The sequence below is a fragment of the Prinia subflava genome, chromosome Z (genome assembly GCF_021018805.1).
Source record: "Prinia subflava isolate CZ2003 ecotype Zambia chromosome Z, Cam_Psub_1.2, whole genome shotgun sequence".
NCBI classification, from domain to species: Eukaryota; Metazoa; Chordata; class Aves; order Passeriformes; family Cisticolidae; genus Prinia; species Prinia subflava.
Window position 1 is genome coordinate 37480033 of NC_086283.1, and position 576716 is coordinate 38056748.

Here is a 576716-nt window from a genome sequence, read left to right on the forward strand (position 1 = left end):
AAAGAAACTTTTCTTAGACATTGATTCTCATGACTGGTGGTTTCAGAGGAGAGAGAGAAACAGCCTGAGACCGAGATGATAAAGCACGATTGGAAAGAACTCGATGGGCAGGGAATTGAAGAAGAGTGGCTTCTGAGCTGGACTTTTCTTGCATAATGTTAGCCATAGACTGAACTTAAGTCTCTTTTGAACATAAACTGCATTTTGGGTGGATACAGCTGCCCCTGCTTTTGCTACAGTGACTGGCACTTGAAGAGTGGAGCGAGCAGAGAAGAGAGGGGGAGGGTGAGGTGGTGCCCTCTTCCCTCAGGGCAGACCTGCTCCTGGAACCCCGGCCCCTGGGTAAAAAGGGGGAGAGCTCGGCATGCAAGTATCCTTAAAAGAGCCCTGTATGCAGCTTTCAGCCTATGGACAGCAGTGAGAGCACTGGACATAGGAAAAAGGAAATGTCCCCTGGCAGACTTCTCTGGGTAGTGCCACGGGTGACATGGAAACACATGAGGGGTGGACCCCTGTTTTCTGAAGAACAGTTTGTGGTGCGAGAGAGACTCCTCTCTCCCTTGCTGAACTGAAGATTGGTTTTTTTGAGTGGTGATTGTTTGATTTAAAACCCAAAGGTTTGGTCTGTGGAGAGTAATATGTGGGGGGTGGAAACTGGGGGAAGAGAAGAAATGTTCTGAGAAGTTTTTATTTCTGTCTCTGCGTGTGTTTAAGAGTTTTCTGTCTCTGTTCTTATGTAATGGAATAAAGTTTTGGTGTTTTTTTTTTTTGTTTTCAGGATTTAAGCCTGCTCTGCTCTGTTCCTGATCACATCCCACAGTAGTTGTTAGGGAAAAAACATATATTCATGAGTGCATTAACATCTGGCCAGTGTTAACCCATGACAGAAGGCTACAGCAGCATGGAAGTCCTGCTCTTCACTGTGATGAAAGAGGGTACTGGTTTAGCCCCCAGTGTGCTGGTAAAAGGCACTACCACAGACCTAGAGTACCAAAGTGTGAGATACACAACTACGCACTTATTAAGCTCCAACACATTAATTAATACTTTGACATTTAATGAATTACATATGCTGCCAATATCCAGTGATGGACTAATTAACTAAATGTGTCACTTTCAGCATCAGTTCAAACATTTATATCATGTGTCCCATAAATTGTGCTTTGGTCTATCCACTCTGACAATTTTTTATCTCATACTTTTATTCCTCCCCCACTAGTAATTACAGTGACTCATTCCTGTCATGGGCAGCACCTGGACACAGAAACACAGAGCCTGATATAGCAAGTACTCAGTCCCGCTCCTGGTTTTGGTTAGGGCACATTCCAGGTAAGACCTTAAATGAAAGGGCAAAATTTTGCACATTTCTTTGTTTTTAACAGAAAGAGGCATCATCCCTAGTATAAACATGAAAGGACCATAATTACTAACAACCCTGCTGCTTTCCCTAAAAGTAAGAACAATAGGAGCCCAGAAATGCTTCATCAGACAATAAAAGGAGGATATTTTATAAGGATGAATAAGATCTACAATGACCTAAACAGGTAAGTCCTGGGGTGCAAACCTCACTTCCATGGTGAAGGAGGCAGAGTTGAGTGGAATCAAGGTGCGAGAGGCAATCCTAGCAATGGTCCTACATCTAGTTGCCACCAAGTTCCCCTCCCAGCTGAGATGGTGCTGAAGGTGCTGCTCTTGGAGGTTACAAGATACTGACCCTTATACAAAATATGCAGGAGTGAAAGTCAGGGCTTTAAAACAATTTTTTCCCTACATTTAGATAAGTGCAGACACTGTCTTTACCTCCATCTTTATGACTAGAATGAGAGGTATAAAGGGACACTCATAGTAGACAATGGGATGGCATGTTTGCTGGCAATGCTGTGGAAGAGGAAGGTGTATGCTTTAAAAAAATAGCAGAAAAAGATCTGTTTCAAAACATTTCAAATCTTTCACTGTTCTGGTAATAAATGATTAGAAAACACCAAGACACCAGTTTTTAAAGGTTTTGATTTAATAACAGCACCAGATCTGCAGCATCTTGGGAAAAAAAACAGAGACCATTGCTCCTTCAGGTTCCATCTGTATCACACACACTCCAGTATTTATAAGTTTCTGCTATGGGGAAATTTAGGGAAAGTTTTGGGAAGGTGCAGAAGGAAAGACCAAACAGCAACATCACAAAGCACCCGTAGAGCAGATGTTTCTGCCCTTATCAGTCATCCACTCAGACATGTCACCTGCCAGTGACATGTCTGTGGGTAAAGGAAAACATTCACACCTGGTGTTTATGGCTGGAGTCAATCCCTTGGTATGCACCTTTCCCAAGAGATAAGAGAACTTTATCAAAGTCAGGATAAACATGACAGGCTGCTGCTTCTACACAGAGTTCTCATCAAGGTTGGATGGCTGCAGCAGACCCCTGCTTCTACAGGATAGATTGCTTTTATTCTAGTATAGACTGAAGAAACATGGATGACAGTCAAGAAGACGGGAACAAAATACTGTAGATAATGAGGCTTAAAGTACCAAACAATTCAGACAGCAGCAGAAATGAAGATGGAAGTTTGTATGAAGGAAAACCTGGCAAACAATAACCTCAGTGCCAGAGCTGGGAGATAAAACCCAATAAAAATGTATCACAAGCCAAGGCAAGAGCACAGTAAGGATGGTAGATATGGCACCAGCATTATAACTGAAGAGGAAATTACCTTCCTTTTTTTTCCTAGTGTCCGAAAACAGACACACGTTATGAGGCAGACATAGGGAACTAAAATAACATATAAATTTGTAAACTTAGTTTTAGATTTGTCACCTTTAGAAGGGTCTTCCTCTTTTGTTATCTTCCTACTGTTAGGATATTTACACTTTCTGTTGAATCAAGGATCATGCTAAATTTTCATCCAAAACTTTCTGTCAATAGAAATAGGTGCAATTTTTTTCTGGGTTTGCACTGAAATGGGCTTATTGTCATCCCCATTTAAAGCACACCTGCATAAAACCTTATCATGATGTTGATCTAAATATTTTCCTGAAGGATTTTCTGTTTTTAACAAGCCATGAAAAAATTACAAACCTTACATATGAGTTACTTATTTCTGCCCATGAAGAATGAAACTGAAATCTCAAAGTGGCACCTTTAGTTACACTGAAATTTACCCTTTGATGGAAGTACCATCGTGTATAAAACTAACTGGCAAAGTATAACACACAAATGTATCAATGGGATTAAAAAATAGGATCTGTTAGTAGCACTTCAGTGCTGGAGACAGGATAACAAACAAACACAATGAAGTAGAAATGCCAGTTGAGTTTTAGGAATAATGTACCATATATAATCATAGATGTGTCAAGGTTGCAAAAGCCCTCTAAGATCATCAAGTACAACCATTAATCAGATCAGTAACATCATATAAAAAAACTAATTCAAAGAACATCTCAAGATCTCAATTACTTTATTTCATTTTACAATCACTGAAAATTACTTTTGGCTTTTATGCTACAATTCTAAAGGACTGTAAACCAAAGCTGCACTTTGTATTTTGATGACTGTGGAGGTCAACAAGACTTTTAGTCTGCCTTTGTTTATGTATGCCATTATCTCACAGCACCTAAATTCTATGTATTAATAGAGGATATTTTTATATACCATGTTATATAGATAATATCAGCATATTTTTAAATGCACTCAATACTTTTTATACGGCTACTGATTTTATGTTTTCTTTTTGAAATCGTGCATACTAGTACACAAAACGAGAATATATCTGCACTGTCTGAAATACACACAATAACCACCAGATGGCAATAAACCCTCGCTAATAAGCAAAACTGTGGCTTCACTCAATATTCAAAATCACTTAATTGTTGCCTTCCTTTCTTATAGCCAATGGACAAGTAAAAGGAAAAGAATCACTAACATAACTCAAGAGCTATTCAAAATTTCAAAATAAGTATCTGAAATGAAAAGTGACAGTTTCAGCAGTATTACCAGATTGCCTCAATATGAATGAGCTCAGTGAAACAGTAGTTTAACATAGTGCACCATAGATGAATATGGCCTGGAAATTATAAGTATTAGCATAGTTCCCATGAGTTGCCATAAAAGCTTTTCACATTGTCCCATTTTCACCATATCTTCGTTCATTTTCTTCTTCTGTCATTCTTCTCTAAGTATTTGCTGAAATGTTAATTAAATGAATTAATAATTAAATTAATAACATGAATCACTGTGAGGCTGAGACCAATGTACATGATTCCTTTTTCACTGTTTTGTAATTTCAGATGCCACCGGTATAAGTGCTTGCACTGGGACCAACAGAAATACTATCATCTGCTTTAACTGCTCTCCTTTAATAATAAAAATGTCATTATTTTAATATAGAGTCAAAGAACATGTGAAAATTTTTCACTTTAAAGACAATTACTTATTCTCCCTATTATTTGTAATAACATCAAAGATGTTTCATTTTTGTTATTTAATGGTTTTACATATGCTAGAATTGATTCTTGGTGAATGTATTGTCATGTATGTAAGAAATCTCCTTCAGATTAAAAAGAAGAAAAAATTCATCTACAGCAACCCCCCATGCTGTTAGATAAAAAAACTCTAGCATTTTCTCAGACTCACTCAATTATGCCACAATTGCTAACTATGCTTTATTTTCATATAGAACTACACAGTAATGCATAAAACCAAAAGCGGTTGTGGTGGATGACAATAAAAAATATCTTTGTAGCTGAGAGATGATGTACATGATTTTTGCCAAAGATCTTGCCTTGGGACTTCTTGTTGTTCAGCAACTTTTGAAAAAAAACCACATTTCTTAAGCATTTTGTCACTCAGGGTTAGTTTCATAACAATTTATTGATGTCTGGCAAGGGCATTATGCTTAATAACCAAATTGTGTGTTACATTAATCAAGTTTGTCCCCTTTGCTAATGCTTCATTATTTTGGACATCTCAGCTAATGCTTCCTGTACACATGCAACTGTAGAATGCTAAGGGAGTTTACTCTTTTTCCAATTAAAAAAAAAAAAAAAAAAAAAATTTAGATACAGAAAACATGGTAAAGGCATCCTGTCAGCTCTAACATTAGGAGACATTAAACTGTTGGGTGATTTGGGATTTGTTTGTTTGTTTGTTTGTTCCTCTGTTACCTCAGTGGGAAACAGGGCTTTCTCCCTTTGCAACCCTTCCTGAGGGTCATTTCTGAGGTAGCAACATCAATTAATTTTAAAAACTACTTTACCAAAACCACCTGAGGCTCACTGACAAACCCTGGCAAGGAGCTTGGGCTTGAAGATCTGAGAGTTGTTTGGCCCTAATGAATGAAAACATATATCAGCAACATTTGTCATGTTTTCCATAATTTAGCTGCTTATTACAACCCTTTGTAAGGCCCGTACTATTGCCTTAATCTAGCCTTCCCTAATGTTAGTCACTGCTCTGCTGCCTTCTTTGTGTGCCTCCTTCCCAAGAGATATTAATAGTTTCAGGTTTCTTATTAAGCAGTTTCAAAGATAAAAACTACTGACAACTGCATATGTTATAGAGAAGCAAGATCCTTTCTTGACTGGTAGAGAAGTTGCAACAATTTCTAAATTGTTGTTGAAGGATAAATAAGCACTCTCTACTAGTGAAGCACTACATCTTTGGGGACTCCTTCTGTGCACCAGCCACAATCAATCCAAAAAATATATTTGTGTGTCTCTTTGCCAGAGTGCAAGGAATTTCTCTTGGCTAGCAAGTAACATGAGTCATTCTTTTTTCCTCTTTTTTCTTTTTCATCTCTTTTCCTCTTTTAAATTGCCGGTTTTAACTCTTACCCATATTGAGTGGAAAGGCAGTAGGTAGCACACTGTTATTCAGACTTAGCCATGCAGGTGACAGAAATCTAGCATAACGGTAAGGCACACATGGTGGTCTTCTTAAGTAGTTTCAAATGAGAGGTTAGTTTATGACTTCAGTGTGTTTGTGATTTTAAATATCAGCAGTCGAATGAAACAGCAACTAACACTCCTGGCAGAGCACCATGTTCAAACCTGCTAAGCTACATTATATTTCTCAATAAATGTTGCCATGCTACTGAAAAAGACTTGTCTTTTGCAATCTTCACAAGGTGCAAGATTAACTCATGAGACATACTTAAATCCATGTATGCTAACAATTTGGCTGTCAAATGAGGTTATCCATTTATATAGAAATTTCAGAGAAAAAAATCAGACCTAATCTGCATCATATACATTGATCTGAACATAATGAATATCATAACAAGTTTTGTCATAAAGTATTTCACTTCTTCGTAATATCCGTGTTCTGTATTCTACTCCATTGGTGATTTCAGAGAATCATTTGTGACTATATCTGGAAAGTTTAATCTCTTTGAATAAGAGAAAAGCCTGAAGCATTTATTTTATTCCTTAGTTAACACGTCAGTATCACAGTCAGAAATGGAAGTGAAGGAGAATGCTACTAATTTCAGTGTATGAGTTCATCCCCATAAGTGTTGCACAGATGATCTTGTGTCTTCCCCTGTATTTGGCACTTTCCCCTCCACTTGGCACTGGTGTGGCCACATCTTGAATGCTGTGTCCAGTTCTGATCACTCAGTTTAGGAGGGACACTGAGATGCTTGAGAGCATCCAGAAGGCAACAGGGCTGATGGGGGGCTGGGAACACAAGCCCTGTGAGGAATGACTGAGGGAGCTGGGGGTGTTTAGCCTGGAGAAAAGGAGACTCAGAGGTAACCTCATCACTCTCTACAACTGCCTGAAAGGTGGCTGTAGCCAGGTGGGGATCAGTCTCTTCTCCCAGGCAACAACTGACAGAAGGAGAGGACACAGTCTCAAACTGCGCCAAGAGAAATATGTATTGGATGTCAGAAAAAGGTACTCTACTGATAGAGTGATAAGTACTGGGATGATCTGCCCAGGGAGGTGGTGGAGTCACGATCCCTGGATGTGTTTAAAAAAAGACTGGATGTGGCACTCAGTGCCATGGTCTAGCTGAGGTGTTAGGGATAGGTTGGACTCGATGATCTTAAACGTCTCTTCCAACCTAGTCCTTCTGTGATTCTATGATTCATAACAATACCTCTGTCATTATCCTCACCTCATCCCCTTTAACCATGCATAACATGCCTTGTTATAAATCTGGTTAGCCAAGGATGATGTTCACAAAGATTCTCTGATGAAGAGATGGGTCAGAGGAGGAGGACAAATGTTTATTCCACCTTCTTTATGAAACCTCACCTAAAATATGTGATTATTCCATGTTTCTGACTTTGGGGCAGATAAGAGTCAGGGGAAAACACTTCTGTCTGCTCAGGATTGGGTCAGTTGTCTGTGTATCCCCACTCCTGAAAGGATGCCTTTAGATGAGCTTTGAGATTCCAACTGCATTAGAACAGACCAAGTGTAAGAGTCAGGGCCCTTGGGTTCCTCACGACCCTTCATCAAGGACCTGACGGTTTTGCCTCACAACCTGCGTCAAGGACACCCATCAAGGAAGGGACTGTGAGCAAGGGGCTCAGGCCTAAGCCATGGTGCAAGTTTGCCAAGCACTGAACTGCAGGTGTGTCCACTGGACCAGAGCTAGCTTCCATGGGAACTTGTGCAAAGACAACATACAGCTGGTAATAGCCTGTGCTTGCCTGCGACTGGGCCCAGACCTACTTGTCCCAAACCTACCTGGTCTGAACATTGCACCTGGTTCCCAGGTGAGCTATGGATCTCATCACAATGACTTTCAGGTGCTCCCCATTTCTGAAATGACTATAAGAGCTACCCTTCTGTGACTCACACTTTGAGATCTCCCCACGGACAGAAGACGGATCCATTGGCCATATGCGACACCACGAGGCCATCGCTGCCGTTGGTAGCTATATCCCCCTGCCCCCCCTTTCCTCGCTCTGTATCCTATTTTTTCCTTTTTCATTCCCTCCATCGCAAGTGTTGTTGGCACTCAATAAAGGTGCATTAGTTGTATGATTAAACTATTGTCCCCTCAAGTACTTTTTGCACTCTGAGATCACACGAACCTATCACAATTCCTGCTTGGATCATGGCACCAAAAATATTCATTTATATACAGATATACTGTGCTTAGATCTCTGTTACTCTACTTTCTGTATAGAAAAATGACCATTTGACCAATTTGGCAGTCTCCTTCCTGGAAAAGCAGAGAGAAGCTCTAACTACATGTTCCTTTTAAATGTCTAGCTCCATAATTGAATCCAGGCACCTCTGCTACACAGCACGTATGGCGAAGTAAACATCTGTGAATGAGACCCCCATAGCAATGTTACTCTGCATCCCCAGCTATCTGTGGTAGACCACAAACCATCCTGAGGACAGAGAATTCTTTTCTTGCTAATGCACAGCTACTGAGTTGATGTGGCAGGGAAATGAATTTGCTTGCTTTAGATCCAAAGCCTGGAAAGGTGGAAATTTTAAATGGGTTGGGAAGAAGGAAAAAAAGAAAAAAAAAAAAAAGAAAAGAAAAAAAAAAAGGCATTTTCTGGCATGTAAGGTTTCTAGAAAAGATGAATTGCACACATATTCTACCACACAAATGAAATATTAGTGCACAAATGAAATTTGTTACAATTTTATTTGTCTGCCTAGACCCTCAACTGTTGTTATATGATTCTGATATGAAAAGAATCCCATACATACCCCAAAAGCAAAAAAGCAACCCTATTAAACCCCTCAAAGCACCATAAAGGCTGGTCTCTTGTTTTTCAAAAGCAGAACACCTGAGACAAACCTAGAAGTAATTCTGTCAACAATAGCCTACAGACGTATGATCTTTCAGAGACAGCAGGCAAAAGTCCCTTCTGTGGGGGCACCATACTGGGCATGACTGCACAGTGATGCCTGAATCCCATGAGCACCCAGCACACTGCCAGGGGTTGCCTCCTGTGTGGAAAGCACTGATGAAATGCTGTCATCTGCCAGACATTTACCATGAATGCAGCAGAGGAGTAGCCTTGCCTTGCAAACTATCCCCAGCAAATCTGACATGTGCCCATGGACGTTTATGTCATAGGAACAGAATTCCATCATGGCATAACTGCGATGTGTTTTCAGGCTGTGTCCCATAGGGCTGGTTGGTAGCCAACAAATACCCAGTATCTGAATTCTAATTAGCCGGAATAAGGAAAAGGGTTTTTTTGACAAGGGCATGTGGTGATAGGCTTCAACTTGACATAGGCTAGGTTTAGATTGGATATTAAGAAGAAATTCTCCCCTGTGAATGTGAAGAGGATCTAACACTAAAAATTCTTAAAACAGTCAGTAGACTACCTTGCACTGTCCTTTTGTGTTTGAGCACCTTCACACCTGCGGTCACTCCTCCTGACATTTTGGGTTTGGTCTGGGCATGAAGGCTGACTTGAAGTAGTGAGTATCCTGCTTATCTCTGCATGCCATGTAAACCATCCCCACACAGCTGCTGAGCAAAGAAAGCACCCATGTCCTCACCTTTTAACAGCACACACTAGCAAAAAGGAGATAGGCATTGCTCCATTCTGTTCAAGGGGACAGGAATAAAGCAAGAAGCATGGCTGTCATCCATATAACAATCACTCTTGTTGCTGAAATGCTTATCTCACTAATAAAGGCAGGTTAGATGTGCTTATTAATTTATCTCAGAAAGGTGAAGTAAAAGAACTGATCTTACTTCACAGTCACTTTATTTCTAAAAATACTTATACAGGTTGGAAATCAAGCTAAGGAAGAGCTAATGTACTGAATGCTGGTCTGTTCTTTTTCCAGACTACAAATTAGTCTAATAAAAGATCTCAGCTCTCCAACAACGCTTGCTTAGCAAAAAGAATAACAGCTTATTTCTGGATATAAAATCACTGTATATACCTTACCATTTTGAAATATAGAGCTAAGGAGTGTCCTTTGATAAACCAAAAGAAAGTAGAATGAAAAAATGCTTAGTTTTCTTAGAAAACTTCATTTTAAATACTTTCAATTCTTTCTTGTGTTTTTGCTGGATCACAGAATCACAGAATAGTATGAGTTGGAGAGGACACAGAGGGATAATTGACTCCAGCTCTTAAGTTAATGGCCCATACAAGGATTGAACCCACTAGCGTGGCATTATTAGCACCATGCTCTGACCAACGGAGCTAATGTCATGACATGTTGGAAAGATCCTGTGACAAATATACACATTTTGCATTAAAAAGCGACTTTATATAGCCACAAATATTACAGGATTGATCTGCAAGGAGAAGGAGAGATAAAAAGGAGAGATAAACATAAAAAGGGAATGCATAAGCAAAATTAATGACAGCATGGTCTTCAGTACCACTGTCACCCAAGCACAAAACCAAGTCCTTCTTCCTCTGGCAAGATATTGTCAAACCTTGCTCCTAGGCTCCCAGTTCAGTTCGTGACCTACTTTATTTTGTAGCTTAATGACTCCTAGGTCATTTGGATTTTATAATCCTGCATGTTTTCATAACCTTTACAAAGGCAGTCACCATCCCACATTTTAATAAGTGACCATGTGCGTGAGCCAGGTATGGAGCTCTGCAGCTATGGCATGGACCTAAATGCTACCTGGCTCCAAGATGGGTTTGCCACTGGCCAAGGCCAAGCCTATCAGTGATGATGGTGCTGCCTCTGAGATAATGTATTCAAGAAGGTGCAAAAAACTGCAATAGCAACTGCAGCCATGAAGAGGAACAATAATCTGGGAGACAAACAGCACTGTAGAAGCCAAGGTCAGTGAAGAAGTAGGAGGAGGTGCTTCAGACAGTGCTGCAGAGGTTTGCCTCTATCTTGTGATGAAGAACATGGTGAGGCAGACTGTCACCCCACAGTCCATGGAGATACACAGCAGAGCAGGGAGGTGACCAGGGGAGGCTGACCCTGTGAGAAACCTGCACTGGAGCAGGCTCTTAGCAGGACCAGTGGCCCTGTGGAGAAAGGAGCTAATGCTGGAGCAGGTTTGCTGGTAGGACTTGGGACCCCACAGGGGACCTGCAGTGGAGCAGCAATCCTGAAGGACGGATCCAGTAGAAAGGATGCACAGTGGAGCAGTTTACGAAGAACTGTAGCTCATAAGAAGGACTTACACTGGATAAGTTTATGGAGGACTGTCTCCCATGAGGAAGACCCTTCCAGTGAAGGGAAGAGTGTTAGGAGTCTTCATTCTGAGGAAGAAGGAGCAACAGAGATGTTTCCTCAAGTCAAGTCTATTTTGCCTGTGACAGTGATTGGTGTGTGATCTCTCCTTGTCTTTATGTTCACATGTGAACCTTTTGTTATATTTTGTCTCCCCTGTCCAGCTAAAGAGCAATAGAGCATCTTTGGTGGGCATCTGCTATCCACTCGGGATCAACACTACTGAATACTGAATGACTTTGAATCAACTCAGACTGGCTTAGCCACACTCCTCAGCTCAGTCACAGTGCCAGCCCTTTTGGGATGAGTTGGAAGGAGCCTACAGATGAAGTAGCTGCAAGGCAAGAAGGCAGAAAAGCATTAGGGGGAGCAGGGAATAACAACAGGGACAACCAAACCCAGTGCAGATCACAGCCACGTACCTTCTAAACTGTTTTTATCTCTGTTCATTGCTTGACTGTCCATCATCATCTATGGAACACATGCTTAGATATCACTGACTGCAACCTTAAACTTGTCTCTTACACTTGTCCTTTGGTCATGTTGTCCAGGAGAGATTGCTTCAAGCATGTGTTTAACTGTGTTTTCAATTTAAGAGCACTAGCAGTTAAATTTATTTAACTGCCTATTTTTCAAACCAAACATTCAGTTCAACATGATTAATAGTTATGCGATGTTCTGATTTTAATAGCAAATACATCTCAGAACTCAACTTAGTCTGAAATATTTTAAAGTAAAAAAAAACCCAAACTGCTAAACATTTCAAACAAAAAGTTTGAGTGTTGAGACTGAATACTTTCTTTACAGTTTGCATCTTCTGAAAACAGAATCATCAGAAATACAGCACGTTATTTCTAAATACTAAATGCTATCATTCATGGATACAGATAATACCAGAAAAAGCTGCTCCCAAATCCCGGATCTTTCAAATTCATGAACCAGTTTCACAAACCCCAAGTTTCTTTCCATCACTGATGATTTCTCCATTATAAAATCAAGCCCAAAGGAGGCCTATTTAGAAAAATTTTCTCTTCTGTCTACAGCTCTGACAGCTGAATGGCATTTCCAGTGGAGATAGTACCAAAAGGAAGGTCTATAGACATCCTTCTGAATCTAGGAGTTTTGGAAACGGCTCCTCAGTACATAGATCCACAGTATCATAAAATATCATTTTTATCTCACCACTCTACATTTTAATGTGAAAAAATATTTTACAAATGTAGCCTCACAACAAGTATGATGAGGGAAAATCTTATTTATTTTATTTTTATGGATGGATTTGAGATCAGACACAAGAAGGATGGATAGAAATGAGTCCATTAGAAGACCATTTCACATTTGCCATTCATTCATTGCATGAAATATAGAAACTACCCTGGAGCATGTGTTTACTTTTCAATATTCTCCCTTTGCAAAAGACACATTAACCTCCAGAAAACACATAGCTTCTGCTCTGACACTCTCTAGTCCATTCTCTGCTGTACAAGGAAACAGCTTCACAGGGAGGGCAAACACTGTCTTCACACCAAACCAGGCCTAGTCTCAAACCAGGATAGTCCATAAGAAGAAGGGATCAAAGTCTAGATCTTCCTACTAACGTCAGTTTATTAATGAGTCAGGAGAACATTCCAAGCTTTTCTGGCTTTGTGTTTACAAAAGATAATGACTGTTGTCAAGATCATTGTGCATCACGCCCAAAATGTTTCTTTTTTTTTTTTTTTTTAATAAAATAATTTTAAAAGGAGAAATAAATTTAAAACTACCAAGAACAAAAAAAAGAAAAAGACAAACAAGGGAGAGTTTGCCAGTTTCAAGAAAGGGTTTGTAAAATGAGGGTTTGTAAAATACCTTTATGGAGGCTGGAATTACCACCTTCCTTGGATCTACTGACTCCAATACAGACAGTATCATCTTCATGGGTTTTAAAAAAAGTTTAAAAGCCAGTTAAAAAAAAGGGATTAATTCATCAAATTAACAATCAATTAATTTTTAAAATTTTATGTGGATTTTTATGTGGACTGCATCATGCATGAGACCTGTTAAAGGTTAGTGAAGGCTCCTGATACTTTATGGGTGCACAAAGTTTTCACTGTCTATTGTTGATCTAAGACCTGATCATCTTTGTAACCAATTTTTAAAATTCTGTGTCAAGATCTACAAAAGAAGCTAGTTCATTTGACAAATGCAAAAACTTAACTCCTGAAAAATAACTAATATTTGGTTAACTAAACATCTGAAAATAACTGCTAGTTTTGGCTAAACCCCATAGTATATTCTTTCATTTAAATAAAAGCAAAATTTTTATTTTTATTTTTTAATTTTAATTTTAATTGTATTTATTCTGAAAAAGAAGGCTTCACAGAAAAACGTCAGTTTTGCAGAAATGCAGAGGCCAGAAACTGGTGAAACCCAGTGTTGCTGGCACTTCACCACGTGTGCCACAAGGTGGCATAAAGCGTACAATTTAAGAAGAAAAGTGAAATGAATACACTGTGAGAAGTATTAAAAAGACCAGCAGAGGCCGAATGTGTATGAGTGACTTTTGGCAGGATGTGGGAAATGCATACATATACACACACATAGACTCTTCTGCAGAACTGTCAATCTAAAGTTTATCGTGCATACCACAGGCTTAACTAAATCTTGTCAGCCTGTTCAGTGGTCCAGATTTAAATCACATATAGGCATCCAGAAAGTGGGGTGATCTAGGAGATGGCTGGTGTCTACTGAGCGGTGGGGGCTAAGACAGGGCTGTGAGATCTGCAGGGTTCATACAGGGGATGATTTGCAGCAGCTTAGCAAAGTATTTTGCTTTTCTTCAACAAGTCTGGAATGGGCAAATGAAAGCAGTACACAAGGTATATTGCATATACCCCAACTATGTAGGATGATCCTCTTCCTCACCCATCCAGGTACAAAAAAATATTTAAAAATCCAGATGAATAAATACTGATGAATAACAGGTTTGGATCTTCAGCTTCCTGGAAAATGGAATTGTTATTTATCATGACTGCAGATTTGTCCTTGGGCAGCTGGACATTAAGAACCCTCCCAGAATTGGCAGCACAGGAGATATGACCCAAGCTCTGTGGATGAAAGCTGCATCCCACCTGGCTTCCACCTTTCACAAGTCCTATAGGAACTTGTGAAACCACCAAAATTGTGGTTTCTATGACTCATGGAGGACACAATTATCTTTGAAATTATAGAATAGAGGAAAAATGTACAAATAAACACATGCAAGAGACCAGCTGAGTCTGAAGGCATGAGAGGAACAGGAAAACGTACTGCCAGGAGAGGAATTAAATCACCTCTGCTTCTCTTGCAAGGATTCTTTTTATGGTCGGACTTTGGGATCTGGAAGTCCGACCATAAAAATCCTTTTCAAGCCTCAAGGATTCTATGATTCTGTGAGCTAATGAAAGCATGAATGCTTACCAAGAGATGGTGTGAAAGCATAGAAAGTCCTAATTTACTCACAAGAGACTTGAACACCTTTGGCCACAAAAAAGAAAAAAAGTGAGAATATCCACCAGGTGTCAGTCCAAGGAAAATGTGACTTTTTTTAACTGAGAAAACGCAGCAAGAATAGGCAAACAAAACTTAACTGTTGGCATGAAACGTTAGCAGTGCATCTCGGTTTAGTCCCCTCAAAGCATGGTGTCTTGGGGGATGTCATCCACCACCATCATTCTTCTCACTGGAAAGGTGGTGAACTTCAGTGGGGAAGTGTGTACAAATTAGCTAATGTAGCATTAAATAACCAAATCCAGAGGATTTATCAAAGAAACAGCACTACCAAAGCAATAACAATGGAAAAAAAAACCCCCAACAACTGGAAAGGTTTCCAGGGAGCATTAGCAGCAATGTAATTTGTATTACTGGGGCGGTCACTGATACTGGAATAGTTAGATGAATCAGTACTAACGCTCAAAAGTTTCCAGAGAGGATTCTCAGGTATTGCAATACGTACTACCCTGAAATCCCAGACTGCTTTTCATTGATTGCCATGTTTTTCTCTCATTTCCTAACAAGCTGTGCTCGCTTCTTTCCCATCTTTAGACACACACACAAGCGAAAAAATAAAACAAAACCAAAACAAACAAACAACCCACAAACCCAAACCTAACCTAACCAAACAAACGCAAAAAAACCCCAAAGCAGTAAAATCCTACCAAACCAAAACCAAACGAAACAAACCCAAAACCCAATGACCAACGCAAGGCAGAATTTGCCAGTTTCAGAGCAAGGTCTGCTAAGTGAGGTACAACTTCCATCTCTTCGTAGAGGCTGGCACGCTACCATCTCCCTTGCAGCCGCCCACCGCAGCGGCGGAGCATCGCCTGCGCGGGGTCCGCCCGGCCCGGGGCAGCGCGCCCCCGGTCCCGCCCCGCGCGCACCCCGAGCGCTGCACGCCCCCGAGCGCGGCGGCTGCGCGCGGGGCCGGGGCTGCCCCGGCGGGGTGGGGCGGCGCATGCGCGCCCGCGCTTGTTTGTCACACGGCTTATAAGGCGGAGCCGGCGGCGGCGCGGCAGCGCCTTTGTGGGGACACGCCGCGTCGGCAGCAGCGCCGCCCGCGCCGCGGCCGGGGCTCCCCGCCGCCCCCATGAGCCGCCTGTAGGGTCCGCGCCGCAGTACCCCTGCGCCCCAGGGGCTCGGGGTTGGTTGTTTTTGGGTTCCTCTTTTTTTTTTTTTTTTTTTTTTTTTTTTTTTTTTTTTTTTTTTTTTACACTTTGCTATAAAACCATGGTGCTGGGGAAGGTGAAGAGTCTGACGATAAGCTTTGACTGTCTGAATGACAGCAATGTCCCCGTGTACTCTAGCGGGGATACAGTCTCAGGAAGGGTCAGTCTAGAAGTAACGGGGGAAATTAGAGTGAAATCCCTTAAAATCCATGCGAGGGGGCACGCTAAAGTGCGTTGGACTGAATCGAGGAATGCTGGATCCAACACTGCCTATACACAGAATTACACCGAAGAAGTGGAATATTTCAACCATAAAGACATCCTGATCGGCCACGAGAGAGGTAAGCGCTGCCCTTAACTCTGCTGCTTTATTTTTTATGGAAAAAGAAGCACGCCTCTTCGTATTACCCCGGTTTAGCCCTTTCTTCTGCATTGGAGAGCAGGACATGCCCAGGGTCGTATCTTGGCGATGGAGTTACAGGAAACGCATTTACTAAGTACCTGCAGGCAGGACTCCACTAACTACTTGCCCCTCCGCCCGGCCATATATTAATAAGTTCGGGGGTTTTTTTCTAATGCTTTATTTTACTGTTTTTTCTTGATAATATTTAGTAGGATTTGCCGTTCCGTGGGGAAAAACAGCTGTAAAGTCACAGCTAGATGGGTAGTGGACTTCATTGGCAGAATCCTAATAACAAATTTTAAACACAGTGAAAGCATAAAATCCATACTTTCTGACACATGCGGAGTTCTGCAGATGCTGTTGGGGTGATAATACAATGAATTTTTCAGAATGGCTGATTATTGGCAAATGAAAGAGTCTCCCTGTCTTATTTTGACATATCACCACCCCACGTGTAATTTTTTTGCTCATTTCAGTATTACCCTAGTCCTAATAAAAAGCTTTAATTTCTTTGGGCCGCCCATACACCCCGCTCGGCAGTGGGGGTCACCCCGATGCAAAGATATGTCCGAAAAGCCCTTGATGGGGAGCAAAAGGAGGGGGAGGAGAGAGAGGGGGGAAGTGGTGTTGCGTAATTGGGAGCATCTCTCCCAAAACTGGGGAGATGAGGACCTCCTGCTCCCCACTTCCCACTCGAGCTGCTGTGGTGTCCCCACGAAGTACAGGCCCCTTCCCGGGAGCGGGGTGGAAGCGCCGTGGCCCGGGGGTTCTACGTGTTTTTCTATTTCTTTTTCTCCCGAACTTCGCAGCCTTTGTTCGAAGCGGTTCAATCCTGTTTGGGACCGGCTTGGAGGAGGGGGGTGCGCCGCCCGCTCCGCGCAGATTGGCCGCACGCGTCAGGTGGTGGCGATGACTTAATTCCCCAGCGCAAGAAAATAATGTTAAAAACCGGTTATGTAATTTTTTGTGCTGCTTGTCCCCCCCCAGCCTTTTTTTTTTTCTGAATATGCATCATATACACTGCAGCGGTGCGATATTTCTCGTTCTTTCTGGTAAAAGAAATTAATTTTTTAACAACTCCGCGCCCCATCCCACGGTATTCCCGAGCCCAACGCCGTAGCAGAGCTCGGGGCTTTTCTCTTTTTTTGCTTCATGCCTAGCGCACAGCGCGCTAACGAGATGACTTGCGGCTCCCACCCGTCTCCTGCCCCCCGCCTCAGAAATCTCTCGCCCTGTCAGCGGGCCGCGGGTTCCAGGAGCGTGACCACGGCAGCGTGCAGCCACGCCGGAGCCGCCCGCGGCGGGGGCAGCACGCGTGGGAGCGGGTGGGACGGGGCCCCGCGGAGCCGCTGCCGGCGCCCGCGGCCGCGTTTCAATGACCGCCCCGAGCGCAGCCCCGCGGCCTGGCCGCGCCCCCTGATTGGCCGGCCGCGGTTTGTTGCCCTGTTGCTAAGGCGATGCCCGCCACTGATTGGCGGGGCGCTGGCGGCGGGGGTGAGGGAGCAGGTTTCGCTGCCTGCCCCCGCCGGCCAGGGGCCGTTCCCCGAGGCGCTGGCGCGGCACGGAGCGGCTCGGAGAGGGAGGGCGGGGGGACGCGCTGCCCTCAGTCACGTCCCTGCCGCCTCCCGTCGCCGGTCCCATCCCCTGAGGTGTCTCGGCGCGGCGCGGGCGGCGGCAGGGCCCGCCCTCGGTGCGCGGCCGGCGGGCGCAGCGCACGCCGCGTGTGTGAGAGCGGCGGGGCTGGCGGCGCTCCGCGCGCGCCGGTTCAGGCCGGTCGGCTCCTGCTCCAGCCCGCGCTGATTGACAGCTCAGCACTTGTTTACCGCGGCGTGGCGGGACTGCTGAGCTGGCAGGAAGGGGGGGGAGCCGGGCCCGGAGAGCGCAGCCACGGCCGAAAGCAGCACTACCCCCACCCTCCGCCCGGAACAAAATTAAACAAAAATTAATAAATCGTACTTACCGAAAAAATCCCAAACGCAAGCCAGCCGTATAAGAACCCACCGCCACGCCGACGCACTGTCTTGCCTTTTCAGCAGATTTTCCTGACCTACGTTCAGTAATGTTGAGTGCTGATGGAGCATGTATTTCCACGTCTTGCTGCTGGGAGATTTTTTTGTTTCGTTTATTTATTTTTAAAATTTTCGGTTTAAAAAGTCGAGCATCGGTCCTTCTGTAGGACAATAGGAACTTAGAACCCTCCTGCGTGCCTCCATTAATGCTTCAGACTATCACAGATAAGCTGTTCCCTTTCACTTTGTCTCGCTATATCCCCGTTTGTAATTCCAGCCCTTTTTATGTGTGAGATGCTCGTTTTTCACTCAACTTCTATTTTCACCAAGTCAGCGTTTTTCTGGTTTTATGTCAGAATAAACTGCGGTTTTCTTGTGGCATCTGAAGCTGGACAAGTAATCATGACCGTAAACAAGGGTCAGCATTCCTGGCATAAAACCAGGGTGTATCTGGGTCTTTCTGTCTGAGCAAGATCAGTTAACCTACTAAAGAAAGACAAAGTTTAGCTCTATATAGCATTAATTGGGCAGCTTGTCGTTTCCTATGCCTCTGAATGTCTGGTACTTTTCTGGGTGGTGCTTATGCACCCTTACTGCTTTCTCACACGGTTTTGGGGGTTTTTGTGTGTGTGTGTGTGGTTATTTTGTGATTAATGTCTGGACACGGTTGCCAGGCAGGAGATACAAACTGAATTTCTAAATTTAATCTTTAGCAGCAGACTCGATACTGTTAATGCTGGTAAAAAGCCAGCTCTAGTTCATTCTCACTAGCAATTGCTGTGGAAAGCAGCATGATTTCATTTACAGACCTTGCATGGAGGCCTTGAAATGGCAGCAGTTGAAACTGTGTCACTGTTCGGACGCAGGTTTATATTAGAATAAATTTATCTCTGGTTCTCTGAGACAGAGCTAGCAATCTTGCCTACCTTTTTGCCAGTCAGAGTTGTCCTGCGTTCTGGCAGTTAATAACTAATGGACTGGGACCCTTGTTTCTGGGACATCCCATTTGTTGGGTGTTGTAATGTGTGAGCAGATTGCTTTTTTCTGGAAAATAAGTCCATGCAAGGTACAATGTGTGCAGCTGGATTAGTGTATTTTTTTTTCTCTTAGATGATGACAATTCAGAAGAAGGCCTTCACACCATCCATTCAGGAAGGCATGAATATGCATTCAGCTTCGAGCTTCCACAGACGTAAGTACAACTCACAATCCTGCACACAGGGCCCTGCTGCCCACCCACCTACCTGACCAAAACTCCTGCTGTGGGTGGAGGGGAAACCTTTTCAATGGTAGTAGGAATTGTGCTCCAACATGCAGTAGAGAACATAATCTCATTAAACTGAAGAGGTTGCTTTTACACTGGTATACCCATCCTTTTTTTTTTTTTAAATTTCCACAGAAAAGGAGCTCACTGCTGCCTAGTTGCTTACTTTCTTTTTACCAAATCTCATCGATTCACTAGATATTCTAGTCTGTTACCTCTTCCCAAGAGAAGGGAGAGGAATTTGAACTAGCACTGGAGTCCTGCAGAGTGGCTGAGATACTTTCTACCTCAGCCATTTTCTTGGGGCTATGCAGACCAGCAGAACTAGAAATGAGATGTCAGTGGAATTGTTTGGGCTGAAGTCTGGAACAGATGTGGCAAGATTATTTAGATTTCAGCAAAAGAGGAGGTTGTTCTTACTCAGATAGGATGTAGGTACTCAGGGTGGCTATTTATGCAGAAAGCCAAGATGGAAACAAATTTAAGAATGGGTGGATAAAGGAAGAATTCTCCTACCAAATCCCATTTGTTTTAGAAAATAAAGGCAAAGAAAGAGTAAGAGTAGGAGTTTGGTCTGGTAAGATAGAAATTGTTGCTCCACTCCTGTCTGAAACATGCAGTGTAGACACTGTGGGTGTAACATTGGATGTAGTAGAGTTACCAGTATGAAAATGAGCTAAAAATACAAGTTCCAGTAAAATCAGATACACAGGAAAAGGGAGAGTATGGGTATGGATGAAAAATGAGCCTTTTGCTGTAAAAGGCAAGTCATTAAAAATTTGAAAGTCACTGAAAACTTGGCAGTTTTATGTGAATAAGCTCAGTGCCTAATATTAAGGTTGTTTATTAGAGGTGCTAGTTTTAGCAGAATGTGCAGATGACAAACACTTAAAATTTCTAAGTGAACAGCACTTCGCTGTTTCAGTTTAGATTTTCTGTGAAGACCTGTGGACGTGGAGATTTTAAAGGCAATACAGCAATCTGTGAAAATTTCAGCTACAAGTAGTAGTAAGGCCAGTACTGATTTTTCCCTTGAGTTTAAAGGGGCATTTAAAAAACCAACAACAACAAAAAAAATAAACAAATGCAAAACATTAGAAAACATGAACATTAAATGCTTAGCTTGAAGTGAAACAGCCAGATGGGAAAATATCACAAGCATTGGTCATATCATAGGTTCTTTTTAAATGCCGTGAAGGAATAGCTGTTAACCCAGTTTTTAATAATACTGGAAAAACAAAGGGTGATATTAAAAGCCTGAAGTTTTGCGCTGCCTACTTATTTGCAATTTTGTGCCTATAGAATACTTCCAAAACTGATGTAAACTTCAGAGCAGCAGTGGAAAGATGTGCATCATCCTTAATGATTTTTCCTCTACAGAATATGGGCTAGAACGAAACACTGAAGTTGGATTAGAAAACCCTTTAAATTTCATCATTAAGGAAAAAACCTAAACATTTCAAATGTGCAAATTAAGAAGTCAAAACTGTAACTGAAAGAAAAATTCTAGTAAAGTACTAGCATGGCTAATACTACTTTCTATGGAAAATATGGAAATATTATAAATAGTTTATTTTAGTAAGAGTGCATTCAGAACATAGTAAAGTAGATAAAAAAGAAATAAAGAGAACAAGTTACAGAAACAACTGTTAACTGGAAATAATTGAACTACAAAGATACTTTATCTTTCATTTTGTGATACTGCAGTAAAAAAGGCAGTGCTCACAGGTCTGGAAAAACTACCTATATCACCTTTTCTCCAGCTTCTAAAATAGAATTCCTTGGTTTGACAAATTTCAGAATAGTCTTCATGATTTTACATGGGTGTGTATGTATAAGTATAAATATGCATATATATGTACGTTCTCAGGTATTATGAATGTTTTAAGCTGTCTCATCAGAGTAGAGAAAGATTAGAAGGTGCTCAAAATAGCCTCTCTTCAGAACTCCAAGTTGTAATATTTACTCTGCTTAAGGTGAAACCAGCACGGAAGTGCTGAGTTACAGCTAAAATTAACCTGATGGTGAGCTACTGACCAAGTAAATAATACACAGTGGTTTACAAAATGGGATGTCCAAAACTATAATTGGTTGATACTAATAGTAATTTTAAATTGGTAGTCAAAAGGGCATGCTTTACCCTAGATGTGGAAGTGGCCTCTTAAGCTTAAAGAAAATCTATGCTCTCCTGGCATTTTCTAGTACAATTCTTTAATTGATTCTTAAAATCTATGCAAAACTATAGTAGGATAAATTGGAGATGATTTTTTCTCCCATCTTTAATATTGAACTTTTCTGAGATATGCTTCATTAAGTACTACAGTGCATTAAAAATGCAGTTCTATATACTAATCACTGACTTGATCAATTGTCTCATTAGACAGAAGGACTTTACTCAGTTTTGACCTTTGTGTCCTGCACAGACCACTTGCTACCTCATTCGAAGGCAGACATGGCAGTGTGCGCTATTGGGTGAAAGCCGAATTGCATAGGCCTTGGTTTCTACCAGTAAAATTAAAGAAGGAATTTACAGTCTTTGAACATATAGATATCAACACTCCTTCATTACTGGTAAGAATGGACAGAATTATTCATTTTTTTGTTTCTGGCATTAAAAAATAATGAAGTTTATTAACTGAAACAGTACCCATATCTAATTTTACCTAATACGTTACCTAATATTTATTTGATACTTAATTACAGCCAATGTTCTAAGTATTACATTAGTTCTGCAACTCTTTAAGTACTCCTATTTTGAAAGCTACGTTTTCCTGTACTGGAGTTGCTTCACTTTTAAGATATGTAAAATGTTTTTCTCAATTTAAATTAATATTAAATAGTTAAATGTGAGTAAGAAGGAAAATTTTGAGAGCTGTTCCTCTTCGATTCTGAATAAAGAACAATGAAATTTAAAAGAATTAGTGTGACAGACTGCAAACTTAAAAATGCAAAGTAAATAATGTACTCGTGTGCATAATTGACAATTTTCATACGGATAGTTTTCTACCAATGGGGAGAAATTAGCACAATGCTCTATGATCTTCTTCTGAAATGACATTTCATTAAAATAATTTCAGAATCACAACTGCTTTCAATGAGGATTTTATTTCAATCAGGCCTAAAATTCCATTCCCCTCCACTCTTCAAATCCACCCCCCTTAAAGAGGAGAAAAAATCACAAAATCCATTGAAATAGGTTTCTTGTGTGTATGGGCAAAAAATCAGACTTGCAAGGGGACACTGGCCTTGCACAAATTCCATTAAAATCAAGACTCATTTGACTTTAATGGGCTTTGGATCAAGTCCTAAATCCTGGTGTCATGTAAAGTAACAAAAATCTGTTTAATACAGATGAAACAGGATCATTTTGAAGCAGGAAATAGCAGGAGTCAAGGTTAGAGTACTTCAGTTACTGTTTCTGAAATATTATAATGGATAGACGTTCTAGTTTACTAGTAAATTAAAAGCTCTTCAACGATATGGTGGGATAGGTAGGCTGTAAAGCCTTTCCTTAAGCTGTGCTAGATTTAATTATGTATAAAAACTTGTTTAAAATGGAACTGTAGTATGAAGTGTAGCAAAAAAGCAGTTAATAAGTGTGAAATTAGAATAAAGCTTGTAGTTTACATAGCGCAATTTGCTTGAGGTTTCTCCCTCTAAATAAAACTAGATAGGCTTATCAAAGTGCATAGAAAGTATATAATAAATTTGTGTTGTGTGTGTGTTGATTAGAACACATTAAAAGATTCATGGAGCACTATATTAAATTGAAAATACTCTTCTTTTCTTGCAGTCACCCCAAGCAGGCACAAAAGAAAAAACTCTCTGTTGTTGGTTTTGTACCTCAGGCCCAATATCCTTAAGTGCCAAAATTGAAAGGAAGGGCTACACCCCAGGTACGTAACAGAAGTAATTATAGGAAATGTTTTTCCTTCCCTTTTAAAATGACAGTTTGTACTTAGCTGCTGTTACATAAAAGAAACACTTAAACTATTCTTACTGTTTTAATCTGCATTCATCTGTCCTGACTGTTTTAAACCCCTAATTTTGTTAGCTTGCTGTGTCTCCATATTGCTAAAGATCATCTGCTTTTATTTGGCCTGTGCATTTTTCTGTTAGATTTACCTCATGGTGACCTTACTCTTGCTAGCATCAGCAGTTGTTGTTAAAAGTATGGCATGTTGCTAATGCTTTATAATAATACAGAGTATGTGGAAATTTGCTTCAGTTGCCTTTCAAATACATGGATAAAATGAAATTTTGCTTTGTTTCAGGTGAATCAATTCAGATCTTTGCTGAGATTGAGAACTGCTCTTCCCGTGTGGTGGTGCCAAAGGCAGCCATTTACCAAACACAGGCATTTTATGCCAAAGGGAAAATGAAGGAAGTCAAACAGCTTGTTGCCAACCTGCGTGGGGAATCCTTGTCATCTGGCAAAACAGAAACCTGGAATGGCAAACAGTTGAAAATTCCACCTGTTTCTCCTTCAATCCTTGACTGTAGTATAATCCGTGTGGAGTATTCACTGATGGTATGTTGGGTTGTTTCATTGGAGGATGAGTAATTTCCATGATTCTTTGCAAATAAAACATTGTGAATTGCTAACTAGTTATTAAAGAAATACATAAGTTAGCATTAGGTGTCCTGACAAGAATTCTTTAAGTAAATTTAGTTTAAATCTTCCATGTTTTAAGCAAATGTGCTACAAGTACATGGTATTTCCATGTGAGGACTTGTGTTCTTAAGAATATAGAGCTTCCTTTGACTTGGAGGGCTTTTTGTCTGCATGGGGACATTGGCTCTGAAACAAACAAAATGAAATTCCAGTTCCTTGTAAAAAATTCCATGGCTGGAGATTTTAGTCTAATAATTCCAAAGTGCTCATACAAACCTATTTTTAATCTATACCTCTTTGTTGTTGTTTAGGTGTATGTGGATATTCCTGGCGCCATGGATTTATTCCTTAATTTACCACTGGTCATTGGCACCATTCCTCTACACCCGTTTGGTAGCAGAACATCAAGTGTAAGCAGCCAGTGTAGCATGAACATGAATTGGCTTGGTCTGACACTGCCTGAAAGACCAGAAGGTAACCTGACAAAGGAGTCTCTTTTGATTTTTGTGTGTTTATTTGTATTCATTCCTGTCATGCAAACAGACACAAGTTAAATTCTTCATAATAAGGTCCATAGAAAATGCTTTGTGGATGTTTCCTTGCTATCTGCTTGCTCTTTGTAGAGGAGTGGAGTTCCCCTTTTGCCTTCCTCTCTCAGGTATAAAAGCAGTGGAATCCAGCTTCTCGGAAGCTGGTGCAAGTGAAACACAGAATGCCATTGTACCTGAGCAGAATTAATTCTGCTTCCAGTATCACGTCTGTATCCTTGGTTGTATGGCAGTGTAACCTGCCAGAGTAGCAGTTAAGATGACCTTTATTATTCTCAGTAACCTTATTATCTTTGTGAAAAGATAATGTAATCCAGTTCAGTGGGAATCTCTTTTGTCAAAGGAGAAACTCTGTAGCTTCTTCCCTATTTTTGCATATAAACATCTGCGGATTTTAATGTACAAATCCCAGGCTGATGATGGAGTCCAGAGGAATGAAGTGTTCTACCATTCCTGCCTGTAACAGAAATTCAGTATTATGAGTATGCTTCAAGTATGAAGGTAATAATTAACCCACAATGAGCAATGGTCAGTCTGCTCTTTGAGAATTTGAGCATAGTTTTAAAATAAACTATAGCAACTTACCTTCTTTTTCATGTTCAGTAACTGTGGAGAAAAATCATGGAAATAATTTATCTACATGCTGGTGCATTTTACAATATAAAAGTTTTAATATTTATCATGTTGTATGTTTTGACATGCATAAGAACTTGTTGTTCGAGCTGCGTGTGCCTTTTCCCTGCAGCACCTCCCAGCTATGCAGAAGTGGTTACAGAGGAGCAGCGACAGTCCAGCCTTGCACCCTTAGGTGCTTGTGATGACTTTGAGAGGGCGCTTCCAGGACCACTGTTTGCATACATCCAGGAGTTTCGTTTTCTGCCTCCACCCCTCTATTCAGAAGTAAGTACCTCAAAGTATAATTATGAATGCACTGTTTCTCTGAATTCTGTCATGTGGAATAAATGTAAGAAACTGTTCCTACTTTATGAAAATCAGGACAAATAAGCAAAAATATGAAAAGGGGAACAAGTAGCATAGTTTTAGCAAAGTGCAGGTAAATTGCATCAAAAATTTTCCAGGCTTCTTCACTATTCTAATGCTTTGTAGAGATTCTGAAACTGTTTTGCACCCTCTGGGCAACTTACTAAAGTTATATTTTATTAGATGTGTAATACATGACATTAGTGAATACTAACATTTTGAGTCTATACGTGCACGACAAACCATTTTTCACCTCTACTCTCCAGAAGTACTCTGTATTTTTAGTTCTTTATGTGTATTACTTTCAGAATTTCCATGCAGACAAGATAAAAAGGTGTTCCTTCTGGCTCAGATTTCTCTGAACACAGTTCAAACATTTCTGTCTGCAAGTTTAGTTCTATGAAAGTCACTCAATAACTGGGACACAAATTTAGGCTTCAAAAGCTTCAAAAACCATGTTCATATCTTTAAGGGAAAATCAGTGGTATAGGACAAAATATAATAGTGTCCTTTGGCTAAATATTACTGGATCCACCCACTCTTGATTTTTTCTTTTCTTCTTGGAACACTTAATCTGGCGGTGAGTGAGTGAGTGGCATGTTTTTTGTGTCTTGTTTGAGGACTCTTGTATAACAGAAACCCAGGAGTATAACTCAAGGCCTTTTCATTTTAGGCACTCTGAATATTTAGAAATAAGCTTTTCCTTTGTTCTAGAAAAATGTCTTTTTAAAATTACTTACCAAACTTAATAGTGTCCACTTAAACTATATTTCCTATCGAGTTTTGCAGACCTGCATTAGAGACCATGTTCTTCACCTCCTTCCTTTTGTTGAAAGGAAGAGGTGATGTGTGGTACACATGAAGTTCTGAAACATTTTATGGGTTTTTCAGGATTCATTATTTAAAAACTAGTAGAAAAACTTTTTACTAATAAACTTGTGCCTTTTTAAGTACAATGTCTTCTGAAACCAATTTAGTATTTTAAGTTACATGTTCAGTGATGAGTCAGATTGTCTTCTTACTATGCAATAAATAATTTAGAACATTTGTGCGACTACAGCGGATTCTTTTCAATATTCTATTACATCTTTGTGCTTTTCCTTAAGCTACCATCAACCTGTAGTTTAAAATGTTTTACTATACTTAGTAATTTTCAATTCAAAGTTTTATCTGATTTCTAGAGATACTTCAGTCACTTGAATAACCTTTGGATTGGGAATACCATTGATCTCTGACTGTCTTGGACTTAAGAATTTTGGTGTTTGTATTGGTTTCTTTTCTAGCAATCAGTTCTAAAAATACCTTGGGTTGTTGTGTTTTTTCCCCTTTTGTTTAGATTGATCCAAACCCAGATCAGCCCACAGACGACAGACCATCTTGCCCCTCTCGTTGAAGGAATCCATAAGAAGCTGACTTGACTTGGGTTTGGAATCATACCTGCCGTGTTGAAGGTCAAGGCATCATAGTGGAGACACACTTTCAAAGAAAGTGGGTTTGCTCTTGCCTGTGTGGTGAATAAGTGAAAACAACCTGTGATCATGCTTTGAAGCCTACAGTAACATTGTAGGACTGCTCCACATGCTTGAAGAACTGAGCTTTCCCCCCTCCCTCTTACATACTGGCACATACTAGGAGCAGCCTTACTAGCCTACAGTCATGTGTGTCCAAACACTCAAACCACATTAAGAGAGGTTTTGGCTTTCTCTTACGATTTGGAAATTTGCACATGCTTATTGCTTACATTGTGCGGTTCAGTATCACTACAGCTTTTTCTCATTTACGCCGGACAGTTGTTACCCCTTTCTTATTTCTTGTGGTCCGCACAATAAGGGGCAAAAGAAAACTTTTACAAAAAGGAAACAAAAACCCAACAGCAACAGACTTTGACAAATGCACTGACTTTTTTTTTTTTTAATTTAATGTAGCCTGGACTTTACCTGCATATGCACATGCTCAGAATTGTCCTAGTAGGCTGGTCATGTATCACCTCTTCAGCTTGGATCCTATTGTGGATTTATTTACGAACATCAAATGCCTTCAAGCCAATCCTTTTTGCTGTATGTTTTGCAGCCTACTGTAGTAGATAAGCAACAGATATGGGGATAGGGTGGGAGGGTGAAGAGTTAATGAAAGAAACTAATAGACTTCATCAAGATTGTATACTTTCTTGATTTCTTTTAAGAATTTGTTGCCTTTCTACTATTATCGCAAAGCAGCATTTTGTTACAGACTGCCTAAAAATCACTTAATCTCAGGTGAACTCATCACTTGCCAAACTGTTGGAATGCTATTTGTTTTTTTATGTTGCACTGTTGAATTAGTTCTTTTTTTGTTTTGTGTTTGTGTTTTGTTTTAGTTCCTTACTTGAGAGGGCGATCTGGAATAGGGACATACACAAAAGTTACAAAACCCACCTCATTCCCATTTCTCTTTCCACATCATAAAGAAAGATGTTCAAGTTGTGAAGCTCTAAAAAAAAAAGGCATAAATGAAAGCAGCACCAGCAGACACCAGCTCTTCCGCAAAAGACTTCTAAAAGGAAGTGGTCATACACTGTCTAGGACTCACAGGCAGATCAATATCTCAAGTAGTAGGGATAGGAAGGGAAAGTAAATTTATTTTTATATATAGCTACTTAATCACCAAAAATTCTATATGTGATGAGTCTAGTAGAAAGTATATTTCAAACTACAGGAAAAGCCTTCTTTTATGCTAAGAGCTCAGTTTGTGCACTTTGTATTGCCTTCAGGGTTTACAAGATTAGAAGTATATTTAAAGTGGGAAAGATCAGTGTTACCAACCGTACTTAAATACGAGTTAGCTGGAAGTGCTTTGATGACTGCATCTTCTGTGGCACCCTCAAGACCTTTAAAACAAACAGAACAGTGAATTATACCATGTATTCATACAGAGTGCAAGAAACCATATGGAAAGAGCACTTGCCCTTGAGTGTGCCCCAGGAAGAGGAGTGCAGTGGAGTCATCACCTGTGCTAACAAACACCAGCGCTTACGGGCTAGAGATGTACAGTGGAAGTCAGCTTTGCTCTTCAGAAACCAAGGAACACAGTTCATTGACAAAGGGACACCATTCTGGTCTTGAGTGTTTAAACAAATCAAGATCTAATCCGTTAAATACCTGTCTCCTTGTGCAATAAAAAAGCTCAGAAGAGAGTGGGAGAGGGGAGGCTGGTGTTTCTGCATGGTGCTCATTTTTAAAAACCTCTGCCTTGTTTTTAAGGCTTCATAAATGCGACAAAATAGGCTTTTCCATAAGTGGCCTTTACGAGAACATGAAAGATCATTCATGTTTTAAAAATGACAACAGGGTGATAAAAATACAAATGAGTCGCGTTTTAAGTGATTCAGTTAAAAGGCTTGGGCTTTGAGCGGGAATATTGGCAAGAAGGAAATTGGATGATGTTACTAGGCCAGTTTTGTGGATGTCCCTTCCCTTTACCCTCTCCAGCCAGACAAGTTTTAAAGCTGATGGGATTGTTGGTATAAAAGGGCATTGGGTGGTTTTACTTTTTTTTCCTTTTTTGTTATTTTTACAGACTAGGGAACAATTGCTGATATACATAGCATTAAAATACTTACCACAATACAATGGAAAATTGCATATGAGGCAGGATTGACCAATATCATAGTAATTGACTTGGCATTACAGCATTTGTGATTAGAATGAAAAATTGTATGAGCTTATCAATAATTTAAATTACATTGTTACTCAGAGGCATTACTCTTCCAAAAATATTGGTCAATTCTCAGCATTATAAAGTTTGAGGTTCACAGTTTTAGCCCAGTATTTGATAGAGAATTCTGATCTGAATTAGGAAAAAGTAAGTAAAATCCAAACATTAGCAAAACAAAGTGCAATATTAAATGTTTGCTTTATAGATTATATTCTATGGCTGTTTGTACTTTTTTTTTGTTTTTAGTTTTGGTGCTGAATATGTCCTTGTAGACTCTTTGTTTTAAGAAAACAATATGTGGAAAACAGTTTAATTTTTCCTATTGCTCTTCCTTGTGGAAAATAAACTTTTGTAAAAAAAAAAAAAGTTTTTAAATGTTATATCTATGCATAAAATAAAAACCCACAAATCTCACATAATAGAGAACTTACTGCAGGAAAATATGTATTGCTAGAACTATACCACTGAGTACCACAGGTGTCTAGTTTTGGGATCCTGTCTCTTTTGTATACGTCACTGAGGTCATGGTCGCAGATCTATGCCTTTTTAAGACTGCATTTGTATCACATTACAACTGCAATGACCCTATTTTGAGGTGTCTGCTCCTTTCCCTGAGGATGCGGCAAAAATTTTGGGAGGATAGGAGGAAATTGAGAAGTGACATTAACGGTCTAGTTTGCAGATGGAATTTTCACATGAAGTTTGTTGACGGGATGTAAAAGGTGTCCATTGCTGCTCCCTTGGAATTGAGATGTCAAAACGTCCTCCTGTGCCCTGTGCAGTGTTGCTGAGTCTCCCCAGTGCGCCAGCAGTGTGGCAGTGCCAGAGCATGTCCTGTATGCCACGCACAGGCAAAATAGATTGTCGTGCCTTCAGGATCAGCATGTCATTTGACCTGTGAGAAGATCTGGGGCTTGAGTGGCAGGCCTGTCCTATGTGCCTGTGTTGGTGTTTGGGGTACTGGGCCACTGTGTTCCCACAGTACTGTATCTTCAGTGATGCAGCTGCTGTGTGGGTGGCACAAACATTGATCCAACACCCTACATAATACAAACAATAAGACTTTCCTCTCTGAAATAGAGCATTTCAGCTTAATTTTGAGTTTGTTTTTAGTGAAGAATGCAGACATAGTTAATTCCCTCCTTACAAATAACACTGTTAAATCATTTTTGCCTAAGTTCAGGTTAAAGCCAATAAGAAACATGAAGGTTGTTGTTTTGCTAATCTGCTTGGGAATCTGTTAGTGTTTAATGTCTACTAGCTAAGAAGGACTGTGCAACTTCTCACTAACTGCCCCACCAGTGGATTGGGGAAAAGAGTTAGAAGAGTCAAGTGAGAAGACTCATGAGTTGAGATACAGACAGTTTAATAAAGCAAAAGCCACAGACACAAAGCAAACCAAGGAGTTCATTCCCCATTTCCAGTGGACAGTCTTCTGATCAGCCATCTCTAAGAAAGTAGGACTCCATCATGCCTTAATGGTGACTTGGGAGGACAAACTCTATCATTCTAAATGTCCTCCCACTTCCTCATTCCCACAGCTCTATATGCTGAGTATGACACCATATGTCCTAGAATATCCCTGTGATAAACTGACCCCAGCTGTGTCCCTTCCCAGCTCCTTTTCTGCCCTCAGCTTACTCACTGATGGGGTGATTCAAGAAGCAGAAAAGGCCTAGATGTCTTCTGAGCTCTGCCCAGCAGTAAATAAAACATCTCTGTCTTGTCAATGCTGCTTTCTGTGCAAATCTGAAACACATCCCCGTAATAGCTACTGTGACAGAAATTAACTACCCCAGTCAAAACCAGAACAAGCTCCTTCATAGATAAGTGTCTATGTATAAATATGTAATATATATTTAATATATGCACAACCCTTCTTAGACATTTCTAGTGCTATGTGACAGAATTTAAATTAACAGCATTTAAGGGACACTCTTCTAGCAGTTCTGTACAACATCTGGAAGTCGTACATTTTCAGACCAGCACCTCTGCCTAACAAACTTAGCTGTATTGTCAGTGTTACTATAAATTTGTAAGTTACCAACGTTTTATTATTTGAGAATTTTTAAATGCAGATGTTTATTTCTTTATATAAATAGTTTAAATGTAAATATACAAACATGTTACATCTGTTACACCAGGATGTAAAACTAATGGCTCTTCCACATCAGCCATCCATTGAAGTGTACAAAACAGCAGCAAGTTATAGTTACTTAAGCACTTGAGCTTTGAGAGGCAGTGCTGCAATATGGATGAAAATATCTTTTAGGAATTAGCTAGTTAAAACGGGTACCTGGTACTTTTTAACCCCTTGCTAGATTTAAGCCTTCCCTTGTTTTACAGAAATGGACCACTATGTTGCCATGAGCTTCATCTACCTTACTTTTCCACAGCACAGCTACGAAGCATAGTCCAGCTACCACAGCGACAGAAGGTCTCCAGAAGTAGCTTATGAAGCTGGGCAGCAACCCAGCAGTGCTTTTCTGCAGGAAAACGTTTTTGCTTGGGCAGGTGCTGCTGGTCTGGACCAATTGCTGTGACTCAGTACATGGCTGTGGGCAACTCTCGCAGAGAGAGAAATGCCCAGCGGAGATTTTCCAGAGGCTAGTACTGCAGGAGGATGGCAGTTCCTGGGACCACAGAGGCCAGATGGCCTACGTGTTGTGGGTTCAGAGTGGAGCCCCTGTTCAGAGATCCACAGACATATTAGGAGTTACACAGATTTGCACAATATGACCATTACTGTGGATTTTAGCTCCTGGACTTTGAGGTTATTAGTGAAAGTCACTTGCAAAGGCACGTTGTCAGGCACATTCCAACTTGACCTCCAGATTATATCCTGGAAATAGGAGAAAAGTAACCTCTATCTCCCTTCAGCAGTCATTCGCTCCTGGAACTCCACCTGGATACAGCATGCTATTTTTAGAGCTGGATCTCCCTGTCTCCTGACATAGTGGATGTTAGGACAGAAGAGTTGCTTCTGAGTAGAGTCCAAGTGCTGCCATGAAATTGAAGCTAAACAGTGCCCCTTTCACCTAGTACAGCTCCTAATGGGGGATTCAGAGTTCAGAAGGACACTGCCTGTTGAGTTTGCTTCAGGCACCTTGCCTGAAATGTTTGTCATATTTGGATGACAGACAATTACCTGGATAAGAGAAGGGAAGAGTTCTAAATGTGACATAAAAATTGAATTATTTAGATGTATTTCAAGGGAAAGAGGACTGTACAATTAAAAAATAAAAAATCACACCCAGAAAGTTAGCCTGGCACTATGTGATAATTCTCCTGTGTCTTACACAGGAAAAACTCAACTCTCGCTCTAAGACAGTGCATTCTATCACCATGAGCAGCTCCCTGCATGATCTTCCGCTAGTGTGCTTAGGGGGATAACCAAGCACACGATGTGTCCTCTTGCTCCCATACATCACTGCCTTCCATCCCAAGTCTCTCCAGGCTAAAGCATGCCTTTGACTCACCAACTCTCCAACAAATACTTTGTAATGAGGAGACTATGTCCTGTTACCTGTTTATTGGTGTAGTAGCTGTTGTTTCTAAAGTGAACTGATGCATGTGATGCCATTCAATCTTTTTTAAAGAAGATACAATACTTTTGTTTTCAGCTGAACACTAGGTTGGAGGATAAGAGGAGGTGAAAAATTATTGTTAAACCTGGTTATTATTCATCTGGAAATTGATGGAATTTCCCAGAGCTAAAAAAGGGCTTGCTATGATTGGACTGCCTTGGATTAAAATGAAACTCCCCACTGGAGATGGTCAATATTCAAGGCAAAGCTGTCATCATTGCCCATCGGCTGTAAAACAGAATTTAAGAACACCTGTAAAAGGTGTCAAGTATTCAGCAGGTAATGACCTCTGATTAAAAAATCACTGTTTTTATTATTTACACTCTTGCTTAGGGTGTCTACCCTGAGTTGAAGTCTGTTGAAACCAGTACATTTCTTCTGTGAGTAGCCCATTTTTTCTAGTTAAGAATTGCAAGAAAATAGATCATGATAACTGCAGGTCTAATTCAAAGAAATATTGCAGTATTAAATATGCAATATAAACAAAGAGAAGCCTGCAGCAGTGTTTTACAGCTGTATAATTATCTCCTATAAATTAAACTAAGTGGTCCCTTTCACTATCATTTAACAGGATAAGGCAGGAAAAAGACAGTTTTACTGCTGCCCAGTATTATTTTAGTCCATCATCACTGTTTATGGTGACAGAGTTGCAGATCTCTAAAGTAACAAAGCGATTCTTTGGTTGTACCAGTAAAACTGACCTCCCAAACAAAACAAAGGAAGAAAACAATACCTGGCCTTTGCAGAAGTAGAACAATGTAAATTAAGTAAACTTAAAAGCCATGACACCTCTACTCTTTTTTTCTGATTTTCCCCTCTTTTTTCCCCTCATAGTTCAAACTAATTCAAAGAAGTAATATTCTTCTTTAATCAATTCTCTTAATTGCTATCTTCATCTATATTTTATTCAAATTTTTAATCTTATCGTACTTCTTTTCTGTGCATATAACTTATGCTACCATAAAGCCCCATATAAGCCTGTATTTCCTCAAAGAAAACCCATTTCATCCAACTTTTTTTACCCAAAATACCTTCCCAGAATAAGCTTGAAAATACGCTATAGTCTTTCTCCCCCAATCATATTTTATGGAACAAACACCTAGGAGTACTGACTAGACTTTTGAATTCCTTGTATAAAACTCACTTTTTGTTCATGGTATGAACAAATAAAAGCAAAAACAAACAAACAAACAAACAAAGAACAAATAAATAAGCAGTTGCAATATGAGAACTATTTTAAGGTATTTCAGCATTATTATTGTGAATTATCTGAGAATGAATGCAAATTGACTTACCTTGAAGGTCACTTTGTCAGGTTTAAAGCATTCAGAGGAACCACTAATATTAGAGTACACTACAGTGAACTTGTGTCTTTTTACCTGGGAGATAACAGATCCTACTTCTGTCTCAGAATTACCCCTCCACCCCAAAAAAATCCCCAAAAAACTAAAATACCACAAACCACAAACAAACAAAGCTTTAAAAAGGTTTATAAGCAGCATTTTCATGCAGCTAACACAGGGAAACACTGTTCTAATGAAGACCATACTACCCTTGGGTTTATAGTTTTTTGCTTCCCATATGCAGTTAGAAAATAATTTTAAATTACATTAATTTATTTGGCATATATTTGGTACTCTTCTATGACTTTGCACCATGAATACTAACTAAGTTTCTGGCACAACCAGAAGAAACGAGAAATATTGCACTTGAAAGAATAGCTAGGGTTGAAACAAGTACAAGCAGTGTTTTGTTTGCCACTGCAAGAGGCAAGCTTCACTGTGCTAAACCTTATTCTCTTGGCAACTAGTTGATAAATACAAAATACTCTAACAAATCATTCTTTTACCCTTTGCCCAAAGTGAGCAGATCTGAAAGGGATGAAAAATTGCTGTTATTACAATTAAAGAGTGGTGCAGGGGGAACGAAGGGACCCAAATTTTGCAACTGGTGACTGGCCCCTCCACCCAGTGTGTCCAAGCAGCCACCAAGAGAGAAGCCAGACATCTCACCTCTGACGAACACACAGATATTTTTAGCTCAGTAGTGCAATCTGCGATTTTTAAGTGCATTGCAACAGGAAAGTCCCTTGCTGAAAGCAGTGAGAAGCCCTTCAGGAACCTCTGACAGAGCAAATTCCTCATCAACATGTACCTACCTCCATCACCTGCGTGAGTCCACAGGGATAACGTGCACAGCCCCAAACATAGGCAGACATGGACAAAAGGGACAGCGGGTAAGAACAGCTTTGATTTGTGTGATCCAGAGATCTGTTGACTGATTACACAAAACAGGGATCTGTCCGGTTCAGACAAGGACAGTTTAGACTTGGACGTGCTGTTTTGTTTTCCAGCTTTATAAGAAGATGTTCTTTTTCCGCAGCCCATAGATCTTTCTAAACATGGTGACAGTTTTAAAAAGGAGTTTCAAAATGCTGTTACTGGATTATTCCGTGGTGCTCTGAATTGTACCCAGGAACTGAACCAAACACTTTCCTCCAGCCCTCATGCAAGGCAAGTTGCTGACAGGAGGAGCAAGCACTCTTGTGACCTTTAGAAGGTTTCACATTCATAAATTGCAACCCAGACCCCCAAGAAGCCTTAAGGCTGGTGTCGTTACAAGAAGACAAAGAGTGGAAAAAAACCTAAGAGCAGTGGAGCATGTTGAAAATCAAAAGCTACTGGGATTTGTCAGTGGAAGCCGTATGTGCCATGGACATAGCCAGCATGACATAGCAAGAAAACTTGTACTGCCTCTACTTAATTTCCTCAGAGGCAACGGGTGCCATCTGTTTGCTTTAAGTTTAGTCCTACGTCACTCAGCAATGTTTGAATGTCGTGGGTGAGCAAAGAACACTCCACACTGAGCAATGTAAACATGGGCAACCACCTTAATAGGGGTGCTGTGGGAACACTGGGTCTTGTCAGCAGGATCCAGGCACCATTCCCTCCGAGCAGGGATAGCGAAAGTGCAGCCTCATCCTCAGCAAGGGCTGTCTGACTCTCAGGAGCAGCTGCAGGGAAAATCAGTCCCTTGGCTGCTGGTCTAAAAGTCCCTTGGCTCCTGTCTCTAAAAGGTGCTGCTGACAACAGGCTGTCCAGGACGGGGAAAAGAGGCCGTGTCACCATGTTCCCGGTGAGGGTCAGATCTGTCCACACATGCACGGGTTTTATATTCTTGGCTTCTCCTCCAGAATTCACAGCTGACACTAGTTATTTCTAGGAGTTGTTTCTCTCCAAAATGAAAAAGCTAGGGTGGGGGAAGAAGATGGTTGCAATTATTTAAATAAATAGCGTATAAGCAATTGGTCTTATTAAAGAAATAGAAATAATAGGCTCAGCCTTTTCACATCTTGTGTGCATATATGGATTATGACAATTAATTGTCATAGTGCTGTACAATTAATTTCATGAACGTACAATTTGCTTCTGCATGATGGTACATATAACTAACTTTTTTTTTCTTTTTTTTTTTCTTTTTTTTTTTGAGGGGATTATATTACATAAACACAGTATATAGAAAAGGCAAAAATGATCATCAAAAGTAGGATTTGTGGCTCACTGACCATGTTTACTGAGTTAAAAGGATGAAATTTCTTCCATTCTGTTGATTTCCTTGTAGTTCACAGATTTTAATTACTTTTGGCTTTTTAACTGAGTTAATCTAGCTCTGATTCATGACTGCTGCATCACTAAAGCTGCAGAAAAAGAAATCTTCAATCTTCCCAGTCACCTTCCTTTTATGGAAAAAAACAAATAGAGGAGTACTTGTCTCAATCCACACAAGGTCAACCCAAACACAGACAAGCAGAAAAAGGCACTTCTGGGGGAATGACTGGACACAGATCTGTGAAGAACATTGCATGTTCTCCCACCAACATCTAAACAATCACTGGCAATTCGCCTAGATATTTTGGATGTTGCATGTCTGTCAAATAAATCAAAGATCCAGATGTAGAATCTGGCAATGATGACATTCTGCTAGTGTCTTTCAACCCATGATTAGGATACAGAGATACATGAATATAATGTTTTTTAAACAGGTATTTTTGGGGGGGACCATTTTATTTATTGAAAAATTGACATACTTTTCTTTCAGTTGATCAAAACAGTATTTCAAAAACTTCTTTTCACTCTTTTTAGAGGTAAGGAATTATTTTAAGAGGAAAATTCTCTCCTAAATCACAGAGAACAGTCATTCAGTTGTGCCATCAACCTTCCCAATATTATTTCCATAGAATAATGAGGAGGATATTAATAAAAGTATTACATGAATGCCAGTTATGAAATTTAAACTCTTACTTCTGAAGTCAAAGGAATGAAGCTCCTATAGTGTAGGTACACTGTAAATATTAGAGGACATAGCTTATCTCATACAACTTACTAAAGATAAATTATCTGGGTGCATTCTTGTGTTTCACTTCCTGATTTCTTTAGCCCAAGTCTTAGAGTTCTGTAACCAAAACTGCAGAATGCTCCATTGGGTTTGCATCTTCACAGATCCAGCCTGATACAACCAGTGCACTCACAACTGCTCGGCATGTCTAATAGATGGCAGGCTGACAGCACACGGTTATGTCATTGAGCCCGCAGATTCCTTTTTCACACTCTGACAGGTTCAGAGGAACTTGTTTAATTCATTAGTAACATATTAGGTAACATCAAGAGAATCTGAGTTTTTACAGCAAAATATGCTTTGCAATTATTGAAAAATATACCATATGTAGTTTTGTCCTGTAAGTCCCTGTGTGTTCCAGAAAGCTGAGAGTCTTGTCAGACAGCCTGTGTTCAGTTTCCTGACAGCCACATCGTATCCTAATAGACCCTGCTCTAATTTCCATTGCTCTCTAAAGCAACTGATGCTCTCACCAGTGAGCTATTTGTCCTGTCACTCTGGAAGGGCACCAGTGGTGTCCACCACCCTCAGCTTAGCACTTGGCTGGAGAAAAGTAGGTCATTTAATGCAGCTGAGGCATAGGCAGCACCGAGGATTGCCGCTTGGAAGATGCTTTATATGAACCCCCATTTTCCTGCAAGCTTCAGACACTGCTGTGCACAGAAACACTCCTCCTGTGTTTACTTAAGAGGAGGCTACTGAAGCAAGGAAAGCAAGTCTTCAGTATGCCCTGTGTTCATGTAACCTGTTTTCTCAAAATGCTGCAATTTCCTATTGAGTTACCTAAAACAGTGGTCATAGAATGGATAATAGTTCAATCTTACAATTTGCTAGGATATTGTTATATTTCTAATACAAAGTTTTGCTGCCTTTCTCTGTGGAGCCATGAGTGGAGTGTATGCTGGCCACATATGAAAGAGAGAGACACACGTTCCAAAGCTCCATCCTGATACCTCTTATTGCCTGCATGAGGAATGTTCAGCTACGGTTAACTCTTACAACAAATATGACTTCATCTTTTTAACCTAACAAAACCTGTAGTTGTAGTCTTCCATTTAGTAGGGACACATTGGTGCCCATCTTCTCTTTGATTTATTATTGGTGTAAAGGAGAACTCTAAGGACTACACAATATTTATGCTATTCATTGGAAACCTACTTTTCAACAAAAACAACAACAACAACAACAAACAAGAAAACCCCCCCACACACAAGAAAACCCCGAACTTGCCTAAGAAAGTCTCTCTTACTGAGAGTATTCTGTGTGTTCTGGAGTAAATAAATACGTACAAACAGCAACAAATTGGAACTCAAAATCTGTAATTTTCTCTCTGAGTTTGCTCCAGGTAACCAGTGTCTTTGAAGAGTACATTTATAAGCAACACTTATAGCCAGACACAGTTAAAATGTCATCATCCAATCTGACTGCTACAGCTATAAGCTACATCAAACAACTACCAAAAGTTTCACATTGATCATTTCTACTAAGCATATATTTCTGTTTGTGGATTCAGAGTAATTATTCTGCCACGAGTCTCTTAGTCTCTTAGTCTCTTAGTCTCTTTCTGCCATGCAGGAGACTTAGTATTTGAAAGCCTTGATGATTTCGCTTTTCTCTTCATAACAATATAATAAGAATTTTGAAGAACACTTTCTCACCTTCACCTTCTCTACTTTTTTCACTGATCTCAATAGTCTTTGGGGTTCCAAAGCTGTGCAAACTTTAAATAGAAGAAAATTCTACATACTTTCCATCTTCCACATCTTATAGCATGACCGTAAAGTGTTAAGTAAAGCCTCAGATAATTCGGGATTTGAATGAGGTTTTATGTGAATGAAACACACATGAAGCACTTGAGAAGCAATTCTTTGCTAGGTAGGGCTAACCGAAATATTTCCTTCAATATATTTTTTAAGTTTTTGTGCCTTTTTTTTTTTTTTTTTTTTAAATAATGGAAGATCAGGCAATTGCTATATTCAGCAACACATTCCAGATATTCTAGCCTAAAATACTATGTCAAGTAACTTGACAGGAAAAACTTAAGACTTCATTTTAGGATTACAAAACAAAATGCTTTTCAAGCAAATAAAAAAAGGCATCAGCAATTTATTTTCAATTTTTAAAATGCTTTTCTTATTCTTCCATTTTAAAATATTATCAATAACTCTCTGAAGGCTTAAAACTAAAACTTATTTCTTTACAAAATAAATTTGTTCTACTCTTTATTTTATGTAGAGGTATATTTTTAAAATACCCATTGAAGCTAATCTGGTAGAACACAGGATTTAGAAGTCAGATTAAAAGACTGCATGTTAAATTTCCTAGTTTCCTGGGTTTATATACACACATGTCACTTGATAAACACTGAAAAGAGAACCAATGTATTCATCTATTAATGCAGAGGTTCTTATAGCTATTAACCATTTCAACTTCTGGGTATGTGTAAAGGAAATTTTGGAGGTAAACTTGACAGATTCACATTTTCCTTTATTTTATTATGGTCTCTCTAATGGTATGGCCAGTATTGTAATTTTTGCTTAATAAATTTCAAAGTAAACTTGCACATATATTTTCTCACTTCTTTTTCGTTTACATGTTTTCAATCCATATGTTTGGAAAGTTTCTAAAAGCTACATGATTAAATTAATAGTTTTGATGAGTTTAAGTTAGAAATAAGGAAACATGTTGGAAAACAAAATGTTGCATTAAAAAGAATAGGCCTTGTAAATGGCTCAAGCCTATTTTTGTTGTATGAAGTATTCTGTCTGGGAAAACACTTTGACTGTAGGGGCAGGAACACAGCTGGTGAGTGCATACCAGAACATAAACTGCTGCTGGAGTGAAATATTGTGTTTATTGTTAAAGACTGGGAAAATGCCAGGAGATCTCTGGATCTAAATCCTGCAAAACTTGCTCTGGCAGGAGCTCTACTGCAGGCTGGGTCCAACTCTCCAGCTATTCTGACAAGTTTTGTTCCTAGCCTACTGTAAACAGGAAATCAGAGTGGAGAAGCCAGGAAAGAAGTACAAAACCCCCTCTAAAGGTGTTGTGTAATGAGCTTGAACAGAGGGTTTACTGAACAGAAGCTGAGTCGTGTTTGTGTAACCAATGCCAGGTTTGCCTTCCCCAGCCCCCTCTCCCACCTTATTATTATTATTGTTGTTGATGATGACAATATTATAATAATTGTATTATTATTATTATTATTATTATTATTACTACTACTACTACTACTACTACTATTACTATTACTATTATTATTACAATAATAATGTTCTTGTTTTTCTGAGTCTCCTTATGTCAGCCCTGACATACCCTTTCACTGCCTTGGTGATTGAGAACAGCTGTTTATAGCAATTATCTTGATATCACACAAGACTGAACTTCCCACAACTTCTCAGAAACAGCAGCACAGAGCAACAACATTTTAAAAACTTGACAATGTCATTGTCACTAAGCAGGAGCTCCTCTTTCTTGGGCTGTACTATATTTTTAAGGAGAAGCAGCAGAACAAACTAAATGTGATTGCTACAGGGCACTGTACAAGCACAGGGCAAAGACCATTATCATACCCTCATAAGTTTTCAAAGATGATAAGACTGGTCTTATTTTTACCTTGCAGTAGGTGAGGAACTGATCTGGAGGAGAAATCAGAGATAGTTAGCTGCTGTAACTCTTAGCAGTCTGCCAGGCAAATAAGTCAGTGCTCCAGACATGACTGGGCTGTTGATGGGAGCAGGGTGGCACGAGCTCCAGGCTTCTTAAACAAACACAGCAGAAGAGACAACTTCTTGGCTGGAATACAGGTGTGGGGACTTTTTGTCTTAGGTATAATCATCTGTAAGACAGATACCCCTTACAGAATCCATACTTTCCTAAAAAAATGTTTAAAATTAATGGAAACCAAAATAAACCCACCTAAAATTGAAGAAAAAAATCCAGAACCGACCAACCAACCAGACGAACACAAACCTGAAAAACAAAATATATAAAGTTCTAATATAAATTACTATTTGTTATCAGAGCACAGAACACTATTCTGAGATTTGATTTTTGATTGCATTCATACCTGAACATTAGAGAACTCTATCCTCAAGTCAGTTGATAACAAGAGAATTTCCACGGACATAAAAACAAGTAAATGGCTAATATATTGCTTAAGAAGATTTGAAAACATAACTGGAATGAACTCTGATATCCCAAGCCTGATATTTACACTGATAGACACATGCATACACATCATCTTCTAACTTATGCCTTTTGATAAAATCCTCTTCAAGTAATTTTTTTTAATGTCTAGGGTTGAATGGCTAGGATTTTTTAAAATAAGGAAATAAAAGGAGCTGGGCTAGCCTTATCTTGTTTTCTTAGGTTACATTTTGTCACCCTTTACTGCTATCTTCATTTTCAAATAAAAAACCACAGTAATTATATTTCTCACCAGTGTTGATTTTCTCAGAAAATAGTGAGAATTGGCAAATAATTAATATTTGCTTGCTTTGCTTTTTCTATCTAAACCTAAGTCAGTTTTCTCTTTCAACTGTCCTAAACCTGGTCTTGCTCATTTTATGCAAAAAATAGTGGTGGTCTGTGCTAGCAGTTTCAGTCCTAAGCTTGAGTCCTTAGCAATATCAACTGAGTTTTAATTAGTATTAAAAAATTTGTCAATCTTCACTCCCAGCTGCTTTGATGGTTCATCAGCATCCTTCACTGAGGTGATTTACAAACACATGGGGACGATGCCACTATAGCTGCCCAGAGCTGGGTCAACCACCATCTATATCTTTCTGACAAGGCCCAGTTTATTCATAAGAGAAGTCTTCTTACCTTTTGAGTGAAAAACTCAAATATCTTATTTATCTTATGTATCAATATAAGATTTTTGTCCTACCAATTTTTATCTGAGTGTGTAAAAAGCTCCCTTTGCCTTCCAATGCTGCTCTTCCCTCGTGTTGTACCACTGCACAGTGAAAAAAACCACAGACCACATAACTCAATGTTTGATGAAGAAAGGTGTGAAAGAATCCAAAGGATAAAGAGGACCAATAGAATGCACCAGACAAGTTTTCAACTCTGTGATGGTGGAGGCAGCTCTGTGTTAACCCTGCGCCAGAGTCTCCCACTGGGAGGTTATTCTTCTTTCTCTATCAAGTGGTGCCCTAGGGTGTGATTTCATCATGTGCTTTCTAGGACTTCCAGAAAAGCTCCAGTCCCTGGAGTGAGGAAACGTGACTCTCACAGTAGTTTTGGAGTTTTGTCTGCAGTAACTTTTTAACCACCTTGTTCTGTGAGAAACCCATGAAACCTAGAAACTAAAAACCTCATGTTCCAAAGAAAGGACAAAAAAACATCATCAGCTACACCCTGAAATGTGCTTGGAATCTTACCAAAATTGTACTTAGCTCATTGCTTTCCAAGAAACTCATGTCCTATGCAGTGTCAGCAAGTACATTCTGATCTTTCTTTTTGACCTACATGTCAAAAAGAAAAAAAAAGCTCTGCCCTGTCCCACTCCAGAAAGACCATGTTCTTGTATAAGTTCAGGAGATGCAGCTGGGAGAAAAAAATTCAGTGATTTATCCCATCATGAGTTCATCATTAAGGCTGTGCAACTTGCCTAGAATATTGAATTAATACTGTTAGTTGTCATTAATTTTCTCAGATGATGGATAAGAATATCCATATGTAGCATATGCTGGTCTTACCTTCATACGTTCATGAACCTATAACTCCACTTCCAGAAATGAAAATGGGGAAAGTAATCCACTTGGCACTTCTAAACTCATAGTTTATGAACTTTTTTTCTTGGGTATTCACAGCAAATATTATCTTTCCTTTCATCTTCCTGTTTGTCTTTGCTAATGTCATAAATAACCTTGCAAACAATAAAATTCCTTATCTCTTAGATACATAAATCTTAGCCTATTTTATAGTCTTTTCAGAAGGATTTTTCTTTTAAAGATAACACAAATTAAAAACCTGACATTAATTTGTGTAAAAGTATCTGTAGATGCACAATTTCATGTCCCTTCTTTTTGTGAAGCAAACCAAAAAAAGTAAAGTTGCTCATTGTCAGCAAAGCCACCATGGCTTCTGATGTTGTACATTTTGTTCCTTTGTCCCCATCGTACTCTGAACCATATGGAGAAGGGGAAATACATTTGCAACATAAGATCAATTTGCAGCCAATGAACAAAGAAAAGGTGTGGGGAAAACATGACAGTTAACTTATTTTGGATCCATTGTCATGGTGAGGGAAGACATGATAAGGTATTCTGAGAGTTGGGCATGAAACATTGCAGGTGAGGAGATGCAGAGCAGAAGGCAGGAATGATGGGACAGGGACAGAAATTAGTCCTCCAAGCCTTTTCCTTTGTCTTCATGTGTATTGCCTTGAGAGCAGACAACCTGTTTTCAGTTTTCGTGTCCCTCTGTTCGTGAAAGCCCTCATGAAGATACTCAGTAATTATAAGGCAGAATGAAATCTGAGCTACTGCATCAGGATTTGGCCCTGGCTCTTAAGATGGCAATTTAAAAGAATGTGTCATTGCCACCCAAAGAATTTGTCAGTACCATCCTGGTATTGGGACTACAAACTGCACGATTAGTTATCCCAATACACAAACGAGGAAGTGAAATAACCATAAGCCAGTTCAGTTCTGTATTACTCAGCAAATGGGAAAGAATTGGAAATTGAAGAAACAATACAGAGAAAGTGGAGAAGAAAGTTTTCTTTGGAGGAAAGTAGGTAAGATAGCTATCTGCAGCTATTTACTGTGCAAAAAGTTTCAGATGATAAGTTTTAAAAACATGGGATGTGCAATCCATAAACAGAAAGAATCTCAGGGGAAAAAATCAAACAAAAAAAAGGTCTTCAGTTTATGTTTTAAAACAGCCACCCAATGGCTAACAAACAGCTCTTATGAGAGAAAATTCACACACGAGAGAAAAAGATTTCAAAATGTGTGATACGTAAAACCTGCACTCTAATAGCAGTTTTGCATTACATGGACTCATACCTGCTGTGGAACACAGTGTAGTTAGTTCCCAAAGATGCTGAGAGGGTGAAGAATACTTAAAGGACCTTAACAAAACAATGACTGTATTACTCATCCCCAAAAGACACATATGAACAGAAATGGAGAATTCCTAAAAAAACCTCAGTAAATCTGAATCTTATTATTTACTGATCTATATGCTACAACTAGTAAAAGGTCTGGAACAGCCTTTCATTTAACCTTAGCTAGCACATCCTTATGTTACAAAAAATCTAACTACCACCACCATCACAGATCTTCAATCAACAACTTTCTCACCTGAGAAATTATTTCTATATTAGCATAAAATAATTAATGCTTCATTATTTGTCTCTCACTTTCATTACTATCCCAGACCCTCACAGATTAAGAAATGTACAAAATATAAACAAGGGAAATTACCTGTAAGTCAAAAACTTCCCAAAACTTTAAAAAAACCCCTTTACATAGCCAATGTCTTAGGTAAGGCATTACAAAGGCCATAATATGGAACAGTTCTCTCTTGAAGAGTATATTAGGGATGGACAGGAAAATGAAAGATGTGGAGGAAAAGCTCCACAAGAAATCCCTGATTATTGCTGGGTCAGGGTCATGGTGTGCCCTATCCTCCCTCAGAAAATAGCTCTGGATTTTAGGAATTTGTATGTACGTCTGCAAACATTTCATTTCCCTTAAAATAAACTTTATCATGAAGCAATGATTTCCATTCTGTTGTAGCTGACATGAACGACAGAACAGACCAATTCTACCTGCAGACCTACTAAGAGTGTTTGAGGGCCTTAGAATGGGAGAATACAAAGTTAGGGTACAAGCACAGCAGTAAACATAGCCACACAGTTTTCTGATAAGCAGTCTTTTCCACACTTGGCATCTGCTGTGATTCAGTTGTTACTCAGAAGGGTGAGAGCATCTAGTGAATGAATCATCAGGCTGTATCCTGTAGCAATTTTGTTTTCTCTAGTGGTCTTCCAAAGGCAAATGACAAGTCTCAACCTCTGCGAGTCAGAGGGACCCAGAGAGACACACTGCCAGAAGCAAATGAGTAAAGTGATGAAAAGAACAAGACCATACATGATAACATTTACATCTCTCAGCCTTGACTATATGTAATCAGACATCTTCACGCAATCACAGCCACACAGCAGTCAATGAGATTATTAATGGAGGTAAACTGACTTTTGTTTAATAAAAACCAGAATCCTTTCTAAAAGGCATCTTTAGAAAAAATATTGGCTACACAGGTTGCTCATGTAGAAGGTTCCTGTTTTCTTTCAGTTATTCAGTTCATTTTTCTCTCAGTGCAGAGAATTAAAACATAGCTGAATGCATTTGTATGAAATATAAAAATAACACAACTTTAATTAAATCATAATAATTTCATTTGCACTGTCAATCTAAGCACAGCATTTTGAAAGAGCTATCATGATCAAATCCTTTCACCTCATTAATGGAAAATTATTTCTAAAAGCCAGAAAAAAAATGATGTGTCCAAGATTTTCAAATGACAACACATTTGCTGAAAGTCTGAGGTCTGAGGTGTGTGGGCATGCCTTATTTTCTGTTACACATTTAAGACTGGAAGTCCCAGAAAAGATTTTGCTTTCCTCATCGCAAATAAAAGTTCTCTTGCTGAAAGAAAAAATAGGAAAAAAACCCCACAAAACCAAAAGAAAACCCCAAACAAACAAACAAACAAAAAACCAAAAAAATCCAAAACAAACATAAAAACCCCACAACAACAACAACAACAACAAAAAACAAAAAAACAACAAAAAAAAACCCACCACCACATGAAAAGATGTGTGTCCACACAAAAGTGTGGTAGGTTCTAAGTCAGCATGTAACCTCAGTTAGTCAACCTTTTCAAAATATATTACAGTCTCAGGAGAAGTCCTGCCAGTTCCTAGGTTCAGTCAGATCTGCTTCAAAGGTAATTGGCAAACTGTGTTCATTTTCTAAAGACAACAAAAGACAAAACATTGACAAAAATATTCTGCTACTCCAGAAGTATACCTTTTCACAGTCAGATTAAACAGGCGTGAAATTATCTATCTTTATTTTTATATGGTATCAGCACAAGCAGATAATTTTCTAGATGTATAGACTTCATATTAAAATTATTACAACTCTTTCTTTTATAGCGCAGCATAGTATAAACCTGTTAATCAAGAAAATACAAATACTTTTCTTTAAATTAAAAAATTTTGGATGCACATATCTTTAGAGACACATATACACAAATAATATATACATAAAAATGTAATAAAAAATACACACTACACATACATATATAAATGTCTCTGCATTAAAAAAAAAAAAAGCCAGAAAAGTGTGTTTTGTGTAATATTCAGTTTTATATTAGAAACAGTGGCAAATATTATGTGAATCTGGGGAATAAAAAAGTTTTTCATTATCTGAAAGAGTTATCAGCAAGATCTCTGTTGTTCAACATACTCATAAACAATTTAGATAAAATAATTTATGGTGGTATAACAGCAACCTCTGATAACACAAAACTACTTAGAAGAGTCAGAATAAACCCAATTACAAAGTCCTACAGCAGGGTCTTATGGCTTTGTTATCTTCTTTTCTTCTGTTAGAGCCAGGATTAAATGCTCGAGAGACGCAGTTGGTGTTCAGACTCAGATGTTTATTAATTCTCATCTAAAGTACAGCCTCACAAGCTGTGAGTTCTAGCTAACAAAGTGACAAATGGCTCTGTCTCTATCTCTTTACAAGGTCTTTTAAGCACATATTGTCCAATTATGAAATGACACCTAGATTGTTTTTACTTTTTACCCAATAATCACATTGGGTCCACATTGTATAGGACTTCTCCTACACAATGACAAAAGATCACCCAAGCCCATGAAGAAGAAGGTGAAGAAGAAGAACTTAACCTACGCCCTAAATCCTCCATGTTTCTTTATGTACATTACTGTATTTTAAAGCCTTAAACTCTAAGTTTTCCATAATGTGATATTACACTCTTCTATTCAAACTACACCCTAATCCCATAATGCCAGTGCTATCACTCAATTTTGGAAGCCTGTTCCAAGGCCTCAGATCAAATGTAGTGTTTTCTTGAGGGTCAGTGCCTGTTAGCACAGAAAGCCTAAAATTCTTCCAGGGTTCCAACAGGGTCTCTTGGCACTACATACATCGAATAACAAAATGCCACATGGAATTCAATATGATAAATGCACCTCTGCTACTCACAAAATTATCCCTATTTCACACACTAATCCATCTATATATATCTTCCTCTTTATGCTTGTGGGTATCTTTCCAAAGTCACCAGGTAAGACCCCAGGCAGTGGAGTCTCCAGAAGTCCTGAAATGTGGGAGCATTTGGGGGCTCTCCAATACGGGAAGCATATGGGGAGCATAAAGAGGATGTCTTCTTACAAGACATAAGAGACATTACAAGAAAAGCATGTTTGAAGTCTTTAATGATCATTACTTTGTTAAGCATCCTGTGATCATTTATGATCACTTGTGCACTCCCTTCACATCCCTGATATTTAATGGTTAATATTTTTTTTCCGTTCTTAGACTCTTTCTGAAATGTCAGCTTTCTCACACTCATGATGATATCTTCAGATGTTATGAAACCTCCTGAGGCTGAGAGAAAAGCTAATGATGCAACCTCACTCTGCCAAATGAGGCTTCACAATTTGTTATTCAATGTTCGCTTTGACTTCAAAAAATATATACTACATATTTTTACATCCATATTAAGTGAAACTTAGAACGACTGAGAACTTAGTTACAAAGCCTAAGAAAATAGTCTCTGAAGGGTTGAGAATTTTGTTGAGCCTCTGCCAGCTGCTCTGCATTTTCTTTCATCTTGTGTTTATCCGTGGTAGAGATATTGACACGAACACCCAAACAACCAGTACTGCAATTTCTAGCCTACAGAAGAGTAACAGCCCACTGATTCTAAACTCATTCCTCTGCTGTCCTGCTGAGGGCAATAAACCCAAAAGACACCGGGGAAAGAGTGCAGAGGGTGGCACTTACAAACAAGGAAGCAACTATCATCTTTCTCCAGCTCTCAATCTGTGCACATACAGAAATAAAGTTATGGAATGTTAACCCACCTAAATCTAGGCGCTAAACACTACATAGTACTAATTTAATCATACTTTCATCCTATTTTCTCAGTAGGTTTCTTCTGTTTGTCAACCTTTTGTAGTTCATTTGGAAGCCAAAATACCTGTAGAGCACAGTGGATCAATGACTCAGTAGTAACTGATACAGAGCACCCGGAGTTGAAGCAAAATTCCCTCTTTGTCCCTGAAGGAGGGCGGCTGCATTCCAAGGACATGACATACTTTGTGGTTGCAACACTTATCCACAGCTCCATTGCTGGTTCCTAAGGGGAATTACCACAGTTATGAACACCCTAACAAGAAATCCTGAGCTCTCACAAAATAAAATGAGCTATAGCCACACAGGCCACTTCCTAGGCCAAAATTTTGTGATGATGTCATTAAACTGTGATGTAAAACACTAATAAAGCTGTACTTTTCAGAAGAGGGCGGTTCTTCAGAGATGAAGCATGTATGAATATTTATGTTGATTAATGAACACTTGAATGGTCATTGAATGTTCTGTTTTAATGATGCCCCTCCTAAAAGTTAGGTATTTTGACATCTATTTCATCTGAGACCTGTTGTCTTTATTATCTATGGACAGTTCAGACTCTCAAAAACATTACCTTTTTCCCACAGTAGTATAAAGGCAGTAGGAAAATTTTCAGCCTAAGATAACTTATCTATCTAGTAGGTACCAGTTCAACCAAGAAAATTCAAGGAGAATTCTTTTGAGGAGGTTTTTTTTTTTTTCTTCTGCATTCATTATTCCCTAGTCTTAAAGTTATGATCTTTTCAAAAAATTAAAAAGATACCAAGACTAAGTTTACTCAGTTTAAAAGGGCTCACTAATACACTAGGTACTTCAAAAGAGAAGTCTCTGGTAATAAAATATAAACAGTCATATAAACATGAATAATATAGCTTAGAAAGAGCCTCTGCAGGTACCAAGTCAAATTCTGTTCCCCCACAGACAATATTGTAGATCTACATGAGTACTTTTCCCCATTTTTACAGTCTTTGATAACGGCTTCTTTGGCCTGTAGCCACCCCTTAGCACTGCCAGTAACAAACATCCTATTAACCTCTCCTTCTTTTTGTTATGAGAACAAAAAATTGATATGTCTGTACCTGATTTACCTATTGATGTAACAGGCAAGCCAAAGGCCGTGACATTGAATTTTTACTCAAGGATTCATATTATGGTGTTCTATTTCCTCAATAGAAACCGTGAATATCGCAAGAAATGTTCCTGTTTCATACTATGGAGATTTCAGTGATACAGTGGCTATTGTGTAAAAACAAAGGACTTGTACATATCACAGCACACACTGGGAATCTGATTCGTTAGGCAGTCCAATTACTGAGTTTGTCTCCTACAGTGAATTCACATTTGACCTCCCTAGACTGAGGACGTTAACATTTGTTCCAGCTCTTTTATTTGTTTAGCAATTTCTTTCTTATAAATTTAGAAATGTTACGGTTGAAGTACATTTTGCATTAGATACAGATCAAAAGAAATGGATTTTACAAAGTAAAAGACTTGTGGGCACATGGGTTCTTATTCAAAGTTTCTATATAATAAGCAAATATCGCTGTATAGAAGGCCCTATATCTTAACCCATCATTCTCCAGACTAAAAGTAACATTTTTTCCTTACTTCTGTAAAACTTGGTTCCTTAATTTCCAGTTCTGTACAAGCCAAGGCTCTTCGGTTTCTCCACTCAGCTCACAGAAGGGACCAGAAGACTTTGAATGACATTTAATTAAAACTAATTTTTTTTACTAGTTTTTTCATGATAACTCATTTAATGGAGCCCACCCAAAACCTAGATGGTAACAGATTTCATTTATTGTTGACATAAGTTGGCTATGAAACAGATGTGGAAAGCCTGATGTAAATGTGAGGACTGGGTTGCCTATTTACTGTAGGATGTGTTCTTTAGTAGCAAAGTTTTCCTGTTAAACTCCCAACATGATTACAAATTCTTACTCATGGAATATATAGGAATCATCTCTATATTAGTTTTAAGATACTATATGTCATTCATTTCTGCCTGATCCTATTCACTTCAATTACACTGAATTTTGAGTATTTTCTTTATGTTTAATCAGGGTTTCTCCTGTTGTTTCTGGGATGACTTGCCCCTTCTTTGTCAGCAGGAGTTTGTAATGTTTCTCCCTTCCATAATCCTGTCCATTATTACTCCAGCCCTTGCATTTACTTCCTGATGTCAAGGAAATCCCATAAGGTTCCACTTTTATCTTGCTATGTGTCGATTTTCAGCAGTGGTGCACATTGTTTTAGCTCTCTGTTTCACAGAAGATCCTAAATGTTTTCCTTATTATTGTCATAGATGACAATACAAAGTTGCACATAGCAGGTACAATAACGCTATATCTACAACTTAATTAATTCATTTTGTATCAAAAAGTACATTAACTTTATTGTGTTTCCATTCCAAGTTTCTCTGCCAAACATATTTCCAAAATAATTGTAGCCATTATAATTTTCCAGGTGAAATAAATGAAATAACTGCACTACAGCAAAGTATTGCATGAAAATTCAGTTTGCCAGCAAATCTAGGTTTTAGTTATCTTTCACTTCCTCAGTTTGCATTCACTTAGATACAGTTATAACTGAAACAAACAAACAAACAGGCAAAAAAACCCAAAACAAAACAAAACAAAAAAACCCCAACAAACAAACAAACAAACAAACCAGGAAACCAAGAACAACTGGTCAGAAACCATCTGTTTTCCAGCATTTCAGAGTTTGAGGGTTTTGTATTTTTGGAGATTTTGCTTGTTCAAAGCTCTGTGTCTGTAGACAGCTTGTTCTCTCCACGGGCTCTTTGTCCTGTTCCATTCAGACCCCTGAGCCTTAAAGATGAAGATGCTTTCAGGTCTCCAGGGTCTTCTCCCAGCTGAGAAAATTTTCTTCTCCAGGTCAGCTTCTTGGTGTTGATGACTGAGCTTGCAAGGTCTTGTTCTCAGCCGTAAGATATTGCTCCTTTGGATGGTTACACAACATCTTATGAGTGTCACATGCACTCCATCAGTTCTGAAGTATCAAGGAAAATAGAAGGGCAAAATCCTACAGCTACCATTGGGGAAAACAGAAACACAGCAGGGTGGAGAGTTTACTGGAATGTGATCATCAAAACTTCAAACTTTAATAGCCTTTGACTTTTTTCCAATGAAATTATTCCCTTTTAGCTCTTTCAACTTTCTAATACACTTCTGAAAGCATTAGCATCCTGAGATGTTAATGTACATCTCTGTACTGTTGTGTACAGTACAAATGTACAGAAAGGAGAAAGAAATAAATGTGTGAGAGTGGTAAGGAATAGAGATATAAGAGTAAAAAGGAGAACAGCAAAAACAGAGAAGTATATTAAAATCCTGGAGTGGTAGAAAGGAAAGATATAGAGGAAAACTTGTCATTGAACAAGTGAAAAGCATGGATTAAAATTTTGGAAGAAATGTGAGATTTGCTATTGGAACTCAGGATAAGTAGCAAGTGGCACACAAGGAGGCTGGGAGGGGAACGGGAGAGGAATGCAAGATGCAGCCCTTGTTATTCAAGATGAGTTTATGCCATAGAAATAGTGGTAAGTAACCCTCCAGTGCATGAGTTATACTGCACAGGCTTCTGAAAAAAACAACAGGGTGCTCTTGAAGAAAAAAATTAGGATTTTTCCATTTGGTATACATCTAAGTAAATTTTAATACATACCTTGCAGAAGAATTCTTTCCACTCCCCACTGACAATGTTGGAGAGATTTTGTGTCTATTTTCACTGAAAAAACTTAGTGTCAACCAACCACTCTAATATCTAAAGGCTAGCACAGGCTCCAAAATCTTGACAACATTAACTCTGCCTGCAGAGTGGGACAGCAGAGCAGTGTGAAAGGCATTTATTATGGATGATGGACAGCTTTCACTGTACTGATTCAAGACCTGCTCCATCAGGTTCTGCCACCAGCTCACAGAAAAGGAGGAAGAGGAAGATCTCCATTGTTTTCAAGCAGTGGAGAGTGGGAGGAACCAGTGTCAGGGCATATCCCCACCTCCTCTCTCTGCCTACGTGGGCTAAGTGATGGCAAGGGCAGCATCACATCCTTGAGGAAAGTGCAATGCCAGCCTGAGTCTTCAAGAAACTGAGAAACAAGAAACAAAGAAACAAGAAACAAAGATCTTGCACTGGGATATTGGCATTCCAGCAAGATTAAATCTCTTTGAGCAATACCCAAGATAAGGTTAGGTAGATAAGAAGAAAAACACGTTCTCTCCTTCACAGTTTATGGCTCATTTACCAAACCCTTAGGATCAGTAGTATATTGTGATGTTTCAATACCTTTTCCGTGTCAACACCATGAATGATGTAACACAAAGAACAGGCCTGCAGAACAATGCAGAAATTTTGTTTGTAAACCATGCCTCACCTGGAGGTCTGAAGGAGGGTGTGTGTAAGCTAAATTAATCTTCCACTGTGGGCAGCTGCTGGTGGGACTCAGCATGTTCTTTATGTTTCCTGACTATCACCTAGGCCTCTTATGTGACTGCAGGCATGAAATGTCCATGGAAGTGAATTCCTGATGTGCAGCTAGTCTGCAGTTGCACTGAGGACCAAGGGCAGAATGTTTATGAATTAGGCTAAAAACAATAACAACTTATGGTGAATTAAAATATTTAAAATATAACCTTTGGAATACAGTTGTAACTGAATACAGAATACATTTATGGTCATTTGGTTAACAACATTTTGGAAAGGCTGATAAAATACAATGTATGCTTAAAACAGAGTTCTGAGTTTAAATGGTAAAATGTTTGCATTAGTCAGGTCTTCACCTACCTTACAAATCTGATCTACCTGAATTTCCACTGAAATAAAGAGGATTTGAAGGACTTTGCTGCCTCACTAGAAAGAAAGTTAATTTTATGAGACTGGGTGTTTTATAAGGTTGATTTTACACACTGACTTTTTTAAACATAAGTAAATACATTAAGAATGACATTAAGTCACCACGACATAACACACAGAATAAACATGAAAAAAATGTACTAGTTCTACAAAGAGTAGGTCAGAAATAAGGCAGTATTATCAGTTTAAATGAGTTCTAATAAAATGTCTTGCCTGTTATAATAGTCTATAATAGTCTAACCATTGTCATATTTTCTGGAAGAACCTCTTTTTAGCAGTGTTTCCAAAAGAGCTGCTGGAAACAGCTGCCTTCCCCTCAGTTTCTGTGCTACGTAAACTGGCAAACACAGTTCACAGTTGGTTTGGAGAGCAGTGACTGCTGTGTTTATGAAATCCTATTCCTGTTAGTCAAGGAAATGAGTTTGACTCACCAGCTTGTTTATGAGTTTTGCTCTGTGAAAACTGCTGCTGACCTCAGACTGCTGTTCCACTGTTCCAGCACTGCTCAAAACTTCTCCTCTGGGAGGGTTTGCACAAGAAAAGTTCCCATTTTTGCAAAGGCCTCCTATTTATTCAGAGGCTGTGTTTTTTTTACAGTATTCTTAAGGTATTATAATGGAAGTGGGTTATGTGTCTCATATAATGCAGACATGTAATCACAGACATGCAGAGCAGCACCTCTAATATTCTTAGCTCATTTACTCAGAGAGGATGACTTACTCTCTCTGATCACTGACTTCCCATGCCAGCAAATATACAACAGCACAATTCCTGCCTCTAATGAAGAGTCACACAGGCTTTACATTTCATCAATGTTTTAACAAGTATAAAAATTAGCCTTTTTTATCCAAGACAGAGAAACTAAAAGGTGAGCACTCAAGGATTTTCAAGTAACTAGGATTATTGTCTTGAAACAGACCGAGGTGTCAGCATTGCCACAGTAATAAAGTTAACTTACTAGAGAAAAGGGAAAAAATATAATTGAATCACTTGCAGAAATCTTAGTTTGAATGTTTCTTTTCTGGACTCTGCTTTCTACCCGATACACACTGAAAAACTTTAATAAGACTTATTTCCCTCTCCCTTCCAGGGGTTCATAGCACATGAATTCATTCACTTGAGGCTATTGTTCCTCCTTCCTTTGTTTTTGCCTAGCATATCTTGTAAACTGAGACTGGAAGTTAAAACCACCACAACCCATACAAAATGCATTTCAGCATAAGTCAGAGATTTTTTAATTTTTTTTTTCCCAGCTGAAGGGAAGTCAGAACAAAAGACAAACCACCATCTGTCTTCTGTACCTAAAGTTCACTAATGAAGATATAAGAAATTTGCACATATGAATGTACAACTCTATTGCTGGTTGATAGATGCAAGCTTACATGTTTGAATTTGATTTGAATTTGAACTAATTTTCCAATGCTTCCAGGATTTTACCTTCTTTGGTAAGCATAACAATAACCCTGACTGCTGGGATTATTGAAAGAAGGGAGTAAAGAAAATAAATCAGCAATTGTCTGCTCTTTTATTTCTTCCTCCTTTCAGAGATCTGAAATTGTAATTTCCTCTTTAAAGAATAAAAACTTTTAAAGAATAAAAACTTTCAACAATATTATATCCTTTCTTTCTTCACAGAAGGGATATTCTGTGCTGTGACAAAAGACATTTAAATATATATTTCTCTTACCTTCTATGTACCAGGTTTCTCTTATTTGCACTTTTTGTCTCCCTTGTTATTTCTAGGGGGAAATAGTTATATTTCCTAGTTATATCAAGTAAGACAGTGATGAGACTCACTCTCTTTTGCACTAAAGCATCTGTCTCGTTGTTTTCCCTCCTGCTGGTGCTCAGCTGGCCTTACAGTAAGGCAGCTCAGGGAGTTAAACTGGAGAGAAAAAAAAAAAAAAAACAAACAAAAAACACACACACAAAAAAAAAGAGCACAGAAAAATAGTTTTGAAGACCAAGAACCACAATATCGTTGCTAATATTCATGGGGCATCACCTGGCCATAGCCTAAGCCCATTTATATCAGATCCAATTTGTTGTGTAACATTCATTTTCTGGGGCTTATGAGCTGGCTTTGAGCATGCTAGAAATGCTTCAAGCACAGCACTGTTCCTGGTGGCTGCCAGTAGCAGTAAATATAGAAAGAAGCCAGCCTGTTCACAGTTCATATTGAGGTACTGTGTCAACAGCCTGTGATCTGAGGAATGCTTTTTGGACTGCTATCAAGTTCCTGAAGGACAGTGCAAAAACCAGGTCAGAAGTATGCCATGCTTTCCCATTTCCAGCTGCTGAATTAAAGGGAGAGAAAGGACTCAGTCTATCTACTCCTTCAGATGAACTGTGCCTACTAGTGTAGGTGCTGCACAAATATTCTGCAGCTGCAAGCCAGAGTTGGCAAATGCTCATGTGGTTCTACCTTGATATGACCTTTTCTCAACACCTCCCTTCTTCTGAGTTTGGACAGGCTTTCATATGCTAAGAAACTGAAAGGATAAAACAAAATATACCGAGTACATTGCTTGTGTAGGAAACTCATTCTTACCTGAGTTTATAGCAACTAATGTCAGCCATAAAGCCCTTTTCCCCTTTTAGGCCTGTGTGGCTGTCTACTGTCACTCTATTACACTTCTATGTCAGCCTTCTCTCCCAGCCATAATCAGATAAGACAGACTTCTATCATCCTCCCTGCTGGCCTTTCAAATAGTTTCTCTTTCCCTCCTTCTTCTCCCTTTAAAACCAACGTTGTGTCAAACCTATGTGGTAAGTTCACCAGCTTTTCTGCTGAGAAACTCTTGATTCATCTCTCTTGTGTTCAGATCCAGTGTGGTACCCAGAGTCTCAAAAGATGCATTTAGACAGTGAAGTCTGTGGAGACTGGTTATAGCTGGAAGGACAAAGATACGTGGGGTCATCTTGCCCCATAAAAAGAATCAGACCCTTAAGGGAGGTAGAAGGAGCTGGGAATCAATATCACTTCAATATCACAATCACTTTCAATATCAAACAATGTCTGATTCATTGCAGAGGCAGGTTAAGACACATCTGTGGAGAAAACTCACTGAAGAAATGTGGGTTTAATGAAATGCATCTGCCATATTTTTTTGACAAACACAGAAAGATTTCAATACAAAAAAGCCCCAAAATAGTCAAATGGTCATTTCCAACACATTTTTAAAAGTATTAAAACCATACTACTTTCTCAAATGTTGAAGAGAAATTGACTTTAAATTTTTCTTTTCCACCAAAAGTCTAAAGCAATTAAAATATTTACAGCTGAACAAATGTTGTTTCAGCTGAACAATGCAAATGCAAAGGGAAACTTTCCCTCTCATTGCCTTAACAGCCACAAAATCCCTTAAAAAAGAGAAGTTTGCATTTTTTTATTTTAAAGGAACCTCATTTCTGGTATTGACCTCTGCTTCTGTAACTCGCTTGTTTCAGCCCAAACACCTCAAAATTTAAGTGTAAAATTACATTTAATTTTATAAACTCTTTCTCTTAAAAAATAATCCCACCTCAGACTGTTTAGATAAAAATGATAAAGTAGGCAGGTGCCACTTCATTTCACAACTTGTCATATATATTAACAGGAAAGGCAATCATATAGGTTGAAATACATTGCTCTTGGTGATGCAAGCTACAAGGAGAATTAGAGATAAGCTAAAGATCTGGTCTCACCCATGAAAGATTGGAAATACACCCATTAGCAAGCTTTTATCCAATATTTCCTGCAGTTCATGGAGCTGAAGTTCACAGTGTTTCCAAACTCAGCAGTTGCACCCTGTAGGAATTGAATTTGGGTAAATGTTCTCACCTCCAGACACACAAGTGAGTTTTCCCCAACAAGATCAGTCAAGTCCAAAACTCTGATAGTGCTAATTCAGTGATAATGAGCTGCAGTGGGTTTTAAAATGAGAAAGGGAATAGTGAGACCTGAGAACCCAGCTGTACACAAAACTGATTGCAAAGCCAGGAACTTTGGCAAATTTGTCGAAGAGCTTTGAGTTATTTAGCTAATATTGCAAGTAAGGATGTTTTATCTGTCAGGGTATCAGGCTTCATCCATACTCAGAAGTCCTGCATATAATTTAGAGGTTTGTGTAAGGGGAGTCAAAGAACAGGAATTGCATTGATGGTTTCTGTAATTCATACAAATGAAAAGGTAAGACTTCAACAGGTCTTTCCTTTAAATCAAAAATCATCACCAGTGACATTATAGTTTAAATCTAAGTTGCTTATGAAGTACTTGCTTTTGGTTTCAATTAAATTATTCCAGAAAACTGTTTAAAACCAAAACAGATAAAAAGAGCTACACGATTTTATTTATTTATTTGTTTGTTTGTTTATTCATTTATTTATTTATTTATTTATTTTTAATCTGGGGAAAGAGAGTAGGATGTTTGTTTTGTTTCTGTTTAATTTTTTTTCTTGATTTTTTTTGTTTTGTTTGTTTGTTTTGGTTTGGTTTTTGGGTGTTTGTTTTTAGGTTTTTGGTGGTTTTTTTTCATTTTTTAACCCGTTTCTTTGCCTTTGATGCAGTTTTGGGAGCAGAGGAAAAATATTGCTTGCACATATCCTCCACCCCTCCAGCCTCCAGAAAAACAGTGCTCCAGCTGTAGGACACGGGAGTGTCTTCCCACCACTGGGACCCCAGGCAGACACAGACCCAGTTCCACATAAGTAACACAGTTTATGGTGTCATTACATTATAATTTCCTATTTTATTACTTTGCTACTGTACTATGTTATTATTTCAATATTTTACTATTTTGTTATTATATTTTAATATTTTATTTTTCTTCTTATTATTGTTGGTTTTTTATGCCATAACTTCCCCAAAACAAGAAATAGAGTCCAGAGGAGGCCCTGATGATGATTAGAGGGCTGAAGCAAATCCACTATGAAGAAAGTTGGAGCTGTCCAGCCAGGGAAGAGAAGGCTCTGGTGTGACCTCAGACCTTCTGTCAGTGCCTAAAGGGGCTGCAGGAGAGCTGGAGAGGGACTTCTGACAATAGCATAGAGGGACAGAACAAGAAGGAATTACTTTGAACTAAAAAGAGGATTAGATCAAATATTTAGAAGAACTACTTCCCTGTGAGGGTGATGAATCCCTGGCACACGTTGGTCAGAGAAGTTGTGAATGCCACACATCTGGAAGAATCAAGGCCAGGTTGGAGGGAGTAGTGAACATTGTCTGGTGAAAGATGTTCCTGTCCATGACAGAGGGAAAAGTTCCCTTCCAACCCAAACCGCTCTATGATCTGTGATTTTATGAGTATTATTTATTGTTGCTGGTATTGTATTATTGTTGTTGTTACTACCTTTGAAGATTTATTAAAAATATTGAAATGAATGCACATTTGTGCCAGTCAAAAGATAACAGGCATGCAGTCCCCCTGCAGCATTTCCATAAATCTGTATTAGAGGAAAGAAAAACCCTAAAAATCTCCAGTCTAGTTCACCCTTGCCTCCCTGGAAGCCCAGGAGTTACAAGGTTATCGTTGCCATACCTCTCAAAATTAGCATAGGGACGAAGTCACCGTAGTGGTGACGCAAATCAAGTCTGCACTTGGCACAGGCTGTTGGCACTAAGTGGAAGAATAAAGCAACAAAGGACATTTTCTGTCGATAACTGCGTTGCATTTATTCACTTCAGATTGCTATCTAAGTAGATAGGATTTCTGCTGTTCTCTTTTCTGAAATACCTCTTGTGTCTCCCTGAACACAATAAGGGAACATTGACCACGCAAGTTACTTTAACACTTCTGAATGACTTGTACAGAATTTAATAAGATGTTTGTTTGCAATTCAGTTTATTAATCTGGGAAAATACTGCCCTAAGAATGGCTAAAAGTCAAGAACTGTAAGTTCTGCTTTAGGAATGTTGATGTCTGAAGAATGCTGGCCTGAATTTCTGGCACAGATAAAGCCCCCCACAGTCCCTGGCTCTGCACATCTACTTTAACAGTTAAAAGGTACTTTTTTTTCATTTGGAGATTTTTCCGTCTCTGAAATGGAGCTAACACTGCAGTGTCTTCCAAAATGCTGTGAAAAGTGCTGTACAAAACATGGACTGACAGTATCTTCTTGGGATGACTGGAAGGACAACTCAGTCAAAGGTCATGTCTGTGGGTTAATAAAATATAAACACAACACTGGTTTGGATACATTCTTTTGGGGTCATTTTTGCAGTGCTGAAAGGAAAGTTGTCTACTGTTACTCCACCTCCTTTGCCAGGAAGAGGTATGATTTGAAGGACTCATGAAGGAGGAGGTGGGGACAGAAGAGTTGAGTAGGCAAAGAATTATCAGGGCCCCCAAGAGCTTCCAAGGATGTTCAAAGAGGACCATAGCCAACACTTAATTTTCCACAGCAATCCCTCCCCCAGCAGCAGATCATAAAATCACAGAATCATTCAGGTTGGAAAAGACCCTTAAGATCATCAAGTCCAACCATTAGCTTGGCACTGCCAAGTCCATCACTAAAGCATGCCCCCAAGTGTCACGTCTACAAAACATTTAAATACCACCTGGGGTGGTGACTCTACTGCTTCCCTGCACGGTCTGTTCCAGGACTTGGCAACCCTATTGGTGAACAGATATTTCCTAATATTCAATCTAAACCAACCCTGGAGCAACCTGAGGCTGTTTTCTCTCATCCTACTGCCTGTTACCAGAGAGAAGAGACTGACACTGAACATGAAGCAGCTGTTAGAAACTGGAATACATCTTTAGTTCTCTCAGCCTCACTGAAATCCAGATGGATGACATACCGAGAGAGTTTCACCTGCTGGGGAGACATACTTTTTGTGGTATGTTTGCAGGAGGAAGGCAAAGGAACAACTCAGCTACACAGCAAAGCAATGAGAGATGCATGCCACAGAACTGCACAAGTGAAGCATCCTGCTTCCTGGCACAGGGCTACACCTGAGGGAGAGGTGCTTGGGCAAACCTGAGCTTTGAGGTATTTCAGTTAGGAAGAGGCCAGGACACGACTGGCATTGGCAGCACCATTTTTCACATGGCAGGAGAACTGCTGGACAGCTGGAACATTTGTAGGCTCAGGATAAAGAGGACTGCTGTAAGTGTAAGGGGCATTACGGAGCAGGTGACAACCACTGACTCAGACATTGGGTAAACAGCACCCTAAATTTCCTTCTTGGTAAAAATATCATTTCTCTTCTTTCCCAAACCACCCAAAAAAAGCACCGATAAATGTGTTTAGGAGAAAACAAAGCACTGAAGTGTGGTCATTTCCCTGAAAGAAGCACATACATACCTATGTTGGCTTCTGTTAGGATAGAGTTGATTTTCTTCACAGTGGCTTGTATGGGCCATGTTTTGGATTTGTTGAACACAGAGCTGATAATGTAGAGATGTTTCTGGCATTGCTGAGCAGGGTTGGCACAGAGCCAAGGCTCTTTCTGCTGTTTATACTACCAATGGGTGAGGAAGCTGGAGGTGCTTGGGTAGATGGGAGGAGACATGGCTGGGACAGGGGACCCAAAGTGACCAAAGGGGTGTTCCAGACCATGTGGCTTCAGGCTCAGTGTATCTTTATATATTGAGTCAGGGAAGGAGGAGGAAGGAAGTGACATTTTGAGTGATGGTGTTTGTCTTCCCAAGTGTCTATTCATGTGATGGGATCCTACTCTCCTGGAGACGGCTGAACACCTGCCTGCCCATGGGAAGTGGTGAATTAATTCCTGGTTTTGCCTTGCTTCTGTGTGCAGCTTTTGATTTTCCTAATAAACTGCTTTTATCTCAGCCCATGAGTTTTTTGGCTTCATCCCTCCAATTCTCTCTGTGATTTCACTTGTGAAGAAGTGAGCTAGTGACTGCATGGGGCTGGGTGAAACAAAAATGCCTCTAAAATCTTTCACCTAAAGATCGTTTAGCAACCCATTTTATCAGTTTCACCAGGTTCTTCTGTTCTTCCTAATACATATCCCCATGTGAAAATAATCCAAGCCTAGCAAAACACCTCATTCAAGCTCATAAAGACCAGTTTAGATTGGTTAGATAGTGTTTACTTTCTGAGACACAGAGACTGAGTCACTTTCTCTTCCTGTGCTGCCTTTGTTTTAGATTAGGCCATACGTAGCTCACTGCCAGAAGTCATCATTACTGGGAAACAACATACTGGGAAACTACGTGTTTTATTGTTGGGGATTTTTTGTACTCGCATGACACTTGTTATATAATAGCTACACAGAGGGAAAGAAAAAAAGAAAAGCTACAGATGAGCCCGGTAACTGATGGAAAATGTTGATGGAAACAAGGCAGCAGTTGCACAAGGCTCCTGGTATTGCCTCAAGTTGCTCTGACAAGGAGTTGTCCTCCTGCTCTCTCCTCCTCACAGGATGATTGTGACAGCCTGCCTGCCATGCAGTAGCACGGGACAGGGCAGGAGGCAGGCCTGTGCAGCATGCACAAACCACCTTTTCTCTAAGGAAATGCAGTGGAGCAAGGGATACAGCCACTGCTCTGTTAGCTCACTCCACCCATCATGAGGCCCTGGCACTGCTCAGTAGCTGGGGCAGTACAAAGGAGATTTGCCATCCTAAAGCTGTGGCAGAGGGAAGAGTCTATCTCCTCTTGCTGGGCAAACTCCAAGTGTCTTCACTGTGTAATCTAGGACACTTTTGCAGAAGAGGGGTGTGTATCACTGTGAGCTGCACTGAAGTGTCTAAAAAGAAAATAAAAGGATAAAAAATCAAAATCAAGCTCTACTCTGCTGAGAGAGTCCATGCATCTCAGTACTGACTCAAAATTTCAAAATTTTGTGTACATGTTGGAACTTTGTTATTGTTTTCCAACAATTTTGAATTAAAATACTTTCATCTAAAGAGCTGCATATTTTCTTTTAAGATAGGAGACTGAGGATTAGCAATGTTTACAGAGTGGTTTTAAGTTTTCACACTTTCCACTGAAAAACACACCAGCTTACAATGTGTCATGAATCTACATAATTTGCAATTTAATTTGTGTTCTTTAAATTAGATATCTTAGACTTTCTTATTCAGAAGTTCTTTACACAGTAATATTATTTTGGCACTACTGATGTAACAAATGGTCTTGCAAGATAGTGGTCTCATGACACGGATTTCTTCAAGTCATATCCCTCTGTAGGATATAGTATTGCTCCTTTCCACTTTCTTCCCAAGATTTACAGAAGTTGAAAATACAGAACAAAACTGAATTACCAAACCCGTGATCTACATCCCACATCCAAAAGCAAAAAATCAGCTGTGACTTTTCTGCCCATCCAGAGCTTGCCAGGAAAGGAGCTTACTTTTTCTAAAGTTCATAGAATTTGAAAAAACATTCTGCACTTTTATCCAAGTAGCAGAATATGCTTCTTAGAAGGATACGAATAAAAGGAAACAAAAAATAGAGATCAAGGAAAAAGTCTTATTACACCTAGATTTATGTATTCTGTTCTGCATTCTCATTTTAAAAGTGATGAGCCTTTGAATCAAGAATTACCATGGCACTTCTATTTTCTGTCAAAAACTTATTTTATGCTAAGTTTGTACTTCAGGGGGATGGTTTCCTTGCCAACTTTTCATGCACTGGATTCATGTTTATTATTGACACTGATTATTGTTTGACATTGATTATTTGACACTGACACTGATTATTATTAACATTAATTCATGTTTATTATTGACATATAGACTGATTGGTGAATTGTATTTGCACACTTACTCAGCACTAACTAAACTTACGATTATTAACATGTCATTTCTAGATTCATGTTCAGCACTCCCTGATATACCACACCAATATTGTCATTAAAGGTTTACGGGAGTGAGGTGGTCTGCTTTGAAAACCCTCCACCTTTTCCAGTGACAAAGATACTTGTGATTAATTCTTTAGATAAGATTTGGGGTTGGAGTTTTGCCTCTTTTTAAGTGAAAACAGGCCCTACAGACCAACACCATGACAGTTTTGACTTTGTTTCACAAGAAACAACTTACTTACTTTAGTTTGTATTTTTGTCTTTTACATTGAAGCTGAAGATGTATACGGTCTAATGGGACTATTACAAGATCTTTTTGACTGGAACACAGTGAAAACTCCTTTAAGAATGCATCTTATTAAAACTGCCTCTCAGATTCTTGAAAAAAAATATGTTAACTCAAATTTTTAAATTTCTATCAATGTCAGTGTAGAATTTTAAGGCCTTTGAATGTTGATTTAGGAATTCTTATCTAAGTGATACTTTTGGAAAGAGGATAGGTAAATATACTATGCAATTTTTATTACTATTTTTATTAACAATCTCAAAAAATTCTAAGAGATATGAGCTTTGTCTTCACGCATTCCACAAAACCCAAATATCATACCAAAAAGTTACTGATTTGGATATAAACTGCTAAAGGAAGTATAATACCAAAGATAATACATCATGTAGCATTATATCAATGTACTTTCCCTTACATCAAGTGAATTATTTAAGTTTTCAAGAGGAAAGCTTACCATGCCCCTTAGATTACTGAACCATTTCAGGTTTCTGAAGGAACGTTTGTTGCCCTATGTTCTATTCTGCTCAAACACTTTTTGTTTGTGAAGAAGACACAACAGAATTTAGTGAGATTAGGAATTAAGATACGTGAAGGGCTACAATGGGAGTTAAAGGCTATGCAAATGAGAGAACTGAGGATGTGCATGGCGTGTCACAAAATCATAGAATAGTTTGGGTTGAAGGGGACCTTTAAAGACCATCTGGTCCAATCTCCTTGCAATAACCAGGGACATCTTCAAGCAGATCAGTCAGTTCAGAGTGTTTCCACTGATGGGGCATCTACCACCTGTCTGGGCCACCTGTTCAAGAGTTTCACCACCCTCTTTGTAAAACAACTTCTTTCATATATCTAATCTAAATTTACCCTTTGGATGTAAACTAATACTCCTTGTACTATTGCAACAGTCTGGTAGTTGATGCACTTTGCAAATGTCCTTAAAATTTTCATGTTTTTTAGCCTTATCTTGTTGGGTGCTTGTTGGGTCATGCTGCTTGACCCAGCTGTAGAGTGGAACAATAGATTCTGGTTTTAGGTGCTGAGTATTTGAGCCCTACCTGATGTCTTTTACACCTGCCTGCCATTTGAGACGGAAATTTGAAGGCATCAGTGTTATAGCTCTATGGAAATGTTGGACTTGTTGAAAATCCAGGTCTCTTTCTCAGAGGTTGTGGCTTGGCTAAATAATGACATTCACTGTTAAGAGACAGGAATGGTTCTCTCCAGATGCTCATGTAATCCTAAATTAGCAGTACTGAGAGTCTTTGTAACATGCTTTGCAGAGATTAATAGTAGCACTAATTTTTTTCAGCCTTGTAAGTAAACATAATGGAGTATTCCAACTTTCAGCGCTGCTTAACCAATCCTCCACCTACATAGATACTGTAATTCTTTGTTTGGATGCCCAATAAAGTCCTTAACCTGAAGCTGTGTTTTGATTCTCCCAGAGTGCTCAGTGGGGTCCTCTGCACTCCCTGTCCCTTGCACCAAGCTGATTGCCAGCTGAGTTATACAATTGAGTTCATTAGCTAAAAGAGGCAAAAACTCCAATTACCTAAATAGCTAAAGGTCTAAAAATAGTTTTTCAGCACCAGCTAACACAGCTACAGACAGGATTCTGGCTCTGGTTTACTAGGTGCTGAGATTCACTGTGCATATGGGAATCCAGAAAGAGTCCTCTTTAAGTCACCAAAGCACTCAAAATATCTATTAATTAATTTCTCTACATTGAATTAGGCAACTATAAGGCAATGCATTAAATTATTATAATCATCAGTGGACTGGGTGTTCAACAAAAAAGGTGTTTTAGAAGCACTAGCCCTGCAAGTGTGTTTAGTCTTTCCCACAAAGTCTGCTGTGTTTAACTTCTCAAATAAGGAAACCAACAGGTAGGTTAAAGTATAACTAGCAGAAAGACAAGAATTCTTATCTCCAGGGCACAATGGAAAAAAACCAGCCCAGAGTAAATCTCATCAATCCCTTGATGATGAAAATCTAACACAGCAGCTGTTTGTCTGGGAACAGTCTCTCAACACATTTTGATTTCTCAGCACTGAACTAATCTTTTCTGGAGAGCACAGGGCAGCAGCAGCTCTCCTTGCAGGTGGGGTGGACTGTTCTTCTCCTCTGATACAACCCAGTGGGGGCTGCAGCCCTGACACGTTTATTTGAAACTGTGCTGTAGGTAGTGGGAAGGGAAAGGAAAAGGATGTCCACATCTCTGGGAATCTTCAAAGGGTAGAAGCAAAAAATCATGCACATGCACGAAGGAAAAGCAAATTTTAAGCAGAACATTTGCTCATGAAATGTCTAATTAACCTATAAAACTCGAATGCCACTGGATTTAAAAGCTGAGCTGGGGGCAAGAAGGAGTATGTATTTATAATGCAGGCATTTATTTATGCATCTGTGTATTTATAATGCAGATACATTAGGGAGAGAAAGACAGCTGCCCTTACACTGCATATTTGTGTATATGAACTGGTTTGTAGCAACAAGATTAAGTCAGCAGAAAAACTGATGTCATTAAATCAGTGAAAATCCTAGGTCGCACCACTGTGAACATGTATTGTTTTGGTATAGTACTGCATTAGTATAGTACTGCAATCACCATTTCATTGTGCTTTAAGCTGAAACATCTTCCATTCCTGAAATAAAGTGGTATGACATAATAAAATCTTAAACTTTGTTATCATTGCTTCTGTAAGGATGACGACAAGCACAGATGTGAAACTTACATGTGAAGAAGCACCATATAAAGCAAACATAATATACTACACTTTCTCTAAACCACAATGATTTTATACATAGGATCAGAGTTCTTAAAGTAATATTTTTTTTAATACAATGATGGTACTAAATCAGACTGGTGTGTAGGACTGAGGAAAATAACTTCATCACAGTAATTCCCGATATCACACAAATCAGGGAACATGTGCCAGTGTACTTTCAGATTTTTAGTTGTTACACCGCAAACCTTTCTTCACAGATATTTTCAGCATTTTTCTGATGAGGGGAAGTGGAAAAAAAATAGCAATTCTGACAATTCCAAATAATACAATTTGGCAAACTTAGATGGGTTTCACTTTTCTTTCAAACAGAATAAAGCAATTTCAAGTGGTCATTGTAGGTGCTAGAGATTTGCAGAAGAATTTTAAAGTAAATTTAAGCTTTTTATTGTAATTACATTAAAAATATATTAATAATGCAGTATTAGAATGTAATAACAAAGTGCACATAAACCAAATGCAAATTTTCAGCTGTCTTGATACCATGGCATCAAAACCTGAAAGACACATGTGCAACTCTTAAACAAAAATGATACACAGCAAAATAAATATTTCAAGATTTCAGAATTCTGTGAAGATAAAAGTCAGTTTCTTATGGAAGGAAAGATTTTATGTAGATGCCTACTTAACTCTGGAATTCAGCCTCATAAGATGTACCTTTTTCAGGGATTTTCTTGAATTGTTTAGATCTTTGGTAGTTTAAGTCAACTCTCATAGATGTGTTTTAGTTCTTATTGTTCTAAACACATAGACACACAAAGGGCTGTGTGGTCTTTTTTTTAACCTGGATTTTCTACTAGTGATTTTTTATTTGCCAAGATTTTTGCATTAAGTGTATTTCAGAAAATAACAGTCATTCTCAGCCATGACCCTTAATTCTTTAGGAAAGTAAATGCAGATCATTTCTCCTGCCAATAAGAAGCATGAATGCAAAATTCCCATGGCTTTTTTTTGTGCAGTGAGGATAACACTGAGAGGAAGTAGCATCCTTTAAGTGTCAGCTTTTGCAATGATATTTCTTGCACTCTCTATGATGGATTTTTTAAAAATTTCTGTAAGATTTTTGCCTTCATACATGGATCTCTCTACATGAAGAAAAATTTGATCAGCTGCATATTAGTCTGCTGTGAAAGGATTACCTTGAGAAAGATATATGCTGACATAAAAAATAAAGTCTTGTTTCTTTCCAATGAAAGTAGTCCACATTTATCTATTCATCTCAGACACAGCAAACACTCAGAATTATTAGGGAGATGAATAAAGCAGAGAAAATAATGATGCTCATAATTACAGCTTGAGCAATTTTCCATTCCCATTGTTTGTGCTGTGAAAGACAAAGACATACAATGTGAAAACTGAAAAAAAGCCTTGTCACCAAGATACTGAAACAGCAGAATCAGGAGTTGAAGCATCTGCATATGGATGACTGATCTAAAGTAAACAATTCTGTGATAAATTAAGGACTATTTGTTTTTCACTTACTGCTAAATGAAGGCATGTTATTTTTAAAAGGGAAAACCATCACACAAAAGGCCTGCCCTTGCCAATCTATTGATGCTTAGCACAACAGTTGTATGTACTTTAGCATCCAAGACCACAATATTTCTCTCTGCTAAAGCACTTTAATTCAAAATGTCCAGCAGAGTTTGACTACCTGATACACAGTTCTGCTTGGGTTCCAGTGGTCAGTCTGAAAATCACAAAAAGAGGTAAAATGCCTATTTTACATTTGAGCAGAACAGGAAAGGTTTTAAATAGGATATTTCTACCTAAAATCAGCTCATTTTACAGGCATCTCACAGCTGGTCCACTCCTAGTCTACACTGAGCTGCACTGAGGCTTGCAAGTTAGTTTGGGCATCTGGTTGAAGTCTTCCTGATGACTAGTCAATGTCACAGAGCAGAATAGAGGAAACCTGGTGAGGGCCATTTTCCATCCTTCAGAATAAAGCAGCTTCAATCACACCTGTCACTCCTGAGGAACATTTGCCTAACCTGTTCTTCACAACTACAATATGACACCAGCGCTCCACACCTTTTCTGCACAGTACTTCCTTATCCCTATGGGAAAAAAAACCCTTAGCTAATGATTGAAGGTCCTTTTTTGCAAGATAAACGTAACGCTTTCTGATGTGTTTCTTGTCTGTATGAAAGAACAGACCGACTAGCTTTTGCAAGTCTTTTTGTACATTAAAAGGCTTATTTTCCCATGTTAGAAAAACCTCTAAACAATTTGTATCCTCCCCTTGGAGGTGTTTTATCCTATATCTTTGACCATTTCTTTCATTAATATCGACTAAAATACAGCACTGCCATGCTAGCCATGAAGCACTGAATGATGAAGAAAGATTATTTCACCTTATTCACACAGCTCATCTTCTATCTTCACTCCAATAGAAATGCTTGCTTTGTCACAGGAACATCTCTAGTGTCTCATGCAGCCCATGGACCTCAATCATTCCTAGATCCTTTTTTACTAAAATGTTGCTGACTTAGTTGTTTTTTATTCTGTCCTTTAGAATTATATTATTCAATAGCTGAGTACTTCTTGAAGTCTGCTCTCCATTCAAAAAGATGTTTCCCACTGAGGTGCAATGCTCTGCACTTGTCCTTGTTGACTTGTATTCACAAGCTTGTCAAGGCCAATTATAAACCTAAGCCTGTCTATATGTTCTTATTCTTTTTCAGCCTAATGTCACCTCTGAATTTAATGACTGTGCTCTTATTTCATCATCCCATCATTAACACAAACTGTTGCTGAGTACCACACAGAGGTCATATTCCCTGACTTTAAGCTGCTGAATTCTGGGAACAGTTTTCCAACTAGTGTTGCATTGAGCCTTCAGCATACAAAGCTGGGCATTTTTCCTCACCAGAAAGTGCTGGGTGAAAACAACACAGCAATTTTATGATGCAGCCAGAATGCATAATATCTGCTGTTGAGAAAGCCTTCCATATTTTCAAAGTTATATCTTTGTTAGGTGTTTCTCAGTTCTTTGTTTTCTTCAAGATACTTGTAAGCTCTGCTGCAGCTGCCAAGTATTTCTTCAGAACTTTCCAGTAAGCTGAGAAACAAGCTGCCATCTTACCCTTTTCTCCCTCTCTAAAGTATGATAGAGACCAGGCTTTTCTTTTTAATATTATTTTTACTTTTTTATTTTACTTTTCATTATTACTGTTATTTCAGCCTACCAGTATTTTTCTCATCCTCCATAGGTTTTCAAAAGTAGCTGCAAATAACAGACATATCAAGATCTCCCCTCTGGAGTTCACAAGGAATGCTGTCATGGTCCTTCAACTTCACTTGGACCACAGTGAATATGGCCAGTTTTCTCATTTCAGGTTGGACTCCTTCCTCCAGCACTTGGCTGCTGCTGAGTGCCTTGCACACCTGCTGGAGCTTGCTCATCAAGTGCAGTCACAATCAGCTGGCTCACAGGTGTTATGAAAAATCAGTACAAGGTTTGTGGCTGTACAGTACCTGTAAATGGATGAATGTAATAACATACCCCATTCTACAATCTGCTCTTTTCAGAATCTCGGGGAGAGGGAAAAAAAAAAAGATAATAAACCAACTCCTCAGACTTTCCCAATAAGTAAAGTTCATTAGGAAACTGTGCAAGTTTTCCTACTGTTCTGACTCTACATTTTGTTACTCATGGGGAAGAATAGGAACGAAATAAAAATAGGATGATCATTTCTCACAAGAGAGAAACCTCTGGTAGCCAGTAGGTCCTCATAGCATTTAAGCCCGGAGATAATAACTGCTCCCATCCTCTACCCAGTCTCATCACATTCAAAATTCCTCCTTAAGCAATGTCTGCAAAGATTTAATCAAGAATTCAGTGGAAAAGCACAGGACTTTCATGTCATATGGGAATATACCAACTTTCACCTTCACTCACAGACCTGGGAAATTCCTTTAATACAAAATTAATGTCACTGGAACCAGTTAGAGTGAACATATAATCTTTTGAATGAGGGAGGACTTGGTCCCTCCAGAACATTCTGAGACAAACAAAGGAAATAAATCTACAATTCTTCAAATAATTTTTTCTTCTGTTCACTACTTCTCCACTATAATAATTGTTTTTCAGCACTATTCTCACATCACATTTGAGTTTGCCAGCACTGCCTACTCAGACTTTCCACATCAATAAGGAACTGAATTTCTGCAAGACTGATAAAAATGTTTTGGCTCAGAAATAAAGCAGCTCTCCATATAATATCAGTGCACAGTAATCAGAAATTCAGTGTTCTCAAATGATGCTGAATGGCCAAACCTGTAGTAAAATTAAGCCAGGTGCTGGCAGGAGTGCCTCAGGAGGAAGAAGAGATAAAGGAGGAAGGAGGCACACACACCACAGAACAATAAATATTACAGGGGTCTTCTTGAAGGAGAGATCAGGACATCTCCAAACTGATGTAACAGATCTTGCAAACCTTGACAGAAGCTGAGGAAAAAGCTGGTGTGACGGAAGAAACCAGCTGCACTCAGAACTTACGTCACTCTTAAATGATCTGGTTATCACGTAATCTTTAAAAGAAGTGAAAGAATGAAAAATCACCACATTTGAGGCACAAAATGTAATTTCATCATATATCTTGATTTTATTTATGTTTGAAGGGCTGTTGCATAAACACCTATTTTCAGCGTGTCAGCAAAATTACTTGGAGTCATGGAACTATTCAAGCTGTTTGTCAGATAATTGGCACACCCTACTGCTGAAGATGGGTGATTAACTCTGTTCTGTATTTCAGATGTAATGTGAAGACATTGGCCAATATCTTTTTATTGTAGTTATGTTGAGTCATTGCCTAATGTGAAAAACAAGCAAACAACAAACCAAACTACCAAAACAGTAAAAAAAAATTCACCCAGTTGTTTTTTTTTGCCAAAGATGTCAACAGCATCAGAATATATTGTCTCATTTCAGTACATTAAATGAATTACGTTAAAATATCTATTCCCTGAATACGCTTGAGAAAATTTCAGAATTAAGAGGAAGTGAGTTTCATTTGGCCTTGGTCCTTGTAAAATGTTAGACAATCATCATCATTGGCTTTTGAATGGAGCAATTTAATGGTGGAAATTCGACACAATTAGCTATTCCTGTCCTCACACCTCCCAGAGAGAGTCAGAGTTCTGCTCAGAGCTGTGTATCAACCAGGACTCCTAGAGCTTACCCAACCAGGCATGTTGCTGGCTTGCTCTGGATCTGTCTTGTTTTGGAAAGACAGATATCTGTCAGGGAAAACTGGAGTTTCCCTTGGAATGGAGAATGTAAAACCCCCTCCCTCCAAATTATTACAATTTTGCAATTAGGAGCTTTCAGGCAAAAATATGGGAATAGGAGTAAGAGTTCTTTACTAGGAATATTAAAAACGCAAATAGAGTAATACAAAAAAACCAAAAAAAACCACAAGCAAGCAAACAAACACAAGTCCTAGAAAACCCTGATGGAGTCAGGAATACAACCTGACACCCTGTCAGTCAGGGTGTTGGAAGCAGTCCAAATAAGTCTTCCTGGTGTGACAGATGTGGTTCTGTTGAGGTAGAGATGATCCTGTAGGCAGGTTCAGTGGTGGTGAGATGAGTCTGGTCTTCCTTTGAGAATCCAGTGGAAAAGAGGATGTCTGGGGTCCCTGTGTCCCCATTTTTCTCTGCATAGGGAATGGTTGTCTCCTCCCCACTGGGAGTGTATCTGACAATGGGATGATGTAATGTGTCATGTCATTGGTGAACCTTGATGGCCCATTAACAGAAGATATTCCCTGGAGGGTGGACAAAGTTGATGAAAGAGATAAGAAACACTGCCCCACCTGGTTTTGACAGATGGTCTATTGTCAGAAGTCATCCACCCTCGTTCCCCCTGCAGTTAAAAGAGATAAAGAAAAAAGAAACCATCCCCCAACTACTTTCTACAGATGAAATAGAATACACATTATTTTTTTGGTTACATAACCCAAGACAGGATCTCACAACCTCATGAGATCCTTTCCAGGATTCCAGGTGTTCTTTTTCAAATCCAAATGAAGACAGAACAGGCTGGCTGAATATTGGACCCTTTGATTTTTTTTTTTAATTTTTTTGGTGATAGAATCTCATAATTTCTTCCTCAGTTACACTCAAAACTTTTGAAAAAGTCAAGTCACCCATGCACCAAAAATTGTTAGTTTTGTACTATTCCTTGAGGGTGGATGTCTGCCAAATTAACTACTCCATAACCAAACTCCTGATTGTGCATGGATTTATAGAGAACATAAGGAGAGACCTGTCAGCCCAGGAGGTGGTGTGAGCCACACTAAACAACGGGTCTGCTGTGCGAGTTTGGCTGATTAGAGGTCTCTTCTTCACCACCTCTGCGTACGGAGGGGGAGACCAGTTCTCTCAAAACATACCAGCGCATTTCCCTCAGAGGAGGTCCTCCTTGGAGCTGGAGGAGAGCAGCCACTTCTAAACTCCAGCTATTCAAAGGACTTTTCTTGCCTCTTGTGTGTAGCCAGTGTCCAGTAATACTTCTGTGCTTCCATTCTGGTGAAGGGTCAGCTCCTGTCCATTGCATGGGCTCAGGCACAGAAAACTCCAACAGCCAGAGTCGACCCTCTTGATAAAGTTCCACAAGATCACATTGTTCTTTAGCCTGAACTTCAAACCAAGCACGTTTGGCCTCTTAGTGAAACATAGCCCTCCTCTCTGAGCTATTATCTTCCAGCAGCAGAGACAAGAAAAGAGCACAAATCAGGACATGGTGCATCTGGCAAAGCAGTTATTTTAATATGTTCTACACGTCATTTTCTCAAGATTAGTACTAACCTGACCCTTCGTGGAATGTGAATAGGGCCTTTAGAGTAACAATAGAGGTAACAAGTAACAAAGCCCTAATCAAGAAAAGTGGTGGCACATTGTCGTAGGAGTAGAACTTAGAGTTCTGAGGAATCAGGGCTTAACAGCTCTTTGAAACTAGAGTTGTTTAACCTTGAATCACCATGGGTCACCATTACTGCAGAGCATAGAGACAGAAAAAGTCACAATCACATTTTCTGACCATCACTGTCTTCCTCCCAGGCACTCCTATACAATCCATTTCCAGGCATAAAGCAGTGACCATAACCTGACAAAATTCTGCAGAAACTCCTTAAAAAAAAAAAAAAAAAAAAAAAAAAAAAAAAAAAAAAAAAAAAACCAAGACAAAAACTTTGTTGCAATTCAAAATACACTGGCCTTTGAGCCCAGCTTGCATCTTGCATAAGGTACACCCTGACACAAGTTTCCTGAATGCTGGCAGGGTAACCACAGTGCAGAAAGGCAGAAGCAGCTTTCTTGACTCATTCTTCAGGAAGCATCAAATCAATAATCTGAGCACAAGAAAGAGGGAAAACAAGAAAGAAAGCTTGTGTTCTGCTGCAACAGGGAGATGCTCAGTGCCTTGTGTGTTTTTTTAAATAGACATCTTAAACAGGTATTAGGTCATCATTAACCTTCAATACTGTGTAAACTCACCAAAAGTTATGAAACTTGAAAAGGAAGGGTAGGACCTACTATTGGTAAAGTCTGCATGATTTCAGTTTTATGGCTTTTAGGTACCTGAATGATGACTGATCTTAAATAAACACAAGAAATGTCAAAGTACTTTTGTAATGAGATATTTGCTTTAACTAAGGAGCCTCGCGCTGCACTGTGGTTTCCTGGTTAAATAAACTGAATATCCTGTCCCACTAATTGATAATCACGTCAGATTTTCCACTCTAAGTGACTAATGGAAATTTGAATACCACACATGCTTCTTTGCCTGAAGTTTTCCTAATGCTGCATGATACCAAAGTGTTTGTAGGTCCTTATTGTATTGAGTTTTCTTGTTAGGCTTTGTGAACCAAAGTCAGAAAAGTCTTGTTAAAGACAGTGGTGCCTGATCACCTTAAAAGCTACAGAGACCTCACAACACTGATTAGCTTTGTGGTGAGCTAAGGATTTTTTAATCTTCCTAGATGAGGAACAACAGGACAAAAATCATGCCAAATCCCAGCTACCAAGGTCTTGGCAACAAAATATGTCAGAAATTTAAAAGAAAAAGTCATTTTTGTACTGGCAAAAAGTCTGCTATTTATCAGAAAATTAGTGTGTTAAACACTTATGAAGGTTAGCTTTCCTCTTCAGATAAAGATTCCAGGGATTTGGTTGTATCTTGATAAGTTCTTTACAATATCTGAGTTTTACAGCCTGAAAATAAAATATGCTTGTTGGATAGTTCAGTTGCTGGACAAATAATTTTCTGTATGTTCAGTGAGGACTGAAAGGAAAGACAATCTCTTCTTTGGAAAAACATTATTTTCTGTGGTATATCAAAAATATGGCAGTAAAATTGATTCTGTTTCCACTACGCTTAGTAGCAGTGGTCCTCATTCATTAGTGGAATTTGTGTGACTAAGTTTTCAGGCATCATAGCAGACTGATGCAACTTTATATCCCAGTGAATTAATCTCTGGATGGGGCTGACTGTCTCTGAGCAAGTAGTAAAACTTGCATCAGAAATTCCAGAATATCCTCTGATAACTAGCTTCTTAGAAAAATTAATGAAATCAAATGAGTTTAGAGTATGTTTTGAAAAAGTGTGAAAATAAATTTGTCATATGCTGGTGGTAAACACAGTCAGACTTCTGCTCTAAATGCCACCTAATATCTAAGAGCAACATAGCATTCAAATTTAAATTTCTTAGTTTTGGTCAAGGAAAAAAAATCTTCCTTACCTTTCTGGATCATCCTTGGCATTTCTAAAGTACAAAATCTGCATAATATGGAGGGTGAATCAGGGGCAGAAAATATTATGGTCAACAATATAAATTAACGAAATGGATTTCTTGCACAGCAATGCCACATGGTAAACTTGCTATTTCATTTCCATCAAAATAATTTGGGCAGTCAGATTAAGAAAAGGGCTAAAATTAACTGCTGTACCAAGTGGGTTATGTTTGCAGGAGCTTTATCCATTAGTCATTTGAGAACGCACAGTCTGACTCAGGACGCCCTTAGCAGTATACCACCCTGAGGGTTAAACTAAAGGGTTAATAAATTTCCAGACTCACTCAGGTTGGAGAGAGGTTATACAGCAACTGTTCCATGCTCAGCAAAAGCAGGAGGGGAGAAGGCTGTTATAACAGGCATTTGGAAAAATAGATTCTTAATTCAAGCTCCAAATGAAATGCACTGGCCAAGAGGAGAGGTTGGCAGACACCTAAAAGAATATATTATTGTTGATTAAGGGGACAGTTGTCTTCTATTGAAGCTGTTTAAATATGCCAAACAGGTTCGGTCAGTGCATATTTTCTATGGGACACTCTAGCTTAATCCATTATTTTCTTCTCCTATCTCCTTCCCTGGCCTCTAAAAAAAACCACAAAACAAACCCCAAAACAAACAACAAAAAAATACTGCCAAGAGCTTGACCCCACCTCACTCCCTCCCCACAGCGAAAAAAAGAAAAAAAAAAGAAAAAAGCCACACAAAAATACCAAACCCAAAACCACACTGGCAGTTTTAGCAATTTCAAAGAATTAGGCATGTTCTAAACTCCTGGGGACAGATTTTACTCTGCAAGCTGGGAAAAATGTGACACAACTTCAAATGTTATTTCAGCAGAACACCTTAAAAACTGAGAATAAAATTGAACTCCTACTGTTTCATGATGCTGGACAAAAATCTTTGTCCTTGTTTATTCTTCAAAAGTTAAAAGGGAGCTGAGACTTGTTTCAAAAATTGGTTATAGAGAAGAAAATTTCAAAGCTGGATTGTCATATGTCATTTCTGTTAAAGTGCGACATTTATAGCAAAATCTTTCCCTAAATCAAAGCATAGAGTTGTTTATCAGGACTCTAGCTTGATATAAAATCCAATATTAATTTATTAATCCCAAGATCTAATAGCAGCTTATGATTCTGTGGCACAATCTCATTTAGGGTGAAAAACAATAGAATGTATGTGTCCACAACTTCATCTGCTGACTTCAAACCCACACATAGGACTAAACCCTGTAAGCCTTGATGTGTCCTGATTTCCATCATGGCAGTATCTGCCCACATAACTGAAGGCTGTTTTGGGGAAATTTTGCAAAACTAACCCTTCCATATTGTTTGGGAAAAAAATGTAGCAGATATAAGAAGGTGCAGAAGAAAAGAAGGTCCTGTCCTTGCATGGAGAACAAGTCTTGTTTTGCCACTGAGACCCAATAAAAAGAATAAGGAGGAAGGACTGGCTGCTTCTTTAGTCAAGCACCAGGCTGAAATGCAGCACCAACACAGTGTATGACTCAGCATGGCTGTCTGTTGAAGGATGGGACTGAATGTTTCTCCAAATACAAATAAAAACCTCAAAAGATTTGTGAGCAAGACCTCTGTTTGCTCAACTTCCCCCTGCCTACAGCAGAGTAGAAGCCATCTTCTCAACATAGATACTTAGATACAGAAATCTAGATTTTGACATTGTGTGAAAGCTCTATACAGGTTATCCATATCACAGCAGAAACCAATCAGGTGTAAGCAACTGATGCAAAGAAGCAAGAGAGCAGTTGTGCCATCGGGAACTCACTGCGAAGTGACAGTGCATTAACTCTTTCAAAAAATTCACAGTCTGCAGCAAACCTCACAGAGCACTTAAAGCCAGTCATTTCCTTGCACCTTAAGAACAAATAAATAAAAATAAAAATAATAAAATAATAGAAAGATTTATATATAAATAAATGGCCATCCTTTCATATTTAAAAAAAAAAAAAAGAGTGAGCGATATCTTTTTTGTGGGCAGTTATTAATAGACCAAGCGGAAAAGGTTTTAAACTAAGAGAGGAGAGATTTAAATTATATGTATTAGAATTAAAATCTTAACTGTGAGAGCATTTGGCATTGGAACAGAGAAGTTGTGGATGCTCCATGTCTGGTGGAATTGTTCAAGGCTGTGTTGGATGGGCGACCTGGTCTAATGGGAAATATCCTTGCCCACGGCAAGGGATTGGAACTGGAAGATCTTTAAGGTCCCTTCCAACCCAAACCATTCTGGGATTCTATGACTCTGATGTTTTTGAATCTGGCCCAAAGACAGAGCATTTTTTTGGTAAGATTTTTTTGGTTTCCTCTTTGGCAGACAGAACAGCTGAGAGACCAAAACCACCAAAACACTGTGCTATCCCCAATCTACTGGTGGAGCCCAGGAAGAAGGACATGGTCAGCAGGAGGAGTTCATGTTCAGCCAAGATGAGATCTCACCAAGCAGAAGCCAAACTCTCTGCGATTCCTATTTCCTTGCTGAAAGCAGCAAAAAGCTACAATAAAACTGCACGGGCTCTGCTCTAGCTAAGGGCACTACCACCAGATCTTAAAAGATCTTGAAACACAGCCAGTGGTTTGGCAAGGAATATCACAATGCTTAAAGCACTCATATGACATTTTGAGTGTCTTAATTCATGCCAAAAGGTATCCATATAGCACTGAATGCTACTGAGAATCTGCAGATCACCGAGCACCCTGGAGAACCCTCTCAGATTATACTGAAATGTTGCACTTTGGCTGTGTCCATGTTAATACCTGAGATGTTCTCTCACAACAGTATCCCTCACAGATTTATTCCAAGGTCATAAGTGTTGCCACTGTAGAAGTATGTGGTGAATACATATCTATTTCACATGGACTGGTTCTGAAGGAAAAAATTACAGATGAATTGTTAACAGCTTCACCTGTAAAGACATATTATGTTTAAATCATAACACATGGTAACTGCTCCTAGCATGTGCCCTGTACAGTCACCCTGTGCAAGTTCATTTCTTTTTGGATACTGTATAATACATTCCTAAAACTCTTTTCCACCCTCTGCCATGAATTCTATCAGAATTTTTTCCCATGGGAAGGCCAAAGGTTTGCCTAAGGAAAGGTTTTCAGCTGCTTTTCTCTTCCATAATACACCAAAAATCTACAACAAATTCTCAGCTCCTGAACAGTACAAATACTGAATGTCCTGGGACACTGGATCTCAACATACTTCACACCTTATGTACCTGCTTGTGGTATAAACTGAAACTGCTTCTGAACGAGTTCAACTTGTCTCTGATAACTAATTGAAATTTACAAAACTGAGCAAAACACTGCCTTTATTCACACCATATTCAGTAATAAACTTTCAAATGAAGATGTTTAGTTTTACATAATACATTTTTGTTCTAGAATAGCTAGCTTCCCTGGTATATGACAAAAATTGTTGTGGTACTCTGAGGTCTAGCAGCCCATGTGAGCAGAGATCCCTTCATAGGAGGTTGTTCCTCCACTGACCCATCTGTCTCCGTAAATATGAGTTATTCATAAGTGCTCACCAGACCTCAACATTTTAATGTGGGGATTGTTTATCAGTATCTGGCTTTGGCTTGTTATTTGTGGGACTGCAACTATCAAATAAATAAATGACTAAATAAATAAATAAATATTTAATTAATATCAATTAATTAATATTAAAGTTATAAACACAAGAATACTGGTATAAAATTTGTGGGGTTTTTTTCAAATATAATAAATCTTTTTGTTTGAGGAAACAATAATGTTTAGCAGCCTGAACATCACAAATACATTTCATGCTTATATTAACAAAACGAAGGTCTCCTTTCAGCCATTTGAAGAATATCATGTTAGCAATCGTTTGACCAGATGTAATGTGAAATTTATGTGTAATTCCATAAAAAACACCTTCAAGTTAGACTTTGCTCCTATTTAAGTATTTAGCAAGACTCTTCTGTTGGCTGAGATCAGTCCCTGAAGTCTTGCACTGTTCTTTACTCAGCTACAGTAAGTGATGTCATGCTGCCTCAGGATCTACTATATACTACTGAACATGTACTACAGATACACTATTGAACATGCATGTGAACCTTAAAAATTAAGCTATTCAATGCAACTAAGAGAAATACATCTCATTGTCCAAAAAAAAGAAAAAAAAAAGGAAAAAAGGAAGGGAAAAAAAAAGAGGAGAGGGAGACACTGACTCATGAGCAACTTATTAATTTGACTTTTAGTGGTCTTGTGCTTGTCTGAGTAATTATTTCCAGTCTATGAGCTAATTTCCTGCAGTAATAAAAATAATTCTTGGAGATTCCTTAATGGTTATTGAACTTTTTTTTATGTTTAAAAAAAAAAGCTCAAAACACCTGTTCACTGTGATTTCAACTAGACTAAAAATTATATTCCTAGTGCTTGGGTAATTTTTAAAATGTAATACAATAATTTAAAAACACACACATTATGTGTCCAACAGACCTGTCAAAGCTGGGAAGCAATGTCAGTACATATCCATGTAAATACATGTATTTGCACACACATATGTATATGTGTGTGTATGTACATCCATATCCATATCCATATGTGTATGTGTACATAAGTACATTATAAAATATACAAATGTAAAAAAAAAAGAGAGGCACTATTAAAAATTTGGTTAATTTTTTCTGAAGCTGAATAGATGGGTAGAAGTGTAAACTTCAATTTACACTTAGAACATAAAAATGCCTACACAACTCTGAGAAAGTAAGAATAATTTTGTTGTAATAAGAGCTCACCATACGCACTGAACCACAGCCTACCATGCAAGGCTAAGAAGAACAATGTCATTGTGTTCTCGTTTAGTATCCATTTATGTAACAAAATGTATGGGACAGTGCAGGGGGGAAAGCCACATGAAGAATCCTCAAATGAACAATTTTAAGTACCTGAAATTTTCATTATTTTCTTTTTTTTTAAAGCAAGAATCAAACCTATCAAAACAAACAAAGACACAATCACAGAATCCTAGGCTAGTTTGGGTTGGAAGTGACCTAGTTTTGGTTAGAAGTAAAAGTCATCTTGCCCAACCCTCCCTGCAATGAGCAGGGACATCCTCAGAAGTTGAATTCCTCTGTTATCCTTTTGGATCAAACCCACTATGTGGCTAAACATAGAAGTTTTCTGCATCATACGTATGGCAGGAAGTTAAATTGTAAGAAGCAACATTTTACATTAGTTGAGTTCACAACTTTCTTAGGACTTGTTTTTAATTTATCCAGTAAGCCTAGCTGAGCTCTTCAGATATCTTCCTGCAGAAGAGAAATTGTCTGAACAGTCAAAAAATAGCAACATTCCAATTTTTAGCTCTAAGAAAATTAAATTTTATTCCTCTTTTGGCAGCTGGAGGCTTCCTCTCATGGCTCAACTTCAGCTGGAGGGAGACGTTGAAGTCATCAGAAATATATAGCAGTCGATAATTTTCTTCTAAAAGAAAGATAAATAAGCCATGTGCCTGAAGAAACAAACAATTTTTTCTGAAACAAACAATCTGAAGCTGGGCCTTTTTTTTTTTTTTTTTTTTTTTTTTTTTTTTTTTTTTTTTTTTTAATCCTGGATTTTTTTTAATTTCATCTGATGCTGGAAAAATACAGATTCCTTTAGAAGGAGGAAAAAAGCATGATTCACTGCAGGCTTTGCCCAACAAGATGGAAAGATAGTCCATATGTTTTTTTAAGTTTCTCTTTTTTTTCTGTGATGATTGTGCTCCAAACTCACATATTACTCCTTTCTAGCTTGCAAAAACATTTCTTCAGGCCATATATCTCCAGCAGCTGACTTCTTACATAAATTCCCTGACACGTCCTGTTTACTGCAAATTCACAAAGCAAAATACTGCTGAATTTCAAATGCAACCAGAAAAAAATGCACCAGGATAGGGCTGTGTACGGTATCTTCTGAGTGTCTCAGGGGCAGGGAAAGGCAGAGAATCTCCTTCTCACTCACTTTAAATTTTAATGAAAACATTTTAAACCATCCACTAATATTAATAAGCATGGATTAGCATTGAACATTTTTGAGAAGTACACACACACACACACACAGATGCACATTTTTATTTTTTGTTAAGCTGCCTTAATGTCCCAGACCCCCAAAACTTTATTCCCTGCATGTGTGAGGGCTCTGGATCAGATGGTCAAGAAGTTTTGAAGCATACTGTGGCCACACTGACGGATCATTTGACATCTGTGGGTTTCACTGACCAGCATGGATATCAGCTGAGGCTTCCAGCAGTCCAGGCATACACGGACAGGACTAACCTAGGAGACTCCCCAGGATGAACTCAGTTCTTTGGGTACACAGGTACTTGGGCTAACTGGTGTAGTGGATGCAGGTGAAGGGAGGATATGGGATTTATGCCAGACCGAGATGAAGAGCAGCACCCATTTTCCCCTTGAGCTGAGAGGTGTTTGCCTAACAGGCAGTTTGCACAAGCTCATCTGAACTCCCTAGGTAAACTGTACTTTTCCCTCTCCCCTGTGTGTGTTCTGAGAGTTTTATTGACCAGAGTGTACTTGTTGGGCCTCCTGATCAGTCTTCTGCAGCTTGAAATGCAACGATGAACCTGTCATTGCAATGGCACCTCTATTTTCATTGCATCATTGCTCTTCTAGCCTGACGCAGTGGGCCGGGGAACTCCAGCTAGCTCTCACCCCGCTGTTCTCTGACTGCTGGTAGTGTGAGAAATGGTGCAGAGCAGAGCTGCCTTCTGGTCTGGGGAGTGATGGACAAGAGGGCAGGGGAGGGGAAAAACCTGGGGTAAAACCAAACAACCCAGACATGGGAGGATTACAGGAACAAAGCATCGGAAAAATAACTTACCAATAACTCATCAAAACTTATCAAAAACCCACCATCACACTAGTCCACATGTGAAAAGTAGAGGGAAACAGTGCTCACAGGCACCCTCTCCAGCACTAAAGGCAGGTAAGGTCAGAGTTTATAGATTGTCTCTAGATGTTGTGGAATTTTGGTAAGATTAAAACAGTTGACTGAACACTTGCTGACATGAACTGGAAAGCTTCTCCTCAGCAGGACTCCATGACCCTCGTGGATCCCTTCCAACTCAGCATATTCTGTGATTCTGTGATACTTACTCATTCACAAGTGTAGACTCAGTCTTTGTTTTTTATATATAAATGCCTCCCATCATGCTGATAATTAGAACAGCAAGGAAGCAGTAAATAAACAATGCACTGAAACAACTTCTTCCAGAAATATTCTTGTTATTATTCGCTGTGTTTTGTATTTGCTTTGTTTTCTTTCCTTGAAATGTCTAAACAATATAAGCATTCATGGAAAGTCTTTATATTTTGTTTTATGCACTTCCTTCTTTTAAGTGTTTAACTCTCGACTGGGAGTTTGCCAGGGCTGGAACACCAGCCTCTGTGTGGCACCAGCCAAGGTGTTTACACAAGCAGAGCCCAGACACACCTCAGCCACTGCATCAGTCTTTTTGCTGCAGTTAATAAACTTTGATTCTAGTTCACATGTACCTAAGGCTAAGACTGCCCTGTTCTTTCCTCCAAAAGGTCACTCTTGGTGATGAGATCCTCCTTAAGAGTGACTTCTCAAGGGTGGGAGACACTTGATCTGTTTAGCAGCCATGGACAATCTGACAGTTCCATTCTAGGAATATATATCCACAAATAATTACATTCTAGGTTTAGTTCTTGTGCTAACTAAGGTATTTAGCACTGTAAAATGACAATTCTTTTGCACTCAGAAGTGATGAGGCCACACCTCGACTCCTGGGATCAGTTTTGGCCCCTCACTACAAGAGAGACCTTGAGGGGCTGGATCACAAGAAGGACAACAGAGATGGAGAAGAGGGTGGAGCACAAGTCTGGTGAGCAAAAGCTGAGGGAACTGGGGTTCTTTGGCAGGGAGAAAAGCTTAGGGGAGACCTTCTTTCTTTCTTTCTACAGTTACCTGAAAAGAGGGTGTAACAGGTCACAGTTGGTCTCTGCTCCCAAAAACAAGTGATAGGACTTGAGGAAGTCCTCGAGTTCTGCCAGGGGTCACTTAGATTCAATCTTAGGAAGAATGTTGCCATTGAAAGTGTCAAGCCCTGGAACAGGCTGCCCAGGGGCAGAGGACTCACTGCTCCTACAGGTATTTTAAACACGTGTGGCATTTGGGGACATGGGTTAGTAGAGGAGTTAGTAGTGTTGGATTAAGGGTTGGATTCAATGATTTTAGAGGTCTTTGACCATCTAAATTACTCTATGAACCCATGATTCTATGATTTGGAAGTTGTTCTTTTTTGGCATAACATACAAATGTCAAGCTCCTGAACTATCACAGGAACCACTTTAGGACACCTAAAAGAAAAGAAGTGCCCCCTAAGCCATTCCAGGAGAGATGGAAGAAACCCAAAGTATTCAGTAAATGTTTTGAGGATCACATAAAAATTCCTTAAAAATGCCTTAAAAATTTCAGCCCTTTCTAAATCCTTTCTAATCCAACCAGGGCCATTGTTTCCCCGAATGTGCCCTGTCCTCTTGTGAGCATCCATAGCTATAGGTGTTCAGAACTGGTGACTTTCCACCACTGACTATTACCAAAATGAGAATAAAGAGAATAAAGCGGGGAAGAAGCGTTGCAAGAAAACTGCTAGCCAAGAGCAAAGAAAAGAGAAGAAATCTCCAACCCACGTCTACAATGGCTTCAACATGGTGAGTTTGGGAATATTAATGAAAATATCAGTTATTAATGGATAAAAAATATAGGAATTCTTGTTAGTCCTAATTTATGGCACATGTAGCATTGGTGGAATGAAATTGATTATTACTTTCATCAATTTATGTTGAAACATTTACAGAAACACTTGAAAAGAACATTGTCCTTTACAATCTTGAAGACAGCAGTCACATTATCAGATTGTTCCACTTGGCATATTTTACTGAAATCAAGTGCATTTAAATATTTTCAAGATTATGAATGATTTACTAATTAATAGGCCTAGACAGCCTCTTGAGTTACAACCTACAAATTGTTTTAAAATACTTAACCCATCTCTGGCTTCTTGCTTTGTGTTTTACACAGTGTGGTAGAAGAGAAGTAAAGGTACACAGTACAATTATGATTTTTGATTTATATTGTGGAAGGATAATAGACTTCTTGGCAAGACTTTACTTTCTTAGTGCCTACAAAAGGTTATTAGACAATGACTAATATTATTATAGCTCTAATTCAACATGATTAAATAGTTGTATTTTAATTGGCAGTTGCTGGTACAGTTTGAGAAACAAGAAATATCTGAATTACTAGAGTGATGGATGTCTTGGAAAGCCTAATTGAGGCAGGTGAGAAGTTTCACTAGTTCTGTTTCAGTGTGGGTGTAGTGGATGTTGAATAATTTCCTTCAAAGTGAAAAATCATTGTGTGGCTTTATTAATATTGTGGCTGGAAAAAAAATAGTTTAAAATAATTTTGATCCACACATTTCAAAAGAACATGGATATAAACACTTAATCATAGATCTACTACCATACATGATATGCTTCACACAAATTTATCCCGAACATTACTGATACTGCTAAGAGTTGGTAACACAGTCCAAATTCCTGGAAAGACCAGTATGACCTAATTCAGCATCAATTTAGTTTCTTTTGTTGGCTTTCCTCAATCAAAACAAGTTGCTCATCTTCACATCCAGCAGGCATATGGTCTCCCTGAAATCTTTAAGGAGGAGCAGTGGATCAGAGCAGCACCCTGCTGAAACCATGGAGGAGTCCTGCTGTTCTGCAACAGGTTAGCATGAGGGGCTCTCATCCTGTCCTGCTGCCCACTGCCACCATCATACCCCTGCAGCACTGTGAGCTTCTCCAGCCCTGTGGCTCTTGTTCAAAGCAAAAAATCTGCAGCCAAGTGGAAACTGTACCCAAGAGTCATAAGGAGTGCCTTCATATGCTGCTGATTCTGGCTACCTTTCATTAGATGTATACAGAAGTCACAGACCAAGATACTTTGAGTTGTTTGCTTTCCAAATTAGTGACTGAATATTCAGTCTCCTTCACATGAGGAAAAGCACTTCCCTTCAGTCAAATGTGCATACACAGATAACGTTGTCCTTCTCATTCAATCACAAAGTCTAAACAAATATTCTATATTACCTCCAAGCATAAATGTAACCCTGCTCTTTAGGTGACGTTAAAGATACTTTGTTTGTGTAGGATTGTACTCAGCAGCATTCAGTGCTTACTTCAGTAATTAGTTAGATATGAAAGAATCAAAATGAGGTACAACCACACAAAACCCCCTCAAAATGAACTATAACGTTTTCTTTTCCTTTACCATTACAAAGTATATTTGTTTTTAATCAAGGTCAGGCATTACAGAATATACTGATCATATGTCAAGACAGCGCACTAGAGCAAGAGACAGTTAAGCAGACATTAATAGTGGCATATCTTTGCATCTTATTGTCACAGAGGAAAACCCTGACATTATTATTGCATTATAAGCAACAGCACAACCAATTTGGTATTATCAGTATTAAAATTGCAATTCGAATTATACATTTTAATTACATCTTCTAATATAAACCTATGTCTGTGTATTATTGATAATTTTCATTTCAGTTTTTACTGGCCACACCGATACTCTGGAAATCTTTCCTGAATAAGGCAAACGTTTAAGAAAAATAATGTCTCTGGACTGCTTTCTGTGCAGACTGTTGTCTGCACACTGGTTGCCAAGCATGCATCATAGAGCCCACATACCTTCTTCACAGTCAAAGTTCCCATCAGCTCAATGAAAAGATGGTGAACACTAAAAACTGCATGTCCTTTGGAAAACCAAAGAAAGAAAACCAAAATTAAGCAGGGAACCATGTGGTCACAAACTTCTGTCCCAAACTGGAAAGTCTGAAATACAGCTAGCAGCAAGGCTTTCTCCAGACCTCATGTGTTCTTGGAAGTCAGTTAAAGATCAATTCAGGAAAAAAAAAACCCATAAAACAAGCCTGAAACAACCTCAGAGCCCAACCGGGCTATTTTTACAGCCCCAGAGACAAATTTACTGAGCAGACATGCGTGTACCTTGTATCAGCAGACATTAAACCACCATAATCAAAGATCATGAAGGTAGCTTCACACCCACAAACTCTCCAGGTCATTCTTAAAAGGAATTCAAGACAGGTTTTGTTGGTCTTACCTGTGGGTTGTGCTACTGTGGGCACAGGCATTCTGTGTTGTGAGAGATCCAAACCAGATTCCAAAGCTCCTAACATGCTGTTTATATGCAGGCCCTGAGGGCCCAGACAGTCATCAGATTTTTTACAGAACACAGCTGGAGTTTGCATGATCCATAAGACTGCACACACTGAAGCTATAAAGCAGGATTTGATGAGATGTAACTAGTCCTTCAAGCTCTCCAGCCTCAAGACACAAGGCAAGCCTGGGGCAAGCGCAATGTTTTAACTCTGTGTCATCCAGTCCTGCAAACTGTATGGGAGCAATAGTCTTCTGGAAGACGATCATCCCTACAGCATGACCCTAGACCTCCGATAAGTACCCATGAGGGCTTTCAGAGAGAGAAGTTCCAAGTTGTCACCTCAGCATTGCCCAAAGCTGTCACTGTCGCCACATGAGAAGGGGAAAGCAAGAACCAGGGCAAAGGAAGCTGCAGAAAAAAACCCCTGTTTTGTGTCTGCTGTACACAGACACCTCCTGGGGGGGACTGGTGCTGTGTGCATTTCTGGTGTTTGTGGGGTGTGGGCGATGAATCTTGTGATAATAAAGACCTAGTCAGACACAAGAGCAATGTTATCAGATACTCTCCACTCTCTGTAGTGGAAAGCCAAGAGCAGGCAAGCACTATGTGCACTGATGATGGAACACTGCATAGCATGGCAGGTGGGCAAGTAAGAACCCAAGGCTCTTGTGGTACAACTCAAGGGCTGCAAGCGAGCAAGATCTGCTCTCCACTTCTGGTTTATCAGTGCAGGTGACACCTCTTCTCCTCAGCTCTTCCACTCTCCTCTGTGGGAGGGACAGCTGCCAGCTGTCATATCCCATGAGGGGCACGTTTTACAGGAGCATGTAGTAATAAGAAAAGGGGGAAAGTCTTGAAGACAAAGAAGTGTAGATTGAGATTACATACTAGGAAGAAATTCTTCCCTGCGGGAGTGGTGAGGCGTTGGCAGAGGTTGTTTAGAGAACCTGTGGCTGCTCCATCCCTGGAAGTGTCCAAGGCCAGCTTGGATGGGACTTTGAGAAATCTGGTCTAGTGGGAAGTTGAAATGAAATGATTTTAAGGTCCCTTCCAATCCAAACCATTCTGCTGTTCTGGGTTTTTGTGTTTGGAAGCAGGTGTGTGCCAATGCACAGGATGGTGGGCAGATGGATGAGCATGCTCTCATATCAATTTAAACAGACAGTCACAACGGACTATAGTCTTTCTAAAACTGACAATCATATCCTTTCACATTTTCTCAGACTGTACAGACCCCAGTTTCACTCTGAATTGAGGAAAGCTGTATTCCATGTCACCGAGGTAAACCTGGAGATACACTTTTTCCACCTGCAAGCCAAAAATAACTCATACTCACAATATAACTCAGTTAAGACCAGAGTTTCATGCTGTAAATACAAAGTATAAATTCCTATCAGTGAAACCTGATGTTCAGAGCTATTGTCTGAGAAGCTGCTAGATCAGGATCTGACCTTAAGAAGCAGTAGAGCAGTCACTGCTGACTGTACCCTGCTAGAACAAATGAAAACAGTCACCGCAGGCGTAATCTTACAGCTGTTAATAGTCAAGCTAAGACAATAACTCCCACGGTCATGAATTTGTTTTCCATGTATCCAGTTTTGGCCTAGAATGGATCTTAACAGGAAGGCATGCTTCTTCATCTCTTTCACACTTAAGGGGGCTGAATATCCCTCATCCTTTCCTGTTTTCTATATTCTTTTATAGAAAAGTAAACATGCAAACACCCTAATTTCAAATCTCTCCTCCCAAATCCATGAAGCATTTTTTTCTCTAAAGGCTTATTTATTTACTAAATTCATAAAATACTGAGCTTCTCACAATAGAGAAGCTACCTCTGTCTGGTGCAAGGAAATAATTATGCTGTTATTTCCACCTCCCCCAGGAAAACTAGAAATTATGAATTTAATTTTGATCAAAACATGTATCGCCACCATTAATATATGTCATTAGACAAATATAATGTTTGTATAAGACAAAAAGGGAAAAAAGGGCTTTAATTTATTTAAACACAGGAATTTTCCTTTTAGAGTAGAGATCAGATTAAAATAAAAAACTAAAAAGCTAAATAAGTGATAAGGAATTCTGACCACTTGTGGTATACAGGCACAATGAGTCTTATGATCTAGGTGCTAACTTACTTAATGTGATATGTAAAACACTACCTTTTTGTCAGCTCAGACTTCTGCAAAAAAGTATTAGTTCTAACAGTAATGCTGAGGGTATAAAGATATATTTAAAAAGGCACATTCTCTTTCTTTTCTAATTCACACAGTTTCAGAAAGCTATGACATTTTTAAATCACACTAGCCCCAATTATATGAGGAGAAAACTTTGTTTCCTTTGAATAATTGTTTTCATGACTATTCAAGGCTCTTTTTCTGGGTTAGAAGAGCAAGACTCCCATTTACTTTCTCCACAAAGGCATGCTGCTTTCAAAAACAAGGTCTGTATCCCCAGGGTCAGATGCCATAACTGTTCTACTGGCTCTGAGGATTTAGCTGTCCATCTCCTGGGGCTACATAGGATTCTTTTACATGCTCCGAGGATTATCTTTAATATTAATCACCCTGTGTTTGTAATGGGCCATTCCATTACAAGTCAAAAGGCTTGTTAGTAACTGCCTGGCATTTGCCTGGCTTGTTCCTGCCCTGCACTCTGCAGCTGAGCAAGATTTTTAAGGTAGGCAGGTTGTTTCCTTGCTGTTGACACAGCAGAGGCCCACACAACAGCCATAGGCCAGACTTTATCCTAATTCTTAGTACACTGAAAAAACAGGATGTGAGGTATTGTAATCCTAATCCTTATTCATTTTAGGATCAGGATTAGAGTTCTTCAAACTGTGGTCTTCTGCCAGCAATGAATTTAAGGAGTAATACACTCAACTCTAAAAAGCCCCTTAGCCCTGCAAAGTCAAGAAGTCTTCTAATAAGTCATTCTAATAAGTCATTCTTATTAAGTATGGCTCTCAAGATGCAGGAATAATCCTCAGAGAAGGATCAGAGCCCTTGCCTTGTGTACTCTGGGTCTTTACACACTGCTGCATCAGAAGGCAGAGCATCACATTGTGGGAACCATAAGAAGAAATTGGGTGATTAAAAACAAAAGAAAAGGAAGAAAAAGAAGCATCAGAAGTTTGTCCTATTCATTTATGTTCCTCAGCTGCAATCATTATCGCTCCACAACTGACCATGCATGTTCCAATACTTGAAGGAAGTCCCAGTTGAAATGGAATTTATTAAATGCACAACAGACAACAGCTGTACACAGGATCCACGTGGGTGGAGTCACATCAACCAATGAACTATGCCACATGAACAGCCAAAATAGGCACATGCTCAGCCATGAGGATACTCTCAAGTATATTTTGCTGAAGTAGGACATGGCTCCTTAGACCTTTACCAACAGAAATTAAAAAACATGGTAATTGCAGAACAATAAAAAATTGGATGGAAACCTGTTACTTCTTACAAGACAGAAAACCAGAATTTTCTTAATTGGCATTATGTCCTTACAATGGTCTGGAAGGAATAAGTGAATAACGAGTTTCTCTGAGGTGTTGGGCATGACGGAGCTCAGGGAGGAAAGTCACTTCTTCAGCAGAAGAAAGTTAGTTGATGGGGTATTTTTAGATTTCTGCTGAAAGGAGCCAACAGCGTCTGTGACATGGAGAACAGACTCAAACACCTCTCATTTAGGCTCTGAAACAGTAGAGACCAAGTCCTGTTTCAGCAGCCAGTGTATGTGCTGCTTATGTGCCACAGTGTTGAAGGGGAGCTCGTTGTGTCATCCTCCTGCACACATGCAAAGAGAAACAGCTCTTACTACCTCCCTTTGTTAGGATTCATCAAGGATTTGGAGTGAGGTCAGTGTTTGGCCATTCTTTTCCTCTTGTCCTGTCTCAATCTCCAGGACATGCTGTTCTCTCAAACCAAAAAGACTTATGGTCCTGTGTACACACCAAGCAGGAATTCATCCATCTACCTGCTCCTTGCCAGATGGTAAATCTTTGTTCCTCTGCTTCCCTGCCATGGGGAACAGATGGACCCAAGGCGCAGACAGGCTGTAGGCTGTGCAGCACATCCATCACATAGCTGTGTGAGGCTAAGTGCAAAGGGAGATTTTGGGCATCCCCTTACCTTCCTCCCCTTTTAACAGCTCTATACTCCATGCCTGACTCTTTCCAGTTAGGTAACTAGGAAATCACAAGCTTTACTGGTTCAGGAATTGCAAAGCAGAAGCCAGGAAGGTTTTAGAGAAACCCATTTCATAACCACAATGTTTTAGACCCCAGACTGAAACAGAATTTATTCTTATTATGCATCTATCCATCTATATCTACACCTATATATCTATACGTACATGTACCTCCATATCTATCTATATAATCTATATCTATATCTATAGCATCTATACCTATCCATAGCATCTATAGCATCTATATCTATATCATCTATATCATCTCTCTCATCATCTCATCTATATCTATATCTACATCTATATCGAGATCTAGGTATAGCTATCTACCTATATCAATACCTGTATCCACATCCATATCTATATATCCCTTTTATTGTGTCCTATAACTTTTTTTTGTCTGTCTGCATACGGTGACATGCACTTGTTCATGAAGAGTAGAAGAAGACAGCTTTTTAAGCCTGGATAAAGTCACTGTGCTCAGATCAGTGGTGCTATATAGCACAGGCAAGAACACACCGTCTTCAGAGCCTACCTGCTGAGTTGGGGAAAAACAGCTCCAGTCAAAATCCTTCTTTTTTTACCTCAGACACTGTTATGAGACATAGGAATATATATTTTCCTCCAAATCTTCTTGTCGTTTAAAAATGCTGTCAGTCTCATGAATACAACTTTGACTTGATTAAAACCAACCAAGTAAAACCATTCTTAGGGTTTTTCCCCTAACTTTTAGGCTAGTTTACATAAACTGTCTTCTCAGTTTCAGTATATTATTAGTCCCAGGTATTTAGCTTAATAATGCTTGAGTATTGCATTTTATTTTTTTTTCATCTATTTATTGTGTACCAGAGTGTTACACTGCAATTATTACAATGTATGTAATAATTTTGAATTATGAAATTAGAAGTGGAAATTCTTCTCAAATGTTTTTCTGTGAAAATTAACAGAATAACATATTGAACAGATAAGCCCAAAATTGCATATGCTACTTTCACACATTACTGTCAGTAGAAGTAACACAGGGGCAAATTCTGCTGCCAGCAAATTTGAAATACATTCTGATTTCTTAGTGGTTTACACTAGTGCTGGTGAAACAGAATCTACAATGGTAGCCCAAGGGTCAGAGTATAAACCAAGCTATAATGAAATGCATCTGGCAGGATATGCCTGAATTTAAGCAATTTTCTAGTCTAACCATGATCCTGACACGATCAGTCAATTCAACATAATTTTATGTTGAGCACATAGGCACTATATTGCTGTACAGCTCCCGGTATAATCTAATCCTTTGCAGATCAAAACTCTCACTGCAGAGTCCTCAGCAGGATGACTTTAGATGTAGAATATTGGAGAGCTAAGCATTTGCATGGTAGAGACAGAACATGAATATACTGGGGCCCTCAGCTGGGTTCTTAAAAAACTAGTAATCTGAATAGTTTTGTTCAAGTCACTGACATGGAGCTTTATTTTTGCTATCCAGCAAGAAAGAGGAAAACAGTGGCTTTCTATAAAACATCACTTAAAAGATATCTGTTGAACCTAGCATCTTTCACCAGTTATGCATTTGAATGTGAAATACATTCAGACATCTTTCAAAAGAGGTGAATCATATTAGAATGTGAGCAGTAACAAACTCCTGAAACACATCTTATTTCGTCTGGTCTACATATATATGTAAGTTGTAAGTGAAATTTGTCTGGAAAAGGGACCTCCTTCACACAGTGAACTGTAAAATATTATATATTAAGTATTATTATATAATATTAGATTGTAATAGTAGAATACTTAAGAAACATAATAAATTATAAACAATTACATATTATAGTATTGCATAGAGCATATTATCTTATTATAGTATTAAATAATTATCAAAATATGTTATAGATACATTCAATTAAATATTGTGGCAAATACTGTTATTTAATATTAATATTAATATTAAATATAGTAAATATTAACAACAGCTCCTCCTACCCTTTAAAACACTTAAAATGGCTTCTTGGGGAGAAATTGTTTTCCTTTAGAAGCAAACAGAGAAGGTAGCAAGTGTTTTCCCCTACAGAGGGGCAAAGCAAAGGCTTGTATGAGTCAGTCAGCATGGCAGGCTGTGTGGTAATGCTCAGTTTGAAAGACACCCAGCTGCAGATTATTTCACCTCATAGAAACAAAGAAATGTTTACACTCTCAATCAAATTTTAAATAATTCCTCAGATCAAGGAGCCGCAGGAGGCTTTCAGTCAGGTTGGTTTAAGTTACACCAAGTGTAAAGGTACTGGTCCTGCCCAGGTGTGGCTGCTGGCCACACCTGACTCAGAGCACACAGATGCCCTCCTCCTGTCTCTATCTTTGCCTGTCCAAGGAACAAAAAGGGTCTGAGAGAGACTTGTTCTCTCAAACCACTGAATCTACAGGCAGAACATTTTCTGTTAAAAAAGGATTGGTTTTAGAACAATAAGAAAAATTCATCTCATGACCTTAAACCATGTGAGCACCACCTAGAGATTTAAAATTCAGAAAATGCTGGCAGCAGATGCCATCCTACTGATCTGCTCTGAAAATGCTGATGCATTTACAGTAAATCCCTAACCAGGCCAGTTGTGCAACAAGTTGAAGTGACATAAAGTATTAACATTTATGGTGATGAGTCAAATCAAACAAACATCCTCTTTTATAAGCTTTCTCACGGCATGTAGAAGCATGTACTGTGAGCAATGAAACATCTGTTACAGCCCTGACTTGCTCACAACTAAGCAAGTGTTGCAATAGTTCTGTAGGGCCAGGCTTCACATTAAGCCTTTACTGGATAGATGAGAAGGATCAGCACTAACAAGGTTTACTTCATCTCAGTTTATTCAGGAAGAATGAGCCAGGTTTCCTGTGAGGAGAACAAGAAAGTGCCGTATTGCAAAATATCCAAAACTCATTTTAACTCCAGACTGACGTATTTCAATACTTGCAGTTCACTCAAGGGAGCAGAAAGTCCCTTTTCATCAGGTGTATTTTGGGCAAAAAAAAGAGTGAACCATGTTTGCTTCAATGGCTCACTTTTGCATAAAGTTGCCGACTTCATACATCTGTAAGCATCTATACGTGTGTTGTGATGCACTGCACTCAATTTTAAAAGCTGCCACTTGTGCTCAGCACATCCTGAGTGCTCTGTATATTACTCACAGTGAGGAAAGGCTCATGTACTGTCCCATGATCCCACCTTCAACCTCATATTAACTTTTGACATTTACCAAAAAGACTTGGCTCTTTTCCCTTTGTACTATGGCCAGTATAAAGAGCCAACAAAATTCTCACGAGTCAGAAATTTTAGTCTTAATACAGCAGAACATATACTAGTTATATACAGACATATTCTTATTTCTCATTTCAAATATACGCTTTAAAATCCCTTGTTTAAGGGCTTCCCTGACTAGAAATAGTTTCCTGTGTCTGTCAAGACTTTTGCAGCATTCGACCTTAAAGTTGTTGTCTCTCTTGGATACAGGTGATGACTATAAGCTGTGCAGTCCTATTAGCCTTTATAGAACTGTGATGCAGAAGTGGAATTTGTTTATTTTGTTGGTTTTGGCTTCTTTTAAGCTCAACAGTTAATTAGATGCAGCAAAATTCATTCTAGAAAAATTAATGGAAAGATTTCTATAAGAAAAGTTTTCTTTTAAAGGGAGAGGTTGTTGCTCAGACCTTACCCAGTGTAAAGCCTTTAGGCAAGTTCCTAAGGAAGGTATAAAAGACTTGCTTTTCCATTTACTGTACATCTGTACATCTATACTACACTGAGAAATGTTCAGGGGAAATTTTTCTTGGTCTCCTGATTTATTGTGTTTTTCTTACAGACTGTCTGTGCGCAAGCAGAATTGCCTCCCCTCTCAGTTCTGAAATACTTCCTCTGTTATTTTTTTCTTCCAAGGGAGGAACTTTTCTTGCTCATTTATGGCCCCAGATTACTGATCTAACTCTGTAATGCCATACTTGAACCCTTCAATCAGAACAGGTCTACATGGAGAGCAACAGAAAATGCAACTCTTTGGAATTCCCCTTATTTTTCACTGTGAAAAGAGTGAGCGAGCTTAATATATGACACCAGCAAGGCAAAGAAGTTAAAAGCACAGAGCTGCTAGTGGTTTTGCTCTTGTTCTTCATCTCCCCTTCCCTCTATGTGTTTCCGATCATCATATATTTATCATGTCACAATTTAAATTTCAAGCTCTTTGGCTCAAGGCTTGTGTCTTTTTTTGAATTTGTTCACAGATTTAGGTACTCAAAAAACAGTGAGAAGAGTACAGCTTAGGAAACTTAGAAAAATTGTGCTACTAGAATGCTTTCCTATCCAACAGGGTGTCTGCATCTCCTTTTATCTTCATAAACAGTAAGGAGAAATAACAGACTGGTTTGTATCAAACAGACTCTACTGCTTTATTAATCATTGTTAATGTACAGGTTAATTTAAAAAAGCTACAGTTTATGAAATGTATCATCTACTTACAAGATACAAATCTAGGCCAATTGCCACGGTATCTATTGATGCTCACCCACTGTAAAAAATTTACAGGTTTTTTTCTGATATACAAAACCTCAAGCAAACATTCCTTGTTAAACATTCAGTAAAGATAACAGCATTCTACTACATTTCATAGTGTTTTAGTGCAAAAGGAAGTACAAATATAAAAATACTGAGGCTTGGATAAAAAAAACCACCACAACAACAAAAACCCAAGCAAGCTGTGGAGTTAGAGGTGAGTGTCAGCTATGGGTATTCTTCTAAGCTCTACGATCTGGGAGTTAGCCATGCTGCCACCGTCCTGGCTGCCGTGGCAAGACTCGTTATCACTGACACTGAGACCTGCACCTGAAACAGAGAAAAAACAACAAAAATAAGAATCAATGAGAATGAAATTTTGACACAGAAATGGGGATACCCTCTCCCATTCTGCCTTATTCTGATTATTGAAATGTTTCCCTATCCTGCAACCACGTGACAAGTTTTCCTTTTACTAGTCTACCATTCTGAATTCATGGATTATAACATCAGCTGACATAGCTTTGTACCATCCAGACATGCTTTTTCATAATTTCACTGTCATTCACTCTTTTTGGCCTAGTAAGTGGTGCAATAGTTATTTAGAGGTTGCCTTGAAATCAGAAAACCATAAATGAAGGCCTGGCTACCACTGGGTTCATGCTCTGGCTGTTAAGAGTCAGGTATTTCCAAGGACTTCCTCATAAAGAATTTTTAATGATGCAGTTTTCAAGTTAAACCATAATTCCAGCTGTCTTAATAGGACAGTAATTTCAACATGACGAAAGATCCTGACCAAATATTCTTTAAAGCCACATTTGGCATAAACTGGTGCATTAAGTTTTACTTCTACTTGAACACAATACTAGAGTTTGGTCCAAGGGAACTTCCAAAACATGTCTAGAAGAGACCTCAGGAGGTTGCCTTCTCCATTCTTTTGTCACAGGTCTTTTGCTAGCTTTCTGTTTCCTATTTATTTGATGGGGACTTAATTTGGGCTTTTTTTGTGAGGTATGTTTGAGTTGGTAAGTGTGAAGATGCATAATCCTCCACTAGTTTTTACAAAATGCAAAATTTTTTCAAATAATTTTGTCTCAAAAGATCTGTTGGAATGATAAACTTCAGTGCTTTTACAGCTCCTCTCCTTGAGCTGTAGAAGAAATTCTACACAATACATGAATTTTGAGGGCTTAAGAGTATCTAGGCTTTAAATTTGTCAAGAACTGCATATCAGGATAATGAGGCATGAGGATTTCAATACAAATTACTTTCAAGCATGATCCTGCAGCGATGTCATTTACAAATGATGAGGAAAGTAATTTGTTTTGGGCAGAAGAAGATCTGTAACTACATGCAGTTCAAAGCAGTTACAAAGGAATGACATCTGGCTCAAAGCAGCCCTGAACAGGATATGCTGGGAGAGGCAGTGATTTGCATTTCATACTGAAAAATATTTTCTAGAGTTTTTATGAGGTGTGCAGTGCATCTCTTATTTCTATCTCAGCTGACATTCCAGTTTTTGGGTTGTTCTACAAAAGAAAAGTTTAATTTTTGTGAGTTTCTTCATCTTTCTCTATGCTTTCAGTTGTTCCACTTTTACAAAGTTTTTTCTTAGCTCCCTTCCATCCTCCACCCCCCAAGAAGAAAAGAAGTACTGTAAAGCAGGCAGCAGTGAGATGCGGGTTTGCTGTGGGAAGTCAGGCTGAAACGTTGAATATGGAGTTTGGTCCAGAGAACTTGCACAGAAGGCAGGACCAGTCAAGTTTTCTTGCAGAGGTGTGGACAAAGTCCTGGTAGGGGCCAAACTAGGATCCATGCCCTATGACCCAGGAGAGAAGTGGGTGAACTGCACCATGATCCTTTTTACACCTGGTTTTGGTGTTTGGGTCATGGAGGGGACATGCATTCACTGACATTGATGAGAACTTAGGTCTGCATGACCCAAGCTCTTGAGATATCAACAACTACTGCCAGAGAATGACAGGAGTAAAAATCCATCAACATACAGAGATACAATAATAAAGTCAAGATTAGGATCTGAATTAATAAAATATTTGTTTATAAATACATTGGAGTTGATTTAAATTTGTATTGCACATTTAACTTTTTCATTGAGCCAGATCCTAATATCCAAAAGGTGCTTGGATGTCCTGGGGAAGAAAAGCTATTGTTTAAACAAGTTATTTTGATTTTTTGATATTTAATTTTTTAGAAAGGAAACCTGACTGAAATAGAGAAGATGCATCAGACTGCTATATTTACTACATGGGGATGAAAGATCAGGTAAAAACCATGAAGTAAATAAAATACTTTGAATGAAGAAAGAACACAATACTTCTTATGTAGCATAGAAACAGTGACATTCATTCAAGACATTTAGTCAACCTAAAATGGGTACAAATTCCAAAAATTGAAACCCCTCATTATTTAAAGACATTTGAAATCATAAATATGATTACCCTGGGCTCAGATTTCAAGGTGAACAAGGTGAACACTGACATTAGTGTTAGAAAGATATTTGTCTTATCAGTGGCTAATCTGGTGAAGTGGAAATTATTTAGCATGAGGTTTCTTTAAGAATATTTTGCTGGGCACTACAAAAAGACTGGGTATTAGTATAATGGTATGACATTATCTTAAATGTCATTTACGTGCAAGTTTTGTCCATGCTCTGTGCAAAGTCAGAGAAGATCTTTTTTGTTACAGAGGTTCTTATCAGGAACTTGGTAAATCAGAGACTGAAACTGGGTACTTTAGGTTTACAAGGGCCTTGTTCTGCTGGTGCTGCACAGACAAACTGTGTTAGAGCTGGTCCTTTTTAGGAATAAGAACCGAAATGTAACCAGGATACCAGCTTACCAGTCAGCAGGCTGGAGAGAGTATGACTGTTTACACAATGGAGTTTCACAGAGTTCATTGGTCCATTGTGTTCTCAGATTAGACTGGAATTTAAACGCAGTCAGATCCCAAAAAGCATGCACTCATCTAGAGATACTAAAATTGGATGGTAGGTATGTAGCAGGGAGTATTACTTTTCCCAATTTGTGAAGAAACTGTTTTAAGAAAAATACGCAGGAAAATTAAGCCTTTCTTTCTCTTCTTTTTGTATGCAAGACTAGCTGTAAACTGAACAGTCTCAGCTCAGGCTTCAAATCCAGAGAGGTTCCTCCACTGACATCTGCTGGTGAAGGGCTGCACCAGTGCATCCCTACGTGCCCTGGAACACCAACTGTAATCATCTGCTTACTCAGAGATAGCTCAGACTTTCACTAAAACATTTTAAGGGAGACAGAGTTTGTTTTGTAAGTACTGTACTCATATCCCTGGGAAAACTTTTTCTCTCTCAAGCACTTATATCGTGCTTAATCAATCATGATTTTATTATATGTGTGGGATGTATATGAATAAGTTACACAAACCAAATTTAATTCTTCTTTCAGGGTTCTAACTTCACAGAAATGATACCAACAGACATCTGACTTCTATAAATAAAGTTCAGATTGAACTAAAAATGCTTATTGGCTATCGCGTAGTCACATTCGATGGCCATCAGGTAACATACGTGTGACAACCACAGATGCGAAACTGAGTGAATATGCAAACTAGCTATCTTTCCTTCCTTATTTTGGGGGTTGGTTTGTTTCTTTGGGGTTTTTGTTGTGGTTGGTTTGTGGTTTTTTTCTTTTTTTTTTCTATTTTTTTGAAGTGAGCCCTTCAAAACAAAAATTATGTAGCATGATAAGGCAGGGACTTTGCCACCTACAATCTATAAGCCCTCTAACAGAGAGTCTCCAGGATGCTGCACTGAACACCTTTCAGAACTGAAATTTCAAATGTTTCCTCTGGTTCAGGATGCCCACATGAGATGCTTTATTCTTAAATCAGGCACCTTCAGTGGTGTCACCAAGATTTATAAAATGCTGACTTTGGAACCCTAGCTGTATTGGATTGAAAATCATAAATCTTTTTACATAATATTGTTATTGTAACAGCTGTATTTGTGTGGAGCTTTGACTAAGTAGATTTTTCTAGGTGTTTTCCATATCAGAGAATCATTGTAATATTTACATCATATTAAAAAGTGCTGGAATATCTATATAATATTTATCACAACAGCCCCTATTAAGAGTGAAAACACACTAAGGTATGACTGTAGCAGTATTCTGCTTAATATGTATCTGGATACTACCATGGTGGGTAACCCATCACCCCTGGAGGAGCTGGACCTCTCTCAAAAGCTTTGCTGTATTTTGGTTTCACATCTTACTTAACAGAATAAATTGTTTTGGTTTGGTGCATCACAGAGAGGACAAGAATATTTGTAATATATAGATGGAAGCTCAGAACTCAGTAAAGCTATCCTGCATTTACAGTATTCATGCTTTAGAGCAATGACAATGGGCAGCTTGCTGCTTTGGGACAGATTGCATCTACTTTTATTCTTGGCTCCTTTTCTAACTGCTCAGCCCTAACCAAAGTAGAAGTCCTCAGGGAATTCTGGTATATTGGGCTTTATCCTCAATGACAATAACATATGACTCCGTCACAGTCTGGAAGGCAAAGGTCTTACTAAATTGCCTATCAATATAAACCTTGCATAAGTAATCAGAGGGAAGATGAGATCTAGCCAAAGCTGCAGACTTTTAAAGTAAATTAATGAAAACAACAAAAACTAATTCATAAATAACTTTCTCAATAGAAGCTGTGTGCATCATTATAAGAGCCATAAAAGAAATAAAATAAATAAATATAAATTCATAAACTAAAAAAAAAAAAGCCTTTAGCACATGTCAATGAACAGGACACATCCCTAAATTATTTTTCCTACCATAATTGTTTTATTATTTCCTTCACATAAGCCACTTTGGAGCTGGACTGCCTTCCCAAAGATCTCCAAAATAAAATAAACTATGTGATGTAGTGAGCAGAGTGAATCCTTAACTGGGTATTTCTGTATGGACATGAGCATATTTTATGAAAAGAAGGAATTGCTTGGTCAGGCATTCAAATACAATAGCTGTATGATATAAGAAGCCCACTGGATTTCTCTCATGAAACACAAAACCTTAATCACCATGTGATGCTTGTAAAAAGCTAGCATAACAGGTGGCTAAGAAAAAGTACAATCGGTGGATACCTGATTTGCTAGAACTGCAGTTGTATGCCTCCATCTGACCCAGCCTGTATTTCAGGTTAATCTGTAATTAGGCCCAGCATTAATGACTGTGGAACCAAGGGCTAAGTGCACAGTTCTACCACACATTCCTTTAGCAACAAGGCTAAGTGTGCCAGCACAACTATTTATGGGGCTGCACAGCACACTGCAAATTACTAAACACTGACAAGTTAAAAACAAAGTTTTCTGTGGAGGATTGGTTGATTTTTTTTTAACCTGTCTTCATTTCTACAGCTGAGAGTGGCAGGAGGGCAGGAATGAAATTTTAGCTTTGCTATTATTGTACTCATTCCCATTGATCTTGGCTGCCAGGTTAAACCTTGTGGCTACAAAATTATGTCCTGTGAGCATAAGTTAAAGTCACTCTCAGAAACTCAGAACTACATGAGAACTACAAAGATCAGATGAAGCACAAAAGGGCATAAAAACATTTTTACATATTCCTCTGCTAATCAGTGCTAATCCTCAATCAGCTCTCAGAGTGGGAGCGCTGCTATAGATAAATTTTAGTATAGATTGACAGTTTTAGGGTACACAGATAATGGGAGGTTCTGTTTCAGTTTATCAAAGGTAAAGTTCAATCAATAGTGTTTCTAATCTTCCTCCAAAGGCAACCCCAGTTTAGCGGCGATAAAACTAGCTGATGTGGGGGTAAGAGCATCTGCTCCCTGCTCTTCCAGAATGAGGAATTCTCAGCCTTCTGAAATAAAGTCTCTTCTAAAAGGGTTTGAGAAGGACCTCATGCAGCAAATTACAGGCAAGAGCAGTTCGGCAAAAAGGCAACTTAGCTGCCACTGCACATCAGCCTATTTAGAGAAGCCGTCCTTGTGTTCCAATTGCCAATGACCACTTCTTCCTGGGAGCCAGGACTAGAGTTTGAAGGGCATCAGACTGACTGATGTAGAGTGGAGAGAGAGAAGGGACAGGAAGAAAAAGAAAAGGAGAAATCTAACCTGACTTCTTGTGGTTTCATGTGAGCATAAGCAATGATGCAAGAGAGGAAGAAATGTGGTGCTGAGAGACTAGGAAATGAGCTCATTCCAGTGTCTGCTAGCTTAACTATTATAGCAAAACTCCTGTTAGGCAACAGCTCAGTAAATACTTTAGCAGCATAGGTCCATATTGCCAAACTGAGAAAAAAAATCAGTTTTCCACCACTTCACTTCTCTTTTATTACTTCTATGTGATTGCACTGAACTGAACTGGAGAGCATGTCAGGATGAAAATAATAAAACAGATTTTTAGTTACAGAAAAGCTCAGTTTGTATGTTTTGGTGGGGTTTTTTTTTTTCTTTGGGTTTTTTAAGGATTAAAGTATGTGTTGAGCTAGAGTTTGTGTCTGAGACAATAGCTAATAAACATTCACTTTACTGGTCAAAAATGTTCTAACCTTCCACACCACCTCTTCAGTTCATCTTGTTCAAATGTGAGGCTGCAACCAGATGGGACAACTGGTTTGGTTTAGAGATCAAATTATAACAAAATATTCATAAATAAGACAATAGTAGAACTTAGACAAGAAAATCAAAATTTTGTTTTAGACCTACTTTCTCAAAGAACTTAAAACAAGTTAACTAGGGATGGAGCTTGAAGACATAGGAAAAAGTAACTAAGTGCTGAATATGTGTTGAATTGTATTATATTTCAGCTATGGATGTTGCCTAGAGTATTCTTCATGACTTAAGACTCTTGCCTTCTACAGTGTACTGATGCCAACTGATTTACTTAAGCAGTGAACATTGTGTAATAAGTAGGAGTGTTAGATGTAGATGGTTTCATATCTTATTAACTATCTATGAATTATCTGATTTCCTTGAGTTCAAGAAGTTAAAAAGAAAAAGCTACCTTCTTACATACCTAAAAAAGATTTGCAACTATAACTTCTGCACCTAGCTTTGAAAGTCTTGGAAAAAAATGCTAACAACATAGAACTAGTCTGCAAAATATCCAGAAAAATTAATAAGTATAAAACAGATTTTCACAGAACATGAATGGTTTGGGTTGGAAGAGATCTTAAAGACCATCTATTTGCAACCCCTTTCCATGGGCAGGAACACCTTCCACTATATCAGGTTGCTTAGAGCCCCAATAAACCTGGCCTTGAACCCTTCCAGGGACTGGGCAGCCACAACTTCTCTGGGCAACTTGTGCCAGGGCCTCCCCATCCTCACAGGGAAGAATTTCTTCCTAATACCTAATATAAACATGCCATGTTTCAGTTCAAAGCCATTCCCCCTTGTTCTTCACACTATGCCCTTGTCAAAAGTCCCTCTCCAGCTCTTCTGTAGCCCCTTTAGGTATTGGAAGGGACTCAAAACTCTCCTCAGTGCCTTCCCTTCTTTTGGCTGACAACTCAAACTCTCTCAACCTTTCCTTACAGCAGAGGTGCTCCACCCCTCTGAAAACCTTTGTGGTCTCCTCTGGAATCAGTCCATGTTCTTCACATGTTGAGGGCTCCATAATTAGGGGCATTTCCTGCAATGGCTTAGGATATACAGCGAACTTACGAACTTACTGAATAAAAATACCTGTTTATTATCAGCATTCCCAGTCTTCCATCCAGTTTGATTTTTCGTGATATCACTAAAGGGAATAAGCTTCTGAAATTATGTCTGACAGATCACTTAATCTGCTACTCTCATGAATGCCTTGCTGTTGTCTCTTGCAAGGCTCAGTGCTCTAAGCTCATTAATCCCAGAAGATCATTTAGGTGACCTCCTGCTATCAAGCAAGTCCACTTGTTCTTTACCTGGGTGGGTTTTGGTTTGTGTTTGCCATCTTATTAGGCAGGATTCCTTTGCCTCTTTGTCCTATCAGACATTCCCATGTTGACTGATCTTAAAAATTTTCATTGGAAATCAGACTATATTAAGAGACCTCATAATCTGTATCTCGTGGAATGGTGGCACCATGAGGATGAATAACACCATAGCAATGCAGCAAACTTTGAGGGGCAAGGGGAAGAGTCACTCACCAGTCTTTAAAGCAAATATTAGGTCATCAAACTCTTGTGATTCCTCATCAGCAACCAATGAGCTGGTACTGAATCCTCCAGAGGGGTGGAAGACATTACCATTTTGTGGACTCTGCTTAAAAGCAGCACTAGCTTGACCAGCAGGCTGCAAGGATGCCCTCTCCCAGTCTGCAGGCACCTGCAGAGTTTAAAAAGACACAGAAATGCAGTAATCACCAAAACTATTGTAAAGAAACTGAAAATTATGACCAGAGCTGAACTGAAGACCAAGAAATTTTGGAACTAGCTATTTTGTCACATCTATAAGGAACCATGGAGCCTTTTTTTACTTTTTAATAAATTGTATCTACATATCTATATCATCTATATCATCTATCTCTACCTCTACCTCTATCTCTACCTCTACCTCTACCTCTACCTCTACCTCTACCTCTACCTCTACCTCTACCTCTACCTCTATCTCTATCTCTCTCTCTCTCTATCTCTATCTCTATCTCTATCTCTATCTCTATCTCTATCTCTATCTCTATCTCTATCTCTATCTCTATCTCTATCTCTATCTCTATCTCTACCTCTACCTCTACCTCTATCTCTACCTCTATCTCTATCTCTATCTCTATCTCTATCTCTATCTCTATCTCTATCTCTATCTCTATCTCTATCTCTATCTCTATCTCTATCTCTATCTCTATCTCTATCTCTATCTCTATCTCTATCTCTATCTCTATCTCTCTATCATCTATATCTATCTATCTACCTATATCTCTCCCTTTTCCTTGCCTTTCCCTCCATTCTGTATTGGGTTTTCATGGCCAAGTTTTGATAGTGGGAGAAATCAGGGAAGCGGGGCCTACTGCGGTGGCTTCTGTGGGAAGCTACTGTAAGCTTCCTCCATGCCTGGTAGAGTAATTCCTGACAGCTGCAAAGAGGTATCCACTGCCAAACCTTTGCCAGTTAGAAATGGTGGTAATGCCTCTGTGATAACATATTTAGGAAGAAGAAGAAAAAAACAGTAGATGTTACTATGGCCAGGGAAGAGCAGGATGAGAATTTGTGAGAGGGGTCTGCAGACACCAGAGTCAGTGGAGAAGGAGTGGCAGGAGTTGCTCCGGATACCAGAGCTGGTATTCCCCTGCAGCCCGTGGTGCAGCCCATGGATGTCCATGAGGATGTAGAGATCCACCTGCAGCCCATGGAGGAGCCCCACACTGGAGCAGGAGGATGCCTGAGAGAAGGCTGTGATGCTGTGGGAGGTGTTAGAGAGAAGAGACCATGCTGAGGCCTGTCTGTGAAGGACTACACCCCTTGGAAGAGAGACCCATGCTGCAGCAGCCTAGGGAGGACTCTTGCCTGTGGGAAGACTCCCACTGGGGAAGTTCATGGATAGCTGTTTTCTGTGCGAGGGACCCCATGTTCAAGTAGGGGAAGAACTCCTCTCCCTGAGGAGCTGGAGAAGCTATGGGTGATGAACTGTCCGTAACCCCCATTCCTTGACTCCCTGTGCTGCTGCAGGAGGAATTAAATCTGGATAAGAGGGAGGGTTAATGACAGGGGGAAGGTGTTTTTAAAGTCTTTTTTTTTTTTTCATTATGCTGCTCTGATTTTCTTAGCAATAAAATAAGTTAATATCTCTAATTTGAGCTTGTTTTGCCCATGATGGTGTTTGGTGAACAATCTTCCCTCGACCTTAACTCATGAATCTTTTGTTATATTTTCTCTCCCCTGTCCAGTTGCAGAGGGTAGTGAGAGAGACCCTTCAGTAGGTGCCTGGCACCCAGGCAGGGTGAACCCACTACACCTTCCCTTCCATTTTCCCTTTTCCCTTTTTTTCCCTTTTCCCTTTTTTTCCTTTTTCCCTTTTCCTCTGCCTTCCTTTCCCTTTTCTTTTCCATTCCATTCCATTCCATTTTATTCCATTCCATTCCATTCCATTCCATTCCATTCCATTCCATTCCATTCCATTCCATTCCATTCCATTCCATTCCAACTTTATTGCAATTTCCAGAAGTTTAGAACATCATAACTCTGAGAAATTAAGTTCTTAAAACTCATCTAAAACCTAAAGCAAGCTGAAAGAATTAACCTGATATTTTGATTTCTCATGACCTACTTTTGACACTTTAACCAACCTCTATAATACACTGAAGACTCAAGTGTGAAAGGGGTAATTCTAGGTGGGATGTTATCAGGGTACAGTAAGTTTCAAGAATAACATGGATAAAGAACAATTTTTGTCATTAAAATAAATGAAAAAAAAAAAAAGCTCCCCCCTGTCCCCCAAGACAACCTATAATAAATACTTAGCATCTCATCCCATGTATTACACTTAAGAACTAACACTGAAATCTCCAGGTACACCTCAATAAACAAGTTAATGAATATAGAGCACTACAGAGCACTCTTACCTCTTCCATAGCACTGATCAGGTTCTGTGTGGACTTGCTGATCTCTCCTCCTGCAGCTGGCAGGCCACTGCCATGTGTGAAGAATGCTGATCCTGGAGTTGTATGCCCATTCATGTCTACAGTGTAACTTGCTTTCACAGGACAACAAAGTTGGTTGTGCAGGATGAAATATACCACAAAGACATAAAGACCCTGAAACAGAGATTGAAAGAGAACATCAGCCTGTGAAATGCAGGGAGCTTGGTTCAGAACTTTCTGTGCAAAATAATTGATGACATCACTGTCCATCAGAGATCTAAAAGTTACAAGTTCATATCCTGAGTTCTTCAGCTAAAAAACACACACACACACATACACATATAAATATTCAAAAATTATTGTTTGGTCGAACCTACACAGTTGCAAAGGAAAGCCACAACCCCAAACCCAACAAAACTGACTTGAGATTCACAGTTGTCATTACAGTGAAAATGAGGTTAAAGGCCTCAATTATTAATAGTATTTGGCTGTGGCTCCTTAGCCACAGTTCATTTTCTTACTGACCTGCTGGCTTTTTTTAATCTTCACCTCATGCAAACTGCACTGCTGCTGTCACAGATACCATAACTACAAATTAGATTTTCTGTGATATGCGCTAATTCAGCACTAATTTTCATTTCTGATTACAACAAAGGCTCTGCTGTATGTTTCTGCAATTCTTCTTTAAATCTTGCTAATTTTGACCTTTACACTGAGCCAAGAAACATTCTACTTATGTTTGTAGAGAAATCCAGTAATTTAACTTCTCCATATGAAATTTGACTTACATTAATTTTTAAGTTGAACTAATACTGAGGGAAAATAATCTGCTCCAACTGATAAATCAACCTGTTCAATAATTACTAAAGGACCTACCAAAATAGTACAGAAAGAAGTCTTCTGCATTCTTACCAATTGCTGTAATATAATTATGTTTGCAATTTTTTTTTTTTATTCACATTGTTCTCTGAACCCTGAAGCCACTTGTACTAAACAGAACAATTCATTTTAAAGGTGGCCACTAGCATGGAAGTACTAATTGGGATTACAAATAGTAAGAAGCTTCATCTAATTATATTTGTGAATTCCTAATGAAATTAATTTTAAAAATACTTGAAAAAAGAAGAGACTGCAAATACTCAACAGCACTCCATGATACAAAGACTGATAATGTCTATTGCCAAAATGATATGACAAAATCATCTGGTCCCAAGTGACATATAATAGAAGCTAGTGGGTGTAGGAGATTTGGGGACCGTCACGAGATATCTCTGGAGTCTGGGCAGCTATTGAAACATGAAGTTTATTGCATAGGGTCCCAAGTACAAGAGCTCTGCTTAAAGCTGCCAGCCACAGCTAGAAGTGTGCCCAAGAGAGATGGAGCAAGAGAGAGAGAGAGAGACGGGGGGCCGGCAAAGAGGGCCAGCAAAGAGGCGAAGAGAGAGGAGGAAGAAGAAGATGTCTAAGTTCTTGTTCCATTACATTATATCTCTTTTTGTCTTGAATATGTTAATGTACACTCATCCAACCAGTAAAAGACACAAATCTTACAGAACTTACATCGAACCTATAAGACTTACTACATTACCATATTGTGTTACATTTTAAGCCCTCAAAGCTAGTTTCTAGACTTCTTTTTTCTTCCCTGCCACATCGGCAGGGTCTCTCCAACCTTTGGACCCTTGGCATCCCTTTATTTGCCATGGGTATTGTTCAATCAAGAGAGATTCTCCTTCACTCAGCTAAACCATTGTTTTCCAGTTGTTCAGTAACGAAGAGCTTGGCATCTTACATCTCAAAGTTTGCCTTCATTTCTACTTTGCTTATAGGCTTCATATTCTTAAAATCTTTTGCCAAGCAATCATATTTATAAGGCTTTTCTATTTCATCCTTCCCAAAAAGTGGGATTCAACTGGAATTCTATCTCAGCTGGTTAAACACTGGAAATACTCTCACACAGGTGCTATAAAACCATACAGTTCTGCATGTGAGTTTTTTAACAGAAAACTACCAAACAAAAGTGTTAAAACCACTAAAAAACTATTCTGAGAAAACACATTCCCACTCTTCCAGATTATTATTTATTTGTCATGACAACTCAGAGCAGTTCACCGAGAGGAAATTTCTTTGTGATATATACAAGTAAATACATTCCATAAAAGAGATGCAAACACGTTTGAGACACTAAAGAGGAACTAAAATATCTTTCCATTTTATAAAATAGTTCAAGGATTCTGATAAAAGTCAAACATAATGAGGCCAGCAAATGGATTTATTTTCAGTAGTTATGGTTATGAAAAGGATAAAAACCCCAAGAAGAACAGATTATAGTGGTAATACAAAATTCAGAGTAGCCTCTGCCAGTTCAGTCTCTGAGGGCCTAGCCAAAAAAGTTGCACACAAGTTTCAAGTGCTTTTGTACTTTTCAAGAAAACCAGTTAGGTGAAGATGCTGCCCAGTCCTTTCTTTTGAAACTGTAGGGACAGAAGGCATACAAGGTCCATGAGAAGTCACTATCCTGTGTAGCCTCAAGCATGGACACTCACTTTTCTAAAACAAATACACATGGAATAAAGTGTCACAATTATCTCCTTAACTTGGTCTGAGTCCTGATGTAACTCTCTGCAGATGGATGATGAGACAACTCCTCTGGGTCCTTCCATAACAATCACATGAACAAAGAGAGGTTATTTTAATACCTGAGGATAGGAGAAGTCAAAGGCTGAGACAGATGGCAGAACCAAAAATTATATTTTACTTCTCCCATCTTGTAAACTGTTATAGCAATGTCTTACAAACAGAAGCTTATGCCCAACACTCCTAAGTAGGCAATACATGTACACAGGAATTCTTGCTGGGCAGAGCATTCCTTGTTTGGCTGGACAAAAGATGGAACTTTCTTTCACCTGTATTCCTCTCCAAATCTAGAATCTCAAGAAGACAATGCTCTGTTGATGTGAGTTTCTTTGTACCATCACTGTGGTTTTGTCTGAAGCATCAAAAGGTTTTTGGGGTCATATTCTGACAATCCTTTGTTCCTATTAAAAACCCCCAGGAAGGTGGTCAGGAAGCCAAAACAAGTCAAATGGTCCTGCCCAAATAGCACCAAGTTCCAAAGACTACACATATGAAGATATCATGCAGTATATCATATGGATTTCTGGTTTTTTTCATGCCAGGCTGTTTACTCTGAAAGAGCAGGGGCAGCGTGCAGATACTTAGGTTGTGTCACACAGCTTTTACAGTTTCTATGGGTCTTTTCAAAAGCACCAATCTGAGAATTCAAATATCCTTCATCATGCTTTTGACTATACTGATGTTTCTTTTCACTTCAACCTTTAACATTGTAAAAACTGTCATAAACTGCTGTGAAAATAAGGTTATTGGCACTGTAATATGTGTTCTTCTGTTTATCACATAAACAACTCTAACCAAGTTGGAACTACTATACTTTTTCAGAGACTTGTCCTTTCTGGTTGGACTGAGAATGAAATGAATAGTTAACTTCTGCTGACAGGCCTGCCAGAAATCGACACCCACCAAAAGGATTGAAAAGAAGTTGGTCAGGGTGTGGATATTAGTTAACACAGTCAATGACACCTCTATTACATTTGTGGGAATTTTTTTTTTTTTTTAATTCTTAGAAGTTTCCATCAAAAAAAACCCAACCCTAAACTCAAGAACTCGAACCCCAAAATATCAGTCTAGTGCCAGTAATCTTTGCTGTTGCGCATAAATTGGGAGTCACACTCCTCAACTCACAAGCATGTGCTGGGGGTCACAAGAATCTCTTGGGTCCCAGATTGCAACGACTGACTGAAAAACTAAGAGCTTGACCTGGGCTCCAAGAAAGCAGACTGAACAACTAAAGAACGAGGACTCCAGAGGATTTAATAGTAATTCTACATAAATTCTGTGCATTGGGCCCACAGGACTACTTACAAAACATCTAATCCCATTTCATTTATGGTTGCATTATGACAGTAGTGTTAGTACAATGCCACAGTAAAAGATAAAAGAAAAAAGTGGTAGTAATGTATTTCCTATTGAGGAAGGTGGGAACTACTTCAAGCAGACAATTAGGTTGTCCCAAATGAGAGAGTACAAACGGGCAACTTACAGCTCTCAAATATGGTGCCTGCTTGAAAAAAAGCCTGCGAGAGACTGTCTGCAAAAGGCTGCTGATTATTGTACTGATATTTGCAGATGGAAGACAAGCTCTTACCATTTAATCTCAGAAAAGTGGTCTGGCTCATCATCTCTTTTGTACTGTTATGTCAGGGAAAAAAGTATCCAGATAAACACAGTTACAACCGTCTGAAAGAGGGCTCACATGGAAAAGTTAGATGGTATATTTTTGTTCAGTGGGGTGGGAGCAGCCTCAGTCCTGCTCTAGGTTATGCCAGGTAGTTCACCCTATAAAAGACAGTCATAGAGAAGGCAGTGGGACGTGATAGAAGGAGAGAGAGTGGTCCTAAGTTGAAATGGGGAAGGTTCCAACTGGATTTGAGGAAAACATATTTAATGTGGGGGTAAGTAAGCACTGGAACAACCTGACCAAAGAGACTGTGGAAATTTCTCCACAGAAGAAGAAGGGAGGTTTTTTCTGTTATATATTACAAAATATGATTGGTGAGGGGCTTTTGTTCATGCATGTGTACGAGGTGGTTCTCCTATGCAACAGATTGATTGATTTATTTGGAGGAACAGCTGCTTCTCAGGAAGCTGGTAAATTAAGGACAGAATACATTAATATGTTTTACACCTCATGATATCTCATGCAGAACTGGAGGACTGATCCATAGAAAACCTTCACTGCATACTGAACACTCAGAGTCTCTCTGCCTCTTTGTCCTCTAACTCTGTGAGTTCCAACTCACTGTGATGACACTACAGTATGTCTAAATTTGAAAACTGAGCTGTTACTACTAATGAGTAAGGATAAAACAGACTGTAGGCAATCAATAAATCTTTTCATCATCTCCTTTTTATGTACAGAGAGAAAACCAACATGCCTACTGTGTCACATGATTTTATTATTGTTCTGATAAACACAAACACACCAAGGCATTAGACTTAATTTTAAGCTAATATACATCATACTTCTCCCACAATTATTTTAACCATGTCTGAGATACCCTACCCTGAAATTGTAGAACCTCTTTTTTAAGGCTAAATGCATTCAGATACTATCATCTGTTTTAGAGGAATGGTATTTCTATACATAAAACTAAAGTATCTTAAGAAGACTTTTGTGAATGAAAAGTAATTTAATCACTCCATTTTAGCAGTTCCTGAACCTGCTTTGAGTATGTATCAACACTAACAAAAACTGCCAGCACTCTACAGAGACACTCTTTGAGTTCCTAATTTAATTTGGAAAATTTTGTTTGTTAACTATCATCACATGACTATATCATTAGAAGTTGCTTTTCTAAAGGACAATACTTAAAGCAAAGTAAGGCTTCTGAAGAAAGCAGACCTCTTGGTCAGACAACAAATTTCAGTTACCAGAAATGGTTCATTCTGATCCTTAGAACACAGTGGCTGAAAAAACAATTTCATTTTCATAGTTACATCTTTTTTCATGCAAAGTGGTAAAAACACCCCAATAAATCACACAAACATATCTTTGACAATAGAGTTGTCCATACTTGGATCGGTTTTTGATACTCCGTTCGTCATTACTGTAATTTCTGTATGTTGGTTTACACTTTGTTAGTCTTCAAATTTTAAATTTTATCAGAGATTTCATTTTATTTCATTCTCCGTCTGGACTGTACTAATTTACTCTTGGCAACCAATCTTAGGATGTCCTTTCCTTGTTAATTTAGTAGTCACACTGTTCTTGGACAGCTGTCAATGGTCAGGGATGCTGCTGCCACTTCTGGTGGTGTGCTACTCAGTGCCTGGGCTAAATTCTTGTGAACTTCCCTAGGGTTTTCATTAATTTATGAGAAGTTCTTATGTTCTTTTCCATCACTGGCTGGTCACAGACTGCTGTGGATTAACTCTGATTTACATAACATGTGCCAACTTCTTTTGGGAAAATTTCCAGTCTGATTAATATAAATAAACTCCATGTTTCACTAAGTTCAGAAGCTAGTCCCTGCCAAGCAAAAAATTACTCACAAAATTAAAGGAATAATATTCAAGAAATCATAATCAGTTCCATTGTACAATGCATGATATAAATTTGATAATATCTAATATAGTCTTTCCTAATAATTTTTGATTACTTACGGAAATGAATATTCATACATGCAGCAGTATTAATAATGTGAGCCAAGTGGCAAACACAAAACTTATAATTCTCTATTTCTTTCTGCAAGAAAAGCTTTCCTTCTTTTCCTGCTTCCCTTCCTTCCTTGTTTCAGGAGATAATTATGACAAATTGCAGGTATGGCATTTTTTTATGCAGTCTTAATGCACATTTTATTTTGCCATTATTTTCTTCAATCATATTTTATTTTAAGAGCGGATTAAAGATCTTCTATTGTTGCTATTACCCCAGAAGTATCATCTTAGTCATATGGCACATCTTAAGCCATCACTTAACCTCTCTACTCATGGCTCTTCGAAAATAATAGCCTTTGAAACATAAATCAAAGACCCTTTGTTTAAATGTGATTCTTCTTCTTAGCATTCAAAGCAATTGCTGTAAAACTGTCTGCAGCAGTGCAACTCCATCAGCTGATGACTGCACTTAACAAGTAGACTTTGGACCTGCTGTGCCTCAAGTGTTAGAATGTTTATTTGCCTTTAAGCGTCAGTTTTGATGAAATCATTGTAATCTTATCAATCGTGTGATTTATCTTATCACAATTCCAGCTGTGAACGTTTACTGCTTATCTGCACATTGCTTCCTTAGGCATTTATACCCCATTTTTCCCTGTAGGACAAGACCTGTGCCAGTTACAGCTGAAGATCTAAAAATTAACATCAAAACCAAAACAACAACAACAAAAAAACCCAAGAAAAAATGTAATCAAGGATAAATAAATGTAATTCAGGACTGCAAACCCCATACCATGTGGGGAGGCATCACCTGTTGAACTGCCATCACACATACATAAACAAGAACAGAAGCCACCTTATAAAATAGACTCAAGAAAAGTAATGATTCATGTAGCTATCATTAAATTGAAAATGTATCTACAAGTCTGCTCTGAGATATACTCATTTTGAATGCTTTCATTTTTAGTAAAGTTTTAATTACACAGATAAACAGGTTACAGGTATATTCTGTAATAATGGCAAAAATACAGTGCTTTCAGCATTTTGAACAATTTTTCCTAATACTAATGTTTCATCTGAAACTCTAGTATACACTGCCAAGTTTCTCTTTATGCAGAGCCAGCTATGCCAACACCATGCTGAATCTTGCAACTTCTACTCAAAGCCAAAGCCATAAATTCCATTCTGGCAAACTGCTCCCAGCTCAGATTTAGTCTAAACTTGGCTAAGTCTTACGTGACAAGTTCACACACTTTGGCATATCTTTAAAAAGCAGATTTGCTTGGATACTCAGGATTCACTATAAATATTTTGCATTGCTCTCAGCACACTTGTAACTACTCCCTCACAAATGACATTTTTACCTCTCTTTTCAGCACTGTAAGTGGTAGAAAAGGTCTTGGAGGTTTGTTTGTGGTTTTTTTGATTGAATTTTTGGGGCTTTTTTTTTTTTTTTGGCAATTGTTATTTGTTTCAAGGGCACAGATTCAACATTAAGAGAGAGGTGTTAAACTTGAAAATGCACTGAAAATATAGATGGTTAGCCAAACGTTGCCAAATGTGTAGATTAAGCAAGAATAAGAGTCTGTCACTTCCTTCCAATGCAGTCATCCTGGAAACACGAAGGAAGTCCTATTTTTGTATTTCAAGTTTAGCTGGGAAAGAAAGAAATTAATTGAAGAAAAACTGAGTTGAACATCAAAGGTAGGAACTTGGGAGAGGTGGAGGGCAAACATGGGAGACCCAGCACTTAGCAGCAGCTTGCAACTCCCCCCCTTGCTCTGGCTGCACCCACTCCTTACAGAGCTCTGTGGGAGTCAGCAAATCTCAGCAACCACAAATGGTGGCAGGAGGTTAAGAACAACCAAGAGCAGACAATGAGACTGGCACCACATTGCTCCCCATCTCTGTCACAGTTCTTAGCCTGTGAATTTTTTCCCCCTCTGCCTTTTCTTTTCATTTTTCTTTCCTGCACAGGCAACAGAAACTGGGGCCATCATCCTTTGAGGTCCTCTTTGCGTTAGGTTCTTTGTCGTGACTTAGATTTAAGGGGGATCCCAGGGAGGGTTCCCCGGGAGCCCCCCAGGTCCTGGGGTCGTGGAGTTCCCGTGCTGGCAGGCAAAGAGACTCCAGACGCCGGTGCGGTGCTGATGAGATGAGGGTTTATTCAGAGTCTTACCCCGGGAAGGCAACATGGTCACTGAGGGAGAGGGGGAAGGGAAGGGGAGAGGGGGAAGGGGAGTAGGAGAAGGGGAGAGAGGGAAGGGGAGCCTCCGGAGACCTCCCAGGCAAAGAGGGGCAAAGAGGGCAAGCCCTCTCTGTTTGCATTCTTAACACAGAATTTCAAAGTAGGTGCGGTAAGATTCTCCAGCCAATAGAGTTACAGATACAGGATACTGCAGGGAGGGTACAGACATGAGATAAACCATACACTTTCCAGGGGTGAGCCAGAGCAAACCATTTCCACAGTTCTTCTTGTGCTTTTTCTTGTGCACAGAACATGCAATTCCACAGTTCTTCTTGTGCTTTTTCCTACATGGAGGATTGCTCTGGTAGCAAAAAGTAGTCAGATCACATACCAATGAAACTAGACTATTTGTCCACCCATGACCCTTACACCAAAAAAGAACAAACAGGAAGACAAAACACAATAAGACTATGCTCATATATTTTTCAACTCCAACTAGAAACATCAGAGGTCATGTGTTTTCATATATGCTTAGTCAAATTTTAGGAACATTTACTCCCATGCTGGCTTTCCATGGTAAACATTTATAACCAAACCTACATTTTAGATCTCACCCTAGAATCTAAGCTTAGTAACACTTTATTTCTTCCCCAGAGAACAAAAGATTGATGAAAAAGACTTTGCAACCTCTGCTCCTAGTTCAAGAGATTACTTAACAGTCTCAGAACTGTTAATTCTCTAATTACATCTCAAAGCAAGTATATCTGAAAACTCAAACAAGTTAGCAGTTGAAAAAAATTACAATCGGACACCAGCATCACAGTGCACAGTCAAAAAAGGAATTATTCATGCAGCACATTATTATTTTTATTGCTGTTTATTGTTAAAGCAGTAATTTCTATTTATGTGTATACATATAAATGTACTGTGTACACATAAATGCACACATAAATATACACATAATGACTGATATGCAGAGATAAAAGAAACAGGGAATAGAAAGCGGGTTTTTAACGACCAGAAGAATCAAAAAGACAGAAGATAACTGTGTTTATGGCTGATCTGTTACATGGCATTACAAAAAATCTCAGAGAGTTAAGCTAGAAGTTATTGTTACAACTACTTTTTTCCCCTTTAAGGAATTCTTTCAGTGTCATAATCTCTCACATGCCTACAGTTGCCTCTGATTATTTTTACTCTGACTGACAAATTGGTTAAACTATCTATTTAGGAGCATTGCAGTGCAGTGCCATAAAAAGTTGCAACAAGAACTCTGCAACTTCAGATGCCATAAATGCAAGAAACCTTCAAAAAACTCTGTCTTGGTTGGAACTGAACTGTTACTAACTGTTGTTGATAACTGGTGTAATTATTTGTCATATCTTTTGCTTGAGTCTTTTAGGGCAAGACTGATGAGAACAGAGTGTTTGTGTTCTCTAGCATTCTCTGACTATTTGGAAAACCCTTTGGTGTTGCTGCAGCCAGTTAGAGACCTACAGACATGCAGGGCTTTAAGAAACCAACCAGGGTCTCACCAGTTCAACCATCCCTCAGTTAAAACCAACCCCAGCAAATATCTTACAATGACTTTTTAATTCTTTTTACATTCAGAATAACAGATGTGTAAGTTATTACAAGAAGCAATTTTTCCAGACAACTGTCTCAGAACTAGAGTTCTTGTATAGCAGGCTTTGCTGTCAAGTGATACTCATGGCAACTGTCAGCAATTTACACTCCCTCTTTCCCTTGACTTTAGTGAAAGAAATTCTGTAGATACTTACTGCCTTTCCACAGATTCAGGGATAGCAGAAGACAAGTCTTATAAAGCAGGAAGATAAAACTTTTGGTTATGGTTAGGTATGCTTCTGAAGAAAATGGAAATATGGGCAAAAATAAGAACAAAGACTAGATGTCCTTCCATATCTGACAACTAGGTGAACAAGAGGAGGTGGAGATATATAATTTGGCTCTGTCATTGAAATCACTCACTTCCTGGCTTGAGATAATAAGGCCCCAGTTTGTGCAAGGAGAGACTAAAATGTACCTAAAGAGAGTACTTGAGATCTCTTTTCACAGGGAGTGCTGCTGAGAGTAAAATGAAAAACAGTCTCATACTAAATATGGATTTGAGCATAGGATCAAAAAATGCTAAGGGTTTGGAATACATCTTGAAGATCATCTAGTCCCAAGCCCAGCTGCCACAGACAGGGACACCTATCATTAAACCAGATTGCTCAAGGACTTATCCAAACTGGCCCTGAACAGCACCAGGTTTGAGGCATCCACAATCTCGCTGAGCAATCTCTTTCAGTACCTCACCATCCTCACAGTGAATTTTTTTCCTAATATGTAACCTAAATTTCCCCTCTTTCAGTTTGTACCCATTATTCCTTGTCCTATCACTACAGTTCCTGATAAAGAGTCCCTCTCCAGCTTTCCAGTAAGCACCCTGCCATGATTTTTCCAGGAGGTCTCTATACAGTCTTCTCTTTTCCAGGCTGAAGAGCCACAACTTTCTCAACCTATCTTCTCAGGGAAGATGCTCCTGTCCTCTTATCATCTTCTTGGCCCATGTCAGGACTTGTCCCAACAGTTCCATGTCCTCCTTCTGTTGGGACACCAGAACTGCACACAGCACTGTGGGTGGGTCCCACAAGAGCAGGGCAGAGGGGCAGGATCACCTCCTTCTCCCTGCTGGCCACGCTCCTTTGGATGCAGCCCAGAATGAGTTTGGCTCCCCGGGCTGTGCGCGCGCTCTGCCGGCTCGCGTTGAGCTTTCCATCAGCCATCACCACCAAGCCTTTCTGCTCACGGCTGCTCTCAGTCACTTCTCTGCCCACCCTGTAGGTGTTTGAGATTGCCATAACCCAAGTGCAGGACATTGCACTTTGCTTTGCTGAACTCCATGAGGTTTGTGTGCACCCATGTCTCAAGCATGTCATGGTCCCTCTGGATGGCGTCGCTTCCCTCCAGCGTGTCAATGGCAACACACACCTGGTGTGGCCAGAAAACTTGCTGGGGGTGCACTCAATCCCACCATTGTCAGTTTCTTACTAGAAATCCTTGTCTTGAGGCTTTTTAAACAAAGCTTTCTAGAATTTGCATTTGTGTGTTACAACTCTTTTGTTTTAACAGAAAGGATTGTTGCCATAAAAATGTCCATCAGGACTTTTTAAACAGACTCAGACAAAAACACCAATGAAACCTAAAATATATATATATGTATAAGAAGGAAAATTTAAAGAAAATAGAAAGCAAATTAAATTAATATTGAGGCAATTCCAATAGCTCTAAACAGGGGTCCCTCTGCATTTCTGAGACAAGAACACCACCTGGGATGTGTACAACACAACTAAGTATATACAGTATAATTACATATTATTTTATATTTTATATAGTATTTATCTATTGGTATGTAGTTATTTATTCTAATAATAAAATCATAAATTGTATGTCAATACATACCAATGTAATGACAAAGGAGATATATATACATCTATTTGAAAATTAAGCAAATGGAACATTTGGTTTTCCATGTGTTCATATTCATTGAACTTTGCCATAAAATAGCTTTACCCATAGCCAGCAAAAGAGTGTAAGTCATGAAATATGTATCAAAACTGTTGGTTCTCCTTGCACTTGGAAAATGAGAATCTCCCCTCTCCTTCTTGGAAATCCTGTGCAATGGATTAATGCCAGGAATGACCTAAGACATGTTTGCAGCACTTATCAAAGGATTTTGATATGGCCTGGTCTGTGACCTATTCCTGCTATCTGTGGAGCATTTCTGTGGAGGAAAAAAAAATATAGGAACTGTTGAAGGATGGACTTTCACATGTTTTTTTTTAAATCAATAAAAGCTCTCAGCTGGTTTTTGTTGGTTTGTTTTTGGTTTTGTTTCTGATTTGTTTTGTTTTTATTTTCCTTTTGCTTAGCATAGAATATATGTCTGAGGTCTTCTGCTTTGTGTGAGGGCTGAAGATTACTATTCTTTTCCAGCCCTTTTCTATGGCAATAACTGCCGGCCCTGCAGGATTGTGTTTTCTCACTGCAAAATCATCCAAAGTGTTTGACAGAGCTGTCTTGGGTGCATGGCTAGTCCAGTGCAGAGCAACCACAGACAGCCACCAGGAGCAGAGCTAAAGCGTGTGTCAAGAGGAGAGTGCATGGCTCTGAAAAGTGCTTCTTTAGGGTTTTTTGTTGTTTGGTTTTGTTTTGATTTTTTTTAACTTTAGTACTTTTTGACTTTGTCTTCCTTTGCACTTTTTGTTCCCAAAGGCAGGAAGGCTACCAGTTCTGCCATTATTCCTCCGCTACTCAGAGCTGGGAGAGAACTCCAGCTTCCTTTCTCCCTGCACATATGATCCCAGGCAGCACTGGCTCTGCCTGCTGAGCAGCACCAACACAGAGAGGTGAGTTCCACAAGCCTGGAGGTATTTACAGGTCAGACCTGACAGGGAACACTAACCTGATTGGACTTCCACCTCCAGAATTTGCATGTTCAGATGTTTGCAGAAGCATTTTGTCTCCTCGCTGAAGTTAGCAGAAGAAATGAGCTGATAAGTAAGTAATGAAAAGCTTGGTGAGAGGTAAAAGCAATCTCCTGAGGGAATTTGTAAGAAATTCATAAGCAAGGTGGGGAAACTTTGCCAGGCAGGTGGATTTTGAAGCAATTTTATGTTAAGCAGATTAAACATAAATCTATATAAAACCCAGTAACATAGGGAAGTACTGGAATTCTTATAGCCTGGTGTGGCAGTGTCATTTAATGTATTTAGTAATTACAATAACTCATATAATTTATTGAATGCAGATATGTTTAGGATAATGTTCAATATCCCATTCCAGTGAGTACAATGGGAATGGAAAGAACCTGAGCATGCTTCTGCTTTTTCTGCTCTAATATTGGGCACAATGTCTCCATCACCAACACCGGGATGGTGGTCCTTGATGCAGGGTCCCTCAGAAGCTCTCAGTGTAATGTAACATAACTACATTACTTAACTCAGCCAAGCCAGTTTCTCCTAGGCCTCTCTGTGTAAAACCATAGCCTCTCTCTCCACATACACCTCAGAATCAGTCCATGTTCCTCCTTTGGACTCTTTCAAAGCTACAACAGCTTGTCAGGGTTTTTTACAGTGGTGTCTGTGCTGACTAAAACATAAAAAATATTTTCAGATATTTATATATTAATTTGTATTTACCTGTAATTATTTATGACTATACAAAAAAAAATGCATAACTATGTTTCTGTAAAGGTAATTTAATACTGATAAACTAGGCACAAGGCACAATTGCTCTCTGAACGCTCAGCAAAAATGCAAGTTATAACATTCAAATGAACTTCCACCCGAGATGTTAGGTAACTGTTCCACACAGAACCTTCCTCTGAATTCAGATACAGAGCTCCTCAAAGCATATGCATACAGTTCCTTGCAGCTGCACTAACTGCATTAGGTCAAGGTTCAAGTGCAGTGAATTACTACATGCAAAACTACAGGTATAACTAGACACAAAATTACATTACCAGAAGTAAAATTTGTGGCAAGGATGATAATACTGGTCTCCTTCCTCCAATTTTATCTATTACAAGTAATTTTTATGAACTAAGACAAATTGTGTCAGCAAAGTGGCTAAACAGTGTGCGCTAATGCTCTTTGTCAACGAAAATGAGGATGGCAATCTAAAAAGCCTCATTTCCAGAAAGAGGGTCTTTATTTAGATTGTACTGAAAATATTCATCCCACAGCTCCTTCTACTTTTCATTGTTACAGGAATCTAATTCTCTATTGGAACTAAGTTTGGTTTCCAATTAGAAAACACAATCCATCCCAAAAGTAAAAATACTTGAGGCAACACAGACTGAGAGATTGGTGGTAATGTGGTTTAATAAATTCAGAACAAACTGGAAATGTAGGAGCCATTAAGTTTGCTTCACATTGCAACTGTGTTGGCCCCAGAAAAGTCACTTATTTTTCCATGGTTTGTATTCCAGCCATCTATAATGAGATGATAGTATGCATCTCAGAAGATTGATAGGCTGGTCAGACAGACTTGGCTACCTACAAGTGAACTACAATACAAAAAGTAAATAAAAAATAACTTTGTTTCTGTTTTTCATATATCATTGTAACCTATTGTGATGATTTGCATAAGCAGAAAATGATTACTTTAGTGTTCTTTGAAATTTCTTTATAACATAGGAACTTAAAATTTATATTACATTCATAAAAATACTACATTTCCAAGTTTTTATTGTCTATACTTTCACATTTCTGTAAATTTGTCTAAATAGACCAAGAAGTTACGTGGTTTTCTAAAACAAATAGTTATGTGGTTTTCTACAAACATATTTGCTGAGAGGCAAAACTATCAAAATTTTTGTTAATTTAAATATTTCTGAAGTTTCTGAGTATTTCTAAATATTTCTAAAGTAACCTACTATAAAGAAACTTTCTCTGTTTTCATGCATCCTCAAGGAAAGTAGGAGTGTTAAACTGTTTTTCAAGAGATTGGTATAATAACTTCAGGAAAAATTACCACACACAACTAGATCTTGGTTAAAATACTTTTTAGATTATTTCTTAGAGTTTAGAATATGTCTTTAGGTAGTGATTATTAAAAAACCCTTACAGTGGTCCAAAAATCTCATCATGACTCCATGGCCTCACTTGGAGCTTTGTGAAGGACTTCTACACTTCTACACTTCTACACTTCTACCTATCTGCAAATAAAAGACCCTGTGGAAATGTGGATAGAAATTGTTTGTTTCTCTTCTTCAGATTTCCTATTTCTTAGGTGAAAATGAAAAAGGCTTCTGATATAACTCAAAAAAATATTGGGATGGTTGATTTCACACTTACTGTTTTCAATGTATATGATGTATAGTTCATATTTTTTAAAAATCCAGGCAGAAGGGGGCAAAGATGCTTAACAACAGTGTTGTCTTCAGGATGAAATCACAGAGCCTAAATACAGAAATGCTATACTAAGTGAAAGCAGGAATCTCACATGTTTCTGGTGAAGCATCCTCTGGAATCACATTTCCCTTCTTACTGACCACATAAAAAGCCTTTGAAAGTCAGTGTGATAAATTAGGTACCCAGTGGTGAAGTGTGACTTTAGTGTTCACTAAAGAAAATGAACCTAGAGAATTGAAAACAGATCTGTAAATACATATTCCTTTTATGAAGTAAAAATTTGTCATATAAGTTGAGCTACTTGGCTAATAATGGGAGTGACAGGCAAGCTAGTGTGAAATTAACAAAGCTTTAAAGGAAAGCAGAAGACTTCATGGTGAGAATCACTGTTTTCCTGTTACCTTTCAGAAGTCAGGAATGAGAAAAATCTTCTGCAAGAGCTGTTGGCTCTGCTTTACTCAGAATTGAATCACTCTGTGTATTAAAATGCTAATTTTCTCTTTTCTGGAACTCAAAAGTTTAATCCCAGAGGGTTCTGGGGCATAAGAAATACCCAAATTTTAAAATCTATCATCAGTTATACAGAGTATTTGAACCTATATGTCACAATTTTCACTTTGCTTTACTCTTTCATATTTTTTGATGCACAATCAAAACACTAGCAAGCCTCCAGCAGATTATGTGCTTAATTTACACATAGGCATGCACACACAGAAAATAAAATGGTAGCCCTCTCAAGCTAAATCTCCTGATCACTCTTGTTTAAGAAGATATAAAAAGAAAAAAAAAAATTCAGTGTGGTTACTAGTTTTGTAATTGAGGATCTTTGTCACTAAAGCTTTTCACATCTCTGTTGTAACAGCAAAACAACATATCTGAAGATTTAAACAAACCATTAGCTGTCAGTACAATCTGATTTGATGCTTTTTAAAATCCAACTGACCTTTGTTAAGGCAAAAGCAAGAGCAATACTTGACATTTCGCTGAAAATAATAAAAATATAATTTAGCAATTTTCATCCAACTGTGGTTAGCTCCAGCTTCACACTTGCGCAACTCCTTCCAGACCCAAAAAATTTGCTGTCCTCATATGCATCAGAAAACCTCCTGAGAGAGCTGCTTCTAAGCAGTTATATTCAGATCTCACATCTAACTGTTGACATATTCCCTTTTGGAGAATAAAATCCATCACCAAAATTCGACACAAAAAGGAAACATTGGCAGCATTACATTCACATACTTTCAAACAAATTGACCTATAAATGATTTACAACAGTTAACAGTGCAGTCAACACATTCCTTAAATACACGGATGTTTGTTAACAGATGGAAACACTGAAAATCTTGAAGAACTTAGTGGTATGAGGTCACACCACACTCAGTGTTTCTGAGCAGGTTAGATATTTAAGAGTTTCCCTCACAGCTGTCAGTGCTATTAGATGCAGGCAAAGGGAATGTAACTATGAAAGATGCTCAATGCTTTGTCCATACCCTCACACCATACTGCCTTCTGAACAGAACTGAGATGCTGGAATTCAAAAAGTTTTTCTTAACTAGACTAAACAAACTGAAGTCGCTAAAAAACTAGGGTATACTATTTTGCATGCAAAATGACACCAGTATGATTATACAGCTGCTGGATCAAGGCAAATATGGACACAGACAATAGAAGACATGTGAAATATTTCCAGGCTTCTGAAAGAAGATTTTCAAATCCCTGCTCAACACTCATGCTTTTTTTTTTTTTCCCCTACTGCTACAATATACAGAATCTGTCTCTTGGACCAATGGGCTTAGAAATGTCCACAGGATCCCAAAGAGCACATCATCAACACCTGTTACAGTAGCATTTAAATTGCTCTTCTTTACAAAGTGAGCATCCTATTTGCTTCTTTCAGACCTGTATTATGCTGCTGATTTGCATTTTTCCTGAGGCAAGTGATACACTCATCCCAGTTTCTTATATGTACTTCTTATATGTGTATATATATGTATAGCTTCTCAATTTACAGCATAAATTCTTTCACTAGTCGTATCTTAGTGCATAATTCTGCACTAAGCATGGCTGGATCTCATATAATTTCTATTAAGTCATTTTGCAGACTAAAACTGATCAATTTCATTAGGATACCTCAGTCTTCTGAATAAACAATAATACCTACATCTCTGTAATAAAACAGCCATACTGGCATTTCTTCCGCTATGCTCACAAGGAAAATTCAAGTAAAGGTTAGTATCAAGATCCACTACTTTTTATACCTTTCTCATTTTATTTTCACCATATTTTTGCCTTAATTCTTACTCCCTCCATTTTGCTGAGAAACTGTATTTAAATATCTGCCTATGTACTGAACAGATCTGCTGCTTTTATTTTGTCCAGATTAGCAGATAATAGCTTGGATTAGTATGATAATCAAAAACATCAATTTGTATATCAAATACATAATTTGATAATCAAATACAATCAAATATGTCAATACATCCAAACCAGGTATTATTTATAAGTATCTAATCTTTAATTGTAAAACTGCTATCGAACTAACAGGCTTCTAGTTGTCAAAATCAAAACAGGGTTAGAATATAAGATGTAACTGAACCATTGCTGTAGCACAAAATTTTTGCTGATGTATAGAAGTCTGCCAGCCTTATTTCATGGATTCCTCATTCTATTCCAAACCACTTTTGAGTTAAAGACAACCTATTTTCATATCATGCCGTTGTTTCAAAGAGTCACTGTTTCTTTTCACCAGTTACCTTCTGCACCAACAACTGGGTCTTAAGCAGCACCAGTGGAGTTTTGGACTGGATATTAGAAAGAAGTTCTTCACAGAAGGAAAGATGGGGCATTGGAATGGGCTGCCCAGGGTGGTGGTGGAGTCACCGTCCCTGGAGGTGTTTAAGAAAGACTGGATGTGGCACTCAGTGCTAGGGTCTAGTTGACAAAGTGGTGTTGGATCATAGGTTGGACTTGATGACCTCAAAGGGCTTTTCCAAAGGGCTGATTCTGTGATTCTTTAGAGGAAAGCATGTCTAAAAAGAGTCCATTAAAGAGTTTCTTCAATTTTGCCTTGCTAATTTCATCCTGGTTTGGACAACTTCTGATTCCTTATTTCCTAGGCTAGCAAAGTCGTTATCAACTATACTTAAAGAACTGCTCTGTCCTCACTGTAAAATAAATAAGTATTTGCAGTTTATGTGCATATAGATCAATATCAGTGCTTTTTTTAAACTGCTATTAGGAAAAGCTGCCATAGAGTGGCCTCATGGATGGTTTCAAGATGATTTTAACTGTGTCTAGCTGAGAAAACTTGTTAAGTGGTATATATTTTTTTGAAGTTGGAACTCCTTCTGAAGTCACACTGATGGCTGTATGCAGTTACTTTATATATATGACAGAAGTTCATGACATCAATGAATTAATGACACGCATTATTCGATAAGGACCCTGTGATTTGATTCTATAAGGACCAAACTGATTGGATTTTATTTTCCCCAATCTCTACACATTTTTCACATCTCTTCCTGTGCTCTTCTCTTACCAGTTCAAAAGTCAGCTATAAATCATGGCTGTGTGGTCATCCTTTAAGTCATATTCCTTCCACACTCAGATGAATGACATTACAAAAAATAAAACCATTTCCAAAAGTGATACCTGTTTAAAATGTATTCTAAGTCAAGGATACAATAAAATACAAAGAGGTCTTTATGTTGCATGCACTTCAGGGGGAAAAAAAATTATTAAGTTAATCTTTACTGAATTCCAGTTATTTCAGTGTTACGTTATGAAACACTTAATGAAATATTAGCTTATCATAGTTTCTGCTAAAATTGTATGTCATGAATATGTTGAGTAATAATGAAATTATGAAAGATAAATTCAGTAGAGCACTTTTTCTGCAGCAGTTCCTTGGAGGCCACTGAAGGTGTACATAAAATAAGGAAAGTATTTAATATTTTTAACATCAATTTTGCAAATTCCCAAACAAAGCTTCACCTGTACTTATTATAAAGAAAAGGGGAAAATATCCTTTTCATACTGATGAAACATCAGGCTTGTGCAGTATAGACAGTTCTTGTGCAGGAAATGTGTGGGTGGAAGAAAAAGGAATGTTTCTTTCCCTAGAGCGTATTAAAACTTCACATGCATTTATTTCATAGAAAAATTCAGATAGCCTCCATAAGGCAACAATGTTCAGTAGGAAGATATGAACACACATGGACCACTTTGCAGTGCTGAAACTTAAGATACTGAATCCACTGCTTCCAAGCCATTCCTAAAGATAGTTGAAGTCTTATTTAAACTTTCTTACCTAGATGTTTCCCAGATGTTTCGGGTTTATCATTAGTTCTGAAATATTTCCTGAAATACGTGCTTAGTCCATGTAACTGGTGTTCATCTATCACAGTGAATCAGTTGTCAATAAAGGAAAACTGGCTGGATGGGATGTCCGAAGGTCATTCAGTCCATTCAGACACAGAGTCTACTAATCAGGTCAGTATAAACTTGTCTAGATGAATTTTAAAACCCTACAACAGTGGAGATCCCAAACCTCTTTGGGAAACAGTTCCAGTTCCCTACTTCTTTCTCATGAATTATTTTTTCTGATATCCAGTCTGAACCTCTCACACCAAAGTTTTGTGGCCATGTGCCCTTGTTGCTGTTACCCAGGGCCATGAAGAGAGTAGAGTGGAAGAGTATGAACATGTAATTTTTTAATCACCTTCCAAATATTTGCATGCTGGTATTACATTTTCCACTGGTGTCTTCCTCACCTGACGAAACAAACCTAGCTTCTTCAGGCACTGTTCAAAGGACACGTGCTCCATCCGGGCCTCTCACCACTATGCTAACCTTCCCTTGGACACCTACATTTTCTCCACGACTCGTGAAATGGAGACTCCAAAACTGGATGGAGTTTTCAACATGTGGCTTCACTCTGAGTGGACAGCGATAACTCAATTTGCTGGATAAATTCCTTCAGGTGAAGTCTGGTATGTGCTTTATCAAATTTCCTGGAGGAAGTCCATTTTCTGTAGTACTGTCAGTCCCCAGTTTTCTGAAGTTATGCTTTGCCTTCTTAAAATTTGAGAGCAATGTTTTCTTTTCCTTTCTATCATGCTTATCCTCAGTCACCTCAGCATTTTTAGATCAAGCACTTTCAACCCTGTCAATTAATGGTCTTAACATAACAGTAAAGAATTGAAGGGCAAAAAAAGAAATCGATTCTACTTTATGATTATACCAAGATATTTCTTGTACCTGTGTTATTAAAAAAAGAAAAAAAAAAAAGTAAAAAATCTATTAATGGTAACATAAAGAAATGGGCAGCAATGTGAAAAAAAAGATGAGTGGTTTGTTACAGATACCAAACTAACTTGGTTGTTATTTTATTCTACACAGTATGAAAAGCTGACTCCTACTGACAGAATTGGAAAATGAAAAGAACACATCTAATCTCAAGTCCTTTACAGTGGATATATTTGCACTGATTGCAGCAGTTATAGTTGCACTTCTTACTTGTTATAGTGCTACATAATTCTGGCGCTTACTAACACTTGCCCAGGAGAATGGCTAAAACTGCTTTTTCACTTTCTATTGCAAAAAAATTTGTGTTCAGAGATTTTTACTGAAATATAGTATTAATGTAAAATTCTCCAAGAGTGGATGAAGGAACTTCAGAGATTTTGGAAGATCTACAATGTTATTTAATTACTGTATTTGTTTTTTAAAAAAAGTATTATAGTCACATTTTTCTATTTTGAATGTGTCACTGAAAAGTCTATATGTTTTTTCAGTGATTAGTTGAAAATCCAGTAGGTCAAAGCCCATTTCATTACCTCTTTCACTGTGTATTATTTAAACACATTATAAACACAGCTCTAAACACAAACTCCTCTTCTGACATCAATTTCTCATGTAGATTTAAAAGATATTCACCTCTATCCTAACAATGCTTCCTATGTTTACTTGACACTGCACACTTTGTTTTGCCTTCAGCCATAGACCAATTTTGGGTCCATTGTGTATGGACCTGAATAGCTAAATGGACTCTTTTACCATTATTTCATAAGTAATTACAGAAAAATGTGTTCAAGTATGTTTCAGGTGTTAACTAGGAACAGAGAGGACTCTTCTTTAAGAACGAAGTTTTAAACACAGAAAAAGGGATATGAAATTGTTGCATTCTCTGAATTCATGGTGCAATCAGGTCTCGTGGACAGCTTTGCATGTTTGCACAGCTACTATAATGCATACCAATGCTACTGTCCAACCAAGATTACAATCCAGAAATTTAGCTAATGTCAAAAAGTGTGAAGTCTCAGAAGGGACACACGTTCTTTACTTGCTTTATTGTAGTTATTTTTACTTTAAAAAATGCACATAGTGAACAACTTTCAAGGTTAAGTGAACGATTTTAAGTGTACTATTGTCTTTCCTTCAAGATCAGGATCCAAGCAACCAGAAAAGGCTTTACTGAACAGATGTCAAAATGCAGATTGCTTTAGATGTGCATTTTATTTTGTGTCTGGGGTAGCATTTGAATACTTTGGCCTTTGTTTAACCATGTTTGCTTTGTGCACTCAGCTGACAGAAGATTTGGTTGGACTGTATCTACTTGAACAAGCATATGGCCTTTTCCAGACATCCTTGATATAAATTGTAGCTCATCTTATCTTGGCATTGCTATGATGCTTTTGTTGCTTTTTGCTGGGCTTATTTGCAGTGTAGAATCACCTTTTGCAAAATCTGTAGGCAGCCTTTTACAGCCTGCCACATTTACTAGCATGTCATGTCTATCTAATCCTGGGTTTTGTTTAGTTGTGTGTGGCTTTGATAATCTGAAACACTGCATGGGATCTTCTAGTCTACCTCTGACTCACGAGAGCAGAAGCTTTCGGAAGATGTCATAAGACACAGGAAGCAAGCCTATTTATAGTGGTGGCCCTCTCTGTGTCCCCTGGCTACATCCCAGAGTTGAATAGTATGTTCTAGGAAAAAATACGAATTTCATTTGAGACAGATACTGGCATCGGCTTTATAAACTATGTGCTTTGGTTTATACTCTTTCCTGCATAATATAGTACAGCAACTTACAAAAACAGTGTATCTTTACTTGCTTTTTACTATCAGAATATGTGGTGCTTTTTAAACTTTATTTCTCCCTCCAGAAATGTGTCATCTTGTTTTCTCTTAGAGTATTTTCTGTTGTTTCATTATAATACTTGAGGGTTTTATTTCCAACATACCTATTACTTTTCTTTGATATCTTATCTCCTTTTCTACTCAAGCTAGCCTTTCCTCCCATTCTGGCTTGCCACAGCTATTTTAATTATTTTAATTAATTTTTTTTATTAATGAAGTTTGGGTAATCTCATCTTTTCCAGTCAATGTTAAGTTTGGATGTGCACCTGTTCACTTGTTTTCTGTATACCCAAATTTCTTGTGAAAGGCTTTCAGTTATTTGTACCTGAACTTCTGAATCTTCTCTTACTGCAATCTACTAAAATAAGTTGACTTTTAGAACTTTTTGTGAAATTTGTCTCTAAACTGAGACTTGCATTAGGCAAGTCAGCCTATTTGCTCAGTTTGGAAAACCACCAGTCAACTCTTCCAGATTTTTCCTGTGTTTCTTGGGAAGAAGTATTTTGCATGTAACACTGATGCATATTGCATGGGCCTGAGTTTTCCAGTGTGCTCAAACACAGAACAGGCAGACATTTAACCTTTATCTGCATCATCCAAAACAAACAAAAGGATTTTTTGAATGCTGTCATGTGTTACCTACCAGTTGCCATTTATATTTTCTCCTGATATTCCTGAAAATGGAGGTTTTATACTGTTGATGGGTAATATCACAGTATTTCATAAGAGTAACATTTAGATTCAAAATTACTTATTGAAAAATTGAATTAAATTATTGCTGAGAGAGGAGAGTGGTGGGGCTTATTGCATGGAAACTGACTGGGGTAGCTGTGGCATACCTAATATCTTACAGTGTAGATACACCCTAAGTTGTAGAGGATGAAGGTGCATAGTGCAGTTTGCTGGAAATATAGCCAAAGTGTCGGAGTCCATGTTTCCATGGATCCTCCACAGAGAGTGAAAACTACAGAGATAGAATTAAAGCCTTTAGAAAAATTAGAATATATAAAAGCTTTAAATGCATAAAGTAGAAATCTAACCCTTAGCTTTAAGCTTTGCATGCCCTAAGTCCTAGTTCAGTGTAGAAGGACACAGCTTCAGGCTTAGTGATAGAGTACAGACATAACAAAAATAGAGTAGAGTACTGTTTATAATTTTTAGTATGAGTTTTATGTACAACAAGGTAAAACCTTATGCTAGTAAGATAGAGTTTTACGTTAATAGATATGCTATGTGCGTAGGTTTTGACGCTGATTTTCGTAGTTTTTCGAACTTTAGAATTGTACCTAGATTGGTTAGTGTGTAGATAAAAGATATGAATATGCATTTTGCAATTTGGGATAAAAAGCCTCTGGGTCAGTTGGTCGGGGGATTGATTGATCAATCCGATCTATCGATCCAACCTCCACCTCCTGCAGCCTGAGGAAGGAGCCTTGCCAGGGAGCCGAATGGGATTCTAAAGGTATCATCTATTGTTGCCTGGGATCTGGGCCCTGGGGTCCCGTCCCTTCCCCCTGCGAGGGTTCGGGACCCCAGGGATCCTCCCTGGCCCCTGTGATCCCGTCCCTTCCCTTTTCCCCTGCGGTGTTTGCCCCGGGACTCTGTTCGGGGCTGCTGGGGAGTCTGTGAGGGTTTCTGTCTCTGCAACTGGGAACTGCAAGGGTTTGGGACCCCCGGGACCCTTCCTTGTCCCTGTGACCCTGCTTTCGGGAACTCTGCCAAGTTGGGGACCCTTCCACTGCCACTGTGATCCCTGCGGCCGGGACCCCTGTCTGGGATCTGTGATCTTGTGTTCCCTTTCTGTTATTGTGACCCCACGGTTGGACAATCCTGCTTGGGGTCAGATGGGAGGCTGATTTACCTAGAGGCTGTAATGTCAGATATGTGCTTTGCTTATAGTCTTACTAGTTTTGCTTGTTAGGAATTCTGTGCTTTGTTTGCTGTTTCATTAGAACTCTGTGTGTTAAGATTTCTATGCTTTAGTTATTGTCTTGTTTAGACTTTGTTTGCCTAGGTTTATAATTGGTTGTAGAATAAGGCCACTCTCAGAACTCTTTGCCTTCAGATATGTGCTTTTGTATAAATAAACTACTTTATTTAGATACTAAGATGTGGTAAGATCTTTAGAGACTTTATACCCGTACCCAGCCTAGGCACCAAAGAAATAGCTAGATTATACTAAGAAAGTCGGCTGCAGAGAATGGGCCTGAAGCCTCATTTTGACCCCTTTGCAAACAATTCAAACAATGGGAAGAGATCCACACACTACCCTGAACTTTGGATCTATCAAATGCAAATATGCCTCTGTTGACATCAGCTACACAAATCAGAAACACTCTCCTAAATGCATGAAAAACAAGGTGATTGTTTAGATGGGTACAGTGCATGGAAAAGAGCTTGTGAAATTCCAAATATTTGAGAGAAGTATTCAAGATAGAAGCTTATTCTTGCATTCCTGACCTCAGAAAAACACACATCTTGTGAATAAATCCACAATGACAATCATAAGTTAAGAATAGACATAAATGTTTTTTCTGTTTTACAAGGCAAAAGATGAGGAGCTAAGGTTTATCACGCAGGAGCAATGGAATATGTTTCTGCATCACAGATGCTGTTTGGGTAGGACAGTTGCATACTGCTAAGGAATTCAAAATAATAGATACCCAAACACACTTCTTTCTCTTTCATAGTTTTTTAAATGTACTTTTTATTTGGTAAATAAAAAAGCCTCCCATTTTCATGTTTACTCCTGAAGTTACAGAGAAAGATTTACTTTCACTTCCATGCACTAGAATAGCTCTTGCTATAAACTTGTCTCTGATGGGAACTGTTTCCTGCAGGAAGCGCTTGGAAACAATTTGTACTGAGTGGATGACTTTTCAAGCAAGTGCATTTCCTGGGAAATGAATGTCATAAGGCTAAACAAACACAATGGATAATATTCAGTGTCCTTTCAATCTCCTGCATTGAATCCATTTGGATAACGAACACATTTTAATGGTTCATGTTCTGCTTCTTTACACAGTCCATAGCTCCTGAGTAGCAGGGAACCAGGCCTCTGCTTCTTGTACACTGTTTCCTCTGCTCTTTTCTGTTTTGAAAAAAACTCTTAATGAAAAATGAATTGCTTCCTGGCTGAGAGAGGGCTTGTTGTGTTACAGAAATGCTCACCAATGAATTGTAAACTTACCTTTTACTGTAGAAAAACAGCCTTCAGCTTTATTGGTATAATTATCTCAGTAACATTTTACATACAAAAGCAAGCAATTTTCTTCCTGAGCATATTAGCAATGAAATGAAATCTATGCAATTATAGTGCTATTGTTTAAAAACAATGCATTTCATATGTCAGTTTGAGAAATAAACAGAATACACACTTCCACACTGTGACAATGAGTTACTGAATGTTGTTCAGCTGGTGAATCCAAAATGGCAAATGTGAGTGGGAAAAGCACCCTCAAATCAGCGAGAAGATCAAAGGACCAGATGTTGGCTCTTACCTGAAGGCTGTTGAAGATGATGAAGAAGACCAACATCCAGAGGTGACGGTAAGCCATGTGCAGTCCTCCCCACAGCCAGGTGATGGAAATCAGGGCAAAGAGGTACAAGACCAAGGGGATCTCTGCAAACCATAAACACAGCATTTCAGCTGCTGCACCCTTGGAAAAAAACACTTTTTGAAGCATTACTGACAACGGACGTGGTTTTGCTGTCTGTGGCTAACCTTGGAGCCCATTCTCCAGTGGTGGGCAGCCCTTCTCCTGCTCCACTTGGATGGAGGTCCCAGGCTTTTATGACCCCACCCTGGGATCAGAATACCAGCAGAAGGAATTGTCAGGGATCTGGCAGGTATGAGAGCCAGAAGAAGCACAGCCCAGCTTCACAAACCAAATGATGGGAAGAGCACAGATTAAGTCAAAAAATATGCTGAACTTCAGAGAAGAATGGAGGAACTCTTGGCAAGCCCTAGAAATTTTGAGAGAAAATGGATTTCTAAGAATTGAGAGGAAAGGGACAAGAAGGAAAGTATTATGGTGTGTTGGTTTTGCATGGCTTGATTTTTTGGTGAGGAGGGAATGAGACAGATGTGGAAGTCCTTTTTTTCTGTGGGAAAGTGCTAGAAATTTCATCCATGCCTGGCAAAGCCAATTCCAGACTGGCTCTGAAAATAAACATGCTGCCAAGCCAATTAAGATGGCTGGTAATGCCTCTGTGATGACATATTTAAGAAGGGAAATAACGTGTGCAATTCCTCTTTCTTCCCCTCCTCCCAGGGTGGCCGCTGGGCCCTTCCTGGTGCGGCTGGGACTGTGTGGCCGGGCCGTCTCAGCATAGTGCTGCTTCTGACTCCTCTGACTCGCCGTGCCGAGGGCAGGAGGGCAGGGGCTGCAGCAGCAGCTTCTCCTTCTCAGTGCCCGCACAAGGAGAGGCACCGAATGGAGCCAGCACCACCTGAGGCAGCCGGCAGGGCCCACGTGGGACAGCGAGGGCCATGACGAGCCATTCCTGATGAGAGCCCAGACAGGATCAACCTTTCAGCACTGCTAAACCCTGCAAGGACTTTTCAATTGATAGAACTTGGGAACATCAAACCTATGGACACCAATTCTCTCCTGAGTCAGGGAAAAGGAAAAGGCGAAGACACGTGAGGAGAACAACACGGCGACACCAAGGTCGGTGGAAGGAGGGAGGGGCAGGAGGTGCTCCGGGTGTCGGAGCTGAGATTCTTCTACAAGCCATGGTGAGGACAACAATACAACAAACAAATGTTTCCCTGTAATTCATGAAGTGCGTGGGGGGATGCAGAGATCCACTTGCAGCCCATAAGAAAAGGTGTTCGTGTTGGAGCGCCTGGATGCTGAAAAGCTGTAATCTAGTGGGAAACTTGAACAGAAAGAGAAGACCTTTACTTCCAGAGATCTTTGCTTCCAAACTATAAAAGCTCATCCTAAAAAGTACACCCTGTGAACTAATGACCCATACACACAGTTGTGGGAAGACTGCTTTGTCCGTGGGAGGTACTCACCTTATAGCAGGTCAGGTGGGACTGCTACTCATGAAAATTAGAACCATGTTAGAGAAGTTAGAGAACTGCTTCCCATGAGAAAGATGCCACAACATAACAGAAGAGACTCCTCACCCTAAGCAAACTGAAGAAAGATTTTTAGAAGTGACAAACTGGCTAAAACCCCCATATTTTGTCTCCCTGCACTGTTGGTGGAAAAGAAGAAAGGGCTTGGGAAGAGGAAGGGAAGGTGATCTAAAGGTTTATTTTAGTTCTCATTATCCTCTTTTAATTCTGTTAATATTTTTTCTTTATACGTTTTAAGTTTTGAGTCTCTTTTGTCCTTGAAGTATTTTCTCCTAATCCTATCCCTGCTCAAATATAGCAGAGGAGAATGAGTGAATGGTTTTTCGTGAGCACCTGGCTTCTAGCCAGTGTCAAACCACAACATGTGGATACATAAATAATCCCAGCTCTGGCCACTTATAGGGTTGTAAGAAATCATAAGAATAAATTATTATTTGTTTTTTTTTATTTTCCCCTTCAAGTCAAACATAAGACATCTGACCCCATAAAACTTAAAAATGACAACCTCCTCTCAGCTCAAGAGACCCCCAAGATAGGCTCTGAACCAGTTAATTTCATTCACCTTCAAAAATATGTGCAGAATCTGTCTTTAAGGATGCACACATATATCTCCATTTTATGTTCCCTAATGTATTTACAGCATAGGAGTTTTAGGGAATGCTGGCAGGAAGATATCTGTCTGAACAAAGTTTGCAATAAGGAAGACAAAAGTTAGTTTTCACCCCCACAGGTTTCTCCTACTGACAAGAGCCAGCCTCTGTTGTTACCATATTTGCAGCAGAATTCAAAGTCCATGTTTGCCAGGTCTGCACACCTCAGGGACAGAGGTGCTTGGCCAGGCATTGCCCCTCTCCACATTATTTATGCAGCATCAGCAAAGAGTAGGGATCTGCTTTTGACAGGCATTGTTACAGCAACAGCAGTTTGGGAGCGCTTTAGCCATTTTGTTTAATACTGTACAAATAGCAAGGGCCTTCTGAATGTAGGCAATACCCCAAGTCATACAGATATTACATTTTAAAAAGAAAAAGATGCTTTTTGCCACATACTGTATACTGGTACAGTTTATAGTTCTGTTTTTTTCTTCATTGGTAACAATTGCCTCATTATCAGTATCGCAAAGAGCTAACCAAGTTGAAACTTTGGCAGCATTTAGAGCCTCGGATGTTTGAGTTCTTCTACAAATACCCACTTGTTTTGAATTTTTATCCAACGAAAGCTCAATAATTAGAGCAAACATATCAGAAAATAAGCAACAAATTCTTTTAAGTTTGTAAAATCAGAGTTGCACAAAGGAAAATTCCAATAAATAGGCTTGATATGGACCAAAATAGTCTAATTATTTGTACTTTTCTTCATATGAAAATAAAACAAACAACCCTCTCCCAAAGAAACCTCAAAGGGTTATTCTGAGCAGATGAACCTTCATTGACATGACATTTACTCTTAGTCCAAGTGTAAGCAGTTGGCTCTAGAGTACTTGGATAAATCTTGGTAGATAAGACTGATGTGGAGAAGTGAACTCAACATTACTGTAATGGAACTGAGAACTGACAAGCAGTTCTGTTGGGTATTACATAATCCAACCATGCTGATTCACTTTTTTTTTTGCACACTTATCACAGTTTTTCAATACTAGAAGTGATGGAAGATTTTATTTAAGCAATAGGTAGTCCACACAGTCCTTAAATACAAATAAATGTATATATACATGCATATATCTTTGTCCTGACTGTTCATGTCTTTCCCTGAAATATCTGCCCTTTTCCTTACTATAAACTTAAGAAACACTGACAGAGTTGACAAATTCAATACAGATAAATGCAGTTTATGCAGCTCTAGTTGCAGTCTTTTAGAGTTTGAAAACTTACTAGAGTCTAGCATGATATTTAACTAGGTTAATTTTTTTTGCACATTGCATACACTCAATTTACCAAACTGGAAGTGTCCCATTTGTCACTCCTTCCTCATTGTTGAGAAAAGATAATTTCCTTGTTAATCTCTAAGATTAATTTTCTGTTCTGAGGGCTGCAGTACATTGTAATATGTTATTAAGGGTAGTGAAATTGTAGTTTACTACAGTAGGGGAGTCCTTAGAGCTAACACAAGATTTTGTAAGTGATTCACACAAAAACAATGATGGCGAGCATTTGAAAGATAGGCTGCAATATTTTGATTATGGGTTTGGATTAGATTACAAAATTTGTGAAGCAGGAAAAATATAAGGATGATGGAAAAAATTAATCACCTCATGAAAAGGCACTGTACTAGGTACTTAAAAAGTTTATCTGGCCTTGCCCTTCCAGAAGGGCCAAAAAAGCTGGCCAGATATGACACTTCTCTCAGCAATTCCCCCATTTACAACTCAGGAGCTTCCCTAAACAGACAGAGGACCTTTATTCCTATTTAGTAATCTGCAGGGAACTTTTCTTTCATAAAATGGTATTTAACTTTGACAGTTCAGAGGAATTACCAGTGCAAGGAATTCTACAGTAACATCGTAAGATTCAGGTAATAAAATGACAGACTGCTCAGTTGAAAAAGCTGTCTCCCTTGTGTTTGTTTTCCTTATAGTTGAAGAAAAAGCAAGAAACAGCAGGAAACAAACCATGGAATGTTTCCAAACAGTTATGATTTCACCTATAGTGTTTTTAAGTTTGCAACAAACAAAACAATCACAATTCTACATTTCTGACATAAACCTCACAAAGAAAATAAAGACTGGTGACAGTTTAAAGTTTCGTCCTCTGTTGCATTATAAGGCATCTGAAGATGTCCCTGCTCATTGCAGGGAGGTTGGACTAGATGACTTTTAAAAGACCCTTCCAACCCAAGTCATTCTATGATTCCATGGTTTGTAATGACCTACTGAGAAAAATAATCTCATTATCTCCTATGTCTACACTCCTACATCTACATTTACTGCAACCTAAGTAGTCTGCTTACTGATGTCCACAATGAATTTCAGCCCCACAGGACTGTGGTTCCAGTCAGCCTGTGCATGCTTCTTCAGAAATGAGAACTGCAACACTTGTCACAAAGGTGACAAATGTGAAAAGACTGGAAAAGTGGTGATAGATACTAAATTTTAGAACACAGGATGGAACTGCCTAAAAAAAAAAAAAAAAGAAGAAAAATTATTTTTCAGTACCAAGTGCATCCTGTCCATCAAGTCCCTTCATACACATGATATTTTGGAAATCATAGTAAGGGGATGTCTGACAGCCTCTGCATCTGAGAGCACTAAGAGCCATGTGGCCTCTTGGTAATCCAAGACTGGGAGGATGAGCAGCATTGAAGAAGAAAGAAATGGAAGCAACTGTGAAGATGAACAAGATGAGGAAGAGCCTTGCACCAAAATGCACTGTCACACCTTTGATAGCTCATCTAACAGCAAGTTGAAGATTGAGGCAGATTCAAATATGGCATTGAACCTTCACTAATGAAGTGACAGTTCCCATGGTTAACCTCTCAGCCCTGTGTAGTGCCTATTAACTCTGAACGAGTATTTTGATGCTGCCTACTACAACTTACTTTACTGGGTAGGGAAGAAGCAATGGAAAACCTTCTGTACAATTTCAGTCAACAACTGCTCATAGTGCATAGTGAAAAGTTCTTGAAAAATGCCTTCCCATTATATGGGTCTTTTTCTTTAAAGTTAGGAAAAACAATTGATGAGCACTAAGAAAATTGACTATAGCCCTTCCCTTCCCTTCCCTTCCCTTCCCTTCCCTTCCCTTCCCTTCCCTTCCCTTCCCTTCCCTTCCCTTCCCTTCCCTTCCCTTCCCTTCCCTTCCCTTCCCTTCCCTTCCCTTCCCTTCCCTTCCCTTCCCTTCCCTTCCCTTCCCTTCCCTTCCCTTCCCTTCCCTTCCCTTCCCTTCCCTTCCCTTCCCTTCCCTTCCCTTCCCTTCCCGCACCTTCCCGCACCTTCCCGCACCTTCCCGCACCTTCCCGCACCTTCCCGCACCTTCCCGCACCTTCCCGCACCTTCCCTTCCCTTCCCTTCCCTTCCCGCACCTTCCCGCACCTTCCCGCACCTTCCCTTCCCTTCCCGCACCTTCCCGCACCTTCCCGCACCTTCCCTTCCCTTCCCGCACCTTCCCGCACCTTCCCGCACCTTCCCTTCCCGCACCCTTCCCTTCCCTTCCCTTCCCTTCCCTTCCCTTCCCGCACCCTTCCCTTCCCGCACCCTTCCCGCACCCTTCCCTTCCCTTCCCTTCCCTTCCCTTCCCTTCCCTTCCCTTCCCGCACCCTTCCCTTCCCTTCCCTTCCCTTCCCTTCCCTTCCCTTCCCTTCCCTTCCCTTCCCTTCCCTTCCCTTCCCTTCCCTTCCCTTCCCTTCCCTTCCCTTCCCTTCCCTTCCCTTCCCTTCCCTTCCCTTCCCTTCCCTTCCCTTCCCTTCCCTTCCCTTCCCTTCCCTTCCCTTCCCTTCCCTTCCCTTCCCTTCCCTTCCCTTCCCTTCCCTTCCCTTCCCTTCCCTTCCCTTCCCGCACCCTTCCCTTCCCTTCCCGCACCCTTCCCTTCCCTTCCCTTCCCTTCCCTTCCCTTCCCTTCCCTTCCCTTCCCTTCCCTTCCCTTCCCGCACCCTTCCCTTCCCTTCCCTTCCCGCACCCTTCCCTTCCCTTCCCTTCCCTTCCCTTCCCTTCCCTTCCCTTCCCTTCCCTTCCCTTCCCTTCCCGCACCCTTCCCGCACCCTTCCCGCACCCTTCCCGCACCCTTCCCGCACCCTTCCCGCACCCTTCCCGCACCCTTCCCTTCCCGCACCCTTCCCTTCCCGCACCCTTCCCTTCCCTTCCCGCACCCTTCCCTTCCCGCACCTTTCCCGCACCCTTCCCTTCCCTTCCCGCACCCTTCCCTTCCCTTCCCGCACCCTTCCCTTCCCGCACCCTTCCCTTCCCGCACCCTTCCCGCACCCTTCCCTTCCCTTCCCGCACCCTTCCCTTCCCGCACCCTTCCCGCACCCTTCCCGCACCCTTCCCGCACCCTTCCCGCACCCTTCCCGCACCCTTCCCGCACCCTTCCCTTCCCGCACCCTTCCCGCACCCTTCCCGCACCCTTCCCGCACCCTTCCCGCACCCTTCCCTTCCCGCACCCTTCCCGCACCCTTCCCGCACCCTTCCCGCACCCTTCCCGCACCCTTCCCGCACCCTTCCCGCACCCTTCCCGCACCCTTCCCGCACCCTTCCCGCACCCTTCCCTTCCCTAATATTAGAGAGAACATCTGAGCAGTGAAAAAGGGTATATCATATATAGAAATTAAGAAAACTGAATATTATTACACAATATTAATGCTTTGAAGTATATTGCAGAATGTGGCTTTGCAGAAAATATTTATATGATATAACTGTGGAAAAAAACCTGTGCTTTCATAATGTATCAAAATGTCTGTATTCTCACCACTGTGTTGGTCCATATTATGCCTTTTTCTTTCTTTTTTTTTCTTAATAAATAAGAAATTCAATAAAAGAAGCAATTGAATAATAAGCTTTAATTATCTTCTGAGTTTACCTATAAATATTTACTATGTGTCTTCTCCTTAGGCTGTTAAAGTGCAACTAATAATGCAACTTCAATTGTTTTTAACAGTTCTTAGCTAAACATGAAGATTTATTGCAAAACCTGAAAGATCTTTAAAAACATTTTTTTTTCCCAGATGATTGGGGAGAGTGTTTCACAGAATTTCAAAAATTTTTGGGAGACCTGAATTAGTAAAATATTTACAGGCTATTGCTTCAGAAGTCATCAGTTAAACTTAGCAATGCAAATATAAAATTGCCACAAAAACATTCTTTTTATTTTTAAATAAGCTTGAACAGTGTTCCAAATCCTCCTGGCTCTGTTTGCAATTGTTTTTTGAGAGTAAAAAAAACAAAAGGAGTTTGGTAGCAGGACTTTTTGGCCAAAATAAAAAACAAAACAAAACAGATTTCTCTCATAAAGTTCAAAGAATAAAATACCACCACCAAGAACATGCAATAAATGAATCACAACAAAACCATTGATTCCTGACTGGGAATGCTAAATGTACAGAATTTAACAGTATAAGATACTGAAGACCAGAAATCTGGTAGCTCCATGCCCATGAAATCGAACTGTAAAATAATGTTCATTGATTGTAGAAATAGGAAGTAAAAAATGTTGTTTTATATTTTTTTAATATGCTGATGCTTGTGGCAAGGAAAGTTTTGCAATTAAAGGATACTTTCTAAAAGAAAAGAACATGTCCCATTAAGCATAATAAAGACATCCCTATTTCAAAATCATAGAAGACTAGCCTCTCTAACCTTTGCACCAAATCTCAGGGTTTTTGCAAACTTTCACGTACCACCTTAAGACACCTTGGGTTATAATAAATTGAAAAAAAGGGCATTTTATCATATCTTATGCAATTACTGTTACACGGGGAACATGGCAAATCCCAGAAGAGTTGAAAAAAAAAAAAAAAGAAAAAAAAAGAAAAAAAAAAAAAAAAAAGAGCCTGCTTACTTTCACATAACAAAAATATTTGGATGCACAGTTGCAAAATATTAAATGAGTGCTAAATTTGCAACTGTGCAGTCACAACTGCACAATGTACATGAGCTTGCTTTTACAGATTTCTTTGAAGGAAAACAGCTAATTTGGACATGTGAAGCACAGTGTAAGCAATCTAAATAACACAAGTGAAGTTGATGCTTTTATGTTATTATCTTATTCAGATGTCAGTTCTTTATTTCAGCTTCTAATTATTCTTGTACATTTTGTCCTAAGAATATTTGTAAAAAGTCTTAAAGATGAAGATTTGTTTTTCTCCTAAAAAACCCCAAACAAACAAACAAACCCAAACAAACAAAAACCACAACAAAAACCAAACAAAAACCAACCAACCAAACAAACAAAAAACTCCTGGAGCACTGTGAAGACTAAAATATTATATCCAGTGCGTGTGATGAATACTGTGAATGCTGTCCATAACTCTCAGTTCAGAAGTAGCCAACATCTGGTTCTTGATTTCTATATGCATGTTGCCATTTCAAGATGAAAGCATTCCTGTAATTCGCTACTCCTTTGATTCTCTTGGATACATGATATTTATCTTATGATTCCAGATAAAGACTTCAGCATCTATCTTATAGGTTAGGGAAGACACACAACTACATGTTTAGACATACATTCTCACTTGTAATCAAAAGTCCTGTCCTCAGCATCATTTCCTGAGCACACAAGCATGTCTGGAATGTCCTGCACTTGCATTTTGTGGGTTTATTTGTTTCTTGAGAACATCAGATAGTAGCAGGTGTAGGCAGACTATTCAGCATGTTTTGCTGTGACTAAGAATTGCACACTGCTAACACAATAATATATTTGGATACTGGAATTAGGTGATCTTCAAGGTCCCTTCCAACCCAAACCATCCTATGATTTTATATTAAGAAATTTATATGAAGATGGATGAAATTAGGTAGTTAAAATTCTACAACTAAATATCCAAGTCATTCTTTATTTAGTTCTATTTTGGCAACATGAAGTTTTAATCTTTACATTAATTCTGTCACTTTAACAATTATGATATCTGATTCAGGTAAGTTGTACTGCATATTTACGAGTAGGGCATGAAATTATGCCAGTTCAAGATTCATTCAATATATGAAGCTCATCTATTTAAAATTATCAGGGGGAAAAAAATCAAGTTGTTCTGTTACATTTTTAAACCTTTTTGTGAAATTATGAAAGGTTAACAAACAGAAAATAAAACCATTACTATTGGATTGCTGTCCTGTTACTATTAATTTTCTGCATTTGGATCTTAGGACCTGTCATGAGTGGGTTTCCACAGGATTCCATCCTCAGCCCTGTGCTCTTCAACATCTTCATAAATGACTTGGACACGGGACTGGAAGGGATGCTAAGCAAGGTCACAGACGATACAAATGTGGGAGGATCTGTTGGTTCCCTTCAAGGTAGGGAGGCCCTGCAGAGAGACCTCAGCACATCAGAGGAATGGGCAATCACTGACCATATGAAGTCCAACAAGGAAAAGTGTCGGGTTCTGCTCCTGGGATGGGGCAAACCTGGATGTACGGACAGACTGGGGAATGATATGCTGGGAAGCAGCACCATGGAAAGGGACTGGTTGATGGCAAGTTGAGCATGAGCCAGCAGTTCCCTGGCAGCCAGGAGGGTAAACTGTGTCCTAGGATGCAAACTTAAATATTAGTTAACCCAATGGCTGTTTATCCAGTGAATGCTTCTGACTTGGCTCCTGTCAAGGCTAACTTTTGAGAAGGTAGTTTCTATATATAGGAGGAGAGTCAGCCAGCAGAATATATTTGCTGAAAGGCTGGCAAACAGAATGAGTACAAAGTGAAAAATCTTTTTAAGCAAACTCAATGCCTCTCTCTGAATGACTACACAAGACGTAGAGCTAGCATTCCTTGAAAATCAGCTTTCACAATTTTTTCAGCCTTTTATACTTTTCTTTCCAAGATTCACTTTTGAGAAGGAAGAGCTGACTGCTCCAAAGAGATGACTAATTCTTGACTCTCCCACTGCTCTTTCTTGAGCCCTCTACTGTTGAGGAAAATTCCCTGAGCTAAGTATACTGTATCAATCACCATGTAAACTAACATGACCAATAACAGAGCAATTCGGGGACAGTAAAGAAGAGCATGAGAGGGCAAACTCATGTATTTGGTGCTCCAGATAGGGTAATGAGAAGTGTGCATATTGCTGAAGTTAAGATTTGACAAACCCTATTCATTCATGTTTATTCTACACTACAACCTTGTTTTAATCATATTCTTTTACAGTGATAGCCTAGTCACAAGTAAATACTTTCTGGGAATATCACAGACCACTGCCAAAGGAATTGACACCAATTACTAAAAGCAGATTTTTGCTAGGCTAGCTGTCATTTGGCCATGGCATTTTCTTGAAACTACCAGAACAGGGTATGAGAGATGAGAATTTACTTAAGTGTACCTAGGACAAATGCAGATGACTAGGAAGAATATATGCATGACAGAAAAAGAGGTACAATTAAAAATGGGTATCTGTGTATAAATAAAAGTAATAAATCCTCCAGTGATATTGAAGAAAACATCTGTCTACAAACTGGTCCTCTTTGCAGCTACCAAGTGTGTTCTTCTAGGCATGAAAGTGGTGAAACTTTGGTGAAACTCAGCATTGTTTTTCTGCTCGTGGGAAAGAAAAAATACACAGGAGTCTCCTTTAGTGTGGGTGGCAAAAAACTGCTTTTAGGACAGAAAAAAAAATAGTAAAACACCATGCTACTACCTAAGTTGAGCAAGATGTTTTACAAAGTTTACAGAATTTATTCTAATAACTGCAGAAGAATAATATGGTGGCCTATAATGGAGTGACTGTATTAATAGAAAAGGGAAGAGCAACTGATGTCATCTGTCTTGAACTCTCTAAGGCCTTTGGCATAGATAAACTGTTGCTTGGTGACTCCACCTTTCCTCTGGTTTTGGATGAAACAGAGAGAAACCCTGGCATATTCATTGCTATAAGAAAAAATAAGGTATGTCTTGCAACTTAAGAAAGCAACATTGCCAAAAGACCTTCCTAACACATAGCATCTTGAAGGCCAGAACTTGGTGCAGATATAATCAAAGACCTCCTCTCTGTTTCAAAAGTAAGATAGCATCATGAAACTGATTGCAGACAAATTTTGTGATGGGAAAGATATTGTTTCCCATAGCAGCAATTTACATGGCTGCTGTATAACAGGAGTAGGAGCAGCTCCCAGAAATTTTGTAAGAAGATAGTCAACTGAGTGAATGTCAAGATTCAACATTTATAAGCGATACTAGGCCTCACCACTGCAAGCTGCCTTTGACTGTGTCTTATAAGCACAATATACCCAGAAGACATTAAAAGGTGTGTAAATATACTACCGTCATCTTTAATTTTGGAAGACAAATAGTCAGTCAAAAACATCAGAGGCCTTTAGTCAACATTTAGTACTTTGTTATGTAGTTATAGACAATGTTACAAACTACAGAAATCATGATATATTCTCTCTAGAACCTTAAATCATAAACACAGCTACGCAGAGACCCCTTATACAATTCCAGGCACCATAAATTGCAGGAGACAGCTCATTTTCCTCTCTAAAACAGCTTCTCTCCAAGCTGCTCTCATTATCACTGTATGGAGTATTTAATTTGTGCTTTTTGGTAGCAAAATAGCAGTTGCAGGTGCGCACATAGTAATAGTTACAATTGACTTAAAAGACAAAAAAGGAAGTAGGGATCTTACTGAATTTTGTCTTCCTGATTTTTTTTCTTCTGAGACTGACATTCTCCACCCTATTTTCTAAATTCTATTGAAGAAAGAAAACACCTTAATCCTATGCTAAATCAAAGATTTGTTTCAATCCTACTTTTTCATGTCTTATATCATGCATTTATAACTTCTATTAGTACTTTCTGTCATTTTGCATGACAGCTTTATTTACGGTATTATTTCAATCTTCAGTTTACTTTTTTCCTTTAGTTTAACTGCTCTGAGACAAGCCTAAACTCTCAAAATATTATTAAAGAGTATCCTTGGAGATACCACCAAAAAGTTAGTTATAAATAAATTAGCTGAAAGACTGACAAGAGGAGCCACCTCTGTGCATTTATAGCAGAGAGAAATGAAAGAGTCTTGGTCTTGAATATCATCAGACCTTACTCAAATTCACACAGATCTTAGGCAAGTCAACATTGTGTCATTAAAAAGGACAGAGATATTTGCAGAAATGTCCATATTATATGTACTTACTATTTATAATCATTTTCTCAAGAAAGGAATATATCTCTATAACCCAAATATCAAAAGATGATTTGCACTAGGTTATAAAACTCATTTTCTTTTTACAAAATACCATGAAGACAAGAGAAATATTCTAAGCTTCCCACAGAGTGTCCTATTATTATTGCAGTATTGGTCTAAACTGCTGCAACTTTATTTTGGGAACTTTGTTGTAGTTGAAATTGTTCTGATGGAGGAGGCTGACCGAAACTTCCTGTTTTGCACAAGACAGATCTTTCCTTTCAAGCACGTTTCATTTGCAAGTAGCATAGGAAATATCAAAACAGAGGCATTAACTCCAAATAGTCCAGTGCACAGAGCACTCTGTGCATGGCTTTACAGCCACCAAACACACTGCAAAATGCAGAGACCAAAGCTGTGCCCATCACCTGGGGCTGAGCAGGGAGCACACCCTGTACCCACAGGAGATCATGCCCTGCAAGCTGGCAATCATTGCACCTGATCAGCCCCAGCCCTCCCTGAGACAGGACGTTCAGTACCCCAGCCAAAATCTAGCATGGGGACACAACGCTCCAAGCACGGCAGTGCTTTGTTTCATTTCTGTTCTCTTTAGCTAGACTAAACTTAGTCACAAAGCCAGTGATACTAATTTCTTGTTCTAGATTTCACATATTTTTATGCCCCTCAGACCATTAAGCATCTGCATAGCTTTGATCATCAAAGTACTTTCACAGACTTCAAAGGGACACTAGCAGGCTTAACCTTAAACCAAGTGCATAAGTATCTGCTGAACCGTGGTTTCGGGTGGGGTTCTCTGAACTGTCAGTGCCATTCAAAAGTACAACTTGTTTGCATAGGGGTAGCCAACAAATCATACCTGCTGCATTTGTTCTTCCTCTGAAAATGTCGTCATATGCCTTCCATTGAGGAGTCACCTGGTAGGCGTGGATGAACACCACAAAAACCACCACCAGGCACATTAATGGCACCAGAGCAGCGGTAAAGAGAGCAGCATAGGCATTTGGAATGAAACACCTGATGGAAAAAAAATGAAAAAAAATGCTGTTGATAAGCATAAGAGACACCTTGAAAGACCATAAATACAACATAGAAACAAATATTTTTGAAAAAGGGTGTGCTTTAAAATCCACAAATTCTTTAATTCTGTTCCCAGAGTAATCTCGATAGGTTTCTTTGTGTTCTGCTGACTCTTATCTCATCATCATATCTTAAGGAGTATTGCTTTTGCTCTTATTCCTTGCATGTTATGTTTATTTAGCCTAAACAATGTTGGAAAAATTTAAACTTGTAATGAAAAAAGTTACATTTTAACAAACTACATGCTTCTATGTTTATTTAAAGTGATCATTCTTAGTCATCAATTTCTAAAATCTTCTACATTTTGCAATTTTCTACACTTAGTTCCTGAAAACACAAATTAATTTTTGAAAAAATATATTTTTAAAATAAATGAACAAGTTCTACAGACAACCTAACTATTCCTTCTCAAATTGTTGAAAATTACATGTCATTTGCTCATAGAAGCCAAATGCTCACTCCCTCCCCCCTTTTTTCCCCTGATTGTTCAGTGTCTTTTTGCCCTTTTCATTTATTTAAGTTATAATTATTTTTAAAGATGTGTCAGGAACATGAATTATCCCTGAAAGAGTCAAATTATGCATATGTGATGATGACTTGAAATGAAAATGGAGATGATAAAGAGAGCTCTCAGGGGTATGAGAGATCAGGGTTTTCTGTACTCTCCCTGGAGAGCAGTATGTGCTTTGCAGCCACTGACCTACTCTAGAGATGACGCACAACAGAGCGGCCCAAGGGACAGTGCGGGAGTCAGTATGTCTGGAGATTACGTGGTCACTGCTATCCCTATCAAGAGGGTGTAACTTACCCAGCCTTTCTCCTTCTCAGGTCAGCTCATCTAAGTAAGCTTTCTCTTGATGCTGACATATGTCTGACAGAGGCCTAGGCACATGTTTCACTGACTTACGGGGCTGGATAAACCTTCTGGGCTTGTTTAGGTATACTTTCATACACTGCCAGATTGCTTCCCATGTTGTCTCTTTCAGAACAGCAGTCATGCATACTCAGTGAATCCCCCAAAAATTTCCAGCACAATCTAGAAACCTTTCACTGCTCTCTGCAGGATGTAGAGGCTCAGTGAGACACCAAGCTTAGATATCATCTGATAACATAGCTGAATAAGTAAACATCAGGGAAAGTTGGAACTCTGCATTTTTATTCAAAGTGTTTGTTCCTTTCCTCATAGAAGAGATTCTTCAGTCCTTTACTCATCTTGGTGGCCTTCACTGGACTTTGTGCAGTGTGTTCATGTCCCTTTTGTACTGAGAAGGCCAGAATTGAACCCAGCATTCCAGGTGTGACTTCATGAATGCTGAGCGGAGGGCAAGGATCGTCTCCCTTGACCTGGTCTCAACATGTTTGATATGGGACACAACATCCCAGCCATTTCATTTTTCTAATTTTCACTATTTCTTGGGTATGAAAGTTATTTTTGTTCCCCAAATACATTCTTGAGTTGGCTCAATTAGCACTAAGAAATGAAATGATATTACCACAACCTATGCTGCTTTTCGTGATTAAACTTCAGGCAAGAATTTTAGCACAAGAATAGTCTTCCATAAAATCCTATTTATGTTCTGAAATCTGTATTTTTCTCATCTTGATGCATTTTTTAATTTCAAAGATAATATATACTCTAAAAAACTACCAGAGTTTCTTGAAACTTTATGCTCCTTTACATTCAGTTAATAAAAGCTGTATAAAAGTGAAAATCTATGGAGATGGATCACTTTTACTAATACCCTTAAGTACTTGTTCTAAAAAATACACTGGAAATACACAAAGCTGTATTAATCTTCACAGCTTACTTTGGATTTTTTTCTTGAAGCAATGCTATGCAAGTCAATGACAACCACATCATCCTGTAAGATTTATTCTTACATAGTAATGTGATGATATATGTTGACAGTTCCGTATTTTATTACATATCATTTGGGATAAAATTACAGGGACCAACAACAATTATTTATTATACTAATATGGGAGACACAGCTATTATTCCATTACCATGACACCCTTGTGGCACGGAATTACTGAGTATTGCATATTCCTAGCATTGGATAGGAATATTAAGAAATACCCCAAAATATAAGCTAAGTTAATGTTTCAGAACACAACTACTCTACTTTAAAAGGCTTAGAAAGGGTGACATAGAAATTTGTAAAACTAGATCATAACAAACCTTACTTGTCTGAAGACATTATTTTCTGCAGTATATCCCTCCAGCAAGTTATTTTTTCTCATTTTTTTAAGGCCCTAGGTTTCTGTAAGTTTTTTGTTTTGTTTGTTTTGAATCTGAGTGATAGCAAAAAAAACAACTAAACAACCAACCAATCAAGAAACAAAATCTATCTATTGAACTACTGCCTTCTGCAAGAAAGAAAGAAAAAAAAGAAAAAGGGAAAAAACCAAACCAAAACAAAACAAAAAAACCACCAACAAAACAAAAAAAAAAACCACCAGAAAACTGACACTGTTAGCTTCTTCCATGGTTCTCATTTTATTGCAAAGATTCTGTGATTTCCTAGTAACACTTCCTTTTGCCAAAATGTATTTTTTTCCCCTCACTCTTTTGAGAATATTTGAGGATTAAGAATTTTGAGAATTTTGAGAATTAGGATCCCTCAATTAAGGTCTCTTCCAGCATTGAAAAGACAGCTATTTAGCTTTTGTATCAAGATGCCTAAAGTCTTACCCTTCTTGACTATTTTTATCTCACTGGAGGGTCCAACTTTGGTTCTGTGCTGATGACTTTGTTTTGACCACTGACTTTGTTTATGTCTAATTTTGTTTCGATTGCTATAAATTTTTCTGTTAACTTTGTGTGAGGACTTAAAGAATGCAATTGACTGTCTCAAAACACTGTCCCCACCAGAAAAGCCAACACAACAGGAAACTGAGACAAGCTCCTTTTTATACAAAGCTGACAACAGAAACTGATGGAACATTTAACTAGCCCCCATAATTGCATGTATTTTCAGTTTATCTATTTTTGTGATTTGTTTTCATTGATGGGAACTTGTTGGGAGACCAAATATTAGTAAGACTATATAAGAAAAACCCCTTAATGTATTGTTAGTTTGATTTTTGCTGAAAAAACAAATGGTGTGGCACGTATTCTTTTATTTCAACCAATGGAGAATTAGAACATCCAACCACATTTAGCATGGGAGTTGGTTTATGGATCTTGGAATCATGCAAACATGTATTAACCTTCTGAGTTCTGCCTCAGAAGGCTTTTTTTTATCATGACTTGGCAAAATTTTTCAGAAACATCAGAAAAATTAATAAGTAACCTAAATGATCTTTAAAAAACAAAAGAAAATATAACTTGGGAAATGATCGAGTTCCCCTTCCTAAGGGTTCATGGATAAAATCCAGAATAGTCTTTTACCAATTGTCAAGACCTGTAATTGTTTTTGAAAATACTTGTGTTTTCACATTAATATGCCAGATCTACTGTTAAGTTTCCTAGCATATTTCCTAAGAGAATATGTCAACCTCACCTCAATTCTTTTATCTACTCTAATCAATGTGGTAACTATAGTATACTGTGGACTACACATGCTTCCAACCCATGGGTGCAATTTCCTGTAGCAGTAATTGCAAAGGAATGTAATGAGACCAATATGCCCACTGAAAATAAAATAAAGAAATAATAACAATAAAAGAAAAATAACAGAGAAAAAAACCCACTAAACTTGAAAGGGAATTAATTTCACCAACAGTAGCCACAATTTTTCTTTTGTGTCAAAATTAAGTCACAATAGAGCTTTAATCTAGCATCTGGAGAACTGAGTATAGGCTCAGTTTAAAGATGTGTTTATCTGAAAACCTTTTTATGTAAGAACTTAATTTAGATGAGATTTTTTTTGTATTTTGTATTAGAACTTTGTGCTAAAACTTAATTTCTCATAGTGTGTAGAACTACTCAGTGTGGGTAAGAGTGGGGGTCCCTTCCAAGTCAGAATATTCTGCAATTCTGTCATTATCTACAAAATTTCTCCAACTATATGTTGATGTGGCTGAGAAAGAACCCTATTTTGAAGCCTTTAAAGTATGTGAAGACACATCCTCAACAAACTCATTCACACTTGTTCCAGTGCAAAAGATAAGCAAAAGTGCTGTGAAACTTGGTCATCCACGTGTTCGTTTTGGTTTGGTTTGGGTTTTGTTTGTTTGGTTGGTTTTTGTTTTGGTTTGGTTTTTTTTTTTAGTCTTTTGTTTTGGTTGGCAGCTTTTTGTTTGTTTGGAGTATTTTCAATTTGTCTGGGGTTTTTTGATTTTTTTTGTTGTTTTTTTTTCTTTTTATTAAGAGAAAAGCTTATGCTTCTATGAAGTGATGTGGAGCAAACCATATGGAAACAGTAACATTTCTAAGCTGCACTTATCATGGATAACATTTGAGATGGTAGTCATTAGTTCTTCAGGAAATTCAAGCCACATTAGAGAAACTTCTGTTTCTACAGTAGGTAAGATTCTAGATATTTCTACATTATAAAAAAAAAATCACACTGCTGAAGGCACACAAGATTAGACTTGTAGTCTTCAGTCAGCTTCACATAGTCTTTATACACATTAACAACAGTTCATGCAACATCCTGGAAACAGACTTCACACTTTTTCAAACTGAGTGAGACTGAATTAAAGAGTGTGGCCCAGTTTGATATGCTTTATGGCTACCTTGGAGGGTGGAATGTGATCTACCTTTTTTTTGTTGTTGTTTTTATGAGCTTTACTTCACAAACAGGAATTACATGCCACCTTACTACCTTTCATTGTAGCAAGCACTGACCTGTGATAGAACTGTGGATTAATTAAAAAAAAGTGAGAATTTGAAAAACTTTTTCAAGTGCCATCAGAAATGACATGCTGTTCTTGTGAGCCTTTCACTAAAGGAAATTCTACTGTGGCTGAGAACTAGAAAGCTTTGCTCTCTATAAAATACTTCTTTCCATATTACATTCTACATCACTAGTGCCTAATCTCTGTCTAGTGTTAAAGAACAAGAATCCTCCTCAATAAACCTGCTTCAGTGCTTCACAGCACTTACTAAGAGAGACTATTACCCAATGTTAAACTGTTTATTTGTGCAGTATACACAGGTTATGTCTTATCTGAGGCAACATGGCTGTGCAAAACTGATCTTTTCCTCATTTGCTGCAATATTTCTTTATATACTTGTAAATAGCTACTATTTTCCAGTATGCCATTCTTCTAAATGAATAGCCCTAGATATTTCAGTCTTTCTGGAAATATTTTATAATTAAGACTATTGCTGGTATCCTTGATCACGCCACTTTACTGATGTATTTATTAAGTTATTGATTACAGCATGTTTGAGAGCATTTCTTCTCAGTACATGGCTAGAGCAGAAGGATTTTATGTGTTCTTAAGATTGAATTGCTTAACAATAGGTGCAAATAATGACTACATTTCCATAGCAGAAAATTGTTGACTCATCCTCAGTTTACCATCCACAACACACATGAGCTCTTTCCATGGAGAACTGGTAAAGAGCCAGTTAATCCTCATCCTCTTCCTGCAAAGCTTATTACTCTTGAGAAGATACAATCCTATCCACATGTTCTCACTAAATACTGTAGTATTTCTTCAGAAGAGATCTCAGATGTAAGTAACATTATGAATTTTAACTTATTTTTAATGCACTTTTTCTCCCCAGCTTTGTGCTGTGGAACATTTGAATGGAAACTCCTTTATTGCAGGCTTGTATTACATTAGATAATAAAAATAATATATTCCAGTACATTAGTAACCAAGGCAGATGTTGAAAAATATTTGAAGGGGACTTTAAAGTAATTGTTACTTAAAACATTTCATCTAAGAATTCTGAAAACCCGAGAACTGTTGGCAGTCTTTTTCAATATCCGTGGAATATAGTGCAGAATTTGAGACTACTAGATATATACTAATATTTCACTGAAGTCAGAAACCAAAAAAACCAGGCGACATGCTAAAACATTCAGCTCACGATCAAGATTTTTTTTGGACAACAGACTACATCAGACAAGCTTGATTTCATTATTTCATGAGTTTACAGGTTTGGTTTATAAATGGACTTGAGACCTCTTACACTATTTAAATCACAAAGCAGGAGGTAATGCAAGGGAAATAATGTAAAACACACTGCATACCTAGTGCACTCACTAGCTAGTTTTATTTCTGAAGACTAGAATCTGTAAACTACTACAGACCACATTAAAAATGACAGGAGTGGTAATTTTACTGTTCTAAAGAAGTAAAGATCATGCCTGGATCTAGAAAGAATTGTCTATTCTGCAGCACACATTCCACTCTAATCAGTCTCACAAATACCTCACAGTGGCATGCTGAGCCTGTGTTGTGGTTCAATCCTGGACAGCAGGTAAGGACTGGTTTCTCACTCCCCCATCTGCCCTCTCAGTGGAGAGATTTGGAAACAAAATGTAAACCTTGTGGGTTAAGAACTATTTAACAATGAAAATAAAATAGTATAGTAATACTGACTATTATGACGATGATGATGATAATAAAGAAAATAATAGCAATATTAACAATAAGAAGAATGAGATATAGTAACCAAGCCTGGAAGAAACATGACACACTACAGAACTGCACAACAACACTGACCGATGCCCAGCCCTCTCCTGAACAACTGAACAACTATCTGTCCCCTTCCAGGTGACTCTCCCTGTTCATATACTGGATATGATGTTCTGCTGTGTGGAATATTCCTTTGGCCAGTTCGTGTTACCTGTCCTGGCCATGCTCTCTCACAACTTTTTTTGCAGCTCCTCACTGGCATTGAACGAAACAATGAACAGCCCAGCACTTAGGGTGAAAACTACGCAGCAACAGCCAAATCATCAAGTTGTTAACAACATTACTTTCATCCTGACTACAAAACACACAGTGCTCTGTACCAGCTACAATGAAGAAAATTAGATCTGCACCAGTCAAATTCTGGACAGTCTGGTTCTGGCAAATTTCAAATACACAAATTGAATTTAAAAAGTTCACACTAGAGCTATGAAAGCCACCAGAGGTCTTATACATTTGTTTTGCTCTGAAGGCATGGGAAAAAAAGTATTTCTGATATGTTTTAGTTTGTTTGGTTTGTGGGGTTTTACCAAATGGCAAGGGACAATTACTGGAAAACTACAAATAGGCAAGGAACTGGACTATCTGAATCAACAAGTAGGCAAAAAGCAAAATTAAAATAATTATATAATTGTAATATATAATTATAATAATTTATTATTAATAATAGTTTTATTATTAAATATTTAATGTTATTATTATTAATAATAGTAATATAATTATAATAATGGTCATATGTTTTGTTTGCAGCAAAACACACGCTGAGGAGCTTACACTATATCAGTATTGGCAGATGGATACTTAAGAGTAGTCACAGGAGGGACTGTCTGTATTTAGCAGACTGAAAATAATCAGGATTGGGCACCTTAGAAGAGCAACCAAACAAAAATTAGAAATGTACTTTCAAGCCCAGGAACTAATGTCTGGTGAAAAAACCCACAAAAACTACTTAAAGCACATGCCTTACAGTGAAAGATGTTAGACAGCTCTTGTTTCTTTACTTGAAGCATTTTTTCCAATGAAACCTCTGAGGTTCAGTCCTAAGCTCTCTTTTCTGGTGAACACCTGTTAAACATTTCCTAAGCAATAGAGAGTTAACCCTAGAATGAAGATCAGCTGAGCTTTCTTGTTGTCCACTGTAGATATTTTCTCAGTTTTACTCCTTTTCTTTTCTCCTCTCCTTCTCTCCTTCCTTCCTCCCTTTACTCTTCCCTTTCCTTCTCTTCATTATCAATACCTGCAAGGTATGCATAGGAATAGGATGGACAAGCTATGCACCTGCATATATACAGAGATATTGTCTAGTATGATTTTTTTAACATCATTTTTGCTACTTAAAGTCATTATCAACTGAATCATTGCACAATCCAAACTACATAATAGAAGAGTAATCCTTCCAGTGTGCAAGGATGAAAACCACATGTACAGCTCCAGTCTAACAATGCAGTGTTTACTTTAACCAGTACCCAAAATAGCATTTACCAAAAATTTTATTTCCACTGATAGTATGTCTTGCATCCTGCTATTGGTTAGACAATTTCTCTCTACAGATTGGCATAAGACACAAACACAAGAATTCTAAAACAACCCATCAGCAAAGATTTTCTTTTTGTAGTTTCTTTAGAAAAGGGCAAATTGCATTCTAATAACAGTACCCACAGAGGCATCCAAAGCATTACTTTTTTCCCCTAAGACTTCAGAAAACAACTTTTTCAGATGTGCTCTGAGTAATAATATTATGCAAATGGTAGCACTGAGTAATCATTCTGTTATTTATATTTATTATATATTAAACATATGTGAAAGAGGTTAAAATTTCCAATTTACATCACAGAAAGAAAACATAAAGTAATTTTACTAGGCTTCTGAGAATGTTAGTGTAATGTCAAAAAGTACAATAAAGGGATTACAGCTACCAGGAAAGTACTTAGTCAGTCAGGTCTCTCTGTTTTTATGGACGCATTTGCATAAAAGTATAGCTTAAAACAACATTTTGCAACCAAAAGTTGGTCCAATGTTGGCACAATATGTCTACTCAGGGAAGTGAAAAGGAAAAACAAGAATCTTACTTGAGGGGGGACACTCACTATAATAGACCTATGGATCTATGATGAAGAATGGATCCTCTCTCCATCCAAAATTCCTAAGGCTGTTTTGCATCACTTCAATTCAGTACTTTTAAAACAATGCCAACACAGAGGTTTTAAGAGGTTATTATGGATGATTCTAAGTAAGATTGGACTTCCTCTATTTCTACAGCTTGCCAACATTACTCAAACCCTAATTCAGGCCTTAGAACTTTTTGGTGGATTCCTGTTGGCAGGATACCGGGTGCTCACCAAGCTGCTCTATCACTTTTCTCCTCAGCAAGACAGGGAGGAAGGGTGGGGCAGCAAGTAAGATGAAAAAACCCTCATGGGTCAGATAAATAAAGCTTATTAAAGCAAAAGACAAGGTTGCGTATGGAAGAAAAAGGAAAAGACTTGTGGTCTACTTCCCACCAGCAGGTGATATCCAGTCACTTCCCAGGAAGAAGGACTTGAGCCTTTGTAGCATTGGCTTTGTAAGACAAACATCAAATGTGTCCCTTTCCTCCTCCTTTCTCCTAGGTCTTATATCTGAGCAGACAGAATATATCATGGAATATCTCTTGGGTCACCTTGGGTCAGCTGTCCTGGCCATGTCCTCCCTCCTAAGATCTTGCTCAACTTCAGCCAGAAAACTCCAGCTAATATAGAAAAAAGTCATAATAATACAATGCACTGCAGTTACATAATGACATGCATTAAAAGGACGGGTATGGAAACCTTGATCAAAATATGATTAAAAGGCCATGGCAACTATACTGAAGCTGAGCATTAATGGTCAGATGCATTCTGCCTTTCTCGCATCTCGTTATTCATAACAACCTAAGTTATATTATGAATAATCTTGGCAAGTTTTAGAAGAAAAAGTGGCATCTTGAGTAAATTGAACACTGTAAGGCAAGCACAGTGGTATTGTGACTCAGGAGGAAACAATATGCTGTCTTTTATGACTCAGTGCTTCAGTATGAGTACACTGAGCTGTAACCTCTGACTGGGATGATTTTTCTACAGGACTGAGAAGGGAAGAAGATTTTGAATCAGTCAGCAAAAACTACAGCTGCATCACAATTTCATCTAAATTTCACTTGGGAGGCTAGAGAAGCTGTTCAAGCAATGGAAGCTGACCGAAATGTAGTCTGGGCTTATACTGTGATTACTATCCAATATGCAACCTCTTTTAGCAAGAGGTTCCTCTCAGGAAATGCATTTTGTTTTTGTATACTCAACAACAAGACAGAAGCTAATAATAACAGGAGGGAGCTATCTGATTTATATTTGCATGAGGTAACTCCAAAAAATGGTCTGATAGGGAGGTGAAAGCAGCCCTAGTTTAGGACTGTATCAAACAGTGATATGGAAGCTTTCAAAGAGGCATGACACAGCTGATATCTCACTGTCATTGCCTTGGCAAGATATCATTGTCACAGGCTTTCTTGACTTTTTTTGGAAATCCCTGACACTTCCTTTTTTTTTTTTTTTTCCCAAATGATTTACAAACAAACAGCATGCTTAACCCATGTTTGTCAAATTATGTGGACTGCATCAAATTTTAAGAATTTTAAGCTGAAGTCTGATTTTCCTAATTTGAGTTGCAGTACAGTATTACAAACCAGTTCAAATTCCAGGTTAATTTAAAAAAAAAATCTTAGAAATATATTTGTTATACACTGGAAATTTTTCAATAAGACAATTTAGGATTTTTAAATGTTATTTATACATGTATGCACTCTTCTCAGAAATAATTTCCTGATCTCTTTCCATAAAATTGTAGGTAGCTGTGAGAAGTGGGTCCAAAACACAAGGAATTGGATTCTTAAATCTGACAACACTGGAATTAGGAGGTGCATGGTGATCACAGAAGTTTCAAAAAAACCTTGGTACTGTGGTGAAGCTACATTTTATGAAGAAAAAAAGTTTTCTAATGTTCCCGTTCCAGTTCCCAGGAAAGAACTACTGTGTGTAAGGCAACTCTGAAATTTAAGGTGGCAGGCAGAACAGCTGCAAATATTATACTTCTCTCTGCATTGTATGTATCTGAAGCTATTTAAATGTCAGTTCCTGTTGCTTCTCATTCTAAAAAAAAAAGGTTTTTTGTAATTTACACAGTGAATTTGCTAAAAATAAATAGGTTTTCTACCAGCCAGACAAGACATTCAGGAAAGCTAAGAAAATGTCAGGTAAAAGAAATTACAAATTGCACAAAATATATCTGCATTTTAAAAGATTTCTTAGAGGTTTTGTGGGTTTTTTAACCTAAATAATACAGTGTTCACCAAACTTCTACTATAAGTTCTTGTTGGTGCTTTTACTGATAAGCAAAAGAACACTAACACAAATAAGTGTTCTTGCTGATAAGTGAACTACAGGCACCCCTTCCTGTTATTAGCAGGGGCTTTTTAAAACCTTGTCTCAATTCTTACCATCAAACAATGCAGCCACAGAACCTCTGTCTCTGGATGTTATCAGAGGCTTTTGCAATGTGTGGAGTTATGTATGTTTAGGGTTTTCATAGTACCTTGTTTTCCCCCACTTAGCAAACAGACACATCTCTCAGTACAGTGTGTTCAGGACACAGCGCAGGGTGGAAACTTGCGGTGTTTCTGCTCTGGAGGAAGTACCAGTTTGCTTTCTCATAACCAGACTCAAGCACCTAAATTTGTGATCTTGCAGAGGCTGCACCCCACTTGTTGCAGTGTAAGTGCTGCTAGCCCCACCAGCTCTTTATTAAGGGGTTTTTTCAATGCTGTGCTTTGGTAGCCATATTGTTGTGCTGCAGGAACAGACTTGGGGCTAAGCTGCTTCTTGCAGCTGTGTGTGCAGAGATGTGAAACACTCCCTGTGCAAACATAGCCTCTGCCCCAGAACACCCGTCCAGCTGGAGCTACAAGTGCACTTCTGTATACCTTCACAAAAAATCTTATTCTCTGCATGATATGCAAGTTCTTTATAAATACATAGCCATGATGTTCTACCAGCTGTTTCCCATGTTATCCATCTTACTCCATGGTAAGAACCATATAGATTTTGGTGTGAAAATTTCTGGTTCAGTTTGCCCCATTCACCTAAGAGAGAGAGTGTGGAACAACTCAATTCAGAGGAAGAAAAACAGCCTATAATTTCAGCAATACAATTGATTGAGAAAGATGGTATATCTCTAAGGAATTATGTTGAAATAGAAAATGAAAAGGTGAGTGGTTTCCCTGTAGCTGCATCTAAAGAATTCCAATATGATGTTACTCTTGCTTTTGTTTAATTATTTTTCCTCCAAAGGAAATGAGGATTTTCTCTGGAACATTGAACACCATCTGCTCATGGGTCAAGCTAAGCAAGTCTCAGAGGACTCATAATAGCTGCCCTGAAGAATCCTGTGCAGCTGTGAAACAAGCCACACCCTTGTACAAGTACATTTTGAAATGCCTGTAATCAAATACTATTGCCCCAAGCTGAATACAGTAAGACTGATTGTTTTGACTCACTGCTGCACTCAGCCTCAGTCACCTCACCAGGATGATGGGAAAATGAACAACCCCAGAAATCTCTTACTGCCCATACGTTTGTTGTGGAGGTTGTTTGGTATGCAGAAAAATGAAAGCTGCATTTGTGTATGATGAATTTAAATTAGTTTATGTCTCATGCAGGTTAACTCAGAGATAAGTCCATATGTTTTACTTCATATATAATTCCACATTATAATTATTTTCCTTATATTTTGCTTATAAATTTCGAGGGAAATGCAAAATGTTCAATAATGGTTGTCCCAGATTTTATAAAGTGAGTATGTGGCATCAACCCTTTGGCATTATTTAGTTTCCTTTTCATTTCTTTTGTCTATGCAGCAAAAGAAAGAAGAAAAAAAATGAGGGAAGAGGAGAAGGAGGGAAAAAAGATAATGAAAATACAGTTAGACTGTTTTGGTTAAGAAATGTAAGTTCAGAAACAGCAGAATTAGAATTGCCAGAAATTAAGTCAAGGCTTGCCCATTCTTGTTTACATTTGAACAGAATGTCCCAGTGATTTTTTGAAAGCCAAATCTACATCCATGGGAATTACTCCTAGAAATTTGATCCCATTATCTTTTCTGACATGTCAAAATTTATTATGAGTATCACCATACTCATTAATAGAGGTACCCACAGAGTAAATACCAACAATAGAAAACATTGGGGAAAATCCAATCTCCCATGAACAAAGGATGAAGAAATGCCAAGATGTTGTTTTGGAACAGCAAAGAACAGAATCTTCAGAAGATTCAGTCTGAGTCAGTGTGCAACAACAGTCTTGTCAATAAACCAGATCTATTGCATAATAAAGCAAAAAAGAAATTTCCTTGTTGCGCTCTCCTGCTGCTGTTATTGTAGAGCTAAACAGTTGGAGAAAGGGGAAAACGAAATTGTCTAAACAATGCTTTTCTATAATGAGAACCCAAAAGGTCATCTGCTGTTGTTTTAGAACATGGCTTATTGTGTTTCATTCTTCGCATTATATGATCCTCTGGAAATCTCTCTGATGAGTTTTATATCTAGTTTTTAACCTTCATCTTTTTCTTTTCTTTTCTTTGTCTTTTCCTTTTTTCCTTCTTACTGTGAAAGTAAATCCTAAGGAAATACAGTTAACAAAGAAGAAGAAGCAAAGACCCACCATAAGCACTGCATTAATACAGCTGAGACTTCTAAAGCACTGGAAGCTCTGGAGTTCCCAAGCAGCTCATTTCAGAAGTCCCAGAAGACTTGCAGCCTTCAGCATTTGACCAGGAAACTAAGCTGACAGAAACCTGCTTGAAATCTCTTAGAGCAAGGTTCTTGCTAACACTGCAATTTAAAACTACATAAGGAGTTATGTGACTGATTTCAGTCAATTATCTTGCTCCCGTTTAAGGCTTCATCCTCATGTGCATGAGTCATTATCAATGGCTTTGAAGCTACAAGCTATTGTGCCTTTGTGGGGTTTTTTTGTTTTTTTGTTTTTTTGGTTGGTTTGTTTGTTTCTTTGTTTTGTTGCTTTGGGGTTTTTTGTGTGGTTTTTTTGTTTTGGTTTGGTTTTGGTTTTTTGTGGGGCTTTTTGGGTTTTTTGTGGGGCTTTTTGGGTTTTTTGGGGGGTTTTGTTTTTTTGTGGGTTTTTTTTTGATTTTTACTATTTAATACTTGTTACAGTTTTCCAATGCAACAAAATGTTTCCCTAGTACTATTTTTTAAGGCAGACACTCCTATCTTACTTTCCCTATGCATTCTCTAAACCAAGGATTTAATACAAATCTAGCTGAAAAAGAAGACACTTGTATGTGCAAACTGTCAAACATAAATGAAGCTCGTGTTCACAGTCCTGCCCTTTGGCAGAAGAATAACATCTGCAAAATATGTTTTTTCAGTTGTACTGTTTTCTCTAAACCATACCGACAATTAAATGTAGTACTAATAACACAAATCAGTCTGCTAAAGCTGGATTCCTTTTACTCATATGTATCTTAATAGAGGTCAGTGAGATACACCTTGATTTGCTGGGCAGAAAAGAGGTTGCCTTTCCAGCTACAACTCATTGCACTAATTACACTACACTAATTGCACTATTACACTTACTTCATGGAACTAAAATCTGAGCACAAAATTGACTGGTTGCAGAACAGCCCTGTGATGAAATGAAAAAAGAAATAAAACCAAAACCAAAACCAAAAAAGCCTCACCCAACCAAATAAAAATCTTGCTATTTTTTTCACCTCTTCTTTAGAATGATCAAATACAATAAGGTATATATACGGACTCAGTGTTAACGGGGTAGTCGGAATCAGTGGCTGGCACTGAGCTCACTTTTGCTTATCTTAGCATTTCCCAATTTATTCTGGCCCATTTTGTGACAGCCACAGCTGGTCTGAAGCTGCACAGATAAACCTGGGCATAACAGACCCGAGCTCGACCAGCCTAGTTCGTTAGAGAACAGAAGTTATCAAGTCCTCGGATAAGGCAGCGATAGGTTGGATTTGAACTCAAACGGGGGACCCCAGCCAACCCCATTCAATCTTGAATGCAGACATCTAATTGACCAGTGAGCTGGGGGGTGTCAAGACCTCCACCAACCAAATGTTCAAGTGCGGGAATTTTGACGCCCCTATAAAAGGAGGTGTCCATCAATAAACTTTGGCTGTTGTCGCATGAGCTTTGGGGTTCAGTTGTGTGCCTGTATCCAAAATTGTAACAATATCAGATGAAGGTTTTTCTAATTTAGTGGAAAACAGATAAACTGAGAACAACTTGGTTTAATAGCAGTAGGCTGTACTTTACTGATTAAAGATGACAAAGTAGGAGGGATGAAATTGCTAGTTATTTGTGCAACCTGAAAAGAAATATGAGGCTTTTAAAAGCTGTCAGTGACAGGGATACAAGCCTTCATCTTGCAGATGTTCTTTGATACTCCTGTCATAATACTACACTGGCCTCAGAAAAGTTCCTGGAGTTTTTTGGGGGCACTAAAATCCCTTCATCTCAACCTGTTTGAAGGATCAGTCCTCACGGCCTTTAGTGGGTGCAATTTTCACCCATAACAACCTATCTTTTTAACTATTTACCACGACAGCATGATAACATGATTTGTCAGTAATTAACCATCCCATAATGACTGGAAATTTTACAATTACAAATATTTTTCTCTACTCATGTTTCAAAATACCATCAGTCAAAGCAGATAGAACTTATCTTTCTTTATTGTAGTTCTTTAAAAGCACAGTACAGTGATTATGCTTGATTCTGATGCGCTGATGTTCTGATTTGTTTAACATTTACAAGAAATATTTGCCAAGATATGAAAGACATTCAACTCCCTGCCACTGTCCCTCCAACAATTTCCCTCCACTGAAAATATATATGGGTAATGAGGGATAAGTGAAAGGTAATTAAAGCCATCCCATTTAGAAGTGAGGTAATTTTAAATAATCCTTAGCAGTTGGTAGCACATCAGGCAGCTTCTTTGGAAACACAAGAAAAGTTTAGAAAATAAAATACAAGTACAGGATACAAAAAGGTCAGACTTTGTACTTTATTAGCTTATTCTGTAGGTTTTTCCCTATATAAATATGTGTGTGCATATGTATATGTATATGTATGTGTATGTGTATGTGTATGTGTATGTGTATGTGTATGTGTATGTGTATGTGTGTGTGTATGTGTATGTGTGTGTGCACATATTCTTATATATTTATAAAAATACCTGTACTGTGGTGCTGTGTCAACATAACTGAAGTAGCTGTGGTTCATCAGAAACATTTAACCCACAGTAGCACAGATCTCAGGACAATTTTATTTACTATGCAGAAAATTACTAAGCAGCAAATGGTGAGAAATCAGCAGTGAAAACTGCAGGCCTTTTGCCCCCCAGCTTTGGCTGAGTGGTCCATGAAGCACTTGGCTTTGCATACAGATAGTCAAGCATCACTCTGTGCTGATGTCTAGAAACAGCAGTTTGAAATACCTTTGAAATCCTAGATGATGTGCCAGAGAACTGACAAGAAAGGAGGTGGAAAAATGGGATAATAGCAAAAAGAAGCTGGAGAGAGAGGGTCATGCAGGGAGACACTTCCACATCCATACAGAATACAAAGCCAGGCATTAGAGATGAGAATTCCTCATAGATTTGTCATACAAACTTCTTCCTCTTAGTATGTCTTCGAGTTCAGTTAAAATCCCTGAATGCTTTCTGTGGCAATTCTTAGCTATTTTCTTACCTATTCCTGCCTGTAAAAGTCTGGTGATTCAAACATTGCTCACAGCTAAATTCAGCACTTTTGAAGTAATATGGAAAAGGAGATATGAGACTTAATCCAAATGCTTGGACAGAAATTAGCTCAGTCAAGCTAAAATATTCTTGTTACTGGTCCTTGGTTTAAAGAAAGCAGATCTCCATTTTAGGGAACATCTAGAAAGCCAGGGATCTGTTCCTGGGATGTGTGCCAACACTGAGACAGTCATACAACTGGGTGAGAAGCAGCACCCAGTATATTTTTCTGACTGGGTTCAGGGTCAGTGCACCAGACTGACAGACACTCAGTTAAGAAAGAAACCATGGCACATAGTGCCCGTGACTCATTGCAAAGGGCCTGGTACCAAAACATTTTCTACAGAGTTGCTTATACCAATAATGTTAACAATGGCTCTGCCCTGGTTTAATTTCTTCTCAGTAGATGGTACAAGTGTTGTGTTTTCGATTGGAATGAGACACAAATGTTTTGGGGTTTTGCTACTCCTAAATCAAGGACTTTCCTTCTTTGTCTTGTGCTCTATCAGAGAGAAGGTAAGCAAAATAAAATGGAAGGGAACATGCCTGGGACAGGTGACCTGAAGTGACCAAAGGGGTATTTCCACACCACAGAACTTAATGGCCAGTGTATAAAATGGTAAGTAGAGTTATTCTGGGGTCAGGAAGGGGTGTTTGGCATCAACCAGCCAGTGGAGACAAATTGCATTGTTCATCACTTAAAAAAAAAATCATTGTTAGGGTTCTAATTATTAAGATTATGATTATTTTAAATTATTATTTTATTTTATTTTCAAATTCTAAGCATTTTTTATCTCAATATACAAGTTTCATTTTGAATCTCCTCCCCATTCAGCTGGGATGGAGAAGGAAAAGAGGAGGTGAAACATGGTGTTTTGTGTCCAGCTGGGCTTAAATCCATGACAGACTCATCTATTCCCTGAGCCTCCCTCTGTGTAAGGTTCAGAGAAAGTGAAGTCTGAGCAATAAGAGCTGTAACTCTTAATCACAGCAAAAGGTTCATAGTTGCCAGCTTTCTTTAGCTTTGTTTCCCGATCCTACAGATGTGGCTCCATAGTCACAGATCCAGTCATTTTCCTGCAAAAAACCTCTGCTTTGAGACGGACTGTAGAGAACATAGAAGTATTCTGGGTTTTTTTAGAAAGGAATGTCACTGCAAAATCTTTTTCATTATTTCACATAGCTATTTCATGACAATGATACAAAGAAGATACGTGAGAACATTTAGCTCAACCATTTTTGTGCTATAAGAAAATATGAATCTGAATCCAAGTGCATGAATATTTGTACAAATTTAAAGTATTTAAATTTGTACAAATTTATAAATTTTAAATTCTGCTGTACTCTGTTTGCCACATGGGATTTTAAAGATGAAAATAATGTGCAACAGGGATTCTCCTGAGAAAGGAGATCATTCCTCCCTTGGGCAAATACAGGATCCTACTAAAAGACACGTCTAGAAACTGGAGAGATAAAAAGAGGGAAAAGAGCAAGTAAAAGACAGCCAAGCCTCAGACAAATCACAAAATTAATTAAATTGGAAAAGAACTCTGAGATCATTGAGTCCAACCTATGACCAAACACATCAACTAGACTATGGCACTAAGTGCCACACCCAGCCTTTCCTTAAACACCTCCAGGTCACTGCACTATGTCCCTGGACAGCCCATTCCAATATCTAGTCACTCTTTCTACGAAGAACCTCCCCTGGTGCAGCTTGAGACTATGTCCTCTCATCCTGTCACTGGTTGTCTGGGAGAAGAGGCTGATTCCTGCCTGGCTACAATCTCCTTTCAGGGAGTGGTACATTGATAAGGACTCTGCTGTCTCCAGGCTCAGCCTTTCACAGGGCTTGTGCTCCAGATCCTTCATCAACTCCATTCCACTTCTTTGGACGTATTCAAGCACCTAAATGTCCTTCCTAAATTGAGGGGTCCAAAACTGAACCCAGCACTTGAGGTGTGGCCTCACCAGTGCTCAGTGCAGGAGGACAGTCACTGCCCTGGTCCTTCTGGCCACATTTCTGACCCAGGCCAGGGTGCTATTGGCTTTCTGGGCCACCTGGGCACAGCTTGCTCATGGTTAGCTGCTGACAAACAGGCACTTTTTTGCTGGGCCACTTTCCAGCCACTCTTCCCAGCCTGTAGCTCTGAATGGGCTTGTTGTAGCCAAAGTGCAGGACTCAGCACTTAGCCTTGTTGAACCTAATTCTGCTGGTGTTGGCCCATCAACCCAGCCTGTCCAGGTCCCTCTGCAGAGCTTTCCTGCCCTCCAGCAGATCAACATGCCCATAGAACTTGGGGCACTTATCATTCACAAGTTTGTGAACGGTAGACTCAATCCTCATCCAGATCAGTAAAGACAACTAAACAGGACTGACAGAACATGAACAAAAAACTCCTACCTTCTGGGAACTAGAGGAAGTTATAGAATTGGCTGCAATTTAAAAAGGTAGGGTTACAGCATGACAAAAAATCATGAAATACAGCATTTTCAAAGATACAGTGGGCAGGGAGATACTTGCTTATAAACTTTAAAATTTTAATTCTGTCAAGTGTAATAATTTCCAGTTCTCTCATTTTCAAAGGTTACTGTTTTAGCTTATACTCTAATAAATGAAGTCCTTTGGCATTCTTATGTGAATTTGATTTCAAGGTCTAATCAGACTCAAAGCTTAAAGCAACATCAAGAGTTCCTGAGCTTATAAAAACATACTACTGGAGGTAAGAGAGTTAAAACACCCAAGAAGTTAAAAGATCAAGCTTGCCTCTCAGAAGAATTTTTTTATATATAAAAAAAATTTAAAAATAAATTTTTAAAAATAAAGAAAACCTTACAAATAGATGAGTTCATAACAAGACAAAATTCACCCAAAAATCAAATTCCAAAGCTTACTGTGGTTCCCAAACTCTAGAGAGTTCAGCATTTGCTGCATTCTTAGTATATACAGCTAGACCTCATTTCTGAAAAATCTTTCCGTTCATGTTCTGAAAAGTTTTATCTTCGTAAAACAGTTAAACAGAGGGTGTTTTTCTAATAGATCTGCTAAAGTACAGATAAAGTTCACCTAATATGCTGAAAAACATAAGCAGGCAAATTCAAACTGTAGATATTGACAGAGATGTATAGTATCATGAAGAGGTGAGCAGAAAGAGAAATCTGAATAATTACATAAAATCTAACTCTTTCCAGTTTCATCCTGGTCACTTGTCACTCTCCAACACTTACAGAACAAAAATGCAAGTAAAAGAACTAAAATAGAAATCTTTGACAGTAAAGCAGCTTTCTAATTTGTCATGTAGCCCTGACAATTTCCATGTTGTTGGAAGTTGGTGAACCACATCCATTTGCAAGCTTTGGCCTAACTCATCTTTTTCTGAGATCAGAAGCTAGAATTATTTAACGACAAGTATCAGCTTTTGTTCACAAACTTTAAAGGTTAATTATGCTACATTCACTGGACTTGTACCCAAGAGATTGCCCAGAACTCTATAAGATGTTATAAAATACCCCGTACTACTCTAAAAATAGCCTCTAGAATCATCATCTTTTCTACTCTTATTCAAAGAGACTTCAACCTTTGCAGCTGAGCAATGGGGGAATCAGCAAAGGGACAAGTGAAAGAGCCCTTCTATGTCACTTACGTCTTTCACTTATCATTGACCTCCAACCTTAAAAAAAAACAAACAAAAAAACCAAACCAAAACAAACCCCCAAACAAACAAACAAAACCAAAAAACACACACAAACAAAGACAAAAGACAAAAAACAAAAAAACAAAACAAAAAACCCACAAACCAAACCACAAACAAACAAACAAACAAACAAACAAACCCAACAAAACAACAACAAAAAAAACCACAACAAAACACTGCTTGGTGCCATTTATACAGACAAATTTACCTGTATTAAAAAAAAATAATAATCACATAATCCCAAAGATAGAACTGTTCATACCATATATAAACACTCACTGCTAATTATTACAGTAATCAACAGTATAGTACTGGTTTATACTGTGACTTGGGAGTCACAGTATAAAATACAGGCATTTTTGTGTAGAATTTGTCACATCTGAGGGAAGCTCTATCCTAATATTTCCTTTGAAGCATAAAAACCAACATAGCTGAACTCACTTTTTATTCAGTGCAAGTAGAAAATGAACTTCTCTAAACATAGCTATACTCTTGGCTATTAATTGTGCCCATGGCATACAGGTTAAGAATAAAACAGTTGGTCAGACACCACCATAATGCAAAAATGGGTTGCCTGCAGGAGTAATCACTTAGGAGAGAGTTAGGGTAACAGGCTTCACTACTTCTATTACTTTAACCAGTCTTCCAGCTCCCACATGTGAGGAGTTCTTACCAGCACACTGTTGTTCTCAATCCATTTCTAAGGCTGATACTGATTCTCAGCATGTAATGAGTTTGGATTTGGAAATCTCCTTGTCACTTTTTCCACTAGTGTTCTTGTTTGGAGAAAACAAACCAAGTGCTGTAGTTCAGTCTGTCCCCTTTTCTACATTCTGTCTTTCAAAGTCCTCTTGTATAAATAAGTCTTACAGTGCTCTTCAAATCAGGAATTTGCATTGATACTATTTATGAAAATTCTTGCAGATATCTCATAGAGTGCTCACATTGACCGAGATAGAATAAGCTGCACATTCACTAAGCTTGGGATGATTTCTGGCACTTTCTCAGAATGCTGGAAAAGTTTTATATTTGATTTGGGCAATGAGTCAAACTGAGTGATTTTCCTCTATTTAATAATTTTATCAGAGTGTACGGTTTTCCCTTGTTTTTCAAAGAATGAGACATGGATATCGAAAGAAAACAACTGGAAAATTGTTTCACTGCATAATGACACCACCAACCCACAGTTTGGCTGCAGTTGGAGAAACTGATTATGTTACACACATTCCTTTTGTTTAATATGCACAAAAAAGCATTTTACCATAAAGAAAAAGACATGTTCTGTGAAGAAATATTGATGTTTATAGCATGGAATACAGCTATGGAGCATTCCCTTATATAACACGAACATCAGCAATGGTCTTTTGTTGCAGACCTCACTTATATTTCTGAGCTGAGTTGGTGTCTATAAACATGGGACTAAACTTCAGACAACACGGTACACGGAACAGTGTAACTCATTTACATCAAAAGCAGGTATCCCTGCTTACCATGCACAGTACAGATTCACACACAGATATGTATATACAAATAATATTTATAAGTCCACCTACGTGTGTGTGTGTGTGTGTGTGTATACTTGCATATACTTAAATGTTAATACAAAATTCAAGTATTTACTTCTCACATGAATTCCCTTTGTGTGAAAAAACCCCACAACATTCAATTATGTTATCTTACATTGGAATGATGCACACTGTATCTTGCTCTTTTATTAAAGACAGATGAATATTCTCCTGCTAAGGGTCTACCCTGAAAGCAACCTCCTATGATGTCTTCCTAAGAAAAAATTATACATTTGGTTTAAAAAGAAGCTGTGTGTTTAGTCTTTTCTGCACGCGAAGCATGTAATTGTGATACAAAATCAGTAAGTATATTATCCTCATATCCTAGAATAGCTATCATCACAGATTAAATTTGCTAGAAAAGGAGCCAGAAGGAAAAAAAAAAAGGCAAGAAAGAGCAAAATATTTATCTATGTATCTCCACTTAAATGCATCTTGTTCTATGAAGATACACTGTTTTAATAAAGACAGTTCTCTATGCTTATATATGGCTTTGAAAGACCTGTGATAATCGTCAACAATACAGCCATTCTCAAATTTGGAGCAATCTGGAATATAACATATTCATTATTACAAGAGAAACAGTTCAGTAAAACTATCTGACATGACAACATAGTAATACTTTTTAGCAAAGAATATATTTAATAACAAGAGATGGGGAACTTAAGGCTTGATTTGGTGTTAAGGCTTTTTATCATAGAAATTAAATGGAAAATAACCATGCACTTTTTCTCATTCTGTAGCAGAAGCCACTTCTGTCCTTCAGCTGGGAATTGCAGAGTCTCGGAAAAAAAAAAATAATGTAGTCACTAAGCAGACATGCTTGAGCCAGCTCTGCCTGAATTAGAAACTGAAGCAAAGTCCAACTGCTGTACTGAATATGGGTGACACACTTGTCTCATTTCCACCAAATGAGGAGTCCTCTGTCCATTTCTTCACTTGACTGTGGACATACCCCCTTAACTACGTGGAAGAAAATTAAGTACAAATCAAAACAGAGAGTACAATGCCTAGTTCACGCTTTTTTAAGGAAATACTTACAGATCACCGTAGACAAGGCCATAAATCTGTGCTGTGCTGTGATGGTAGATTCCTCTCAGGACAATTAGAAGAAGGATAACAACAAAAGCTGGAAGCCCCCAACTCAAAAGGAAGTAAAGCAGATAGCGCCTCTCTGTGTGTTCATCATTCATCACAAGGACATACCAGAAATTAACAGCCTGAAGAATAATGCACAAAAACAATCAGTAGATTTGCTGGTGAAAAACTCTACCAAAAACTGAATCACTCTGAAAGTTACAATGGAGCATATTTCTGCCCCGGTACATGTGTATGCATAAACACTATTCAATAAAAATACTTTGTCCTCACTTTTTTTTCTTGAGAAATGAAAAGACATTATAAAAGCAATATGCTTATTTATATAACTATTTTGAATTAGACTAATATAGAGGTAGAAATAACCTGCTTAGTAGAGAACACTATTTTTGCAATGTAAAATAGCTTTTTGGTGTAAAAGTCACTTTTTTCTCTAGATATTCATACCCTCACATAGAAGACTGGCATATAGTATTTCTAAATCTGATGTGTATTAATTATTTTGTGTTATTGTTCAGCTACATGTATTTTGTAGGAAACACATTAGGTTCCTTTGATGGTTCTGTGATCTTGTTTTGGGCTCAGCACTACAAGACAGGCATGAAGCAAGTCCATGGTTCATAAAGATGACTGAGGGATAGAAATCTTCTCCCATGAGGGGAGGCTGAGAGAGCTGTGGCTGCTCAGCTGGAAAGAGGATGCTCAAGGGGATCATATCCATATATATAAACATCTGATAGGAGGCAGTGACGAAGAGGGAGACACTCTCTTGAATGATGCTCAGTGGTGGGCCAAGAGGCAATGGGCCCAAGTTAATATACAAGCTCCATCTGCATACAAGAAAAAAGCTTTCTTACTGTGGGCGAGGTCAAACACTGGGCCAAGATGCCCAGAGGTTGTGGAGTATATGTCCTTAGATAATCAAAACCAAACTGGCCACAGTCCTGGGCAATCTGCCTCAGCTGTTTGAGGTAGGGTGTTGCACTAGATAGTCTCAAAGTACTCCTAAAACTTCAATGGTTCTATGATACTGCGTACTATATGCATAAGAATTTGAGAAAAAACTGCAAATAAATGAATGTCAATTCACAGGCATCTCTAAAACAATCTGTGTTTTCTTATGATCAACTCATCATAATTTGGTTTAAATGCATACATGAATCAAAACAGTGAAATGGCTGAAACCCCTTGAAAGAATGGGCAGTATGAGTACGGAAATCCTTCAAGTAAAACACAATACTTACCATATTGCTTGGATATTTAAATTTTCTTTGAGATGTTCATAGTAGAAACACTGTCATGTGTGAGCATTTTTTAATGCACATCTACACACTACTGTCTAATAAACACCTAATCTATCCATAATAAAAATATTTTTTGAAAATTTTTTCTTCACTTTCTCCACTTCAAAAATGTTATACCACCTACAGGTCTGCATGATATATTATTATTTCTGGCCTTTTATATGAGTGAATAAGGGATTAATTGTCCTTTTCTGCATATAAGGTATCTAATTTGAGCTTGTGCCTTTAAGCATGAATTGTCAGTCAAAAGAGACAGGACAGGCACCTTAAGGCACTCATTAACCCTAACCCAAGCAAAATCATCTCTCTCCATGGTCTACACAAGGGTTTCATATAATAATGTTGACTTACATGCTTCATTTTCAGCCATCTACTTTAAGGATAAGTAAAAATTCATATACTGTGACAAGACAATGCAGTGTGATTATTTTATTGAGGAAAATTTTGTACATTTCCCTTAGCCAAGGGCTGGTCTTCCCTTTGTTCAGGAACACCTACTTTTCACATTCAAGTGCTTAATTAGTTGTTTCTGGATTCCTTATGTAAGTATTATTTGCTAACAATCATTTCAGATTTTTATTCTGTGATTTATACAGCATGAATACGCAATACTTCCTCTCATTGGTAATAAAGTACATTGCATACCAACAACTTGTTTACAAAAGGTTAGTAAGTGTTTTAAATGCTTGTTTAGAGAATAAGATTTCATAGCTATGTCCATAGTATATAATTATATTAATTATATAATAATTATTATGTCTTTTTTAGCTTTCATTTGGTGATTGGTGCTATATGAACAAAGGCAAAGTTTATTTTGTGTAAAAGGCCACTGGTAAATATCACTACATAATTGCAACTATCCTGTGTAGGTTGAAAGAACACAGAAAAACTAGTAATTCCATTGCTGGACATGCATAGGAAGAAAATATTAAACAGATGAAAACGGTATTTAGACAAAAATCCATAGCTTGTGGAAGGATTTGGTTGTTCTGTTCACTTTTATGTGGTATTGAAAACTCATTCAAAATTCTTCACTTAATGTCAATAAACTTCAATTCAACTTCAAACACTTCAATTACATGCCCTTGTAGTCCTGGCTAGTCTGTGCCTCACTGCAGCAGTTCCTGATAGCAAAATCCTTGAACTATATATGCCATTACACTCAAGTACTGTTGGTTCTACTAATTCTGACAATCTGGTGAACATTGTTCTCAGTCATCCAACTGAAATTGCTTTCTATGAAATCATACCTCATATCCTTGCTTGTGTTTGGTTAGACATATTTAGAAATTTCACCTCATTTATCATGGCATAACACTCAACACCACAGTTTCTGTAAAGGTGTAAGTGAGGTTGGATTATTCGCATTTTCTTCACAGTCACATTTGTATTTTAATAATTACTAGTTCTTCAATTCCTTTTGATGGTTCAAAATGTAATCAGTTAAAAAATAGAGGAGCCAATTTTAGCAAATCCTTGCCTGTTACCATGCCGCAACAATAACCAGTTCAACAGAAGAATAAAATGTACAGTCCATTTTCCAGCTGCTCAGGTGGAAGAACAAATGGGCACATTGTGATTTGTTCAGATATAGAATGCAAAATAATTGTTTATTCACACAACACTCTAATGAGACAACGTGAACTTCAGTGAAGGTTTTTTTCTTTTACAATGAGGCAATTAATGGAAATTACATTCCCAACCTGAGACATGTTCATATTTTTAAAAATTATTTATTCATCTTTAGTGATAATCACAGAATTTCAGAGGTTTTTTGTATTGGAAAGGGGTTGTCTAGTTCCTCATCTCCCATCATGGGTCATTTTCCACTGGACCAGTGTCCCATGCACAGACACAGGGTGAATTTTTGTAGTAGCCATGGCTGAGGCCCAGGGGTTATCCTATATCACCTCCCACAACTGCAGGGGGGCCAGGGGAAGGAACTCTTCTGAGGAGAAGGGGTTTGTTCTGGGTCATTGTAGGGTGGTCTAGGGAGCAGTTGGCTGGTGGTGTTTCTGTGTGAATCATTCACTTCTTTCTTGTACCCTCTGTCAGTAATGTTGCACTGTTTGTTTCTTTATCTCATGGCTGCTTCCAGCACATCACTCTTATCTCAACCCATGATCTTTGCCTTCTGAGCCTCTAATTCTCCTCTCCAGCCCAAGCAGGGCAGAGGGAGGGGGAGGCTGGGAGCAAGAGAGCAGTGCATGGATTCAGTGGGAGCACGAAATTGGAGAATACCATTCCTAAATGACGACAACTAAGTTGCTCAAAGTCTCATCTCCAAACTGCCCTTGAACACTTCCAGAGATGAAGTAGCCACAACTTCTCTGGGCAACCTGTTCCAGTGTCCCACCACCTATGATAATCTGCAAATAGCTGGCAAACAATAGGTGAAAAATACTCTAAATAAAGTATTTTCCAGTTCAGTAGAAAAACTTCTACTTTCCTTCTTTCTTCTTTTTACAAATAGTTGAAGGGGTTGTTTTATAATAATTGTATACTTTCATATAATTCCTTTTTTGAAGCTATTAAGCAGTCCACAAATTATTCTTAAAATAAAAATAAAAGAATCAAACTTACTTTAAGATCAGTAAACATCTTACAAGTCTGACATAATGTCATGGGTTAACACTGGCCAGATGTTAATGCACCTATGAATATATGTTTTTTTCTTAACAGCTACTGTGGGATGTGATCAGGAACAGAGCAGAGCAGGCTTAAATCTTGAAAACAAAAAAAAACTACTAAAACTTTATTACATTACATAAGAACAGGGACAGAAATACTTTTAAACACACAGAGACAGAAATAAAAACTTCTTAGAACATTTCTTTTCTTAGTTTTCACCTCCTTACACATCACTCTTTACAGACTAAAGCTTTGGGTTTTAGATCAAACAATGACCACTCAAAAACAAACTAATCTTCAATTCAGCAAGGGAGAGAAGAGTCTCTCTCGCACCACAGACTGTTCCTCAGAAAACATGGGTCTACTCCTTATGTGTTTTTATGTCACTCGTGGCACTGCTCGTAGAAGTCTGCCAGGGTGACACTCTCTTTTTCCTATGTCCAGTGCTCTCACTGCTGTCCATAGTCTAAAGCTGCATACAGGGCTCTTTTAAGGATACTTGCATGCCGAGCTCTCCCCCTTTTTACCCAGGGGCTGGGGTTTCAGGAGCAGGTCTGCCCTGAGGGCAGAGAGCGCTACTTCATCCTCCCCCTCTCTTCTCTGCTCCCTCCACTCTTCAAGTGCCAGTCACTGTAGCAAAAGCAAAGGCAGCTGTATCTACCTAAAAATGCAGTTTATGTTCAAAAGAGACTTAAGTTCAGTCCATGGCTGACATTATGCAAGAAAAGTCCAGCTCAGAAAGCTACTCCTCTCAGTCTTTGCTCATTAGGTTCTTTCTAATCGTGCTTTATCATCTCGGTCCCAGGCCGCTTCCCTCTCTCCTCCGAAACCACCAGTCATGAGAATCAATGTCTAAGTTTCTTTCTGCCCAGCAAGGGTTAACAGTTTCTATCTCTCGGCAGGGTGCTGCAGGCTCAGGCACTCCCAGGCTCGGCAGCTCCCACGTGGCTGGGCACCTTCTCCCGGAGTTTGGGGTGGGGGGTGAGCACACACAGAAGGCACTTCCACAGTTTTCCACCCCTCCATCCTGGACGGGGCAGCTCAGTTCCAGTCCTGTCCACTCTCTTCTCCCCTCGGAGCTCCGGCTCACCTCAGCTGCATGGTTCTCTTCCAGCTCAGCCATGTGTTTCTCCTTCCCCACCCAGCCTCGTGGCTGGGCAGGGAAAGGAGGCCTAAGAGGTCTCTCTGCTGAGACTGAGATCTAGAAAGAGGCTGAACCCTCTTAGAGTCTTGCTTTTAACTCTTTGTGTCCTCAGAGGCGTGTCTAAACCTCTGAGTGACCAATCCAAGTGCCAGCAGAAAAGCTGATTACTGATTAGCCTGCCTACATCCCCCTGGAAAAATTGACCTCCCCCCGCAACTACGACACATAAATTTATAGAAAATTTAAAGTGCCATTAAATTGAGGTAGGAGAAATATTCACGTATGGGTAATAGCAAGTTCATGATTTTCATTCTGGTTTGCTTGTTGAATTGACACTTTCACTGTTGATTTAATTTACTGTAGCAATAGCTCAAGAAAGCACAAAAAATCATCTTCTTTTCCATAATTTTACTCTGAGTCAGAACTGGCAATTGAAAACTACAGAATATTATTACCTAAATAGACAGCTTTTAATTTTCTTCTGTAACTTACTTTTTGCACCATGTTAGAAATTACTAAGAGAAGAAGCTTCTTTTCCTCATCATGCTGAAAGACACTCAACATGTGCTCCTAAAATAAATGCATTTGAAAATACAGGTTTATGCTGTTCAATTGTACAAAGGGACACTTGTCAGGATGAAGACCTCAGGATGTCAAACATTAATATAAGGCAAATATTTCAGGCCCATAAAGCGCCATTTTCACCTTGCATACTCCTTTTCTTCTGCAATTAAGAAAGCCGCACCTTTAAAAAATTGGGTAATGCTATCAGATTTCTGTGACTTACAAATTCTCCCTATAGAAAGCAAGAAGCAAGACCATACAATAAAAAAGAGATAGGAACAAACAGACAAGCAAGGATGATTTGATTTAATCCTTGTCCTCATGCTGAAAATGGACGAGGTGACCCCTGAGATCCTTTCCATTCTTATATTTCAAACAGTATGAGTAGTAGCTACATATGTAGCAGAAATACTGACATTGAATATGTCTACAACTAAAAGCTTAAAAGACAATAAGAATTAAAACATGATGCTATAGATAAATTGTTTTGTAAAAAGCATTTATGTAAGACAAAATGTTAAGCATATTTACTATACCTAGCACTGTGCAAAAGATGAAAAGTTTACCCAAAAAAAAAAAAAAAAAAAAAAAGGTAAGGAGGTTATCCTAGAGTCTAGAAACTGAAGATCTTTGATTTGGATCCCAAAAATGAATCTGTGTATGTCCAGATGTACTGTTAAATCTATGTTTTCTTATAGAGTTTTGTTGCCTGGAAATATTGCTCCACCACCTTTTGATCACTTGAAATAGCCTAGATTTTATGAATGTTTCAGTTTCACATGCCTGCATGGTGCTTGTACCTGATGATGACATTCACCCATTTCTGTATCCCATGATCAATGCAGTCACTTGCAGATTTGTATGACATAAGTCAATGGTCAAACATAAACACTACGCTATGCAGCCTCACAGAGAGCAGAGTGACTGCACAAAGGACACAGAATCTGTTCTTGTATTTTTGTTCTTTTCCAGACATAAGTATTTAAGTCCCATTTAAATATAAATATATTATTAATTCTGCTTTTCAAACCAAGTCATGTATATAAAGTATACTACACTGGGAAATACAAACATTAATTTCCCACACTTTGAAGTCTGCTGTTCAAACAGCAGTAGCATCCAAACTTCCCAAATCAGTCTGGCCCCTTGGATCCACAAGCTTTTCTAGAGTTGTCATGGGGACCAATTCAAGCACAAAGACTAGCCCAGCACTCCTTCCTGTGCCCTGATACAGCTTGCTCACTCCATAATGAGATACATAAATTCAAGACCTAGTCCCAGCCAAGAGGAGCAAACTCAAAGTGACGACTAGGTTGATCTATATGTCAGATTATTTCTTTCCTTTTGGGTCTTGCAAAATTCAGGAATTATTCTCAGCTGAAGACCTGCACCTACAAAAAGAAGAATCATCTTCATTCTGGGTTGTTGTATTCCAGGCAGCTCATCACTCAGCAGGCTGATGGATTCCCTCCTAAGCCCTTTTGTCTTGTCAGATTTCCATGAAGAGTCTTCACGTTTAACACAAGCCTGAGACTCCACTAAATGCAATGTATTATGCAAGCTCTTAGGATTTGACCGAAGTCTACTTAAAAAAAAACTCGATTTCAACTACAGACATAAAAATGACTGTCGTGGTTGGGGGGGGAGGTGAATTCCTCCAGGGGGATGTGGGCAGTCCAATCAGTGATCAGCTTTTCTGCTAGCACCTGGGTTGGTCACTGGGAAGTTTGGACACGCCTCTGAGGACACAAAGAGTTAAAAGCAGGAGTCTGAGGGGCTCGGCCTCTTTTCGGATCCGGGTGTCAGCAGAGGGACGTCTCAGGTCTCCTTCCCCCGCCTGGCCACGAGGCTGGGTGGGGGAGGGGAAACACGTGGTCGGCTCAGGTAAGCCGGAGCCCCCCCGGGGGTGGGGAGAAGAGAAGGGACAGGACTGGAACTGAGCTGCCCTGTCTAAGATGGAGGGGTGGAAAACTGTGGAAGTGCCTTCTGTGTGTGCTCACCCCCCTCCTCCCCCCCCAAACTCCGAGAGAAGGTGCTCAGCCATGTGGGGGGTTGCAGAGCCTGGGAGTGCCTCGCCTGCAGCACCCTGCTGAGAAGAAACTGTTAACCCTTGCTTGGCAGAAAGAAACTTTTCTTAGACATTGATTCTCATGACTGGTGGTTTTCGGAGAGAGGGAAGCGGCCTGGGACCGAGATGATAAAGCATGATTGGAAGGAATTCGATGGAAGAATGAGAGGAGTAGCCTTAGAGCTGGACTTTTCTTGCATAATGTCAGCCATGGACTGAACTTGAGTCTCTTTTGAACATAAACTGCATTTTTGGGTGGATGCAGCTGCCCCTTGCTTTTGCTACAGTGACTGGCACGTTGAAGAGTTAGAGCGAGCAGAGAAAAAGAGGGGGAGGGTGAGGTGGTGCCCTCTGCCCTCAGGGCAGACCTGCTCCTGGAACCCCGGCCCCTGGGTAAAAAGGGGGAGAGCTCGGCATGCAGCATCCTTAAAAAGCCCTGTATGTAGTTTTGGCCTATGAGACAGCGGTGAGAGCGCTGGACATAGGAAAAAGAGAGTGTCACCCTGGCAGACTTCTCCAGGCGGTGCTATGGGTGACATGGAAACACATAAGGGGTGGACCCGTGTTTTCTGAGGAACAGTCTGTGGTGCGAGAGAGACTCCTCTCTCCCTTGCTGAATTGAAGATTAGTTTGTTTTTGAGTGGTGATTGTTTGATCTAAAACCCAGGGGTTAGTCTGTGAAGAGTGATGGGTGGGGAGGTAGAAACTGGGAGAAGAAATGTTCTAAGAAGTTTTTATTTCTGTCTCTGTGTGTGTTTAAGAGTATTTCTGTCCCTGTTCTTATGTAATTAATAAAGTTTTGGTGGGTTTTTTTTGTTTTCAAGATTTAAGCCTGCTCTGCTCTGTTCCTGATCACATCCCACAGGAGTTGTTAGAGAAAAAACATATATTCATGGGTGCACTAACATCTGGCCAGTGCTAACCCATGACAATGACCAACTGTTAACAGTCATACATTTTTTGCCATTATAAGTAAATTTTTGCAACTCAATGCAATGTAAAACACATAGAATGGGATGATGAAATACTATCAAACTACTGTCATACTATCAAAAACACTATCAAACACTCTGCCAAAGCTTGAGACATCCCAGTAAAAAAGAAACTTAAAAATGTTACTTTGTCCAAATTAGCAAATGGTGAAGCACTCAGAAGCAGCTTAGGAATAAAGTGAATAAGCAAGTGTGAAGTATATAATTTACACTTTACACAATAATTTGGAGTAGTTAACCTAAAAGAACATCGTTTTCCAAGCAAACGAACATGTATTGAGGCCATCTACAGTTAGCTTGCTGAGGCTAATGAGCACAGCTGAGCTGTGGAGAGGCCACAAGGGTTCTCGATGAATATGACATATTCTTTGAGACATATCCCACGAAAATGCCACATATCACATGAATGTTACTGGGAGAGAAAGTTGCATTTAGATGCAGCCTAATTTGCCATTCTTGGTTTGGTCTGACAGCCTGCATATTGGAGGATTTGTATGGTAAGATATGGAGCTGCATATATAGAGCTGTATAAATGAGCTCTAATAAATGTGCTGGGGACAAATCCTTTTAAAATAACAGACAAATAAATCTCTTAACTCAAATACTGGTGCTGAATGTACATTTCTAGATGAAGGCATAATAATGTACTTTTTCAAATAACCCCACAGGTTGTTATTTTGATAAACTTACAACTGGTAATTTTCCATAACTAATTTGATTGTTCATGATGTTCCATATTAGTTCAACTGTTTTTTTCCATTTACTATTCTATCTATATCAAATGAACAACAGAGCTGTGGAGCACTACTCTGATGAGGAATGGCTGAGGGAGCTGGGGGTGTTCAGCCTGGAGAAAAGGACGGGGGGACATGGTTTAGTAGTTTAGAACATGATTTAGAACTTGGCAGTACTGAGTTAACTGTTGGACTCAATGATTCCAGAAGGCTTCTCCAACCAAAATGATTCTATGGTTCTATAAAAATTCTGGCAGTTATTATGAATACATATATTTTGTATTTTAATGCAAACTTATGAAGGTATGTTTGTCATGTTATACAAGTTGAATGACTAAACTGCCACTGACAAATTACAGAGTAGTTTACATTTACACTTTACCTGTAAGAGACTGCTTCAAAAGACCAAATAAGAGACATTCAGAAAAACTATTAACAGTAAGAAAAATAATTCTTCCTTATTCTGAGACAATTCTTCCTTATTTTGAAGATGAAATGAGACGTGGACATTCTTACATATTTGTAATGGAAATGAATGGGAAAGTCTTGATAGTGTTTGTATATTTACCCTTGGAGTTGTGTCACTCTAGGTTTAATAAAAGCCATCCAAAGTTTATATATACATACATACATATATATATACACACATATGTATATATATATATATATATATATATATACACAAAGTATATATATATATACAGATGTGTATATATATATGCACTAAAATATAATAGAAATACAGTCTAACAATCAGTTACTTTTACAGGTGTTTTGGGGATGTGATGAAAAGGACTAAGATACCAACCTGAATAAGCATCCAGCTGAACTGGCAAAGGTAAAGGTAATGGGTAACAGATGCAAGGGCAAAGCAGCTTTCCTCTGAGATATGCTGGCTCATGTAAGCAGAGGCCAGAAATGAAACCTGCCGGGGAAAAAAACAAATACATGCATATTTGAATTAAACAAAATTAATTTAATATTAACAATAAGGGGAAAAAATTAGTTTAGAAATAAAATAAACACTAAATTACTATTTCTGAGACTCAGGAAAGATATCTTGGACATTTAATATTCACCCAAAAGAAGTTGTGTTTAAACACTGTCAACCCCTAAAAACAGCTTTAAACTTTTTGCAGGCCATCTCGTATCTCTTTATTGAGAGATGTTAGTAGTTTAGTATGACCTGAGATTGGCTCAGATGGTTAGAACATGGTGCTAATAATGCCAAGGTTCAATCTCTGTATTCACTTAAGAGTTGGACTCAATGATCCTCGTGAGTCCCTTCCAACTCAGAATATTCTGTAATAAAGTAAATTTTAAGTAGAATGACTTAAATTGAGTTATATTACTCAAATTTAGTACGTTCCTTGCTTTGCTTTACCTGCTTAGCAATTGGATTTGCTGAAGCCTTAGTTGAAAAGTTGTGGTTTTACACCTAGATATATTTTTGACTGGAATGTAAAAGAATATTGATATTGCACTGATGTTCTTGTTGTTGTTAGGTAACATTTATCCTAAGTCTAGGGCTTTTTAATGCTTAGGTGAAGCTTGAAGAATGAGCAAGCACATCTGAGAGGGAGGGAGGGTATGTATGGGCAAGGAGTCAGGAGAGGCACCTATGGGCCATCTGGAACTGCCCTCTGTAAAAGAACCCTGGTCACAGCAGTGACAGCCTCGGGTGGTGCGTGTGTAACTCCTTGAGTGGTGTCAGAATGCTCAGACAGTGGCCTCTCCTTTAACACATTGCACCCTATATGATGAGACTACAGAGAGTCTTAATATTTATTGTTTAAATTTGTTCCCATGCAACATTAGACACAGGTTTTGTAACTGGGGGTGGAGATTTTTCTGTATAAAACTAAAACAGATTTTATCTTCCGATTTGAATAAATCCAGATATTTTATCAAGTAAACAAATTCAAGAGGTATTTACTGTTCGGCTCAGACTGTCAGACATGTAGGAATATACCTCAGCCCCTAAGACAGCAATACTGGACAAAAGAGAGGAAGCAACTATTCCTTTGTCTAATACCATACCAGGATTTCACATTCACAAGGCAGTTACAGTTTGGGTTGTTTTCCACAGATATGCCAAATGTCAAAGGCATTAGATATTGGCTGGATAAGTAGCCAATGCATTGTCTAAGGAACAAAGGTATTCCAACTCTGACTGCTATGAATGTAGCTAGACAATTTCAACATAGCATTTTAAGTTAAAACACATCTCTTTAGCCCCTTCTGGAAATTTCTTTACAGAAGAAATTTGTTAAAACACATCTCTTTAGCCCCTTCTGGAAATTTCTTTACAGAAGAAATGGGTCTACATACAAAATTCAAAAAAGACTTAAGGTGTTAATGTAAAGAAAGGTTCTATTCATCCACTGTGCTGATCATTTTTTCTTTCCCTGACAAAAAAATACTACTTATTTGTCCAACAACACATTCCCTTGTTAGTAACAGAAATTAGTGGGCCATGGAGACTGATTTTATGTACATAAAATCAGGAGTTGGGATAGGTAAGAAAGTTAAAGTAAATTAAGTGATTTGGGATAAATGTGGACACTACTTGCAACAAAACACTCATATGGTACTTGGTAACCCTTACACACTCTCTTTATCATAAAAGTACCCTTGAAAATACAGGATAATGCTACCATACCACAAAATGGAATAATAACAATGAGCAACTGGACAGCGAGTGGACTACAAACACTTATGAAATGCATTTCAATATCTAAAGGAAAAAAAACACACTTTAAGTATTTTATGGTATTTATCAGCTTCTGCTGGGAATTCTCATCTAATCATGGCCACACAACCATTCAGTCATTAAGAGGTTAACACACAGCTTAATAAAACTGGTCTTTTCCAAATTCTGACACTGTTGAAAGAAATCTCATCATCTGGGGTAGGTTAAACACAACTGAAATATATCTGCAATGGCTGCCATCCATGAGGGATAAACAAGAAGTGTTCATGAAAATAACCCCACAGCAGCAGCTCTCTCAAAACCTACCAATAATAATTACCAGTAGTAATTTGCCTAATTTGCCTTGAGCAAATGCTTCTACTGACAACAAGCATCTAAGTGGAAAGGCTTTACCATCTTTTGTTCTCTGAAGCCTTGTGTATATTTCAAGGACAGACTGCTAGGCCAGAGACAGAGACAAATAGGAGATGCAAACACAAAAGCAGACTGATGGAGTCCTGGAAATATGCTTTTAACCCCTTTTGGACTGAATGTTGGCTTGAAAGCATTTTGCATTTATAACCATGAAATTATAATTCCTCACATTCTACTGTGCTTCAAGAAAAATAGGTTTTGCATATTAAAAAAGAGGAGTATATCACTATATCAACGGTTTTCCAATGAAAACAACACAAAGAGTCCATATATGTGTGAAAAATGTATATCTTTGATAGAAACTGACTTTTCTTAAAGGAACAAGACTGCAATATGGCAGGAATAATCCCTTTGCTAAGAATTCATTGTAATTAGTGGCGCTAGAGTAGAGTAGGAAAAAAAAAAAGAAAAAAAATAAGGTAAAATATAACATTTTCATAGACCTGTTATCTTGTATCTTCATCAGAAGATACAAATGAGAGTTGGTTTATAACACAAAAAACCTCACAAACCAACAAATGTGCCTTCCCAATAAAGTGTTCCTTAGAGTGATTGCCTCATGTCTTCTGTGCTTCACTTCGTTATTAACTGTAGTGTGCAGCCTTTTGTAACAACCTATTACTTTAATAACAAAAATATGTGCCATCTACTGGAACAAGTTATTCCCTCTTGGATCTTTAAAATATATACTCATTATAATATGGTTTAAACAGAACTTAGAGTTTAAATAGCCCTTTTCAATCTTTGTATATTGACATTTAGTTCTATGCTGAGATGATAAAATATTTCTTCCTTATACTTGTCAAGGTGATCAGCCTTGACCCAAAATGATTTAATTGATAATCCCTTAAATCACTCAAGTAGCAGGCTGATACTTTTATTAATTTGACTGTGATGGTTCCATACCACACTGAAAATTATCGTGATAGCATATTATTCAAAGGGTTCCCCTTGACTAAGTGAAAAAAACAAAAAAGTTTAAAATTAAAATACAATAAATAAATGCACTTTTGTATAACAGCAAAAAGCTCTTTGACAGGGTCCCCATCTGACAGTCATTTTCTCAGTTAATCAAAGACAGTGCAATTATTTTAAAACTTTAAGACAATTATCTAGCAATTACTTCAAGGAAATTTTTAGCAGAATATTCCATCTATGTCATCAACATCAAACTATAAATGAGATGATTTACAAAATTTTATGTTTCTGTATGAAGAGTATTTTTGTGCCGCTGTTTCCATGTGGTAGGTTGCACCTGAACATCACTCCTCTACTAGCTGAGATCTGCTCCTAGTTTCCAGCCTGCGCTTTTTCATGGTCAGCTTATATCTGGGGTTTTTTTGTGTTGTAAGTCGCTCAGGTTACACATGATTTCCTCCTCTGCGAGGTTTGTAGCATGATGAATTTATGGAAGGCAGTAGTACTCTCTCTCAGGCTCCATTTTTCAGGGTTAATTGAGCCACTGCACAACACAGTACTCTGTAGAGATGCCTAAGCTGATCTGGACAGCAAAAGCAGTTTAGCTCCACAAATACAGCATCTGCCTAGATCAATTTACCTTGTTTCTCACAGTAACTCTACACATTGAAAGGTATGCACACATGTGAAAACTTGTCCTTGTGCAAAAAGTCTTTGCAGCTTATGCACCAATTTCATGGTCCTTCTCTACACTGGTGACACATTGATTCTGTCCTTCATGAAAACACTTAGTCAGGGTTGGATGGTGAAAAGCTGCTGAGATTTCACAAGATTCTCATTCTGCACTTCTCTTACCTCCCTATATACCATGCAAAAACTTCTGATCACAGATTTACAGAACCATTTGGAAGGGACCTTAAATATCATCTAGTTCCAAAATCCCGTGATGGGCAGAGACACCTTCCGTTACACCAGGTTGCTTTAAACCTCATTCAGCCTGGCCTTGAACACTTCCTAGAAAGGGGCAGCTACAGTTTTTCTGGGCAATCTGTGCCAGTTCCTCACCACCCTCACAGTAAAGAGTATTTTCCTAATATCTAATCTAAACTTACTGTCAGTTTTAGTCCTTTCCTCTTGCTCTGTCACTACATACTCCTGCAAACTGTTTCTCTCCATCTTTCTTGTAGGCTCCCTTCAGATACTGGATGGCCACAATCTGGTCACCCCAAAGCATTATCTTCTCCAGACTGAGCAATTCCAACTCTCCTAGCTTTTCCTCATAAGAGAGGTGTTCCATCCCTTTAATCATCTTGGTGGACTTATTCCAACAGGTCCATGCCCCTTCTGGGCTGAGACCTCAGACATGATTGTAGGTGGGGTCTTATGAGAGTGGAGTGAACGGACCAAATCCTCTCCCTCAACCTGCTGGACACACTGCTTTGGATGCTGCCCAGAATACAGTTGGCTTTTTAGGCTGATATATGGTAATACCTCCGTGATTATCTGGTACACACAGCTTTCCTTCTTATTTGTAACCAACTACTCCTTGGTGCAGAATTTTGGTGTTAGCCTACAAGTTATGACTGTTCAACTTGTTCTAGAAAATATTCCTGTATTACACACTTCAGTCTTCAAAGCTATTCACACCTTTCTACATTCTACCTCACTACCCCTTAGCATCAGCATTTCTCTACTTTCTGTCATTGGTGTATTTTGCCTGGGCATGTTATTTTCTGTTCACAACCAGGGCTTTAGGACCAGCAATTGTGGTCCTAAAACCTCTCTTTGTCCCTCTGTCATAGTTGTCTTTTCCCGTTAGTCTGTATGTTCTCAGATCTGAGTTCCTGGACTAATCTCCCTCCATTATTATTTTACATAATTATTTTAATTATGTGACACATTATGTACTTTACTGTATTTATCTCATCAAAGAAAATTATCAGACTAGTTTGATGTAAGTATAAGCACATGTGAGTTCTATTTTCTCATTCATTTATCACTATTGACTTTCAATAGAACTTTTTTTTAAAGTCTTAGATTCTTCTGATATTGTATTAATGGTCCTCCAGTCGTCAATATTAACTGGTTTTTTACTATATATTACTCATATATATTATCTTCCAGTCACATACTGGCACTTAGAAGTGAAAGATTTTTTAAAAGCACTTGCCGTGAAACCTACAAGGTATTCTACAAGTCTTATCAAAGGATTGGGAGCTTTTTTGTTTCAAACTATGAATGCACCTATCCTTTGAATGTTCCTTTTCTCTTGGTAACCATAACCTTCACTTCATGCTACTAACTTTACACCATCTTGACTTTATCTCTGTGGTGACCTTTATTATCACTATCTTCTCTGATGCTGCAAAGATTGAATTTTTTTTCTGTTTGGAGTCACATCTCATATATTTACTTTTCCTGTCTCACTGAAAATTTTTACCAGAAATTTTACATTATTCTCTCTTCATTTATATATAAAAAAATCTCACTCACTAACCAACCAACCAAGGAACCAACCAACCTTAACAAAATTCCACGCAAGAAGACAACACTACTGTCAACCAAACCAAATGCACAAAGTTTATTCACTGATGCCAACTATAGATGATGTGAGCAAACTAATGAGCTTTCTAATGATTGATGAATTTATTAAACTCTAAGTTCAGAATCAGCAGACCTTAACCTGGCCTCATAACAGAAATATACAGAGAACACAATGAGTGTAAGTTGCCTTTTTAATATTGTACAAAAGAGAAAAATGGAAAGACCAGAAGATGGAAAAAATTCCATACCAATCAAGTAAAAAAAAACTCAACAGAGAAGTTGTCTGAAAACTGAAATAGGAATTATGTATGAAAAATAAATAAGAGCAGTAGTAATTCCAGTTTGTCATGGTTAGTGCTGAAATGCTACCATATGTTAGACTTCAAAATAAGGATACAGCACATGACACAAGGAAACAAATCTTATCTTTACTCTGCAACAAACGTAGAAATACTAAATGTGTTCTTTGCCCCAGACTTTTCTAGTTAAGACCAGCCTTCAGGGATGCTGTGTCCCAGAAAGCAGGGGATAAGGTTGGAGCAAGGGAGATATACCCTTGGTGGAAGAGGGTCAGGACTGAGAATAATCTAGCACATGGACAATGGCACCTGATAGGATGCACACATGAGTGTTGAGTGAGCTGGTTGTTGTCATTGCAAGACCTCTTGTGATACCTTTTCAACCATCAGGTGAGTAGAAAGTTCCTAAAGACTGGAGGAAAACAAAGGTCAAGAAATGCAAGGAGGAGAATCTGGGCAATTATCAGCTGGGCAGCCTCATATTCACCCTTGGGAATGTGACAGAGCAGCTAACCCTGCAAATGACTTTATTAAAGCCTTTGACTCTTTCTCTGGTAAGATATTCATAGATGAGTTGTTGAATTATGGGCTGGAAATGCAGACAGTGAGGCTGACTGAAAACTAGTTTGATCTTCTTTGAAAAGTACTGATTGTAAGTCATTTATGTGACAACACTTAAGAGCTGTTCAAAATGCAATTAAGCTCATGAATTTGAAGCACTGTGATGAAAGAAAGAATATTCCTTAAAAAAAAATAAAAAGAAAAGAAAAACCAAGAAAAAATTTAAACAAAATGTTTTTCCTTGCATTTTTTGGCAAACCATATCACATATTTCCATTCAGAGAATGAGCAACATGCAGTGAGGAGGACTAGAAGGTTTGTCTGTTGAAAACCATAGGTAACTTATTAACCATGTTCCAGTCAACTCAAATCAGTCTATCTTAATGTTCTGCCCCAATTTTTCAGCCCGACAATGCAGTAAATACTGAAAAAAAAGTAGTTTACAAAGAACTAAGTCTATCTGATGCAATATTAACCATGCAAGTTGTTAACCAGGAAGTAAACAAGCTGCAAACCAGAAAGTTTTGGCAATAATACTGGAAGTGTTAAAACCCTGAGGCAGTAAGTAAAATAAAAGGTAAAAATAAAATAATAAAGCAGTAAAACCTAATTTATCATTTTAAGAATTGAAAAATGTTTTCACAAGGGGAGAATAAATCCAAGACCAATAAACTTTCCCAATTGCAAGAAGTGATGAAAAGGCAGCATGTTGTGATGGGTCAAGAAAAAAGAACATCTTGCAATGCTTTAGGGGAAGAGCTGTGGAGACGCTAACTCCAGCAAACATAAAAGCATCAAGCAGCTGAACAACAAGCATTTAGCCCTGTAAGAGGGGACAGGGGTGAGGTCTGACAAATCTGCTCACACCAGTTTTATTTTCCCACTTCAACAGAAGCACTCTGCCTCCTGCAGCTGAGAAAAAGATCCTTCCCACCTGGAGAAACCTGCAGAACAACTGATCAACTCTTTTAAAACAATTGGGAGTGTGCCTGTGAGGAACGTGTCAGTATACTTCTGCCACATTTTTGCAATTTAAGTGAAATGCTGTTTCACAGTATGAGCTCACAAAGCTTTAGATCTTCTCCTCTTCTAGACAGAAATGCATTCTTATGTCTTACTGAAATGGATCCTAAGAGTGGTCATCTAATTTCTTTTCACATTAAACTATTTTGTGTCTTTTATCAACTTTATTAAGTTGTCTACATGGAGACTGTCTGCCTTACAGAGGTGGTTTACATGCAGCTATATTAAAAAAAAGAAGAGAAAACAAAGAGCCCAACCACATGTTATCTATGATTATATCAACCCAATCTCAACAGAGGAACAGTATCAAGACCATAATTTAAAGTGCTGTTCCTTTTGTTGTTCCTTAATTGCAATGAACAGTAATGTAGGAAAATAAACACATTTAAACTCTCATGTCCTAACTGAACTGCTCTCTTATGCTTTGAATTTACTTTATATGGGTAAAAAGGGGTTCCCCCCCCTTGAACACAGGAACACTGCTTAATAATAGTGCATATGAATCATAGTTTTTGTTGCTGCTTTGTAGGGCAGGACAGCACAGATGTGAGCCAAGTGTTCTGGTGTTTTCGGTTCTGATAGTAAATGCCAGGACAAAAATACCAACCAAGGATGTACAAAAAAAACTGGAGAGATTCATGGACACCAGCAAATATTTTAAGTCAGTTTTCCTGAAAAAAGTAACAATACAACATACAGCATGTATTACAGCACAGAGGAAAAGGTTGTATAAGTTAGAAGATTTGAAACATAGTATTTGACTGGGTGAAAAGTTCAATTACTAGGATTTTATTTCATATTTATTCTGTATTAATATCATTAAAATAAGCAGATAAAGTTCCTTTGTGAATATTTCAGCTAACTGAAACAAAATACCTTGAAATGCTGAAATTATTTTCACAACAGTGACCCACAGTGCTTTTGTAAAAATATTTACACTTTATTAAGCAGCAGCAGAATAGGTAACCATTTTCAGTAGTGATTAGATGTTAGTAACCATATGTTACTCATTCCTTTCTTTCAGGTGGGCAGGAAAGATGGGTTCATGCTGGGTTCAATCCCTGCTCTCTTTGCTTCACATTTTTAGGCTCAGGGACATTTTTTTGGTTCTCTGAGCAAGGAGATAGCAATCTGAGTGTGCAGGATAGAGGTACAAGGGTGTGAGGCACCATAATGCAGAGCACGCTAGCACACAGCTGACTATGCAGTTGAAGTTAGCTGTTGAGGAAACACAGGGACAGCTCACACTCTTCTCAAAACAAGCTTGACGCAAGCCCCCAACTGCATGAGGTCATCTAACACAGCTTGTCTTCTGCCTCAATTGTACCATACTCTACAAAGAGTATGTTGAGGAAAAATAAGGACTAACACAGTCTAACATCCTAGAAGGTCCTAACCCATTTAGTTTTGCGTCCAAATTCAGAAAAAAATCTGGATAGATTAGTGGCATAGTACCCCATAAAGAGTTTTTGTTATCATCTTCTTTTAGATCTGCAACAAATATACAGGTTGCTTTTATTACTTTTATTGTGACAGAACAAGAGCCAGACATCCTGTCCTGCTGCAACATTCACAATAATACAACAGTTTTAATGTAATGATGCAAATAGAAGCTTCTTTGTAAAAAATCTTTGTAAAACTATCAAAAATTTATCTTCAATTTTTTCCAGGTTCAAGTACTCACATAGAGCTCAGGGCTCTGCTCTGAATGTGCTGATTTGGTCCAAAACAAGCTCCTCTGAGGGACTTTGACTTTCTACAGTAAGATCTGTGTCATATTGTTTTCTATCTAGAAGACCCTGAGCAGATCTGCCCTGAAATATTAATTTACTCTAGAGGTTTCTCAGGTTTGGATCTATGTTCCCTTATGGGGTTTATCAGGAAAAGCTTTCAATAACATGGATTCTCACTTCCTACATTTCTGAATAGAGTTTTCCTTGAAGTTCAGGTATAAGATTCCAGCAACAAGTACACACAAATTTGATGGCATGACCATTTATGAACTCTAAACTGAATTTAGGACTCTATCCAGGTCCAACAAAATGTGATGTTGGGCAAGTAAAATTATTGCAAGGAAAAACATGTGATGACCTCTGATCCTTCATGTAAATAGTTCAGAATGGTCAGTGTCCCATGTCCCATGGTCAGTGTCCCAAGCCTGTCAGTGTTTAAGAGGTATTTGGATAAAACCCTTAAAAAATGCTTGAACTATTCCTCATCCTCGAAGTGATCAGGCCATGGGACTTGATGATTATTGTAGGTTCCTTCCCATCAGAACTATTCTAATTTTTTGTAGTCTAACAATAACCTAAAGATGAGAAATAAAAAATTACTCCACAGAACCCTGATGCTGGCTGGAATAATGTGCAGCTCTCCATCTGCTTGCCTGCAGATTTATCCCCTGTAGGAGTCACAGCACAAAGTAGGGCAGCCTTACCATAAACTGAGGTCAGGATGCAATCAGCATGCAGCCATGGATAGTATTTGAGGCATGGTTGAAAAGGAATCTTATGTTCCTCCACAAGGCTAGTCAGTTGTGAAGGATAAGCTGTGTGTTGTAGTCACATGCTGGAGGAAAGGGACACAACCTACTCTAGTGGGGGCTGTCTCTGCTCACAGCAGTGGGGTTGAAAATAAATAAAACTTAAGCTTCTTCCAACTCAAACTGTTCTATGATTCTATAACTATCTATTTGTTTTCTTAAATAAAGAAAGAATCAAGATGTAATTCCAGACAAAGAGTGTCTTCTGGTTTCATAATGCTTCAGTAAAAACCTCTGCCTAAATTAGCCTCTCTGTACAACTCTGAAATCTTCCTGAGGGGTTTTCCTTTTCTTTTTCAGTCAAAATACAACAGGCTAAGCAAAAAAGTCCTAATTTGAGGTAATCTGAGATATATTTAAAGAATCAGTGGCTGCATACACAGATCAAAAAGCAGGTATACTAAAAATATAACCCCTAACAGAAGGCTGGTGAGAGTAAATTATTATTATTCTCAGCATTGCATCTGTTGGTAGAGTGCATGCTGTCTATGGTCTCAAAAAAACCTCCAGAGCTTTACATATAGAGAGAGATATCTTCACAAGAATATGGGATCTGTCTTCATCTATTGCTTGGAAGAGCTATTTTAACATTCAGTCTTGTGTGAGAGGAAAGAATATTTAATTGAAGCAATTTGACTTTTGCCGAAGCTTTTAAAATATTAATACATTTAGTTAAAAAATTACTTACTAAGAAAGAATTCTTCAACAAAGGCTAATATGTAAATTATCTAGTTCTACTATTATTTTTACCCTATGATATCAAAGAAATGTTCTCCCAGACAGCTAGTGTCAAGATGAGATGACACAGTCTCAAACTCCAGCAGGAAAGGTTCAGGTTGGACAGCAGGAGGAACTTCTCCACAGAAAGGGTGATCAGATGTTGGAATGGACTGCCCAGGCAGGTGGATCACTCACCATGTCTGGAAGTGTTAGAGGAAAGATTTAATGTGGCACTTAGTGCCATGGTTAGCTGACATGGTTAGTGGTGTTTGGTCAAAGTTTGGACTTGATGATCTCAGGATCCTTTTCTAACCTAATTGATTCTATTAATCTGTGAATTCGTGATAAGTATATATTTTTAAATTATTATATAGGAAACTTTATCTGTTTTTTTGGGCAAAAGGCTTCATAATTGTAGAGTAGCAGCAGATCTCCCTGCCTAACAGAAACAGAAAAAGAAACCCTTTAGATTTTGTTGTGCTAGTGGAAAGATTGAGTTTTTAACCCATAATAATCAATGCCACTTAGTAATTGCATGGGCTTTAACAAGCAGTAAAGATTGAGGGTGATGCCACTTGAAGACAGGGATCTTCCAGTATGTATAATAAAATCACTGGGACCATGCCAGTTAATGTAGATTAAAAAGTATTAAATAATATCTTAGTAGACATAGTTTATCTGTTCTTTACAGACTCAACTCATCTTTAAACAAATGGGGGAAGGAACTGGGGCACTAGTGCTCTGAGTATTAACTTAGTTAAAAACAAACAAAGACAAATGCACTAAATATGCCAAAAAGATAAGGATCCTAGAATGTATCTACCCCTGAGCAATAGCATAGATTAGGTATTAAGTACAACTTTTAGTACTCAAACATTATTGTAAAAATAAGTTCCAGAAATGGATGAAGTATTTATAGAATTCAGAAGGTGAATCCTCCTGCCACGGATTTAGTTCAGGGGTACAGATTGAATCACTTTTTCAAACACAAACACAGAAACTTCCTTATCTAGCTATAGCTTGTGCTCTGTGGTCCTGCCAACACGTGAAAAAGAAAGGCAGGGAAAATCAGTTATTCCTAAAATTATTGTTATTCCAACTGTCTTCACACAAGAAGTTATTTAAAATACACTAGTGTTTATTCTGGAGAGCACATGCCTATGAAACTAGTCTGAAAAGTTAGTGCCTGCTACATTATTTTTATATTTAGGGACTCGAACTTCTAATGAACACTACAGAATACAATGTTTTTTAGAATAGTTTCTCATATATATAGTGAGAATACAGAACATGTTATCACACTACCTTCTTTTTTTAAGTAAGTGGGCTTGAAGACAGTAGTCCCTCTCTGGTCTGGGTTGCTGGTTGTCAGCAGTGCCCAGCAGGGGAGAGAATTCACTGAATGTGTTCAGCCCACTGCTTTGCCTGCCATCTGCACCCTGCTGTCCCCTGCTGAGAAGGGTGCTGACCCTTGATGAGGGTCTTCATCTGCCACTGGAACTGCTCTGCAAGCTCCTGCCTTCCTGGGAGGGATCTGACACCATCTTGTCCCTTTGTCCTTCAAGCCATATGGACACACCTGGCAGGTGTAATCTTGGGAAGGGTATTTCCAGCATTTCAGCTCTGCTGACTCATAGTTAAATTGTCATTCACCAGGATTCTCAGGTCCCTTTCCATGGCACTGCTTTCCAGCATCTCATTTCCCAGGCTGTCCACACATGCAGGGTTGCATCATCCTGGCCCGAAGGTCTATAGTAGACTCTCCCTTTATTTGTTTGCCCTTTGGTTCTAACCCAGAGGCTCTCAGCTGTGCCATTGCCAACTGTGAGCTCCACATACTCTGACCCCTCTATTACATGCAGTGCCACCCCAGCCTCTTCTGCCCTGCCTATCCCTCCTGCAGAGCCTGGAACCATCCAACAGGGCACTCCAGTCACAGGACTGGAGTCACAGGACTCATTCCAACAGGTTTCACTCGTGCCAGTGATGTCAAATCTCTGGGATACAGCGAAAGCCTCTCTGGGAGGAGTGAAAGCTCCTCCTGTGCGTTCCTCATGCTCTGTACACGAGTGTAGAAACATTTCAGGTGTGATACATTGTAGCCAACACCTTCTAGAGCAGATTGAGGGATCCCATCACTCATCACCCTTAAGCCTGATTATTTTCCCTTTCCAGGCTAGTTTAAAGCTCTACCAGTGAGTTCCACTACCTGTTGTGTCAGTGCTTTTTCTTTCTTCTGATAAAGTTGTATCCCATCACATGTCAGGAGACCAGGTGTTGAATAGAACATCCCACAAAAAAAAGTCCCGATTTTTTTCCAATTACACCAGTCTCAGAGCCACATATTGACCCATTGGATGTTCCTATTCCTATCAACATTATTCCTAATAGGGCAGCAATTTCTGAATCACTTTCTGTTTTATTGTGTAAAACTGAAACCAGACAAAGAAACTGAAAACATTTCAAATTATTTTCCAACCAACCCTATTGCACAAAAATTGCTTTTAGACAATTAAATATTTAACAGGTGATTAAGACATTATTCTCAGTTCAAGAATTATGTCTTCTACAGTACATTCTACAATAGTAAGGAAAGCTTGTCATATGTAATGATCATATTGCATTTTTAATTATAGTTAAACTGGTATCCAGACCAGTCTGTGTACCACTAGTTGAGTGCAAAAAAATGCTGCAAGAATAGAAAATCTTCTGTGGCTTCACAGAATGTATACTGTATACTGGTGTGCACTGGAGAATTCCTCTCAAATCTTAACTCACATTACAGCATTCAGCATGAGAAAGATAAATATCCATGGCCTAATAATTTTTTCTAGGATTGTTTTAAATACTGGATATACTCCTGCCACTCATTGTACAAAGACTACTTTTTGCTTGATATGACAGAATCAAAGAACTTCAGATCTATGTTCCTCAAAAAGAGTTATTTGTAAGCTGATAGCTGCCTAACTCTGTTTACATTACTTGTCTCAGATGACTCCAGCTCCTCTGCAGGTCAGTTGCTGTAAAACTTAGAGCTGTTAAAGTTCAGCAGGCCCAAAATGATGAATATTTCTCATGCGTATGTGGTAATTCTGCAGGCAGAAATAAGTTGACAGAACACACAGTTTTGAAAACCAGCTTTGCAAAGTGTATACTTAGATTACATATACAATGAAAACAGGCTAAGCAGAACAGCTTTGTATATGGGAGCACATGTAAGAAAGCAAAAACCCTGTCTGCTTAACTGATAGTTCTAAAGCAACTAACCACACTTACTTTCAAGACAGAAACAAAAACACCTTTTCTGCAACTTCTCTTTTTCTAGGAACACAGTATTATCTCTATATGTTATAGTAATGCCAACCAAACAGAGAATATTTGTCTTAAACACTCACACATCTCAAACCTGTCTCCTTACAGAGTTTGTTCCTGTACTTAGTTTCAACCTTTTTCTTGTTCCTACAGAAACAAGGATGTTTTTGCTGTGACCAAGTGTTTCAAATGATTCCTACACTTGACTATACTAAGAATAGCAACTGCTCTCCTCAGATCCCTCACACGTGTTCAATTAATCAACACCAGAAGGTCAAATGTACATAAAACAGCTTATTCATTTATTAACTGAAATGACCTCATCACCATATTTTGGTCTTCTGTTTCTTCTTTATATGTTCATGCAGTCAAATACTATCACTGAAATATCTTCTGAACTACAAACTTGCATTGATAACATGCTACTTGCTTTTTGACACCATAGCTAAACTGAATTTTGTCATTTCAAAGCAAACAATTTCCTTAGCTCCTCAGTTAACCTCATCTATGGGGGCACCTTCCAACACTCTCACTCCCTGCACCTCCCCATTATGCCACCCACCCCCAGGCCATGTTTGCAAATAGCCCAAATGCATGTCCACAGGCACAGTGAGGGGAGAACTTCTGCCATGCACGGCCATCGCCCATGTTGTGTAAGGTCAGTTTTAATTTGTATTGTATCTTTTACACAGATGTGACTTTATCTGTGTTATGCTTAAAGTCAGCTGAATATGAGCTAGCTTCACATCAAAAGCTGCAAAGTGTGACTAACGCTATGTAACACTTGAGAAAATAAGTCTTGTTGAGAGGCCAAGCCCCACATTAGTCTGAACACAAAGCTACTCTTAACTGCAACTAAACAGAGCTGCCCTGGGTCCAGTTTGAAGCAGGGCAAGTTTCTATTTATCTCTGCCAGGAAAGGACTTCACAGGCATACCCTTGCTTTCCGAGGCCTGACTAATAAAATGCCCCTGGGTAAGCTTCATTTTTCACATTGAATGACCACCTGGATGGGAACTTTCAGACCAGTGGACTTGTTCAAAAGAACCAGGTGGGAATTTGAGGAGGACAAGGGTGAGCACATTGTTGCTGGGATGGCCACTGCTTGCCCTTGCCCCCTGGTGCCTTTAATCAGTCTCTGTTCCAGTCCAAAATGGGACACATCAACCAGTGGCACTGGTGGAAACATTTAAGGGCAGGTTCATGCCTGGAGGAGAGTCCCAGCCAACAGGAGCAGACAAAAGAATGGTGACACGTGCTAAATTGGGGTGTTCTACTGCCCAGGATTTAAAAGCAACTGACACCACACTGGATCTTCAGGTGGTGATTATACACATTTCTCTCTCCTTTTTCTCTCTTTCTCTCTCTCTTTCTTTTCCTATCTTCTTCTTCTCAAAACATACTGTAAGTCAGACTAAAAAATTCCAATCAGTGCCTTGTTAAATGCCTTATTGTGTTTAGATAAGTTAAAATTTGTGAAGTTCCTTACTTTCTCTGGGTTGTTTTAAAATTTGCCAAGTTACTTTATTTTACCTCCATGTTCTAATGTTCGCAAGTACAAGTTTGTTTTGAACCTCCCAAGAATTTTGTTGTTTCTCCAAGACACAGCCCAGAGTAAATCAAACTACCTACCTCTAAATCTGCCAAGTGAACCAAGGCATTACAGAGTTCAGCAAGAAGTATTGGGTAAAAAGAAAAAATAGGAATCTCCTAAAATTTCCCAGCAATTGCGGGCTTCCATAATGGCTCCTTTGGGTCACTGGCAATGGACAAAATTGACCATTTAGTGGGGTAGCAAACTTGTGTGAAGTACCTAATCAGTAAAGAAATTAAGAAGTTGAGGGATGCTATCTGCTTATTCAGTTCTTCATCCCTAAAAATGTTGGCAAATTAGAAGTCTTACGTAGTTTGTCCAATTGTGTTGCTAGTATAAAAACGCATTATCTTGTCCTACAAACTGTGCTGTGAGCAAAGTGCAGCTACAGCAGCATTACTGCATAAAACATGATGTAACTTTGCATATCCCTCTGCCTTTGAGTGGATGTAAACATAAAACAGTCACATTCTGAAAATGCAGAATCAAGCAAATGGATTAAAAGACCTGGTGTACAGTATATGCCCGGCTACACCTTTCCTACGCAGACCCAGAACCCCCACTACAGATTTTCCTTATTTCTCTGATTTGCACACAGACAGCAACAAAACTCAACCTTATTTGGAAGCAATGTGAATGTAATCAAAAAACGAAATTTCTACTTTTCACTCCATATTTGTCATTGTGAAGTATAAATGTATATAATTGAAAAAGGTATTGTTTTTCAATGTTTTACTGCATTTTTGAGTCTTGAGTAGAATTGTAAAGCTCTAATGTTACAAAAATAGTATCTATGCAGAAAAACCCCAAAATTCTGCTCACAGTTTTTCCCTTTCACAGTCTCAACCCTGTTACTTACTTTGTTTGCTAGTATCTGTGGCATATTAGAGCTATTGATATGACTGCTTAAAATAGAGCATCAATTCAAAATTTTTTAGAGACTACAATATGAAGCTGCCTTTCATTGCCTCCTTAGGTAAAGTACTTATAAATAAAATTCACACTGAATAAGTATAAAAATCCTATATTAATGAAATTTAGAAAATGTCAGGTTTATGAGCATTTGGATTGGAGTGTGGGTAAAGACTGCCTCTCAGTGGGCACATCTGTTTGTGCCAAAGTGAAAGTCACCTACGTAATTGTAAATCCACCACCATCATATGCATTTTAGTGAGTTTGTCACTGTCTAAATAGATAAACCCGAAGGAAGATTGCTATAAAGTATTTCCCATGAAATTCAGCAGTTCCTATGATTTACTATGCTTTTGTGCACTGTTACATGTATCATAACAGGATCATCAAATCACACAAAATCACAGAATCTATTAGGTTGTAAAAGAACTCTGACACCATCAAGTCCAACCTCTGACTGAAAACTACTATGCCAACTGGGCCATGGCACTAAGTCCAGTCTTTCCTTAAGTGATTCGATCACCTCCCTAGGCAGCCCATTTCAATGTTTAATCACCCTTTCTGCGGAGAAATTCCCCCTAATGTACAACCTGAACTTCCCCTGGCGCAGCTTGAGTCTATTTCCTCTCATCCTGTTGCTAGTTTGTACAGGAGAAGAGACTGACCCTCACCTGGCCAAAACCTGGAGCTGTAGAGAGTGATGAAGTCACCACTGAACCTCCTTTTCTCCAGAGTAAGTAACTCCAACTCCCTCAGACACTCTCTCAGCACAGGACTTGTGCTCCAGACCCTTCATCAACTCCATTCTACTTTTTTTGGACAGATCCAAGCACTTCAATGTCCTTTCTAAATAGAGGGGTCCAAAACTGAACCCAGAACTCAAGGTGTGGCCTGCTCTTGCTGGCCACATTTCTGCTGGCCAGGCCAGGATGCCATCAGCCTTCTGGGCCACCTGGGCACAGCTCACTCATGTTCAGCCAGCTATTGACAAGCACTCCCAGGCACTTTTTGCTCAGTGACTTTCTAGCCTGTCTGTCCCAGAGTTGGGGGGACAGTTTGTATTTCAAACAAATTTAAAGGATTCCAGTTTGCTTTGACTGGAAAACTAAAATCAAAAATAACCATGAAAACAAAAAAACAAAACAAAACAAAACAAAACAAAAAAAACCCCAAAAAACCCACAACAAAACAAAACAAAACAAACAAACAAACAAAAACCCCAAAACAAACCAAAAAAAAAAGTCTAAGGAAGTAAATAAATTAAATAAAAATACAACCAAGAGAAAATCTGTAAGGGATTCTGTAATACTCTGATGATAGTGATTATGAGAAAACGAAGAAAATTCAGAAGATTACTATGAAATACATAAGCACCAAGCAGCAGTTTATTATCTTTGATAATATATTCTACTATTCGACAGAACAACATATTTTATTTCATGTTGTAGCAAGCAGTTCAACAGGATTGACAAAGAAGTGAGATGGAAATTCTTACATTTTTATAATTACAGTGTTATTTTTCCTGTGTTTACCTCCAAATTTTGATTTTTTTTTAATCGTAATTTTATTACACTAATCTCTATCTTCTTCCAGAAATGTAGTGCTTTGAAACTTTCATTATATTACTTTCATTCCACACAATTCTTAGTCTCAGGAAGCACTTTGGAAATATCTACCTTCACTCAAAGCCTTTTCCTTTACTGTATTTTAACAACATGACAGAACATGCCAAACAAAACCAAAACTGCTATTTGCTTTGGGATCAGACTAAATGGTTGTTACCATTAGTAACAACAAGAGGTGGGAGAGGGAAGAATAATTAATGAAAAAAAAAAAAGGGTAAAATAAAGTTGCAGAGGACTGGAAGAATATTAATTGGAGAGTTTGCAATGCAGTATTTCTAGAAAGTCTAAATCACAGCACAGAAGGAGAGGAAAAGTCATAGGTTACGTCCTTCGGGTGAAGGATGTCTTTGAAGCCCACTTGCTTTCTTGAAGACCAGCTGTTTCTAGGTTCAAGTCCCATGATTACAAGACATTTTTGAAATGGAGTTTGGTTATGTTCTTTGCACAGGACTGACAAAATCCATTTATGAGCTGGCTGCACCTCTGAAAGATGAGCAAGCCACAAAACTTGGAGGATGATACAGTTTTAGTATTCACTCAGTATTAGGATACTGCTGGGCAGTGAATTCTCAAGCTCTATGCTCCAAGAGCAGCCAAACAGGTTTCCATATTTTGTTATTCTCCTAAAACCCTTTTTCCTCTAGTCCTGAACGGACCCTAACAAAGGAATTAAGCCAGACTGTTGAAGTATGAGTCACAGAGAAGTTAACTTGAAAATGAATATTCTTTGACTTCCCTTTAATCTCCCTTTCCCCACCATCTTCTCTGACTTAAAGTCATTGATTTATTTTCTTCCTGATATCCAATTTAATAGTCAGAGTATTTTATTAAAATTAGACATAGAAGGAGAATACTTGGAAGAATAAAACCCCCAGATGTAGATAAAGGAAAAGGCTACAAAGAAATAAACCAGAAATAGCTTTAAATGACTCAGAAAATTAATATTATTCATATTTTGAGGAACCATACATAAAAGGTTACATAGCCCTTAAAAATTGTGACAATATACAGAAGTAGTACCATTGCATGCAACAAGTTAATATTTTGGGCTTTGGGCAATTACTTTTCATGTTTAAATAACCTAGTAAAGAGTTTATTCTCAAACTGACTATCCTCTAAGACAAAAAGTTTTTTTGCAATATCACAGAAAGCTAAAAATTGTGCTCCATCTTAGTTAAAAAACAGAACAGATCTTCTTCCAAAAAAAAAATTACTAAATTATTAGTTGCTTGATAAGCCAAGGTTTCATTCCCAATTTGTTTTTCCATTCTGGCAGAACAATGTTGGAGGACAGCTAAGTAAAAAAATTGTCATGCTGTGAGTCCACACTTGGCACCTATGCTCATCAGAGATGCGCTAGTCTTTGTACATGGAGCTTAAGTTTATCTGGGAACCTTTTGTGTTCTCTGTGAGAAGAACCGCCAGCTATCCAACAAGTTAAAATATTCTTCACTTGTCTTAAATATTTTTGCCAGATAATTGGACAACCATGCTACAAAATGCATTTGAAACTTTCAGTATAGAAACAATATTATTAGCTTTGTCCAGTCAGTACATTTAAATAGTTTTCACATTTTTTGTAACACTAAACAGAACTGCTTCACAGCTGGAGGCTGGTTTTTCAGTTTTAAGACCTGCAACAAATCTGTCATGAATGCCACCATATAGATGACTTTCATGCTCTTAATAACAATTCAGTTTCTTTCTTTTTGAATTTTAATGTATTTTTATTTGCAGTTGAAGGGAAGATAAAGTTACAAAGACTGGTTACAAAGGACTTTGGTATCATTTGCAAGCAGAAGGTGGAAATGAAAAGATTACTATTAGGAGACAGAACATTCCAAAAAAGTAGACTGAGTCTATTAGTGATGCTCTGGTACAAAATAGAACCTTAGCTGTCAGCAACAGATAGAAATTTATACATACATACACAAATAGGGGTTTTGGGTGATTGGTATAAACGCAAATATCTGAATTGTATAAGGTGCAATATGCCATAGTGTCGTGTGTTTTGGTACAGTGCAAGGTAGCATTGTATAGTGTATTAAGTGAGTAGGAAAGGTATGTGTTCTACTGCACTATCTTCCATTTTTTCCTACGAGAAAACTGAAATGAATGATGCTTTACAAAAGAAAGAAAGAAAGACCAAGTGACTGAAAAATATTCTTGCAGTAATATGCACTGAGTAGAGCTACCAAATTAGGAAATGAAATTATAATAGCAAATGCTGTCAGTGCCAGACAAGAGTTCATCTCACCCAGAAATTCAGTGGTGAGTGAAATTTCTCAAGTTCCAGAAAAGATTTGCATTAAAAACAAAAAAGTATGATTTGTTTATATGTGCACTGTGACTTCAAATACGGCTTTTGCTTACCAATTTACAAAACATAACACATAACTCTGTTGCTTTTTGCACAGGGTAGTAGAAACAGTAGATTCTTTATAATTGTTTTTCTACTGACTCGTGTTTTCTACTGCAGGTAAGATATGGCCACCACTTGCTAAGGAACAGAGTAGTTTGCTGAGACAGTGAGCATAGTCCACTCAGTTTTGACCTCTTTATGTAACCTGTAAATAAGTCTTAAATATTCAGCAAAACTCCATCTCATCCCTGCCCTCATCCTAGTAAATTATAATTGTCCTCTTTTTCATTTTTCCAAGGAAAAACTGGAAGAGCTCTTTCTGAATCCATCATCAACTAAACACTCATCATTTCCAATTATTATATGCAGAATCCGTAGAGAGGAATGTTTTTAAGTGTCATCAGAAAATTATTTTCATCATTTCATACCTTCTTCTACTAGCATATACCATATCTGGAGACTGGGCACTATGGCTGTTTCACTCATGAACTACCTCCACTCTCCGCTACTGAAGCTGTAAATATGGTTAGTTCTTAAGAGACATAAATTAACTGGAGTAGTTTGTATTTTCCAGCACAAGAGAAGAATAAGAGACTATTTGAAAAATTATGGTTGTGGACACAAATTAATGTTCCTTAATAACTATTTCTTCCTCCTCCTTTTGCCCACTCTCCCTTCTCTAGTTAATGGGAAAACTACCAATGGAACCACTGGCACCAATTCCTCCTGTTTCTGTTCCAGAAAAGAAAAAGGAAAAGTCTTCTTTCCTTTGGAAAAAATGTTGAAGCTTCTGGCTCAAGTATAATTTTTTATAGCTCCCTAAAGTATTCAACTACTCACTTCAGTCTCCATAAATTTATATGAGGAAATAAGAGGAGATATTTATATGTAGCCACAGCATGTTTTTAGCAGTGCAATGGCTACCACAAGTAAAACCTCTTGGGCTTTATGGTTTCAACTTCTTTCTCAAAGGAGAGATTTTTCAGAAAAATAATTCATTGCTTGAGTGGAGGTTAATGGCATTCTTAATTCATGTAAAGGATTCATCAATAGTTTAAGAACTCTTTACTAACCCTGGTCAATCAGTAACAGCTAAACCACATTATGAGACAGTAGTCTATGGTTATTAATTGAAAATCTCCAATAAACTTCACAGTAGCACATGGAAAATTACAAAGTGTCTGCCCTGAGGTAAGAATTTAGCATCCTATCTACTGTGGAAAAACCTAGGAAAATACACAAGAAAATGAGAAAGAACTCTGCAGGCAGGCAAAATTTTAAAGACTTTCAAGTGAACTACTTTGAGAAATATAAAACTCCCCTATATTTATATTTACCTATATTAAATTTCAAAGTGGCTACTATTATTTAAGTAACCTTGTTTAATTATTAACATCTTAACAATGAATATATAACATCACTTTAAAAACAGGCAAGAAGAATACTGCCTGTTGAATACTGACAAAGTGGGATTATAGACTTGTTAGACAAAAACTGATATTTTTTTACTAATAATATTCTTATACTGTGATCTTCTTCTCATTAAATAAATAGAGCACTGGAGGTGGAGCTGAAGAAACCCAGGTTTGAATCTATCCATGTTCTGCCCTATCCTAATGTAAAGACTACAGAAGCTAAAGAATGCCTTTCTGCCTCTCACTGTCTCTATCTGCAACACAGTGATTTCAAATATTTTCTTAAGCACTTTACAGTGCGATGTTAAAAAAATTATACAAAGTATTACATGCTATAGCTATGCTTATTTTTAAAGATATCTGTCACTTGAAAAAAAAGAGACAAGTTGTCATGCTTGAGCTATGCAAATCTGTATTTCAGACCTCTACTGAATTAACGCTACAAGGATTAATAAGTAATATTATAATATGAACAGTGGCTAAACAGCAATCTAGATTCCAAAGCCAAAAGACAGTCCTCTTCCATGTATATAAACGTGCCCCAAATTAAACAAACTAACTTCAAAGGTCTACAAGACCAGAACTAAACATTGTCACCTTTGAGGATCACTTTATGAATGTTGTCCTTGATTTGTTAAAGTTCACTGGGATACACTCACACTGTTTGTTATTAAACACTAAATCTCACTATGTGGAAAACAATTACTCTTTTTGTGGAATGTTAAACACTGTGCTAGAAGCTCACAATTTACAGGTCTTTTGATACCATTTGGAACATCAGCTTATAACAATTAGCATACTACTTTCTAGTGGTGCTTTCACTTCTGTTTCTCCTGCCATAGCAATAAGACGACATCAAGGGCCTTCCATGCTGGGAGATTTTCACTTGGCTTCTTCACAGTATTTGACTCAAGAGACACCCAGCTGGATGCAACTTTTTGTGCCAAAACATACGATCAACATTTTTCTAGAGTTACCTTTACCATAATACCATAGGCATCACTGCAAAAAGTCTATGCTGACACAGCAATATCAAGAAAAAGGTATTCATGTCATGCATTTTGAGTTTGCAAGGTGTGAGTAGATGATTGATTAACTAGGGTCAGCAGAAGGAATGGTCACACATTATAAGTCAAGTATCTCAGAGAGAGAGCCAAGAAGTGATGCATCTTGGTGGCCAGAGTGTTGTCACCGTTGGTGCTCCTACCTGATGAGTTCTCCTTGTTGAGCAATTCCATGAGTCTGGAAGGCTCAGATATGGTTCTCTTGTTTCATTGTTGCTTAGCTTTCTACAGCTCTGTAGAGTAAGGACACCGAGCATTTTCTAAAATTATTATTCTTTTCCTGTCTGAGGAAAGTACTTTAACAAACCACAGTGTACATGATCATTTAGTACATGATCTAAGTCTACTAGATAAATAACAGAGTCTTTCCATAAAGATTCTTTCTATAGAGTTTTTCCACTCTAGATTTCCAACAATGGCTGGTTTGAATCAATCAAATAAACTGCCCTACCCATTAAAAAACTTTGACTAAAATTTTGGGCACAGTATTTTGACTTGACTAATTTTTTTTCCAGAGAGCCCTGCTTTTAACCCAGAAGTGTCTTCTGGAGATAATTAAGCAGTGCTGCTCTTATCCTGCAGAATGGCTATGCAAGGGTACCACAGTGTCTGTGGCACATATCCAACAGAGAAGCTGCTGTGCACTAGCAGCCATTCACACTGATGAACCCCCTTGAGCAGGCAGGTTCTAGTTATCCCACAACATAAGAAAAGCCACAGAAAGCAGGAGCAACTCCCTCTAAAAATCTCTGGTACTAGACTGAGGGACCAGAGGAGATTTAAGCAAAACTCAATTTATTATCCAGGTATGCCTTTTATTATTAACCCACAAACGCTAACTGCTATCTCGTGCTTGTCCCCATGCTTCTATAATTCCTCTTTCTCTTCCAGAAAGACTCACAGAAAGACATTCTTGCCAAAAAACCCACTCACTTACTGTATCCTCGTTTGACTTTTAATCTTATCTATTCCATTGCTGTTAATCCTTACTTCACTGCTTTAAATCTCTGATTTTCACTGTGATTTCCTGGTTTTACCAACCCTGAATAAATACATAAGCAAACTTTTTTCCAAGTAGATGGGCTTTATAACAAAAATTTCAGTTTATGGAGTAGGCACATCCTTCTTTCTATTGTTATTTCATTGTTTTGACAGTGTGAACCAGCTAATTTCTAACTTCTTCTAAAATGATAAAAGTTCTTTTAGCATGACCACAATTTCACTGAAAAATGGTCTGTTAATAGTCAAAACACTGCACTCTTTTTTAATTACTGCTGGTAAATTTAAAAAAAAATGTTCAAAATCCCTCCACCTCTGCTTGTTTATGGGAATAATGTCAGAAAGCACGATTTGTTCTTATTTAGCCTTGCCCTTTATATTTTTATCTTTATGTTCTTTTTGGAAACATAAGCCAGGATCATACAAGGAATACAGGTAGGGCAGCATCTGCAAACCACACAGGAAGGACTGGTGGCATATTTTCGGAAGAGATATCAAAATGGAATTCTGTGTGTACTTAGTGAAAAAATTTCCTACATTTCTCCTGACTTTCAACAGAAACAGTTATTTGGTATTTGACATCCTTAAAAAACCCTTGAATGATGCTTATACAGAGCCCAGGGAAAACAACATCATGGGCATACAATGTAATTTGTCATCAATCACGATATTACCAGCTGTTTAGGAAAATACTATTATTCTACACTGTTTATGTTTCCCAGGAAACACAGTAAGACTGAACACAAAGCAGACCTCAGCTTGAACTACTGAACACAAAGCAGACCTCAGCTTGAACTCTGGAATGATACAAAGGTGACTTGCTCATGCACTCAGCACATGATTGCTGAATGACAATATTTGGGTCTGGACACACTGGCACACACCTCTATTTACTAATGTTGGTAATAAAGCCAAGTACACAGACTCCAATCTCTCTGCCTGTGAAAAATTACCTAAGACGCTCTTTTAAATGTTTTGTTTGCTCTTTTGAAAATTGAAATATTCATGATGGCAGAAATTACTTTATGCCCAGTTTTTACCTCTCTCTCTGTGATGCTTGCCATGGAAGTATGACAAATAGGCTCTAAAGTCTAAGGTGAGGCCTGTTTGCTTAACCCACTCTAAGATTAGCTAACTTCTTTCCTAAGGAACAAAAGCAAAATAACAGTCTCCTGATAGAACTTTGCCATGTTCATGAGAATGCCGAGTAATAGGCACACATCACATCTATTCTCAAAAGCATTATAGTACCAGAGAACGCATTTAGTAGTGATGGCAGCCTGAATACACTCATGTTTTGTTTGCAGATTCCTGCTTCTATCTGCCTAAATATGGGAAAATTCTTGCTCTTTCTATTTAATCTGTAAGTCTAGGACTATGGCCTAGAAATTTCATCAAAAGCACCAGGGACAGAATTGCAAGAACAATTTAGAAATGTTTGACAACAGAATAATGCTATTAAAGGGATTGAAAGAATAGATTTAGTCTACGGCACACTCTGAATTTGTCTATTGTCCCCAAAGTCATACTTTGAGGCACATAACCCAGAAATCAAATGCAACAAATTACTTTACATATTGGATACTTAAAATTGTGCTCACAACTCTAAAACATCAACATCACAACTGATCTCCTTTGTAATGAAGAAGTGCACCTTTATGGAAAGATCAGGCTTTTTTCATTAGTGAAAAAATAAGATGAAGCATACTGCTGTTAACAGTTTTAGTACTTTTGTTTATCACAGTCACCAATGTTATCACACCTAATCCTCAAAAATGGATTAACTTTGCTGTTTCTGATTGGAGAAAAAGAACACTAATAACTGTAATCCCCATTTCTGGAAAATTCCACATGCAGGAATTTTCCATTCTTGTTTGTTGAAATGAATACTTAAACTACAGCTGGCAAGAAAATAAAACCTATTCAAAGATTTGAATCCCACCTGTGGAATATTTAATAACCTCGCATATGTTCAGTGAGGTCTTGAGGTCTCAAAGCCAAAGGTCTTGAATAGCACTAATTCATCTAAGGCTAATATAGCAATAATGAGCTGCAAAACTTTTGATGCAGAACAGCTTAACCTCAGAGAAAGAGAGCCACTTCAGCTATACATGTCAGTATGAAAACTGACTTATCTTGAAAAAAATCTTCCTTAAAAAAAATTCTTAATCTAAATTCAATTTTTGCTATTATGCTGTAGAAATGCAGTCCAAAGGGAGGAACATAGAACGTCACAGCTATGAGGTTCCAATGAGCGACCCTCGGCTTTAAAAAACTCTTTAAAACTTTAACCAGAGTTCAGACATTTTTCTTTAAATAATTAAATAATACTTTAAACTTAATCTAGTCACATCACAATTCAGTTCATTTGTAGTTTTACACACTACTTTTAGAGCTACACTGCCACTGTGCAATTATAAGTATTTCAATACAAGAAAGTCCAATCTGAAGTCAGTTAGGGCCAGATTTTCACTGCATTATTTCTCTGTGTGAGTCATCCCCTTGACCTCAGCAGCAAAATTTACATGACAGACATATTACCACAAAAGTATGAAGAGCTTAAACTGGCCTTCACTGCTTTATTTATTTGATATGCATATGTATTTATATGTATTTTTACTATCCTTACATTTATTAATATAATAATTAAATGACTTAGATAAATGCATGGGATTGTACCTATATGCTAGACAAAGAATGAAAGTTGCAACAACAATGACTTTAAGATGACCTATGTTCTAAGTTTACTCTAATTTTCACCATCAGCTATTTCTAGCTTTTCCTGTTTTCTGTATTTCTAGAAACTACATCTAGTTCCTATTCAGTTATCAGAATGAGAGGAGGTAGTTTTATCATGCTTAACAATATTTTTAGGCACCCCTGTACCAAATTAATGGATTTATCTTGGTGTTACTCCCTTGGACTAGAGTATAACTGTGCAGTAAGCCAGATTCCACGGTAAGCCAACAGGTATTGATTTGCAGAACTAAATGCCACGTTTTCTGATACTTCCTCTACCAAGAAAGTATAGAAAGTTTGCTTTGAGATACTGTATAGCTTGCAGAAAAAGCATGGGCACCATTCAATTACAACATTTTAAATTAAATACATAATTATTGATTAATAATTCATGATAAGTCAATGAAATACAGATTTCAGGAAGCAACTTTAGCTACCATTTGCTTCTTCGTTAGATCACTAAAAAGATGCCATGCTTTTCTTGGATTTTTACAGTTTTTGTTAGAAAAACCTAAACAGAAGCATATTCTACTTTCAGTCTTCTTAAAAGCAACTAACATATCAAGAAATATATAACAATAACATACCAAGAAATTATGAATCTACCCATATTTATGTTTTTATCAAATATATTTCATAAATCTAATCAGCTTACTGCTACATAGTGTCAGAAAAACTGAGCATATCCCCTCTACTAAGCAGAGTGTATCATAGTCTGACACAGGGTTTTTTTCTCTTTGAAAGAGAAAAGCCATCCTAAAGCTCAGCTGTTCACTTGATAAATTTGTGCAAGACAGGCAGGTTGGAAACACCATGAAGGTCAAGGAAAATTTCAGAGTGGCAGCAGAGATAAATATATTCTGTATTCAGATAACCATGTTCATAATTAAAGCCAAGTGTGTCATCAGTTGTCATGCAGGATGCTGTGCTACAGTGGCTGAGGCAGAAGTGGTATCATACAACTGGTACTCAAGGGATTTAAAAGGACTTCCCCAAGCAGCATTATTATAACAATAAAATAAAAATTAAAGAGTCTCTATATGTGCTTGCCTGACACATAGCAGAAGGGAAACATTATTAATTTTGTCAAATCAAAGATCTAGGAACTATTCTGGTTATCCGAAGTAGAAACTTTAGGAGACAACCTGCAAGCAATTTTTTTAACACTCTGGGTTTGCAGTTCCAAGTATTTATACATAATTTTTGCTAACACAGTTTGCTTCAGGAACATTCTTTCTTCCTGCCAGCAGCAAAAATTCCTGTCATAATGAATGATGGAAAATCTGTTTGCTTTTCATATTAGATTTTTTAAATATATTATTACCAAGTTATTTTCAAGCCAGGACCATAATAAAATGCTTGCTTTTGATCCATGGTATACCATTGCAAGGTGAACACACGGGACCCATGCTAAGTAAATTGGCAGTGCAGACAAGCGGGTCTTAGGGAGAACGGAGTACAAGAAAATGGTGTGGAAAGATGCCATCTATGGAGGCAGAACAGGAAATTTGAATGAAAGCACAGGTTGTGGGAGAGATAGCTGTGGAACTGAAGCTAAGGAGACCAGTGTCCTGTTCACTGAATGCAGCACTGCCTGTATGGCCAGACCCAAAGTGTAATGGCGAATGGAGTTTCATCCAGTCATCACATGGTCACAAGTGGTGTTCCCAGGGGCCCAGTACTGGGACCAAGTCTCTTTAATGTCTTTGTCAATAATCTGGACAAGGGGATCAAATGCACCCTCAGACAGTTTGTGAATGACACTGAGTTCTATGGGAGTGTCAATCTGCTGGGGAGCAGGAAAGCTCTGCAGAGGGACCTGGACAGGCTGGGTTGATGGGCCAACACCAATGGCTTAAGATTCAACAAGACCAAGTGCCAGGTCCTTCACTTTGGCCAAAACAACCCCATGCAGAGCTACAGGCTGGGGGCAGAATGGCTGGAAAGCTGCCCAGTAAAAAAATAACTTGGAGATGCTGGCTGACAGCATCTAAACATGAGCGAGCTGTGCGCAGGTGGTCAAGAAGACCAGTGGCATCCTGACTTGGATCAGCAATAGTTTGGCCAGCCAGATCAGGACAGTGACTGTACCCTTTGTACTCAGGACTGGTGAGATCACACCCTGAAGAAGTGTGTTCTTTACTGCAAGACAAAAACACTGAGGTGCTGGAGTGAGTCCAGAGAAGAGAAATCGAGCTAGTGAAGGGATTGGAGCACAAGTCTGATGAGGAGCAGCTGAGGGAGCTGGGTGGGGCTTGTCCCGGAGAAAATAATGATCAGATGGAACCTTGTCACTCTCTGCAGATGCCTGAAAGGTGGGGGATGATCTCGCAGGTAAAAAGTGACAAGATAAGAAAATGTCCTCAAGTTGTGTCAGGGGAGGTTTACATTGGACATTTGGAAAATTTTCTTCACTGAAAGTGTTGTCAAGCCATGGAACAGCTGCACAGGGATGTGGTGGAGTCACCATCCCTGGAAGTATTTCCAAGACGTTTAGATATGGCATCTGGGGACATGGCTTGATGGTGGAGCTGCCAGTAGCGGGTTAATGGTAGGACTTGATCTTATGTGTCTTTTCTATCCTAAATAATTTTATTATATTTTACTCATTTCAATCAGAAACAGTACTTTTTTTTTTTTTTTTGCTTATTTTCCCATGAAATTAATTTTAAAGTAACTTTTTTTTTCAAAGAAAGTACATCTTTAACTTTAGAGAAAGTTAAGTAACTGTTTTCACTTCCATAAGTTGTTTGATTTCATAGTATAATGTTATTTTTGATAATTTAATAATAATATATCACTTACAAAGCCACGTGATGGCCTCAAAAGATTAAACAGCTACACACATTACACAGAATTGAATGATCTGCATATCTAGGAATTTTTTTTGTTCTATCAAAAAATGCTACTGATTTTGGTCACAATCTGGGGTAAAGAGATGATTCATGACCTTTTTAGCTGAGAGAGTGAAACCTTGACAGTGAATTCTAGGAAAGTTAATTTTACTTTAAATTACTTAACACTTTCTAGGGCTTAATTTCTGGTGTTTAAGGGATGAAGTTGTTTCTGATCTCATAATATAAAAAATAGATACTGAAATGTATTAACACAGATATTTCTGTGTATGCAGCAGCATTTTTTCAACCAGCTTGATATTTTTTGGGAGAGGGAATTGAGGAGACTTGACCATATCTGAATTTTGTCGAAGGGTAAACTTAATTATTTGCACAAGAAACTAAAAGCCCCACTGCAAATTAACTGAGATTGTCAATTTAAATAGTAAATTTAAAAGCAAATATGTGTGTAAAACAAAATGTTTCAGAATTATCAAGGTATCTCAACATAGTCTATATTTAAGAAACCTACAGAATGTGCTATAACATTATCAATATTTTATAAACTATTGAAGCTATTATTGTATGTCACAGACATTACTGCCAACCATTTGCAAAACTAGGCCTCATTACTCTCTTTAAATGTTCATCAGAGTGGGAAAAGGCAGGCTTTTAAATGCAATTAATGCTTTGTGTTATGGGGAAAGTACAGTTAAGATGCTCGTCTGAGGTCTAGGAGTTCAGCAAATGCCAAATAACATAACTACCATCCGTGATCTTAAGTAAGCAATATAATATTAAAACATAAGAACTGGATTCCAGCTCTAAATTGTAGTTGCCTGGATCTTGTGCTGGGTCCCTACTTTGAAACAGGTGTCTGACCTCTCTGTCAGGAGATAGCTCCAAACAAACATGCTATAAATGTTTCTCCAAAGTGGACAATCAAGAGACAAGAACACACTTTGCTGCATACCAGCCCATGCTGGGGTGGATCTTGGTCCCATCACTCCACAGTCTCCCATGTATGTACTTCACAGCACCCAGGATTTTGAGCACAGAAATAGCATATTCTCTATCAACATGAAACACGGAAGGGGGGAAACCCCCATGAGAACTTATCTCTTATCACAAGCTAGGCTTGCAGTTCAGAGTTGTAGGAATGTGTTGATACCATCGGATTTTATCAGATATTATCAGGTGTATCCTGAGGGAGTTAGTAGACTAAATTGCTAAGCCCTACCCATATTTTTTTTAAAATTGTGGGAACCATGTGAAGTTCCCAGTGACTGGAAAAAGGGAAATCTAACCCTCATTTTTAAAAAGGGTAAAGTGCTGGGGAAGAACTGGGGAAGTACAGACCAGTCGATTCTCATGGAAACCATGTTAAGGCACACGGAAAACAAAGCGGTGGTTGGTAACAGCCATCATAGCTTTACAAAGGTCAATACTGGTGACTTTTTATAATGTGCTACAGAGTTGGTGGATGGGGTAGAGCAATTGACTTTGTCTACCTGGACTTACGCAAAGCATTTGACACTGTTGCACATGATATCCCATTCTACACTTGAAGAGGGATTTGGTGGATGGACTACTGGGTGGATGAAGAACTATCTGGATTGCTTCACAGAGAGTTGTGGTCAATGAGTCATTGTCCACATGGAGACTGGTGACGAGCTGTGTTCCACAGAGGTCAATGCAGGGGTTGGTACCAGGGCTGATACTGTTCATCAGCTTTGCTGGTGACAGGGACAGTGATGTTGAGTGCACCCCCAGCAAGTTTTCTGGCCACACCAGGTGTGTGTTGCCATTGACACGCTGGAGGGAAGCGACGCCATCCAGAGGGACCATGACATGCTTGAGACATGGGTGCACACAAACCTCATGGAGTTCAGCAAAGCAAAGTGCAATGTCCTGCACTTGGGTTATGGCAATCTCAAACACCTACAGGGTGGGCAGAGAAGTGACTGAGAGCAGCCGTGAGCAGAAAGGCTTGGTGGTGATGGCTGATGGAAAGCTCAACGCGAGCCGGCAGAGCGCGCGCACAGCCCGGGGAGCCAAACTCATTCTGGGCTGCATCCAAAGGAGCGTGGCCAGCAGGGAGAAGGAGGTGATCCTGCCCCTCTGCCCTGCTCTTGTGGGACCCACCCACAGTGCTGTGTGCAGTTCTGGTGTCCCAACAGAAGGAGGACATGGAACTGTTGGGACAAGTCCTGACATGGGCCAAGAAGATGATAAGAGGACAGGAGCATCTTCCCTGAGAAGATAGGTTGAGAAAGTTGTGGCTCTTCAGCCTGGAAAAGAGAAGACTGTATAGAGACCTCCTGGAAAAATCATGGCAGGGTGCTTACTGGAAAGCTGGAGAGGGACTCTTTATCAGGAACTGTAGTGATAGGACAAGGAATAATGGGTACAAACTGAAAGAGGGGAAATTTAGGCTACATATTAGGAAAAAAAATTCACTGTGATGGTTGTGAAATAATGGAACAGGTTACCCAGGGAGTTTGCAGATGCCACAAATCTGGAAGTGCTCACAGCCTTATCTTGGATAAGGCCTTGAGTAAAATGATCTAGTGGGAGGTGTCCCTACCCATGGCACTGTGGGTTGATACCAGATGATCTTTAAGGTCCCTTCCAACCCTTATTGCTCCATGATTCTATATAATATATTCAGGAATTGATTAGGGCTCACAGATGGACAGTTTCTTCTGTACTTGGCAGAAGACTTATTTCTTAAAACTCCACACATTTTCAGCAATGACCTTCTTTTATATAACTGGTCAGTGGTTGCAGCATCCAATTAAGAACTGGAAAGGTTTGTCTTCCATGCCCTCCTCAACCTGTGGGTTGGTGTGAGGGGCAGACACACATCTCTGAACTCCAATAATTCTTTAATATAAGGCTTTCATACAGTCTCTTGAGCAGAAATCAGAACTGGGATCTCATATCTTCTAAATAAGTGCCCAATGCATTTATGCATTCATGCATAAATTCTGATATTATTGTTTCAAGCCGGCACAGCATCAAAAGGTGATTTGGAGAGAGCCTCCCACCCAGACTAGCCTATAGTCTGGTAATCAGGTAACAAGATTAAATGAACCATCTTTATTCATACTGGGAACAAGGCATGCCAAAACATCTCATGTAAGGGTGTGTAATTTATATGAAACTATGTTTCACATTAAAGTTTCATTCTTAGGACCTTATCTATTTATGTCTGTCAATATTCACAAATCCTTGCTTGGAAATAATGCTGATTATAAAAATGAACCTGCTTATTGACAGGTGCATGGGGAAGAGGAAAGCAAAATCTAACAGGTAGCAGTTTCAATAGCAGCACAGAGACATTAGTATCTTTACTGCTGCACCTTCCTCAAAGTCACAGTTTGTTTGATAAAGCCAGAGAATTTAGCACTGTTGCCAAAGTCCTTCTACAAGTGTAATACCTGGAATGGAAAGGAAGATAAGTTGAAAACTGGCACATTTTGTCTATGCAAACATGGCTGAAATATTAGCTCCTGTGGCAACAGTTTGAATAAACAGGACCTGGTATGCTAAATCTTAGTGATGTTGGCAGGTGAATGGTGCTTGAGGTTTAAGGTGGGGCAGCTTTTGTTTACAGACATTGACACACACACTCTGAACCTTATTATCTCTCATTTACAGAACCTGGCACACCTTGGGGTTGGTTTTCCATGGGTTTTGTTTTGTTTTGTTGGTTTTATTTTTTTGGAGCCAGGTAGATTTTTGTTGTTCTTGTTCTTGTTCTTGTTGTTATTTTTAAAGAAAAGAAAATAATGAGACAAAGACACATATGAAGACACATATGTCTGGGAAATATATGCTAGAAATTTAATAAAAAGGAAACAAGTCAAAATCAGATCACAGTATCTCAGCAGTACATGTTGAACGAAAAAATTTGAAAAAGTCTGAATCCGAGATGAGAAAGAAAGATTAAACATTAAAAAATTATGTCTGTAGGTTCCTCTTTAAGACAGAATCCCAGCAGAACTTTTTATGGGTAACAAAAACTCCTATATATCTTGTACATTTTGGTATGTTAGCACAGCATCTCGCAGTGCATTACAAGATTTCTTTCTGGGTTTACCTGTTTCTAATATCCCTCTATGATGTGTGCTATCTTATCAAATGTGGACATTGAATAAAAAAGCCCTCCCAAAAAAAACCTTTCCCAATTTCCTCATATACTAGGGACAATAGACATCCAAAGAATGAGTCAGAAAAATCTAATTAAAGCTATCTGGCAGAATTAAGAACTGATAATGAACTGTCAAAGAAGCACGTGGATAATTTCTAAGCTTCTCTTGCATTTGTAGGTCAGAAACAGTCATTAAACAGACTTCTATGTAGAACTCATGAAAAAAACCCCACCACCTTTTTGATGAAAAGGCAAAAAAATAAAATGAAAACAATCATATTTCTAAATATTTCCAACCTAAAGACCATCTGAAGTGCTCTCTGAGAGCAAATAAGAGTAAAGTATGAGAACAGAAGGAGATACAGCTCAGGTTTACCAGTCTGCTCAGCCATTCTTTATCCCAGAGGGGAATCTCAACCAACAAGTCTCTGCCTCCTGCACAGAGCTCCTGAAAGTCTTTCCAGATTTAGCTTTCAATTTTTTAGTAATGCTCATTAGAGCCAGGTTTAGGCTTAATTTTTGTCTTTTCTGTATCTTTGGTCAGATATAAATCAAAGTTTTAAATTTTAAATATAAAACAACTGAGTTTTCAGAAAATGTCCACATGCTCCAATTTTTAGTGAAGATGAATATCCAGAAATTAGGAAAAAAATAGTGAGACTTTTTCCCCTCAAATAGACTGCAAGGCTTATTGTTAATCTAACTCCTAAATCAAAATTATGTTAATTTTAAACCCATTTATCAAACAATTATGTAATTATTTGCAGATTTCAGAATTAATAAGAAAAATCTGCATATTATACATTATATATTATATATTATATATTATATATTATATATTATATATTATATATTATATATTATATATTATATATTTATTATTTATTATTTATTATATATTATATATATTTGGGGGTTTTGCTATTCCATGTTTTGATAGACAAGTTTCCAAAACAGAATGGCAATTTATTTCTATTGTCTCATACTATATCAAATAAAAATTTAATTTTGTTAACTTTACTTTACAGCCACTTAAGGCAAAGTAAAGGTAAAAATACTAATACAGGTGGAAAAAAGGTCCTGAAGAATTACATGTATCCTACTTTTGAGGCAAAAGTGGAACTTAAAAAACAAAAAGAAACCGCTGTATTGTAGGTAAGTTTGATTTAGAGAAGAGATTTTATAACCCTTGGGCAGAGGAAGACTGAGGTAAATTGAGGCATTTCTGACAAGGCCAAACAAGTTCCAGTAATATTTGGAAATCCAGAAATATTATGAGTAAAAGGAGTGGGTGGCCTTTACTGCTAAACTACAGATTTCTTCACTAAAGTAGAAAACATATTTCTGAATATTGCAAAGTACATGCCCAAGTGTGGCCAGTCAAAGATCTGGTGAGAAAATTCTGTTGAAGTTATTTCAAAACCCTGTGTTTAAGTAGAATTATTCACTGATACATAAAAATTAATCATAACATGATAATAATAAATTTATTAGGGTAGTTATTAGTCTATTGTTTATCTATTTAGTTATTAGTAATTTTAGAAAATTAAAGCATTAGTCAGTGTTTATCACATATATAAAACCCATTCACAGTTTTCATTATAATTTCACCAGGAAAACTGTTTACTTCTCAACAGGAAATATGATACACTTGACAGCAGGAAGATAATTATTGTTTTTTTCAGGAATAGTTCCATAGGACAAATGCTTGTTCCTGCAGTATTTCAGTGATGTTATAGCTCTGTGTTTAGAAAGAAAGCCTTATGCGATGCTACTCTTCTTCCTAAAACATAGTTTTTCTTTAACCAAAATATCTGCTGCAAGATAGTGGAAAAATTAAAAACAATAAAAATTATAAAATTAGTATAAATTTTAAAAATACTTTCCTCCTTAGCTTTTAACTAGGTCATATGAAGGCAATGTGAATAATAGTCATATGAATGAAAAATTAATCATGATAAAGACAACTTGGTAAGGGAAGGAAAGCAAATCAAACAAGTGATACAAAAGCAATCATTTACCAGCCCTCACAATCTGAAAGCCAATGCCCAGCCAATCTCCAAGCAGGGCGAACTCCTGTCCCTCTGTTTTATTTCTAAATATGATGTTACGTGATACTGAATATCCCTTTGGTCACAACTGTTTCTTTTTGTTCCCTCCTAGAAGTTTTCTCACCATAGCCTATTCGCCATTGAGGCAGTGGGAAAAATAGAAATCCTTGACACCACACAAGACCTTTTCAGAAACAGAAAGAACACTGGTCTGTTATCAACACTGCACTGCAGAGTCTTTTATCAAGAACATTAACTTCATCTTGACCACAGCCAGTACAGTATAGTGAAAAGTAATTGACACAAAGAGAAAAGCACAGTAGTATTTCAGCATAGAAACATACACAAAAACACACAGTCTATTATATGGTTACTCCTAATACACCTCAAGAAAAGAGACACTTTTTTTCTTTTTCTGTCTCATTATACATTAAATTGGCAAGTAGCCCAATTTGCTATAAATGAGGTTCAATAGTTTAGAAATTATGATTTCCTGACATTGGCAATTTCATTAGTATATGTTGTTTTATTTCTTTCCAAGCTACTGTTATTTGGAAATATTGTCAAGTCCCTCACAGAAAGATGTTATATATCTAGGAGAGAGCATTAGATCCTTCCTAAGTATCAAACTGTCCAATCTGATTTACCAAGTAATAATGTAACTTGCTACATTTTTGTTGCCAATAGAAAAATAAATTGTTTACAGCTCTGTAGACAATAAGAATCGAAGGCAGAGTCCAGTGCAGAACAGGTAAAACAGTATAATGAGACTGAGGATTAATGTACCTAATGCACCACACTGCTAATCTGAATGTCAAAACTTGAGTCAAAGTGTATTTATGACACATGCACACTTGCTAAGTTGTTTAGCACATGGGTCCCTGACAGCCAAGGCCATTATGCCCAGCAGTGCAGTACAATAGTGCACGAACACTGCCTGGTGCTTGAAGGAAAAATTACATCTTGTCTAGGTGGACACAAATAAGCCTTGTCTCTGGGTAAAACTAATTGGTTTGAGTTGAATGCTATGCTAGCACAACTGTCCAGTTTGCAAGCCTAAACCAGGGCTTATTAGTGGGATCTTTGGCCTCTCTGCCTTTTACTGTGTTATAAGGCAAAGCTTTATAACAAAACTAAACTTCATAATAAAGGTCAAAAGCAAATACAGCTCAGAAATCAGATGTGAGGACCTGCTTTAGAGCAAGTGTCTGGATATAACTTATTTAGAGTTCTAGGCTTAGATTATATATATTGTTTGCTCTTATTTTTGATGCAAGGCTTATGTGCTTATGCAGTTGAGATAAAAAAAAAACCCTGTTAAAACATAGACATGTTGAACAACAAACAACAATATGTTTAAGTCACCAGCATGATATATGGCTAAACAAAAAGCTGAATGAGCAAAATCAGCATGTCCAAATTTTTAAGATTTCTACATGGTTCATCATAAAAAGCAAGCAGGTTAATAAATTAAGAGAAAACACAGTATTCATTATTTTATGCTTAATTCTAAGTATTACATATCATAATATCCTAGAAATTTTACAACTCTTCTGATGTTTAACTTCACAGCTTGTAAAAAAGAACTGTATTACTTCAGTTAAAACTTACTCATTCCCTGGCGTTTTCCTACAACAAATGTGTTAGTTAAGAGGAAAAAAGTGCTGAAAAAAGAAATACTTGAATGTAGAAGATTTAGGGAAAAGATGACTGATCACCTCTCTCCAAGCTCCTACTGGTAACTATTTTCAGATTTCTGAGTCTGATTGCTGTTCAAGTCTCAAACAACAAACTTCTATCCTACTGCTACTGCCTGCAGTACATCAGTTTAAACCACAAGCCATTCTAATGTTCACTAATCAGAGTTTATTAGGTATTCAAATCATGCCTGAACTGTGTACATCCCATTCATATGCAAAATTAATGCAGATAAATGAGACAATTCAAAGAAGAGGACTTGTTTACCACAAGACAAAAGCTGAGTTTGGACCTGAATGGCATCCCACTGTAATGTTGCATGGGAATGGAAGGGACAAGTTTCTCATGTTCATCACCAAAGCAAAGGCATTTTTAAGTGAGCACCTTAGAAGGAGTCCCACGGAATGAAAGAATGTTGTTACAGTGTCCAGTACCAACTTGTGACCACAATTTAAAGAGTTTAAAAGGGCTACCATTTAAATAAAAAGGAGCTGCCAGAATTAATTGGCTTAGCTAAATGCAAGAAGTTTATGTTGAGACTAGTGTGGGGAATAGCAGGAGTTGCAGGGAGACATCAGAAGGAGAAAGACTTTTTTGAGAAAGCAGCAGAGTCAAACCACAGGATTCAGCACTCACTCAGTGCTAAGGAAAGAAGTCATGGATGGTAATGATCAATGATGGTAATGAAGGATTGGAGTGCACTTAGATGGAGAGACTGCTGAAGGATGAAGGAAAGAAGAAATCAAACAAATACAGTATTTCACTGTAACAAGTGGGAAACAGGAGGGGATGGAGAGATGGCTATAATGAGCACACGGGTGATATAAGTCATTGTCAAGTGGTAGCCGATAAAGACTGAAGAAAGGAAAACAATGAAAATTCCACTAGCTACTGTGGAGAAAACATAATGGTCTCTCTGGTTATGAAACAAATTTTGCCTGGCAAATGTTAGTAATAGGGGTATTCTGGCCTCGGAATCACAGTAGGAGAATTCAGAGGAAACACATTGTGAATCTGGAAGGCTTACAAGAAGCTAAATCACTAGACTAATATGGCATGTGTAATCACACGTAAGAGAAGACAACATTTCTTCAGTATAAATCCACCTTGAAACATACCTAAACTGCTTAGAAAACAGCTGGTGTTACAAAAATTATAAGTAATCCTGAACAGACAAGATTCCAGGAAGAAATTGGAGTTAAGAACAGGAGGGTAGAAGAGAAGCACCATCAACAGGTTTCCATATTTGGAAATAATGTTATAAAAAAGATAAAATATCTATTTAACTCTGTGCACATTCCATCTAGCTAGTCTCTACTTTTTGCTTTCTCTTTCCTCTGTAATATTCGTATGTGTATCTATAATATATCTATGTACACCTCCACATGAATTTATATATGTGTATCTATGTGTGTACACGAAGACAGGTCAGTTTTTAGTTCAGTACAGTTTAGACACATCTTTAAAATATGGAAAGTTTTACGTTCTTTATATTTTTATACTTCATTTTTCACTGACATGGTGATCCCTGAGAAATGACAATGCACAGAAGATCCCCAATGCATCCTTAATACAAGATCCATCCAACATCAGTGTACTAAAATCAGTTCTTCAATTCTGAAACAAATTCTAGAACTAGATTCTCACATTTTAAGACACTTATGTCAGGCCTCATTAAATAAATGAGAATACTTGAAAAGTAACTTACAGTAAGTGCAAAAGTAACAGAAATTGACTACTGACTCTAGATGTAAACACTCTCTTAGGAAACATAAACTTCAATCAGATGAAAAATACTTCTTAATTAAAAAATTAACAGAGCACAATTTTCTAAGCTTTGGAAGAGATTTTTGGTAATATCTGCATTACCAATGTAACTTTATATATAATTAGAATGCTTGCTACAAAAAATTACAACAGAAAACAACCTTAGATATGAATGACCTTTTTTTCCCTACAATCTTAATATATTAAAATAACAGTTCTCCAAAATAAGGGAATAACAACAATGCCAACTTTATGTTGATGCTTCTTTCTCTAACTACAAAATGCAGAAGATGCATTCATAATTAAGTGCAGAATTTCCTGGTTGCCCCATTTCTCACAATGGAATAGTAGTCTGCCACTGATCAATTCTGAATCTTACTACTATTTAATGTGACACTCTTAATCAAGACAGCAATTTGCCACCTGATATTAAGACCCACAAAACAAACCACCACTGTGACATTACACAATAATTTCAGAGGACAATGGAAACTGATGAAGCTTAATTGTTTCCAGTTTGTTTTATCATCTGAAATGTACATAATCTTCACCTTCATCAATGACTTGAAACTTCACATTCATTGTTCAAATGAAAAAGCTCCCAAATTTATAGCGACAGTAGGAAATATAATGCTGGTGGGATGGAAAAATACAAGATTACAAAGCTCCCCACAGCAATCCTTTAATGAAGGTTTTAAACTAACATGAACCCATTAAATAATGTCACATTTAATGAGTACTTAAATAATGTCATTAATAATGGAGTAATTGGACCTTTTTACAAAAAGAAAATCTATTTAGCACTGTCATCATTTCCGGCAATACAAGTTACTGAATAGTGCCTTATTCTTAGTTGTTATTACTTTCTAAACATAAATAAGCCAGAAATAATGAGTGAGACCACAGAAACTGCAGCCTAACCACTTAATTTCTATTCTGAAAGAAAATAACCACATTTGTCTACCTCTGATTAGATCAGGTGGTCATAAAAAATGACTATTGTGCTTTTCTTGTCTTGGAAATGACTGCAATTTGGCCAACTGACTCAAGCAGGCTGATATTATATGGAATTTGACAGCAATTATCAACCCAAAGACAAAATCTACAATGAGCTTTTAGCACATGTAATAACTTTCTCATATGACCTAAATAGTTTATCATATGTATTTTTATATACTTTGCTATCAATGAATAAAAATTAGCTTTCATCTTCTAACTCCTTTTAAAAAGTCATAATTTAGACACCATGATGCCACTTAGATAAATAGACCAATATCAATACAACCAAAAAAAAATTTTGTTTTGTTTTGTTCTGTTAAAGAAAAGGAAATTTTTCCTGTTTTCAAATATATGCATTTTTGAAAGAAGTTCAAACCAATGTTTTTAAAAGAAATTCTAAATTCTATTCACATTTCTATATTGTTATTTCTCGAGAAATTAAATACTAATTTAATGACAAAAATGTGTACAGCTAAAGAAATGTATTAACTCCATTACCTAAACTGATAACTTTCTTTTAGTCTAGTAACTAACATTTTATAAAAGTTTCTTATATGTAATTTCAGTCTTGACGGTTTATCCTGTAATTTATAATACAAAATTTAAATTACTCATCCAAGATACTCATCTAGACATCTTTAGATGTCTAGATCTAACTATGTATTTCTTCTTATAATATTTTAGAAGCAACCTTAATTTCCTGAATTTATATGAAAAGAAGGAAATATTTGTTATTATTGGACAACTTTGTGACTACTGCTCATTTCTGTTTATACGCTTTAGCACCCCAAAAGCTGCTTGGGTTCTGCTTTGTTTTGATGCCAGCAGGATGAAGACACCACTAAAGAGAAGTGGAGAAATTCCCTTCAGAGAAGTTAAATTCACTGTGGCAAACAATCTCACTATAGACAAAGAAAAGGTGTCGGAGTCCATGTTTCCATGGATCCTCCACAGAGAGTGAAAAGTACAGAGATAGAATTAAAGCCTTTAGAAAAATTAGAATATATAAAAGCTTTAAATGCATAAAGTAGAAATCTAACCCTTAGCTTTAAGCTTTACATGCCCTAAGTCCTAGTTCAGTGTAGAAGGACACAGCTTCAGGCTTAGTGATAGAGTACAGACATAACAAAAATAGAGTAGAGTACTGTTTATAATTTTTAGTATGAGTTTTATGTACAACAAGGTAAAACCTTATGCTAGTAAGATAGAGTTTTACGTTAATAGATATGCTTTGTGCGTAGGTTTTGACGCTGATTTTCGTAGTTTTATGAACTTTAGAATTGTACCTAGATTGGTTAGTGTGTAGATAAAAGATATGAATATGCATTTTGCAATTTGGGATAAAAAGCCTCTGGGTCAGTTGGTCGGGGGATTGATTGATCAATCCGATCAATCAATCCAACCTCCACCTCCTGCAGCCTGAGGAAGGAGCCTTGCCAGGGAGCCGAATGGGATTCTAAAGGTACCATCTATTGTTGCCTGGGATCTGGGCCCTGGGGTCCCGTCCCTTCCCCCTGCGAGGGTTCGGGACCCCAGGGATCCTCCCTGGCCCCTGCGATCCCGTCCCTTCCCTTTTTCCCTATGGCGTTTGCCCCGGGACTCTGTTCGGGGCTGCTGGGGAGTCTGTGAGAGTTCCTGTCTCTGCAACCAGGAACTGCAAGGGTTTGGGACCCCGGGACCCTTCCTTGTCCCTGTGACCCTGCTTTCGGGAACTCTGCCAAGTTGGGGACCCTTCCACTGCCACTGTGATCCCTGCGGCCAGGACCCCTGTCTGGGATCTGTGATCTTGTGTTCCCTTTCTGTTATTGTGACCCCACGGTTGGAAAATCCTGCTTGGGGTCAGATAGGAGGCTGATTTACCTAGAGGCTGTAATGTCAGATATGTGCTTTGCTTATAGTCTTACTAGTTTTGCTTGTTAGGAATTCTGTGCTTTGTTTGCTGTTTCATTAGAACTCTGTGTGTTAAGATTTCTATGCTTTAGTTATTGTCTTGTTTAGACTTTGTTTGCCTAGGTTTGTAATTGGTTGTAGAATAAGGCCGCTCTCAGAACTCTTTGCCTTCAGATATGTTCTTTTGTATAAATAAATTACTCTATTTAGATATCAAGATGTGGTAAGATCTTTAGAGACTTTATACCCGTACCCAGCCTAGGCAAAAAGGGATAGTTTCCTTCACAAAACTATCAAGGCAGGAGTCTAACTCAGCTGCTCGCATGGTGAGGAAAGACTTTCTCGCTGCAGGAACGGAGCATAGGGAGGTTAGGGTCACAGAACTGAAGACAGCTTTTGTGGAGCCCTTGCAACTAGAACAACTGTTGGAAAGCCAAAGCTGCTGACACATGCTCATGCAGCTCCATCTCTGTTCAATCACTCAGAAAAGACAGAACCTATGCTAACACAGGTTACTGTACAGTTTTGTTAGTATAATAGTCAAAGGATAGAGGCCAAATTTGTTATAGGAAAATGATTTTTTTGTTCTCAATTCATATTTTATTAATTAGTTGCTGACAACTTTTTGTAGTTGTTTATTACAAAGATCTGCATAAGGACATGTTGTCCTCATTCCCTGTGAGCAATTATTGACAAAGATTCTGACTAGAAATATGGCTCTACAGACTTCAGCAGCATACAGCTGGTATTACTCAGCTGTCACATATAAAGTTTCAGTTCTCCTGTACACAGGTGAATTTTCCACAAGTATTTTCTGATGTTATTCTTAATCATTTTAATAACTTCAACACAATGTATAAAGCATTTGATAATTTTTTCAACTTATTTGCTTTTTAATTATTTTCAATGAACAAAAGGTGTATTCTTACTGTACTATACTACATTGCATTTCATCACTTTTCCATGTAAAATAAAGGAAATATCCTGGTCATAATAGGCTCAAAAATGCATGATAACTGAGCTGCCTCAATATCAACTATATCTTCATTTAACATGAAATGGGATTTCATTTGCGGGAATTAACCTGACATTAAACCTCTTGATCCATATTCTAAATCAAAGTTAAATCTGAGAGGAACAAGGAGTCACATCAATAGAAGCCATGTGATAAAGAAACAGATTGGCTAATTAAATGGAGGTGGAGATTAGGCTTCTAAAGGATTCTGTGAGAGATATACAGTAGTCTTGCCTTAGTCAAACCTGTTTTGCAAGAAGAACCTCTAGCATAACATTTCAGCCTTTCAGTCTCAGATATACATACACTCACTCATACATAATCTGGGTATTTCATGAGACTGAGAAAAAGTCTGGTTTCACTTGAATTGTTTGAAAACAGCTTGGAAAAGAATATCAAAAAGTTAATGTAGCTGGTAACTCTTAAGTTTTTATATTTGATAAAGCTTAAGTTAAAAGCACATATCTCTGAAACCAAAGTGAAGATATCACCCAGAATTATAGCTCATACAATAAAATGCCTTCAGTATAACCATGTGTGGTGGTGTGTTTTTGTAAGTTATTGTTAAGCTATTGTTAAGTTATTCTCCCAATGGTTTGTTCCTGTTACCCCCCAAAATGTTTGGTTTTACCCCAGGTTTTCCCCTCCCTTGTCCAGTTGTCATTCACACCCCAGTCACACCTGTTACATTATTCTCCTAATGTCAATCTTCCCTAAATTCCTCCCCCTTGTTCCAGAGAAATCCCTGTCAGTCCTAAACTCCACCCTGGCATTCCCTGTTTCTTCGACGCCCGGTTGGCCCATGTGATCTTTTCCACTCCCCTTGCCTTCCCCACAGGCTGTCAGACCGTGAGTCCCCCCTCACCCCCCTTCCCGCTGTATCCCTGGTTGGCTGGACATCTGTAACCACCCCCCATTACTCCCCTAGTTAAAAAAGACTGTAAACACGGGCTTTTTGGGATTTCGCCGCGGCACTCCTCGAGGTATTAAGCTTAGAAGCACGCGGGAGTCCTCTCTCTGTCCTTCGCTCCGACCCCGGGCGCAGCAGAGCTGTGAGCCCTGGAGAACATGGCTCCCGAGCCTGAGGAGAGGCAGGGAGCGGCCGCGCCAAGGGCAGTTGCCGGGGTGTGAGAGCTAGCCGGGCGTCTCCGGCCCTTGCGCCAACCATTGACATCAACCAAATAAAAGTGTTCTCTAATATTCAGGAGACAACAAGATGATCTGCAGAGCTAAACCAAAAGATTTATCTTTAATCACATCTCCAAGTGTAACCTCCACAAGTAGCATTTTGGAAAATACCTGCTAGTTGGAATCATTTAGACTGTTAAGAGCATTTAGGACTTAATTATGATCCATTTCCACTGGAAATCTTTGATTTATAATTTGGAACCATCTGAGTTCAATATCAATAAAAAACTCTCCAAATACAAATTTGGATTTCAAATCCACCCAGAAATACTAGAACTGCAAGAAACAAGCCAATTCCTAGCATATGGTTGGATCAGAATGAAATCTAAACAGCTGTCTCTGTATTCTCTCGTTTGAATTGGGAGCATTGAGCAAGCAGCTGGACATGATCTCTAGAAGCCGTCTCATCCTAATTATTCTTCTATTCTGTGGTGTGATTTGGCTTATAATGACCAGTTAATTTCTACCCTGATGCATACCTACTCAAAAACTGTATGTGGGTCATTCTCTGTTCATAGTTCTTACGTCACTTCAAATGTTACCAAGCACTGGACTAAAAAAGCACAAGAGAGGGACATTTCACAGCCTGATGTTTTTTGTTGTTGTTTTTTTCCAGGTAACCACCAGCAAATGCACAGAAAGAGAAGTGGTCTACTGACAAGCAGCATGGAGTTACAACTTCCTTTATTTTATAGAGAAATGTGAAAACATATTTGTCTAGTAACAAACAAAGACAAGGGGAAAAATTATGACACTCTTATCCTACAGGGGAACTAACTTCCCATTCCCAATGTGAATTACACTTACTTAGTGCTATGATGACCTATACCAACAACACAGTCTGAAAGAAAAGCAATGAAACACAAAACACCAACTTCCAAATCTTAAGATAAACAAATGCTGGGTTCTTTCTTTGGGTTTACTGAGGAAAAAACTTAGTACCTTGAGGAAAGGAGAGTCAACTCTGAATACAGAGGACATGCTTTTATTTTTTTTTTTCCAAATGATAACGTAGATTTTGCAGAATTTTTCTTATTATTAACAGACTTCTAGACTTGCTGAAAACTCACAATTACTTTTAGAAATTCTATACCCTCTGAAAGTTCAGCAACTGCTATTAGCCTGATGGGTTGTGACAGACAAAGAGAAGGCCATCATGCTATGGAACTGAGTACACAGCTGAACTGCGGCTAAAAGGAAACTACAAGAGAAATTTTTCAGTCTCCAGATTTCCACCTGATGTTCAGGGAAGTCTTGCTGGGAGAGGAAGGATAAAAAACCCCCACCCTACAGTCTGAGATGAATTTCTAATGTTTCTAATTTAACAATTAAGTCAAGTGACACTTGACTTTCCTGAATAGTTCTGTCTGTCATAGGATGTTACTACACAAAGCTTTGCAAACCTTAGTTAGAAAGCATTGGCCGTATTAAAAATTATGTTCAAAAATGTGACCTAGGAAATAACTTATTTTGGGAAATGTAACACAATCCATCTATCTCATTCCATCTTAATTAAGTGGGGAAAACCCACTTAATTAATGAATAAATGGCAGTTCATAACTTACTAAATTATTTAAAGTACACTATTTGGTAGTTATCAAACAAGAACATATTCTTAAACTCACAAATTTGTGTCTTTCATTTGAAGAAAATAAAGTACAGTGCATAGTTGAAATTGTTGACAAATGAGCATGAAAGAATACTAGGAAGCAGAATGATAAACCTGAGTTTAGATAACATACCATTTGCGAGTTTGCTTCAGACCAACTCCATTTGCTTCAGACCAAAAATGCTGCAAATTAAATTACAAGCAATCTATCTATTTGTTTTATTCCATAGAACTCCAATGCCATTTAAAAACTGTGTTTCTCTCCCCTTAAATAAATGCAGTAAATTCATCTGATGTTTTGAAAGCATAATATTTGATCTTGGTTCAAAGCTATCTATAATACAAATATAATGCAAATCCTTCAATTCTTTACCTGTATGGCAGTTCAAAATTAGGGCAGCACAAATGAAGTCTTACAAAACATTTTTTTTATAGTTTGGTGTCCTCTCAGTGTTTGACTAAATTTATATAGTGGCATATCAGATTTGCTAAGCAAAAGATCTGCCTAGGATTATTTAGCATGTTAGGAGATCATTGCAACAACTTGTGGGTGATTCTTGTGCAGGATTATGGAATAAAACAAGTGAAGCTACAATATCTATATTTTCATCACTGATGGCAAGTAATTACTTCCAAAGCTGGAGTCATATGCTGTGCCTGTATCTCAATCAATAGCCCCCAATATGAATATTTTGAAAGGGTAATATGATACAATGTTCAGTGGAAAGTTCAGGTAGGAAAGTAATCTGCTGGAGCAATTGCAAAGGGGATTCTTTATACTAAAAATTCCTCTGGGTAGTTCTTTTCTTCAGATTTTCTTCGAAGTTCTTTTCTATTTATAATGTCTAGTATATTGTAAGCATCACAAATAGTGCAACACTTCATAAATTAGTAAAGCTGCAAGTGAGGAACCCATATACAACTATGAAGTAAGGGGGCAATATACAACTGAGAAATAAATACATTCATTTGGTTTTGCTCTAAAAAAAATGTTTCCAGTTTGGTAGAGCTATATTAACTAATTAGGCAACAACTTTGAGAGAACAGCTATTATATTATACAAAGCTAAATGTTAGCAGAATCCTGTAGAATATTGCCACATTTTGAAGGTAACGTGTCAGTAATTCAAGAGGTTAGAAAAATAAAGTGACCTTTTTTTCCTTTGATAATCTGACATTTATCAAACTCACTAACAACACCTGTGCATCTCAGCATTTCATACAAAGAATCTTTTGAAGATGGTTTTTTTGCTTTTTCCTGGGGTGAAGCTTAATAGGGACACTTGCCAATAAAGACACTTGTAAAAGCTTGAGCATAGGGAGATACACATCTTTGGGCTGAAATGTTGTATTAGAAAACTGAAATGGTGTGTTTCCTCTGCCAAAGGTGAGTTGTCTAAATATAAAAATTAAAAAAGATAACCTGAAAGAGCTAAAGCTTCAGCAAATGTTGTAAAATATACCATTGTGTGAAAGCTGCCAGCTCTGTGTATGTGGATGACTGTCACACACTGAAGCAAGATTTCAGAACAAAAAGCTGTGAACAGCTATCCTCAGAGACATCTCATTACATTTTATTATTCTGCAATGCATATTTTCTGGATGCCTAAACTAGACTGAGCTTAGTAAAAGTTCATTATAAATCAGAAGGAAAATCTTCGAGGCAACAAGAGAGTAAGAATTTGGTGGGACATTCCAGTGACTTCTGCTTCCAGCCAGAGCCAGCCAAGCTCAGACACAGACTCAGTCTGCACTTACTACTGGATTTCTAAGGTGTGACTTCTTATTTGTATCTGTGATAAAAAGACCAGTTTTCCACTCATGCTGGAAGAATGAGTGCAAAGGAGAGAGAATCAGCACTTGCTTCTCAAGTGCTGACATATCAGGAATGATCTGTTATTGCAATTAAGAGCAAGTTCACCTTTGATTTTATCCTTTTGCAGTACTGGGCATAAAAGCACAGAACAAAGACAGAATACAGTCTAGATGCTAAAGGTGTCAAAGCTGGTTTCATTTTAAACCAATACAGAAATGCAACCAAGAATACATTAGAGAGAAACCTTTCATAGAGTAAGATAAGTGTGATCTTCTGATCACTAATGTAAGGGATTTTATAACACAAAAAGTGGCTGAAGACCTAGTGCTTTAGACTTACTAATCATATGGTGAAAATCTTTTCATTCAACTTCCTATTTTGCTTCTACTTCATTCCTTTTCCAGTGAAAAATTTACACAAGGGTTTAAGAAATTGGTCTGATGTTAATAAAATACATTTTAACAATAGTTAGCATTTGCTATCAAATATATCCTGAAAGCTTTTGTTCTTCAAAGGTGGGAAGCTGAGATGCCCAGACTAATAATTATCCTGACAAGATTAGTTGCCATCATATCTGATCTCAGCTAGACGTAAGTAATGAGCTACAACATATTAATGCCAAATATCAGTCTGCATAAATTTAAAGGTACAAGTTTATACAAAATATAAAGATTAATATATGGATATTGTTTTAACTCATCCCAGGTCAAGGGTAGGACACTGTGTATCGCTATAAGTTAATGACTTAGCAAATGTTCAGATGAGGGTTTAGGAACATATTAGCCACCCATCTACCCAAAACTCTGCTTAAAGAGTTTTGGGTAGATGGGTGGCTGCAAGGATTTGTGACAACTGAAGAGCACAATTAAACATGAGGATAGATTTTATTATAGAGCTCTGTCTTTTATCTCCCAAGAAGACCTTTTGAAAATGTTCATGTAACTGTCTCCAATTGTCTGTAAATACACTGCTGTACCTTGATCAGAGATTATATTCAAGCACAATTTGCAATGTTTTAAAAATACTTCAGAAGTAACAAATAGGAATAACTATGAGCCAGTTTTGATTATGAACTTACATAGAACACACAGGTTTACAGGAGTACTTTTCAGTTATATATTTCTCTGTCTTTCATTTATGTTGTGCTGAGTTGTGTATACCTATGAAAGAGGTGGTGGCAAGGCCAAAAAAGCTTCTCTATATTAGGTTTAGAGGACTGATGCATCTTCATGGGATGTATTGTATGCCTACCTTGATTCCTCTCTTCCCAACTTTTTTCCCAACTTCCCAACTGTGGGAACACATCAAAAAGAAATAAAAGGCCACCTATCCCAAAGCAAAGCTTCAATTATTGTAGCTATTATTTGAGAATTGTTTTTCTTTTCTTTTTGGTCTCAAAAGCACAAGTTATTTGCTAACTTACTTTCAAGGCTGAGTTTTCCTGATTTTGAATCTGGATGCCATAGAGCACAAGAAGCCTAAAAGCTTCTGTAAAAAGGTTCCACTTAACCTTGTATAACACAGTGAAGTCATTTGTAAGTCCCTTGTTTCCCACCTGTGCTTGGACTGCCTGGAACATGCAGCTCTCTACTACACCACAGACTAGAGCAGAATCTGTCCAAAACTACTGCAGGACACAATAAAATGCAAGTCTTCAGACATTGCAAGGGCCAGGGATATAAATACTGAGGGGACAGGGGGAAACGGCTAACAATTTTCATCAGAATATTTATCCTTTGAGTGGAACAGACATTTTGTATCCCTGGGTAAATGAGATGCTAGGTGTTCATTTGACTCAGTTCTGTTTGTTTACTCACACAGAGTCAATCTTTAGACTTTGAAATCCTGCGCTTTCCAAGCTACTTCTTGCCAGCTGATCCACAATTATTGACTAAGGGAAGATTCCTATCCCATTTCAGCCGTGAAGTAAAACAATGTAGTTAATTATCTCCTGTACACTTTCTCCCATCTCTGGTGTCTGAGACCCACATAAAATTCTACTATTGCCAGCAAATGTTTCAACTATAGAAGTTAATTTCTAATGATGCACATGCCTTGCACTTAGTTGATTTCTATTTGTTCATCTATCTTTGCTCAAAAAAAGTTTACTGGTTTCTTCATATTTTTGAAATGGAAACATTCCAAACATGGTTCTCTAAATCTTTTTTCGTGACAGAAAATATTTTGGGTTTTTTTGGCATATGAACATACAAGTTATATGCTTCTGGTTTCTCCCTCTGGCTAATATACACCCCAAACTCTTCGTTAATCATTTCACTGATTATGCACTGTCACTCCAAGCATTTACGGTTTTCATGATAAGTTTTCAGAATCTAAACAGATCTACATTAGTGTTAGTGTCTTTCTTTCAAGTTATATTTTTAAAAGATTGACTTATTTTAAAAATAAAAAAGTAAAAAAGTGTAATATTATAACTATGGGAACAAAATCAGATCTACCAGCATATAAAATTCAACCACAGGCTACTGACTAAACTGTCAAGAATCATTTAAGCATTAAGCATTACTAAATTAAGCATTATTAAAAAACATTTAATCATAGTTAACCACACTCAGTAGTAAGCTGGTATTTATGAAAATAATATTCAGTTATTTTCAAAAGCAATCACAACGCCAGTACACTTAAAACTAAACTTGCCATATGAACCTGGCAAGGTCAGGTTCTAGTTTCATGTGTACAAATAATCCAATTAAGTCCTAAAAAGGACTTGTTAATCTACTGTGTATGGAACATTAGCTGCCTTAATGTTATGAAGTAGCTCATGAGAAAACTGACAAAAATTGATTTTTTTTTTAAATAATTTTATGATAAAAAAGACCCCTTTAAAACTTCCTTGCATGTGGAAGCAAGCAAAGTGACAGTAGTGGAGAAAGAACAGGACTTAAAGATTGAATGGTTAGCACAATTTTATTTAGCTGTAAAGGTAAACTATTGAAATGCTATTGTTCATAAAACCATATAGATTTTTTTCTTCCAAAAGATAAGCTAAATTAAGAATGTTTTGGAAACTTCATATTAACAAAGCACAGCTGTTTCTATGGCCTGAACTTAAGGGTAACAGCAACTGCTGCAGTCCTTCTCTCCATCAAGGCAGGGTTGGGGAAAGACTTCAGCAAGGAAGAGAGCAACAGGAGATTTGCTAATTAGGAGAAGTAATAGATAACTACTTTTTTTATTAAAGCAGAATGGCACACATGAGAGGACAGAACAAAGGCAGACGAAGAAAGGAGGCAAAAATGGGAGAAAGAGTTGAAAAATGACAATGAAGCATGAAATAGAGAGAGGCAACAATATAACCTGCTTCACAGTAGGACACCAAGAACAGCAGTGAATAGGTAACCTGGGAATGTTTCTGTCTGTTCCTCCATGTGTGTGGTCCCCAACTGCTTGTGATGTTGGGAAAAAATAGAGTATAATAAAAAAGAGCTGGAAGGCATTAGCTGATAGAAATCTCACATTCTTATACTTTAAAGTGATAAACAGAACATTTGACTGTTTGTAGTGAGGACAGGAGGTGTGAGGTAATGTAGCAGCATTCTAACATATGTTATAGCATTGCTCATATATCTAAGTTTTGGCAAACCCTAGGAGATAATCTATAAAAAAAACTAACAGCTTGTGCATAACACTACATGGGGCTTAACATGAGAAAAATGAACAAGGGTGGTATAAGTAAAATCCCTACAAGTCGTAAAAGTAAAAATATATGGGTACTTCCATAGTGCTAGATTATCAGTGAAAAACCAAAATGCCAAGTTTGCAGATGAAAACAAATAACATAAAATTTAAATTCAATATTTCCAATTTATTTCTTACACTCATTTACCTGGCCATGGTTACTACCCCCTCTTCATGGGATACAGGTTTTTCAGCTGCTTCTACATCTCCACACCCCTCGACTGTGACCGTGAATATAAACTCTTAGAGGATTTCCAGAGCCTTTTTCTTTTGTCTGAGCTTTAGCTCTAAGTATCTGCAGATGGCATCATGATACCATATCTCTTGGAGCCGTGGCAACTTGGCACTTGATGAAACTCACAGGCAAATTGACTCCCTCTGCTGGAGGAAAGGGAAATATTCTGCAATAGGGAGTTGTGTGAGTAGCTAACTCCTCACAGGAAATCCGGGTGATCAGGTAATGATCTACTGTTGTTTTATGGTAGTAGTCCTTCCTCACCATTTATTTGTGCATAATATATATTCTAAAGATTTGGTATCCTACTACTCCAGGTAAGGATTTCTTGACTCTCGGGTTCTGAAGGGCCTCATACATGTTACTTTATGTAACACCTGAGGACATCTGATATCTATCTACCTATCTATCTATCTATCTAATCTTAAAAATGTCTGCATATATACATGTTCAATGTATACAACTCACAAAGTCATTGAAATCTTTATATAGATTACAATCTCTTCTACTAAAGATCTCTGATTAGCTCCAACTCTGATTCTTCTTCGATATTGCAGACTCAAAAATAGAAACTTAGAGTAACAGAAATTGGCCCTCACTGGTGATAAAATCATCATAAAATCCTCATTGATTGTAAAATGTATTGCTTTGCTATAAAAGCATTCAATTTATGTTAGTCCACTCTGAAATTGTCTTTTATTTAAATAAAATTCCAAAATATTTCTACTTATGATTAAACTGAAATTGCTTCTGAAAGAAGCTGCATGAATTGTGCTCTGACTTGATGGGAATTACTGAAATCAGCTAGGAAATAACTAAATAAGTCAGTTTGAAACCTAATAAAATATCCTCTGGAGAGAAGGGTTAGGTCTTAATAATGCAATGATAACAAAGAAAATGTAATTCTGGCATAATTGTCCAAATCTGAAATCCAAGTAGTACAGCAACAATTCTACCAAGACTGTAGTTTATAGTTTTTTCATAAATATTTAATTTTTTAAAAAAGAAGATAGTTGCACTATTGCTTCTTGAATACATGAATATTTGTATTTCTGCTCAGGTTGAATAACACAATTTTCAAATATTTAAACAGAGTAAGTATAATTCTTCATCTTGCATTTCCATCAAAGTCAGTGGTAGGATCAACTTGGCCTGGCAGTTTGGTAGTTATTTCAGTGATGAATGATGATGCTAAGTGCATCGTAGCAGTATATAAGAAGCTTTAGGACAGGATAAATCAGAAAACATTAATTTTTCGTTTGACAAAAATAGGATGACATAGTTTCCCCTACACCTTCTTTTTTTTTTTTTTTTTTTTTCCCTATTTAACCACCACTAGATTTTTATTTTGCTTTGCGGGCTATAAGAATGGAATGCCATTTGTACACAGTAATTGCTATGAGCAGACTGTGAATGTTCAAATATTCCAGAGAAGCGGCTACTGCATATAGGCAAAGCAGCTCAACAGTGTACTCACAAAAAGTATAAACAGAGAATTTAGCATACGTTCATATCATTTGTAATACTCAGCATGTACTGTGGAAATGGCCCCTGAAATTTAAGGTGGACAAGATGCATCAAGCAGAGTATACACAAACAAGCCATTTATAAAGTGCTTATTCATTCATTCTGTGTGGGAATTCTCAGGCAAAGCATGGTAGCCATAACAATGGTCTCTATTAAAATTGTAATCTAGGTTTATAGCTCTGAAAAGAAAAATTTTATTGACTATTACAATAGTGTTGAGACACTGAATTATTTTACTCATATTACTTTATTTTTTTCAAATACTCAAAAATTCACCTAAATTTACTCCGAAACTGAAAATCTCAGCCCAGCAATTTTTCCCTTTGTGCATTTATGGTACTGTTGCATGAACTTATGCTTGCAAGGAATAAAAAATGTTTTACAAATATCTAAGCTTTTATGTATTTCCAATGAGCTCCACCAAACACATGGTGAAACATCCACTTTTGAATGCATTACAAGTACTCCATTAATGCTGGCAGCCCTGGACTCACCAAGAATGAAATGAAAGCTGAATGTTGTGAATCACCATTCCCCATCACTGACAGAGAAATGAAGTATTGTGAGCAACTACAAAGCATGCACAGCCTTGGAAGAGTAAGTTCCTGAGCAATGTGCTGAAAAGATTTGACTGCCATCTACAGACATAACTAGTGCACTGGTAGCAATTTTAAAAGAATGCCAGAACTATAAACATAATAAACATCCGATACAGATATTAGACAAAAACTAGTAATTTAGGTATGTATAAAATAGTAGAGCTACTGTGAAAAGCTTCCCATTTGGTTGTGGGTTTTGCTTTGTTTTGGTGGGGGTTTTGTTTGTTTATTTGTTTCTTCCCTTGTAAAAATATAAACACAAAGAGAAACACCAGCTTCCTTCATTCCCTAGAGTGGCTTGAGAGCTAATAGTTACAAACCCAGTGTCTAGTACTGCCTAAAGATTAGTAGATAGAAATGGAAAATACTAACATTTTCCTCGTATTTAAACTATAAATTATTAAGTGCTGATTGATTTTCACGTGTTCTCAGTTAAAACTGTCCTAAATAGCTTCTGTGATACAGAGTCATTAGTTAGCAAACCCATGAAATTTTCAATTACACTGTGAATTTCTAATCATATGTACAGTGACCAAACATCTGTATGTGGGTACAGCTGCACATACATCTATATAGAGATTTCAGTTAAATTTTGGCTACCTAATCAGGATAGTTCACAACAGGCCTCAACACATAATAATTTTCTTTCAGCTGTTCAGAACAGCTAGCACAGTAGTTCAGTTGCCCCTTGTCAAACAACCTCTTTTCACTCTGACTTAAAACCACTTTCCTTTATCTGACAGCTGCTGCCAAACTGTCTTTACTTCCTCTCCAAATTAGCTCACTAGCTAAGCAGTTACCCTGCCAAAATCCTCTTTCAAAAATTTTGTTCTAAACTTTCAAAATCATTGCATGGCAAAAGGAAAAGAGACCAGGAGAGGACATGTATTTCAAGAATTAAGGATGAATGACAAAATTCCTTAGAACCATACAAATTGTACTTCTGTAATTAAAATTATTACATTTACACACCACATGGAACTGTTCTCAAGAATTATTCTTCAGAGATCAGAATTACATATAAAAGTTAATATGCAGTGTATTTAAACAAACAACAAAAAAGATCACAGACAGAAAGGCCTGTGGGTCCAAACAGAAGATAACTTTCAAAATTCTTCAGAAGTAAGAATTGAGCACAGCATTCCACACATGGGACTGTCTTCTCACATTGCTATATCATCCATAAGTTTTCATTAAATATTCTCAGACAGTGTGTAATTTCACTTGAACTCCCAACTCATATGTATATGTAGATTAATTGGATATGAATACTGGATTAATTTTAAGTGTCATATGTTGAAACTTTACATTTTCCAAAAATATTTACACTGAAGAAGGTCTCTTCAGAAATAGCCATGAAAGTAAAGAAAAGGAAAGCAAACATGTACTTACTCTACATTTTGAGACTTCAGCCTTTTTTCTTACCTGAGTACCCAAACAAGCAACCATCATATGAGTGAGAAGTTTAGCTGCAAACATGGCACACCTGGTGCAGAAAAGGTGGGAGATGATCGCCAAAGTGAAACCTACACAGAAATGACAATGAAAATGAAAAAAAAGATAGGAATATTTAAGCTTAGGCTAATAAACTGTTCTATGTTGTGCAGCAGATGCTTCTTGAGGGTGCAGATTACCTAAAAATAATCAACCAAACAAACCTTACAGGGAGAGTATGTTCTTTTGGTTCAATGGGATCACTCATGAGTTTATTTCAAGTATTAACATCTATTTAATGTTTCCATAGGCTTGGGAGCTAAAATAATTTCATAAAGTAAGCAAGCAGTTTTTAAAAGTGGGTTTTTTTTGGTGTCACTTTCTGCATGATATGCATGATTATCACAATAGTTATATACAAAGCAAAAGTAACTGTTCAGTGTTCATAGCAGTGAATACAAAAATGTTTCTAGGAACAGTTACATTAGAAATGCCTCCTGTTAGGTAGCACTATTTTAGCAGATAGCTACAACCTTCTAAATGCCATTTCATCAGTGTTGAGCACAGAAATTTGTTATAGAAGTAGTCAGGAGGAATGACACCACTTTTCATTTCACTAACTAATTGTAAATATGAATAGAACAAAAATGGGAAAGGACCCTTTCCTACCAGTAAGTAGTTCCTGGGAAAAGGACTCTAGGAAAGTTAAGCCACCAGGGAAAACACTGCTAAATCTCAGAGTTAACTGGAGTTAATTGTGCACTTTCACATCCCAGTCAGGGCAAGAATTTGGGTAATTAAGGCAGATTTTTTATGCTGGTCTTGAGATTGACTATTTGTTCAGCTACCAATATTTTTAAGAGGTGAGTGAAATAAATAATTATTAAAAGTATTATTTCTAAGTAATTCAAAATTACTTAGTGATATTTATACAACCATCTACATAGTCTCTCTTTCTTCTTGTTTCATATTTTTCACACCTAGGAAATGTCAAGATAAATAAATAATATCCTTATCACTCTTAAAAATAAAGCAATTTGTTACTTAAAAGATTCATTTAAATCTAGTAGTCTAGATCATCAGAAAAGTAAATATTTTCAACCAGCCAAAAAAGCTGAAAGGCATTGGAAAGCATTAGCCTCCAGTTCAACGTAATCCCTTAACCAAGCTAAACAATTTTTATATTTAAAACACATTCTTATGACTTATGACATATGACTACAGTAAGTGACTAGTTCTGAACAATGATCTGCATCTTTGATTCCAATTCAGCAAAGTGTTTTCTTAGCTTTTGCATAATTTTTTTCTTCAGTTTCTAAAGCATTTTGCATTTTACAGATTTTTTATCCACTTGTTTTTTTCTGTACTCCAGCAATTGTACTGTAAAACCTGTATATTGTTATGTGCTAAAATTTCTCTTTTTATTATCAAATATAACCATTAATTTATGTGGGGCAGGTAAAAGGTTTTAAGATGTTTTTCCTGTTTCTTTGTCTTCATTTTCTTTGGCTGACATTTAAAAAAAATTAAGGAGCCTAGATTTAATCTGTTAGGACAGTTTGATTAGAAGGGATAAATAAGTGATTTAGCTGCTTGCATGATTTTTGTTACTCATATAGTGAGGACCCAATATAGACATCATAAACCTCAGAAGGAGCACCCCCCGACTCCCATTTAAGGGGGTTAAAGTTAATAAAAAATCCATTTAGCATGTTTTCTTAATAAGCCCATTACTCTTAGAGCCTGTAAATGCAAGAGTCCATTTCCAACCTAAATATCTCTATGGTTCTAATAAAAATTTACTTTAATTTGTGATCGCTGCAACATAATAGTAAACCAGTTGCAATCAGTAAGACTCCTTCAGAAGCTAAATTGAGTTTATAACTTAGATCCCCTGCTTCCTGCTGGCATTTTGGGACTTACGTTGTTTGGGCTGCTATTGAAGAGAGTCATGTTCCTTACATGTTAAACTCTTATGTTTTTTTCCCAAGATCTTGGGCAGCAGTTGTTCAGCAGAGTGTAAAGGAATCTATCTCCCTTGAGTTATCACTTCTGAGTGTAAATTCTGCCAAAATTGCCAATTTGACAAAGAGGATGACTGTACAGCTGCTAGCAACACAGACAAATTTAGGATTTCTAAGTTTCTTCCCCCAAATGAATAACATTTTACCTCTTTTAAATAAAGCATCTTCAGGGAATAGCCAATCAGGCAAGCAAGGGGTGTGCCAGGACCATGTGTAAGAGACTTAAATGGCTCTAGGTGTTGACCCAGACCAGGCAAACAGGGGTGTGGCATGGCAAGGAGGGCATGGCACAGCCATTAGCACAGGAGGGGTGCAGCTTCTCTCCTGGCTCCTGGTGGTGGGTTGTATGTTAGATGGGTGTGTTTTGTTTGGGTTTTGGGGGGTTTTTTCCCACCAACTTGACTTGATCTAGCAATGGTTTACAAATCCATTGCTGCTGCGGCCAGCAAAAGTGTGTTCAGCCAAACAGAACCCCGCAAGAAGGGCACAGCTATCCAGACCCCTGCCTGCAGGGAGTGTCTGAGCCTGGGGGCAGTACCAGGGGACAGTGCAAAAGGTACCTGTGTGTGATGTGAGCAGGTGAGTTATCTGCTCTGTCAGGTGGCAGAGTTTGAGCAAGTAGTGGAAAGGGTAAGGAGTATTAGGGAGAGCAAAAGAGAAATTGACTCGTGGAGTCATAGCCTTGCAACAGTGAGAGAAGCTTGGCAGAAGTCAGAAGAGCCCTGTCTGTCTTACCATCAGGCAGAAGGAGATCTAGCAGATGGGGGCGATGGAAATGGGTACCTACTCGGAGATTAGGAGAGTAGCAAAATTCCGTGGTGACCTCCACCACCTTCCCAGGTGCCCTTACAGAATAGGTATAAGGCCCTGGGTCCAGAGGCTCAGGCAGATGATGGTAAACAAAAAAATCCATCTGAAGAATCTCCCAGGTGTGCTGTGTCTGTCAGACAGATCATAGCCTCAGGAAATAAAGAATAAAAGAGGGGTAGTTGTAGTAGGTCACTCCCTTCTGAGGGGAACTGAGGGCCCTGTATGTCAAGCAGACCCACTCCACAGGGAAGTCAGCAGCCTTGCTGGGGCCCAGGAATATCAGCAGGAGACTCCCTGAACTAATTGAGCCCTCTGATTATTACCCACTGCTGCTTGTCCAGGTTGGCAGTGATGAGGTTGACAAGAAGGATGCCAAGGTCATTTAAAAGGATATCAGGGCTCTGGACTGACTGGTTGGTTGGGCAGGAGTACAAGTGTGGTTCTGCTCAGCTCCTTCAGGAGCAGGGATTAATGACAAAAGGAATAGAAAAACCCACATTCATTATCAATGAATGGCTTAAGAGCTGGTGCCATCTGAGGAATTTTGGTTTTTCTACCATGGGCAATTTTTACAGCACCAGGCCTGCTTGAGTCAGATGGGCTCCATTTGTCTAACAAGGGCAAAAGAGCCCATGAGGTGGCAGGGCTGATTGAGAGGGCTTCAAACTAGGTTTGAAGGGGGAAGGGGATGAAACCAGGCACTCCAGAGATGAGCCCAGGGGTTAAATCAGCAGACAGGGGTGAAGTGTACATACACTGATGCACGCAGTGTGTGTAACAAATGAGGAGCTGGAAGCCATGGAACGTGCAGGAAAGTGGTGACACAGTGACAATCACAGAAACACAGTGGGATGATTCACAGGACTGGAGCAGTGCAGTGCAGTGCAGTGCAGTGGATGGCTACAAGCTCTTCTCAAGAGACAGGAGAGGGCGAAGAGATGGAGGTGTCACTCTGTATGTTAGGGAGGCTCTGGACACTGTGGAACTTGAGATTAACACAATCAAGTGCCATAGGTAAGAATCAGGGAAAGGCCAACAAGGCTGACATCCTGGTGGAAGTCTCTGATAGAACACCCAACCAGGATGAAGAGATTATTGTATAAGCAGCTGGAGGATGTTTCAAGATTGCCAGCCCTTGTTCTTGTAGGAGATTTAACCTGCCAGATATCTGCTGGGAACTCAACACAGTGGAAAAGAGGCAGTCTAGCAGATTCTTGGAGTCTATGGAGAGCTTCTTGTCACAGCTGGTGAGTGAGCCTGCCAGGGTGAGGCTCTGCTAGACCTGCTGTTTGCAAACAGAGAGGAGCTGGTGGGAGACGTGGTGGTCAGAGGCCGTCTGGGGCACAGTGACCATGAAATAATATAGTTCTCAAAATCCAGTGAAACAAGGATATTGAAAGTTCAATAAACTTCTACATTAGACTTCCAGAGGGTGAAATTCAAGATGCTGTTTTGGAGAGTACCTTGGGAAACAGCCCTCAAAAGCAAAGGGATCCAGGAAAGTGGACATACTTCAAGAAAGAAATCTTGAAGGCACAGGAGCAGGCTGTCCCTATGTGACAAAATATGAGACAAGGTTTGGAATGGGCTGCCCAGAGAGGTGGTGAAGTCAGCACCCTTGGAGGTGTTTAAGGGAAGACAGTATGTGGCACTCAGTGCCAAGGTCTAGTTGGCAAGGTGGTGTCAGGTCGTAGGTTGGACTCAATGACCTCAAAAATTTTTCCAACATAGTTGATTCTGCGATATTTTTATGCTTGACATTTTTTTTGCAGTGACAAAATTTGTCAGTGTGCAAATACCAGACAAGGTGGCATCTTTAATAATATGAAGTTAATTAACATTCATTTAGTATTCCACTAAATAAAAAGATTGTCATCAGCTACCAATAATGTTAATAATCAATCAGTTTTACTGGTCATCAGTTGTTATTAATGAGAAAACTGTCTTAAATGAACTGACCTGAAATGCAGATGAATCCAGAAGAAAAAAAAGCCTCGTTGTATGAAGACAAGTTATCTGTTTGGGCATAAACTGCATAAATGGACATATGAGAACAGGAGCACTCCACATAATCTGATGTCTCATCCACCACTTTGCAGAACCCGCTATCAGACAGCCAGCTGCAAAACAACAGTTTCACAAAATTGGAAATGGACTTTAATTCACATGGTAAGCAGGCTTAAAAATTTTTGTTGTATTCCTGGAATACCAACTTCCCTAAACTATTGCAGAGCTGTTTTCTGTAGTCTTTCATGTGCAGTGCTCAGAATAGCACATTTACATGAGACTAAAATGTTGTTAATAGCTTTTGTATGTGTTGTTTTTTTTTAATCTTTGTAAATATATTAAAATTAACCTTTCTTTCACTAGAGAATTTTTGTGGTCATGTTTTTAAAATTTCTGCTAGGTTTCTAGGTCTGTCTGATTTTTCAAGTACTTTGTTACTTAACTTTGCTCAACACCTTACCCTGTTATGAAGAACTTTTTATACTGCTCTTTTTTGGTTTGAAACTAAAATTCAGGGGGATTTGTGGGTTTTTTTGGTTTTGGTTGTTTGGGTTTTTTTCCCTTTGTTTTTGTTTTTGGTTTCTTTTTCATTATTGCTGAAGTGGTTTGGAAAAAGGATAAGGCTTTTTCCTAAGCCATTTCTATGGGGAATTGTGCATAGATAAAAGGAGAGCATACAGCTAAATTGTGGTGCATCGCCTCCTGAAGAGAAATAGTTTGTATTAACAGCAGGCTGATACAATCTAGTACATCTAATGGAATTGAATCTAAACCAACTACACTTCAACAGGATACAGAACATAAGTATCTCCAAGTCATTAACAATTTCATTGATGCAGTTCTGGGGTTTATAGCCTGTCACTGTAACCTAATGCTTTTAGATTACACTATCTAAATGTTATTTTGATGAAAACAGGCAGAAGTCTGAGAAATATCTAGAATATTTCATTTTATTACAGGAAAAGTTTTACGTACTGGTAAAATAGCCAGAAAAAATGAGGAAAAAAGACATGAAAGGGATCAATTTTATACTTGTAGATGATTTAACTGAAGTTATCACATTTTACACAAATACACGGATTCAGGTAGAAAATGGAAAACTAAACACAATAATAACCTTTCAGCAGCTTGATTCCAGAGGAGACATAGAGACTTCTGTGGAACAATCCGACTTCCTTCAGCATAAATACGGTAAATAACTTCATTGTTCTCTTTCAAAGGTTCTGAACTACAACCCTTCAAGCTCATTGAAAAAGCCTGAAACAACATGTACAGTGTAAAGATATATTTAATATTAAGATTCAACACAGTGTTCATTTTAATCAGAGACAACCATAAAAATGTTCACATTATTTTAAATACATTTAAATACATTTAAATATCTAGATTAAAGCAAATAAATCTAGAGCAATATCTAGATTAAAACAAATTCTTAGGGGGAAAAAAGCATTATCTTCAAACCTTGTTCTTCAGGGCAAGTTCTTTATCTCTAGTAAGGAACCACTGCTGACTGCTGTATTCTGTGAACTGTACAGATTCACAGTTCTCTTCTTGGGGAGATGATAATTTTACAGAGACCTCTAGTAGATGTTCAGGTACTTGAATGGAATCCCCATCCTTTCCGTTAAATCTGTGTCCATTGATTTGCTGAGGAAACCAGTTGTGAGCCGTTATTGCAATATATGGGCAGCTGTCAAGGATATTTTTTCCTCTGTGGAAATGGAAAAACAATAGGACTGGTAAGTGGGACCAAGCTTAACTATTAATCACATAATGACTCTAAAAGGTATTTGTGATTTGTTAGTACTTTATTAATTCATCATTTTTAAGCTTATGATATTTAATTGGCACATTGTTTCAGTTTCTGTGGGGGAAAAAAAAAAAAAAAAAAAAGGCTGAATTTCATACATATTTCAGCTTCTCAATTTCCTCTCTAGGATTTGCTCCTTATGACCTGCAACTAAAACCTATCCATAGTGAACTAGGCTATCAAAACACTCATCTTTACAACCTGATGTAGAACTGAGTCTAAAAACCAGGGAAGGCATTAGAATGAATTATGGGGGTGATGTTGCTTTATTTTTTTTCCCCAACATATGATGCAAAAAAACCCTGGGAATAAAGAATTGTAACTTTTAAGTTCTAAACACTGAACACACATTCCACCATCAGCTGTTTAATAGATCCTCAATGGGAGAAACACAGTGTTTGAAACCATCTGTCTCATAAAAAAGAATAACCTCTTTCTTCAGTCACCTATTTCCCCTGCCCATTAGGCTGATGAGGATATTATGCCCTTGGAGACAAAACTAGAAATTTGAAACTACCAGTAGCTTTAAAATTTTAAAGTAATGTTCAAGTGACCAAAATAAAGAACGTAAAAATTATAAAACGCCAGTAGAAATTTTGGGTTGCCAACTTTCATCTAAGGCTTAGAACACAGCTCTACAATTACAATTACATATTATTTTCTTGGTGAGAATAATGAATACTTTTCCAGGCAATATTTGAGCTAAAGCTGGGCCAATACACACCAGATCTCCTGACTCATATTCCCACATCTACCCCATACCAAAGTAACAGTTATGTGTGACATTCAGTCTTACAAAGCACTTTATATTGGCACTATGACCAGTGCTTTGTAAGATCACGACACTGTAACAACACATTCATATATGAGTAACATAGTAGATAGGAGACAAATCTCTTTTCTGAAAATGTAATTCAGATCTTCTGCATTGGTAAGTTTTCATGTATTTACAAAACATATTATGAATTCAAGCTTACTAACCTTTCTCCTGGTGATCCACACTTCATCTCAGTCAACAGAGAAAAAGCAAACTTCTCAGTCACCTCAGCAAGCAGGCTATATCCTTGTGTGTCCTCGCGTTTTGGGCTAGCCAGACCACAGAGTATCTCATAGAAAAGACTTCTAGTTTTATCACTGAGTAACAGTTCTTCACCTACACCTGTAACCTAATGAGAGGAGAAGAAATCAAACAACTTTTTACACAAAGGAACCTGCTTGTAATATTTCCTCATGATTTAGTGTCATCTTTGCTGTGATTCCAATATTCATTCTGAAAGTTTGAAAAAAAAAAATTTTCTCAACTCCAGATTACTGCTTCTAAGACAGTCTGTCAAAAGTAGCTTACTAGGGGATTTGATTATTAAAGAAAGGATGTGGCATTTTTCGTTCTTTCACAAACCAAAGATTGTTGACTTCAGAGAATTTGTAAAATTATTTTCTCTGGTTTTTGTGTGGCAACAATCAAAAATTAATGGGGGTTGTTATAATACATGGTATTTAGAAACTTTCCAGTTTCTGTGCATTATTCCAAGAGTCCAGAAGAGATAGAATACCATAAAATTAGTCTATAATTTTCACAGAACTTAGTGCAATGCTTAAGCACTCAGCTACGCTGGCAACCCAATTCCTTAAGCTACTGGAGGAAAAAAGACTGATGCTTGGTTAAGACTACAGCAGACTCCAGCTGACCCAGGTAGGATTTGCTTATGTGTTGGTTGCAGTCTGCTGTCAGATATGAGCAGGGGTTGTGCCAGGCCTAAATGCAATAAAGGTGTGACCTAAGAGTCAAGAAAACATAATAAGTGCTATGATACTACAGCACGAAAGGGAAAATTGCATAGTAGAAAACCTAGAATTACAGGTATGTATGCAAAGTAATACTGGTTGTTCATTTTGACCTATTTGACTTCTCATTTCTTGCCGCCATCCTAATTAGTGGCAGACTAAGCCTTCCTTGATTGTGGACTTCACAATTTCCACTTTGACAATCTGTGCTTCTGAGTCACTGCTGTGGATGTTATCTGCCTTGTTTTTAATATATATATATTATATATGTGTGGGTGTGTGTGTGTGTGTACACCTTGTTGTGTTATTATACATTCACTAATGTTATTAGTCATTTAAGAAAGGAGGTGTTTACCTTATCTATTATATGCACCACAGCAGTAAGTTGCTCTTCTGTAGTTTCTGTAGCCACTTTGACATTCAGACTTTGAAGGATTCTGTGTAAAACGGTATCATCAAGAGGCTGATGCAGTTGATCAATCAGTCCCCAAACTGGCAAGGAGTCCAAATCTGAGACAATGGTGATGTTAGAAATGCCATACACATCATCTACCCTTGCACCGCCTGTGGGATTGGAAAGTACAACCTGGAAACGTTTGGGAAATGGGTTTAAAGATCCTGTCTTTGGAGTCAAAGTCACATCCAGGAATGCATTTCTCTGTCCATGTTCAAAAGTCAATAAACCTTCAGATCTGGCAAAATCTTGTCCTGCCACAGCTGGAGATATGAAGGTCCGTCCAATAGGCTCAGGTTTTTGTAGCTCCTTAAAAAAAACCAAAAGAGTTTAAGGTAGCATAATTGTTCAAAATCACCTGCGGTAGAACACACTTTAAAAACAAAATGTGTAAAAGAGAAGTCCTCTTTCACTCAGCTATGATTGATGAAACAATTAAATTTAAAATAATTATCTCCCTGAATTAGTAACCCATCAAACCTAAGAGAAGAAATATATATATATATATATATATATATATATATATATATATATTTTTTTTTTTTTTTTTTCAGAAAAGGGTCCGACCCTTTCTTTTCCAGAAAAAAAAAGCCACAAAACTTTTCTGTGTGAATAAATGCTACAGAAATGTTAGCACATGTGTGAATTCCAGAAGGCTTGATGTGAGACTATGACTGCAGCACCAAGTCCCTCACTCCACGATAGAGAAAAGCATTACAAATACATAGAAAACTAAATAAAAGCAAAGCAAAGGTTTTGGAAATCCAAATTAATATCAATTCATGGTATTTTCAGTCCCAGAATACATACTTAAAAGATTAATAATCCATTTAATACAAAGGCAAAGCAAACTCTATAGAATACACAGGCAAGGCAGATAGATAAATTTATCTAGTAATGCTACATGGCCTTATTTCCTTGTGAAGCAACATTATTTTTAGCTTCCATGAGGTTTGCTCTTACTGTTTCATTCTTCAAAGTCTTGTTCTTTTTGTCACTTGACATAACCTTGACATTGTATCTGGTAATATAATAAACTTTCCTTAAGAAGAAACTATCTTTCTGAGCTATTATTCAACTGTATTATTTTTCAAAAGTATATGTTAATTTAATAAGTGTAGCTTGTATACTGACTCCTAAGTAAAGGTCTCCTAGTGAATAAAATGAGGATTTTTATTTGTGAAATACTAGGCCCCTTTTGAAAATATTTAGCTTTTATCAGTAGAGCTTATTTATGGAATGAATCAGACATTTTCTGAGTTCACTGGAGAACCTGGTAAGTCAATGCAGCCTGTAACTGTTCAAAATTGCACTAGACATGATCACACCACCTGTGAAAATTCCAGAGGGAACTTTTCTTTTGTTTATCCTTTCCCACTGAGAACTAGGAAATGGAAATAAGCAGTAATAAAAGTAGTAGTGACAAGAACAATGTCTAAGAAACCTTTGTAGGAATGAGATAAACATCAGTTTCCTACTGCCTTCCTGTCTGCTGTGGCCTCTTATTTTAATGCTACTACCAATACTGTAGTACTTGGCCATGCATCCTCAAAACCTTAAAATGTCCAAAGAAGGTTGGTTATAAAAATTACGAATGGATAAGAGATTGCCCATTATATTTTAGCTTAAATATACACTGGGCAGTAGAAATTCCTTTTCCATTTAAGAGCTAAATTATAGTGAATTCTTAGGTTGAATAAATGTGAAAATTTGTTACTACACAATCTAATTGAAACACTGGACAACTACTATATAATAAATGCATCACATAAACCTATGTGGTAAAACCAGATATGTATTCAATATAACAATAGAATGCAGAACCTTTAAGGTTTTTTACCATAAAGGTTAAGTATATAATAACTCACCCCCAAAACAATGATTTTAGGCATAAAATCACAAGTATTCAAAGTAGATCAGGCCAAGTACTATTCCAATGTGATGGTAAACTTGAAAGGATATCTCTTGTAGCCTGTGCCCTAATGCTGGATTCACAGATACTAAGGAAGTGGCAGGAATAATGTGTTTGCAGATCTGCTAAAGGGGAAACTTCATTAGCTGCAATGAGTGGGGTATGCATTTTAGAGAAAAAAGTGTCAACAGCTAGATGAGTCTTGTGCTACAGTCATAAACACCTCAAAAATGAATGGGGATGATAAAATTTGCTTTGGTATGAGCTATTTTCGATAAGAAGAACATTTTTTTGTTTGTTTGTTTAGTACTCCAAAGACATTGAATAAAATTTTATGATGTTTCTCTCTCTTTTCCTAAGTATGTTATGGTATTCATAAATTTATGCCCTAACACAGCAAGTGTCCTGTTGTCTGGATGTTGAATACATATCCATCAGGATAAAAAACTTATTTTCAGATGAAGAAGCCTCAAAAATTGAAGGTTCACAACAATCTTAGAACAAAGAAAGAAATATATTAGATGCCTGGCTGACCATAATCTTTGAGGTCACTAAAAGATACTGCTAAAAATATATTCCTGACAATGCAATGAGAAAAGGGTCTTTTAATAATGGAAAACCAAAGCTAGGGCCAGCAAACATTTGACCGTTTCCTGCAAAAAATGCTCATCGCAGTTTTATTTACTTTAAAGAATGACCAATTATTTAATTATAAAATTAATTGTAAAATCTATTATTCTACAAATGATTTGGGTTGAAAAGGATCTTAAAGATCATCTATTTCCAAAGTCCCTGCAGAGGACAGGGACAACTTGCACTAGACCAGATTGCTCAGAGCTCCACTGCACCTGGACTTGAACACCTTCAGGGATGCAGCACCCACAACTTCTCTTGCCAGTGCCTCACTATTCTCACAGTAAGGGATCTCTTCCTAATATCTAATCTGAACCTACTGTCTCTCAGTTTTAAGCCATTCCTTCTTGCCTTGTCACTACATGCCCCTGCCAAAAGTCCCTCTCCAACTGTCGCACAGGCTTCCTTCAGGTACTGGAAGGCTGCAATGGTCTCAGCCCAAAGCCACCTCTTCCTTTGGCTGAACAATCCCAATTCTCTCAGCATTTCTTTACAGCAGAGATGTATCTTCTCTATCCCTCTGATCAACTGACTAGCCTCCTTGAGTCTTGCTCCAACAGCTCCATGTCCTTCCTGTGCTGGCACCCCAGGGCTGGAGGCAGCTCTGCAGCTGGGGTCTGAGCAGAGGGGGCAGAGGGGCAGAATCCCCTCCCTGCCCTGCTGCCCACGGGGCTTTGGGTGCAGCCCAGGACACCCTTGGCTTTCTGGGCTGGCAGTGCCCATGGCTGGCTCCTGTCCAGCTCTCACCCCCAGCACACCCAAGTCCTTTGGGGCAGGGTAGCTCTCGGTCTGGTCATCCCCAGCCTGGGCTGGGGGTGCTCTGACCCAGGTGTGGCACTTTGCACTTGGTCTTGTTAAACCTCATGAGATTCCCAGGAGCCACTTCTTGAGGCTGTCGTGGTGCCTCTGGATAGAATCCCATCCTTCAGGAATGTCAACTGCACCTTCAGCTTGGTGTCTTCTGGGAATTTGCTAAGGGTGCACCAAATCCCTTCATCTACATCACTAATGAAGACATAAATGAATAACACTGGTCCCAGTACAGATCCCTGAGGGACACCACTTGTTACTGATATCCACTGGGACTCTGAGCCATTTACTGTGGTCTCTGGATATGGCCATCCAACCACTTTGTTATCCATCAAACAACAGCCCATTCAAATCCAACATTAAATCCATCTCTCTGCAATTTAGAGAGAAGGATGTTGTGGGTGATGTGTAAAAGCTTTACAGAAGTCCAGATAAAAATGACATCTGTAGCTCCTCCCCTTTATACTGATGTCATCACCCTGTCATAGAAGCTCACTAGTTTGGTCAAAGAGGATTTTCTCTTGGTGAAGCTGTGCTGGCTCTCTCCTGTCGCCTCCCTGTCCTCCATCAGCCTTAGCAGAGCTCCTGGGAGGAGCTGTTTCCTGATCTTCCCAGGCACAAAGGGGAGGCTGACAGGTTGATAGTTCCCAGGGCCTTCCTTTCTAGCCTTCCCTTTTTAAAGACCCCTTTTCCAGTTACTAGGGATTTCACCTGATTGTTAAGACTTTTCAAATAACAAGGGAGACTGTCTTGGTAACAACATCAGCCAAATCCCTCAAAACTATGGGATGCATCTCTCTCTGAGTCCCATAGAGTTTTGTACATTCAGTTTCCTCATGTAGTCACAAACCTGATTATCCCATACAGGGAGGTGGGACTTGCTCCCTCATGCCCCATCCTGCTGTCTATCCACTTCAGAGATGTAGGAAAAAAGGTTGCCAGTGAAGACTGGCAAAAAAGTTGTTGAGTCCATCAGCCTTTTGTTAGTCTGTTGCTAGTAGTTTTCTAGCATTGTTTATTGGGGGAAACACCTTCTTTGACCTTCCCTTTCTGGTTAACATACCTCTAGAAGCCCTTCCTGTTATTTTTTGTGTCCTTTGCCTGCTTCACCTTGGCCTTCCTTACACATTCACACTCCATCTCTGTTGTCTTCCCAGTTCTTTCTTTAGCTGCTTATGCATTTGTTTTTTTCTCTTTAGTTTGATCAGCAAGTTCTGACTCAGCAATGCCAGTGTCCTGCCTACACTGCCTGATTTCTTGCTCCTGGGTATTGCTAGCTTCTGTGTTCTATGAAAGACTTTCTTAAAGATCTGTGGGCTCTGTTTGACTCCCTTGTCCCTGAGGGCAGTCTCCCAGGGGAATCCCCCAACTATCTCCCTGAAAAGCTGGAAGTCTGCTTTCATAAAGGTCAGAAAAAGATATAAAAATAAATTATATAATAATAAATCTTACCTGCATACTGTAGCTAACCATTGTTGTTACTGATGTACTAGAATCTCTAAGAACTTGCAGACTGATTAAAGCTGTCTTCTTATAAGCCACAGCAAATCGAGATCCCACAGCAAAATACACTAAACCATGAGGAGCATCACTTTCCAGGACAGTTATATAAGCAAATCTGGCACTGTTGTTCAGAGCAGCTCCTGTGCTTACAGCATACAGCTCAACAAAAATATAATATTCAAATTCTGGTACCTGTAAGTGAGGGAAGATTTGCAACATTATATGATCTGCTAATACTTTCAGCTTTTAAGAAATGTTTGTATTTTACTTTGTATGCACAGTGGATCACTTTAATAACACTTTCCACGAGCATGTTTCCTGAAATGTGCAGTAAGTACAATAAAATATATCATAGAAACAATACTGCAATGGGCATCACTCGGTCCGGCACAATAACTAAATCCAAGATTTTCACATGGAACTTACTGCATTAAAGTAGCTATTTAAATAGCACAGGCACTGTGGCTGTAAATTTGACATAAATGACAGTTAACTCTCAAAGAGTCCCATATTCCGGATTATGGATTTACATAGATGTACAACTTATGAAGAATTTGCTCTTTCATTTTCTTTTTACTTTAGAAAATTGCATGTACCTACGTACTCACTTTTGGAAAAACTGCACAGAATTATGTATGCAATTTTGAAACTGCAATTAATTTGCATAATAACGCTCCCATATTCAAGCCCTGAACTCAGGTAAACTAAGTTTTGAAAAACTTTTTACATGCAACATTGGGATTTAAACACTAATATGTTTAAACACTAATATGTAATGCCTGTTTTCACAAGAAATTAAAAACTCAATTGATTTGCACACTTAACTGAATTTATTGAAAATCTCAGTGCTTAGACAATACTATTTGCTGGACTTCTGAGATGTCTCAAATATAGAGAAAGGTCTGAAAATACAGGCTGTGGAACTTTGTTTCATTAGTGAAAATAAGGTAGCAGTGTTACGTGTTACAATATGACATTCTGCCTCATCTTTTATTTTGTACCTACAACACAAATGTAATATTTAAAAATACACATCCATTATTAAGATTCCATATCATTAGAAAGATGTTACTTTTACCTATTGCAAGCACTTGTCAAGCAGCAAACTTGAAAAAAAAGAAAAAAAAATCTTTACAAGAAAATAGCATTATAAAATGATGGTAATCACTGAAGCCTTTTTTTTTTTTTTTTTTTTTTTTTTTTTTTTTTTTTTTTTTTTAATTGCATTTGTATGTCCAGGTTTTGGTAGTGGTGGAACTACAGCAGTGGCTTCTATGAGAAGCTGCAAGAAATTTTCCCCATATGTGGCACAGCCAATGCCAGATAGCTCCAAGATGGGCCTGCCACAGGCCATGGCTGAGACAATCAGAAATGGTGGTAACACCGCAATGACAACATATTTAAGAAGCAAAACCCTGGAGGAGGAGGGGGAAGAGGAGCTCCAGACACTGGAGCTGGGATTCCTCTGCAGGCCACTGTCCAGTCCATAATGAAAAAGCTGTGGTTCTGCAGCCCGTGGAGGTCCATGGGGATGCAGAGATCCACCTGCAGCCCATGGAAGAGCCCCATATTGGAGCAGGTGGAGGCCTGAGAGGGGGTTATGACCCCACGGATGGCCCACACTTGAGCAGGCTTCTGGCAGAAACTTCACTGTTCACAAGGTGGATGGAAACAGTGACAGATTTTTAGACACTAAGAGATTCTTATGCAGTTTTAGGAGTTTTCACAGATCAGTGTGCTAGATGTAGGACTATAAAATCACAGACGAGTTAGACTCAAAGGTTTTTTAGTGCAATAAGATATTACTTATAGAATGTTTTCCATAAACCACCCTAATAAATGCTTTGATAGATGAAAAATCTACTGTGTGAAGGATAAGAGTATATGATCAAACATTTCAGTGAAACAACTCCATTCTTTTTTCTTACTGTTATATAAAAATGTAAGATCTGTAATTTACTCTTCAAACAAAATACTTATCTCCTTCTCAAATTTTTATCAGTCTCAATGAAGGCAGCACAAGACTATAAATAAACATGTTCCAGAGAAGCTTAAGAGATTCAAGTTACTCTGTTCAAACTAAGCATACGTTCCTCTGTATCAGGGAGCATTTCATCTTGACAAATTGCAATTTAATGCTGTACATAAATGAGCAATAATTACTTACATAATCAGGTTTTATTTCAATGGAGATGTTGCACATTGTTTGACCTGCCATGCAGGTTGTGTATCCTCGCACAGATACAAACTCATCCTCCAAGTTCACGCCATCCTTCAGAAGGACAACAGCTGTTTTATTAAAGGTCACACGCCAGAAGATCTTCACATCTTCAAAAGCCCTACAAGCAAAAGAAAAGAGTATGCATGTACTGGAGGAGAGCACAACAGATTTAGGAAACAGATGTAACATACACTTTATATTATTATTCAAAACTTATCATTAAGGAATCATTTGCTTTACAATGAAAAAAATAGCTCTTTTTATTTAAATATCTTCCTCTAGTATTTATTTATATTATAAAAAAAAAGTAACAGCAGAAGAAAATAAAGCCATAATGGAAACCCAGATTCTTCTTAATTTTTGTTTCAGATAACATGCAATTATCTGAATAAGAGACACTGGTGCTTGGAAAGCAAGGATGTGCCCAAGTACTTTCATTAATACTATAATAACATTGGCCTGGAAAACCAAGTAGAATTTGTCTTTCCTGTAAGTGTAACGAACTTACCATACTTGAGCATATTTATTTAAAGTACACATAAATGTACAATATATTATATACGTGCTAGTTAGGGAAAAAGTGAAGACATAAGCATACTGACACATACATAACTTCTTAACTGCTACTTGTAGCATTCATGGCTACTAACGTTACACAGAGAGGTGAGAATTGGAGCTAGCAGTGAAAATACCTAAAGCAAAACATTCACACTTGCTGACTTACAGTATAAAACAGTAAACATTTGAGTTTCTTCCCATCTCTACTTTATATGAATAAAGTGACAGACCTAATTATATTCACAACTTAAATGCCCTGTTGCCAAAATCTGTGAAGCCATTAAGCGAGCTGAAAGGGAAGCACTTATTCTAAAACTCTGTGATGAAAACCTCTTCCACTAACAGTAGCTCCTGTGATTCAAGACAACATATTACAGAGTGTGGGAAGAGCACTGGAATCAGCTGTTGCCTGCACCTGTTTGGTTGCCGTGCAACAGTCAGCAGCACCTCTCTGTTTTCTGTGTCTTCATCAAGTATCAGGCCACTTTGTACTTCTGGAATGAATCCCAAAATGCCATTCTGGAGATCGCTTCCTGTATAGGAAATGGTCCACGAAAGCAGTAAGGAAGAAAGTTAAGCTGAGAGTAAATTATACTTTTAATACACACAACTGCTAAAAACCCTAACAGTCAGGTATCAAAAGCATGCTGCAAAGTACTATTTAGGGACACCTAAATTCTCTTAATATTTCTATTCCTAATTTACACTCTAGAATTTAAAATTTAGAATTTAGCATTTCTAAATTTTATTTTAATCAGTAGAATAAAAACAACAATTTTTGAAAGTAAATTCCTTATGAGAGTCCTGGCATGATTTTTGCATGTAAGCTTGTATTTTCAGCAGCGTTGAACAAATTTACTGAATTCTGTGTCTCTTGACTTCAAGAGACTAGGTGTTACAGTAACCTTCAGAATAATCTCAAAAGCTTTGTATATAATGCCCTTATGAGATAATCACTCCAGCTGTGTTTATCACAAATCTTAAAGTATCCTGTCTGAATAGAAATGGGCCTCACTATATAAAGTAACTAATCTGATAAAGATGGGTTTCCAGAGACATAACTTAATCTTCCTTATTCATCCTACTCATGATGTTGTTGAACCCATCCATTTTCACAGATTATTACATCAGCTTTTCTCTTGCATCTTTAATTCTATGTATAGAACTAGTGTGCTGCAAAATACCACATTTTTCTCAGGGGAATGAAAGTAACTTCAGAAAAACAGCAGTGGAAGATAAAAATTCCCAGTGTTAATGAGGGGAAACTAATGTCTTTACAGTGCTCAATCAAATCTTGCTTCTAAAGGATTTTTCCTTGCAGGTAGCGATGGCTTTACTCTGGAATTGAAAAGGCATTCTGCTTCCATGCCAGTGCTTACTAAAAGTCAATATATATAATAAGATGAACAGAAACTGTGTGTTTGCTTGTGTGCTTGCACAAATATTTAACCTGTGTTTTTTGTCTATACACTTAAATGCAGGTACATGCTTTGACCCTTCTCCTTAATGTGTTGTCTCACCTTCCAACTTTATGGACACTTTGTACTGTGGGTATAACTCTAGAGCACATTAATACACCTCTGGGGTATTCAATACAAGCCCAAATTCCAACCTGTGCCTATACACGTACTTCTGCAGTTAATGTGCCTACCCAAGGAACTGGTTACTTCCATGGTAAATTCTAGAGATAATGCACATGAAGAGAACGTGTTTCATATGATCTGGTTTTGTGTATGAACTTGGTTGCTTCATACACTCATCCAGCAGCACAGTTTAATCATAGTTCTCAATACCCACTCTGATTTCTTAAGACTATCTAAATACACAAAACTCCCAGTAATTTTGGACCTTACTCTCTTGATTAGCCTAAAATTCATTCCAACACTCAACCCCTTTCTAAAACCAAATCTTTATTTCAGGTTAGATTGGTTTATATTCAGTTGGTAAGCCACACAGATATCTAAAAGCTAGGGGAAATTGGAGCTCTGACATCATTGTCTCACAGTAGCACAGTGACTGAAAGAAAAACTCTTCCTTGGTGACTACGTATGCTAATTCCTGTCCTCCATCCCCAGAAGCAGAGCATGACTACACTTCAGGTATGAATTGCATAGTAGCAAAGAATGAAAACAGGAACTGTTTTTTATACTTTTTACAAACTCCATCCATTGTAAAAAATAGAAGTCTTAACTTAAAAATACAAAGTATATGAAATACATCTGACATAGTGCCAACATAATTCAGGTTAAAAGGGCCCTTTAAGTCTCTAGTCCAATACCCTCCTCAAAGCTGAATTATTTCTAAAACCAGACCAGATGGCTCAGAGGTCTGGGGCTTGAAAAAATTCCAGGGGTGGAGAGAGGCCACACAACCTCCCCAGGCAACCTGTGCCACTGGCTCCCTGTACTCAAAAGAAAAAAAATACCCAGGCTAAATCTCATTTGAACTTATACTCACTGTCTCCCATCAAGCACTGCTGTCATAATGCATTATTTAAATAATGAGTCAGTAAATTTTTATGTCTCTCCTCTTTTAGGTAATCTTATGGTCTCAGTAGGAACTATGTCTTCCTGTATTCAAATGCCCCATGACATTTTCTTTTACAAAATCATATTTCATAGACTGTTAGGAAAAGGAGAAAAAAATAAGGTGAAAGAAAAAAAGTAAAAGAAGCTTAAAACAGTCTGGAAGTTGAGAAAACAAAGTACCTGAAGTCGCAAAATAAAAATCATCTGGTCCTTAGGAACAAACCAAGCAAAAAGGCAGTGATCTTTTTGTGCCATAAACTGTCAAAAAGTGGTCATTAGTTTCAGTTATACAATATATTTTGGCCTAAATGCAGCGCTAGAGTATTGTGAGAAAAGATCGTTTGTACAGTACTGAGAACAAACAATGGAAGCCCAGCAGTGCTATAACAGGTCTCTCTTGGACACTTTCAGTTTCATACCATAAATTAATTGGTAACTCTTCTCATAGTCACAGGTTTGTATCAAAAAGTATCCCACTTATTCTTTGAATTTAGAAGTCATGGATCTACTGAGATGGGAATCTCACATCCCACAAGGAACTGGAACAAGGAAAATGGCAAAAAACAAATGAGCCTACAAATGCTACTCTATCTCCAACACAAACACTTATGCTCAGCGTTCTCTCTTCATAAAGAACAAGAACAGAGATAAGCAGCACCTATAGATGTATTTTGAGTCACATTGCTAAGGGATGGTAAGTGGGCTTTGTGTATTAGATGCTTCCTCTGATCTGGAAGACATTAGATTTGGGACTAGAGTACCCTGCTTATTATCCTATTTTATGAAAATCGCTATGAGAAAATATAGTTATTTATTGTTATTTAATTCAAATATATTTACTCATTTCCCAGGGGAAATAATAATATTACCTGCAATAATTACTGTTGCAAAGGCAGCAAATCCATGTTCATCTTTTCCTTCCACTATCTGAGCTCCATATTCAGGATTTGAGAGGAAAACATAAAATGCTTCCTGTCCTTCAGGCTCATCATCATCAAAAATTTTTATGGACACCTGGCTTTCACTTTCTCCATCCAGCAAAGTCAGAGAGATTGTCTGTTCTTCAAAATCTTCTCCTTCCATTGCCCATGAGAAGTTTGATTTTCCATAAGCATTTCCAAAAGGATACAAATCTACTCCACTCTGCGCACTCAGTCCCCCAAAGGTTTTCACAGTTATTTTAATATTACCAGTAAATCCCTTGGTCCTTCTGATCTGAAGCACTGCTGTATTGGAATCATTGTTGTTTGTATCTTCTTCAACATATATAAATTCTGGCCCCAAACTTAGTATTCCATGATGAATATCATTAGCCAGGATATTAACTGTTGCAACACTGAAAGCTGGATTCAAACGGGGACTCCAGTCAAGGTTTGCAGGTTGAACATCGAGAATTTCCACAGAAGTCAAATTTACAAAAAAAAATTCTTGTATTTCTGACACAGTGTCATCAATTATTGATATTTCTATCACTGCATTTGTCTGAAAATGTAAAAACATAAGCTCTCCATTGTAGATGGGTATAAAGTCTTCTAGAGGTTTGGCACTTCCTGGAATGGTCTGATATGTCAGTTTAGTGAGATTACCTTGAAAACCAAACAATCTTTGGACATATAGTCTGACTACCTGGACATCTTCTTCAACTGAAACTGATCTTGAGTTAAGATCAAACTGGAAGATCCCCATCGGCTCAATTTTAGCTACCGTAAATCCTATTCTGAAACAGAAATAATACCACACTGAGAGAGGAAATACAAATAAAGAAAATCACAACAACGAAGCATAATGATTTTCAGTGAGCAATCAATGATGGCTCTAATAAAGTGGATTAAAAAATGTATAACAGTATAGGGAAGAAATAGCAACCATACAAATCAAGACATAAAGAGGTTCCCTAAAAAATGCTTTTGTAATGTTTGGATTGAGCAGCTCTCCACAGGCTTAAAGCATCCTAAGTCATGACAGGATACTGAGTAAATGATACATAAAATATGGTCTTCCTGACAAAATGGAGAAGCAAAGGAAAATAGGTCTTTCTACTGTGGACATAATATGGGAATATAATATAACCACTACAAGTATTAGCAGTTTTAAACACTGAACAAACCTCCTGCACCAAGGGAAAGATGTCAAGTAGACAGCTGCTAGCAGGTCTACAGTTTTAGCCAGAAAGCTAGAGAAGGACACAAAGTTATTTTTAAATATACAGTAAGACTCTGAAATGCCTCCTTTTTACAATATTACTCAAAATACCTTTTTTCCTGATCTGTCTTATTATCAATATCAATTTAACCTTTACTTCGTTCATATTAAATATATCCCCTTCTTATTATAGAATACTAAACTGACTCTGCTATACCTTGTGTCATCCCCTTCTCTCTAGAACTGAACCATTATTCAATGACAGAAGCCACGAAATGGCACAATTACAGTTAGTGGATTTGGATAACAGATGAGACTCTTCCAACACAAAAAACCTTCTAAGGTATTGTGAGCTTTACATCTTGTGCGATGCAGTCATAAGTATTCTAGGAAAGGTTATTCTCATACACTCAAGGTATTCGACTCGCCCAGTAAACATGTGCTTGAGGACTCGAGTCCATAGGATGGACAAGCCTAGGAGAAAGGGTCAGTTTGAGGAATTTAGGCATAGTTCACTCCTGACTTCCTTCAGATTTGACAGTGCAATTTTAACATGGTGAAGCCAATACCTTTCTCCATATGGTGTCACTCTATGCCCATTTTTTGTACACTTTCATCTTGAACAAGGAAGAGTGAAAATAGTTTGAAGAATAGATAACAATTTAACTGAAAAACTACATTGAATGTAATGTTTTAATTTTTCTGAATAAAAAGGGGGTTTAATATAAATTAGGTAGCTTTAGAACATTTCTTATTTATTTTGATTTATTTTAAATAATATTTGTAGCTAAGATCCTCTAAATATGGATTTCTAGGGACTCTGAAAATGGACAGTTAATTTCATTCTTCAGCTTCCTGGTTAAAACTGTTCATCTTGGTTCTTCAACTTAACTGTCTTTCCTAACTACCTCCATCTTTCTAGAAACATTCTAGACACCTGCGATCCCAATGCCAAAAAACCAGACTGGATTTGAAGAAAATTCTCAGTTCCAGGCAGATCAGATCTGCAGTACTGACACTTGTTTCCACAAGAGAAAAGACATAGAAAATTATCAAAAAAAGAAACTATAATTTGTTAGCTACCTATAATTTAATAGGGATTTGTATGAGGCATATGCCTCTATACATGTTATAATTCTTACAGCATCAGTGCAACTCAAAAATGTAATATCCTTACCTCAGGCGAGCCCCACCAGACACATTGGTGTGCACTGCTGTTAAAGTTATGGCAAATGTCTCAGGCTCATTTAGTCTTGGAGTAGCCTGGAACGAAATCACTTTACTTTCCTCCCCAGAGGAAAATACAACAGTACCTGAAAGAAGAATGATTGAGAGGGTCAAAATGACTAAACAGGAATTTTCTTTTTACCTGGAAATACACTGGCATAGGGACTTTAGTCACAATTCTACTCCATGGAGGTGAAGAAATCTTCATTACAAGGGTCTTTCCTATAGAAAGCTGTCCTTCAGGGGCATAGCATTGTGTCTATGAAAAAAAAGTGAGTTTTTTTCCTCATAAAGTAAATATGTCCCTTACAGATAAAAAAAATGGATAACACGACCTCATTCTAATGACTCGTCATTAATAAAGGAAACATTATTTGTAGAGGTACAAATAACTAAAAGGTGGTATCATAACCTATGCAACTGTCATAGAGGTTGTCCTTGTGGCTGTACATAACATGTTGCAGCATTTACTCACCAAATGGAGGACTGATATTGCCTAGTTTAACAGAGTCAGTGACTAGGTCTGGTGGGCATTCTGAAATCCAGCTAACTGTTACAGAGCCATAAACTCCTCTTCTGCTTATAATAGCATGGCCTGTCCCAGCTACAATGTTTGTAAGTCGTAATATCACAGATTCAAAGCCAACCTGTGGAAACATAGAGATTTTATCAGAAAATGGAGTAAAAATGGACAATAACATATCTGAAAGCATAATGCCTTTTGTAAAATGGACATCTTACAATAAGGATGCATGCATCTAGATAAATGTATGTGCATGTATCTGCGGACATACGAATATGTATATTTCCTTCGCAGCTCTTTGATAATACTTTCAAATTTTAGATTTCTGGCAATTAGATTGCAAGGAAAAGGAGCAAGTATGAGTAACTGAAAACAGTGAATGCAGCAATCTGTGTCTCTTGTTTAGAAGAAAAATAAATCAAGCCTGCCCTCAGTGCTCACAGCTAATAACTGTTCTACTCTAACATTATCTCTCTCTCTCTCTCTCTCTGCCCCCGTAATTAGGTCTAAAAAAAGTTATCAATTGTGTATCCAGTGAAAAGTTGTTGCCCCACGACACTGGTCACAAAATTATTCTTGTTACTGTGATCTACTTTTCTTTTTCTCTGAGCAGCAAATAGGAATGAAGATAATTTGCATATTCTAAAAGGGTAATGGTTATATGGTAGTATATGGTATATAATAGCCGTTCTGTAAACAGTGTATACAGAAAGACTATTTGACTGAAGTTTCATCATAAATCAAAAACCAGAACAATGTTTCAAGATAATTAAAAACATTAAGTAAAAACTTCAATAAAATTTATGTGTTAAAACTTCATCATGCCTTTGCCTGACATCAAAAAAGGGAATGGTAGCACAAACACCATATCAAAGTAGGCAAATTAACTTTTTTCACTCTCATACAAAGTAAGACAAATGGAAAATTTATCACTCAATGATTACCAAATTTACTGATATCTGCATTAACATTCAGCATATACTCCATCTCTTTCTGCACATAATATTGAATACACGCTATTATCTGCTTTGGGGTTGATGTACTTGTACAAACATCGTCCAGATTTACTTACTTTCCTTTAAGTCTTAGTACTCCCCTTTCATGTAAATATTTACATAACTTACATTTTATAGTGAAGAGGATTTTTCCAACTGTATTACAGTATTTCTATAAGGATTTGTATCAGAGGAAAGAATAACATACAGTGCAAGTAATAACAGTTAAAACTCTTCTGTCATATTGATTACAATGAAAACTTCACTGAGTTCTTGTAACAGGTATCCTCTGTAGTGATGTGTATCCTTCTTCTGTGGTAGTAACATGGCACCGCAATCAGGCTACTGACCTGCGAATTGGCAGCTTCCTCAGGAATAAGCAACACAGCAGATTTTGCTATTCCTAATATTTTAGGCACATCCTTGGCAATTCCCCTAACCAGGCTCACATTGGTCAGTTCCAGGGTAAAATTCAAGCCCAGTAGAATAAATGCCTTTTAGAGAGAGAATTTAATTAAAAAGGCAGAAATTTAATTCCACTAGAAGCATGTTATCCAACAAAACAACCTGCAGATTTTGTTTGCTTACGTACAAAGCAGCATTTTCAAGACAAGTGTTTTGTTGATTATGTTTCTCAAAGAACTACAGCTAAGCTATCAATATTGTGAAAGTAATCTGCCAGCAGTTTGCTGGAATGTGAGTTTGTAAAGCAACCATTGCCATTTTAAAAAATTGTATCTGACACATCGGGCCTTAGCTTGATTTTAATCCTTAGTATTAAAAATATTTAAAATGGTTGTAAGAGCATGTAAGACTGTGATAATACTGACAAACAACAAGGAAACACAGAAGACTGCAGGTACATTTATCTTCATTGGTCACAAATGACAGATCACTATTTATAATCCAGAAGAAAACTAACAAAAATGTGTGCATACATATAATAACAAAATATTGAACTGATGGTAACACAAAACAACAATGTAAGGAAACATTAAATATTTGAACACATGCATAGGAGTGATTTTTCAATTACTATCAGAAAATGTGATTTTAAAATCCAGTTCTACTCCATAAAGAGGAAATTCGTAACACCAAAACTCTCTTTTCTGCTTCTTCTCAATTGATACGAGAGAGAATTTTATATCTTATATGTATTGTGATGAAACAAATGGAAACAATAGATATCATAGGAGCTGAAAGAGTAATACACACCTGGTTGCTTATTGGCACTCTTTTTACTCCAAAGCTGGCACCATCCTTTATTGTGAGGAATCCCACCTCATTCTCAGGTTCAATTAGTGCTTCATCATGAAGGGATATGACACGGTACTCAACCATCACTTCTTCAAATGCCCCAGCATGCCGAGTTACATTAATCTGAACATATCGATCCAGGGCTTCTTCTACCAATACTGACTGCTGATCAGAGTACAGGGCAAACACTCCATAAGGATCATCATTTGCAAACACTGTGATCTTTGAAATTCCTTTCTCATGGTCCAGATCTGCTCCACCTTCCACTGAAATCAGATGTACCTCATAGTTTTCATCCAGTTCTGGAACATCATCAGGTAACAGATAGATAATTATCTCTGCTGTACTCTGCTGGTCAGCAATGACAACAGATCCCTCTGTCTCAAGAAAGTCACCTGTGATGTCAAATTCACTACATATTTCCCAGTAAACCTGAAATTAGTATAGAAAATGCAAAATATAAAAGAAAGAAAAATTACCTCTAAAGTCAGAAACTTGCATATTCAGGATTCAATATAGACAGGATATGGCAAAGACTATTTTAAATGAGTAAAATAAAAATTGTTTTGGGTATGCATAGGAAAAATATCCTATCACACAGACTATCTTTCAAAATTGTATGTTATTTCATTAACAGTGCTATCTATGAATGTAAACATTTTCTTCGTCTAGTTTCAGAAAATTTATGTAAAATTATGTGGAATTTATGAATATTTTTCAAAAAGTATTGAAGTATCTATTTTCACACGAAAACACCCTTGCTATTTTTCTGTTTCCAATATTCCTCACATAAGAAAGGAATGAAGAACTCTCATTAAACACAGCAGATGTTTCTATTATTAGATCAATTTGTTTTAAATTAAATGAGTTCCTGTTAAATGCTGACTTCTAAACAACTTTAGGTAAAATACAATGTGCATAATGGTTCAGAAATGTCTGATTCTGTCTAAAAAAGTAAAGTGCGATGATATCAAAGACAACTCACTATGAAAGCATTGTCTGTTCTGTTCTCCCATCAAAAGCAAATGAGAGAAGGAGAGAGCAGCACAGCAGTTGTTTTTCTTTCCCCCAGACCAAGGAAGACTGAATTTTACTCTCCAAACCACAAGTATTAGGGCTAAGTCCTTCCTAAATTCAGTCTAAAAGGCAACATTTAAAAAAAAATTTGAGAAACAAGCAATTGAATGGCACAGAATGAGATATTTTTTCCATACATTGACACTGAGGATGGTTTCAGATAAAATTGTCTGTTAGGAAAAGAGTGAAAATACCGTTATGTTCCCCAGAATGCCTTGAATTCGTTTGACAAATAGTGTAATATTTTGTGGTCCTTCATCTCCTGAGGGTTCTGCATAGTTACTCTCAGTTAATGATTCGGGAGCAAACTGTACAATTCCATTGGGATCACCAAACTTCTCTATCTGTAAAAACGTAAACAAACATTTAAAAAAACAGAAGTGTAGTGTGAGTTGTATTCTTGCTCAAACTTCTGAGATTTTCACTGCTAGATACTACAGGGGCACATATCTGTTAGTTCTAAAAACAGCAGAGAAAATTTTGAATGTCCCTTTTTCAGTTTTCAGTTCCCCTGTCCAAGAAGGAAAATAACAGTGTTTTATTTCAAATGCTGTGTCTGATTATTTTGATTCTAAAGAAGGAAATGCCCAGGCACCTTGATATACAGAAACTCTTCTAACAATCCCAGTTTTCAAACTCAGCGCTATGAGAAAGAGAGCTCATCCACATCTGTCTGAACCATAACCAATGAGAATTTGAGGTAACCTGTCTTCCTGAAGGGGACTGGGGAAGTACGAGCTAATTTCATCAACACCTTACAGACCAGATAATAAAATAAAAATACATTTTCTGGGTAATCTCTCTAGAGCGATTTTGTTCGAGGGCTTCTTATAGCAGCTTTATAAATATTTCCTTAGTTGTAGTATTTTCTCCCTTCCTCTGAAGAAGATGTCAAGAGTGACATATCCTACTTGCAACTGCTGAAGGGTCAGAGCCTGGTGCTGTGTGGGCGAGTCCAGATTGCTATTATCTACCACACACAGATGATGGTTCGTGCAGGGCAAGCGGTCCAGCCTGGAGAGTTTGTCCTCCACTGTTTTTTGGTGTCTCGGGATTTGGGGAGGAGAGTGTGTGTGTGGATGATTTGTTCATCACTGTTTTTCATTTGCTATGGGGAAAAAGATATTTTGTGTTTGTCTTTGTGAAGCTTTGTGGAGAGCACCTTTTTGTGTGTAGATCACTCTCTCTACTGGATACCTTTGTCATTGATCTTGTTGCTGTTACTGTTTGTTTCTCATCTCACTGGTGTTTCCAAATAAATTTATCTTGACTGAGAAACTCTGCTTTTGTCTCCCTTTCACAAGAAGGTTTAGGGGAAGGGAAGCAGTTGAGTGGGGTTTAATTTCCAGCAGGGTTTAAACCACAACAGATGACAAACATATTGGCATATAGAAAAGTGGGCTCAATCCATGCTTGCTCCAAAGAGAGATACAGAAAACTGCAAATAAGAGAGCCAGCTAAGTACTTTTATAGCAATTTTTACTGATAGATTCTCTGCCCTTTCTCTTTCAGAATTTAAACATAATATGCAAAAATAGTGCAAAGGTCAAAAAAGCCAAATGACTAAGTAATCATTGTGATTCATTTTTAAAAGCTTTGCAGGATAAATACCAATATCAACAAAAATCTCTGAAGGAAGAGAAGCACTAATAACTTACTATTAATGTAATGCTGTTTGCCTTAGAATCTATTTCTGTTTCACCTTTCATAAGGCTCAGTCGAATAATGAAGGTTTCCTGAACTTCAACTTCTTCGTGAGGATAGATTTGTAGATTAATTGTTCTCAGACCTCCTTCTCCTTCTTCAAAATAGAATGATCCATTCACAGGGTCACCAATGTCACTATTCAGAGGAGACAAAATCTCTTCTGAATTGGGTCCCAAAATGTCCCAGTTAATCTGTGGAAGAGATCAGTTTCAGATTTAGAGAGATGACATATTATAACAGCATCCCAAGGGGAGAAGTGACAGAATACCAGAAGTACTTAGTTTAAATCTTTGCTATTAATACAGGATACAAAATAGTCATAATTAATTCTACGGGACAAAATACAGAAGCCTTTGAAAAAGTAAATGTGACAATTTATAAATAGGAATTTTAAAGTGTTAGTCACAATGCCAGTTTATTAAATTCTAGATGTTAGTAATAGAAAAGAAACTTAGATTTCTTCAGCATTTAGCAAGAATCATACAGGCCAGTGTCTATTTTTCTTCACTTTCATGACTTGTTCTGCAAAACTTCCCACATGAGTACTCATGATCAAAACCATTTTCCTTTGAAGTGTGATGCCAAGTCTAAAAATGACAAATATTTTTTATCATAAAAGTTTTTAATCCTTCAGATTATGAAGAAAATCATGAGTGCTTCACATTTGTTCAGCCTGATTAAAAGCTGTAGCATTTCCAGCAATTCCCACAAATTAGATTGCTTTTAAGGAGGTCATATTCAGGACTTTACAAATATTATCTTTCTCCAATGACTTCTAGAAAAAGTCAAAGACTGAAGTAAATTTTATATGTGGATGAGTTCATGGCTTTTAATGCAAATTATCCAGTTATTTGACACGACTGTGAAAGGCCCATCATGTTTTATATTTGTAACTTCACTTTATAAGTGGCCTGTATAAAGTAAAAAAAATATTCTAGAAAACTCACAGTAAGTAATTTCCTCAATTAAACTACTAGTAGTATATGAAATTAAATATAATTTTGGTGGGATTAGGAGCTAGTTCAAAACAATGTACACAATACCATAATAAAAGAAGGCAAGCAGGAGGAGAAAGAGGATTTTAAATGGGTAGCAACATTTTCTTTTACATTACAGCTATGTGCAATTCACATGTGTGAATGCATATGTGTAATTATCCTATTAGAAATCAGTCACTAAGAAAGCTCTCAAAGCAAAATGCAGGAGCTTTTTGACATAGTCACTGGAAAACCTTTGGTCTTTGACAGGCAAGACCCACCTGTGCCTCCACCAACCTCCCAGTCCTTTCCAACACCAGCGACACTGTTGTGGTTGCATCAGGGTTGGGAAGAATAATTTGGCTTTGGTTGAGAAATCGGACCATGCCATGGGGAGAGTCACTTTTCGCAATGGTGACCTGGCTTACCAGGTGGAGCCCCAGGACTGCTCCACCAGTGGCTCCTGTCAGTTGGATTTCAAATTGCTCTGCAAATTCGCTGCACAGAAAAAGAAAAAGATAGTCTCAGATATCTGAATGAAAATACAAAATATTAAAACTGTACCTAGTAATTTAATTGTGCATCCAAATGGATCTGTTTAAAGGAATAAAAAAATCATCTCCCTAGGTGCAACATAGAAGATTCCTTCTATTTGCATAGCATGGTGATATCTGAAATAAAACTATTTCAGTATCACCATTCTGAAATTCTATCATTATTCTACTTTCTACTTGTGTTAAGTTAAACAAAAATATGGAAAAATACTTTATTCTCCATAATGTTACTGTTGACACCAACATTTTTATAATGTAATTAAAAACTGTCCTTGATTGCATACTATTTAACAGGAACTATGACACTTGATGTAATACGTTAAGTGATCTTTCTCCCTTAGATGATATTTTAGCTTTGCAGAAATTTGTTTTTCAATTCCAGCTCTACACATGCTTATGTGTAAATTTTTTAGTGCATGCTAAAAATTACTTTATCAGAAGTAAATTGGTGAATAAATATCTGAAAATTTAATTACCTTTCTTCATCATTTATAATAGAGATAAAAATAAAGGACTGGTTCTGGCCATGAAAAAAAATTACAGTATTATTATGAATGACATAGTCAACACCATCAGGAAGTGCAGAAATACTTCGAGAAAGAAAATCAGCTGTGACATTGCCATAAGTTCCACGCTTTCTCAAAACAGGAATCATGATTAATCCAGCATCCTCTTCCACTACAAAAATAATCGAGAAGTTAGGTTATTTCAAAATTCATGCCATCACCTTGACCTCTAAACTATAGTGAGAACTTAAGGTAAACTTACCTGTTAGAAGGACATATTGTGGATCAAATTCTATGATACCTTCAGCATTGTCATTTTTTGCAATAGTGACCCATACTGTGGAGATATTTCCTATTATTGGAGGTTGATCCACCTGTAGGCCATTCTCTCTTACAGTAAAATCAAATCCACTTGCAAGAACATAAAAAACAACCAAACATAAAAATACATTTTAAACTTCTTGTGGAAGTATTAAGAAATTTGTGTGACAATTTGTCAATTACTGCAAGTAACTTCATTTTCTGCAGGTTCCACCAAAGACTTTTTTGTTACAGTTTTTCATATTATTATTTGTTAGAACACAAGAATAGTAGTTTATTCCTAGAAATGTGTATCTTTCATTTGTTCTTTCTCATTTCATGTTTTATTGAAATTTCTTTCAACTTGACAATTTGTATCTAATGTATGGACTTTAAGCTTTAATAAATCTTAACCAGCAACATCTTTGTACTAATGGTAAAATAATTGGGTTTACCATACATCCATTTTCTATTATGAATACAATTACAGTTATCTTACAAACTTTTACAGTAAAACAGATGAAGTGTCTAGCAGTGATTTTATTCAGGTAGATAAGAATCCAAATATAGTTTGTTTTTCTTGTTTGTTTTTCTGCTTATAACAAATCAACTGGGAACTTTAACTTTACCTTCCTTGGAGTTCCACTTCAGTAATCATCAATGAAAAGTTTTCAGGTCCTTCAGGAAAATCATCATCATGTATTTCAATCAAAATAATTTTACTTTCCTCCTCTGGTTCAAACACTATTTCCCTTACTGTGGGAGTAAAATCCATTCCTTCCTCTGCAGTGCCATTTATTATCTGAAAGCAAAGACGCACTCTGCCATAGGATCCCCTGGAACGCACAACAGTGATGTTAACCTGAGGGAAAGAGAATATTTTCTTTTAAAAATGGCTTTGTTTTCTGTTACAGTTGCCTCTAGGTGTTCTAAAGGCACCTTTTCAATGGCTCTTTCAGGTGACAACAATATGATTTATCAAGTACAGAGTACATGTAATTTAGCAGATAGCCTCAGTCATTTTAGAGAGTGATTTCTTTTCTTTCTAAAGTTGAACATTAGCATGAACATCACATCTAGCAATGATCTTGATATTTTTATATAAGAAAGAATTTTAATCTAATACCCATTTTTCATCTTCTGTTGTTTGCAATCGCTCATGGGAAAATGTAAACTCTCCATATGGATAATCACTGGCTGCCATGGTAATATTTGCTGTGCTGCTAGATTCATTTATGAGTCCTCCATCACTGATTCTGGTTAGTTGAAATTGGTAATAATGCTTCTCCTCAGGACAGTTGTCATCTACAGCCTATGGAAAAGAACCAATAACAGCTAAAAGGATTTAAACCATTTCCAGGGAGAGACATATAACTAATTTCTAGCCAAGATCCTAAGAAATAAAAGAAAGTACTTGAAATAGCTACTGGTATCAGAGCTCTCATATACCTGTATTAGAACAACTGCTGCAGACTGCCTATCTCGCATGGTCAAGGTCCCCGATACCTCAATAAATTCTGTCTGATGAGGAGGTGTTATATTCCAATATATTATGATCTCCCCAAAAATCCCTGGGCCACGTACCAGGCTGCAGGTAAGGACAAAACACAGATTTTATTTTTACCTTTAGTATTTAATATCCAATACAGAGATAGTATATAATACTGATGTGCATGGAGGAAATGTTATCAGCACTACAAAAGCTTGAGTTTTAATATACTTAATTATTATTAAGAACATGAGACTTCCTTTTTCAGGATTTTTCAGACCATCTCTGAAGTTCTCGTTTATTTCTCTGTGTTGGGAGGCATCTCAAGCTGTATTTTTACCAAGAGGTCTTTCAAGTTTCTTTCCGTGTGTAGCCCAAAGATGGAACCTGAAAACTCATTACTCTTGGTTCTATTCTGCTTTTCCAGAGATATGCAAAATAGAAGGGTAATTGGATATCAGGATAATGCCAGGGGCAATTTGATCTATAAGGCAGATGTAGGATACTAGAATACTTTGAGATTTTCTGAAATATGTTGTGTCTGCTACTTGTCTAAAACCCTATTAATAATGTAATGCTTGGTGAAATAAGTCATAGTAAAGATTTGTCTACACATTCTGCACATAACATGACCTTATACTACTTCTTGCACAAAGCATTATTTTGTCTTTTGGGCTTCTTGGGCTGTTCTGTTGCTTTATATTTTCTGGAAGTGTCATAATCTTTTTTTCCCAATGCTCTTTGAAGATTCTTCTAAGAATCTAAAACTCTTCATTCTGTTTTCACTTGACTGAATAAAACAATTGCGTCTTGTTTCCACCAAAATCCCCGTTCCCATATTGTTTATGCTAGAACATAGAAATTTGCTGAAATATTATTCAGGCACAAATCCTGATTCAAATTCTAGAAAGCACAAAGCAACTTCAAATGTCAGATTTCCTTACCCCTTTCCTTTGATGAAGATCATTTTTCCTTTGGTGCATCGATGTTGTAAACAACTTTAAGACAGAGAGGAATATTTGGACCTCCCCATTAATATTGAAAGGACATACACATGGTGTATTCTGCCCTTTCTTAAAACCAGTTATCTAGTTTTCAAAATAGTTCTGATTATAAAAATTATGATAAAATGCAGTACTTGATATATTCTTCCCAAATGTGGAGTCTCATAGCTTTTGAATCTGGGCTGTTCTTCTTTCCTTGAAAAAATGAGAGATGTACCCACCTAACAAGAGCAGTTCCATTATAATTTCCTGATGGTTCTCCAATCAAAATGTGCTTGGATGAATGGGCTATCCCAACCACCCCAGAAGCTCCTTCATCTCCCGTAATAATGATGGTTGCAACACCTGTGAAGAGAACAATGCTTCTCATGGTAAGTGAAAACTAAGCAATGAGCTATCTTTGGTAAATTTTGTGACATGAGTGGTTAAACATCAGCTTCGTAGAGGGCCTATGGAACTCTCTTTGACTTCTTCAGACAAGAGGCTTAGGGAGAAAGACCACCTAGCTGCACACAACATACTTAAGCACTGCAGACTAAAATAATATGAACAGACTTAGAATAGTTCTCATATAGAATATCTAAAACCAGAAGACACTGAATTAATTCTTTACCATTTACAGGGGATATCTCTGCATCACCAGTAGAGACTAGCTGAATGGTAAATGTTTCATTCCCCTCCAGCAGACCATCTTGTATTGCATGTAAAATAATCAGCTTCTGGAACTCAGTCTGCATCACATAAAGACCAGAAAGACATTGATATATTTTAAATTAAATTAAACAAAATACAGTATTAAAACCGATTTCTTTTTTTAACATATCAAGTGTTAGGAATGCTTGACATATTCTCTAGTATTTTTAAATATCAGGTATCTGATCAGGCGGAAATTTCTTCTCACAGATTAATAAATAGTAAAAAGTGTCTCCAAAACATTGCATGCCACCCTAAAAATACCCTCCTATTTTCAGTTAAATAAAGATTGAAATTCCTTTGAAATTGTATTCACAAAGATGTTTTCAACTTAGAGGAAACTTTCTATACAGAAATTGCATATTCTAAGGATTAACACATTATTAAGATTAGATATATTAGTTGGTTTTCCCAGTGGGAAGTGGCAAACACATGGTATAAATTTAGTATACCATACCTACACAGTTGTATGCTTATACTTAAGCACATATAAAAGTTCAGGACAAAATGTCAAAGACTATCAGTAGACAAAGGGTAGCGAAACTTTGCCAAATACTGATGGTTTAAACCAGAAAAAAAATCTAATTTCCAGCTGGCTCAAAGTACAACAACCAGCATCCCTATTTATTTAATGAAAAACAAGCTTGTACAGAGAGAAAATAGATTAATATCTTTCTCAACCCTTTCAGTATAAATTTTCTTTTTAAGATGCCTGATACTGTAGGGCATTAAGTGGATTTCTGTAATCATTATCTACATTCAGCAGACTTCAATTCCTCTTTCTTAATTGTAAAAAAGGTGGAGATTTGAATAGCTACCTTCCTGATGATTACATTATGCTGCATTAAAAGAGCATGTCAGCTTTCCTTTACAGCTTGAAAGAAGCCTGAATACTGCTAGCCCCTCAGTTCAAACTGACCTTTTTCTAGTAACCCCCTAATATAGGAGGTTACTAGAAAAGTGCAAGTAAAAAGTAAGTACAGTTACTCTATACTTGGTAACTCCCTACTTCTAAAAACATGAAACAACAACCATACAAACACACACAAGTAGAAGAAGGTATTTCTAAATCTAACAGTAAATAAGTTATTGCAAGGTCTGAAATACCTCACTGAAATGAAGGGTACCATTTAGAGGGGTCAGATCATATCTGGCTGCTTCCTCGAGAATCCATAACACTGTAACTGCTCCTCGTCCTCCCTGACTTCGACTTACATTGAGCAAAACAACTGCAGCAGAGTCATCAGGTGTCTGAGGTTCCTTCACAGTTACCTGATGGAAAAAAGAGAGGGAGAGTGTGGGAAAGGCTGTATTGAAAAAGTCAAAAGCTGCATTGATAATGTCAAATGAGAGCAATACATTTTTGAGATAAACAACAGAAAACATTATTAATGACAATTCTGAACAACAGGAGTGAAAATGAACAGGAACATAACAGGTGTGAGGACTGTGTTGAATTCTGCTAGCATGGATTAGTTACTCAGGTGATTTCTGTATGCTCTATGGTTCAAAACAATTACTGACAATGTCACCAGCAGGCTCAGCACCAGCAAAATGGAGAGCAGAAGCACTCCAAAAACTAAGATGAGATATGCTTTGTCATTTCTTTCCAAATTTTACTTTCAGTAAGGCAGATTATTATACAGACCATCAAAAATCCCACCTACAATGTCCTGAATTGTTAGTATAGTGAATTAAATTGATTCAGTCATACAGAAATCTTTATTTATATAGCAGCACTTTCACTGTTACTACCATCCTATACAGCTACATGAAGACAGGCACTAAAAAAATTTCAATGAAATCATGTCTTCCACTGCTGTGGAAGGCTTACGAAAATCAGCTAGTGACACAAACCCACCCTCCAGCTGTAGCAGAAATGAGTGTAACCTAAATCAAACTCACATTCTTTTCTTCAAACCCGAACACCCCAACAGGGGAATCATTTGGTGGAATAGCAACAGTTACCAGCGTGTCATTCCCAAGTCTTGCACCACCTGTTACCCTCACCAGGGCAATTTTGAATATCTCAAGGAATTCAACTTCACTGTCATCTATGATTATGATTTCTATTTCTCCTGTAGCCTGTAGAAATGTTAAAAAGAAAAAAAAAACAACAAAGCTTCCTTTATAATATTCTGTGAATTGCTTGAAAAAAATTTAAAATAGGCAAATTATATCTACTAATAGATAAACAGACACTGCTCACTTGTTCATTTTTCTTCTTATGTTTGTATATTTATAAAAGAAGATATAATTTCAGCAGTGGTTTTTAAGTCCATCAATGTAAATTGTAAATGGTTTGTTAAAACCATCAGAGTGCTCTGCTTTGGTACTCAGCAGAAAGTGAATGTTGACAATATTGTCAATATTCAGTCAAAATTCTGCATACTATACATATCCTTCCCTTTGCCAAAGACTGCTTATATTCACTTAAAATCAAAATCCCTTGTGTACAATAAGTATTCTCACGTGCAGCACGAAATTTAAAATTATGTGTAGAACACAGCTAAGAAAACATATAGGCTTATTCTGAGAATTTATAATGAAGATGGATATCTCTACAAATTTTCAGTGTAACGGGGTTTATTATTAGAAGTTATGTCCTCATTTGCCAAAGTATCAATGACACACAAGCCTATTTGGTCCATGCTTATGAATATTCTGGTTTTCCATGTTAAAGAACCAAAGCTGGGAGCATAATTCATAGGCTTAAGGCCATAAATGACACGTTTTCAGTGAAAATTCTGCTAGAGGAAAACACACAAAAAATCTTAAGCTGGTAACCCAAAGTTAGGTAAACTTTCAGCAAGTGAATACCTGCCCATCTGCAAATGTAAGGTTTCCAAATGATGGTGTGAAGTCTTCAAAGCTGGCAGTTGAATGAATGGCTTCCCAGTACAGAATTGTTGACCCAAACCTCCCAGCCTGTCGAACAACTGGGAGTTTCAGTACATTCTGTGGTGGTGGTACCTCATAACCAACAACAGCTCCAGTGATATCCTGTACATTCAAAAAGAAACTGCAGAGTCTCTCAACAAACTTTTTTTTTTTTTCCTCAAGTTGACTTGCACTTAAATATAAATTAAGAAATACATAACTACTTGTGAAATGGTCTGGCCTTATTTTTTTTCTTAGAGGAATGACCTGGGATTAGATTACCTCCTGACACCCCTTTTTATGACTCTAGTTTCAGCACTGCCCGTTCTGTAATAAATTTTGTGTATTATTTGTGATGAACCTCTTAGGAAAGAATTATTTGTCTGGTATCTGGCCATTTTATCCAGAACAACTTAGTATTGTAAAACCTATCACAACACTTTCAGAAGTCATCTGAAATTAAATCAGACTGTCTTGCTTGAATGCCACTTTACATGTTTTTTATTCAGACTTATTTACCTTTGTAACATTAAAATTAAATATTCCTCTGGCATCATCATTTTCTTCAATTGTTATTTCAGCTATTTCTAATCCAAGCCTCTTCACACTTGGCTGACCTCCAGAGGAAGAAGGAATCAGTTGCACATCAGTAATATTGATTATAAATCCTTCCTGTAATTCTGGAATATCGTCCTGAGGAAAAAAAATAAATGTCTTCTTTTTTTAATGATACATTGCAAGTTTACAATACAGTTGACTACTTGTAGGTTGTTTCTTGTTAAAAACTTCTCAGCATTTGGGCCATATAATCAATCTCTTGTTTCATACTATATGAAAGATGAAAATTACTACATTTGCTGAGATTTTGAAATCAAATCTGACAAGTCAAATTCCAGATGTGCAAGAACAGTTGAAAGCAGGGCTGGCTGTCACCTGTTACTGCTACCCAGAAGAAAGTCAGCTAGATCTCAGAAACCAAGCCATGACTTGAAAATCAGTATCTCCACTCTAAATATTTTTAAAAATTATACATAATCTTTTTTCCTTTTTCATTATTATAAGTAAATTTTGGGACTATAACAAACAAAGAATTTGGCTCATTCGCAGTGATGAGTATGCAAGGTTTTTTTGAAAGAGGTGGCTGCAAGAGTCCCAGCACAGCCATTTCTAGAATGTTAAGTCAAACTACTAGTATAAAATCAGTACCATTTCCATTTCCTTAAAAGATATAATAGCTAAAGAAGTTGTTAGGCTACTCACAGGCAAAATAATGACTATGACAGAAGTTGTTGTTGCATTCCCTGCCATAATGACTGTTTTCCTTTCCAGTATATAATCCTCATTTTCTGTTGCTCGGTTGGAGGGGGGCAGCTCAAAGTTTGGTGCAGTGCTCAAGTGAACTGCAAGATCTCCGACAAATCCTTGCTCTCGAACAATTTGTAGAGTAACAGTAGTTGAATTCTGCCCTATAGTAAGGAGAGGGAAAAAAATCAAGATATGATTGTTTTACAGTCATAGAGTATGTTGAGTTGGACAGGACTCATCAGGATCACTGGAGTCCAACACCTGGTCCTGCACAGGACACTCCAAGAATCACACCACAGGCCCGAAAGAATTGTTCAAACACTTCTTGGACTCTGTCAGGCTTGGTGATGAAACCACTTCCCAGAGGACACTGTTCCAATGCTCAGCCATGCTCTGAGTAAAAAAAAATTTTCTGATATCCAACCTAAATCAGCCTAAACTCAGCTTCATGCAATTTACTCGAGTCCTGTCACTGGGCACTAGAGAGTGCCGCAATTAGCGTCTGTCCCTCCTCTTCTACTCACAAGAAGGTTGTAACTGGGATGAGGCTTCCCCTCAGTCTTCTCCTGTCCAGGCTGAACAGACCAAATGACCTCAGCCACTCCTCATATGGCTTCCCCTCCAGGCTCTTCGCCATCCTCATGGCCCTCCTCTGCATGCTGTCTAATAGGTCCATGTCTTTCTTATATTGCAGTGCCCAAACCTGCCCCCAGCACTGGAGGTGAGGCTGCCCCAGCTCAGAGCAGAGCAGGACAATTCCCTCCCTTGCCTAGCTGGTGATGCTGCTCCTGATGCCCCCCAGGACAGGCTTGGCCCTCCTGGCTGCCAGGGCACTGCTGCCTCATGTTCAGCTTTCCATCAACCAGGTCCCTTTCCATGGCACTGCTTTCCAGCATCTCATTCCCCAGTCTGTCCATACATCCAGCGTTGCCCCATCTCAGGAGCAAACTCCAACACTTTCCCTGGTTGAACTTCATAGAGTTAGTGATTGCCCAGTGCTCTTACTTGTCAAGGTCTCTCTAATTTGTTGAGGTCTCTTATCAGGGCCTCTCCACCCTCAAGGGAGTCAACAGCTCCTTCCCATTTAATATTGTCAGCAAATTTAGTATTCCTAAGAGTCCTGCATCCAGGTTGTTCACGAAGATGTTGAACAGAACCAAGACTAGGATGGAGCCCTATGAAAGCCCCATTTTAACCCTTGACCTGCTTGATTTTCAGCTCACCTAACTACTGGAGCTGCTTGCTAGAGCCCACTTCATTTCTGCTCAGTGTCACAACAGTCCTTGGATAATTCCAGGGCTTAAGCAGATGAGCACACACAACTGGTGTGAACACACAAAACAGTACCTACATCTAGAGGTACTGTGCATTTAAAAACTGGATCTAGAAGAAGAATAAGATATGGAATATCTACAGTTTTATATGTGTGTTACACAAATTATTACTTCAACACTTCTACTTTTATTCAGTTATCCTTCAAAATTTCCATCTCAATAATTTGCCTGGCCTTTCATGCCTAGGCAATCACTACTAATTCTAACAAAGAAAGCGGTATTGAGGGCAGTCATTCTGGCTGTAAATGTCACATTTCCTTAACTCAAATATTGAAGAAGTTAAATAGACTTGCATCAGTCAGGGTCAGCACCCTTTTGGGAAAGCAGATGTATAAATGTTTATAACGTGGAAGAAATCAACACATTATGTTACTTCCAGGTGCTAAAACAGGGGCAACACCAATTCACCTGAAAATAGAACATGTTAGAATGTTTTATCTGTGATAATATGCTCTGATGGAAAAAGTATTTTGTACATCTGATTTGTTAATATGGACAGAATATTAAATCATTAGAAAATTCTAATTGGGTTGTTAAAGTATGAATAGCCCATCATGTAGCTGTGGAAAGAGCCCCAAAGAATGCCAGCTAGATCCCTGAGTCAGGAGAGAGGGAAGACGCATGAGCATGATGGCAATTCTCCTCTGGCCAACTGCCTTGGGAGACCCTTTTGAACTTGTGCCTGGAAGGAAAACCAAATAAATTCCTGAAGTGGAATTCACTCCTGATCTGCTTCCTTCCTTCCCCTAGCCCTCTGAGCAAAAAACTTCCCATTTTGAACCACTTCAAGGGGAAAGTCTTTCTATGTAAATTATTTTAAACATTATAGCAATCCCATTAAATGGGCAACTTCTGCTTTTTATATAAACAGAAGTATTTTATGCATCTGTGATTTGCAACTTACCTCTCAAACAAGAATGGCTGGGGAATATTGATGTGCGCAATGTGAAACAGTTATATATTTTAAGGGATATTTATGTTACATTTTAATAAAAACCTGCTGATATATATGTAGAATATATACATGTACATACATACATACATACATACATACATACATATATCCATATACTTACATATATATATGTATGTGTGTGTAACCAGTGTTGTAAGTTCAACAATGCTGACTTTGAAAAAACAAACATTCTTTCCTAAGAATCAAGAAACAGACTTACCTTCTGGCTCGGTGGTTTTAACAAAGAGAGACTCCATATGCCACGCAATCACACCATGTGGAGAGTCACTGGGTAAAATGTTAAGTACAGCTCTCGCCCTTTCAGGATCAATGACAGCTCCTTTTGTGATGTCTTGAACACCCACAGTGGTAACACGGGTGAGTGTGATTTCCACCGCCTCTGAAAGTTCTGCAACACTGTCTGCGAGAATTGTCAGGGTGATTGTAGACAGGGCCTGACCTTCTGAAAATGTAATCTAAAGTTTTAGAGGAACGGGGGGAAAAAGTCAAATTTCTTGTCAGTGTTGTTAAACCTAGAGTTTTATTCTGTAAGCGCTATCAGTTATAAAATGCATATACATACACACATACATATCTCATAAAATCATAGAATATGAGGTTGGAAGGGACCACAAGGATTATCTGGCCTAATCTTTCTTGGCAGTACCACAGTCTACACAAGATGGCCCAGCATCCTGTATAGCTCAATCTTAAAAGTGTCAGTTTTGGGGAGTCCACAACTTTCCTGGGAGGGTTATTCCAATGGATGATTGTTCTCATGGTGAAAACTTCTCCTCTTATGTTCAATGAGAATCTCCCCAGGAGTAACTTGCATCCATTATCCCTTGTCTTTTCAATGTGACATATTGTAATCCTCCTTTCTAGCCACCTTTTAAATACTGAATCATGGTCTGAACATAAGGTCTAAGCATAACCTTCTTCTGTCAAGGTTGAACAGTTCTCTCAAACTTCCCTCATATGACAGGCTTCTCAGTCCTGACCAGATTTGTGGCCAGCTCTGGACCCACACAAGCCTGCCCATATCTATTTTCCATAATGGGGACCTAAACACAGAATTCCAGCTGTAGCCCAAAAAGTGCTCAGTAGAATGGGCTAATGACTGCTTTATCTCTGCTGGGAGTGGCCTTGTTGATGCAACCCAGAAACATCCTGGTGGATTGCCTCAGCGTTCACTTATATGGAGCTTATCGATCAGCAGGATCCCTAGGTCCCTTTCCTTGGAGCTAATCCCCATTCAGGATACATGCCAGTGGGTGCTGCATTCCTGGATTATGTTTCCCATAGTACAACATTTGCTCCTGATGAATCTTCCAGCCTATCCAGGTCTTCCTGCTGGGTGACACTCCAAAGTGTCCGCTCCCTCACTTCCTCACTTAGTTATCATCATCAAACTTCATCAGAGTACACCTGATCTCATCACCCACATCACTTATGATGATATTAAAAACTCTCGGGCCCAATATTGATCTCTGAGTGACCACACTTGTGACAGGTTGTCAGTCTGAAAAGGAGCTGTTTATCACCACTCCCTGGGTGCAGCAATTACACATTCATTTATTTAGAAGAAGGCTATGGCAAGTTGTATCAAAAGCCTTGGAGAAATCCAGGTAGACAACGGCTTTTTCTTTTGTTATTACACAGACTTTATCTGAAGATTTTTTCATCTTATTTTCTCCTCATCCTGCTGAGATGGGTGAGTAAGAACAAACTAGTTGGGGCTTTTTAGACAGCTAAGGTAAACACACCACATAAATCCATATCAAAAGAAGGATGAACACATAATATCTACTGAAATCATTGTTATGTAAAGAAATGGCTACTCAAATGGCTACTTTTTTTTCTTCTTCTTCTTCTTCTTCAGATAAAATGATTGATACATGCTTTGTCTATCTATATTCTTATTTTTAAATTCAAAGGGCCTGCCACTTAATTAGGTCTTTCTCAACAAACAAGACGTTTCTAATAAACACTTAGGCTACACGTAATGTGTAGGACAGACATGTCCACTTAGTAATACACCTTTCTGGATCTTCTTGCCTGCAAAGCTATGCAGCGTACTCATGTGGTATGTAGCTGGAATGCTCAAGGATTACTCTAACAATTTCATTAGGATTGTTTTGGCATCCTTGATTTCCAGTCCATTTATTTTTCTCTTCATTTTTCTTGGGGCTTTGTGTTTGCTATAGACAGCCACAAGGTGGAGGACTTTGATTCACAGAAACTGGTTCCTGCCAGTCTTAAGGCATATAAAGAGCTTTGGCCACAGGAAAAAACTCTGTTTTAACATGTCTGGGAATCTAAAAGTCTCAGAAACATAGAAAACTGGAACTTGTAATATTCTTCTGGGACACTTAAGTTCTCCATTGTATTGAGAAGGTCAGCTCAAAAAGCAAACACTCCTAGATTCCCACCTATGCAAATGGTTTGACACAGTAGCTGAATCTCACAGCAGGAAGAAAGGAAGATGGGAACAGGATACTACAGATACACATTTCCAGTGCCTGGACAGCATTGCAATATCAGGTTCTAGAAGTGTTAGAGTGATTCGCTGTATTATGTGCCAGGCAGAAGCAGAAGTGACTAGAAAAGGAAAGGACCAGTAAGGAGTAACAGAAAAGTGGGGTAATCTGACATGTACTGTCCTTCTCACTCATATTACATCTCACACATATTACATCGTATACATCTTTATTTATTGCCTGAAACAATACAGTCAGTGCTTCCCCAATAACAGTGATAATATTAAATACCATTCCTGAAGCTGGAAATACATCACTTATGCTCCCATTAGCGATCCACTCTACTGTAACTCGTCCATATGTTCCTATTAAACGTTCAATATTCAGGGTGATCAAGCTGTCCTGTTCCATTTCTTCAATTTGCTTAAATAAAGAACTCTGGAAAACATACAGCAGCAAAACCAAAGCATTATTTTCTTATAAAGAAAAGTTTCTTTAGGGAACAGGGTATTCAAAGGGGGCCAGAGATACTGGACATCAGTAGATTAACCTACTCTTAAGAAGCTAAATGCCAGTCTATTGATAAAATTTTATATATCTTAATACGCAACAGACCCAAATTTCATAAACATATGAAATGTCAGACCTCTTCATCCTAGGCAACAAATCAATGTTTTTAGTTACTTTTTTTAGTACAGTATTTTATGTCCAAATCATGTGAAGCGGATCACAAACATGTAGACTTTCAAGACAGACATATTTTTACTGCTGTTACTTTACTATTATTCATCCTCCTCACACAAGTCCAGATGCAATGTTTCATTTCAGTGATGATTCTTCTGTGTTTTATACCTTCATTATGCATTTAGTACATATATCTGTTTACATAACTTCTAAAATATTTGATGATTTAAGAATCACAACTCCAAATAATACCTTCAGTCTGACATTTTCTCCAAAGTTTTTATTTTGTTCAGGCAGATGGGCTCATCCTGCGGCATAACTATTTTAGAGGAAAAGAATTTTTACTTAACTCCCTTGATTAACCAGGCAGTAGAAACTATGATGATATTATACTATATATGCCATCTGAAAACTAATTTTGTAGGTTGCTGCAAAATGAAACTGATAAAATAATGTGTTGTTCTAAACGTAAGGGGTAACAAAACCCCCCCGATAGGGACAGACTAGAACTGAGTTTCAACCAAGTAACAATGCTAAATAGCAGGTAAGGCTCTTCTGTCTCAGGTTGCTACAAGACTACAAAAAGAATCCCATCACATGCAATTTTAGTATGTTTGTGTTCTGTTATTCAGAAATTATATATACACATTTTAATGATTTACCTTAAAAGTTTTACCTGAGCAAATGCAATGACTCCATAGGCATTGTCATTGGGAGGAATAATTATGTTAACAAAACTGTGAACACCAATCTCTGCCCCTCCTTTAGGGTTTTTCAGCCGCACTTGAAAACGTTCTTCCTCCTCTGGGATGATGTCATCCAGTATATTGACTGCTATCACAGCTTCCATGTCCCCAGGCTCAAATATCAATTCACCTGAACTAGCATACAAACAAACACATCAAGTAATTATAAACTGAGGATATGGTTAATGAACTTTGAAAGCAATACAGAAAATTTAAAAAGCAATTTTGATGCTGAAATTGTTGTTTCTATTCCTAAGTCAATGAGGTTTAAAGGTTGTGGGATTAGTGTTTGTTTGTTTTTTTCTTAATTACAATAGAACATATAGTAACTGATATTTCTTATTAATGTAATGTAATTTAATTGATCCTAAATAAAAGCTTCAATATCATGTTTAACTGCAAGTCCTTTTATTCCATATTTTAAAGCAAATTGTGAGAAGTTCGACTTCAGGTTATCTTAAGGATACCTGTGAAAAATTCTCTTTAGTGTTAATAAACACACCACTCACAGGTGTCTATAATGGTCTCCACTGTAACAAAAAGGTGATCACAGAAAAAGGAATGCAAGAGCTGGGAGATAAACCAAAAAACCTACCTAGGTATAAAATCTGACTGCTTGGAGATACTTGTCAGCTCATAAATCTGGGAGCTGGACTCTACGGAAAGAGCAATCAAACTCTTGCTGGAGTTTAGAGACCTTGTAGTAGTGGAAGTGATGTGATCTGCGTATGGGGCTGCCAGCATCAGAGAGAATTGGTTCCCTTCTGAGTTCCAGGAGTACAGTGCTGTTGTGTCCTTACCAGAGAGGAGAATGTGAACTACATTGAGCAAGGAAGAGAAAAAAAAGAAATATTCAGTGATATAATTCAGTGATATTTAGATGTTCTTGTAACACCAGAAATGACCTTGGCAGTACAATTGTTAAAGTATCTATTGAAATCTGATACATAATATGAGAATTGGATGCACATATTTCTTCAATTCCAGTACTCTAAATAAAATCTTACCTAAACCTGAAGGAGGCATGAAAACATGGATGTTTCTTACAGAAGAGACTGGAAGAGACTGAAAGTGTCTGAAGGTAGACTGCCCTGTCTCCCAGATGAAAATTTCAGAATTTCCCATTTCTACAAAGGAGAAAAATGACAACATTTTATTGCTGCCTGTTAATTAAATCACACACTAGTGGCCATTTAAAGGCAGCGATTGGCAGCTTTAATTACAAAGGGCTTTTCTGCACACATTCACACATAAGAACATTAAAAATACCAGCAGACAACAGTCAAGTGCATAGAAACCTATGGACTGCAATCTACACTTTTAAATAGTCATAGGCGTGCCAACATAAAACAATGCCTAAAGTGTCATACTTGTAAAAAAAAAGTTGTTTGCTGAACAATGATCTTGGAACATACGAAAGCTCAGAAAAGCTTAGAAAGGGTGCAACTAGCACTTACATGAATGGACTTATTATTTCCTATTGTTCTTGGGAAAATGTTTCATTAGTTTCATAAATATTTGAGAACAAACACAATGCTTTCATTTTCTGAAGGACAAAACACAGATTACTTTGAAAAGACGCTTTTCAGCGAATTGTCACTCTCCCATAATATTTTAATCTCTATCTAAACCCCTTTTATTCCAAATGCCTTTACTATCAAACAAGTCAGCACATATTCAGCAAACTCAGTGTTTGTTTTCTGCTAAATACCTTTTGAAACAATTAAATATATATCAGAACCAGAAGTCCAGGCCTCTATATGTTTTATTTCTTTTCCTGGTAATTGACGTAGATTCTGAAACTCATTGTTCAGCCATTGGTACAAGACCACATTCTGGCTGGTATTTGACAAAGAAACTATTAAGTACATAATGCCTCCACGGGGAAACAAGGCAATATTCAGAGCTCTGTAAAGTGGAAGTTGATGATGCAGCACAAACATATCTTTATTCCATTGAAAAACCTGTAAAAATAGAAAACATATTTTATTGTATATTTATAACAAGCACTAAGAAGAAAGAAATTGAGTGATTTGATGAAAAATTGGAAAGACTTATAATTAACTGAATTCCTCATTTCCGTGGTGACCCTACATTATGGTGGAAGCACACTGAAAAGCAACTATAAGTAACTTACTGCAAGCACCCGTTTCTGTTCTTCAGATGAACAGGTTTATGGTCAGAAGCTGTTTCTATTCCTACAGCTCTTTAACATAATAGATTTCAAAATACAAATGACAGTAGCAACATAATCAAACCAAGTCTAAATTACATGCTAATGTAAGGATGGTTGTTACATATAAACAAGTCTAGAATTTTATGTCTTATAAATCTGTAATAGAAATGTAACTAATTTTTCAGGAACATATACTTACTTTTTGTTCTCTATTTCCTTCATATTTCCAACTGAAAACTAACCAAACTACCTACACCAAAGCCATGAAAGACAAGTGTATTCTAACCTGGATGGAACTGAAACTGACGGTATCACTCACAAAAACCAAATAGTCTTCCTCATCCACAGCAAAATGTTTGACAATTGTGGTATTCAAAATAGAGAGAGTCTGTAGCTACAAGGAAAATATAGCAACAATGGTATTTGGAAGTCAGTTCAAGTTTATACATCTACACACATATTTTTAAAAAACTGTAAAATTACATATAAAACATATATAAAATCATGTACAGAAATTGTCATAGATATAATTTTATAATTTAAAAAATATATGTGGGGTCATTTTACAAAATTAATATTATTATACATTTTTCAGAAAATGCTCTATGACTTCATTTCTCCACAATTTCTTTCTTCACTTCCAAGATCATTTTATCTCACCCTCAAAAAATGACTATAAAAAACATTAGACAGCAAGCTCTAATAACTGTCATGGTTTAGGAATGGTATTTCTCAATTTAGTGTTCCCACTGAAATACTCCAAACCATGCTGCCTCTTCCTTTTCCCCCCTGCAGTGGGATGGAGAAGAGAATTAGAAGCACAAAAGGTGAAGATAGCAGGTTGAGAAAAGGACAATTTACTGCAAACGGGAATGTGATGAGAAAATGAACAGTAGAAACAACAATAATAATAGCAGAGGGTGCAGGAGAGGCAAAGATTCACATGTGAAAATGCTCACTACGCACAACCTGTCAATACATGAACTTCGCTCACATCACCCCAACCCCTGGGAGAGCCCATTTCCCCCATCCTCAGAAAATGACATGAAGTGGTACAGAATAACCTCTGGGTTCCAGCCATGCCCTCTCCTGGCTACTGCAAAATTAACCCTGTCCTGGCCTAAAACACAACAATAACTTACATCACTGACTCATGCAGAGTGTTCAGCTGCCAAACTAGCTGAGAACAGAGTGCTTTTTCCCAAATCATGGCTGGACAGAAGGGCCTCACAAGGCCCTTTCTAACCCCACTATTTAATGATTTTGTAAGCAAAACAGATTTACCTTCAACAGTTTGCGTCCAGGCATGAATGCATACACACTGCTGTTGGAAGCTCCCCGACTGCTTCCTCCATGAGTAATCACAAGGTATGGAGAGGCATGAATTTGGAAAGACACACAGCTTTTAGGATTCCACATAGTGAAATTCTAAGAGAGGAACAAAAACGTAGAACTGAAATGTCAAGGTTTTATTAAGCAGCACGGTTGGTGTCTGCAAGCAAACATTTACCTCGACGGCAACAAAAACTCCTTTCCACTGGTAGAGAGTAGAAAACACAGATGGAGGTGAACGCAACAGCACACCATACAGGATCTCTTCCGATGGAAAGAAACACCAGCTAGCTGCTGACTCTTCCACAAAGCTTTGCAAGACAGACAGAACACTGATACTACCCCCTGCAATACATATAAGTAAAAAGTATTTACTTTTAAGGTCTTTTACAACACCGTTTTCATTCTTTATTTGCCAAAACCAAATCTAGTATCAGAAATCACAGAATATTCTAAGTTGAAACAGACTCACAAGGATTATCAATTCCTGTCTTAAGTGAATGGCTCATACAACAGTCAAATCCACAATCTTGGCATTTTTAGCACCATGCTATAAATGCCTAAACTCTATTCTGAGTTGTCTCTAAATAGTTGGTATAACTGCATCTAAATGCATGGAAATGGAATAGCATCGAGGTTGTACTGAGAGTTAAACAAAAAATAATTTCTCACATATTACTATTACATATGGGAGATGCATAGGCAACTTGAGTGTGATTCAGAATGACTCACTTGGAATTTAGGTAGTGAGAAAATTAACTAGATAAGAAGAAATAAAAAAGTGACAAACTAAAACTGTGTTTATCCTCATTCTCTCTGTCATCACAAGAAGTAGTCATGGCACTAAGATTCTTAAACTGCCTAGTCATTCAACACTTACAGAAAATAGTGTCTTTTTATATTACATTAGAAAAATCCATAATTACAGGTACTAAAAAATAGATTTTATAAATCAAAGGCCTTGTGAAAATATATAAGCAACAGGAAGAGATAGTTAAAACTCTGGCAGCAGTGGCTGATGACAATGACTCTTAAGCAGCCAAGATCTTTTTTCTAATGAATTTTGATATCATAGGAATAAGTGAATTTTCATTCCAAATTTATATCTCTCTATATTTTGTTCCCGTGTAGCTATCTCCACTCTGAAAATATTAATAGATGCTCTGGATAAAGTGAACTTACTGATTCCAAACGCAGTACCCGACAATGTCTCCCACTCAACACTCACAGAAACGTTGAGCCCATTACTCCGTGAAACTTTCAAATAAACTGTAGTGTTCGCTTCTTCAACTGTGAAGATATTTGTCCTAAATTTGAGAGTTGTGAAAATAAATTTTAAGAAGTATTTTTATGGTACAATAATAGGATTCTTTCTTCCAGCAAAGAAAATGTAATAAAAATAACATATTGGGTTTGCTCAATGATACTAATACTAATTAAGGTTGCCCAATGTTTCTTTACACAAGACCTTAACAAAATAAGGGGATATTCAACAGAATATTATGTCTGAAATTTAACACACCAATTGTAAGGGTAAAGCTGAATGATTTCTGAAAACATCATTCCATATTGTGAACTCATATGATCATAGAACGGCTTGGATTGCAAAAAACCTTAAAGATTATCTTGTTCCAACACTCCTGCCATAAGCAGGGACAACTTGCACTAGACCAGATTGCTCAGAGCTCCATTGCACCTGGACTTGAACACCTCCAGGGATGCAGCACCCACAACTTCTCTTGCCAGTGCCTCACTATTCTCACAGTAAGGGATTTCTTCCTAATATCTAATCTGAACCTACTGTCTCTCAGTTTTAGGCCATTCCTTCTTGCCTCATCACTACATGCCCCTGCCAAAAGTCCCTCTCCAACTGTTGCACAGGCTTCCTTCAGGTACTGGAAGGCTGCAATGGTCTCAGCCCAAAGCCACCTCTTCCTCTGGCTGAACAATCCCAATTCTCTCAGCATTTCTTTACAGCAGAGATGTATCTTCTCTATCCCTCTGATCAACTGACTAGCCTCCTTGAGTCTTGCTCCAACAGCTCCATGTCCTTCCTGTGCTGGCACCCCAGGGCTGGGGCAGCTCTGCAGGTGGGGTCTGAGCAGAGCGGGGCAGAGGGGCAGAATCCCCTCCCTGCCCTGCTGCCCACGGGGCTTTGGGTGCAGCCCAGGACACCCTTGGCTTTCTGGGCTGGCAGTGCCCATGGCTGGCTCCTGTCCAGCTCTCACCCCCAGCACACCCAAGTCCTTTGGGGCAGGGCTGCTCTGGGTCTGTTCATCCCCAGCCTGTCAGAGCTGGGGATGAACACTGGGGGTGCTCTGACCTGGGTGCGGCACTTTGCACTTGGTCTTGTTAAACCTCATGAGATTCCCAGGGGCCACTTGCTGAGCTTGTCCAAGTAAGATGGCTCATTTGGTTCTGAAAAACAGCCCTGAGTGAGGGTGTATCTTACACAAGAAATAGGTAAGTTAGAAAATATCTGCTTCCCGAGGCACTGGTCCATGGTTCGGAAATCTTAATATCGATTACTATTCGTGAAATGTTTGGGGACTAATGAATTACTGTTTCAAGGAAAAATGCATAGGGAAATCAACATTTCCAATGGTGAATAGTCCATTTTAAGTGTTTTTCTAGTCTTCTGTATAGCAGTAATAGTATTTGACAAATACTGTATTTTTTAAAATCATAATTTTTTAAAAATCTTTTTAAAGGTAAACCATGTCTATGGAATATGAAAAACTTCCTTTTAATTGAATCAGGGTTCAATACCTATTTGTAACTGGGTAGATGCTGAAAAGCCCCAGTGGAGCCTGGTTCTGTAATATCGTAATCATAGTTTGCACTCTGGTGCCTAGTCTGGCTCCTCCAGTCGGATTGAACAGGGTGACAATAAAGTGCTCATCCAATTCTGGTTCTTCATCCAGGATTGCAGAAATATGCAATGTCTGACAAGAAACAAACATAGAAAGCTGCTGAGACTTGACAGCTAACAATGACAATGCTATTCAGGCCATGCTGCTGTTTCTGTTCCTTGTCTGTACAGTTCTGGACAGCAGGGCAGCACAACAGCAGCTCTTGAAACTGGAGAAGGCAGGAGTAAGGCATGGACAGTTCAGGCTGGAGTTTTAAAGTAATCCCTCTGGTGACCTCCATTAGTGCAACACTAACATGAGCATATCCACTTTGTTTTTATTTTTCCCTTACCCTTTTTCCTCTTATCATAAGAATCTCTGAAATGTAAAAGGTTTTGATCCTTTTTCATACTTCTGTTTTGTACTTATTCCACACATTCCACTTATTTCACTGTTCCTTGGTAATTCGTAGTCCCTGTACAACTACCTGATCCCCTAATGTAGCTCGGTCAAGTTGGGTTTACTTTACTTTAGTTGTCAACTGAACTAACTCATGGGAAACAGGGTAGTTACACTTCTGGTACTGAGAGCAAAGAAGGAAAAAAAGGCAGTAGAGGAATATTTGAAATACTTTCTTCTTGACGCTTTATTTCCTCTACTGCATCATGGTGGATAAGAAAAGGATTGTCTCAAGGTGGTCCCACATCAGCAGAGAACTGTCTAGAAAGAAGTACGTGTTTTCACTTTCATTCTCCTAATTACCCAAAGAGGTAAAAATTACAGTACTACATGTAGATATGCCTTACAAAAATTATTTAGTAATGACAGATCTGAAATTAAAATAGAGCTTACAACATTTTAGATCTCTATTTATTTCTGCAATAAATCATATTTAAAGACGGTCCTACTTCTCACAGATCTGCTAAACTGGCTACCACTGAGGTGCCAAATGCATTTTAGGTTCAAAAACTGAAAACCAGTGTTTCCAGAAAGGTTTGTTTCAGATCCTACTCCCCTAACCATAATATACTAACCTATTATTGACACACTTGATATAGCTCATTTTCTAGCTGACATTCTTGTGGGGACAGTACAGAAGCAGTGGGATTAATACTGCCAGAAAAATAAATAATCTTCAATTTCTAAAACTGTGAAAGCTGTTCACCTTTTGCCTTTGTTGCAGCATCCTCTCTTCAGTTCAGGCCACATAAAAGAATGGCATTTTTAATTCCAGCATCATTATTTACAGTAGTAAATTATGACTTCATGTCAAAGTTTGTCTTTCAGCTACTTACTGAACACATATAAATAAATGGTCCTAGACACATCATATTATTTACCCATTATATTGCTTTCAGTTTACCTGAATTATTACAAAGAGAGAAATATCTACAGAAAAGGACATTCAGTTTTTCAGCACTCCCACAATTCAGTTTATTCTGAGAATTAAGGAAAACATAAGGAAAAAATAATACATTAAAAAAATTGCTGAAATCTTTCAAATAATTAAAAAAAGCCTTCTTCACTTTTTGTTTTATAACTATCATATTACCTTGAATCTGACTCCCTCTTCCAGCACAATGTATCCTTGAGATGGGGTCAAATCCACTGATGGCTCTGAAGAATTAATTTCACTTACGAGATATTGAACAGACACTGTTCCAAATATTCCCTGAGCAGGTTCTCTAATAATATTTAATACTGCAACACTTTCCATCAGATGGAGAGCTGTTTGCTCTCTTAGGAAGAAATGATCACTGTTATTGAACGACAAAATTCCATGTCCATCATCATTGGCAAATATAGTAATTGTGGCTTTTGAGAAATAAATATGAGAAATATGCTTTAATTAACATAACAAAATTTAATTTTACACATATACAAATAAATAAAAATATACATAAAACCATTCTTTCTTTATTATTGCTTTTAAGTCCCTGATATTACTTAACAGAGTATGTAACTATTTTGCTTTCTCTAGGAGGATTTCTATAAAGTGAGAATCTAAACTCTCCTGTTAAAACATCCAGGTTTTGAATTTTCTGATTCTTTATTTTACATATTATTTTGTTAGTTTTACAAAACGGGGATATATTTTCACAGGGATGTTTAAGAACTTTCCAAATGAGTTTAATAATTTACAATAGGAGTGCGCTGGTGTTTTCTAAAACATGATTATTCAGAAGAATGAAATTAAAGTGACTGAGATACGATTCTGAAGAATGAGAATATCAAAACTGTGTTTTACCTGTTGTGTTCTCCCCTAATTCCAGGCCAAATGAGGGATTTGTTAGAATTAATTGGAACTTCTCAACACCTTCCGGAATATCATCATCACAAATCACAACAACAACAGATTTATTCCTTTCTCCATCAGCAAAAAAAAGAGTCTAGCATTGAAACACAGAAAGAATTGAATATTCAATAGCTGATAATGCACATAGAAATTTTAAACTACCGTAAAGCAGAATTGCCTTAAATACGGAGGAGAGAAGAGGCAAGAAGAGGAGTAATTTCTATATCCCTTATAAATTGATTGAAAAAGAAGCAAAATAGTTAAATAGTTTAGCACAGTGCAGAGTGAGGACAAGCAAGAGCAACTCACTTTGAGAGTTCTGTTGCAAAAATATTAAAATTTATATGAAATCACATATGCTCTTGTCTAAGCAAAATTGTATTTGAGATAGATTGAAAGTTTACAATATGTCTTATATTTAAAAATGTTTCAGTATTAAAAAAGAAAGACTAAAATATGACTAAATCTACCTCACTCTATTCAGATGATCAGAGCAAGTGAAACAAGTTGAGAAATCTAGCTGTACTAGTGACCATTCTGAAGAATAAATAAGATATTCTTTAGAGGAAGTTGAAGAAATGAAAACTACTAGATTTAAAATTTGCTTCTTACCCTTGAGACCACATTAAAATCCAAACCCAGCTGTGCCTCCAAATTTTGGGCATAAAAAAACACAGACACATTGCCATAAGATCCTTTGTTTCGGTATGCCATTATGGTCAGATTCCCATGAGATTCATTAACTTCAAAACTAAAACAAAAACCAAGACAAATTCTCAGTGCTTACTGACCATGTTCTTTGAATAAGATAGTAGATAACTGTTAAATTTTCACTCAAAATCATCCCCTCTACCTTTTAAGAAAAAGGCACTATTACAGTAAGGCATCATTACCACTGTCTAACCACTTGCAACTATTATACCTTTTTTTTATGAAAATGGAATTGAACTAAAGGATCCTTTTCCTCTACTTATTAGTTGCAGATTAAGCCTCTCTATGAGCATGGATACCTTTTTCCTAGCTCTTTCCTTCTCTAGAAATCAGACAAAAAGATCTGGGAGATGCCAATGTGCCTGCTTACATGGATGCAGAGGCTGAGGCACTGGATGGAGATTTCCGAGCAAATGTACTGTAAATGTTGGTTTCTGTTGTGGGAATTATCTTTCCATTTCTACTGAACTGAATGTGTTGTCATTGCAAAGATCTGATCCTGTTATTAATAGGAGTTTTACTCTTAACTGAAAATAAAAATAGTTGGGCAAGAGTAATCATTAACTCCCATAGGGAGTTCTTCAAGTGACAAGACTTACTTGGTACTTTCCCATTCAACTACTCCGCTTACTCCATCATTAGCATCAATAATAATTTGAGAAGCTAAACCTTCCACATCTGAAAAGGAAAACAGAAGGACAAGTACGTAACAACAATAAGAGTTCATTTTCATTATTTTCAAGACTAACAGAAACATTTCTTCATATCTCTACTAATTTTGTAGAACAAATACATAATTTTCCATTTCCAAAATGTGGAGGAGAAAATTAAGTGGATGGGAAACTTGGAAAGGCTTGAAGAAAATCTGTACTTACTAGCTTACTATTAGAATTGCGACAAGGCATTCAAGTGCCTTGAATTATCACCATGGCATTTAATGAATTAAAAAGAAAGAAAGAAATAAAACAACAACAAAAAAGAAAACCAATGCCACAGAAAAAGTAGAAAATTACAGAAGCAAGATTTTTCATTAATTCTTAATTCCTCAACACTTAATTCATAGTGTGTTTCTATTATGATGATATTACATGTTTTTCAGACTGCGCCATTCTGAATATGGCAGGAAAAATGAGTGGAAAACAATAAATGATCCATTATATCACCTCATATTCATGTTTCAGTGGCTGATAATAAATCTTAATGGCACACACCACAGATTCTGCTATAAAAAAAAGAACTATTAATTTCCTTTAAGTTAGTTTATGTACTGTAACATTCTGTTACTACATAAAAACATATGCATCTTCACAATAAACTCTGTGAGATTATGGCATGTATAATAGATTGCTGCCAGCAATTTCCACTAATTTCAGAGATCAGAACTTGACAGTCAGAACTTGATTCTTCTGAGAAAATGTCTTATTTAAACAGCATCACATGACTACCTCAATTTATGTCAATTTACTTCTAATAAAAATTAAAAAGAAATTAAGACTATTTCTACAAATCAAATTTACTCCACTAAATCTGTAGTACCTATACTATTTTTAGATGTATCAGACAAATTTCAATTAAATGAGATAAAACTGAATAAAAGTAAAAGATCACTGCCATTAATCCAAACCTCTCCCTATGAGAATGATGAGCAGCAGCAGCAACACCTATACACACACAGCAGAAAGGTTTAGAAATCCATAAGGATTACTGTGCATATAGACCCTTCAGCTTCCTAACTGGTGTTTTCCTTCATCATGCCATAAATCATGCAAGATCTTTAATATTTCGCTCTCAACATCAGACCTCTTATTCCATATCTGGCATCTTTCCCCTCCCCTGATGCCCTCCTGACATCTTAGCCCATCTTAAACCTTCTATCCATTAAGTTTATTCATTTTTCTTTCATCATTCTCAAGTATCAAACATTTTCCCTTTTTTTTAATTCCTTGCACTGTATTACAGTTGGGCCTCTCCTTCCACGTTTTCTAGATGATGGGGTGGAGCAAGAGCAGCATGAAGAAAACAGAATTGTCCTTATGTTTGGTGTTTCTGCTCCATATCCATGAAGTCTCAGATCAGAAATAAAGGTCATTTAAGTTCCATGTGTTTATCTGTGTGTCACAGATATCCCAGACCTATACCACATTTTGCATGCACGTGGCTAAGACAGGGACAGCGTTTATGAGGTATTTCAGATGGGTACAACTAATCGCATTTCAGTATCATGTGCAGAACACCCATCACTTCTGACATTAGACACCTAGTATTATATTAAAGATTTTCTATGGGGTACAGGATTGCTAAATACCAAACAAACGCACTGCACCAACAAGGATTTGAATTCTCAATTATAACAAAGAAAATACACAAAAAGGGAAAACAAGATTAGAAAATAGTCTGATAACAGAATTAATTGTGACATTCTATGATAAGGATAAACTTTTCTCTCATGGATTAAAACTATTATCTCATCATCCTAAGTACATCAGAGTCAAATGGTCATGACTCAGACTGCTAACCACTTATGGCAGAAGATAAGATTATACCGCACTCAGAACAATTTAAATCACGCAATCCTTAATACTTTAATGTTACTCTTCTTGTGTTTTAAATTTTAGACTCAAGTAATCAAAGCTCAATGTCTCCCCATCAGCAATCAGTCTTGCAAGTTACCTTTCAGTCTGTAACGAATTAACTCTGTCACTTCAATACGCATGCAAAGAAAGGAAAAAAGTCATAGAAGATGTTAGAAATAATCAGCATAATTAGTCACTGGTGCCACAGGATAACCCAACTGTCTTTACAGCCAATGACAGCTATCCTACTGAGTTCAGCAGCAGAATGAGGACTTAAATAACCAAACAACAAATGAAGTTCTGTGGAAGAGAAGAAATACAGTAGATATGACTCCTAAAAATAAATCTGATAAAGGGTAATAAAAAGATACTTTTGAAAGAGTGAGCAAAGTAACTACTTGAAGGAATTCTTTGTACATAGTTGTTTCAATCACTTATTTGAAAACTAAACCACATTAACACATTGCCAATGCAACTGTTTTCTCCAACTGCTAATTACTAAACAATTCCTCTGTGAAAATTGTCTTATAATTTTTACAGCGTTTTAAAAGCTACGAAGACAGTGTAGTAATGACTCTGTTTGAGGTCTCCTGTATCATTTTGTTTTATTTGGGAAGTGGTAAGTGGGATAATAATATGCTAGAGTAATATAATGTGTATTTAATTGACATAAAAATAAAATTAGGCATAATTGTTTGTAAGTTGTTTTACCCAGCCTAGGTGGGGAGGAAGTTGAATGGTTCATGATAAGTTCCACTGAAGTTAAATTAACCAAGAAGAATTCTTGCAATTCTGGTACATCATCCTACAAAACACAAATCCAATATATCTTCTTTTGATTTTCTTTGAGAAATAATCACAGAATTTGCCAAAAATCAACACACTAGAAGTCTCTAGCAACCTTATAGCAACACTAGAATTCATTTATGTTTCCATTTTCCTGGAACATTTTAACATAAAGTGTTAATTATGAAGCAAAACATTACATTTAATGGAAAAGACTGTGGTAACACTGAAGTAGGTGTGAATAAATTTCTGCTCAGTTTAAACAGCACAAATAGCAACCATTGATAATGTAAGAGCAATGAATTACACTGGTCTGAATATCGGAAAATAAAGTCTTAATGAGAGTTAAATTTCATTTAACTATAAGTAGCAATGTTTTCTGTTATTAATTGCCCTATGATTTTACCATTAAAGACCAAAGCAGTCTTTCTAAATGACAGTAAAATTGATAGGTTCAAGTAATATGGCTTGCAAGATTCAGGTTCCACAATATTCCTTTTCAGCTGTCATACAAATAAGTATAGAGTGAAAGGATATAGAATTTACCTCTAGAATAGTAACATTTATGGCAGCTGATGTTTCTCCTTCTTCCAAAATCACCGAGTCAGAAACAGCTACATAATCAGCTCCTGGTTCAGCCAGGGTTCCCTCTGTCTGATTGCTTAAGGAGACCAATCCTGGAACTGTGGCATATGTAACATTGATAGCACCTGTTTAAAATGTGACCAAAAAAAATCATTTTTTTCAATTGCTATGAAATGCTCAGTGGAATAGACAAAGAAAAGAGATTAAATGCTCATTGAAAAAATGGAAAGCCTAACTACAAACCAGAGGATTAAAACACTACTCTGAAACCAGTGGGACTTAATTCTTTCAGTCTAGCCTTTAATGATTTGTCCAAGATCAAGGATTCAGAAAGCATTAGGACCCAATGTACTCATATAATTGAGGTGCTGTGAACTGCAAGTATTACATTACATACCTGGGACATCTAATGTATTATTAATACCAGGTTTGGTGTCAAGGGAAGTAGACTGTTTCAGGAATAACTAATGTCTAAGAAAGGTTCTAAGGAGAGTTCTAAATTTAGTTTCCTTCCCAGAAAGACTGACTTAGAAATTGATAGGGAATAAAAATTAGGGGACAAACTGATAAATTTTACTAAAGGAAAAGCTAGAGGTTTTTTTTAATAATGAAGCCATATCTCACTAATCTGCCAAAGTTGAATTGCAAATTTAAAGAGAGTGATCCTGGAGATAAAATGACAAATGAAATTCAAAGTTAATCTGTATGAAATAAAACATTAAGTATAAAAGAATCTTAGTTTTAATAAATAAAGATGAAGTTCAATTGAGAGATTTTACATTTACAATGGACACTTAGAATAAATTAATAGTTTCCTAAGTAGTGTTCAAAAGGTATTTTAGATACTGATAGACAACGAAAAAGAAATGGGAAAACAAAGAAATGACATTTAAATTTCTCTACAAATCTGTAGTGTGTCCAGATCTTGAATTTTTATTTCAGCTGATCACTTCACCTCAAAACAGACTAAAAATAATAGGACAGATTGTCACTGAGGTCTAAACATAGTCTAAAAATGTAAATAGGAAATCATTATGTATGTTATCTCTCAATGGAAGTCAAAATATTCAGGAAACAAACACAAAAAATATTTTGGCACACAGCACATTATTCAAGTTAGTACCACTTAATTTGATTAAAAAAAATTGAATTAAAAAGAAATTGAAAAGAATTCCTGGGAGAGGCATAAACTAAATTCAGAGGCACTAATGCAACTTTTTCCATGGGATATTGCTAAACTGTCAGATTCTGGAAGTTTATAGAGGGGATGCTGTGGGAATGATAATTCCATATAAGGTCCTTTTCTCATGTTTTTTATTTCTTCTGGACAGACTAATAATTCAAGACAGATTTGCTGGATATAAAAGTAGAACTCTAACAGCCAGCTAGCTATGTCATAGCCCTCAGATTCCTTGCTCTGGAATAAAAGGCTATGGCTTCGGTTTTAACTAAAACTTAGTTTACAAGCCTGCTTTAAGGGGCCTAGAAGTTCTGAAAACATAACTGTATCTAATACTTTCCAGAATTTATAGCCTTCCTGTCATGGCTTTCATTTGTCTAATGATTTTTAAAACAAAATTTAATTTCTCTTGGAGATGTTATACAGACCTAGAGATCCAAATTCTCTGTTTATAAAAAGCTGAACTGTTTTGTTTTCCTCTGGAAGTAAAACTATCCTGGATGGAGAAGCAAAATTCAGTACTCCATGTGGTTCATCACTAGCTTCTACTGTCAGAACAGCTTCATATCCTTGACTATCCAAAACTGCAGCACCAGAAGGAGAAACACCTGCAAACAAATCAATGGACTACAGTTAATAGTGTTAGGAAAATAAAGTTTTGTCTCATATTACTGCTATTTTTATGTACAAATGACAGCCAGTAACACTGTAAATGAAATCAAACCAAACACATTATACGCTCACTGAATTTTACAGATGGTGTGGAATATATATGTAATTGCATTCTATAACAAGAACATTCAATTGCAATAAAAATTGTATGCATAAAAAGCATAGAGTTGAAGACTGTATTAAGAAATGAGAAAATCTGAAGAGACAGTGCTAAACACGAACCTTTCTAAACCACTTCTATTGCAAAAGGAAAGAGAAAGTTTGTCTAGGAATTCATTATAAAAAATAAAATTATATTATTATTATTAAAATTATATTCAACTTCTCAATCCTTCCATTAAGAAATTACTATAAGTTTTGCCTTGATGAATATCTGTATTAATTTATACTTATCCTGAAGAATTACAAGAGTAAGTAAATTATTAAGTCAAGATGGCAAGGCACCTATCAGCAACACCACCCATGTCAAGTTAGTTTGGTGTTTAGACACTAATTCCAGTTTCACAAAGGGTATTTCAGAAGGGATGTCGTTTCACGCTTCTTTTCTTGTTATAATCTCATTGAAAGAGTAAAATATTCTGACCTCTTGAAAATCAGAAGAGATCAGAGGCAGATCAGAAAGACAGCTTGATAGACAAGACTGTTTAAAAAGATAAAAACGTCCATTTATTTTATGCCACCTGTATCATACGTATACATAAATACACAGAAGTGTCAAGCCTGTTTCAATAAAACATGAACAATTCTTGCATAGTTCACAACATTTTAAATATTTTTAGTCCTACAGTTCCAAAACTGTTTAATACACACAAAACTATTACACTACTAAATGCAGTTGTAGATACAGCAGATACAGCAGTCTGTAGTTCTGCATCACCTTCTGTTTTGATGTTGTATAGGATGATTCGGTATTCTTCATTTTCTTCTGGAATATGGTCATCCAGCAAGTGGACACACAGTGTTGTATTCAATATCCCCTATAAGTGTTATTGATAAACTGATTAGTCATTAGTGTACAGAGTACAGGTAATACCATTCTATCATAAGTATTTTGAGCAACACCTTTAAGAAATGTCAAGTTAAAATACTGAAAACTATAAACTGCCTGTTTATAGTTTAATCATATCAACAAAGAAGACTGCAATGAAAGCATACCTGTTTCATCAGCCCATTTGAAATTGCAATAATCTCTTGTAGCTGTTAGATTTGCTTATTGACTCACCTCAGGAAAAAAGAGAATTCCAGAATAGTATTCAAAATTTTGTTGTACGTTATGTCCAACTATCTTCCACTCAACAGTAACATTTCCCAGTCCTGGGGCAGTTCTTACAATATGGAATTGCAGGGTTTCTCCTAGGAACAAAGGACAAAATGCAATATTTTGGGGTTTCTTCTTCTACAATTGAACTATTAAAATGAAGATGGAAAAATGTGAATCACAGTTAAAGTATTTTTAATATTTTTAATAGTGAGCTTCCCAGTATTTATGTAACACCTTTCTTGTTTAAAGCATTGAAAAAAAACCCTCACAAATCTAAACTCTTTCCTCAGAGGTTTTTATGAATTTCGTTCATTCTTGGAAAGAACAATCAAAATGTAAAGGAACTTGGTTGTGATGGTTTATATTAATTCCTTGGGCTCGTTAGCAGCTGTTCTTAGACTGTCAGACAGCAGCTGGCTTGTCAGGCAGATCCAAACCGCTAATGTGGAGTAATACAGGATGGAAACTAGGCACAAAAGAATTAACACAAACTGTATCTAAACAAAACCCAAAAGCTTATGGTGTCCTTTCATTACAGGAAAAAACAGACCATGTTCTTTTGAGATAGACTTTTTCTTCCAACAAAAAAGTCAGTGCACATATTCCTGGACAGCCAATTTCTGTTAATCTTCTATACCCATCAGTTCACACTTCAGACAAATTTGATATTGCAGTACACCGAGATTCCAGCATAGGCTAACATGAGCAGTCACCATTTTTATTGTTACTGTCCTATGCAGAACTGTACAAAATCCTAGGTAAAACATGAAACACAGTCTCTTAAAACATTAGTAGACACTAGATATCAAACTATTGTTTCTCTCAAAAGTGATAACTGAGTGATGACATCAAGATTGTCACATTCTTAAAATGAGCTGCTGTAAAAATTATAAAGAGAAAATTAGAAAGATGGAAGATTTTTTCATATTTTTTCCTATGGGAATATTTTCTAGATAATTTAAAACTAATTTTAAGTCAGTAACAGATAATATTTCCTTAAGATTAGCAATTGGTCTGTATGGTGGTGATTACATACAGTTCTGGAATATGGTATAAATTAATAAGAAATGCTAAAAGGAGCTTAGAAATGCCATGTCAATAGAAGCAAGGCAAAATCTTCAGAAAAAGGAAGGAAAAGAACAAATGGTGAAATATGGTTTCAAAAAGGTCTTTTCATCTTTTCCACAGATTTCATTTAAATGCTATGTGTGCAAGAGTTAAAAAAAATCCAAAGAAATGCTTGTTAAGTATGTGGTTATTCTCTGTTTGCTGGCATTCTCTGAACAGTGATACAATCACTGAACAGTTATCAACAGAAAGCACAGAGGTGGAAGCTCATGTTAAATTGAATTTGGTCAAAACACAGAACCCACCTTCACGACCAATAACAGACCTTCCAGCTGTCTGGAAGCTAATGATTCCTGCCACATTGTCACTTGCCAGGATAACCACTGTGACAGTGTCAAAACTGGGCAGAATCCTACTCCCTCCTTCAGTATGCACCAGGCTGATTATGATGCTTTCATTATCCTCTGGCTCTGGATCATCTAAAATGGTCAGTGTGACCATCTTTTTTGTTTCACCTAAAAGCAGAACATATACATACTTTTGTGTTCACATGAAAATCACCTTTTTAAAAGATGCAATCATCTACTCTAGTAGTAAATACTTAACTAATATAAAAAAAGACATGAAGAATCTTTACCTATTTATCTGTCTAGAAGTTATTGGATGTTGTTATGAAAATTTATTCAACTCCTAATGAAATGTTATATTAAGCAATATAATTAGCAAATTATTAAATATACTCTGTAAAAATTAACAATGTCGGCATAATTTCTGAATGCCACAAATTCTTATTTGCTTTATAACTTCTCTGGCTTTCAAATTTTAGTTAGAAAAGGAGAATACAATTCTTGTAAAAAGAATTACCAAGTGAATACATCTTCTGATGAACCACATACAGACATATGTACATGAAATTTGACTATATATTTACTGGACCAAGAAATGCATTAAAGTGGGCTGTCATTGTGTTAGTTACCTGTCTTCTGGACTATCAAAGAATTAATATGTAAGCAGCAAACAATCAATTACCAGTCTGTATAACACATTACAATTTGCAACATAATCCTATTGGTCACTGTATGTGCATAACCTATACTAATAATTATATCAGTTTACCATACCCATATATTTTTTGTCATATTGCCCTTCAAAGTATTTTGAAAATAGATTCAGTAAATACTAAACATTATAAACACTAATATAATTACATGTCAGTTTCTAAGTCTCTCCTGGCAACCCTTCATTTGAGTACAGATGATTTAGCAAGCTAAACACTAGAATCTTTACTACACTCCATAAATTGTTTTCAAACAACTGTTCTATCACCTCAGACTTTGAAAACATAAAATACATCCATCGTGTTGCACAGTGCTTAAATAATGTCTGCCACAGACTGTTCCTCTTTGCATTTTTTAACTATCCTGTTATGTTACGAAATCAATACAATCTCAGAATCTAAAAAATATATCATTAAAAATTAGTATGGAGTGAAGATTAACAAAAGACCACTTAGGCCTGTTTCTCATTTTCTTTATCTTTGTTACAACAACTATTTCAGCAATATTATTCTTTATTTATTTAGTAAAACTATTATCTGTATAATGTACAGTGCAATATTTCTTAAAAAATGCTTAAAAATTTATACTTTTCATTTTTTAAATTTTTTTTTAAGTCTTTGTGGTCTCTGTGGGTGTGTTTGTTGTGTGTTTTCTTTAGTTTTAGACATGAGAAGTTAGTGCTAAACCTTGCCTCACCTTCAGCAAACACCAGAATCTCACCAACACCCACAAAATCCAAGTCTGGGGTAGCAGTTCCACCAACAACACGCCATTCCACTGCCACCTGTCCCAGGCTGCCTTCTGTCCTGTGTATCATTAGCTGCACGTTGGCCTGAGGACGTTCTTCTACTTCAATATACTTCTCTGTTGCATTGGGACTTACACTGTAGATCTTAAATACTCCAAAGGCATCCCCATTCATCATTATGGTAACTGTAGAAGTATTTGGCTGTCCAATAGTTGGTTGATTTTTTAAGCTGGCTGAGATATTCAATAGTTCAACCTTCAACAGGGATATAGTGAATTTTTCATCCAGCTCTGGCAGGCTGTCAGGGAGTATGGTAACTGTGAGATTTGCAAACTCTTCCCCTTCCTGCATGATGGCCCATTGTCTTGTGATAGATTCGTAATCACTACCAGCAATGGCTTGTGTGCTAAACAGAACGGATGTACTGCTGATGTTTTTCTTGTAGGTCCATAATCCTGACATGTTAGTTAATGGCCTGGCCTCTGTTGTCAGCCAGAGGCAGAGAGGAATCTCAGAGGCACTGGAAAATGTAAAGGCTGAACATGCTTGTTCTTTTAGGCACTGAGTTGCACAGGCATACAGTGGGTCACTTGCTGCTGACACATTCACTCTGGTCTCAGATGGCTGGTCGGGAATTCCCTGTACAGGAGACTCGTAATAGGCCAGTATATCCTCACCTTGCTCAATGGCAAGAGCTACAACATCAGTCTCAGAAGTGCTGTAAAATATTTGCAGCTGACCAAACCTTCCCCCACTAAAAGACATTAAAATAAAAATGTTATGTTAGCTGGAGAAGCATGTCTAACATTCTATATGTTACTGGGTTAAGAACAAAAATTAACTAACTCTTTCTCAATTGCTGAAAAGTTACAAATAGCTAATTAAAGTGACTTCCCTTGAAGCTAGTACCAAAATAACTGCGTAGTTTGGTTTTTCGATTGTTATAGCCTGGGTTAAGCATGTTAAGCATGTTAAGCATGCATGTTTGCAAACGTTTGTTTCTAGGAGTTAACTTAGTTTTCCTAGGACTGCTAAGGAAGAAAAAGCCTTTGCTGTCTAGCATTATTATCATTCCTCTGAGGTGTCCTCAGGATACCATATTTCATGTGCAAAATCTGTTCTGCTTCTCATTTTTTCTTCCATCATACAACATTTGATTCACTTTGTCTTTCAGCTGACATCATAGGAACAGGCTGGATTGCAGCTTTAAATGGCTTGACAATTTAACAGGCAAAATAAAACTTCAAGTACACTGCGTCCACTGGGTTTACCCCACAAACATATAATATATTTGTATTTTATGTACATTTGTAACAAGCAGACATCTAGTTCAAATTCAATGTATATGGAAAAAAAGAGCTGTCAGAGCAAGAAATTGATGCAAATACCTACACAGGGGCATGGTATTTAAAATTATTGCCAATAAAATAGCCAACAAGAAACAAACCAAACCAAAACAACAACAGAAAAAAAAAAAAAAGAAATTCAAAATCAGCCAATATTGTACAGACCTTCTCCTGACAGATATATTTGCAGGTAAACTTCTTTCTAGTGGCTCCTGAACTCGATATGAGGATTGATGAAAGGAAACTGTGCCGTAAGGATTATCATTGGCAGGTATAACAATATTTGCCGTGCCATCTAACCCGATAGCACCACCATTGGAGGCCTGAGTTAATTCTACATGGACAATCTCAAAAAGAAAAAAAAGGAAAAACAAGTATTTTTTGCCATTTCTAAAAACAATCACAAGCAAAATAGAATCTGAACTTGTTGTAGCTTCCTGCCGTAACATTTCTTATTTTGGTCTGCACACATTTCTTATACAAGTTAAAACTCTATTACTGTTCAAGAGAGACATAACTGCTCTACTTACTTCTTCTACTTCTGGAACATCATCAGCCAGGATTTCCAACAGCAACATCTGAATGGCTTCCCCAGGGGCAAAAGTAATATTACCCATGGCAACTTGCAAGTCATCGTCAGCAGGATGTCCATTAATGGTAGCAGCCCACTGAACAGTAACATTACCCAGTGTCCCGGCATTGCGAATTATTGGCAGATTTATGGTTACTGATCCAAATTCAGGCTCCTCCACAGTGAATTCAGTATTCTGAAAAACTGACACCACAGGGAGATGTAGTGCATTAACAATAAAATTGAAAGTAAAGATATCAATTCCTGAAGTACAGAATTTTATTTTACTTGCTTGCATTTACTTGCACAAGTAAACCCCTTTTAATCATGTTTAAACCTAAAAGCAAACTTTCAATATCATACTTGCATCTGCAGAGAAAATTAGCATGAAAATTAAGCCTTCATCCAAAAAGTCTATTCCAATACGCACATTGTTTGAGGCTAAACACGAACTGTTTCTAAGGTCTTAGAATATAATTTCATAATTATTTGCAGCAGCAAAGAAACTGTTTACAGATTTCATGTCACTTATTGAAGAAATAAATTAAAACTATTTAACACGGAATATGTTAAGTGGAAATCACAGAATCACAGAATGGGTCAGGTTGGTAGGAACCACTATAGACCATCAGATTCAAGCTCCCTGCTCAAATAGGGCCATCCCAGAGAACATGGCACAGGACTGTGTCCAGACAGTTCTTGGATGTTTTCACTGAAGGAGACTCCACAACTTCTCTGGGAAACCTGTTCCAGTGCACCATCACCTGCACAGTAATAAAAGTTTTCCTCATGTTCAGGTGAACTTCATGGACAGCAGTTTCTGCCTGTTGCCTCCTGTTCTACTTCTTGGTGCCTCCAAGAGGCTCGATCTTTTTTTGTTATATTAAAGCCTCATTATTCCTTTATTACATGTTTTAATTCCATTCCTCTTTTCCTTTACTCTCCACACCCACACTTCCACTTCTGAATGTTTTTATTCAGTTGCCAAGTAGCAGTTCCCCCACAAACCCCCAGAAAATATGTTAACAGAAGAAAGAAAATATGTACTCCTTTACCAAAAGATCCAAAAGGGTCATCAGAAGCCTCAATAGTTATGACTGCCCTCGTCAAAGATCCAAGCAAGGCTCCTCCTGTTGTTTGGTTCATCAGCTGAACATAAAATGACTCCTCAAGTTCAGGATTTATATCATTAATTATATAAATTGGCACAGCTTTACTTGTTTCCCCTTCTAGTAAAACAACATCTGATGAAGCTACACTGTAGTCCTCACCTAGATTTGTTGTTGAAAAAACCCAAAACAATAAAACACAGATAATATCAATGCTTTATGGTTCAGTGTGGTGAACATTATCAGTAATACCAATCTTCTCTTTGCTTATACATGCATTTCTCAGTGTTTTAATTGGGTCTTTACCTTTAGACCTCAAAAGTTGGTGGGATTTTTTGTTTTGTTTTTGTTGTTGTTGTTTTTTACTTTCTGCTGCCTTTTAGATGTCTGGATGGATCAAAATAAAACTTTGTTTGACCAAAACAGAGCTTGTACTGTAAGATCAAGCAGTAATTACAAAAGGTCCATTATTGTCTGTTGTTTACAAGGTCACATTACCAAGATATTTCCATCTTTGATTTATAATTGCTATCCAGCTTTCCAAGAGATAAAAGTGAAAACAGTTTCACTTTTATCACACTTTCACTAAGAGTGAAAAGCACCTTATCAGATTAGATTTCAGTAAAGGGTACATTTGATGTGTCGACTTCACTTTAGGCAAACTTGTCTCAACTGTCTAGAGAAACATCTGTGATACACTAGATCACAGCTCTGCTTCAGAAACTAATTTAAAGCATACTGATATAAATCTAACTACACATTTAATTTATAACATTCTGTTACATAAAAATGAATTTAAAAGGTCGCAGAGCATGTACCACCTGTCTATTCAATTTGGACACAGCTGAAAGATAGTGCACTCAATTTATAACTGTCTAAGTGATCCTGAAGACTTCATAATTTTTCTCCTTTCTTTATGTACCTTCTCTACAGCAGGGACCAACTGGAGAGGTTTACGTTCCATTTTCAGAAGTACAAGCTGCCTTGGGTTTTGATAGATTTTTCCCTATTTGTTTTACAGCTGAGTCCCTAGATCTCACCTCTCCAATAAGCTCAACTAAGCAATAAATGATGGGTTTAAATATGTACATGGGACTCAATTGTTTTTACATATACTACTATGGTATTATGGGGGGTGATGGTGTACTTCTAAGTAAACAAACACCCCAATTCCTTCCCTTATTTCACATTTAGATTCTCCAATGTGTAATTGTAAACGTGATAATGTGTAAACTTTCCCCTAGGTCTTAGATTCATATTAGCTAAGCACAGTCAATGCCTTATTACTTTTTATTTCATACTTGTTATATAATAGGGCATTCATCACACACTTGTTTGCTTCAGTTTTAACACAGGCTGCATAGTTCTGCTATTCTGCCCTCTTACCAGCTGTTGCAGTTATTGGCATAGCTTTAAACTTCACAGAAACATCTGAAAATATTCCCCCGGTTCTGGTCACGTTAATGATTGGTCCAACATGGTTTTCAGCAACTCGCACAGCTGAAGCTGAAAGCTGCAGTGTTCCAAAAGCATCATCATTGGCATTGATAATCACATGAGCTATTGTCTCACCCACTAAGCCAAGTCGAGGAGAATTTATAACTGAAATATAAAGAAAACTTAGTGAGGGGTACCTGAAATGCTTACTATTAATGGCTATAGAATTCGTAGGCATACATGTGAGTTTAACTGTCTCTAGTTTTGATGAAAATTATCTTTTTTACCATTAGACAAAACATAACTACAAACTACATCAAAATAAATGTGTTTAAATTATGTTCTGGCAGAAAATCTGAATGTTATTCTACCATGCTGGGGAGCACACAAGCCATAATTTTTTTTAAAAAATGAGGTATTGTGAATTTATTTATTTATTGATTGACTTATCCATAAGACTAACAGCAAGATCAGTACAGTTCAGGATAATTTCAGTTTTACTCCTGCTACGATGAAGTATAGGTAAGATTTCAGCTCCAAGTGGAATTATGTTTTAAGTTACCCCTTATTTTGTGGGCAAGGGCAGCAATTAAACATGCCAAGAATTTTTGAAGCACCTATCTGTAATGGTCTGAATTTATGTAAATGAGAAATTAAATTGTCAATGCTAAGAAAGGAGCACATCACTAATTCTACATCATTTTTTAAAATAAGACTTTTTTGTATTTGAATAAGAAAAACTGGATTAGTTATTTCCTACTACTGAACTTCAAGAAACAATGCTAAATGAGCAGGTATTAGTGCACAAATACTATAACATATTTGGCCTGAAAGGCCTTGGATAAGGAAATGCAAAAGAGATAAAGAAATACTCATGCTTTTATAACAAAAGAGTGTGCCAAAGGAAATAAATGCCAACAGGCAAACGAAGAGATATCTTAACTATACAGAGTTTGGCAGAGGTAAAGAGTTCTTCATTTATCCTGCTGCATTTTCTCCTGTTACATATAAATACTAATCTTTATAGTTAAATTGTAGGCTTTATGTAAGACACTTACTTGGCCGATCCTGAACTTTCTTGATCAAAACAACACTGCTTAGCTCCACAAAAACAGATTCTGACCTCTCAGGATCATCATCATCCAAAATAGGCAAGGATATTGTGGCCTCACTTTCATTGGTTGCGAAGATCACGTAACCTGTAATGGGTATATAGTCTTTTCCCTCTATTGCTCTGACAACATCAGGTGGAAGAAAGGGTGACTTTTCTTCATCACCCATAGTTCTATATTTCACCATTACTGTACCAAGGAGACCACCGCGTCTTGTAACTGTCAGAGAGATATTTTTTGTTTCTTCCTCAACTTTTATTGGTCTGTTTTGTTCAGAAAAGATGAAGATTCCATATGGATCATCATTTGCTAAAATAGTTAATGTTGCATTAGTATGATATCCAAGACGACCAAGGGATACACTGATGATCAAAACTGAAAACATCTTATCCAATTCGGGAACATCATCAGGAGAAATCTGTAATGTAATATTTGCTCTCACTTGGCCAACATCAAATGTTACATTCCCATCTGTAGAGATCAGGTCGTTGGTAAGATCGCAGAATATGATCCAATGCAATGTCACCTGAGATAAGGCCCCGTGACTTCTCACAACCTAAAAAAACATATAAAAATGTGCATATTTTTGTTCTATGAAAAAAAACAACCATAGAATTGTGAAATGTAATTAAGCAATGAAAATAACATGATGAATTAAAGATATGTCTGTGTTTTAAAAACATGTAATTCTGATCATCTTAGCTCTGTAGAACTTGTATTGTCAACACTTATTTTAAGACAGTAGTCCCTTGATTCTAAATAAGTTGAAGATTTTAAGCTTTTGTATATCATTATTATTATTTTAGTTTCAAGTTGAATAATATATATTAGCAAACACTGCATGACTGGAAAAACAAATGTTCATGACAAAATTGTTATAAACCCCGTAGACTAATCACAAAAGCATCAGAGAACATCAGTAAAAACAGACAGAAGAGTACAATGCAGCAAAATGAGACTCAGAGCTTTCCAACCTGTAGCATAACATTGCTATCTCCATCTTCAGGCTCAGTTCCATTCACCGAAAGGGACTCAGCACTGAACTCAAACACACCGTGAGCATCATCAGAAGCCTCAATAGTTACAAGGATGTGGGATGCAATTCCCAAGCTAGCTGTTAAATATAAGTTCCAAAAAGGGTGAATTTTAACTCTCATGTCTTCTTACATGAAAGAAAATAGCTAAAGAAATATGCTAGAAAAATACAAAAGACAGTATGAAGTATCTGTGGTGTTTGTCTTGATTTTGTTTGTTTTTAAATGCATGGTAACTCCCTGTATGGAAAAAGAACTGACTTTCAGTAAGGCAGTCCTCTCAGTCCTTCTATGGAACTATGAAACGAAAAAAAAAAGTATTATTTTAAGGGAGGAACTAAAAAAAAATTACAGGTTTAATGAATGAAAATGGAGCAGCATTCAGGATAGTGAGGAGTTATACGGTAAACCACAGTATAAGCGGAAAGATAAGATGAACACAGGTCTCATCCTAATATAAGCTGGAATGAGAGTCAAAAAAATAACCAAAAAAAACCCTATCAAGTCAAGTAAATTCTACTTCAAAAGATATTGTCTGAGTGACATAACTTGCTGCTCAGAGAGAAAAGAGTCTGGCACATAAAGAAACCATTTATGGAAACAAGTAAAAGGGAAACAATGACAAAGAAAACAACAACAACAACAACAACAACAACAACAAAGAAGAAAAAAAGGAAGAAAGAAAAAAGTTTTAACAAAGAAAAAATATTACTCTATTGGCATAAGGGTGCTTATATAACACTTGTATGTCTGCAGATTTTAATTTGAAGTCCTATATGCATAAGGTTTTCCCATATCTTCTATGTTATTTCTTAATTTGTTGGTTTTTTTTTAATATTAAATTATCATGTTTTCTGCATATCATGACATAAAAAGAAACACAAAGAAATTAAAGTGGAAAAATTGAAAAAAATCAAATTATTTTGTTAAAAAATCTAACATAACTTACTTTGCTGTAAGAGTATTTTTGCCATGAAAGGATCAAAATTATACACAGAATGTATCAAAGCATAAAATCAGGTAGCCTTAAAATTGCCTAAAATTGCCTTTAAAATTTAAAAAATGCCTTTGCTTTTTTTTCTCCCAGGAAAATTTGACAATGTTCAAATAAAGATAATTATGTAAACTTAAATTTTGCAGTTACTATATTGTGTTTTATAATATAGTTTTGATTATATAAGAATCTCTTGTTCTCTGCTTTATATTAAATGCTGACTGCTAGTGAAATAACACCTAAATTAAATGGAAAAGATTTTTTTCAGTAAAACTTTATGTGAAATCTAAATTAACAATCTCCAACTGCATGTAAAGGAAGTTGTATTAAGCACAGTAATTTATGACAGCTATTACAATTTTAAATAAAATATAGGATTAATCAAAAAAGCTTACCATGTTGAGGGACAGTTGAAAGGAAGATATCCATGTTTCCATCACCACTACCACTTCCATCATTTCTAAAGAGCTCAGCAACTTTAAGATGACAGACATATGGATATACACATATATACATTTATAAATAAAGGGAAAGCAGAAAGTAATTTAAATATTTCCAGACAACAGAAAAAGACAGAGATGTATTCTAGGAAAGTGTCAATTTTCAAAATACAAGTATACAGAATTTCTGCTAAAAGCTAGAAAAAATATTGAATATGTTACCTCTTGTTTAATTTATTGCATTGGAAACAGCAAAAGGAAGTCAGAAGGAAAGAAAACATACAACTTTCTTTTATCATTCTTTTTTTTTTCCTTTCTCTCTGTGTTTCCTCTTTCTCAATCCTAATGGAGAAATGGGGAATGAAGCAGGGGGAAGAGGGAAGCAGTAGCTAGACTTTGTCAAATTCTCTTATTCTAACATTTTCTCATAAATCAAAAACTTGTGTCAGAAAGTTGAAAAAAATTGGCAGCTTAACTGATGGAGCCTTTACCCTAAGTTTTGTACTCGAAGTAGTGTTGGAAAGCTCAAAAAGATTATGTTCAGAAAGTATCTGCCTCTAGTAAACTACCAAAGTTAGCTGTAAGTTTTCTAACCAAAAAAAGTCAAAAAGAAAACTTCATTTAACACAAATTACTTGACCAAAAATCTCACATGCATGAAAGCTATGCAACTTTCATCAAAAGAATCCTAGCATAGCACCATAGTGCCACATTGCAGCACAGACATTCATGTTAATATGATCTAACTTTCCAGAAGGCATCACACTTGCAATTCTGAATTGTTTAGAAAAATATTATCAGCTTAAAAAGGCACCTTGTAGCTCTCAATATTTTGAATTACTTCTTTTCCTCCAACTAGGAGGAATCTCCCTTAAAAACCTTTTGCAATGGAAATAAATTCTGTAAAGCTAAAGTGATTTTACATGGCGGGAGCATTGATGCTCACCAACGGTTGTGAAACTAATGTCTCACAGCATGAGACACTAGCTTCTAGCTAGTTCTCCAACTCAGCTAAACTCTCCAGGCATCTGAAAACCCACAATTTTCTAATGCTGTAATGCATTTGAATCAGTTATGAGCCAGTTTATTGCAACTTCTCCGATTTCACTCAAGTGGGAGATAAAAAGCACACCTTTGGTTGTTAAACCTTAAATACTGATAATTCAAAAAAATTTTTACATGACTTTAATTCTCTCTACCAACTATGGAATCATGTAATTTAAAAAGCAACAATTGTTTCTGAGTGCATGGTAGTAATATACTTTCTTTGAGATTTCGTCATTTGCAGCAGTGATTAACAAAACATCTGAAGGACAGGTTTTTTCCAAAAAAGAATTGCTGCTATGTGGAGGGTGTGTCTTTAGAAATAACATGGAAATAGTTCACAAGGTTAGATTTTAAGGGATGAATAAAGATAATGAAAATACAACCGGCGGATTGATGTATGTGCCTTACCTCCTCCCTCTGGGTTCAACAGCTCCACTTTAAAAGTTTTTTCTAGTTCAGGAATAGAATTGTCAGTGATGTTAACAGTAATGTACTTGTATCTTTCTCCGGGCTGAAATTCCATTGAGCCCCAAACAGCCTGAAATATGACAGGTCTTCACAGTTTTGTTCAAGTTTAATATTTTCAACCAAATGAAAAAAGAAATACAATCTCAATTCTTTTTGTCTTAATTAAAACATCTTTAACTTTAAAAAAATCTGCTGAGTCTTTGTTATAAGAAATAGCAATCTAAATTCACTGAATTTTAAGCATCTTCATTTATCTACATTTTTCTCCATAAACAGCAGTCAGACAAGCAAACAGTTACTTATACCCTATGTTGTTGAATATACACAAATCCTAGTACATGCAAATATAATCTTCACCTGCTTATGCACCTGTATGATCATATAAAGTCTGATATACTTAGGAAACATACATTCTTGCTGCATAGCCAATTTTCTTAAGGAGATCAAAATCAAACCCAGAGGCTTTTCCTAGGAAACACAACATGCTGCACCCAAAGGAGGCAAAAAGCATATGGTGATTTTTATTTTTTTAGTGAGTACTATGCATCTATCTATCACAACACCATAATTAAACAGTATCTGTGAAAAGCATCACAGGTGAGCTACTGAAAAGAATTGCAGCTGAGCTAAAGTATTCAAACTGATAGCTACTTCCAGGATAAATAGCTCTAATTAAATTCTACAATAATTACACACCTTGGCAATGGCCATACCTGATAATCTTGAGGACTGAAAGCTGTAAGTGGCACTGTCCTGTATTCCATAAGAATTGTTCCAAGAAGCCCTTGTGCACGAACTACCAATAATCTGACGTGTCCAACTTCTTCTTTAACAGTGATATGGGGTACAGCAGATGCTGGCAGAATCATTTCATCACTGGGCTGAGGAGGTGGCCCCACCGAGAACTGTAGTAGACCTGAAAGACAAAAATTATTATTTACATGGCTTCTGATACCAAATTCAAATTATAACAATAAAAAAATTAAACAAAATATTTATAATATCCACATTTAATGCTTATAAAATTTTAAAAATATTAATATGCCTTTAGGACTCATTATGTTATTTACAGGAATATGCTACACACTGTTCTCCCTCTCTCACTGATATTCAAGTTAGTCTTAAAAAACCATATCACAAGAATGAATTCAACTCTTCCCAAAAGAACCCAAACATCATAACAATGGGTACTTATTGGTATAATAATAGGCATGCCTAAATATCTCTCTCTGTTACAAATTCTCATTTCACAAAAACTGGCATAAAATCAACAACATCTAATTTGAATTTCTTGCAAAAGAGGATGATCACATGTTTGGTCCAGGCAGCTTTAACGCCTTTTTTGTAGTATTCTCAAGAGTAAGTAACTTGACTTTCATTCTTGTATAAAAATTACGAATTAATCTCAAGTTAGATAAAGTGTAATACTTGATGTTACTTCCTCATCTATCTAGGCTAGGCAAATTTTTACCTCTTGAGCTAGAAGTATACATAAATCTGCAATAAGACTGTATCATCTTCAACATTGTTACCATATGGGTGGTCACTGGCTTTAATGCTGATATCAGTAGTTTCTTTTTCTGGATCTATACTTGCTCCACTGGTAGGAGTTGAACCTAGTTTTCCATCTCCAGACACTGCAGAGACTAATGTCACACGGAAATATTCATTTAGCTCCGGAATGTCATCATCAATAACATGCAAATTTAAGACCTAGAGAAGGACCAAATCATGAAGAAATCAAACTATGCAACATACATCCCTTAAGAGTTTTATGACCCTTTAAACAATTAAGATTTTAGCCAATCAGATGTATTTGCTGTGAGTTCAGAAAGTAATGTAGAGAACATTTTTGCCCTCCATATAATTTAACCTTATAAGTTTAGAACACCAGTTCCAGAAACATCTTCATCGAGCTGTCAGAGACTTTACAGCAATTAATCTAATTTAGAGAGCAAGTAAAGTGAGCTTTTAATGACACCTGACACTTGAGGTTACAGATCATACTATCAGGTACCATAATCTGCTCTGCACAGGCTGATATATTAATCTCAGACAATTCCAATTTTCTATATATTGCGATAAGATTTGATAAATATATAAGAGAAAAAATTTAGGCAGCTGATCATATTTAAAGCCATGGGAATGAGTAGTTTAAAAATATCAATGGATATTCTCTTAAGATTTTTCACCTGATGAGCAGCTGCTCCCAGCCTGTTCCTTAGGGTAATGACCATTAGGTCCTCTCTATGTAGACTGTATATTTGGCTACATCGCAGTGGGCTCACCACGTCTTTTCTGCCACTTTATAAAATAAGTCAGGCCTCATCCATGCTGCCAGACTGGGAAATCTTGGCAAATTTAACTTTAAATGAATGTATGAAATGCAGTAATACATTTCGGTAGAGAATTAAAGCTGAATAAACTGCCAGGAGCATACTATGTTCCAAAATCATAAGTATTTGCCAAAGTATAATCAGTTACATTGTTTAACTGGGTCACTGCGATCTTTTCAAATTATATCAATAGGTTTCACTCAGTCCCTACTGACTTCAGCAGAATGACAGAAGTGAAATTTAAGACAGTATTTTCTACTATCAATCCATCCTTTCTATTTAACAAATACTAATAGAAAACACATATAAACTTCCTACAGTACTGTGGTTCCAGTTCTCCAGTTAAATGTGAAATTCCCATGCTGTGGGTTGGGGTCAAACTCACAGAAAAAGATTAATCAAAAGAGACAGAATGTGCTCAACAGTTGCAAGACATTTGTTTACAGCAGTGAAGTTGACTGTTGTCTATTTAATTATTGAGGAGATAAAACTGATCTCCAAAACTCAGATCAAAACCTGATCATTTTCAGTTTCAAAAGTATATGTATAGATATACATATAGAATATATATATACATATGTAAACATATCTTATGTGCATTAAATGTGTAATTATGGGCATTTAAGTGTTCATGTATGCACAGTAATGCATGAAGTGAGATGTACAGAGACATATATAGGTGTGTATCCTATCACTCCTTAGATGTCAAAGATGAAAAAAACCCTGCAAAATGTAATAAAAGCCATGTGAAGGAAAGACTCATTAGTATGAAGACCAGTCAAGCATCCTCAAAAGGTGTTTTCCCGCAGGTTTGCAAAGGACAGGATGAATAGTTAGTTAATAGGAAGGTAGGGTTTACCTCTGATCTCTGCCAAGGAAGGAATATGATAGTGCCACTGCTGTTAGAAAAATCGCTAACAGAGTAATTAATGCCCCTGGAATCAACCTGTGAGATAATGTAATTTATATACACATAGTCTAGGGCTCCCCTTGTACGCTCCACGACACAGGATATAGTGGAACCCTCATCAGCAGCCTGGAAGAAAGCAAGAAATTGACATATTTGTTATGATCAAAGTAAATCTAAGGAAAGGAATAAATGTAAAAGATTGAATTCTGTAATGCAGTTCAAAAGTTCAGCAATTTTTAACTGCTGTCATGCTACTTTCAGCACTTTTGGAGTGATAGGAAGCTGAAACTCATCTTGATGGTGGTCAGAACAATCTTAGAGGAAATTGCAACAGCTTCTAGCATCCCCCTGAGGTCAGCCAGTAACCATACTCTGTCATTTCTCTCGGACACAAAACCAGAATAAATAGGTTTGAACTGTGTATATCAAAAGCAAAAGACTGTTTTATATTAATGCCAATTATTTTAATTTTAATTTGAAGAAAGATTTGGATTCCTCCTTTCCCTGACTAAACACACTATAGAAAACAAAACATACATTTAGATTAAACTATACTATTATCATTCAAGAAAAACTGAAAAACTTTTTTGTGCTACAGTACTCTTTCCAATTCTGTCTTCACAAAGAACTTGCCTTCAGCAGGAACAATTTCACACATTTGGAACAAATCAGGTATTGATACTGGCCAAGCATAATAAAAAAATTATGATCATCAAGCTAAAATAGAAAATAATTTTATTTGAAAGTTATCAGAATGACTAAAGCTATCTTATGCATTAGATAAATTTCAGAGCTGCTGTATAATACCGTGCAAATACTGAATGCACCTTCAGCTGCTTAGCAGACAGATATCAACAAATAATGAAATTAAACTACTGATAAAACAATGCTATAAGATAAAGGCGAAACAATTAACGTGCCACATAAATTTTTAATTTTGCTTCATGGTTGGTTGCTGATCTGTGGCATCACAGAGTTATCAGTGGCATTTGAAACTAAAGGAATCTATTATGGTAGCAGATGGTAGGCACCTGGAAAGCAAACTGAACTGAACTGAAAACTAGCATCGGGCAAAATGGTTGCCTTCAAACACATCGTAAGGACTTCTGTTAGAAAGGATGTACTAGCAAAGTCATAAGAGTTCCCAAATTGGAAAGCATTACGAATTTTTTTCCAAAATAATCTAATAATAATAGAAATGTGTATCACGTCTTTCTCCCTCATAATGATCAAAAAACTAACAATTAATCATGTTTATTTCAATTCCCTCAAAAAAAGATTCAAGTTTATATATTGCATATATGGTGGTCACCACCATAGAATATGCAATGTTTAAAACCAGCAACTTCTAGCCAGTATCAAGTGAATTCATATCACATACGATAATGATAATGATTTAATTATAAGGGAGAGAGAGACTGGAATAGAACCCAGGAGAAACAAGTGCTGCACAGCACAATCGCTCACCACTTGCTGGCCAATACCCAGCCCATTTCCAAACAATGACCAACAGCCTTCCAGGTAACCCCCAGTTTATACACTGGACATGTTATTCTATGGTATGGAATGTTCTTTTGGCCAGTTCACGTCAGCTGTCCTGGACATGCTCCTTCCCAGACTTCTGTGCAGCTCCTCACTAGCAGAGCATGAGACACAGAGAAGTCTTTGACTCAGGTCAAGCCCAACTTTGCAACAGCCGAACCATCTTTATGATATCAACATTATCCTCATTCTGAGTCCAAACCACAGAACTGTACCAGATACTAATAAGAAAATGAACTGTGTCCAAGACAACATGAAGTTACAGTCTTAGAAGTTACAGAAGTACAAGAAAAAAAAAAAGTTCTAGGAAATTTTAAGCCCTAGTCTTCGGTTAATGAATTAAAATAAATTTTCTTAATAAAAATAATATGGGGAGATTTAAATACAAAGTGATACTGAAAATGCCAATGTGGCTGAGGCTGTATAAACAGAACTTACACAATTCCAAATTCTAGAAAACTTTGCTGAACTACAAAAACTAAAAAAGTGGAATCAAGACCCTTCAAAGTTAGTTAGCCTTACCAATTTGACTGTGTCTAAAACTACTCCTGTAGTTTTCCTTATGAGCATCTTACCTCAGGAATACATGCTCCAGTGAAGCCAAATAAACCATTAGCATTATCACTTTTCTGTATTCTTAATCTTGCTGTTGTGTTTTCTTGTGAAATTCGAGCTCCACCACACACAGAAATAAGTTTTAGTATGAATAACTCCTCTCCTTCTTCCTCTTTGTCATCCTTTGCACACACAATGAATGATTTATTGGTTTCTCCTTGCCGATACTCCAAATACCCAGAGACAGGGTGTACATCACTCTTTGCAGGAGTTGCATGGAGTTCATAGATCTCTGCTTGTGTCAATTTTCTCTCGTAAAGCCTTACATCCTGCATTAAACCTGTGTACCTGTTGTTCCCATTGATTCCTGCTCCAATTCTCATTATTCCTGGACCTGAGAAGAAAATTAGAATTTTTCTCATGTAATTATTGTGTTTTGCTGGTTTTGGTTTGGTTTCTTTTTTAATAGATAATATAGGTAATTATTAAAAAATCTATGGTAAATTGTTTGCTGTCCCTGGGTTAGTAATCATATTGATCTTGAAATGTAGGCTGGGAGGCTCCTGAAGCCTCATCTCAGTGTTGCAGGTAGATCATTAGAGGTCAAATAATTCCTTCCTAGACTGTTCATGTTTTTCATCCTACTAATTCTATCTGCATATTCTCGTCATCCCATATCTTAATAAATCTTGGAAACTTCTCTCTTTGCACTAAAAATTTTCAGAGCCCACCTGCAGCCCGTCTCACTTTTTTTTTTCCCAAACCCTTGCTTTACCCATTTTGTATCTTTATATATTTAATGTAGAAATGTAGACCAATTCCCAAGCACTTTTTACAACTGCTTTAACATTTATTTTTCTCCAAACAATTATCCTACTCAACAAGTCAGAGGATGACAGTCCGCTTTTTCACAAATATACTAAGCCAGTAGCTCATACCCATTCCTACCACTCTAAAACATATAGAACATATCTCTTCAGCTGTTTTCTGATTTTGGAATGAAATGTGCCACTGATTGTCACTTCTAGAAACAAGCAACCACAACAATTGCTAATAGTCCCAGGACAAAAGGCAGAGGATGGTAACAAAACCAGGCTAGAGTGCTCCGTGTAATATCCAACATTAAATGGTGAGAGAGTAAATCCTTAGCTTATACTTGTAGTATCTCCAGATAGAGCACATGCCATCCTCCTTAAAACATAAAATTTGCAATGACTCAGACATATCCTTCTAGCAACAAAAGCCTTACAGCATTTCATACATCTGTGGTTTAGAAACTGAGGGGAAAAAAGTCCTTTCTAAGCTACAGTACTTCACTACAGCTACAGTCTGATGGCAGTTATTAATGGCAGGGGCACTACTCGGTTGCAGAGGAACTACTTTTTTACAGAGGCTGAATTTCTTAGACTTCAGCTACCAGGCAAACCCTACACTTGAGAATTAATGACATCTCCTCTCCATGCTCACTTTATGTTTGTGCACATATATGTAGATGCGTATGCATTTAACATCACTGCATGTTTTTTTAATTTTCCTTCTTTGATTACAGAGGAGATTGTATTCAAGAATTTGATAATCATTCACTACCTATCTGCATGAAAGAAAACCTGTGAAACTTATTGGGAGAGAAAGAAAGGAAAAGGATGGAGATTACTGCTACGTAAAAAAAAAAATACATGGGAGAGTGAGGAACTGCAAAATAAAGAGTAAATGTAAATGTATTCCCACCATTCAACACCTGACTTTATAAAGGAATTACTGTGATGCTCACTGCTACGCTTGTTGAGTGTAAAATTCCATAATGGTTATGTATGACTAAGTCACATCTGGAAATACCAAGTTAGAGGAACTGAAGTACACATGCTAATATTATTTGGAACATCATTAAACATATGGGCAAAATTTTCATATACCATGTAAATACATAATTAAGTAAATATTAGCCCTGAAAAATTCTATTGCTTACAAAATATTGGTTTAGCTGTAATATAATACATAACTAGAATCAAAAATATTATGATGTTTTGTTTCAGAAATCAAGACAAAAAATTCTTTTTTAGCCACAGTACTGCAAATCTAATGAAAATCAATAATTATAAATATATATAACTATATGTATACATAAAAACATGCATATAGAAATATAATTGTTAGTTATTATTTTCAAATTATTGCAATTTTAAATTATAGCAATCCAAGCTCTCTTACAGTTCTGATGCTTTTTCAAAATTCCCCAGTCTTATTTTTATTTATATGGTTTTTAAAAATCCCTAGAATCTTCTATTAATTGAATAGTTAAATATGAATTTAACTAACTGATCAGATATAATAATTTCAGAATCTTGCATACATCTTTCAAGGAGCTAGACACTTCTGTATTTTGCAGAACTTCACATATGAAGAAAAATAATACAACCTATTGGCTCACCATCAGCAATTGCTTCTCCTTTAAGGCTCTTAATTCCTCCTGTAACTGGAATTCCATCCATGTAAAATTCAATTATACTTTCATCCAGAGTAATCAGAACATGGACCCAAGTACTCTCATCCAGGTATTTCAGGACTGCTGCTTTGGCTAAGTATGTCATATTGGATCCTAATGCTGTATAATGAAGCACCACAGAAACATGAGAATCATTTGTTTGGATTTTCACACCATAATACAGGGTCCCATTACCATCATCCTTTTCAACTATATAGCCATCAGTATTGACCTTAGGAATTAACCATGCTGAAAATGTAAAATTAGTTACTGCAGTACTTCCATCGTATGGGTATTCCAGACCAATAATTCCAAATGCATCCTCTTTTCCACTGAAATACAAAGCATCAGTTCCACTGTGATGGCGTCTCAAGTGTGGCTGAGATTGTACTGAACTTGGAAATGATCCCAGCAACAAGAAGTCTACCATTGATGGTAATCCAGCTTGAAACGTACTGGACAGTATTTCCCAACCTAAACGGACAACACCGAAAGTGCCTTGTTGTCTCCAGATGGTGAAGTCTGTAATATAGGAAAGGTCATCTTCAGAAAGAATATCTTCTGCTATCTCTCTGTCCTGACTCTTTGGATCTATAACGAAGACTCCAAAAGGGTCATCATTGAAAGGGATCATCACATTTACAGCGAGGTTTGTTTCAGACAACTGCCCACCAGGACCAGGAGACCCACCTATACAGTGGAAGTTAAGAGTAAAAGTTACTGGTCTGAAAAAAGTTACTAAGTATTTTAAAATGTTTAACAAAATACTTTTTTTAAATAGGCCTAAATCTTGTTTTAAAAGTCTCTGAACTCTCCAAAAATTTCTCCAAACTTAAGATTAACATAAATTAACTGTACTGGTTTTAAAACACTATAGAGAACATTTTCATAGAATACAAGCCATGTTGTTTTTCAATTGCAGAATATAATTGTCTTTCAGTTAACACAAGATTAGGTCAGATTTCCTGTATTAGTATTGAGATAGGTGGCCTTTGTTTCATTTGAAAAACATGGGGTCAACTTCATTTCTCATTGTACTCCAAGATTTAAACAAACATGAAATGGCAACATTTGGTTCATTGCCTCCAAATAAGCAGAGATTACCCTGCAAAATCAGTAACCAGTTGTGTGTTAAAACTGCTCCCAATTCCTGCCATTAGTCACCTCACTTGTCCACAGTAAGGGGATCTTGATGTGACTGTAGAGCCTCCATGCACCAGTAAGTAGGAAATCTTCTGTACATGCATACAGATTTCACTTACGGATATGTCAACTTATTTCCAGTTGTACCTTGGCACAGAAGACTATAAATACTACTGAGGTGGAAAAGTCCATCAGATTTGGAACTCTACTCAGTAGCAGGCCTGTAGCAGTTGCAATTTAAGTGAAACAAAGTGGTAACTAATTGTATTTTACAGAAATTTCTACAAAAACGCAAACAAATCAGCCAATCCCCATTATGGTAGATACGTATAACCTTTATGTCTGCATTTTTTCAGCTTTACACAAAGCTCTACATCTCTGATTCCAAAATGCATTTTTTTAAAGGTCAGATTCCAAAATTGCGTTCATGTACCTAGATTAAAGAATAAATGAAAAACAAAACCTAAAATCTCACCAGAAAAGTGTAGGATGACATAGGCATCGAGGAAAAGCTCTTTCCAGGATTGTTTTCTTTTTGATTGATTAAATATAATTATTTTCTACCAGATAGGAATGGTTATATGGAAGACAATACCTGAAATGTTCACCAGCTTCAAAATGTAAAATTCATTGAATTCAGGAATTTTATCTGAAACAGCATGGAGCATTATCAACTTTGATCCTTCACCATCCATGAAGTATACAGTCCCATAAGTTTCATAGAACTCTTCTCCTGGCTTCAATATAGAATCATTATGAAACAGCTGCCAGGTTAATGAGACATTCCCAAAGTGTCCTCTGTGTCTCAAAATCCTATTCAGAGACACAGAAAAAATGAATGTCCTGGCAGGTATGCATCAGCATTCTCCATTAACAGTGGAAAATATGGACTAATCATTCTTACTGTGGGAAATAATATGCATTGTTCTAAATAACCACAAATAACAAATAGGACCATGAACAATAATACAACACTCTTAGACAGACTGCAATTTCACAATATAATTTTACCCCCAGGTGTACCACAGACATCTTAGAAAGAAATCAATGAAGCTACATGAGAAATAGTACTGTTTAGAGGAACATAAGTTTGTCTTGCATTTCTATTTTTTAATAATAAAAATAAATTTATAGTTCAGCAAATTAACATTAAAAATTGAGTCAACTGGCCACTCTTGGAGAAGAAAGAGAAGGCATTTAACTACAAATATTTTTTCCTTTAACCAGCAAGGTGCCTTAGCCTTTTTTGTATTGGTATTAATTTGGGTTATATGCTAGGTCCTTCATATATCTGATTATTCCATATAAAGAATTTAATAAATAAATTTTAAAAACTTTTATTTGTTCTCATAGCTATCTGGTAACACAATTTCACCAATTTCCAAAAGGCTTTACAAATAAATACTGAAGAACTGAACTGAACATTAAGAAGTTGCTTTATTAACAAAGTATGTTTACATACAAAAACCCCCATTTTTTTTTTGTGTGGTTAAAAGCAAAAAAAAAAAAAGCTGTTTAAAGCATTATTATACAAATCTGAAAAATTAACTCAGTAAAGCAGTCTAGCAACAGAAACATAGTATGTTTCTATTGCTTCCAAAGGTTTCCTTTTGTTGTTATTAAGCAGGGCGTTCTATTCCAGCAGTGTAGCACTGTTGCAATAATTCATTACTCCCTTGAAAGGTCAGTGCTGCCTTAGGTATTCTCACTGGTTAGATTATAAACTACTATGACCTTTTTCTTATATACTAAACAGAAGTCAAATCCTTTTGAGGGTGTGGAAGAGGCTGTTTCCTAGCAAACAATTTTTATCAATAAGAACTATGCAAGGTCAGATGATGGTGACCTTGGTATCATGTGCTTCCATAAAGCACCTTTATGTGTGTATGTGTTTAGTTCAAATCATCACTCTTCACACCATCAATTAAAAAAAAAATATTATTAAGGACCAAAAAAATCTCAAAGAGCAGAGTAATAAAACCAACCATAGAATATATATTAAATACACTCTTTTAACAAGGATTTTAATTTTTTAGATCTGCAACACAAGCATAAAGATCTAACTCACAGCCATAGGCATCTATTTCAAGGCTTTAAAACAAACAAATCAAATAAAAATACATAAAAGATAATTAAACAATTGTGCAAAAACCTCTTCTCTCACTGTTCTCACTACCAGATTTATTGTGAGCATATATTTCTTTATACCCTGTCCAGAATTTTCTTGAAGAAAAATCTTTTTTTTTTTGTCAATTTATAGCCACATTCTGACTTTAGGAACACAAAAAGATCAGGTGACATGAAAATTAATTTCTTAACCTTTCCCCTTCCTGAATACATTCCAGCAGCTACAGGTCAGACTAAGGAAAAATATATTCAGCCTAGAAGAAAGGCACTGGACTTTCAGTATAGGCTCCTATCTGCAATTTACAGTTAGAAGAAAAATAAATTAACAGAAAGAACATAGTAATATGGGTTGTTTGCAGCGTAAGATTTCAAAGCAAGGTGCAAAAAGAAATTAACAACCACGTAGTTGTATTTAACTGTATTTTGAAAAGATTTTTTACTTCTGTATTGGCTATATTCTGCTCATTCATCTTGATCCTTCTGTATCTACACTTCTGTGAAAATATAACAGAAACACCTATGCTGTAATGTTACTTGTGCGAAAATATAAAAAAGCCCTCTGTTCTGTAATCTTATTTGTTTATATTTTAACAGGAATTCTGTACACACTTTAATATGCACAGTCTACTCAATAATACAAGAGTTGATGTTTCAGGTTTTGTTGATCCTCAATATGTTTTCAAATAATGTAATCAAAAATTTTATAGAGCTATTTTTCTAATAAATTTTAGCAATGCAAAAAATAAAATTAGATCAAAGTACTACCCATAAAATAATGCACACATCAAGACATACATATATGTATTCAAAAAACTGGCAACAATATTATTTAAAAGTTACTTACAAAAAAAAATTACTTTTTCCTTCTTCTACTGACTTGTCTAGAGGTTCTAAGGAGAAAATTCCATTAGGATCATCATTTGCTTCAATAATAACTGTAGCCACTCCAGCATTAAAGATAACAGTATCCCCTAAAAAGAGGTTGATTCATTTTATCCAAACTGGAATCAGAAAGGAAGGCAACTCTAAAATTGAATGTATTTTCTTTTCAGACCAACAGCTTTCAAGTAAAGAAAGAAACAAGCAGTGATAAAACAATCCGTAAAAACCAATATTTGAGATACTCAGTTACAGACAAATCAGAGGAAAAATATATAAATAGCATCTAAGGCAGAGATCAAGAATGCAGATTTGCAGAAAAATAATGTGACATGACCAGAGATGGTGCAATCCTGAGAGGAATTGTATGAGATTGTATGAGAGGTACTACTTCATGTTTGATCAGTTGGTCAAGTCAGAAGAAAAAGACATATGTTCAGAGACCCCAGCTCTCCTACAGACCTACAACAGAAATATTGCACTTCAACGAAATACAAGGCAACACCAATCTCTGAGGGATTAGTCATACCCATATCACAGCCCATCTGAAAGGAAAAAAATATGAGATACCTGTGAAGTAAGGTGGAAGTTAGAAGGATTTCTGTGTGTATACTGGCACAGTTGGGACATTTCAACACCTCTTTATATCCACAAAGGTACATTATGTTTCCTTTGCCATCCTAGTTTTCACCCTTTTCAAAAGCACTAAACTTGTTTTTATTCCAAAGGGAACAATCTGTTCATGGTTTTAACTTCATATACCTCTATTTGTATTTTCTCAGAAGTACAACAGTCCAACATAATTTTCAAAAGAGATGTAACAAGCAAGGCCATTATTTGCAACAGACTGTAAAAAGAATTTTTTTTTTCTTTTGGGAATTCATCTAGAAGTCTATATTTTGCCCGTTCTGGCAGGAATGTGTGCCAGGGGAAAGCCATCACAAGTTTCCAAGTTTCCAAGAATGGTAAAAGAAAATACCAGCAGATCCTGAACAAAGTCAGTAAAGTAAAGTAGAAAGAGATTATTGAAGAGAAAATTTAAGAATTGAGAAGTATGGCTTTGTTCAATAATTTCCATGAGGGTGATGTTCTGTAAGAGAGCTAGGTGTCTGAGAGAATTCCAGCTGGCATCAGGAAACACATGAACTACCTTATACATATATATAATTGAGAAAAATTACCTTTTTTATATTTAACTTATATTTTCTTATTGATGAGCAAAAATCCCATCTAATTTTGAGCATTTGGAAAAAGATTTTAAATTATTTTTGCAGGACATTTTCAGCTTTATAATTTAATTATTGTTCCCAATTAAACAATCCAAGATCAAAATCCAAACACACTGTAAAGAAATTTTATAGAAATGTTGACGCAAACTTTATTTATGTAATGCCTGGCATTTTTACATTGCTTTATGATAAGAACGAGCTGGTAAAAAATACAGAAATAAGAAAAAAGGAAGTTACTAAATATACATTAAATCACTGCTTTTACCTGTTGAATTCAAAAGGAAGATATAAAATGCTTCATCAGTTTCAGGGGTATCATCATCGTTAATATACACAGATAAGGTCTGCTCTCTTTCTCCAACATCAAAGAGAATGAAACTGTCCTTTTCACTGGGAATGAAGTCTCCCTCTTCAGCTGTTGCATCTCCATTGATAGTAATATACTGAACAGCAACAACAGCATCAGCAGATCCATTCCTTAGGACTGTAAAGTTTGCAACACTGCCTTCTGTAATGCTCACTGTCAGAGGTTCTGAAAACACACATGCAATAAATTCAAGTTCAAGCCTGTGCTTCTTGCATGTGGCCTATTCACCTAATCCCCCACAAGAGGATCCTTCACCTCAGGGAAAGAGAGGGCACATCTAGTTAAGGAATGTAGATATTTGCAGGTAAAAGAGAGTTTTACTGTCCTTAGCCACCTAACCAATCCCAGAGCCACCAACAAGAATAGTGACATAAAATGAGAGAAAATTTTAAGTTAAAAAAAAGGCAAATTCAGTACAACAAAAACAAAAAAAGTACATTTTATAACACTAGCTCCACTAGGATTAAGATTTTTCAATAATCTGCTCTGTCAATAAAATCTGTTTGGGGTAGAATATGAATTCAAAATTTAAAACCAGTAATATCTAACCTGAAAAATAAATGGGATCATCATTCCTTGTAATGTGTAAAAATGCACTGGTTACATTGCCTAGCCTGGCTCCACCAGTGGCATTGAATAATCTGATTATGAATACCTCCATCTCTTCAGGTACCTGAATGACAAAGTATTAAGAAATTAATTTCTTGCATACAAAACAATGAAAAAATTAAAATGAACCGCTGAGGAGGTTAACAAAACAGGGTTTCTGCATGTTGTTATTTATTGATTCGTAAGTGTGTCAAGAGGGATGACAAATGACACTTCATACACTTAAACAAAAATAATCATGAGTGAAAAATCCTTCTAAATAAATCACCTCATCTTTGCTACTGTACAGATGATTCAATAGTTATCTTGGAGCTTCCTGACGCCGATTTAACTTTTTTTACAGCCATATTCATTTATTTATTCCTTTATTCTTAATTATTCTCATTCTTTCTTATCTTACTTCAAATTTATCAGCATTAAAAATATAAAATTAGGACTCTTGCTATTAAAAGAAGTGGTTTACTTATTATTATAATTTAACCACACTTGACTACTGATAGATCCTAACTTTCTTGTTTATAGATGTGCACAGTGTCTCAAATTCTTTTATGATTTGCTTAAGTAAACTCATTTTTACCCAAGTATTTTGATTTTTCTGACAAACAAAATTTTCAGTTTCTTAAAAACCAGAGCTTCTTCTTAACTTGCAATGTTTTAGCTCTTTCTCTTTGTTCCATATATTTACATAAAAATACTGCAAAAATTATTACCTCATCTGGTAGAGAGTAAATTGTGATATTTTTTGAAAACTCCAGATTATCAAAGAAAATAGTCCCTTGTTCTGGATAGATGTCATTGGTACATGCTGGGTCAACAATCCAGGACACACTAACATTGCCATAATTTCCTTGGTTTCTTACAAGTCTGTAAGAGGCTGCAGAGTGAAAACATGTACAGTCAGTGTGTGTCTCCAGGAAAATACAAGCCAAAATGAAAAAGGTCAGCAAAGCTGAAACAAAGACAAAGGAAAGGAATCAGTAAGTAAATCCACTTCTTGCAAATCTAGTATGTGAGTACCCCACACAAAAGGCTGCACAATAATAGACCATTACAGCAATTAAGACTTGTATCAACTGTACTGATACAATAGAGACAGATAAATTGAAGAAACACATATGAAAATTTAGCTCATCCTTCTCTCACATAGCACCCAATGCCTCATGCTCACCAGGCAGAACTACTACCACCATCCAGTAGTACCTTGCACATAAATCAATTCTCTGTCCCTCCTGTCTGGTATGTTCTCTAGGTATATTTTAACTGGATTGATGCCTATGGTTTTCAAGGCCCATCCTCCTCCACACTAATCTCCACTGCTTATCATGCTGGTACTGTACCACCCTGGAAACTCCTGAATCAGGCATTGTCCTAGGAAGCTGAAGTAGCGAAAAGAAGCCTTGCAGGAGCAGACAGCAGACAAAGCAGTAGCTCTAATAAAAAGTATTACCAGCATAGATGTTTTCTCCTTTACTTTCCTTTATTGTTGCTGATAGCTCATCAGGTAGAAACTGTATGACACCGTGTGGATCATCATTCTTCAAAATGGTTATATTGACCCTTGTGGCATTCCCCAGCTTGCCTGACATTTCACTGTAGCCACTGAGCACAACAGCATATGCCTCATCCAGCTGGAAGAGGGAAACTCAGTCAGAATAAAAGAGTTATTCAGCAGAATAAAATTTCAACACAATTTCAACAAAAGAAAATTACACACATTTTCTACATGCACATTGGTTTTGTACATCTTTGTCATATGTAACAGTGGAAGTAAAGGTTTTAAAACCACTGACATTAAACTAATTTAAAAAGAATTTATCAGCTTTCATTATTAATCTAATGTGACTTTGTATCTCATATATTTCTTGAAAAAACACTCACAGGAGATGCATTGTGGAAGACTAAAACAAGTATTGTGTCTTTGCCTCTATACAGCAAATATTAGTGTAGATTGGGGAGCACTGAGTTCAATGAGCAGGTATTCACCAAAAAAAGGAACAAAAGGGAAGTGATTGTACAGCACTCAATTAAACAGTGGCATTCTACAGTGCAGAATGTCACGGATGCAAAAGAAGTTAAGATTTGATAAGAATGATAAGAAGTTAAGTTTCAATTTACAAAAAATAAAAATCCACTGAGGCCTATTAAAGCCAAAGATACCTTCTAGTTATCCAGGTATCCCTGTTTTAGAGACTGGAAATACACGCTGTAGAAAAGCGTTGCATACTTGTTCTGCTCCCATATATTTTCCTGTATTTTAGTAAGTGACAAACTGTTATGCTGTGAACACAATTTGAAGAAAGGGAAATTTTCATTTCTACCTCTGGAATCCCATCCATCCTTGTCAAAAGAGTAATTATGATCTCTCTTTCCCCAGGCTTAAATTCCAGAATTCCTGTGCTTCCATAAAACTCATTATTGTCCCTCGGTTCCACAGTGTACCGCAAAAACTGCCTGACAAGGCTCCCTCTGCTGCGGACAATCTGCAGTTCAACAGAATCCCCCTCCTGTAAAAAAAGAAAACCCAGCACTTTACTTGCACCCTGCTAAGATTCGCTTTTTCAAAATGATTAAGAAAAGTTTTTCAGATAATTACCTTGATATTGTAGGGACCTCTGGAAGAGGGAGAAAATTCAAACACTCCTCCAGGATCATCATTTTCCAAAATAGTTATCTCACAAGTAGTAAACCCATATTTCAGTATTTGATTTTCCACACTGACCCTTGGAAAGAAAAAAAGGCATTTTTGAGTAATGTGTCTTTTAGTAAGTAAATACACATCTACGTGAAGAACATCAGAATCCTGATTAATTTTATGAATAAATTATGAAAACAATAACCTACAAAGAATATAATAAATTAAGAAAGACACATCAGAGTGTTCCATTCATTTGCAATAAATTCAAACCCTTGTTGAAGTACTTTTTTTTCTGATTATTTTTTACAGTTTATAGTTCTGAGGCTTTGTACATAATGCACACATACATGCACACAACACAAAGAAAAAGAAATGGAATTGTATACTAAAAATTTTAAATCATATTTAGTATTACTTTTTATTTGACTCAAAACATAAGAAATTATCCAAAATCACTTAAACAAAGAGAGCTTGTTTTTTTTGCATTTCTTATTCATTTCCTCAGATGCAAATTTTCAATTACATTGTTTTAAGTTCATTCCACTAAAAATGCAAGAAAAACTACTACTGAAAGATGCATAAAGAATGCACCCTCAGACTGATTTTGATACAGCTTATTAAATGTTTGTTTATTAATTCAGATTCATATTCTGTGTTTTCTGGAAGAAAATTTCGATGAACAAACAGGAAATATCTGTTTTAAAGGGTAACACATCATGTGTATTGCATATTAAAAAAAATGCCAGCAGACACAGTAACTTGTGTTAACATAAACTAAACATGTGTCATTCAAAAAAAAGATAACTGCTCATCTTTGATCATAAAAAACTTCTCTACAGTTCTGGTCTGCTCAGACATTTAGGTAGACAAATTGTATTTCTGGCAGTTTAAGACAACAGATCCATTATTGTAGTCAAGTGCAGGTATCAAACACTGAGTCATGCATTAATAACTTTCATCTGTCACAAATCCTAAATAAACCTTCAAGCCAGAAATCCATGCCATCAAATTAAAAACCAAAGGGCAAGCAAGCATTGCCTGAAGTGATGCAGAAGACATGATTCCTGAGAGAAAAAGAAGTTACTGACAGATTCTGTTCAAACTAATCACTCGTAAAACAAAGCACTGATTCACCGAAGACAAACCACAGTTCACTGCACTTACCCAAAGTACACGACAAACCTTTCTGTCTCTACCCTGTTAACAGAGAAAGAAAGAAGAAAAGGAAAGAAGAATAGAGGGAAAGAAAAGGGATGGGGGAAGGAATGAAAGTGCCACTTCCTGAAATTTCATTCATACTAGTCTTAGACAATAATAATAACAAGAGCACCACAAAGTTTTCTTTTCCCTTTCCAAACACATCATGTTCCTTTTATGGGAAACCTCCTTCCTTGGCATTTTCCTGTTGACAAATGCTAGCAAGTGGGCAGTCTGTACTGGTGAGAAATGACCTCATGACCAATTCAGGATGTCAAGGCCCATTCATGGTATACCCTACCCAACCCTCCTCCAGGAGTTCCATCACTGCCAGCCTCTGTGTCTGCTCACAACTGCACCAGCAGCCCATATTTATACCTTCACACACACACGAAAAAATATACAATCAACGTGCCTCCATTATGTGTTATTGCATCAATCTGACATAGTAATGATAAAAACAGATAAGTACATTGGGAGTTATAACACATATCTATCAAAAACTATTTTAGCCCAGACTCAAATCAAACTTTATTTTTGAAAATTTTTCAGTTCATCAGATTACCAGAGTAAAATATCAACAAAAAAAGAAAAGAAGAAACCACCATCACCCCAAATAAAACACAGAAAAAAAAATAGAAATAGGAAAATAAGCACATATCTATAACTACCACATAACTATCACATCAAGTCAGATAACAGGACATTTTTCTGCAATTAAAAGTACGTAATTTCAATAATGTATATGTAATTTCAATAATGCATCCACATTCCTAATTTAAATAAATATATATTTAATATAAAACCTGTATCTACCATTAAAATTATATAAACAGATAAACAAAACATAAAGTGAATTTTTGAATTCAAAAAGAATTCAGATTCAGAATTCAATAGACATAAGAGTTCACTCAGAAGTTTGAATTAATATAGCAAATACACTTGCAGCTCTATTCTTTCAAATAGATCTGAACAGAAATGTCTTAGTTATTTCAAATAAGGCTACATTTTAAATACTATATATAAAGACATTCTCATTTCCTTCAGAAATGTATGCAAGTTTTCCAAAATCATCAAGCATTAATACCATTTAAAAAGCCAAGGTGAAAATTCCAGAGCTAAAATTTATGTTAAATTTTCACTATATTTCCCCTAATGCTAAAATTTAATTTTATCACTCAGCTGTTGGTAATATATTTCACAGCAGAGAATACAAATGAACCATTACATCAAATGGGCTTTTGGTACACATGTACAAGCCTAAGTGGTTGAGACACAATTATCAAAAAATGAAAGGGCATGCCAGATATAGCATCTCTTTCATCCTCCTGAAGTCTCTCTGCCTGAGTCCAAACAGAACTCAGACAAAAAAGGGGCTGTTAACGGAGGAGTAGTGCTAGAATCTAGTATCACGTTGCAATGCATGACGGCAGCTCTAACAAAATCCAAGGGGTAGGAGAAATTAAACAGTCCCAAGGTACCATGAGGAGGTACTTTGAGCATCTCCAGGTATACTTTGAAAGGACTGAGAAGACTGGCAATACTTACTACCTTTTAACAGTCACAGTTAAATCAGTCCAGAATCTCAAGAACTTGGAAGATAGAAAGCAACTAGTCAGATTCAGCCCATCCACTGCTAAAAACATAATTTTCTAGGATATTCCTCCAGCCAAGTTTTCAAAACTAGGGTCACTTGACTGACTGACTGATTGATGGATGGGACCGTGTTTTCCCTGCATGACTGACTAGATTGCTACCAGTGCTTTGACATATTAAATCTTGGTTAATATTCAAAAACAGCAGACAGTGGCTGGGCACTGGAACAAGCTCCCCAGAGTAGCGGTCACAATTACAAGCCTGACAGAGCTCAAGAAGTTTTTTGACAATGTCCTCAGGCCCACAGTGTGTTACTTGGGGCATCCTATGCAGGCCTAGGAGTTGGACTTGATGATCATGATGGGTTCCTTCCAATTTTGCTTATTCTGTGATTTCATGATAAAACAGCCCATGCAAAACAAAATAGAAGCCATGAAACACACGCTTCTAACTCAGATCTGCCATTACATAAACAATGAACACAACAGGATCCCTCGTGTTTACATTCTGAGGTACACATATAAAAATTTTCATATCAATCCTGGACCAGGATACATCAAGGGACTTCCTGGCTCAACTTTAGATTCCTCCTCCTGCTGTGTACTTGCCTGGCAATCACTAATCTGTGCCCAATGCCAGTGACCATCATCCAAACTTGACATGTGTTCCCAGCTTAACCTGCTCTACCCACCATCCCGACCTTGCTTTATGCCCTGGACTGAAGGCTGCCTCCACTTCCCACATGACAAATTTCATCTGAAAAGGCTAGTCATCACAGAACCAGACAAAACATCATAAATATTTTTCTTTAAAAGTATCTCAATTATTATTTAGCAAGAACTACAGATTAATTCAGACAACTAAGAAAAACTTCAAAATGTTTCTTCACTTTTTTAAAATGCATAGCACTATAAAATAATAGAAGGAAGATTTTTGACTGAGTTTAAAATAACACAATTATGAAATAAATACTACTGAAAAGAAAAGAGATGTGTTTGAATTTCATAACTTCTAATCAAGAACTGGAATTCTGAAGAAAGTGAATGTTTTGAAAAGCCCAAGAGAAACTGAATTGCAACTGTGAATTTGTATTTATATTATTCTGAAAAAAACACTTCTCTAAAATCTTTCTCTTCCTTCAGGTATCTCAGCAAAGGTCCATTCAAACTGCCTGTGGAATGTCACTCCATTTGTTTCCTCAATTTGTGTTCACTACTTCATTTTTTTCACGATTATCTACTGGCTTAATTAGTGACCTAGCTTTAAAGAACAGTATTCAAGGGTTGGTCCATTATAAATTCCACAGTGTTTCTCATCAGAGGTAACACCTTCTCTCTTAATCCACAATTTATTTGATTTTGGAGGCCATTTTAACTTATGTTATTCAGCAGAAAATATATGGTGTTATTTGAAAAGTAATGAAAACTAGCAGTAGCTCATATAAACATTCTACTATCAGTTTCAAATAACTTTTTCCCTATCAAAGCAATATCTGACCAAAACCTTGAAGTAAAAGCCAGCATTTTACAATGAAAGACGTAATTCTTATAGCATCACATATATTTCATGGAAAAGTTACCTAAGAAAGATAAATATATTTTTGAAATAGGCACTGAGCACAGGAAATCCTCAAGTTAGAAAAATATTGCAAACTCCATTTAACAGCTTTACTTATACCCTGAATTAAGGCACATAGATCATATGCAGTGCTTTAAATGGGTCTTCCTTGATTTCCAAACTTTTTTATCATTAAGTAGTCTCTTAAAAACAAAAATGTCTTGATAATATTTAGAAAAAAAATTTTTTTAAAGTATAAATACAAAACAGGTTTTACTCGAGTGCTGTGTTCAGTTTTCGGCCCCACAGCTCAGCAGCCGTGAATTTGTGTTATCATTACTCTTAAAAACAAGCTTCTCTAAAAACTTTCCCTTCTATCAGGTATCTCAAAAAGTGTCCTCTTCCACTGGGCCACTTTCCAGCCACTCTTCTACAGCCTGTAGCTCTGCATGGGGTTGTTGTGACTCACGTGGAGAATCTAAGACTTGGTCTTGTTGAATCTCAAGCCATTGGTGTCAGCCAATCAATCCAGCCTGTCCAGGTCCCTCTGCAGAGCCCTCCTACCCCCAGCAGATCAACACTCCCATACAACTTGGTGTCATCCACAAATTTACTAAGGGTAAACCCCTTCATCCAGATCATCAATGAAGATATTAAACAGTTCTGGCCCCAGCACAGATCCCTGGTGGATCCCACCAGTGTCTGGCTGCCAGCTGGATGCAGCACCGTTCACCGTTCACCATCTCTGGGCACGACCGTCCAGCCAGTTCTTAACCCACGGAAGAGAGCACCTGTCCAAGCCTGAGCTGCCAGCTTTTCCAGGAGTATGCTGTGGAACACAGTGACTTTGCTGAAGTCAAAACAGACAACATCCACAGCCTTCCCCAAATCCCTCAGGCATGCCACCAGATCATAAAAGATCAGATTGATCAGGCAGGACCTGCCCCTTCTTAACCCGTGCTGGCTGGGTCCGATACCCTCAGCATCCTCTAGGTGCCATATGATGGCACTGAAGACAATCTGTTCCATAACCTTGCCAGACACCAAGGTCAGACTGACTGGCCCCCAGTTCCCCAGATCCTCCTTCCAGCCCTTCTTGTGAAAGAGCATCATACTGGCCAATCTCCAGTTGTCTGTGACCTCCTAAGGTAGCCACGACTGATGATAAATGACGAAGAGCAGCTTATGGAGCTCTTACAAAAGTTCCCTCCTACATTAGGATGGGTCCTACCCAGTCCCATAGACTTGTGACCATGTAAATAGCTCTGCAAATCAATGACTACTTTCTCCTGGATATCAGAAGGTCTGTTCTGCTCTTTGACCTGGTCTACCATCTCAGGGGACCAGTTACCCTGAGAATTATTGGTCTTATTGAGGCTGAAGACTGACGCAAACAAAGTGTTAAGTACCTTTGTTAAGTGCCTGCATCACATCACAGAAATCACTAGAACTATAAAATTTTCCACTTTACATTGCATCAGTTTTGCTTCACTGAAGCATATATGTAATATAAATAAAGATTAGAGGCATACATATGTATATGGATCTGTTCTGGCATCTTAACTTATGAGAGTCATGACCAAAAGATTCTGAACATAAACTATTTAAAAAGTCAAATGTTCCTGGATTTTAATTTTCCCAAAATAAAAATAAATTAATTAGTGCACTGCTGTGTCCAGAACCTTAAGTCCAGAGGTTCTCGCTCTCAGCTCCATTCACTTAAGAGAACAAACACAATCCATGCGCCATAAGGGCCTGGCCCTTGAGCTGTGCCAATTGCCAAATTTATAGTTGTGTATCTGCACTTGGGGGCACAACAATTGTAAATAGTAGAATTTCTTGTGCAGAAGTTAAAAACAACAATCAGATGTCACTACAGACATCTGGCTTTATTTATGTTTAGTTTCAATTCAGGCCTATTATAATATGGGCATGAATCCAAACTAAAGCTGGTTCTAAAGAAAGAAAATATGAAGAAACTTCAGCAGGTACAGAATTATCTGGCTTCTTTACGGCTCATCTGTCTTCTAGGCAAGCATATTTTTCATGATATATATTGGCCTCCTTTTGTGGACAGCATTCATAATTATTTTTAATATCCAGGGCACAAAGATGGTGGCCATAGAGTAAGGAAGGAAACTACTATTTTTAATGGCTTGGAAGACTTCTTTTGTAATTATGGGTATAATCAAAATTAATTTAAAACATAAACTGCCTTAATAACGTCACTGAGTTGTAAATAATACATCCTTGTTAGAACTAATTATCATATAATTATCATATGCCCATGCTATTACTAATTGCAATAAATAGAATGCTTATGAACCTGTGTCTACGTATATAGTTTCCATAAAGTCCATACATGCTCTATTTTTCTACTGACTTATGCTACAGTTTATCAAACAGTGCAAGCACATCCACGACACAGTCCGTCTTTGTTTTCGTGGTAATTCACTACTGCTGTGAAGTGCTGGCTGCCAGTCTTGGAAACTGAAGTCTGTTCATCTAGAAAACACAAACTACGCAGGAGGCAATACCAAAAGCTTACACACATCACCCTTCTATCATTAACCCCAGCGTTGAAGAGTCATCTCCAGTATTGAAAGGATTATCTTTGCAGATATTTTTTTCTTGGCTTCTGCTGACATTAAAGTTGCCAAGTTTCACTCATAGCCTTGAGGGACATACCCAGGTCTAGAGAAAAGTTCAGATTTTATCTGCTCCTTATTTACTTCTTTTTCCTGGCCGGACTACCTATTCCTTACTTTACTCTCTGGCCTTTACAAGTGTGGGAAAGCTGCTTACTGCTGGCAAAATTTTTACGAGCCACTTCATGATCAAGAGAACCTGCTACTCCCACAATACATAGCAAAAGCAGAACAGTGGTTGTGTTTGTTCAGCTGCCAATTCAATCCACTTTTAGACATAACTTTCAAGGCATGGCATTATTAGTCAGAGTAAATGGTAGAAAGCTGTGGTTACAAATACTGCAGAGCTGTCCAATATTAAAAAGTTAATCTTTTATGCCCCCCACTTCCTCTATGTACTTGTCTCCTATCCTTCCACTTCAACACTTTTGCCACTTTACACAACTCCCTCACAACTTCAATCATTATTTCTATTCTTAGTTTCCTTGTTTGTGCCACAGACTCTAATAAACTTTCAGGCAAACCAGTTTCATCCATAGGAAGAAAAACAGAACTGCTTGCAATAGTCTCCGTTTTTTGTCTTGAACAGGACCATCTTTTCAACACAGTGAGTATCCAAGACAGAATGAAATACTTTATTGTACACTAAATGCATCCACCAGCCAGCCTCTACAGAAGCAGATCACTCTTGCTCTGGAACAGCATCTTTCCAACCAAATAGAATAATGCTCAAAAAACAGGATCAGCAGCAGCTTGAGGAGTTGCTTTCTGGTTTGCTAGTTTGTAATCAACATGAATATCTGATGTTAAAACTTCCCATGAACTAGTCTGCCCTTCCTGTATACAGCAAGGATACTTCTTCATAAGGTAAAGACTGTATAAGTAGGAGATTGTCAATGCAAAAACTGCAGCTGAAAGACCTGTCTTAGCATGTTTCCAGAAAAATAAATAGGAAAAACACATCTTAGATTATTAGAAGGTATTAGCAAAAGTGATAGTATGTCTAAACTGTATATATGTGTCTGAATTTTTGGAAGTAGGACTGAAGAAATACCCAAGATTATCCTGCTAATAAAACAAAAAGGTTCCTGGACATGAAATAATTCAAGTATTCTGAGTAGTGTTCACATGTAGATAATAATATCTCCTGAGGCCTCTTATAGCCTTAATTATCCTGCAATCCTGAGATCACATAGAAGGAAGACCACAACACTCTGCTTCAGAAACACTACTGCTCCCTTTGTAGGTGAGGCATGTGGTAATAGTCATACTGTCCTATTTTGGAAGCCAGCAGCTGTGATGGAAATATCTAAATCTGCAACAACATCCTGACTTTAAACCTCTCCTGAGAAAAACACAGTTATGCATTGCTTTTGTTACTATTCATTATAGCTTTCCCTGTTATCTCACTAAATGTTATTTTTTCTGAAAATAAAAGTATTATAATCATGAGCTATAACTGAAGATCAAAGTTAAATGAATTTTTAGTAGTATACATTATTTTAATCAAAATATAAACAAAACTAATTCATTAGATAATAAGTAATCATTGTTTCTTACACTGATCATGAGTCAAAGATGATTTCATACACAGTCTGAATCAAGGGCCCAATAATCCTCCAGGTACTTCTCAACACAATGGAGCCCACAACCTCGTAATTAATACTGTGCCAGATTTTTATATATAGATTGAGTATAGCAAGTGCACATATGAATAAAGATTAGGGTACAATACCTGTCCAAAGTTAATAACACTGTTTCATTCATTTCAGGTATGTCATCAGCTTTAATAGTAATGTTGATTGTAGTATCACTTTGTCCAGATAAGAAAACAACAGAGCCATTAAAAGGACTTATATCATCCTGCGTTACTGCCTTGTGATTAGGACCAGAGGGTCTCAAACTCCAAAACACTGTTGCTTGACCATCAGTCCCATCTCGATGCAATGCAATGGAAACCTGTGAAGCACATGACTCTGCTGTGACTTGCAAAACAAGATGAAAAACAATTAACCCTTTGCAAATTAGTGTTCAAATATGAGCCTCAATATATTCACCTTGGGTTTTCTACTTATACCTATGTATAAGATCTGAAATGAAAGGTGGTATACCAATGAAAATATATACTAAGTCTTATCTTTTTAATCATGTATCCATTATATACTTGGACATACATGTTTATATATACTTAGTGGAGGTGGCAGACTATTAATATGACAAAGCACTCATATACACAAAAACCCTTCTATGACTGATTAAATCAGTGTCCACCTCATTAAGACAACCTAGGTTTTAAATGTAACCATCATAATTTACTCTGACTGTTACAGAAGAGTTCCAGCCTGGTACTCTGCTTAAGGAAATCAGCGGTTTTATTCTGAGGATGAAAACCAAGTTCTCTGATTCAGGATTTGAGGGAAGATCTCAGTTAAGATGAGCAGCACGGGAAAAAGAGAAAATGTAAGAAAAGAAATTTTATAAAGGGTTTCTCTGGCTGGGATTACAGTATTCAGATGGATGACAATGCTTTCCAAAAAAGTTTTGAGTACTGAGAAACAAAAAGAAGTATATTTATTAGAAAACAGACCCAGCAAGCCAACATACACATTCACATGTAAGTCAACTATAAAATACACAGACACTTTCATGAAATTTAGGAACAAAATCAGTCCTACCCTACAAGACTGTCTTTGCAGCTGGTGAAAGAAATTAAACTGTCTGCAGCATCATTTGCTCCATGTGAGTATCAAGATCGAACCAGTTCTAGATTCTTACAGAGAAAGCAAAATTCACCACACTTTTCAGATGACAAACACATTAATCTTGCTAGCAGTTTTTTGCCTTTTTGGTTTTTTAAAGCAAGAGAATATTTGTGATAAGATCAAACTTGGAGGATGGATTTTTCTCACATAAAATTTCAAATGTAATAGTGGATATAGCAAACTTTGCTTTCTCCAAGTTAAGTTGTCTATACTAAGCGACAATACAAAAATGTTTACTTACCACCGTAGCAGGCAATTCTTCTGGCTCAGAAAGAATAATTGGAAGATTGCTGGTAAAGCCTATTTCTCCATTTGCAATATCTGGAGTAATCCTCAAAGAAATATTTCGAATCTCACCTAATCTAGGACTCAAGGGTGGGATAAGAGGAACTCTATTCAGCAGCTCAACTTCTTCCAGCTGTGAGGAAAAGTAAGAAAAACTTAAAAATAAGAAGCTTGAGTACCAAGCAAGAACTATTCTGACATATTGGAATAAATGTCAAACGCAAGGAGCAAAACACTTCCAGAATAAATTTCTCTTACCAGCAACACTGCTATTACAAAAGTGTGCAAGTAGCTGTGTAAGAAATGAAGTGAATGGTATTAAGCTTCCACAGTAGAATGGTATACATCTCAGACAAATCGTGTACACAACTAAATGTATATAGAGGGAGAATTAATTTTCTAAACTGGGTAATTCATTACTAGATCTATGACTTGATCTGCCAAGCACCCCAGATGTTGTTCTAAATTCAGGTTTTTGCCATGCACTGATAAAAATCTGCTGAAGTCACTGCAAACATAATAAATTAGACCTTCTCGTGAAGCCAAAGAGTGATTAAATCTTCTCTCAAAAAAATGTAAAGACTTCTCTACTTACAATAACTAATGTTAGAATTACATTCAGAATTGAAAATCAGTACAAGATTTCAAAACTGTAGTCTCCTCTTATATTACCATATTTTTGACAGTTTATTTATACTGAGAAGAAACAAAAAAATGTTTATTCTATCTTTGAATGGAAAATATTCACTTAGCCCATCAGCACCACTGACATGACAAGGAAAGCGGGACTTTCCTTCTTCTACTTGTTTTAGTATTCCTTTCATATATAATTTATAACAATATGGGATTATGTCTACATGGATCATAATAACAGATGTTTCCATAACTGATTTGTATATATTTCTGTAAACATGTCACCGGTGCACGAACCACCAATGACAACCACTCCAATCTATTACGATGTTTTTCTTGGGGTTATTAGATGCTGCCGTATAGGTTTTAGTGGAAAAGAGCAAAATAACCTTATTTAAATCCATATAGTTATTATGAATCATCCTTTCAACTGATGAGTTTTAAATCACTTTGATGGTTAAAACCAATTTATAAAAAATACTTGGACTGTATCATATTTTGTTCTACTGTTATTCAAGCAACACTCAAAAATATTCATGCACATTTTATTTGATGATAGATGGGATTTGTTTTATAAACACTGTAATTAGAAACTGATTCTCATACCATACATGCTAGTTAATGGGATTTTGAGGAACAGAGAGTGGTTCTATTTGTTTCCTTGTTCTCTAAGATTTCTTTTAGAGTAGGTGCTAATTCTCCAGTTAAGACCATGCAGATGGACTACTGTTGTGGTTGTTAGCTCAGTAAAAGTTCTGAAATACTACAAAGCTGAAAGAATTTCCTTTGTTACTATCCTGATAGTAACTATGAGATAAATGTAATAATTATTTTTTTAATTCAGTGTTTTCTCTCAAAGCAAATCGAGGAAAAAAGAATGCACTGTGAACTGAATAACATCAAGCAGTTTATTAAATTGGTTAATCTTCCTGTCCATAGTACAAGTAATCTGCACATCAAACAATAGGTTATTTAATTGAATATGTCACTGAAGAATGTTAATCTCACATTTCCAGATCCTCTATCTGCTGTCTTCATTTGTAAACTTCAAAATGTAAGCTTCATTTCTTCCTCCACCCCTTCTCCCCCAATTCCTGAGTTGATCCTTTACTGGGTCTAGCAAAAACTTTGTCATCTCATTCTAGACATGTTTGTTGAGACTCTCATTTGTTCACAATGCAGAAGGGTTGTCATAGTGATAAACATGGGTATTTTTCTTCCTTTTCTAAAGGAATTATTTGTCTGATTTTGTGTACTCAAGTTAAAAGATTTTTATAGTTCATGGAGAAAGTACAGAACATACACCCTGTCTCCCTGGAATCTGCAGTTTGAAAAGCCAGGCCAAGTATCTGCATATTGAAGTACTTTATCCCACATTCTGTCCATAATCCACACTGTGGATTATGGACAGAATCTATCACATGAAAGAAGCTTCTGTCGATCTTTCAGATAACATGAAGATGGTAAAACACACTAACCCATTCTAATATTTCAGAATCATATTCCTTATCTAGCTGTGAACATAGAAAGAGTGTGTGCAACTAAAATAATAATATGATTCTGGCAATATTTTCTCTCTCTCTCTTTTTTTCTTTTTTAATAGAATGTAGGGGGAAGGAGGTAGAGGGAAGAAATCTTTTCAAGTAATTAAAACATCTTTGGTAGACTACAGATTAAAAGAAAAAATAAGACGGTATTATAGGTTTATGATTTCACATCAACACCACCATTCAAAAATTCTGAAGACACCTGACTTGAAATGAAAAGACTAAAAAGAACTAAGAAATTACTTTGAGATTTCTGCTTTGGTTGTGCCAAGTCACCCCTTTGTCTGCGTGTCAGGATTGCCCTCTGGGCTCAGAGAGCAGACAGTGGCAACAGTTAATCAGAGGACATAAAGATTATGTGGTAGTCATAACTGCAGATGAGAAAATAAGTATAAAAATTACTGATTACAATGCCCAGAATGTCCCACAGCAGCATATCTGAACAATAACTTGCTAACATGTATGCAAATCTGGTTTTCTCCACTGAACAATAAAGAAAAAAATCACTGGAAATAAAATAAAAAGTCTTTGTTTAAACGTTTTTGTGGAAAACCCATTTTCTCTCAAAAGCATAATTTTAGTGCATTTTTTTTTCCACCAGTCTTATGAGCAATGTCTTCTTACAAATTCAGATAGACAAAAAACCCCCAAACCAAACCAACTAACCAACAACAACAACAACAACAATAACAAAAGACACAAAACCAGAGGACTAGAAGACACAAAGGCGCACATACAGGAAAACCAGAAGAACTTTTCAGTTTCCAGGTCAAAGTTGCACATAAATTAAACAGATGATGGACTATGTTTAGTTTATATTTCCCGGCTATTAACTTCTACAATCTAATACTTCTGAACTTTAGGAGCCTTAATTTGATTAATCAAAAGCCAAGGGGTAGACAGAATAACATACCTGAAAAGGTAACTAACCTCTGCAACATTGATATTATTTTGTTAAATTTCATGATTAATAACTGAATCCTATTATAACAGTGTGTTTTTTAGAATTGTGCAATTAGTAAATAATGATTAGGAAAGAAAGCTGCATCTAAATAAAAGAGGATCTTTTGTTACAGAACTAATAATTTTTTTTTTAATCAGGCAGAATCATTTTAATTAAATTAAAAGGAGTCATTACTATTTTATATCCTTTATATTACATGGGCTAAAAAAACACCCCAAGACACAGCTGAGATACCTGTATGACAAAATGAGCTCCATTTTGAAGAAATGCATCATTTCGGATAGATATATTTATAGTGGCTTGTGCTTTTCCTTCCAGAAAGATGAGAATACTTCTTCTAGACATATTTAGAATGCCATCTTTTGCTCTCTCAGGATCCAGAACTCCAGCTGGAATATACAGTGCAGTATAAACCAACTGCACATCTCCAACTGTTCCTCCTTCCCTTGCAAAACTCAAGGATAAAAAGCGTCCCATTGGATTACTTTCAATCTTTTGATTCTCCAAAGGATGGAATTTTATTAGGCCATAAACATCATCACTGTCCTGAATGTAAAACAGAAGCTGCAAAATAGAAAACAGCATGCTGTATTACTCTACACCATAGTTTCATGCCTTCACAAAAGCATCTCCTGACTGCCACCATACATTTTTCTCCTTAGTGAACTGGCCTCAGGAAAGAAATCAGATTGACAGTCCCCAAGTATTCTTTATACAAAAGAAGCGTCGCACTGACAGTGGCAACTTTCCCACTATGCACCATCACACGTGCCAGAACGAGCTCTGAATAACTGATTTTTTGGTTCAGCAGCCAAAGTGAATAATTTAAAAATGTTTCAGGTTGTAAAGGATTTCATTTTATTCACCAAGCTCATTCCAACCATTTTTGAGAAAGACAAAGTTCGAGTCACAGAACTGTCAGCAATTCTAGCCACCCTTTATTTAATAGTTCAGAGGTTACAGTCTTAATCACCAAACCCTTCCCCTTTACAGAATTGCTATTTTGCAAAATACTTTAGTAATATTAAAACAGCATATGAGCAAGTCAAAATAACTTTCCTGTCTTCTGTTAGAAAGCAGTTAGTCGATACAGCATTTATTCAATGCTATCACTGCATACTGGGATTAATCTGAACTGCATACTACCACAGTAAAAAGGTCTGGCATTGTACACTACTACATTCAGCCAAATACTTCAGATATGGCTCTACACACGAAGATCATTTTAAGGATTAGTTTGCTTGACTTTTATTCCAGACTAAACCCTTCCAACTGTTCAGCTTCTCTATCAACCAATTAATGTTATTAAAACTGGTAAAGTCTTTATTACTCCTTAGTACCTTCCTGAAAAGAATTCTAAAAGTAAACTCACCTCAGACGGCTCACTGACTTCTGCACCTCCCTGTATTGTATGACCTAGGAGTTTCAGGAGATAAGGCTCTGCCTCCTCTGGTATATCATCATCAATAATGTTCAGATGAAGTGTCACCAGCATCTGTCCTTGATCAAAACTTATCTCCCCCGCCTCTGGAAGTAGGTCTGCAGTCACAGGTGAAGGATCACTGCTATTTCGGATTATGACCCAGGAAACAGAAACATTTCCATGTGTTCCACCATTTCTTACAATTGTGATCCCTTCAAACCTATGGTTTTGAACAAAAACAAAATCCCACAAACCGTAATTACTATTTGCATGCATGCTTATCAATTCCCCAAAATATTTACATTGACTTAAGTGGTATAAATGTCAGCTGCTTGCAACTGACATTTGACTCAAGGCTTACAGTTTGTGAAATCATAACTCATATGTAAGACTTGAGCATTTACTCATGAGTTCTCTGTAAAATATCTGAAGATACATGTTAGATCTCACTTTGTTTTCAGGAAGAAAGATATGAGTGGAGTCTTGTCATATTACATTTGTCTTGAGAAATACAAATCAAATTTCAGAAAACTTTTTGCCTGTTCTACCGCATGAAGAGTTATGAGCATTGAAATAATGATCTTGAATGAATTGTTTGCCTCTGTACTAAAAATTTATTCAGTTACTGATATTTATGATACTGGAATGTCATGTTGCCTCCATCTGACAAGTGCATGACTACAAGAAAAAGTCTGGAAATCATGACTTACAAACATTTAGAAAGCAGGATTTATTTCTTTACTGTGTTTAAAAAAGAAAAAATGAATACTCTAGTGCTGGGCCCTACATATCATAAAATATTCTTTCAAAAATTCTCATAGTATGATTGTTTGAGGCATTATTTGGTTTTTTTGGGGTGATGAACTACCAGTAATTGCCAGTGGACATTTTTATTGAGATTATCAATATTGTGTATCAGTCTGGCATTGTAGAGAGCTCTGATTTTAATTTCTCTGTAACATTACAAATATTTAAATTGTTTTTGAGTTTAAGGTAACTATTTCATGGGAGACTCTGAACACTTTTTTTCCTTTAATCAGAGATTGGTTTTACAGATAGTAAATACAAATATACACCAAGGGTGGAAGACAGAAATCTATTTCCCACTGAAACATGTATAGCAGTATCACAACTTCACTGATCCTACTTTAAGATTAGAGAGTTTTCTGATATTTTAGAGAGTTTTCTGATATATCTCTGACTATTCTGATAATGTGATTGAACAGTTATGGCTTATTTACACACAGCTTATAGGTATTAAAATACTTCCTGTACAATTAGACATTCTCACTTCCTTGAAATCTTTGTAGATACAGCTGATAATAACAACACACTAAGTGATTACTACATTATATTTTAGTAGTGATTTTAAAATTACTTTAATGATATCCTAAGGATGCTTAACAATTACAAAAAAATCTCTTAAACAGACTAGATACTATATTTTAAGATCTGTTGTACCTTGAAATTTGGTCTTCATCAATGATAACGGTGTGAGCTAACAGAACACTGTGGATTGACAGCACTCCATAGGGTTTATCATTCGGCTGGATAGTGACATGAACAACAGATGGATAAATCAAAACAGCATCTCCCTGTAAAGTGTCTTTAAGAAGCATAATCTGAAAGGTCTCAGCAATTTCTGGTATGGCATCATCAAGGATCTTAAATTTCAAATATGTTTCATGAACTAGAGGTGGGAAAACAAGAGTTGTATTTGGCTGTAGATCTAGGAAGTCTACATTAAGTTGTGCATGTGCAGTTGAATCCCCAGTTATGATGGCGTAACTGACGGAGACTTCGTCTTCATCAGGTCCAATTAATTTTCCACTGACATCCTTACCACGAACCACTTGGATTGTTACCACTTCATCTTCCTCAGGAACCATATAAGCATTCTGAACAAAACGCACAGGACTGTCATTTTTCCTAATATTAATCCAAACAGAATTTTTTGTGTTGTTGATTTCAGCCCCTCCCTCCACGCTTTTCAGACAAATAATGAAGATTTCATCATTTTCAGGTACCTGAAAAAATAGTGTTACCAACCATGTGTAAGTCACATTTGAAATACACGCAGAACACTTATACTGAGAAATACAGTTTGTGTATTTTGCCAAAGAGTGAAATGATACCAACTTGAAAGTTCATTTCATATTAAAAGAAACAGAAGAATAGTCTTGCTTTTAACTTTTGCTAAAAAATACCTTTTCAAAATTTAATGTCTCTATTTCCCAAAATATACTTCTGAAAGATGGTAGAAGGTCAAACAAAACCCAAATAAAATTAGTCAAGAATCAGAAAAATCTTCATCTTTACAGCTCGAGAGTATGAGTAGACCAATTGCCATTTTTGAGAGCCACCTTCACTTGGAAACAAGTGTTCCTCTCCATTACTTAGATTTAAATTTTCTTTTTTCTGATGTTGATTCTGATCTACCTCCATTGTCTGAGACAATACAACAACTGTACAGAACCTACCTTGGCCCATTCATCCCTATACAATTGGAATCCTTTGTTCAGACACACCCACAAACCCAGACAAAATTTTCAGCACAGATCTGAGCAAGCATTTTCTTGTTCTTAGAATAATTTAAATTTCGGTATTTCTACAAAACAATATTTGAACATTTTAGTTCTAGCTATTTCTTATCTGATGCAAGAGACAATAGAGAACGGCTTATAAACCACAAATTACTGAATTAAGCATAAGATTTCTGCTTTATATTATATATATATATAAATATATATATATGGACAAAAATGGTGTGATGTAATTCCTGGGTGTCTTGTGCAGAGCCAGGAGTTGGACTTAATGATCCTAATAGGCTCCTTTCAACCCAGAATTTTATATGATTCTATGATTTTATATTTTATTCCCCAAATCTTGATTAGCTACACCTATGGAACTGAAAAAATACTGTCATTTTATTAATGCATATAGATAAAAAGTAAATATTTAAAAATTATTTGTGACCTTTGTATTTCATCTTTACTGTGGACTATTGGAAACCAGTAATATTTGCTTCTGAGAGGAATTCCAGGACAAAATTATAATTTCTGAAAACCCTGCTGTCCAATACTTCTTTCTTTATCATTTTTTTGTTGGCCACTCTCAAATCCTTTTCTAGGCCTAGAAGAGTGGGCACGATAGATTATGCCAATTCAGTCCTTTTCCCTTGTGGCACTGAAACATGCACAACATTGTTGACTGATACCAGGGTTTGTTATCAGTGTGAGATCTGGAAGATCTCAGCTACCAGCCTCCTATACTGAAGTACAACACGGTTGATCTACCTCAAAAAAAAAAATCTAACTTACCTTTCATTTAGTTAACTAACTAATATTTCATCTGGCATAATTTAAAAATATACATTTAAGAAAGTCACAATGTATCCACAACTTTAGCTGTAGTTTACATCTTAACATCTCATATAAATGGGACATTTTGTAATTCTTAATGGCATCATTGTTGACCAATGGAACCAGACTTCAATGACCACAATATAAAATATTTTCAGTGTTGATTTGTCTCTTTCATTTTCTGTTTAAAAGTTTCCCTTATTCCTCACTAAAAAAGGAAATGTACACAATAAAATTACTATAAATGTATTACTATAGAGATCAGAGCTGCAGGTGTCTCAGTTTTGTGGCGAAAAGGCTTTGCAATTCAGAACAGTAGCTGTTGCAGTTTTATTAACTTCAGATCTTAACACGTCAAATTAAGTTCTGAGAGTAACATTGAATGCGTGTGCATTCCATCATCATCATCATCATCATCAGTAAAGGATTTTTGTACAAAATTAACTTTTTGCGTACAGCTGTGGAAGACTTCCAGTGGGTGGACCATCACAGCTATGCAGGCCTAACTTTATGTGAAAGAACATTAAGAGTACCTCTAAGAGGAAAAATAAATCACATCTTCCCCACAAACCTAGTATATTCTTTTCATATATAAGTTACAGAAATAATACATCTAATTTGAAAGAGATATTTCTACACAGCAGTTTGCCACAGTCTTTTAATATTAGTATCAGTATAGACTTGGGAGACTGATTTCCAAAATTAAGAGAAATATGGAAAAAAAAAAGCTTTAAAGTTTTGACACTTTTGACACACATTTTTTCCCTACATAATATTTTTAGTGAATTTCCTTGTCAAGTTGTTCAGTATAATGTTCACACAGAAAAGTTAAATATAGAAAGGTCAGTCTAATAGATGAACCTGTATCTAGTTAAACAACATCATCCTTGACAAAAAAAGAATCTCACTATTCCATCTGAATAGAAATATAATGCTTTCTTGATTATTTATACTTTTACTGTACAGCACCTAACAGTCAGAGCAGTCAGTTCAGAAAGCAGAGTAAGTTCTTACTAGGTAAGTTCAGAAACTAAAAATATTAATTGATTAGAAATACAGAGGCAACATTGAAAAGATAAGATTACAGCCCACAGAGACAAAACTGAACATCACTTTATGAAGCAGAAGGGCTTCTAGCCCTGTTTAAACCAAGCATTTATGTAACATAATATACAAAGTCCCTCCAGAACAGCAGTCAAAATATACATCCAAATCTAAAATCTCAGCGTGTTTTTACCTGATCATCAAGCACTGTTAAATTATAAATCAACACTGATCTCCCAGGGGTAAATGTAATATTTCCTCTGGCTGGACATAGGTCTTCTTCAGCTGGGTTTGGTCCATCTTCTATCTGCAAATAATTGATTTTTATGTTAAGGAATATATAGAGCATGCATAAAAATCTAGTACAATAGTGTGTGAAATGCATTTAAAAAATGCTGTTTACTCAGTCACCGCCTGATCATATGCACACATATTCAGTTGTGAAAATCTCCTTTTTTTTTTGCATATGGAGTCAATCAGAGTAGGCACTCTGAAGAAATTACATATTGCCAGAGAAAGAGGAAGAAAACTACTTACATACAGGCCTTTGAGAACCCTTTGGTATCTACTGATGCATAACTGACTCTTTTAAATAACAGAAAGGATGGTCCTTCTCTTTTAATTTACATAACCTTTCCTAATCAGTTTCAAGACAAGATAATTGCAATTCCTTGTTTCGTGACCTTTCTATGTTCACTTGTGATACTAAGGAAATTACAATTATTACTAAAACCTAAAAAAAATACTAAGACCCACAGAGAATATAGGTTAGGGTTATGTTTTAGAAAATCTAGTAATTTTTTTCAACATATGTATATAAACTCCATTTTGAGATTAACCTGCTAAATTGTGCAGACAGCAAAATTTACTGGATTTTAAAACAAACATATCTGCGATAAATAACATAAAGAATCTATGAACATTATATATACATGCTGTATTTAGCATGCAGTAACATCCAGCACAAATCTTTTGACACATCTAGATTAAATCTTTAATGACAACGGATAAAAAAATTTTGATATGAAAAGGAATTATCTGATTATCTGATAAAGAAATCTTAAAGAATGTAATAGAATCAGAACTAGACGGGGGGAAAAAAAAACCCTCTTACAATAAAGGCAATAAGTATATCCCATTCACATGAAGAATGTGAGTAATGGCCTAAAAATTCAGGTAATGATTTTGAAAGGTTGAAATGTGTAGAAGTTCAAAGCCTAGTCTTGTGGATACAGAATTTCACTAAATATTGAGGTCTACATTTTTATGTTTGAAGGTGGCACAAGCACACTCAAAAGAGTTTATAAATTTTGAAAAAACATTCAAGAAATTTCTTACACACTCGATAGACATTGTTTGCTAATAATACGAACAAATTCTCCTTCAAATATCTTCCTAAATGACAGAGAATATTCATTTTTAAAATATCTTCATTCTTCCTAAAGTAAGCAGTTAGAGACTTGCAATATTTTCCATTTGAAACATAGTATCTTCCCATTTTATGAAACAAAATTTACAAATGTAGACATAGGTATTTAGTCCTTTCACTTCAGTGAACACTATGATAAGTTATGATTACAGCCTCACAGCTTCATCTAACAGACAAAGATGAAGCCTTTTTGATAAACTCACCTCAAAAGTTACAATGACAGTCCCGTAGGTTCCTCTCTCCCTAATCAGAGTGAGAGGCACAAATTCATTTCTGCCCCTAGGCTCATTCACTGTGATTAAGGCAGACTAATGAGAAAAAAAAGGGACAGACAATCAGGCACAGACCAAGTATCACAGCAGAAGGAAGAAATTGTTACCATAGAAATACCAAACTCCCACAGACAAGTTAATCCAATCTGCACATCAGTCCACTGATGGCATACATTTCCTAGCAACCAATTAGTTCAGCTAATACAGAGCTTGAAAGGTTTGAGATTAGAAAATTATCATAATGCATGTAGAGTGGGTTTTCTTGCTTTTTGTACTTTTTTTTTTTGTAAATGAGCATAGATACACTAAACACATGCATATGAGCACTGGTCATATTTACAGGAGTTTCCATTCCTATTAAAAATAGGTTTTCTCCATTAAAAACTCATTTGTTAGATAACTAGACAATGGACTCTGTCTATCAAACTGTTACAGCTGAGAGATTTCAAAGACTTACAGCACTTCAAGGTGCATGTTTTAACACTGTGGTGTTAAACATTTTTCATATTGGATTTTTTTCAGGGAAGTCTTCTAAAAAGTATATTGCCACAATGCCAGCAATAAAGCATAGTTTCCCTTTCTGCTAACACACAGTTTGTATTATCGCAAATATCCTCTATACCACTAGATTCACACCACTCTTATCCTCAGAAGGTAATATATTACGCATATATCATGATGTTGCTCTTACAGTTTGAGAGTTAAATACAAAATTGCTCACTTAAGAAGGGAAAAAGGTATATATTCTTAAAATTTCCAGGCCACCTCTTTAACCATCCTAGGGTATTATTCCTCATTTCTTCCATAGCATATTGAGGGGCAGTGGGACTGAACAATTACTAAAAGTTTTATATTTAGATGGGCAAGATAGATATTCATCCAAGTTTAGGATCTCAGGATACATAGCAACACCTAAAAGCATATAGAAATATTAAAGTTGTATATAGGTATGAATTAGATACATATGTATGAATTATCTCTAGAGATATTTTCAGAAATGTAACCCAGAATCCGTTTTCAAGGGGTTTGGTGAATAACTAACCAGCATCTTTGACAATTTCACCTTCATGTTTTCTAAAATGTTCTAAAATATACCATATAAAAAGTCATACCATGTTAAAAGAAATAATTCCAAAGGCATTGTCATTTGATAAGATTGTTACAGTGACAGATTTGGGTGAGCCAAGCTTTATCCTTGCAGATGGTTTCTAAAATTAAAACCAAAATAAGATATTAAATATGGTGACAGGAAAAAAAAGGTATTTTAATTTTACTGTCTCTTAGGAGTTGATACTAGCTTTCAAAAAAGTATGTCTTTTTATTATATATCACAATGACAATGGTTTAGAGCAATAGAATGCACTAATTCCTAATTACTGTGGAAATACACTGTAAACAGTCAAGAATAAAGGGCTTGAAACACACTTTGCAAATGACTAACAATAGTTTAAAAATTATTAACAGCATATCAATAGGAAACCATACATGAGGCATCTAAGACTTCCAGGAATTTCAAAGTTGTTCTTTTTTCTCTAAAATTTGTATAAAACTGAAACTTTGAAGCTATTATAGTGGGATACCAGCTAAAGGATATACTGGGATAGCAGCTCTAAGATGCAAGTCTTTATAGCATTGTAAAATTGAGCTACATTTAAAAACCTAACTAAGAATGAAGGGAAGATATATTTTTATATTCACTGCAAACATCCCCACAGACACGTAATATTGGCAATGAAACAGAAATTTATTTTTCTGAATTGACATCTTACTTAGACATGAACTGTTAGCTAAAAATATATGAATGTGACCCCTTATCTTGTAGCATATTTCCTGTGAGACAGAACAATATGAAGAAACTTTTTGGTAAATATTTATAAAATTGTTTGGGTTTAGATATGTCACATTTAATCTCTGCTTCTGGAGACCTGGAAGTCATCCTCTTTTTCTGCTCCTTCCACCCTCTCGTCCATGCACATCCTAGGCAGGAAAACAGGAAAGGCTGAGTTTTCACAATTGAATTCTTCTGGGCTCTAGTACGCCTTCAAATGTCCACAGCTGAATGCAATGCCTACTCAAGTGTCAGGGACAGCAACATGACACAAAGACATTCACAGAAATGCAAACTTTCTGAAGGGCAAAAAGCATCATCCTGCTTGGACTCCAGATTTTAGTTCTTACCTATTCCCGTTTGCAAGCATAAGACCACACTGAAATCTGTGAAATACCATTCACACATACCATATTAGATGACTCGCTCTTTGCTGTGGAATAGGTACATTGAAAAATTGAGACTTACCAGTAGTGTCAAGTGAAATGTGAATGTCTCATCAGCCTCTGGAAGATCATCATCACAGACAGATATATACACTGTTCGGTTTGTTTCTGTATCGGGTATGAATGCAGCTGCATATGTGTCAAAAAAGTCTCCTGTGTTTTCTCCATCAATCTGCAATAAACACACAACCAAATGCCACCTCCTTCGTCCTTCAGTATGTTGCACATTATCATTCTAGCCTCATTCGAACAGACTTCATACCCTCTTTGCTGCACATAATTCTTCTCACAATTTCCCCTGCTGTCATACAGTTAATTTCTGGACAGAAGGTACACAGGTAATAAGCCATTTCATTCAGGCTGAGTAAACAGGTGAAAGAAAATAACAATAAAATAAACAGAACACTGTCTTCAGAACCAATACAATAAACAGAACAGTTTCTTTAGAAATATTTATGACTTCCTTTCCTGCAATTAGGTATCTTTTGCATAATGAACCATATGAAAAGGTTTTTTATTGAAAAAGCTATGCCTGTACAGGAAGCACAGATCCATACACCTCATAATACTCCACATGAATTAAACTCACCTTAGGATGTAACTGCCCTCTGCCTTCCATTCTAAGCACTGGAAGGAGCTCAGGCACTCAACCTAGATTACAAATTTGATCACCAAAACAGGCAAGATTGATTCTTCTAAAAAGAACTTCCCTCCTTTCATCTCAGTCAACAGAAGAAAATTCTCCTGCTTCCACTGTAAAGGAGGTGATTAAAGTAGAGATTACAAAGATAGGTATGTAAAAATAGCAAAGCATCTAGATTAAGTTTACAGTTGGGTACTGAGACTAAATGGAAAGAAGCCACTGAATCAGCATAGCTGCTACACCTGAATCATCCTTCTTAGAAGCTAAAGGCTTGAAAGAACCATTGTGAAAAAGACTGTTCTTCCTTTCAGAACAGTGAAATCAGAAGTTCAGAGAAAAGGAAACAAAGCGGGTTTTGTGACTCTCACTTGTCTCTCTTATCAGTCACACTTGCAACTCTCCATGTATCTGAGTCCCAAAAAGCTCTTTAAAAAATTATCAACAGTTACTGATAATATAACTGCCATGGTCTCTTACCGACACAATTGCTGTGATGTTAGCAGGCTTCCCTGTCCTTTCAATTACAAGACGTATAACAGTTGTACTTGTTTCATTGACTACAAATTCTGTTTGTCCACTGAACTTCACTTCTGTTTCTCCAGATGTGAAATGAATGAGTACTGCTAAAAGCAAATAAACTAATAAAGAAGCAGAGGGCATCCCTATAGGAAAAAGAAATTAAAAATAAATTGTGAATCAAAAATACATGAAGATTTGTGGTTGACCTCGACAATCCAGCTGACCCCTCCTAACTCTTCACATACCACAATCATCCTGTGAGTTTCAAAATGAGATTAAAACAGGCAGAGGTCTCCACTACAACCAACTCATATAATGTAATTATCATGTGTGTTCAATTTTATTTTCATAATTTTAATTTAGCGATTTTCTAGACAGTATTTATCGATTTTTTTCAAGTGGAAGAATAAGGAGCTTCTTTTAAGAAAAACAAAAACAATTACATTACCACAACTGTTTTCATTTTCAATCAATAATTAGCTTCAAGTTTGACAGTTCAATTTCCACTTTCTTTGCTCTCTAGATTGTCTTTAAAAACACACAAAAAAATTACACGAAGGGTGAAGGGTTGGACACTTGCAGTAATCCCACAGATCATTTTCTGACATCTTATTCACCATGAAATATCCTTACACGTTTGCATATGTACTTGAATCTCATCCCATGATCCTTTCATATGTTCCTGTCCCAGAGAACAACTGTGATAGTTTGCCATTGCAATCTTTGTACAGTCAGACTTTGACTTTTGTTTCTGCACAGATATTTTCTGATATTTTCACTAATATTTTCTGTTAAGATATGCAAACTTAAAACCAAGGTTTTCTCTTACATTCTCCATTTCTATTACATCAGAGTCCAGTTTTGTGATGTAAAATAAAATTTTAAGTCCCAGTGAAGTCAGCAGGTGTTGAGACCATGAAAGATAAACTTTGAAAAGAGTCTGGCACAGCAAATTTCAAATGGTTGCATTATTCTGCAGAAGCTTACACTGTACAGTGCTGACCAGATGTTGGAAGGGCAAATTAAAACATAGATGCTGGATAGGGTAGATTGCTATCATAAGGATCTTAGAAGTCTTGGAAAAAAACAAGAGAACAAAGTTGTGCTCTAAACACCAAAATGTATTGCAATATCAAACTTTAATTGAATTTGTTCCCTCAACAAGCTTCGTTTAATCTGTAATCACTATTTTACCCTATTACTTTTTAGAATTTCTGTACAAAAGGTACAACCAGCATTTGTGTAATTAAACATATAAATAAAGTGTCACTTTGCTTAAAATGATCCTTCCAAGTGTTACAGTTACTAGACAAATCTGGTCAATTGCAGCTGTATAAACTGTGCAGAGCATATTACATTAATATTTGCATATTACTAACACTTAATATCAGACATGTTCGCAAAGCAGTTTGCTCTCATTTTTAAGAGTGGTAGTTATGAATATTTAGTCATAAATCATCACTACAACAGCAAATATCATGAGTACATTAAAACACATTTTTGTAAAATGTGTGTCAAATCTGAATCAGAGCTGAGGTCCAGCAGATACTCTGAATGTTTTATGTTTGTAGTCATATAATTTTAATCCTGGACTGAACAGAGAATAATATAGCCTTCAGACCACTAAAACAAACACAGCTTCAGAAAGACTTCAGGTCTTTGATTCATCTTTCAATAAATTCTGTCTGGGGAAGGATAAATTTTACGTTGTGAGGACTTGAAATAAACTGCTTTCAGGCAAGCTAAAGAACAAAAGGAGCACAGACATGGCTTATTAACTACGTATAAACTGGAAGTACAGACAAGAAAACTATCAACATTTTTCAGAGTACCTACAAGGAAAGTCTGGTGGATTGGCAAAGTTAGTTGATTTTAATCTCCTGTAACAACAAATTAATCTAGATATATTGACCACCCCAGAGGGAACAGCCAAACAAAAAAAAAGTAAGTGCAAAAAATTAGAACTAACTATTTTCTCTATGAAAACAGCTATTCTTTTCACCACCCACTTGAACAATGTCTGTTTATTTCTGAAAAAATGCCACACAATAAGGATTCTGCTGCATAGCTTCACACTACTCTAAACTTTTATTCCCAGGAGCACAGTCCTTCAAGATATTCACAGCTCTTACTGGGAATTCAGCGTGTAACAGACTGACAAAACAATGCTTGATTCTCACATATCTATCCATTTAGTAATTCTAGTGCAGCAAAAACTTACAGTGGGAAACAAAGATAATACATAAACATAAGCCCCCTGGGATTTAAAATAATTAGCATTTCCAAGGTATTTTTTTCTAGTTTTATGTGGAACTGTTCTGGAAAAAAAAATCTTCATGCTGGAAAAAGAAGAGCTGTCCAACTTCTGTACACTCTCAGACAATTACATTGTCTGCAGATGCAGGCATCATCCTTACAAAACTGAGGAATTTGTTGACCTTTTAGCTTCAGCTGTTACCTTGTCAAAGACTTCACCAATACCTTCCCACGGTACATGCTTCTAGTAAATAATACTGAAAACATGATCCTTGAGGGCAAGATGACAAAGTTTAGAATTACTTGAATTCTATTACTTCTACTAGAGAGCATTCTAAAACTATAGGATTACTCCTGCGGAACAAGAGAAGTTTCACAATCATACCATCAATTATTCAGCTGGTGTGTATCCTTCCTTGTTACGTTATTTGTACTAAGATTTACTTTGCACAGCCAGCCAGAAGTAGTTTTTACTCTTTTGTTATAATCTAAACCTTTTAAATCATGATTTTCTTTTTTAAATTGGTATGAGGTATTATAATAAAAATACCATACATCAAGAGTAAGAGAATGCATAACAAATGTATTAACATAGCTGAAAACATATTATAGGTCCCAGTATTTTACTTTACTAAAAATTAACTCACTTTGTACACTAAATTCCTATGTAAATTTATACGGGAACACAATTTGTTCTTTATTAGGTATATTGCATAACGTTCAGCAGAAGCCTTTGCAAGATCAGAGATTACAAGAGGACCCTTCATTGCTCCCCTCACCTCACTAAACCACAGTGACTCTAATTTGTAACTTTTTTTTTAAATGAAACTGAAACACTAGTCCTTGTTCTGCTAAGTTTTGGCGATCAGTATTCCCCTCTGTTTCAGTTAAATGTTATTGAGTTCATTTCTCTCCATGCAGAATATTGAGATATTCTAGTTAAATTAGTTTAATGAGCAGAAGTCATTGAAACGTTTTTATAACAACTACAAGCAATACAGCATCACACATCTTTAGAATATGTACAGTGTATGTACAAAAAGTGTACAAAAATCAATTATTTTGTTGTCATGTTCTGACTTAAGCTATTTCAAATAATCATTTGTAGTATCAGTGGTAGTTCAAAACAATGCTATGTACCAAGGGCTAGACAATGTTTCTAAGTGATTTATAATAAAAATTTCTGGCATCAAAACCAAACCATACCTTTCAAAAAACAATCTAGATATTTTAATGGTGTTAAAGGATTTTAAAATTAAAAAAAAAAAAATCCCATTCTCCAACCATATCATTTTAAAAAAGTAAAGAAATTTAACTTAATTCTGAGTTATGATCCCTAACTAACATTTTCTTTTAGTATGCATTTTATAGCACTTTTTGAAGCACATTTGTATTTTCCACTAAAATATGGAATGCTAGCATAGAATTAAACAAATCATATAATGATTCTACACAGTAATTTAAACAATACTGCCACAATGTATATAAGGAATAGCATTTCAATCTTTTGTCCACTTGGAGCCAAGGCAGGCTTATAAAACCAGTGAATCACCAGGATTAGCCTGCTGTTCCCAGTCACTTTCTGGAACAAATTTCAGATGAAGACTCTAAGGTTTATAAAGAATGAATGGTCTTTTCAGAAGATTTTTACACCAGCTACTGTGCTTAATAAATTAAACCCTTAAGAATGAAAAGATCTCCTGGCTGTTTTCTTTGAAGTATGAGAGAACCTATAGCCCAATGAAACATGGAGAAATCAAGAACGGAAATGAAAGGACTACTCCAGATTAAAAATCTGAAGTGAAATGATGCACAAAATTCAAAACAGGAATGGGAAGTGGCAAAAGAAAGAGTTCGCAGACTAGCAGATGGAACACGGGATTAAGTATTCTCTGCCTCAGAGATGTCACTGCTGTTTATAGAGAAGCAATGAGCTGAAGAAGTACCATTCCCACCCAGCAGATACAACCTGATTTCTCACCTGCCCATCATCATACAACTCACTGTACATTTCTACAAACCATAGACACAGAGGAACAAGAGTAAGTTGACTTTTCACTGCCTGTGCTTGTCTACTCCCTGTGATTACAAATACACAGCCAAGTCGAACATTAAAAAAACTGGCATGCCTAGTACTTTGCACTGAGTACAGGTATCAGTGGTTGCCAGAGAGAAGTCTATTCACCATAGAGATGTCAGCACCCAGCAGCACCTTTGGCTGAATACAATGGGAGACAGATAGATGTGCTCTTTCATACACAAAGTCATTCTCTGTAGTACACAGGAACAGCATACAGCAACAAGTTTCACAAGGTCATTGTCATTGCGTCACCTAAGTGTACACCTATGTGTACCAGTTGTAGAAACATACTAAAACTCTGCATATTTTCAGCATTTTTATTTTAGGCATTCTCAGACCCTCTTGATATTTCCAACAGTATTGGAGAACAACCTGGGAGAGCAGCAGGGATTGTAAAAACTTTGATTTACTAAAATTCTCCTTTCTGTGTTATCAAGGTTCCAAATTAAAGTAGAAATATTTTATTTCAGACTGTTTTTTTCCTTGCCTCAAAGTTACCACAGTTCATACATATGAAAAAATATGACACAACAAAACCCAGCATATGGATAGCAGACACTATCCAAGCCTGCTCTGCTGGTTGTTCTTTCTTCTTTGTTTTGGGCTTCTTGTTTAGATGTGGAATAAGTCTCTCACTCTAACACAGATTGAAAAATAGGGTTTTCCAAAGGTGCTATATTCCCTTTCTGCCTTCAACCTGCTCCAAGACAAATAAAAAATGAGAATTATACTGACTTTGTGTGCTAATAGTTTCAGAATCTGTCTCACCAATTTCCATGAGCATTCTGTCACTGAATGTCTTTATTTTCTGTTCTTCTACATGTTTTCCTGTCTTCCTCTTTACTACAAAGGCATGTCAGATACCTGACATTCACCTTCTTATTACTAACATCAGGAAGTGCTAACCAAAGCACAAATCCAAACTACTAGGTACTAAAAATCACTTGATCAGCTTTCACTATCCTGAAGTTTTTGGTCTCAGTTCCTACTTCCCTAGTCACTACTGCTGCCTTGACAGAACAGTACCACAGCATATCAGGTGCTAAAAATATTCATCTGCTTTTGAAATTAATGGCACCAGTATCAGTCAATTATTCTCCTGACCACTCTCTTTCTAACAGTTGCAATATCTTTTTTAAAAAAATCTTGTTATCTATTACCATACATATTACTGGGAATGGTGAATTTAATGCAGCATGAACATCATCATAAGATAATTCTTGCCCATTCAATTACCCTGTCTTGGAAAACAACATGCACTCTTCAAAATAGACATCTTTTCCTAAGGAAGGCCATGTGCTTAACTTTCCTGCCACCACATTTATATTTAAAAGTCAGAAAGGTACATTACCATCACAGCTAGGAACCATTACATAGAGCAGTAAAGGTGAGGCCAAGTCAGAGGCATAAGGAGAAATCCAAATCATCTCACTCTGTTATTAGAGGTCACTCAGAGTTAAAAAGTGTAAGAAGGCCAGAGTACTCCTTGCAAGTTTTCTGACAATCTATTTTCATTTTCTCAGAAGAATTTGACTGGATTTAAACTGCATTCTTAATTTTTATGTTCCAAAACATATAATCATCACTGAAGAACCATGTGTTATCTCTTATGGCAGGTAATGCTAGAGATTTTCTGAGGTAACCACTTGCTCTTATTCTGAGCAGAGAATAAAGGGCAAAACTCTCAAGCACTGAAGAATCCAGTACTTCTAGCAGCAAGCAGAGAAAACACAAATCTTCTAGAAAAAATTGCAGCTATCTTATTATTTTCATGTGAAACAGAGAACCAGGAAATAATTTTGACTAGCTGTAAGATCTGGATTATTTTTATCCACAGTACCTCCAATGCAACAACTCGGACTTATTAAGGTTGCTTTAAACTTAGAAAAGAGATCAGAGTCTGATGTAAATAAACTTTGGCTGAAATCTGCTAATTAGCAGTGTTAAGAAATAAACCAGCAGAGACCTTAATTTGCTTAATGTTAAAGCACACTCACTTCACCTGCATAACTTTGAATTTATCTCATGCAATTGACAAGCATCTATCCATATATAGGTCTAACTACATACTGTGAAAATCAAGACATTATTTTTGAACATTCCTACTTACAGGATATTTTTAAGTAAAAGGTAAATATTTAGTTTTCAGCTCCACACTGGAAAAAATTTTCCACCCATCTAGTTCTACTGAACACAGTAGACATCTTTCACTGACAGAAATTAATTTACCGGGTATTCCAGAACCAGGGCTAGCTTTTTACCCAGGTATTTGGCACCAAGTAATGGTAACTTCAGACACCCAAGCACTTATACCTGCTCTCAAACTGGTTTTTGCACCAAAAAAGGGGATTAAAAGGGGATTAAAAAAACCCAACAAACCAAAAACCAACAACCAAATTAAATCAAAGCCAGGAAATCCCCCCAATAAGATGCCTAGCACTTCCAGCTCACACTGGCAGAAGTAACTGCATGATCAAGCATTCCACAGGATCAAACCCATAACACATATGGAACCAGAAATCCAGCTGATGAAGGCCAGCAGGCTTCACTGCAAATCAACCATTTATTATACTACAGTAGAGAGCTTAACTTTCACAGTAATTCCCATCTGTAATCTCAGCTGTGGAGGTTTCTTGCATGTCGTCAACACTCTTACTTAACAAATGTTGAGAACATATGCTGGGAGCTGAGGACAAAACTATCGCAGTTTCACATACCTAGTATCTGCTGTGAATGAAGTTCTATGGCCTGAATGAATAGTATATATCAGAAAAAGAAATCATGGGTTTCTGCAGTACAGTGGGATGTTTGTTTCACACTTAAAACTAAAAATAGAAACAGTGCTTCAAGAAAAAAAACCAGAAACGTTAGGGTACAGAACAGCAAAATTAAGACACGTGGCAAGGATTAGATTACATGGTTTCAGGTAGATTGATAGATAGAATTGTAGCTATCCACAATGGATTCTTACAATTCAATACACTTGTATAAGCCAAACAGAATTTTTAATGTGTTACCCAATTATTACAATAATTGAATCAGTGAGATTTTCTTGAGTTCACAGAAGTATATTATTAAATACAAGAATTTAAGGCATAAGTAAAACAAGGTTCTTTTCTACAGTAAAATGTTTCAATTTTTCATTGCAACAAATTATGTTGACTTAATTAAAGAATCTATGTGTTACAAAGTCCCCCAAAGACTTCTTTCTGTAGAAGTAAAAATAGATCTGTGTAATTTGTAAAGATGATTAGCATGGAGCCCTCACTCTAATCTATGCTGTAGATTAATCTCTTAAATCTGGGCAATCTGGTTTTGGATAAAATACATAATACATTATTTATTTCTCAGAGAAGAGAACTCCTTAAGCAAAACTTGTTTGGATGCAAAGTCTTCTTATACTACCCTTATCATGTATTCTGCTTTGCCTGGCTTTCTAAACCTTTTAATCCATGTCACAATTTAATAATCACTATTTAATAATTATAATCATTCCCTTATTAACTGGGTATTTCTTTTCATTCTTCTAAGGCACCCTGCAGTCCAAGACAAGGAACACTCTTTGTTGATTAGTTATTTAAGACCAGTAACAATAACTATGCTGGAAAGAAAGGTGCTTTGAGAGGATTACACAAAGCTAGTTCTCAACAGCACCAAGCCAAAAGCAGCAAATTACAAACCCAAGTACTTCATTGCATGTAACCAAATTGGCTGGTTGAAATGCTAATTGCCATTCAGCAAAACTAAAGGCAGACAGGGGACCCTGAGCTTGAGAGAACGACAAGCATTTTTAGCCCAATTCTGCACCATTGTCTTGCTGAGAATTATTCAAAATCTATTCATAAAGGTAGCTCTTTTTCTAACCTTTAAAAATGTGGGAAATTTCTAAAGCTCTTACCAATACCTCAGATCTGTTGGCCTGCCAAACCCATAACAGATGGCTGAATTAAGGCCATGTTAAATCCTTAATGAAGCAAAGCTTGAAACAATTCAGAGTAGTAACATATTGGACCAGTCCAGGATAAGTGACTAAGTTTCCTTTGCCATCAGAAAATGAAAATCATAACTTTTTAATGAATTTATACAAGATTAGATAAACAAAAATATCATGGTATAGAAAAATATATATTGCTGTTACATTGTGGAAAAACCTCCGTCCTGATAAAAAAATCCACAAATACAAAACCTGTGATAAACATGCAAAGCATCTTCTCTGTTGTTTAATTTTGCCAGATAAATTTAGTCTGTTAAATATGCCTGTTTCAGTAAGTACCAGCATACTTACCTTAACTGCAACCTTCGTTTCAATTTACAAATTCGCTTCTATTTACAAATTATTTCAGGGCAAGAAACTACAACAACTTAAGTTTTGCAGAAAACACTTGTGAGTCAATCTATGAATTTTTTATTTCTATATTTGAGGCATATTTCAGAACATACAGTTTGAAAATTCTTTCTGCAAATGGCCTTAAGTTGTCATACAGAGTAAGCTAAATCTTGGAAGTGTTTATTTACATGAAGTATTTCCCAGAGAGATTATTTACTGAAAAAGTAACTTAAGCAGGTGAGACTTTGCAGAAATTTGTGAAATCATATGTGATTTTTTTTCCTGAATAAAATTTGTTATGGTGGGTCCACCTGGAGTAAGACAAATGGCAGGTAATATTGTTTTCCCCTGTCAATCTTTTTTTTTCCCCCTAAGAAATAGTAATGTAGCTCCTATTAGACATAATTCTTGAATTTGTTGAAGTATGACTGCCTACAACTGATGGCAGTGGCTTTGCAAAATTCAGTTTGATGATGGAGATACTATATAGCACCTGACTCTTAATACATATTGAGAGAAGCATTTAAACACTATGTGTGCCAATTTCTGCAGAGGAAAAGAACTGTTATATTCAAGTGTATATACAAAATTGGCCATAACTTAATTGGCCAGTTTTGTAGAGCTGAAATGCAAGTACAATTTCTACAAATAAGTACAGCTGGTCAAGAGGATTACACATTTAAAAGTTAATTATACATGTGATCATATTTTTAGAAGGTCAAGGCCTAATAATTAATGAGCAAATAATTTCAGCATATTATTTTTATTTACTCTTGCCTACCTATATTTTTGTTTTTCTTAGTGAACAAATAAATTGACTAAATACCAGAAACACCCTGGAAGAGGTTGGGATTACTCAGAAATACAATTTAGCTAAATTGCATTAGATACCCTATCTCAAATAATAGCAAGAGTCATACATAAATTTTACTATTCCAATGCTTTCAAAAACACCTTGGACTAAAACACTTCAGATGTGACTGAGACAAATTTTAAACCTCTCATGCTTCAAAGTGTGATCCAAGAACATATTTTTCCAATTTTTCAATTAAACATTCTAAAATCAAAGTTCTGTTAAGCTTATAGACCACTTTTAAAACCATGCTTATTAAAAACCCCCTCATTGTTACCATGTCACAATTCTAAACAACTATGGTAGCTGTGTAACAATATCAAAGGTGATTCGTAGGTCATCAATATTTTTCTCACATTGCTATAAATCCTTGCTGCCCAATGAACAAGATCCTCACAGACCTCTCTATTGGTATTCTTCTTTAGTGTTACACAACTAAAGGAATATACTTTCATAGCTTTTCCAATACTTTAATTTTAGTCATCGTATTTACATGCTAATTAAAATATTCATGTACGTCTTTCTAGATTTAAGCACTCTACTCCTTTTTAAATTGAATTCCAAAGCAAAAAAAAAAAAAAAAAAAAAAAAAAAAAAAAAAAAAAAAAAAGTTGAAGATAATAAGCTTAAATAACAAAATTCCATGGGTAGTAGAGATTTTAATACAGGTTATGATTGAGACTCAATTCCGAAAACTTTTTTAAATAAAGCTTACAACAATTTCTCAGGAAAGAATTGCACAGTAGATTTGAATGCAAGACGATCAATCTCATTCACTAGCATCAACAATTTGAAACTCATCCAGAATTGTTTTCCAACCTTAAAAATGCTGACAGCCCAGCATTAGTCTTCATGAAAACAGATACCATTTTTACCCATTGATTTTCATGTGTCCAGGACACAGGCCATAATTACAATCTAATAAACATGGGCTCCCATTATCAAAGTTAATTAATTTGCTCAGATGTAAATTTAGTAAACATCATTGATTTCTTCATCTAAAGCTATTAAAATAACGAAAGTGTATTAGAAAACTGCTAAAGCACAAAACTCAGCTTTAGAAATCAAACTAACCACAAATACCAGTAACAACCACAAATTAGAAATTGTATACGCTTGAAATATGGTAGCTCTTATATTGTCAAATATTTGCCTAATTCTAAGCCTATTGTGCCACAAATGTATTTGATTTCCTCAGGAATCTGGTTCTTTTTAGTCTTTCCACATGGAAATCCTGAAATCTGTTTAGTAGGAGAAGCTTGTTCTAGGCTTAAGGGACAGATAAACTAAATATATCACATTCTACCTTCAGTTATTAAACAGCCCTCATAGCAGAGTCCCAAAATACTTAGTACTTACCTGAAAGACCTATTCTAGAAAACATGTATAAAGTACTATCAACAACAACAACAACAACAAAACAAAAAAAAACACAAAAAAACAAAACAAAAACAAAAAAAAACACAACAACAACAAAAAACCCCACTTTTTGCCTCTGTATAATAAATAAGATTTTTTTAAGTCACATGTTATTTCACATTGCACTATGAAACAGTTACAGACTCCTTCAAAAACATGACTGATTTTTGGCAAGCAGTTCCATATACATTTGATCTTAACTTTATCTGGGTTAGCACGAATGAATTATGCAATGTCTTATATAGAATCAACACATTAAATGCAAGAAGTAAAAGCAGTATTTCTAATTGTTAATCACACGACATATTGTAATTATCATTCCTTATTAGACAATGATTTGAAAAATTCATTCTTACTTTTAACTCGATCCTCTTTAAAATACACAGTGCATAAGCAACTCCTCCCCTTCTATTTTCACGTAAATAAAACTGTCAATGTTTTGTTCTGAGAGTCAAAAACTGCCGGCTTGAGACTGAGTTGCATCCTGATAGCATCCCCTGAGGACAGGATTTTCCACTGGAAAGACAATTGTCTCCACCTCCCCGGCTTTGCAGAGCAGAAAGAGAAGCTGCTGGAACAACAGAAACCTTAGCAGACTGTCACCCTCCAGCAGCCCCTCATGGATGAGCGACAGGCTCAGTGTCTGCCGCTGCTAAATCCTGCCCCTGCCGCAACAGGTGCTGTCTGCAGAACATTGGGCTGGACAGGGAACATCTTTGCCGCTGATACAGGATGCTTCCAAAGCAACTGCTGCCTCAGACAGAGGGACAACACACGTACCTGGACCCTGGGACAGGAACATCCGCGTCCTCTGGACTCCGCCAGCTGCCTGCACACCCTCTGTCACTCACGCATTATGCATTCCCGTCTCCTACTCCTCCCTCTGTCCTGCGCAGCGTCCAGCACTCTCCTCCCTCTCCTGACTGTTGCTGCCTTCCCACTGCTGTGGAGATAAAAGGGGGTGGGATGGAAGAGGACAAAATTTTTTCAAAGCCCAGCAATTGCCCTGCACTGCTGTAGTTGAGATAGAGCCAGCCCCTCCCGCCGGCGCCTTGGCAGGTCTTCCACTCAGCTTGGACCGCACTGTTGTATTATTCTGCACAGCAAAACTGACAGGTTTTATTATTGGATTATGACAGATTTTAGATTCAAGTCCTCAGTGGCATCTGAACATGCAGCTCATCTTAATTCACAGCTATTCAGTGCCCTGGATGAAGAAATAATTCTCCATTAGAGAAAAGATTTCCAATCCTAGATGAAGCATTCCAGACTCAGATATTTCTCTAGCTAATAGCAAATTCACATTTAATGGTCATCACCATCCTAAACAAATCCTGAGCCACAAGAAAGACACTAAGACAAAGCTCAGATCTTTTAAGTGTTGGCCCCCAAAATCACAAATTCTCATACTTAATAGCAAGTAAGTATTAAAATTTCTTCTTATCCAATAAAGGATAGAAGGAATAAATACAGCACAGAAGTATTTGGACAAAACCAGGACAGAATCTAGAACACTGTATGCCTTCTGATGTCATTAGCCTGGTCACATCAACCTGTACTGAGTTATGATGATATGGGAATAATGTAAACAAACATGGAAAGGCAAAGAAAATGCTAGAGAATGATGAAAAGTTAGAAAAATTACTTAGTAAAAGACATTTTACTAAGAAGCATTTTGCTTATAAAAAATGCTTTAAAGTAGAAGCATTCCACCTAACAAGCCATCCAGCCTAGTGTAGACTCATAGGATAGGATAAACTGATTCTAAGAGGTGGTTATTTCCCTCCTCTGAATAAAGAGGGAGTTCAAATAGTAATCTCAGACTACTACCAAGCTTTGTTAGGTAAGAAGAATCCCTCTATATACTCTGTTTATAGTTACAGAGGAAATCAATGTTGACAAATAAAAATTGGCAGTGTAACTGATAAAGGCATAGATAATCTAATATGTATATGGAAAAGTAGACATTAATAATCAGAACAAACCAGTTTCTTATTTCCTCCAGTGGAGGAAATATTGGGATGATTCACCAAACATTGTAAAAATTCTTTTTTTAAAAAAAACCCTCAGGTGTATTCTTTTCTTCTAAACAACTATTCTGTGCATGTAAAAGGAATTTGGGGTGTTCTGTTTGATAATCTGCTTTATACGTTTAATCACTTATTGCACTAGTTCACCTTGGTTTATATATGAACATATTTTTGATCAATACTTTATTATGCATAATTCTCATGTACCAGCACCAGTTTATCTGGTAAAAAAGAAAAATGATAAAAGGAGTAAGAAGCATTCCTTTAAAGGCCAATACTATTAGTGCCAAATTTGGCATCAGGCAGAATTTAATGTATGAGCATGAGAGATAAGTAGCATGTGTAGCATGTTTTTCAATACCGTACTGTTATTATATTTCAGCCTCAAAATCTAGATACCCTATTGTTTTTCCTCTTTGGATTAACTGGCTAAAAGAATACTTGAAGTATAAGATTATTTTCATCTTTTATTCTACAATGTTGTTTCAGCTTATACTTTACTTTATGTTTTCCTCTTTTCATCTAGTTTCTGTACAAAGCTGACCTCCCACCGGCTATCAGAGAATGCCTTAGCAGTCATTAGTTCTCAATTACAGAAGGCCTGAGCACATTAAACGTTGCTAATTACTGAGCTAGAAAACTAAGGCAGAGTGAGAACTGACTTGGGCTCAGTAATTCACATGGTTATTCTCACGGGATCTTTCCAAAAACTGCATTCAGATCCAAAATTACTTGTACCTTTTGCTGTGCTCTCTGACTAAACATGTGGTACTCTATGTTTTCTCTCAAACCCTGAGGATTTCCTGATAACTTTTTTTCATTTTCATCATACCACTCCAAGGATCTGTGCTTCCTTTTATTGCACTTGAGGATGAGAGAGAGCTCGCATAGAATTTTGTCAGTGATGGTCCTCAAGCAGCTGACAGTGATTGACATCAGACACTCCACATACACTTTTAACAACTCAGCATGCAGCCCACATTGCACTCCCAACCCTTACAAATGTCAGAGAAAAACAATCAGGACTGGTACTGGACTTACAACAGACCTGGCATTACACAGAACTATGCCTCCAGGTCAGCCTTCACTTCTCTTTTCAATAAAAGCAGTAAATAAGGTGTATTAAGTACACCCCTTGCTTCTGTGTTTGTTTGGATATCCTTTGTTCTGAAATCATTAAAACTCTGTAAGCAAAAAATGGCTCTGCTGCAAGTAAACCAATACTGAAAGCACCAGCAATAATGGACTCTAGTTTGTTTGTTTGTTTTGAAACCTTGCCTTTTCCCTTCATTGGCATCATCTCAAAGAAAAGACCACAGAAGAGAGAGTTAGAAGAAGAAACAAATCCCTGAGAAAGAACACATGACTTAAAGGAGCAAGAAGAAAAAACATCTAACAAAGGCTTTTCAGGCATGTCTGTTTTCTCTTCTTTACATTTTCATTTCTATTAAGGAAAATTCTTGTGTTATATTGGTGCCATTTGGTTTTCAGTAAGAGGTACTGAAATCTTAATCTACAAATATCAGGAAAAAAAATCAAAAAACAAATGCTATAATGAAAGTTCTATTAATAAATGCCACTAAAATTCACCTTTGTTTTCACTTCCAAAATCCAAGCTTCAGAATTCTGCGCTAAGCACCTATTTGGATGCAAGTACCAAACAAAGACATTCAAAAAATTCTGAACTTTTAGTCCTGCACAGGCATCTAGGTCTACCTGGCGCCTTTTCTGGTGCTTTACCTGAAGCAAGCTCAGCTATTCAGAATGAGGAACAAGAAGCATGTGCATAGCTCTTTTATAGATCAATGCTTAATTATGATATAACAGACAAGTTATTTTTACCTCTTATTTATAAATCAATCTCTCCAATATGATGCATTTCAAAAATATGTAACATCCACCAGAGATAGGCAGATACTGGAGCCAATCTTGCTCCTTTCTTCACAGAGCAATCACAAGATATAGAATACTTTCCAACAAGCAATTCACTTGGTCTTGGTAGTCAACTCTTGGTCGTTTTGGGATTTTTTGAGTGGATTTTCTTTAAATGATGGTCCATGATGCTGAGCGCTTTTGCAAGACAGAGCAGGCTAAAGAGGGCCACAAGCACTAATATCTTTCCCTGTGCATGTGCAGCTATAGCTTGATTTTTGATCCTGTACAGATATTTCTTTGTTTTGCTGACATCTAGGTTGCATTCCCCTTTCTCTTTTATTTATTTAGTGTGATTCCCACTGGACACCACATCCAACTGGCAGTATTGAAAGAAACAGCAGCCAGAACTATAGAACATGGGTTTAGTAGCATAGTCTTCACGGAACTATGCTAAGTCAAGCTTCAAAAGAGGGCAGAACCAACCAAGACTTATACCAAAGAGGTGCGTTCATCTCACAGCCTAACTAGTGGGTACTAGCTGGCTGCTGATCTGCTATCCCACAGCAACTTAGGATCACAGTTGAGTTGTCTCTTCTTCAAAATGTGAGATGAGGTTTCTGAACATTTTTTTGTTGTTCTACTTGCTCCCTCTGGAGACTCCTATCCAGCCACCCCACACCAGAGAAATGCACAACCACTGCCAAGTGTCATCTGATGCCAGGCACTTGCACTGCCCTTTTTCCTGAACTTTACTGCATCCTTTAGTTGGGCTGAGAGTGCTTTACTATTATCATCTTGATTTTACTGCATAGGTTCCTGATGAATAAACAAACACATACAGGAAAGAGAAAAAAATAGACAAATGCAAACAATGCTCGTAAACTGAGAAGACTGAATGACAAAATTTGAGTATTATGCTTCTGAGTGAGCAGTTTATGCCAGACAAGTTCATGTGCAGACATATGCAGATAAAATCAGAATTTGATCTTCTATTTTATAGAAATGTCCAGGATTTAAAAAACTGAAAAATGAGAACTTCCAAGCACATTGTGTTTTTTTTCAATGGACAAACATTAATTTGCTTATTCTTCCTATGATCAATTTTGTAAAGGTTAAGCTTTTTATGGTACAGCTGCTTACTTGTATGCAGATAAAGCATGCTGATGTTAACATTTTAAAAGAGCTTTTAACATAAAAATGGAATTATTCCTATTATTAGGAAAAAGTAAATGGTTCCTAGCATCTGCTCATTAAAGGCTGTTATATTTTAACATGCATTACAGCAGAAATACTATTCATACAATCATAACTTTTTAATTAATGAACTCTCATTTGACAAGACTTCAGTAAAAGGGACATTGCTTTTTAATTAAAAATACTAAAAATGAATAATTAATGAGAAAATAACTGCTTTGTTTCAACTTAGTGCATCTTAGATTTGGGTGATCAAGCTCTATCATGCCATTATGAGACAATTTAGGCCATATTGTGTCACTCTACTAATGCAAGAAGAATGTCATCTGTGAAGGGTTGGTTTCGTCTTACAATGTAACATGGCTCATTTCAAACCACAGTGTTTGCTTACTGGCTTGTGTGCCACAGGGAGAACAAGCATGATAAGAATTTGTCAAGAGCTGCTTGGTGCTCCTCTTATGCAGTTACTGTTGCTAAATGAAGTTGCAGTCTTGTTTCTTCAAGTGTGTTCAGCTCTTCATTTGCAGCATGCCACTGGCAATGTACATTCTATCCAGCAAATAAGTAGTTTTCTCATAAAATCCATCAAAACATACAATTTCTGAGCATGTCAAGCACTACACTGTAAGTTCAAATAGAATAGTTACCAAAAGTGCATTTTTCTGAAGGTAAGACATAATAAAAATATTAAAATCTCTCCACAATCTCTTGCATCTAATTTGCTCTTAATGTCAAAGTCCTTAAAAACTACTTAAAGATAAAAGCAAGAGGATTCCAGATGCTGCATACAACTTAACTTGCTTTCCCAGCTCACAATTTGGCATTCTGTTTGGAGACTACTTGGAGATACAAAATCCCCAATGTTTTTCAAATTAACAACTGACTCTTCTTTTTATAAGTGAAACATTGAAATGTTTTCAAAGTAATTGATAACCTTTTCCCCCTCAAGATCAAAGACAAATTACTTGAGTAACTGTGAAATTAAGTACCTACAACAAATACAAATTTTCAATGGAAAGCTTTAAGTCCAGGATTTTTGTCTCAGAAGTAACTATCTTCTGTGTTTATGAATTTATTTTCCTGGCTGTGTGGAATCCTGGCATTCATTCTTGCCTCTGCAAAGAGGCGCTGAAACAATTTAGCATTTCGACGCTGAGATGGTGCTTCTGAGGACTGCCAAGCACACACAGGAGAAAACAAACAAACAGTGGTAATACAGTGGATAATATGCTTATTTTGGAGTTGGTCTCCAAGGGAAAAAATGTAACTATTGTCAATACACCTGCTTTTAGTTTCATTTACACTTGGTACCTAGAAGACATTCAGGATTTCCTTCTACTAATATAATGCTTGATCTGCAACATTTTAAATGTTATTTCTAATGAAATAACTGTATGTCATTGTTATGCATTGTTATTCTAAAATGTTATGTATTTATAATAATTTATTCCCCGTGACATATAAAATCTGAGTACCTCAAATGCAAGCAGATTAAAAATAAAACCACTTAATTATGTTTATACTGCAAAGCATCCTAAAGTAACTGCATATAAAAGTTCTACACATTATCTGTTATTTGTTATCTAGGTATAGCAGAGACCCATTTTGATGCAGGAACACCATTTACGATATAAATATTCTTACAAAAACACAACTCATGTAACTATACTATGAAACATACTTTCACACGGTCTTTTAATTTATGGCATTCCAAATCAAAAGCGAGGTTGGTCAGACAAGAAATAAAATATTCCGTGGGAAAGTAATATATGAAGGAAAAACTGCTGAAATGCATGTTTAGGGCACAGAGTACAAAATAATAAATGCCATATTGTTTAAAATGTGTATAAGATCAGCTAACTCGATCTTTTTAACTTGTTTCCAATTTATGCTCACCATGTGTGATGCTTCCCTGTGGCTTGTTATTTTACTTCAGTGGCAGAGGGAGGAAACTAGCAAAGCTCAGTAATCATACTGCATAGCTCAACGTAACCATGGAAGCATTTGTCCACTTGTCAGGGCCTCTCCAGAGTGATTCAACCATTCATTTCATTGAATCAATATTGAAGCTTTTAAGATTTATTACTTGAGGGAGGAGGAAAACTAATAAAACAAACTCCTTGTTGCTTCCTACTAAGCACAGGTTGTCACAGTAGGCATATTAATACCTTGTAAACACTTTACTGATGCCATGTGGGCTATGTTACTGTCTCTCCTGATGAAGATTACTAGTAACACATTTGCATTCACATGCCTGATACTCTCTGAAAGAACTTAAAGGTCTCTGACGTGTTCTGCTGTCCCGTATAGAAGCTGAATCAAATAGAAAGACAAAAGTTGGAAGAAAACAATGTGGGAGGAATCTATTTTAAAATTCATGAAAATGCTCCCTTCAAAGAGTCTGTTTCTACTAGATCATTCTCATATTTACAATCTAAACTGAACATTTGTAATCATATGTTAAGTGCTTAAAGTTGAATGGGATGATTTATTTTACAAATATTTTCATATTTGTTAAAATACACCATACTTATCTAAAAACAACAGAGGCAAAATTGAAACAAACATGTTTTGTACGAAAAATGATTTCTTAAGCTGTATACTGATAAGTATTTGAGATTACAAATAGCTATATATATTTTTGTAATCAATTTTATATTGAAAATTTGAAAGCAAGCATAGTAAGATGCTCACAATTAAAATATTATTACTTATGACTAATATCAGGTGCATTAATCTATCAGTTTCATTTCTACCCACATACCCTTATATAAGTGAAAACTGAAAGCACACTAAACACAGAGTTCAAACATTTGTCAATATAGCAATCTGTGGATGTCACACCTGTTTCTATATCAAAGATTTTTATGACTCTGAATCAGACCCTTCACCATGAGATAGCCTCCCAGGTCCTGCTCCCACTCTCTTCTACTATTCCTTCTCCCTTTGATAAGAGGCTGCTCGGCATATTCCAGCCACAAGCAGCTTAAAATAAAGGATAAAAGTAGTGCTAGTATATTTCAGAGAACTCTCTTCCTTGCCTATAGGCCTCTGTTCACATGGTAAGAGCAGTGGAGGCATGGAAGTGGCAGCTGCAGAGCTGACAGGACTGCAGGGGTACAATATGAGGGCATTTTCCCACTCGGTGGAATGACATCAAAGGACAGTTTGCCAGAGAAAGCTTTTCTCAGCTGTAGCTGTAGGTAACAAGGAACCAATACAGAATACATCCACCCCAAAAATCTGTAAGTGAGGAAAGTCTGTATCAATTAAGATACAACCTTTGTCAATACGGTATATAATATAAGCAGGTTTAAGGGGTTATAATATCAGCAAGCTCAGAAACATACAGGTTTACAGGCTTTGGCCTTACAGAATGCACAGTTGCAAAGCAACAAAGCACCTATGGAGCTACATTAGGATTTTATCTCCATATGTGACCAGATATTACTGCTTTTACTCCCCTATGCAAAAGTGCATATCCCATTCCTTCGGGCTAGATGTACCCTGCAGGCATCCCTGAGGCAGGGGATCCACACAGAAGCTGCCTGCAGCCTCAGGTTTGCCCCACTGGCTCAGGCCCAAGCAGCATTTTGTACCCTTTTGTATGCTGATGTGTACCAAAGTCAATTGCAATCATCAGAGCTCTTCCATTTCTCCTGTAATTCCTGCCTGGTGTGGCTCTTAGGACAAATCACACTGATCATAAAAAACAACTGCAAGAAGGAAAGATGTGGAGACACAAGTAGTATCTTTTATCATCATCACAAAATTTCATTATAACAAAAAAATATTTGTATTATGTAGTTCAACAAGGGTTAAAAATAAATCTCCTTAACACTCTCTCCCTGTAAATACAAAACTCACAACTGAGTGTTTGTGGTATCAATATTAGTGAAACGGGCATGAGAGTACTACAGTAATACAACTCACCTGCTAAGCTGGTTCCATCAAAATAAGTCATATTATCACTGCTGAATACCTTCAAAACTAAAATAAAGGTCTTCTGAATCACTGGAAGAAACTCAAGCAGAGAAGCAGCTCACCATAAGTGTCTAATGTGATTCTGTGACTGGGAAAGAGAAAACAAATGTGTCATGCTCAGATATATCAACAGCAGATTATGACAAATTGTTGAAGTGGTGGAATTACTTTTCTACATGGCACTAAAAGGGTGGATATTTGAAATTGCATAAATCCTGGTGTCTGCATTTTAAAAACAATGCTGAAGCCCACAGAGGACCTAAATAAATTAAATTCCCCAAATCCGAGACATAGAGAAAGCAGAAAACAGAAGTCAACAAACTCTGAATGCTTAATTAATTAAAAACAGACGAGATAAAGACTTGAGGGCAGTGCAAATATTCCCTCAGAACAAAAACAAGATAAATACTGAAAGGTTTCCTTACTTAAGTCAGGGAAAACATATGAAACAGCAACAGCTATTGATTGAATTTATTACAGAGTTCTCCAGTAAAAATTAGAAAGAATCTATAATAATCTTTAAAGCAAACAAACAAAAGCCAAAAACCAACCAAAGGAAAAAAACCAACCAACCAAAAAAACAAATCCATCAAAACTCACCCCAAAAATAATTTCAATTATTACATTACCAAAACATTTATTCACAAATAGATAGGAATTCCAAAGCTAATAACAAAATCCACCTGTGAACAATTTGAAAGAAATTTTCAAGGAACTATATTGCATTTTTCCATACTTTTTACCATAACTGAATGGACTCCCTGATAGATTTTCTGATTCAGAAGTACTTAAGCAGTAAAACAGAAGCAAACATGCAGTTATTTACAGTTTTTTGAAAATAAAATATCAAACAACCAATGCACTCTACTGGCTGCACTGTGGAAGGCATACAGCATATTTCTATTATGAATACACATTTAATTAATGCAGTTACTTCAAAAAGTTACAGATTTCTGTCAAGTAACCAAAGGGGAACAGCAAATATGTAAAAGATCGCATACAGAAAACACAGTCTCAATCCATTGATATTTTTTCATTTACTGTCATTTAAACAATAACAATAAAAAATTAAACTATTAAATTCAGTGGTCATTTTTAACCCATTTTTGTTGTTGGACCCTTGCTAACTAAAAAAGGTTTATGATAGTTTTGAGGATCAATGGTTGGATTTAGTGATATAAGGGTCTTTTCCAACCTAAACGATTCTATGATAATAGCTAAATGTATACATGGAAATATTTCCACTGGGGAACAGACTATGCAGTGTCTGTAAATTTAGCATAATTTGCTTCTTGCATACTTTTTATAGACCTCTTAAGAAATTCCTCTTACTGCATCTTACACTCATGTCTTAATAACTTCCTTTGGTCTTTACTGGAGCTGCACAGCTACCTTGACATTACTATTTCCTACAATTTTACTACCATTCCCAATTACCAAGCAGGGAAGCAGAGACAGACAAAGGCTGTATATTATTTCTGTGTGAATCTCCTAATGAGTCATAATTTATCATCTCATTCATGCAATTCAACATACATTTAGACACTTTAACTAGCTATCTAAATGCAAATCTAGACTGGTGGTACCAAATCATAGAATGACTTACAAAAACAGTGGTGGCACGTGGCATGGGGTAACTTCCAGATGGAAAAATATGTTTGGTATTTTAATAAAAAATTACTAACAAGTTATATCAGCCCTTCTACATCTTCATTATAACTCCTTTCTAACAATATCTTAAGATCTTCCTAATATTTCTATGTGTATACTTAACTTCCTAACTCTGATCAGGCCACACAAGAAATAACATGACCAAGAGGAATGTTGTTCAGATCCATGCAGATGCTGCTGGAATGCCATGGTGTGATTAACACCGACCCTGCTGCTTATTGAGAATGCACTATTAGGATATGCAAAGTAACTTACATGGGAATAGAGAAAGGCTGTATTCCTATTAGCATTCATGGGAGCTATGCAGCTCCAGTCTTGTTCATCAGGTTTGGAATATACCCTTTTGTTATTGATGGGAAAATGCCACCAGTTACAAATGGTTACACATAGGGGTGTAGCAGGGTCAAAGCAAACTCCAATACTTTCTTTCCCCGTCTAAGGCAGAGTGCTGCTTCAGCAGTTCTTTTCTGACCTGATGGTACACCTCTGTAGATAAAAGAAATGGTGAAATACCCTGTTCCTGATCTTTGCTGGAGCCTCACCACCCAAAGATTAAAGAAAACCTCCAAAAGGACATTCCACTAGTGGTGTGTTATGGGACAATCATTAGACACCACTACAGGCATCCTTGTGTACGAAGTCTGACTTCAAATTCCTCTACAGATCCACCCACAGCTCTGATGAGTCTCATAAAACAGTCTTTCAAATGCATGAATAGGGTCTGAGTCATCAGTTTCCCAGATACAGATAACTGCAGCTACTTCAGTTCTAGTACTGAAAACTTTCTTTTAAAAACAAAATAGAACTGCTTGGTGCAGCAAATATTCCTTGCCAGATATGGCACAGCACTTCTTAATAGATGAAATCCTAAATCACTAAGTTAAAATTAATTTTCTTCAATTTCAGATCCCACAAGAAAAATTTGAGGTTTATGGGAAATTAATTCAATTTTGTAATCTTTGACATTGCTCTTTCCGGAAGTACAGTTGTGGAAGTTCATTCTACTCACACACAGCATCCCCAGAAAGACAAAATCATTGTGGGACTCCCACAAATATGTTCACACATTTGTCATGTAGTCTCACAATTTAAGCTTGACTTTGTTTGATAGTGGCTTCTATGTGAGGCTGCATCTAAGCCTTTAGTGCAGCTGTGTTAATCAGCACAAGCTGTGCTTCTGACCCATGATAAAAATAGAAAGCTTATTTCTGAGCAGGCTTTGATTGGGAAGATGCTATGAAAGAAGACATTGCCTATCGAGGAGAAACACACTGTTCATAGTTAATTACACCTGAAACACTCATCAAGGAACATGTTATGTAGGTCCAAGCATCATGAAAATACCCTTAGGTAGGCTACTAAATTATTTAGAAAGTGTCTGGACTTGTAAGAAACTTCAGTTTGAGGAAATTCTAACTACACTAGGTATCCACTGGGCTATTTTAACAAATGCAGAATAAGAAAGCCTGAAAATTAGCTATGACAAAGTAGGCCCAAATTCCTGCAGTAATATCCCATGCTCCTCCAAAAAGGACAGTGATTAGACCTGCATGAAATGGCCAACTTGTTATTTTATGCTGACTTCTGTACCTGAAAATATTTCTATTCTTTCAGGCAAATCTCTATGTTCTTGAGAGAAATGCACTGCTCTTGTTGTTGATGCCATTTGGCTAGGGAGTACCTAGATAGTCTTGGGAATACCTTTAGTTTAAATGATCCATCCCTCATCCACAACAGAATACTATTTTAAGGTAGATACATATAAATATATGTATGTGTATGAGAGAGAGAGAGAGAGAGAGAAAGATACACACAAATATGTGTGTGTGTGTGTATATATAATCTCTCTATATATTATATATATAGCATATATACTCAATATATAGTATAACACACTCAGGTCACCTAGTTTTCAAAAGTAAAGCCATAAAATAATAATAAAAAAAATCTGTCTTTTTTAATATCAAACACATTTCTAACCATTTTGGTTGTTTAGGAAAGTCTGGAAACATTGTATACAAAGGCTCAAAAAATCAAATGGAAAAAAACCCAACCAACCAACAACAACAAAAAAAACCCCTAATTTTAAATTACTTTAAGATTAATCTGTTTAGGAACCAGACCTGCAAACTTAAATATTTATGAAATATTTAGCCTAACCTTAGAGCTGCCAGTTTTTTTAAGGAATACTGTTCTTGCTCCTGCTGTAATCCAAAACTTCTCCCTACGGCTGTGTTAGGAGAGAGACGAAATAGATTAAATTTACTAGTCAGACTAGAACATCTGCCTATTGCCTCAGCACTGCAAAAGCTGCTGAGCAAAAATGATTCTACTAGGGTAGGAAAGCTGAAATACCTACAGGGTTTAAATTGTGGTATCTCTCTTGTGAGAAAGATCTACCAACTTGGGCTGTACTTCTGTACGTCTGCCACGCTAGTCCTGAGGGGACCGGTGTGAAGGGATGTAAACAAACTGCCCGGCAGCTTCTGAGGATGCAGCAAGGTGGTAAGGGCCAGCCGGGACAGGCGAGACTGAGAGACAGAGGACGTGGAGAGGAGCTGCGAACGCTAGGCAAACCGTCTCAGAAGAACCCTCTTATTGATCCAAATACATTGCAACTTCCTGCATCTTAGCAGACACCGTTTCTCCAGAAGGAGGAACAGCCAGAGCACACGGGCGGCTATAGGGGAAGGCAGGGGTGAAGCGCTTCCTCGCTCGCCAGCGCCGGCCCCGCGCTCTGGCCTCCAACGCCGAGCGGCTCAGCCACAGCGCTCTCTGTGCCGCGGCGGGGCGGCGCGGGGCGGGGCAGCACCGCGCACTGCCGGAGCGGGTCCGTGCCAGGACTCGCTCTCCCACCGGGCCGGCCCCGCCGCCTCCTCAGGGCCGAGCCCCGGGGCCGCCTCCGCCACCCCCGCCCCCGGGGCTGCGCGCGGCCGGCGCCGGGGCGTGGCGGCGCTGCGGACGTGGCGGCCCGGCCGCCATCGCGGCGGGTGCCATGCGGAGCGGGGACAAGTAGAGCCGCGGCCCAGGGCAGAACGGGGACAAGTAGAGCCGCGGCCCAGGGCGGAGCGGGGCGGCGGGGCCGCCAGGGCAGGGTACGGCTCGGCTCGGCACGGCTCGGCTCGGCTCGGCTCGGCTCGGCTCTCACCTCCCCGCGGCGGCGTGGCCGACGGCTGCTGCGTCGGGAGGGAGCTGGGCGGGGGCGAGGAGGAGGGGCCGCCGTGGGGCTCCCCGCGGAGAGCGCCACGCCTGCGGTGCGTTCCGCGCGGCCACCCGCGGAGCATGGCCGGCAGAGGCGCCGGCAGCGGCCCGCAGCCGCCCGCCGTGGCGCAGCCGCTCGCCGGCGGTCACCTGTACCCCTTGGTGAGCGCGGAAAGCGAGGGGCCCGAGGAGGAGGGCGAGGTGTCGGAACTGCGGCCGCGGGGCAAGGAGAAGGTCCGGCGGAGCGCGTCGAGGGACAGGCTGGACGATATCGTCCTGCTGACGAAGGACATCCGGGAAGGGGAGACGCTGAACGCGATCGCGCTGCAGTTCTGCTGCTCGGTGAGTGCGCGGGCCGGACCCGGGCCGGCCGCTCGGCGGGGCAGCGCGTGGGAAAGGCCGTGCTTCTCCGGAGTGGAAAATGACGTCAGATTGTTCGTGTTACAGCGCAGGGTTCCGCTTCCGTGGGCTTCCCCCTTAAAACTAATGTAAATGTAAGAAACAAGTGCATAGTTTTGGTTGTGACACTCTTTCAGAGGACGTGTTACATTCGGAGTTGAGCTCGTCACAGGTCGGCGCATCTACTGTCATCCTCGCTGTTGGGCTGGGTGACGAGAGTGTTGGTGACCTATCTTAAGGGTTTGTGTGGAGCCCTAATTCCTTCAAAGTAGGGGAAAAGAAATCCTCCGTATTTTTCTTCTGAATTCTGTTAAATTGCCCTATTATTTTAAGCATGAGCATGCTCTGTTGTACTTTTGGGAACTTTCCACCACTGTGCACCTTTCTTTGTTCTCACTACTTCTAGCTCAGGTCTTACATTAGTCTGGTAAATGTCCTGCCTACCCAGTAATTTTGGCTGACGTTATAATTAAGGCAGTGGCACTGGTCTTGGTAGATGTTTCTAGTTTTAACAAGTCAGCTGTGTGTGTTGATTGGACTGACTGCTAAGTGCACAGGTGCCATGAGGTCAAGTTCAAAATCTGTATATACAGAATCCGCTGTCATCTAATTCTCCAAGCAGAAACAGAATTGGGGGCCTCCTATTGTGACTTTAGGTATTAAAGTCTTGACATAACCATTTCCTAATCATGACAGATCTTAGCCTCATTAACCAGTTCTTGGCTTCAGAAACTACTGCAATTGGGTGTTTTGAGCAGGTTTACAGGGTCAGGCCTCACTAAGAAAGGAAGGGTAACGAAATTGTGATCTTTGTGGCAAATTCAAGAGAATGTGGAAGAGCGATCCCGGGGCTTGATGGAGAAAGTATGAGTTGCACTGTGGTGGAATAAATTGCTGCATTTGGCAGTCTTTTATTCTTGTCCAATTTATTCAGCGTCATACATGTAACAAATACACTGCCATAGGAACTGAAGGACTTATTCACATATAAAGGTTTGTGTGAGCTTGGATACAGTGTATCTTAAAATGGGCCCAATTCCTGTGGGCTTTGCAGGTGTTGCAGAACAGCACTGATTTTGAAGTTCTTCATTATGGTGAAGTTTGTGGGTGTGCCTTCTGTAGTCTCCATCTGAAAATGAAGCCAGTGATTATCCCAGGGCACTTATATCCCTGCATATTATACTTAAAATCTGAACTTGCTTGCAAGCAAAAGGACATTCATTTTGAGCAAGAACAGGGAAAGGGGAGAGCTGACTTTGGTAAGGTAGATGACCATTTAAAAGTTACACTTGTTTTCTGCCTTAGCCCCCAGAAGCAGCAAAAAACCACGCCTGTGGCTAGATGATTGCAGACTCATACTTTGTAATAATTCCTAACTCTGAAGTTTTTCACTGAATTAGAAATCAACAGTAATTTACATAATTTGAAAACTTAAAGTGAGGTAAAGTCTTATTAATTTCACAGAGATAGTTGCCAACTGATAGCTGAACATAGATATAAGTAAATATATCTATGTGAATTGACGTTTAGTCTTCTTATCTGAAGTGAGGGAGTTTTTGCATCATAATTAATTTCCTTCTTGCTGTAAAGTTGTTCAGATTTGGTCTTTAACCTCTTCTGACATCATAGTGTATGAATGCATATCAGTTTAAAAAAAACATAATGGCAATAAAAACCAAAGGCCTTGCCTTAGACTTTGACTTAAAATCTGAACTTAATTTGAGCAAAATGATGTTCATTTTGACAAGAATATGGAAGAGGAGTGCTGACTTTGCTAGGGAAAAAAAAAGGCCTTATCTTAATTTCTGTACAAAAGACTTGTATTTCTTAAGGGTGTAGTACTATTAAGAGAGTATTTGTTCAATGGTGTATGATGTTTCAGTTGTTGTTTTAATTTTTAGGTTGCAGATATCAAGAGAGTTAACAATCTTATCAACGATCAAGATTTTTTTGCCCTGAGGTCTGTCAAAATTCCAGTGAAAAAGTTCAGTGTATTGACTGAAACCCACATATCTCCAAAAGGAAGACCAGCTCTTCGGCCTGCTCTGTGTTCCCCAGAAGTACAGGAAACATCTCTTTGTGATAAATTCTCTGCTAATGAGACTGCTGGCAATTTCTTAAAAGAAGTCGATCGAGATATAGAAGAAATAGTGAAGTGTAATGATACAAAGAGAGAGAATCTGAATGAAGTTGTTTCTGCTTTAGCAGCCCAACAGATCTGTTTTGAAACTGATGGTAAAACTAACATACGCAAGGATCCTTACTATGGAGCAGACTGGGGTATAGGATGGTGGACAGCAGTAGTGATTATGTTGATTATTGGCATAGTAACTCCAGTTTTTTATCTCCTGTACTATGAGGTTCTAGTGAAAGCAGATGTCAGTCACCATTCTCCAATGGAATCTTCCCATTTGTTTGTCACAGCAGTATCGCATCAGAAAGAAATAGAAAATGGAATAAATCCAACAAATATTATGAAAGTTGATAATCAAGGAGTCCTTCAGCAATGATAATGGAAGACGCTAGACAATTGTTATTTGTAGATATATAACATAACTTAGGTAAAGGGGAATCCACAGAATGCAGAATGCACTTGGAACACAGAGAAAAAGTGTACTGATGTGTGACTTGCCTTTATGGGCAGCGTTCAACTACGAGGATATTCCTGGGGATCACATAATCTCTGAATATGCCTGAGACAGGCAGTTTGCAAGACTGGGGTGTAAACTAAGGTATGAAGTCATCTCTGAAGCTTTGCACTTTTTTCTATTTTGATAGGCATATTTCTTAATTAATGATGTGAAAAAATGTAGTTCAAACTAATACACAGAGTCTCACTGTGAGTGTGTTTTACAGCCCAGAAATGGGCATATGGGGATATCTAACTTTTAAACATCCAAAAGTATTTATAGAATTCATAGTACACTTGACATTTTAATATCAGGTTTACAGTTGTAAGTTAAAGTGGTGTTCTCATAATTTGATCTTTCTTACAGAGTAAGATTTTTTTTTAAACTCAATCATTCCATAATTAATTACCACTATAAAGTTCTTTTTCACAATTGACTATTAAAAAGGCATTAGCAAATACTTAAACTGGAATCTTGATATCTTGTGCCTATGATTAACGAATTCTTTAGTACTTTTCAGTATAGGCACTAGGGTAATCTGTTTCCTCTTTGTGACTGTGCCTCAACACAGTCCACTTAGGTGTCTTCCTGAAACTTTACATTCTTCTTGGTATCCTGCTGAACACTGTGGAATGCATTTTCATCCGTTCACCTGTGTGTAGAATGAATGAAGTATGGCACCTTGCTGTAACTGCCCCAGCAGTTCTTATTTTCTGCTAACACATTTTTTTCCCCCCTTCAGTTAATCTCAGTTCAGGACCAACTGATTCTTCAGACTGCAGTCGTGTGGGTACTGAGCATGCTATTATTGGTCTTGTGCCCATGAACCTCAAGCACTTAACTTTTTCCCTGAAACACCCTAGAAAACTTAAAATGATATTTAATGCCTGATAGCAAATGGCAGCAGAATAGACAACCTGAAACCTCAGGCTTGTTCTTTACATATTAGTGTATTCATTAACCACTCTGCTCTTGAATGTTTCTCTTGGAGTTTCATGATAGGCTTTGGTTTTCCCCTCTTTTTCTTCCCCATTTGAAAATTCTACAAGATAAAAACCCCCAAACCTCTGGAGTATTCATAGAGAAAGGAGGTACTTGTGTACTCAGAATACTTTCAAATAAAAACTGAGATGGTGCCTATAATTCTTTTGGTTATATTTGCCTTGTGGAGCAAGAATTGCACTGCCCTGTTCAAAATAGCATTTATTAGCAAAACCCAAGATAAAAAGATTAGGACTTTAAAAGAGAGAAGCAGAAAAACAGTATCCTTTAAACTACTACTGTAACCTTTCCAATGATTGTCTTGGCTAAGTATATACAGTATAAAAAGTCAGGTAAAGTGAATGTGTTCTAACTATTGAGGTATTCCAAAATGCTCTGTCAGATTCTGTGTAAAGACTTGAGCTTTATCTATTTTTGGGGCACCAGTTGCCCCAAGAAGTGGGGCAGAGTCTTCACTGGCGTGCCAAGCATATGAACAAGAATTGGATAACTTGTATTATATTAAAATTGAGGCAGGCCAGAGCTTGAAGGAAAATGGTGAACAGTTAGGTACCTGAACTATGACCTGTGACTGTTGAACCATTTGATTAAAGGAGCATCTGTGGAGATAGAGTGCCTACTCATAGTATCCACACTGGAAAAAAGATTACAAACAGCATGAACTTGATGGTTTGCATAACACTTTTATTCAAAGATGTTTTCAAATAGTAGTTCTTTTCATTAAGGGAATATGCCAGTAAAACAAGCATAAATACTGAGATAGCAGTTCTAATGCTATATGAAAAAAATGTTACACAAAATAATTTATGGTGGCTAAAGCAATACATCTCTCATGGTTAAAACTTTAAAACGGACTCACTCAGACAAGAAAGATTTGGCACATAAAAACAAGTGTTTTCTGTATAGGATAAAACTTGGTACGTAATGCATTGGTTTTTTTGCTGCAAGCCTTTTTATTGTTTTGTTCTTCTCCCATCATTCTGTTGCTGAAACTCACCAGTTCTAATACTTTATCCTTCCATTTCTTATGGATTCATCAAAGAACATTAAATTAGCTATTGTGATGATGCAGCATAAGCCTAATTTACAGCTCATGCCTGAACTGATGGTTACTAAATTGCTGTTGGTGCAGAAATGAAATTAACTGCAGTTGTGGTTTGACTTGGTCAGGAAGGTCTCTGACCTGTTGGTGTATGGATACAGAGTCCGTGGTGGTACAGCTGAGGAGTCGTCTAGTGCGTCCCAGGCTTTGGGCTTTTATAATGTCGAAGACCTGTGGCTTACTGGCACTGAGTTAAGGGTGATGTGACTTGATTCACCTTGGTTATCGATAAGCAGTCTTTGGAAAAACACAAAGGGACAGCTGTTTCATTGGACTACATTCCATTATAACCAAGAGCCTGGTGTGTTTTTATGTATGTATTACGTAGCATTTCATACGGTACATTTTTAATTAAGAGTTAACTTAATCAGAAGATTCAGTAGATCTCTTTTCAAGACTGTAGGACTCCTGATCCCGGTAATCTTCAATCATTAGATGGCTTGGCTTTCTGCACAATGTGGGGATCTTTACAGCTTTTTTCCAAAGTACAACACAACTGGTAGTTCATCATTACATGTCAGCCCTGAATAAACAGGGTAACTGCTCTGCAAGGAACTTAAAATCTGGTTCAAGTTAAAATCGGTTAATTCAGTCTTTTAGAAACTGACTTCTTAAACAAACAAACGAAACAAAAGAGAAATAAATAAAAGAAACCCCAAAAGCAAACAAAAAAAGAGCCAAAACCTCCACAAATGTGGAATAATTGAGTTGTAAATCACCTTTGGGATTAATTGCACTATGTTGTTCAGGAAATGGGTTTTAAATTTAAGTGCACATTACACGGTTGGATCATATAAAATCTAAATGTTTTAAGTCTGGCTTCAGAGTAAGTTCTCACAAATAGTCCTCATAATTTTTATAAGGGCTGAAAATACAACTTTGAAATGCTTCTGAGTGAGGTTGCAAGTCTTATTTTAAATACTTCTGCTCCTCTGCTTTTAGAAGAACCTAAGTAGTGTATGTAAAATAAAGATTTTATTTTGGACTGCAGTGAAAATGGGGCATCTAATATATTTTTATTTCTACGTACTTCACATGTCTTATTACAGGAGGCCACCACTTGTATTTGTTTAGGCCAATTTTTATGCATGATCTACAATAAAAATCCTTAGCCAGCAAGTACTTTGTTGGCAGTAGCTGCATATAGCATTCATATGTAGCATACCATAACTGCAGCCTTTATGATTTATTCTATTCATGTCTTGTAAACTTTGAACTTTTCTGCGTAAATTTCAGAGGACTTGTTATAATTTAGTTGTTCATAATTAAAGGGAGGGATCAGTGAAGGTCTTAGATGGTGAGATGACACTGAAAGCAATATTCTGTGCTATAAATAAGGATTTGAATATATGCCTATCCAAATTTGAAGTTTGCTGAAAACCAAAGAACAGTTTTAAGTTTTATTGGCATTATGGTCTTGCAATAAATTCTACGCAATCAGAAAATCAGCTTCTGAAAAGACAGGCAAGCATTACACCTCTGGAAGAGAACAATCTCACTGCTTTTCAAAAGTGCTGTGACACTAATCTTTGTCCTTGCAGTACTTGTTTCTAATTGATGGCCTTAGTTGCCATAGCTAAACTATTCCTGGAGGGTCCAGCCTAAGATTTTGCCATTCCCTCTGGAGGATAGAGAAAAAGACCTGATTTACCAGAGTAATATTTCTCAACAGTGCAATATGAAGGCAGTTTCCCATTAGAATGATGAACGGCAAAAGTAATTGGTCCTCAAGAACTACTGTGTGCTGCAGAATAAGACATGGTACTTGTTCAGACAAGCCACAACTTGTCAACAAATTGTTACCCATGCAGTAAACTATTTTGTAGTGTTAATTTTATAGTTCCATCTTTGACAAAAGCTATCTATTTGCATTCCTTTTTGTAGGGGGCAAGGAGTCTCATCATTCACCTTGTGGGGGAGAACAGCTAGCAAAAGCAGTTGTAGTCACAGCAAGCAAACTTAAATTTTCACCATACTTGCCTCATTCACATCTTCCGCCTGTGTTTTGTATATCACACACAAGAAACAGGCACACCCATTCCAGAAACAACTACTGATGTGTGTGATGTTAAAAAAGAATTTAACTGGAAGAATACATTTCCTGAGCATGTTTATCACACACTGTAGTCAACAGCACTTCAAAACAAAAGTGGCAAACCTCTGAGGTGTGACCTCCATAGCATTTTAGTTTCATTTCCTTTATATATGATATGTATTTTATTAGAACACTTGAAAATTACACCTTAAGGACCGAATTCTTGCTGCAGACAGAAGTTCACAGAATAATGCAGAATTGTTTCCCAGTTGCCAGTGAGGTGAAATACTTCTTTTAAGAAAATAAAACCTCAAAACTAACCAACAAAACAAGCCTAAAAACCCTAATCAGCAGTAATGTAGTAACAATAAAAAATAGTATTTTTTACTATCAAAAGACAATAAGATATAGAGAATGTGCTGTCACAGTGTTCTTCAAGTATCTAATCTCAGTATAAGTTTTCAACACTACAGCTGTTGGTTCTCAAATAAAAAGGATGTTTTCAAACATTAAGCTTTTTCTTTTTCTTGGCATTGTCTTATTTTTCTAATTAAATCATGCATTAAAATACTTCACCACATTCCTTTTCTATATTTTGGGCTTAATTTCTTAATGATTTGTTGTCTGTTTCTGTCTAGTTTGTTCTGTAGGAAAGTAAGTAAATACATCCACAATTACATAAACAGGTATCATCTGCCAGCTCAGTTAACAGCTCTGAGGTTAGAAAGTATTGCCATAAGAGGTGGTAGAAACTGAGGCAAAGGGCTCAAATTTGCATCACTAGTGAGGGCACCGGTATAAACCAGCATTCCATAATTTCTTAAATTCTGCCATATATTCTTTCTAAGTTAATTTATCTTTAGTTATGATTTATGCTGATTAAAAAAGTAACATATTTTAAAGTGTTCCTTTTTACCAAATTACTAAAAGGAATGTTCTCTTCTAACTAGACAAACGGTTCTTGGAATTACTGCAGTTTATCTATATTACTAAGGTCCTTCCAAGTAAGTTTATATTAAAGTGCATAGTTATCAATTATTTTTTAATTGCCTGAACTCAGAAGTTACATAAAGTTTTTCAGAGGAGTCAGCTGCCAACAATCAGCTTATGTCCATAAAGGCTATATATCTTTTTATTTTACAGTGGTCATTAAGAATTTCAGTATTTGTTTCAAGATTTTACTTTTGAGGGATAGAATTGACTAGGGCAAATGCTTAGACACTATTTCATGTAAAATGCATACTTTTTTTTCTGTGCAAAGGAGACACAATGGCATAAAGCTTACTCTATTAGCGGCATTGCAGAGGACCTTAAAAAGGCACGTCTGCAAAACACTTCACAAAAGAACAAAACAAAGGACTCCCTATCCTCTTTTACAGCATAGTACAATTAAACGACAATGTGTTTTTGGAGTGTCTGCTTAAAACCAACACAGCTAAAGCATTAAGTCTACTGATACTCAGCCTACCTCCAGAATTTTGCTTCAAGCAGTATAAGGCTTGAGCAGTATAACACGTAGAAACAACAGCAATATTGCTTCAACCATATTGTCATCACTGACAGCACCAAAGGCATCTTCATCTTAAAAACAGAATGAAATGAAGTCATTTTCCTAAACCAATGGAAAAATAACATCACTGTATGTGTAAAGCAGACGATTTATAGAAGAAACAGGATTTAAACTGCACTTGAGCACCCATACTTTAAAACAGGAATAGATTCTTGGGAAAGAAAAAGGAAAATCCTGTAATGAAGTTCTGATATATATGAAACAACAGGCACCACTGTTTTAGTGATGAAAAGGATTGTGTGTATTGTGTCAGAACACATTCTTGTGTACAAGATCTTTTTTCAGAGCTCTTTGTGAGTAACAAGTCTAGAACACTCACTTAAATCTACAATACAGTGTAGTGCAACAAAGATCATGAATGTAATAATTTCTCCAACAACAACTCTGCCTTATTGGGAGCTAGGGACATTTCTTTCCTAGCCAACACACTACCAATGACTGGGATCTGACTCCATGTAAATAGGAAAATTAACATTATACCTCTTCATGCTCTTCTTCGTCATATTCCTCTGGTTCTTTTGCTTCTTTCTTCATCTTTCTTCACCTTGTCTTTTGTTTTGTCTTTCTCATCTTAAGATTTTTCTTCTTCCTCATCCTTCATTTCTAGCTCCTGTCAAAAGGCAATCTCTCAAGGTAATCCCATGTTACAACAGCCTATCCTCCATACTCCCTAAAAGTTAAGATGCAGTTAACAGCAAGACAGTTAGGATAACAATGCTGTGCAAATGTTGTGTGTCGACATATAAACCAGTATGATGTGAAGTACAAGAACTTAATATGGATTTACTTGGTCAAGCATCAGACATAAAAAAACATGTCCTGTCTAATAAACTGAGATGATGATTTCCCTTTACCATCCACTGTTAGAACAGTTGACAGAATACTGTCAACTTGATAAAGCAATACCACATTGCTTTACATACATTACATACTGTATCTAACAATATAACTGCTTCAAACAACTGGTGGATCACCAGGAGAAAAAGCTGTTTGACCTTTAAGGTTCCCACTGCCACATGGTTAATAATTGCCTACCAGAGGTCACTTCCTAACTTTATGTATGTTTCTTCCTTTTCAACTTACTATATTGTTGAACTTCCAACATCAGTAGATTGGTGAAACAACAACAGATTTAAAAGCACTGGCACCAGTTCCTCCTTCTGTAAGCTTCAGTAGTAGCTCTGCTCTTCACATTAGGCTGTATCTGAAGTGAAGAGCAATTGGTTGTTGTGTTCAAGTACAAACAAAAGCAAAGAAAGTCATTTCTCCACAGCCAGGCTATCCTTACCCGCGCTGCAGAACAGTTGTCTGTCAGAGTAACAAGACAAGACCAAAAAAAGTCCGTGCTGGGTATTCCATTTGTACTAATAAACATACTAGGTTTCATCTTTCTTCAGTTTCTATTGTAAAGTTTAGAAATAGTATGCACCTCTTACGTCATTTTTTAAAATCACATCCAGATCACTTCTAGGCTCAGAGTTTTTTGCCTTTTCTGTTTTTGCACCAGGGGAAATAAAATACATCACTGTGTTTTTTTTAATGTGACAAAGAATTTCTTCTTTTACTTATTCTTAAGAGTAAATTCATCCTGAGTATGCTGTGGAAATCCCATACTGTCTGTACTAAAATTATCTTAGACTTTGAGCTCCATCATTCATAGAGATATAAATGTCTGATTTATGTAAGAGATGCCTAGAAGACCAGTCTGAAATTCAGTTTGAACAAGTAGTTGACCAAAGGCTGGGCTAAAGTATGACATTCAGCTTCACAAAGTGCTAGTCACCTATACTTAAAATATGTTAAGAAACTAGAATGCAATCTCACTTGTTGTGTTTAATCATCTTAAAAAGATAAAAACTCATTTTTACTAATTTATACACGACATTAATGATGGGTGCTTCAGACAAGTAGATGTAAAAAAAAAAAAAAAAAGGAAGTTCCTCAGCTCTAACAGAAGGCATGACTACTACAGCTGCATGGCTTTTGGACTACAGTTGGCTCTCATCTAATGAATCCACATTGTGTATTTCTACTTAGTCCTCTGATTCATCAACATAATCTTTATCAAGTTACTCCTCGATTAACTACATGGTGGAGCAAAGATCAAAAATAGCATTCCATATATCCAGGTAAAAGTTACTTGAATGGCAGCACCCTAAACCAAAGTTCCCCAAACACCAGCCAAATACTCAAGGAAGAAGAACACTGTGAACTGCTGAGAAAACACCTGTGTTTTACCAAAAGCATTTGTCATAAATAACATTGAGTTTATTCCAGTGTTTTGCATAGGAAAGGATTATATGACTAAAGCACTGCACAGAGCTCAGGGAGACACAAGCTGCTCTGCAAAAACATGAACAGCATCAAAGGAAACTTTCATCCAGAATGATGAAGCCTTTCTCAGAAAATGAGCAGAAAGTGCAATTCAGAATTATCATCCCTGCACAAACTCCTGCAGGCTTTTACAGATAATGCCTATAGAACAAACAGACGTGGGGGATTTGTCTCTAGAAGCTGGGCATCTTTAGGCCTTATAAAATTAAAAGACACTGACCTATTGTTAGAACTTGAAGCAAAATAGCTCCGTACATTATGTACCTTAGAGATGCAATGGAATACAATCTTGTCATGGGTTGGCACTGGCCAGATGTTAATGCACCTATGAATATATGTTTTTTCTCTAACAACTCCTGTGGGATGTGATCAGGAACAGAGCAGAGCAGGCTTAAATCTTGAAAACAAAAAAAAAACCCACCAAAACTTTATTAATTACATAAGAACAGGGACAGAAATACTCTTAAACACACACAGAGACAGAAATAAAAACTTCTTAGAACATTTCTTCTCCCAGTTTCTACCTCCCCACCCATCACTTTTCACAGACCAACCTTTGGGTTTTAGATCAAACAATCACCACTCAAAAAAAACTAATCTTCAATTCAGCAAGGGAGAGAGGAGTCTCTCTGGCACCACAGACTGTTCTCCAGAACACACAGGTCTACTCCTTATGTGTTCCCATGTCACCCGTGGCACCACCCAGAGAAGTCTGCCAGGGTGACACTCTCTTTTTCTTATGTCTAGCGCTCTCACCGCTGTCTCATAGGCCAAAACTACATACAGGGCTTTTTAAGGATGCTGCATGCCGAGCTCTCCCCTTTTTACCCAGGGGCCGGGGTTCCAGGAGCAGGTCTGCCTTGAGGGCAGAGGGCGCCACCTCACCCTCCCCCTCTCTTCTCTGCTCGCTCTACTCTTCTAAGTGCCAGTCACTGTAGCAAAAGCAAAGGCAGCTGCATCTACCCAAAAATGCAGTTTATGTTCAAAAGAGACTTAAGTTCAGTCTATGGCTGACATTATGCAAGAGAATTCCAGCTCAGAAGGCTACTCCTCTCATTCTTCCATCGGGTTCCTTCCAATCATGCTTTATCATCTCAGTCTCAGGCTGCTTCCCTCTCTCCGAAACCACCAGTCATGAGAATCAATGTCTAAGAAAAGTTTCTTTCTGCCAAGCAAGGGTTAACAGTTTTTTCTTGGCAGGGTGCTGCAGGCGAGGCACTCCTAGGCTGAGCGACTCCCACGTGGCTGGGCACCTTCTCCCGGAGTTTGGGGGGAGGAGGGGGGTGAGCACACACAGAAGGCACTTCCACAGTTTTCCACCCCTCCATCCTGGACGGGGCAGCTCAGTTCCAGTCCTGTCCACTCTCTTCTCCCCCCGGAGCCCCAGCTTACTTCAGTTCCACCGCGTGGTTGTCCTGAGCCCGGCCACGAGGCTTCCCCCTCCCCCACTCAGCCCAAAGCTGAGCAGGGCAGAGGAGATGTATTCCTGCTGAAACCGGAATCCAAAAGAGACCGAACCCCCTAGACTCCTGCTTTTAACTCTTTGTGTCCTCAGAGGCGTGTCCAAACCTCCGAGTGCCAGCAGAAAAGCTGATCACTGATTGGACTGCCCACATCCCCCTGGAAAAAATTCACCTCCCCCACAACCACGACAAATCTAAACTATTTCCAAATACCTGGTCTTGCAGTACATTTTAGTGGTATATACCTATGCATATGGCTGGCCTACAATGTCAACTGAACCCAAATCTTTACTTATTTATTTATATTGGTGGTGGTTTGTGGGGGTTTGTTGTTGTTGTTTTGGGTTTTGTTTTTGTTGTTGTGTTGTTTTGTTTTGTTTTTCCTAGCAGGCACTGCTGGTATCTAGGATACTGCATTTCACTGCCCAGGGTCAGTGTGGGAGACGTGGAATTCTACCCAAAGTTTTATAACTGAGAAGGCAGGTTGTCAGGTCTTCAGTTAAGACATTCAAAGAAACCAGAAAGAGGGATAGGAGATGTGTAAAAGTAAAGCTGCCCCTGTGCATGGAACTGTACTGATCCCAGAACCACTCCTGCAAGCTAAAAAGGGAGAGCAGTAGGAACCTGGTTTGAATTTCTGTGCAAATTCTGTTGATTTGTTCACCTTTGTTCCACTATGGGTAAAGTGTCACCTAAGTTATCTGTCCTGAAAATACAGCAAAGGCATGTACCAGGAGCTCTAATGGGTCATTGATCAGCTATGAACAAACTTCCTGACTCTCTGCATCATCAGGACTCAAAAAAACCCAAAAAAACCCAAAAACAAAAACAACAAAAACCACCCCCCAAAAAAAAAAAAAAAAAACCAAAAAAAAAAAACCCACCACACTAAATGAACCATCAGGAGTCTACAAAAAAACCCCTAACCCCACATACTTTTTGCTTTTAGGGGAACTGATTTTGTAATCCAATCAAACTCCAATGGTCAACTGACCTTTGCCATTATAACATGTAGAGAACTGTACTTTTAAGAGCCAGTAGAAAAACTGTTACTAAAGAAAAAAATTCCCCGTGAGGAGTGATTCCCTTTTTATGATCATTACAACATTTCTTTTAACAAGAAACAATAATCTTAATTTTGGGGGCAAAAGCTATTGTGTGTATAGGCTTATAAAAGCCCATGGTTTCTTCGTTTGGAATATAAATCCCACATATATTCTGGTCCCACCTTTGGAGATTTTTCAAATAAATATTTCATTTGCAGTTTAATCTTACAATCTGCCTTCAGTACCATGCTTCTCAATGGTGCTCTAAAAAGGAACGAAGATTCCAGCTGAGCCAGTCTCTGTGACTACACACATTCCCATTCCTTTTTATCTGTGAACTGAAAATGACACATGAACTGGAGAAAAAGAACAAGAGAGCAAACAATTAGATATAAACAGACAGCTAAACACAGGAGGCCACAGATTTCTACAAAGAACTTAAGAAAGCACTAGAAAACACTTTGAAAAATAAATGATGTTGTGTAATAAAAATCTGTTTTCCTGTAAGAACTACCAGTTCCAGCTGCTTTTGAAGGATCTGATTCACAATTCTGCAGACAAAAGCTGAAAATAAAAAAAAAGTAAAATCAGGGAAAATAGAAAATAACCCACATTAAATTAAATATAAAAGGCTTTAAAATGCAAAAGTCAACTAAATCATCAACAAGATAATTGAGAAACCCAAAATGTAAAGGAAGCCTGAACAGCCAGTTACTATTGAATAGAAAGCTGACTAAAGATACAAGTTTTCAAATCAATTTTTTTTAAAATTTTTCAGTTAGACATCTTGTATGTTAATATGTTAGTATGTTAGCATCAACACAAAAGGCAGAAAAAAGGAGGATAAATCTGTTCCAGTAAGTTAAAACATCCTACAGAAGCAAAGCAAAAATCACAAAAGACAGGTAGACTAATGAAATATTTAGAAAAATATCTGCCAAAAGCCCTAATGATTTAGACTAATTAGCATTTCTAGCATTTTTTTCCTCTAACTACCTCCAGTACGGCTTCTGTCTCTCAAATAGTATGTAATATTTCCTTCTTAAAATACATAACATAATTATTTTGTTTGCCTTCTTTGGTTTCACCTCTTATGGGAGTCTTCTCCAATCTGTACAGAAAATAGCTTTAATATAGAAAAAGGATGTTTTACAGCATAATCCTTCCCCTGCCACCAGGGAAAGGAAGGGACCCCTTTTGTGCTTGATCCTAATTTACATGCCAAAATGTTTTAGCACAACAGTTTTAGGAAATTGTAGCTGTAATTTAAATTGAGTAACAGGAGTCAGGATTGCCATTTCACCCACATAATGACAACTGACTTCTGTCCCAGGGAGACAAAAGTTCAGACATTCCAGTGGCCCATGGGCTCCTCAACTTACTTAATTCCTATGTAATTAAGTTTGCAGTAGTGAGCTATAAAGATATGGTTGAGGACGGCTAATATAAAACACAGCTCCCCACGACAGACATCAGTTTCAGTTATTTCTAATAACATCAATGTTTGCTCCCAGTTCAAAACTGTTATCCTTCCAGTGAGTAAGAAAAAAGGAGAGCAAGAGCTGAAGTTTGCATTAGTGCTGCAAATCAGTTGTTACAACTGAGTAAATAAAGAAAAGCAGATTTTTTCCTTTTTTTTTTTTTTTTGACAAAACAATACCTTCTGAAATCATGCCAAGTGCATAACTCTCTAAATATAGAACTGGAAGGAATATATATCTTGGTAATAATTTCATACTTTTTTTATTGTTTGAAAAATAGTGAATCAAACACTTAAAAGATCAAAAGATTTCACAGGTTTATAAGAAATTAGCCTTTTATAGCCTCAGATATTACCTGGTGTCAATGCTTCCTACTCCTTTTCATTTTCCTGGTACTCTTGACTATCTCAATTGCTATAAAGTGTTATTCAGTTAATCTGGTTAAAAGGCAATTTGGACATAGTCCTTGATATTTACCTGTAAATAAACATACAGTGTTCAACCCATGTTGAACACTTTCCTGTTGTCAAACAGTAAAAAAAACCAAACCAAAAAACAAACAAACAAACAAACCCCACCCAATACTCTAAAACTACTATAATTTATTCTTTTACTCTTGAAAAGCGTGAAATTGTTAAATGCATATTTATTCAGAGACTAGGTTGAAATATCAAATATAACACTAACTCTCTACTCTTTAAGAATTTCACAAGGAAATTTATTACAAACCATTACAACCCATTTATTACAAAACCAGTGAGTAACATTTAACATCACTTTGTTAATCATAAATAGTATCCAGTCTCAAAGTTCCCAAGTCTCATAGGTTGTATCTGATCATCAGCTCCCAAGATTGTCAGTACTTCTGCAATGGCAAAGCTTTGCATTCTATCCAAAACAGCAGCTGAACACTGTAATCCATTTAACCTCTTTCCAGGCAAAAGAACTAAATTGAGAAATGCATTGTAAATAGTATAGTAGTCATACAGTGTAAGTACATCCATTTACACTAAATAACCTTTTACATACCATCTCTAATGCCAAGAGCAATACCAAAACTTAAGTATTTTTAACTCAGTCTCATTTTTTTCTTGCCAAATTACCTCATGCAACTGCAAAATAACAGTTCATGCAAAATTACTGAATCTGATTGCACTGTTAACCCAAGTAAGGATAATATTTGAAGGTATTTTACAAAAAATAGGAACAAAGATAGCCTTTGACCTTCAGAGCCAAAGACTTCTAGCTCATGATCACAGACTCGCAGAATCACTAAAGAGTTTGAGTTGGAAGGGACCTTAAACATCATCTTGTTCTAACCCCACTGCCTTGGACAGGGACAGCTTCCACTAGATCAGGTTACTCAAAGCCCCATCCAACTTGGCATTGAACAGCTCTGTGAATAGGGCATCCACAACGTCCCAGAGCAACTTGTGCCAGTGCCTCAGCACTCTAACAGTAAAGAATTTCTTCCTAATGTCTAATCTAAACCTACTCTCTTTCAATTTGAACCCATTCCCCCTTGTCCTAGCACTATATGCTATTGCCTGATCTTTCCTGTAAATTCCCTCAGATATTGGGACGCTGCAATTAGGTCAGCCTGAAGCCTTCTCTTTTCCAAGCCAAATAATCCAAATTCTCTCAGTCTCTCCTCATAGCAGTGGTTCTCCATCTCGCTGATCAACTGAGGGCCCTCTTCTGAACTTGCTCCAACAGGTCCATGTCCTTCCTGTACTGGGACCCCAGAGCTTATGTAGAACTGCAGGTGAGGTTCCACCTGAGCAAGGAAGAGGGGAACAATCCCTCCCTCAACCTGCTGGCAATGGCCCAACCCAGGTGCAGCACCTTGCACTCTATTAAATCACATTAGATTCCCATGCACCCCATTCTCCCATCTGTCAAGGTCTCTCTGTATGACATCCCATCCTTCAGGTGTGTACTCACTGAGGAAAAAGAAGACAACATAAATGAAGTCTTAAACTTAGTTATTATGAAGGCAAACAGAAAACCTTCTCTAAACTGTGCAACAAAGAGTCTACAATTAAAATAACAGTGTCTCAAGGGGCATTCATAGATGTAGAAAACTATCAGCAAAGAGAGGAAAAGAAACTAATAGTTTTGATTTCAGATCAAGGCTCTTTAGTGAAGAAATAATAGCTGATGCCATCAGTAAAAAATACATTGACTGACTCTTGCCACTCACAACTAATGAACTAAATCCAAACCACTGCCAAGGTGGTAGTCGCACAGTTTTGGCAGATATACCTACACGAAAAATATGAGTGATTCATAACTCATTTAGTGAGGTAGATAAAGCACTTTCTGTAGAATATGCCTGCTATTCTTATAATTAGTGTTGAATGATGGAAATCTATGCTATATGACACATTAATACATTGGCATTTCCAGGTAGAATGAGATACGGCTTTCATTTGCTACCTGAATAATGAAAGAAAGAAATACAGATACATCCTAACTAATTAAAATGTTTCCTTTCTCACACTTCAAAGGACCATTTGGCTCACAGATGTTTTGAGGTTTTGTAACAATCCATTCACTCTTGTAGCAATGACAATTTATGAAATTCCTGCTTACAACCCACCCTATAACACCCTCTTAGTTTTAAAAGATGTTTTGTAAACCAGGTAACAGAAAACATCATTTAAAAATACTCTACAGTTTTCTTAAAGCTAGACTACTTTTGCCACAGAATGCAGTTGCAGAGACAACTGCACATTCCAACTGAGATGAAAACAAGCTTTTTAAATTGCAGACCATCACTGATGTAATTATAACCCATCCCTCAGATGTAGCATTTTTGTACAATTAAAAGATTTACTAAAAAGATACCTCAGCTTACCCTTGCAGAGGTGATGAGAACATCTGAAGTATTATTTGAATCTATAAAGTGGATATCTACCTCTTTCCCTGCAACTGCCAATTCTGGTAGGAAGAAATCAGTTTTCAAAGCTGGCAGTTCTACTAAGGAATACACTCAATCTCCCATCACAGAAAGAACGTCTCAGGAGCAAACATAATCCTGAGATGAACAATAAGAATGATGTCATGAGGTAAAGTCAGAAAAGAGGGATAACGTTGTCTCATAAAGCAGCTGCTTCACTGAAAATAACCCTGGCTGGCTCTCAGACACAGCAGTTACCTTTTTTGTGCCTCTAACAGAAATAACAAACTTCAGGCCTGACAAAGATGAAGAGCACAACAAGCCTTTAGTGAGATGGAAATCCAAAGACACTGAAACTTGTTTATCCAGAAGATGAAAGAGGACATACAATAAAAGAGTAATTCAAAATTCTTCTATCATAATAAAGGGATCTAGAAATAACAATGACATCTGTCTTGCCTCATAACCAGTTTTACCTAGTTGCACCAAATGGGCTCTAGCTGAAGATCAGGGGAAATACTCTGTCTTCTGTGAGCCACAACATCTGGCTGGCAATGTGTTCACTGCTCACACTGTTCACTGCACAGTGCTGCTCTATCTTATATATGGCTTTAGTACACAAACAATTGGACAATAAAGTGTGTTGCATTCAAAGTCTAATTAAAAAAAAAGTCTGTACTCTGTACAAATTATCTTTATTATTTATAAGGTACTGATATCCACCAAATATACAGGTACATTAATAAAATCTACAAGAAACATATCTTATAAAAAGAGTGCAACTATACACTGTACTACTTCTCAAGTATGCTTCATTGCATAATCAAGGAAAAAAAATATTAAAGTTGTTACACAGTCATTCATAGTAATCCTAAACTTTAAGTTACCAGAAGCAGTTATTCTCACCAATCTTTCTCAGAAAATCCTCCTTCTCTCTTCACTACTTCAGAGTAGTGCTGTTCTTAACCACTTCCAAGATAATGTTACAGCTTCATTAAGTATGATATCTGAATAACATTGACCTCTTTCTATGGCTATTATCATGGAAACAGGTTGTGTTGTCTAAAACCAGGCCCTCATACAATTCAGTTTCTATCAGTTGAATTTAAATGAATTGTTAAGGGTTGTATTTTTGGGGTTTGAGGCAGGTTTTTTGTGGGTTTTGGGGGAGGAGGGGTTGTTGTTGGGGTGTTGTGTTTTATTTAACTTGAATCTTGAAATTGAGAAAGATACTTATGCAAAAACAGGTTTTAAAATATCCAGAATACTACAGACAGAAGTGCAAAATGGATGTTGTTTCTCCCATGTGATAAATGGTGCTTAATCAATAACTGAGTGGTAGGTTGCAAAGCATAAGGCACTATCACAAGTCCCAGATTTGGACCATGAAAGGAGCTTACTTCTGATGCCTTGAGAAGGCTGACCTGGAACAGAGACAGGACAGAGCTAAGAGAATAAAGTTGGTGTTTATTAAAAGCCTTAGAGGATACACCTTGGGCAGTACCAGAGCCCAGCCAGGGCTGCACCCAAGGTGGACCCAAAATGGTCACAAAATGGATGACCGGTCACAAGGTTTCACACTTCTATAAGTTTTGGTCCATTTGCATATTGGGTTTAATTGTCCAATTACAGCTTCAGGTTGTGAAGTTCCATGCTCTTGTTCCATCCTCAACCCTCTGTTGTTTATGCTTTTTTGGGCCTGAAACTTGTAATGGTTGTCCTTGGTCTCAGGCTGGAAAAGAATTGTTTTGTTTACCTACCCTGTGAAGAGAGCTGACCAACACTTGATACAAGGCTCAGAGCTACACACCTAGGCAGCACAGAATCTGAAAAATATGTAAGCTAAAACTTAAGACATCACTGCTTCCAGCTATATTTGCTAGTTGGCCAACATTTTAAATCACTTAATGGTGCTGATGGTAACCTGATGCTCCTTAATTTAGTTTGTAATTGCATTTACTGAAAATTTGTGTGAACTCAGAATGTGTCTAATAGAAATATGCAACAGCAATAATTCACTCCTTCAATTAATTTCACTGCAAGTTAGTCAAAGTTATAACATACTTCTGGTCATTGTCCAGTTATTCAACCAACACCTGAATTTTTTATTGACTCTACTTATACAACTGGTTAACGCTGGTTTTCCTGAATGGCACCAGATCTCCCCTGAGAAGTTTAACTTGGTTCTGAAATTTTTTTTCATATAAGGAAGAAAGCTTTTTTACCTCCTCCATGGTATACATTAGATATACTGGGGCTAGTACTTCTCCTGTAAGGCTGACTGTACCTCAAAAGCTGTATATACATGAAAATGCGTATACATAATTCAGATGGCAGAGAACAAGCAGACTGCAACATTCACATAAGAAACAGTCACAGATGACGTAATATGAAATCACACTTATTAATCGTAATGCTGGACAACGAGGAGGAATAAGATATGGTTCAGTAAGTCAAAAGCTTCCCTACACATCAAAATCCAGTCAGAAAATGGTCTTTATTCCCCTCTGATTTTCAAGTACATCCTAAATATCAAGTCTCAGTTAAGTTCCCTTAATAACACAAAGTATCTTTCAGTTATTTTAAAATGCTGGCTTCTGTGGTACAGGGTAATTATACACAATCTTTCATGTTTGCATAAATAGTAATTTTCTAAAATCAGAAAATCTATTTATAAGTTCAAAGATTAATGTAAAGGGTGCGGGAAGGGTGCGGGAAGGGAAAGGTGCGGGAAGGTGCGGGAAGGTGCGGGAAGGTGCGGGAAGGTGCGGGAAGGTGCGGGAAGGTGCGGGAAGGGAAGGGAAGGGAAGGGAAGGGAAGGGAAGGGAAGGGAAGGGAAGGGAAGGGAAGGGAAGGGAAGGGAAGGGAAGGGAAGGGAAGGGAAGGGAAGGGAAGGGAAGGGAAGGGAAGGGAAGGGAAGGGAAGGGAAGGGAAGGGAAGGGAAGGGAAGGGAAGGGAAGGTCCTTTAAAAATAGAATGAAAAGCAAGATGTGAACCTTGCAGGATGGAGAAGATAAACACTGTAAAGCCCCAAACATGAGCAATTATCTAGATTAAAACAAACAAACAAACAAAAAACCACAGCAGAACACAACAAAATAAAAGTTAAACAAGATGCTGAGCTAGCAAGGAAAGGCATTAAATGTAGTAAATAAGAAGGTCCCTTTAAAAGCTACTTTAAAATTCATTCTTAGTAAATTCCCTTAAAACAGCCTTAGTCTAAGGAGAAGTAACTAGCTTTAAAACCATTTCAACTCCACATTTTTACCCAAACTTTTGATTTTTTCAGGCGTACTGGTTGAGAAGGTTTATGTTTACTGACAGCACAAAGTGACAAGTGACAGATGGAGAAATCCTGAAGAGCCAAGTTGTACAACTAAGTCACCAAGCATGACAAAGTTATCACAATTAATGTTCTGGCTGCCTTGAGGGATGTCTAAAGGATGACCTGGGTGTATTCTCATGTTTATGTGTAGTTCACGTACTATTTATAAAAGAGGAGATATTCAGATTTAAGCTTTTCAAATTCCTCCAAACCTATGCATAGGTTTGCCCAAACTCGGGCAGTTGCTGAGGGGAAGGCAGCTGATGCTTCTGGAGGGAAAGGCCCCTGGAATCTAGATCCCCGACAGCTGCCAGGCAGCTGGTGAGGCAACCACAGACATAAGTAGACTACGGTTTCCTCCACAAAACTCCTGATTGTGTTTTGGTGATCGTGGATGCTTGATTTTCAGAGGCAAGTGCAATCAGTAAAGGGCGGGGGGCGGGGACAGCAGATTGAGAAGGACTGAACTTTAGGTACTGAGGTTTTGTGTCTTTTTAAACTGACCTTAGCCCGTGAAGGTAGGCAAGGGAAGGTATTTGTCCTGAGGGTCACTAACCCCTGCCGTGTGAGAATACCCCTCTCAGCTGCTCTCCACTCCCTGTCTCCTCGATGACAGCCCGCCACCCCTGAAGGGTCCCGCCACTCCCCGCACGGCCGGGGCGCTTCTCCTTTCCTGCCCCCTCCGCCGGCGGTACTCAGTGGGGAAAGCGGCTCAAATACGCGCCCCCTCACGCCACAGCTGAGCCCCGCAGCCGCTCCAGCCTCCTGCCGCTCACCCGGCTCCGCCGCGCTCCGCCCGCCGCTGCCGCAGTGGGCCGGGCCCGCGCCGCCGCCGGCGGGGCGCTGGGCGGGGGGGCTGGCGGGCCCGCAGCGCCGGCCGGGCCATGTCGGCGCTGGAGTGGTTCGCGCACAAGCCCCTGGGCGACGGCATCTTTTGGATCCAGGAGCGCTTCTACGAGTCAGGCAACCGGGCCAACATCTGGCTGGTGCGGGGCTCGCAGCGAGACGTGGTGATCGACGCGGGGCTGGGGCTGCGCAGCCTGCCCGACTACCTGCGCGACGCCGGGCTGCTGGCGCCGGCCGACGGCGCCGGGCCGCGGCCGCTGCTGGCCGTGGCCACCCACGTCCACTTCGACCACTCGGGCGGGCTGCATCACTTCGAGGAGGTGGCGGTGCACAGCGCCGAGGCGGCGGCGCTGCTCCAAGGCGACAACTACGAGGCCGTGACGTGGCTGTCGGACCGGGAGGTGGCGCGGCCGCCGCGGCCCGGCTGGAGCGCACGGCAGTTCCGCGTCCCGCCCGTGCGGCCCAGCCGCCTGCTGCAGGAGGGTGAGCGGGGCGGCCCCGCCGCGCCGGGGGTGCGGGGCACAGTGCGCCGGGTAGCGTGGAGCAGCTTCTTTACCGCTGAGCGCCCTCTGCTTGACTCAGCTCCTCGTATAAAATAAATAAATCGATTAATTTTGACACTTTTGTGAACCTAAAAACCACCCGCAGTCAGCATGGGACCAAAAAGACGCGTAGCGGGTTAAACCGTTTTGAAAGTCTTGGCGGCCGTGGGGTTTTTTTCCATCTAGAATGCGAATCGCTCAGCAGTGATTTAGGTGACTAATTAAACCCCCCGGGTTTCTCCTTAGGCTTCAAACGGTTTATGTCAGCAGGTCAGGTTCTGGCATCTGTCACCTTTATTATTTATAAGCTGTCAAAACTTGGAAAATGCAGTTAACAGAACAATTCTTGAAATATGTACCGAGAATACGGGTTTTGTTTTACAGAATTTACATTAATTTTACATGAATACATTTACTGAATTTTACCGACGTATGTAAAATGGAAAAAAATCACTTGTTACTGATATAGCATTTACAGAAATGGCTTGTTGCAGATAAAAAAGATTATTTAGTCCCTAAGGGAAACAGTGACTAGGGTTTTCGGTAACAAAACACCTAAACTGTACAATACTGTTCAGCAGATCTTAAAGGGTGGCTGACAGGTGACACCTTAGGCATGGTGCTTACTCTCTTCTTGGCTTTATTAGGCCACCCCACATGGGTGCTTGGAAAAGCAGAACTGAACTTTCTGAAAGCTTCAGTAAAGATTGGATGTGATATTTAACTATAATAAATCAACAGAAGTTTGGGGTTTTTTCTTTAAAAAGGAGGGAAGGTTATTTTAAAACATGCTTTTGTAAAAGAGCAAGTACATTGGCTGCCAGAGTAGCATCAGAGTTTCTAAGATGTTAACTGAGACACAAGACACGAGTATCAGTTCAGTGGCTGGTACAATTAAAAGGCATTCACATTTAATTTGGCAAAAAAATGACCTAATGGCAAGAAAGTTCTGTTTTTATGTCTTATTGTATGAGATGAAGAAAGTGTGTGGAGGCCTTTTTTGGTTCTCCTCCAGCAATTTATGTTTAGGCCTTTTGCCTTTTAGGAGTAACAGTAGTACAATTCTAGATGAATTAAATAAGGATACAATTATAATAAGTTGTGAAATACATTCTTTATAAACTTTCAAAGGAAAACTAACTTAGATGTGTTCTGTTTGTTTCCTGTTTTATTTTCTCTACTGCAGTGCTTTTCACATTGTTCATTTTATTAGAATCTGAATATGTTCCATTACTACAACCCAAGCCTGTATTAACTGTTAGTGTCATTGGAAAATACCTTTTTTGCTCAGTTTATATTTCAGACACCTCTTTGGGACTCACTAAGAAAATAAATGCCCTGCTCCCATTGTTGCGATTGTAGTATGTATAAACTTCCTGCATATTTGTAGGTAGTTCTCTTTGTGTCATTTAAGAAACATGGCAAATGCTTACTCTTTCCTATAACAAATGTGTTTGCAGGGGATGTGATCAACCTCGGAGATCGACAGCTCACTGTCATGCACATGCCTGGCCATTCACGAGGCAGTATTTGCTTACATGACAAGGACAGGAAGATTTTGTTCAGTGGAGATGTGGTATATGATGGATCTATGATCGACTGGCTTCCCTACAGCAGAATCAGTGACTACGTTGCAAGCTGCCAGCGCCTGATGGAGTTAGTCGACAGAGGTCTCGTGGAGAAGGTACTGCCTGGGCACTTTAATATGTTTGGAGCCGAAAGGCTGTATCGATTAGCTTCCAACTACATTTCCCAGGCTGGAATTTGTCACAAGATTTCTACCTGTGCTATGAGATCTATTGCAAGCATAGCACTTCGTGTTGCAAATTCAAGAATCACTTCTCAGTGACAGTCAATTTTGTGTGATCTGTCACCTGCTGTAAAACCAAATGGGTTGCGAAAGCATCAATAATAAGCAGAAGTATTAATAAGCAGTTTGTGTTAGCAAAAAGATGGCAAATTGATACAGGTGAGCTTCAAAAATTCTCCCTGTTTTTTCCTTCTTTATTCATATTTTTATAAAAACTCTGTAAACTATAGTTTTTCTTTCTACTTTTTCAGAGTGTGTTTGTACATGTATTGCAATTGAAACATATTGCTTTATTTTTGCTACAACTCTGGCAGATGGATATATACTAAAATGCGAGGTTTTACATTCATGCCTGAGACCTTGTTGATGTAGTACTAGACTTGTGATTATTCATCACCGCCTGTTCAGGTTTTGACCTAACAGAGCTCTTGCTAAGACCTAGTGTGTGCTAGGAGCAGTGCCATTAGGTCACAGCAGGAGCAAAATCTATGCAGGACTCAGTGGGTAGAAAGAGATAATTCTGTAGCCGTGGCCACCTGTGGGCGTGGTATCTGCTGCACCTCTCACCGCCTGAAGCTTTATCTTTGCGAAGTACTTGTCTGGCAGTTTCTTTAGAATACACTAACACGTGGAAGTTCTATAGACCAAACTTTCAAACTGGAAGTCACAGATACATCAGTTTACCACAAAAGCTTAGGGTGCAGATGGACTGTTGAGGCTTTTGTGTTTCCTGGTGTGGTGCCAAGAAACACTGCACCAGGAGAGAAGGAAGAAGCAGGAGAGCACTCTCACCATTAGCTAGGGGACTGTTTTGCTTGTAGGCATGTGAGCTAGGAATTAGAAAATACGTGAATTAATGAATTAATGTGTTACACTACCCTGTACAAAGTGGTTGAGCTTTTGCTGGATGTGTTTATTTTTTTCTGATCAGCTCATAAATTATTTATTATTTATTATAGTATTTAGAGAGTACGTTGTTCTGGAAAGTTGAGAGAACTGGACTGTGACGAGATTAAGGCGTTTGTTTATGTTTTTGGTATTTTACATGACTGTGTTGTGACTTGGTTGTTAATCGTCTGTGTTATGGATGGGATTGAGGCTTTAACATGACCTTGCCATAGTGAAGGTGCTGCATTAAGTACCCAGTACACTTTTTCTCACAAAGTGAATGTAACTCAGATTGTTTACTGTTTGCATCTGAAGTATGTGCTGCACATAGTTGTTCTGAAATGTAAAGTGTGTTGCGCTGAGTTTGTTCCAAAAAAAAAGTTGAATACATTGAGAAATGCTAAATAGCATTGTAACTTGCTTATGAAAATTGAATGTGTGGTATTTAAAAGCTGCTGAAATGGTTAGAGTTTGTGTAATTGTTCTAACAGTTTGTATATATTTAACTTTTTTAAAAGGACACTGTCTGAATTTATTTTTGTACATAGACATATATGTTCTTAAAAAGACTGCAATTGTTTCTCTTGAATTTTGAATTTCTTGTTTGGCTTTCACTTTATGCAGACAGTTTTGCTCCCATCATAGCCAACAGTAAGGGAGCCAAAGGTTTGGGCTCTGTCTAAGGCATGAGGGAGAGGAAGCTGATAGCCCTCTGAACAGATGCAAATTCTTGTGAAAAAAACCCCAACCTATTGCAAAATTAAAAAAGCATCTGTCTAAAAATGATGAAAGCGAATATCTTATGTAAGGCTTTTTCCCTTTCATAGATGACTGCACTCACCTTTACTGTGATTATATTCTTTACCAGGATTTGTAATGATTGGTTGTTGCCTAGTTCTTCTTAGAAGTGCCTATTTCCAAGCAGAAGCAAAGTTGTGATAGGGCGGGACAAGTGCAGAGATGCAGCACTTAAAAGACCTGTTAACACTCAGATCACAGTCTCTTTTTGTTTGAGAAATCCATGTACATCACTGTATGACATGAGGAGTATTTACTGGGTAGACTTATGTCATAAAACCAAGAGGCATTTATCTTCTCCTCAGTTGGCAGAGGAAGAAGAACAGCCTGGGAAGGAGGCTGAAGGTATACATATCACTAAAGCTTATCCAGAGGATGCCATGGTGTCACAGGTTACCTGACAGTAATTGAATTCCTGCAAATTAGTTGACAGTGCTGTAACACCAGTAATAATCATTGTTTTTAAACAATGCGTTGGTGAAGAGTGTTGGAGTCCTGGTGGAAGCCCTGTGCACTAAGGCAGTCACCAAGAACTCCTGTTACAATGCCTGCCAATATGAATGTCAAGTTGCTAAAGTTTTGCAAATGTTCACTAGAAGACCACTTTGAATTGCATTCTGTGTTCTAGCACTATCAGTTTGCGTATTTGATCCAGTATGAGAATCTCTGTAGCCAGATTTTACTGTATTGTAAAGCCTGAGCTCCTAAGAGGAGACTCACAGGCACATCAGTTCAAAAGGAAAGATAACCTCCATCATTTGTGTTTAAACCTGTGCACAGTATCTGTATCAGCTAAGATCCTTAAATGGCCAGATCACTGTCAAAATGCCCTATTAAGCTATGCTTACGTCCACTAAGTACGTAACCAAAACTTTGACTTTTTTACTTTATCAAAATCTAGGGGATAATTTCCTAGCTCAGAAGTGAACTTTACATGCGCATAATCCAAAGTGGAGTTTGTTAGTAAACTGCTGCTATAATCCAAATGAAAGTAGTTTTTTGAGGGTCATGAAATTATTTTTTATATTATAAGAAATTCACTACTAGATAAACAATATTTAAATGATCTTAAGTTAAAAGAACGGTTTCTGATTATTTTTGTTAAGACTTACCATATTTTAGTCATAACTATAGTTTGACAGCGGTCCTTTTAACACTACTTGGATTAAATATTTATAACATGCATTGTAAGTTTAAATTTACTGCATCATGTTAGGCATTTAGAACTGTGTTGATTTCTTAGTAACATCTAAATATATATTAATGCAGTTTTCAGTAGACTGGGGAATTGACATAAAAATCAAATGGGAAGTTTTGTTCTGTAATCTGTCAAAGCTGTTATGATGTTAAACAACAGTTTGCACATAATTATTTTTTTGTGTATTATTATAATAAAATATTATAATCTTATGCAGTTAAGTAATAATTTCTAGCTATTTCTCAACAGAAGCACTTGTCATTCTAGATAGAGTATATTTACAAGTTGCTAGCAGAATTATTTATGCTTCTGAGAAAGAAACTGCATTAAAAATGTTTACACATCATAGATGCACTGTGCTTTGTAAGAGTAGAGATGCCTAGCCAAAGAGAACAAAAAAACAAAAACAAAAACAAAAACCCCAACCAGCTCTTTTAGGAAAGTGGGAGGGAGATAAAGGAGGATTTATTAATATTTAATTTTAAAAATCTAAGTCTGAGCATTCAACCAACACTGGTCCAAGTTCCTGTTTATAATTAATGCCTATGTGACTTGAATCAGTAAGCAGTACCTCTTGAATCAAAAAATTCAACCATGTATTATCCAAAATACTACTACTATATCTTCAGTGCCGTCATTTTTAAATTGAATTACGAAGTAGAGAAACGATTGAGAAGCAATGAAGAAAACCCACTCGTTATGTTTTATTTTAAATTTATCTGAAGTTAACTATTTTATGAGGGAGCTGCTAGCCAAAATATTTTTGCTGTGTTGCACCGGGTGTTTGGGGCAGTCAGGAAACGGTTCCGAGGTGCAGTAGTCCAGGCACTCTAGAATGCTGTGAAGTCTCTTCACTAGCTTGCACATCAGCCGCGCGTTGCCTGGCCCGGTGGAATCCTCCCCCCAAGCCCCTTGCTGCTCGTGTGGTGTCTGCAGCAGCAGGATGCTCCCTCCTGTGCAGTGTCCGTGGGCGGGAATGTCCCCTCGCTGTCCCGCCCGCTGACCGTCCCGACCGGCCCGACCCCGGGTGGACACAAGCCGGGCGGGGGCTGCGTTTACCATGAAAAGAACAGAATTGAAGGTCAAACTAGAAACTAGCAGTGCGATAGGCCTGCTCCTTGATTTTACTGTGCTACACAAAACCGTGTTCAGCATGGTTACTCCTAACTACTAAGATTTTATTGGACAGGCTAATCACACCTGTTTAAAAATTATTTTAGCAACTAACAACAAAATAAACAAAAGGACACTGACATGGGAAAAGGCTCAGAAACCTAGGCAACACTTCTGCGACTGTGCCAGGTATTTCTCAGATGTTTGACCCAGATGCAAAAAGAAGCACATTCACATTCATCAAACTGGCATTGATACATGGTATCTTTTTATTATGGCTTTATATTTTTACATATGATTTGTTCTAAGAGTGACACGAACAAAACTAACTTGAACTTGCATGAAATCTTGCCCAATTTCTCCTTTAGAAAAAATCAGGATTAATTTATCTACGGTTCTGATCTGTGATCTGATTTTGAGCAGTTGGGATGAGGTTTATAATCTTCTGCACACTGAAATTCAGTTAAGGACAACAGAGTGGTAGGATAGTTTCAAGTACTAATAAAATTAGGACTAGAGAAGGATATATCTTTACTCAAAGGGAAGACATATCTGGCAGACAGCCCCACAAATGACTTTTAAAAAGCAATAGATGAGTTTGAAAATTAAGTAAAAGCCAGTAACAACACCTTTAATTTTATCTCATAATTAATTATTTTCCTTATTAAGCTGTCAATATGTATGTGTGAGGAACATGCTAGTGCTAGTCTAACTTACCAACTCTATTCATAAGAGGTCATTTTAGGACAGGTTTGAAAATGCAAGGATTTAGAAGTCGTTGCTACCACAACCATGTACTTATTTTTAGCTATTATTATTTGAGCCTGTCTTTCCTGTTTGGAATTCTATGCATTTCCATTTCACATGCAGTATGAGCACTGCTGATAACTTTAATCAATCTACAAAGAGTCCACTTTGGTTTCTGGAGCAACTTTTTAGGTTGTAAGTTTAAAAATAGGGTCTTGAGTGTGGATCTCCACTTCCCAGAGATACACCTTGAGTATCAGTATCAGGTATTTTACTCTACTTGACACAATGCAGCCAGGGCACGGGTGCACCATGAGGGAGGACAAGCTGGAAGCCAAGCGCAGTCACAACACATGCAGGGATTGTGACCTCCCTGAAGTGTATCTTGACCTGTCAGCAGCCCAGTGACTGCAGACAATGGCAATATGATGACTCAAGTTCACTGGCAGGGCACAAAGCCTGGTCAATACATACCTCAGAAAGAGGAGCACACAGCACAAAAGCAGAAATAACCCTAGTGCAACTTACGCAAGGACCAAGGGCCCCCATGCGGAACTCCAGGATCAACATGCAGAGGAGGTGAGAGTGGGGCGTGAAACACTGGAATTTGGAGCTCTTGGTGCAATCAGGGGTTCCTGGTGCTACTCTCCCACACTCCACTCACCACTGGATTAGTGCTTCCTTTTCTCTCTGGACACATAAATATGTTCAATGAAACAAACAAAAAATAAATCTGTGTTTATATTTGCACCACAGTACAGGTTGAGGGATCAAACCTGCCAATAATTTATGCTTTTAGTTGCAAAGCTACCATCTGTAAACAGAGGTCAATTACAAACCTCTTGCCTCTGCCTATTTGATCTGTGGACCAGATATATTAATAAACATCATCTCTGCTTGACTTTGTTCAAGAGAAATGTGTCTTGAGCAAGCCAAACTCTGCATATTCAACACTATGTACTCAGTAAACCCACTAATAGTTTATTATTGGAAACACAGGTTCAAAACATCTCCATGACATGCTGTCAGTCCTGAAAGGAGCAGGACTGAAACGCCTGAAGGAATTTTTCATTGCCTGAGAATTTTCTGTCTAACTAGCCAGACTGCATAACATAGTATAAGCAAGGATCTGAATATCATTATAGTCCAGTTAGTAACACTGTACTATGTTGTCACAGCTGTTTATAAAACAGCCCTGTTTGGGAAGCAAAGCACTAGGACAATTACTTTGTCACAGACCAGAGCACTGAGGCAGCACTTTTCACAAATCAGAGTTTTCTCACCAGTGATAGGAGCATTGTCCTCACACAGATATGTTATGTTGACTCACTGACTGTTTTGCAAGACACAAAAATACTAGTATTAATGATACCTGGATACTATACATTAAGGTCTTCAGTCTTCACACAGTATATGTTGCTTTCCAACAAATTTTTAGTAAGGCAAAATCTGTACAAGTGCCAGAAATGCTTTTATAGATGCCACTTTTGTGTGCTCCTCCACCGCACCTCCAACAGTCTGTGAGTTGGAGTGAGCAGGGCCTGGGCCCACGGGGAGCTCTTCTGACACAGCCACTGCACATCCAGGCTACAGCAGGGGCAGTAGAAATGTTGCCCACAAAAATCAGATTTGTTACCCAGTGTGCAATAAACCAATAATTACACTCTTGAGGGAGACAGGGATTATTTATTTCAGAGTTGCACAAGCCTGCGTGCTGCGTGGTACTCCCTGAATCAAGCACGCCAACTATCAAAACTCTTTAGTATTTACACATTTTAGCAAACAAACCTGTTAATGTTCATTGGCTTCAAGTTACATAGTTCTTATTAATTATTATTCTATCTTCTGTGGTTAATTATTCTCATGCTAATTAGTCCACATACCCAGTCCTTCTCTTGAGTCGGTGGGCACTGTAGTCAGTGGTCTGCCGGAACTGGAGCTGATTCAGCACAGTTGCTGAGTTGCCTGTATTAATTTATTCCTTGTCTTGGGAGTTCTGCCAAATGCCTTTGTGACCAGTAAATTCTGAATTGTTTGTCTGACATCACTGAAACACGTCGTGCCCTAGACGTGAACAAGGAAATTCCACCGACAAGAGATTTGTGTTTCTAACTCCTGGACATCACTTTTAGTTCGCTTGGTAGTGTCTGTGTGCTTCAAGGATTAAACCTCCTTTCTTGTTGATTAGTCTAGAAAACCAAGATCAAACATCAAGGAACATACTTCCTTAGAAAAACTTTCTCTTGTTGCCGTTTTTGCAGCACAAGCAGCTCACCGCCCGAAGGCGCCACCAGGAGCCACAGCCCGGGAGCACAGGGCACCACCGCCTCCGCCCTGAGTGGCAACATCCCAGCCAATAGCAGAGCGCCCAGGGATCGAGGGTGGGCGCTTGTCTACCCGCGGCCAATCAGACGGCAGTGATCGGTGGGGGCGTGGCTTGAGCGGCGTAGAGAGGGGCAGGAGCGCGGCGCCGCCGAGGCTTGGACGCGGAAGGGCGGCGCAGAGGGGAGGGGCCGCCTTTGCCGGACGCGGGTGCCCGGCAGCGGCACGATGAGCCTGGCCCTCAGGTCGGTACGAACAGGGCGCGTTCCTGCTCTTCCCGCTCGGGGCCCGGGGCGCGGGCGGGGGTCCCTCAGGGCCGCGCCGCCCCCGATCGGGAGGTGTTGGCGAAACGCGCCAGGCTGTGGCGGGGCCTGGTCATCCCCGGGCTCCAGCCGGGCACGTCTGATCGCTTTCGCGCGGCCGAGGCGGATCGGGCCCGTCTGTCTGCCGGGAGAGGGAAGGGTCCGGCGCGGCTGGCCTCGGGAGGTTCGCTTCTGGCTTGCCTTGTGTACCAAGGGCCTGTGAATAGGCATAAAGTTAAACTGTTCGGCTTTGTTTTGTTTATAAATTCTTGTTTAGTAGCTATTACATAAAGGAGCCTGGCTTATGAATGCCAGTACTTGGCAAATTCTTGTCTTCGAGTCTGATTCATGCGCTTACATGGCAACAGTGATCCTTCATTTTCCAGTCTAAAAACTTCATGCTTAGTATGGTTAAAGTAGTTGTAGAAGTGACTTAGCTGCTTGTATTTGAGTACTGCTTTGTGCTCTGATAAATTGATTTTATGCTAAGCACTAAATAAACACTTAAGTACCCAGATTGCTCTTTCAGAAGAATTCTGTGTTAGTCTGCTTTCAGATTTATAAATGGGTTTCTTCATCGTAGCTTACAAAATCTGGGCTCCCTGTATCTGAACTACTCTCCCAGTCCTAATCAAGTAGCCAGCTCAGAGTTATTTTAGTCCTTCCAAGAGCTGTAGTAATCCAAAGCCTGTGTGAAATCACACTGTCTCAATTGGCCTGTTAAGGACATCTTTGAGGGTATTGTATTTTGAAGCAGGCTCAGCTTCTGCAGCTTGCATTTTCTTTATCGGATTTTTGCTTTAGTGGTTGTTGAAAGCCAAGTCTAGATAAGCGTTTCATTTTAGGTTTTGATTAAAATTAGTAAATTGTTAACAAAGAAGGGCATAAAGCATCTTATTAGAGGGGATTTGGGAAGTTAATTTTGCAAAGTTTTCTGTTCACTGATCAGTAATCTTTATGCGTTCTACACAAGGTGATACAGCACACATTCTGTCTCTGGTGGAAAAGTTCAAATGAACACAAAAAGCCTTTTCCTGAGAGTATAACATAAACGATACAGTTAATTAGGTTAGGAATGACTGATGGAAGTAATCTAGTCCAGCTTCCTGATCACAACAGCTTCTACATAAAGCTGGCTGGCTGAGGATGCTACCTTTTGTAGTTGGGTTCAAACAATTGCTAATGATGGAGGCTCCTTCCCAGTGGAACTGTTCTAGCACATCACCATATGCACTGGGAAAATATTTCCCCTTAGATCCAGGTGCAGTTTTTTCCCTTAAAATTTGTAGTTATTGTCTCTTGTCCTTTTACTGTGCTCCTCTAAAAATACAAGCTTATTCCTAGACTAGCCAAAGAAAAGAGTACTGTCTTGGAGCAAGATTTGCTGATTTGGGGGGCTTGTCTTTTTGTAAGTATCAAAACAGAGCAAAAAATCTTCAAAACAGTGTGTATGTGTGGGATCCAAAGGGTTAAAAAAACCCCTCAAACCCTGCTAGTACTGTTTATGTAAGAACTGTTACAGGCAACAAAGCCGATTTGTAGCACCTAATGCCAGCTTTGGTAGCCAGACTGTTCGGCCTCCAGTGGCCTGTCTGTCCCCAAATTCATTTTATTTTGTTTTAGCTACAGTATAGAAACCAACTGTTTTCATGAGCTGTATAATTTCAATTGTTAATCTAGTTTGTAACCTCAAGAAGCCTTTTTAACTGGTAGTTTTTCTACCCTCTTTTTTTTTTTTTTTTTTTTTTTTGCTGTTGCTGCTGCTTATTAGCAAAAATGCCTGTGCTGATTTTATTTTGGGTAGGGGACTGGAGGTGCCATTTAGATTTCACAAGTGAATTGTCTATTTCAAATGTTATTTTAAACTGAGACTACAAGCTGGGAAAATACTAAGTAAGGTAGTGATTTCTTTATGGTGAGTTTCTTATTGGTGGAAAAGGTTGTCTAAAGTGGCATCTCCCCAGTAGAAACCTGTTACACTACATTTCTTTCTCTTTATATAGGAATGAGCTCTCAGTAGACAAAACTAAAAAGAAGAAAAGAAGAGAACTGACTGAGGAACAGAAGCAAGAAATTAAAGATGCCTTTGAATTGTTTGATACAGACAAAGATAGAGCGATAAATTATCATGAATTAAAGGTAGAAGTTTTCTTTCATTTTAGTAATTTTATAGCAGATAATATATGTACCATAGTGAGTTTTTAAGATGTTGGCTGTATCTTAAAAATCTTCCTTCAAGATATCTTGCTGGGTTAAAGAGCAAGAGAAAAAAGGGGAATACTCCATTGGTGTAAGAATAAGTTTTTCTTCCCACTTTATATACTTAATACAGTAACAGAATTGCTCAAGTATTCTAAATAACCCTATTTTATAACCCTGTAATTGCCTACCAGGTATAAGCTTGGACAGATGACCAAGTGGGGAAAACTCTTGAAAAACTTTGATTATTTTTAAGGACACTGTGTAACCTAAAGCTTGGTGTTGGTTTCAGATGTATAGGTAAAAGATGTAAGACAAATTTGTAAAACTGTTGACTACAAGCCAGAGCTTACCTGTATTTTTCAAAAGAAAGCCTATGATTTGTAGGAATAAGGTGTGCTTTTTGGTCTGTGTGTGGGAGGCTCAGTAGCTGCCCTTCCCAAAGAAGGATGCTCCTAATGATAGCTGTTAGCAGATGAAGTTTAGAAAATCTTTCTGAGTAAAGCCTCCCACCTGAAAGTCTGCAGAGTAGTAAATGAGGTTCACTAAACTCGCCATAAATCTTTTATCCATTTTTATTCTAATTAAGATATTGAGAACAAAAAGTAGCTTTGTAGAGGCCACTGTTTCAGTCACGTATAGGGTGAGATTTTTTTTAAAAAAGAATGCCTAATGTAATGTATTTGCTCTACATTCTGACTCTACCAAGTAACTCAAAAGAAGGAAAAAAGTCTTATTTTTACTTAATTTGCTCTTACAGGAGTGTGTTAGGTAGAAGAATTCCCTTCTCTTTATTTCAGAGTTCACGTATTTCATCTTTGTTGGAAGCCACTGTGACTTGGGTTGTGCTGGATACTCTCTTGGTTATGGTTACGCTTTTTCCAGTTATGGTATGCTTTGAATTCCCAGCTGTCATGATTACTTGAAAAGCTCTTTCTTAGCTGTCTAATTAAATATTGTCACCTTGAAGCTAATACTGTGAAAGAGCAGAAGTACATAAGGCAAAAAACTATTTATCTCCTTCTCTACAAAATCAGCATAGAGCATCAGTTTTTGAATAACTACTTCAGTGGTTTTCCATGTGTGGTTAGCCTTTATTCATCAGTTTGGAGAAAGTCAGGGTAGTATGTGCTGAGAATCTGCCATCTAAGGTGAAATGGGAAACTAAATGTAGACTCCTACACTAATGGAAAAGTAAAGCATAGGTTGGCTTCTGTGGCTGACTGGAAAAGCAGTTAAAAGTCTTGTAGGTCTTGTAAATCCATGAACATACACACTTGCCTGAATAATGAGAAATAATTTGCAGAATGATTTTCAGTTTTGTCTTAAAAAGATGAGATTTTGAAATGGTTTTGGAAATAAGGAATAAATTTACTTGGCCTAAGATGCATTTGGTCCAGTCTATAAAATCCCTGAAAATGTAAAGGTTTTTCTTCTCACTGCAACTAGATGTTCCATTTCCTAATAGTAGTTCTAAATGGTTTTAATATCCCAAGCTCTTTTCCTTTTATTTTTTTATTTATTATTGTTACTAAATCATTGATAGGCTCTTTTTTCCTAGTGAAGAAGGTAATTACTGAAATTAAAAGGAAAACCTGTTAAATCTGTATTTTATCTTTTGTCTGTATTTTATCCTTATCCTTATCTGTAGTTGCACTTTCATTTTATTCCAAAAGGTGGCAATGAGAGCCTTGGGTTTTGATGTGAAAAAAGCTGATGTACTGAAGATACTTAAAGATTATGATCGCGAATCAACAGGCAAGATCACCTTTGAAGATTTTAATGAAGTTGGTATGTGTTTGATTGTATTTCTACCTCTAGAGATATTTAGCCTATAATAGTGAGTACAATTTCAAAGCTGTACTTTGTGGACTTTTTAATTATTTACTAAGAAACAGAAGTGGGAGATTTCATTTCATACTTTGCTTAATATAGATCAATAGTGAGGGCAGATAAATATTTGTTTTCTGAATCCTTAATTTGATATGTAGAGATTAATGATAGCTACAGTATAAAAGGAACTAGGGTGTATACCATCTCTTTCAAGCTTACACAGAAGAATAAATGCTAGTGTAAAGTGTAGATGTTCTTGTCTTGTTCATGGATCTCTGTAAGATTCTTCTTCCTGCTGTGGAAAAGGTATTTGGCATCGAATTTCATGGGAAGGAGTGCATACTCAGAAAAGCAGACTATAGACTTCATCTATAAAAAAAATGGTTAGAGAAATTGAAGTAGATTTTAAATACTGTACTGCAAGGACTTTCAGCTGTTGATAAAGCCAGAACAATTAGTTGTGTCTTTCACCTGAAATTTGTGTATTGTGTAATTTTATGTATTTTGAGTATGTAGTGATCTGTAGAATTTTTAGACTTGATGTTTTTTGAAAATTTTAGGGTTTTTTTGTTATGCATACTTTATGCTTTTGCATACAATTTACATTTACCAGAAAGTAATCTGTGTGGGTTTACATTTCTAGCTTATTATATCCATTATGCTTGTGTTAGTCCATTAGTATTATCTTTCTGTAGTTTTTATGGAACAACACCTCCAGCACTTGCTCTTGGCTACAAATAGCAATCATCTTAATGTATGAAAACAATTAGTGATTGAAATGTGGCAGCATTTAATTGTTTGACAGGTTCTTACTGGACAAAATGTCTGATTAATGACAGGTAATATTTTTGTAGTTATATTCCAGGTTAGAGAATATTATTTTTGGTTTTTTTCTGATTTATAAAGCCTATGTGGAAGTATTTGAAAGAAAATGAGTGTATTGATTTGGTAGTAATAATAGTATTAAAATTACGTTATTATGCTGTAATATTACATAAAATGAACATTTTGTAATTGCTGTGCAGTTACTTTTTTTTAAATTCCCGATGTCCAGTCCTGTTCATTGTTTCCTTTTTCTGTCCTGGCTATCAATATCGACAGTCATTAAGTACTGCAAGAAGCCACGAAAATTCTTGTTGAAAGCATAGTATATACTTGGAAGGGGGTTGAACCTGTTGGAAAACCTGAGTTGAAGTAGTGTACAGCTGTGGTGCCATATGACCTTGACACAGAATTAAATATGATATGACTTCTAACAGAAGGATTGGAGAGTTAGATAAGATAGGTTATTGAGACATTAACTGTGAAGAGCTGCTAAATATAGCTAAGCAATTCTTGAGCCATCAATTTCTCTTAATTTAATGTTCAGCTGAAATAGATGAAGATGCAATTATATATTGTCTTCTGTAATTCTGTATTTAGAGACATGTTATTCTTTTTCAATTGTCTTTTTGCCACAAAAGGTAGCATTTTTCAAATGATGTAATACCATCATGCAATACTGTTGTTCTAAAAGAAAATACTTAAATTTAGGATAAATCTGCAGATATATAAACTTGATTGCTGTATTTGGCTTATATGAGCATGAAAAATTCTTTTAAGTTTGCTAAGCCAGAGCAGACGTTCCATTTGCAGTTAGTAGCAGATGGCAAGTGGTTTTTTATGTGCAAGCAGTGTTGATGTGATTTTAGTGGCTTGATAATACGAGACTAGCCCTGTAATACAAGACTAACAGGTACTAAGATGTGGAGATAGATTATTGTTGGTTGATCTGAAAAAATTACTAAAACACTATTTCATGAGGCAAGTTTGTATTTTCTGTTGCTGAAACTGACAAATGGCTGTCTTGAAAAGAATAATAAAGGCTGAAGAATTCTTTCAGAATAAACATCTTTTAATTCATAGCGGCATCCTTTTCATAACCCCTGTGCTTAGTCTTTTTTTGTTTTCAGGTTTGGGGGGTGGGATGTGGTTGGTTGGTTATGCAGGCTTTGTGTGTTAGTGTGGTTTTATACTTGAAAGAGAGGTTCTGTGTGGATGTTTTTCTTCACTTACTGTTTCAGTGTTCTCCCCACCTCAAAATTCTATCCTGATGAAAACATATAAAGTAAAAAAAAAATTACACCTTCATCTAAAAGAGCTTATGGTGTTTTTTCTGAAAATTTGGAATCCTGAAAGAGAGGCATCATGTGTACATGTAATTCCTACTGGAAAATGTATGGAGAGTGTGACTGTGTCTAAACAGCCATGCAGCTTCCCACTGCAACAGTTACGTCCCAAAGAGCAACTCAGCATGGGAAAACAGAGGTGAGAAAGAGAGGTCAGACAACAGCCAAACAAATAAGCACATTGAATTTTATAGGAATGTAATAACAGGTGAAATCAGACAAGTGTTCTTCATATTATCTTGGTTTGCAAAGGTCATTCTGAGTTTACTTTTCAGAATTTTTTAGTCCAACTTTAGTATCCTTTTTGCAGTGACAGATTGGATATTGGACAGAGACCCACAAGAAGAAATACTCAAGGCATTCAAATTGTTTGACGATGATGACTCCGGTAAAATAAGTCTGAGAAACCTGCGCCGGGTTGCTAGAGAATTGGGTGAAAATATGTCTGATGAAGAACTACGGGCTATGATTGAAGAATTTGATAAGGATGGGGATGGAGAAAGTACGTGTTGGCAAATAAAATACTGTATAATCTTGTTCTTAATTTTGTTCCCTTTTTAGGTGTTGTGTTGCTGTGAAAATGTCCTCTTAAATTTCCTTCTAGAGCACTTTAATTTCAAACATAATTTAGCTTACAAATAATGCAGATGGTTGCTTTTGACAGCTACTAATCCTGGAGTCTAAGAATCAAGTTGATTCACCACCAGCTCTTATTCAATGGAAGTCTATTAAAAGAGGGGTGAAAGTGTAGTTGAAGGTAGAAGAGATTCTGTGTACCTACATTACATTTTTATTTCCTTATAAACCAGTAAAAGTATTAAAGTGCTGAGTCTTTTGATCACTTACTTGATATATCTTAAGTGCTGATGTGTCACTGTTGTGATTTCAGCACTGGATATGGAGCATTAAGCCAATAAATCATGTTGTAAGTAGCCTGGGTCTCTGTAAGATCAACTTGGATGGCTCTTTACCTACTCCTTGGAGTGCTGAAAAGCATTGTGTGAAAAATTCCTCTGCAATTGACAAGGTCCATACAGAGTAGGCTGCAGAAGGGATTTACTAGGTAGATAAAAAATGAATTAGCAAATCAAATATGATGCTATGCTTGTTAAATCATTGTGAACACTGAAACTTAGAGTTTTTCATTATCTTCAAAATAACCTTATTTTTACATCGGAAATCTTAGTACCTGAATTTTGAGGATCACTCACTTAAGACCTTGTACCTAAAGATTGTATCAGTCCATTGAACACCATTCTTACTAGGGTGGTGACTCGTATCGGAGACTTCACTAGCAGGTCATCAATTTTTCCTGTGGCAATGATATTTATGCTTGTAAACTTCTCTTAGACTCAAAACTCCCACGTACTAGTGGAAAAAATTGTGTTGTCAACCTTTCAACAGATAGTCTGCCATGATATTTGGCATAGGTGTTATTTTTTGGAAGTCATAGCTGTAGAGGTGAGTGAAGTAGAATTTCTTGTGGAAATACATTTTGTCATGTTGATCTCCTGGAGCTACCGAATGAGATGTCAGCATTGTGGATCAATGTTCTTTTGTCACATTGCTATTTGGGTACTGCAAATGGAACATAGACTATGAGGTCTTTTCAGAAGGGTTATTGAATCATAATTATTTTGTATCAGTGCTACATTTTTTTTTAAATCAAATTTTTCAGCTAAGACTAATTGGCTCAGTTACCTCTTATTCAGTCATCCTTTCATTATCTTTGTTAGAGCAATCAAGCAGAAGATTGAATATAGAAGATTGACAGCATAATGTTTGTATGTGGTACTGTTTATCCTTAAAGTTCTCTGTGTTTTTTTGTTTTTTAAAGAAAACTGAGGCTGTTCCTAGCATTTTAAGATTCATTCTGAGAAAGTAAATTATCTTGTGAATCTCCATTTCATTTGTCTTCAAACCCCTGGATCATGGGGCAAAATCTTGCTGTCATCTAATTGTCCTTATTTTGCTGCCCTCAAAAAAGTTTGAAACTGTTGTTAGTATTTTTTATCGATATGTCAAATACAGGAGTAATACCACTTCTGGTTGAACACCTTTATTACATTTGAGAGATAGTTTTGCACACAGCGGAATAAGGTGTCTTGTATGATACTCAGGTTACATGAACCCTTATGTTCCCAGCAAAACCACTGAGCTCTGCTGGAAGGCTGTACACAGATTTCTGTAAAAGAAAGTTTATTTGGCATACTTTTGTCTCCCTTAAATATGTAAATAATCTTATTTTGGTATTCCTGGGTTTAATAATTACTTCTGGCTTTGAGCACTAACTTTGGAAATTCCATGGCGTCAGTTCATGCAGTTTTAACCATCTTGAGTGGATGCAACTGTAGGAAGCACTATCCAGTCTCATGTCTCAGATTTTGGCATGGAATGAAGAGAAGTACCCAAACCCACCACTGAAAAAGGGTGCACCTTTAACTCTCAAGATTTTAAGTCAACGTTATCTTTATATTAGCTGTGATTCTAGTTTATTTCTTTATGATTAGTTATGTCATGGAGTTGAGAGAAATCTGATGCCATGACAAATGGTACTTCTGTTTTCTTGGTGCTTAAGTTGTGAACAAATCATACGTCTGAAGAGGATTAACTGGGATTACTTGGGTTACTGGGAATTGTAACTACATTTCTTTTTGAAGATTTTTGCATGTTCCCAAATTTGTCATTGTAGTGTTGTATTTCCGCTTTGCAGCATGGATTCAAGGATGCTGTAAACCAGAAAATATTTTTCAGAGGATGTTTGAATTTGTGCTGTTACTGTGTTGTTACTGTGATAAAGCTGTGGAAATGTTTTTAAAGTCATACAGCAACAGTATTTTTGTGACCTAAAACTAGATGTAGCTATATGATGGACTGATGTTTCAGACCATAGGGCTCTTAACTAGACTAAATCTACTTGTTTCCTATTTTTTACATGCATCACAGCAGGACATATTTAGGTTTTTTAAATTTTTTTACTCTTTAACATAGTTGAATTTCTTTAATTGTCTTCTAGCTGTGAAAGTAGTTCTTTCTCTGCAGTGCTTTGTTTAGGAATAGCTTGGGCATGTTGGCTGGGATGGATATAGTCAGGGCTTTTATAAGTCTTGTCTTTTCCATACCACCAACTTACTCTAATCATTCTGCACTACAGTAATTACTTGCAGAGTGTACATGTTCACTGGTTAACTCTTTTAAACATGATTTAGATCAGTACCTCAGGTATAACTGCAGCAAAATAATTAATGAATGCTAATTAATGTATTATTATGACTTATTATCTTCAAGTGCATTTGTGTAAAATTTCTGTTAATTATAAATGAAAAATGGAGAAAGTTCAGATAGGGAAAGGAACATCAAATGTCTATTTTAATTCTAGCTAATTTATGGAATAATTGCTAAATGATCCTAAAATTTGTTTTGTATTTGGCAAGTGTTACAGATTGGGGAGACAAGAATAGCATTGTTTGATCTCTGAAGGTAGATTAGATGTAAATGTTAAATTACAATTTTAAGAATAAAACTGATTTCAATCATAACTAGCTGGTATTGTTGCTTGAGAAGTACTTAGTAAAATTTAGCTACCATTCTTATAGACCTTTAAAATAATACTATTTTGCATAGCCATCGTACATATGCTTCTCAGGGATTTTTTTTTTAATTCATGTTTCACTTTCAGAATATTTTTACTTTCATAATAAGAAATAATATAAGTAATTACAAGAGAGCTAGATTCTGCCTTTAGTATTACACATAATAAAGCTTGCATTCTGACTTCATGTTGCATGAAGTGCAAAACCCCGTTCTAGAAGCAAACTTGTAGAAACTTACAGTGACAAATCAGATGCAACAAATACTAGCAGAGTTTAAATAAAGTACAGATAGGAATTATTTCATTATGGTTTATTGTTGTTTGCTGTTTGTCTAATGACTTTCCTTTTTTTTCCTTTTTTTTTTTCTTTTTTTACAGTCAATCAAGAAGAATTTATTGCTATTATGACCGGAGATATTTAGCATTAGAAGAAAAGAACTTACAACAAAAGGGAGAAGTTGTTGGCAGCTTCCATTATAATATTTTGTACTTCCGTTTATTTCAGTAGCTGAAGTGGTGCAGAAAGTTACTTGTCACAGGACCAAAATAAAAACGGGTTACATGCACTGATAATTCAATACTTTGTATCATTAAATACTATCACTAGAATAATTGATGTAATATTTTAGAACAAGTAAGTAATGCTGCATTTCAGAATGTTTGAGTAATTGTTTGTAAAATAACCTTGTCTCAGATTTCTAAATTGTATCATATTATAAGAACCTTTTGATGTTCTTAACTTTGTGTTAGCATTAGTTGTGGCCTTAGTTTTGATACATATGGTTTGAAAAACTTCCATTTTAATAAAACATTCTTTACTACTACTTGAAAGTGTTATTATTGGAGTTAAATCTGAGCTGAACTAGAAGGGACAATGATTCAGAGAAAATAGGTTTTGGGTTTTTTTTCATTTATAAGCTTTTTTATCTGTTCTTCTAGATGAACTGCAACATTAAATGAGCAAGCATATGCATCTTTAAAAATGCCATTTATTAACTCTGTTACCCGTGTTCGATAAGAAGTGACATGCAACTATGCATTATGGTAAACTGATTTCAAAACATGCTTAAATCACTTAGATGACAGCCAGCCATTCTCTCTCTAGTATCCACAGTTCTGATAGTTGTGGAGACAATGACAGTGGCAAACTTTCTGCAAGCTAAGTAGTATGCTTTAGAAGCTAATAGCAAAAACACCCCACATGAAATATAAAACATATTTTAAAAATCCATTAAAAAACTGGCAGCAAACCCCCACAACTCCTAACCAGTATTTTGCAATCAGAAGATTTATTTGTTGGGAGGTGAATGTTTAGGGGAAAAGATTCAGTGTTCGGGACTGAGCCTGTGGATGGCTCTCAACAAATATTCTAGGATCAGTATGAGAATTGTCCAGTTTAGTAGCTTCTGACTTTGCTCTTTTTTTTTTTTTTTGGTAAATTTTTTTAGCGTCACTACTTTTAGTTCCTGCAGACAATCAGAACTGATAACTGGAGAGGTCTGATAGTAGTCTTCAAAAAACTTTTTCCTCAAAAATCCAATCTTTGAGTGTGCCAAATGTTCTAACATGCTGCAGTAGTCTTTAGGGGGTTGGTATCACTTCTGTAGATGGCTGGTATTTATTTTTTGATAGGTGATCACTTACTGTGTAACTCTTCCTGTAAGGATGTATTTTGTGTCTTCTGAATTGAGGCCTTATTTCTATTTCTTGCAATGTACTTGGTAAACCTAATTTATTCCTGTAGACATGGTAGCACTTGTTAGGGCCCATGTAACAATAGTATAAGGCTCCATAAATACAGGCCAGTGACCTGGAGGTCTTGTAAGTCACTCAGGCTGTGGGGGTGACACAAAAGAAGGGAAAAAGAAACAGTCAACACAGTGATACTGTCTCAATGTTTGGTTTTACTTTTCTTCTTCATTTCATTGCCCTGGAGATTTTTGCATTTCAAAACAATGTTTGATCATGCTGAGGGATGATCTCGCATTTTTGTCTACTGGGATTGGTGTAATTCCTGTTGACTTTTCTTCATACTTGCCACCTGACAATAGTTGTGACAGATCAGAGACCAGAGCTTGGTAAAATCTAATCTGTCAGCTCCACCCCAGCACAGATGCTACATTCAATTCTGTGTGTTTTGTGGGGCTCACACCTATCCTGCGTGAGAGGAGTGGCAGCCCAAAGGGGAGAGCATCAGGGTCCTCTTTGCCTCTGGTCTCTCAGTTTCGTAGTAGAGCTCATGGATACAACTGCTCTTCTGCACTGTGGCTGCTGCTCAGGAAGACGTTTCTGTTGTGACTAGCATTGTTGGAGATTGTGTGGAGGTTAAGCCATGAAGCAGAGTGTGAAGAAATCCTTCAATTGTTAAATCCTTGCCGTAAGAAAGTTTTGCAGCCTGTGCGCAGTTCTGGAATGTTACAAAATAGGCTTGTTAGCAGAAGTTTTAGTCACAAATTACACAAGAATAGAGTATAAGGACAATTGTCCCAAATCCGTATGCCCCATAGATTGCTTGTAGTGGCTCACAACCCCTCACAGCTGGAGGTTTTTTTGTGGACTCATATGTGATGAGTGTGCTGCTCTGTTGAGATAAAATTCAAGAGAAAACGCCCTGGAATGAGCAGGGCTTCTAAACCTTCTAAAGAGAAAGGTTTCCATTAACTTCCTTTCCTTCTGCCAATGAGAGAAATAGATACCGGGGGCAAAAGTGAAAAAAAAAAACAACCAAAAACCCTGTTTATTAACAAAACAAAACCAACCAACCAAACAAAAGGGTGCCCGTAAGGCACAGAAAAATAAAGAAAAAAATGAATAAATGCCGGATACTGAAATTGTGGGACCTTCCCCCCTCACAGGAGCCCAACCACAGCCGTGTCTGGGCTCAGGCTCTCCCCCGGTGCAGTTCCGCTCACGGCCGGCAGGGGCGCTGGTGGCTCCCAGCAGGCAGCGCGGGTGTGCCTGCAGGGGGCGCTGTGGCGGGGTTCGCTCCTCGCCCTCACCGGGCAATGGCGGCTGCGGCGGGAGGCGGCGGCGTTCTGGCGGGCGCGCCCTGCGCTGGGCTTCCTCGGCAGAGCAGCAACGGCCAAGCCAGCAGGCTCAGCCGCAGTGCCGAAGCCAAAAAGAAGGAAAAAAAGAAAAAGGTCAAAACCCAGGGCAGCAGCAGGATCCCTGGTCAGAGACACCAGGAAAAGGGAAGAACGGCCCCTCAGCCCTACATCGCGACAGCCCCGGAGCCAGCGACGATGGAGGGCAGGGCGGACACAGTATCAGCCCCTGGGCACAAAACAAAGCAGAACTGATCCCCCCCCCCCACTCTCCCCCCAACGGGATGGGATAATAAACCATCCCTAAGACACACTCATACAAGCAACCCTTTACTTGTTTTGGTTGAACTGGGTCCCGCTATTAAGCAATAAATGGCTGTGACTGCAACCTGCCTTGGTGCACGAGGAATTTGATTGAAGCAAGAGCTGCATTTTCTTCGACCTTTCCATTAAGTCACTAAGTTGCAGAAGATACCAGCTGGCACTAGCAAGACTTTTGTGTAATTGATTTTCTATACTTACCACAGATGCAAGTCTGCAGAGATGCTCAGAATGTTGCTATTTTTAAGAAAAGAAGGAAAAACGATTCTGCAGAGGGAAAAAGAGGTCAGGTTTTTTGGTGCTTCCCTAAGGTACACCAAGGGAAATACCTGGACAAATCCATTCAGACACTCCTACTAAGATGTTACACACATTAGCAGAAAATCAGTGGGAACATCATATACTTCTAGAGAATGTGCAAGTGTCTTACTTTCATGATTGCACAAATAGACATCTACTGTAAAACTGTTGCTAAGCAAACTGAACACATTGGCAACTACCGGCAGGCAGAAGTGATAGCTCTCAGAATACATAAGTGGGAAATTTCCATATGTAGGTCTTTTTGAAATGACATATGAGCGTACTGGCGGTGGAGGTTGTATTTTCCACTTTTTAGCCTTTACTATTTTGAAAACCACTTATAAAAGAGTACTTAAATGAATTTCAAAGGACAAAATAAATTCAAAGGAATTATTCCTTTAAAATATTCCTCTTAAAGGGATGAAGAATGGGCCTACCAGGAAGGGGCTACTTTTCTAAATAAGATTATTTTGAATATTTAGTGGAAATGATAATATAACATCTGGAAATTTTTTTACTTACAAACTGTAATTATGAATGCTTTATTTTGATTATAATTTAATGAAATGAATTTCTGAAAGGGTCTTATTTTGTTTGTTTTTTTTTAAAGTTTCTTTTTTCTTTTTTATTTTGGTGTTTGGTTTGGGGTTTCTTTGTTCAGGTTGCGGGGGAGAGTGTTGTTAGTTATGGTTTTGGATCTTTTTATTAAGTGACCTTGAAGTTTGATGATAAAGCCTACTTCATTGGCATGAAAAGGATTTGGACAATTTGTGCTAGCAAGAGCTTGCAGTAATCCACATCAAGTTCTGTAGCCTCTTCCTTCTTTCCCAGGTATTGGCAGGCGCTCTTCCCATTCCTCTGCTGGAGTCAGAGAGATTGCAGCACAGTCACTGTCCCAGCTGTGAGTGAAAATACAGGAAAGGAAGAAATAGATTAGAGAACAGTTACCATTGAAAAGGGACTTGTGAAAACTTGTAAAATAATCAGACCTATTTTAACCCAGTTGTGATGGGGTTAAAAAAGGCCAAAAGAACAGCCAATTTGTGCGCTCCTGGTTAGTGAAAGGCAGAGCTCTACAATACAGGTTAAAACTAGAGTAATGTGCTGCACATAAAAGTAGTAAAAGTAGTAAAATGTCTGTGTGATATTTTTGATTGCTGTATGTACAAATAAAAAAAAAAATCACATCCAAAGAAATCTAATTAAATGAAATTACTAAAAATTTCTAGCTAATGTAGATCATACTGAGCCACCCTTAAAAAGATACTAAAAAAGGCAAAAATTCACTTATTCAGCCCTCATTGGAAGTTAGCTTCTTCCCCAGTACTCCTAAAAGAGCAAACCATAATCGCACTATCCTTATGGAGACCTCTTCAGTTAATAAAATATATCAGGTATTTTTATACCTGATGTCTTGAGCTGTGCAAGTGAATTAATTATGCTGGTTTATAATGGTTGCCACATTTATGAAAACAGTTGCACTGCTAACAGCATCTGATTCATTTCTCTGTGAAACACTGAATTTCATGACTTGAAAAAGTGTTAGTAGGACTCTTTTTCTTTCTCACACAGTTTTTTGTTTGACAAATTGTTTATGCCCTACCCAGGGCAATCTTCCCAGAAAGATTTATTTATATTACTATTGTTTTAAAACATGGATGTTCAACATGTTACTTGATTGCTTAATGAGACAGTTCAGTAAGAATATATATCGTTGCAGCTGTGCTTTATGTTTCTAAAAAGTTACACAAAAGCTAACCATATCTTTTCATGTTCACTTTCCCAAAAGCAGCGACTTCCACTTGGTAATCGATGCGATGTTTAGCTGTGTTCAGAGAAAAGGACAAAATTCGTCAATCATGGGTTTACCCACTAGGGGGACCCATTGTTACAACTGAAAAGTGGGCTCTCAAGTTTTAAGTAAAACCAGCACGATCAAATGTCAGGTGGAATTTTTATACCTGAATTTTTTCTCTGTCTTGGTGTGCACGAACACCATAAAAATCTATGGGCCTCTTCCACCCATTTAACCGAAATTTGCCAACCATGATGCAACGTTTGTGCAGCACAGATAAGAACTATCTTACCTGTATTGAAGGCTTATGTTTCTGTGTTGTGTCACATTGCAGATATATAAAAATCGACTGAAAGCAACAATTTGGTTGCTTGTGGTGTGCAGAATTTACTGAGAAAATATGTACATATTCAAAGACATGCCGGTAATTTTATTTGATTTTATTGATTTTATTTCTGAATGGAGGGGAAAATGAAATGTCTCTTTTTTTCTGTAGTTTGTTTGGTTTTGTTCTGATAGCCAGGCACTACACTCATGTCCTGATTTTTTTCCTGCCTCAAGCGGTCACGCTGTTTTACTCTGGCCTTTGCACCTTGGTGCCCCTGCACCTACAACGGCAATATCTTCTCATGCGTGCATCTCCCCCGTGCTAGACTCAGCTGTGCTCAGACTTTTCTGCCCATCACGCTGTCCTGCCTCCGTCCCCTGGCTCTGAGGTGGTCCCGGAAGAGGATCTGTGCCCGCCCCTGTCCCTTAACTCATGATCTGTCCCCTATGCCGTGGCACTCCGCCCCATTCCTTTTAGCCTCTGCAAAGGACCTCGCTGTCCATCCTTGTGTCGTCTCTGATCCTCCCCCCTCTTCTCACTAACACTGTCACAGCCCTTGCCTTGTTTAGATAGATTAGTGAGGAGCAGATTTTTAAAAAAATGAGCAATGAAATGGTCTGGAAATTTCTACGTGCAGCATTTCTTGATCAGTGGTCACTTCACCTGGTGGTGTTGCACCTTGTCTCCTATGCCCCTGCCTGGGTGGGAGGTGGAAGAGGAGGGGCATTTTCTTTTCATTGTTCTGTTGCCTTTTGTCAAGATGAATTTGGCACCCAAATTCTAAAACGTTGAGGTGGCATGTTTCTTTAGATGTGAAGTAAAATGTAATCTAAGTTATTTCTGCCTGCCTATAGTGAAGTTATTTTAATACTGTTTCTAAAGCTACTAATAACTATTCTTTTTCTCAGAAAGGATGCAAAGCTTTATTTATCCTTGCTATTTCACATACCTCTTATTTTAAATTCATTCTCAGTTGTGATGGGAATGGGATGCAGTAGCATTTCTTTTGTTTTTTTAACAAAGATTTTGTATTTAAATATGCTCAAATGAGTGAAAATATATTTTTGTATCAGTATTTACTGAAGTAAAATTTTCTTCTCTTACATCAAAGACTGATGAACAACTGTGCTGTGTGACCATTTTAAAAAGTATTTCCAGCAAAGCGCCTATTCGGTTCAGTTCAGTGGCCCTTCTTGACACATTGTGCAGAGCACTGAGATGAGATGTTCAGTAAGTAATGGATCTGCAGCTTTATTTCCACAGTGAAACATGGGAGATGGCCATCTCAGTCACCAAGGTCTTAGCCCTTCAACTGCATGGACTTTCAAATTTCTCTGCTACTATTGGAAAATAAGTGCCTGCACGTCCCTTGGAAGTGACTTTCACTTCCTGAGTCACATAGTTGCTTTTGCAATTATTACACTCAACCTGTGTTGCAATCTTGATATGTTACCTGTGGCAGACTTCCAGGTATTTTTACCTTACTATGTATGTATTATTCATGTGAGTTAAAAAGAGGGTAGAAACAAACTGCAGAAAATTTTGTGTGGTTGTGATGAAGTTGAAGGATGAATCTGCACCGACTTCTTCCCTATTTATATTTATGTGTCATGCAGAGCTGAGCCTGATGTTGGCCTTTCTGTGCTGGTCTTTGTGAATCCAGCACACCTAATAATTCCAAATACAGAGTGGAAGGCAGGCATTTCCCAGGCATTTCCCTCTACTTCAGTGAGATGAAACATGATACATGTTAGAATCATGGGGAATGGCTAATATTTTGCAAGTGGAGTGGAAATTAAATGTGTTTATGTTCTCTAGTCCTCATGTGAGGATCTTGATCTATCCAGAGACCTGCCCCAGAGAGCTGCACTGGAGCAGCTGGAGGGGCAGTGTTAAGATGGAACACAGTGGGGTAGGTTTTGTTCCAGCTGCTGTGGGCTCTGCACACACCCCAGCAAAAAAGACATTGTCTGCTCCTTGCTGCCATCATAAAGTCTGGTATCTCAGCGCTCACCCAACTTTCTGTGGTGGATTGTCGCGTAAGGGGCAAACTTATCTTCTACATCTTTTGTTAGGCTAGCATTTGTTTCGGGGTTTTTTTTGTCACAGGGGTATCAGGACAAAAGAGACGCTGACATCTCAAATTATGGAGTCTTTACACCTACAAGATATTTGTCTGTTGAAACCTTTTATTGTGCTAATTCAAAGCTCAGCTGTATTAAACTGGTACTTGTAGCCTTGCTTTTTCTTAAGGTCCCAGGAAGGCAGTGGAGCTGTTGCATCTCCTGCTCCAGCCCACTGAGCACTGGACGAGGTATGGAGGCTCCCAGTTCTTGTATGTCATGGTAGTCATGGTAATTTTAGGGTCCTTAGTGGGAACCCTCTGCAGATACTGGACGGTGAGTTCATGGTGCATCAGGCTGGTTGGTGTTAGAACACAGGCTTCAATACAAAGAAATGTGTTAATTCAGATTTTGTCCTTGAAAACCAGAAAGGAAAATGTATGTAATCTAGTAGGAAATTAGTGTTTTTAAGCTTCTATGAAGACCTGTGATCAATAAGAGATAGAATAAATGAGCTATATAATGATAATAATAGTTATGACCTTGTAATTTAGCACAGGCTCATAGCATTAAATTTCTTGTTGTTTCTGATTGCTAAATGACTTGGTCATTGCTAAATGACCACATAAAAATGTGCAGTGGGTAGATATTAATATCAGATTTCATTTGTGATCATAGGAAGATTACTTTTTATTTTCTTTAGCAGATCTAAAAATCAAAAGAATGTAAATGTGCTGCTAATCCAATCTGATTGCAGCCTGTAAACTATGTGCTTTAAAGAACCCAAGAACCTGGTGGCTGCTTCTGAGTCTGTTTTTCTCTTTAGTTTTGGAAAGAAGTATTTACATGGAGGGGTAATGATACTAAAATTAATGAACTAAGTAGGGACTGAAAGAAATTTATGTGTTCCGAAATTGATTAAAATGCATTCTCTTTTTCTAGAAGAGAGTTGGTGCCAAAAGAGTGATCTCAACCTCATGTGAAAGAATAATGTCATTATTTTTGTTTATTTATTTGTTTGTTTGCATAGCTTACAAAATCTCTGTGTAAATAAGCAATACACCCTAAATCCAAACTAGCAAGGTCAGCAGCACTGCTTGCTAAGGCCAGAGAGTACAGTTAAAAAACCCTAAACTGACTAATACAAACAAGAATATAATTACTACTAATTCTTGCTATTTTTTGTACACTGTTCCTGGTGTCTGACAGATTCCTATGGTTGTTTCATATTCTGAGACACATAGTAATATGACTCCAGGATCCCTCTTTTAAATTACTATATTCTTAATTGCAGTTGGAAATAACTACAAAGTTTAATAAACTGTAGAATTACATGAAATTTGCTTTTTTTCCCCCATGAACACCTGTTTTTCTGCTCATTAGAAGCAAACTTTTTGAATTCTAACTGGCATCTTTCCTCAGAGCTTGATCTAGGAGCAAATCTATGCGTGATAGATTAGCATATTTTGCTATATTTGAATTTTAAAATCCTAACTTAGAAAAGACAAACAAATGTAAACAGTGGGAATTCAGTGAAAGGAATCCATAAAATCTACCAGGATCTACTAACTTGCCTAATCTAAATACAAAATAGACACAGCAGTTGTACAACTGTATGTTTATATACAGCTCCACATTTTTGACTGAAAAGAGAGCTTTCTTAATATAGACTAAAGTGTGATTTTGCTTGAAAAAGTGAATCCGTAAACTTAGCATCATGTTTATTGTCTTAATGACTTTTCAAATTCCAGACTTGATATGTACACTGGCACAGCAAGTTGTTTATGCTATCTGAAAGCTCACTCTGAGGTCAGCAAGTCCAGCTGCATTCAAAGGCCCAAACTGAATGTAATAGTACATCTGTGGGAATGGCTGCATAATTCAGCGTCTTATCAAGTCACCACATCAATCCAGGGTTGTGGTGGTGAGGACTATAAAAATGCTGCTGCCTTGTCTCCAAGCTTCTCCACCCTGTAATGCGTTTCCTGTCTTCCTCCCTTCTGTTTTCCACACAAAAGGGAGTTTGTTGAAATGCCTGGTTTCTCCTCAAACTACATTGAAATAAAGACTGGGCAGACAGCAAGGCTTTCAAATGAAGGAAGTACTTAACTTGTCTTGTTGCTAACCTAAGGCTAACATCTGTTAAAGGACTCATGCAACAGTAGCACATCCTTTTCCATGCAGCCTTCCACTGCCACCAGCTCTGCTCATCCTGCAAGGCACTTTTTACATGGATTTGTATCATCACAGTCCTATTCCTGGGTACGTGTAGGCCTGGGTAAACAGGAGGAATGCGTATGTGTAATACCTGAGGCAGCCCTGAAGTCTTTGCTGACAAGTGCCTTCACAAGACATGGAGAGCCCATCTGTGACTCCTGATGCCACTCTGAAGATGAGTGCAAGTTACTGTGTTTGGTAAGGCTGTGGCTGTAATGAACAAGTACACAGAACTTTTGTTGTCTGTAAACATGATACAAAAGAGCTGATTCAGTCCTTGTGAAGGGCAGAGTGCCCAGCAGTCCTGGTGCTGCATAACCAGAGGCAGCTCACCTGTGAGTAGAGCAGATTTTTGAGCACTAGCTCATTACCATTGCAGTCTTAGTTAGGCTATAAATGGCAGGTTGGTTTGGGGTTCTTTTAATACATTTTGAAAGACATGACAGGATGCTGCTTCAGCATTGTGTAATGAGATCATTTGGATTCAGCTAGCAGGAGTTAAGTATAACTTTGAGAATGTCCTGCTGAACATCTACACAAACTGATTTCCCATCCTGCAAGGTTTTCTTGTATTAACAGAAGGGTTTTGGTGGTTTTTTACTTTGGTTTTTTGTTGGTTATTTTCCTCTTTTTTTTGTTGGTTTGGGTTTTTTTTTTGTTGTTTTGAACAGAAATTAAGTTGTTGCTGAAAAACGAAACAGGCTGCCATCTCTTTTTCTTTTCTGGGCTAAAGTCCAATTTTGCACAGCAGTTGCAAAGAAAAAGCAAATGCATCACTAGATTCAGCGAGAAATATTATAACAGTATGTAATCTTTGTCAAGATAAAATTGCTTTGTGATTTACATTACAATAAATCCTGACCTTTAAGTGCTGCGGATGAAGCTAAACTATGAAGTACTTCATTCTATCACTGAATCAACATGTGAAGCTAAAGCAAAGTGACTGTGTTTGTCACACTGTGCTTCCACTGAAGAGCACGTAGGAAAGCAGATTATAGTGCACGGTGCCACGTGCATCACAGCTGTGATGTAACTGAAAAGTGTGCTGTGGATTAACAGAGTGGCTTACTGTTGCTGTGGGAAGTAAAAGTTGATATTTTTTTGAATATAGAGCATATAACATTTAAATTGACATGAACTAGGGCATTTAGAATTAATTTTAAAAATCTGGGATGATTTTCTAACAATAATTCTCAGATCAAAATCTCATCTCTTGCTGCCCTCATTAATTTTATTTTCGCTTTTTTAAAATGATAACAACGTGTGTGTCAGCACAGATATTGCAACCCTAATTTAAATTTTTTTGGCTTTTGTCTCTCAACATTGTTGTTTGAATTCAGCCTTTAGTAGATGTGTCACCTCTGGCACTTCATTTCGTCTTCTGTTGTTCTTTTTTTGTAGGGAAAAGAATCCCCAGAATGAATATTTCAGTTTCTTTAATTTACCAATGGCCACTAGCATAATATAACACATAATATTCACCAGATCATGTAAATAGGTAATCAAGTAGTTATTAAAACAGGAGTTCTTGACACATCATCCCATAACAAAGCACTTAATTTTATTGTGTCATGGTTTGCTTGGAGAACTCTAATGCAGTCTACAACTTCCTAATGAGGGAAGATGAGGAACAGACACTGATCTCTGTGGTGCCCAGGGACAGGACTCGAGTAAATAGTGTGAAGTTGTCTCTTGGGAGGTTCAAGATGGATATTAGAATAAGGTTTTTCACCCAGAGGGCACTGGAACAGGCTCCACAGGGAAGCAGATACAACACCAAGCCTGATAGAGTTCAAGAAGTGTTTGGACAACGCTCTCAGGCACAGAGTGTGACTCTTGGGCTCTCCTGTGCAGGCCCAGGAGTTGGACTTGATGGCTCCATGAGTTATTTCCAACTCAGGATAGTCTGTGTTTCTCTGAAGTGTTGGTAGGAACCTGATACCATGGAAAAGGTTTATCTGGTCTTTCTCCAGTCTTTGGGTCACACCACCAGTTTCTATTTTAATTTTATTATATGTAGTATTCTGAGGCCACTTATATTTTGTGATAGGTATCAGTCAATATATGTCCCTCAGTTTGAAGCTTTCAGTTGTCTGTGTATCATTCATTACACCTTCTGATCAGGATGTATGTATATATATTGCATCATATATAAATTGTTATGTATACATTGCATATATTTTTTACATGTATATATGCACATATAGGTATACCTTTTTGTTGTTTATATATACATGTATTTGTGTATATATATTCATATATAAATAAAAGATCCATTGGGATTACTCAAACCTGCCTAGATAATACAAACCTGGATCTGATAATCTGGGTCAAATCAGGAAGAAAGAGAGGAGGCGCATCAGAAACATGCTGAAGATAAAGATGGACACTGATGCGCAATTTTACAAAGAGGCATAAACACTTAAAAGCTAAAAGTTAAAAGTGCTGTCATGAGCGAAGGAGCTGCAGAAGCTAAATATTCTGAACTACAATCAATGGGAAGCTGTTTAACAATGTAAGATTTGCAATTTTGCACTTGCTGTTGTTCTGAACAGGAGTCATTGAAGATTTTCTGACTGTTTTTTTCCTCAAGACAAGTTTAGAAAATGCCCAAATCAGTGCTTTTACAACAAAACTATTTTCTGTCAATAGTTGCTTTTCAGTTTTATTTAATTTAGGTAATATTTTTGACAGAAAATTTTGAAATTGCTAGATTGAATCAATTTGACAATTTTTTAAAATTAAAATATCTCAGTTCAGTAATGTAAACAATTTCTTTGGAAGCTTAAGGCATCTACAGCTCAAAAGTAGCTAATATCAAAATGGAAGTTTTAGAAGTTTTGGAAAGGGGAGAATTTGAAAAATTTCTCAGATTTCAACTGTTATTTTGTGTATGTCGTTCCTTTGCTCTTGCCTTTGATGGTTTCCACTGAGATTTCATTGGTTTGATTGCCACCTTTTTAGGGATACATTTACCTCCAGCAACCTTCTGCTTGTCCGTGGCAGGGCGGTTGAAATTAGATCTTTAAGGTCCCTTCCAACCCAATTCATTCTATGGTTCTATGATTCTTTGACTGCTCCTGATAACACCCACCTCTGAGACTGCCGTGGTGATGCCAAGGTTATATTTATACTGAAGGACATGTCAAAGAGTGACACTGGACTCCAATAGTAGGAATATTGTTTATTCCATACTGTTCAGATATTCTGTTCTGGATGTTTCTCACCAAAAGCCCTTCCCTTTTCTGCTCACCTGGACCAGGTCACAATATGTATTAGCAGTCAGTTAGGCCAACCGAGGAGTCATCTGACCACAGAACTGGAATAAGAAAGGATAGGATATAGTGCTGTTTTATACTTTCAGCCGGAAGGGAGCTCCATGCATCAGAAATGCAAAGGCTTAGGGAAAACCCTATTTTCTTTGGGTCTTAACTCATTAGGGGTCTTCCATGGGAAAGAAAGAAAAGAAAAGCTCTTGTGATGAGAAGTTCTATTGGGTTTGCTTGTTCTCCTCCCTTGCTGTTCTGTGCTCATTCATTACTCTTCCATGGTCAGTGCATCCAAGTACCTCCAGGTGATAGTTCCTCTCTCTAGGTTTGGCACTCATTTTCCAAGTGAGTTTATTTAGCAGTCTTCTCTTAACCCTGGTCTTCTAAATGAAATGCACATCATCACATGACAAGGGCTTGCAAAATTGTTTCCTCAAAATAATATATATCAATGCCTCTGGAGAAATACTCGTGCCTGGCCACTTACATGAAGATTTTACAGCAGCTTGTCTTGAGATGTTTCTTGTGCTTTAGTTCAATACAACCTTAAATATTGAATCAGGTCTTAAAACAAAGGAGTCTATCCGTTTACTTGAAGTTGGAGTGGGGGGATTTCCCCTTCTTGTTAATTTATAGTTTTCACTCTCGATTACACAGCAGCTCTACTTTATGAAAGATCCTGGATTTTTAAAACAACATTTATTTTCAAAGAAAAAAAAAGCAAAAATGTCAAACACAAAGTGTTTCTCCACATTATTTTAGATTCCTTGGTCACCTTCAAGAGCTAGCTAATGACAGCATGCTGCAGATAGCTGGTCTCCTAAATTACACCATCAGCTTCCTGTCTGTTCATGTGGGTATCATTCTTGGACACAACTCCCCCAAAGTGAGTAATTTCTTACAATAAGAAAAAAGAGTGTGGCTTTGTGAGACAGAGGAACTTTAAGTCCCTTTAAGAGGAGAGCAGTTAATCTCAGGAATCTTTTCACAGGGTTAAGAAAGCTATCACTGAAAGGAAAACATTTTTTCTAGAGTTTTTTTCTGTTTTTCCCCCTCCCTCCCCAAATTGCAAATAGGTTTTGTGGGTTTTTTTCCAGGGAACAAAGGCTTGTCCATGCAGTCATAAGCCTACTTGTATCAGTGGTGGTTTGGGAGCATTTAACACAGGCTGTATTGTGTGCTGGCCGTAGCTGTCCCCATGTGTGGTTTAGTGAAGTTCCATCAAAGGCTGGCACTGCAAATGTCATTGGGCTTGTGATTTTCACCCACAGGCCAGGCTGCTTCTGTCATAGGCAGTGTGTCATTGGCTTCAGAGGTGCCCTACAGGTAATGGGGAGCAAATGCCTCTTTGGCAGTAAACATAATCAAAATAAAATCCCTAGCACATAAGGTGAGGACGTGATCAGTAGGGAAGTGCCTGTTTCTCTATCGAATTTCCCTACTGTGCTGGTGTCCCTGGAGGCACAGTAATGGTGTTTACATGTATGATGAATGTTTCCCAAAGCACTGAGTTTTTTATCTAGCCATTACTGTATTTGATGATGTTGAAAACCCAGGTCATTCCTGAAATTGTTCTTTCCACCTGCTCCCTGTGATGGGATCTATGCTCTATGTGATGTGTGGTGGTCCTTCCTCCCTCCCACATTTCCAGGCTCAGCCCCAGGCTCCCCACCCCAGGAGTGTTACCCTTGTCTACAGCAGACCAACAACCTGGTCTGCAAACCATCTGCCCAAAATGCCAATGTGATGGTATTTTGGGCAGATGGTTTTTGGATTCTGTAGGCACTGGAGGAGTTGAACCCTTGTGCATTTCAGCTTGCTGGGCACATTTGGCTCCTTCTCCCTCTCCTGCTCCTTCAAGGACAAGCTGTCACCATGCTGCTATCAGTAGATGCTCCCCACCTTACTTCCACTGGGTCGCATTCCCTATGACCCTCTGAAATGTTCCCCCATCCCTTTCCTGCATCTGAAAACATAGGTGAGCATCTGGAGTAAACTTAGAGGCTTCTCATCTATTTTTTTCTGCCTTCTTTTTTCTTTTCTTTTTTTTTTTGGCTGAAAGTCGCTGCAGCAGTAATAAATCTGAGCTCACAGAAAGAGTCTGCTGCTGAAAAGAATTACTCTTGATATGGTTTAAACCTTCATAAACCTGCTTCTATGGGCCGCCTCATTGATATTTGGGCATTTTTAAGGATATACACCAATTTATACTACTGAGGCAGGAAAAATAAGCAAGGAAGTAAGGAAAGAAAAATAAAAAAGAAACAAAACCTACCATGTGATCACTCAGAAAATAAATGATAGAGATCTGTTCATTTCAGAAATAGTATTAATATTCCTGGAATGATTGTAAATTCCTTGAAATGAACTAGCATACGCAACAGCAATTTATAAATAATTGTATCTCCTATTTTATTTAGATTTATACAGTAGTAACTGTAAAAAGTTCAATAATGGCAAGAACTGTGGAAAAAGATTTTCCATTAGAAAATAATATATTGGAAATTTATTCTGTCGCTGAGCTGTGTGGACATGTTGACCATTCAGTGTAAAATAAAGCAAATACTCAGGCTGTGAAAGGTTGTTTTCTCTCTCTGCAACTTCCTGAGTGTTGCTGTAACTGTATTTTCAGATGGGCTTCTGTGGTCTGCAGCTATGTACAACAGAAGAAATTGCAGGCATCTTTTAAGCTTAGAGATTATTTTTAGATGTTTTGTGGGCTGTGTATCAATTATTTTATAACATAGAGTCAGCGAGCAATGTATGAAATATATTTAGCACTTTTTGAGAATATTTTAGGAGCATTGATTCTGACACATGGAATATAATTTAAAGAGATGTAAGTTACATCGTTATAAAATTATATATTGAGTAAACACCACCACAAAAAAATAAGCCAAGAAAAAACCTGGGAACAAAATTGTTTGAACCCTGCCCTGAGGTATCCACCCCATGAAAAGAGTGTAAGCTTTCACGAAACATCCTTTGCTTTCCTTTCAAAAAAAGCTTTTCGAGCATTACACCAACCTGTGATTTTTCTATAAATTATTGTTGTATCAGTGGCTATGTTAATGCTAATTACATTGCTAGCTGACTGTTCCTCTGGTCTTAAAATATCTTTCAGACATGTACCCAGTTTCCCTGGCTCACCCTGTCTCTTGGCTTCCAAAAAAAGAAGGTAGGAGAAGGACCCTGTGGAGTTTTTTCACTTTTTTTTCTTTACAGAAAAAAGTGAAATGTTTTGATATAAATCATTTTGATTTTTTTTTTTAACAAGAAGAACCAAAGCAGAATTAATATATTTTTCTTAATATGAATGACTGAGGTATTAAACCCAGGTGTTGATGTTTTCCTAAATGTCACTGCAGTCAGTGGGTTGAGAGGAGGGAATTGCCAGCTTTCCTCCTGTTTTATTGGTGACTTGGTACGTTGGTTGCATAAGAGTAGCTATAGCTTTATAGTGGAAGCATTAGAAAAAAAAAAAAAGTATTGTCCCTACTCACAAAGAATAGCTGGGCAAACTGAGAATGGAAAAACCTTCCCCAGATTATACCAGCTTTGACAGAGGTACCAGCATGGGAAGCATAGGTTAGCCTTGTGAGGACTGTGAGCTGTGTGAGCTGTGTGAGCACAGAGAGTGCAGCTGCGTATCTCAAAACACTGTTAAAGAAAGCAGTTCCCATAGGATAAGCTACCACAACAGGAACTTTAGACAAGCACAGATGGCAAAACAGGAAGTCTTGAATTCCAGGTCTAACGAAGGTGAAGATTTGGAATTAGCACACTGGAGAAAATTTTACTGTACAGACTGTGGGAACTTAAAGTAAGACCTATCAGGACAAAAATTCACATGGTGACAAACTGTGAGAAAGGAAGCAAGTGGTTACACAGATGCCAGCCCAAGCTGTGGGAATGGCTTTTTCACCCCATGGATACCCAGGACATGGGTGTATAAAAGTGGTTCCTCCAGAAGAACTACTCCAGGACCTCTACCACCAAAGACTAAGGAGGGTGAAGAAGGACCAGTGGGATGCTGAGAGAACCCACAGGTGGTGATATCTTTCTCCCTAATCACTCTCTCTCTCACTGTCCTCTTGCTTTTCTTCTATTTCTTTCCGTGTCTGTCTCTACCTCACATTTACTGTTATAAAAAAATCTGTATTATTGACTTCTGTATGTGGTCTTGTTTGCAACTTAATGCAGGCAGAGGTATCCCTTATAATCATGTCACAAAAAACCCGACCAAATATCCAGGAAGTGGTTTCTACAATGATCTCTCCTGCAGGCTCAGTCCTGTTCTATTCAGTGGCATTCAGTATTAAATGTGGACACCTGATGAGCAATAGAAGCCAAGCTATGGACCAAACAGAATACCCTGAGTATGGGTTATTTATTGTATGGCAGTAAATCAGCCATTTTGCTTTTTTTTCTCAAAAATAAAAAAAAAAAAAATATTATAATTGTTTAATTTTTAAACCAGTATGAAAAAGGCACCAAGTTGGTGTTTTTCCCTTTTTAAATAAATATGAAAGCCATTGAGCTTCCCAGGGAGGACACCTTCTTTGCTCACCATATTTTGTATAATTTTCATCAGGAGGACATGATGATAAATCCAGAAGGACTTCTTGGCTTTCTGAAGCTTGGTCATCCTTTTTTGGCGAGAGCTGTAGTGGAGAGGCGTACAGGTGTTGTAAAGCATAATTTCTACCTATAGAAACTATGACCAAATTTACTCCTGTGCTTGCAGATTTAGTGCCTGACCACACAGGTGCCTATTTGCAGAGACCATTGACCCTTTCACTGTACTTATGCAAACCCTGGCCAGATACTAATTTTGCAGTCACCATTCAGACAATAAGGTCTAGTAAAAATGAACGTGTCTGAACTGAAAATTTTCCACCCAGATCTCATGAGATTTCTAGCAGAGAGCAGAGACTGCTTCTGGTTGGAAACAACTATTCTTAGATACTTTTAAATTTTCTGCTTTCAAAATGAGCCATAATGTTTCACCTGCTAAAACAAAACAAAAAAATGCTCATAAAAATGTAGCTATTCTGGCACACTTCACAAAAAGGTAGCTACTTTGTCAAACCTCACTGAGTTTCCAGAATGTTATTTCTTCTAACCAGAGTAACTGACCCATCCCTTTTGATAACCACTGGAGAAGCTGAAAATACCTACTAAAAAGTGACTTCCTTATCCTAAAATATTGCATCTCCCCTATTAAAACCACAGCTAAAAGCAGTCAGGTCTGCCCTCAAGACAGAGCATGGTTAAACTTTGCCAGTCTCTTGTGCTGCTGCCAAGCAATCCCAGCACAGTCCTGTGTTCTGGGCTGAACCTACAGGGACCTCTGTACAGCTAGGAACTGTTTGGAGATTGATGTCTATGAATCCTGAGGCCAAAACTAAACTGGGAAATGTTTTGCAAGAGTATATTTAATTCTGTGAGGACTCAGACACCATAATAAGATCATACTATAGAGGTCACATTCAAATCACAGGAAGCTGTCTGGTCTTCTTGTCCTCCTCCATAAAAAAAAATATGTCCTCTGCTTGCATATCACAAGGCTAGATTTCTCTGATTAATATAATGAAGCTGCATAACAATACTCACTGGCTTCTGTACAGGGCCACTCTTCAATGAAAATTGTGTAATTTGATGGATTCTTCCATAATCTGTTCAGATCATCACAAACAACAGCCAAAGGCTTTGCTCTTTTTAAAACCTTTTTATTTTTATTTAATGATAATTCAAATTACTTGTTTTCAAACAAAACTGACAGCATGTTAACCTATGAGAAATTTTCTTCTATTTTAGCATAGAGAAGCATTAGTACATTGTTTTCCAGTGGCCTAGAACTACTTGCTAAGGCTCAGTAGCACGGGAATAAAAATGCAGTGTAGATTCCTACTTACTATTACCCCACTTGACGCCCAGATTCAGCTGGTGCTGTGCAGAAGACACGGCAGGAATACACACAAGCATCAGATGCACTAGCCTAAAAGTAGCTCATGCAATCAAGAAGTGAATGGCACTGAACAAAGTGTGCATAAAGCCCAGCATTAGGCAAAAATATTTGCTTAGGTCTGTGCCAGTCCAGCAGGACACTTGACCTCAGAGACAGTAAAATTTACATTTAAATGCCTAAATACTAGTTCCTGAATAATTTGGTTTTTCATAGTTTGTCTTCCTACTCCTTGAGCATCCTCCAGAGTGAAAAAAAAGAAGAGTGAGGAGCCTGCCCTGCAGGATTTCAGCAGACAAGAGATATGCAGCTGCTGGCAAAAGAGCATTAGCACAGACTAATTGGCAGCTTGGAGAGAGGATAAAGCTCTCTGGGGAGACTTTAAAGCTTCTTCGGGTGCCTAAAGGGGCTACAGGAGAACAATTCTTATTGTTCAGGTGGTGAGACACTGGCGCAGACTGTCCAGAGAAACTGTAGTTGCCTCATCCCTAGATGGCAGGGCCAGTCTGGATGGGGCTTTGAGCAACCTGATGAAGTGTAAGATGTCCCTGCCCATGGAAGTATGTGGGATTGCATTTTATGGAAATGGTTTGCTCTTGTTCACCCCTGGAAAAAAGTATGGTTTATCCCAAGTCTGTATCCTCCCTGCAGTATCGTGTATCTGTAACTCTATTGGCTGGAGAATGTTACCGCGCCCACCTTGAACCTCTGTGTTAAGAATGCAAACGCAGAAGGTTCGCTCTCTTTGCCCCTCTTTGCCCTGGAGGCCTCCGGACGCTCCCCTTCCCTCTCCTCCTTTCCCCCTCTCCCCTTCCCTTCCCCCACTCCCACAGGACCATGCTCCCTGCCTGGAGTGGGACTCTGAATAAACCCTCATCTCATCAGCACCCCACCGGCGTCTGAAGTCTCTTTGCCTGCCAGCACGGGAACAACCACGACCCCCTAGGACCCGAGGGTCTCCCGGGGGACCCCCCCGGGGACCCCCCAAAATTTAAACCACAACAGAAGTAGGGTTGGAATCAGGTAATCTTTCAGGTTGATTTCCAAGCCAAGGCATTTTATCATTTTATATGCATCTCTCCTACAAACCTGACCTTCACCACAGGACATTTTGAAATAGATTTACTTATCTACACTTGGAGCTTTCCAGTAATCTACCTCTAGTGGAATATCATACAGGCAACAGTAATAGGGACACTTGTTTCCAAACCAGCTTGATTCTTCTTTGTTGGAAAAGTTATCACTACTTATTACTTCTGCTGAATTCTCAGCTAACCTGGCATTATTTCTGTATGTGGCATCAGATTTTCTTCTTTACAGCAGAAATCTGGGCCTTGTTACAAGGCCAAGAGCAGAGAAATTTGGAGTTTCCTCTTCTTTCTACCTTCATGGTTTTTAGGACTTATCTGAGTAGCTAGAGGGGTGAGAGAATGTGAACTTATTAGTTAGCTGCAGGAAAATTGTCTCTATCAGCCCCCCCAGATTCACTCCAGTTTAAGAACAAGTGTTTAAAGAGAAAATGAAAATAAATATAGGAATTCAGAATCTTAGATTTGTCCCTTTCTGGTCAATAGATCAACATTTTGGTGGAAACTTAATATGGTGAAAATTGTATGGTGACCTTAACTAAAGGGTTTAGGAGATGATCCAGTGTTTGGTCTTCCTTCTATGTTTACTAGTTAAATTGAAGAGTTGTCATCTTTCTGCCTCTGGTGTACTTTTGGTATACATTTCCATCAACATCATATTGTAGAAGATGCTGGAAATGCACAGACTTTGGTAGCTTTAAAATCCATCTTCAGAAGAAATATTTCTGAACACAAAAGCTTTGTGACTTGGAGCAAGCAGGAGATAACAAGAGATTTGTCATGCACTGAGTGTGATGGTTTATTTAGCTGTTTATTGTCATGACTGGATTCATTGATCTCGAGTTAGATGCATCACAGATAAAATGACAAGTATGCAAATGCTAAAAAAGATAAATACCATTTATTATCATGAAGATCTATGTGAGAGTCCCACAATATTACTCATCTGGATGCTAGATACAATTGCTGCCATAAAAGACTTTGTTGGGACATAGCAATATCTTGTTTTGAGACAGAATGGGTAGAGCTGTCTTGTCAGTGCTTTCTTGGGGCTACATAAGAAACAATTTTTCTGTCTATGCCGTGTGAAACATTAGCTATGCTGAATTAAAATACTATCACAACCTTAAATGTACTGAAATGTTGAGAAGGGAGCACTGCTTCTTCCTTGGTTACTGTTTTGGTCATTGAGAGGTAAGGATTAGTAGCTGAAGTTAAACTGTATACCTATGAGAAGAGATAGATTTTTTTGCCAGCACATAAATCAAACATTTAAATTCTGTCTGAAGTTTGAATTTCTGAGTAGCAGCAGCATCAACAGAGACCTCAGGGTGAGGAGCTCCTCCCAGTGTGGTAAGCAGCTGGATTACAGGGTTCCACTTCAAGCAATGTTAGCTGCTAGGACATGTTCCATGTAAATTGCAGAGTTCCCAGTGTGACAGCAGTAAGGTGACAGCAGCGGCGCTGTGCCCATGCCCAGCTGTGCTTTCCCAGATTGTGGTGCCACAGGGTGAGACCTCTCAGTGCACAGTACACTCCACAGCTGGGCACAGGAGCTCAGACACCACTTGGAGCAGATTTCCCAACCAGCACAGCTGCTCCAGTCTGCCCACAGCCAGCAGAGACCCTCTGCAGCATCTGCTGCTGTGCTGGTGTTGCTGTGCTCTGCGCAGCTCTCGTGGCTCTCTTATCTCAAACCAGGGAGTCAAATTTAGCAACAAAGTGGACAAGCATTTCCCTTTCTCCAACAGGCCAAATATTGAGGGTACTGAGCCTTGTTTTTCCTGCTGCATTCAATGGCACAATATTGTAGCATGTCCTTTGCAGCTCTGTCCTCATTATTCAACGTATCCTGATTAAGCCCAGCTCAAGCAGGTTCCTTTCAGGTTTGGACCAAATATTGCACCACCTCTTGAAGTCACAGCTTCTTGGCTCCTGGTTGGGGAATTACAGGATGAGAGGCACTTACCTCTCCAAAAATGTCAGTACAAATGAGCAGACCGTGTGTTGCGTGCTGCTTATCATGTACTGCTTGTGTGCCTGGGAGCTCTACTTGTGTAGCTTTGGAAGCCAACATGGAGGAAAAAAAAAACCAACAAAACCTGTGGAAAAAGGTAAGGTTGATGCTTCCCTGACTGAAAGATGGAAAAAAACCCAGTTCCACCAGTCCTGAAACCATCTGGATATATTGAGAAAATATCAAGAAAAGACTAAGGGCTTTTCTCTGTGATTGCCACCAGAAAGGTGTGCAATAAAAATGAGTGCATTGTACTAACATGACTTGGTTTGGAAGTACTTCAAGTAGTAAGAATTTTTCTTAACGCAAGACAGCAGCTACTAACAGCAGAGCCATCAGTTGAGGACCTACTACATGAAAATTAAGATTGCACATGACACAGATCTACATTGATAAGACAGAGAGAAGGCAGAAACACAAAGAAATTTGTAAATAGTTACATGTTGCTGAGCCAATTTACCACATTTGGGGATCTCACTACTATCTCCTATATAGAACAAAACTCTGAGAAAAATGTGGAATAAATGAAACAAACAGACAGAAAAATAAAAGAAGAACTTGTCAAACTACTAAGAACACAAGTAAGAGCTCCGATACTGTGGATATGACAGACATGAAAGAAGTTACCAAAAGTATAATTTTGTAAAAATTAAAAGCTTGCTTTATGTGGAAAATACCAAAACACCTGCATCAAATGTGAAAAAAAACCCCAAAAATAAACAAACAAAATGCATTGCATCTTTCTCCAAGGGTTTGAAGTACCTGTAAAGGCAGAAGAGCTTACAGGTACTGAGGAATTGTGTCCAGGAAGAATGGACTATATAATCTTAAGCACTTTTATGAAACTCAGTTGTATATAAACTGAATGGATGGTTAAAAACACACTGTGGAATATTTTGAGGTTTTTCTAAACAATGGAAAATAAAAAAAAAGTATACATTTTTTGTAATGAGGTTAATGATATGGCTTCATGACCATACGTTCTTTACAAGGGTGGGAGTGCCTTCAGTTGGAGCAGAGGTTAAAGATGTCCAGGAGAATAGAGAATATTTCAGTGATATAGAAAGCACTCCTGGAAAATCATCTGAAGAATCATGAGCAAAATTTCCTTTTGGGTGTGTCAGGAATGAAAACGGAACAGTTCTTACTACCTACTGGGGGGCATTTTTGAAGAAATAGATGCCAGGTATTCTTCACTGCTTGGTGTATCATCAAAATTATGATTTGTGTCTCTGAGGGAAGAGAGCTCACATTCCTTAAATTGGTTTTCAAGATGGGGTTTGTCAAGCATCTGGCTGCTGAGGTTGGTACCAAAAAAATCCCATCCCATTTGTGTAGTTAGAATTGGGGATCCTGAGCTTTGGCTGCTCTAGAGTTCTTTACTGCCTTCCATCCACCCCTCTCTAGTAATGTGCTTGGGTGCCAGGCTTGTTTATCTGGATTATTGCCACCGGCCCCCTCTTCAAGGCTGGTAAAGGTGGATAATGCAAATAAGGTAATTTGAAGATTTTCCCAAAGTAGAGCAGTCAGCTTTTACACAGGGTGTCTCAGAGAGTTTTCAAGGCTGTCTCAGGGTACGTGAAATTTGGTGGAGCCCAGAACTGCCTTTGTCGCTGTGCTGACTCTGGAAGCAGTGTGCTTGTATTTGATTTAATTAAAATTAGAGGACCATCTATGGAATCAATCCATCAATTCTGTGGCTGTGGCAGAATAAATTTGGATCTGGATTATCCACTGATTTACCACATTAGCAGAGTTCTGGAATTAAGGTTTCCAGCTCTGTTGGTCTCTTCAACAAAGACCAGGGACCAAATCCACATCCTTCTGCACAACTGGCCTATGTGATGCCACACTGTATATTAGTCATAGCTAATACCCCATCTTCCCATCTTATCCTCACTCTTCTCCCATCATTATCTTCTCCTTCCCTCTCCTCCCCAGTCTCATCTTCCACTGCGCTACCAGTCTTCTGTCTCCACATTCTCTGTTTCTCCTAAAATTTTTCTCTCCTTCTTGGACAACCATACTCTCCAGAGTACGGTATTTATTTCACTTGCACCAAGGGGCAACGATAGATGCTCCAGTTGTTCCTCATCCTCTTTTCCCTTTCTGGTCTCAGGTAAACAAGGCAGATGATCCAGTGTTTTTCATATTGTATGGGTTTTGTCAGGAAGCTGGTAGAAAAGCCACAAGGCTGGATATTTTTGCAAACAAAATAGTTTTTGGTTTTAGCCTTTCAGATATTTCTGCACTGGTGGTCAGAAAACAAGACAACCAAAAAATCATAATTCTTCCCAGTTATATCTGCAAAGCATCTTATTCCCTGATAGCAACAACCTTCAATGTTTTTACTTTTTTTACATATTTATAATTAACATTTACCAGCTAAAAGTAATTGAATGTACAAAATTATGGGTTTATATCTTGTTTTCATTGCATTCTTAAAATACCTACTTTAATGGAGATCTTGGAAGCAGGAACCATTATTTTAAGGATTTTTTTTGTAGTAAAAAAAAAAAAAAAAAGGGAAAGTAGGTGTCTGTCCATCTCATCACTCTGATAGCACCTGGTTTTGGTTTTTTGGTGGTGGTGGTGGTGTTTTTTTGTTGCTTTTTTTTTTTTCTTTTTTTCGTTTTGTTTTGTGCTTTTGTTGTTGGTGGTGTTGGTGGTGGGTTTTTTTTTTTTTTTTTTTTTTTTTTTTTTTAGTGTTTTCTTTTTTTACAGAAACCTGTCTGAAATGGAATTAAGGAAAGATCTCAAGGACATGGTGGTGATGATAAAGCCCTGCCCCATGGCCAGTAGGTTTCATGGTGCATGGTCTTTGCTCTCCTCCTAATCCTAATCTTGCAGCAGAAAATGATTAAATAACTCTTGTGGGTGCACTGGTATTTGGCCAGCATTACACCCTATAATTACTACACCCTATAACAGACCTTGGGAAACTGTAACCCCAAGGCCAAGGTCACTCACATCTGGTGTCAATGCTTCCTTCCCCTGTCTCTATCAAAAATGCAGGTGGGTAACAGGCTGGGCACAAGTGCAACTTTGAAATGAAGGCTGTCTTCTTGGATCCTTCAACTGGAGTAAAACCAGCAAATTAGAGATGCGAATACCTCACTCAATTTGGCCTTTCTTAGGCTGAACATTGGAAAGCAGTCTCAGTCCCTTTGGTCTGAGAAAGTAAGACCAGCAGACCCAGCAAAAAACACTACGATGATGAAAGCGTTGGAGAAGTAGATGTATGAAGAAACATGTGAGGAACTGGATTTGTTCACTCTGAAGAGAGGGTGGCTTTGGGAGTTCTAATCACAGCCTTCCAAGACCTTAAATGTGCTGATGGAGAATAAGTTACCCTCATTTTGCAAGAATCCATGGTGCCAAGACGTGATGATGATAAGTTTCCTGAAGTAGAATTCTGCCTGGATATTCTTCACAGTGAGAATATTCAAACACTGTATATTTTACCCAGCAAAGTGCTGGAAGATCATCTGATAGATACATTGACTTGATGTGGCCCTAATTTCAGTGCAAGATTGGATCTTATGAACTGCAGAGGTTTTTGCAACCTGAAGTTTTCTATGCTTCTGTGATTCAATATTTCTTTTATTCTTCACATTGTAAATACACTCATACCCTGACTTCATGCTGAAGTAGAGCTATGATTTTTCCAATATACAGGCATTTAAGGAACATTTCTATATAATGCACTTTCCTTGAAAGAAATACTGGATTAATAATTTTGTGTTTCAAGAGAGAATCTATACATTTATTGAGGAAGGTGTAAAGCTAAACAGCCAGTATGTTGTTCTGAGTCTTTTCTATTACCTCTCTGATTCAAATTCTTCCCCTAAAGAAAGAGGTGCATGTTCAACCTGATCTGTGTCCCTTTACCTTTGAGGTAAACTCTCTAAGACAGTACAGTCTGAGCACATTACTCTGTTTTTGTCAGATATCACTACTGCAATGGAAAATATGTCAAGACTGAATGTCATACCTTTGGGTAACCTCATGTGTTTCTGACATGAAATCCATTGTATCAGCCTGAAACACAGAATTCTTCAAAGCCTTCTGAAGTGCCTAGTTTGTCTTAACATAGGCATATTCCATGTATTAGTTTATAGGACACCAACATCATCAGCCATGACTAATAAATTCTTTACACTGAGAAAATCTTTGCTAAGTACAGGCCTGCATATCGAAGTGTTCCTGGAGTGAAGACATTTGAAAGACATTTTAATTCCATGGCACCATGCAGAGGGCATTAATCTTTCTTGTGATTTCCTCTTTTGTAACAAAGAAAAAGATTTTTAATGTGCAAACCTCGTTAAATCAATCATCCTTGGGAATTTAGATACACAGTGTGATAAAGGCAACAACTTTCAATACCTAAAGGCAATTTTCCCATATATTTTGAATGTTAGATTTTAGGAAGCATAAGCATTTTATTGGATTTTTGGCCCTATTTACAATATAATATTTTTATTTAAGGATGCCTTACTCCAAATAATTTAATAGTTTAAATAATATAATGGACTATCAACCTGTGTTTGGTGCTTTCAGTGTATAGTCAGGGTGACTTTGGAGAGGAAGGTCTAAGCTAGTGCTTAGACCAGTAATATGGTACAAATTATAACAAATATTGAAAGAAACCAGTGGCTTTTAAAAATTCCTGAACTTATTAAATTTCTTAAGGAAGTGTTTCAGCTATTACATTTCTTCAGTTCGTGGGATTTAGCAAGGACTCTTTATTCAATAACAAATTTATACAGCCTTAAGTGTTTGCAAACCTGGAATTTATTTCTTTATTTGTTGAAAATAAAAGTGTAACACTACTTGAAAATGCCAAAGATTATGTCATTTTGCATCACAAAGAGATGGCTGACTATGTCTAATCCTCAGGCATTTGTCAAGCCTAGGCTTCCCATGGGAGAAGATTCTTACTGAGTGCCACAGCCTTTAGAACAAACTAGGACATTTGATGTATTTCCACATGGATAACAGCATTACATGACATCTAAGTACACTTACGTTATCTATTAATTGACAGCTTAGATGTGTCTGGCTCAGGGGAAACAGACAACTGTGTGAAAGCTGGGTAAGGTTAGAGGACAAATGTCAAATGTCCCTGGGTTATATCTCATGAGACAACCAGAAGTCAAGCACTGTTACCTGGATTTAGGCTTATATCATGATCTTTTCCCATTCTCTCTTTTTGAGAAACATGATTTTTTTGCAAAAAGAATAGACCATGGGCATTCCAACAAGATGATCCTTTTTTTCCTTTAATTGTGTGGCTGATATAATTTCAGAAGATTTTAAGACGTGTTTAATGTATTTGTACAATCAGTTCCCTTTACCCAATTTTGCAGCTCCAAATATTTGTGCACTCCACTACGTAACAGACTTAGGAAGCTTTGTATCTCTCTGCTGTCTGTTCCTCTCTCTGAAGCAAAGCATCTCAGTTTAAATGAATGAAATTTTAAAAAAAGTTAATACACAGTCTACATGAAATTTAAGATGCTTAAATGACTTACTAGGCCTGGTGAACTACTGAGTAGAGATCTTTTTGAGAAAACCTGGCAGTCTTAGGCATTGCCTCCTTAAGAAGTTAAAAGATAAACTTTTGTAACCTTTATCTTCATCACCTTCTGCGTTTATTTATCAAGTACTGTCTTAAAGTGAGTAGCTGGTGTCAGAGCACGAAATACCGTTTTACAGTCTTTGTGCAAACTTGAGAATGACAAACAAAAAAGAATGGGATGAGAAGGCAAATAAAAATTATCCATGACACTAGAATTCCTTTTAAAAACTAAAAATTGCCCCTTCTGACCTCACTCACTTGAGTCTGATTTGGTTGTCTCTTTCATCTGTGATTGAAGGTAAAACTGTCCACTTCTGCTCTTCTCAGGGGAGAAATGATGCCTTAAATTTTAACTTTCATGTTTTCAGATTCTATGTTGCCTAAGTACGTAGTTTTGAGCCTCATATTAAGTGGTAGTAGGCTCTCTTTACAGAGTAGGTAGACAAAACAAATCCTTTTCCTGCTGAAGACCGAGGACAACGAGTACGTTTTAGGCCCAAAAGCATAAACAACAGTGGACTGAAGAGAGAAAACAAGAAGGATGGGACTTCAAAATCTGAAGCTGTAATTGGACAACTAATCCCAATATGCAAATGGACCAAAACTTATAGAAGTGTGAAACCTTGTGACCGGTCATCCATTTTGTGACCATTTTGGGTCCACCTTGGGTGCAGCCCTAGCTGGGCTCTGGTACTGCCCAAGGTGTATCCTCTAAGGCTTTTAATAAACACCAACTTTATTCTCTTAGCTCTGTCCTGTCTCTGTTCCAGGTCAGCCTTCCCAAGGCATCACATGAGCAAGGAGCTCACACATTCGGGTATGGAAATAGCAGAGATTCTCAAACTTTGAGTTCAAGCAACATTTCCTGGACATCTCCATCCTACCTGGCTACCATGCAGAGGCCATGCAGCTCCTGCTAAGGAGCCCCAGACTATTTGAATTAACTATCCGCCTCTCTGAATGAGCAAAGGCAGCATTCATGATCCTTCATCTCAGGGAAGAAAGTACATCATCTTTTTGATCAGAAAGACTGGGCACTGTTCTGAAAAAAATATCTACTGGGATCTTTGCCACCATTATCCTGGTGACACCAGTCTGAATCTCTTTCCTTAGGTCCAAAAGCAAAAGTGTCATGATGAATGCCTCTGTCGAGGCATTAAGACTTTCTGCATCTGCGGGAATGAGAAATGTCAGTCCATGTGTATGAGAAGCATCTGTGAAACAGCTGACTTGTTTATAGTTCAAACCCAAACTATCCCTCTGACTTACCTCTTGTGAGCTTGTGCTTTCGTGTCTTTACAAAAACAATACCTAGACCAAGTCTGAAGAGATGATAACCTAGTTGCTCTTTGCATCTTCCACAGTCAGATTTATCATTACTTATTAACTGAAAAACAATAAACCTGACTAATTGGATTAAACTGAAGCTACTGTTCCTTCCTGATATGTACCTTTATGAAATTGTTTGGATCAAAATCAGTAAAAAATTACACTATTTCCACCACATTTCCAATATTTCAGCTGGTATTTCAACAACAGGATTACAAAAATAGTTAATATCCAAGACATTTCATAACTTCTGGCTGATTATGTGTTGCGGTTCAATTATTAAGTGCTGTCATGTTTAGATTATGAGTTCTGTACCAGGTTTCCTATCAGAAGAATTGTAAATATAGCCTTCTTTCTCACATGACTTCTTGCACTTACAGGCTGGAAATTACAGTATTACAAATTGTCTAGGAGTTCATATTTATTAAACAAGACAATAACAACCCAAATATGCAATTTTCTGACAGTGCTGTCACACTGAAAATCACAGACGATTCTTAACAGCTAAAAACCCAGGTAAAGAATAACAGGAAATAGCTAATATAATGGGAAGGCATAATGAAAACAGAGACAATGATGTAGTTATCAAAACCATGATGAGAAGGCTGCAGTAAGACAGATGAAAACAAACTGTCACAAAATAAAATGGCTTTAGAGAAGTTCTGTTTAATGTTTTTAGACATATATAATAAATAATGTATTTATTCCTTTTTGGAAAATGTGTCAGGTGCAAATTAAGTTTTCTAAATGCATTTTGTACTCATTAAGGCTTGAAGTTATTCTAAAACTGAAAGTAATTCTAAAAGTGTGAGAAAGAAAATATATCTGTTGAAACTGGTGGTGTGTGCCTGAAGATGGAGGCAGCTGATCTCTGACCTCCAAGGGCTAAATGGGTTATCTGGAGTGCCATGGGCAGTCAACCCTTCCACAGCCACCTCTGGTCCAGCAACAAAAACCAACACCATTCCTTGGTGGGAAAAAAGGAGAAAAGGAGATAGTCCTGTAAATGTTACTTATCCCCCCAAACATGTACCCCAGAATATTTTGAACTGCCTCTGCTGCAACTCCCTGGCTGCTTTGTACATCAGCTTTCCAGACTTGACAAGTGGGCTCAGGACACACAGATACATCCTCCTTTTTATCATAGCTCAGTCTTAGATTACAAGCCTTTAATGCACCTTCAAGCTATAAAAAGAAATAAAAGCAGTAAAAAAGAGGCAGACTGCAAATTCACTATTGAGATTTGGTAATTTGCAGAACCTTTTATTAAATCTCCCATTTTGCTGGAATTTACAGGCAATTCTAAACCTGATTTTCAGCACACATTTGCTTGAGGAAGCTGTTACATTAATAACTGTGCATGACATGCACAGGGATGTCATATGTACGACATAATGTCTTACAGACATATAGCCAAAATAATGGATTCTAGGATCTAAAAAAGTACAAGTTGCAAGCATAGTGCACTAAAAATGCCACCTTCTCTTGTTTCTCACCAGCTGATTTAAATTTATCTCCTTCCCACACTCTCCTAGCACTTGGTGTATTCCTCCTTAAGCCAGCAACCCTAAGATGCACAAGGTCTGGACATTTCACTCAGAAGTTCTCATGAGGCTGCACAAACGAGGATAAATATGAAAGACTAATGAGAAAACAAATCTGCTCTACACTGCCTTGCACTGCAGCCACCAAAAGCTTGTTCAAGACTTACCACTCTAGAAAAAACAATAAGTAAACCTTACAAGAAGTACTATTGGGGTAACAGTTAAAATGTACTTTAGTATTTTTTTCTAAACAGAAAAAATACTAAAGATTTGGGGTACACATTCTTTTTTTCCCTTTGAATCATAACCTTTAATCACATTAACTGTGCAGACAGCTTGCATAAACTATACAATTTATTTTATATATTCAATATTGGTCTTCTAATTTGTCTCTGTCCCATGGCAGAAAACTGATGTGGACCTTGCCCAACCTACTGCCGTATTCTCTTATTAATTTATAGAAATTGAAAGACTATTTTGAAAACACTGCTCCATATTTATCTGTAACCTTCCTGGCCTGTGCTCTCATGCAAGCATATTTTATTCCTTGTTGCCCTTAGGGACATGGTTTAGTGATGGACCTGGCAGTGGTTAATGGTTGGACATGATGACCGTAGAAGTTTCCAACCTAAAGGGTTCTATATCTTTATATGGAAACCCCCAGGAAAAGGTTTAGGTGAACTTGACATGGTATGAGTCATGGTAAAGAATATGTGCACATACTCTCCCTTCCTTCTCAGGAGTGTGATAGCTTACCTGTAAAGTAGTTTAGGCAACAAGTGTGAAAACCCGTAATTTAAGCTGCACCATACATTGTTCCCTCTCTGACTGCAGAGGTCTGGACAGATACAGATATTACATCCAGCTAGCTATCCAGTGGTTATTGGCCTAGACTGAGAAGGCTCAACTCAACTGCCACAGAGGTACCATGAGATTTAACCCATTGAAGAGATTTTAGGCACATAATTAAAAAAAAGAACAAAGCAGTTTCCCATATTGCCCATTTGAGGTGGTTTGCTTTTCATCTTACAATACGTATCAAGACTGGTATGGCTGGCCATGCCTGTCCTGTTATGTGAGACCATTTTTACTGGGACCCTCAAGACCCCTCAACTCCATCAAGGTTTGCATTATGAATGTGATTATCTGACCTTATGCCTTACTTCACTTAAGACAGTTTATACCTGTCAGCTGTAATATTCCTGGCTTTCTGCTGTTTCTTGATTTAAAATGCTCCTCAATGAGTGACTGAAAACCATCATGGAGTCATAATGAAGTTTCTCCCCTGACACAGCCCAGCCAACCCAGACACTAACAGGGATTGTAAATGGTTTGTACACAAGTTCAGCTATGCATTAGTTTGCAAGGACTAGAAAAAAAATTCCTCCTTTTTGCTGTCTCTTCAACTTAAATGCTAAAAGAAGTTTTAGGTAAAATTTGACAGTCTTCCAGCAGTTACCCAGGCTTTTTTTTAGATTTAAACATGGAGCAACGTGAAGCTAAAATGATTCACCTGAAGGAGAGATGGAGAGACACCCTCCATTCAGCTACGTAAATTCACTTGTCATTTAAACTTGTACTCAAAAAAACCCAAAAATGCACATGTGGATGCACTTCTGCTCATCAGCATCATAAAAGCTCACAATCCAGTGAGCAATGTTGGTCGTGATTAAAGCAGTCTGAAGCACCACAACCTGTTCAATATGCTATGACACACAGGTATAATGCCATACTACTCACTCCTTAGTGCTCCAATTTAAGTTGCATTTTTTTCAGCTTAGAGGGGAAAAAAAGCAAGAAATGCAGGTCAGTGTGGAACATCAAAAGGCTACTAATCTCCCCAGGGGTGAAAAGACAAAGAAAAAAAATCGAAAATAACCTTTCTTTTTTTTTTTTTTTTTCTCAGAAGCTTTCAAGAAAAGCAAAAGCTGCAGCTCAATTTTACAAAACACACTTAAACAACCTAACACTGAATTATTCATGTCTGTTCTGAAATACAAGCTTTGTAACCCAGAATTAATTGTCCTTAGTGGTAAGTATATCTCTTCTCATTGTAAATACTCTGTCAATTGAAATAAAAACATGTTCTGCAAGAGAAAAAAAAGATGTTAACACAAACAGTGTCATAAGCTTAAGACTATTATCACCTTCCTTTTCCTGATGACTTTGGATCAAGTTTTACTTTTGAAGCCGACAGACTGACTGGATTTTCACTGGTTTGAAAACTCAGACCAAAATTTTTTCAAATGACCACATATTTTTGTGGAGAGAGTTCATCGATTCTGCCAGGATGCAGATATAATCTAAATTTCCATTTGTCTTATCAAACTCCTTCTGTCAGGATTTTTCTGCAGTTAATAATAACATTGTAGGATTTTAAGATTGGACTTCCCTATTGGAGTCCTGTTTCTAACCAGACAGCCACCTGACCATCTGTGAGGTACCTCTTCTGGCATATGTTCCTGAAATCAGTGTCACTCCTGGAGATGCAGAGTCCAGAGCAGCTTACCTCTTGACTGGTGTGATATAAGAGAACCACAAAACCCAAAATTCAGGGTAAGTGTAATTTATCAAGCGGACTCAACTCTCAGCACTTTTGTTGTGGGTCGTGGGAGGAGAAGGGTGACTGAATTATTTTCCAGGCTGCTGTGATCCCATGGCTGTCATTTAAACTGTAGGATCTTGCTGGCACCAACAATCAGATCAGGCAATCATCCATGGCACCATGCAGTTGGCTCTGGTCTCATCCTGGGCAGAGGGGAGGCAGAGAAATGACTGAGACACAGAGGCATCTGAGGACCACTGAAGTATTTCTTTGCTACATAGGGACCTTTATCTGTCCCATCAGCTCTGATTAAGACAGTTACTCTGTACATGGCATGTTTGGTAGGCGTGTGTTAAGGCTCCTCTCTGTCACCTAAAATGGGAATTTCAATTGCAAAGGGGAAAGGAAAGCTGAGGGGTGGCTGCTGTGCTCTCCCAACCTAAGGGGCCATGATGACACGGGCCTCCTTGTTCTTGGCCCTTTCCTCTTATCAATCCTCCAGAGCAGGCTCTGTGGCTAAATGTTTGCCCTTCTGTGTCTAAAATAACTGTGGGTCCAGTCTTGAGTGTTATTCCAGATTTTTGGCATTTCCCATGGCTGAAACCTCTGGCGCCAAATGAATCCTGACATCTGCATACCCAGACACATCCTTTGCTGGCATCACACCTTGCCGTTTTCTCTGCCCTCTCATTCTCAGAATCTTTTCTTGTGCTTCCAAAAGCTCAGATCCAACTTGTGGACATTCAGGTCAGGTTTGGGCAAGTTAATGAAGATGTTAGGGTGTGATGTTAGAGCATGAAGTTCAACTGACTCTATTGGGAGGCTCTTGCAGTTTTTATGATCTCATCCTGGATATCTACCTGGAAAGCCTTTGGAAGAGGTAGAAGCTGAGTCAGACAAGCATCCTAATCCATTTGTGGGGTTTGAAAACCATATCTTTAAGCCAGTTTATTGTGATTTGTTGTCTTAATTTGGTGATGTGTTGATTCTTTTCTTCCTTATGTGGATGGGGCAAAGCACTTTTCACATGCTCTTATAGTTCACTGGCTGCTCAGGTCACCTGGCAAGCATCATGATTATCCAAACACCAAGAGGCTCAGAGGAAGGTGATCCTCCTCACAGGGATGGGAAAAACATGACATTCTCTTATTTTCTGGCTTTTTTTTTTTTTTTTTTTTGCTTTTGGGGTTGTTTTCTTTTGAGCTGTGGCATACCATAGCCTACATGGGAGGGTGGCATGGCACAGATGAAAAGTAAGAGTGACAAATGGCTTTCCTTTTACTTGGAGGGGTGAAATATGCTGGGAGATATTGCAAACTTTATTAAGACTTTTATTATTGTACTACCTAATGACTGGTGTATATTTCATTTTACAGAGACATTCAAATGTTCAAAAGCAGCTGATCGGTTTGGACATGCAACTGGCAGCTAATTCCCCTGTCTTCAAAAATCAGATTGCTTCAAAATTTTTCAGAGGTTGTACAGCTAAACCCTAGTATTTTTGAAAATGTCAGCTATTTTTGACGAGTTAGGTATTATGGCTCCTGCAGTTTAAAACTAGGGGTTTTATTCCTCAGAAAAAGTACTAGTAATTAACTTAAAGTATATTTTTTTCTGGTAAAAGAAATCCACACTAGATGTGACAGCCAGGTGGACAGAAAAACATGTAAACTCAGGGCCAGAAAAAGATATAGTTAGAGGTCCAAGAGGAAGCAAAAATATGCGGTAGAGTTCACAGTGTTCATTGAGGTTGGAAAGATATAGCAGTTGTGTCTGAGCTGCACACACTGCAGCCTCAAGACACTGAGGATAAACACCACTGGGGTCTATTTCAGTTGTCAGATGTGTAATTGCAAGCTTGATCTCCGTGTTATGAAAGAGTGCTATGGACGGGTTGTTCCCCATATAAAAATGCAAATTTTTTTTTCTTCATTTATTACGGATAAACAAAGCTGTAGCTCAAGATGTGTTATTCCCAACTGACACTTTTCATATACTTCATGTCTAAGCTATCCTACATGTAAAGGCTATGGTTGTGCATAAGGAATGACAGAGGAAGCCATCATGCTCACACATAACTACGTAGTATTATTTTATTTCTGCTATCATATCTCTTCAAATCATCATGAAACACAACCAGTGGCTAATGTGGCAGTGAAGACAGGGGAATAACAAAGAGGAAACCCTGAAAGAACCGAATTTTCTTTTTTCTCGGTGGCAGTGCTGTTCACCCAGAAGGGGGAGATGTCAGCCTGCATGCTGCAGCAACTAGCATCTAGCTAGTATTTCAGTTCCAGCTCAGAATTTGTCTGACAGGGAGATTTCAACACAAACCATGCAATTTGGTGCAGGAGCACACTGGACTTCATATGCTTAAAAAGATGCACACATATAGTCATCACACTTCATAATTTAATAAACTGTTAAAAAATTGCACACGTTTTCATTTTAGCAACTTAGGTCCCGCAACTAAACTCACAATGCTACAAAGACATTTGAATTTTTCACTAATATGTTATGAGCACTGCACCCATTGCAAATTAATGAGTCTCTGAATAGCACTGTGCATTTGTCATTTGAATTTATGCTAATGCACTGAGATCTCCTGATGATGTTGATAGTCCACAGCAGCTGCTGAAACTATAGAATGTACATGCATATTCCTTCACATTTTATTCATCTTTCCTTGGAATTTTATGATCTATCATTTGGACTGCAGTCCTGCAGCTGGTTGTTGATAGGGCTGCTAATTCTCTGAGTTTACACTACAGGCTTGACCTCCATTCTGGAGCAGAAGTAATGCACCGGTGTTGAGAGAATTATGCACATCCACGTCAGCAGCCTCAGACCAATGGGTCAAAAGGAATTCACTGAGGACCAAAGGTATTTACAAAGAGCGTTGGCATGGTAACATGGTAACTGTCCCCCTGCCCCCCCAATGAATTACACCAAGGATACTTTATTTCAGTAAGTCAGTGTGAGGCTCACATTGTCATTATAGAGGGTATTTGTTCTTTTCTGCAGGTAGAGAAGAGTAAAGGCCCATCATGCACCTTTCCCACCCAGAAGAGTGTATGCAATAGCTGTTGTATGGGAGTGACTGCAAAATGCTGGCCAAAGGCAAGACAGCAGCCTTTCCATCCAGAGTTCAAGCAGTGCCATTGTGTAATGAAAAACAGCATCAGACTGAATCCATCTGGGCTCCTGCAAAAGAAACAAAGAAAAGAACTACTAGGGAAACTAGTAAAAAAAGTTTCAAAACATTTATCTGTGAGCTGTTGTGTATAGGATGTTTGAATATTCCAGAGTAGACTGCAGTCTTTACCAACTTTAGCTTTAAACATGGCAATTATAGTGCTGCTAATATACTCAGGAAACAATTATTTGAGCTGCCTAATCATTTTCAAATGACTCAGAAAAAAATCAAGCACAAAGAAATATGTAGTACAGATACAGAAAGTACAGTTTGTTAAGAATCACTCCACTATTTTGCTCCCTTCCAGGTTTCAGAGGGACAGAGAGGCTTAGCAGTTTAATTTTGAAACATCTGGGAGCAGTGATGCTGTACAATATAGTGTGGCCTTTTGTTTGCAGCAGGTTCTTTTAGAGGGAATGAAGCTGTGTCACATGAGGGAACTTGACTGAATTATCTGATAAATGTCAAAATTAGACAGATGCATTCTGCTGTCTTGTAAATACTGTCAGGAAAGGGTTTTAAAAAATTAACCAGTTCATCTCTATTATCTCAGAGAAGCCCTGGAGCTGCATATGAACAATGGCGTATACAAAGGGAAAAGAGAGCAGACTGACTCCACAGACTCAAAGCAGCTCTGAGCAGAACTCCCAGGAGTGGTACTTAGTATATATATATATGTATATATATATGTGTGTGTGTGTGTGTGTGTCTAACACTCTAGCACCATTCCTAGGGTTAAAGGCCTGCTTCAGATAAATGTGTTTCAGTAAGAAGCAGCAAATAGCTACTTTCCTATAGCACTGTAGTTTTCCCATCAAGAAGGGTAAAGACATTTTCACTGTTCTCAAAAAACTTTGAAATGTAAACTTGTTCGATTGATGGCTCCTTCTGGTCCTGGCAGCCTTTTTGATAGCTGGTGCTCTTTCTGGAATACTTGTTAAAAATGTCTCTGTAGCAAAGATGTTGTGTTTTTTGTTGGTGTCTTTTTTTTTTTTTTTTTTTCCCATGTAATTTTTTTTTAAAGTCAGTGCTTGGAACATGGAAGACAGAGATAGGTTCTTCTCTTCAATAGAGCAGACTGACAGGTGAACACCTACTCTTACTGCCCTTTTACACAATAATAATTTATGAGTTTAGATTGCTTGAAAACAGTTTTTTCATTTTAAATTTTCAATCCTTTTTGAACACTACTCCTGCTCAGGAAAAGTGGCCATGGCATTGCAGACTATTCCGGAGGCTGTGAGTGTGTCAGGGTTGGAGGCAGCTACATGCATGGCTATCATACACTGTTTAAGGCCAGTGCATTCTACAGCTAACAATGCCTCCCTGCACGGAGATTCACCAAAATTTGCAACTGGATGTGGCCCCAGACTGAAAGATAGTATTCCGTGTTCTTCCCTCCACCAGTGTCCATACCAGACTAAATTCTGACCTTTACCAGCACAGAAGCCCCTGTTCTGGTTTGATGGGTGCCTGTATGTTTGAGGCAGCACAGCTTTCAGAACAACTGTGCTTACATACTTGTTTGTCAAGCTTGCACGGCTCTTAGTTTTGGAAACATTTTGGTTTGCGCATGTAAATAATTTCCTGGAGATTGCCACATATGCTTGTTTCTCATCTTTCATGCTACCTCCTCTGACCCTGCTAACTCCAGCAATGAAGCGTAATTGTTAAATAAATCTTCTCATTTGAAATAACAAGCAGTGTCAAGGGGGGTTTCTGGAGTAATACCTTGATGCTAACCACCACTCGCAGATACGGAAGGCATTAAACTTGCTCAGCTTTTTCCATTCTACTATTTCTTTCATTGTACTCAGTGTAGCTATTAAGTAGCTATCATAGTTATTTAAGATTATTCTGCTGTATAATAGCAGGGATTGTTTACCACAACAAACCCCAAGAAACTGCAAGTGCCTACCACCATGTCTTATGGACTAAGTCTTGTCCCTCATTCTTCCTGCACTAGTCTCACTAGATCAATCCCCTTTTTGATTTCTTTGAAAGGACTTGTGCAAACTCAGATTGTAGACAGTGAATAATTCAGCCTGCTGACAACTAAAGACATGGCAGAGGAAGAGGTTGGCATGATCCACATGGGCTATAATGTTCTTACAAAGAAAGGCAGCTAATCCTAATAACGTGCTATGCTAGCTCTGTCTGTTGGTAAAATATACAGTGCTCTGTAGTCTCTCAAGGCTCAGAGAAGAAGTCACTCAAGGCTCAGAGGAGACTGTGTTTCTCAAAAGTGACAAGTTTTTTAGGTTTTTGTAGTCTTTTATATTAAAAACCTTTGCAAGTGATTTTTTTTTATCAGTGTGCTTGTTAAGTGAGAGAATATTTGATTTTACTTTGGTTCTATTTTAGCTACAACAATCAGTTCTCTGAACATCTAATGTTTCAGATTTCTATAAAAATAGCTTTTTCTTTTTCAAATGACTATCTTAAAAAAACAGGTGTGAGGGACCGAGGTAGTAACACAGATGAAATTCACATGTTAAAGTTAGAAATCTACAGGGAAAAGGTGAATTTGAGTCAAAATCTGAGCATTCCAGACACTATATACTCAGTGTCGTTGGATATTTGAGGAATTTGGATTTGGATTCTTAGATAATGTGGGTCAGTCTTGCCTGTGGATATCAAGGGGTTGATCTACAGAGATCATCAATCTGTCTCTGTGTGAGATTTCCTTATGGTTCCAAAATGAGATGCTGCCTGCTAATCATTACACCCCCAAATACCCAGCTTGCATTTGATCTCACACTTTTGCAGTGCTACAGAAGTCTTGAAAGTATCCCAGATTTGAAGAATTTGAATTTTAAAATCTCACCTATTAATCCTATTGTTTCTTGTGCATGTTAGAAAAACCACATTCAAACCCCATTCCAGGTCACAGGTAAGAGTTGTTTCCAACTTTTTTCTCTTTATTTCAGGAACACCTGCTGTCTTGCTAATATAACATAGACAGATAGAGTTCAGGGCCAAGTAAGGGATACCACTCAGCATCAGGAATGGGGAATGTGGTCTGTAGGATGACACAGGTGGGAGAATTTCATCCTTGCTCTCTTCATCTCTAGCAGTTTTTAGCAAAACACCCTCCACTGAAGAACAGTCTGAGAGCTGGGTCAAGCACAAAGAAGATCTTCGAAAGTGTAAATTCATTCCTTTTAGTAGCTGTTGGGAGCTGGCAATTGAAAGTGGTAGTGTGTATGGTACCTTCTCTACAGACTGCAGGCACATCCCACGGTGATGAATACTTTCTGATGTTTCTAGTATTACAATGTATTTCTCTACCTTTTCAAAATAAGAACATAGCCAGGGAATAGCATTCAAGTATCTGTATTGACAAAGAAAACTCATCCCTAATTTGACCCCTAGTCCTGAACACTAGAGGAATCCTCAGATGGCAGTCTCTGCAGTCTAGATGGCCCCAAACAAAACCTTTTGCTCCAAACTTTAGATATATTTCTGTTCTAATTTCTTTTTTCAAAGCTATATATTTAATTTTATACATGCAGCATGTCCAGATGCAGCTTGTGTTTTTGAAAGCAGATTCTTACTTTTAAAATTACATGAGGAATTAATGTTTATTATCATATCAAATTGTGTAAGATTTTAGCTCAGAGGGAAAGATAAGGTTTTACAAGAGACTCAAAATTTCAAAAGATTAATCTTCTCTGGACCTAGTTCTCCGCAAAGCTCAATAGCTCCAGTGGAAGAGCAGTAGTACCACCGCCATTGCTTTCCTTCGTCTGATCCCATGGTGCTGACATTACCCTGTGAATGGTATGCTCGATCGACAGTTCTAATGATTCAAGTGCTGTCTCTGGGGATTTGTCCTTTCTCCTTCTTAATCCCTTCCTAACATGGTTCCCATGTGCTGTGTAGAGGCTCAGGAACCTGGTTGTTTATCAGATTTGAAATCTCAGCCCCAGGCAGTCTGCCTGCCAGAGTAATCAAGTCTTTATAACTCTTTGCTTTGTAAGGCAGAGGAAGCACTACGTTTCCCTTATACCTCTGTATTTACCTACATATAAATGCTGTGATTCCATTATGTACTGGAATGCAAGTATACATGTGTGGGAATGAATCAAGAGTCCTTTTCTAGTACAAGTTCCACAGATTTCATAATCTTTTTTACCCCTGTAACCAGAATCACAGGTTGCAAAGATTCTGCTTTGCTCAGAGACACTCATCATCAAACTGAAATGAAAAAAAAAACAAATGGTTAAAAAAAAATCACACCAGACTTCTTAGTAAGTTCTATTTTCTCTTTCAACTAGCCAACATAAAAACCTTTTCTCCTGGCTTGTACAATCTTTTAAAGTACTAACAAGTGTTCTGTGGTTTCTAAGAGATTCTTTTTTTTTTCTTTCATAGCTCCAGGGTTACCACCCTAGTAGGTGTGGAAAATCTTTGTTCACTTCATTATAAGACACTTTTGTGTACCATCTAACTGGATATGGCCAGCAAAGACGAGCAGATATGTCACATGCTGAATGCTTTTTTCCTCATCCCTAACATCCTAGGATATTGCAGACTTTCATGTTCTAATGGAGGTTTTTTTTACCAGTGACCAAGGTTTCCTCTGCTCTCTACACCTACAAGTTTCTGACCTTTTATAATTTCCCCACCTGCAGTGCAGTTTCTGCCAGTGCTCCTGTCGTGTACTGAAAAAATGAATACGTTGCCTAGAAAATCTGTATGCCAGAGAATTTTAGCTTGTGTGCAATAGCATCTTGAGTCTTCTCCATCATATCTGTGTGAGAACTGCAGTGAAAATCAGGGGGGAAAGGGCAGTTCATACAATGGATTTCTACACAGGCTTTTTAGCAAACCTTTGCCAACCGTCACCAAGCAGTATCTTGGGTCTGCCAGTGGTAGATATAGATAAGAAGCACTCCAGGCTCATGAAAATGAATTTATTCTCTGAAAATATTGCATATACTATTTGTGTATGACAGAGGAAAAATGCCCAAGTGCATCTCAAACATGCATTTACTCAGTAATATATTCTTATTACCGAGTTCTGTATCTGAGCTATTTTCAGAAATTGAAAGCACTGCTTCTCTTTCAAAGCTAGCCACTTCCTTTTTGACTGTCTTCCCACTCTGAACATAAAACAGGTGCATCAGCAATATTTGGCAAGTACATACCAAAAGAACTCCTATCTTTAATATCCAGCATTTCATGTTGTTTGCCTTATCTCAGTCATCAACACTGATTCAAAGCAATTGAGTATCACAGCACTGACTACAAGCCAAGTTAGACAAGACTTGGCAGGGGTTACAGCTGTGGGAGGACCTGCAGGAGGAGGTAATAGCTGCTTCTGTGAGCCAAGGGATGCCAGTTATAATACTTCCTTCATATTTCTCATTTGTTAGAACAGTTTTCTTTGTTCTTTTATGAAAGGTGACTGGACTGATTAAGATTTCCAGATGCAAACAGACAACTCATCTCACATCCCTGGCAAGGAAAATAAAATGGAACTCACTTCACAGAGAAAAAATTAATCCAAATGTATTTGGCAGGGTCATAAACAGTTGAAAACTAGGTCTTACATTGCAGAGGCTCAGGGATCATTAGCCTGATGTTATCTTCAGATGATGTAGTCCTTTACGGATCGTTTTTAAGTGTCAAAATACCCATGCTTTACATTGTATTAGAGAAAAAAAGAGAGCAAGAGTTAAATTTAGAAAACATATTCTTTTAAGTGTTAAAAAAACCCCTCCCCCCTAGTTTCAGATGGGAGCAAGATGAAGGAGGAACTGTCGTGAGTTAAACTTTGGAAAGAACAGCAGTCCCTAGGCCCTTGGGGCCCTCTGGTAAAGGATCACAAGTTGGTGATTTGCAGTTTCATGGGTTGCAGGCAAAGCAAAATAATTTGTGAAGAAGTATAAAAAGTCCAGAACTGGTGCCTCCTTCCCTTACCATGTCACAGATTGAATGCTGACCCCTGTAACAACCGTTCAATTTTGTTCTCTTTTTTCTTCTTACGATGCCTTTCCCTTCCCTGTTTTTCATCAGGAGAAAAAATCGTAAGTGGTCTGGTGTGCTGTAAGTATATTATACTAATAAAATAAGATTAATCTAATCTAATAAATATAACTAACTGCATTTACACTACTGTGATATGCAAAACAAATATGTTCTGAGATCTGTAAATTCTACAAAGTTTTTTTTTTAATTAAAAAAACCTCAAATCACTGAAAATAAGTAAGAGTTAGAGACTGTCTTTGTCATCCCCATCACACAAAGAAAACTTCAGAGTAATTCCACATTCATCTTCTCACTCCTAAATTAGATGTCTTGAAAACAGGAAGCTAGAGGAGCCATAGCACTAAGTTAGTACATTAGGAGACACTTATGTAGTTTAGGATATAGAAATGAAAATTGTGATTTGGCTGAGTATCTTGCTATCATCTAGTGCCTATCTACACAGGTAGATGCAAAATGAAGGCAGATTCATAGACTTATAAGTCACCTTCCATGTTCTGCTCCTATGTTGGTGGTGTCCACACTATTGCACTCTAAATCAGACTGCCTTTGATGTTTCTTGCCATCCATAGATACCAACTTACAACAGAAGCTATTGTGCTTCAAAATGGTTTTTACATTGCCAAGAGAAGGTTAGAAATTGTGAGATTTTTGGACACACCTTGGCTTGCACAGTGTGCTTTCAAATCATTCTATTCTCTGCAGTTTTCAGTGCAAGATGTTGAGGCCATCAGCATGAATTCTGTTTTCAGTGCTGGGCACCTCATGGCAAGACGTTGATGTGCTTGACAAGGTCCAGAAAACGCCAACAGAGTTAAGCAAGGGTCTGGAGAGTATGACTAATGAGGAACAGCTGAGGGAGCTGGTGAGACAGCTGGAGCCAGGAGAAAAAGAATCTCAGAGGAAACCCTCTCATTCTCTACTTGAAAGGAGGCTGTAGCTGGGTGGGAGTTGGTCTCTGCTCCCAGGGCGACAAATGAAACATCAAGAGGAAACAATCTCAAGTGGAGCCAGAGGAGGTTTAGTTTGCATATTAGGAAAAATTTCCTCACCATAACAGTCAGCAAGTCCTGGCACAGGCTGCCCAAGGCAATGGTGGAAGCACCATCCCCAGAAAGTCTTCAAAATGATGTGTAGACGTAGTGCATAAGGACATGGTTCAGTGGTGGGCTGGAAAGTGCTGGGTTAATGTTTGGATTTGATGCTATTAGAGGTCTTTTCCAATCTAAGTTGTTCTATGATTCTGTGCCTTTGCTGAGGAGTTTGTCACAAATGGTTTTGTGTGTACAACTCTACTGTAGACTACTAACCCTTCATTACAAGCAGCTCTGCCCTCCTTGTAAATCCATTTAAACTCGGTCTGAAAAGGAGTGCCTGGCTCTGATCTCTTGTTCTGCTTCCCACTGAATTTGTTTTAAGCAAGCTGGTAATGACTGTGGTATAAATCCCATTTGCCGAGTACCAGGCAAGTTGTTTGAGGTCACGTTGAGCTTTGGTAAGAAGCTGTGGACCCTTGCAGCCCATCCAAATCACCAACTTCTGTCAAAACAGCTCTCTCAGGCTGCTGGGGAAGTAGTGGAGATACCATCTCTGGAAGGATTTAAAAAGTGTGTAGTTGTGGCACTTCGGGACCTTAGTTAATAGTCTTGGCAGTGCTGGTTTAAGTGTTGGACTCTATGATCTTAAAGGTCTTTCCCAACCTGAATGATCCTATGGTACTACGGTTCATGCTTTTCCAAGGAAGTAGGTAATTTCTATTGCATTTAAGATCATGGATGCATTCAGTATTGTGGCAAATCCAAGCATATTTTTCTTCACCGTGCATTTAATTAATTTGTATCAATGAGATTTCTGCTCCTCTAAGCACATAATGATATTACTAATTATCATTATTTTAAAGCATATAGGAAAATGATATTGTACAAATTAAAGATTTAGAATTAAATAAGAATTACTCAGGACTGATTTCGATTCTCATGAGTATTGATTTTCCCTCTTCATATTTCCAGCAATCTTTGTTGTTGTTGTTGTTAAACTTAGAAACAGCTCCTGAAAAATCATTGTGTCAAGTCAAATGTTGAAACTGTCCCAGTGTATCCACCACTAATGCTGTTTTGTACTTTACATAATAGGTTGGGGTTTAAGTGCACTGAATTAAAAAAGTTATGTGGTAAGAGTAACTCTGGTTTATTACAAACTTAATAGCAAATTTTGTATGCAAGTTATCCACAAGCAAATGGTTGGATATAAAACTGTGAAAGTTCAGGAAACTAATTTGTAAAAAAAAAAGCCAGTCAAATTTATGCATATTTTGTGGAAAGAGTTAACAAGGCATCTAAATATGCTGCCAGGGCGGTGATGATGGTATAATCTGACATCCTCCAGAAACCCAAGTATATAGATGGGAGTGTGATATTAGATGTATCTGTCCCCTCGAAAATTTTCATGAGGAATTGACACCTTAGGCATGAAAGGAAGCCAAAGGGGATACATAAATGAGCCAGTCTCTTCAGTTTCCGTACGGATAGAGCTATTTTTTGAACCTTTATGGTCAAAGACAAAAATAGCTTATAAATAAGAACTGAAAAACTTGCTAGAATGGTCATCTTGGAGAGGAAAGTGCCATTAACTGAGCAACCTTTCCATGGGAATTTTGTCAGCATGTGAGACGCCCTCTGTCTTGTGCTGTGGTACTCACACATCCAGGAGATGAGTAACACAGAGATGCTGGTTTTTACTCAGTGTATGTTACTAGTAAATTAGGATGGCACAGGTATTATGCAGTAGTGTACAGCACTCTTTCTCTTCATAATGTTAATTTTGCAACATTGATTGTAATATTAATTGAATTAAATTGCTGCCTGCATGCCTTTTTAGGCTTAGCTCTCTTTTTTTGTCCACACACCTTCAAATATGTTCTGTGTAGAGGTAAGTGTCCACATCATGCTGGAAAACAGAATCATTATATATCTTTATCTGATTCAGAGACCCATTTGTGAGAATATGAACCCTGAAGGGGTATTCACTTAGCTCTCATTTTGTCTTTTTTTAGAGTCTGACTGTTTAAATAGGAGAAGCTTTCCTAATGTGGCCGCTTTCTCATCTGTCTCATCTTTATATGGCTCTTTTTCCTCCTAGCTTTGATTTATACATGTGGAATGTTTTTGATCAGATAACACCCAGTGGATATGTTGCTGTCTTTATTCAGGACATTGGTTTTGTAAGCTGCAAAGCTGATAAACACTTATATGTGGCTTATTTCCTTTTCTTCATAAAGATTCTATTGAGACATCAGCTCATCTGGGGAAAACATGTTTTTTAATAATATAGTTGTTGTTATTAGTTTTAAATTCAACACTATCATATTTGATGTCTGCATCTTTAAAAAATGCAAAAGGATGTCTTGTTGGCAATAATGAATATGAGTCTAACAGAGAAGAAGAAAAGGAACCAGCCTTAAAGTTCCTTTGTTATAAAATTCTTATCTGAAGAAAGGACCCTTGAGAATATTAAAACTTGACTCTTTGTCTGTTAGCCTTATGAAAGATAGAGCTCTTTTTAAAACTAACATTGCTTTGTTGTCTCCAGTCTCTCAGTTATGATGCCTGACACAGCAGTTTTTCCTTGAGAATAAATCCTTGAGACAGAAAATAAAACAAATGCCAGGGACTAGTGACTGGCATATACCAACCAGAGGCATATTCACATGAGAAAACTGCTCAACAAATATTTTGTCTATCTGAGATATTTTCCAGCTGAGTTGCCTTGCTATTCTGTTCCCACCACATTCTCTGCGTTGCACAGTGGAAAAGCAGAGACATTTAACTTCTGCACTGAACTGGGAATGCTGGGAGTGCTTCAGATGCTAAATACCAGGTCAATATTTTTGTTGTTTCAGTTGGCACTGAATAATGGAAACAAACTTAATATCTGTTCTTTTCTCTGTGTAAAAGAAGCAAATCTGGAAGGGTTAGCTATATGACTTAAAAGCCCCTTTATACAATAGCTAAAAATTCTCATTAACTAGGAGTATTTATGTATTTAATATAAAATCATGAAAATCTCACACTACTGACTTCCTTGTCATTAACATATGTGTAACTATATTAAAGTACAAATGATAGAATATAAGGAAATAATTCAAAAAGAACTTGGATTCCAAATAAAGAGGAGACTGAAATATTGGTATGGAAGTCATTTTATTGAAAAACATTTTTTCAGTTACCTGAGCAGGTAATTTTTTAACATAAATTTATAGTAAAAGTTCTAGTGTAGTGCCAGTCATAAGGGCTGTGTGTCAGTGCAGTGCAAGTCATGTGTTATCAAAACAGCAAAAAGCTATTAGATTTATAAGAACACACAAAAAATTTACTTATATCAGTAACAAAATTTTACAACTTGTTGAATGGTTCACTCTTCAGACAAAAACCAAAACACAAACAAGGAAAAATAAGTTCATTGTACCTCATGGAGTTAGAAAAATTAGTAATGCACCAGTCTCAGAAATAAAGCAGGAAAATAATTGATAGTTGTACAGCTTGTTCCCTAACCTTCACATGGAAAATAAGGCTAAAACTCCTTTTTAATTAGCTACAATTAAACATTATATGTGAACTTTCAGAACTTGATCATCTAATATGCCTGCGGAGTTATTTGTGGTCAACTGTAAAGTAGCCAAACAACTGTGCAGCATGCATTCACTAAATTTGAATAAAAATTTGCTTAAGAAATCATTATTTTCTTGCAAATTAGGAATGTTGTTGTATTAATTGTTTAACACAAATTTTTCACTCAGCTCTGGCTATTAATAAGGTGGGAAATGAGTCAAACAGCTCCACATACGGGAAGAGCATCAGTGATCAGATTCTATCTTTTTGCTTTTAACACACTGCCTATACCCACTTGGCTATCCCAGGTAAAAGCAGGGCTGTTTTAGCTCTACCCCTGTTACAAAGAGTCACTCTATGGGTCTGGCATGGTCTAAAGCTCTGGCTGGGGATAACACTGACATGATGAGCACCATCTCAGCATCCTTTGGAGCAGGATTGTGTTGGTGGGAGCATGCGACATTATATCGCATGTATGCGACATTATATCGCATGTATGCGACATTATCGGAGCAGGTTACATTTCAGATAGGCTGTACACTTAAACAGGCTGGTGTAATAACCAGCCATGCTCATGGAGAACATGGAGATTTAAATTCAGCTGGTCTAAGGAACCTAAGGGTGCCTCTGCTGGAGGGAGCCCTGAGGAGTCCGTGAAGGTGCTCAGAGGGCTGGAGCACATTTCCTGTCAGGAAAGGCTGAGAGAGTTGGGCTTGTTCAGCCTGGAGAAGACAAAGCTCTGGGGAGATCTGAGAGCAGCTTCCAGTTCCAGTAAAAAAAAAGAGGCTGGAAGAGAACTGAGGAGGATCTTTTGAGGTCATGGAGTGATTGGGCAAGGGGGAATGCATTCAAACAGAAAGGGGGTTATTGGGAAGAAATTCTTCTCTGTGAGGTTGGTGAGGCATTGGCGCAGACTGTCCAGAGAAGCTGTGTCTGCCCCATCCCTACAACTGTTCGAGATCAGGTTGGATGGGGCTCTGAACAACCTGATCTGGTGGGAAATGTTCCTGCCCATGGCAGCAGGGTTAAAATTACAGGAGCTTTGAGGTCCCTTGCAACACAATCATCCTTCTGTGGTTCTGTAAGTTGTCAGTAATTCTCTGGTACAATTGATGGTAGGCTTCAGCTTTACGTACTGCCTGCTTTTTGGCTTTCTAAGGACAAAAATTCATTCAAGACAAATTGAATGGGTGAATATTCACCATATTCAAACTGGATGAGGCATGGGGATTTTTCTATTCTAGGCAGAAAAAGAAAATGTAATATAAAATTGTACAGAAACACAGGTAACAGTGGTGTCTCAGGTGAGGCACCAGCAGTTGTGTCTCAGATTTAAAGGGCTGTTTTAGAGGTCTGGACTATGGTATTCTTACTTATTTGGGAATCTGAAAATAAATTGAGTAGCAGAGACCTATTTTTTATGTTTTCTTACACCACCATCACAGAAAAAAATGTAAAGAAGAAATTGCCTTTTTTTGACATAGAAATCTAATGAAAGATTTTTCAACAACAGGACCCCCTTAATTTTTTTGCTCCTGAATCCCTGTTATTTTCTTTAAAAATTGCCTAATTTGTAACAGTGCTGATGACTAGTGCACCCGTCAGGGTCCCATGAGAAAATTGCTTTATAAACAGTGCATCTATCTGAGTTTTTTCCCAGATAATTTCCTTCGCTTGAGCTCACTTGGGACTTTATATGAACTTCACTTTTGAAAACAGGACTTCTCATTTTGGAATTAAAATTTGGAAAATTTGCCCACAGTTACATTTGTACTTGTGCAGGCCCATGAATTCACCTGGAAGGGAAGAAAGTTAACAGTAAAAACAATTTTTAAAAGTCAAATCCCTTAATTAACAATGCGAGAAATTTTCAACTAAAAAAACAGACTGTAGTAAGGATCATGATTTTTTATCAGTCCTCAGTCTAGGGAAAATTCAGAAGTTCTGATTGTTAATCTTTTGCTAAAACCTGTCAGTATCACCTTAATTAAACTGAGCTTTCCTTTGGTAAAACTTTTCATGTCAGAATTATACAGACTTACAATTCTGACATGAAAACTACTTCTTGGTGAGTGTTAATGAGATGCCTCCATTTGTTTTAATGAGGTACAATGCACAGCTTCATTTATACATGAGAAGAGAAACAGGAAGATTTTTGAGCAGGTTTTTGCTCTGTAATCCAAGAAAAATGTACAGACTGCTACTCACCATTAATAGGATGACATGAGGAGTTGGCAGCGTTTTTCTGCCGAATACCCTAATCTCATGTGGCTACATTTGAAAAGTGGAAAATCATTGTTATCTCATATAGATCCTTACAATGCACCGTATGTATCTAGTGAATGAGCATCAAACTGACCCTGTGGGTGTATGCTGCACATCCTGCCAGTCCATTGATTTTGGGGCTACACTGAAAACAAAAGGCTGGCTTTGAGAAAGGGCCATGAACTCACATTTAAGGGTATAATTTTGCACAAGTCAGAATAGAGGAGAGACAAAACTGTCCTCCAGACAATAACCTTCAGTATGGGGAATGCTAATTATAATGTTGGAAAGCTACAGGGTCGTGCTCTTTCCACTACACTGTAATTATGTACCAGGAAGCACAGCACACAAGAGGTTAACTTCTCTCGTTTGCATTTTATTATGCTTGGGAATTTCATACATATGCAAAGCATAATTCCATAAGAATTATATTGTTGGTTATCATTAATGGCTGCTTGTTATGAAGTGCAATATTCCTACCTTTTAAAATTCAGCAGGATTCTAGACAGGCCTTTCCACTGTTAGAATCTTGGCCAATAAATTACTCAACAGGGTGCACAGAGTGACTGGAGCAATATAATAGCATCACCCTTGGAAACTGTGCAACAGTATTGGTAACCACAGGAGCAAAAGGGCACTTCTTCACAAGGATGTCTTTCACTGGCGCAGACGGTCAACCAAAGGACAAAACAAAATCTTTCAGGCTAGATATAGATTTCAAATGGGGCAGATATTTGGCAAGCAGGAATCATACATATAAAGCTGACTTTGAAAAAATGTCATGCAAAAAAAAAAGAAGCATCCTCTGTTACCACAGGAATCTGAATACATTATATAGAACTTTATTAGCTGAGTCTCATTTCAACAGGAAAAACAAGTTGGAGAGAATCAAACCTCTGGGAACAGAATGATGTCACTTCTGTGCTGGCTTTTTCTCACTGACCATTTAGTTCTTGCTGACTGCATTTCTGTGAGGATTTCCTACACAGAATATCTTCCTCCGTAGCTGGCTAATGTCAGATCTCATAGCAATTCAACCTGTTTGAGACACTTCACGTGACTCTGTGTATCAGATGTCACTGGAACTCTCCATACTCTTGTGTAGTGAATTCTCTATACTCCATTAGCCTGCCAGGTCATGGAAAAAAAAACCCAAAAAAATATTTAATATATTTTGTTGGGGCCAGTTCTGTGAAGAACATAAAAGGTGACTTTGCTTTGGACCCTTGTTTTTGGGTGAGCCCCTGTGCACACCATAAATTTTCAATAAAAGCAAACCAAGATACTTCCGCAGGCAGGAAAACATCCTCTCTTGCAAAGACCTATTCTGGAATGGATTTTCCCACCAGGTGTTCTGGTGTTGTAAATATCCCTCATGTAACATGTAAGAAGAGCCTGTTCACCATTGCCTTGTGGAAACAAAGTCTCACCTGAGGGAAGTGCCATAGGACAGTTTCTGGATCTCCTTACAGTAGGTGCATAAAGCAGAGGCATACCAAGGCTCACAGCTGGATGCTTTTGGCTTTATAGCCTAACGGACCCCCACCTCTGCAGCTGGAGTGACAAGACATGAGAACTGTCATCAGAGTGAGTCCAGGACATGACTTGAATTAGTGTTTCTGGATCTTAAAGGCTGTCTGCACCAGCCTTGCTTCAAAATGCATCACCTGTATATTATCACTTATATACATTTTCAAAGATGTCTGACAGTGTCTCAGCTGCCAGTTCAATATCAATCTGCATAACAGCAGAAGCAGTCCTGAATAACCTGCACATACCCTTCATGTGCACCACACACTCCCTTATAGATACGTGCCTATGTAATATTTACATCCTTAATATACCTCATTATAGTCAAGGACAACTTTCATGCAGTTAAAAATAAAATTGCTGCTATCAAATTAGAAGTGCAGTCACTCCTTAAAAATTGAGAAGATTATCTCTGAAAAGCCTTTTCAAAAACTCTCTACTGTGTTATTAACACCCTAAGAAAAGATCGCTTGAAAAATGGGATAATTTTCTGAATGTAAAGGACAATATAAAAAGATGTTGTTTATGAAAGTTTTAGACTCAACCAGGTTCTCTATTATTAAGCAACAGCTCATGTTGCGTGCTAGAGACTCTACATGCCTTTATGGCACTTCTACATATTAATTGTCCAATTTTATCAAAGTTGTTAATAATTTACTGATTACAAGCATTTGGATCTGAATAGTATTTTCCTTCCCATTAAGTTTCTTTCCCGGGATTTTTTGACAGTTATATTGTCTTGTCATTAATGTTATTTCTCATCACAGACCAAACTGAATATTCACATGAAAGATCAAATCACTGTTATTTTGTCTTGTCACCATTTTTCCATATAGATTGTTAAACCGTCATTTTTTATCACATTTTACAGTAGTTGCATTTATAACATAACTGTTAGTCCAATTCATTATACAGACTAACATTTTGGAGAAGAATTTGAAAAGAAAACCTCTTTATGAAATCACACATATTGATGTGAATCTGCGGCCCATTTCTTTTCCTTTAGTGCTTCCTGATATCTTGGGAGCATTTCCTTAGTCTGTAATTCAAATTTTTCTGGTTTTTATTTTTCAGTTGTCAAAGAGCTTTGAGAAGCCTTACTGCAGCTGGTGTCAGATTTAAGATCAGAGAGGAAAGGGCTATGATCTTACAACTATGAAGTCCGAAATTCACAAGATGGGAAAAATTTGACTCTGTCCTTGATGTTTTGGGGTTTTTTTGTTTGGAGCGCACACCCATTAACTGAGAGCCTCATGAAAATAAGAAGATAGCTACTGATAATCCTTCTGGATAGAAATGTAAAGATCTTTCTTTCTTTCTTTCTTTCTTTCTTTCTTTCTTTCTTTCTTTCTTTCTTTCTTTCTTTCTTTCTTTCTTTCTTTCTTTCTTTCTTTCTTTCTTTCTTTCTTTCTTTCTTTCTTTCTTTCTTTCTTTCTTTCTTTCTTTCTTTCTTTCTTTCTTTCTTTCTTTCTTTCTTTCTTTCTTTCTTTCTTTCTTTCTTTCTTTCTTTCTTTCTTTCTTTCTTTCTTTCTTTCTTTCTTTCTTTCTTTCTTTCTTTCTTTCTTTCTTTCTTTCTTTCTTTCTTTCTTTCTTTCTTTCTTTCTTTCTTTCCTTCTTTCTTTCCTTCTTTCTTTCCTTCTTTCTTTCCTTCTTTCTTTCTTTCCTTCTTTCTTTCCTTCTTTCTTTCCTTCTTTCCTTCTTTCCTTCTTTCCTTCTTTCCTTCTTTCCTTCTTTCCTTCTTTCCTTCTTTCTTTCCTTCTTTCTTTCCTTCTTTCTTTCCTTCTTTCCTTCTTTCCTTCTTTCCTTCTTTCCTTCTTTCCTTCTCTTTTCTCTCCTTTCTTTTCTTTCTTTTCTTTCTTTTCTTTCTTTTCTTTCTTTTCTTTCTTTTCTTTCTTTCTTCCTTCCACCCTTCTGCCCTTCCTTCCTTATTTCATCCTTCCCTTCTTTCTTCCCTTCTTTCTTTTCCCCTGTATAGGCAGAGAAAGTAAGGTGTTCAGAGTTTATAGGCTTTGGCTGATGAAAAATGTTCATAAAGCAGTACTATTTCTTTTATATTTTTTCTCCCTAAGCACCTCATTACCCAAAAGCCCCATGTGACCTTGGTATAAACCCATCAGACTTAGTCCATCTCATTCTGCCACAGCAAAACTTGCATGAAATCTGCGGTTATTACTTGTATCACATTGGCATCTGGAAGTATTAAGATCTTTAGAAAGAGCAAGAGGCCATGCAAGTGTTAGGATCTAAATAGATGGGAGAGAAAAAGGAGAGAAAAACCTTTCAATGATAGGAAGCAGAGTCAGTGAGAAATGAAATTAATTCCCAACAGAACACAAGGAATTTTTGGCAAAGTCAAGAATTCAACTTAGATGTCCTTTTTTCAAGTTCATTGTGTTGCTCTTTTCAAAGAAAGAAAAAATGAGCCTAAATCTCTTTTAAATCTTGGGATTTTTCATCCCAGGTATCTTATGTATAAAGCTGATGTAGGTTGTATTTCAGATAAGTTGTACACTTAAATTGGCTGGTGTACTAAATTGAGAACATGAAGACTTAAATTCTGCTATAAGTAAGATGGGGTAGATTTGGAGAAAAGAAAGTCATTAATAATAAAATTATATATATATATATATATATATATATATATATATATATATATATTTTTTTTTTTTTTTTTTTTTTTTTTTTTGGTGTGTGTGTGTCATGACTGCTGTCTGCACATCTTTTGTCCAGCACAACAGGACACTGGCTTATGAATTTCACAAGAAGTGGTAAAGATGTTTGAGGTAAAGATGTAGTTTCATAAAACTCAAGGGAAACACTGCATATCTGTAATTTGGAAGCATGCCAGTAAAGTGAGCTTAGACGAATGAAGCCTCACTTTTAAAAATTAAGATTTATACAGTTACGAGAATTGAATGGCCACTTGTTCTTAATCTGCTCCTACCATGGAAATCAACTGGATTTTGCCCAGTCATATTGAAGAAAACAGAAGTGACCCCTGAGACTTCCTACTGAAATATGGCAATTACCTGTAGAAACTGAATAATTGTATTCATGAGTGGCAAGGTAATTAGTCTTGAAAATCAGTTTCAAAACTGTTGAAAAACACGAAAGTCAAACCATCCTGTGCAGCTCATCCCAAGCACAGAATTCTAGATGCAGATACAAGAGACTTTGTGTATAGATCTTAATCGATAAATGTTCGATGTGGAATAAAATTTTATTTAGCTTTAAAGTGAAAAACCACCTTCCAAGTGATTTAAAAGACCAGTGAAGATTTTAAATGTATAGAGAATGCTGTAAAAAGTTCCATAAAATGATGAGTTACCAGTCCATCTGAAAGAAAAAAAAAATCAATGAAGAAATCAAATTAAGAGTGGTTTGATATATGTGTAAATATTAAGTTCTGCCTCAGAAGAAAAGTAAAAAAAAAAATCTAGTGGAAAGGAAAGGGTTTTTTCAGAAACCAGTTAATGATAATTAGGAAGTTATTATCACCTCCATAAATTATGATGATGATCTAGTAGTTCCCTATCATGAAATATTATTAGAGCACCTCTCTTTGTTCAGCTGGGAGAAGGCTCCAGAGAGACCTTGGAATGCCTTCAAGTGCCTAAAGGAGCTGCAAGAGACCTGGGGGGAAATTTTGACAAGAGGGATAAGACAAGGGGAAATGGTTTCGAGCTAAAAGAGGATAGGTTTATGTCAGCTATTAGGGAGAAATTCTTTATTGCGAGTGTGGTGAGGCACTGGCAGAGGTACCCCAGACAAGTTGTGCATGCCTCATCTTTGGAAGTGTTCAAGGCCAGGTTGGATGGTGCTCTGAGCAGCCTCATCTAGCAGGTGTTCCTGCTCATGACAGGGAAGTTGGAAATGAGATGATCTTTAATGTCCCTTTTAACCCAAACCATTCTGTGGTGTTTGATTAACAATAGACCAAAATTCTTGCCAAAAGAAGAAAATGCTTCTTTCTGAGCCATAAAAGGTACAAAAGAGATTTTTCACCTGTAAAGAACCCTCATTCAGAAAGATGTAATTCTTAATATTAACAAGCAGTATCCTGTGCACATGTGTTTCATTGGCATGTTCCAGTCAAGTTGTCATTCTTCTCAGCAAAATGCTGTTTGGTTCAAATAACACTAAGAAAACAACTTTGAAGATCTTTTTTAAAAAAGGTGAGATTCTTGTTCAGCACCTGTATACCTTTTCTCATGTCTGTTTCTCAAGAAAGGCCACAGGCTGGCCTGAGACATAACCAAATAAGTCCTCAGAAAGAATTTACAAAGGAGGTGCTTATTGAAAAATCCTACCCTTGGTCTGAGGTTGTAAAAGCAGTTAGGCTGGCAGATCTCTGTTGCTTCTGAGCACTCCCATTGCTCCCCTACTCTAAGCAGTAAACCATAAGGGCAGTGCTGGGAGGGGTGATGGAAGCAGCACTTCTGCAGGTCATTTTGGTTCCACGTCTCCAAAATGAGAGCAGCTTGCTCAACAGGGTCATTTTCTGGCTATATGTATGGAGCTGTTCAGCTCCAAGCAACCCCTTCTGTGGAGATTGTGCCAGCCCCAAGTGGCCTTTAGTGTGTTGGCCAACCCATATTCCTGTGATAAGACGTACTTTCTGGGACACTTATTAAATAAAAAAGAGATATACCTGTGCTGCTGCAGAATAGGACCTCCTCCCCATCTCAGGTGCCAGCACTGCTGTCATGAACTGCAATGATTTAGGTTAGTTGCTGGTCCCTGCAGTGCCAGCCACTGACCAGCATGGCAGTGCCACCAAACGACTCCCTGAAAATACGATTCACCAGCTATACCACCTATATGGCCCAAAGATTTTGTCTTTGTTTTTGCCCATGTCTTCCCATGCCAGATATTAGGACACCCATAAGATGATAAGGAAGACAACATCTACCTCTTAGTCTTAATCTGAAGCTAAAACAACAGGGAGATCTTATTTTAGTAATTATTATCACTTTCAGAAGCTTCAACACTCTCCTGCTGAGCTTCTCTGTGCAAGGCAGTGCTGCCTACCCCATGCAAAGCTTACAAAAATTACGTACTGTTTTTTAGGGGTCTAAAAAACTTAAGTCAAGGTTAGGGCCTCCTGCTCTCCTGATGCCACGCTCTACACTTCTGGACACAAGTACTTCTAACTGAGAAGCATCATACTGAGGAGTATTCTCAGGGATCGGTTTTGTTGGGGTATTTTATTGTTGCTGGACTACAACCTTTGATAATATGTGAAGGAACCATTTCCTGATGTCTGTGCAGCATCCATACAGTTGTGTTTTACATGTGCTGCTACCTGCATATACAGAATCCAGCATTTTTCTTCACTTCTTCCTGGAAAGTGGAGAGGCCTGGTACAGCCCTCCAAAATGTAGGCTCTAAACACATTCTATCGGACGGGATTTGTTAGTGGGACAAGAGCTGTACCCCCACCCACTGCAGATTTGAAGCAGCTTACTCTGCTACCCTGCTACACTCACTGTGCTCTGGAACACCTTGTCAGTTTATTTCCCCTTGGGTGTACTAACAGGGTCCCCCTAGTTCTCTCCCACCTTCTGGGTAACAGTTTTATACAGTCCAGGAACTGCCTCTCTGATTCCCCAGCAGCTGAAGAATGTAGCTATTTGAACTGGTTATGTAAAGAAAAAAAAAGTTGAAAAGGAAGATTTTCTTCTGAATTATTCTCCTACCAGCCCCTGGTGAGAACGCAGTTTCTTGCATGCCTCACTTCTGAGCTTCACTCCTGCAGTCACAATGTATGTGTTAAGCAGTCCCCAAGTGACAGCTTCAGAAGGCAAGCTCCTGGGTCTGTGCTGCCTTTGAGGCACAGATAACCACTGCAGCGTGTCCCTCTTTGCCAGCCACAAGCGGGATTCCTGCGAGTCCAGCCTGGATCTGGGGTTTAACTCACTGAGGCTGGCACTCAGTGTTTCATGTTGATGCAGAAGTAGTATTTTGGGGTTCTAGTAGGTCAGGACAAGTAAGTTAGTGCCCTTGTGCATATCCTGCAAACCCTGCAGGTTGTGTTAATGATCAGATGGTATGAATGAAAGACACTGCCAGTGTTCTGGTTTGGTGTTTGCTGAGAAGAATATTAAAACTCCACAGCATTAGACCAAGAGGAAAGCAAGGAATTATTTTGTACATAGGATATATGTGAAGAAAGAAACCTTGTAAACATGATATTGAGGTAATAAAGCAACTGATATTACAATAACTTTATTTTTCAATCCGTATTCTGTTGCTTCTCTTCTCATATTGCCTCAATCCTGTCATCCAATTAGCTTATGAAACGTGAACTCTAAAAGCCCAAACCTGTTTAAACTGCATCCCATTGCCAAACAAAGCAAAAATCTTTCCATTTTGTAACGAGCAACTTTCTGTGATCAACTAAATCTGTTTTCTGATGAAAATTAATGTAGAATGCAGATCAATGAAGCATGTCTGTGAAAGGGGAAGAAAGTAGGTGACTGAAAATAAGAATGGGTAACCTTCAGTTTCCATATCTGCACATTATAGTTAATAAAAAAAATAGCTTGTAGTATTTCCAGCAGAAAGGGAAAGCTGTGACTGTACAGTCTACAGTGAGCTTGAATCATAAAAACCAAATGGAATATCCTGCAGATTTTCTACAGATCTGTTCTATGCACACTTTCAAATAACCTTTAACAAAGGCAATGAATTGCTATTGCTGTCATAAAAATCTCTGTATGCTGTACTAACGTGATGCTAATGAAAAGTATCATAAAGAGCAGAAGTTCAGATTACATGAACTTCAGTACATAGATCTGGTTGTTCACCTGTATCATTTTACTGGGATATTTTTTCTCATTGATTTTTAAAGAGAAGCAGGTGTGGGGTGGTAGTGACTAATTCACACTGCAAAAACAAAAAGTTGTGTGGTTTGCTGTTTCTGTGATCTCTCTTCCCCACCCTCTGAGCTCTGCCATAGTTTGGCAGAGATTCAGCTCCTATATGAAATAGCTAACATAGGTCCTATAGTAAAGAGATGATTAAGTAAGGTGAGAAGACAAAAAAGCAGGGACATTTACTTCCTGTGGAGCTCCATTACTGAACTGCTCCCAGGAACTCCATTAGCCTGGGAAGGAAAGAGCAAAAAAGTAATGACAAGCTTCTAAATGCTCAGTACATGGCCAGTAGGTATTACCTGCAAGGATGTCCACGTAACTCATTGCTACATTATGTTCTGCCCATGAGGTACATCTTTTTCTCGTAATTCTCAGGTACATTGGGAGAAAAACATCCTGGGAGTAGTTCAGGGAATGATTAATTTTGTTTCAGATCATGGCATGCTTCCTCCAGCTTCATCCAGCTGAGATGCGTGTTGGCACCCTGCTTGGAAATTGTTAGAGGCTTGAATAAACACAAATGCAGATTGTGCTTATCATGCTCATGTCATGAACTGATGTGGTCCAAGCAAATGTATATCAGAAGTACAGAATTCAGAACTTCCTTTAATAGCCTGTACATAAAAAGAAATGGCTCTTTTCTGACATTTTTTTCCTGTCCTGGGGCAGAGGGAAGATTGACATCCCATTATCCTGAGATTATTAAAACATGACCTGTAATCCCAAGAGAGTCCTTTATTCATCTATCTTTTTTTTAAAGCAGCCATTGGTTTCCAGAAACTCATCTGAGGAAGAGTGAGGAAAGCTGCAGAGGCTATGATGCTCTAAGCATACAGGTCAGACATTTCTTTCTATGATCATACTCGGAGCTTGTGGCTTAGGCTTTCCGGGCTGCTTGCTCTGGACCTAATATTGCAAATTTCCCAAGGAGTTTGCAAGGTTGATAGCAATGGTTGTTTTGAAACTCGTGTCTTGTCATACCTGAGAGTGGGAAATGTGACTACAACCCCACTCCACAGTTGGTCTTTCTCTTTACAGAACCAACTACCATGCTGTCACTGTGTGTGCCTATATAATACACCTCTCCTTAAGTGGTTAGGGCTTCCCTTTCTGTTGTCCAACATTTTCCTTTTCCTGAGAACACATTTCATCTTCCCACACCCACGCTGGCAACATTAGTAACTCTAAAAGGGACGTTACCTTTTATATTTCAGAAGCTTTCACATTGTACAGACATTTAAAAGTCCTGAAAGTATTAAAGTTATATATAAGGGAAATTCTAGTAACATTATTAATGCCTGTCATTTTAAAGATAAAAGCGTTTCCTCAGTCTCCTTGTGATCTGATGGATTAACTGGCATATAAAATTAGTACCTTTCAGTCTTTGAAACCAAGTAACATCTTACTGACCTGATTCTCCCCAGATCAACACACAGCCCCATAAAGGTGTGAATACTTTACAGGGGTCTGATTCTGTCTCAGTGAGTCTTGGGACCCCTTGCATATATGGAGAGGGAAAAAAAAAAAAGACTCTTGAGGATAATGTCTACATTTTCAGTGTGATATAGGGAAAATGCACTCTCTAACCTTAAGTGTTCACATAACTGGTATTACAAATGATACAGTACAGTTCCAGTGCTTCTCTTTTTCATTCTTATGTTTATTGTAAGCATCAAGTATTTCTGAATGTCCTTGTCTAATTATGGGTGAGATACCCAGGATCACTAAAAGTATTACCATGAGGAAACCATTATTAACACACAATATCACTGTGCTACTATTCTTAGATTCTATTATTTTTCAACCCCTATTTTCAGTGACTTTCACTGTAAAATTACCTTTAACGGTAAAAATCTGACATTTGTTCTTCTCAAACCAGCACAAATAAACTGCTGAATAAAATCCACACACTTATTTCAGAACAATGAAATGAAGGAAATATTATGCCTTTTTACCAAGTAAATGCATCCTTCTTACTTACTTTTTTTTCTGTCTTTTTTTTTCCTTTTTCCATTATAGACTCTCAAACAGAGTTTGAATGTAAAGCTCTAAACTTGGCATCTGCAGTTTTCAATGAAGATCATATGCTTTTGAATTCTTGGAAAAAATGGTTAAGCAGCTCATTATGTACACAGCATATATTATTTTTCCATTCTGCTTCATCCAGCTCAATCCTGTGGGACACAGAGACTGCCTGAGAAATGGGCAATGCTGTTGATTCCCAATGAAACCATTATGAGCAAAGAAATTCTAAGCCCCTAGGGATGCAGAAACTCAAAGTTTAAGTTCCTCCCACCTCTACAACGGCTGCACAGTTTAAACCTCTTTTCTGTGTGAAAGCTTGGGCTTCTCTTCAGCTGAAGATACAGAAACCTGCTTAGACTGCCTTTAATAATAGAGTATGGTCTTAACTCAGTGCTTCCCAAGCTATTTTCTCTAGCTCTTTCTTCCCTCATGAACTCTGTCCTTTGCTTTAATTAGCTTAGTCCAAGCTCAGGATATGTTGGTTATCCTGCTTCCATACTGGGAACCAGCTCATGTCCTCCTCTCACTGCTCTGCTGGGCTGGTTTTGCACTCCCACCAGGGTGGGGACAAGCCCTACAGCGTGGGAATAGCTGGCGTAATTAAACTGTTTAAAACTGGTGAGCCTAAGAGGTTTGATTTATGGGGAAAAGCCATAAACTAAATATAGCTTCTCTAAACAATGAATAAGTTAGGATTAATAGTTTTGCAGGAATAAATGCCTTGCATGTTCACCAGAAAAAAAGAATGTGGAGTAAGAAGTGAGTAGGTGAAACTAAACTGGGAAAAAGCCCTGACTGTAGCCCACAATCTTCTATCTGAGAAGATCCTGGGCAAAAAATACTCATCCATTCCTTTGCTTGCACACTGACCCCTACCTTCCTTTTCCCATATTTTTCTGCATTTCCTAATGCCTCCAGCTCTTTCCTTCTCACTCCATCGTCCCTCCCCCTCCCCTGCACATTGCCTTTGGCTCAGCCAAGGTGAGGATGCTCCAGCTGGATGGTACAGGCAGGGGTTGTGGAGCCACCTGTGCCTGCCTCCTCCATGTGATACTGGAGCGTCTCTTCAGGCTCTCTCATGAGTTGGCAGCTGTCCTGGTGCTGGCTTCTTGATAGTCATTATGGGATGACAAATACACTGAGCTCCGTCGATAGATCTAAAAGGCTGTAGATTTCTTGAGGCAGGTGTTGTGAGGCCTAACTTTACCAGCATTAAATGCCAGGGGTTTCAGGGGTTTTTTGTTTCCTTTTTTTTTTTTTTTTCCCTTTATGAGCAACAAATTGCATTGTTTTAAAATAGGAAGTCTATGTTAAAAAGCTGTGTAAAACCATTACATTGTAGCCGGCACTCCAGGCTTTTCTAATTAGGTCATTTGGAAAAAAGATGACCTTTTACTTTCTGTGCTGCTTTTCTAGGGTCACATGTTTCTAATTACCATTTGTATTTTACTTTGCTAAAGCTGTTGACAAGCTGTTACTCTGTGTGCGCGTGTGCATTTGTGTGTGTCTGTGTGTGCCTGTGCGTGTCTGTGCATGTCTCTGCCTGTCTGTGTTTTGGTTTGTGTGAGTGAGAAAAAGAGGGCAAAAAAGAGAAATGGTACACATGCTATGCAGGGTTGTTTTCTGCAGGAGTCCAGCAGCATAAAAGGACACATGTACTAAATTTAAATTGAGAGCGGCCGGATTTACAGGATGAAGAAATCCAAATGGGTTTTCCAGTGTTTGTGTCCTTTTCAGCCAGCTTCCCTTCAGCTTGTCCAAAGACCCTTCATGAATATTTGTACTCTCTCAGGCTAAACATCATGTAAAACAGACCATGAGCAAATAGCGGTTCTCTGCCTTCCTTACAAATGCAAGCTGGGAAGTGAATGAAGAAATGACTAAGAGATGACTCTACGACTGGGGTCAATACTGAAAGAAACATGTTTTAAAAAAAAACCCCAAATATTTCCCTATATATACTTTGAATATAGAAATTCTACTGTCAGAAGCAGAGAGAGATTACAATTGCTCACTTTGTAGCAGGTCTAACACCCAGCCCTGATAATGAGCACAAGCATAGACCAACCTGAACCTTTTGCAGAACAACAAGAACATAGAACATATAATAGAGGGCCTTGACCGCTGGGAGCTCTGGTCCTCTCATGTCCAACAGCACAGAGACAGAGCAGCTGTGTGGATACGGGCACTACGGGGCCAGGGCAGCAAGCGAGGTCCTGAGCACCGAGTCTGAATGGAGGTGAAACTCCAGGCTGGCATTTCTGGGTGCAGATGGCAGTGGGAGAAGAGGAATGCTCTGCTTGGAGGAGGTGCGAGAGCCTGTCTGGAGGAACAGAGCTATGGCCACAACTTTCTGCGTCAGGCACAAGGGTGTCACTGAGCAGGGGTGGGTATGCTGGCTACTCTATAGGGAGTGTTTGCCCATTGTCCAGGGCTCCAATAGACTCACAGCAATTTTGGGATGAAAAAAAGAGGGAAAAGGACATTTGGGAGATTTTGTTGAAGAAGACAATATGTACAATGAATACTTTAAGCAACAATACTGCAATCTGTTTGCACTAGGACTGTACTTCTGATTTCATCAGATGGTTTTACTTGAAAATAAAAGGATGCTGGTGCTTTGGACAACAGACCCATACATGACCTTTGGAACTGGGACACTAGCTTGTCTGAAAGGGAATGTTTCCCTGTATTTGGTTCAGCTGGGTGTTTAGTCCTTAATTAGCAGCTGATCTATTATGCTTCCCTGTGTAAACTCTGGTAGGTAATCGTAAATTTAGTGGTGCAATGAAGTGTTAATAATTTAAAAGACCTTCTGACTTAGCATGATGATTCATTGGGCATTCATGGTTATTTCATTTGTACAGTAACTGGAAAATGAAAACAGGTTCCTGAAATCTGACACAGGATTGTCCTCATAGCTCCAGGAATGAATTTTATGTTATGATTTCTTACAGGAAAAATCTGTTTATAAAGAAGACTGGACAGGGGAAAGAGCTCTTACCTATTAGCATTGCTTAATGAAAATAATGTTATCATTTCATGTGAAAAGGAGAAAGCATATATTATTTTAGGAAGGTTCATGAAGCACTTCATAATGAAAATGCAATTTTATCAATTTTTACTGAGAACGCATTTCATGGGTTAAAAATAGGCCATGCAGCAAGAGCACAGGCGAGTGACTTTTATAGTGAATGGCCCTGATTCAAAAAAGCACTGAACAGGTGCTGGATGTTAAACTTGATTTTTTGGATGTCAGTTTTGAAACAAGGTACCAATATTGCACAGGCTTCCCAACAGCAACCTGAAATGTTGCTATGACAGTTTTCCAGGATTCTTTACTTCTTGGCTATCTGTGGGTGGATTCCAGGAAGAGGCACAAACCAGCATTTATAGAAAAGTGAGTTACCTAAAAATTGGTGTTAAAATGGAGCTTTTTTTTTTTATATATATATATGTGTGATTATCTCTGTGTACACACACACAGAGGCACAGACACAAATAAGTGTGGATAATTAACTTTCACTTGAATTTGGTGTCTCCTGGTGCAAGACCTACCTTCAGCACTGCGTGGGTCTAGAAAGGTACTTCATGCATAGCATGAACATCTAGCACAGGTGTGCAAATGCTGTGGCACTTACCTTGTAGTCATCATTTACAACCCTTACCCTGCTGCATTCAGGTTCAGAGCTATGTAACATCTGCCGTCCTTGTGGTTGGCTGTTTGGGTAAACACCTTAATTTCAAAATGAAAAAGAACAGACAGACCTATTTTCCTGAAAAGGTTTTACTTAATACAGCAGAATGGCAGAACCAAGCTGAAATCAAACCAACCATATCACAAACACACACACACAAAAATTCTTGCTCTGAAAAACACTTTTCAAAATTGCTTCAAAAGTAAGCCTAGTTATAGATCTCCAGCCTGGAGCAATTAGTTCCATTTTACTAAGTAAAATAAAATCTTTAGACATATCACACATTGTTTTCTTGTTTACCTTTGAGATTAACAAAAAGATTTGTTGGTGATCAAGGGGTGGGTATCCTGTTATGGACCAATTAGCACACTGCTGATGTGGTCCACCTATACTGTGTGTCAGACTGCACATCTGCCACGTGCAATCAGTTCAGTACAAATATCCATGGGGATATTTTGGAGGCAACTGAAATTCACCAGGGCCACCTGCATGCTTAAGGGGAGTCAGACTTTCAAACATTTCACTCAATGTTGTGGTTACTCACATAAGGTCCCATTCAGACCCAAATCAATTGCACGAGCGAGCCATCACTCTGCAAGGATAAGAGTGCACTCTTGGTGTAGGACAGATGCCTATAAACCCTGACCAGCCTTGAGCCCGGGGTCCCTTCCAACCCAAGTTAATCTGTGATCACCCAGGTTGTAGTGGATTGTGCCTTCATGCCCAAGCTAGCTGTATGTGCCTTGCATAGCTGTGTTTGCCCATGCAGCTCCAGCACATCTCCCCACACTGGCTCAGCAGCAGCTTGTTACCACTCCTGTCATCTCAAGATATATATGACTGACAATTAAACAAATATTTTTGTAACCTGAAAGCAGTATAAGCAGTATTTCTGGTCTCTGCTTTAATTCTTGGGTCAGAGCCTTTATGTCAGTGTTACTTATATGATGCATTGGCTTGAGGAAATATAGCAAGTAATAAAATGTTCCTGAGTTTATAACTAGGTTTGCTGAATATCTTCCAAGTCTTCTCTGATCTGTTTCCTACAGGAAAGCAGCAACACATACCCATAAGAGAGACCATAAGATTAAAAAAACACCAGTAAATCTGGAAAGAAATGGTTAAATTGACCTACATACTAGCAATTTTGCTGACCAGATTATTTAAAAGGCTAAAAGGCTGCAGATGTCAAATCCATATATGTATCAGTAAAAGTGATCATGATAATCACAGCTTATAAAATAGAACTGGAATGCTTCATTAGGTACTGACAGCTTCTAAACCATGTTGTCACTTTCTGAAAACGTGTCACAGCGGCATTTATTATTTTTTTCCTGGATATGGAGAGAAAGAAATAGAGAATTGCACTGTGAAGCATGGATGAGCTGAAAGCAAATCAAAAAAGGTCTCTTTTTGAGCCAATGGTGAGATCATCATTCCTTTTCAGCAAAGCAGGACAATGTATTAAATAAAACTGCTCTTAACCTGTTGGACACTTGAATCCCTTGGGTTTCTTATAGTTATTCTATTGAAAAGAAGGCTTAAGAAGTACAGATTTCAACAGCTTTTCAAATGCCTGTGTCTCCAAGTAAGGAAAAGTAAAATTTAAAGGTAAAGTGAATTCACTGCTGCTAATTCATATTAGAGTAACTTCCATTAGAAATGGTTTCCTTTTAAAAACTATTTGGCTTTTAAATTTTTTAAAAATTTTATTTCTGAAGAATTTTTTTCCCTCAAATATGGTTTACCTGATACTTTTAAAGATATAGAATAATCTGCATTTCTTCCATGTAAAGACCCTCTCCATCTTTACAGGGGTAGTTCCCAGAAAGAGAGGAATATTTCACTCAGAAAAAAAGGCATATGCTTGTGGGAAAAATATGTCCTTATGTAGTCAGAAGAAGAGCACCTAAGAACCACATTCAAAATGTGTTTTAAATAATGTTTTAGCAATGTCTGGGCCTACTTCTGCACAGCTTAATAACGCTGTCTTTCATGCAAATGCCTTAAAATTATATTCCCAGGCTGAGTCTACAGATATGCAGTACACAAGGAAATCCACCAAACTGACCTCTGAGTTCATCCAGTGGGGGATTTTCCAGCACAGTCAACTTTTCAAGTAACTGCAAAAGCCTGATGAAAGTGGTCTATGTAACAATTATCCATCTATTACATGTAACCACCAAAATGGTTGACGCGGTAATATGGAGAAATCACGTCTGCTCTGGATTACATCTCTTTTGTTGTTGTATAAGGATTCACAAGGATTCTTCTTTCTTCCTCTTCTTTGTGTACTCTGTGATCACCACAGCATTGCTCTGCCCTGGGCAGCAAGCAGAGGGTGAGATACAGAGTTTCCATATTGGGGTGTGTATCCTACCCCTCATCCAGACAGAGATGGTGGCAGGGAGACTTCGGCTTTGTTTGCACCAGAAATAGTAAGACTGGGCCCAGTGCTAGGAGTAAGGATGAGAATAAAATTACTTACCTGTGGTGTGGTCAGGGGTCATGTAAGAGCCAGATGAGATCATTTCATATTTTAAGCTATTAAATGAAAAAGAGGATAAGATTTACTTATTAAGTTCATTTCCTAATCATTCTTTTAAGTTTTTAATGAGTGACAAACTGACTCTGGATACAAATTTATGATTTCCCAAAATAACAATTTGATTGGTTTGAGTGATGTCTTGCATCGAGTAATCACGGTTAATTTTGCTTCTGAAGCAATTTGACTTTGCCGGTCTATCACATCTTCCATGTGCACAGCTGTATTTCCATGGCTATTTCCCTGTTCTTTGTCTAGTGTAATCCCCAGAGACCAGAAAGAGTTTCTTCTTCAAATCAGATCTTTCTTCCTGTCCTCTGCATGGACCACCTTTCAGACACCTGACTGCCCATTTGGCTATCTTCTTCTCTTTATCTGAGCTTCCTGGTGCTATAACCAGTGACTTCCAGCCACACTGAAGCCTCATTTTCTTAGCAGGATGGGAAAGTAGAGATAATTAAATTGAGAACAGCAACAGGTGATGACTGTAGGATGACCTTTTTCTTCACCACCATCTCTATTAAATAACTAAACAAAGATCAGGACAATGTCCCTAGCCACTCTCTTGATGGCATGGTGATAGAGAAGAGGGAAAGGACAGATGGGCTGCTCCTGGCTGAGTGAGGCTAATCTAACAAAAGGAGCTCATCTACTTTTCTGCACTTCCTTATGTAACCATGTCTTTAGCAAAAAAATAGCATCGACATCCATCTTGTCTTGTACCTGGAAGTACTGAAGTCACAGTTTTCCCCTTTGATGCCAAACCCAGGCCTGCAAACCACTGCTACACACCTAAATAAATATGGTTCGCCTTGTCCAAAGCGACCTTAGGAGGGGAAGGTGTGTAACATTTCAGACAAGGTACTTGCATCAAATTTTTGCTATGCAAACAATTCCCTCTCGCTCACCCTGAGTCTGACTCTGCATGCATGTGTGGATGAAGGCTGCACTAAACAGGGAGGCAAAGATGAAAAGAGTGACAGCAGTGCTGTTGGGAAGAGGAATTAACCTATTACAAAGGAAAAGTGAAGTCATAAACCACTCTGTAACAATGGCAGAGGGCTGGCTTAGAAATGTGGCTGGTGTTGGCTGACTCGCAGCACAGAACCAGGCAACTGCTAACCAGATGTGCTCAGCTGTATGCGTGCTGCCCCCGCTCCGTGCACAGCCTGCCGCACACCCCTACTGCACTGCTTGGAGTGGGCTGTGAGAAGCAGAAGGGAAGGCCAGAGCACAGTTGACATTTTTCCATTTTACTGTTTGTTTTATATCCTCCCACTCCTCATTTTTCTCATCCTACACTCTGATGCTGCATACTGATGAGAAAATACTTGGTTCAGACCCAGGCAGTTATTTTTGGTTATTAAGGTTGGTGCTGACTGCCCAACCTACACTTTCTAACTTGCCAGAGTTGCACAGGGCTGCTGGTTTTGCATTGTCAGCATTTAGGGATATTTAAAAAAAAATATTAAAAGAATACGCACACACAGATACATCTGTGCATGTACAGACAAATGCACATAGAGTCTTCCATCCTGTGCATTGAATTAAGTAAAAGAAACTGCCTTTTGACAGGTTTCACAAAACTCCTCTCCTTTCCAAGTCACATGAGCAACATTTTTAAAAAGAAAGGAAAATAACAAAGGAAGGTATTAGATGATGAATTAAGAGACCATGCTGTTAGAAGAGGGTGCAACAGGAGGCTCATGGGGATAAATGGTATTCCAGGAGGATATATGTGTTTTTCTGTACTTGGAAAGTGAATCACAGAATCAATTAGGTTGGGAAAGAACTCTGTGATCAAGTCCAACCTATGACCAAACACCACAGGGTCAACTAGACCATAGCCCTATGTGCCATGCTCATCTTTTCTTAAACATTTTCATCAGTGGTGATTCCATTGCCTCTCTTAGTAGTTCATTCCAATGTCTAGTCACCCTTTCTGTGATGAATTTTTTCCTGTTCAACTTAAACTTTTTTCCTGTTCAACTTAAACCTCCCCACACCTTCTGTGAGGTCTTCTCTAAATTAATACAAAAAAAAATTAGGATGGGCCTGGGATGAAATTATCTGAACATAAGCTTTCTCCTAAATTGTTTCTAGATAACAAAATTTCAAGAAAACTCCAGTCAGTAAATGGGGCACTCAACTTCCCTGCTAGACAATGTGCTCAACTTCCTTTCCTATAACCAAAAGTAAACCATTTCCCAGGCACAGATCTGTTCAACATCTTTGCATTCCTTAGGTGAGTTCCGACTGAGACACTCCCCCTACTGCCATCAGAGCAGGACTCTCTCTCCAGCTGAGATTCTAGCTGAGTTTTAGGTTAGTGCTTGTCACTGTTCTTCCCTGGTGGGGGGAGAAGGCTGAGGAGCAGGTACACTATATTGACATACCATTTGGCCATGGTGTTTTGGTCTTTCTTTCCCTCCGGATTTTTGCCATTAGGGGTTGGGTGGTTATGACCAATGAGACAAGCAACATAGCAGAGGGAGCTATGACATCTTGTGACATTTTGCAGTTATTCCAGTTACCAGGGTTCTGGATCTTGAGACAATATCCAGATAATTTCCTTGAAAAAAAATGGGCCAAAAGCTACCAGGTTTCCAGGTCCTTTCATGGGAGGTGATTGCTGCACCCACCCTGGGGTTGGGCGCAGAGCATGCAGTTGTGTTAGGAAGTTAACAAAGCCAGCTGGTAGTGAGCTCAAGCAAAAGTATGTGCTAACCTCTTGCTGTTACTCATGCTGTGATTTGTTTTAGGTAAGCTGTCTCAGGAAAACCTTTTTGAAGGCTCATTGCTAGTGCCAACTGCCTTCTACAGTCAAGGAACAACTGTGTGTTACTTCTAAAATTGCAGACTGCCTTGCAAGCCTGGATGCTGGCAGGAAAACTGTCTTTCAGATATCTTGCTTTAGGAAGTCCTGTGGTGGCCAGGATGCTCATGCTGGTGTTTTCTGTGCCCCCCAGACAAGAAGCATACCAGGGATGCCTGTGTTGGCAGCTGAGCATTAAGATTGTTGTGGTTTAGGCGTCTTGCTGGTGTCCTTTCAAAATTTTCTGTGCTACATACCCAAGGATCCTCCGCACTGGGGTGTGTCAGTCACTTCATATCACAGTGCATGAAGCAAAAGGCATCTCCATTTGCCCAGAAGCTATAATGTATGACAGCTGTGACAGCAGCTGAGGCTCTGTCCTCCTGGCTGTAGGAAAAGGGCCTGAAAAAAGGTCAGCAGATTTATATGGAGATGTGGTTGTGATTCTCTTACCCTCATGTAGCAGATGAGGGGGGTTTTGCTTAACATTTTGAAGCCAGAATTTGGCTCCTCACTTTGAAGAAAGTCTGCTCTGATAGCCAGTGTACCATGAGAATTATGGGAAGGGGAGCAATTAGCCCCTTGGAAATAACCACAACCATCCAGAAAGGCTGGGTCTGAGCTGGGAATGCACATGTGGATGATGGGGCCAGTGCAATGGGTTGGATGCTTAGAGGTCTCCAAAGTACCAGACTCTGGAGTCAAAGAAATTCCATATTTTCCACATTTGTGTCCAACCCGTATTTGTCTCTGACTGCCCAGAGCAATCCTGAAAACACCCGCATGCCAGTAAACACCAGCAACCAAGTACACTAAATCTATGCATGGCTATTTTTGGTAAGCTAAAGGAAAAATAGCAGCTTTCACTGGGAAAGCCTAGGAGTCTGCCAAGGCCATGATGTAAAGCTTTCCAAGTGAATGCTATGGCTGAATCAGTAAAAGCATGTCTTAGTCAGGATCTGCTGTAAGACCTTGCCTTCTGAAATTCAATCCCTCTTCTCTCACACAGAGAGATAATATCTAATGCTGCTTAACCCTTTGTTCCCAACAGAGGAACAGAGCATTAGAATAGCATAATTCAAAAAATTCATTTAATTTAGAAGGAAATGCTTTGTTTATTATTCAACATTTGCCTGCTAACAACAAAGCCAGAATCTACTAACTAAGCCAGAAATTCCCAAAGGAGAAATAATGAAAACCACAGTTATTCTGCTAGTCTTTTTATTTTTAAATCACATCAGTGTATTCTTGCACAACAGTCATAATCAAATAGATGCTAGCTCAGAAAATGCAACAACATTGAAAAATAGATTTCCATATTTTCCCTTCACATTTTCTTTTGTATCTATCCCCATCTAACTAGGCTTGTGGTTGATTTTCTTCTTCTGTAAGATGTAGTTGGGGTTGTTCACAGGGCTACCCATAAAAAAGAAAGGATTCAGCAGCAAAGAACTTTTCCACACTGCTGGAACAGAAATTATTTCCCTGGTCTTCTCCCTAGTATCTCTGGAATAAAGGTGCTATCAGGATCCTACCTGATTTTGGAACTTTTACGCAAAATACAAAATCTCTTTCCATAGTGAAAGTGGTTTACAGATTCCTAGTATCTCCTGGGGAGAAGGTTTATCAATGAAGGAATGGTTAACACTAATAAATTACACAAATTAATAAATTTAATTAATAAATTACATAAATTATATTACACAGTTGGTCTTTGTTTAAGGAACATCAAACTCAGTGGACATCATGATACTGAGCAAAAAAACGCACGAGAATATAATCTCTGCAAATAAAGACAGATTTGAGGCTAATGTTAAAAAACCTCAGAGTGCAAATTTTATGTATCTGAACAACTCATCTGACTACATGCAACTTGCTTAACTCACCACAGAACTAGCAACAAAACAGATTTTTTTTTTTTTTTTGTAACAATGATTTAGATAGGCTCCTTGATCCAGCCCTGGATGCTGGTGACCCAGGAGCTAATTCATAGTCTATTTAAGAAATGTGACATGCAAATATTAATAGTTGCAGGAAATTAGGAAGCCAATCAAAGCCTCGTCAGTCCTGATGGAGAAAACTTTTATCTGTGCTGTCCACACCAACTTCTCAGATGTTGCTGAAATGCACTTGCCTCAAAATTTCTATGCAGTCTTGTGGCTCCTGCATGGCAGCTCAGAATGAAATTGACTGTCCTATATGCCCAAACAGAGGCATGGTCATGAGCAGGTATGAAAAAGCTTTTCAGACTTTGTTTGTAGAATGGCGCTTTTAGAGCAAGCTGATTAAAAACTGCAGGTTCCACTGATTTACTTCTTCAAATTATTGCTGTCATTTCAGAATAGCTGTGATTATTTTGTCAGCTATATATATGAGATTTTCTAGGCTAATAGAAAAGTCTTTGGAACTCAAAGGCCTTTCAGGTGTTTCATGCTGGCCATCTAGGAGACCTCCGTGCTTCAAGTGCTTGGTTCTAGTTTGGAAGAAAATAGTTAATGACAATAACTTAAAATGCCACAAGACATGAAGGTACTTTAGGTGCCATGGCATTTGGTTCTTCCAAAACAGTTGCCTGAAGTGCCTGTCCTTTCTGCACCCCTGCTTGCTGTAGAGGTCAACGGGACAGGGATGCAGTGAATGTTCCCTCTTCATCTTCTCCTGCAATTTTCACTTAACATTGACTGTCTTGGGATGCTTAAGCCAGGCAAGCAGTGTGGGTGTGGGTTTGCATTAGAGATGTAAAGTGAAATAAAGTTGTATTATAATGAATTACTGCCTCCCATGGCAACTATTTATTCCCGTTAGTCTTTCTGATGTTTCTTTTGCAGAGGCCACTTTAATCTTTGGGGCATTTTAACCATCTTTTACTTTCCTCAGCAACTGGAGAGCTCTCCTGTTGCTGCTTACCCTCCTGACTTTTTTGCATTTGAGGCTACACTTTTGACCCAAGCAGTTCATTGTTTGTTGCTCCTCCAAGAATCTGCCTATGGCTTTTCACTGGGGGAATGGCACTGACACATATTTCCTTCCAGCAGCATCCTGTTCAATTAGTGCTCTATGACAGGATTGCAATCCCTACTCAGCAGCAGCTGGAGAGTTGAAACATAAGCCTGTTTTTTTGCTTGGTAGCCCTACAGAGGCTTCTCCATCAATATCTGAACCTCTGGTGAACAACTGAATCTCATTACCCGTTCATTTGCATTTTATGTGTAGCATCTTACTTTGCATTCATCTATATTTATGATACATCACAGTGTACAGGCAACTCCTTTCAGAGCAATTTTCTTGATGTCATTAGCCTCACTGGCAACTTGCTAAATGAACAGCAAAAGGCTTTAGGAGGATTCAAATAACAATTAGATAATTATGTCTACAAGAATAATGTGACATTTTGTAGCTAGACAAGGGAACAGAAAGTGGTGCTGGTGATATTAGCAGAAGCATGTTTTGGGTGAATACCTAGAAGTTTAGGGGATTCTCTAAACCAGCTGAAGTTCCATGAGGCCCACAGACTCTTTATCTGCCCACAGGGTCACATAATACATTTTCTATTCCTTGCTCTCAATGTTTCTTACTTTTCCAACAATTCAAGGCCCTCCAAGACATCTGCTACTACTCTGTCCTGAAGGTGCTCTCCTTTCCCAGCTACACCCTCTGGTACACTTGGCTGCAGTTTTGAGAGATGTCAGAGGAGAGGCTGGAAGGAAGGATACCCAGCTTCTTACCAAAGCTCAACGTGACCTCAAACAGGTTGCCTTGTGCTTGGCAAATGGGATTTACACCATAGTCATTATCAGCTTGCTAAAGCAAATTCAGTGGGAAGCAGAACAAGAGATCAGAGCTAGGCACTCCTTTTCAGACCGAGTTTAAATGGATTTACAAGGAGGGCAGAGCTGCTTGTAATGAAGTGTTAGTAGTCTACAGTAGAGTTGTACACACAAAACCATTTGTGACAAACTCCTCAGCAAAGGCACAGAATCATAGAACAACTTAGATTGGAAAAGACCTCTAATAGCATCAAATCCAAACATTAACCCAGCACTTTCCAGCCCACCACTGAACCATGTCCTTATGCACTACATCTACACATCATTTTGAAGACTTTCTGGGGATGGTGCTTCCACCATTGCCTTGGGCAGCCTGTGCCAGGACTTGCTGACTGTTATGGTGAGGAAATTTTTCCTAATATGCAAACTAAACCTCCTCTGGCTCCACCTGAGATTGTTTCTTCTTGATCTTTCATTTGTCACCTGGGAGCAGAGACCAACTCCCACCCAGCTACAGGCTCCTTTCAGGTAGTTGTAAAGAGTGAGAAGGTTTCCCCTGAGCTTCTTTTTCTCCAGGCTGAGCACCCCTAGCTTCTTCAGCAGCTCCTTGTAGTACCTGTGCTCCAGAATCTTCTCCAGTTCCATGTCAGCCTTTACCCATCTGTGAAACGCAGCCATTGGAGCTACCGATGGTTTTATGCAGAAGGAAACAAAGCAGCTTATTCCTCAAGTGGGAAGCTACTGCAAACCTTAGTTGTTTTTTAGAAACAGTTAGATAAAAGGTATGTGAATTCACTGTGGAGAGTTTGAGTCTTCATCACAGGAATATCTGATGTCAAATTCTGTGTGTTCATCATATTTTGTTTAAAAATTCCATGAAAAGATTTAATCTCAATATTGTAAATTAGGTAGAAGATAATTTTAAATGGATAAACCTGCTTCCAAGCTCATGTGGATCCCTCAAGGAGACCTTTTCATCACCAACCTGTTCTTGGAATTTAATTTGCATGAAATAATGGGGGTAATGACAGCCCATGCACTGTAATACATATGCATGGAATTGTGCAAGTAGTAGCACCAAGATCACCATGAAACTTCCATATTGCAGCTTTGTAGACAGGCACAATGGAATGAGGATCCAAACAGATAGTAAAGCATTCACCTTTGGCACTTTCCACTGGTGGACATGAGGGACTGGATTTTTTGTAAAGATATTTAATCAGTCAAGATAGGAATGATTTCACATGCAGAACTTCAGAAACATTTGACAATGAGCTCTTCAGAACCTCCTGAGATGTCTGACTTAATACAAATACATATAAATATTTTAAAATATGGTGTATATGATTAAAGAAGTTGTCTCCCATTACAAAAATTGGTCTAGGTGGACCAGAATAATCAGCAGGAGATGGTTCTGTAAAGGTGGTTGCTGGTTGCCCATCTGCTACAGTACAATCCATGCGACAGAAAAACTTGACAAGTCAGCTTCTTCCTCACCTAAAGGTTATTTGGAAGCAAATATCTAACTGTTGTGATGGCCTCAGGAAGAAAAAGGGATGAAAATAGTACCTTCTGTAATAATATCTCCTCTATTGCTTTTCAGGAAAACACAGGTAGGGATCAGATCCCTCTCCAGCAGGTGGAATGAAACCAAATAAAATACATCTCTACTTATAATATGGAGTCATGCTGCTACAGAGAGCTAGAAGTACACCAGAAAAAAATGGTATAATTATATAGGTTGGTCCTTCTGACTGTTTATCACATCACACTGCACTGATTTCTGAAATCATGGAATAAAACTTTTTTTTCCTTTTGGAAGCAGTTAAAAATCTAATCAACTGTTCCCATAGTTTAATCTGACTGCTGCCAAACTCACCTGGCTATAGAATTTCCTCTAACAACAGATGAGGATGGGTTTGTGACACAACAACTATGAACTAATGATGTTCAGAGAAACAGTTGTTTTTGAGGTTATAGTACAGAATATCTTGCAGATATTGCAGCACTTAGTATGACTGACCACATTCTGGAGGGTTTTCCAAAATGGAACAAATTAACAGTGATGACAAAATATTGATTTAGTTAGTTTTTTGGCAGAGAAAAGGAAAGCAAATGAGAATAAAGGTGTTTGTGGCAGTATTGAGAATAAAATTCAGAGCTTCTTTTTCATGTTCTTTAATCATTCAAATTTCATTTATTTTATGATCCTCCATATAGATGTATAAAATTGTGCCAATGTATGTATGATTTCTCCACTGACTTTGAATCTCACTGAATTACACTATGATTTCTTGGCATAAAGTTCATACCTCCCACTACAATTTTGCGAAAAAGAGTCTCTTCCATCTTACTGTACTGCTGCCAAAATCAAGCAATATGTGAGGTGCTCCCAGATTATGAAATTATAACTACTGTAAGACAGAGAGGAAATATCTAGGCTGTGTTTCTTAAATGATTAGGTTTGCCTGTTCATTTAGGACATTTTCTTAATTTATATGTTATATGATGCATGCTAAGAAAACATTTATGCTTAAACAGCTTAACCATAAATTCCAACATATTTAAAAACTCCTGAATATGCAGCCTTAAACAACACACCAAACAGTTCACTATGAACAATCATCTTGAAAGCTGCCAATGTTGCCACTGATACCCAAACCCTAACAACATATGACAGCATAGTTCTAAATTCTGGTAAAGAGGTTTCCTGCATCTGAGCAATGTTAGTTAAAGGTTAGACATTTGTAAGTGTGATAAATGTGTCTTTGTTACAGGCAGTTGCATCAAAGGAATCTCACACAGGATTGAACATCTGCAAGTGCTGTAGCAAATACCATTCATCTGACAGACCAACTAATTTGCTGCAGTTATTCCAGGAAGATTTTACATCCAGATAGCTGAAGTTTCTCTATAAAATGTAATTTACTGCTGAAATGCCCAAGGAGGAAACTTCACAATTCAGTTGTGCCTATTGAGCCTTTGCCAAATACCTCAGGTTCTTAAATAATCGGGCCAAATCTCCATCTGGTGTAAATTAGCACACCTCCACTGGTGTCAGTGGAACCATTATGATTTACACCAGCAGAGAGTATCAGCATCTGTGTTTATTCATGCAAAATAAATGATTTCACAGAATGATTACAAAACAATTAAGCCTGGCATTTACTGGCATCATGTCATCCTGTGTACCTGCAAATACAGGCAGTTACATACAGAGGGTACTCAAGATGAATATTGGGTTGAATTCACAGCAGATAACTACAGTACCAGTGACACAATTCCCTGCTGAAATGAAATTTAATGAGGATGATGGAGAGAAATAATTCTGCAGTCTACCTTTCTCTTAATTTAATGCTTGGTGCAAAGTTACAGCAAATTAGTCAATTGATTGTGCCTCTTTCCACCTTTTCTCCATTAATAGTGAACATGGAATGAGTTAATTCTTACAGATAGTGCAGAACTGTAGAACTGCTTTCAGACAATGCAGACAGATGGACTCTCTCTTCCCTTAAGCCTTGTTAAACTAATAAGCTATAACATTAATGTTTTGACTTTAAATAGCATTTTATCAGCTACAGTCTCCTAGTTTACACTTCAATTGTAAAGTACAGAATTATATTAAATTTGGGTACAGGAGTCCTCCTTTGAAAATCTCAGTGGGCTTTGGTTCTTCATCTGTGTGACTGTGATTCAGCACGGCAGGGGTTAGCTCTTAGATGCCACTGTTCTCCAGGGAATTGGTAGTGATGATTAAGTTGAAAATCCCAGCCCTGATAATTAGTTCAGAGATTCTGTATCTGGATATGTGCTGTGGAAAAAAAAAAAAAAAAAAAGAGAGAGAGAGAGAGAGAGAGGGAGAGAGAGAGAGAGAAAAGGAAAAGAAGTGATTTTTAGAGCAGTTAGCCCTAAGGAGCTGGCTAACCAGCTGTCTCAGATTTTATACCTGCCAGCAGCTGGTTGGACAAAACAATTATTTACTATATGGAATGAGCATGTTTATTGTCTCCTCCTTGATTTACTGGTTTAATACGTTGCTTTTGAAAGACAGAAAAAGAAGAAAGAGAGAGGGAGAGAAATGGGGGATGGTGAGAAGGTAAGAAGAAAGGAAGAAATAAAAGAAATAAGAAAAAAAGAGGGGAAGGAAGGAAAGAAGGAAGGAAGGAAGGGTGGAAGGAAGGAAGGGTGGAAGGAAGGGTGGAAGGAAGGGTGGAAGGAAGGAAGGAAGGAAGGAAGGAAGGAAGGAAGGAAGGAAGGAAGGGTGGAAGGAAGGGTGGAAGGAAGGAAGGAAGGAAGGAAGGAAGGAAGGAAGGAAGGAAGGAAGGAAGGAAGGAAGGAAGGAAGGAAGGAAGGAAGGAAGGAAGGAAGGAAGGAAGGAAGGAAGGAAGGAAGGAAGGAAGGAAGGAAGGAAGGAAGGAAGGAAGGAAGGAAGGAAGGAAGGAAGGAAGGAAGGAAGGAAGGAAGGAAGGAAGGAAGGAAGGAAGGAAGGAAGGAAGGAAGGAAGGAAGGAGGATCTTTTTCAGCTATGTTAATCAGTTAATAACGTGTTTCCCCTCAAAATGATGAATAAAGCTCCACTGAAAGCAGCAGAGTTGCTCTTTTGTAGATAAGAAAATAGTTGATACCTTTTGTGCAATATTTTTCTACTGTGTCTGAATCTAAAGGATAATTTTCTCAATGCAGATCACTTTTTCATCTCCGGTTTTTTGGGTTTTTTTCATATATCACTACTATTTCAGAATGGGGCAAGAAATCTAGCCTGCAGTACTTACAGCATACCAGCTTCATACTGGAGCATTTTACGTTTATTTATAGACATGGAAAAAGCAACAAAAATATCTTGCATGTTAGCAAGGCAAGAATTTTCCTACAGGTGAACAGAATTTACAGATGGGTTCTTTTATTTGGGTATGGACTGCAGAGTAAGGGTAATATGTATGGCTAATACCCCTTTAGCTGTGATAGCACTCATTTTAATTGACCAGTGAAAAATTTTCTTAAACAATAGATACTGTGTTTCCATGCCAGCACAATACGTACTCAAGCTTATTATCTAATTCTTGAGATTTTTCAATCTAGAAGGTATTATGAAAATCCAGTTAAGAAATGCTGTTTTTAGAGAGGGCAACAGAACACTTTTGTCCTGTGGTGTATTCCTCCAACCTAATTATAAATTTTCCCATTAAATCTGTTTGTGGATTCATTCAAACTCCCAGAATAAAGTTTTTTGTTGGAAGGTTTATTCTAATAGTGAATTTTACAGCTCAGGAGTCAATAGAGATGGGTCAGTTATTCAGATGAGCCTACAGAGGAAAAGTTTGGCTAATACATGAACCTTAATGAATCCTGACTGCCAATAAGTGGATGTAAAATAATTTAATTTTGGGGGGCCAAGAAAAAGTATCAGGGAAAAATTATTAATCTAACCTTTGGCCCTGCCTAGAAAAAAACTATGTTTCAAATATCCACTGTGAAATAAGATTCTGAAGTGTCCATATGGCATCTGAAAGGTATATCTAGCCTCTTTTATAGGTACTACATAGGTCAAAGAGGTCAAAGGGCTCTAGCACTTTAAAAGCTTTCTGGATTTTTGCTTCCTGAATGTTTTCTACAATTATGCCAATAACCCCATTTAAAGTGTGTGCTTTCATCTCTCTCTTCTAGAGCCCATTCCAAAACAATACAAGTTCTGACAGCAAAAGACACTGTGACACCTAATTACAGCATAAACAGTGACAGTGGTGATTGTAGAATGAGTGTAGGTATTTTTGGGCATGGGCCACCTGGTATTATTCTTCGAAAACAAGGTCAGTCTGACGTGTATTGCATTGTGTGTAAATAGTCAGGAGCTGCTGCTGGTTTGTAAAAAACCTGCAGAACTCTACACAGTAACCCCAAAATCTAAACAAGAAGCCATACAGTGCAAGTAGACCACAAGCTTCTTAGAAGCAAGACATATAACGCAGGTTGGAGGCACTCTGGTGGAAAATTTCAGATGTGCTCAACCCCAAAAACAATGGGTCTATTTTCTGCTTTGGTAGCTTTAAAGTCACAAAGTCAGCTTAAGCTAGCTAAAAAAAAATCTGTTATTCAGAAAGATGCATAAAAAATGTGAATAGTTCAACAAAACTCAAACAGTGGTGAATTATACAGAGCTGCAGAACAAAATCATGAAGGTTCTTCTCATTGTAAAAATATGGAAGAGCTAATAAAATCCTGTTAAAGCCACAAGTGAGAACAATCAGATTTAGTGTGTTGCACATTCCGAGAACCAAAGAATGATACTGTCTTGTGATGCCCAGTTTCCTAAGTTTTCTCATTTACCCTGCCTGAATTGTGCAAGCAGAAAAGCAATTGGTTCTGATTATGAAAACAACATATATGTGGGACTTATATTCATTTCATCAAGAATTAGTGTAATACAACTGAAACCATAATATGGTCCTTGACATTTAAAAGGCCACAAGGCTCTAATTTTCCTTGCTAAAATCTGTGTTCTTTAAATACTATGAAATACATATCCATAGATTTTAATGAGAAAAGGCACCACATAAATCCTGAGAAAGCATTTCAATACATTTAAATTAATTTCTGGAACAAAAGAGAGTTTTTCTGGATCAAGCTTCCACAATAATATGGATAATTAATCTTTCATTCCAAAATTTCTCTGGGGAGAGTGGCAAATGGTTTTCATTTGTTACTAAACATCAATCTTAAATTACTCTAAAGACTGTGCCTTTATTTGTCATGCAACATGTTGTATATTCTTAATCTGTTGAATGAGAACATTGCAAACCATATCTTAAGACATCACACAAACATCTCCTTTCAAAACAAAAGAATAAGTGTTTTCTTCTCAGTTCTGATTCATCTTCCTAATACTGGATTCTTTCTATTAATTTTATATCAGTGTTGCATTATGAAAAATTTCTAACTCAAAATACTCTTCTTCTAACCATAGAATCATACAGCTGTCTTTGTCTGGAGGGAAAATTCTGGACCCTAATTTGATTTCCTTCTTTTATTTTCATTTTGTGACATAATTCAGACTTTATTCTGAATCAGAACATATTTGAGGCTGAAGAAAACAAAACTAATCTCTTTTGTAGGTACTACATAGGTCAAAGAGGTCAAAGGGCTCTAGTACTTTAAAAACTGTTTGGAGGTTTTTTCACAAATATTTTCTACAAATGTGCCGGGTGGCCCAGTTTCAGTGTGTTGTTACAGCTTATTTTTCTTTTTCACTTGAGAGATAGGGGAGCGATAATTCTCAGTCTCAGCTTTGGGAGTACTAGCATGGTCCTTCAGAGAGGACTCCACAGAGCACTATCACTGACCCAGAGATAAAAGATACCCCTTGTCTTCTCTAGCCTCATCTCAAAGTTCAAGGCTGTATTTCTGAGAGGTGTACGGCTTGCAAAAATTCTTGTCAAAATCAGCATAAAATGGATGGCAGAGAATAATGGCATTGAAGTATTCTAGAAGTGATGAAGTAATCTTGACTTATTTTTCAGTCTTACACTGGACTGTACTCAGGTTCCTTACAGAGGCTCAGTGTTGTTGTCACAGGGTAGCATCCCAGTTCAGAATCCTGATGACACACGCAGACTCACCTCTGGTCAGAGCTGCTAGCTCCTGCCTGCCAGTGTAATCAGTGAAGACTGGGGATTTTAAGTGGAAAACTCTACATAGCCCATATATATTGTCCAATTTACTGACTATTTTGGATGCTGCATCTGTGGGTTAGTTGCCAACTTTGTACTACTGAATCTGAAAAGTCATCAAACAGAAACCACATATCTGTGAAATAAAAAGACATGATGGAGGCATTGGTGAGGTAGGGAGAATCTGAGTATTGGAGGAATTTGAAGGGGAAAAATGGGAAAGAGGGACTGAAAAGAAAAAACGTTCAACAACACTAACCTGTTTTTCTCTGCAGTTTCAGAACTTTGTGATATATTGAACTCAACCACAATCATGAGAAAAAAAATTTTAAGAGACAGAGGAGAGAAAGAAAAAGAAAGAGAAAGAAAGAAGAGAAAGAGAAAGAGAAAGAGAAAGAGAAAGAGAAAGAGAAAGAGAAAGAGAAAGAGAAAGAGAAAGAGAAAGAGAAAGAGAAAGAGAAAGAGAAAGAGAAAGAGAAAGAGAAAGAGAAAGAGAAAGAGAAAGAGAAAGAGAAAGAGAAAGAGAAAGAGAAAGAGAAAGAGAAAGAGAAAGAGAAAGAAAAGCAAAAGCACATGCAAAAGCTAAGCAAAAGCAAAAGAAAAGCAAAAGCAAAAGCAAAAGCAAAAGCAAAAGCAAAAGAAAAAGCAAAAGAAAAAGAAAAAGAAAAAGAAAAAGCAAAAGCAAAAGCAAAAGAAAAAGAAAAAGAAAAAGAAAAAGAAAAAGAAAAAGAAAAAGAAAAAGAAAAAGAAAAAGAAAAAGAAAAAGAAAAAGAAAAAGAAAAGTAAAAGCACAAGAAAAAGAAAAGCAAAAAGCACAAGAAGAAGCACAAGAAGAAGCACAAGAAGAAGCACAAGAAAAAGCAAAAGAAAAAGTAAAAGCACAAGAAAAAGCATATGAAAAAGCAAAAGCATATGAAAAAGCAAAAGCACAAGAAAAAGCACAAGAAAAAGCACAAGCAAAAGCACAAGCAAAAGCAAAAGCAAAAGCAAAAACAAATGAAAAAAAGAAAGAAAAAAATTGTAATCTATTTAAAACATAAGTGGGAAAGAAAAGAAAAGGACATATGTGGACTTGTCATCAACAAGGTGGACAGTATTAGAAGAAAACAATCCCTGCCTGCCCCCCTCCCCCCATCCCAAAAAATACATATATAGCAGACCTGAGCCTTGGAAAACCTGTGTCATACCTCAAGGATAAATGACCCAAACTTTCCTGAGAAACAGTTATTTTTTGTGCCAGACTTTCCTGCATTCTTCTAAACTAAACATTGAGGCCCAGTACAAAGGTCTGTTAGAAACCTGAGTATAGAAATATATTTCTCCATGTTAGCAAAGGCTGGTAGATCAATAACTGATACTGTCTCTGCTGGAAGGAGCCTGGGAGTATTGTTTGCTGCATCATGAGTGCTTCTCTCAGAGTCGCAGACAATGGAGCAGTGATGAAGGTAAAGGAGAACAGAAACAGTCAGCAAAATAAAGCCTAGCAGAACATTTCCTGCACAGGATTGAAGCTCATACATAAGTGGAAATGCTTCTGCATGTTACTACAATACCTTCCTTATTTTTCTTGACATGCTTGTGCCCCGGTTGGCCCCTTTTCCCACCCCCCTCAAGTCTCAGTAACATGGGAGAGATGCTTTCTGACAGACAAAAGATAATCTTACACTTGACTTCCAATATCAAGGCATTTTAACTGGCACACTTTATATTGAATAATTCATGGCTATTCAAGCTTTACTTCACTTCACAAAGAAAGTGCTTTCTCTTAGCAGTGACTAGATATGAGCAGCTAATTCATTATTTAAAGAGATTAAGTATTAGCAACTGGTATGGGCTCATCAGAGCTTTTTTTATTCCCTTTGCTCGTGTTATCCCCTGCCAGTTCCCTGCCTAGTACAGATTTTAGATTGATTTTACCATATTAAAACCTTTTTTAAACAGCTCTCTACCTTAAACCCTCACCATTTCCATTGCTGCATTGTCCCACTTTAAAATGTAAAATAATAGGTAAAAATTGCAATGTACTGGTGAAATATTTCAAATCCCTCAAGGGATTTAACTTAAGGGAACATGCACAAATAGAATGTTTTTACTCTTGTTGTTTAAAAAACAGCAGGTAAAATTTAGGAAAAGGTGATTTGTATTTATGACAGTCTCCAGGTTCTCACATCTTGGACCAGGAAAGAGGAATGGATGTTTGACTGAAACAACACAAGTTCCTCTTTGCTGAATTTTAAAGAAATTGCTGAATTTATGGTTGTGTAGATCAGCTGCTGGCACTCAGGGATTTCTCTCCTTTGGGATGCAGACCCTTAAATGCTGAAATGAGGTGGGATGATTTAAACGCTAAAAGCTTTGCCATTAGATATTACTTTGCAGACAAATTCATTCCTTTAGACTGGAGAGAATTAAGATTGTTCTGTTTTAGCAAAGTTCTTATGAGCAAAATTTCTTGTAGCTTGAAATTAAAGAGACCTTTTTCCTAGGACTCGATTAGAATTTGAAGAAGCTTTTAGTCTCTCATGCATTGCTTTTGATGCAGGTTTATGGGCACATTGTGATATATTTTGGTAACAAAAAGTGAAAATTCAAGCAGACTATAGCTGGGGAAGGTTTTTCTCCTGACAGTCCCAACAAATGTGCCCAGTGTATGGTCTGTGGCATGAATGTCACCACTTTACCATACCGCTGTTGAGTCCAAAATTTATGCTAGGCCCCCTTGCCCATGGCAAGAATTTTGCAACTAGAGGGTCTTTAAGGTCCTTCCAGCCCAAACTACTCTATGAATTTGTGATTCTGTGATTCTATGCATGGCCAACTGTGCACAAATTCATTTTATCAGAAAGAGATCCTCATCTGGTTTCTTCACATGGTGCCAGGGGCAAAGGCATGCACAGGCAGGCAGCACATGCCTTCAAAGGCTGCTAGCCCATGAAATTCCTCTGAAGCTACACAATTAGTGCAATTCACAGAAAACTGACACTTTCGTGTCTTTCTGCTGCCAGTGTTTTAAATGTACCATAACAACCATAGCAGTGGTACAATACTACTCTGTAGAAGAATATATGTGCATACCTAAAAAGAAGAGTAAACCTAGAAGCCACAGACAGCAAAGCATTTAAGCTCCCTTCCAACATCAGTGTGGGTAGCCCCAGTGAAACACTTAGTTCTCCAGATCTAAAACTGAAAAGTTTTGCAGGTTTGTGTGCATTTCTGCATAAACTGTGTCTCAACAGCAAAAAGATATCTTTAGCTCACAGAGGTGAACTAAGCTGAGCTAGGGTTTTTTGGTGTATGGGAAGAATTTTTACGTCTCCTAGTTAATGTAATTAAAAAATGTTAGAAAGTAATTGTGCCATCAAAATGTAGGTTTCTTGCAACTTAGTAATTTTGCTGTGAACACTATAAATCCAGGCTTCAGGTAAACAAATAATAAAACAAATTGAAGAACTTAGTTTCATTTTGGGCATGGGTACCTGGGGAATGGCAGCCTATGCCCTTTTCTGTGTAGCTGAAGAAGAAATAATGAACTCCCAGCTCCTGACCAAGTGTTTGGACCCAGGTTATCTTTAGATACCCTGCTCCTGCACACCACTGACAGTGTTTGGGATGTGTCCTGGTGCTTGAACTTTCAATAATGAATTAAACCTATCTCGTATCGACATTCTGTTTTAGCATGAAATTTCTTTACCTTATATAAGAGTGTGCTCTCATTTATGCTAAAAAACCCGAAGACAAAGAAGTTTCTCCTCAAACCTGTCTTTGCTACTGTATTTTACCTGCTTTCACAGTTTTACCTGACTTTACACAATGATATTATTTTTTATCCTGTGCAAAAATATGAATTAGAGAATCTGGTTTATTCTGGTTTATTCAATCTTTCCCTGATTTTTTTAGCCAAATAGCTTGCAGTTCCCAGAATTTACAAGGAAAACCAGCAATACCTGAGGTCACAAATTTAATTCAGACCACTTGTTTTAAGTTCTATTTTAAAAGCTCATAATTTTTTTATTAAAGGAAAAGGTATGTTTTTATTTCACTGTTTGGACTGGATTTAGAGAGTTTTGATATGATTCTCACAGCTTAAGCCAAGCTTAATCACTGTTTTCCACTCAAGCTAGTTGCTCACTGAATCAAAGCACTGTTAGTGGAGAAAGTGCAGGAAGCACAGGACTCTTTTACCTTAAGCAAAGTCACAGGTTCGACAAGCAAAAACATTTTGCAGACTAACTTCAGATACAGGATTTGAACTTTACCGTGGAAATATTTTTGTTACTGTTGGTACTAACAGCAGGAGAAAGCAGGGTCAAGGAAAGGGGATCACTGCTTTCCTTAACCCTAAAAGCTGCCTGCCCAAAAGGTTAATACAGATTAAACAGTTAATGTAGAGAAATAAAACTGTAGGGTTTGCAATCTGGATACGCATGAAGCTGTTGACTGCTTCTTCCCTTGGTGATTCTTTTGAAGCCAGTGGAACTTCCAGCAGATAAATATATTACATTTGATTCTGACTCTAACTAAGGAGGTACTATTCTGAGCTTTTTGGATAGATGTAAATATTTTTCAACCACATTTTGTGCCTGTTTTGAAAAAGTCATAGAATCAGAAAGTATCCTGAGTTTGAAGGGGCCCACAAATTTCTGCTCCCACATAGGGTAGCTCAAAGAATCACTACAAACCATCTCCAAATTATTAATAAATTTTCTTCAATGAAAGGGTGGTCAGGCACTGGAACAGGCTGCCTAGGGCAGCAATACAGTCACCTCATTGCTGGAGGTGGTCAAAAAACCCTGTAGACCTAAGGCTTAGGGATATGATGTAGTGGTGAACATGGCAGTGTTCGGTTAATGGTTGGACTTGAGGATCTTAGAGGATTTTTCTAAACTTTATAATCCTACGATTCCCAAATAAAGTCTCTTTTGTTAGTGCTCTCTCCTTACTACCTATGAAAAAATCAAAGTCTTATTTGAACTCAGGGTAAACTTTTCCCTGTGCCTTCAGGGGTTTTGGTTGAAAAACATTTTGGCTGAGTGAAACTGGTCTTGAATTCAACTCCCAAGTTTCTGTGTCCCTTTCCTGGGGACAGGAATGGAGGTGGATGGTACTTAGCTTACACAGAACATGCCCTTTTAACCTCTAAAGCATAAATTACATCCTGTGCAAGTGCTGTGAGATTTTTCTTGCAACAGTAATCTCTAAAATCTGTACTAAATATGGTGAGGATAAGGTGGACAGCAATTCTTAATTTCAGTTAAAGAAAAAAAGACAGTTTCTAATAAGAAGCATAAAACATTTGCATCCTTTTCTTTCATTAATCCTTTACATCAAAGTGGATTTTTACTTGATATCATAGTAGTAAAAGATACACAGCTCTAAAAATAGATGGCAATTTTTTCTTTCTAAATTGGAGGACTGTTTTCAAAATATATTGGACTATATATTTGTAGTGAAAATTAATTTTATACTTGGAAAACTAATTACTATATCAGAGACTGGATAGAAGAACAGGCTCAAAAATTCTAAGTAGTTCACAAACAGTTCAGTTGTTTCTATTAGACAATACAAGACACGTTAAAGGGCAAAAGCTTTTTTTAGTGATTTAAACATATTTTGGCTTAAGATTATTGGTTTCCCCAGCTTGCTGTGTGGGTGGTCTAAAGCTGTGTCAAAAGATATTACGTTTCTCTCAGAATTTATGCACTCTTCTCTTCTATGAAAAGATAATTATCTCTATTAGGCAAAGGTAACCTAGCCTAATTTTGTACAGAAATAAAACACAGGGTATTAAAATCTGTGTTTGTGGAGATAAAACATACATTCCACAGTCCTTAGAATCTCTCTGATCCTGTCTCTGTCACCAGCAATTTATCTTCCTAATTTATCTATCCAATATCAGGAATTTCTAAATTACATTAAACAAAGGTGATTGTTTATATGATGAAACAATACTTTCCTTTAAAAAATCTCTCTACTACCTGTTCTGTACTCTAATCATTGTAAAGAATAAGTAAATTGCTTCTTTTTTCATGTGTGAAATGCCACATTTCCTCCTGCAGGAAGATTTTTGATTTTTGAGGTGTTTCCAATAAACCTTGCCTCAGATCTTATCTGAGGAATGCATTGCAGGTAGTTTAGATTCTAAACTCTAAATCTGGTGACTGAAGGGGGTTTCCTTCATCTTGAGATTGCAGCACAGTGATGCAAGTGTGTGAGTAAACTGCGGATTCTCTGCAAGGCTTTTGAAGTAGAGCATTCATCTTCCCTTGATCTTCCAGGTAAAACACACTAATCAGGTTAGCACCCTGAAAAACCATCTCAATGATACAACCCATCTGCCAGGCAAACTAGCAAGTTGTCCATGACACTGTCCGACTCAGTAAGCTTCGCAGATTATTTTTCAGTCACAAGTAAGAGCAGTCCTGCTGCAGATTTTTCTGCTTCCCTTCCCTCAGTATTCAGCAGTGGTCAGTGGGAAACCTTCCTCCACCAGTGCATGCACCAGCAAGGATTTGAAAATATCTAAGTGGGCCTCACAACCAAAGGACAGTTTCAATGTTCTTGTGATGTTTCAGTTCATGTCCTTGCTGCTGTTGGGGGTAAGATGTTACCCACTATTTTCCTGTTCAAACTAGATTTCAGGGATTTTCCTTTTCTCCTTCAGAAACTAGCGCACAGTCATCAGCCACCTCCTGAAACCCATTATTCTGTCTAACATCTGGAACAAAGTGCTATTAGGGGAAAGCAGGCTTGAGACAATAACAGCATGCATCCTTCTTTCTTTATTTTCAAGTGCAGCTAGGCTATGAATGAAGTTTCTTTTTTTTTTTTTTCCAAATTATATTTAGGAAAACAAGGAGAAAACATAACCAAAGAAAAAAAATTCTGCCCTTTATTATACTTTATCTTATGTATTTATGTATACATGTTAAAAAATATATATAAAAAACAGGATCTCATTGAAAGTGATGATTATTTAACCAAAAACTGGAGCTTGGTTAGGTTAATATTAAAGGTATCCTTAGCTATTGACATACATATATAATGCAAAAGTCTTTGTGTGCTAAAATGTCTGAAATTATTAAGATTTTTGTTGTAAGACTGTATTAGAAAATAATAGATAAAGAGAGAAAAGTCTTAAAACAATAAACCAATTGATCCTTACAAACCAGACTTTAGAACTCTAAAACAAGTATATGATAAGTGTAGTGTTAATGGAAACTTTCTGAACTAAATAATGGTTCTTAAAATTTTATGCTGCTGTATCTATTAGGTTGAGGATTTTTTTTTTTTTTTTATTATGGGCAAGCAAATATATTTGGCTTTGAGCAATGAGATCAAGGAGAATTACCTAAAAGGTTACTATTCATGTCAGGTGAATATTTTAATTGATAGATGGAAAAAGGATACTTCTTCTTTTCAGTGAGATTATATTAAGAAAGATTTTTGTTTTTCAGTCTATAAATGTAGATGTTGGGGAGTGCTTTTGTGTGTTAATGAATACAATAATCTATGTATGTGCCTTGTAGCAGGGCCCCAATGAAACTTTTCATGCCAAATCTTAAGACATTACTCATCTGTAAGGTCGAGTGTTGCCCAAAAAGGAATTAGGGGATAAACCCACTGAAAGTGACATTAGTAGAGCTCAGAATGCAATTTCTCTATTGAAATGTTTGGAGAAAACACTCTTCTATTTTCAAGCTTTGTCTGCAAATAGAATTTATTTGAAAAGAAGGCCATGATTTGCCTGTTTAGCTGGAAAGGAATTTCCTTGTGAAAACATATGCCTCATTGAGAAAAAAAAATTGATTCCTTTTAGTATAAGACTTTTCTTTCACTTTTGGCATTAGAGTGGTGGTGTTTTTTTTTTTTTTTTTTTTTTTTTTTTTTTTTTTTTTTTTTTTTTCCCCTTTAGAGTAGAGGTGAGATTCAGGGGCTGGAGAGTGGGAGTAAATGGGATATGGAGGAGTTAGGCAGGTGAAAAGCTAGGACTGAAAGTGAAACCTTCTTCCCAAAGCCCTTGGCCTTCCACCTGCTTATCCTTAAAACGATAAATATGGCTTGCTAAGTGATTTAATGCTTCATGCTTTGTGGGACGGTGTGAGAGACTGATGTGTTAACTGGTAATGCCTCAAACAGTTGGCCATTTGCAGAGTGTGCTTTCCAGGGGAGAGGTTTGCACCCCCAAGCTGAAACGTCAGAGGAGAGGGCTCTGTATGTAGAGGTGATACCTTTGATCTGCATAAGACAGAGAGGGTGAGCACTGGAGGCTCTGGATTGTGAGCCAGATAAAGGAGGAGACTGATAAGAAGCAGACCCTGCTGAGGTGGGTAGTGCTTTTTATCATGCCAATGTCCTCCCTCACACAAGCGGCTCAGTTGTAAAGCTCGCCCCCTCCCCACCCCTTCCAGCCCCACAGAAGGTCACATCCACACGGAGGGCAGAGGTTAATTCATCCCTTCTGATAGGGCATAACTGGCTCAGCTACGCTGATGAGAGAGGCAGCTGTCACCTCACAGAAAGGCCCGTAAATCATCAAAGATCCCCAAAGCGGCCCCCAGACTTCCCTCCTGAGGCCTTCCACCAGAGGATTGCACAACGTTCACGGTGTTACAACAGAAAGGCAGCGCTGAAATGGGCACTGAAATGCTCCTTCCTCCTGCCCAGGGAAGGTGCATTCCACCTAATGCTAAATGTACATTAACCATCTTTGTGTTTCGTGGGCTTTTCCCAGCCCATGATGGATCAGAACTGTGGCCATCACCTCTAGAAATGGACACCAAAATTGCAACAATTAAGACTTGTCACTGAATCCACAGGTAGTGATATATTTTCTCTCCACTATCTGCTCTTATATCCTTCCTTTCTTTCTTCTTCTGTCTTTTCCTAATATATTATTTTAATTTTCATACTTTTCTATTGCTATATTACTATAGATAACAAAATTAGCTAAAATGGTTAAATACCTACTTTCAATTGCAAGTAAATTGTTTTAAAATAAACCTTACATATACGTATGTGCAAACACTGGTCATTCAACGTCATTTTACTCTAATGTACCCCAAGGGATCTATTAAAAAGAACCTCTGTTACTTCACCTTCAAGGCAGGTTGTAACCTATGGTTGGCCCAGCCCTTCTGCAGGTCCTGCAGCAGTAGCTCCAGCATTTCTTACTGGAGTAGGGGTACTTTCCCTGGTAGACCCAGCAGTTTTGCTACAGAAGATTTGTTTTTGAATGTGGGCACTGATTCCTTGGAGAGGAGATTTAGGAAAAGGAAATGAAAAGAGATTAATTTGTGCATGACCTCTCACAGCAATAATGATACTTCAGAGTTGTCCTGCACAGGATTCATCTACAGAAGATAAAAGACTCTGCACTACTAAAACTGGTATTTCAGAAAAGCCATGTATTTTTACTTGTATTGTTTAAATTTAAAGTTCTCCTTTGCTGTCACTGTAAATAATAGATGTCTGTCTATTCATATGTACATATACCTATCCATCAGTCTTTACGACTCACATACCTACAAAAAAAATTTTTCTAAATAATTTTCCACATTTCAAGTCAGACAATTTCTATTCCTGAAATTTGAATATATCAATTTGTTGTCTTTTTTTTCTTCCTTTCTCTAGTTCAATATCTGTTTTGGAAAGCAATAGATACCTAAAGGAATAAAATTCCCTCTGAGTACATGGGAGTATCTAGAAACAGTGTGATCTAAACAAAATTTCCATTTGTTTCTCTTCTCTATGTAGCTTAATTAAGGACAACTCTGCTCTATTGGTGCTTATTTAGACCCACACGGAATTTATCTTTAAAATTTCTTTTTCGTTTTAGTATTTCAGCTACTGCCCTCTCATTTAAATTTCAAATGCCTTTTGATCCTCTGGTTTTTGAGTAACTGCTTTTTCACTTTATACAGACAACCTTTGCTTCCATGTATGCCAGATGTTTGCTTTTCTAGCATGTCACTTTGCATATTTCTTCCCTAGCACTCACTCCACAGCCTATTTCATGCATCTCCCCCTCTGTGTGCTTGCGCTGTACTTTGATATATTGCTCAGTGTTTTTGTGAGCTTAAACAAACCCATTTTCAGCATCAGAACTTCTCCTATGGTGTGACCGTGGTCCAGACCTTATCTTTGGGTGTGTGTGCCTTCAGGTCTCTTTGTTGTCAACAGGACCTTAATGTGCATCTTTGGGCCACGCTTTTATTCTAAGACTTCATTTGGTAAAAAATCTGGATCTACATATGCTTTTGCCACTATCTGTGTGTAACAATCTAGAATACACATGGCATTTGTATTTTCTACAGAACTACATCAACACATGCCCACACGTTTTATGTGCAGCCTAATGAAGTCAAATGCGAAGCAAAAGCACATTTCCTGCCCACATTAAGAAGCCTTTCTTCAGGTGGAGCACACAGAGAAGTAATTGCATTTTTTGCTGCATAAGGATTCACTTGCTTTGGCTGGTTCTATTTATATAAAAGATGAGATTCACAGAATACAAGAGATTTGATTTGAGCATTACAGATTTATATTGTACATCTCATTTGATGATTCCAGAGGTCAAACATAATAATATCAGGGGTTTTGGTTCAAGGGGTAAGATTTCAAGACTTTGGACATACTTCCCACCATAAGGAAAACCAACTCTACTCAACCAACAAAAGCATCCACATGAATTAAGAAAGAGAAAGAAGTTATTTCTTTTCGGCATGTAGTAGAAGCAAACAATGTGGAATTCCTTGCTCATAAATCTGAGTTTATCTTTGCAGGTCACTACGCAAAGATGACATCTTCCCTTGGCCAAGTGCATAAGTATTTCTTGTGTCTTCCCCTATCTTGCTTTCCTCCCACAGCCAGCTATTCTTCATCTGTTGTGTTTGCTGTTGCTCCCTATTGAACCCATATGACTTCACCCTACCATCAACACAACACCCTGGACAGGCCTCCCAAGTTTTGAGCAGTCTCTACATAGAGTAGCTTTCTCACTCCTGCCATTTGTGCTCAAATGAGAAGTTCCTATTGAGATTAGCTTTACTCATCTCAATCACTTTCCAGTTATAAAAAATACCTTTTTCCCTCTGTGAGATACTTTCCTGTGATTTAAAATCCCACAGAATAAACACAGAGGAGAAATCAGTAATATCATCTCACTGAGAAAAAGTTCTCAATACTCTGTGGCACAACTTGAATTATTATCAAGGAAAGGAGACTAGAAGAAAAACATATTCTGATTCAGACAGGATACAAAAGGCGTTTTAAAATTAATTTTTTACATTGTCCATATTGAAAGTCAAAATTCCTTCTTTGAGGCTCATGTAGCGGATGGTACAGAAGATAACAAGGCTGTGGAAGCCAATACTAAGAGAATTTCACTATCTGGAAGTTTGAGTAATATAAGCCAAACAGTATATATATTCTGGCCCTGCACAAGGTTCATAATGTAATATTCAAGAATATCAAAACAATTGTATTTTGTGTATTGGAGAGGTGCCAGGAAGGTTTTTAAACCATCGAAGTTTTGCCTTCTCATTTCCTTTCTTTACAATATACAGTTTATTCCTGTGCTTTTTTGATCTTTAAGCAACAAAACCAATATGAAAAATAGCATAGGGAGACAGCTGGGTAAAAAATAACTATGTTTGCTAAAAATACACAAACATTTAATATTATTGCTCTGGCTGTTTTCTGGTGGCTCTGGATTGATGAGTACAGTGAACAGTCCAGGAGGTTTGCAAGCTATTTAAGGGGAAGCTACTCTCTGCATATATACTGTACTGAAGAAAACCAAACATCTGGACTGTTATAATTCAATGGGATTTTTCTCTCACACATGAACCATCTCTTTCTTATATTACTTATATGTGAGATATGCACATGCACAAACATGCACATACATGCACTTATCTTATGCATACCCTTTTGAGGAGCATCAGAGGACCATATTCTGGGCATGGTTATCATGATTTTTCCAGAAATCCAACTTTTCTTATCACCTTTCACTATGAGTAAAATACAATTGTCACCAAGTCTTCGTTAATAAGATCACAATGTTAGGCACTTGAAGATGAGAAAATAGCATTAAAAGGTACCCAAGCTTTATGATTTGTTTTTAAATGTTATGATCTTATCCTAGTTTTTTCAAAGATGACTATCTTATTTAGTGATTGGAATTGTTGCTGATTAATTATGATTTATCTGATATTTTGTTTTCTTTCCTCCATTTTTCAGCCTTTGCTTTGTTTAAAGCTTTGTTCTAAAACCACTATGATTTATTTCTTAACATTTTCTTGTGTGGATCCCATCACTGCTTCATGAAAAAGAGGGATAAAAAGCTGTAACTAATAATCCCACACAAACACACATAAAAAAAAGATGCCCAGGCAGATATGCTGTTTCCTGTTGTTTTAGTTCCTTTGGTTTTACACAGCAGTACAAACAGCTTTCACAGAATTCCTTTATGTTTCCTTTCTGGTCCCTTGAGCTGTAAAATAGGCTTGTGATTTTATAAAAATCTGGGTACAATTTCCCAGAAACAGTCAAAGTCATACATGTGATTGAAATGCCAACCTTTGTCAAATTTCAGTTGCCTTCCTTAGAAGTTAACAAATTCAAACTGTTCAGAGAAAACACTGTGGTGATTTCTTTGTTAGAAAAAAATAATAAAATTAAATTAAATTAAAAAAAAAAAGGCAATCTTGGATATGGCTAATGAAATATTCTGAAATATTCTGAAATATTCCCCAATTCCAACATAAGGTTTAGAAGAGTTCCACTCAGGTGATTAAAATTTTTAAGATTTTAAATGGTGAAACTGACAGCTTGACAGTGGAAAATGTCAATAAAGTAGAGCATCACTGTAGAATAGGTGATTTTATAGTTAACCCGCAAAATTAAAAATTAGACCTTAAAGGAATTTAATGTCTTAGAGAACAAAGTGGCTTGATCATTTGCATCCTTAGACTTTTCCCTGTGCTCATTCCCATGTTCATTCCCATGCTCTTACTCTGCTGTTGTAAGTCAAATGGCTGAGAAAAGGCAGGACTTGACTCCAATACTTGTTGCACATCTGTGTTTTATTATATGCTTTATGAGCCTACACTCAGAGATGCACTGCGTCAATAGATTAATGGTTATGGTTTTAAGATTGCATACACTGAATTGCTTTGTTCTGTAGTGCTGGTACAGCATCTCTGTCTGGCTACCTCAGACTTTGCTTGTATCTCTTGGGAGTATTTCATAATGTAAAAATAAAATAATATCCACAAAAGGGAGTCAACACCCGATATGTTCCTGAGTCTTTATCTATATTGTGCTACATCTCTAGTTGCAACAAACTAGGCAAGAGTAAGGATTACTGATTGTCAAATCGGATTCCTCTTGCACGTTCTTATTTCCACGGCTTCCTGATTCTAAATCCCAGATTAAGTGAACCATGTAGGATAAATTTTCTTGATCAAATTAACTTATCAGACTTTGCCTTTGAGTAGGTTTTTAACGGTAGAGTGGCAAATAGCTTACACTTAACATGGAATACCCATGTGTCATGCAATAAAAGTGTTTCAAGTTTTATGAAAATTAGGGGTGGTGCATGATTCTAGATAGAAAAAACAAGATGTGAAACGTTTTAATAATGAAACTATGGGACAAGATGTTATTTCTTGGGGAAAAAAAAAGAAGAAAAAAAATAGGATGGTGGTATTTACACATATGAAAAAAATTATTATTTCAGGTGAGGTTCAAGTGTCATATGAACACATATTGTGGTGTTCTTTGGAGGTTTTCAGAGCCATGAATTTCAATTACTTCAGGGTGGATGGAAACTGTAGGTCTCAGGAGGTGTTTTAGCCCTAAAGAACTCTGTTTCAATCAGTGAAAAAAATACAGTTAGTACATAGATTAGTCATTGTGGCTTAAAAAAAGTTAATGTGTAGATACTGAAATTGCTGTGGGTATTATTTGTGGTATGAATTAAAGACCCCAAACTCTTAACCCTACTGTATTAATAGGATTTCAGGGCATTTACTGGACTAAGTGACTTGACCTACAAGAACAAGACCTTGTCAGTTTAGCAGGTTTTTTTTTTTATTCCGAGGTCTGAAATTCCATTCAAAAATTTAAATAACAAAATTAAGAAAATTTGCACTTCACATGTACATTTCAGTGTTAACAACTATGAGAGGTGACTTTTGAGATTCACTTATCTCCAAAATTACTCTTTTCATGCATCTGCATCCTGAAGTTTCTTTCCGTCTGGGTATTGAATATATACAGGATACAATTAACAAAGTATTTTGTGGCAGATTATCAGGAGAAAGACATGTCTGCTGAGGAACAGTCAGAGTTATTGAATTTACAGACATAAATGAAATGAAGTCAAGTACTACAATATGTAAGACAAAAACCATAAATAATTTTTAATTCTCCATCCAGTTTCTTATATTCCGTAATTCCTTTTATTTTTAATATTTCTTATTCAAAATCTCATCTTAATAAGCCCTGCCATGTATACTGGTTTCTTAACTTAAAGAGTATGAAATTTTTTAGAGGATGTTATGCTCACTTGACATCACAGAGAAAAAACCCCTTTCTTTTACAAGAAAAATAAGACCTTGTTACACATCGATTCACCTGGTTTTGTGAGGCTATCATTGTTATTTTGACCATAATTTGCAATACAAAATATCTCAGAAAGCTTCCATTGAGGCTTGAGGGGGATATTTGACGTGTGGTGAAAGAAGACATGGGGATGGTCATAAGTGAATGTCCTCTGTGGAACTCAAATTTCTGCTCCTCACACATTAGCAGATTAATTTCTCACTGCATTTACTGAAGCAGTGAAATTTTGAGCCCAACACAAGCATCTTGTGCGGCAGATGACATGGCACCCAGAGCACTGTGCTGTGGTGCCTCCAGGATATTCACACCACAAAATGTCCCATTCAAATCCCTTCATATTGCTAATGAGAGTGTGTCCTGACCTACTGTGTCCTGCCTGCTGAAAAGAGATGCTTTCCTGTGGACTATTCACTTGAGGATTGAACTCCGAGATCTTTGTGTGTTCCTTCCAACTCAGAATAGTCTGTGATTCTGTGATTCTGTGACTGCATTTCTAATTTCTCCATCTCCTTTGACCTTTGGGTTGGGAGACACTAGCTCAATTCCTGGCTGTGTCAGAGCTCACCTGAATGACCTGAGGAGTTGTGCTTTAACATCTAATCTCTAAAATAGTGATAACAGTATTTTCCTCCCTCACAGTTCAGTGATAATAAATCCATGAAAGACTTCAGAGGTTTTCTGGTACTACAGAAGCAGATAAGTTTCCAAAATAGATTAAGAGATGAGAGGGTGGAGTTTTTTTTGTATAAACTCCACAATAGTGAAGCATGCAATCCTAAAACTGCAGAATCTCATCTTTCTTTCAGAAAATCAAAATAAATAGTAACATATTTTGCCTCTAATAAAACCTCATTTTTTCTCCACTTTAATTCTATTCTACTTTCTTTTTCTGATGTGTACTGTAACATGATATGGAAAGAAGATTCAGAAACCAAATAGTTTCAAACAGGAATATAATCTTTTTACAGGAAGCCTTGATTTATAAAGCCAACTCCCTGAGGTATAGACAGGTTTATCATTCTGCTATAAATGTCTGAATGCATAATGGAATGCAGACTCTAATTTCTATAATGTGTTTGGATGATGCATTGCTCATTGAGAACTGCAGTGAAGCAAAAGAAGAAATCTCAAACAAATTCTTCTGAAATTTTGGTCTTCTAATGCATTGTTAAGGAATTCAGGTAAGCGGCAAAAAATACTGCCCAACTTTTGAAGTCTGAAGAGGGTTCATAAGTTAATATCTTACTGTGATTTATTCCTCTTGCCTTCAGACATTTACAAGTACCAACAGCAATGCAGACCCCCAACGACTGACAGTTGAGTCAGCTTTTCATGATAAATAGGAATTATTTATGATTACGATATTGCTATGTTTAACTTACAAAGTACATAGACACTAGCCAGGTCTAACAGAAAGATAACAAAGGTTTGATATGACACTTAATTGAATGCACACTTTGAAGGCTCTATTTTCCCACTGAAATTATTTGTACAAATAAATCTTGATTATGACTGGATTTACACCCACTACTAGAAACCCATCCAGACAGCTTCTTTCTTCTATTTTCTTTCCTTTCTTTCTTCTTAAGTGTTGAATTGTTTCAGCTATTTCAAACAAAAGAAAGTAACTGGTTTTAATTAAAGCTCAGCTACGATATAAAATGTTTACAAAAGTGACTGGAAAAGACTATTGCAATGTATAACCCTATTCCTTTGTTTCGAGCTCTTGTGTGTGATAGTCTCACAAGAGTGGTCATATTTGATGTTTTTCTTGAAAACTAAAGTTCTGCACATCATTTAGTATTTTAACAAGACTAGTTTTCCTTGAAAACAACAAATATATAGTACTCATGTTGGACTAGAAGTTGAAAATTTGATCTAATGTGTACCTTAAAAGATGACAAAGCCAGAAGTTGGTGGAGAGAAACTACCACTCAATTTTTTCTTTAAATCATTATTTTGAGGCTATCTCATGATTTATGGGGCCTGATTAATGACTTTGGAATGCCTGGGTTTGGCCATACTGCCTGCATTGCACAACTTTAAACAATCTCAGCCCCCATGAGTAGGTCACTGCTCTTAGTCTGCTGCTGTCCTCAAAACAAGTAGTTAACAACAACAATAATAACAAAAATTTTAAAATAAATCTTCTTACTCAAAGAAAAATTGGATCTTCCAGGCAAATATTATGATGGGGAAAATATCCTCTTTATGTAGGCAAGAGGGTCTTGACACACTTGGCCACTGGTGAAAGGACTTACAGCCATGGTGTGGGAGCTGGAGAACTATGGACAGAGTAGCACTATCCTGAGAGAAGCAGTTCTTCTTTGGACTACTTCAAAATACCCCAGATGCAGAACAGATTTGACACAAGAGTCATGCCTGGCCTTCCTAAATAACAGAGTTTTTAAAAAATCACATACTCCATCACAAAATGCAATGTCCATATCTTGCTGTCTCTTGGAAAAAACCCTTTTTAGTTAGGAAGAGCCAAAGTAATGTCAGGAAACTGCAAGATATTTCTTTGCTTCCTTCTGTACCTTGCCCTCCTGCTCTTCTGTACCTCACCCCTGGCAACTGACTAGGGATGATTGATCACACAGTTGACAGTTCTGGCCTGAAAGTTAAACTGATATAAAACTGAAATAAATTTAATGTCCATTGGTTTAGAGGTCTGCATTTGGGAACAGTCTTAGTCATGAACTATAACTGCAACTATCCCCTCTAGTAATTTTACTATTTTTCTGGTTTATTGTAAAGAATTAGCTGGACTCTTAGACATGACAGATTATCTAATTCTTATGTGCTGTCCTGTAAAATACTGTTGCTTGCCCACTTGACTCACACCTGTCATCAATAGAATATCTCTCTATAGAAAAACAGACAGGTCTATTGCACCCCAGTAGGAGCAGAGCTCTCATGTCCATTACTGTGCAAGGAGATTTCTCTTATGCATTCATGTGCAAATCAATTCTTTATCTGTGGTTTGGAAATTTTTTGATCATGTTAGAGACTGGGGAAGAAAGGAGGAAGAAAAAAGAAGAAAAATAAGAAAAGAGAAAAAATAATAAAGAAAAGGAAGAAAAAGACTTAAGAAAAAAATAAAAATGACAAAAATGACAAGGCTTCCTGCTTGAACTAGAATGTGGTTGTAGTGCACTTGAAAGCTAAGTTGAAACAGGGAATCATAGATATGCATATGCATACTTAGATTAAATGATTCTCTAATATACTAGTCCAGAAGATTTTCTGAAAGCCATTCTTCTTTATTGCTGTGATGTCATGAAAAACCTCACAACCTAGTAAACAATCCATAAATTGGAAAAAAAGGAAAGGACAATTAATAGGTCTGAGACAGTGGGCTAAACAACTCAGGCCTTCATGGTATTGAAAAAACCTTGAGATTGTCCCCTCTTCGCCTTGTGCTGAGGTAGAAGAAGTGGGTAACAGGCTCTCTCCTTACACTCCAGAAACTGTTGGCTTTCACACTAAGTCCAAGAGATCACCCTAATCACTGGGTAATATGGTTGCCAGAAATACATCTTCATAAAGAAGTTAGTTTTTAGAAAGTGCTCAGATAGTCACTTTAAGGTATGACCATATATATTGTATAGTCTCTTCCCTTAAAATTAGACTAGACCTAGACTTCTAGGTCAATTAGCAGTAGAAAAGCTGTTCATTAAAGTGGATATTTTTTTAAAAAGTCATTTTACATTTGTGCTACTGATTTCTTGTCATTATAGAGCTTTGCACATCATCTGCCTTATATTACCTGTTTTTTGTTGCATGGAAACTGTATTACACTGTCCTGGTACAGAAATTTTGCTATATTAGGCTAGTAAAAATTGTTATTTTCAACATAAACAGGTAAGTCTGAACAAACTTGGAGCTTTCAGTTAGTATACCCTCTTCAACTTTCTGGTTTTAGTGTCATTACTGAAAAAATTAATGTTTAATGTGAAGTAAGTGGTTCTGGACTATAGCTAACTGCCGATCCTCTGGTTTGCAGATGATGTATACTTGTTAGCTATTTCAAAAGAAAAAAAAGTACATATGAAGGTAATGCTTTGTGAGAGTAAGGTTTATTAGTTCTAAATTTCTTGTTACATTGATTTACTGGGTTTTGAGCATACATTTTCTCTTAATTGGTTGTTCTTGTCTTGAATGATGAACTACTTAATCTAAGATAGGAGTGAGGCACTTCTTCTTACCTATTCCACCATTTTACCCTCTCTTCCTGCTCACAGTGTGTAGGTCCCTGCGAGTGGAGCAAGGCAAGGAAAAGCAAACACACTCCAGATGTGTCTGCTCTCAAATGATGCGGCATCAAGACATGACCCCTGTTTGGACCTTTGGTAGTGAAGCAGCAAAGCTGGACACAAAACCAATAATCACTCTATGATCTGAGTGTGGCCTGGGTTACGACGGATGCTACCACCCTTCTTGGATCCCAGTACAGCATGCATGCATGCATACTCTGCTGAGCAAACCCTTAAATGGGAAAAAGAGAAGCAAAACCAAGTCCTTATAGTCTGTTTATATAGCCCTAGAGATTCAGATAAAGAAAAACAAACATAACCTTTTCAGCTGTTCTTCACAAGGGAAAAAGAAAATGAAACATTTGATTATAATTGTTTTAATGAGCTTTGATTCAAAATGAAGTCATAATGGTCTGGTTAAAAAATATTCTGTTAATGAGCTTATATTTCTATCAAAGTGTGCAAGATGCAAAATTCTCTGAGGATAAAATTAAATAGCAAGAAATATTTATTTGCTGATTAATAAAATCCTGCTTATTCTTTGAAAAAAATTAGTAACAGTAGCAGCAATAGTGATGGCAGTGAGATTGGTAGGAACACAGTAATTATAATCTAAATGGATGGTCTATTTTAGGTTGCACCTTAAAGTTAGAGAACTGATAACAAGCATGCCTACTCCTGCAGGTCTAAAATCTGATCTTAGCCATGTAAAACTCAGGCTTGACTGTAGATCACCTTTAAATATTGTAATTGTCTTTCAATCAATTTCTTTTTGATTTTAAATGGCTGTTTTTAGGAAAGATGCATAGGATATCTACAGTAATATCTGTTGCAAAAAAAAGAGGAAAAAATAAAGGAAGAAGAGGCATAGAATGGGCTAACTAGGGGAAGCAGTGTGTACTACTAGTGAAAAGCACTAGCTCCAATTGCTGCACAGTTAGAGGAAAGTATTCCTGTGTACTTTACATTTTATGTTATTATGCAGTCTGGAACGTAGTTTTTTATGTCACATACTCTAGTCAATAACAAAGCTGCCTTCATCAATGTTTCCCTGTTCATGTGCTGCAGGGGCTAATAGGATGTGAGAATGCAGGAATATATTTCATTCTGACTCAGACTATTTTTATTCTGATTCAAATCTAATTCTCTTGAAATCTGAATACATATTCCTCCCTTAGATTTCTATGTCAAGATATTTCTCAGCGTTGTCTTGTGCAGCCCATTACCTCTTCAGAGCAACCACTTACTCTCACGTCAGTTAATTTGACTAATCAGGCTCTGGTTAAACAATGCAACTTGTCTTATGTAAAGAGACAAGCTACAATCTGTTATGTTTGTAGTTTGTATTTCAAAAGGAAAACAATAAACCAACACTAGCAGAATGGATTTTGTGGGAAATATGGTTATTTAATTCATGTTTTATAAATAATTATAGATTGGGAACTGTGATATATATTATATAAAGATATGTATGTGTCTGCTCAACCCGCACGTTTCACGAACTTCTGGAAAGCACCTCCCTTATCTTCCGGGTTCCAAAAATGGAAGGTGAGAACGACTTGCTCCTGCCTACGTGCAGCTCAGCTCATCGGGACTCGCAACGGTCAAACGCTACACCGGTCATCACACACCTCTACGGCAGTTACTCAAAGCAAGGACTAACTCTGGACATTAGCATTTGAATGTGCCCAGGGACCCTTTCGGGATTTAATGTAAATAAAGTTAATGGTCGATGATTAGAGAAACAATGGGAGGAAAGTTGCCGAGGGGGAAACTAAGTGTATTTAAGTTGGGTCTTTAGGTGGGCAAGTTTGTGAACCCAGCTAGAGGCACTGGCTGCCAGGTCCTGTGTCCCTGGGGTCACCCTTGACTCTGCTTTTCCCGGGAGAACTTCGGTCAAGTAAGTTTGCTGTTCGTGGGGTTCGTATTGTTTTGTTTTTATTGTTTGAAATTGTTATAATTTGGTTCTAAATTTTGTGATTTGGATATTAATAAACCAAACTATTGAATTTGGCAATAAATTTGTCCTGGCGTTTATAACAGATTTCAAGACCAACACTTAATTGCATTAAAAAAATAATAGTTTGTGAAATGCAAGGAGAAAGCAAAATTAAGTGCAGGGCTCTATGAGTAATGTTACAGAGGTATTAGTTGTAAATACATGAAGATTGGTGGATTACTCAGATAGAAGAAACGTGGAGAACCTTATGTAATGGGAAAAAAGTATTAAATTGACTTAGTCTCATTAGATCCTGAAGCCTCATAAAGGAGTTACTCTGCTACAAATGTCGGTGTGTTGACTTGCAGGGCCTGTTTTTTTGGTAGCAGGGTAAGGCCACAGGGAAAGGCCACAGGCCTTTCTGTGAGAAGCTGCTAGAAGTTCTCACCGTGTCTGACAGAGCCAGTCTCTGATGGCTCTGAAGATGGACACACTGCTGGCCCAGTTAGAGAGGCTGCTAACGCCTCTGTCATGACACACTTAAGAAGAAAATCAAAAGAGCCCACGCAGTTTTTTCCGGGGGTGGGGAGATGCAGCCGCTGGGGCCATCCCAGCGCAGCCCGCGGCTCTGCCCCGCCGCGGCCGCCCCCGCCCCAGCCACCCCGCGGGAGCCCGGCGTGCCCCGCCGGCCCGGCCAGCCGAGCCCGGGCAGAGCCGCAGCGCCGCCGGCGGATTCCCCCTCCCGGAGCCGGGAGAGGCCTCGAACGGCGCCGGCGCCGCGGCCACCACCGCGGCCTGCGCCAGGGCGGACAGGAGGGGAATGACTCGTGGAACTGAGATGAGAGCGACCCCTCGGCACTGCGGGGTCTCGAAATAATCTTTGAATTAGTGGAACTTGTTGGCAGTGGTACCTACGAGCAGCAGTTTTCCTTCCAGTCAGAGAGAAGGGAGCGAGGACACGGGGGGGAGAACGGCATGGAGGCACCAAGGTCAATGTGGAAGTGAAAAGAACAGGGCATATGCCTTTATTAATATTCAGCTCTTTATTAAAGTGATCTGCTCATTATTAAAGTCATCAGCAGGATTGCAGAGTCCGATCGGAGTTTTCCACGCTGCTGCAGCCATCTGAAGGAGCAGGTGCTGTCCCAGTGGATGCTGAGTCCTTGTTCCCATAGAAACAGCTGGCAGTTCTCTCTGGTCAACCATCAGAAGTCAGAGCAGTGGCAGTCAGCTCTTTGCCCTCACGGAGAAGTTTCAAGAGTTTCCCATTCACTGGCTCAGTCAGCTCAGCTGGCCAGTTCCCATTCCATTCAGGCTCCTCACAGGTCGTGGCCAATTTTCAAACCAGGCCAGGAGGTGCATCCACTCCCCGCTCAGCCAGGGCACTATCCAGTTCTCTTCTGACGAATCCAGCTTCATGTCCCGGGCTGCAGTTTCCCCCAAAAAAACTCCAAGGATCCACGGGGGCAGCCCTATCTGCATATATACATGCATATGCATTTGTCCTGGTCATAGCCGAAGTTACTCTTGCTAAATGAGGTTGTTACAAAGGACAATAGGGCTATCTAGGTGTGGGCAGCTTCTTTTCACATTTCAATTAGGTAGCGAAAAGTTGCCAGGGAACTTTCCTTCAGGGCAGCTCTCCCTTCTCAGATTGGCTGGGGTGTGGGGGGTGTTACTCTAGGCAGGAGAGGGTCAGTTGTGGTGGTTTTTTTTTTTTTTTTTTTTTTTTTTGTTTTTTTTTTTTTTTTTCCTAACAGAAGGAGGGGAAGGAAGAGCTCCAAGCATCGGGGCTGAGATTCCTCTGCAGGCCCTGGTGAGGGTCGTGGTGAAACAGACTGTCCCCTGTAATGCATGAAGGCCACGGGGATGCAGAGATCCACTCGCAGCCCACGGGAAAGGTGCTCATGCTGGAGTGGGGGGATGGCAGACAAAGCTGTGATCCAGTGGGAGACCCGAAGAGAAAGAGAGAGAGAGAGCGCAGTTTTGGCAGGACTGCTGCTTGTGAAGTTAGAGCCATGCTGGAGAAGTTCATGGAGCATTGTCCCCTATGGGAGTGACTGCATTGCATAGCAGAGGAAAGACTCTTCTCCCTGAGCAAACAGAAGACCTCAAGTGATGAACTGACCAAACCCCCCATACTGCGTCCACCTATTGGTGGGAAGGAGGGAGGTGCTGCAGAAAAAAAAAATGTTTCAAAGACTTTTTAAAACTTCTTATTATCCTCCTCTGGCTCTGTTAATAATAAATTTACTTTATACCGTTAAATTTGAACCTATTTTGCCTCCTTAAAGTGTTTTCTCCCAGTCCTCGTCTCAACTCATGAACCCTTCATTAATTTTTTCTCTCTCCTCTGCCCAGCTGAGAGCAAGAAAGGGTGAGTGAATGGCTTTTGTGGGTGCTTGGCATTTGGCCAGTGTCAAACCTCTACAATGGGTCTGTTGTTTTGGCGGTTTTGCCTCAAATTTCTTTTCAAAGATATATTTCTTTATTGATATATGTGCACAAATTTACAATAATAATTACCTGCAGCAAGGAAGGTGATGCTGGACCTTGGGGCTGATGCTGGACCTTAGAGATACGACTAGATTTGTTCCAGGCTTCTTAAGAGAGAACACATTTGCAGGTAAGCTTTTTGACAACCTGCTGGGCTTAACTCTCCCTTAATTACCACCTTTTGCGGTGTCTATTCCTGTTTGTTCCTTGCCAGAGAGAAACTTTTGGAGTTTTTTGTTTTGTTTTACTTTTTGTGTGTGCATCCATATCACTTGGGATGTTTTCTTCTTCCCTCCACCCCAGAACAAGTTGTCAGGACTATTTCTGCCCCCAGCTTTAGCCATCATTTAAAATAAAGAGCAAACTGCTTCTAGAGTGATAATTCTACTTAGGAATGGATAGAATCTCACAAGCTTAAATCCTGAAAGGAACACGAAATGGTCCTCTTTAAACTACATGTTGCTATGGTTACATCCTTCTGCAGCTCAGATGAGGATGGGGGCCAATTATCAAGTTTTGTTTGCTTGATTTTAAGTAGTTTGTTACCTGGATACTCAATAAATAAGAAATCTGAAAAAAATACATGTTTTCTTCTCCCTTAACTGAGGGAAAGAGAAAACAGTCTTACCTACATGTTGAGAAATCCAACAAAATTCAGATTCTTAGTTATGGGGTGGAAATATTCTGAACTGTTTGCTTTAGGGAGGCTTGGTGAGAGGCCTGCAAATAGATTTTGCATGAGCATTATAATGTGAATTGTGGAAAAAGCAATTGGTCACATAATATAACTGTAAATCATGGATAGGTGGAGAGCCAAGGTTAAATGATACTGATTTTCATCATTATTTAGACAACAAGAATGTTTTTCTGTGGGGATCACTTGGTACCTAATTAATGAAAGAAAAGATTCTTTCTTCTGGGTTGAGGCACAGTGATTCTTAACTGGGGTCACTACTTCTGCTTTTTAAAGATGTCCAGAGGATGTTGTCTATGGTATCCTTTTCCTGTGCTTAACCAGAAGCTTTGATAACAAGCTGAAGATGGAAAAGTGAAGTTGGGCAGAGAAAGCAAGTCAAAAGAGGACAAAGTTAAACACTATCCTCTCAGTATCCCCAATAGTTTAGGTGGGCAGTGACAGAACAGTATTTTAATTTTATCTGGGTTCCATTCTATTAATTTACTCAATCTCCTGCTTGTTACTGAAGTTTCAGATTAAGCTTAAAGATGTGAATGCATTGCCATAATAAATTTATATGAGGATATTTAAAGACCAAAGGTTTGAATGACACAAATGAACTCAGTGTAGCAGAGCTGAAGAGAGGATTTGCAGAGATGCCACAGCAGTCAAAAATGACTGCTAGAACCTCCGTAATTTAAAAAAAAAACCCAAAAAACAAAACCCCCAAAACAAAACAAAAGCCACCAATCTGGAATGCAACGCGCATAGAAGGTGCTTCATATAAACTCAGACTTCACTTGAAACTATTGATAGTATTCTAACTAATCTCTAAAAAGGTTAAAAATGACTAGTTTAATGAAGATTATTGAAATGTAAGATATCTATTTGGAACATGGAAAAATGAATATGTTAAAAAAGGGGCATATATTTTTGAAATGCACCTAAAATTTGAATTGGTTTTCCTTCATCTCTCTTTCACCAGGTATTTCCTCAAAGGACATGAAAAAATATATTTAGATTGCATGGCCTTCAGATTTGCTATTGTTTTTTTCCTAGTTAATAGGACACATCTGTCTTAACAAAAAGCAAGGATTTGGCATTTTTAAGGCAAAATCCTTTGGTTCTTCCTTTCTTAAATGAAAGATGGTTCTCTTTAGGAATAACTAGTTTGCAATTTTCTTCAATTACTAACAAGAAACAAAGAACATAATTTTCCTTTGTAAATTAAATGAAAGTGGTAATGACCAAGAAGGCTATTAGTACAAGGCAAAACTCTGCATATGCCAGGCAAGCAAGTCAGTGAAAATGTGATAAAAAACATAGGTGAGTGGTAGGATTTTGCAATTGCTATTTTTGTTCTGAAATCCTGATTGGCAATTTATTATAAAAATTTTAAAAAGTAAAAAAATATTATCAGTCCTAGCCCTGTAATCTTCCTTTTAGATAGGAAGAAAATGTCAGACAGAAAATCTGCTGAAATGCTAATACAAATAATTGTAGTTTCTGACAGCTCATTTTTGGAAGCAGGCTATGGCACAAGAGCCCTGCTATGACATTTAGGGAAGGTGAGAAGGGAAAGGGTTCCTGAAGGGGAAGCATAGGTACTCAGGAAAGGGGAACAGCTTCGCTAAACTTAAGGATATATCAAGTGTGTGGTCACTTTAGAGAAATTTTCTAAGACGTGCATCTCTCCAAGAGAGACATTCCAGAAACATTCCAGAAGGGTTAAGGATTTTCCACTTTTACTTTCAGCTGTCTTATGGAGCAGAGAGACTTCTCACGGGTGCATGTCGCAGCAGAACCCGTCTGAATAAGCCCACTACAGTAAGAAATGCTATTTTTTTTTTTCTTTTGGGCAGCAATGACAGAAGGACTCGGAAAAAGTTTATGAAGCACCGAGAAAATGTAGGGAAGAGGATGGGAACAGCCACCCCAAGAGTGATGTGAGACCAGACACACAGGAAGGACAGGAGAGTTCTTGAGCAAGCAGATGGTGTCTCCATGAGTGAGAGCACCAGGGGTCATGGCCATGTCTGGCTGTCTGAGCTTATATATGAGCCTTTAGCTTTGCAACAGCTCTGGAAAGACAGGCAAGCTATGTTTTCAGGAGGCTGGGGAAGGTATTGCAGAACAAAATGGAAATGGAACGACAAAAGGGATTGCATCTTTTTGGGATGTTAAAATCTTCCATGGGAAAGGAGAATACGACGCACACTATATCTGGGTATGCCTAGAGATATACTCACATCTGTATAGATGCACATACACAAGTAACTTGAGTGGGTTGTTGGGAATGAAAACCATAAGCACAATAGTTTAATAAATTGATTCTCCCTCTACTTCAGTGTGGACTTTTTCCTGCTAAAAAAATTCACTGTTTTTCTCAGCTTTGCCTGCATGTGATTGGCTTTTTGAAGGGAAGATGTAAGAAGGATATATGTTCAAATCCTACAGGTGTAGAAAGGAGAGACAAGAGTAAAAACCTTTCTTTCAGTTACATGGACATTTTTTCATGGTGAATGTTCAATTGCCCTTAGCCAGGGATTCTTATAATGGGGTAAAGTAATATTTTTACTGTGAATACTGTGCTACAGCTATGACAACACTAGTGATTTTCATGCCCCTTCTCTGCAAATAAACACAGAAGTTTTATTAAGATATATAGAGTTAATACGTCTTTTTGTAAGGGAATAATATCTATACTTTCTTTGTGCTCATGAAATCAGCTGCAAAAGTCTTTTGGGGCCAGATTTTTGCTTAGTAAGCTCAGATTCACTTTTAGGATTTGAGTTATCCTGTAGACAATGAAATCACAAAGGGCAAGGACAAACAAAAATATAGTAAAGAAATGAGCCAGAGGTATGGCTACACCCTTCATATCCAGATAACCCCTTTCTGCCAGCCCAGCTTCTACAATGTGGAAATACACACCTCAGTCTTTCACTTAAACAAGCAGACAAAATCATGCTGCCTGGTGAGGTGTTTCACTTGCAAGAAGAGGCACTTATAGACCTGAGTTATTCTTGCAAAGAAGGAAGAGTGAGTGTTTGCAGATCCTCAAACATCAGAAAGTTTGTCCCTCGTCCTGCCTAAGTCTGCTGGGTCGTGATAAACAGCCGCTGTGAGATGAAGAAGAAAGGGGAGACACCCAAATCCAACAAGGGCTTTTGTCTTGGGGCTGTCCTGGACAGGAATGGGAAGAAACCCATGCTTCAGCCATGGAGGCTGCAGCCAGTATCGAGCTGTAAATTGTAGAGCAATTACAGTGCATTCCTGGGGATTGCTGTGCCGGGCTGTGGGCAGGAGCCACGTGCCTAAATATTTTCCGTGGCTTGGCTGTTGCTTAGCTTATAGAATTTAGTCAGATCTCTGGCTTGCTCTGGATTAGCTTTACCTTTTAAACTGGCTTGGACAGCACCAGTGGAGAAAAACAGATGTAACTTATAATGGCATAAGCAGTACAGGAACTCTGCAAATACATAATTTTGCTGAAAAAACAAACAAACCCCATTTTTCATAAAACTAATTTTAGAAAAGGCTATTTACCTTTAAAAAGAAAAGTATTAATTTTCATGGATGTAATTGGCATGTGATAGGCCAAAGTGACCCCTGGGTGATATAGTTTGAACTGGTTGTGTTTGTACCATGGCTTAATTTAACGAAGAGGGTATGATAGCTGGATGTGCATTGTAATCATACTGCTCTTAAGGAAAAGAATGTAGCAATCACATGCCCATACAATTCTATTAAATTTCTATCATTATCTCTTGTATATTATGCCTGCATATATATCAAGCTGTTAGTTGACTGATGATATTAACAAGAATGTGGTTAGATTTTATGTCTACTAATCATATTCAGGTTTAAGCTCTAAAAATTAAACTGAAAGCCTAGACAACCTACCCATTCACTTGGGACTAAGAAACACACTAACATTATTGATACCCCTGGTCAGTGAAAGACACTTCGAGGTTTATTGTGAGTTCCTTACCTATTTTAGAAAGCAGTTAATCACTGTATTTAATCTGTAGCGATTTTTTTGCTGCACTGCTCTTTGGCAAGACTAATTCTTGCTTCTGATGTAAATCTTCTAAGATAAACAGTGTATAATTGAATGAATATGGTATTTCAAAGCTAACTAATAAAGGCTTATGGAGTGCAGGAAGGCACTGAAAACCAAGGAAGAAAGAAAATAGTTAATGCCCTCTGCTTGCATATGACCCCTTCCTTTTTGAACCCACAACTCCTTTCTTACCAAACTTGCTGTAGTTGTTTTAATCCATCTGCTATCCATATGCAATACTAAACCAAGCAGACCAGTTGTTTGACTGGAAAATTAAATGTGAAAAAACCCTTTTCTAATACAAGTGCATATCATTATTTGTATTAACATAATTACTGACCCACAATGCTACTACTTTTGACACTGAATTGCATGACCTAGGAACAATACAGAAGTGCTTATAAAAAGCTCTTGTAGCACATATTTGTGAATTTCTAGCAGGTGCTCATATATTGTGGCCTGGTGTGAAGAAGGTGCTTTTATACCTTGCTGGAGAGTGACTGCCAAACAAGGCTTTTGAACATCTGTAAGTAGGGTAAGGCAGAGAGATTTCTATCTAAGAGCCAAACTTACTGTTTTGCCAAATTACTACTCAGGTTCCCTGGTTACTTCCTTATAGCTTCAACTAAGTCTGCTTTCATTATGTAAAAGCATCCAGTGTGTCACATGGGAGGTCTATCTCTGAGCTGGAACAGCTAATCGATGATGTGTTATCATCACAAGCATTTTTTTATTTTTAGAGAGGACTATCTACATCCCATTGTAGTAGAAGTCTCCAGGCAGCATGATGGGAAAAATGGAATCACCTCCAAACAGACATGAATTGGGGGTGATATAATACAACGCAAAAGGCTCAAAGGTTAAAACTGCATAAAAAAACAAGATAGAGACAAGATAGAACTTGTGCTATTGGTAGATGTCTGTCAGAAGCAGAAAACCAGCACATATGCCCAAGAACTAGGCCCGGTGGCTCTGAATTATTCTCAAGATTTGGTATACATCTAGTGTTTTAATAATGTGACACTTATTTTCAATTTGTTGTCCTGGTATTGCATCAAGTAGCTGAAGAACTCATCATGGTTTCCTGTTACCATCACATCAATGACAATTGCATCTATGATTTTGGCATTTTCTAAGGAAATGAGGGAAAGAGGGTAAATCAATGACTGCCCTTGCCTCAAAGACAAATACAGCATTCAACAAATCTTGACTTTTATAATGCTTCTTTATATTTTCTAACATCCATCAAACAAGCCTTAAAATGTATTTCAATGGGGAGTTAATTTAACTGTTTTAAAATAAAAAATATGTTTATCAGACATCAGTGTGTAGACCCTGGTTAGTGAAACAGGCTGAGCAGGGAGCCTTTTTCAGCATGGTTTCTGAGATGTGGATCACTTGGGCATCTTTTCTGACAGCTACAGTTCTTACTGTTCTGCTGGTATGTCTGCCTCCTTATTGCTGTGATGTCAAGGCCTGCATGATACGGAGGTGAGCCAGTTGGAGGGGCACATAAACTGAGGGCTGCTTCTGATCTCAGAGTGAATGACCCTGCTAAACACATCCCTCTTTGCTGTTGATGTGAACCGCAATATTTTTTCTCTATAACCTTGCAGCACCATCCATACAACTTAGAGGTGGGAAATGCATTTACCTTTCCATCTGCTAGATCAGATCTTCTGCTTGCCCTGGACTCCAGGAGAAGTGCAGTGTTTCAAGCTTTAGAAGGATGTAATTGTTTCTGCAACTGCAGAAGGACAGAATTGTTTATATCTGTTTGTACAATCACATTGAGTTCTAAAGATGGAATAGACATTAAGAGTTTTCGACCATTAAAAATGGATATCAGAGAGACTGATGCATAGATACAGGTACTGTGGCATTAGCTATATTTTCCTCTCTTGAACAAGTCAAACGGGTGTGTTTGGTGTCCTGAGGATTTGGTTAGAGGAGGTACACATTGCATAATCTACAGCATTAAGGTTTATAGTGTTGGTGCAAGTCCCTTGCAGCACATGACAAGAAAAAGCTGATGACTATGGGGCACAATTTCCAAAATTTTTGGGGGATATACCCATCTTTCACAAGAATTTATTTTTTTCTTCATTTAGATGAAGGGTCATAAGTCATTCAGTTACTTCTGAGAACCCTGTTCTGTCCTTGTGCAATTTAAAGAGATCTAAATGAAAGTCACTGTTATCAAATGTCCTGTAGCTTCATCTGATCTTCTCAATTGTAACAGCGTGTTTGCACCATGAACTTCATCTCAGCTGGGTAATACTCTTTCAAGCAACACAAACGCTTGAATGACAGAAGTACTTTCAAATAATAAACCCTGTGCCTTTAAGTCTGGTTCATTTGGCATTAAACAGACTTTTCAGCTAATAAATTTCTTGTGTTACAAGAATAATGGAGTTTTTAATCTTAGCAAGAGTAATTAAACAGACATTTGTTATTAATGATGTTGTTAATGGCAGTAGATACTGAATTTTCACTGTAGATAGAGAGTTGTATGGTGATTTTTGAAGGGTTTTATTAACTTGATTGGACATTGAAGCTAAAAACTTTTTTTTTCTTTCCTTCTCCTCCTGTTGTGAAGCAATTTCTTTGCTTTTTGTTAGTTCGTATTGGAGAGTCTTGCCTTCATCTTCTTTTGATAGCATAACGATCAAATTCTGTTTGCTTTCACACTTGGGTTGTCTGGAAGGAGTTTTGCCAAAGGGGTGTAGTGGTGTCTACTTTTGCAGTGCTTTTTCAATGCTTGCTGAGGGTTCCTATCTGTGTTTCAACCCAGGGAAATATTATTTTATTACATGTCCAGGTAAAAATCCTGGCTTTCCAGCTCAGGTTAAAGAAACTGTTTTGACTGTTGAATCCAGAGTCAGCCAAGGCAGCTGACACAGTACTTTCTCCCTGTTTGGGTTTTTTTTTTCCCTATAGCATCATACTCTGTTTCTGATCTTCCTGCTGCTGTGCAAGGTATGGAGAGTTGAATGTAAGTTAAAGTCTGAAGCTCATATCTCATGTGTCAGACCATCAATGAAGTGTCTGCTTTGGAGCATTGCTCTAAATTGAGGACAGTGCCAGTTGTTGTCTCCTCTGAGTCAATGCAAACCCACTCAGGAGGGTTTTGATGCACATTTTCCATCAAAGAATTGCTCCACTTTGCTCAATATTGTGGAACAGTTCGTAATTTTCAAGAAGATGCCTTCATTCTACCTCCTTTCTTATACATAAATTTTTAGTATCATGGCTTCAAATAATCTTGCTTCAGACTTCCTGCTCCATACTTTTCACATCTTCTGATTTTTAGAGATCACCACCACTACAAGATTTCAGCTAACTGAAATCACATCATCTCGTGTGTTTTCTTACCATCATTTACCAGTTCTAGGACCAATGGTGAATAAAGTGTGTGTTTTTTTACATTGTGGGACTCTAAGCCCTGCCTGATGAAAATACAGAATAACTTTTCCATGAAATGAAGGATTTTCTGTCCAGTCTTAGACCATTTACAGTGGCATGAGACCCTCTGTCACTCCTTATGTCTTCCATGTCGTAATTTCTCCTGAGAAAAATGCTTGACAAAAAGCATAAAAAAAAAATCCCGGGAACTCTAGAGACCAGAATTCTTCTGCTTTTGGATTGTGCTTGTCAGTAAATTCTTTCCAAGCTCTCATGTTTCTGTGAATTCCAGTTTACACCTTTAAAAAGTTCTCCTTCTTGCTTGGTTTGCTGTCCTCTGGGGCTTGGTCTCATCTTGCAACCTGTTTCAAATCACAAGCTTGACTTGCCTTTACTGCCTCTTCCAAGTATTACTTTACACTGAAAAGAAAAAAAACCCAAACAAAATAAAAAAAGCCCTGGCACCAGTTGCTAATTTCCCTTTCTCTGTCAAGATTACACTAGTAGCTCTGAGTAATTTGGTCTCATTTTCTCAAGGGAGTGGTACTGAAATAATCCAGTGTTTATTTTTATACAAATTCTCAAAGTGCTGCAATGTTTTGGAGACTTCCTGGGATGTTTCTAGTTTTTTCACAGGCTAAAAGGCCATTCTCAGAGGTAGGTCCTTCATGTAAACCTAAAAATGGCACTTTCCCACAATAAAGCTTATCGGGAAGTTTAAAGTTCAGTAGACCTCTCTTGCTCTCTCTCCCTGTCTCACACACACGAAAGTAAAAAATAAAAAATGGAAGGGCTGTTCCAGTTCTGCTGAAAATTGTGTTTCATTTTGGTGTGCTGCCTGATTGTGATAATGTAATGGGGTCTGTGATGATCTGAGGACAGAAGCAAGGCAAATTAGTAGGAAAAAAGAGCAGCTTTTATTCAGTGAATTTGGTCTCATCCATGTAGTAGGTGGTGAGGGAAAATTAGATGCTCTCAGCTTTCCTCATGCTTTGGATTATGGAAATGTTCCTCTGTGGGCATAGGCACAAGATTAATTCCATACGAAGACATTAAAACTTGAATGACTGCATACTGCTATATCTAAAATGCATAACTGTGTAACTTTTGTACTCTGAGGATGTGATTTCCAAAACTGATTTGGTTTCAGTCTCCTTGTGATTGCCAACAAAAACAGGCATCAGTGTGTAGCTCCTGGTTAGTGTTGAATGTGGGGATGACCACATTAGAGGTGGGCATATTTAAGCAAAGATTTGGTTCTCCTGTCCTTCATTGCTCATTTTAAAGAATGTGTCTACTTTTGTGGCTGGTTTCAGGATCACAGAAGGAGAAGCCAGTTTCCTTTCCCAGTACTTTGTGCAAGGTCTCATTGCGCTGCAGATGTGAAAGAGGTGGTAGCTCAAATTTTCATCCCTGGTTTGTTTGGTTTTTTTTTTTTTTTTTTGGTATTATTATTACTATTACTATTACTATTACTATTATTATTACTTATTTCTAGCCCAGAGGCCCTTGCTGTTAAGATTGTTATTAAACAAAATTTTCTTATTGGTATTGTGTTCTGACCAACAATTTACAGCTCTGTAAACTGATTAATGCAGTGTTTTTCTATTGTAAGAGCAAAACCTTGTTTTACATTTTAAAGAATAGCTAAGGAGAACTTTTCCTGTGCCCAAAGAAACAGATCTGTCCAGTGAGGCTAAGGAAGTTAGTTAGGAACATTAATTATATTAAATAGAAAAGGTTTGAGTATGCAATCCTTTCAGACATCTAAAGGCCTGCAGACTCCCTAAGTCTGTAAACAAATTTTCTTATTACAAATATACCTTGTAAAACAGAAGTGAAAGAATGAAAGCAGAATTCCATTTTTTTTCTTTAGTAGGTTACAGCACCCTACAAATCTTTTGGAAGAAGGGAGAGAAACCACATGGGTACTTTAGAGCTTGTGTGCAATGAACATCACAGAAGTGGGATGTGAAGACAATGAAGAATTTTAAACCTCTGACAGCTACTATCCAGCACCAAAACAAGTAGCTGCCTGGCACAAAGCTGATGTTGCAATAGCCAAAATTGGGAAAATCTAGCCTTGGAGGAGGTGAAGCAGCCCACAAGAAATGGAGTTTGACCCACTACCTTGAGTAGTAATTCACAAGGAAACAATGAGTAAAAACAGCACAGCTCAAAGTGAAAACCTGTAAACCCTAAATTTATCCTAGTTACATCCCTCCTTCAAGGCGGAGACAGAACAGGGAAATCCGCAGGATAGCTTGCTACAATAGGAATAGGGTTAAGTCATTAAAAGCTTCAGGACAAGGGTGGCTCAATAAACACAAGAGGAAGGTAGCAAGCAGTGCTAAATAGACATTTGACAAAGGTGGCCACCATACCTAGATGAACTTGAAAATAGCTGCCATTTTGATACACTAAAAAGGCAAGAAAATGCAGCAATAAGTTCAGGACACAAACTCTCATGTTTACCAATTCTGCTTAGTAATATTCTGAATACAAAGTATCAAATTAGGCAAATGAAGAGAAATAAGTAGTAGATTATGTCTTCCAATTAGAGTAGGTAGCATGCGTAATCTCTTTTAAGTTCAGAGGATTTTTAATGTTTATGAATAGGATTTATCTTTCTGAATTGTATCTGTCTTGAACTTCTATGTGAGTCTAGTTTTGGTTAACCATACAGTTCTTCCACAGACAGGAAATGAAAAAGGCATCTCCACAGGCCAGCTTTTTCACAGAGCCATCTTGTCTAAACAGAAAGTCATCAGGGCTGGTGTAATTTTTTTGATCGAGTGAAATGGCTTTGCAGTGGCGACTACATGACAAAGCAATATACTCTGCTGTCAGGCACTCAATGGAAAAATTAAAAATAGAGTAAAAAAATTAAGTGAAAAACCAACTTTCAAAATGTCTTCCTAGATATGCCCACAGTTCTGCTTAACAAAAATAAAAATTCTACTTTTTGTCAATAATTTAAAAATATTTCTTCCTGAAATTTCCTAAGTCTTGGCAAACTCCAGAGGTGACATCTTGAGCATCTGTGTTTCCAAATCTGACTAGTCCATGGCCTAGGACTTGAGGGAGCTTGGTCTCTTTAGCAGTGTATCAGGTGAACAGACAGAAAGTCACATGGGATAATTTTAGAAATCTTCCTGAGTGAGTTTTCAGAAATGGCACAGCTCCAGTTTTCTTGGCTTCAACAAGAACTTCATTAAAATCATCTGTTCCCATGGATCATTTTGACAAGTCAGCATTTTCCAGAGGGAAAAGAAAAACAAAGACATTCAGTTGGAACAGTTGGAGTAATTTCTAGTAACAATCACACGTGGGATAAACTGCAGAACAGTTTTACCAGTGGACATCCATGACAGCACCAGGTTGAGCTTGATGATAGAGCTCAAATCTTGCTCAAATCTTGTGTTGATGTTTGTCTATTTTCTCTGCCTGAATCCTTTCAGGAAATAATCTTTTGCTTCTTGATGGCCTCAGTTTCTATGTCTTCAGTGCAGATTTCAAAAAATTATGTAAACTTGTAGGTTAAAGGGAGAGGCTTCTATGTCTTCCTCTTCATCCCTTTCTTTAGTATTCTGTGCACTGAAGTGTCAAAGCATGTTGATTGCAAGTGTAAAGCATTTTTTGTTGCTGCTATAATGTACAAAATGCCTAACTAGGGTTGCTCCATACACTTAGTTTCTAGTGCTTTACTTGATGAAAACAGAATCTCTTATCAAGGTAACATGAATTTCTAAAAGATATTTTTTGGGAAATAGGAGTCAGGTGCTTTGTGCATTATTGGTCTGTGACAAAGAGGGGGTAAAGTAGATATTGTTCCTTAGAAAGCTGCACAATAAGCCATTTCCAGCTGTTCTCTCAGGTAAGGTTCTTGAGCAGTAATCCTGGTAGAGGTAGTTAAGAATACACTCAAAGGCAATTATAGCAGAAACCTCTTTTATGTGTATCTATTTATGATAGTATAAGTAACTTTGGATAGGTACTGGAGAAATAAATGTCCCCACTTGATTTCAAGCTGCTGTTACTGTAAAAGGAAAAAAAACCTCTACCATAATATAAATCCCTGGAATCTCCAGGTGTTCTCACCTCTTGCAAATATTTATTTTCTGTAGCTGAGAAAGTAGCCCTTCTTGGGGAAGAAAACCAAAGTATTTGGCTGAATTTGCATCTCAACTCTCTGAACTCATCCATCACTCGCTGCTGCCAGCTCTGTCAGGGATGACACTGCATTCCTTCTTACCGTATTTGGGAGAAAGAAGAAGGAAATTTTCCTTGGAAAGTCTGGATGCAAAATGGTGTTTTAAAATAACTGAAATTTAGAAATTATTCTTGACCTGAAATTTGCCTCCTTTTCTCTCAAGGTCTCAAAGTCAAGTTCCAAGTGTCTATGTAGAAAGGATTTGCTTCCTGCCCTTCCCTCTCTCCCCCTTCCCACCCTTGACTTAAACGACAATCAGATTTGCAATTATTCATATTATGGTAGCATATTTGATACTTCCCCATAATACTGGAAGACAACCCTGTAAGAGAAGGAGGTAATCCCAACAAAAGCATGGACGAGGTGTGTATTGCCTATTACGTTATTGTTATTTCAGACAGGGAGCTGAGGCATAAAGAGATGAAATAATTCGACCTAAACCACACAGGAAATCTGTGATAGACATGAGAAGCAAACACAGGTCTCCCAACCCTCAGTCTGGTTCTCCAGTCATTAAGCTATTGTTCTTCTCTCCCTTGTCTCCTAATTGGATCCATATCCGCCTTTTGTCATGGACTTGTGCTAAGTATTGCACCGGTAGGTAAAAACTTCTCACACTTTTTTCTTCAGTGCTGATACTAAACTTTAATAACTAAGACATCCTTCCACTTCTTCTTTTCCTGATGCCTGACAATAATGGCTCAGTAATTACTGAACTAATGTTATCAGTTCCAACAGATATCATATTTATTACCAGAAAATTCTATGTTGCTGTTCATCAGTTAGGAATGTGTATAATTGAAACACTAAAATGAAGTCTTTAGGAATATGTGTGATTCATCATGAATTCTGCATGCCCTACACCAACTCTTCTTGTCTTAATTAAGTTGTCAAATAGAAAACTTATAATTATTGCTACAGCATATTTTGTAGAAGTTCTTCTCTACCTTCATATAAGGATTGATTCAGTAGAAACATCATAAGGATTGCATGTGTGGATTGTCCTATTAAGCAATGATTTTGCTGTCCAACACAACTGTTTCTAACCTGTTTTGCAGAATCTTCTATGGAAACTGAACATGAGATTGAGACTCATTACTTTTTTTCTGTTCCTTCCTACAAGCAAATAATAATTCACTTTCTACCAGAAAATCACATTACAGATGTACTAGATTATTTAGCCCAGAAAACCAATACTGTGGTGATAAAGGCACAGGAACAGCACTGTTTAACTTCCCTGTTTGATGCAGTTTGATTTCCAGCCTGGATCTACATTGGTGGTCACAGCCCAGTGCACTTATGAACTGAGGACTTCTGCAGTCAGTATATCTCAAGTGTTTGGGGACTGGTTTTAAAACATCTAGACCTCCTCAAACCAGAGGTTCAGGCAATGCTGGGTTTGGCTGCATTCTCCATTCTTGTGTGAGAGATAAAATGAGCAATGTGGTTGTGACTTTCATGCCTTCCCACGGTGGGATCAGAGATACCAAAGTGAAGATGCTTCTGCTCTGCATGTACAGTAAAAATAACATAGCCCTCTCCCTAACTGGTTCCCACACTGCATTTCACTGGTCCTTGTTTGCAGGCAGTTTGAGAAGCACCTTGCTGTGCTCATCCTCTTGCTACCCATGAAAGATAGTGCTTTAAAAGCATACTCTTTGGCTTTTTGTGCAAGAACTTGAGTAGTTTAGAATACTTACATTTTCTACCATAAAAGAACAACCTCCAGTGGGCCATTATCCAGTCAGGAGATGCACAGAAGGGTTTTGGAAGAGAGCTCAACCTCCTAAGCCAAGCCAGGCAGCCCAAGATGCAGGTTTGATAAGCTGTCAGCCAGGAGTGCAGAGGTGAACCCTGGCTTGGCCTTTGTAGGCTCCACCACCATGTTTTGGTCATTCATTCTCTGGTTTTGGTTATTATGCTTGTAATTTCTTACATGAAGATAGCTTATATGCAGATGTTTTGGAGGTTTTTTATACTTTACATCTGATTATAACTGTTTTCACTTTAGTGCCAAAAGACAATACCTAAAACAGTGTCGAAGAGGAAGACACAGGAGTTTGTGGGCACTGGCAGCTGCCAAATAGAGAAGCTACATTACTGTGGGTGCTTGGGAAACCAATCAGAAACACATGGAGTGACAAAAAAATGCATGTAACTTAAGATCAAAACAGTAAATGCAACCACACTGTGTGAAACGTAGGAAATACAGGGCTAGCACCCAGCACCAGGAAAAATAAAATGCAGTTGGGATTTCTCAAAGAGAAATTAAACATCAGTGCTGGGAAATGAGGAAATATTTTCATTGTAGCTTAAGTACATGGATATATCAATGTCAAGAAAATTGTTTTTAAAAGTTAAGTTTGTTAAAAGCAAGTCTAGCATTCAAAACTGGATTCCGTGGGAAAATTATTACCTTAAGTGATACCCTAACTTTCTGAGTGGTGTGGGTCAGAAACCATGAGCCCAGACAGAAGCTCTTTCTTTTAACCTTTGCTAAGAAATTGATCAGAAAAGATGAAGGAAGTAGTCATGACAAATGTAAGACAGACCCTCTTATTATAAAAAATATAAAACTGAGATTTGAGGGATCCTGTATGTTCGGTAGCTGGTAATATTTTTACAAGAACTGAGAATCATTTTTTAATACATCAGAAATGGTCAGATTAGATATAAGTCTATCCACGCACATGGTGTTACAGAGGAAATCCATGCTTTCTACTGTTCTTGTTCTTTGCGACCAATAAGGAACTTTATGCAGCTGTTTTCATTCTTCAGGTATGTGTTGGTGATCCAAGATTTCTGCTCCAAGAATAAAGTTCTGAAGATTGCACAACACTTAGGGGTATTTTCTCTCTCTCTCCCTTTTTCTTGTTGTTGTTGTTGCATAGGCATAGAGTAGAAAACGTTTTCTGACAGTGCTGATATGCCCAAAATTTGAAAGGCAAGTATTAAAAGGAACGAATGCCAACCCATACTTTTAATGCATCTACTTGATGAGAGAACAGAAATACAGATTACAGGAAACTGATTACTCAAAGGAATAACCAGAATAATAGGAGCAGGGATTCCTGGCTGAGAGCGAAGACGATGTTCTTCCAGCAAGCATGGTTAATTTATTTTTCTGAAGAACAGTTATATAGCAGAAATTTTCAGGGCCTTCTTTTGTGGAATTTGCAACACTCTGTTGTTGGTTTTGTTCTGTTTGTTGTTCTTTCTTTGTTTTTCAGTTTGTGTGTTTTGGGGTTTTTTTGTTTGGTTGGTTGATCTGTTTGGGTTTTTTCTTTGTTTGTTTATTTTGTTGTTTTGTTTTGTTTTTGTTGTGTGTGTGTTCTGTGGACAGTTTAATTTTTCCTCTCAGGGAAACTAGTCCAGTCTTCTCACAACCCCTTCTCTGTACAACTAACATGGCCAAGTACAGTATATGTCCTTTACCAGCACCAAAACCTCATTGTTCATCATGAGTGAAAAGAGTAATACACTCTTGGCGAAAGAGTTGAAACTTCTTATTTATTAAGCCAACTGTGTAAGTTTTGTCTTTGTCCTCCACCCTGTACATCCACAAGAAATGGTTTAAGTATGTAGGACACTTACTGCTACTAGCAGAAAATGAGCAGGGAGAACAGGCTGCATTTAATCTTTGCCAACTGCAGAATAATAATTATTAACGAATGAAACTTACAAGATTTTCACAGGCTTGAAAATTGTCTCCACCTCTACTGCCAGCAGAAAGCTTGCTGCATTCAAGATTGACAAGCAAGGGTGAGAGCTTTGCTGAGCAGAATACTTACAGATTTCAGTAATTTGCCTGTTCTGGGGAACAGAAACGATAGATGAAGGAAAGAGACAGCACTATGGCCCATCTGTGCAAACCAAAAATGCTGCTAGTAGGTCAGAACGAGTTGTACAACTGCCCCTGATAATTAAATCTATGGCCTCCATAAAGCTTCTTAATGAGATCGCTTTACTGTCTTGGCCTTACATTGCTGGTAACAATTAATTTGCATTTTAGAATGTTTCTATTTATCTACTGTTTGCAATTTTAATATTTGTCTTTACAGAGTGAGGTGCAAAAGTCTGATTTGTTTGCTCAGGGTTTACTTGTCTCATTTTGACTACCCAGATGGAATAGCAATACTTTGAATGAGAACTTCAGTGATATTTCAAAATGGACAAAAAATGTTTTTCTTGGTATAAATTAAAATTATATTTGAATATGCAGCTACACAGAACTTTGAAAAACATGCTTGTTTTTTGATAGCCATCTTTGAATAGCTTATCCTTAGCTTTTTCTAATGTTATGAAAAAATAGCCCTTGCATTTCAAATCTATTCTACACAGAACATGCTGGAGATATGCTCCTGATACAGTGACCAAATTCCAGCCAGATCCAAAGCAAGAACTCTTTGTCTGAGTCACTGAAATCACTTCTAAATGGCACAGTGCAAGAGCTAATACTCATAATTTTACATTCTTTGAAACAACAACAACAAAAAATTTAGAATACCAGATGCGGATGTTTGCTCAGACATTTGTAGAAGTGAGAATGTGTCTGGCTGTTTGGAGCATTATTTCTGCATCGTGATGTCTTTTGTGCCATGGAACCTGCTGTGAAACCTGCTCTCTGTGTAACAGCTCATATGGAAAGATCAAGGGTGCACTGCTTTGCTGGCATGGCTGCAGGATAAACAGTTCTTAACCAGACTATCACACACTGCTAGAGTTTCTGAGCAAAAAGTTATGAAGTTAAAGACACTGGGTTTTGCCCTCATTTAAAAATAAAATACTGCTTGGAAAAGCTGAGACTGGGGAGGGAAAAGACATGGTTTGAAATCCACATCTGAATCTGGAACCCATCTCTCCTTTTAGTGCCTTTATTTCTACCCAGGTAGAAATAAAGATGTTTGGCCTGCAGTAGCCAAACATCACCCTATTTTGCAAGAACAAGCCACAGTCAGAACAATATTAGGGCTTTGTGTAGTCCCTTTCTGGTCAGAATTTTGTACTGCTTTTACTTTCAGCTGTGGCTAAACAGGGGAGCTCTGTTTTACTTACTAAGCGTTGAAGTCTTCCTGCTAGAGGGATTATTGCTTATCTGGTGCAGATTTTTTTTCACATAAGCTATAATAGATTGAGCAGTAAACTCAGAAATGTATCCTGGCTTTAAGGATCATTTTTACACATGGAAAGTCAAGTTCTTAGTATTATTAGCTTTATAATAGAGTCATAGGGAACATACTAGAAAATGTTAAATCTGCCATGGATTTACTTGGAGGTGTGTTGATTAACTGCCATAAATTTGCGTAATGACACCTAAATAATTCCTGTTTAGCTTTTACAGCATTTCACTGGTTCCATGCCAGCAGATACTCTTTGATACAGATATTTCTTATGACTTCTGCGGTGGACAGTATAAAAGTCTCAAACCTGAAATAGATTCAGCAGAGTATCCTGGTTTAGAAATGTCCAAGGCTTCTTTGAACCATTGTTTTAGACAGAGTTCCTCTGTGTTTTGCATGAAGTTCCACCATTATTCCTCCTCCACTGAAGAAAGATGGTAGTAAGATAAATGCCTTGGTCATCTCCCAGAATATACCCAAACCTGCATTTTCCTGCTACCCATGGTCTTACGAAGTAGGCTTGTAGTAGTAACTTGACTATGAGTTATGAGGAAAATGCATCTTCTTATGTTAAGGTTGGGTGATAAATGTCCAAACCAGCATGGGACACTTCAGAGGAAGTGCCATAAATTTACCGCTGAATCAGCTCTAAGGAAGAGAGCTGGGGCTAAAGAATCACAGCTGTCATTTGGCTGTGGGAAACAGTTCAGGGATCATTAGTATTGGTCATTCCCATGAACTTGAGGTTCACAGTGGGGAATGCTGGGAGGTGACACTGCAATCTGTGCAGATCTTGAATCCCAAAAATGAAACATTGCCTCTTGTTAAGCAGGTTACCTTTCACATTCAAAATCAAATGCATTTCCAAGTTTTTAATTTTTCTCTATGTCCTTTAGAAAGAGCAAAATTTTAAAAAGTTAATTGGTAAAATGAAGTGTTAGGAAGAATGATAGTTGTTGGGAGTTTTCACCTTAAAATTGGTTTAGCACAGTTGTGTTTTGTATAACATTGCCTGCTAGTTGGAAAGTGTTGCACCACAGTCAGGTTTTTAGTATTTATATTACATATCAAGGTAAGTCAGAGCTTTTTGGTCAAATGACTTTTAAGAGAAATCAGTTTCCACAGTATTCCTCCTCCCCCTTATCTCTTGGATAATGTTTGGAGACACACAAACATCATCTTGTAGGATATTTGCAGCTTCTACCTTTAAGTATCATTGGCATTTGACTTTAAATTTAAAATATACGGTTTACTCTCCAGTAGTAATTGATTTCAATGATATTATTTCCAGGCTTTACTGTAATTGTGCCTCGTAACAGAATGGGCAGTGCTGTGAGTAACTAGGACAGATCTGTCAAGTACCAGGGTTGACAGGCTGCAGCAATGCTTTAATGGGACAGAGTTAATTACACTGTCCTAGGGAGCTGCATGGGTCTAACTGGGGCAGAGAGATAAACCCTTTGGGTGCTTCATTTCTGCTGTCATCCCAGCAGAAGGACAGCCCGTGGGAAAGCAGCTTCCTAAGGGAAGGAAAGTAAACCATCTCAGTCTTGTCATCACCTCAGTACAGGTGATGGACTACTATTATTACTATTTTATAATAAAAAGAGAAAGAGACAAAAGAGGAGTGAAGGACTGCATGAAGGACAAAGCTGATAATCACTAGCACCAGAAAGATATTTTGGTTTCACTGTCTTCAATTCAAATGTGTCAGGTTTTATTGTTTAATTTTTCCTCTTAATATGGAATAGTTTTTCACTTTTGTACAATAAAAATATTGAAACCATGTCCAGAATAACACATGCTTCCTTCTAAAATACTGAGGCAAATCACAGGAAAAGGTTAGTGATTTTCCCACACGTGATTTTCCCACTAATCCTATTGAAGTTTTAGCATCATGAGCTGGATGTACATTGTAGTAGTGGAGAGAAGCTCAGAAGCACTGACAGCCGAGATATTTAAACATGTATATTTTATTAAATACATCTGAGACTCAGGATCTGAATGACTGCTTCCACTTTCAAAAGTAGTCCAGGCATGGTACATTTGAGAGTCTCTTCGAAAGTAAACAGCATGTGGATTTCTTGGTGTTGCAATCACTTCTCATTCTACATTCTGGCTTTCCTGAATGAAACCAGAAGAAGGCCTTCAGCAAAAGAGCTGACTCAAAAGCACAGAAGAGACAGTGTAACTGGTGGCATAACTTCCTTATTTTAATGAAGGCTTCTGCATAGGCGTTTCATGCTACTTGTGAAGTTTAATCTGAATGCTATAATTAATCCTTACCCATACAAAAAATAGACTAGATAAAAGACTGGATAGAGTCCTGGTTTGGAATTGCTTTAAAAGACAAAAACACTTTAAATTAAACGTAGACAAACTGAATAAATTTTTTCTGTTTTATTCTTCATGGTGCTGATGAAAAGTAGAGTATTTGTCTTTCAGCAACCCCTTCCTTTTTCACACCTGTTTTAGTATTGGGTAAAGAAGCTAAATATTTAAACCCGGTTAAGTTGCTAATACTTTCCAAAAGGGTTTTGATGTTTTGGGGGGTTTTGTTGTTTTGTTTGGTGGGCTTTGTGTTTGTTTGGTTGGTTGGTTGAGTTTTGTAGAGTTGTTTGTTTTTTGTTTCATTCACAGCCTATTGATGCCCACCATTTGTGCTAATTCCAGTTTAACAGTTTAGTTGGAGAATGGAACAGCACCAGCTGATTAGAGAAAGGTAGGCTTGGACCTTCACTTCTGAGTGTGCAGGACTTGGATGGGGATCCTCAAAATTTGCTGAACTAATGGACTTGAGGGTAGAAGTAACTTTAGGGGTCAAGAAGCCTGTGTAACTGCTTCAGTCAATAATAGTTCAGAACAAACCTGGTGTGACCTAGCTTGTTAGTGGTACGTACAAGCATTTATTGAGGGATTGCAAAGAAAAGGGTGCAGGGCTGAAATCTCTGCCAGGCTGGGGGAATCTTTACTGTCTTTACCTAGATCACCAAGCCTAAGAAAATTAAATATTGCTTTGTGTTCTACACAACTGAAGTGGGGAGGACATCAATGTCAAAACATATCTGCAGTTACAAAACTGGCATTATGCAATGAAAAAAAACACACTTAAATACTTGTTTCTACCTAAGGTAATATTGCTAAAATTTATTTACAAGTAGGTTTTGATGCTAAATTATTTTGGACTGTATTATTTATTAGATATTGTGATTTGTTTTAAAACAAGCCGTCTAAGTGTGAACTCGTCAAACAAATGCAAAACTTCTGTACTTCAGAAAAGAGACTAGGTGTTCAAAAAATACTTCAGTGTCTGTTTTAAATGCCATAATATCAGCACACAAGTTGTTAGGCATCTAACAGAACAAGCAAGCAAACAAATTAGAGAAGAAAGAAAAAGGTGAGAAATTCAAGTCAACAGGTGAGAAGAAATATGAAAAATAAAAAAGATAGGGACTTACATAGAAGGAAGCTTTAGATTGCTCCTGTCTTTAACCCTGGTTTCTTTCAGGCAAGGTCATCCTGCCAGTCCTGGAAAAAAACTATCCCAATGGAATAATTTTTTCCTATGCTTTTCTACTTTTTAGTGTGTCATTCTTGCCTTTGAAGAAAAACCTGTAGATGACATGTCATGCCTTAGAGTGGATGCTAAAAGATGGCATGCTGTTTTTCCCATGCATGAGAAGCATCCTCTTCTCCAAAGGAATGGCTTCTTTGATAACCCCCTTTGGTACAACGATGGTCTTCAATTCTTGGGTGTTTAATTCTCCACTAAAACACCTGCTTCAAAATTCTGTAGATTTTCTGGAGTGAATTTTTCTTTTAAATATATTTAAAAAGCTAATTTATGGTTTAAATGCAGCTGGAAAGTTTAGGTTTTTCTCCCTTTACTCCTTTATCATTCAAATTGAACGTAATTTTTATTCTGTGCAAACTTGTTTCTGTGCTTTACAACCCAAAGTTGTTGCGCTTTTCCACAATGAAACCTAGTCACGTCCAACATGTGATAATTATTGGTAAGTCTTTTGCTGGTTTTTATCTCTGCTGCAGCTATAAGCCTACTTAGATAAGAGAAAAATAGTCATATGATTTCCAAGGATCTCTCTCTGGCCCCTTTCTAACGCCTGGGTTTGTTTTCTTTGCTTGCTGTTTGAAGGTATGCATGTAACGACTAGGGATTTGACTAATTAGGGAGTAATTTAGTCCTTGCTGAATGAAGGGCAATGGACAATCCTGCATATGGTTGCGAGGAAGCTGTAAGAGAATCCAGACTTCCTCTTCCATGAGCTGACTTTACCATGCACTTTCCTATGATTCCTATTCTTTAAGGCAGACCTGTGAGTCTGTCTTAGCAGAGGAAGAGGATTTTGTTTCCCGATCCAAGGTGTTGTCTGCAGTGTATGGTGGGACACCCTCACAGTGGTTATGTGGTGAGGACCAGGGATATATATACTCCCTGATCTTACCCAGCACAATGTGCCTGATAGCCAGTGAACTCCTGGGACTTCAGAAGTCAGCCAAGGTGCTCCAAGTTTTAACAAAAGTTGTTAGCAGAAGGACCTGGGTGGCTTGGATAAGTACAGATCCCTCCCTTTCTTCAAATTTTTCAGTGGAGCCCTTTTGTGGGTGAGAACACAGTCCTCTTGATAACCTCTGTAAAGAGATTGAAAGAGATTGTCCACCTGTGCAAATATTACTGACCAAAAAAGACAAAACTTACGATTTTTTTTTGGAGATGGATGGGGGTGTGACAGTGAGACATAGTGCTCAGTTTGAATATTGCTGTTGAATGAAGTCCCCAAGTGCCCTATTCTGGAGCTTTTTATTACCACACTCCCCAGAGTCATCTCAACCCAGGGATCTACTGAAGTCCTCAGGCTGGAAAAATACAGAATGATCACCTTATGCAACTTTTGTGAGCTGAATTTGTTCAGATAAAGGCTCAGGTCAGAAAAAAAGAGAGACAGAGCAGTGATAATGGGGAAGAGCAGAGAGGGTCTGAGAAGATCTTTCCTTTTCAGAACAGACTGAGCTGTGCTGCTTGGAAGATGGTATAACCAACCTGAATTTTTTGCAATAACTGTGAAATTACTGCTTGTATTTTTTTGCTATACCCCTCTTCTCCTTATCCTCTACCCCCACCTCCTCCAAAAAAATAGTGATACTCTACATAAGAAATATCATCAGAAGGAAAAGATGGGGGTTTTGCTATGGATAAATTAACTTTGGTGGGGAAAACCTCTGATTAACTTTAGTCTTCACCTATTTTTTGACTCTTTGGGGAAAAACTGTGTCTTAAGCCCACTTACTATCAAGTGAGCAAGATCCTGACTGGATCTCAATGTATTATCTATCAATAGCTGTGTGACCATGAGCATTGTAACACAGCAGGAAAGAGCTGCTGTTCAGCATTTGCTACATTATTTAATCGAAATCTTAAATGCTGTGTGACCTTAGGCAATGGCAAGTAACCAGCTTCTCCAGTCCTTGACAGGTTACTCACCCTGCAAGACAGTAGTTTAAGATATTACCCATTGAATACTTAATTGTATCTCTCTTATCCTTTCACCCTTAAAATCTCTTTGCCGAACCTGCAGCTGGAAAGATGAAGAGATTTTTCCAAGGCTGTTGCTGTGCTAAAGATACAGCTAGCCTTTTTCATACACTAGTGCAAGCTGATTCTATGAGCTCTAATGTCAAAATTTGAAGGAAAACATAGTATTTGAGACATTGCAAAGGAGTTAGGGTTTGGGTTTTTTTCTTTCTACGCTTGGAAACTACTCTTGAAAACTCAAAACACACTTGATATTTTGAGAAATTTTTCATTAAAACTGAATTTGTTGACCATAAATCAAGTTTTGCACAAGAGTTCAGCTATGTATATATTTGCTGAATCTGCATGGTTAACAAGACACAAGATTTCTGCAGAAGGATATGTAGTTGGGGTACAGCAGAGTGAGCACAAGAACTGTGGGCAGTATACACTCCTTTTATTTTCACTCCTAAGTCACGCATTCAGAATAAGCATTGCATAGAGCTGTATTTATTAACACAATTATTTCATTTGGCAGTGCCTGTAGCAAAACCAGAATGCCACTGCAGAAGAGATGGGTCTGATGATGCTCACTTCAGGTGCCTTTCCAGCCTTTATAAGCCATGCTTCCCCTGAATGAAAAGGCAAAAACTGTTGTTGTTTGCATAACCTAAAAACAGATTGTGCCTTAGGAAAATAGCCAGAGGAAAAAGCTACATCACAAATACTGAGAAAAGGCTAAAAGATGTTTTTTAGCCCTCAGTTATGCACCCCTTGCAGACAAGATATGTTTAAAAGCTATGTGTAAACACATAGCATGTTTACAGAGCTGTTGCTATCTAAAATGTAATTCTCCTGTGCATGTTATTATGTGTGTGGACTTTATTTTACAGAGGCTATGGCTCTGTAAAATAAATGTTGATTTATTTTACAATAAATGTTGTAAAGGATGTTGATACTGTAATTATGGTCAATGTTGTAGCAATTCTGTGGTGCTGCTTAGGCGTACTGAGAGGATTAAGAGACAAATGTCCTGGCTTATCTGTTACAAGAGGGATGTTTCGAAAAACACATGGAATAGCAGCATTTTAACTACAGAATTAGTTCTGAGCACTTCTCCTTTTATATGTGTGTTCGTCTCCATTTCAACCCCTCCTCCTCTACTTTGTTTCAGCTGCATAATTACTCCCTTTATTTCACCAGCTCTCCTATTATTTTCTCCTTGCATCCTGTGCTTCATTTTCATAGGTAGGATGCTGGAGAGTTGTTTCAGGACTTGGCTCAGGAGGTAGGCACCTCATCTTTGTGTACATCCATCAACTAGATGACTTCAGAGGGGCAACATCAAGAAGCTCATGGCAGACTGCATGCCAAATGTAGCCTAACATGTTAGAAGGTATGGTGTCCATTTTAATTTTGGCTCTGCCTAGGTGTATGCCTCCTTCCTCATAGGGACAGTGAGTTTGACTGTGAAAAAAAATCCTTAAGGTGGTTTAGTCCTGTAGCCAGTAATAGAGACTTGATTTTACAAGTTTTTATGCACATAACAATGCTGCAAACTGTGGTTCAGCTAATCTGAATGCAGTTCAGAAGATTTTGACTGTGGGGCCTTGAAGTGTCAGTTCTTATCAAACATGGCTACTGTTGAAACATATTTCTGCATTTTAAAAATATTTTTCCTACAGAATAAGTCTCTGTTTAAAGCTCTGTTAAACTCTCCTTTCTGCCTTTCATTCTAATAATAAGTTGTTTGCCTAACATATTTTTTTCCATTGCAGAAGAAATTCTCATGGAAAATACATTAGCAGCCTTGGAACAAAAGATGCAGAATGGGGAATTTCTCAGTGCATTCCACCACCCAATTGTTCTGTTCCTTGTTGAGAACCAGTTGGTGTGCTCATTTATAACTACATGTTTTTGTAGAGAGTCATAGGGCTGCTAAGTGGAAAACATAACAAGAGCTTGTGTGAGCAAAGAGCATCTTGAGAAGAGCAGAGTGGAGCAGTTGGATTGCACACTTGCTTAGCAGTCCCTATGCATATTCAGTATACCCCAAAAATGCTCACATTTGGGATATGTGCCCTTGCAGCAGGTATTCTGACATTACAGCCCAGCACAGACAGGCACAAGGAAAGTATATTTTTTCTTAGACAGATTCCTGTGTTTATTAGGTTATTTAACCAAGATGCCACACAGTACATGACTCTAAAGAGTTCACATAACTGATGGGAAGAAGGAAAGAATTCATGTTTCATTTGGAAACAGATGGAGAGACTTATCCTAGCGCGAGAGGAGCAATCCCTTTCTGGTTTCTGTGATAAAAGCTCCCAGCTTAGAGTTTGTGATCTTCAGCTACATTTTCCAACTCAAAAAGGCATCCAGTAGTTGGGTGGCTGAGAGGTATTGTCTCTGCTGTCCTTGTGGACAGGGAATTTTAGCCTAGAGTAAGGAAGGCTCAGAGGAGACCTTATTGCCCTCTACAGCTGCCTTAAATGAGGTTGTTGAAAGGTGGGGTTCAGTGTTTTTTTCTAGACGACTAATGATAGGACAAGTTATACCTGGAGAGGCTGAGGTTGGATATCAGAAAAAATTTCTTTGCTGAAAAGGTGGAAACAGAGTCCCAAGGGTAGAGTTACCATCCCTGGTAAATAGATGTGGCACTTTATGATATGGTTCCATAGGCTTGATGGTGTTTGGTCGAAGGTTGGACTTGATGATTTTGGAATTCTTTTCCAATCTTAATGATTCTATGATTCCTGCGGCAATTTTTTCACTGTCGTGTCTTTGGCCCTTTGTGGAGGAGGACATTATATGGTGGTAGTAGAGATGTAAGATCAGCACAACTGTTGAATGAATCAGGTTACCGACCTTGCAAGCTTGAGCTTTAATTCTATGTGATCATAAGCAGTTTATGTTAATAGACATTTAGGTCAGTATATCTGGAGTCTCTGATGTGAATGTAATCCTGCATGCTATCATCTCTGCAAGTTTTTGTAGAAAAAGTGAAATTATTCCTCTTAAAAATCTGGTTAGGCTGTCTCTTGTGCTGGTTTCAGCTGTGGTAGGGTTATTTTTCTTCACAGTGGCTGGTATGGGGCCTGTGTTTTGCATCTGTATTGAACATGGGGTTGATAATATAGAGATGTTTTTGCTATTGCTGAGCAGGGCTTCCACAGAACCAAGGCCTTTTCTGCTTCTCATGCACTTGCCATGCTGGTGAGGAAGTTGAAGGTGCCTGGAAGACTGGGATCAGACATGTCTGGGTCAGGTGACCCCAGCTGAACACAGGGATATTCTAAACCATGTAACATTGATAGTGGAGGGTTAAAAATAATAATTTATGTATAAGCTAACTGTGGGTGGTGGGGGGAAGGTAGAAGATGCATGGCCTGAAACCTGATGCAGCCTGGCCTTGGAACAAACGTCAGCTTTCTGCAGCCAGCCTCATACTATTGTTTTAACTGAATCAAGTGTGACTCCAGCCCAGGAGATAACTGAGAAGCAGTTTTAACCAAATCAAGTATAACTCGGGGTAAAGCTGAGATAGTAACTAAGGATTAGGAGAGTCAGTAGCTAGGGGTGGATGTTAGTTAACACATGTATAGCTTGAAGCTATAAAATCACAAAGCAACTTTGTATCCTTGGGCACAAGATTTGGGCATTCCATGCCCCTGTGTCCCGAGCGCTCAAATAAAGAACCACATATGATCGCCTTCGTGTAGTTATATGTTTTCCTACGCTGACAACATCATGCTCAACGTATAAAGGGAGGTGAGGAAGAAAGTACTGCAGGGAACATTTGGAGTTATGGGGTTTATCTTGCCAAGTAGCCATTTATCTTGGGTTATGTAACCAAAAAAAGTGTATTCTATTTCATCTGTTGAAACCAGTTGAGGAGATATTTTCTTTCTTTTATCTCTTGTAACGCCAGGGGGGAGGGGGTGGATGCCTTCTGTTAATGGGCCAGCTGTTAAAACCAGGGGAGCAACGTTCCTTATCTCTTCCACAACCCATCCTTCCTCCAGGGGGATTTCTGCTGTTAATGAGCCATTAAGGCTCACCACGTGACTGATAAAATCAAATCATTCCATTGTGAGACGCTCCACCCAGGGGGAGGAGCCAAGCATTCCTACCTGGATAAAACCTGAGATTCAGAACAGCAGAGCATCCTCTTTCCTACTGGATTCTCAGAGGAAGACCGGACTCATCTCACTCTCACTTCAGGATCATCACAGAACCACATCTGTCATAATCTCCACTCCAACAGAGCCACATCTGTCACTCCAGGAAGACTTATTTGGACTGCTCCCAACACCCTGACCGACAGGGTGTCAGGTTGTATTCCTGACTCTGTCAGGGTTTTCTAGGACTTTTGTTTGTTTGCTTGCTGCCTTTTGTTGTTGTTGTTTTTTGTATTACTACCTTTGCATTTTTAATATTCCTAATAAAGAACTGTTACTCCTATTACCATGCTTTTGCCTAAAAACTCCTAATTTCAAAATTGTAATAATTTGGAGGGGGAGGGGCAGGGTTTACATTCTCTATTCCAAGGGAAACTCCTGTTTTCTCTGACAGATATCTGTCTTTCCAAACCAAGACACCATTACATGTAATGGGGCTCTGCTCTCATAGGTGTGGCTGAACACCTACCTGCCTGCCCATGGGAAGTAATGAATTAATTCCTGGTTTTACTTTGTTTGTGTGTGTGAGTTTTGCTTTCCCTATTGAACAGCCTTCATCTCAGCCCAGGAGTTTTCTGGCTTTTACCCTTCCAGTTTTTATTCCTGATCCTACTGACGAAACAGTGAACGAGCAGCTGTGTGGGACTTGGTTGCTGCCTGGGATTAAACCATGAGAATCTGTAGATTCCTATGGAGAGCTTTCTGCATCCCGTGTCCTCTGGAAGCATTACCTCTCAGAAAAGGAAATCATGAGCTACAGTCCTTTTATTCATGTCCTTTTCTGACATGGCTGGTGTATGAATTCTTCCTTGCGTGTTGTCTTCTCCATGTGATCTTGTGTGTGTTCAGTGCCATAATGCTCCAAAATGCTGCAACTGTCTTCCTATCCTGGCAATGTGTGATGGTTGTCACCTCCCTGAGACTGGAAGCATCTGCCTATGAATATGTCCCTGAAGCAATGGGAGTTATTATTCTGGCGATATTCCCAATGCAGAGATGGAGTTTGAAAGAGCATGACTGACTTCTGATGCTCTCCATCAGGACCGTGTGAGGTAATTTCACACACCTGTGTGAGTGCAGGGGGTGTGCAGAGTTCCAGCAGGGGTGCTTGGACCGTTGTTCATCTTTCAGGACTCACTGAGAGGAACAGTCACAGTTACCACTAACACCTGTATTGAGGAATATACACTTTCAGAATGCTGGTGGATGAACCCAAGAACTGAATTCTGTAATTTGAAAACATGGGTACCCTTCCCTTTCAGTAATTAATTTTCTTTTATAACCTATGCCAAGTTTCCAAACACAGGGAGAGCCTTCTGATCACTGCAGGCTGTGCTGGAGATTCCTTGACCAGGTAGTACCCAGTAAATAAATTTTCCTAGCAGTTCAGCAGTGCTTTCTGCACAGCAAGTATAGTGTGAAAGAGAAGCATGAGTATGAAGCCTTCCTTGCTCAGAGAATTAGAGAAGGCTGCATCCACTGATTGAGATCTCTGCTGTATGGCTGACTTTTCTTGGGATGGGGTTACATTTCTTGTAATGGGGTGGGAAGCCAAAACTCAAGCCCTGCATTACCCTGGTGGTAAATGATCACTTTTCTGTATTCTGTGAACTTTATTTTCTTTCTGTGAGGGAAATACAATAGGGTTTTAGGAAACCAGACTGCATGAAGAAGTCTAAGGAAAAATGTAAGCAGGATATTTTTCACCCAGGATAAAAAGATGCATAGAGTTAAGGACAAAAAGGAGGGCTGGAGAGGCACAGTGCAGTGTGCAGGCATCAGAGCAGCTTGCTTTTGTGTGTACACTAGGACAGGGATACAGGTCTGAAAACGCAACTGCCTGGAAGTATTTCTTTGACAGCAGGTCTTCAGGACAAATCTTTGGCCACAAAGGAGAATTATTAAGAGTGACCCTAAAGCTCAAAAGGGCAAGTCCTGTGACTGAGAGACATTTCACCTTGGTGTGCCCAGCCCTGCCCGCTTTTCTGGCAGTGTTTAAATGTGTGGAGGAAATGCCTGAGAGCATCACAGAGACACCTTTTAGCAGGGAAGGCATCTGACAGAGGTTTTATGGGAAAGGTCTGTAGTTCAATACATGCTCTGATGCCTGAGTGGTGCACTCCTCAGGGGTCCAAACCTGCTGGTATAAAGTAGAACATCTTTATAGCAGTTCTAATTTGTGCTGATGGCTGAGTTGGCCTCTGGCCAACTCATAGTTGGGGCAAGCAGAAGGAAAGCTTGCAATCACCTCTTCCTCTCCACCAGAGCCGATGCTGTGCTGAGCATAAGCTTGGCTCAGTGTGGGACTGTGTCACTGAATCCTTCATAGCAGAATGCACTGGGTCCAAAGCATGCATTCTGGTCTATCATATAAGCAATATGCCTTTTTAAAATTGTCACCGGCACCTTTATACATGCCAATTCTGGTGATAATTGCTGAATTTCTACATTTAGAGGAAGCAAGTGCTTCATTAATATCACAATGTGCTATTGTTTATTGCATGTGTTCAATTCCTTCTAAATATAGAATTTAGGTAATTATCACTGTGGTTATTTATTGACTCATTGCAGTTCAAATGTAGATACATAAGATCTTGCAGTAATATTTATTTTTAAAAGTTTGGAATCTCTGAAAAATCTCTCCCTTAGATGGGTTCAGCTCTTAGCTTCCTATAAAAATTTCATATCGCATTTTTGGATGGCCATCTGGTTTGTTGAAGCCTGGAAAATCTGCCTTACACCAACGCAGAAATTTTGCTTAGGAAAAAAAAAAGATAAAGCACCACCCAACCCTCAAAGATATCAAAGGGCTTTTTTCTTCATTCCTAGCAATTAAAATAACTTTGTATCTATCTTTTGTTAGTCTTTAGTACTGGAGGATTGCAAGCATTTCTCAAAATTAACATACAGGAAATAGTTCAGGAGAGTATAATATTTTTCTTCTGTTGTATTTGTGGTGAGAATATACATTTTTTGGGTCTAAATTACTGAGACAATGTTTAATTCTTCAGTCTCAAGCTTCAGTTGTCCTAATAGCCACGCTAGCCATACCTGTGCTTGCAAGATCTTTCTGGTCAGGAGTTGACAAGAAAGGCAAGAGGGCCTGGAAATTGGGATTTTGACCACTTATAGATGCGGGTTTATTCTTTCAGCACAGAGTGTTGGATTGTTTTTCCTAACCACGACTCAGCTCTCATTCTAACCAAGTATGACTTGCAGCATGTTGTGGCAAGAGAATATTGTAGATAAAATCTCCTTGCATTAGATTATGCAAACATGGAAGTTCTTGCTGGTAGGAGACTGCACTTGGTCATCTCTTTTAAAAATGCTCACGTCTAGAACGGGGTTGCGCAAGTGAATGTGAGATGCTGTGGTGTCTTCAGACTTGGCTCTCCTCATAAGTAAAATAAGAATCACAGAAACACAGAATCACAGAATAAACTAGGCTGGAAAACACCTTTGAGATCATCAAGTCCAACCTATGACCTAAAAAATGAAGCATCATTCCAAACTTAACTGTGCTGATTGTTAAAAGTAGGAATTATGAACAACATATTGATATTGGCACCCTAGCTGCTACTTGTACCTCTGAAAATCTCTGAAAATTGATGAAATATTTTTGCTGAAGAAAGCACAATTTAATACACATATTTTGCAAAACAGAACAAAATAAAAACCACAACAGAAAGGAATACAGAAACATCCTTTTGGAGAGCTTGGCTGAAGTAGAGCCTTCAGTAATTTTCCAGTTCTGGTGATAGATCACCAGAACTTTTTGGGCAGGTGAAGCAGTAGTTAATTGCTGTCATTTATACAACTCCAGAGAATTGCAAAGACTTTCTTGCAAAATTTACAGGTGAATGTCCAAAGGATTAATAAGATCCACACTGGCATTAAAGTAGTATGTTTTTTGTTGGACAGAGGATGAAAGGGGAAAAGAGTAGGTTTCTGAAAAAAAAAGTTGATGGGTCTCTTACTGTTCATTGATGAGGTTCTGCTATTGCAGTCTAAATGTAGTCAAGATTGTGCCTGCTCTTTATTCAGAGATCCTCCTGAACACACCCCAAATCTGTTACTATAGGAGTTCCTATATGTACATAAAGGCTAAGTGTGCCCAGTGATTTCTTGTGCTGCTGGACAGGTATGTGGATGGGAAACACAATATTCTCACCCACTCTTTTAAAGGCTGATGAAGATTGAGACTTGAAAATGGCTTTGGGATTTGCCTAAAAAGAACAGGTAGTTAGTCCTTGTCTCATGTTCACTTGGTTTTCATCAAGAAAGAAATCTGAAAGCAATACGCAAATGTGTGTTAATTGAGTTTTAAAAATAATTCTTTTGTTTGCACTTTTAACAAATTTTTGCTTATGAATTTCTTTTTATTTTGCTACTGTACTGATTTATCAACTCCTCAGACTGTTACAGGCTATGCTGTAGTTTTGCTCTTTTTTTTGTTTTTGTTTTTAACATTGAAATGATTATTGTTCTGTTCTCCATGTATTTATTCTTTGTCTTAGGTACAGACAGAAAAATAAGCATTCCTGTGAGGCATTGCCTTTTCATGCTGTGGTAGTGTGTTCTGCTTTTCTTTGATGTATGGCCTTTAAATTGTTTGCTCTCCTCTCTTTTTCCTCCTGTCAATCTCCCATTGCCATGAGCCTGTCCTACATTTTTTGGAACATGGTCAATTAGAAACCTTCATGCTCTTTTTAAACCCGTTCTGTACATTATTATATACATTTTGAGTGTTTCTTTTGCATATTCCACCTTCTGGTGATGTCATCAGCACTTTTCAGGTTCCTTAAAATTGCAGAGAACACAGTAATACTTGGTACAAAGAGTTTACAAATGATTGGAAGATATATTTTTCTTCTTAATTTTTTCTCTTTTAAAGTTTTACAAGAAAAAAGTTTTAATTTCAGATTGTTAATTTAAAAAATAGTTTGGAATCAGGTATTTTTGTCCCTGATTTCCTGTTTCATAATAAGGTAGCCAATTATTTTGTTAGTGGTCTGGCACTTAGAATCATGTTAATTGTCATAGATATATATCATTAAAATAGTAAGGCTTTTGACAGTTCCTTACAATTAATCTAAATTAAAACATAAGACAAAAAGAAAAAATCTATTTACAAAATTACACTCAAAGCTGTTTCAAATTACTTCTATCAGAACAAGTTTCTGTAAGGATCACTCTTGATCTGCCATTAATGGAAACGTTGATGGTCTGGATGGCCATGCATTGTTGTGGTCTTTTTAGCTTTATGCATAGCATGGGAAGTTGAAGAAGTCCTGTAGGCAGGAATTCAGAAACAAAAAGAGTCTTGGCAAATTTGTGATGATGCCAAGACTGCTGTTGGTGCAATGCAACAAGAACAAGTATAAACATCTATATTTGGGCAAGGCTAAATATCTGTACATGCCTTCTCTCTGGATGACACAGGGCTGTGGGGTCATTTGCAGCTAGAAATAGTTGCCTGTATTATTGTATTACAGAGAAAAAGGAAGAAGAAAGCACAAAAAATTGCAAATCTATACTGAAACAAAACTTGTGTATACGAGAGGAAAAAAACATTCTATTATGTCTGATGACATTATAGTTGAAGAAAAGCCCAATTATTTGTGCCTGTCTCCATGAAAGTCTGGATTCATGGCTTTTGGTGTGGCTCTTTGTGAGACAGTGATTGGAGATCTAGAAAATATGATCTTCTAGGAGGGATTGAGTGATTTAGGCTTGTGTAGCTTTTAATGATGTTATTGTAACAAAGGGTTTAATAAGACACCAGTTTTGTAGTGAAAAGGTCGAAAAAGTTTCCTTGTGCCCAAGGAGCAGATAAAAAAGTAAGCATTTACACTGCAAAAATTTTTAACTGTTTATTAGGACTGTGCTAGCAGAAAAGGGAAATACTGGAAAAGATATCATGGTCTTTCCAGGCAGGATCTTTCATCAAAGACCTTTAGGCAGGAAATTTGACACAAGTGCCAGGTGTGATGGGGGAGAATTGGACTTTTGCTGTCACGGAACGATTGACCTGCCACAACCCCTACTGCCAGTACATTCCCAGTAGCAAACCTCATAGCTGACACTGACTGACTTTACCTTGCTATGCTCAGAGGTCTGTAACTCAGCCTGTTGAACGCATTTTTCCTAGTGGTTGAGAATTCCTCCACAACAAGTGTCTTAATACACTCCAAATTGCATCTCAGGAGACTTTAGAGGGATGTAATAGATCAGAGCGGGTAGTCAATGGGGTAGGTCTGCTGAAGTATTTTCCTGAGGACTTGTCAACATTCTTCTTAAGTGACATTCACTCACACAGTGATTTTCACCAAAACATCTTACAGGGGAGTAATTATTTTTCAGTGACTAAAGTAGCATAGCTTTGACATGTGGGGACAAATTCTGGCAGCAAGTAGATGTATCCTAAATTAACATCAGTTGAAGTGATTAGATGGGGAGAAATACGGAAAAATTTAGAAGTAAAAAGGGTGGTGTTATAAACAGTGTAAGAAATCTAGATGTCCCTTGGGAAAGTTTCACATTTGTTACTGATTTTTTTTTTTTAAGTGAAAGGTTTTTGTCACTTAACATTCTTTAGACTGAAAGTAAGGTCTGTTTTAGAACTGAAAACTGGATTTGCATGGATTTTTTGTTTGTTTGTCTTGTTTTTGTTTTTTCTTTTTTTAAGGAAAGGTATTAATAAAAAATTGTAAATAGAGGCATAAACTTGAAAGTTGGAAAAGCTGGACAGCTATATTTACTATTTTGTCTGTCTGGTTTTTCCCCTAATATCAAATTTATTCATATACCCACCAGACTTTTCCCTTTGGTATTCTAATTATTACCTTGAATTATGGTATTCTTAATATTACCTATTTTAAAGGCGATTTAAAATTAAGATTGGTTGGATTCAATTAAAAATCTGTTTTTAATTATTAAAAATATTAAAAATCAAAATATGAATACAAGCTTTCAGTGAACAGAGTTAGAGGAACAAGTACTTTTGGTTTGATCAAATGTGCCCATCCTTACTTCTCTCTTTGCATCAAATAAGATTCTGTGATCTGTAGGATTAAATGAAGTTTCTGTAGATGTTCTTCTTCAAATAATGAACATAGTTTCAAGGTAAAGTGGTGGAGAACAGTTCACTCTCTCAGATTTTTCTGACTTTTTTTTCATTGATTGGTCACTGAAATAAAAAAGAAACGCTTTGTTAACACGAAAATAAATGTCAAAGCTTTCAGAATAGAATAGTAGGTATTTGGCTGACAATTTGAAAATAAATATTTTCTAGTCTGAAAAAATTCAGTATATGTTCACTAACATCAATACTATTTTATTTACACAGCCAGTACTGAGGTAGAGTAATGCATTTGGGTTTTATATGGATTTAGTTAATATATTACTCTTTTTAAAAAAATATTCATGGATATTGGAACTAAATTTGGTATCACTGGAATATTTCAGGGTAGATTCTCAGATTTTGCTTTTTATATATATTATAGCTAGTAGAAAGAATAAAATGACACTATTTGAAGGTGTTAACCTTATTTAAAACATAATTTGCTATTAACAGGAACAACATTACATGCTCTTTCTGACACAGGCTCTGTGTCAGTTTTGAATTACGGACTGGCTGCTAGTTTGGTAGGAAACTGCTTAGGAGTTGCTAGATAATACGAATTCTCTTAATTCTCTGTTGTATTCATAAATGAAGTGTCATCAGTATTTAGGATTAGTAAACTCAGCATCTATTTGGCATTTCTTCTCCCAAGGTACAGCAACATTGCAGCTCAGTATATTTACACACAAGTTTATTCAGGACTGGGTTAAGTTAGCGACTTTGTTTACAGAAATACCACCCCTCTCTGATCAAGTGAAAGTACACGCCAAATCACTAGTGTATCTGAGTCTTTTATGTTGACCTTAATGAGGCTTCAAAATTAATCCGGGAAGCATATGGTATTTTTGTTCTTTTAAATAGCCTTTTAGCAGCACTCCTCCACACAAAATGTTCCTGCATTTACAGGTAATAGAGCCTTAAAAATTAGTGCTGAAAAGTACAGTTGATACCATGGTGGGGAATGGAGTGGGGAGGAGGGAACTGCTAGACTAGGATTGAGGACCTTTGCTTTGTTCTTATCTCTACCACTACATTGCTTATATCACTGTAGGAAGTTACCCATCGTAGCCATCCTATTTGGTCTGTTTCTGCTGTAAATCCTCCAGATGGCGCTTTCTTGTTCTTTTTTTTTTTTTTTTTTTTTTTTTTTTTTTTTTTTTTTTCCCTGTAGCACCCAGAATTGTGGTCCTGTAACCTCAGCAAGAATATGTTTGGCAAATTATGTGGCACCTTCTCTCCTTGGACCCACAAACCCACTCAAAGGAAAATTGTGCTTGCCGTGGGCACTAGTATCAGAATGGAGATACAGGGTCTAAGGGACATGTTAACTTCTGAGGTATTCCTCATGGTCTTCTGGTGTCCATATACAGCATCATTTATAGTGTTAAATGCAACAAATCTATCTCATAGAACAGTACATTGCAATGAATTTTCCAGGAGAAAGCAATGTTTAACTGCTGCAATATGTACATTTGAATTAAGAGCGCAATATTCTTTATCTGTTCAAAGAGGAAGTCCTAACTTCACTGCTACAAAAAAATGCCATGCTATAAAACCCAAGTTCTCTCCTCTGGAAACAATATAGTAGGAACATGAATTCTAGTTTATCTAGTCATTTTATTTCGGCCTGTTTGTTTTCACTTCTCTTAATCTGATTGCATTTAACCCTTATTTTCATCTTATAAGAATTTAAAAAGTCTTAGGAACTGACATTCAGTCCCCTGGGAGAAAGAACTAACCCTCAGGGGTGCAAGGCCTTCTTTCGGAAGGCACAATCTTCTTTGTGACACTGATATAAGACTATTGGAAGTGAGCTGAATAGATGAAGAATAGTCTTTGTATTATGGTAAGTAGACTGTCATGCTGCTGGCAGCTCTGCAAAGTATCACACATCAAAGCTTCCACACTGAGCTAATACTAATTCCAATTTCCCATGTGCACTCACTGTGTGTAGGGTGGATGTGGGTGCACAAGGGGAAATGAAAACATGGGTGAAGGAGATAAATGCAACTTTTGGCTTTTCCTTTGCAATGAAAAAAAACCCTTGTAATAACAGGATGTAGTCAAATTCTTTGCTTTCCTTAGCTTCTTTTTATTTTGTTTTTAATTAAGTTGTCAATAAGTAATTAAAATTAATAAAAACCTTTTGGTTGTTCCTATGTTTTAAGAAGAAATCAGGGAAGAATGGTTGGAAATTAAATCCTAAATATTAGTCTCAAAAACATTAATATTGTTCTTTGGGTGGTGGCAACTAATGTCAGTGTTTTCTGATTGCTGAGGTTGTTTTATTTTCCCCTAGATCACAAAGAAATAACGGGTTTGTTTTGTATATTGTCACTACATACAGCAAGAATGGGTTGGTAGAAAAATCCAAAAGAAGAAGAAAGTCTAAATATGCAAAAGATGTGACACTGATTGCAACTTGGTAAAAACTTTAATCTGCTTTGTAAAGTATGTGTAATTTGAGTATTTTGTATGCAAAACACATGTGGCTGTGTATGGTGAGGTTTTGAGAGATGTGTGGCACTGCTGCTGTTGTGTGTGTCCCGTTTCTCAGAGGATGGAAGGTCCTTGTAGTCTCACAGCTAAAATTTAGCCCTTGTAAAAGTGTCAGGCTTCAGCACATGTGAAGATATGTGTGTACCCCCTGCATGATTTGCAGATTTTAAAATCCTAGGATTAATCAAAGAAAAAAATTAAAATTTCTCTTTAGAAGTTATATCTGAGACCTAAGTTTTTTTCTCAAACATCGCAGTATGGCTGATTTATTTTTAAACCCTTAAATTTCTGGGGAAAAAAACCCAAAAAAAACCCCAAAAGAAACCAACAAAACCAAGAACAGCCAGAATAAATTCATATAGGCTGTATTTCTAATTTTACCACTTACCTTAAAGGAAATAATTTAAAGAGAACAAGTACCTGGACTCCAACACATAAAACATGTAACTTTTGTTTTTTAGATTATATGAAATTCAAATGGTGTTTGAATTCTAACTTTTGAGAAAAAATAAGCCTTATTCTTCTCTCCATGCCATGGTAAAAAAAATCTGTGTAGTGGTTTTGTTCCTTTAATTAGCTGTATAAAGAAGCATAATTTATTTCCTTTTATAATTTTTAAGCTAAAGCCAATGCAGTTCTCCCAAGTACGTAAAACTTGTTTCTCACTTTTCCTACCCAAAATCTTCTAAATCACAGGATCACAGAATGTTTCAGGTTGGGAAGGACTATATTAACCATCTGATCCAACCTCCCTGCCTCAAGAGGAGTCATTGCAGAGCACATGGCACCGAATTGTGTCCAGACAGTTCTTAAATATCTTCACAGAGGGAAACCCCACAACTTCTCTGGGCAATCTGTTCCAGTGCATAGCCACCAGCAGAATAGGGAACTTCTTCCTCATATTCAACCTGGTTTATAGCAAGGAGAAAAATAAAATCAACAGTGGTATCTCTAATACATTTCCAGTGGTTTCAGACATTGCTCTCTCAACACTTGCTGGTTTGTGTTTGCATTATCCTGATACCTGAACCCCATTACACCCAATTATTTGAGTCCTGATCAATACCAAGTTGTGATCCTCCTATGACAAGCCAGTTGCTGGATCAGGCATTGGGGTTACCAGGTGTCTTGGTTTGAAAGACGGGTATCTGCTAGGAAGGGGGCAGGACTTCTCTAGAGATGGAGAATTCAAATCCCCTCCCTCCAAATTATTCTAATTTAGAAGATTAAAGGGGCTTTCAGGCAGAGATATGGGGATAGGAATAACAGTTCTTTACTAGTATATATGACAAAACAACAAACAAACAACAACTACAGCATCAATAATAAACAGAATCAAGAACCTTGAGAAAGCCCAGAGCAGCTTGATCTCAGTGCCCCTGCAGGACTCCGAGAGGCCGAACTGGAAGGGAGGAAAGTCCCAGACCGGTGGATGAGATGAGGAGCTCTGCGCTGGCAGCTGGAGCAGCAGGGGTGTCCCGGCAGGGCTGGGCAGGGCAGGGCTACAGAGTAGCAGGAGAGCCCCAAAGCTCTGAAGAAGCAGCAGCGGTGGGGGGAGGCTGGAGAAAGCGAGCTCAGGATTCCCGGGTACAGGAGCAGATGACGGTAGATTTCCCAGGACGAGGCAGAGGCAGAGTGAGGGCCGTGAACTCTTCCTGTAGCAGGGGGGCAGCCTGACGGTCTTCTTCGGCTCTGAGAACGAGAGTGAGTTCTCTTCCTCCAGATCTGTCTTTTTGCCTTTCCCAAAGCTCATCATCCCTCCCCTCTGAGGGACACTCCCAGGGACTCAAAAACAATAGGTGTAGCCTTGTGCTGCCATGTGCCTCAAGTACTCTCTTTTGTTTTGACTAAGTAGTCATCAAGGCCTCTTGGAAACTTACGGGAAAAAATTCTGTGAGAAGAAAAAGAACAAATCTAACCCCCGACACCAGGTTATAGAGGCCCTTTTACTGGTCTCAGCATAATGTGAATTGTTCAGGGTGTTGAAGCTGGCCAACACCGTGTTTATACCTGGTTTTGTGTTAATACTGTCTACTAACACTGATGGATTTTCTCCCTGGCTTATCTCGTTCTTTACAATTAGATTCAGCAGTCATAGCATGTCAGCATTTTTATCAGGCTAATCAAGGCATTTTCTGCCCTCTCCTGCATGGCAGACTTCTCATAGTGCCTATCTGCATGTTCTGCACTTATTCAAGCTGAAATTGAGCTACTTTGAATTCAAAGAATAAAATTGGGCAGTGTTTCTCCACTTTTTTATACTTCTGTCTGTCTAATTTCTTTACCTCGTTCTGCATTTTTCTCCCTGAAATTTGCCTTCCACTAAAGCTAGAGCAACTTCTAGGTTTTGGGTTTCAGATGACAGCATTAATGAAATGTCTCAGATGAGAAGGGCGTCAGGAACAGCCCTGTGGTGCTTCATACCTGTCACTCAGCTTCTCCTACTGCTGCTGTCGGCTACACAGGTAACATTTAACACCTGGCAAATAATATATCCATGTGAAGATGGAAATATTGCTATGTCACTCTGCTCACTACCATGGATGCAGAATCAAATCTGGGCTGTTCTTAACCTCTTCTCTTTTTCTGACATGGAACAAAAGTTGGTTGAAGCTGATTATACAAGTTTTGATTCAGCCTTTTAACTATTGAATTAAAGCTAAAGAGCCTGCCAAGGGAGGCGGGGAAGACAGATTGGAGAGGGAGGAGGTGAGAGGTGGGAGAGGGGGAAGCAGAGAGAGGAGTGTTGAAAGTCTTAAAGCCAAGAAATTTGAAGAAATGGGGGGGGGGTGGTGGTGGGGGAGTTAGTAAAAGAAGTAAGAGTTATTTTCAGATCATTTTCTCTGTAGCTGGGATAATTTTCAATTAGAAACTATTTTTTAGTATACACTGGAGAGAAATAGTTAATGAGCTATCGTCTCTGCCCCTGGCCCATCATCTCCAAGGCCCCTGCAACACTGAAGAGACCTTTTCAAAATTGTGGAAGCATTGTAAGTTATGCTTGATTGGAGTAACTTCCCTCCTTCTACAGGCAGAACTCATTGCTCTCGGCAGCATCCGTCCTCTGGCATCATCTCTGCTAACCCATCTGAAGCTTAGTGATAGCCTGGCACAACATATGTATTCTTGTGTCATCTCATGTGGAGCCACATTCACTCCTGCTGAGTGACTTTCTGGAGACAGTAGCTAGAGGTCCAATTCTGCTCTCCATTATTAGAAGAAGGTTCCTAATGTGTTTGGTAGGCAAAGGCTGGCAAGAGTAATTCTGGCTCTCTCGCTTGTCTGCACAAACCTTTTCAATGTTTTCTGTATCTGTTTGATTTATTTGGATGTTAAATAACTGAAAATCCAAAGGTTATTTTATAGCTCTTATCTTGAGTAGGGTCCTTTGCTGGAGTCACTGGGATCATCAGCAAGCCATAAAGCCCAGACAATGATCCTGTCCACTGTATTAAATTGAGGTTAAATAATGCTTTTAATCAGTGTCTTATAGCTCCTGAGATCACAAATTATTTTATACGCATAATGGAATGGTTTACATTTCCACAGAAACACATTGCTGATTGAAATAAGGTGGTTAAGTCTGAGCTGGGATGTTGCACACCATTTTAGTGCAGGAAATGAAAACACTTCAATTAAACCATTCAATTAAACTAAAGAAAGAACATAGGTGGGTGGAATAGAGTTGCTTCCATTTGGCACAGTACATGGGATAATACCTTTGCTACTGACGTTTCAAGTAATTTTAAAGACTGGAAATGGATGGAATTTTCAGTGATGTATAGCTTTTTTGTTGGATAAAAGATAATCTACAGACGTGGTTTTCAAGTACTTTTTTAAAGGGAAAAACATTAGATTTAAGCTTTCTGGCTTGAAATATGGAGGTTTTTACATTGTTATTGCTGTTGAGAAAAACATGGTGATGCCTGGTAGTAGAGCACTAGAAAAGCAAATCAGTCAAGTTTGTTTCTTTGTAGAAATTTACAGTCCAAAGTTAAATGTAACTAATAGGACTTCATTCTGTAAAGGTATGGGGGAAAGAAATCAGTCCCTTTCAGAAAGATGGTGTCTGATGAAAGAAAGCTCTCTGCCAAGGCCTTGGGGGAAACCAACTCCTCAAATATGACACTATTCTTTAATGTAATCACAAACTGTAGTAATACTATTACTATTGAGTATTGCTCTACTGTAAACCACAAGTTGCAGTGAAACAGATCCTGCCTAGAAGAAAATATGCTTTCATACCACTGGACTTGTGTGCTGCTTTGCTTCCAGTTTGTACTGGAAGTCATATCCTTAAAAGAGTGAACTTTTGTGAGAATAGGTCATTAAGAAAGTGTGAGAGCTCCTATACAAGATATATGCAACCTTCTCAGGTTCCCCTCAGCACTTTTGTTGTATTAAATGAAACATTTCATTATTGTAAGCCTGAGGAAATGACAATCTGCCTCACAGAATTTCAATGTTTAATTGGTTCATCGTATTCCTGTGATGGTAAACATGTTGCCCTCTCCTGCTTTTCCGTCAGTGCTGTTTCTTTTCACATTGTGCAATGTGTATTTTATTACATGTTCTCAGAAGTCAAATGAGAACTATCATCAATTTTCAATTTACAGAAATCCTCTACTGAAACCTAACATATCTACCAAAAGAGCCCAATTTGATCAATAATCTCTCTCCATCATGTTGAATAAAAAAAAGATACCGAGGCAAATATTTTTTCTTTTATTATTTTTTTTTAATGAACCTTTTAGATATCTACCAGGAGCTTCACAAAACATAGGTTTGTGACTGAATGAAAATGTTCCATGTAAAATCCTCATGAAGTGTACCTTGCTGATCTCATCACACAGATTTTAGCCCCATATTGCTAGTGCCCAACACTGTAAAGGATAAGAGTAGCTGAAAAATTTCTCCATTAACAGTCCTGATGTTTCTCTAATCAATAACCCTGTCTTGCTGACCTCTTTTAGAGCAGACAGTTGATGTCTTTTTGCTGCCTGCTGATGTCTGCTTTTTCCCATCTCCTTTTCTAAGAGTAGCAGAGAAGTGTAGGAGATAATTCTGTATATTTCAATACAACTAATAATGGGTTGCATCTTCTGTAAGTCTAGCTACTACTGGAAAATTTAACTTTTAATAAACAGGGTTCTTGTGAAATTAAATTCAGTCACTGTCTTTACCTTCTTATCCACTATTACATATAAAAAATCCCCCAAAAGACAAACTTAAAAATTGTTCTTGCAACTTACATGTGGTTGGTAGTGGTGGTACCTCTACATTGCTTCTCCACCATATATTTAAGTTAATAGTTTGCAGTAAAGAAGCAAGACTATGGAACCTTTTGAGCTTGCTTGGTTTGGGCAAGCTGAGGTGTATGGAAGTATTGAAACTTTTAAGGAATAAAATAGCACTGTTATAAATGTTTATAAATCAGAGTGCTATTGATTTTTTTGGTTAAATTAGGTCCTTAAGGCCTAAATTCGCAAAACAGACAAACTTCTTTCATGCCCAAGAATCATGGAGATGTTAGGAGGCATTTCCTGTTACATTCTAAGTCCATTATTGCTATATCCATTGTTATACTAATTTCTGGTTCTGTAAGTTCTTTCCAATGCAACTAGATAATGTCAGCAAATAAAGAAAACATGGTGAAAATACCTTTCTGTTTTATAATGACAGCTTTGGAAGGATGTGTTTAGATGAAAAAACCCCAACCAACCACCAAACGACCCTTCAAATACCAACCTGTGAAAAGTACTTGTGGTAGCAGGCACAGGGACAAGGGAGGGGAGCATAACAGTTTTTCAAACTGAATAAATTTACTTTAGTTCAGAATACTGTTACATATGTGATTAACAGCGGACCACAAAGAAATAGCTATGGAAAAAAAATCCAACACAATCCTGGTGTTAAAGGAAGCATTCAGAGTCAAAAGTACTTGAGCATACACAAAGGTAATACCATGGTTTAAAATTGCTTTATTTTGTTTTACAGCATTATGATGGACTAAGCAGGGCTGCAAAATAATAATAATAATAATGAAAAAAGGGAATAGCAGTCTGTTCTTTGAAAGGGAAGGTGTTTTCTCTGAGCTTCTCACCCCTCTCCAGCACAGGAGGTGCAGTGGGTCTATGGTGCCTCTTGCCGTGTAGCTGCAGAGACTGAATCTTCCTAGCATCATTCCTCACATGGACAAATTTCTCCAGTATTGAGTGGGTGTTTGGAAGCACAAATGAAAGAAAAGAAAAGAGAGAGAAGAATTTTACCAGAAAGATCTGAAAGACTTGGCTTCTGTATGGGCTATATAGTTAGGCCATCGCATTTTGAACAAAGTGACGCTTCAGTGCTGTCCAATAAGTTGGTGCACATCCTAACAGTTCAAGGTACACTGTCGATTTAACATTTCTTTTTTTTTTTTCTGACCCAACCAGCTTACAGAAGCATGAAATACATTTAAGATATGGAAACAATGAGTACTCAGGCATGGTCATTTCTCTTTGAACATTAAAGTTTCCACTATTGACCGGGGCAGGTAAAGAACATCAATTTATAGCCTATCTGATACAATAATGGTCAAAAGTCCAAACACGAATATAGACTTTCAGGATCTGAGCTTTTTCTACCATAATTTTACATTGTGCTTGTCAGTATAGGCAGTGCTGGCCCTGAGATCCATCAATCCTGTGACAATCTGAAACCGATGGTGAACAGCTGGCTGCAGCCTCTGCTGACAGACAAACTTTATCCGGGGTGCATATGCTGGGTGTGTATCCTGCAATACCCTGGAGACAAGAACAGGTTAACATCATGAGTGCCTTAATGACAATGGCTTGCTGATTATACAGTTTAAAAGCATATATTGTTTGAAGATAGAAGGGAAATATAGGAATTGTAATCTTTTTTGTTGAATACCACAAAATCTGAAACTGTGTTCCTTTCAACCCGAATCACACAACGCTGCACATCACTTTTGGTCAGAATTACAAGTTTGGCTCACTTTAGTTGTAATGGTAGTTTTTAATAGAATATACTCAACTCATCACAATAATTCTGGTAATAAAAGTTTACATTATGATATTGCATTAAGATTTTAATATCCTCTCCATTCCCAAAACAAAGAAGATTTTTTGGTTTTATTTCTTAGTAATATAATAACATTGCAAATTATTTATGTTCACCAAAAAATCCAACCAGTGAGATGAGTTCTAATTCTTGTTTTCTCCATATTAGAGGGTGTATATATGATACACATCCTTCTGATTATTGTGTTAGACAGAAGTGCCATCTAAAATTAGATGGTTTGAACTGCCATTCTGAATGGAGAAATAGTTATTGGTGTTGATGATGCTGCTGCCAAATACTGGTGATGGAGTGGTAAAAGACACCTGAAAGGGATGAAATATAGAAAACACAAGAAGTCCTTGGGTCTTTCAAAGAAATCCAGAAATGCCTCCATTAAGTTCTGAGGACAAGTTTGAGCCTTTTATACTAGTTTTGTGCTGAATTACTCAATTTAGCTGGCTAAGAAGCTCTCATCTACTTAGATTTATAGCTAGATTTGGTGGCTTATCAATGTGAACTCACAGTTTAACTGCTTTAGCAGCATTCATTCATCACATGAAGGAAAGGCCTAACAATGTGAGTCCTTTTGAGTATCAGCTGACTCATAATTGATGAAAACAAGAGCCAAGAAGTTTCTGAAGGGAAACTTTCAGCTCTGCTTCTCCTCTCTCCAGCTGATCAAATCCACTGCATGTAAGCAGAGGTAGACTTGTTTCTTTGCATTTTTGCATCACTGTGGATCATAGGTAAAAAGGGCTATACTGATGTGTAATCTGGGCAAAAAGGAAATAGGATCGGGTTTATTCCTTGCCCAAGCCTCACAGACATCTCACAGTCCAGAAATAAAACTTAATGTCAGTGAACCTCATGGGAAAACATCTTGGTATCCAGAAAATGGATAGAAACATTCTTGGGCCTATTACTGTCAGGAACTAGGGTTTTTTACTTGTTTTGGGTAGGGGGTGGGGAGTGGTTTTTGGTTTTGGTGGGGTTTGTTTTGTTTGTTTTGAGGTGAGCTATAATATTTTTGTAATCTAGATTACAAAAATCTGTAGAGAATACTCAATACAGAACAATTCATACTGTTGGTTGTTCTGCATAAAGCACTGCAGTGCAGGTCAGAAAAGAGAGGATATATATGGGCCTTATTTCATTGTTTAGATTTCCATCTGCACATACAGCATGAGTGGGTGTAAATCATCACAAATTCTGGTTTGATGCACAGTCTTGGAAAACCTATAGCTTTGTAAAAGGAACCTGAAAGTTGTTGACAGCCTGCTTTCTGGCACTTCCTGGGGAAAAAATCAAACACAATCAAGACATTTTAGAAGATAGTAAAATATGGTAGAATAATCATCTCCTCTTCTAGTGACTGTTTATATTTTCTCTTAATAACTAAAGTGATCTGTATTTATTTTGGGTCAAATTCCTTGTGCTTGAACTAGGATGATGCAGCTGCTCATCAGCCACTGCTTTCATACAGAACACTAGGAACAAACCAAAATGAATGGTTGCTTTTATTCTTTTATTCTGTAACCTGTGAATCTAGGATAGGAAAAATTATTTATTGGTATAGTGGGTTTCACTTCTGGGCTCATTCTTGGTTTTAGATCAGCAGTGGACAAGTTTGGTGGTCATGTTTGTTGGTCCCCATCTACCCACAGACAGATGAATGTTTAAGGTGAAGAGGTATTAGTACATTAGTACATTTTTATCACGCTTGCCAGAGCTAAATTTTTCCCTATAAATCCCTGGCAGACTTTTGTTACTACAGCAACAATGCCATAACTTGACTCTTTTATGTTTCTGCTCCAGAGTACTCCAGATGTGAAGGATTGTACCTATTGCTTTTGTGAAATATCATAAACTGTATTCTATGCTTCTCTTTAGGAAAATAAGATTTCATTGAGGAAAACCCTGCAGGATTCTGAGCCTGTTTTGAGTTTTTTTGTTTGTGTTTGGATGTGTGACAGATTGCACAATTTTGCACAAGGGTGGATCTGATTAATTTTATTAGCCTCTCCTTTTCATGAATGTCAGATTCAAAACAGATAGCCAAGAGATACCAGAGAAATAATACTCTGAAAATTCTTAAAATAAGGTCGCTTTTGTAGTGTGACCTGAAATCCCAGTGAACATCTAAGGGACAGATTTTTTTTTAATTTAAGTACTGTTTTTCTCTTGGATTTCATAGATCAAGAATGACAGCAAGATAAAATGACAGGCTAACTGCTGTTTGTCTTCTTTTTTTCCATCTCTCTTCCCTCTTCTGTACTAACTTGGACCTCTCTATCTCTCTTTTTTTTATTTTTTTTTAAACTTCATTATCTTTTTTTGTTTCTCTATAATAGCTGTACCACACTACCATTTTTCCTACAGGACCATTTTAGAAATTGGAGAGTATTGTATGCATAAGTAGATACTGAAAATTATGTGATTAGGTGATTAATCACCATTCTTCACCTCAGGCCAAAATTCTGATGATTAAATCCATCTCTTCAGCATGTAACTTCTGAAACTCAAGTCCATTCCAGCCTGCTTTTTCAGAAGAGAGATTTCATAAGAAATTTCATCTTCTTGGCATGGCTGGGAATAAGCAAGACTATTCAGTTCTGAGAAATACTCACCAACATATTTAATTCCCTCTGGCCTTTTTAAAGTATGTATTCTAACATTTTATATCTGAGAAAATACACTGGGCTATGAAAAAATGGCAGGAAAGTATATGAGCTGGTGCACAATACACACATAATTCTACTCTGAAAAGGAGTAGAGTTTGTGGTAAAAGCTACTTAGTATTGCCTAAAGGAATGCAAAATTTTCAGGGGAAGCAGTTCTTATAGCTTCACCATAGACTAACCTCTTTCTGGATAATTAAAGAGTTCAACCCACATTCCAGCTTTCTAAGGCAAAAAAAGCATGTGAAATTCCTTGTCTCACTTTTTTCTGTTGTAAAATGAATGTCTATTCACAAAATGATCTGCCACATGCCATGCCCATACTTTGCAAAGCAGAAGGACCAAGGGTCTGTGAAGTAAGCAGGGAAAAAACCCCACATCTCATTGGAGGCAGCAATGACAGTTAGTTTGGAAAAGCTTGGCATCCGTTTGATGCATCCTGTGACTTAGCAATGAATTGGATGGCACTACCCAGAGGACACAATCTGCATGAGTTTTGTAATGGACACAATCTACATGAGTTCTGTAATTCTGGTTTGTAGATCTTCCACTGATCCAAAGCAGGTCTTATTGCAACCATTGAAATTAAGCCCTTTTAGACATGCCTTTCAAGGCTCCCAATTTTTATCATTTTCTTCCAGTTCTTCTCTACTTTCACTTCTTTTGTTGTGAAGATAATCACAGATCAACATGTAGTCTCTCTCAGTGGTAATTAAGAATTAAGAAACAAACTTAATGTGTCACAGATTGTTTAAGTATTCAATGCTCTTATGTGGGGGAGAAAGGTTCACTGCAGTTATTTGATATTCAGCAATCAATTATATTCTTAAATGCTATTAATTCATGGTCTCTAATATTTGAACAATTTTTAAATTTCATTATTTTGTCTGCATTTATTGGAGTCTAATTAAAAAATAAATAAATTGAACTGAGGGGAAAATGCTGGATTGCTTCCCACTGTGATGGTAAGGGAAAATATACCCAATCCCCACCACTATAGTATGAAGGGCTATATGATGTATTTATAAACTACTGAATGGGGCTGCCTGGGTTCATTGACCCCAGTCTGGCTGGTGCTAAATGTACAGAAATAAACCCATCCCCAAAGATTGCAATCAAGGGATAAAACAAGAAACAGATGGCTGGTCTTGCAAGGGGAGCGTTAAAAATAAGAGGAAATTGACTGGCACAGTATGCAGTGGTCTTGGCACACCAGCTGCTTAACCATGGACAATTTTTTTCAAGTATCATGGCAGAGGAGAATTTTTAAGGTTAGTTTTGAAACATGTAAAATTAAATGGTTATTTTACAGCTCCATGTTCTCACCGAGAGCGAGTCTGAAAGCACAAAGGAAGTGTCTGCCATGGGTCAGTTGGAGGTTTTGGTGTCTCAGTAGAGATAACTCGGACAGTGTGGGAGCACATGCTGGAGATTGCAGCAGGTTAGGGAAGGGGGAACTAAATGGACTGCAAGGTAGCTTTGGGAATATGGTAGCTTTGGGAATGTGACAGGTAGAGACACAAGTAGGCATAAGTGGCTTCAGTGTTTGCCTGGCTGTGGTTAGAAAAGTCAAGATGTAAGGGGGTGAAACTGGTAAGGCTATCCTCTGTCAAGAAGGATAAAAAAGTTCTGCTGTTAATTTGCTGAGCTCTAGTGTACATTTAATTTAAATGTATAAACCACTGCAAAGTAGATGTCACAGAAGCATCACTGTACCTTTGACTGTAGTCATGAGAATGTCACCCTTCAGTGTTTTATAGCACCACAAGATCATGTGAAGGAAAGCACACTACAAGGAAAATTACTAGCATATTTCTAAATTTGACCTCTTTGTATTCAACTTAAAAAAATACTCATCCTCTTCTCCTTAACTAGTTTGGGGTTTTTTGTGGAATTATTTACTTGTTTTGCTTTGCTTCAGAGCTTTTTCTCTGTGAAGGGACCAGCTAACCACTTGTTCTTCCAGTGCAAGAACAGGAAGATGTCAGGTTGAGAATCCAGTAGCTACACAAAACTGGGTCAGGTAGCTTGAACTATTTTTAAAATGATAATCTCCTTTTTCCTTCAGTTCTCCTACTTCCAGTAGGTATTGCAGTGTGTTTTAGTAGTAAACTGGCTTATTTCAGTCAGTGCTGTACAGAAATAATTCTCAGTGGAAAAAGGAGAAAAAAAAAAAAAGTGCTTCAGAAGTCTGAATTACCCAGATCTCTCCTAATTGGTGAAAGAGAATGCTGAGTATGGATGGCAGATGTTTCCTTAATTAATATCCTACTGGGTTAATCAGCAGAACCTTGGGAGCTGCTATGAGACTTTTTGATGTGTTCAGAGAATCCAAGCCTTGATCCACAGACTTTAAACTCATAACTGCTTTAGCTATCTGTCTATGTGATACTTGCAAATAATAGAGACTTCAGTCAGAATTTGTCTTTTGTGTAACCTAATTCTGTGAACATTTTGATGACATTTGTGTTCAAAATTTACAGTAAAGCTTGCATGCAAATTGAGCTCCTCTCTAAATTTGAGATTTCTTACAGGTTTTAATAAAATGACTTATTCACAGTGCAGAATGTTTGCCTTTCAATCTCCTAAGAACTCAGTACTCTATTTTTAATTTTGTGAAGTCTGTGTTTTACCATAAGCTGGTTTGATACACAGAAAATTTGTCATGGACCTAATGACACTCATTAGAACCGCATGTGCTCTCACTGAAAATAGCGCTAAGTCAGGAGGAGAAATTGCAGTCTCTCTAAGTTTTACAAGCTGAAACTTGGAAAAAGACTGTCATCTATAATTTTTTTTTGTTTTCACATAAATCTCCCTGTATTTTCTGAAAGCTAAAAATTTGAACTTTTCATTCAAATAACAATGAATTAGGATGAAGAAAAAATTTTCCATTTCTCCTTTTGAATGTTTCATTTTGCAAATATACATCTTATAAACATTCAAATTTTAATCAATTAGCATCTTCTGGAAAATGCTGAAGGAACATTCTCGCAAGCTCTAGTTATAAACTTCCTTGTAGAGCTGCATATGGAGAGGAGTAAGGGAAGACAGAGAGCAAAAACTGCACAAATATTGGTTTTGTACTCAAGTTAGCAGCACCTTCCTGCTGCAGCAAAACACGTGTGAGCTTGGTGGGCTTGTTTAGAGGCTTGGTTTAATCTCTTTCTATGCTTTACGTTCAATCATACTTTCCTAATCAAATCCTTGGCCTCTCTGCTGAAAGTCTCTTAAATACTGAAACATGTGTGATATAATCATATGAAAAAGCAGAATTTACCTCTCTTCTAGGTCCTTGATTCTTCCGGGAGCAATCTTATACCCTAGCTAACGAAACTCTCCAGAGAGGAACTGGGCAAAAAGGGGTGGTAACAGCAGGAGAATAAAGGAGCAATGGAGAACAGTCTCATTGAACAGTTCAGCCTTATTTTGCCTTACATGGGGAATTTAAATAAGGGATCTATGGAATTCTTTTGTTTCTTTGCATTGTTTTAATGGGTTTTTTTTGTTGTTTCATAGTTTGGGGGCTGCAGTTTTTTGGGGGTTTTTTGGGTTTGTTTTTGGTTTGGTTTTGTTTTTCTTTTCCTGTTTGTTTTGGTTTGGGGGTTTTTTGTTTTATTTTGTTTTGTTTGTTGGCTTGTTTGTTTTTTGATGCATATATCTTCTACCTGTCTCTACCCTTCTGCAGTCTGCAGCAATATTTTCCATGGAGTAAACCTCTACCAAAAAAAAGGAGAGTATGAACCCCAACTTCCCTTTTAAATCTTGTAATTTCTGTCTTGGAAACTTTGGCAACTACAAAGTAGAGGCAAAACTTGTTCTCACTGAGTAGGAAGCAGAAATAAATGTTATGCTAACCAAAAGGGTGTTTTTGGAAGGACATGCCACCTACAATAATAGGGAAGAGTATTGGTTCTCACTGGTTTGCCTTAATATTTTAAGCTGTTCTTTGCTCTTTTCCTCACTAGCTCACATCCCACTAGCTGTTTACAGTTATTTCACACATCTTATGCCAGCCTTATGCCATTCATTCTGTTGAGACCTGCTTGAAATCTCCTTGAAAACTTACTGCTATGGATTTAAAAAAAAATTTCTTAGCTCCTGCCCATCAAAACTGATTCCCCTACAGGGAAAAAAAAATTACATCATTTAGTATATAAATCATGTCAGTGATTATGCAAGATCTTGGTACTACTCTTGTTCCCTCTGTTCCTCCTATCTGTCAACAACAGTCAAGTTTCTAAAATTTTCTTGTAGCACTTCGTTTGGGACTACAGACCTGGTTCTTCCTTGATTTAAAGTCACATTTATTTTGCAATATGTCCCTGTATAGGCAGTGATTTAAAGTCACATTTATTCTCCAGTATGCCCCCTGTATAAGCAGTGATTCCTGAGATGAAGGTACATTCTAGGTCTTGCCTTCCCTCTGTCATGTTTAATAAATACATATCTCATTTCCTGGAGAGAGAAGCTGTCATCATCTCCCATTTAAGGGAACATAACTGAAGGCATTCTTTAGCACTTAGATCCGTGCACGCAGGGCAGGGCATCTTTTTATGCATGTTGATACTGTGTAATTTGGGGTAGGATAGGGTAGAATCTTCAGTACAGTAACTAATGAAGAAACAAAATTGAATGTTTTACAGCACTCAAGTAAACCAGAAGTATTTTCTTTCACTGGCTTGAAAAGATGCAACAATTCAGCATATGATTTTAATTAATGTCCATGTAAGTAAAAATGTGTTCAATTCACAATAGCATTACAAGAAAACATATTGACATCTAATTAAGTATCATAGAATTTGCTGCAGAGAAACTGTAGTGCATCTGTTCAATGAGACAAAATCATGGAGAATGCTAAATGACAAAATATAATGAAAATGTGAACCAATACACAAATGAGGCCATTAAATACATCAATGTGAAACAAAGGGGTGATATTCAAGAGAAGAACTCATGCATGGGGTTTGGTAGATAATACAAAGCAATATTGTTTAGTAAGGGTTTTTTCTTATTATTTACTTGTGAATAGCAGGATTTCAGCTGTTGGGATCTTTTAATGGGAACTGCTATTTCCAAGCTAACATGAAAATACTCGATGTTTTGCTGACAATTTACAAAATAATTCTCATGACTTCTCACAATAAATGCTTAATTTGTTGCATTATTTTGTCAGTTCTTGTGTGAAAGTCTTTCCTCTTAAATACCAATTTTACCTTAGCAAGCTGATTTCACCATTCTTACACTGTACTCTTCACATTGAAATTCAGATTGGAATCATAACATTAAAAAGCTAAAAATTATCTACATATTTGGACAAGACTCACAACAGTCAAGAATGAAACTGAATTCAACAGATACAGCAGTAAAAACTCCTATTTGGAAAAGTGTTAAAGCACTCCAGTCTGAAGTATTTTTTAACCTCCAGTTTCAACAATCCTTTTTTCCTTGTTTTCTCTTCTCATAGTCATAAGCAAATGGGGTTCACAGAGACATGAATCAAGATTGCAGGAAAGTAGTATCACTTCTGGCTGATTTCTACATCTACTTATATTTGGAATATTAAGCTACCATACAACATGATATAGAGAACTTGTCTTAAGTTCATCATCTAGGATCATTTGCTCCTGAAATCCATGCTTATTCATCAAGAACAAAATTATAGGAACAAAACACAATTGAGTTAATGAGCTTGAGGAGCCTTTTAGCAAAAAAAAACTAAGAAGAGATCGCTTCACCTTTGAATTTTGAAAAATACAAAATTTAAAAGACCTTTAGTCTTACTGCTATAAAGAATGTTTTTGAACTGATTTTTTTTGTGGGTTTGTTGTTGTTGTTGTTGTTGTTTTAATCTATTGATACAGAACCTTACATTAGATATTAGAAGGCACTGAGTCAGATGTACATGCAGCTTGGTGAATGCCTTATGCACAGTCATTACAAAACACAAATATCCTCAATTTTTTACACTAATGGAAATACAGGTCCTGAGGTGGAAAAGTATTTGAGTGATTAAACTGTTTTTCCACACCACCTGTCAGCCTAAATAGTGAGTAGACTGCTGCTGACTCATGCAAGTCATTTGGATGGACATGTTATTCCCAGCTGTGCTTTCAGTGAAATAAAAACAGATATGTTAAAATGGTGGGCAAATTTCTCTTTCCTTTCATAGTGAGAATTACACTGAACAGTTTGGCCTGTAACATTTCAGTGTGTGCCTTTTTACTCTTCAGAGCAGAATGGTATGGGTGATCTGTATACCTGCAAGAAAGTGAAAACCACAGCTAACCCTCCCCAATGCCTCCATTTTCTTTGATGTCTTCCCACCCGCTGCAATATAGTTTTCCTTTTGTAGACTACTGCTATTCTTCAAATTCTGAAACAACTCATTAACTATATATCTTTCTAGTTTAATGTACTTGAGGAAAAAAATATCCAGGAGATCATTTCAGAAAAAGTGGGAAGCTCCTGATGATGTGGATTGGGAATTTAAAATGAACAAAGTAACCAATTTTCTTCTGAAAGAGTTGTTTTGTCTTTGAAGTAATAAAAAGAGGGATTTCAAGGCTTTGGACATGAAGTGGAATATGCAATAAAATGAATGAGTGATTAAATCTTGGCTATCAGGATTGTATCTACTGATTCACACTGATAAATCACCCAGTAGAAGGTGGAGAGAAATCCTGCGGTGGTTGCAAAACATGGTCAACAGCTTCCCGTTTACTTGCTGAAGTCATGCCAGAAGTCTTCGAGATTTGATTTTGTAGTCCAGCTAGGGAAGGCAAGTGCCTGACATTAAGTATTTCCTGGTTTTATTGGAAAATGCTGCAAAATTGTTGTGTGTAGTGTCAAAGTTACCAATAGCCAAGGTTTGCTGGCTTAGTTCAGTGATTCATTGAAAATATTCATTGCTGAATATTTTCAAATACTTATATAAAAGACATGAGATTGACTTATTTGTCATGTGGCATGGAGAAATGTATACTGTTTTGAAGTTTAAAAGATTCTGTCTTGACCTATTTGTTTTTCTACAGAAAACATTTAAAAAATAGAATATACCTTGAAGACAAATCATAAATTATACTCTATGAATAGGCCCCCTTTCTAGACATGAAAATAGCCTCTGGGAAATGTTTCTCTGGACAAAATACCCCAAAAGGGCTTTAGGAAATAGAGGTTGCCCATTTATTTTAAACACCAATAAGTGATTGTAACTCTAAAAAATATTTTATTTTTAAACCAAATCCTTGATCAAATCACTTCTGGTTTTTGTACCTTTAAGCAGATTTTATGATCCAAAGAGATATACAAATCATGTAACTTGTCATGTAGTAGCTTTCAAAGCAGATCCCAAAGATCTATCTTGATTTAGATGTACTCATTTCAGAAAATATGTTGTCTAACAGATAATAGCTTAGCAGTATGCATTTTGCTTCAAGTAGAAAAATGAACTTAGCTTTTTAAAATGTATTTTGCTTAGCAAGGCAATCTTCTAGCGTAAGGAAGTTTTCTTGATGAAAAAAATACATTTGTTGTATTTAAATAACATATAGGCATTTCAGCTTTTACATTTTTAGCAAAAAAATCTAGAAATCTTAGGGAAAAGAAAAAACATTTCAAAAGCAAAACACTTTCCAACTGAAATAGCTAAAAAATCACTGAATATTGACATGGAGAATACCTATTATTAGGTCCTACTCTCAATCTTTTTTTTAGTACTGCAAAGGGAAAGAAAGTTTTTGTTTTCCTTTGTTATCAAATCTACTACAACACTGATAAGAATGTTCGTCTCTGAGTCTTATCAGAGCTCTCTGAGAGCAGTTCCTGGAAAGCCCTGAGACTCGACTGAATCTCCTGGTAAGAAATTCACACTTAAATGTGAGGTCTGCTCACATTTAACTTACTGCTGTGTGCAGATGGATCAAACATTTTTCACTGTTGCTACATCCTTTGGGAAAGCAGGAGTAGCTCTGAGAGAGCCCCTAGACATTCTGGCATTAAATGTGCTTGTAATCACAGAGCCACAGAATAGCTGGGGTTGGAAAGGACTTCTCGAGATCCTCTAGTTCAAAACCCCCTGCTCAAGCAGGTTTGCCCTGAGCAAGCTGCACAGGATCTAGTCCAGATGGGCTTTGATTATCCCCAGAGGAGACTCCACAATCTCTCTTAGCAGCCTGTTCCAATGCTCTATCACTGCTCAAGTGAAGATACTTTTCCTGTTATTCCAACAGAACTTTTGAGTTTGTGCCCATTGCCCTTAGCTCGCCAGTGGGCACCACTGAAAAGAGTCTGACCCTATATTCATGACATCTGCCCTTAAACATTTGTATGCATTGGTAAGAACTCCTCTCAGCTGTCTCTTAAGGCTAAACAGCTCTACCTGCATAGAACAGGTGTTTCAAATCCCTCATCATCCTCACAGTCCTCTGCTAGATCCTCTCTCAGATTCAGAAGAATACAGATACTTTTTATTTCAGTCTTTAGCCTTTTTTATTATTTTTTTTCTCATTCTAATGTCAGCTGAAGTTTGTCAGATCAGATCACCTCTATCAGTTTAGGATAGGGAGAGAAGTACAACATTGAAGGAATAACCGATATCCCAAACATTTTAGTAACTGTAAATTAGTGTCCTCTAAACAATTCAAGTATATGAATACCATGACACCCCAAATTTAAGTATCCTAAATGCTTTGTATTGAACCATAATTCCTGTGAATATTTAAGGCTTCACTCTATTTCTGCTTCAGATAATAAATTTCCACTCTTGACACATTTTGGGTTTTAACTTCTAAGTGTTGGGTTTTAGCTTTTGGTGGTGGTGGTGTGTTGGTTTTTTTTTCCATTTTTCAATACTTTATCAGCAACATCTTTTCTCATTTCTGTATTGATTTTTAGCTGCAGGAACTTGTGTAGCCCATTTGAAATAGATCAATTTTCCTAAAGCTGATGGACCGAACAAGGTAAGATTTCAATGGACCATGTGCATGAAGCTTTTTTTAGTGGACGAGGTTTACAGAAATATTATTCTTGAATTATGTAACCTGTCTCTGTTTCAGGAGTTTTACTGATATTCCTGCATAATCTTCCTCTGCTCCATGGCATGTTGAGTCAATTTGTCTTACATTTTCTGAACACAGAGGAAAGTATAAAATTGAAGTAGCAAAGAAGATACACTGCTAACTGAAATGGAGAGGTACTGGTTTTTCTGGAAAGGTGAAACGCTGCAAGAGGGTGGTAGTCACTGAGGCTACTTCATTAAACATGAGAGTGAAGGGTTTTTTTTTTTCAAAATATGTCCATTTAATGTTTTCTGCATACTGAGAACAGAAACAGGAAACAATGTTCCATCATTACTGATGGAACAGTACATACTGGCTGTGAGCTGACTTGAGCACCTGCTTAGGAGTATTTGATGTAATGGACTGAATTGAAGATGGAAATTACTAGAAGGTAGAGCAAGGGTAACATTTTGAATATTAATTCAACCTTTGTTTTCTCGGACTGTTGGCATCTATTGTAGCTTTCCTATGGGCAGAGCAGCATCTGTTAATGTAATTCCCATGAAAAGACTTTATCATTATTTTATTTAGTTTATGAAGTTTTTTTATGTTGAACTTTAAAACAGGGAGCATGTACAAAAGCATAGGATTGTTATTGGATTGATATACACCACCAGGGGACTGCACTGGGTAAAGGTGAAGTGCTTAACAACAGGTGAGGAGACCTTGCTTGCAGACATATATGTAAATGGGATTTTATGTGCACTGAAATCTGTGTTTATGGATATGAGTAGGTACATTAATTGTGATTTATAAGCTGAACATTAGGAAAAATATGCTTTCCTTTGATATGGAAATAGTGGTTTCTGTGTAGTTCTCCAGAAGAAATAGTGTATGTTTCTGGGGTGCTCTAGGGGAAGGAGAGGTTGCAGAGGCCAAATGATAGAGTTGGAGGCTTTTGCACATAAACACCGGCCTCTTGTAGCTCCATCTTTACTCAGCCTTATCCTACTGCGTCTTCACTGTTCAAATACACCAATATCTGATAGCTCTCATGCTTTTATTCTCCTGACAGTTTCCGTGCTGTATCTGATTTACAACTCTCTTCTGCTGAAAAGCTTCAAAAAAAAAAAAAAAAAAATAGCCTTACTTGGACAGCAATACGTAAAGGGAAAGTTACTTTTGTGTAAACTTAGATCCTGGTGGAAAAGCCCATAGTTTATAATTATCCTCACAAGTTGATTTTCACCTGCTTATTGATTTCTCAAGTTAGGCAGGGCTCATCCTTCTGGCATCCTTGTCAATTTAATATCCCCTTTATGCTTTCTTTTTATCTGCTATCCCCCTGTCTCTAGCAGGCATTCACTATGTCTTTTTCATAATGCACCAGCTCTGTGTGTCCACCAGCTTCTTTCCAGGATTCACTTTGCATATCTCAATTTTTGCAGTAGGCTCAGTTAAAATATGGTGGATTGCTGGATATACAAGCTGAAAATCTCACAATAATAACTTTCTGATCAGTCACAGCATTGCTGATTAAAACAGAGCACAGGTGTTATCAGGAGGATAAATTTATTTAGATATCAACCTGGCAACACCTTCAGGTTTCAAGTGATTTAACAATCTACCTGTGAAGAAGATGCAACAAGGAAATCTATTCAGTTAAAGATCTTTTTTGACAAGCAAGGGAATGTTTAGATTTTAAACAACCAAAAAGATTTTTGCTATTAGCAGTGAATTCGCAGCTTTATTAAGTATTTCTCATTAGATACCTCAGGTGACAGATGAAAAAATGCTGATCAATCATTCAAGAAATTCTCCTTCCCAGTAGACCCTAAAAAATGTTGTCATGAATCAATCAGTTCTTTTCCATCTTAACTTTGAAGATGAAGTCTGAAATGTAAGAAAAGTGGGTTATAGACCTTAGGTTAGATTGGAATGATACTAATTGGAGCTCATTATGGTCTAATATAAATGCTAATCTTATAAATATTAAAGAGTCAAATCTATCTTAATGCATTACACAGTACCTATATTACCTTCAAAAAAGTCAGCTTCATATCAACAGAGTGGAAACTCTAGTTGTCAAAGTTGTAGAGGAACTTTTAGAAATGAACTGTCGATATCCATAATTAAAAGCCTCTGTTCAGGCACAAGAAGAACTCATTGACAAAAATTGTTTGGTTTTAACTTTAAGATGCACTCATTACCCTGTCTATACTCTATTCTTAGATGGTTTCTGGGGATCTGTGCTCTAGATATCAAAAATTCCACTGTTGTTTACAAAAATTGCCTTTTAAAAAGCTGACCAAATGAAAGCTATGCTATTTTTGATAGGAAACAACGTTTTTGGCACACCTTCCGATTGACTGATGCCTTGTCATAAAATTATGTTATATGTAGAGGGATATGACCTCTATTTTTATCTATTTTTTGTCTATTCCTGTACAGTCTTGTTAGGTTCCTGGAAGGTCTGGTCAGACTGCTATGCTGTGTTCTCCATAATGGTAAAAAAAAAATAGCTTTATCTCTGTTTTTCATTCCCTCTTCTTAAAATCTTCCTGTTCTTCCGCACAAAATGAAGAAATGCTTGCATTGGTAAGCTTAATTCACTGTCATCAGAACTCTGTTGGGGGAAAAAACTCAGATTATGTGCTTCTCTCCTTCAAGCATGTTCTCTTTGTAAAACCAGAGAAAATTATTTTTCTGATAGAGGGAAAGGGAGCATGTGAGTGAGTTAGGGGATAAGATGCTGATCAAGCTGAGCATGTAGGATTTACTTATGGGAAAAGTGAGGGGGGAGATGGAGTGTTTGGAGGAGAGCAAAGAGAGTATTGTGCTCTAATTGTAAAATTAAAGTAATTAGTTGGAAGAACAGTCTTGGGCTCTCAGCCCCAAACCAGAATAACTATTTAACATCTGTGCAACAGTATTCTGCTAAACAAAGCATAGAAATTCTGTTGAAATGCATATGTAGCCCCAAATGTTGTCTTTTCTGAGTACTCCTCAAAATTTCTTCTCTTCTTATTATCTTTTTGTGCTCTCCCATAAGTACCTTTCCCAGAAGATACAAATTAATGTTTCACACTAAATTATATATGCAGAATTTTAACCTGATCACAGGTTAAATTTGTTATTCAAATTTGGTTGGAAACTTCTTTGTTTCTGTGCACAGTGAGTGAGCAATTTGAGAGTATTCAATAATGACACAGTATTCAAGCATGCTTATTAATACTGGGCAAATGTTAGTGAAGTTAAAAAGAAAAAGACAAAAGAAAAAGAAAAGGAAAAGGAGAAAGGAGAAAGGAAGAGGAAGAAGAAAAAGAAAAGCAAAAAGCAGAAAGCAAAAGGAAGGAAGTCTTAAAAAAAAAGATAGAAGAAGAAAGAAGGAAAAGGAAAATAGGAAAAAAAAGAAAGAAGAAAGAGAGAACGAACCTCTGCCTACAGAAAGAAAAAAGTGGATAGTTTGCTCTTTACTTTAAAACTGGTTGCAATAAGTAACTCAGAATGATAAAAGAAAATCTACTGCAGACTGTTGAAGATATTTTTGTCTTTTCTTTGTGTCTTTTTGTCTCTGCTTGTCAAAAGCCTTTGTCAATTTGGTTTGGGTATTTTTTTCCTGTCTTATAATTGCATATAAGCTTTTAGTTCTCAATGTTTACAACAAAAAGGCTGCAT

General features: G+C 37.8%; 5 protein-coding genes and 1 long non-coding RNA gene across 10 annotated transcripts; 4 read left to right on the forward strand and 2 right to left on the reverse strand.

The window, feature by feature from the left end:
* Positions 1-15673: 15673 nt before the first annotated feature.
* On the forward strand, positions 15674-29709 carry ARRDC3 (arrestin domain containing 3). Its single transcript, XM_063421770.1, has 8 exons — positions 15674-16171; positions 19353-19434; positions 21930-22077; positions 23300-23402; positions 23781-24037; positions 24433-24595; positions 25415-25569; positions 26987-29709. The coding sequence occupies exons 1-8, from the start codon at positions 15892-15894 to the stop codon at positions 27041-27043; spliced, it is 1245 nt and encodes a 414-aa protein (XP_063277840.1). The 5' UTR covers positions 15674-15891; the 3' UTR covers positions 27044-29709.
* A 65179-nt stretch (positions 29710-94888) lies between these two features.
* ADGRV1 (adhesion G protein-coupled receptor V1) lies at positions 94889-359429 on the reverse strand. The gene is made up of 90 exons (XM_063423040.1): positions 358947-359429; positions 347190-347374; positions 346092-346241; positions 344908-345003; positions 343727-343831; positions 342288-342401; positions 339150-339715; positions 337638-337908; positions 336500-336829; positions 333078-333254; positions 331810-332033; positions 323035-323161; positions 322760-322945; positions 321889-322069; positions 321152-321315; positions 320382-320505; positions 319731-319997; positions 318202-318328; positions 315826-316043; positions 314034-314777; positions 311626-311999; positions 309458-309634; positions 307795-307975; positions 306976-307178; positions 306203-306332; positions 304703-304783; positions 303254-303393; positions 302226-302835; positions 301117-301332; positions 299677-299892; positions 298581-298825; positions 298216-298397; positions 296653-297458; positions 295204-295413; positions 293792-293922; positions 293447-293546; positions 292326-292505; positions 290679-290842; positions 290058-290151; positions 287373-287451; positions 286675-286813; positions 286015-286156; positions 285319-285581; positions 283684-283859; positions 282097-282221; positions 281093-281259; positions 280867-281010; positions 279869-279976; positions 279118-279370; positions 278414-278533; positions 278002-278224; positions 277337-277541; positions 276268-276414; positions 273717-273972; positions 271163-271368; positions 270422-270595; positions 269843-270025; positions 268928-269107; positions 268130-268294; positions 266943-267060; positions 266551-266674; positions 265286-265424; positions 264963-265148; positions 264466-264698; positions 263799-263947; positions 263507-263708; positions 262758-262974; positions 261451-261690; positions 259987-260136; positions 258674-259147; positions 257809-257952; positions 256416-256587; positions 255891-256026; positions 253441-254288; positions 250459-250576; positions 249432-249603; positions 247214-247456; positions 242308-242715; positions 241149-241333; positions 239819-240068; positions 239475-239614; positions 238310-238470; positions 233508-233608; positions 178053-178169; positions 167751-167929; positions 144784-144941; positions 131555-131676; positions 105549-105740; positions 103144-103321; positions 94889-95323 (listed from the first exon to the last, which is right to left on the reverse strand). The coding sequence occupies exons 1-90, from the start codon at positions 358966-358968 to the stop codon at positions 95205-95207; spliced, it is 18648 nt and encodes a 6215-aa protein (XP_063279110.1). The 5' UTR covers positions 358969-359429; the 3' UTR covers positions 94889-95204.
* Positions 359430-371629: 12200 nt separating this feature from the next.
* On the forward strand, positions 371630-379869 carry LYSMD3 (LysM domain containing 3). The gene is made up of 2 exons (XM_063423794.1): positions 371630-372463; positions 374422-379869. The coding sequence occupies exons 1-2, from the start codon at positions 372203-372205 to the stop codon at positions 375028-375030; spliced, it is 870 nt and encodes a 289-aa protein (XP_063279864.1). The 5' UTR covers positions 371630-372202; the 3' UTR covers positions 375031-379869.
* Positions 379870-393857: 13988 nt separating this feature from the next.
* Positions 393858-403863, forward strand: MBLAC2 (metallo-beta-lactamase domain containing 2). Of its 2 annotated transcripts, XM_063423796.1 has the most exons (3): positions 393858-394739; positions 396259-396482; positions 403614-403863. In XM_063423796.1, exons 1-3 carry the CDS (start codon positions 394295-394297, stop codon positions 403710-403712), a joined length of 768 nt encoding a protein of 255 aa, XP_063279866.1. In that variant the 5' UTR covers positions 393858-394294; the 3' UTR covers positions 403713-403863. The 2 variants fall into 2 exon arrangements, with proteins under 2 accessions (XP_063279866.1, XP_063279865.1); XM_063423795.1 differs by lacking the exon at positions 403614-403863 and having other exon boundaries at positions 393861-394739; positions 396259-399704.
* LOC134564725 (uncharacterized) lies at positions 399859-403343 on the reverse strand. The gene is made up of 3 exons (XR_010083619.1): positions 403236-403343; positions 401881-402042; positions 399859-400541 (listed from the first exon to the last, which is right to left on the reverse strand). It is a non-coding gene; the product is annotated as an uncharacterized LOC134564725 (long non-coding RNA).
* On the forward strand, positions 403766-417165 carry CETN3 (centrin 3). 4 transcript variants are annotated; one of them, XM_063423797.1, is made up of 6 exons: positions 403766-403919; positions 405980-406115; positions 406976-407065; positions 407852-407966; positions 410487-410678; positions 414147-414592. In XM_063423797.1, exons 1-6 carry the CDS (start codon positions 403903-403905, stop codon positions 414188-414190), a joined length of 594 nt encoding a protein of 197 aa, XP_063279867.1. In that variant the 5' UTR covers positions 403766-403902; the 3' UTR covers positions 414191-414592. The 4 variants fall into 4 exon arrangements, with proteins under 4 accessions (XP_063279867.1, XP_063279870.1, XP_063279869.1 ...); XM_063423800.1 differs by lacking the exon at positions 406976-407065; XM_063423799.1 differs by lacking the exons at positions 406976-407065; positions 414147-414592 and having other exon boundaries at positions 410487-414139.
* The last annotated feature ends 159551 nt before the right edge of the window (positions 417166-576716 follow it).

What these genes read in the sequence shown, in the direction of transcription:
- MBLAC2 (XM_063423795.1), top strand. Translation starts at nt 394,295, where the DNA reads ATGTCGGCGCTGGAGTGGTTCGCGCACAAGCCCCTGGGCGACGGCATC. An exon ending in CAGCCGCCTGCTGCAGGAGG is followed by an intron (nt 394,740 to 396,258) that starts GTGAGCGGGGCG and finishes ATGTGTTTGCAG; the next exon opens with GGGATGTGATCAACCTCGGA.
- ARRDC3 (XM_063421770.1), top strand. Translation starts at nt 15,892, where the DNA reads ATGGTGCTGGGGAAGGTGAAGAGTCTGACGATAAGCTTTGACTGTCTG. An exon ending in CCTGATCGGCCACGAGAGAG is followed by an intron (nt 16,172 to 19,352) that starts GTAAGCGCTGCC and finishes TTTTTCTCTTAG; the next exon opens with ATGATGACAATTCAGAAGAA. An exon ending in AAGGAAGGGCTACACCCCAG is followed by an intron (nt 23,403 to 23,780) that starts GTACGTAACAGA and finishes GCTTTGTTTCAG; the next exon opens with GTGAATCAATTCAGATCTTT.
- CETN3 (XM_063423797.1), top strand. An exon ending in TTACGCTTTTTCCAGTTATG is followed by an intron (nt 407,066 to 407,851) that starts GTATGCTTTGAA and finishes TTATTCCAAAAG; the next exon opens with GTGGCAATGAGAGCCTTGGG. An exon ending in TAAGGATGGGGATGGAGAAA is followed by an intron (nt 410,679 to 414,146) that starts GTACGTGTTGGC and finishes CTTTTTTTACAG; the next exon opens with TCAATCAAGAAGAATTTATT.
- ADGRV1 (XM_063423040.1), bottom strand. Translation starts at nt 358,968, where the DNA reads ATGTTCCTGTCCCAGGGTCCAG. An exon ending in GTCTGTTATTGGTCGTGAAG is followed by an intron (nt 293,923 to 295,203) that starts GTGGGTTCTGTG and finishes CTTTGTTCCTAG; the next exon opens with GAGAAACCCTGCAATTCCAT. An exon ending in TGTGGATCACCAGGAGAAAG is followed by an intron (nt 240,069 to 241,148) that starts GTTAGTAAGCTT and finishes CCATTTCCACAG; the next exon opens with AGGAAAAAATATCCTTGACA.
- LYSMD3 (XM_063423794.1), top strand. Translation starts at nt 372,203, where the DNA reads ATGGCCGGCAGAGGCGCCGGCAGCGGCCCGCAGCCGCCCGCCGTGGCG. An exon ending in CGCTGCAGTTCTGCTGCTCG is followed by an intron (nt 372,464 to 374,421) that starts GTGAGTGCGCGG and finishes TTTAATTTTTAG; the next exon opens with GTTGCAGATATCAAGAGAGT.